Source organism: Brachycentrus maculatus, unplaced genomic scaffold, assembly GCF_059751285.1.
Source record: "Brachycentrus maculatus isolate JH-2025_06_01 unplaced genomic scaffold, ASM5975128v1 h1tg000778l, whole genome shotgun sequence".
In the NCBI taxonomy this organism is placed as follows: domain Eukaryota; kingdom Metazoa; phylum Arthropoda; class Insecta; order Trichoptera; family Brachycentridae; genus Brachycentrus; species Brachycentrus maculatus.
This window is the reverse complement of record NW_028281506.1, coordinates 1-455,000: the sequence shown is the minus strand read 5'-3', so window position 1 is coordinate 455,000 and position 455,000 is coordinate 1. Positions and strand designations below refer to the sequence as shown.

The 455,000-nt window shown below is 34.3% G+C and overlaps 7 protein-coding genes, 1 long non-coding RNA gene and 2 other non-coding genes across 15 annotated transcripts; 4 read left to right on the top strand and 6 right to left on the bottom strand.

Annotated features, from left to right (window-relative positions):
- Positions 1-8,777: 8,777 nt before the first annotated feature.
- TRNAD-GUC (transfer RNA aspartic acid (anticodon GUC)) lies at positions 8,778-8,849 on the bottom strand. Its single transcript has one exon. It is a non-coding gene; the product is annotated as a tRNA-Asp (tRNA).
- A 28,968-nt stretch (positions 8,850-37,817) lies between these two features.
- On the bottom strand, positions 37,818-37,889 carry TRNAD-GUC (transfer RNA aspartic acid (anticodon GUC)). The gene has a single exon. It is a non-coding gene; the product is annotated as a tRNA-Asp (tRNA).
- A 9,088-nt stretch (positions 37,890-46,977) lies between these two features.
- Positions 46,978-48,362, bottom strand: eIF1A (eukaryotic translation initiation factor 1A). The gene has a single exon (XM_088275059.1). The coding sequence runs from the start codon at positions 48,271-48,273 to the stop codon at positions 47,827-47,829; it is 447 nt and encodes a 148-aa protein (XP_088131185.1). The 5' UTR covers positions 48,274-48,362; the 3' UTR covers positions 46,978-47,826.
- A 212-nt stretch (positions 48,363-48,574) lies between these two features.
- spoon (A-kinase anchor protein spoonbill) lies at positions 48,575-101,262 on the top strand. Of its 3 annotated transcripts, XM_088275061.1 has the most exons (9): positions 75,447-76,144; positions 76,206-77,209; positions 85,850-86,880; positions 90,606-90,849; positions 92,344-92,483; positions 94,518-94,695; positions 96,312-96,527; positions 97,193-97,323; positions 97,743-101,262. In XM_088275061.1, the coding sequence occupies exons 3-9, from the start codon at positions 85,885-85,887 to the stop codon at positions 97,809-97,811; spliced, it is 1,974 nt and encodes a 657-aa protein (XP_088131187.1). In that variant the 5' UTR covers positions 75,447-76,144; positions 76,206-77,209; positions 85,850-85,884; the 3' UTR covers positions 97,812-101,262. The 3 variants fall into 3 exon arrangements, with proteins under 3 accessions (XP_088131186.1, XP_088131188.1, XP_088131187.1); XM_088275060.1 differs by lacking the exons at positions 75,447-76,144; positions 76,206-77,209 and adding an exon at positions 48,575-48,762; XM_088275062.1 differs by lacking the exons at positions 75,447-76,144; positions 76,206-77,209 and adding an exon at positions 59,108-59,584.
- A 4,520-nt stretch (positions 101,263-105,782) lies between these two features.
- Positions 105,783-141,322, bottom strand: Cpr (Cytochrome P450 reductase). Its single transcript, XM_088275063.1, has 13 exons — positions 141,035-141,322; positions 123,014-123,201; positions 120,290-120,479; positions 118,201-118,350; positions 114,101-114,225; positions 112,075-112,263; positions 111,025-111,152; positions 110,349-110,590; positions 109,675-109,872; positions 108,818-108,981; positions 108,350-108,524; positions 107,577-107,734; positions 105,783-107,393 (listed from the first exon to the last, which is right to left on the bottom strand). The coding sequence occupies exons 2-13, from the start codon at positions 123,184-123,186 to the stop codon at positions 107,249-107,251; spliced, it is 2,037 nt and encodes a 678-aa protein (XP_088131189.1). The 5' UTR covers positions 123,187-123,201; positions 141,035-141,322; the 3' UTR covers positions 105,783-107,248.
- Positions 141,323-142,250: 928 nt separating this feature from the next.
- RabX5 (RAS oncogene family member RabX5) lies at positions 142,251-147,000 on the bottom strand. The gene is made up of 6 exons (XM_088275067.1): positions 146,708-147,000; positions 145,422-145,523; positions 145,282-145,346; positions 143,781-143,911; positions 143,496-143,697; positions 142,251-142,898 (listed from the first exon to the last, which is right to left on the bottom strand). Exons 1-6 carry the CDS (start codon positions 146,935-146,937, stop codon positions 142,834-142,836), a joined length of 795 nt encoding a protein of 264 aa, XP_088131193.1. The 5' UTR covers positions 146,938-147,000; the 3' UTR covers positions 142,251-142,833.
- Positions 147,001-147,348: 348 nt separating this feature from the next.
- Positions 147,349-152,955, top strand: RpL23A (ribosomal protein L23A). The gene is made up of 5 exons (XM_088275066.1): positions 147,349-147,393; positions 147,761-148,344; positions 149,490-149,617; positions 150,993-151,169; positions 152,776-152,955. The coding sequence occupies exons 1-5, from the start codon at positions 147,363-147,365 to the stop codon at positions 152,858-152,860; spliced, it is 1,005 nt and encodes a 334-aa protein (XP_088131192.1). The 5' UTR covers positions 147,349-147,362; the 3' UTR covers positions 152,861-152,955.
- Positions 152,956-153,775: 820 nt separating this feature from the next.
- On the bottom strand, positions 153,776-154,634 carry LOC148300239 (uncharacterized). Its single transcript, XR_015838959.1, has 3 exons — positions 154,497-154,634; positions 154,329-154,409; positions 153,776-153,929 (listed from the first exon to the last, which is right to left on the bottom strand). It is a non-coding gene; the product is annotated as an uncharacterized LOC148300239 (long non-coding RNA).
- Positions 154,635-155,153: 519 nt separating this feature from the next.
- On the top strand, positions 155,154-339,203 carry ssh (Protein phosphatase Slingshot). 4 transcript variants are annotated; one of them, XM_088275056.1, is made up of 8 exons: positions 155,154-155,533; positions 205,225-205,280; positions 291,029-291,221; positions 308,313-308,533; positions 311,446-311,511; positions 333,237-333,431; positions 334,376-334,645; positions 335,462-339,203. In XM_088275056.1, exons 1-8 carry the CDS (start codon positions 155,477-155,479, stop codon positions 337,827-337,829), a joined length of 3,426 nt encoding a protein of 1,141 aa, XP_088131182.1. In that variant the 5' UTR covers positions 155,154-155,476; the 3' UTR covers positions 337,830-339,203. The 4 variants fall into 4 exon arrangements, with proteins under 4 accessions (XP_088131182.1, XP_088131180.1, XP_088131181.1 ...); XM_088275054.1 differs by lacking the exon at positions 155,154-155,533 and adding an exon at positions 156,497-156,798; XM_088275055.1 differs by lacking the exons at positions 155,154-155,533; positions 205,225-205,280 and adding an exon at positions 282,342-282,832.
- A 3,364-nt stretch (positions 339,204-342,567) lies between these two features.
- On the top strand, positions 342,568-447,096 carry LOC148300237 (uncharacterized). Its single transcript, XM_088275064.1, has 21 exons — positions 342,568-342,677; positions 343,146-344,206; positions 344,446-344,744; positions 345,313-345,530; positions 349,853-350,119; positions 352,437-352,599; positions 353,354-353,562; positions 356,280-356,432; positions 357,167-357,478; positions 358,583-359,069; positions 359,202-359,312; positions 363,026-363,241; positions 364,046-364,107; positions 377,718-377,863; positions 399,986-400,173; positions 404,840-404,913; positions 424,035-424,132; positions 437,515-437,789; positions 439,900-440,151; positions 444,165-444,324; positions 446,963-447,096. The coding sequence occupies exons 2-21, from the start codon at positions 343,216-343,218 to the stop codon at positions 447,094-447,096; spliced, it is 4,815 nt and encodes a 1,604-aa protein (XP_088131190.1). The 5' UTR covers positions 342,568-342,677; positions 343,146-343,215.
- Positions 447,097-455,000: the final 7,904 nt, after the last annotated feature.

Sequence of the window (455,000 nt, the reverse complement as noted above, 5' to 3'; positions counted from 1 at the left end):
GTATTCAAAGGCAAGAAAGAAAATAATATTTTTTCAATATAAATCCTAAAAAAAGTCGAATTCAAATATTCATTCTAAGAAAAATTAAGCGTGAACAGACATCCAGCCCTCAGCGCGGCCGAGCGTGTTGAACGCTTGAGATCTAGGCTTTAATTTTAATCAAAACGCAGGTTGATAAAATAATATTTGAAAGGAAATTTGTTTTTCAATTGATATATTTTGAATATCATGGTTTTATAATTTGACCATCATAGTTTTATAATTTGACCATCATAGTTTTTGAGGTGAAGGATCTATAGTTTGTAGAACCCAGAATAATCCATCGATTATTTTTCATGACATACTTATGTATATATTTCTATTCCCATTGTTGTTATTAAAGGAATGTCACCTTGCACTGGGGGTTGGTTGGAGGCTGTGCTGTTATCAGAGTTGAAGGTCGCGCGGGTGCGGGGGTAGGGAAGCACGAGAGGGGGTGGTGAGTTCGTTTACCTCTATGAAAACTGGGTTTCCAGAGCCTTCTGGGCCATGGAAATCGATGGAGCATTTCGTGAACACCCGTTCATACGACGTACAGCCTGTATAACGTTATACCTACATTTTATTACATAAAGCGTAGCTGTGATAACAACGTATTACGCATTCCGTAAGTTATTGCGTAACAACTAATGAATTTTTTTAACATTTTTTTTATTTCCTTTTTTTTAATGCTTTATAATGTGATGAAATATTATAAATATAAATATATGCCTAACATAATTTTGTTTGAAATATTTTTCAATTGATAACTTTGTGAAAAGTCTCTTCCAAAACGTGTGAAGATATTACACTACATACGTTACATACATACTTACATATTACACATCATATTTTATCCGTCTCTTTAGTGTAATGGTTAATGCATTTAGCTACCGTGCTGGAGGTCTCGGCTTCGATTCTTAGATGCCCAACAAAATAAACATTTGTGATTTTTTACTCTCATATTTATTTAATATAACCCTGGACTGGTACCTGAAACGCTGGATTCATCATCTTGCCTTCATGTAAGTAACAATCAAATAATCAAAATAACACAGCACTGCGAGCATAATTGGATGCATATAAGGGTAAGAAAAATTACAAAATGCAAAATAAACTTCGAGTGAAACATAATATTTCATGTAATTCATCTTTATTGCGGTAATGTTTATAAACCGATACTCAAAAAATGCAATTCTTAATGTTAGTTAATGATAAATATTTTAAATATTTTCATCTTGGTAGGTCTCAGTAGGAAAGTATCCCAGGTCTTGTGAGGTAGATTTTCCTACGCCGCGCCGCACCGTGAGTGAGCCCTTCGGTTTTTTCCACGCACAGTATTGCGTCATACTTATGACGTCATGGAATTTTGCTTTTGTGTGAGACCTCAAATTACAAGTACCCAAATATGAATCCATTTCCACCAAAGCTGGTTTACGTGTGATATATTTTTTTTATTTAAAAAAATATGTTTATAATTGAAACCTATTTTAAGTAGATTATTTAAATAAATAAAAAAAATAATACGCGTGAAATCGTCAAAATGGTATGTTAAAAACGTAATTTTAAAAATCGTTCTTAAATGCTCTCGTCGATGAAGTGCTACTATACCCATGATCCTATTTATAATTTTAAAGAAGAGGAAATTTTAATAATCATTCGTCTATATATATATATATATATATATATATATATATATATATATATATATATATATATATATATATATATATATATATATATATATATATATATATATATATATATATATATATATATATATATATATATATATATATATATATATATATATATATATATATATATTTATATATATATACATATATATATATATATATATATAAATATCGTAGTCATACAGGAGAAAGTGACCAAGTGCATTTTTTACAAAAACGTGATCATCGTCTTTTTGATATCTTAAACTTGGAAGCATAATATATATTGACTTGTTAAAAATGACTAACTGCATTGATGTTTATTTTCTTGCCAAGCAAAAGTGACCGCATGTTTAACAAAAAAAAATATTGCTACAAAGTATACACATACAATATAAGTATACAATATCGGAATTTTGAGCCCCTATTTTCGAATCCCGATATATTACTATTTGACTTGTGTGAACTTGTCTAATGTCAAGGTTTTTCAGAGAGTTTATCCCAATAAAGTTTTTATTGCGGGCTTTCGAATAGAAGTAAATTTCCAAAGCAGATCCACAGCGCAACTTACATGTTTGTAAGTGGATTATACAGTTTTACATTTCCCGGGATAAAAGCTTATTTTTCATCAGGAAGGGCGACGGTCGCCCTTGAACTAACGTCTCTTCAGGGAAACAATTTTCTAAATACTTAAATAGTACTGAGCTAAGCACGAAGGCAGTATCTACTCGTTTAATTTAATATAATAGAGTTGGGTAAGGGTCTCTGCGATTAAATCTTAATTATATCACGCTGCGATTCACTCCTAATAAATTAACATTATTTTTACTCTCTAAATTCATTATACTTTAAACATTAATAATTTAGAAAATAAAAATAATTAGTTTTAAAAATATGTTTCCCAACCTTGAGGTGGTGTGCAATCCTTTAAGGTTTTGAACATATTTCAAAATAATACACATTTACGGCAACCTGTATATTTTAAATAATAAAATCAAGCTCTGATTGACCCTTAGGCTTAAAAACATATATATTTTAAAACCTAAAAAATAAATAAAATTCGTGACAATTGTTTCGCCGTGTTAAGGTATTATCAAATTACCGTGGTTTAATGATGCCCCATTGAGGCGAAACGGTTGTCACGGATTTTTTTATGTTTAAAAAAAAAAACATAAATTAGACCCTTAGAGTGATTTTAATATTTAAAAGATAAATTTTAGAGTTCTACAAATTAAACACCAAAACCTTATTTTTGTTATTTTTTAACATCTGACTTCACAAATATATCATCGTCAGTAAATAGTTTGTCGTAAAACAAATATGTACGAAAATTTTACTTTGAGTTGCCCCGTAAATGAAACAGTTTCGGTGCGAAAATTCTTTTACAAGTAAGATAAATAGATTTTCCGAGAAAACATGTGAAGACAATTGGACGACATTGATAATAAAAGTGCTGTATAATGCTCGTATTTAATTACTTTATTGTTTTTTTTACAATCTTATTTTAGGTATGACTTATAGTTTATCAGCTTAGAACAGACATAACAATCAGTTTTTTCATGTATTATACGTATTCTTCAAATTGTTTTTTTTTATGATTTTCCTTTATTTTACTGAAACATGCAATTTTTGTTGTTGTTCTGTATATATATATATATATATATATATATATATATATATATATATATATATATATATATATATATATATATATATATATATATATATATATATATATATATATATATATATATATATATATATATATATATATATATATATATATATATATATATATATATATATATATATATATATATATATATATATATATATATATATATATATATATATATATATATATATATATATATATATATATATATATATATATATATATATATATATATATATATATATATATATATATATATATATATATATATATATATATATATATACATACAATATTTTGTTATAATATCTAAGGTATTAATCATGATTATTTTATCTCTTTACTTTCGCCAAAACGGCTTTTTTCAAACATATTTAATTTTTCAATTTATTTTAATTGTATTTTTATGTATGTATGGCTATAAGTTGTTGTGCCATGTTATACACATAATTTTAACTTTACTCGTGGACATTTATTTCCAACGATTTTCCCATTTTGGCACTTTGAATTTGGTCCATATTCAGTATTATCAGGAAGGTAAAGAAATCGAAAAGAAAATTGATAAATATTAGTTTTTTATCGAATAGAAGTAATATTAAAGTTATCTATATAAACACTCTCCTTATTAACGTTCACTTTGTGTAATACCGCTTAAAACACTACTTCATAACTACCGGTATCGAAATGAACCATTTCATCATCAGGTCAACTGTAGACTGTAAGTTGTATTACACAAAGTGAACGATAAATGAAAAGGAGAGTGTTATATTACCATACCACGAAGTTAACAGTGCTTTTGATATCCAAATCATTTATTTATATTATATATAACTATTTGAATATATTATCCATACTATTTATCAAATTTAAGTTTTTACTAACATTTCTTGGTGGTGTTACATTTTAAAAAATTATCTACATTTTAAAGTATTGATGGTGAAGAAGAATATGGGAGTTTGGACATTTCTAGGGCTTACGAACTGTTATTGGCTAGCTGTCATCATCTGACTACGGTCTGTGAGGTCATAGATCCATTAGGTATACCTTATTTATGTTTTTAAAAAATAGTAGATAAACGTTATTCAAGAACATAGGCATATATGTACTTATATTCGATATATTACCCACAGTCGGTACATACAGTGTAACGTAAATAGACGTGCGCAAAAATATACGTTATACGTATTGTATTCATCTGACTTAATTATGTAAACACGTACCTGTGTAAGCTATGTACTTTATGCTTACATTTTACATTCTGCGATGCATTGTTGGCTACTGGCACAGATTTGGTCATTGTCAAGGTGACATGAAAATATTTTTTTTTTGTAAGCTATATAATATTTTTATGATATTCAATAAAGTGCGTCTATTTATCGGTATTCAAGATATTTTGTCGATAAAATATGATGATTGTTTGTAAAGACAGATTGGCATGGCGCTCTATTCTCCACCCCTGTGGGAAAGCGGCGTGGTGGTTGTTTAGGATGTTAGATATGGTTATTTTTTATTATTAAAAATATGGTTGTGACAGAGTGAGAGATCGAGCCATGGTCCTTATGTTCGGAAGTTCTTGACAATATCCCGGGACTACAACCTGTATTAAACTAAAAATATATAAATAAGGTCGAAATCGAAAACTTTATCGTGTAAGTAAATACAAAAATCCATGCTCTGCCTACCTACCAATCGGCGCATTAAAACATTACCTTAGTTTGATTTAATTAGTTTATTACGTAAAATGTTTAATAAAGAGTGAAATAAAATCTTTTCAGTGTGATCATTTAAGGTAAAACTATCAAAAGACTTCAAAATGTTGAAATTCAAAAATTAAATGCAAATTCGATTGATTAGAAAAACATCGATCCAATTTATCATTATTATTTATCGATTCATTAATAAAATATTCTCCCATTCATGGGTGGGCATTCAGTTTTATGCACCGAGCTTCGTATTGTTTTTTAATTAACATGTTTATCGTGGTGAGATAAATTCTGAAAAAATAATAATGTGCTTTTTGAATAGTCCAATCTTATACGTATAAATGAATCAACAGCATTCTAGAGCTTTGTATTGGAGTGTTTTCCATTCATAATATTAATATTTTGTAAAAAAATATTAAGTAAAATGACACAACATAATATGAGCAAATTCCAAGCATAAATGATTCTTCCTTTTACAGATATTTTGACTTCAATTTTAAGATGATACAAAGTTTAACTATGGTAAAAACATATTTGAATTTTAAATGAATATTACATGAAATAAGACTAAGTTTAAAAAAATATTTTTGTCTTTTTCTGGGTTTAAATTACACGTTTATGATACTTATGTATATATTAATATTTATTTATGATTTATACACTAAATATCTCACATTTGCAAAGTCTGGCGTGGGTATTTAATATAATTCATAACATTATATTAGTAAATTTTCAGCAAATAAAAAAAATTATATTCATATAAGCCTCTATAAAAACATGTCTGTAGACGGGGTAGTATGTATATCTATCAACTTCCTATCTTTTATATCTACTTTCCCTATCTAAGGATGGGAAAGTATATCATAATAAGTAAAAACTTAAGTAAATAAGTATCTGGACAATAAAAGATTTTTTATCTCGCCATAGATGTCTCTAGTAAAATTTTAGTGATTCAAACACTATGTTTCGAATTTGAACGATATTCTTATATAGAAATTATAAGAATTTGAGGTAGTGTGGTAGAATTCATGGGTAGAATTGGTGAATATTACACATGTGTAATGTGATCACTTAAACCAGCCTATGACGGTCGTGAGCCCCGTAAATGCTTAGACTCCCATATTCTTCTTCATCTATGGTGAGATGCAAAAAATAATATAAAATATGTACAATATTTCTTAAACTGATTTTGCACTTGTCAAGAATAAAACGCATAAAAGTACGTAACTTTAAAGCTGTCTATCATTTGAAAAATGTAAAAATAGGTGAAAAGCGCTTTATCATAAATTTGAAATAAAAGATACATAGTAAAAAAATCATTTTAGATCAAAAATAAGAGTGTAAATATAAGACAATGAATTGAGAGAGAAAAAAAACACTATAAATTTTCACATAAATGATTATTTCTATAAATGTTCTCAGGTCACCCACAAAGAAATGAGATAAATTAGGACCACTACAATATTTAATTCCTCACTCCTAAGTTTTTTTCATATGGTTATCTCCATTTCATTAAACAAAACCGTTCATAAAAAGCAATATATCGCAGAGTAAGATGAAAAAAATATTACAAAAGCTTACATTGATTACAACCTGAAATGCATCATTAAAATTTTAATCCTTTTTTACTTGCACCACATCTATCCACGAGCAGTTTTGAATTTTGAATGAAAAAAAATAGGTTTATCTTCAGAGAACTCGTATATAGTAGCAGTCTTCAGTTTACATAAGCTAGTACGAATACAGGTATGAAACCCAAAGTACCCTAGCCATTGCTATTATTTTCCTTTTCCTTTCCTGTAGTACTCTTTTCTTCATTTTTTTTTTCAAATAAATAAAAATATTCTTCACTCCGAACTCCTATACTATACTACCTGAATACAATATTCAATAAAAATATATTTTTTATCTCTCAATACAGATAATATTAACATGCACCACATAACACCTCTACGAGTGTTCTGATCATCTGAGTATAAAATGACTTGAACGCGTGTGACGTAATTTTGTTATGTTAAAAATCACTCGAGTCCGGTAGACAAGCTATTGAGTTAATTTTGTACCAAAACGTGATTCAATAGTTTTATTTAATATCGGTCTTCGCGGACGGGTTGAACTTGAACTTGGCACCTCTGACGTCACCGGCACCGGCACCGGCTCCATCAGCTGTGATCTTGCGACCGTTTGTAGGTCAGACAGAAATAATAACCAGCTAACTGCGCCGCAACACGCCTCAGCCATTGCATATGCATATAAGTAGGTAATATATATAGATGTAATATCACTTGAGTGCAAAACGATTACGCAATCGCCAAATTCCACCGTTTTAAGTGATACACTCACGATCCGATTCACTCATACATTAAAACACACATACACATACCCAGTGGCGTGCACAGAGAATTAATTAGGGCAGGCAGTAGAGGTAGGTAGTAAGTAAGCTAGGTACTACTTACTAGGGCAGGCAGTAGAGGTAGGTAGTAAGGTAAGATGGTACTACTTAGTAAGGTAGGGTAAGTATTAGTTGCGTTTTTATATTGATCGATGCTTCATCTCAAGTTAATGTACATATTAATATAATAGACACCTGTAATATACATCGTATGTCATATATGAGACACCTATAATCTTCTTCTTCTTCTTCATCTTTTTGTAGGCCTTCTGGCCTGTTTTTACGAGCGATTAGCCACCTGCGATGTCGATTTCCAGCTATCGACCCATCTCTTTGGCGGTCTGCCCGGGCGTCGTCTACCATTCGGTTAGCCGTACAGTGCGATGTAGGGGAGTCTGGATGATTCCATTCTTCTCACATGCGCATACCATTGTCTCCTTCGTTGCCTTCCCCACCTAACGACATCTTCGATCTCGCATATATCGCTAATCCTGGCGATTCTTATCTATCTCGAAGACTCTTGCCTATAATATATAATGATATATTATATATAGGTGTCTCATATGTGACGAAAGAAATTGGAAGGTATCTGTAGGGTAAATAACCCAGTGTTTTTGACTTTCGAGACAATCATTTGACTTATCTTTTTACATTACGATATGAGGCAATACCCCAAGGACACAAATACGGATTAAAATAAAAATTATTTATTGCATAAACGAATTTTCGCTGTAGAATTTACATCTGATTGGGGTTATGTCTCCTACTAAGCAACAAATACAATATCTGAACATCTATGTAGTATTCTAGTAAGCCATCTTAAAAAATACGTATGCAACGAAAAACCGATCGATACTTGGTCCAAAACACCAATTAACAATGGCCGAAAAAGGATACTAATTTGACCCAAACGATTAATCTTTAGATTGTGAGTCGTCTTGTGATTATCGCCATGAGTATATTTAAACACTAGCAGATAAGAGTATGTTATCATACATTGTTATCTACTAGTATGTTATAATTTACTTCTAGTCATACCTACTCTTAAAATAACATTTCTAGCTTAATCATAACGGAAGCGTAGTTGCTCGTATATGTCCCCCTTTTATATAAAAAAAATATATATTATTTTCCACAAGCATCAACACAAAATCAGAAGTGAAAAACTTGTGTTCAGGTGTGGTTTTTTAATTCTTCTTTATTATACGTAAATAAAAGTAATTTTTATTTATATCACGGCGGTTTTTAAATGTTTGCGACATTAAATTTTATATTTTAAAAATAATCATGATGAAATCAGGCAAAAAGTAATCCTCCCCGGCGGGGAATCGAACCCCGGTCTCCCGCGTGACAGGCGGGGATACTGACCACCATACTACCGAGGACGCCTTGTGTTGCGATAAAATACGGTATTAAAGCACTAGATTATTGATCAAAATTGCATTTTAACTTTGGAACACATTGGTGAATGACGTATTTGATTATCCTAGTGGTTTAGTCTAAGTACGCCAATCATTTTCATTTATTCAATGCAGTAATAAAGCTATACAAATGTATGTACCACTCAATTATGCGTGATTTGCCAAAAATTATAAAGCCATACACTGAAATCTCTTTTTGGACGATTTCAAAATAGCACGATTAAATAAGGAGAGAAAAATCGAACATTCGTTTAACAATACGGAACAGAAATATGGATTTTCTTACATCCCTCTCGGTATTACCACTCGATACTTTTCTCACCACTAACAGTTAAAATTATATCGAAGATAACATTTAAAAAGGGAGATTCGTAAAGTGTAACGAATTTGTCTTAAATAATTATTTGTAGGGCTTTTTTTTCATGTAACTCGGTGAAACCTTTTTTCACAGATAAATTTTATTTTCAAAATCAATTAGACGAAACAACGTTTGCGCTTACGTAATTACAATCTGTATATAAATTATAATAAATGAATTAAATCATATTTTCTCCTTAAGTGGAGCATGTGGAGTCCACAAACTGTCTCCAGGCTTTTCTTTCGACTGCCAGCTCCTTTGCATCCTCCCAAGTCAGATCTGCGTCCCGAAATTCTGACGAGAACTACCGATGAATGTCAGCAGTGATCTATATATAATTCGTCAAAATTATAAAATATGGTATTGCAATGAACTATTTTTTTATGTGACTCAGTCTATCAACAAATGAAAAACACACATTTCCGATATGTTTTATTTCACAATGCTTGTGAAGTAATGAAAAGATCAAAATCTATAAAACAACAATGAAATCGAAAACTATTGTCAATAAATATTCCGTCCTGGTGGACAGATGGCACTGCTATTCCTTTTTTTTTCAAACTGACACCGGTAAGTAAAAAACACGCGCGTATTTGAATGCAACGTTGTGTCAAAATTTCAAAATAATCGGTGAATTATTGCTCTAGGAGATTTAAGATTTTGAAGAAACAAAAATGTAATTTCTTTTAATACATGTATACTTATATAAATAATCTTCTTGTTTTAAAAAGTTGTTGGTCTATAACACCGATAAAATAGTTATTAAATTGATTTTTGCTTTGAAAATGGTATGATCATACATTCGTTACCTGTTATCAATTTTTAACCGACATAAGAAGAAAATTATACGATGCGAAAAGGTGAAGGCTGTTTCGAATGTTGCTAAACTGTTAGGTTTGTTCGAAGTCTAGCTTATTCGTTATGACAGAGATCAATAAGCCACATTATTTTAAAAATTGGCCTACAAGTGTATTATGTTGATTTTTAGTATTGTCTCATTTACAATGACATACTTTTATCTGCGATTGTGCATACTATCCCACAATGTCAAGTTCAGGTCAAAATGGTTACATATGTATATGTATTCACATATATTATCTGTTATCTTCCAAAACATTAAGGACTCGGCGGTTTTAAAATGAATATATTATCTCCATATTTACATATTGTTTACGCAGATAATAATATGAAATATGTATTTATTATTTTTTTAATTTTCTTATCTGAACTCAATGGTGCATTGGGTACTGCATCCCAGTGATACAGTGTTATCTTGATCGTCAATTACATGAAGGCAAGATTATTAGTTCTGCGCTCCAAGTACAGTGTGATATGAAATAAATATAAGAGTGAAAAATCACTAATATTTACTTCGACACCTTCGAGAGTCGAACCCGAGACCTCCAGCTCAGCAGCCAAACTCACCATAAATTTTTAACCCTTTGTAAAATATTTTTTTTTCTGATTTGATTCCTATTTCTAGTTTATTATGGACTAACACAATTTTACTTTGATATTATTTTACCATCAGATCATCAGAAACGTATAAGCAATAAATTAATTTTGATGTTTTAAAGAGATGACTTATTTTTCAGGATCCTGTTAATGTTTGTTTCCGAAAAAAATATGCCTCGAAAAAAAGTATTTTATAACCCCCTTGATTAATGATATATGTTTGAAAAATTTTGAATTTCATTTTATTTGTATATGTGCCAACTAGTAGCAAGTTTGGTGTAAAAAGTGGATTCTTATGAAAAAACTTGAGTTATTTCGAACATAATAACAAAGTGTAATAGGTGTTCATAAATAAATTAAAAAAAACTACTATTATCCATGCACTTTTAATTCGAGCACTTTATCATTTTTTCAGAAGGTCAAAAAAATATTTTTCTTTTTATCAGTTGGTATCTTGTTTGTGTGTATATTTATGTATTATGTAAAATCGACATAATAATAATGTGACCTCTGTTTATCTGTAGGACAAGTTTATCAAATTCGGGCAACTCGATTATATTATACGTTCTAAATATGGAACTACAAATAATAATAGACCTGTACCTAAAAAATGATCACGTTAACCCTCTTGAAGCCATGACGTTCTTTATATTTAACAGATATATTTTTATATTATTTTTTTGACATCTCATCAAAGACGAAGAAGAATATGGAAGTCTGGGCATTTACGGGGCTGACGACCGTCATAGGCTTGATTAATGAAATATTTTTGAATTTCAGTTTATTTGTAAATGTGCCAACTAGTAGCATGTTGGGTGTAAAAAGTGGATTCTTATGAAAAAACTTGAATTATTTCGAACATAATAACAAAGTGTAATAGATGTTTATAAATAAATTCAAAAACCTATTATTATCTATGCACTTTTTGATTCGAGTACGTTTATCATTTTTTCAGAAGGTCTAAAAAATATTTTTTTTTAAATAATATGAAAATAACTCCTATTATTGGAGATAACCCAGATTTTGTGAACAAGTATTTGGACACACTCAAAATGTTGAAGATATATTTTGTATGAATCACATAATTTGGAAATTATTTTATGAAGATGGACGATTTATGTATTAATTTTTAAATTAAACAGATTTTTGAATTCACAAAAATTAAGTGTTTTTTTTAATAAAATACAAATTAATAGACTTAAAAATCTGTATTTGATTTAAAAATTAGTAAATAAATTAAAATGGAGTTCTACAAATTAAACGCCAAAACAATAAATAAGATAGATCTTGATGGAAATTTTGTAAAATTTGTAAAACGTAAAAAAGTTTTGAATTTTTTGTCACACTCTAGTCTTCAATTATTTTTTTGATATATATTTTTAAAAAATACAAAAAACCTTTAAAACAAAAGGGAAGCACGTTAGAGCTGAAACGAAGTATTACAATACTTAATCTAAACGAATACATACTCAGTGTTGGTGTTGTATATCCATATCCATTTCCGGCACAAGGGGCGGTACGGCATAGGTTTTTTGCAATCCGTATACAAGCTATACATTTGTATCAGTGGCATATTTGGATCAACTAGCTTTATTTTAATAAAACTTCTTTAAAAAAATCCATTTTTATGTTATTGACAAGGTTAAGAGATAATCAGCTGAGTGTATCGCAGTAGCGTATTTCCTATATCTATACCGTCTCAGACAAGTTTTATTTATTTATCAATATTACAAATGAAGTACGACTTTCCAACATTATCGGTGGCTTACGTTCCCATTAAAAATAATATTTTTTTCATTTAAAAGACGTTAAATTGTTGACAGTATTTTTTATTTGATTTAGCACAAACAGTTGATTTAAGAGCATATATTAAGAAATTTTACAATGATGACGTGTCTTTTTATACTATAGAAATATATGTTTGCACGGCTCACAACTTGTCATTGGATGGCTATATAATCACTTCATATACTCTTATGAAACGCTCATCATTTTGGCCATAACCGAACGTTCATATTGCTTGCTGAATATATTATGTATTTAAAAAAAACCCTTTCGCATGTCAGTTAAAACTGCCATCTGTTGAGGACTTAGGAAAAATATTGTTTGCTAGTCAAATTAAAAAATCTAAATGTTTAAATTATATTTCATAACTAAAAAACGTCTAAATTCGATAGTTTTTACGATCATGGTAACAAAATAAAACCTTTTTAATTTACAATATGAATTTTCAATGATGGCAATGAAAAATATGAATTTTTGTAAGCGTATAAAGTGATCAATTAAGCCAGCCATTGACCGGTCGTAAGCTGTATAATTTAAAATATTAATTGGTAATATTTTTTTATAATTTTTAATGTTTTTTTAAGGCTTTCTTTATGTCTGTATTACACAAATTCTAAAATTATTTAGTTAATTTTATGATAACTTTAAAAAGACTATCATATACCATAGATATACACATACTTAATCAACTTAAAATGCAGGCGTGTTTTGATATTATCACGTAATGTCATTATTTCGGTTTAGGAAAGGAAACGACAAATAATCACATATTAACAGTAAAATATGATTTACATATAATGCAGATATATGTGAGCGTACTCGTACGTTAGTAGGTGCACTTTTAATTTAAATTTGTGGTTAAAAAAAAAACAAGTATTCTTGTATATATGCATATGCATATGTTATGATTATAATTAATATGTATATGTTATAATTGAAACACAATTAATTTATTTATTGACTTGGCGTTTAATTTGTAGAACTCCATTTTAATTTATGTATTAATTTTAAATCAAACACAGATTTTTTGAGTCTACTAAGTTGTATTTTATTAAAAAAAAAACATAAAAAATTATATTGTGACAATTGTTTCGCCTTGTTAGGGCATTATCAAACGAATGAATAATACCCTAACAAGGCGAAACAATTGTCACAATATAATTTTTTATGTGTTTTTTGTTAATAAAATACAACTTAGTAGACTCAAAAAATCTGTGTTTGATTTAAAATTAATACATAAATAAAAAAATCAAACACAATTCCTAATTCGTTACCTAATTAGGTTTTTGAATAAGATCACTCAACTCGAATCACGCTAATCAGTGTATAAATTAGTTTTGTGTTACGCATATCCCTCAGCAGTATAAAAAATCTTTGAAATATATGTAAAAACAAAAGAAATACAAATGCTTACTAAGTACATTTAAGCATGTGGTACCTACTTGTATCGCTTTCGTAGTACCTACTGTACAAGACCCCTGTCTTGTACGATCAAAAATGTGTGCAAGCTTACTATAACCTCATCCACTCTTATTTCAATAAAGTGCACTTACATTGTATGTATGTTATTCACAATATGAATAATGTATTATTCGTATAAAATTCGCGACATATGACCCTACGATATAAGACCTTGAGACGTTTGATTAGTTAGCTCGTGAATGTTCATTGAATGCACATAATATATGTTACGAGTCTGAATTTTATACTTTGTTCAATTGTTCACGTGCATATGTACTAAATAATTTCTAAAATGTCACGAAATTTAATGTAATTTCACATAGGAAGTAAAAAAAAACTTGGATTCGAAAATTTTTATGTATTGCGAAATTCATGATTTTTTTTCTTTAAATTTTATTAAAGGGTCTTACAAACAAAATAGACTGTAAGGATTCACTGTAATTGTATAAGAGGATATATCATGATTTATCGTGATGATAATACTATATATCACACGAGCTTAAGTACTCTCATGGTAGAGAAAGTCCAAAAGAAGTTTTTGAAGTATCTCTACATGAGAGAGTACGGCTATTATCCTTGGCTCTACCCGACCGAGTTTCTCCAGGGTATGCTTGGCTACAATAGTTTAGAGACGAGAAGGAATGTGTATTTGATTATGCATTTTTTTCGATTGTTGCGCGGTATGATCGATAATCCTGAAATTATCCGGAGCGTTGGTCTGTATGTTCCCGATAGTTACCTAAGACAGCGTCGGCATAGATTGTTTCACATTCCTATACACAGGACCAACCTGCCGATGGTTATGCCTGTAGGAAGAGCTACCGCTATGTTGAACAATATCACATTGGATATTGATCTGTTCCATGTGTCCGAAGGAGTCTTCCGAAGCGGGATTCTCCTTCACATTTAACAACAGTCTTCTTACTTACTTTTTAATTTGTTTTTTTAATGTATACTCCTTAAATGTTAGTTTGTAATGTATATATAAATTATTGAATAAATTGAATTGAATTGAATTGAATTGAATTGAATATCAGTGACATTTGTTTTTATAAAAAAAAATAATTCATTAAGAATGATAAAAAATAGCTTTTGATTGCATGTCTTTTAATTTTTCGTACATAAATATTTGCATTTTTTCAGATCAAAAAACGTACATACGTCATAGGTTTTTAAAAAGTAATTAAATGGGAAAGATAAAATTTAAAAAATGTTTCATTTTTATGATTGAAATGAAAACATACTCTTTAGGAACTCGTACAATTTTTCTTTAAGGGGCTTGTACTATACTGGTATGCAACACAAAGTGCCCTATTCGCTGATATTCTCGTTTTCTTCTTCCTAAGGAATAGTATCTTCTATTCCTACTTTATTTTCTTTCTCGTAATAGAAATACGTACCTTTCACATTTTTATAAATCGAATAATATTCCTTTCTAAAATTCAAGAATCTTGAGTGCAGGACTGATCACCTTACCCCTAAATAATTTGAAAAAATAACATGGTGGCCTATGTACCACTGGGTGTGGATCCCTAGGGGTTAGAAATAGATTCGCACACAAAACGTGAGTATTATTTTTTCAGACATATGCATAAACATTCCCTAGATATCGAGACTTTATTCGTTTTTATGTAGAAACAATTTATTTTTGATCCTAAACTAACTAACTAACTAACTAACCATCACGCCGCTTCCCCTCAGGGGTAGGCAGAGAGAATAGAGCGCCACACCACTCTGTCCTTGCAAACATTCTTCGCCTCTTTCACGTTCATGCATCTCCTCATACATACCCGCCGATTGTTACGACTCCTAACCTGACCACTTTCAAGTATTTGGCATACCTGATCGTGCCATGTTTTTCTCGGTCTTCCTCTGCTTCTTTTCCCGCTAACATTCGCCTCATAAATTTGTTTTACCGTTCTTTCCTCACTCATTCGTTCTACATGTCCAAACCATCTCAACACACCTTTCTTAATTTTATCGATAATGCTTATCTCAGCTTTGCATTCCTTCCTTATTTCACTATTCGTACATCTATCATACATACATCATACATACATCCTACATCATACATCATACATACATCATACCTACATACATATTTTTGATCCACTCACTTTTATTATTACATTTCTCCAAATAATATAAAAATTCCTACCTAGTGTACCATTAATACGTTTCATCTAATATCTATTGTTTATACCTTTAATGAAATATCATAAAAAAATAGTAATTAAAACATAAGTAATACTATATTATATTTTGTATATTACCATAAAATCATTGTTAACTTTGTATTGTAGTTTGATAATATAACACCCTCCTTATCAGTTTTTTAATACTACATTAATATAGTATTAAAATAATTTAAATACTATTGTATATTACATTTATATTATGAGATGAAGTTCAATGAGCTCCTCGGATGAAGGGTGCATGAACTAACGCGTGCGATGCTATTCAACTGTTGCAAGTTCGTCAAACTCTCCTTGCAAACCTCCTCTCGTCTCCTGAACTCCTGGTGGGTCCTTTCTCTCCTTGTCATCTTGACTGCGGCAACCTACTGAAGAAAGTTTCAAAATAAAGGCGCACTTTAAAAAGTACTGCCATTGATAAGATCTTAGAAACGCGCCCCTTAAATGATATTTGCATTTTTACTATAGCAGCTAATTTAGCATTCTAAATAAATTAATCGAGTTTGATGGACATAGATATTTCATTTAGACTGTGATTCATGTTTTATTTTTAGTTTCATTTTTATCTCATCAAAATGTAACATATATCATTCATAAGTATAAACAATAAACAATGAATGTAAGTCCATCTCCAAGTAAAAGAGTTTAGTATCTTTTTTGAAAAGAAACAGCGTAACTAATATTAAGATATGCTTAATGTAAAAATAGCTAGCAAATTAGTTAAATGATAATATTTTATTGCAACTATATTAAATATATAAATAAAAATATTACGGTGATTTTTTCTGCAAATTCTACAGGTTTCAAAAAATATACTTTATTCCTCATCAAAATTTCGGTGAACTGCATAGAATCGAATTCTCATAAAAATAAAAATATTCATATTATTCTCAATATTAATAATATTTAAAGCATTTACTTTGTGGTTAGTCATTTTTACTTATATATTTTTTACAAAAATGTTAGTAATATTAGTATATAACCACTCACCGAGATTTTTATGTCTACCGGTTTCGAGACGTACCCGTCTTTTCGTCAGGACAATCACTACCACAGCATTCAAACAATTCACTCACTTCTTTCAAGAACGTCATAAATCAAAAAACTTGATTTTTCAGGAGAACGTTTTTGAAGTTTAAAAATATAATACAATGTATTAAAAATAAATATTAAGCTATTTATTGAATTTTTACTGAGCAACAGATCTTTTAGGTAAAACCTGAAGCTTTTTTTTCCATTTGAAAAACATTTAGTATATTTAAAAAAATAATTAAACAATACCTTTTCTTCAAAATGCAAAAACAACACTTTCTGCCCTGTAGCGGGTAAATATTAAGTTAAAAATATGACGCTTTTGCTGGGATAAAGAACATTTTCTGGGCATTCCGAAAACATGCACAACAGAAAATTTACGATTTTTGATTTATGACGTTCTTAAAAGGAGTGAGCGAACTGTTTGTTGCATTACTAATAATACAAACATTTTTGTAAAAAAATAAATTAGTAACAATATTCAGACTATTCCATCAAATTATTTTATTTAATGAATGGATTATTCCCTGAAATTTTTTCAGCATCGTTTTGATTGGTCAAAAGAGTGCTGATTCTCAGTTTCCAGTGCACGTGGTGGTGCAGTGTCCTCGGTGCCCCCTCCCCTGGCCGCCACCCCCCTCCCCTTGCCAGCGACCTATGAAACAGGGAACATTGACCGTCTGAGCCCTTCCTCCTTCCTCCCCTTCCTCCCCTTCGTCCAATAATAATGTACCTTTCTATAGTAATCTAGTAATACACTTTTGATACACGTGTATGTTGGTACAATACCAGCTGAAGCGCTCGCCTATTTAAGATAGCGTGTACGTTCTGAACCCTGCGTAGGAAACTGTGAAAACTTCACAATTGGATGAAAACATAGATTTTTTTAGTAAACCATACTCGTATATTTAAACAATACTTCCTTTCATTGCCTACACCAAAGCACTTCTATAAACTTGGTGGTGGTTTTTGGAAATTCTAATTTTTTTAGATTGGCAAGGACAGGGACATTCAAACCTATTAAATGTAAATTTATAATATATTATTAGATTAAAACCAATATTTTTAGCTTTTCTACTTTGTTTTTATTTGACCAGCGACCGGGTTTCGTCGTTACCGACATCATCAGACTGGTCTGATGACCAGTTTGTGACTTTATTTTTATTTGACAAGCGCGCTGGTCAAATAAAAATAAAGTGGAAAAGCTAAAAATATTGGTTTTAATCTAATAATATATTAAAATGCAATTCCATCACGAAGTGTCAGTGGATAATATAAATCTATGTACATTTATAGTAAAATCGGGATAAATTTTGTTTCGCATTTCATAATAATTTTTCCTACTAAGTCAATATTAAAATTGCTTTGAAAAAGAGGTCTGCCAGGAAGCCTAGATGCTCAAGTATCAGTTCCGGGAATACGTTTAGGATATTTCAAATGCTACTTCTACTGACCCTTGTCTGCTCTAAACGGTGCAAAGGGCACTGAATTAAATTGATGAAAATTTTACTTTAAACGTTTATTATATGAAGGCAAGGTGATCAGACTCGCGCTTGAGGTAGCAATACAGAGTGATATTTTATAAATAATAGAGTAAAAAAACATGTATATTTATTTTGACCCACCTGGAAATCGAACCTGGGATCTCCAACATGGTAATCACCCAGTGGTAGATATGAACGTCGTTTGACAAAAAAAAATATATGAAAATAAAAAATGCGAACCTATATAAAAACGAATGAAAATAAGTGGCCAGACCTTGGAATGAATTATCTCTTCATATGATAAATGCACCTCGGCTGTCCAAATTTAAAACACAGTAAGGGACATTTTTATTGTAGTACGTTTTTTTTGTATTTTTGGACTAAGTAGATTTTACTTAGTCCAAAAATGCAAAAAAACGTACTACAAAAAAATGTCTCTTATTGTGTTTTAAATTTGGACAGCCGACCTTCTCTGGAGACCTTCAAGAAACGTCTGAAACAATACTATAATACTATGAAACTTAAACTGTCCATAATATCATACTTTCTTTGATTACTTTACCTCTCCTCTTCAACTCTTTACCTAATCCTACTCCCTTCGCTTCCTGGTTTTTATGAATTCTGGTTTCGATAATTATTAAATAATTTATGCTGCATATTCTTATTTATTTTTTCATGTTTATATTTAAAAGTAACGTCTTTTTTTCATTTTCACTTGTACATAAGCACTATCTGCCTACTTATTTCAAACAACTGCATTAGATACAAACCTTCATTAGTTTGTTTTTTGTTTTTGGTTTCTTGGTTTTGTTTCTTAACAATAAACTCCCCAATGTACATATATTATCCACAAAAAAACTATAAGTAAATCATTAAGGAACAAAGCGAATGCGTTTAGTTGTTAAATTAATTTTATTAATTGATTCGGCAGTCACTTTGTGGTAAAATCTATCCATTTTTAATTAATGTTTATGTAATGTTAATGTAAAATCTACTGTGACACGTGTTTCGATGCATTCCGCATCATTTTCAAACACCACAGTGTTTGAAAATGATGCGGAAAAACTAAGTAAAACATTAATTAAAAATATTAAATTAATAATAACAAAGAAGCGAAACAGATACCAATGTCTTGATGTATTGTAACAAATATCTTTGATCTGAAAATTGAGTTTCGTCGAGAAATAATTATTAGTAAACATTAAAGGAAAGTATATTTTCCCTTCAGAACTTTGATAATATCTCACAATGAAAAAACATTTGAAATATCAAATGTAAAGAAAAAACCGTACACATTTTATTGCCTAAAAACTCTGCTATCGAAAAAGCTATAAGAAAATAACAAAACAAAGGCTTCACATCTGCATAGCCTTTGTTTTATTATTTGAGGTTTACTTTGTTGAATTCTTTGTTTTAAATTATAACTATAATTAAATTCAAACCACGATTCCTGATTCAACTGACAATTTATTTGTAGTCACCTTGAGAGAGAATTGTCAAATTATGTACATCGCAAGTCACTGCAAATAAATTCTAAATTTATATCTGAAATCGGGTGACCTTTTTATTAAAAGTTTGTCCAATGCCAATATTTTTAAATAAAACATTTATTCATCTCTTGAAAAAACACATTTCACATATTTCACGAATTACAAGACAGACATGTCCTTAGTTATATTTAGGTAAAATACCATTGCCTTTGTTCCTCATGACATGACAATGATACAAAGATAATTTAATTCGTACCTAAAAATTACATATGATCAACTCAACTTCTTGTTGATTATTTTTGGTTATTAAGCTAGGACAAAAAATGTTTGTAATGGTATTTCAAGGAGTTTTGTGAAAAAACGTTAATCGATACACCCCAATATGTTCTTTACAAAAATAACCAGCACCAAAACCCGTGAGAGTCATTTTATTAGGGTAACTTATTCAATTCAATTCAATTCAATTCAATTCAATTTATTCAATAATTAATATATACATTACAAACAAACATTTAAGGCGTATATATTAAAAAAACAAATTAAAAATTACACAAGAAGACTCTTGTTAAATGTGTAGAAGAATCTCGCTTCGGAAAACTCCTTCGGACACATGGAACAGATCAATATCCAATGTGATATTGTTCAACATAGCGGTAGCTCTTCCTACAGGCATAACCATCGGCAGGTTGGTCCTGTGTATAGGAATCTGAAACAATCTATGCCGACGCTGTCTTAGGTAACTATCGGGAACATACAGACCAATGCTCTGGATAATTTCAGGATTATCGATCATACCGCGCAACAATCGATAAAAATGCGTAATCAAATACGCATTCCTTCTAGTCTCTAAACTATTGTAGCCAAGCATACCCTGGAGAAACTGGGTCGGGTAGAGCCAAGGATAATAGCCGTACTCTCTCATGTAGAGATACCTCAAAAACTTCTTTTGGACTTTCTCTACCATAAGAGAGTACTTAAGCTCGTGTGGCCCCCAGATCATCGAGCCACTCTCGAGTCTACTTCGCACCAAGGAGTTATAAAGAGTTCTCGCGGGTATTTTCGAAAACCCTGGCAGTACGCAGAACAAATCCTAGCATTTTCAATGCATTACTACTGACTGCCTCTATATGATCGTGAAATGTCAGGGTGCTCACAAATCTAACGCCCAGATCCCTAACATTCGATGCTCGCATCAGATTTTGGTCGTTCATTTTGTAGCGATAAAATAATGTTTTTTGGGCCCTAGTGAAAGACGTGATCGAACACTTGGAAACATTAAACATTAATTTGTTTCGTCTTCCCCATTCACATATATTTGATATATCTGCTTGGAGAAGACGAAAATCGTCAAAAGTTGTCACCTTTAAGAAAAGCTTTAGGTCATCCGCAAATAACAAAAACCGTGAGTTTAAAATTACATTCTTGATATTATTAATGAAAATAGAAAACAATAATGGACCCAGGTTAGAACCTTGCGGGACACCCAGCCGAGGTTATGAGGTTAGCCGTACATAAACTATAAATAATCGCCTCTTTTGCTTGCAATTTTTGTTCCATTAAGCGATAAACAAGAAAACGTCGTAAACAAGTCGCTGAAAATACTTACAACAACCTGTGGATTTACAATTTTCTTCCATAGAGTATAACCCAAACGACACTTCGTGGAAAATTTATCACTGTCCCTTCGTTACCAAAATAAAGCGTATGTCTAGTGAGAACCTTTTTGTCACGTGGCAGATGCGCCAACCTTTTTTGTCTGCCTAAAATATCGACTGGGGTAGGTCCGGGGATGACTTTGGGGCACCCTTGTGCCTTGCGAGGGCAGCGCCCCCGAAAATATCCACACTCAACCGTCATACCGAGGTAACTCGGCATTTGAACAAAACCAAGACAAAGGAACAACATTTCATATAAAATATTTCACATTTAATATTTGAACAAGGCAGGATTTCACGTATAAATTTATAGACAGGAGTCCACAAGGTGGACCCTAAAATTTTGAGATGGGGACATTAAGGGAATAAAAGAGACGTCGAAAGACCTCAAAAAAGATGGTCAGTCGACATAGCCGACATGTGGGAGGTAGATATTGGCAGCAAGCAGAAACAGACAAAAAAAATTGGAAGGATACGGAAGAAGCCTATACCTATCAGTGGAGGACCGAAGGTTAAAGAAGAAGAAGAATATTTGAACAAAACTGACACAAAGGAAAAATATTGCATACATCCAAATAAAAGAGTATCTACTTAATTAAAGCATTCTCAATACAATATGGATTGCTGTTGTGAACTCATATGTACCGTCATGAGATTAATTATACCATCAATCATCTTTGTGGTAACTTGAGTCTAAATTTTTATGCCATGGAAGAGTACTGAAAAGATACAGCGTCATACATTTGTCATGCACAGATTGAGGTTACATTTTACATTAGTTAAGTAGTAATGCATGGTTGATTTTTGAACTTCAAAGAACTCTTAAATCACAAAACATACGTGCTGCTACTAGACCAGATGAATTAATTGATATTTCTTAGTGCTTTTACTTTTGGGAAATTTTGCATAAGGATACGGTGTTTTGTCTGGGGCCTAATAGGTACCAATATAGAATGTAACCTACCTCCCTTCCTACGGAGTACTAGTACCCGAATAACGGCACAAATGACATTGCGTATATATCACCGGCACCCCGATCTAGAGTTCAAGGAGGATGTCCTACGTACAAGGGAATGTTTCGGATGACATTGCAGATGAAAATAATTGAGATACAATAGTCTACCGAAACTTAATACCTTCAATATAATTATTTCATTAGTTTTTTTCTCAAGAATTGTACAAATCATATTTTTCTCTAACCGTAATTCTACAAGAATTTAGCTTCAGAACGTATAAATATTTTTATTAAAAAAACATGTAATATTTATAACGCTCCTTTCCTATCGTATTCTATTAAATATGTTCCATACCTTTCTCAAGATTCTGGAGCAAAGTTTCATCATCTTCGCAACATATATATTTAATATTAATTAATGGTCATGTTAACACCGCATTACCCATTGCACTATTCGGTGCGAACTGAAGTCAGTAGAAAAAGAAAAATCAATCAATTCATACATACAAAATGTATGTTTATAATATTTAAACCATGTACTTTGTGTTAAGCTATTTTTCCTTTTTTGACGAAAATGCTAGTAATGTTAGCATATAACCACTCATCAACATTTTAATCCACCAGTTTGTACTATCGTGCATGTCAAACCTCGACCTATAGTGCATGTTGTTCTGCGATCATTACTGCATGTTGGCCCTCGGATCGACCAAAAACGCATGTCATTAATTTTGTGTAGTTGTAGGTATGTGAATAGTGCTATGGTAGTGACCCGTAGTATTGTTTGCATGCTAGTGTAGCGATTGTCCTGACGAAGATACGGATACGTCTTGAAACTGGTAGACTGAAATATCGGTGATGGTTATATATTAACATTACGAACATGATCACCATGTAATTGCTATAAGTATTAAAAATATTGAGAAGAATACATACAAATTATAATTTTATAAAGTGATTATTACAATCTATAAAACAAACTATTAAATTAATCAGACGATAATGATAAAGGACCTAATTCGTACATAGATTTATAAAATAAAATAAAATATTCTTGCCTATTTTTGTATGAAAACCTTTTGACATAGGTACTAAGAATTTAAGGAACGTCTATAAGTTCCTTAGATGTGCCTATGTATAATTGCATATAATTTGTTTGTTTAAGCGGTAATATCAACCCCAAAGTGGCGTCAAATGCATTCATGGAATATTTTTAGTCAAATACATGTGCACATATATGAAATTTAAATACTTCGTTCTCGAGTCAATTTTAGTTGAGTAAAATTTCCCGGGTACGTAAAATAATTGGCGAAGAACTCCCAATTTCCTACCGCACCTCGCCGGCATGCCGGGCAGTGTGAGGGACTCGCGGGAGTGGAGAGGTAGCACGTATAGGGAGCGCCGTGCACCTGACATTGCAGTGAGCGCCGCGGCGCGTCGGGACGCCGTCGGCGCCGGTCGGGGTAAGGTCGGGGTCGACACACCCGGAGGAACTTTACTACTAAACGACACTATTTATTTAAGCAAAAAAAATTGCATACAAATGAGCTTTTATTTGATTCATATATTCGTACAAATATATGAATCAAATATATTTTCGTACAAAGAGATTCCGTATGTGTGAACATTTATTAGCTTCAGTTAACAACTGCTTTGCCTAATGGAGCATTTTGAAATCAGTAGATATCTCGTAATAATTTTCCCTCAAACCCTTATCCGCACCCGCTGGTGCGTAGGGAACTGCATCATATAAACGCAGTGTTATCTTGATCGTTAACCCATGAAGGAAATGTGACCAGCCCTCCACTTCAGGTCCAGGGTAATATTGAATAAATATTAGCGTGAAAAAATATAATTCGGCTCAGTAGGTTCGGGTTTGAATCCTAGAAATGAACAACCACTTTTCCAAATTGTTTGTCGGAATATGGAAAGTAAAATATTTTGTTGTTATAATTTTTTTTACATTTTTGAAATTGAAAAGTAGATATTAGAGAAAAGTCGATCCATATTAATATCGACGCTCTGCGACCACATTGGGCGCTGCCACGACCAAAAATGCCGTGCAACTCTTTCATTCAATATCAAAAACGTAACCCTAATAGCGCAGGTTGAAATTAACCAAATAATGTAAGCAATACATAACAATGCGACCTGATTTAGTAACAAAGTCCCCGGCTTTCCGCCGAATGCCAGTGAACCGTTTTCCCCCCCGGTTGCCATGACGACCGCCGCACCCCCGCCTGCATGCACCCCCCACCCCTCTCCCCGGACTGTCATGTACCCCGCTAGTAGCATTCCACGACTACACCCCTGAGCCATGCAAGTCGGCTGGAAACTATACGCGGAAAACAACACTAGTTTCCACCGACCCCCAACTCGAGTCGTTATACTAAATGGCTTACTACATCATATTAATGACTGGATTTCTACACACTGTCGCAGCCCTAATTTTGAACTTTGTTTACACCTGTTCTCTAATTCCTCCCATTAAATTATCATACATTCTTGCAGTTAATTAATGTACACAAATTAACTAATATATACATACTGTTAAAGGAAAAACATATTAACAAAATAATATGGAAAGAAATGTATATTAGATAAAAGAAATATGTATCGCGATTTTCACAGAATTTTTATGTTTTATAGGTAGAAAACTAACACCACCAGAATCGATATAACACACATACACAACTTATGTGTGTTATATCGATTCTGGCATATATATATATATATATATATATATATATATATATATATATATATATATATATATATATATATATATATATATATATATATATATGTAATAAAATAACTAGGTACCTACCTATACATTTTATTAAGTACTTACAAAAAGTACCTACATAAAACAGTTCTACCACCAGATGCCGCATGCGTCGCTCAGAATAAAACAAAAGACTTCCGATAATATTGTTAACTGTCAGAATCAGATAGATAGATAGATAGATAGATATAAAAATTATTATAAAGATAAATTAAGAATAAACTTTAATTACAAAGCAACACATTGTTTATTTTATTATTATACACCCACTTTACATATTATTTACACGCAATTTACAAAAGAAAAATATTACCACGTTATAAAACGACAATTTTGTTAATATGGAAATGGATTATGAAACATTAGATGTATTAAAACAATTACTACAATATGTTCGGAGTGAGAGAGAAAAATTAGAAGATGATCAAAGAAAACGATTAAAAGATAATCAAAGAAGACGTGGAAATCTAAGAACTAGTGATAAAATTAAAGATAAAAGTCCATGTAAGATTTGTGAAAATTTAAATAAGGGAACTCGATATCACTCTGAAGCAACGTGCTGGTTTAAAACAAAGGAGGATGATAAGATTAATAATAAAAATGAAGATTTACAAATTACACAGAAACAGTGCTTGAAGAATGAAAATAAAAATAATGTGGAAAAAATTTCTACAAAATATAAAATAAAATATACTCCAGAAAAGAAGAATTTCGAAGCAGATTGTGTGGGCAGGAATCCAGTATTAGAATCGAAGGAAAATGCAAATGAACAATTAAAAGTTGTAAATTTGGTTAAATTAGAAGATATTTCAAAAGATCAGAATAAAAATGAAGACATACAAATAACACAGAAACAGTGCTTGAAAAATTAAAATAAAAATAAAGTAGAAAAAACTTCTACGAAAGATAAAATAAAATATTCTCCAGGAAAGAAGAATTTAGAAGTAGATTGTCTAAGCAGGAATCCAGTTTTAGAATCGAATGAAAATGCAGATGAACAATTAAAAGTTGTACATTTGGTTATATTAGAAGATACTTCAAGAGATCTGAATAAATATGAAGGAATTCAAAAGAAAAAAACAAATGGATTGAAAAAAACTGTGTCTACTTTAAAAGGGTCAAGAAAAAAAAAATACAAAAAAAAGAAAGAAAGAAAAAAGAACGAAAAAAAAAGAAAGAAAGAAAAAAAAAAAAAAAAAAAAAAAGAAGGAAAAAAAAGAAAGAAAGAAAAAAAAAAAAAAACTTTATCATATCACTAAACTTATACCAGTCCCTTCACTACAAGAAGATGATCCGGAGGACGAGTGAAAATTTTACTATGAATTTTCATCCCCAAGGGGGGAGATGTAATAAAATAACTAGGTACCTACCTATACATTTTATTAAGTACTTACAAAAAGTACCTACATAAAACAGTTCTACCACCAGATGCCGCATGCGTCGCTCAGAATAAAACAAAAGACTTCCGATAATATTGTTAACTGTCAGAATCAGATAGATAGATAGATAGATAGATATAAAAATTATTATAAAGATAAATTAAGAATAAACTTTAATTACAAAGCAACACATTGTTTATTTTATTATTATACACCCACTTTACATATTATTTACACGCAATTTACAAAAGAAAAATATTACCACGTTATATATATATATATATATATATATATATATATATATATATATATATATATATATACATATATATATATATATATATATATATATATATATATATATATATATATATATATATATATATATATATATATATATATATATATATATATATATATATATAGGTTCAAAGAGCGGAAGCATGACAATATTTCGTAAGTTTTTAACACTTCGCATACAAGCGTCTGTGTTAGCAGTATATTCAAGTCAACTCATATAGCCTGAGGATTTTTAAAATATTTTTTTATTTATATAATTGAATTTGTAATATAAAATTATGTCCCGGTAAACTTCTATTCAAAAAGTATATCAATGTGTTCTCAAATTTAAGTGCAAGTAATTTCATGAAAATATATTAAAAATAACGATTCCATTATTGTAATTAAATCACTATTTTTCTTATTTTTCCCCTCATCCACTTCCAGAAGTGAATAAGGCATAGCATCTGATTGATGCAATGCTAAGGTTTAAAAATATTAAGGCAAGTTGATGACCAGTTCACAATAATATTAAATAAATAATAGAGTAAAAAACACTTGTATTATTCTCACTTTTGGGAATCGAACTTGGGACTTGTAAGAATTTATCACTAATTCAAACCAATGCGATTCGCATACTCAGCGATAAAATAAAAACTTAGTAATATGAACAGTGGAACATCAAACTCGAATACTTATTGCATACGTTAGCTTTATTTATTTATATGATAAATCTCTTTTTAATGTAGTGAAGTACAATAATGAAGTAACTTCTATGTAGTATTATATTAGGTTAAATACATATTTAAAAATTTACAATAGAGAAGTAGGTACTTAAATATTTTTGTACCTGGTACTTAAGTACAATATCATTATACTTAGCACTGCACTACGAAGGGTGACAATGTCTGTCAATGTACAAATACAAGCAAAAAAATCTCAATATATATTATAGAAGTTGGTGTTAAGGAGCTAATACATTTAATTAAACATAACTTTTATTAAACATCCTAATTTTTCTACACTAGCAAAATATTGAAGTCAATACAAATAATAATCTTGGTTTGGCAGAAACACCAAATCTCTGTTCCGAGCTGCAGCATCAAAAGTGAAGATAGCCGTGATGATCGCCGATCTTCGTTAGAAGTAGCACAGAAAGAAGAAGAATGATAACTAACAAAATGACCGGTTTTTTGCTTTTGGTATTCTTGTGTTACCATAAACTAATTTTTCAATCTAATGTTTTCAGTCTAACCGGGAATAAATCCCAGAATTCATTAATTAATCTAGCTATTCAGCTAGCATGTCAGTATATTTTTGTATTTAATATACATAGCATATTTTTACTTACAGCGCGGGAAGACAAAAATATGTAAGCGAATATAACGTATGAATCCTTTCAATTCAGGCATTGAATAAAATACTTGGATATATTCAACATTTAGGTTTGGGAATTTTCTCATATAAATGAGTCCCTTAAATATTATTTTCTTCGCTTCCAATACCCCGAGTATGCGTAATTCTGGTCCACCCACTACTCGATACTGTGTCCCGACCGAGGCCTGTAGGGTAGGTGCCCCGCGCAGCGCTCGGCGTATAGCGTGTGTCGGTAGGTTTGTCTGCAGTGACCTTAAACTACAGCCGGAGGTGAAAAGTGAACGTGCCCAACTAGCCTCGACCGCTCCCGGGCGGGCGGGGGGCGTGGTGGGGTGAGGGGAGCGGGGGAGGGCGCCTCCCCTCGCCCCGAACAGAGCGCGGATACCGGTAGCACCCCAATATGAACGCTTTTTCAGATGCTGAAATCACGTTTTCCTGAAATGTAGATACGCATTAATTTAAAAATGTTTTTTACCCAATATCCTTTTTAATCGCCAGCTTTGAGTTTTTATATCTTATTTTTACATGTAGGTGTCTTAAAATGTTTTTTCGTTATAAATTACATTTCAGATAAAATCCAAGAATATACATAATCTATTCTACATATTATTCTGTGCTCTGAAAATGTACCTACGTATCCGAATTATTCTTTGTGTAATGTTTGTTTGCACACAGATTATAATTTTTACTAGTGCTTATTTTTTACGTTTTCTATTTTGTAAATTATAGCCCCAATATATACAAATATACCAGTCTTGCATCGTATGTTACAAATTCTCTTCGTAAACTACGTGTTCAGAATCTTGATCACACATTTTTATTGAAGTTTTGCTTTTATTTTCATGTTACCAGTTTGAAAAACAAAAACAAAACACAAACTTTCATAATTAATTAGCTCTGAAATGACACTTAAGTTTACTAGGTCCATCTCAAAATTGACGTAACGTCATCATCTTTTTTTATTTATGCATTTTATTTTATATCGAATTTAATCATTTATGCATTTTATTTTATATCAAATTTAAATTATTTAAGTTGTTATTAAGATAGGAGACCCGGTAAGTAAGGTTAGTAGCCATTAGTTAGATAGGATCATAAATTGGATCAGCCTTTAGGTAAATAACTTTTTTTTTTTTAAACATTACAATTTAAAAAACCATTCTCATTTTATTTATTGATTCGAATCAGCGAATCGTGTTATGTTACTATCATATTTAATTGTATAGTTTTTAGTTAAAACAAGGGGTTTTCCGCCCCTGGAGCGAGGTATCAACCCCTATGGGTCTACAGACCCAGACTCGGTCGCTCCAGACGAGGGGTAATGCACTTTCCCGCGAGATAAATACCTCACCTTTCCACCCCACCTTAACCCGTCTAACCCTCAAGCGCTCTTTAATAGGTGCTGAGGCTACCTTCCCTTAATCCACGAAATCCTGAAATTTTACTAAAATATCCATTTTCTCTCTCCCTCTCTTTATTTTATGAGGGATTAACAGTCAATATGGCTTTAAATTTAGTCAATATCTCAACTTAATTTAATCAATTTATTGAGTTGGGAATTGGAGAGTCTATTCTTGTAAAATTATTATGTCAATATATCAAAAATAATAATAATAATAAAACCCTTATCCGCACCCCAATGGTGCATAGGGCACTGCGTCATATAAACGCAGTGTTATCTTGATCGTTTACACATGAAGGAAAGGTGATAAGCCCTCTGCTTCAGGTACCAGTCCAGGGTTATATTGAATAAATATTACAGTGAAAAATTCACTCATATTTATTTTACCCCCCCTGGGAATCGAACTCGGATCCTCCAGAACGGTAGCCGAGCGTGCTGACCATTACACTACGGAGGCGGACAAAAATAGTCGAGTTAAAGGAATATATCCTGAGGAAAAACACAATACTTTATTACATGTTTTATTTTCAACCAACCAAGAAATTAAACCTCATATAAATGATATAAAATGCATTTTCGTGCATTTGCAGCATGCTTATTATTTGTTAAAACTAAATTTATTTATTTAATAATACAACATTTTGTATGTGTCCAAATACTTATAGCATACTTACGCAAATCTGGATTATCTCCAATTGGGAGTTTTTTTACATCTCAACATATGTGAAGAAGAATACGGAAGTCTGGGCATTAACGGTAGAATTTGTTAATTTTACACGTGTGTAAAGTGATCAATTAAAAAAGCCTATGACGGTCGTAAGCCCCGTAAATGCTAGACTTCTATATTCTTCTTTATCTATTTTGAAATGTCAAGAAATATTTAATAAAATATCTTTAAAAAAATAAAGATTCCCTTATATCTCTTTGTGTTTAATAGGGACAATAAATATTTGGGCTTTTTATAGTTTCAATGTCATCGAAATTATGTTAATTATAGGGGAAAATTGGGCATTTGAAAACGGACGCAGATTATGTAAAGGAATTATATAAATAAATTCTTGAGATCTATAATAAGAAAAAAGTCAGTTTATTTTTAACCAAATGTTTTTATAAAGCCTTTACTCAGGTATCGAGTTATTTTCAGACTGAAAAGAGTGTATAAAACAGCCATATTACGAGATCATTAATTTAGAAAAACATTCATAAAAAGCTTTAAAAAATACAAAAAATTAATTAATTGCTCGTTGCATCGAGTATTGATTATGAAGTCCATGTAAAATTTCCATTCTCTGTTATGAACGTCTCGCCAGCTAGCGAGTGGCGCATCTTCAAATAAAACAAAAGAACACCACTACCCTAGCGGTATCCCCATAACGGGTGGGGTCGATGGGGTCCTCTGCCGGGGGTGGGTATCGAACCCTGACTGTGTGAGTAAGTGAGTAGGTACCACTGTTACCAGGCCACTTTCACTCGACCGAAGAGGAGTACCAGGAGCGCATAAATACTGGGGAGGTTCGCTACCATACCGGTATTATTCTGATGCACCGATAAATTGAAACACCTGCCCGCAACACCTCAACCTTAGATTACTCCCCTCTTGGGTAGTGATTTATTTTAACTCTAAATCAGAATGAAACTGGGATCGTTGCACTAATGTCGTTACCCATCAAGTATAAATAACTTTGTGCATATTATCAAAAGGGACCATCGAGGATCGTTGTAGTACGTTTACGCAATATAAGTGAAATTGTCTTTTGAAGAATTTATCTCTTTTCAAGAAAAAAAAACATTGGAATAATATGCGTGATGGGATGCAGATAACGTAACTAAATATACCATATTCAGGAAAAAGGATATTTATGCTTGTTGTGAAAGGAAATGGGGACAAAGGCAAATAGCAACAATGACTAGATCACTCGAGGATGCATAACCGTTCTGTTACTATTTGAGTAAGTTATACACTGGTAATATGTACGAGTGCCTTGAGAATTGCCGAGTCAATTTCTGATGAAAATTAATTATTTTATGACTGATTTATTTAAAAATTAAACCAAATTTAATTTGCATAGAACAAGTGTTGAATTATCCATCTTGATCTTGAAGTACTATTGTAAAACTTTATGTACTGATTTATTTAATAATTAAAATGTAACTTTGTTAAAACAATAAATCACCATAAATATTTATAGTGATTTTAAAACAAAGTTACATTTTAATTATAAAATAGAAAAACACAATGTTAGTGCTTCAATTATAAATTATATGACATATTTAAACTTATGTAATTTATTATTAGATTAAAACCAATATTTTTAGCTTTTCCACTTTTTTATTTGACCAGCGACCGGGTTTCGTCGTTACCGACATCATCAGACTGGTCATCATCGACATCCAGTCTGATGATGTCGGTAACGACGAAACCCGGTCGCTGGTCAAATAAAAAAGTGGAAAAGCTAAAAATATTGGTTTTAATCTAATAATAAATTAAAAATGCAATTCCATCACGAAGTGTCAGTGGATAATATAAATCTATTAAACTTATGTTTTAAATATTACATTAGTTTAGGATACTAATTTTTACATCGGTTTTAATAACTTAAAAATAGTTTCACAAAACAAGGGTGGTGAATAGGTAGGTTGTACTAAACTGGCAAAATTATTTAGTGGAAGTTGATTGGATTTTCAAAAGCATAAAAACAAAATTTCCCAGCTTTAAAATGAGTCTGATTGAGTGAAAGGATTGGAATATTGGAAAATGTTCCGAATCAAAGGGTGTATTATTCGGTGCAAGGAGTGGCTGGGGGTGCGATGTCCTAGGAGCGACGACCGCTGCACCCCTGGCGTCTGCATTGACTCCTTGAAATAATATTTAAAATACAACCTTAAACAGTCTTCAAATTCATTTCTAATATTTAGTCTGCCAGCTTTAGCTTTACCATTACTATCGACGTATAAACCATTTTATTTTTAAAGTATAATTAATTTTATCCATATCTCTATTTCACGGGTATCATAAGATATTTTTTAATTTGATTTTGAAAACCTAATTTTTTTTGTTTCTGATTCCTTATATTATATTTAAGGAAAATGAAGTGTAATATTTTGTTCAAAGTTTCATGTTACATATTTACATTTATATATATATATATATATATATATATATATATATATATATATATATATATATATATATATATATATATAAATATATATATTATTTATATATATATATAAATATATATATATATATATATATATATATATATATATATATATATATATATATATATATATATATATATATATATATATATATATATATAATAATATATATATATATATATATATATATAATATATATATTTGTCCGCCTCCGTAGTGTAATGGTCAGCACGCTCGGCTACCGTTCTGGAGGTCCCGGGTTCGATTCCCAAGGGGGGTAAAAATAAATATAAGTGATTTTTTCACTGTAATATTTATTCAATATTACCATGGACTGGTACCTGAAGCGGAGGGCTGATCACCTTTCCTTCATAAGTAAAACGATCATGATAACACTGCGTTTATATGACACAGTGCCCTATGCACCATTGGGGTGCGGATAATAATAACTCTTTATTCCATTATAATAATAACTCTTTATTCCAGCTTGAATAAGTGGTGGGTGTAATACTTAGTCAGCCATATATGTTTTACAACATTTTTTTTTGTACAATGAAATTAAATATATATATATATATATATATATATATATATATATATATATATATATATATATATATATAATATATATATATATATATATATATATATATATATATATATATATATATATATATATATATATATATATATATATATATATATATATATATATATATATATATATATATATATATATATATATATATATATATATATATATATATATATATATATATATGTATATATATATATATATATATAAATATATATATACATATATCTGTATATATATGTATTTATATATTCATTGTGTCAATGTCCCTTATTTATTTCCTCGGTTTTTTTGTTTCTTCTTTCACATATGTAGATATCATTATTAGATTCCTTAGGGACTTGCACACTTTACCTCAAGGTTTAGAATATATACCACTGTAAACACTCAGACTTCCATTTTCTTATTCGCCTTTGTTGACATATCAAAATGTAAGAATAATTCCTATGTGGACAAGCTCAGATTTATGAACAAGGATTTGGGCACACTCAAAATGTTGCGAGTAATATAGAACAGAACAAAGATGAAGAATAATATAAATGTATATATAAGGCTGTCAGTGCAAGAGTGAGCTAACCTTCAAGTTTTTATATCCTGAATTATGTAGGTACCTGCTACAAATTATTTAAAACGTACTAAATAATATTATTTAGCACGCTTTAAGTTATTTCTGTATCACCTAATAATACACTTTGTAATAATTTGAAAGGAATCAAACATTTTATCTAAAGCTCTAAATAACTTGTAGTAGGTAAATCAGGAAATGAAAAATTAAATTAAATAAAATGAAAAATTAAGGGTTAGGCCACTATTGCACTGACAACCTCATATATGAGTGCATATATTGTGTATGAGTATTTATACAAGTGTAAACATACCATTTTTTTAGAAATTGATAAATATTTGTTTTAAAACGAAGCACAGGATAAATGACTTGTGTACATGTCTATGTACCTTACATCCCTAAAGGTATTTTCCTGGCTGGAATGGGGTTCCATCCGGCTGCAGTGGGAAGGGGAGGAGAGAGACGGAAGGGGATGGTGGTGTCTGGGACCTCAATCTCTATGACCTTCCGACAACCTTCCATGGACCCCATGAAATCTCACACCCCTATTATCCGGCTCCAAACAACCCTCGAATTCAATACATGTGCATAGAACTCTGTGCGTAAAATAAAAGAGAATTTAGGTTTTGTACTGATATTTCTTGGTGGAACTGCATTTTATAAAATTAAACAACGATTTATTGATTTGGCGTTTAATTTGTAGAACTCCATTTTAATTTATGTATTAATTTTATGTCAAACATAGATTTTTTTAGTCTACTTACTTAGTAGACTCAAAAAATCTGTGTTTGATTTAAAATTTATTATTAGATTAAAACCAATATTTTTAGCTTTTCCACTTTTTTATTTGACCAGCGACCGGGTTTCGGTATGATGTCGGTATCACCAGTCTGATGATGTCGTCATCACCAGTCTGATGATGTCGGTAACGACGAAACCCGGTCGCTGGTCAAATAAAAAAGTGGAAAAGCTAAAAATATTGGTTTTAATCTAATAATAAATTAAAAATGCAATTCCATCACGAAGTGTCAGTGGATAATATAAATGATTTAAAATTAATACATAAATTAAACAACTTTTTAGTTTTTTCCACTTTTATTTTATTTGACTAATGACCAGGTTTTGTCGTTGCCGACACCATCAGACTGGTGGGAGGCTATAAAAAATATTTCATATACAACAAGGCAGGGGATGAAAACCATGATTTTATACGATTCTTCCAACAAAATGAATTTAGATTGAATTAGTTTAAGTGGTATATTTTGATAATAATTATATACAAATGTTAAAAGTAGGATTATCTATAAATTTTACTCAATTTCATTCAATATATTTAAAAATGTACTTATGAGGATTTATTTTAAGAAATACGAAAATAAGGAATAATGGATTTATCAAAGGTATCAATTCAAACATATCAAAATGGATAATTCTGGTCCGAATACCTCATTAGAAATTAGAAAAATAACTCTTAGAACTACATATTTCCATAAATGAAAATTGTGCACGTTGATCAAAATTAAAATGACTTAGTCTGAAAACGTCACCGAAGATTTTTTATTCATTAGTACATTTATAATGTATAGGTATTAAATGAATAGGTACAGCCTCCGTTTAGCGTGACAGCCTCCCCTCCCCGTGGACATCCTCCCTCGCCCCTCCCGCTCCACACCCGATGCGCCGGTGGAAAACTTCCAAGTAGTTATCAGATTGGAAACAAATTTTCCCCAAAGAGAACGAATAACGAATCTTATATCCGTTATGAAACAAAGTAAGTAAAACTGCACACTGCATTTTGCGTCCATTTCAATAGGTAAAAATCGTTTATCACTCTTCATCTTTCTATTTTTCATTATAAGATGCGAGCGTGCTGTCCATTACACTACGGAGGCGGACGCTTTTTATAAACAATATCGTGCCTATAATTTAAAACGCCAGTGCTGCAAATGTATAAAAACATAATTTTTTTCTAAGCTAAGATTTGATGTTTAGAATTTGTATCTAAATATTTTTACATATAATATCCTAAATTCGCTCCAAACAGTTGTTGATTCCAGAAACTATAAAATGAAGATTTTCGACTTAGGTCTTAACTATCCAATACGCCACCATTACTATACCATCTATGTCGCATGTGCAGAGAACATTGTTTTTTGCGTTTTCAGCAAATAATTATTTTCCGTATTCTGTCGCCACCGTCAATCACACTGATACAATTGCAATTGACGCACACTGCTGAGGTCGTGTTGTACTGACGCAAGTGCATCTTTGTGTTGAGTTGAACCACAGTTCATTCCCTGTCTGGCTCTTCCCCACCCCCTCCACACAACCATTCCCTCTCCCCGACCCACCCACGAGCCCTGAGTGACCCAACAACCAACCACTACCGGGCTATGCAAGGATGACCGGAAACGAATGAATATTTCACAAGTAAAGTCTTCAGTAAAGTTTTTCACAAGTAAAGTTTAGTAAAGTCTATATAATAACTCGACACTGGCTAGAACACTCGAACACTCAAACTGGGCGAAAAGCCATTAAAAAGAAGAAGAAGAAGTAAAGTCTATACAGAAATAAGTAATACATAATCTTTATACTCGTAGATGTATGATATATGTTCGAATGGTGAAATAAGGAAAGAATTCAAGGCTGAGATAAGCATTATCGATAAAAAAAAAATAAAAAGGTGTATTGAGATGGTTTGGACATGTGCATGTTTGTACAATCAGGTATTTCAAATAATTGAAAGCAGCCGGGTCAGGAGTCGAAATAATCGTCGGTAATGATGAGAAAATGCATGAATGTGCAAGAGGCGAATGTTTGCGAAGACAGGGTGGTATGGCGTTCTACTCTCTCTGACTATTCCTGCGGGGAAGCGGCTTGGTGGTTGGTTAGTAATCTTTATATACTTTACCTCGTTTTCTTTTTTATAATAATTTGTATTGTATTTTTTACTTAAATTGCCCACTTATATATTACATACTTAATTATAGAAAACACCGATAAAAGCAATTCCTTATTCGCAATTTTTTTGCGTTTTTTTTTCAAGTTATTCCATTTTTTAAAAATACATAATTAACACCTAACACTTAAAACCTGGTAGCTTTTTCCACTCAAACCGATGTGACGATGTAAGTACCGGCGAAACTCAGTGGCTGTAAAATAATAAAATAGAAATATGTATGTTACATCCTTGTCTTTTTATTAATTAAATTCCATCAAGAAATGTAAAGTAATTATTTTTTTTAAAATATTTTTTATGGTGGCCAAAACATTGCGAGGAGGAAATCATACACTCAATAAATTAAGGTTCTTTAATTATTATATTGTTTAGAATTTAAGCACAAAAAAATTAAAGTACATACATACATGTAAAAAGTACAACTTTCCATAAATGTAAAGATCATAAAAATAGATATTCAAATGTATATTCTTTAAATTTACATTTTATTTTCTGCCAAAAATTAAACATGAAACCAAATTAATAATAATATTAAAGTAAAAAAACAACAAAAAATATCCTCCCCGGCGGGGAATCGAACCCCGGTCTCCCGCGTGACAGGCGGGGATACTGACCACTATACTACCGAGGACTGCAGAAGCAATTGCAGAAGAAGCCTACTTTAATACACAAAGCCTACTATTTATTTTAGACTTTGAGACATCTGTATAAAAATGTTAGAAGCTTTTGATATATCATACAACCATTGGTATACTAGTATTTAAAAACCAAAACTCCCGGTAGATGTCACTAACGTATAATCAAAGACCATTTGATTTTGAAATTCATAATACGTTTACATATTCATTCATCTTCAACTTAAGGTGTCCACCGCAATAGATGGACCACATCCGGTCTCTTGCATTCCACATGATCTCACTCTTTTTTCATTCAATATTTTCAATCCATCGCCATCGTATTACTTGGTGACCACTCCAGAATGTATTTCATCTGAACATCAGATACTTGTGCTAATGTATGATAGTTATTAGACAATTTATTTAATTTTTGTTTTTTATAACTAAAAAAAATACATATTTAGAAATCTTAAAAAAAAACATTGTTTGGATTTTACTAAGCCATAAAGCAGTGTATCAAAGTTTGTATTAAATAAGACAACCGTATTGTAATGAACTTCAAAATTCCTACTTCTATTGGAGTCTTTTTTTATCTAAATATTTCATTGTAGGCATCGTATTTTACCATCTTAGAAATATTCCTAGTAAGAAACTATACTTTTTTTTTTCCTGGCAGATTTTCTTTAGGCATTGCAAATCGCCAAAATATTATGTACACCCATTTTAAGCTTTCATTTTGTAATCAATGAGAGATCAACTTCACTGTCTTTTTCTTATGTTTTCGGCCTAGCAAATGTTCTCACACGAGGCGTAACTTACCTTAGGCATGACCCTTATTTAATCATCTAATATATTAATCCCAGGCATCATTCGGTAGTGATATCAGATACAAGACGTGTACAGACTGAGCGACCAGCTTAGGCTGTTTACGCACAGAGCTGTCTCTATTCAAACTTATGATGTATTCAAGGATGCCATGCGCACAAGCTAAAAGCGCAATACAACACTCTTAATTACGCGTGACAATGATACTAAGGTGTCTTTCAACTTCAAATGTGCTCTTTGAAAGAGTCAAAATGTGAGTCGTGTTATTACTCACCAAGCATTTGGCCAACGAGGCTACTCGCTCAGTCAGTACATGAGTAATAAACCGACTCAGGAGGGTCTCATTCCCAAGAGCTAGGGGTATGACTATCCGGGGTTGTCCTATACTGTTCTCTGTTCACACTACCCCTCATATCCTTTCTCAAGCAGCGTTCTCCCTAACCTTATGTTCCATCTCAATCCTTTAAAATCTCTGCAGACCGTATTGGCTATAAGGTGGCCCCGTCATCTCAGATTATCTGAGCCACGGGGTAAGCTCTGGTAGGTAGCTGTCATAGCTGAACGGTACCATTTAGCTACCTCCCCCTACACAGCTTTCAGCATAAAGATGAAATTTTTAAATATAATAAAATATTTCCGAGTTAAAATATCCTCCCAATCGGATCCCTGGGAGAGTGTACCTGTTCAAGAGAATCGTAACGTTGATAAATCAAATCACAAGAGGAAAGGAAGGAAGCCTTCCATTGTTGCTGCTTGGAAAGTTAGGACCCTGATAGACTCGCCTTCTTCGCAAAGGCCGAAAAGACAAACTGTCATTTTATCTAGGGAGTTCTATAAATTGAATGTAGATATAGCCACCCTTAGCGAAACTTGTTTGCCAGGAGGAGGGAACATATAGTAAGAACACTACACTTTTTTTTGGAAGGGATATAGTGACTCAAGAAAAATACATGGGGTCGGATTTGCTATCAAAAACGAAATTGCTAATAGTCTCCAAGAATTGCCCGTAGCCGTCACTGAATGAGTGATGACCCAATTGCGGATAGGATTTTTGCAATCTCATAAGCATGTATGCATCTACACTTGATGCTCAGCCTGAGATTAAGGAAGCATTTTATTCACAGCTGGATGACATCCTAAGTAAAATATCACCAAATGAAAGAATAATATTGGTGGGTGACTTCAACGCTCGTGTTGGTAGAAGCACCGAGGTATGGGGTAAGACAATTGGTAGACATGGTGTAGGCAAGATGAATACAAATGGAGAATTGTTGATGACAAAATTGCCTGAATATGGTCTAGTTATTACAAACACTCTATTGAAGCTAAAGGACAAATTCAAAGGTACTTGGTGTCATCCTCGGTAAAAACACAGGCATATGATTGACTACATCAAAAAAGTATTGTAAGAAGACGAAATATAAAATACGTAAAGATCACTTAAGCCAGAATTGATATAAAGTGCTGGACAGACCACCGAATCGTGTTGTCTAGTATGAGCCTCGTCTTGCACCCCAAGCAGTTCAAATCGAATAAGAAAACAGCTACTCAAAGTAGATACGGTGGGGGAAAGCTGAAGAAGTCATCAGTTGTCTGTCAAGTGCAGGGTGCCTTGAGTTCTGCCATCAGGGATCTTGACATGAGGGGAAGGCGTGGAGTCGTCATAGACGAATTTTGTCTCAACCATTAAGAATGTTTGTGATACCACGCATGGCCAAAGACCTGCCAAGAAGAGCGAAGACTGGTTTGTGGAGAACAGAGACAAGATTGTAACATACTTGATGCTAAGCATTCGGCTTTTCAAACCATGATTTTGCGCACCCAGGATGTTGAAGCCGACATAATTTTTAGGATGGCCAAGCGGCAGGCTCAGCGAGATATTCGGGAGAAGAAAAATAAATGCTGAACTGCAAAGGCATAGGAAATCGAAGGATATGCCGGCCGAAATAGTTCCTGTAATTTCTTTCAAGTAGTTCGAGCTATCTTTGGTCCATCACCTAGGAGACTGTGCCATATCCATGATAAAAATTGACTGCTACCGAAAAATGAGGCTGCGATTGGAGAACGTTGGCGAGAACATTATCACGATATTATAAAATTATATTTGTAGGCGAATCCTGAGGTGATAGGTCTTATCCCTCAATTTGACACAAATCCTGAACTGGCCTGTCCTATCTCGGTCAGGTAAGTGAAAAAAGCCATCAGCCAAACAAAAAATAGCATAGCCCTGGAGCTGACAAAATTCCTGGTAAGATAAGCAAATTTCTCTCTGACGAATCGATTTCTTATCTGAAGGGATGCTATAATCAGATGTGGGAGTCGGAATCAGTGCTACAGGACTTTAGAGATGCCATTATAGAAAACCTATTTAAAAATAAGGGCTGTATATCTGACTGCAGTAACTATGGAGGTATATCACTGCTGGCTGCTACCACCCGCCTACAGGCGGGAAGATAATGGCGAGAGTGCTGGCTAACAGATTAATACCCGCGATAGAAAAAATGTCACTCGAGACCCAGAGTGGCTTCAGACCAAACCTCGGAACAACTAAGCTTATATTTTCCTTATGAAAAAAGCTAAAGGGCAGCAAGTGGAAGTGTAGCTTATATAGATTTCATCAAGGCGTTTGATAGTGTAAATAGAGAAGTTTTGTTTGCTATACTTAGAAAATTCGGCATACCAAGTAAAGTAATTAACATCTGCCAAAGTTTGCACAGTAACACCGTGCAAAAGTAATGTATAATAGTGGAGATCTCACTGAATCTTTCCAAATGACAACTGGAGTGAGACAAGGCTGCGTGCTTGTGCCACTTCTCTTTACTCTGTTCACTACAGCACTCAAAATTATTGTTGACAGTAAGCTGGTGGACAAAGGTATAGGTTTGGGTTATTGACTGGATGGTTGATTGTTTAATTTGAAATGATTCAAAGCCAGAATTAGATTTAGGGAAATAAATATAGGCAATCTGCAGTACACGGATGATTGTACTCTCCCAGCCCACTCTGCTCAAGCTCTCCATACAATGGTAGACACCTTTTCTTGGACTTATAATGCTCTCGGTATAAAAGTAAATAACACGAAGAATAAAGTATAGTGGAACCTCTCATAATGAGTAATTCTTAAGTTAGTCCCTTAATGAGCGATGTTTCGCATAACGAGTAACAGAGAAAGGGGAAGTCCCTTTTGCACATTGTCAAATGTGATTTTGAAACAGTGACTGTGGAATCTACAGTCAACGAGATTGTGTCATTAGCCAATATCATGGAACTCAAGGTGGATAACAACGATATTGAAGAGCTTGTGAAAGAGTACAGCCAAGAGCTGACCACATAAGAGCTTATGGAGTTGCATCGTGTTTCACAGCAAGAAATTATGGGGAAGAGTTTGTTAATGGAGGAGGAAGAAGGAGCAGAGCAACAATCTTCTAGCGCAATAAGAGAAATGCTGAGCATGGGAAACTGTTGCATCTTACATTAAAAAGCATCACCCTAATAAGGAGGTGGCTATTCGTGCTACAAATGTATTCAATGATAATGCTGTGACACATTTTTGCCAAACTTTGAAGCGTCGGCAAAATCAAATGTCTTAAAACAGTTTTCTAGTTAAAAGGGATTAATTATTTCTAATAAATTCATATTTTTATTAACTTTTTCAAATCTATATTAAATTATAAGTTTTTACACTCCTTAACAATTTATAAGAAATTTTTATTTTGAATAAATGGAAAAAAAATCCATATAATGTTTAATTTTCTTTCGGCCTGGATGCATTATCATATTTTACATTAAATTGTATGGGAAAAAATGTAAATGTATAAAAAATATAAAAATGTATGTATGTAAGATGCTGGAACGAATTAAACTCGTGAGAGGTTCCACTGTAATGTCTTTTAAGACGGACACCAGACGTGACCCCGTGTTCATCGATGGAACACCAATCGAGTATGTACAGGAATTCAATTACCTTGACAGCTTCATTAGTGAGAAGAGTAACATCGATACTGAGATCAATAATCGCTACAGCTAGATCTTACTACAAACTGTGGAAGAGGGTTTTTTACAACTATAATCTGGCCATAAGTATTAAGGTTGTAGTCTACAGGGCTATCATAATGTCAGCTCTGTTGTATGGTGCGGAGACCTGGACCGTATATGCAAGACATCGAAAGCAGCTTGAAAAATTGCAGCAAAAGCATCTCAAGTCAATGATGGGCATTTGTTGGATTTGATGGTTCTACATGTCTAACCATAAGGTTCTGGGATAGTGGGTTGTTGTGCTATCTCGGTGTCTATAGCGAGGGCTCAGCTCAGATGGGCGGGACAAGTCATTCGTATGGATGACTCGCGCCTGCCCAAAGGTGTTTTGTTCGGTGAGCTTCTCGAAGGAACGCCACGTTGAGGTTGGCAGGGATTGAAAATGACTAGGAGTCGCAGGCTAGAGACAGAGACGGATGGAGAAACTATGTGAAGTGTTCACGAGGTCTCTGCACGCGGCTACCGGCACAACAGAAGTGACGAGGACACAGAGTGCGCAGTGTGTGTTCCAATTATTAAGTCCGAAATTGGCATGTTCAGCCACATGCACACTCATAGATAGCCCCACATGCTGAAGACGATATACGTGAGCGTGAGTAGGGAGATATTATAATTATTAATGGACAGATTTTATATAAATGTACCTATGGTACAAAGCCTACCTATATGTAGGTATTCCGACCTACATATATACGACCGGTAAGTGCCATACTACTAAAAATAACAAGTAAAAACTGTCAAATTGTTGTAATCAATAACAAATATTTAGATAATACTTGTAGACAAGTACAATTCACATCAGTACACTGATTGTTGTTGTCCACCTTAGTAGTGTAGTAATTAAAGTATTTGGCTGCCATGCTGGCGAAGCTGGATTCAATTCCCAGGAGTTAATATAAATACAAAAGTTTTAACTTTAATATTTCTCTGGACTGGTAATATCAAATAAAAATCTGCACTTTAGCTCAGGACTGATCGCCTTACCTTTGTATACTTAGCACCGTATTGATCTGATTCAGTTCCTTTTACACCACTGGGTGCGAATACTTATTTAATATGAAAAGAATATTGTTAACTATTTTCCTAGGTGGAACAAAATCTCTGGGTTGTGTCTTCATTCAGTTACGGGAATCCTTATTTAACTGATGCATTTACTAAAACACCTTGCATACTAAATTATTTCCCCCTCTTCCCTTAACCCTGTATTTGCTCATGAAATCATTTATCCGATTTGAAATATAAACTTAGGTCTAGAAAATTCTCAAAAACAAAATAAAATTCATAAAGCCTGTAAGATGTCTAACTGATAAAATATTTGCTGTAAGCAGACATTGTTTACTATACATACAATTTATGAATATAATTCAAAAGCTGATTTCATATTTAAAAAATATGGTCTGGTTATACTCGTAATGTGTATCTATGCACCAAGTAAACAGTTTTAACAGCGTATACTATTCATATAATATTGGCTACAATAATAATTCATCGTTAGCAGATTTTTATAACACATATCGTTCAATATTGTTTCAAAGAAAACACAAAATTTTGATAAACATATGTTCCAGAACAAAGGTGATTTGTTGAGTAATAGTAGTTTTTTTTTTAATATATCCAAAATCCGTAAATTTAAAGTTTGTATACGAGTAATCCAATGGCTAACAATATAACCCACACAAACGTAGGGGCTATTTTATTTATTGTTTCCGCATTCACTTTGTGGTAAGACATGATGAAATTGTAAAGGAAAAACACTTGTTTTTTACCACTTGAGTTTATTTTATTATAACGACTTATTTCGGAAGCTATGCTGCCATTTTCAGGTATAAATATAAACTGATTAATAGTGCATATTTAGATCTGAAATAGTACATAGCATCTGAAACTAGTCGTTTTAATAAAATAAACGCAAGTGGTAAAAAACAAGTGTTTTTATTTTACAATTTCTACATTCTGTTTATGTTAATTAACAAAATTTATGTTGACTGATTTATTTCTCATAAGACAAGTTTGAAGAACAATTTTACATATACATCAATTCATCCAATAAATAATATGGGATCAGCAGAAAGAAAAACAAAAGTCATCATTACGCCACCGATAAAACCAAAATGAAATTTAATCTGACAAATTCAAAATTTCTATACCCTTACCAAAATGGCAATACTCTAAATTTCCAATACCAGGTATTTATTTACAGAAATGATAAATCATAGTGTAGTTTCTACAACTAGGTAACATGTAATCCATGTTTTCGAGTTTGCCACTAAAAATATTAACAATTAACATTATTTTCTGGTCAGTATGTGCTAAATATGTATCATAACACATTGCGATCATTTTTTTTTTTCGTTAACATGATTTAAGTAATTTGACTCATATTTTTAACATAATACTTTTTTTTTTTAAATATTCAAAATGTGTGATTTACAATTTATTTTGATAAATATTCCCACAATCCACGTCAAATCCATCGATACCTGATCCAATGGTCGAACATGATCCTTATTGTTTTCTTTATATTTGCCAGAGACATCTTATTTATTTCACACTAACTACTGCACAATAATTGTATATAAGTGAGACAGCCATTATGAACTGCATTCTTCCAGTAATTTACGCCACGATTCACGCAGTCGATAATACGCTACTGGCTGCACAAAATTAGTCGCAAGCTTCGTATTATTATTACATACAATAGGTTACCGCTGGGGTCTTTCAAAGACCCGTCTTCTAAGAGTAATTTTTAAATAATTTCGGGTGAGGAAGGTAAAAAGAATATAAAAATTGAATTCTCAAACTGCTCATTTCAATTATCCAACTAAGCTTACTTAAGAGTTACCTAGTTGTAGTAATTACCCCGCAATACAAATATAGATATTCTTTCAGTTCCTATCCGCCAATCCCTATATGCACGTGCTTTCCTCCACATCGGATTGACAGGGTGTTAGTTGATCGTATAACATGAAAGTAGGTTGATCAGTCCTGCTTTCCAGATTCTTGTATCTAGGAGGGGAATGTATAATGGTAGGGACTGACCAGAAGATTCCGTCGTAACGTAATACGTTATCATGCGAGCATTCGTATAGTCAGTACAGCAAGCCGAGCGCTCCATCCATAGTTTCGGATCGTTATGACGAAACGCTCCGGTCAGTCCCTACCATAAGGGATACATTAAAGGAAAGAAACTCAGGATGCAGGATATTACTGCTGTATCGTAAGGTAAATGAAGGATAAGGATAACAAGAGCAATCGCAAGGGCACTCCGTATTGCGCACCCAAGCTCATACAAAATTTTACGAGACAAGCAACCATTAAGATATATAAATCCTTTGAGATGTAAGATGGGGATTTTGTTAATTGTGATTTACTTTTTTACAAATCTCTTCTCATTCATTGTAAACTAATTTTGGCAGGAATAAATTTAACATAAGTAACGCCCCAGACTCACCTTTTTATTGTTCTATTTAATTTAATGTCACTATATACAATTCAGAATTTTTTTAACAAAAAGCTTGCTGTTTTAAGCACCAAATCATTAATTTCAGTTCGTCTAGCTTATAATTGTACATCTAGTCTTGAGTGTTGGCGTTCGCACCCATTGGTCTTAATTGGGTTCTAATTCTTGCCAAATAAAAGTTCATGGCTAGCGAAAATCAAATATTTTCTTTGTTTGCACTTAAAAATGTAATTAAAAACTTTCAGATATTCCCAGTAAAGCTTTACTGTTGAGATAACAATAAAATATACAACGAACCCTCCTTGAAGGCATAAAATAAGACTAATAAAGCTAACCCTCCTGGAGTTATAACAAGATTTTTTGTTTCAAAATATAAATCACTTACTATTTCACAAAAAACACCTGTTTTTTGCTCAAAATGCAGCTGGATAGGCGGTCGAATTTTATTGTATCAATGCCTTGACGATTTTTACTGCGCAGAATGTCTTGGCCTATTTTAAATTTTATTATAATTATTGAAACTAAACAGTATAAGTAAATCTACACTGAAACTACAAAATGATTTTTTTCTGATTAACAAAAGGGAACATCGCTTCGGGACTATTATTAAGAGAGATGTCGATACACACTGAGTTGTAAGCCATGTTTTGAATCCTGAGTATCGCGTAGCAGACATTTATGTAGTGTCGTACGGGTCAACCGCGGTGTAAGCGTTAATTCGACGTATCTATAACAAAAATAAATTATAACAATAATGAAATAAAAATAATAAATTGAAACACTTTTTCGGAGAATGTAATTTTTAATAAACGCCAGCTCAAAAATTACATTAATTTATTTTTTATAAAACATGTTATCTTACATATTTAACAAAGATCAATTTTTCTTATCTGTTTTTGAACTGATAGTAAAGAAAAAGAGGATAATTACCATTGATCACAATTTAATGTTGCAAATAGAGTTAATTATGTAAATCACAAAGTATCGGAAACAACACAAACTATAGAATAATAGTGCAATACAATGCAACTGATAGTTCAACCTTACTATAATATCTTTATTACAAATCTAAAATACGTTACTTCTGATCTTCAACAATTTGTTTCACAAAATCAACTCTATACAAAATATGGTTAGATGAGTCATCACTACAATCATGACACACAATTTGAAGTTGAATGTTCATTTAGTGACCTGCAGTCGCATTACAGAAACACGGATTTATATTTATTATACACCAAATAAAATCACGACTGTACTGTTTTAAATTGTTAAATATAATTTTTAAGTGACAAATAAAGAATATGAACTGTCAACAGAATATTTTGAATGATGAAATCTAAGCACTCGTCAAATATACAGTTACAAATTTGACACTGCGCACTAAATTTTGGAAAATTGACAAAACACAAAAAGACATTATGATAAACTTGCCCTAATTTTAAGGAAAATTCTTAGAATGTATAACTAAAAACGGGTGTATTTTATTCGAATGTTAACATTTTGTACAGCGATTGATTATTACGAGGAATAAGATTTTGTTCTATCTACAAATAATTTTAATGACAAAACAAATCACTATGAAATAGACAGCCATGACGTAAAAGGGAATTGTGACATAAATAACTTTATTAAATGGCGTCCACTGGATCCACATCATCGTCCGAACTGATTTCATCACCAAACTCGATGTCTTCGTCGAATCCATCATCCACGAATGTGACGGTTTCGTTGATACGAACGGTTTCTGGGAATTCTCCATATGTCTTGAGGTTTCTGGCTTCATCTGGTGTATACCTTAATATGACGTCAGCCTTGGCATCCTGATAATCACGCAGTCCAATGAGAATAATGTCGCCTTGGTTTATCCAAACCTTTTTCCGAAGTTTTCCACGTATGTGGCAGAGTCTCTTTGATCCATCGAAGCACATGGCCTCCAAGCGGCCATTACCGAGCATTTTTGTCACTTGGGCGTACTCTTGCCCGTCTTCTTTAAACACTAACTCACGTTTTTCCGTTTCATTTTCGTTCTTTCCACGACGCCTGTTTTTACCTCCTTTTCCCTTATTCTTCGGCATTTCGGACTATGTTCTATTTAACATCAATTTTGTAAAGGTCAAAACCGCGACAAGCGACAACCGAACTCTACGACAGCTTTGCAGTATGTGAAACTTGAGAACACGAAATATTGACAGAACGTGAAGCAACAACCAATCAGAAAGGAGCTTTCGTTGATTTTTCTTTGTGTGGCTGCCTTGTATGGATGGTAAAAAGGTTTCCTACAATAGTAATTATTTTTACCGACAATATGTCGTTTCCTACCGATAGATGGAGAAAGCTGTCACACTTAATATTAAAAATAAATAGCGTCTGTGCAATCGGAACGGGAACGTTCGACGCCATGTTGCAGTTTATCGTTCGCACGAAAACATTGTGAGCACGTGGATTCGAATTTTATTCCCGTATTATATCATTTAAAGGATTTATCCTGTGTTTATACATTACTTCAGATACCTTGTGTATTGTGTCAGTGATTCCAAGAAGTTCAATACCGGCCATATTCTTTGGTGAGTAGAAAATTGTTAATTTCACCGGGTCCACCTAACCACCCATTCCCAATATCGAGTCATCTGTACAACTTATAATATTTTGATTATAATTTGTGGTTTGTTCGTTTGAAATACACATTAATTAAACTATTTACGTTCATGAAATGTATTTTTATACAATATACGCGCTAAAAATTCCACGCATCAACATTGCGTAACGTCGAGAAACCCTTCGGCACAATGTTTTTTTTCTTATTTTTCTTTGTAAAAGTCTTCTATTATAACGTCGGTACTGTAATTTGACACAAAATCACTAGTTACATGATTGCTTTATTGTATGACGTTTGTTACCTGGACAAATATACTATCTCTGTATTTGTTATGTATTTGACCTATAAAATAATGGATTTCGTTTTTTTGTGTCTGCACGTTGCCGGTGATTTATTCGAGATAAATATATCGATGTGGGTAGGATTTAACAACGACCTTCTATTTTCTTTATAATTCATCCCGAAATAAAATTGAGGAAAGCTATTTTTTGACTCGCTATCGCAGTCACATGTTTGCGTTCGATAGAATCCTCGTGTAGGTTAACATCGCCCGTTTACATAAAGAAAAACGTGCATTTTACGTATAATTTCTTGAAACACGGTTGAATATTTGGATACAAAATATACTTGGTATGTGAATACGGAAAATGATGCTGAAAGTGGTCGAATCTCATTGGAGAGTGTTATTTTTCCAATCATATGATCCACGTCAAAATATTTCGGCCATGGAACGGAATGTTGTGTCCACCATATGTATGCAAATCAAAATAAGAAATCAGGGTTTTTTTATTGAACACGTTTAGATAAACAGAGATTTCAAATATTTACTTTGTTTCCTTTCAAGTATAAAGCATAAAGCATTAAGCATTTAAGGTTTCGAGTTATTTGGTTTACTTAGGTCGTTTGGCAACCACAGCAAGGGTAAAAAAGTAATGCGTCATCAAAACGGATTTTGGCCTTTTAGGATAGGTTTTGTAATATCATTCTAAACCCGCAGAGCTAACTGAAATATTTTTTTAAAGGTTTTTGGGGATCTATTTTCTTTTCGATTTCCTTGACTTTATTATCCTTGAAAATAAATAAAAACCCAGTAATATTTTGTTTACATAACCCATCCCTCCTTCCCTTCCCTTCCCATCCCTTGTCTTGCTGAGCAGTTTGTGTGGTTCACAGTTTGTAAAAACATATTTTTCTTTCTTCTTATTAATAATATGATTGCGCAACATTATGCAATCGCGCGTATATTGTTTATTGAAAATTTCACACAAGGTGTGGACTAATTTGTCGAATTTTACACATCAAATACTTAATAATTTATTACAAATTTGCTTCTAGTGTTATCCATGTATTCCTGTAGCATACGTAAAGCCCGTATTCGTATTTGTATTGTGAGTTACTTTTAAAAATTTCTAAATATTTTAATTGGATCAATATTTTATATTTATGGATTTAAAGGATAACCTACTGGGAGTTAACGGCTTTTTAAAAAAATATTTACTACAGATGATACATTTTATATTTAAAACATATTGAACAAGTTTTTTCACACTTATGGAAAGTAATTATTACATACATCTATAACTTTTAGCGGGTGCTTAGTCGAATTTCTTGTAACATTTTTCATGATATATTCTCCTCACTTTTTTTATTATTTTTGCTAGTTTTTTTTAAACATTTTATTTCATTTATGGTAGTCCACACTTTCTGTTTAAATTCTAGCATTTGTTTATTACTATTTTTATTATATTGGACAGTATATTTGTATATATTTTTAAATGCGTAGATAGATTCGTAGTTCTTAATTTATTAAGTTTTTCCTTGTGTCTTATTATTAAAGGTTTTTTTTTTATTCGCTTTAGATTCAATAAAAAAACATTATATTATTTACTTAAGATAAATTCACTTTAAACATTTCAAAGGATTCATCAATAGTAAAACATAATATTATTATTAATGTGCAAATTTGCTACAAAAAGCTGACCAAAAAATATTGTTCAATATTGATATTTCAAAAAATGTAAGGCTTGTCAGATGCTTTTATGATACGTATAAATTGATTATAATCTTCAAGCCGTTTAGTCTTTTGTTATTCTGTTTTATTTATTTATTTAATATGTGTGTCCGCCTCCGTAGTGTAATGGTTAGCACGCTCGGCTACCGTTCTGGAGGTCCCGGGTTCGATTCCCAAGGGGGGTAAAATAAATATAAGTGATTTTTTCACTGTAATATTTATTCAATATTACCATGGACTGGTACCTGAAGCGGAGGGCTGATCACCTTTCCTTCATGTGTAAAAACGATCATGATAACACTGCGTTTATATGACACAGTGCCCTATGCACCATTTGGGTGCGGAAAAGGGTTTTATTATTTATTATTTAATATGTAATACAATTTGTCATCATCGTTGGTGTAGTGATTAGCATGCTTATATCGCTGTACATGACATTCCGGGTTCTGGTTTGGGCTGGTCAACATCGCTGGTTAAATGCCAAAGGGCCACAACGCAAAAAACTCGTTTTTTCTAAAAATGGTATATAAATCGTCAAAATTTTCATATTCGGAAAAGACACCCATGATCCTAGCGTTAGAAATGTCCATTTCATTTAGAATCATGGGTGTATGTTTTTAAAATGTTGACGATTTAGATACCATAGATACCAAGAGTTTAAAAAAATACGTTGTGGCCCTTTGGCATTTAACCGGCGATATGTTATATGTGCTTTTTATTATGATCCTGACTAAAGTAGTAAGAGACTAACTACCCTGTATTCGTGTTATTGACGACCAAGATAACAATGCATCAGATTAAGACAATGTCCCATATACCGGTAAGTAAAATAAGATAAATTCATATTTAATAAGTTTTATTTTTTCAAAAAATCATAGACTGCACTACGGAAGCGAACAAAATTCTTGGTTTTTTAAAACCATACAATTTTTTTTGATGGTCTAGAATTCTAGAATCTGAATTGCTAAGGCGATTAAATAATTTTCCTTTTTTTTAAATAATTAAGTAATTGGCTTCTCTAGGAAGTGAATAGGGTCCTTTTGACGTTGAAATAATTTTTCCTAACCTAATCTAACAATGTCGCAGGTGTGTTCTGTGCGTGAATTTTATGATGTATAAAATACATACATTGTATGTAAATCCAGGAGCGAATTAGCCATATGACGACTTAGGAAAATCCACGCGAACCATTCACAAACGAGCTTTTTGTATCGTCCAGACCCGAGTGCCCCTCTTCTCCGAATAGTCTTGCGGATGGCGGTACAAAAGGTTTCTGGGATTTCTGAAGCGAAGGCCTTTTTTGACCGCGGAAAACTTTCCGCAGTAATATTGTTGGCAGACAAAAGATAATTTCCAGTTAAGGGTGCGTACCGATAAAATTCCACAGAAAAAATTACAACCACTCCGCCTCTACCTATAAAAAAATAATACTCGATAATAATTTGACTTGTCTATAAATACATATATATAGCGTTATATTAACAAAAAATACTTTTTCTTACGCTGCCTTTTGTTAAAATCGTATACTAATTTATAGTATTTAACTTTTTAAATACAAATATTTAATCTCGAGTGACTTCAAAACATTAAATATAAAAATACTCCTCGTATAAGAAAAATCATATGTACTTATACCTAGAAAACCATTTTGTTACCTCTACGTATTTTAAATTTATTTGCCGTCTCTGTAGTGGTTTGTGCATTGGCCGTCGTGTTGGAGGTCCCAGGTTCAATTAACAGAATTAAAACGAATAGAAGTAATTTTTCACTCTTAATATTTATAGTACGAAATAATACCGACATTGGACGAAAGTCCACCACAGTCCATACACAGAAAGCTCATAAAATCATACGCTAAAATCAGTTTGCTATTTCTTCGCCGAAGTGCCCTTATCAGGTGCGGGCAAATCTTCAGAAGCGCATTTTTGTGCCCGTATGTGGTGCTGTAAAAGGGTTAAATTAAAGTAATAAGTGAACATTTTACATATAAAAATGTGATTTTAATCGAAATAGTTATGCATGTGTCGGGGGATCGCAAAGCCGCTATGAAAATTGATGTATGCAAGTTATTCTCTGGCTCTCCTCGGGTCGGGCGGTGCAGGGAGCACGGTGCACGGTGCACGATGCTTGACTAATGGCATAACGCGCGCGCTGGCGGGAGGCGGGAGGCGGGAGATTCCGTGTTGTGTTGTTCTCCGAGATGGCCGGGATGGCGGACCGTAGGCGAGGAGGAAGCGGCGTTCCTCTCGTCACGGGACCGCTCCACATAAATAAACACGCCTTGGCACGGACGCAACACGCGCTCTCTCTCCGGCCACGTGATACGGGATATCTGGACGCATCGGCATCCCGTACTTTCTCCAACTGTTCCGCGCATTCTAAACAGGCAGCACTTCAATGTTAATTTCTTCTTCAACTTCAAACCCTTATTGGTTTGCATATTCCCTTCCCATAAACTTGATTCGTCATAGAGATCTGTATTTTTTTATAAGTGTCAAATTATTGTAAATATATTCTTCAAACCCTTATCCGCAGCCGATGATGCACAAGGCACTGCAGCATATAACGGTAGTGTCATCTTGATCGTTACACATGAAGGAAAGGTGAATAGCCCTCCGCTACAGGTACCAATCCAGGATAATATTGAGTAAATAGTAGAGTGAAAAATCACTTATATTTATTTGACACCCCATCCTTGAATCGAACCCGGGACCTCCAGTACGGCAGCCGAGCGTACCGACCATTACACTGCGGAGGCGGATGTTTTATTTAGGACAATTTTTTGATGTGATTTCCTTTAGGTCAAGTAAATAATCAAATGTCAATTGTTTCGGATATGATGGCTTAAATAACGAAGCTCAGCGTGAAGAACGCTACTGCCTAATAAGAAAAAAAATGGACGGGAAATAGTAGGGAATGAAAAGGAGAGTTTCATAACCGAACTCGTACTAGCTTGTGTAAGTTGTTTACTGTTCATATGCACAAATCCCTTAATATACTCGTGTTAAATTTGATACAATTTAGTTTTTATTCATTTTATTAGCCATATCTTACCTGAATTGGTTATATAAAATGAGTTTACTTGGGTGCCGAGCAAAATGCGATCACGACTGGAAGTAAACTTTAATATAATGTAACACGAGGCTCGTGGTTAATAATACCGTAGTTTCATTAATTTTTAACCACAAAAGTGAAGTACTGTAAATTAAGATTTGAAAACATTCTGAAATGAAAATTATAGATGTATTATTTTTATTGTTAAATTGACATATAGAATCGTATAATATAACTAACTAACCATCACGCCGCTTCCCCGTAGGGGTAGGCAGAGAGAATCGAACGTCACACCATTCTGTCTTTGCAAACATTCTTCGCCTCTTCTACATTCATGCATCTCCTCATCATACCCGACGATTATTACGACTAAAAGTGCTATAATATATCTAGGTTTAAAATTTGATTTGCACATTGATCACATTAGTGGTAATTGTTCTAGAGTAAAGATTTTTGTAAGTGTATAAAAGTGTGCCTAGAACGTCGTGAAGAAATATGCATAGAGCGCTGCATTTGATCGATGCAGTCTTATCTTGATTGTTAGTTACATGAAGGCAGGGTGGTCCGTGCCTCAGGTACTAGGCCAGGATATATTATGTATTGTAAAAAAAATATTTTCGTGAAAAATTGAACGACGAATGAAAATTCTAGCAAATAGAGATCAGCAAAAAAATGTTTGCTAAATGTTTTAATGTGTTTTATAGAGAGAGCAAAAAGTTATACCATGTATCTTATACGTAGGTACATTGCGCCCAACGGATGTTTAAAAAACCTTTATTTCGAAAGATTTTTAATCCTTACAATTATGATTCCGACGTATGCTATTTTGGCAAAGAAAACCTTGCCTTCCTCGGTCTTAGAAAAACTTAAATAAAATATGTATGTGAGTTTGTAATTACTGTTGTTTTGCTCCAAGTGAGCGATTTTCCAGTTTGAAAAGTTCAGGCTTCCATGGTCCGTTGCCGAGCAGATCGCGAGCATTTTGCTAATTATAATACGAATATTTACTGTTTCTCATCTTATATTACGTATCGTCAATACCTTATCTGTAAATCGGTCGACTCATTGCTATCTGGAGTATTGACTCGCCCCTCGACCTGTTTTCCGAATGATAAAGAAGATCATTTAAGTACCGTCACTTTGAAATTAAATATAGCCGGGTTAATATGAACTTCATATTATTGTAATTTTTCTCCTGTAACAAACTTAAATCTAATCAAATGTTTTGGATGTTGGTCTTCGGCCCGACTAATAACGCGTGTGATGAATATTTTATGTAGATGTTAGTGTGCAGAAGTACTGTGGTAGTGGTTTATTGTATCTGTTGCTGTTGTAGTGTTGTAGTGCTGACGAAGAGAAGGGTACGTCTCGAAACCGGTTAACCACGAAGTAAATTAAAGTAAATATTTTAAATAAAACGACTTACAAAATTACGAAGTATACACGCACCAAAAAAAATAACAAAATTGAGCTATGTCATATTGTCGTTAATTACATGACGCCAAGGTAATCAGTGAAAATATTATAACAAAAAAAATTGTGACCCCCCTGGGAATCGAACCCAGGGACTCTAGCACGGTAGCCAAACACGCTTACATGTACACTACAGAGACGGACTTATAAAGTATATGCCATACATATGATACATTGAAACGTTAAGTGATACTCAATGGCTGAACTTCTAGATTTGATAATACTGAAAACACGTGATTATTTCATGTATGTCTAGCACAATTTGTTTGTACAATAATTGGCATTAAAAATTGCAATTTTATTATCCCAGATTAGCATTATTTTTATTGTCTTGTCGCCTTCCGTCGCCTGCTGTGTTCTGCTTGTTGAGAATCTCATTTAGTAGAAAAAGCAGCGTGCATGACGACTCGCGTGCGGGCACCGTTATACGTGAAGCTGAAGAGTTAAGTAACATGACAATGCTACATATCGCTCCCAGCAAATCTATGTCATAATTTATTGTTCGAAGTCATCTAACACGAATTTCGGTATATCAACATTACGCAAGTAAATAATAAATTTGGTTCACGGATTCATAATTATCACGTATTTGTTAGAGTAATTTTCACTCTGCCTTCATAAAATATCACAATCGTGTTGACACAGGGTCGATCCGATACGGTGCCCTATGCACCCTTGAGACCAGAAAAAAAAAACTATTTCCATACATACAATAAACTGCCCTCGACTTTCGCATAATTCGCTTTTTCGCGCACATTAAAAAATCAGATTTTTATAATGATGCTAACATCAAAGGATTACACATGACACGGGTATACATAGCATGTTTTTTTCGTTGGTTTCAAATCGCAGTCATAAAAAAGTAGCATGAAGTGAATAATTTACATTTCTGTAACTATTTTTCGAAACGTCAAAATTTATATTTTAAAAAGGTGTATCAATAAAATTTCATTATCATGAACGATGACGTAAAATCGGGATGATTATAAAGTAAAAACGGGAATATAATTTTGGGAAGTACGGGAAGTAAAAGTGGGAAATCGTTAAAATGAGGAACGTATAAGTATAAGTTATACTGAAAAATTACATATTTATATTTTTTCTTTTACATTCCTCTACTTTCGAACATTCTACATTCCCACATTTCTAACAACAGATTATGGTATTTGCGAAAGCCGCTTGCACTTTTTTTTATATTCTCACAAATGTACTAACCGACGGTCGACGCACAGTCATGTATTCCGTTCTGCAAAGGAAGTAAATAAAGTACACCGCGTGAATATAAATACCCCGCATGAAGGCATTTCAATAGGATTACTTAGGTCAAAAATGTGTTTTCGCGGCGACTGAATTTACTTAGAAAGTCGAAGGAAATAGTATCCGGTCAATAAATAATAAAATTCAATTAAATAAATACAAATAATTTCCGCTCAATGTAATATCGGACGGGAAAATAAACTCTGCAGGTTCTGGTTAAAAAATAACGGCGCATTTTATTTTAAAGCTCCTAATGTCGCGTTGAATTTCGCATTCCGAGTATATCAACTGAGATGCTGTCTGCGAACCACGTGGTCGATTTCAGCTGATCTTACACTATTCAGATATGTTCAATTCAGCTAAAGAATACACATGTGCAGTGAATGATTCATATCCGGTATGACGACTTGCAATTTATGTCTACCACGCACTCGTCGTAACGTGGAAAGGGTTCTAATCAGGACTAAGAAAGTAAGCCACCAAAAAATTATCCGTTTTTTTATGTTGATTTTTTGTTTATCTTCATATTCTTCGTCTTTTATTCTTTCCACTATCAACGTCCCTGGAAATATCAAAACGGTTAATTTGATCGTCCATCTTGATTACCAAAACACTCATTGACCCCTATCCACACCCACTCGGATGGACGCCTTGTTAACTTGATCACTGCCACCGAAAAGATAATCGGTTCTTCGCTCCAGATTTTTGGTTTCATTATTCTTTCACCTAACCGTTACCCCACCCAATGGTGCATAGGGGCACTGCATCGCTGTTATCATTGTCAACTTTATTAAGGAATGAAATATACTTGATAAGATACAGATGGCGAATATGAGTTCAGGGGTAGGGACGTTACTGCTACATGGGAAAGTAGTATCGGCGAAGGCACTCAGAGTTGCATACCCGTACTCTTGCTAGTTTGTGTGTGACTTGTGCAGTGGGTACGAGTCCCATGAGGGCATAAACTAATGATAATAATAATATTTATTGACCTATGATTTAACCAAATCTGTGGCCGTCGACTTTGTTCGGCGTTAACCTTCAAACAATGGAAATTGTGTTAAAAGCGAAAGCTTATTATTTATTTCCATTTCATACCAGATTATGACTAAGCGCGTCTAGTTTATTTATTTTTTTGCAATATTTCACTCGTAATAATAAATCGCCTACTATCGCTCTTGGAAACAGTCGAAACGTCCAACAATAGCTCGCAGGCTGAAATGTCCAGCCAACAAATAATCGCGGTTCAACTGGCTCGTATCGCAGGGAAGGCGCCAAGAGCAACGCACTTAGTGATATGATGTATGCCGAGCGGGGTGCTGCTGCCTGCTGCTGCCTGCTGCTGCCTGCTGCCTGGTGACCGCTGACGCGACCACAACTACAGCAGCCATGTCCGGCGTGTGATGCGGTGTCGCGCGGTGGGAGCCTGCCATAACCGCTACTAACGGACTCCGTCGCGCCGCCCTTCCCGAAAGAGCGATTTTCGTCCATAAATCAGCTCCGGTATCATCCGCCGCGACCGATACCGATCGAAACGAATGGTAATACGAACTTCGTAATCGGAATGTGTTCTATTGGAGGAAATAAGCGATGGTGTCGATTTTAATGTGTTACGAAAAGAAGAAGCCACAGTTCTTGAGAAGTCTATAAATTCTTCTTTCTCTTCGGTTCTATCCCGCCTTTGTTCCGCTTCCTCTCCCAAAGGTCAGACAGGAAGCTTTCGTTTCTTCTCCGCCAGTCTCCGATGGAAATATTCAAGCCGAGTGGCTATTTCTAGCACCGAAGACCGTTTGAAGCGCTCCACACACTTTCACAATACGGCCGTCTCTCTCTGCCGACGTCATCGTGATGTTAGACGGAAGAATTCGTGCCTCGACTATCCCCTAATTACGACTACATGCATTACACATGCTCGTATTCTCTAATTCGGTGATTTAGTAAAAGCTGAGGCACTCGAAGAAGGCATTTAACACCTCTTGATGTGAATTATAATTTACTCTCTGAGTTTGTTCTATGTATTGATTTTGAGGGGTATAGAAGAATCGTCACCTCTTTGCAATAGTTCATATTATGATGTAATTTTTTTTTAATACCTTGAATATTGTCCGCCTTTGTAATGGTGTAATAGTGTGTGCTACAATACTGGATGTCTCGGTCTCGAATCGCAGGGATTCAGAATAAATACCTGTGATTTTTCACTCTAATGCGTATTCAATATCACCTTGGACTTGGTGTGCGAAGCGCAGAACCAATCACCTTTTTTTCTTCGTGTACATGGCCATTTAAAATAACACTGCGACGATACGACGCAGTGCCCTTTGCACCATTGAGTGCGGGTAAGGATTAACTTTAATTAAGTTATGTGACAATAATGTGCAATTTAGAATAATCAACTCGCACGTAATAATTATTGCATAGTAGCGATTTTGATTTTACGCCCCACAAATACAATATATAGCCACATCAATCCTGATTTTGACCTTAACGGTTACAGAATAACATCCGATATGGTTATCTCCACGAGGCCATGTTAAATAAACTTCAATGTAGCAGTTTCTTAAAACCCTACGATGAACATTGTCTTGTTTTGTTAAACTATTTCTTTGAGATTCTTCACCTTAAAATAAACTTTTTTTGCGCGTGTTTCGTAATATGCGTATTATTATGTAACCAATTTACGGTGCAAGCTGGCGTACACGTGTGTAAGAAGTAATCGAAACCCTAGTGATTGTGTCTGGTGTCTGGTCAGTTAGTTGTGTCCAGTGTATTGTCCTTACTGTGTGCGGCGTGTGGCATTGCCCTCTGTGTTTATATTATTAACTGCCCATAGTACTCGCTGTGATTCTCTGATCTCCATTGTCGCGAGGGAGGCCAACAACCGGTCCCCGGTCCTTAACTGGATTCATTACATCAATAAGAAATTAAGAAACTTCGATAGCTTTTGCGAGCTTTTGAAACCCACAACACCACAGCGATCGACTCCGTTTAATTAAAGGTAATAAATGTTTCATAAAGTACACAAATATTTTTTTGTTTTGCGCTAACCCTTTCATCTTTCACTAACACTACTCAACTCCGTTTACATTAATAAATAAAATACATAGAATTTTGTTAAAATTTCTTTTTTTTTATCAATTTCCACGTTTCATCACAAAATGGAAACCTTCTACTTTAAAAGCTTTCAGTTTAACTTTGCTGTTTATTCTACAACCTATTTTAATTGAAATTTTTAAATAAACCACAGTTCGCTTATCATTAAACCAGTTTGTTTTATACTCTTACTTTGAATGAAACATTCGAGCGAGTTTCGATTTTGAAATATGATGCAATGTATGGTAAGTGCTCCACTTTTGCGACAAGGCTTATTCATTTGATTCGGTTACAATTCGTGTCACGCATAAACTTGTGGCGCTCTATCCTCCCCGCGCACTTCCTAGACCGAAGCTTCTTACGCTAATCACCCTAACCGGATATGGCCTCGTGGCCACCTTACATCTGTAGTTACGCGACTCCGAAGTGGGTCACGTGCGTAGGTAATTCTGTCGGCAAACGAAAGCTTGAAATTTGGCAACTTTTTATACTCGCACAATAATGAATAGTTCTGTGACCGCGATGGGTGCCAAAGTGGAATATTTCTAGCCCGCTTCTAATTTGATGGAATAAAAATGGACGCTTTATTTATTTTAGTCTCACTTATATGAACATTCCTCGTAGTCGTACACGAAGTCGGGAACATTTTCAAATATACTTCTAAAATCGACCATTCTATCGCTATCTACCTACATCTCGGCATAAAATGAATATGATTTAAACACACTTAATTGCGGAGTTTCCCCGAGCGTTGTAATCGGAAATCTGTATTTAAAATAACATTTTACATTAAGATCGGACTCATTCATTTTAAAGAATGTATGTATTTAATAATAATACAATATATCATACGGCGTTCAAAAATAGTTCATCGACCTTACTCTGCCTACCTTTGTCCGAAGACATTCATCGACAGGAGTATTTCAGGGGTTTCGTTATCTTCGCGGGTGTTTCAATTTATCCAGTACTCGCTACTCGGTGGACTCTCCAACGATTATATTCTGCAGTTTTATTTTGTCTGCCGGTTTAGGGGCATTAAATTCTCGTTTATGGTCAAATAAATATCCACGAATATATGTACTACATTTCGATCCTTTTCCCTTGAAATAAACTAAAGATAACAATATCCATCGTTCAAGTCTTACGCGGTGAAACAACTATACAATACATAATCTATAATTCTATTTTTTTATTATTTTCAAATCAATATTGAATGCAAAATCTAGAGGTAGGCAAGCTAGCCATTTGTAGCGTGAAATTATAATATTTATTTATTTATAAAGAACCGATTTTTTTTTAAAGCGGTGTTGCGTATATATCTTATCACTCCTTGAAAGGTGTCTTAAACAATAATATTCCGTGGTTCAAAGTATGTATTTCGTTTCAATGTCGGAAATTTAATAGATATTTCTCGAAATGTAAGCTTGTAAAACCAAAGCTTTTGTCTCCCGCACGAACACACTCTTGGTGATTGCTCAGCTTAACAACTTAAAACGCGTAACGTTTTTACGTGCGACTTAAGTGTTCCGCACAAGAAAAGTTTTTTAAAAGTTGTCGTCATTGAGTAAGAAGATTTTTTTTTAAACTTGCATGTAACAGTTGGCAATAGCCCGTACATAATACTGTTAAGGTACATGAGCATATTTTAACAAAAAAATACGTCTCGCTCATAGTGTTAGCGATATAAGCTTTAGGATTACCTAATACTATTTAAGAATAAGTAAAAAGTTTAATTTATATCGGAAATCAAACGGAGCGAGCGCTGACGGCGCAAAACATTTTTATCTATGACTTTGTACCTGTGTTGTACGTTTTTAGTATGTATATGATAATTAGACGTGGACTTCGTAAAAGGTGTCAAAATCATTCAATTGTGCGCAATACAGAGCACGAAAGCACTTTAACCCTTTTGTCGCGTGGCGTACAACGAAACACGGGGTTTTGGTTAAATATAATGATATAATCATATTTTAGATGGGATTTTAATAGTAGTACATTAATGAATTATGATTAACGGTTATCTATTTTTTGTCTGTTTCTACTTTTATAATTATATCATTCGTAATTAAGAGTTCATGGTAAAATAAATACGTATGAAGATACTACATTGTGATACCTCTTTGAATTGGATTAATTTATATAAAAAAGTTCGTATATAAGTATTTGTACAATTGTAAATAGCTACCGCGGCTAATATTAACACATTTCTAATAATTTGACAATTTATCAAAATTCGTATCTTTACGTTGATAGGTTTTTCTCGCTTTACCATTATCATTTTTTTTAAACTTTTTGGACTTGTATTGCTGATAGCGTTATCGGCGTGCGTTATCTTAGAAGTAGATCGCTATGTACCAACCCGTATTCACAAACGCTTTTAATATTTGACCTTGTAATGAAAAATCCATACAAAAAAAGGTAGGCCGACCCCAACCCCCTATATCCTACCAAAATTCAGTTATAATCTTCATATTCGCATTCGGCGCTTATAATTTGCGTGTCAAAACTCCAAAGCGAACGTAGCGCCATAGTTAAACATAACGAGATTTACAATGAGAGTTTGTATTCGTACTTGTTCTAAATTTCATTAACTATCTCTATTGTTTTAAACATTTTCGTCGCATGACTAGTAGTTTATGTTGATTGTCAAAATTTAAGGTTATGATAAGCTAAATCGTAAAAAATCCTGTAACCCTAATCATTTTTTTTGACGGTAGTGTGACTATTTTGTTTACTTCATTTATTTACACTTTTTATTTATATTTGTGACCAATATTCTTTAAAAATGTCATCTCATTCTCTCAATACATCGAACGTTGACAGGCATCGGGCAAGAAATATATATTTTTTGAACGGCTGGTATCATTTGACTGTTGAATAAAATACTTTTGTTTGGTTAAAAATCAGTCGTTAAACTTATTTTAAGAATTGGCCTAATAGCGAGTTGGTTGTTAGTATAAACCTTTAGAATATATCAATCATCGCTTCGCCGGTGTCCACTGTCCACTGTCCTCTGTCCACGAGTTGGTGTCTATTTCGGCTCATCTCGCTGGGAGCTGCGAGCATCACTCTCATTCTTCTGTCGCTCTTCAACTGTCTTGTTACCCAATATTACATATAAGCCAGTATTCTACGATCCTGTTGAAAGTTTGATCTTACCCTTAACCATTTTAAATGATATATCCAGTAAATACCCTCGTTCTGTATGTTGTATTCTGTGCATAAAAATTGAAACGAAATATTAATGAAATTTTCAAAAATAATTTGTACGTACTTATTATCCCTAAAACAATTTGCCATTTGCTTTTTCTTTCATATTTTTTCATTGGTCAGCTCAATATTACGTCACATCGCGCATTTATTTACTTTGCCTTTATTATAGTTTGCGTTATCTGTCAAATGGTTATGGCACGCACATATCGTGAATATACGTTTTAAACACGATTATCGTTTTGATAATATATATGTATGCCCACTCTACCACAACTTGATTCCAATTGACTTGATTGCAAGTCTCACAAAAATAATATTAAATTGAAATGGTTATAGATAAGTACACAATTATATAATCCATTGTTTAAAAATAATAAAAACCGTGTGTGATGACGTCATCCGACTCTGTAGATTATTATTGACAGACCTTTGACGGTGGTATATTTTACTACACAAATTATCTTCCAAATCACTGAATTTAAATGAAAATGCTAACACTACCTCCTTGTTATTTCGGTCAACATTAATTTTATATTCGTTTATTGAATTTATTCATTTGTATCTCTTGATCTTTTCTAACCGTATATCTGATACCTATGGATCTATTCTATAAACGTGTTTTATGACACAACGAAAAAACAAAAGCCAACTGTCAAAGCGTTAAAAATCATATTAAGGTTCAAAAAGTTATTTCAAAATTTCTTCTTATTGTCATTTAAAATTTCGTTAAACATAACGAAACGAGTTGAGTTCATATAGATTTTAAACACATGCGGTACAGACTGTTAGTGCTAGATAAATGATGATTTTTAAACTGGATTAGTATAGTGTGTATGCACGGGTGAGGATCGGCATAATCTCTTTTTGCATGGACTCTTCTTATCAGGTCGAATATTAACATGTTTTGTGAATACGGGCACTTTTAAATATATTCTTTTTGAAACCTTGGAGCTTCTGTTTTTCTGAATACAAAATCACTTCACTCGTGTGATCTAACTGTCCGATAATAGTTCACTGTCTCTCAAAGGATACCAAGAACTAATAATGAATCAAAGTGCTACATTGCGCACTATATTAATGTACGTTTGGGCTCTATAATTTAGGTAAACCTTGTAACCATAACACAGGGTCATATCGGCTTGTAATGCCACAAGTATGTACCTAGCTTGTAATATGAGTTTTTCTTTTTACTGATTTCGTCAGAGGCACTAACCACGCTTGCTGCACCTGGTTCATAGTAATACACATATAATTAAATCTAGTTTTTTTTTCATAATATCCATCTCATAATACTGAATAATCCTTGTCTTATAACGATTCATACGTTTCACTTTTCTGCCTTGCCCCTTACTTAACAGCGTAATAATACGATAGTAGACGGAAAACCATATAAAAGGTTTGGATATCTGGACTGAAGGACGTGGATAATGTTTGGAAATTTGCATTTACTGTCTTCAAAAAGAACTTGTCTACGCGAATGCAAGCAACGCTTCATTGCGTCTTTTCAAGAGTAATCCTACCCATTTTTTACCTACAGATTCGTATCGATATTGTTTATTCATAAATGTTTTGTATATTTAATGAAATTAATTCAATTTAATTTATATTTTTTCAATCGAATAAAGTATTTACAAGAAATACGGTTGATTTTTTTCAATTGAAATGAATAATTTATAACGCTATACAATGTAATACATTCTCAAATATGTATTTATTTATTTTTCAAATTTAGTTATGAAAATCGACCTTTTAATAAATTTAAAACAAGCGGGCCCCATGGCGTAGTTGGTTAGACGCTTGAGTGACGTCGCGGGTTCTTGGGTTTAATCCCTGCAAATTTCTAAATATATCTTAAGATTTTTTTCACATGGTGTGGGTGTTGCGATATTCTTACCATTCTTTCCTCTCCCACCCTTCTCTCCTATCTGGATTATCCTCTACAAATGAGTTTTCGCGGGTTGTTCCTTAATAAAAATATTGGATAATAAGCATTGTAACAAATTGATTATCTGCATAAGAGCAATATATGTGTATAGTTTTATTAATTGCTTTCTTGCTTAAGATTGATACGTATAATCGAAAATCTGACTGTCATTTACACCATACGTTTTTGCATAATTTATATAATACTAGTTGCGAAATGTACCCGTTTGACTTCATCTCAAAACTAAAGCAACAACGCTTTCTCGTAGAACGAATATCTTGCAAAAATATTTTAAAACATGATCTCAAAACGTAAAAGTATTTTTTTTTATTGGACTCGCCTGTGTTTTGATTACATATTTATGTCTTCAGTTTTATTTTTATTACTATCCAGATATGAGAATTTATATTATTGTCTTCTCTCGAATACATGCAAAAAATGGCATTAGGAAACATGGGCGTTTATCTCTGTAAATAAATCAGATTTTTTTAAATAATGTTTGAACACGGATAAAGAAGTTTTATTACAACGGGAATATGGAAGTCTTGAGACTTACAAGCCTCACGACTTGTCATATTTTGGTTTAAGTAATCACATTATGCGTTGTGTAACAGTCACAATTCTACCTGTTTCAAGTGACAGAAATATGTACTTCACATATTCAATGCAAACTTTATAAACCAATTTGAAAATTGTAAGTCGAAGGGGGCGATCAACCAAAAATATTTGGGAAACACAATGTAAAACAAAAATATTACTGAGTATTGTGTCAAATTTATAGTTTTTATTTTTATTATAATCCCGTTCATGGACTTTGCCAGCGGCTCTATGATAAATTACAATGTATAATTTTTCTAACTTAAATATTTACATTACTTAACTATCATATTGTTTATATTTATTAGAGTGCTATTTTCATAATTATCTACCACCTTTGCCCTTATCAATTTAATGGACTAACCCTTTGATGACGTACGGGAATATAGTCTGGTCTGTACGTACGTATTAACATTTACTTATGTTTTGATTTTTGCTGTCTGCCTCCATCTAAGTTATGAAGAAATAAAGATTTGTATCGTTTCGTACACAACTATAAAGATTAATATTTTATAAAGAAGATAAGATAATATATAATTTATTAAACGCATCCAAAACAATATAGGCTCCTTTTTTTAATCTGTCGACCTACTTGATTTTTTTTAAAGTTCCTAATCAGACGGTGATAAGTGGATACCGATATACCAAATACCAAGATAACGCATATTTATCTTAAACATTTATATAACTAACTAACTAACCATCACGCCGCTTCCCCGCAGGGGTAGGCAGAGAGAATCGAACGCCACACCACTCTGTCTTTGCAAACATTCTTTGCGTCTTCTACATTCATGCATCTCCTCATACATACCCGACAATTATTACGACTCCTGACCCGGCCGCTTTCAAGTATTTGACATACCTGATTGTGCCAAGTTTTCCTCGGTCGTCCTCTGCTTCTTTCTTCACTCATACGCTCCACATGTCCAAACCATCTCAACACACCTTTCTTAATTTTATCGATAATGCTTATCTCAGCCTTACATTCTTTCCTTATTTCATCATTCGAACATCTATCAAACGTCGTTTTGCCACACATTCGTCTGAGGGATCGCATTTCGACTGCATTCAGTCTGCTTTCATCCTTCTTTTGCCAACTCCATGCTTCGCTTCCATACATAAGGGTTGGAACCAGAACTCCATTGTGTACTGCCAGTTTAGCTTCCGCTGATTTTTATTTGCGAAAACTGATTTTAGTGCACCATTCACTCTGTTCCCAGCATTCTCTCTCCTTTCTATGTCTTTATCAATCTTTCCATCCCTAGAAAACATACTACCCAAATATATGAACACATCTACCCGTTCCAAAATCTCCCCATTTACCAATATTTCACACTCAGATCTACATTCATCTCTTTCAAAAACCATGATTTTGGATTTGCTAACATTCATCTTACATTTATATATATGTATATATACATATATATATATATATATATATATATATATATATATATATATATATATATATATATATATACATATACATATACATATACATATACATATATAAAGCATGCTAATAGCATTTATGCACACAGATCTTATGATAATTGCGCATTTCCGTATTGAATTTAAGTTTTATATCCATAGTCCTCTTTGTGTGACAAATATCTTGGTTCATTGTTTAGCGCCTGGTCATAGTTGGGAGAAATTGCGGTACATAATATTATGTAATCATCGACGGTGTCGTCCCAAGGTTACCCACATAATAATAAAATGAAATAAATATCTCACACGAACACGTTTGGCAAATACGCGTAAAGACTTTCGTCCTAAATTTGATTATCTTATCTGGCGTCGTATGAACTCTACGCGCGATGAGAAATAATTTCGGTTTGAAAATATCGTTAAATGTATACTGTAGATGTAGCAACTTATTAATATTAAATCCACCTATTGAAATATAGGGTCCGCCATCTAAAGTTTTTTTTTTCAACTAGTGCTTATTTCGTGAATGGTAACACTTAGCTCATGTCTGATTTGACAGATAATTAGTTTTATCCTTCCGCTGAGCGAATATGGTTGTGTATACGCTTGAACAACGCTGGGAAATATTGCGACATTCGACTTACAGAAGATGCCGATTTTGCCAAAAAAATCATCTTTTCGGATGAAGCTCATTTTGATCTTGGCGGGTATGTAAACAAGCAAAATTGTCGTATTTGGGGCACAGAAAACCCGCACGCATACATTGAAAAGCCGGTACACCCAAAACGAGTCACTGTTTGGTGCGGATTTTGGTCCAGAGGCATAATTGGGCCATTTTTCTTTGAAAATGAGCAAGGAGTGGCCGTTAGTCAATGGCGATCGTTATCGGGCCATGTTGAACGGATTTTTGTTCACAAAAATTGAAGAGGAGGATATTGGCAACATTTGGTTTCAACAGGACGGCGCTACGTGCCACACAGCCGAAGCTACACTCGATGTTTTGCGCCCCATTTTCAAAAAAAAATGTTATTTGGCGGACCCTTTATTAAGTTAACTTTTAAAATCTTAAGTTTACTTTATGAATATCACTAATTATTCAATAAATCGTGACACGTGTTTCCGTGGTCTCAGCATCATTATTATAAACAATGGTCTTGTTTTTAAGCAAGAATGAAGAAAACGACCCTTAAACCTTTTTTTATGCACTCGTACATGACTTACGTAAAAATCTTAATAACACTTTTTTAATAAGTGTATTTTGAAGCCTTTTGTTCAAGCCGCGTTAGTTCGTATAAAGGACTGCAGTTTCAGAACTTGGGAATTCAATATTGAACAAAATTCGCTACGCTAGGGGCGATACAGCTTTCTTTTAGACAAGTTTTGTACGTCTAGTAAAATATAAATTTAACCGCCCGTTAAATCCAACATATTTTTCTCTGTAAAACCTGCAGGGACATCGGTAGCTCAAAACAAATGTTAGTTCATATTTTCTATATCATTACAAATATGTGGCTTCTGTAAGCTGTTGATTAATGCTGATACCAGTCTTTTATTCAATATATTAAATAAGGATAATAATGTGAACCTGTTTTTGTTTGTGAATACGTCGCTATGTTAATCATTCAATTTCGGAAATTTCGAAGCAAAAAGATTACAAAAATGAACTTATCTTATTATACCATTACCGATGACTTGTTACTGGTCTGTAAGCTCATGTCAATTCTAGTGGGTTTTTTTTCTTTGCTTTTACCAGTGTTTATATTAAATTCTTTGGTGAGACGGCATTCTCTTCATGTAACCACAATAAAAGATCATTTAATTCATGGAATACAATTTACTTTGCCAAATATTCCGCATATTATCAACAGTAATCTCTCATTAGATCGACAAAGAAAGTATCACTTTCTCGTATCTCATTGTCTCCGGGTATCTTTACGTGATTGTGACGAATTGAACACCGAACCTGTTTCGTTTTTTGCCAAGCAATAATTACCATTACGGAGTCTGGTTTTTTGTGTCCAAACCACCTTGCGCCAGTTATCCGCCATTTTCTAATAATCACGACTCTGAAGCATTTAGCAGCCGATATAACGAACGACCTGAATTTTAACTTTTTTTTGCTTCACTATCTCAAACGGTTAATTTTCTCTTAGCTAAATTATTACGTCTAAACCATTTCATTTTTTTGTTATTTACATTATTTTATATTATTATCAGTATTATTGTTATTTCGATATTGTAAGCACTAGTTCAACCATTCTTCGTTCCATTAGTTCTCATTGAACCGACTTCGAGTAAATCGGAAATTGGGAATGGTCAAGCGAAAAGTGTGAAGATGCAATTTGTATATTTTGAGGAAATACTTTGTGGGATTGTTACGCTTGTATAGAGATCGATGTCGCTTCAAAACAGTGGCGAACTGAAAATAATTACAGTAAATTATATTTGTACGTAAATATGATTTTTTCAGTACGTTGTCTCTTCTGAGGGGATTTTTAATATCAATACAATTGACGCATTATTATTCGATTATGATTAGATTTTGTGGAAACAGGTGTCATCGGAAGAAAAAAAATCCATAGGGATGGTACCCCGAAACGTATTATTTTGATACTTGTTACGATACAATAAGCACGTGTCGTTGAGAAAAATGGTCAGCCACAAATATGGAAGGTGCGGTGAACTAAAAGTTATGTGCTATTTTTAACGACTGCTGAGCGCTTGTACTATTTTAGAAGATACGAATCCAGTTGAAACAGTACGGAATCGAATCCTGGACTTATACAGCAACAGTATCATTCGTCTTTGACCCCTATCCTATCCGCGCTTAAAAGATACTTAGGACACCGCATGGGACCGACTCGGTGATAACATGAGCGATAATTATTTGAAGGATAAGTCCTGCGTTCCAGATCTGCCAGAGGAGCGGAATATAAGGAGGAATACAAAATTATGAAATGCAGGTTGAAGGACGTTACAACTACACGGAGAAAAAAATTAAGGAAGATTAGTAGGTAGGCACTCGGGGTTGCGTACTAGTTTTTGTCACTTGGACACCAAAGTCAAATAATTTACATAGAGGAATTTTCATAAAATATTTCATTAACTTAATGTATCATTAACTCGGGACAGGTTTATAAGAATGTGACATCAGTTTTAGCATGTTGTAAGTCCTCTCCTGCTTTGAAAAGTCTCATCCGCTTCATCGCGGATGCTAGTTTCTCAGTTACTCCGTGGACCAACAAAACGGCGAACAACTCAATCAAGTCATTTGTGAACGTTACGCATTAATCGCTATTGTCTTAGCCACGGTCATCGGACCTCAGATCCAGAACGGTTTTCTCCAATTACTATTTTATTTATCTTTGTTTTCTATTTTTTTATTACCTGTTCTAATACCAAAAACAACAATTACTTGTATTATTAATTTATTACCTCTTTATTAATTTTTAATCTAATAATAAATTAATTTGGGAGATACTACACAAACATAAAATCATTCGGTCATTTTAATCGTTCTATTGATTTAAAATCAAAATATATCCCCTAATTGGTAGAACAAGATAATAATACGCTATAGAGCTTGTACGGCGTACTACTCCACCCCACACACCTATGCAAGAGTCGTTCATTTATCGTGAAATGCAATATACCGGCAATGTTTGATTCGTACATCGACCTTCGTTAATGTTATTCTTCAGCGGGCCAAATTCTCGGCGATGTGAACAGTAAACAGAAAATATTTACCTCTTCACTCCGGTACTCGAATTGTTCTCGAGCATCGCATCCAATCGCCAAGCGATCCGAGTGACGTAATCCATCGTGACAGAAGACGAATCGATTATGTCGAGTTGTTTGATACAAGATTCATCACCGCCACTATCCAACTGATACGTGGCAGTATTCCGTGATCCTTCAAAAAATGATATTGAAACGAAAAGCCAGGTTGGTCAAATTCTCACCCTCTGTATATCATACTCTCGTCCATTCAATCATATTTTTCCATAGTAAAGTTTTTCCTATGTACTTTAACTATAAACTTAACCCGATTCGTTATGTTTAACGGCATTTACAGGCAACGATTAGTAGAAGGTAAAACCATGTAAAACTATTATTTATGAACCCTCTTTTCGTTGGTTTAAGAATATCAGTTCAAATGTTGCGTCTTTATTGCCATATATTTAGCTTTTTTCGATTCCTAACCCCTGATATCGTTGTAATCCCCTGAAATATCAAACGCGCGCGACAGAAACGCATATGAAAAAATGATAAAAATGGCACATCGATGACCCGTAATATAACAAGATTTTGTAATTGTTTTAATTATTTTAAAAATTAATTGTTTATCGCTTTTATAGAATAAACCCAATCGGCTTACTACTTTGGAAATACCCGTGCATTGTGTAATGCTTCTTGCTCAATTCCGTTAGCAACAAAACGTCAATTTGTGTCGGCAAGATAAAAATATATACCTTGCTGTACTTTTGATCATCTGTTTTTTCTCCCACGGCATTGCCACTACAGTAGTACCAGATTTAAAGTCTAGATTGGTAGTGTATAAATTGTTTGAAATATAACTCTTCTTCCTCAAATATTTCGGCCTTTCACCTCCCTGGTTCCTCCAGCATCCCTCGGGGGTGGGACATATAGCCTACTTTGGGAATCGCTGGTCAGATAGATATACGCGAGACACGTATAAATTTATTCGGTATCAATCATGAAGGAAGGTGACAAAAAATATAGAGGCCACGGAAATGTTGCTGTATCGCGGAATGTTGCGTATGTCTTGGACGGACCGAACGACGATTAAAAAGGTGGCAGGGTTGGGAAAACTCAACGATTCAACGATGAAAAGTTGGGATCTTAAGACTACCGTACCAACTTATGTTACAAACTCCAAGAAGTGATGATTTGGAGGATAGAAGAGGTTACGGAAAGCGTGTCTACGCGTCATAAGGCACTGGACTGGGATTCGAAAACCCGAAATATCTTTGTCCTGGGGAGGAACCGTTCGAGATATTCTAGTATGACGGCCAACCTTCAGCAATTAGAAAGGCATAAGAAGAAAAAGAGCAATCATGATGCCACTAATATTTTTGGCATCCCTGTTATTTGTGTGCTGTAATTTTGATACTCGGTACCACTTTACGTAACACGCAAAATGATATTTACTGTACGTAATATTATTTAATAATAATTAATCAAGCATGTAATCTAAAACGGAGTGGAAATTGTTTAATATTCTTATCTTGGCGACTGTGCGGGCCTTAAACCCTTTCAAGGTGAAGTTAAACAACTTTGTCTGTATAAATTAAATATGTATTACATATTATGAACTTCACACTAATGTATTTTATGTACCTACGATACAATATTTCCAATTTTGTAGGATACTACTTGTTTCATTTTTAGTCAACCGATTTCTTCGCATAAGAACGAAAGGGTCTTTTTTAAATCGGGATAACTGTTTAAATGTATTGAATATTTAAGGGCATTATGATTCTAATGATGTGATTATAAATGTACATATAATGATTATAATTGTATAAAAAAATATGTTTTCATTTTTACTTATCTATATACGTCACGCCATTGGATTATCATCATAAGACGTCACGAGTGTTGGCCTCGCCCCCCCCCCCCCCTGCCCTGCGCCATCCACGCGAATATAAACATATTCATTAATGTTAAGTTTTAGGGAATTAAAAAGTTAAATCGGACTGGATCCGTTTCCCAAATAACTGAACAAAAAAATCATATCTTTATTTAGTGTTACGTATATACATAAATATACATAGTCTAGTGCAAATAACTTGCATAACGATAAATATTTACATTTTAATTGCACTCTATCATAGTCCTCTATACAAAATATATCATTTACTTAGTCATAATAAGTTTTATTGACTTGTAATTAGTCAATAAAACTCATTATATATTTCTATTGTGTCGGGTTGTGGTCACGTGGTTAGTGTCGCGGATTCTTAAGTCAGAGTTTCTCGGTTCGAACCCACTCTACCATAATTTGATACCTATTTCTAATTATGAGCTGCTTAGGCTCACCGAAATAGAATGAAATCGAAATATTTGTGTAAATAATAAAAACATAAATATTTCTCTTCATAAAAAAATCATTTGAGGACTGCATAACGATCAGCCGACGTTAACTAATGTGACACGAAATTCCCAACTCGTATATACAATTTGAAATATCCATAATACGCGTTTAGAAAATTCGTATAACATCTTGAAAAATGTTTTCGTCGTCGTATTTTTTTTTAATGAAATAAAAAAATCTTGAAAAGGCTTGTAAAGTCTTTGAGATAAAAATAACCAACGTCTAATGTTTTCGTTTTTAGATTTTACACCATTGTTGAAAGAAATATGTTTTTAAAAAAGAAATATGTTGTAATGTGATAACAATATTTGTATCCTGTAAAAAAAATACTTGTTGGTTTTCGTTCCTAAGTCTTCGATTATCTTTTTTTAAGTGGTTAGCTTTCAAACCAGTTGGCTATAAAACATGACGAGTTAGTAGTTACACATTTTATTCAATTAAAATGTCAAATCTGAAAAGTACCGCTACAAACATATAATATAAAGATTAATCCTTTTAACTGACAGTCGCCGTGGCGTAGTTGGGTGGATGCTCGGCTGCGAAACTGGTGTCGCGGGTTCGATTCCCGCCAAGTGCAAAATAAATTTTAAAAAGATTTATTTTCAATTGTTCTCGACGTTTATGATGTATTTTTCACATCTTAACCTTCCCTATCCTACCTGCAGACAAGCCTCTAATAGAGGCTTTGCGAGTTATTATTTTATTTAAAAAAATATTTTTAAAAAAACTGAGTAATATTTTCAACGTTCCAATATGCGTACCATCAATTTTAAGATATTATATATATATATATACATACAAGATTCGGCCACTTAAAATTCTTACCTCTTGTCTATAGTCGTCGAATGTGTACCAAAAATTTGAATCAATTAATACATTTGAATGGAAGTACAATACAAACTACGGCATATTTACACTACCACTTTCAGTCTGTTTTTCAATAGTGTCTAAGGAAGAGCATCGATTTATTTTGTACGGAGTACTCTGTGGTTATCGACGCTTCGTCACGGCGCATTGAGGGGCCTTTTGCAGCCATGCCGGACCATCGACCCGGACCTGATACAGTTTCATACTGCATTAGTTTGAAATTAATAATTAACGTAAACTACTTATGTACCAATTTCAGTCACTTGGGTTGAAAATAATAATATGTAATGGAAACGACGTTTTGTTGGAATCGTAGTTTAATAAAAGCCATGTACTCTCGTATTACTGTACGAGCTATAGGCAGCGTATACACTGTCGTTGTTAGCAATTCTCGGTAGGCCTTGTAATTGTAATAAGAATAACCGTCCCTTAGTTAGATACCTGATTTCTTTTGTGTGAACACCTGAAATACGATTTCACCTTCCCCGTACCCGCCCATTTCTGTGCGTTCGTTCCTTGTATTTATATTTAAGGATACAGTATTCGGCGAAAATTTAGGTTAATTATTAAAGTACGAATTATTAAGGTTTAGTTTATATATTATATAGAAGTTAACAAAAAACAACTGTCAAAGTGGCATTTCTTAAACGAATACAAAAAGTGTAAGGGTTTTTAGTGTATCCTACTTATTGCCGTTGGAAATTTCGTGAAACAGCTAGGCGGACTGCCATTAAATTCTTAAACATACACGATGAAATTTACTAATAAAAATATACATAAGTAGGTATAAATATTTTAAGATTTCTAAATTTAGATAATTTAATCTGATTATGTAACATAGACGTGGTATGATCAAACTCTTTTACTTCTTATATTTATGTATGGATGTGTGTACATTGTAATTGCCATTGGTGTAAATTACAAGTAATGAAAGATAAAATAAAAATATTTTAATGCGCCTCCACGCGTCTGCAAGTACCCCGTGCTAAGTGCTGAATGAAGAAAAGCGGCTCTTCCACTAAGATTTTGTTTCGCTCGGACCGTTACTTCGCGAATCGCAGTCACCGCCTGGTTTTTTGTTGTTGAACAACATTCAAATATCCAATACATATCTAGATCTCGCCGCGGGCATTTTTCTAACGCGCCAAACGTGTTCACGGTTTGCGAGAGGAAAATTATTATACGCAATCAGCTCGTCGATTCTGCATCGCGGAGAGAGTATTTTGTTGATTTATTTTTGGAAAAACCCATCTAGCTACAGAATATGCACTAGGTGTGTGTGTGTGTGTGTGAAAATTGAATTACACTTCTTTCACGTACACTTTTATTAGATGCACACGAAATCATCTGCAGGTGGTGTATTTTTTCCGTTCGTGGCCGATAATGTGGAATGACCTTATAATACTTCATAAAACAAACATCAGTTGCCATTTCTATAAAATCTGTCGCACAGAAATAATTTCAGTTGAAACAATATTTGCTCTTAGTACATTTCAAATCACATACCTTTATGTCTGATTCAGCGACTAACATTACATATTGTGTTATTTAGACATTATTTAAGATCGATCATGCTCCCATTTTCTCAAAAGATAAATCGAAATATCAATTACTTGATTTTTTTTAATTAATTTTTTTAATCATTTTTTTTTCTGCTGCATAAAATCAACCAAAATAATAACTTTGTTAGGGTAGATTTACGATTGTTGGGCATGAATCCAATTATGGACATTAAAAATCACAACATTGAATGCTAATTTTTCAGTTATAAAATTTATAAATTATATCAGTCAATAGATAGTCGGTAAACTGACCGATAATGTTTTGCCTACTCGACGTCCACCTCAACTCTAGCTCTATACAGACAGACACGCTGGGCGTGGTGACTCTGAATCTAGTTCTGCTGAACTACCCATAACTAAATCGTTATATAACTTGACGACATCTACAAGGCCTTCGAATGTAGAGCATTTTTCTCCACTTTCTACATACTAGTCTTAGCCCACGTTTCTAATTCGTGTCCGCTTCATCCGATAACACTAATCTGATTAATAACGGAATCTCTGTCGCGGTGAACGCGGTTAGTATTTTGGAGTTTTGGTATATTTATTTACTGATATGTTCCTATTAATACTCATCGCTGTTCCATTACGATAATAAGACATCTTTATCGCATTCTAACCTGCATTTGAATAGGTATTCTTCTTCGAAACAATTTCAGAATTAATATAATTTCCCAGTTTGAATACGTTGTTAACATTATTTTCCAGCGTGAACGTGGAAGAGGCGAAGAATGTTTGCAAGGACAGAGTGGTGTGGCGCTCTATTCTCTCTGCCTACCCCTGCGGGGATCCGGCGTGATGGTTAGCTAGCTAGCTAGCTAGCTAGCTATTTGGACTAAAGAGAACTTAACATAATTATGGCTCTAATTTTAGCGGTAGTTTTTTATGCGACAGGTACTATGTTATTATTGTACTTTGTAGTAAATAAGATAATTATATTCTTCAGTTGCCTTTACATAACAATCGCGAGTCTATCGTAACGCATCCGAGGATGCAGGAAGGAAGCATTTTGTACAATGTCTGGCAGATCGAGCCACAAGTTTTACTCACAATAATCTCACATATTAATAGCGTGTCGCACTGTAGTTGGTAACAGTACTTGGGTACTTTAGATTTTAATATTGTAATAAAAATATCGCGAACAGTAAAAATATTAACAATACAAAATAGGCTTCATGACAGGTATTATTTTCCCCATTCATAGATGTTCGGCAAGGAGGTCACAGGCGGCCGATTGATAAACATCGTTATTATCATCCTCTCTGGCACTTCGCTACAATGTTTATTAGTCCATCTAAGTGCTCCGACCGACACTGGAGATTTTCTTACTCGGCGGTCATCTCAATCCTATAGTCATTTGTTAGCTCGATTTCGGGCATGAATCTAAGTAAATTCGAGAGTGATCGGTCAAACGACGCGCGTCGTTTTAACGAAAACCTACAACCGAGCAAAGAGCGATAATGCATTCGCGTTACTAACGGCGATAATGCGTGGCGTCGATTCCGCCTTGTTACTGCGTGGCGCCTCGCGGGGCTCGGGGCCCGGCGCGGGCGCTCGGTGGCGGGGGCCCGCGCCACGTCGGCCGGCGGGACCACGTGCTCGCGCCGCTCGCCGCTCACCGCCCGCGCGCAGTGTCGAGCGCTCAGTCCTCCGCGCCGGTTCGTGACGCGCGCCTCTGTTTACACCGCTAGTTCTGGTATCAGCCACCCCGCGAACTCTCGCGCACCCGCTTGTCAGTGCCAAATAACACCCGCAACACTGGGAGTAATATCCGCGATGGACGCGGCCGCAGCCGTAACAAAATGTGCATACACTCGCGTAAGTACAGAAAGAGACCAAATGTCATACGGACAACTATTTACTATTTGAAATCGCCTACGACGCATTTTGGTGTCTTCTCTCGAATACGGTATATTGTCATTCGCGGCGAGATGATACCGATAACGCACTTTGTTTAAGCGTAGTGGCGCTAGATTTGAGATGCGAGTTATAAATATAAACACAAACTACAGTTTGTTATTTTGGGCTTCTGTCCGTGCCACGTGATTTTACTCCTTCGCCCGCAGGTCGCTTATCGGAAGGCGAATGTGCGATGGAAGAGGAACCTCTCGCGGTGCCTGCTTGACGCTTGGCAAGTCACACTACGATCGAACCAATTTGAACACTTCCAATTCGAGTTCCTTAATCCGTGGCATATCTCCCATTACCAACTATTTCTTTCTAGTGACAAACTTATATTGATGTCTTAAATAATAATAAATTATCGAGCTTCGTCACTAAGTGTTGATAAAATGCACAGAATGGAGCGGTTATCGCGCGACCGCTTGTTCAGTTATATTCCACCACGTGCTCTGTAATGGCGTTTCTTCACCCACCTTTCAAAAATACAGGTTTCTCGCTGCGCACGTACTCGCTCGCTCGGCCGAACGGCTATACAGGAATTATACTCCTTTTCGAGTGCATTGTACAAGCCGGATACCCCGACCAACCCTCGGGATACGAGCCGCTCGCTAATCCCAGACCCACATACTCGAAGCTTATTTTACCATAGGCAATAAATATGTACAATTTTAAGTAAGGAATTTCCTTTCGACTATCGGACTTTTTTACTTTACCATATGGAACGTGTTTGTTTTACTTTTATAGTGTTTAAAGAGATGTCTTACGTAGACATGTAATTTAACGGTATACCATGTACCTATGTATGTTATTGTTCCCCCGGTGCACATTGCTAGATTAGTATCCGTTTCATTATTACAACTGGTCAAATACACCAGTAATGTCTGTTTTTTTTAAACTACGAAAGTACCCACATACTGATTTTTAAATTTTTGTTTATCTTATCTTTCTTATCATACCACGCACAAAGTGCCACGTAAATTCAAACACCGGTAGTGGGACAGTTTAAACTATATTGGATTTAACATATTCTACATATAAATAAGATCTCTTGTATTTACAAAATTCCGAACTATAAATTATTTTAATTTTCAAAAAACAGCTTATTAGTAAGCTGGCAACATAGTATATTGTATAATTACACGTTTGCGTGGTTTTAAAAATCTGGTAGCGATGCTGTTAAAACGATTGCGCGAAATATCCCATTACCATCGGTTCCCTGGTCAGAACGAAAATCGCCAACAGGGCACGTAAATTCCGCGGTAACGGGGATGGCAAATTTTGCTATTCTCAATTATGCGGTCGAAAAAACTAATGAATTATTCTTTTTTGTCCAATTCGAAATGCGGATGGTTTAATCATTTAAATCTCCCTTATTTATTTATAGATTTCAACAGGAAATGTGCGGATTGTCTTGTGATTCAATAAAAATATATATTCGATATTTTTTTAATGTCATGACAGTCTGTTAATTACCTGTTATCTTTTGTCTTTTCCGCTATTCCGCTATTCCATCTAACTTTTCGTCATCATCATCATTATATTATTATCCAGGATTATTATAAGCACCCTTGAGGTAGTATTTTACGAAAATGGCGCTATATAAATTATCCAAATTATTATTATAACTTTGCACATCACCCCGTCGACCTAATATCTACTTGAGGTAGGTACATATCTATCTACTAACTTTGCTCTCGACATGGGGTAATTACTGAACATACATATTACTACTATTCCTGTTATATCATTTTGCACATGTGCTTGTTATTTTTAACCCTTTGTACTCAAATGTTGCCGTCACGGCGACATAGAAAACAATCTAACAACTCCGATGTCGCCGCAGCGACGACATAAACAATATGAACAAAATCGCTTGAAATGGTGGCATAAACTCTTGAAGGGATAGAGATATGTGCCATTAAATCATACATCGTATATAAATTTATTTAAAAAAAAATAACCACCTGCTTTTACTCCATCAGGGATCATGCTCATAGAAGCGGCGCGATTGTGGGTTAATAACTTTATTTTATTAACAATATTATATTTTAATAAATATATATTCCGCAATACAACTCCACAACTTTAAATTTCAAATATTACTCTTTTTTATCACCTCAGTTAAAGTGGTTAAAAAACAAGTGTTTTATTTATAATTTCATCATGTCTCACCACAAAGTGAATGCCAAAACAATAAATAACATACTGCAACTTTTTTATTTACTGCCTTACAAAAAAAAATATTTGTCTGGTTTTCTAAATACATCGTAAGTTTTCCTCATATTTTTACGTAACACCCAATGGAGTAGCTGGTATTCCGTGTAAAAAAAAATAGAGTACAAAGGGTTAAGGTTGTGAGCGAATCTTATAACAGCGTACATTGTCGGTTGTGTTGACTGATCTTTATTGTGTTCTTCGCGTGACTTGCATTGTAGCGGTATAAATGTGTGATACACGCCATTCTTACAGTGTATGTTACATTTCTTGTCCCAGCTTTATTTCGCCGACATATTCAATTCACCTGTAACCTTATCGATTCGCTATTTTTGCAATTTTAAATTGCACGTCGCTCGATACGGGTCCGGTTAGTCGGTTTAAATGTCAGCCATTTCCACAGATTCCTTTCCCAAGGCCGCATTTCGGAAAGTGTAGAGCAATTTGTCTATCGCCACTTTGTATTGTGTAGTTGTGAAAGGTCGTTACTTGCACCGCTAACGAGTCGGTCCACTGGCATTTGTAAGCCCGCGGGCCAAATTGCTGATAAGTTGGATCGCAATATCCTGTAGTTTTTATCTACCGGCCACACCACTTCTTACAATGTACCTCGCGTTATATTCTACCGAGACGGACCGAATCAATTGATACATTAGATTAGGCCAAAGATGAATGTGACGCGTCATCTGATATTTGATAGGATCAGTCGACGACTCCGTCGAGATCCGTCTAAGTGCATAGAGAAGAAACCTTTCTAATAATTTGGAACAAAAGTTATGTTAGGAAACAGAGCCAGTATTGAATGCGTCCATTGGGCAATCTTTCTGCAGTTCTCGATCGCAGTGCCAAAATTTGTTTCTCTAACCATTGCACAATACTCGTTCAACTTCTCTTCTCAATCCATCTAATGCCGCTTCTTCGTATTGCACCACCAGTACTCTCCTTACTTTCTGTTCTTTCGTAGCACTTTTGGGATCAATCTCAATTACGTAAGAGTATCCATTTCGAGAACTCGGTACTAATTTTTTGGGGTAAATATTAAAAATAGTGTACACATTTGCGTTGTCTCAAGTTACACAAGCTATTGGTATCCGACCTCGGGGTTCCCTGTTGTTTTCTTTTTCCTATCCTGTATAGTAATTAAGTCCTTCGCTTACACACTTGTATTCCATAAAATATATTCCACTAGTCCTTGGACTAGTGGAATATATTTTATGAAATACAAGCGCATAGCGTATCACCTCGCCTCCGTGTAACTCGTGATCAAGTCAACACCATGTCGATTTCGTGCGGCGCCCTATGCACCATCTTGGCGTAGATAGGGGAAAAGAGATAATGCAGGAAAAAATAAGTTTTACTATACTTCGTTTCTATTCAACGTTGATAAATATATACATAAGCGCTCTTGAGGTAGTTTATTACGAAAATGGCGCTATATAAATCATCCAAAATCAATATTATTATTATGTATACCATTTATGTGTATATATATATGTATATATTTTTTATAAAACATTTTCCTAGTTATCTTTCAGCGGATAAACACATATAATATTATTAGAGTTATGAGGCTTGAATGGGGGTAAACCCCGATTATGTCTACCTGCCACAATATATGAGATGGAAGGATTCAGCCGACTTAAGATTCGACTCGAATTTATACAAAACTTTCTCCTTTGCTAAAACTGATTGCAAACTATTTTTTCTTCTATAATCACGCTTATAACATATTATCGTGATGTAGTTATTATGATGTATTCGGCTGTTAATTATTATCGTTATCTCTCGAGCCATATTATATTTTTATACATTATGTTTTTCTAGTTACTTAACATGATATTCACATAAAACTTAAACCGATAAACATGTAATTAATTGACTTTTCATTTACGATTATCGTTTCGCCTTCTCGGGGCATTTTCCAGCGAACCATTACTTTATTGTTTTTAAACTGTAAATTATAATTTTATTGAGTAACATCGTTATTTTTATATATGCATAAAAATGATTTAATTTTTCCGTTTCCTTCAATTGAATGTAACTATCATTGTTGGTGTAAATTACTAGGTATGGAATTTGTCATTTAAAACTTTAATAACTAGTATTAGCTCTAGTCATTATAAAATGACGTTTTGATTTTATCCACGGTATTATTATTTTTGTCCGCATTATGTACGCGCGGGTACCTATTTCCTGTGTCATCTTCCTTCCGCTTACAAATTACGCTATAAAAAATAACATGTACGTGCATCATTAGGTCACTAAAAGTTGACGATTTGTGGCAAAACTTATCGATATTTTAAAATTAAACTTAAATGGTTCGACACCTGAACATAACGTAAGTTAGTTAATATAGAATAATGAGATTGCGAAATATCAACCCAAATAAATATAAGTGTAGTAAATTGCCTTATCTACTTATATTGGTAACTCAAATTCTTCTACTTTAATTTCCGCTATTCTTTAAAATTTTATTTTTTGTTAACAATTAGCTCCAATAAAAAAACTTTCATAAACACGAATGACGTTCTTAAATTTCATTAGTTTGATCGTGAATAATAAAAATTAAACATATTTTTCGTTTTTTTTTTACCATTGTGTAATCACACAATTTGACAAAATAATTATTATCGATGCATAAATTTGGAATAAAAAATACAAGCTTTTTGTTACTATAATCGCTCGACCATAAAATAAGTATTCATTCGTAAAACGATTTATTGGAATGATTATGACATTATGTATTGACGTATCACGCAGTGCTGTATCAAATGACTTCACTAGGTAAACAACAAAAAAACTATCCACTGAATCGAAAAATGTTTAATTGATGTCTAATGTTGTAAAACAATAACAAATGCGTTTCAAAACGGTCTCTAAATCTAAATTTTAACAATACATTACATAGCAGCGTTATAAATTGGCAGTCAATTTTTCGCGAACATCCCGTTACTCCCTAAATGTGCAGACAGATACACACGCTTTTAATAAAGCATGCTTAAGACGGGCATCCCTCAGGCTGAATACATTTGCTCGAAATAAGCATGCTCATTTACATACATCGATACTAGCACACTCGTAAGTAAACCTGTTCGGACGCACTCAGAGCATGCCTCTTCCACCCGCACCGCAGGTAGCATGCTCGAAAATCTGTCAATTTCTGAGCATGCTCGAAATGAGAATTTTAACACACACGCTAAGTAGCAATTGCTCAATAATATCACGCTTTTGTGCTAATAATGAGCGTTTGAATCTAGACCTTAAGGGATGTTCTTCGCCAGTGATATTGCCACATTTGGAAGAAAACCGATCAAATGGTCAGTCGTGTGCCTCCTTGGACCGCTGCTTCGAGTAGTCGTACGCTCCTGCCCCCGCCCCCGCCCCCGGCGCGGCCAGACGTGACTGCTGCCCGCGCGAGGTGCCGCTGCACCGGATATTCGGTCTAATGCTTCACTGACCGATACGAAGAGAATCTTTACTGCAGCACACATCACCATCGCGATGCTATAGTTCTCCACTGGGCCTCTCCCTCACCCGCAAAGGGCGTTTTGTGAATACAAGCCCCCTTGACTTTCGCCAATTATCGGTTCCCGAAAACGTGCGCGAGTGTAGAATATTAGCAGGTAGACGACTGTAAAAATACTGTGGAAAATGGTATAGTTGCAACCTCGTTTTTACGTTTTCCTGCTCTTTTTACAGTGTTTCACCTTCGTGTGAATTAACATAAAATTTACCCCGACTTAGCATCGTCCGCGATTACGCAACCCCGTTTTTACACCATTTGGAAAACCGGAATTTTGACATTTCATAGGAAAACGACTACTAAAATGTTTACACGTTCATTATTGACATTATATCTATGCAAATTTGAAACCATACATAAAGCAGGTAGAAATACATTCCATACCGATGTTTAAATAAAATGCCTGCTAGTGTATAACGAATTATCGAACATTTTTGAGACCGCAAGGTTAAATTTCCTGATAGTATTAGTAAAAAGGGTATACCATTGTCCTGGACTATGTTAAAAAATGTATTCGGGGGTGTCATTTTTTTTTTGATACACGCGACATTTACCATCCAATTTTGTCGAGGGCTAATTTGCATCGAACGTTCGTTCATTATTTAAATAAAACCGCCATATTGAAATCGCTCTTGCGCGGGCAGTAACCCTTGATGTTTATGCCGACGATATATTTTTTAAAGTTTAGTGTAATGGTAGGGACTGACCGGAGCCATTTCGTTGTAACGTAACACGTTACGATGCGAGCATTCGTACAGTCAGTACAGCTCCATCCATAGTTTCGGATGCTCGCTAATGCTCGCCGCGTGCGATGTTACAACGTTACGTTACAACGAAATGCTCCGGTCAGTCTCCACCATAATGAATACTTTTTTTTATGCGCGAGTTTACGTGTAATAAAAATAAAGGTAACGCCGCGTTATACAGTGCCCTGTGTACAATTGGTTGCGAATAAGTAGAAAATATAAGTAAAAAAAACATTTAAGTTAAAATTATGGTAATCGAATGATATAAAATAAAAAAAATCTGAAAAATGTTTCGATAATTTTTTTTTTGTTCATTACGTGACTATTTTTTGTTTTTTTGAACACGAAAAATATACAGGGAAAAAAATTATCACGAAAATCAAACGAATTGCGTAAGTGTACCTTTTTTTAGCGTTCCTAAATATATTTCAATGTTTGACATCGTCGTAAACAATTATTTGATCCGAGACTTTGCCTTATCTATTATTTACCTCGTCGTGAATGTTTCCAGAAGCTATTTTAGTATTCAAATGGCTTGTTTCAATTTGCCTCTATATATTTTAATTCAATTCTTTATTTTAGTGCTTTCACACAAACATCATGGTTAGATTAACGCAGAGAACATCATAGTCTAAGCTTAACTCGAAGGTGCACAGTTTACACCCGCGCTGTGCCAGGCGGGTTTCCCGCAAGGTATCGGACCCTCCCTCTATATATTTTAATACGGTATTCTCAAATATACTTACTTAAATAGGCTTACTTTCCAGAATAGCGCAAAAACATTACGGTTTTTTCTGACTTGACCTTGAACTTAATAGCTATTTTTTAAATGTGTAATCTTGAATAATTTAATTTCGTACATTGTAAACTCTTTGGCGATGCATTATTTTGTTTCTTTTGAAAGATAACCCTTGGCCTTGGTTCGCAATAACCGTTATCTGCAAGGTACAAACGGAACATTCAAGAAATGTTGTTTTTTTCCAAATATATTATTATGATTTTTTTTTGTTTTATCACGCATGCTTGGTCAATTCCTTAAAAACATGATACGTGGAGAATTTGATATAATGGGTTAGATTTATAATAGGTATGCGCCGACTCTTTTATTTAATATTTTTTTGTGGACGATTTTAAATATTAATTTCAGTAAATCTTTTTTTTTTAATGCTTGAACATAAATAATTCTGGATAGAATCAAATAAATATTTTTCGGGGTGACTTCTGTTCATTTACCTAGTGAAAAGAACAATAATCATTTTATAATATGCGTTACAAGCAATCGTAGTTGATACAAATCAGTTAATTTTTCACGACAGCAATTTATGCGTTTTACGGACTAACAATCAAAACTATGAGGTTATTGTTTTTTTATATTTAATCAATAAATGGATTAGTTATTTAAGTAAAACTATTAATAGAAATATAATAGAATATATAAATGTGCTTCTATCTATCTTTGGTGGGAAGGATGTGAAAATTTGTCATTTTGATAATTGACAGTGTAGTAATTTCGTTTATTAGTGCTTTCTGCACTGATATTTTGTATTTGGTAATTTGCCCTCTAAGGTCGTCGATATATTACTTTATAACCATGTCCGGCATTCCGCGCTAAATATTCGGATCTAGTTAGCGCACGGTCATTAATTGTGAGGAAACTCAAGTTTTAGAATTTTGAATATCGCAACAATTTTTTTTCTTTGAACCATTTTACTTTGTTGATCGTATATCATACCAGACTTGCGTGGCACCTGCGTAAATAATGTTTATAAATTGAATATTACTGTTTCTAATTTAATTAATAATTTTCAGTATTGAATAAAAAAAAATTGCCGTGTAAATGCACCAAATTTGTTGGCATTAACATTATTTTATTAATTAATTTTTACAAAAAATACTGTCCTATTGTCACTTACTGCTTTGTGCCCCCATGTTGCCCTACCGAAGCAACAAACAGTTCTAGGGGGGTGATATCGCCCGCTTTGAGAATCACTGGTTTAAATCAATATTTTTCTGGTATCCAGTGCACTTTATGTTGACTTAATACTAAAGTGTGTGTTTTTCTGTTTGTTTCAGGTGTGTCACAATTGTGTTAAAAGTGGCTTACAAAGATGGCATTCTACCGTCAGTTGTTAGTGTTAACAGTTCCATCAGTGGCCGTTTTATTTGGAATATACTGGTACAGGCGCAAAAGGGGATGCGCCAACAGTGACCCAGGTGGAAAAACACGAAATATAAAGACATTAAAGGAGGAAATAGAGGAAGCTTCGTCAGAGAGCAAACCTTCTCCCGCCAAATGCACGCCCAGCCCCGGCAAGGCCCTAACCAAGTCCGCTCCTATTGACATCGTGCCCAACGGGACTTACTCTCAGCGTACGTCGCCCATACGTCTCACGGATAAACAACTCGATTACGAGATACAAAAGGCCAAATCCCACAAATCCTACGACATGGAACACCCGCTTAAGAAATCTAGCAAGGAGAATACCCCCGCTAACGAACGGAGGGTCAAGTCTCTTCCGGCCAAAAGTACTCTTACTCACAACTCCAAAGCTCCCGACGAGAGCAATATAAACAAGTCGTACAGTGTCAAACGCGGCAGTACTTCTTGCTTGAAGGAACAAATAATGATAAACAAAGTCAACGAGGAGACGCACGCTTCTCCCAACGGGAACACCCAACACAGACACTCCTCTCCGGTGAAGGAAGTCATCCAGGAGGAAATGAAGAAGGAAGACGCGGCACCCCTCCTCGTGGAGTGCCCTCTGCCCGAGTCCAGTTCCAACGAGAAACCGTCTACCAAGAGCAGTAGGAAGGCTCGCAAGCAACCTAAAGAGAGTAAGGCTGATAATGCGCGCATGCACGCGGACAAGTCGGAGAAAGACGGTTTTCCCGAAGAGACGCCCCGTGCGGAGCAGTGTTCGCGTAGTGTCACAGTTGAGGTGGAAGACAAATTAGATAATAGTGTTCATACAGACTCAGTGGATCCTGCCAGTCCCGTGGAACTGGAGACCCGCTCCGCCGACAGAGACTCGGCCAACCACAGCCCCGCCGATGCTATGCTCGCTAGTCCTTGCATCAGCAACTTCTCCGACAATCACAGTGAGGTGAGTAGTGCTACACAACATATATTCTATTACAAATCAATGTATAAATTTTATACAGTTGTGATGGATAATTTTTTTTTTATCGTTTTGTGAATTATTTTCGATTTACAGTGAAAGAATTCAACAATTGTAAAAATATCTGTTTTTATTGGCCTTCTTTCTGTATAGAGTGATAATATGGATATTTTTGCAGTTAATATTTGTTCTCCTGTGACTAGAATTTTGTTATCATCAAGATTATTTATGATTTTTTTCCTCTTTATTCTCAAAGACTGTTTTTAACTGGAAAATATTTATAAAAAAAATTATTGTAGTATTCTCATATTTATTATATTAAAACATTAAATAATTTTTTTAAAGTCATTTTAATCGCATGATAATAAAATCACTGTATCACATAAAAATAATTACTTACTTTTACGATGAGACTAAAGCTTTATTTCAATATCATTCAATGTCCATTCTCATGTGCAATTGAATAATTGTAACATGTAAGTAATGTCCCTCTGTTTGCTAACTCCATCACATACTTTAGTAACTATTTCGGTATTATATTTAGCGTGTACAAATATCAATTCATCCACATTTACGTCCATTGGAATTTATTACCTTTGTTAAGTTTATACATCTGATCAAATACATGTTTGTTGTTGGCTCACTGATGTTGTCGTGTATAGCACTTTACTAGGCCTATTCTATAAAAGTTGTTCATGATTATTTTTTACATAATGATTAACGTTATTTTTTTTTATTATTATTCAATGTTGGTCATGAATCGAAAAAGGTAAATATAGTTTTTTTTGCAGTACCAAAAAATATAACAAATGTCAATTTGACGTTTTGACGAAAAATATGCAGTCCAAATTTATACTCACTGTTGTTGGGTTTTTTTTAAGATTTACAAAAGGAGTTCCATAAACGTTATTTTTTAGCACAGTGGATACAGTAGTTTGCTAGAAGAATTATAGTTTTTCTGGATGAGGGTTGGATGCCGGGTGTGAGTATGTTGTATGGACTTTTTATTACAAGCCAATACAGGATTTGTGAATACTGGTATTCAAAATATGCAAAATTTAAATGTTATTCAATAGAACCAAAGATGTTTTTTACTGGGGATTTGATCGTCGAAATCTCATATATTTATTTCTTCCATATGTTGCAAAATTTACTCCCCGTACTGACATTTCCACTGTCTAATTTATGTTGATTTGTTAACCTGTTTAACCCGTACTGTTATACTGCACACTTAACCCAACTCCATCATTGTATAAATAATTGACCCGTCAAAGAAATATATCATACTAATACCAAGGTATGTTCATCCGCCTCTGTTGTGTAATGGTCAGCACACTCTGCTGCCGCACTGGAGGTCCCGGGTTCGATTCCCAGGGGGGTCATATAAATAAAAGTGATTTTTTCACTCTAATATTCATTCAATATTACCCTGGACCGGTACCTGAAGCGGAGGGCTGATCACCTTTCCTTCGTGTCTTTAACAATCAAGATAACACTGCGTTTACATGATGCAGTGCCCTATGTACCATCGGGTGCAGATAAGGGTTTGAAGAATGAAGAGTACTAAAGGGATAACTCCATTAGAATTAAATGAGATATTTCAATATGCATTTTAATGTAAATTGAAGAAAAACAAGAAATTGTCAAATAAGTATCAATAAACTGACGAAATATGAAAACAAGTATTTATAGAAGATTTTATTTATTTATTTTTCATATCTTTTTAAAAAATCCTCTAGCATTTAATTATACACTTTTTGGAAAAATTTCAGAATTCCTCTCCCTTCACTTATTTACTTATAACATAACTTGTTTTCGTTGATTTCAATTTATAATATAAATAATGCATTTTTTTCTATGTAAATAATAAATATTTACATATTTTATTAGTTTTTTGTCATTGTCGTTAAGGAAAAAGTCATTGGCAACTTAAATTACAGGCTGAAAAGGAGGTTTAAAGTACAAACATAATATTGACACATACAATTAACAAAGTTGTACCTGAAAAAATGGTACTTTTTCAAGAGGCTGATCGAGAGAAGTATCGGCCAGAGTATGATAAATTTTAAAATCAGTGGAAATGTTCGCTATAATTTCGTTTCAAAACCGTATATTCATTTTGAAAAAAAAAAATTAATACAAAATAATGTGTAATTTCTATTTCTACATCTGCAACTTTGTATCCTGAAAACGTTAACCTGTTCCTCTTCCCGGCCCTCCTGTCTCCCAGGGTCTCTAGTACCTCCTAGAAGACCTACCCAGCATTGAGCTCTTTAGGACCCTGTGGTGGACAACTTTTTTATCAGTTGAGGCATTTTTTTCGTAAACGAGTCTTTGTCGTGATCATTAAAACCCTAGATTTATTTTCACTTAATTTTTTGTTTAGTCAACTTTTATACTGGTAATATTATTATAGAATTATTTGTAATTGATGTTTGAATGTCAGGGTTTTATTGGAAGTAATAGTAGATGGGACAATTGTATACACTGAATTCAAAATATTATTATACATTTTAATATTCGTGCACATTTTTTTGTTGCCTCGCAACTTATTCATAACTTGACAATTATTCAAGTTCAACTTATTCCACTTGAAGAATTAACAATTTAAACGCATCCATTGTACAATAAAACATTTTCCTATGTTTATAGTTTGGATCCCATTGTTTACTAACATATTTAGTAGAATTAAGGGTGTATACATATATTTTTTATACACAAGTCCATTTTTAGTTTAGTTATTTAAAGTCCCACATAAACTGTACAGTTCTTAAATTGACCCATTCATAAATGTTTTTTTATCTTTTAATCTTTTCCCCCCATTAAAATTATTGAATCAGATTTTCTCAAATTTTCATTGCTGTAATTATGTCAAATTGATTTATTTCCACTTAATTTATGATTCATTACACTTTAATTTTTTAAGGTTCATGTAAACTATACATACGCAAAAAATGATAAAAAGAATCTTAAAAAGGTTTTTTGTTAATACAGAGTATTTATATTTAGTCATAAATATCCATAAACTGTGTTCTATTATTTATAACTAAAAATCCAATATTTATTTTATAGACTGAAATTATTTACTTTGGTGATGGTGTGAGTGCATGATTTTAAAATGAATATTTCATTTCTTATTTTTAAAACAAAAATTTGGTATCTCGGACACTGGTCACAGGCTCAAGTGCTATATTTCTCGAGATATCAAAAATCATTTGTCAAGATAAGCTCTTTTTAAATTGTCTGCGTCCTGGAATTGAAAGGAATAAATATTATTACTTTCCTTTGAAACACTTATATCCGGAGCATGTGTAAGACAGAAGATATCGTAATGTGGGGACGACAAAAAAGGCGATACTGGAATGAATATGTCAGAAAACAGATTTCTACGTATCACCCTTCAAGGAAACCTTGAAGGACGTAGACCCCCAGGCAGACCTCCAAAAAGGTGCAGAGATAGCCGGCAGTCAACATCCAAAGAGCGACAGACGGATGCACAGACAAATCCTGAGGATCTATAAAAAGAAGAAGAAGAAGACTTTCCTTTAGATGTTTTGTGTTATGGCTCTACCATTGTTTAGTAACTTTTATCGGAATGAGCGGAATATATTTTAAATATGACCACAGAAAGATATATGTATACAGAATATTCTCATGGGAATTTATTTTCCATTTGGCTAATTATGAATCTTCTTCATTTTGTCTTGCAGGGCTCAAATGACAGTGGCAAGGGCTGTTCCGAGTCCCCGAGCCCGCCGCCGACGAGCGCGGGCGACACGGCCGTGTCCGCGGACGTGTTTGTGCGCCACCAGTTTGTCCTCCCGCAGTCAGTGGTCGGGCTGGTCATCGGCAACAAGAGGAGCTTCCTCAACAAGATGAACGAGACCACGTGCGCCAAGGTCTACATCAGGACGCATCCGGACACGCCTAAACTCAAGATTTGTGCCATAGAAGGTATACTAATGAACCGATTGCTCATTCTAATTAATGATTTACCTTAACCATTACGCTTGCAAAGTGAACTACCACTATAATTTAAATAAACTCTAAAATATTTCACAAAATTTTGGGATGTACAAATCTTTTAGGAGTTATTTATATTATTTATATGTGTGTATACATATATATTGCCGAAGAAGTTGCATGTGCAACTTGTCAATTGAAGTATAAATATAACTTCCTAAATTTGTGTAGTGTAGTTGTCAACCATGGGTAGATTGGTGAATGCTACATGTATACAAAGTAGTCACTTAATCCGGCCTATTACAGGTCGTAAGTCCTGTAAATTACCCACACTTCCGTATTCTTATTCGTCTATCTTGAGATATTGATAAAAAATATTCATTCAAAATATTCCTACATAGTTTAACACAGATCTATACTAAATGCCATGTATTTATCCGTATTGCGCGGTCGGATAGAGAAAAACGATAATACATTTTGAAAATCCTCTCTTTTTTTTTTACACAGGATGTTTATGGGAAGATGATATATTTTCCACTATAATAGCTGGGCCAGCGTAACAAATAAATCTCTTAAAAAGCGGAATATTTTAGAGTGCCAATTTCATTTTCATAACTGGGGTAAAACCCGATGGTTACCAGAACACTTAATTCATAATAAAACCGTGATACCATAAAAGTGATTAGGCCAATTTGATATTTTATTCAGGGCATGGTATTGGCCACGTAAGTTACATAAACTGGGATAAAGTAAAAGCTTGCTTCTTTCGGGAAATGTATTCATCTAAAGCGTAGCATAATCTTGTATATTACTGATTTGTAACTAATATTTCTCTTCTTTTTGTGTGACATAGAATGTACAGAACTTGTCTGCCTCCGTAGTGTAATGGTCAGCATGCTCGGCTACCGTTCTGGAGGTCCCGGGTTCGATTCCCAGGGGGGTCAAATAAATATTAGTGATTTTTGCACTGTTATATTTATTCAATATTACCCTGGACTGGTACCTGAAGCGGAGGGCTGATCACCTTTCCTTCATGTGTAAACGATCAAGATAACACTGCGTTTATATGACGCAGTGCCCTATGCACCATTGGGGTGCGGATAAGGGTTTTATTATTATTATTAGAATGTCACTCGCTTTTGCCTCTTGAGGATTTCTCGGAAATGTGACATTCCACTGTCCTTACTCCCTAACACTACATAATGCGCTCGCTACGCAACTATCGCAGATATATGTGATTTGGCAGTACCCAGATTCAATTTTAATCTTCTTAGAATGAGATACTCGGATTGCAATTTAGTTTTGATTTAAACATGGCTTATTATTTATACTATGGATCGACATTTCTCTAATGAAAAATCGCAATTTCCTCCATTGAGTTGAACAGATTAATAATATGTATCGCTACAGCCTTATAATATAAAGTATAAACATGTAAAAATTACATAATTGACTTATGATTGCTAATCAATTAATTATTTACAGGCTCACAGCACGATGTGGACATAATATTAGACATGATTCGATTGAGGCTTCCTGAAAAGAGATTCCCGAATATATCTCTGAAGGACATAACTCAAGAATTGTGCGAGAAGGAGTTCTCTCTTATGTCAGACTGTTATAATGTAAGCCAATTATTATATCATTTTTCCATATTTCAATTATATTTAGATGTCCTTTAGCACCGGAAAGATATCCCTTTTTCATTTCCTATACGTCTATTTGGTTCATCTAATCTTACATAAAATTTTATCTTTAACCACACTTGTTTTTTTCTGCGGTTAGTTTGTGAATGAATATCTGATCTTAATAAAGGTAAGTATAATATTTTTTTATCTTTTCACTTCCTGTTGTCAACTCTTTGACTATAAATAATTGTTTCTACACTTTGATTTCTATCATATATCATTGTTCAAAGTCCAGTAATTAATGTTAAAATTTGTATTTTTTTTGTGGTTAAATTAAGGCAGTGTATAGTGTCACACTATTGGTTAAACATATTGGTTAAACATTCTGCTGGCTAACATAATTGACTAATCGAGAATGTAACTAAGATCTCATGCGTGATCACCACTTTACTATGGAGGTGGACAGTTTTTTTTTTTAATTAATAGCTTTTATATTTTTTATCTTTATTTACTAAGATTTATTCTCTGTATATTATTGAGAAGATTTTAACCTGTCCGGGAGTATGGCCGTACATGTACGGCCATACCAAACTTTTCTCAAAGGAGTTTGGACGTACATGTACGGCATCTTAATAAAGGTAAGTATAATATTTTTTTATCTTTTCACTTCCTGTTGTCAACTCTTTGACTATAAATAATTGTTTCTACACTTTGATTTCTATCATATATCATTGTTCAAAGTCCAGTAATTAATGTTAAAATTTGTATTTTTTTTGTGGTTAAATTAAGGCAGTGTATAGTGTCACACTATTGGTTAAACATATTGGTTAAACATTCTGCTGGCTAACATAATTGACTAATCGAGAATGTAACTAAGATCTCATGCGTGATCACCACTTTACTATGGAGGTGGACAGTTTTTTTTTTTAATTAATAGCTTTTATATTTTTTATCTTTATTTACTAAGATTTATTCTCTGTATATTATTGAGAAGATTTTAACCTGTCCGGGAGTATGGCCGTACATGTACGGCCATACCAAACTTTTCTCAAAGGAGTTTGGACGTACATGTACGGCCGATACAAAATATGATTTATGACACGATTTATATCAAAACATGTTAAAAACATGATTTATCGATATTTCTATAATTTTGATATAAATCATGTTTACTGGGGTAAATATCTTTGTTTATTCAAGAAAACATGTTGCTTATAGCATCGACTATAATATAAAAATTTAAAAGTAAAAAAAAAAAAACAAAAACAAATTCACTCCTCAGATACAGTTTTGTCCGGAGAAACTCACACCCAGACAGGTTAAAAGCTACAAGAGTTGTTTAAAGAGCATATTTTACGTTCAGTAAAATAGTTATTTTGTTGGAAAATGTCAATTTGTAAAAATATGTTATGTATACCTATTAACATAGCCGGCTTGAACAGGGATATTGAAATCCTCCACATATGAAGTTCAATCTGTTTACTTTAGTATTATAAGAGCTACATACTCCATATTTTTTGTAATCTCAAAAATAATATAAAATAAAATTTCCCTTTTTTATTTTTTATATTTTCACATCTTTAAATGTTTCAAAATGTTGTTTTTGATAAAAAGTACAACCAGTCGGTACTGCAAGATATATGTACTTATATATCAGCAAGTTAAAAAGTCTGTTAGCGAAATATTATTTCTTTCACTCTAATAAATGTAGTATTACCACAAAAAGAGAGCGAGACAATTCAATTACTTCACTTTTGTTTGATCCGATTTCCGGCCTTTTGATTATTGTCTTTCTCTTGTTTCGTTGGCTCTAGAAAGGATGTAGAACCGATGACTCTGACTCTTAGTTACGAGTTGCGTCATACAACTTCCATACAAATATGAACTGGGGTCTTTTGTACCCCGCTTCGGATCACATGTAATTTTTGGATGTACGGGAAAAAAGTTGATTAATAAATACAATAACAAATGTATGTTTCATATCGTTATTTTTGTGTTCTGTATTTTGATTATATGTTTTTTTTATTGCAGTTAAATCTAGTTGAGGGTGTAAACAATGACACAATTGTGAGCTGCTACGTATCCCCCTCCCAAATCTTCCTGCAGCAGCCCACGCACCCCACCTACCCCTCGTTGCACATCCTGCACACGCTCATGGGGGTGTGCTACCAGGACCCCAGCGTGCCCACTCTGCCTCAGCAGGTCGCAGGTCAGTTGACTAGGACAATCCTTATACACACTTTATTGTACCCAATATTGTCTCTAACCTTTAGCTCAAATGTTTTTTTAAACTCACGCAGATAGTTTAGAACTCACTCGCTGACAGGTTAAAGGGTTTGATATGGTTAACGTTTGGTTCAAGGGTGCGAAAAAGCTTATGATCACTTTGTATCCTTCAAATTCAATTATTCTTTCGATTCTCTATTTGATATGTATTCGTAAACTAAAACAATGAAGTGTTAACTCGTTGGATATATCTGACCCGTTCATTTAGGACTCCCATTAGAGAATGTCTCATCTTCAATAAAAAGTACAATAGTTTATATCACTCTTATTAAATTATTTACTGTTTTCTTATTTAAATATTGTTTTTCATTAGTTTATCTTCAATACAGTTTATGCATTTTTTTATGTTAATGATAGTAGGGGTCAAAATGTAAGGTGTTAATATTAGCGATAAATTTATGTTTTATTACAAAATTATTATATTTTGATTGATGAACTGCGGTTCAAATGCAATAAATATGACAATATCTTACATTGTCTCAATTTTCTAAAATAATACTGTTCTCAGTATCACAATGTACCTACTGGGGTAAATAAAAAGCTTACAAGATGCATAATTATATGATAATAACAATTGTAATAATCTGAAATACATATGTGGCAGAAAATATAACTGGTATCAAATTATCATTCTTTTAAGTGGAAATTTTTTCATTCTATTTCTTAATAATATGTCAATTTACAACATTTTGAGTGTGTCCAAATACTTGTTCACAAAATCTGGATTATCTCCAATTACAGGAGTTATTTTCATATTATTTTTTGACATCTCATCAAAGATGAATATGGATGAATATGGAAGAATATGAATTGGTGAATGTTACACGTGTGTAAAGTGATCACTTAAACCAGCCTATGACGGTCGTAAGCCCCGTAAATGCCCAGACTTCCATATTCTTCCATATTCATCCATATTCATCTTTGATGAGATGTCAAAAAATAATATGTCAATTCATGTCTTTCACTTTTTGACAATGTTTCAATCTAAACTGCTGCTTCCATCAACTAGGCTTTTGCGAGATGCTGGATATTCGTTACTATTAATACCTAATGGTTATTATTTACTCTTTTCCGTTACCCAAATATGATTTGATACACATTTTATTTATTTATGTCTAATTATCAAATATATCAGGAGCTAGAGTATCTGTAGTATCAAAAACAGAATGAAGTATCATTTCTTTAGGATTTGAAGAGGAAGCCGTTTCTTATCAATTTTTAGGATTCTATCACATACTGCTATCAAGTATTCATGTATTGTCAGTTAACATAAATGAAAAGAGATCTAATCAATGTATAGTTGAAGAACATTTCTAACTAAGAGACATATTTTTTGTTGTTGACCACATTAGAAATTCGAAGTACCTAACGAGAGCAGTTGAAACTACGAAGCGTTAACACTGGGCGTTTAGTATTTTTCCTTTTTTTTTGCCAAAGTGTTTCTTATGTAGGAAGCTCTCCCTTAAACGGTTGCCCCGGTAGACAATAGATGTTGTCGTTAAATAATTTATTTATATTCTAATTGTCAATATTTTTCAGAGGGCATGATTTGCGCAGCCCCCACAGCCAACAACTGGTACAGGACGCAAGTCATCACCACGAACCTAGAACAGAACACGTCACTACTGAAACTGGTAGACTTTGGAGGCTTTATGAATGTCAACAACTCCCTGTTGAAGCAGATCCGTTCCGACTTCATGATGCTTCCCTTCCAGGCCACAGAAGTACAACTCGCCGACATATCTCCCGTTGACGGTAACTTATTTATATGCATTTGCTAGAATTCCAACAATTACCAGTGTTTTAAACCCAAAATATTCACTTGTAAACCTAATCTAGAAAATTTATTCAGTTGTAAACATCCAAATGTGGGAAAATGCTTTAAAAAACACCCTTTTATAGATTCTGCCGAATGACCTGTTGAACAGACTAGCACTAGGGATTGAATGACATTATTTTGTGGTCTTTGTCCTTTGTCCTTGGCATTGCGATAATGTTAATCATTTAAATTATTAACATTACTCAGCTTCGCAATAATGCTGAATAATGCTAATTTTGAAATACACGAAGACAGCATAAATTTCAGAAACTGCTGTTTATTACCGCATTTTATAGAAAAAATGTTTTCATAAAATGTGTACATCACCAATCTGAAGATACCCATCAACGGGTGAACTCACTCTCTAGTTCCTAGTGTACCCTAGTGTTCCTAGTTTTCCCAAATATCTATTTACCAAACACAATTAACAAGTGAAAATGTATCAAGTAGTAGTTTAATTTATGCATTTGTACAAATAAATATCAATTAATACCGTTGCCGAGTGGCTAGTTACCGCACTCTTATGTAGAGTTTATATATTTTGTTTAATATTCCACACGTGTTGACTCACACAAGGTGTAATTTGGTTTTGGGTGTGTAGCGGAATGGTCTCCGGAAGCGGTGCAGGTGATGGCGGGACTGACGAGCGGCCAGCTGCTGCAGGCGCAGGTGGTGGGATACAGCGAGGAAGGAGTGCCTCAGGTGTACCTGTACCTCACGCTGGGACCCCAGGTAACCACCAGCTATATACTTACTACAAACATATTGCTGTAAAAAGCTTGTAAATTCTAAATTAAAGGGATCCACAAAGAAGATGTCATTCACAATGTAACTGAAAGGGAGAAGCTTCAGGTGCTCACATTAATGAAAACGCGGCGTGAATATCAAAACTCATAATTTAATCCCAGCGAAGCGCCCCTGAAGCGGTATTTTATAAAAATGGCGCTGTATAAATTATACAAAATTCATATCATTCAATTCCACATTTTAAGAAATTTCACTAATGTTATATTGCTGAACTTAATTTTCAATCATGTACAAATCGAAGATGAACTTAATTTCAATTAATATGCAATGATCTTCGAGAATACAATTTTTGCTCCATTTTTGTTTATTTTTTTATTATTAAATTATATTTCTTTGTTTTTCAGCAAGTGATATCCTTAAATCAAGAGTTGGTTGTGAGAGGATTAGCAGGATGGTTGGAGGAAGAATCCTGAAGACATTGCATTGTACAAGAAAGTAAAGAAATGTTCTCCCGCAACACCTAGTCACTGTAACAAAGGGACCGTCGTTGGATGCGTTCATCACTCGCACCGTCTCCTTTCTAAACCATACCCCGGAAGAGGGGTTTCTCCACTATTGTCATTTGTCTTCGGTTGTTGATTTTCACCAACCAATAGTGCGGATCAGCAAAATAATTAGGGCCCCGAAACATTGGCCATTTTAACAAATCAGTTTTTCACTTAAATTTCTTTGATTTGCATTATCTTTAAGATAATTCTTTGAAATATTTTACTGGTTGTGTATTTTTATTTACTGGGAAAATTTTGTTTAGATTGTGAGTTCTGTTTGGATGTTTCGGATGTTTTACACAAGCATGATGATTCATGTCAATTTAGTTTAAATGTGCATTATCTAATCATAATCTTTAAATATCACATAACAATGAGTGATTAATTTTTAGACAATTTTTTACATCAAGCGTAATGACAAAAAAAATCATTTGCTCTTTATTTTATAAATGGATAATTAGACTGTAACGAGCTCTGAAATACCTCTAAGTAAATGAAGCATCAAGCACCGACTACAACTTACTACAAATAGCAACAAGTAACCGATAGTTTTACATTGTGTATCTATTGAATATTAAAAAGATCCTTTGCTCACTTTTCTATATTTTAGTTTATAGACTTTTGGTCGTACAATTTTGGTATTGTTTTCCAACTCGCAAATAAGAAGTAATAATGTATTCAATATGCCTTAAGTATTCAATATAATCGGATTGTGTTGTGTAATATGCTTGGTTAGTTGTACAGTAAATCTAAGCTGGAAAACTTTGCAAATAAGTTAATAAACTATGTTGAGCAACGGCTTTACTATTGTGATCCTTTAGTGATAAATATTACGAAAAGATAATTTTATTTGAGAACTAACTTTTTCTACTAATTCTTGTGTAGGAGAAGAAAGATTTTCTTACAGAATATATTTGTTCCTCTTAAATACAAATAACCGTGTTACTCTTACTAGTGTAGCGTAGTATAGAACTAAGAAATGTTGGGTTTTCCATAATAATATGTACGCTAGTATTTATTGTCCTTCTTATGTTTGTAATATTGAATATTGACTGAACGCAGGATTATTTAAAGCAGTCTGATCTTTAAAGGTATATAAGGTACATACAACAGGTTGCCTTTGACTTAACACCGTCGGAATAGATTTCCGCTCACGGTGCCCCCATGTTTGTTTGGAAATGTTGGAAAACCCAATAGAGTTGTTTTTTTGTTGCATTTATTTGATTTTTAATGGCTTGACTCTCCCTAATTTTGTAGAGAAACAGTGTGTTTATGTTGTTTGGGTGTCCTCGACGCAGCGGACGGTACTGAGCGACCTCGACCAGCCTCCCTCTCCCGCGCAACACGCCCGCGCACCCGTCTTGTAAAGATTGCTTGCTCCAACTTGACTAATATTTCTGTGGTGTATGCAACGTATAATGCTAAGATTAGATTTAAGCCTATGTGATTATTAAGTTTATTGTAAAATGCAGAAACAGTTATTTTGTAAATATTTGAGGTGTAAGATAATTTAAGGCGAGTTAGTGAAGATTCTTCGAAAACATGTTGGACGTAATATTTTTTCTTAGTGTTTCTTTTTGTTACTTTCGGAATATTTATATTTTTAATACCTAGATCTATTTTTGAACTTTTTTTACATGGATGCGAAGTCATGCGATCATGTCTTGTGATTCTTTTAATAAATAATTTGCGTGTTCACAATCCCAAGTATGCAGAGTGACTTAACTTCACCAGAAACTAGTAATTAGGCCGTTAACATATTGTCAATATGGGTACATACCCATATATCCGCACATGCGGACCCAATAATGCTTAAGTTTATAACGGAGAGTAGAAGAGAATATTATTGTCCAGCGTGGGTTTCAGGATATCCTTTCGTATTATCCGATACATATTATAACTCTGCCGAATAACTATTTTGATCTTAGTAAGAAACGAACATTACACAATAAAATTAGAAGAAATTGGTAGAAGAGAATATTACTTGTCCAGCGTGGGTTTCAGGATATCCTTTCATATTATGTAATACATATTATTACTCAGCTGAATAATTATTTTGATTCCAATTTGCAATGATAGTTCATCTTGCAGTATACCAGTTTTATGAGTTTTTACTTAGAGTTATATTCCTAGAAAAATAATATTTTATAGTTTTGAATTATAAATTTATTAGAGAATGTATTAAAAATGTTTGCTGTTAATAATTTTGAACTTCTATTTCATTCGGATACGACACGTCTATTTTGGAAATTGTCAATCGTAACCCTTTTCATGTGAGTTATATCACGAGACAATGTGTGAAACCTATAGTTTGGCACTTCATATCAGAACTGAGCAGAATTATACAAAGGACTTTCTTTCTCCAAAGAGAGATGGAAATATCGTTTGCAATATCAGAATGGTTCTGTTCATTTTGTTTGTCATTCAAACGAGATTTGTAATCAATGGTGAGGAAGCTGGAAATCATTTTGTAAAGAACACAATTTAAGGTGCTATATACGTGTATAAAAAACCAATGTGGATAAATTGAATTGGCTTCTATAATGCCCTCAATATGTGTTGGAAAGGTTTAATAATAAATATTTTTATACTACTTTTCAGTAACCTCTTTGGATTATTTTCAAATAAATGAAGACCTAAATAATTTACACTCCTTTAGTTTACTCGCTGTATTACTCTCACAGTAGTAAATTGTAAAGAAAAGAAAATTATAATAATTAGACATAAATTGTAAAAAGTATAAAATTAAGAAAAAGAATGCTAAATAGCACTCTTATGTTATCTCATTTTAAAAATTGTATAACTGACACTTCTACCATAATAACAACACAAAACTTAACAGTAAAATAATTTGATTTGTCATCTGGGTGCCAATTCTGATTGGAAATTATTATATAGGTGGAGACAATTTTATCTTCCAATCCATCAATTACAGAACATTAATTTTTACCACAAAAGACTATTTCTACGCCTTAAAAATGAATGAAGATTTGTTTTTTTGTAAATTTAACATATGATAAAAATCATAGTATTGTAAACACTTTTCTTATAACTACATTTCATAGATCAGTTTTTGTAATTGCTGGATGATTTTTATTTGAAAAATATATGATTTGCATTTTCTTGTCATTTATTCTTTAAGTTGTGAAACGAACTGAAATTTGGATTAAATCTGTTTTGTTTTGTACTAACTGATTTCTAGGTGCCAAACTGACAATTTCATCGCAGTATATTATTTCTTTAGAAATGTATCAGTTCTATGAACATGCTTTGAAATACTACATAAGTATAAGTTTTATGAATTTGCACATGAAACTCTTGTATATATGTTTTAATATTTTTGAAGTTTAATAATAAATAAGTTTCGTTTTAATCATACTTTTTTTTTAAATTCCTTTTCCCTTTTCCTACTTTTGTATTATTTAAACACGCATAGATATATGCAATGTTATATAAAGTATTAGTAACCAGTAAAAATAATGCGATTTATAATAGTAAATTAATCTAAAAGTTTATTTTAAAAACTTTATTTCTATGGATTTTACCATAGACTGGTTACAATATGATACTGATGGCTCACCTAGTCTGGAGATAATTTCGCTTATCAAAATTATCCGATTTAAATTCCTACGGTAAAATCCAGATATCTTTGCAATACAAGAGATGTGTAAGTAAATCGAACACACACACACATATATATATATATATATATATATATATATATATATATATATATATATATATATATATATATATATATATATATATATATATATATATATATATATATATATATATATATATATATATATATATATATATATATATATATATATATATATATACACATATATGGCTAGGAACATTTTTTGAGTGTTAAAACACTAAATTCACAGGCTAAAGCCTAGAATTTTCACTCATGAATTACATGAAATAATATAGTAACTCTAAACATAAAGAGTAAATCCACTCACGAGTAGGCATAGACTATAAAACTGAAAAAGTTGAAGCCTGAGTAGGGCCATGATAAGCGGTGTTGCATAAGCCGTAGCTAGATTTCAGAGTCACTTGGACGTTAGGCAAAAAATGCATTTTTTGTAAGAGATGAGCTCCATGGAGGTTTTTGTAAATGGTCAATTATTATTCCTTTAATAAAGCAAGAACTACTTTTTTCCACTTTTATTTTATTTGACCAGCGACCGGGTTTCTTCGTTACCGACATCATCTCAGAAATGTAGAAAAAACTGTAGAGTTTTTGTTTTATTATATAAAATGCAGCTCAACCAAGAAAAGTCAGTACAAAACATTCCTGCTGACGAAGACAAAGCACAAGAATATGTAAGTATGTAGTAAGTAAGAATAGCTTGTAAGCGGGAGCAGTAACTGACAACAAAATTTCTGTTCATTTGCTTGTTTCTGATTTTACAAATTGCAGTTGAGCTTACTCCAGTTTTCATTGGCTAGTTAAATTAATCAAAATCAATGACAAATGAACAGTAACTTAGAATCTGAAATCACTCTCGAAAGCAGACGAAGTACTCGTATGTCAATTTATATAAATAAAACAAGTGCTATAAAAATTTAAACAATTATATTTAGTAATAAAAGCTTTTGTCCCAAATTTATTAAAAACAGCCTTTATAAAAAAAACTATATAACATTAAACTGACCAACCGTCACATTAAATTTTACATTGATAATGAATTTTTAATTAAGAATTTGTGCAATCACAAAATATGTGCCTATCTTACAAAATACGTATCATAATTTGGCTATTCTAATGAATTAAATTTTTATACAAAAAATATAAACATACATCTGTAGTACAAAACAACCCAACCTGCTTGAAATACATACTTGATATAATAGTCAGAACAGGGACAAAATTTACCATTTTCTAAAATTGCACTGTTTTACCGTAAATGTAGGTTTGCAAAAATTGGCCTATTTTTATTTCATTTAACAAACATTATTGTACAAAATAAAATATGTTGATGCTAACATATACATGTCATAAGAAAAAACAGGATATATTAATTTTATATGTATATATCCAAAGTGCACTTATTTCGCATAACCATAATTGGTTCACATTTACGCATTTACACATCCTTTTAATACAAACTAGTACCAATCATTGACGTTTTCTTAATATTTATTTATTTGATATTTCACAATTAGATGTATGATTTAATTTTTACTCACTCAATAATATCGCTAATATTATTAAATTCTATTTCTAGATATTTAAATGATATTCTCAAAAGTTGTTATGAAAAGCAAGATTTATTTTATTGTTCACAAGACAAATGTGGAAATGGTAACTTCAAATAAATAAATAGCGTATTTATGAATACCGAATATCAAAATGCAAGGTTACTCTAATTAATAAAAATCATCCCAAATTGATTTTCTATAATACGCATATACAACGAAGAAATGCAGACTAAACTGTTTACCATAAAAACAGTGAAATCACTAACAATTTTTTTTCAAGACATAAACTTAAGGTGAAGAAAACTGAAGGTGTTAAAAATGTGAAATTTTGTATTTAAACATTTCTAAAAAAATAATGAAACAAGGTTTTGCATTTTTTGGAAATCCAGCCCTGGGACCCAAAATAGGGAGGTGACTAGTTTATGAGGATACTCATATCTCAACAACCAAAATTGTTACAAAAATTTAATTTTATATTTAGATTGGTCTTAAAAAATAAGAATACATATTGTCTTACCACCTGCATAGTGTAGTAATTCACAGTTTGGCTGCTATGGACGAGAGATCGGTGGATGTGGATTCTTACCTTGGACTGTAGCACTGGGCTGAACCCCTTGTCTTCATGTTATAGCAACCAAGTTATCACCATAACGCCATTGGTGCACTTATGTGTGAGTGTGCTTAGTCAGAAGAAGAAGAATTCATTAGCAAAGTGAAATTGGGGCTAATGAATGGACTATTCATAATATGCTATGAACGATTAAACTTGGCTCGAAAAGTTTTTCGTTAACAGAGGTCTAAAATGTTGATTGGCCAATAACATAGACCTTAAGGATGATGATAATGTTACCCCAAAGGGCCAACTACAGTTGTCTTAAAGATCTAAATAACAAAGGGCCAAACTCATACATAACATTTATTAATATTTAAATGTTGCAAATTTAATCCAAACTGTCTGGTATTTATTTCCATTATCCTTAGCCTCTCACAATACCTATTTTTTGTTATTATTTTTTTTTAATTTTCAGTAAGAATTCATAAAGGAATAATGTAATATCCAAATATTTCAATATTTAATTGTCAGTGAGAAAATTTTAAAAACATTAGAACTTTGTCTTATTACCCTGCCTGACCCTACAAACAATTTAAATACCCTATAGATACAAGAAGTGAATCGTCAAGAAAAGGCGATTCAGTTGACTTGGCCATGTACTCTGGATGCCTCCCGAGAGCCTTAATCAACTTTGCCTCTTTTAAAGGGTGATTTTTTAGTACCTATCGGTTTTTCTTTTTTGAAAAAAAATATAAAATTCAGAGAAATGCATGAAATCTTTATTTGAATCGATAGTACGGTCCATATAATTTAATGTTTGAAGATTATTTCATTCAAATGTTGACCGCGCCTAAAATGGTCCATCCGCTTATTCCAATTTTGGCATACGCTTTCCAACATTTCGGCCGGTATCTCTGGGAGTTTAATCGACCCACTGAAGCGGCTATTCGGACTATTGTGACTAAATTTCGCACCAAATTTACATTGTTGGATATACCGACATACAGAGCTACCAATGCATCCAGAAAAAGTTACTGTTTGGTGCGGATTGTGGGCTGGACTGTGGGATTGTGGACCGTACTTCTTCAAAGATGATGCGAATCGCAATGTAACTGTGAATGGTGAGCGCTACCGTGAAATGATATCCAACTTTTTTTGCCCGAAATGGAAGAACTTGACTTGCATGACATGTGGTTTCAACAAGACGGTGCCACATGCCACACAGCGCGTGAAACAGTGAACCAATTGAGAGGCAAGTTCGGTGAACAGTTTATTTCACGTTTGGGAGCGGTCAATTGGCCGCCTAGATCGTGCAATTTAACGCCTTTAGATTATTTTTTGTGAGCCTATGTTAAGGCTCGTGTCTTTTAATAAGCCCGCTTAGATTGACGCATTAGAAGACAACATTGAAGCATTTATTCGTGAGATACCGGCCGAAATGTTGAAAAGTGTATGCCAAAATTGGACTAAGCGGATGGACCATTTGAGGCGCAGCCGCGGTCAACATTTGAATGAAATAATCTTCAAACATTAAATTATATGGACCGTACTATCGATTCAAATAAAGATTTCATGCATTTCTCTGAATTTTATGTGTTTTTTTAAAAAAAAAAAACAAAAGCTACTAAAAAATCACCCTTTACAAGGCATCAGGTTCACACCACCCAGGATGACCACTGTTGACAATCGTCAGCAGTTCTCGTTAGAACTTCGGGACGCAGATCTGACTTGGGAGAATGCGAAGGAGATGGCAGCCGACAGAAAAGCCTGGAGACAGTTAGTGGACTCCATATGCTCCACCTCGGGAGCGGATATGAGTTAATAATAATAGACACAAAAACTATAATTCACAAAAATACATTGGTATTTGAATTTCAAAGTGGAAAATTACTAATGAAGAAATGAGTAATGAGTAATGGTAAAGGAATTTATAAGAAACCGCTTCAAGGTTAATTTATATTCCAAATTGATCTGATAAAAAGGTCAGAAAGTCGTACAATATTGAGTAATTATATTTAATTGTTCCAGACAAGGTTCATAAGTTGATCACAAATCAGCATTTATTATCATAAACTCCAAAGTCTGCCGAGATATACATAAACCTAAGAAATAAAATGTAGACCAAATCATTACAATTATTTATTCATAATATATGTATACGTATGCATTCATATTAAGCTAAAAGATTTTCACGAAACATTTTTTTTGTGATTTGTAATTGTAAATGTAATTTGAACAACTGGCAAAATAAAATGAAAAAAAATCTAAGAACTATCTCGGTTTTTGTGAAATATATGTTTACTAATATGTAAAAACATTTCTCGGAATCCTTGAAAACAGAACCGAGGTAAAAAAAACACTGAAGTAAAATATTTTACTAACAAATAATTCAATTTTATTCATATTAAAAAGCACAATATATGATCACTTTTTTTATGACAGCGCCTTTGCTCAGGGCATTGTCAGAAACTTGAAAAACATAAAAAATTCTTAGTTTGGCAACCAATACGATTTTACTCAATTTTGCTTTGTTTTATTTTAGTTTTGATTTAAAGGTCAAACCTTAAAATTTCACATACGGGGTTAAATTTTTAAAATCAATTAAATCTTAGATACGTATGCATCCTTAGAACATAAATTCATTTGTATTTTCTTTAATAGTGATTTGAAAATGCTAAGTGAATTTTAAATAATATAAAATATATCATACACGCTCATGTTAATGATGCGCACGCAATATGTAGTAGACTGACCTAATCCAAAAAATTGAGTTAATATACCATAGACATATTTTCTTTTTGAAAAAAATATTTTGTCGTTGCTACTTAAAAGTAATAATATTAGAACGACATCCTTTTTCTTGCATTTGCTTTCTGTTACAAATATTTCTGTTGTAATGCTACTTACGCCTTGCAATACCTACATCCTTTTCCTGCACCCAAACCTAGTTTTTCAAAATAAGTATAAATAAATAATAATGATGTAAGTATGCATGGCTTTAATAAGTATAACTCGAATAATCCTTCTGACAAGAAAGGTAATCTGCCGGATGTACTTAACAATTCACGTAAAGACTGCGACGATCCTTCAATTTTTAATTATCTTATAATACCTTCCAAGTATCTAAAATAAAAACGGCAACTTAATTATGTCACATTATATTCCTCACATCTACATAGAAGGTATTACAAGATAACTCTGTGTACATGTAACTCGATTTATGCAAATTTTGAATTAGGTCATTTGACTATTAAGGGTGTAATATTGTTTTAGACTTATTTTCTTGGAAAAAAGTATATACATACAAATATATGACACAAAATATTAATATTGCTATGTATGCTGATTAACTAAATTATTTCACTTGATCTTTTGGATGATTGAGAAGGAAAAAAAATAACAATTTATAAATTTCTAAATAAAATTCGCTAAAATGTTCGAAGCATTAGAAAATAGTTTGTTAGATAATAATTGCCTACAGTCCACATACAATGAAACGTGAGTAGCATCATGTCATAATATAATAAATATACAGACATGCTGCATTTAGAATGTTTATCATGTAATATAAATATATTAGGAGACAACATCCTCAACTCCATACATCGGCGGAATATCTCTTCTGCGATTCCATCTTCTTGATATATTGCACGGCATCAGCTTCTGACATGTTTCCTTTCTCTTGGATTACTTTCAGCACAATGTTGCGGACGTCTAAAGCCATTGATCTGGCATCTCTGAAATTGGAAATGACACCGTTTTAACATTTGTGTAATATAAATAAATAACTTAATTCGGAACAGTCCCGGTTTATTGCAGATAGCTTAATTTCTGGGCTCTTAGTAAAAATACATAAATATCACAATTTCAGTTGTGATTAAAAAATAAACCAATAAATGAGAAATAGTTATCCAACTTACCCGCAGATATAAATATGACCATTATTAACTCCTATAATATTCCACAACTCATCGGCATTTTGTTCTAATAAGTGTGACACATATATTTTGTGTTTCTGGTCTCTTGAAAATGCAAGACGGAGGGTCAACAATCCACTCGCTTCATACTTTTCTAATTCCTAGAAAATGAAAAGTTTATTTATTATCAGTTCAGTTCCGCTCGCTAAAAATACAATATATTTTAACAAGAACCAGGGATATGTTCATGAGAATCTTATTTACAAACAGCTGTTTGAAATTAGTTGGCAGATTAGCGCTTGTACATAAGTAAAAATGAAAATAAAAACTTATAAATAATAAACTTATTTATATTATAATGAGTTGCAGTATGAATAATTACATAAATAATGTCATGCACCAAGGCTTTATTTATTGAGAATCTCATGCATCAGGGCTATATTCATGAGAATTTTATGAATCAAACCATATTTACAAAAATCTCATGCATGGAGGCATAACTATTTGATTTCTTACGATATACACTAATATTTCAATTCCATACTATTTTTTTATAAAAAAAATAAGCGGCTTGTGTTACGAGTATCTCATTAAACAAAGATACATTCACAAAAATGTTATGAAGCAGAGTCAAGTCCGGATTGATCCTATGCCCTGGATCATAAAATCCCCTTCTATATCAAGCCGACTTCTTAGAACAAACCAGGTCATTTACATAAGATGTTCAAGTAACTTAAGAACGCCCCGTGAAATAGTGCAAATAGTCGGGTACATACCTCCCTGTAGAGGTAATCCTGCTCCTTGTGGCGACAGCCAAAGTAGAGGACGGTGTCCCCCAGAGCCTTGCCCTCGTCCTGCGCCAGCTGTCTCTCCTGAATGAAGCCTCGGAAGGGAGCGAGGCCGGTGCCCGGACCGATCATGATGATAGGAGTTTGCGGCCGTACTGGCAACCTGATGATATTACACACATTCTGAACATCAACTCTTTAAACACCGTACACCTCCCTCCCTTCATTCAATATTCTCTTTCAGCATTAATAAAAATATGATTACAAACTTCATAAGCGACATTTTATATAAACAAATGTATTTTGTTCAGGGCAGCATAATAGCGCAGTCAAGGGATAACTGGAAAAGAGTCGCTGCTTCCACAAGGGTCACAACCTTCAGTAATGAGGAGTAAGATGAAGAAGAAAATATATTTTGTTGTTGTGTTAGTAATATTAGTATTATGTATAACCAACCTGAACTGTGACTTCCTGATGTAGATAGGCACTACGGGATTGTTGGTTCCCGGCTCTGGCTTCATGTTGGAGAGCCACGTGGTGGCCACTCCCTTGTTCACGCGACCGCTTCCCGTCTCATACTGCACCACCACCGCTGTGATGTGAACAGTTGTAGGGTATTGCTAAAGGAAAGAAAATTGTTTTATGTAATAAATAAAATATAAAATCAATATTTGAGGCACTAACCTTGTGATTTTCTATTTTAAAACTTATAAAATAACTTTGATAAATATATTTGGTGGTTATTTTGTTTTTGTCAATGGGCAGTTACAGATAAAGGAATCAGAAGTGGATGAGTATTAATAATGGAATTAGTATTTAATCAAGTATTTATGCATGGTAATTTTTATTAATTGCTTTTTTACTACCCAATATTTACAAAAATCTATTTTTGGACCTCTATTATATATTGTATATCCGAGAGAAAACCTTCCACACCCCTTTCTGGTGGCCAGATTTGCTACAAATCAATCCCTGTCAGAATCTTTTTTTATCAACCCTTTTCTTTACTCAACGGTCCATCTCATTACATCAAATCAACGCAATGTTTACTTGATTGTTAATTATATTCTTCCCTAGATAACGAAACTGGGACTTCCAGTATGGTAACCAAGCGTACAAACGAGAAAAATTGAGTCTCCATTCATCCAATATGTAAGTGAAATTTTTCAAAATCTGGATTATTCAAACTCGATCCTTGATTTTGGCTTGGAGTCCCCACACAAGGACTTGATTCCATTCCTCTGAACTGGTAGATAAACTCCCTATGTACTGTCCTATAATTGGATTACAGAGTAGTCAATGGTAATATTTACCTTAGGGCTGGAGGAAATGGAGTAGAAGCGAGGCTGCAGGCGCGGCAGAAGCTCACACAGATGGTCCAGGGGAGGCTTGCAGGAAGGAATGTCCTCCAGGATGTGAACAATGTTTCTGCTGTCATTAGCCACCCACGAGGAGTACATGGCCTTGCCTTCCACCGATGTCGATGACATTAAACGGAGCTTTTCTTTATCCTGAAAAAGATTTTAATTTATTTAGCACTAGCGATGGGGGATCAGTACCAGGAAACGCTCCCGATGACACTGCAGATTTTTTTGTGACGGTAAATAGAATTAGACAGATCCGCCAAATAATCCATATTTTACAGTCCTCAGCAGCTCGAAAATGAGCTGCTTGGAGAAGTTCAGTCGCAGTCCAAAAGTCAGGTGACCACTAAAATAATTCAGTGTGCGGATTGGGATTTTTGTAATGTTCAACTACGGCAACTCAAAGCGGTTAACACAGACTGCTCCAAGCAGTCCATCTCTAAGTTGCTCATGGGAGGAAAATTGAAATCTATTTAAGAGAGCGTCATCAGTCCTGATAATGGATGTTGCAACATAATTTGAAACAGCAAGCGATGTGCCAGCAACACATGGCATTATAACGCAGAAAACCTAATAGATTTAATTGAAATAAAGTTATTAAAAGGAAACGATTAAGAACTCACTGCTTCGTCAGAGCAATACTCCACGAGCTCCTTGAGTACGTGGGTACGGGGGATGGCCGTGATCTCGAGGTAGTGGGTGAGAGCAGTCCGGTAGGAAGTGGGGCACGGGAATGGATGTTTCTTGGAGCTGTCCGTGTCCGTATTCACGAGAGAAAAGATCTGGTCCAACTCGCCGCCAGTCAACTCTCCCAGTCGGTTTACTAAGGTACTGTCATTCACGGGGAACATAGCAAGATGGTCACCTGGAAATGAAAAAAAACTGTTTTTTGTAAAATGAAATTATTTCTTTGAAATATTTACTGCTAGAGAAGTAAAGAAGAGAAAAGATAAAGAGACAGGTGGATAATACTTATGGCAATTATAGGTGTTCAATGACTATTGGGTTACCTTATATAAATATCATGGACTTTTTACCTCAACTCACTTGCTTCACATTGTTTAAGGTTTAAAATGGCTTTTTAACAAATTGGAAAAATTATCAATTTAAAACATCCTCCACAAAGGGAGAGGTTATGGTTAAAAGTATGGTGGTCATCCACACCAAATTGTATAAAGGACACAGCATTGCATTGACACAAGGATAAGAGTTAATTATCAAACATGTGCTTCAGGTATCAATGCAGGACAATATAAAATAATTATAAAAGTGACATTGTGGCCTAGTATTTTGACTTGCCTGCATCATAGCGCATCTTGGATCCATCAATATCAAACTCAATATGTAAGCAAGACCGATCTCCACCCTTGTGTAGTTCCCTGTTTACTCTGATAGGAGACAGGTATGGATTCTTAGAATCAAATGGCCTGCAAAGAAAACATTTGATTCAACATCAGCACTTCAAAACATGTGTGTAATAAAAGACGAACAATCAAAACCATATAATTTATGAGACTTTAAGAGATTATACGGCAACAAAGCTCCGCTTTTAATAAAAAACATGTGTTATGTTCCGCCGATAAGTATTCTTTAAAAATAAATAAAGACAAAATTGTCATATAAATCTCTACATACTAACTTCAAAAATTGCTTTATAATTATTATTACAATCATGTTTTTTGCACTACCCATACGTACGTATTTGAAAACAAAATAAAAACTAATCACTCTCAAATCTATGTATGCAACTGAATAAGTACTGCTCAAAAAAGATGTTCAAAATTCGCCTGATAATTATTTAAATTTACGAAATAATAAAACAAAAGTGCGGGTTTGCTAATGAGGTATGGGTTTGGACCATACATATCAAAATTAAATTTACTAATCAACCTTATCATTGTTAAATTCTAAGGATGTTTAGTAAAATAGTGAAGGTTTTACAAAGCCGTTGTTAAATCATTGCACTGTACACACAATTATAAGAACATGAAAAAGAGAATGTTAATATGTGGTTCGTTAAGCTAATTTTTGTTAAGATATTTGAGAAAGACCAAAGCTCTGAAATCAGACTGGGTAAGTAGAAATGCTGCTAATAAATATATTTTTTTAAATATGAATAAAATTACAACCTAAGTAAAAATATATGTAGAGTTTATAAGAGGACAATGGTTAAAAATTTTCAATATTATTTTTTGAATACCAATATGCCGCAAGTCTTCAGAATCACATAGAACATAGTGAATCTGATGCAGATGAGGAAAGGATCTTGAACATTTTCTGAGAGCCATATTAATTTCTTAAATTTATTTAAAAGTCTAGATCATAATATGGTAGGAGGAAAATACATACGGCCTTTGATTCATATAGGAATGAAGGCGAGCAATTTCTCCGGTGTACACCCGTTCCAAGCTGATGTCTTCCTGCTCCAGGAGACGATACTGGCGGATCATCTCCTCTTCTCCGGTACTCTCGATGCCGAAGTACTCGCACACGGCCGGCCAGAACTTATCCTTCCACGTGATGAAGTCATCTTCAATGCTGGAAGGACATTCCAATTTATAGTCTTAAAAAATAGCAATTAATCCATTATTATTGATTCTCGAAAACAATTTATTAAGGATTATTAAATCTACACAGCATTATCGTATATCTTCAAAGTAGTATGGATTTCTACACACGTGCCCGAAAATGAATGCCAAATTTCAGTTTAGGTCTTTCAAAATATGTCAAAAGCAAAAAATGTATTCTCTGAGCAATCCGAAAAAACCATCGTTTGATTCTTCAGTTTCACAAGTAATGCTGCTTTTATGATTTTAAAAGATCGAAGTATGATACTGATTTATATAAAATAATTTGTTTGCCAGAACTCTTCGGTAAACTTCTGTAAAATTTCACGAGAAGACAGATAATCCTTTATTTTGTTAAAATCAGCTTTTTTTACAGCAGTCTGATGATTTGTGGCACCAAAACATTAATCAATGTCTCTCGTCCTCACAGCTCTATTTCATCTAATGACTCCTGTTCCATTAGACAGAAATGACAGAATGACAGTGATTTACAACACCGTTGCGGGTGCAAAAAAATGAGTGATTTTACCAAATAAGTTATTAGAAAACTGGCTGATTACTTGTTTTATTTTGAGAAATAAAAAGACTTTGTTTCTTGATCCACTCACATTTTTATTAACAACCAAGTAGTTTCGGCAACAACCTGTTGCCCTCCTTCAGGGTTTATAAACCCTTAAGAGTTTTTATTTCTAACTAACTAACTAACGAACCATCACGCCGCTTCCGCAGGGGTGGGCAGAGAGAATAGAACGCCACACCACTCTGTCTTTGAAAATATTCTACGCCTCTTCTACGTTCATGCATCTCCTCATACATACCCGCCGATTGCTTCGACTCCTAACCTGACCATTTTCAAGTATTTGGCATACTTGATCGTGCCAAGTTTTTCTCGGTCTTCCTCTTCATAGTGATATATTATTTCTCAAAATAATATATCACTATGATCCACAAAGTTAATGCTTTCAATATTCAAAATATGGCTAGTACTTGTTAAAAAGACTACATACAAATGTTATACAAATATAATTTGACAAACAATAAACTATTCGTTATTTTTTTTGTTTTTATGGTGTATTACCTGTAATAAGGCAGCATCTGACACATATTATAAATAGTTCAGAATTCCTGTCGGGAAAAAAATTGACCGGCCTTAAGTTGGATAAGCCACGAGTTTTTAACATGTTAGAAATAAATTGAATACATTGACATGACATAATGAATAATGCTAAATCTACATAAAGAACACTAACCACATATGGTATTATTTGTTGAGCATGTCAATTTTATTATTTGTTTTAAATTAAACAGTTATTTAAATATTTGAGGGCCCTAACACGAGTGTTACACTAATGATTAATTACATTAAGGGGAACTACCAGGCATACATGTCTACTAGTTATCATCATTACTAGCACAGTAAAGAGTTTAGCAAGTTAAGTAAGGAAGATAATAATAAAAATTAAATAAATAAATAAAGATAAGAAACAGCTTCTATCCCCTCTTCAACCTTCACCGTCCCAAGGATCAAGTATAAATATTAGAATTAGCTTCACATACGGTGTTTGAAAATGATGCGAAATGCATCGAAACATGTGTCACAGTAGATTTTAAGAAATAGTGGTATTTACTAAGTAAAACTTAAATTTAAAAAAAATAAAGATCATAGAAACGTGTGTACCTTGCTTGTTAACAAACCTCTTGGGGCTTTTTTGGTGTATAGTTCTGTCAGAATAATATCCTCATAAATTATACTTAAGTTATAACACAGGGAAACCCAAAGAATGAATAAAATGTTGAGCGTAACTTACTTGGCATCATCATCACCAAGACCGAGTGTGTACACCCGTCGGGCTCCCAACTCCTCCAGCCTCTTGTCCACATATATCCCCACTTCATTGTAATGCTCGTAAGTCTTGTTACCCAAGCCAAATACCTGCAATTATAAGAAAAAAATCTTATTTAATAATAATAATTTGGATAATTTGTATAGCGCCATTTTCGTAAAATACTACCTCAATGGCGCTTATAAAGACATTAATAATAATAATAATAGGATGATGATGATAATGATATACAAAAAACAAATGGATTAAAACGTTGTCAATCGGCCTCGGGCCGTCCAGTCTGGAGCGGGGAAAAGAAAAGCCGACAAATTAAAATGCCTTCCTCTTGATCCCATGGGCTGGAGAATGGCCAAGGTGTTGGGCAGGATGCCTTCCTGAGCGATGGTCGTCACGCTGGAGGGCAGCTTGTTGAGCTCCTCGTCATTGTGGATGGCCAACTTCCAACTTCCAGACTAGCACATTTCAAATGTGACTTCACTTTTATCCTCTTTTGTCGCCCTTCCGTGATCCGACATGATGGTTTTGTGTCGACATGAGGTTTTCCGCTTTCGCTTTTATACGAATGGGAGCTGGCGTAGGTATTTAAGGTTGTAGTTCGATTTCATAAAATTTAGCCGTTTAAGCGCATGTTCTAGGATCATTATTGCCTTTGCACATTTATATTGCAGTCATTTATTCCCGAGAAGCTAGGGGTTTCGGGTGAATACAATATGGTTGTAACGTACCCTTAAGGGACGAACACAAAGCACTTTTTAACGCCCGATTGCCACATGTGTTCATTCGGCACAGATTCTTAGAAATACACAACACCGTTTAGGAGCCACATTGCTATATTCAATGACATTCTTGATGCACTTTCATCAGTTAACAGCTAACCTTTGTAAAATTATAACTTTTAACCATTTCAAGTTGACACCATTCACAATATTTATAGATGAGCAAAGAATTGTAGACTTGAGAATTGATGTAAATGTCCGGAGAAAATTAAATAAATGATGGAGCGTGGTTCTCTCAGCAGCTATGTCAGGCGCTCGAAGAACCATACTGATTTACTAAATATTTATAATACATGGCACTCATATACACACTATTCTTCATTTAGTTGTTTGATATCGTATCAAGTTAGTCCCACATAAGTGTCAAAACCATCAATGAACGTGGACTGAGACTGCTGAGTGAAGATTTAATCTGTTCACATGCCATAGTTTCAATAAACAAAATTGTCTTAAGGGTAAGTACCCAATTAGGTTAAGAACTGGTGCCAATGGGTGAGACAGAGATGCCCACAATTGAAATTGTTCATAAAAGAATTCTGTAAGACCAGCAATTTGCTAATTAAAAACAACCTCATTTTAATGTGATTTCTTGGCTACAGAATCCCGTTTGTCTCATTCCATAGTGAATGAACAATTGCTAACTAACTAACCATCATACCGCTTTTCCACAGAGAGAATAGAATGCAACACCAATCTGTCTTTGCAAACAATTTTCGCCACTTCCAAATTCATGAATCTCCTCATACATAACCACTGATTAATCCGGTTCCTGGCCTGACCACTATCAAGTATTTTAAATACTTAATCATGCCAAGTTTAATTTTTTTTTTATGAATAATTTTAATAAAAAACAACAACAATAAGAATATCTTTTCTAGATTATTTTGGTTAAGCTTCAACTAACTATACATATTTTCAAACAAGTTCCTGCCAAACAGTAATTGAAAGTGCCGCCATAATATGAATTTATCTTCTGAAATTCGAATGGACTGAAGTTAGTTACAGACAGAAAAAAATACTTACGTTCAATCTCACATACATAAAGTTTGCAATAATAATAAAACAACAATAATATAGCGTTTGAAATATTTCGCAATATTATGCAATAATAATTTATTGTTACGCACGTAAAACAAAAACGTAACACTACTAACGGACGACAGTTGGTAACCATTATTTTTCTTACCTCGCCTTCTGCCAATGTCAGTGTGGATTTGTGATGACGCAATGTTGTGAGTGTAGAGAGTGCTCGGGCGAATCTTCTGCGTAGTATGGACGTCATGTCGTATTTGAGTTTTTTAACAGTGCTCACAGTCACGTATTAAAAAATAAATGTTTGAAAATAAAACATGATTTTCAAAAGTTCATAAGACCAAAGTTCAAGATCACTGACACATCCTAACCTAATATATGAGATACAGCTAGGATTGTATGAAACAAACGTCATTTTACCCATTCAATTTGAGATATTATAATATTTTGACACTACTTGTCAAAATTATTTAGATATTTTATACATAAGCCATTACTAACTTATTTTTCTAAATAACATTTAAAACCCGTCAGCTGGCAGCCCGTGCCATTCGCCATTGCTAGCAACATTAGAAAACTGATTTCTGAACCAGTACCAACCTAAAGATAATTCCGGTAAATTATGAATATTTTGCCTTGTAATCATATTTGAAACAAAGCCAAACATTTAATACATTTTTTTTCATACTGGTATCTAAGATTCCGCTCCTCAACATATTAATTATGTATTAAACGAAATGGGAAAAAAGAGGCTTTATTTTCTATAAGCAGAGTAGATTTTCTTTTACCACGTCCTTAGGGTTTTAAAGAATGTATTTATGTAAACTTTAAGTTTTCCTCTGTCGCCTTAACCTTTCAATATATTCTAGAAACAATGGTAGCACACGGGTTTGTGACGCAATTCATTTTAATCAAATAATAATTATCTGTATAATTAGCACATGTGATAAAATAAATAATCACAACACAAACAAAACTATCAATATCGCGAATGCATAGTTGTTTTTAGTCTAATGATCGAAGAAAATTAAGAATTTCTATTTTAATTTTTTTTAAACTTAGAATATAACCTAACCTTGAAGAAGGAAATGTTTGAAAAATTTGAAATGGATTATTTAAAACCGCATTTGAATAAACTTAGTCCATTAAAGCAGCTCCTTGTCAAATTCAAATTCGATACTTTTTACCGGTTTGTAGTTCGTGGCGAACTACAAACATTGTTTCAATATCATCTGAAGCTTGACCACAACCAACTTTAAATCTCAAATTTTATTGAATTTCATTGGTTCATTTACGTAATTTTCATTATATCGTCACTGAAAGACAAATGGAATTTTATCTGATCCCTTTGTTTTCTGGAGATGGTATCACATCTTTTGCATATTGATAAGTTGTATGTTAAAAAAAATACGCGCCATTTTATTCAGGATGGGTCGGTAATATCACGTCTTATCGACTGTGTTTGGATATTATCACTCTTAACCTTTCCGAACCTCTAACTGTACGATATGAATCCAATTTAAATAGTCAAAAGCTACGGAAATAAAGGATTGAAACATTTGAAAAAAAAAATTATGATTAATTTATTGTATTTTCATTAATTGATAGTCACGTTTTGGTAATATCTATCCATTATTGATTTCAATTACACTTTGTAAATACCATTGTTTCTCTAAATCTACTGTGACATCGAAACACGCGTCAAAATAGATTTAAAGATATAATAGTATGTATTTACCGAGTGAAATTTAAATTTAAAAAAAAAAAGTTTTGTTCCTAAGTTCTGCCTGCTTGCTGAAGTTAAGTACTTATTTTATATTTGGTAGCAAACAAAATTTATCCAATTTGTGGTGTCTTCGTCTTCCCTGTATATCAAAACAAAGTTACGTATATATTATTTTTAAAAAAATAACAACAAAATGTGTATTGCTATACCAATCAGTAGAGCTATATTACCTGAAACGTGGGTAATTGAGTGTTTGTACCAAAGATTTTCAAGGCTAGATATTGCACATTTTATACTCTTGTCGCGTTGATAATTGGTACATCCCTATCACGCAAAGGAGTTCAATAAATTGCTATAATTTGCGATGACGTAGAGCTATATATAGCTTCCTGTTTCTTAACACGATTTCATTGGGAAACTAAACTGAAGGTCAAGTACGTAAATAGAAGAGGAACAACACGTGTAACTACATTCATAACAGATTAGGTGTTGTGTGTTTTCGGACGAATGATAATGAATTTGGGACTTACCGCGTAATTGAGTCCCGTGAGGTCATCATCTCCGTTCTTGATCCAGTCGTAAAACTCCATAGCATTATCAGTAGGGTCACCCTCACCATAAGTAGCCAAACAAAACACCGCCAAGGAGTTGGGGATCTCTTTCAACTTGGTCAGCTCTTCCTGCGAAAATAAAACTTAAAGTTGTTAGCAAATTTTATTTATTTGATTGAGTCAAAGAGTGGATTTAACCTCTGATCAAGACATGAGATATACAACGGGAATATGTAAATCAAGTCATTCACAAGGCTTACGACCCGGTATTGGCTGGTTTAAGCTTGAAGATTGGTAAAAATATATAATCACCCTTGCCTACTCCCGCAACTTTGTTAGAATATTGACAGTTCACTCCCACGTACATACATGACCGAACAAGTATTTCCTTATTTTCATTTGGAAAGAATTTTTTTATCTATATTAAAAATTATAAGTATTTGATTTGTGACGTTTTGTAATACTAAGATTAATATAATACTCTGTTTTGTAGTGTTTTTGGGCCACATTGTAAAGACAGAAATTTATTCAAGTCAGAAAAATATCTAGATAGTATGAAAACCAACGGCTAAATATTTTTTTATGTAACTTTTTCGTTATTCTTGAATTTGGTAAGAAGTAACGCATGGATATTGTACAAATTTGATTTCATAAAAAAACGTTTTATATGAGTTAGTCATTCAGTCATTATCATGTTACGGAACTCGATACTTTTGAATAAGAAAAAAAGCTTTTTAAATATTAATCGGCAAAATCGAAATCAATTCTCATTTTGCATTCACTTGTATTCATGAAAGTAATTGTACTCGTACCTCACCGGAAAATAAAATATGATATACATATGTAGGTACTTAAGTAAGTAGACGTCATAACTTCATTTTCAGATAGTAAAATTGTTAAGTTTTATTTATGAGTACCTACCTGCGATAGAACCTTGGTTAGAAAATATGTACTTATTTATTATGAACAGTACCTATTACATGTCACATGTGAGAATGATTTTTATCTATCTACATTAGTATTATATACACAAAACAAATGGAACGTCACCATGAATTGGAGATAAAATAAATAAAAATTAAAACGCGCTGCCAGCAGTTGTTGCTTGTAAAAATTTAACAATACTTAGCGCTTGTCGCTATGCCATTATTAATTGCTAGACGACGATATCTAATAAATAAAAAGTAAACATTCAGTATTCTGATTACTTCATATAACAAAACATATGGCAAGAAGAATATTAACTAAAAAAAAAACAAATATTAATTTATTTGCAGTAGCAAAAACAAACAAAATATGGAAGCTTCAACAAATAATTAAAATAACGTCACGACACGCATCATAAGATGTGAGACGTGACGTATTTTGATTACAAGATAATACAGCCCGATTCTCAAAACAGGCTTAACGAGTAATTTTTGGCGTAACGAAATTTTTCACCACGTCATGTCATTGTAATGTCAACTGAAATCTATCACAGTTTCGATGAAACGAGAAAATAAAATTGTATTTTTTATCGAATATTGCTCAGGTATCAAAAAAGGGGTAAATAAATGGAATTAAGTATATAATATCACTATTAGAAAACAAGAATTAACGTCGTAACACTATATTTTGACAGTTAACGTGAACTCTAATTCTAGTACATGATTTTGATATGCAGTTTTTGTTACACTTCAAAGTTTTAATACTGGAAATTATATAAGAGTGGTGCAGTACATTAAAATAGCTGAAAAAATTACTAAAGGGCTTTCACGAACGACAAATAATATCGTGCAACATAAAACAGTACCTATTACATGGTACATGACCGTCACGCCGTGGTGGGGCCTATACGGAATACACCCTAAAATTATTTTTTGACTGGTTCTGTTACAACTAGATAGCCCTCACTCTGCGTCGTTATTATAATGCAATAGCTGCCAAGTAAGATTTCCACTTTCTTTCGATTGCAACACAAGAAATTTCAGCACAGTTGTACGACAGTCGTACGCATCGTAAAATAGTACGTAGGTTCTCGATCAACTTTGCCGCATATAATCTACGTAAGTCATACGTCCTTGTTTACCATGTCACACTCTTCAGGATCTGCCACCATGCCCTTCAATTTGTAGCGAATTCCTTCTTTGGCCAACCTTCCCGCGAACTCCTCTCCTGTGCCCGTCTGGGAGCCGTAGAATACGACCAGACTCCTGCCCGAAGATTTGAGTTTCTTGATGAACGACGTATCTGAGGTGGTTGCTGTTAGACTTGCCGGTCTGGTGAAAAAGAAAATGAACAAATATGAATTTCGATAAATAAATCGAAAAGAAAATGAATAACAATAAATATTGATTTTAAATTTAAGTTTTACTTGTTAAATTCCACTATTTCTTAAAATTGTGACACGTGTTTCGATGCATTTCGCATCATCGTGATTATCATTCCGCATCAATGTGATGCGGAATGCATCTAAACACGTGTCACAATACATTTTAATAAATAGTTGTATGTATATTTACCAATCAAAACTAAAATTAAAAATGGATAGATTTCCACAAAGTGACGAATCAACTAATGAAAATAAATGTTTAACCTGTGCAGATCCAGTAACACTACCCATGGATTCCAAATTTACCAAAATTATTTATTTTTATGTCAAAGCCAAAATAAAGTATTTTTCAATTTGCTGTGTTGTATAATTGAATCCAAATGTATGGTTGAAATTAGGTGAAAAGGATTTTTCAGGTACTTTCGGATAAATTTGATTCAAAACAAAACTCTCGATATATTGTATAATAATATATGGCAATGATAAAGTTTTGTATTAAGATTACAAAGCTAAGAAAAAGTTATTAAAAAATATTATTTCTTAGACCCTATCCGCACCAAAATGGTGCATAGGGCATCGTTTCGATGCTGTAAAGGAAGGGTGATCCTGCACTCCATATTTTTGATGAAGGAATGAAATATATTTGATAAAATATAGATAAAGTAAGTCGAAGTACAAAGTTACTTTAAAAAGTTAAATAGAGTTAATACTTCACAAAAGTCTCAACAGATGGCAGTTTCATCTGTCAATTCCAAATGAGAATGAATGCAATTGCTTCAATATTGCATATATACAACTTTTTAGAATCGAGGCAATATAGATGTTCAATAATGGGCAAAGTGATGAGCTAAAGCTCACTGTAAACACAGTGTACCTATAATGTGACGATTCAGCGAGCCAATGGTCAGACTTTCATATTTCCTTCGTATAAAAAAGATTATTCATATGAATTCAAATAATAATAAGATGTATCAAGGGAGATCCGTTGATACATATTATTATTATATAAAATACTTTATATTATTTACAAATGCACGACTGCATGCATAGTACAAAATCATCTTTTAGTTCGTAAATCATCCTTTTTTCGGAAATCATACAGACAATTAACGTTATAGTACATATTCGCATAAGATTGTGTGGTTTTCTATCTACATAGCAATAAAATCTTCACTGTAAGAAATAAAGATTTGCTATTTATGATTTATCATATTTGAACGGTAAAAATTAATTCTTTTCAAGAAAATATAATAAAAAACCAGAAGAAAAAATCCGTTATCTGATTTGCTTCATTGTTGTTGAATTAAAATTAACATGTCAAACGACGAACATAATAAATGCACATATATAACAATCGATTACAAAAGCTGATTGAAATAGGTATCAATCCGGATACGCTCTGGCCTCTTGTCACACAACAGTGTTTTGTCATGTAAAATAAGATGAGAACGAGATTCTAAAAAATACTCGAGTATGTTACACTTCTACAATGGCTGCCCTTTAGAAGCAAAATACATCACAGCCATTATTTCGAGACCCTTGCACTCGACGGTATTGTAATTCCAACAAAAGGATATTATGTGTCGTATTCTCAAAACGTTGGGTTGTTTACATTGACCCCACGATTTACAGGGTAAAATAACATATTTTCACGCAACTGATTTTAAGCTTAGATAAATGAATAACTTATCTTAAACTATGTAAATACATTTTTCTTAATTCAAGCTGTGACTTCAACTTTCAGTAAATTCGAGTTTATTGTAATTTTGATTCGATTTTTCCTTATTTCATGATAAAATCATCAAGATATGATAAATTTTATACGAATATTGTCCCCATCCGTAGTATAGTGGTTAACGAGTTTGGCTACTGTGCTGAAGGTTCCGAGTTCCGAGATGAATCTCTAGCATGGTCAAAATGTTAATTGTTTATTTATTTATCACCCTGGAGCTATACCCGAAGCATGACTGATCACCTTCATTCTGTGTTCAATGCACCATTAGGAACGAATAAGGGTAAGAAGAAGAAAAAGAACATGATTTAGAAAGAAAAGCGTGAGATATGAAAGGAGTTTCTGCAAACTGGAAAAAAGACCGAGAATCTGCCGTGAGGCCGGAGACGTTCGTCTCGAAAACTACTAGTATAGTCTACGCCTGCAACACGCTTACTTCCTAACATGGTCTTTTAAAAAATGGGGAATAACCTTTTAGATATGTTTAATATATGTTACTAATTAATGTAACTTTAAGCGAATGAATATTATGTTTCCATTTATAATTATCTGATTAAAAAAGATAACATTTTACATGTCTAGCCATTGGATTATCGTCATACGACGTCACGAGCGTTGGCGGCTACCCCCTGCGCGCCCCCGCGCCTACCCGACGGTCGTGATTGTGACGATCCCGACAAAAAAGGAAACGTAGTCACTTTACCCAACAGTACAGAATAAACCGACAAATGTCATTTAAAAGTACTCACTGTATGGAATATTTAGTGCCCAGGACTTCTTCCTTCTTCTCTGGCTTCCTCATGAAGAAGTACCACCAGGCTCCAGCCATCAGCGCTGCTATGAGAACCCAATCCAGCAAGGACGGACTCAAGAGAAACCCTTCTTCTTCTACAGGAGGCAATTCCTGATCTGTTGACTCCATTTTTGTGATTAATTTCTGGAAAAAAAGTTCAAAGATGATTTCCGACTAATGCAAAATTCTAAAATTATATTTTAAATTTATGCAAGTTTGAGTTATTATTTAAAATAAACTATTTTTTTTAAATAATAACTCAAACATGTATCATAAAGATGAAAAGGTTTCAAAGCAACCAGCTACTTGTATAAAGAGAATTTATTTACATAAAAAAATTACATGAAATACTTTGGTAACTGCGAGTAACTAAGAGTAGTAATTTATATTACACATATTATGTAGAAATTCTTGCAAAATGGCTTTTATTTTATATACTTAATCATAAAATCCAAACGTAAACATATATTGTAGTATGCATTTAAACGCATCAGCAAATAACATCAGTAACTTTCGACTAGTGTGACAAGTGCCTGCTCACTGAAAATTGAAGATTTAGGAGATATTTCCACTAGTATTACAACCACTTTTATTAAACTTTTTCGCTTTTGAGTTGGATGTTGTACGATCATATTGTTTTTTTTTAATGAATATACATATCGCTCACTCCTTTCAACAACGTCATATATAAAAAAAAAACTTAATTTTTCAGGAGATTGTTTTTAAAGTTAAAAAATATAATTAAATGTATTAAAAATAAATATCAAGCCACTTATTAAACTTTTTACTGTGCATCAGATTTTTTTAGGTAAAACCTGAATGTTTTATTTATTTATTTGAAAAAATAGTTTATTTGAAAAAATAATTAAACAATACCTTTTCTTTAAAATGCAAAAACAAAACTTTCTGCCCTGTAGCGGGTAAATATTATGTTAAAAATATGCCGCTTTTGCTGGGAAATAGTACATTTTCTGGGCATTCCGAAAACATGCACAACTGAAAATTGATGGTTTTTGACAAGGGCGACTAGAGGCTCTAGTAGGCCTTGGTTTTTGATATATGACGTTGATGAAAGGAGTGAGGGATATGTTTGTTATGTTATATGGTTTCTTTCTGGATATTTTACGTACTTAATTATTTTCTCTGTTGTTGTTTGTATATTCTGTATATATAATATAACATTTGTAAATGATTTAAATGTTCTTCTTCATATGTCCTGTCAGGTCCTCCTGACTATGACCCGAGAGTATGTGTCCCTGTCTTGGGCAGCTCTAAACAGCGCCTCAACTATACTGACCAACAAAGATTTTAACCAACATATTTTGACGTCTCAACATTGATGAAGAACTTTGGAAGTCTGGGTATTTACAGGACTTATGGTCTCTCGTAGGCTGGCATTTTTATTGTACTAAGGTCAGAATATTAAGCTATTATTTTGGCTCAACGCGGACCATGCCTAAACATATTATAACCAAAATATACATATGAATTATGAAAATCATAGGATCATAAAAAAAAAAAAACACAAAATATCTGTCAACAAATTATTCAAAAGTCAATTATAACATTTTTTGATGTGTAGTTGAACTCTAGAAAACTTAATATGATATAATAATTAATAAAAAACATTATTAAATGAAACTTTTTTCCGCAAGTGAAAAAAAAACGAATCGTTACGAACCAATCAATCGGTCATCAATACTCCGCCATTCAACCGGAATCGCGTTCGTATTGCACCGTATGAGGAAAAAATACAATCTTTTTTCATTTTAAGAATACGAAAAGTCAATATTAAGTTATTCTCAGAATGCTGAATAATAACAATTTACGAAACTGTGACTATTTTATGTGCAATTTTTTCGCCACATTTACGCGTGTTTCATAATCGGCTTTAAAACTCGATCTTGCAAAATAAATTACAAACTAAAAAAACAGACTGAACTTGTCCTCACCCCCCGCTTCCTACCCTCATCCAGTTAAAATGAATAATTACCTATGGTGTATTTGTTTTTCTATTGGTTGATTTAAGATTTAAGATCACGCATGACAAATCTTTATTTTATTAGAGTTTATGTTAACTTTCAAAATGGAAGGACGAATATTCGATAAAAATATATAATGGTATTTCTTGATACATTCAACATTTATAGGCACCACACATCACATTATTCTACAGCAGAGGTTCCCAACCCCGTGTCCGCGGGCACCATGGCGCCCGCGGAACGATTCGTATGCGCCTGCCACTATTCGATAGAATTTTTTACATTAATTAAACATGTGAATTATTTTGATTTATTTGTTAGAATAATATTTTTTTCCCTAGGTTTATTAAAAGCGCTCGTATGTAGACCGAGAAAAACATGGCACGATCGGGTATGCCAAATACTTGCAAGTGGTCAGGTTAGGAGTCGTAACAATCGGCGGGTATGTATGAGGAGATGCATGAACGTGGAAGAGGCGAAGAATGTTTGCAAAGACAGAGTGGTGTGGCGTTCTATTATCTCTGCCTACCCCTGCGGGGAACCGGCCTGATGGTTAGTTAGTTGGTTAGTTTTTTTATGTATGAGTGGTTCCTTTGTTGACAGTACTTGTCGCAACCTGTCTAGCGGCAATTAAAAATACATAGGTGGTACTCGCCACCCTACCGATATTTTAGTACTCTAGAGTACAAAAAGGTTGGGAGCCCCTGCTCTACAGCATTTATCATTAGGCTCGAGTACAGAGTTGGAAATATTATTGTATTAAAATAATGATCAAAGATCAAAAGAAAAAATATTTACGTAATCAAGTTTACAATATCATATTGGATAATTGATTCTTTTGAACATTGTTCTGCGAGGAAGAATGTATTTTGTGATTAATGTTTATTTACCATTATTATTTATTATTATTTGCGTATTTAAACAAAGCTACTAAATACAATGATAAATTTAAGCCCGTATTTTTATACAGCATTTAAAAAAAAACATTGTATAACATTGGACTTTCAAAAGTAATCAATTATATTTTCTTATTTTAAATTACAAAAAAATAAAACAAGTTACATATATATCTGTATAAGTATTTGGAGTAATAAGAATATTTTGGAATAATTGTTTATTTATTATCATTATTATTGTAATACATATTAAATATTGTGGAGAGAAATATTTTTTTATGGGATACAGTATTATTTTATAGAATAAGAAACCTTAGGATTAGGGTAATATGCGAGATCGAAGATGTCGTTAGGGGGGAAGGCAACGAAGCAGACAATGGTATGCGCATGTGAGGAGAATGGAACCATCCAGACTCCCTCACATCGGCCAACCCCATTGTAGACGACTCCCAGGCAGACCACCAAAGAGATGGATCGATACCTGGGGATCGACATCGCAAGAGGCTTATCCCTCTTAAAAACAGGCCACATGGACTACACCAAGAAGAAGAAGAAGGGATATAGTATCGCAAGTAAAATAACTAAGAATATTGCTGCGAAATGAGAAAGGAAATAAATGTGAAAAATGTGGAGGGAAAAATATCGTTTTACACTCTGAACATGTCAAAGAAGTGCGAGACCTGACCAGAAATTGCGAAAATAAATTGTTAGAAAATGAATATATGTTTTTTTTTATATCAAAAAGGATAAAATTATACATATTTTGTCAAAATTGTCAACAACAAAAAAAAACGATGACGTACGTTTTCAACAGTTTATTCCGTTATTAAAAAAATAGTATTGAAAAAGGTGTCAGATATCAATGGCGCAATGACAATGTATATTAAACAAACAAACAAAAAACAGACGTTTCTTCAATGAATGTAAATATAGAGGAAGTGCATGAAATATAGTTTTAACGCAAATTTCTACTTATGGTTGGAAATTTTGCTAAACATAACGAATTGGACTGCGTTTATATTGCTTTTAAAGCACATGAAGTATAGAGCGACAGTTGAAAAACTCGGAAGTTGGAAAAAAAACCAAATAAATAAAAACAAAAAAAAACTTAAATTTTAGACTCGGATTTGAACAAAAAATGGAGTTGTCTCACTTCGTTTAACTGGCGTTTTAATTTCCTTCCACGGTTTGATGATAGGAGACAAGAGTAACAGAAGATGAGCGGAGACTAACAATTTTGATTCAATGTTGAGGTAGGTCTGCCAGTAATCGTTTGTGATAATTCTAATCAAGTTTCTTGAAGAATAACTGTACTGTTGCTGATGTACTGTTTCTAATGAAGGATAAGATACAGGGGGTGGGGTTCTTTTTTATGTACTCTTTGTTATAAGGTCAAACTTTTTTCGGGAACACTGAATACTAAACACTGAAAAAACATAATTAGTCGAATGGTGAAGTAGCACAAGGCAAGGAAGAAATAGGGTAAATAGCAGAAGTCATCGGGCCATGGTGTGCATACATTAAGGAATGGCTGCCATCGTATCTTAACATAAGCGCCAGTTGGGTAAGTATCCTTCTATTTCATAATCATGGAAATAAATTTTAGTTTGATCATCTATATTTTATATTTCTTAATCTTCATTTCGTGACCGCCTCCGTAGTGAAATGGTCAGCACGATCGGCTGCCGTACTGGAAGTCCTGGGTTCGATTCCCAGGGGGGGGTCAAATAAACATAAGTGATTTTTCACTCTAATATTTATCCAATATTACCCTGGACCTAAGCCGGAAGGCTGATCACCTTTCATTAATGTGTTCACTTTTTTTTAGTTAATAACAGGCCTACCTACAAAAAATTTGAAATTGAAATATAAAGATGCACGAATATGGAAGAGGCGAAGAATGTTTGCAAAGACAGAGTGGTGTAGCGTTCTATTTTCTCTGCCTACCCCTGTGTAGAAGCCGCGTGATGGTTAGTTATTTAATTAGATCCAACAAACTGTTTAGCGAAGAGTAGTTTCCAATCATGATCGAAGAATAGTTGTAAGACCGTCCTAAAACAGCACAATATTATGCGAAGTACGAGTATTGTCCTTAAATTCTCTTAACATATACTCAAATATGATAACAAAAACCTGGAACTTATTTAGTTTATTTTAAGGTTGAATCTAGTGAGCTGACTGCAGAAACTAGGCAGAGATTGAAACACAAAGGACAAGATAAGATAGTGTCATTAATTTATGACGACTTTAGGAGCATCGCAGAATTGAAGTGTCAAACTATACAATACGAAAAATCAGTAGATAGCGAGGCTGAAAAGGACTGCACAATAGCTTTGAGCTGTAAACAAAACAAATGCGATCTCAAATATTGATTTAGAACTTCTAGCAGCACAGCAGCTGTGTTTAATATAGACGCCCTTGAACTGGAATGTAAATCATATTTACAATAAATTATGTGGTGATCTGCTGCCCTGGCCAGTAAGTGAGTAAGGAACGATGCTTCTCAAACCTCTCTCATTTTATACGGGACCATTATAAAATAAAAAAAGCCTAAATATAAATATTTTCATTTGATAATTTCGCCTATGAAAATACAGCGCTTCAGTAAGTCGGCAACATATTGCATCATTACGCATATGTAAAAACATTTTTCTAAGTTTGTAGAAATGCCATTAAAAACAGTTCTACTGCCATCGATTCCTCGGTTCCTAAGTCAACAGGGAGCATAAACTCTGTGGCAAGGGGCGAAAAACATTTAATGACGTCACACTGGACGACGGGAATAGTTTAATCCTTTAATCTTCTTTATTTCTTACAGAGTTCAATAAGGATGGTACCGATTGTTTTCAATTTTTTATATATATTAGTAATACAACAAAAATCACTGCTCTTTTGTGAGTGAGTGACCTACAACAATAAAATACGAATGTTCTCGAATTAAATCGAACCAGGAACGTAGAGCATAGGACTGATCACCCTCCCTTCATGCAAATAGCGATCAAGTTAAAAGCATGACGATTTGATGCGGTGCCCTATGCACCATCCAGTGTAGAAAAGGTTAAAATGTAATTAAAATTGTCATCACATTGAAGAGATATCAGGAAGCATTGAGTTCGCTTATTTACCTATATTATATAAACGGGCAATCACGTTTTGGATATTCTATTTTTTTCCGTAAACTTTTGGAATTTGGAGCAATCCGCCACGTGACGTAATAGTGACTACGTGTACGTGACTGAGTGTCGCGGTTAGGTATACGGTGTCATAGAGTTGACCTCAACCGTGGTTGACCTCGGTGTTGTCCATTGTTTTTTTAAATTGTCGACATCCAACACACGAGCCATTATATTTCAATCAATCTAGTAAAAAGAAATGGCGATTAGAATACGCATCCAGACAGGTAAAGCGTTCCTGTGATCAATATTATTCAATATCGATTCGTAGATTACCTGACATATAGGACTTTTCTATGAGAGTGATTAACGATTATTTTTGACAAAACGAAAAATAGTTTAAAAAACGCAACCTTGTTGTGTCAGATCTTCGATCTCTCATTGAGCTATCAATTTTCACAATTTTCAACAAACATACGAGTAAAGAAATATTGCGTGTGTTTGGGATTTACATTTTTAGAGTGAAAAACTTTATTTTTTCATCTAATATTTTCTAAAAATCGAACATTGTGTATAATTTGCGCTATTAAAATAGTGTTAAATTATTTGCGCTATTAACAAGAAGCAAATATCAAAGGACAAAATTCTTGAATCAAGAAATGTAAAGTGAAAGTACATAAATTAGGGACTGCAGTAAAACCTCGATATATCGGACTACTTGGAGGAGGGGGTGTCCGGTAAAGCCGAAAGTCCGTTGTATGAAAATAAATTTAAAATAAATAAAAATACTTATTTTTAAAATAGGAACACTTTTTGACACAAATAAAAAACAAAATCCTATTTATTATCTTCAGACACTCGCCGTGAAGTGAATTTACTGTTTGATATCGACGCACTTGCTTTCGGTAATTTTCTGCTTTGAAAAAGGAATCAAGTTTTGTTGGAACTTTTGAACATAAATTTTTTTTTTTTATTGTCAACTCTCTCTAATATTACTAAAATGCATACAATATTCATTGAGCGGATCTTTTGTCCTTTATATCTGAAGTTTGTTAAATAGAGGTCCGTTATATCGAGGTTTTACTGCATATCCAAATTTCCACTTATTGTCGTTGGAAATTTCATAACCGCTACGATATATTTCTAGCACACTTTTTATGCTTTCTTTCACTCAAAACACGTCACTTTGGCATATAGTTTTTGTTATTAGTGCAAACAATTGATATTTTTTCTTTCTTCGAGTCCTGACTAATGATAGATGAAGAAAAAAAAAACATTAAATATACCTAAACATAAATTGCGAAAATTGGCGGCACAATAATAGATTGAAGACGAGAAACATGACAGTGTTGCGTTTTTGACAGTTTTTCGTTTAGTTAAATTAATTGAAAATCCCTTTTATGTAATAGACCTTTTAGTGTTTTTGCGTCGCGACCATTTTAGATAAGGATCCGAAATGAACAGGTAACGAAATACCTTTCCGTAGAAGAAAATCTCCATTGTGTCACATAGAGCTGTTAGAAATAATACAGTTTGGTAACGACACCCATATATTTATCGTGACTTGATAAATAAGTAATATATTCGTCGGTGGCACAGATTGCGTATGACTAATTTAATGGCCAATATATGTAAAATACATTTTATTTCTCCCCACCGTTTTCTAGCTTCACGGCTAGTATAATTATTCATTAACGCTTAATTATAAATTGACATTAGACTGATTATGATAATTAAGATTTTCTGACCATCAAATATAACAAAACTCCAAACCCCAAACTCTAAGTTGCGATATCGCACCCATCAATTTGGTAGCCTGCCTAAAATAGGATTGCAAACGAAAAAAATATTAATTAAAATAATTTAAAAAAATATTTTTATTGATGTCAACATGGATGGAGAATTATATTAAAATGCGAATATGATAATGGAAGTCTGGGCATTCACTGGGCTTACGACCTGTCATTGGCTGGTTTAAATGCTCGCGCTATACAATGCGTTACGTTCAAATTTTACCCGTGATTTTTAGCACACAACAAATTCGTAATGCTGTATATATGCTTCAATTGAAAATATCAACTGCATTTTTCGAGTAAAATTTCTTACGGGTGAAATTCATAATTTAGCAGAAACCTTCATGAAATGAACCAAAGAACTATTTTACTCACTTTCTTCACAAATATCGGTGAAATTTTTATTATGAATAACATTTAAGTGAAGCAAATTCGTAAATAAAAATTTGGGCACAGAAAATATTCAAAATAATAAAAAAACTATAAGATAAATTTGATAAAAATGTAAACATAACTTTTCCATACGTGTAGGTATATACGAAATATACATTTTTTCAAAATAATGCTGGCAAAAACAATAAAATCACAGGTACAAAAAGACTGAAAAAGGAAATAAATCTTAAACAAAAATTATTTTAAATGTCTTACAGAGAACATTTTAAATAAATCGCTCACTCCTTTCAAGAACGTCATAAATCAAAAATCGTCAATTTTTAGTTGTGCATGTTTTCGGAATGCCCAGAAAATGTACTATATCCCAGCAAAAGAGGCATATTTTTAACTTTATATTTATCCGCTACAGGGCAGAAAGTGTTGTTTTTGCATTTTGAAGAAAAGGTATTATTAAATAATTTTTTAAAATATACTAAATATTTTTTGAATGTACAAAAAACCTTCAGGTTTTACCTAAAAAGATCTGTTGCATATGAAAAAGTTAAATAAGTGTCTTGATATTTATTTTTAACACATTGTATTATATTTTTAAACTTTAAAAACGTTCTCCTGAAAAATTAAGTTTTTTGATTTATGACGTTCTTGAAAGGAGTGGGCGAAATGTAATCTAAATAAGTCAAATGATACATGGAAGAGAATTGGCATCCATGCTTCCAGTAAAAAAATGAATGTGTCATAATTGTAACGTTTATTGATGTACACAGTAGCACAATTATCAATTGTATAATATTTCCTTTACGGCTTATTAAAAATTAGTTGTTTTAAAAACGGAATAAGCAAACATATAAAATCGGAAAAAAAGGAAGGAAAAAAAGAAAAGAAAGGTGTGTTGAGATGGTTTGGACATGTGGAACGTATGAGTGAGGAAAGAACGGTTAAACAAATTTATGAGGCGAATGTAGTTGGAAAAAGGAGCAGAGAAAGACCGAGGAAAACTTGGCACAATCAAGTATATCGAATACTTGAAAGCGGCCGGGTCAGGAGTCGTAATAATCGTCGGGTATGTATGAGTATGATGGATGATTGTGGAAGAGGCGAAGAATGTTTGTAAAGACAGAGTGGTGTGGCGTTCGATTCTCTCTGCCTACCCCTGCGGAAAGCGGGAAGCAGGGTGATGGTTAGTTAGTTATAAAATCGGTATTTATTAATTTATTTATAAGTCACGTAATATGTGCATGCAGGTTAATAGAAATGACTTTTTTATCGTAAAATATAAATATTTGACCTTTACAAATAATATAAAAAGTTCGCGATGACCTACATGAATGATTTTTTTAAAGTAGTATTAATCACCTATTTTTTTAAGTATAATAAATATTTTAATGGCTCGCGTAATGCTGCATTTTTTAATTAAAGCTTATCAAGTACTTATCTACATTCTAAGAAAACATATTTTTAAATTCGATTAAAAGGTAGGTAGTTCTGTATAATCATAGAAAATTGTGTTTAAAAAAATCTAAATCACTACTACTGTAGTGATTTAGACTACCCCCCTACAACGTTGACATAGCTTTTTCTTAGGGAATTTTAAAAGGAGTCAATGTTTTAAATTTTATTTTTACATTTTAACTAGTTGAATAACTGAAAAGAGTCATTTAAAATTGAAATACAATTTTGAAACATTAACTTCCCTATCTAAAATCTCGTGGTGTTAAAAGTCTGCGTAATCGGAGGGCATGTATGACTAGATGTATGGATGTGAAGGAGGCGAGGAGTGTATGTCAGGACAGAAGAGTGTGGCGTTCCATCCTTTCTGCCTAACCCTGCGGCAAAACGGCGTGCTGGTATTAGTAGTAGTAGTAGTAGTAGTAACTTCCCTATAACGACCCCTCCGATAGTGCGGTACCTATCTCAGCGTTATAAAGCGGGTTTACTGTATTTTGTCCATAAAAGTTATAAATATTCACAAAATGCGGTATTCCATATTTCCGAGTATCTACCTATTTAGTGGGGACAGATGACACTTGAGCCCGACAAAATATCTGGTTTCGGAAGACAAATCAGATTTTATTTTATTAAAAATTACATTGGGTAGGTAAGTAGGTACTTAAAGTGATAAAATACTAAAATTATGAGATGACATAACAAACTCTTATTCAGAGTAGTAACATTATACAATACGTCGTAAGTTTTAAATTCCGTGTTCAAACATATTTGCGAACACAGAATTCATTCCATCGGAGACCACCGGAAAGGTCGCATTCACCGGAAAGTTCACGTCCCATTTTTTTAAAGAATGTATATTGGATTTATTTTTTATTTTTTAGAAAATATATGGAATAATATTTATTTAACTTCTTACCTTTCAATAACTCTCTACTTTGAAAAACCATATAACTTTTTCGAAGACAAACTTATTTTTTCAATGTAAAAACGGTATTTTAAGAAAAAAAAATAAATTACGTGAAATGTTACCTGTATGTGTATATATAGAAAATTAAGTTGCGACTCAACGAATACTGGGCTTTAACGACGCACTTAGGTTTGCTTTGGGTTTTCTACACACTGATACTAAGCGTCAGTTACTACAGAATATGATTTTAACTGGATGATTTTTTGTTAAAAGGTCAAATTTTAAAGGCAATTGTGAATACGGGCAATGTACTTTGTAATGTGAAGGTGATCGCTATGTATGTCATTACCAGCAGGGTCATATTGCAATGCACTTCCCTCAGTACTGACGTACTTCTGACCCTTCTGTGCTAAAATTGTCAAGAGATCAGTTCCCGATTAGGTAAAGGAAATAATCAATCTACTACCGGGGTAAACTACCTTAACGTTCATCTAAATAACATTTACATTTGAATTGCCAAACGTGTTTAATGCGATAGTTATTTGTTTTCAAAATTTAAATAGGCTGAAAAAACTGTTGTTCAAAGTGTGAAACCAGTGAATTTTGACGGCATTAACAATTTTTTAACAGTTGAATTTAAAGCTATTTACCCACATAGCCATAAGTGTATTTATTCCAAAAATGACATATTTTAAATTATTTTATTTTGTTCATTTAACTTGTTAGTAATTTCAGATTTTTCGTAAAATATTTGATTCGTAAAAACAATATTTATACCCAAAAGAAATAAGTTCTTTTATTTTACACTTGCTTTCGTCAATTGGGGGCACCCGCTTAATTGGGTCAAACTATTAGCTTTCGTGTCTTAAAGTGTCGGAATATAGTGTATTTAAAATAAATAAAATAGCCTTACCACTAAGTTTTATGATTGAATAAAAAATAAATTTAAATTAAATGAGATTATTGCTTTATATTGTAGATAAATAAATCATAACGCGAAATGATTATGATTCTTAGATTATTTCAGCACAGCGATAATTATAAAACTATCATTATGATATCGAATAATTACAATTATGCTTCTTGTTGCTGGACAAGGTCGTAAAAAAAGATAAGTCTCTCTATCTTGTGAGAACGTCATAATTATTACATTATATTGAACCTTTTTTTAACAACACATGACGTATTTTTTCACATCTATTTAATCTACTAAGTATACTTGTAATATCATAAATAATTCTAGTAACGAACTGATTTTAATCCGATAACAAAAAAATGATTTACGGATGCATAAAAAATAATACTGAATTATTAATTTCAAGATACTCTATTCAGTAAAATTAAACATTTTATAAACCCCAAATTACGGTAATGATAACAGGCTTATGTATATTAAAACACACTACATATACATTCTGTATCCCGTTTAATGATATATTTTATCAACCCTAAATACAGTAATGATAACATACATGTATATTTTTAAAACACAGATGCTTACATCTTACATATTGCAAAGTGAACTGTAGGGTCGTTTCTGCAAATGATATTATTTTTAGTAGTTTGAGGTTGAATATTTTAAAATTAACCATAATTCAATGAATTGATTGTTAAAATGATTCATGTTTCGAAATATCAATCAATGCCATATAATACTTTTTCTATTGAGCCGCAATCATAAGTCTATTATTTCTATTTTTTGGCAAATAAGTTTATACATAATTGTAATAACACATATGTACCTGTAGGTTGATTGTACCCACATTATGTATTGAAACTTCTTGCCAAAATTCCAGTGTAATGCATTGATTATAATATGTAATAACAATGGCATTCCACCAAGATGTGCTAATAATCATCAACTTCAATGTTTGTAAATATTTCAACTTAGTGCACTTTCACATCGATTATTGTACCAATGAGCCCTTTCTCCACTGTGTGGGAATAATATGGGTAGATAAAATGTATTCACTTTTATTTTGGTACTTTTCTCCAATCGGTTTCGACAAGAACCTTGCATCTTCAGGGATGGACATGTACATGTCCATCTGTTGAAAAAAGAACCAAAATAAAAGTGGTTAAAAACAAAGTTCTAGTTTTATAAAATATGGCACAAAAGATCTGCAAAAAACATTCAAGAAAAAATAAATTTATCGTTTTAAAAAGTTTTAATTATTATTTAATTTTCTTTCAAATGTTATATTTTACAAATACAACTCAAAAGTTCTATTGATCCCACTATTGTTCATTTTTAATGTGTTTAAAAAATGTATTTTAATAGAACTGCTAGTAAATAGTCATGTAGTTTTTAAGCACTACTGGACTATTTTCTTACCGTTTAAAAAAATATATGGAAAAAAAATTGCAATAAAAATCCTTGATTTATATTTGAAGGTAAGGATAACAAACTGTCAGAGGATTGTATAGTGTACAATATCGAGTTAAAACCAGTCTCAAGGTTGTATTGTAGGATTTTCCTTATAAAAACCTGTTGCGTTTACACTAGGCATAGTTATACACCAGAGATACTCTGACGTAGTTATTTGAGATAGTCTAGCCTACGTAGTTATTTTAAAAATGTTATTTTTAGTCACTTTTGTTATAATTTAATTTAATTTAATTTTAATTTAATTTAATTTTTAGTCAATCATATAGGGCCCTCGAGTGAACAAAGTTTTGAAATGAATTGTGTTAATATATTAAATTTTATTGAAGCAGAAAAAAACAAACGAAATCGTTGGAAAATAATTTTTAAAATCAAATTATGTATACTTATACATATATACATAGACTAAAGGTGCTATTCAGCATTTCTGTAAAAAAAATACATTTTAACGCCCCCTCATCCTTTAAAATCATAATTTTGCTATTAAATTTTTACTCGCAACGATATAAGATACAAACGCGTTTCGTCATGTTTATTAAAATTACTAACGATAACATTTTGATAATTCCTCCACGTTCTCTTTACTTTCGTCCGTATAAACGTCATTTTGACAGTTGATTTTTGTTATGAATGCAAATCATTCCGATTTGTAAAGAAAATCCTGGCCAATTTTTGACACAAAAATATAGCTTTACTCTCACATAAACACACGCGATAACTTTATAAAAAAATGCGAATATTGACGGGGCAATGACAGATCGAAGTCGTGTAATATCACTTTTGTAGAATAGACCCGTAAGATTATTACATTGCTGGGATCCTGTCAAAAAAGAAAAGAAAATGACATTTTCAAAATTCATTTTCAGGTTTGCAAAAATTTCATTTCCGGTTTTGAATATTTTTTCGTCGACGAAAGGGAAAGAGTTTGTTTTAGGTTCCGGATATCTGGGATATGTTCCATAATCATAAGTATATATTCACTTATGTAAATAAAACAAAAGGATTATTCTGCTACCAGGAAGGTAGCAAGGTAGGAAGGTTATTGAGGAAATAACAGGTTTTAAAGCAAAAAATAGTTAAGTACCATCTTTCTTATCGCTATAAGCACGTGACGAGTGTAATCATTTTAACGAGGAGAAATATGTAAGTACATAGACTGAATTAATATTGTAAGTAAAGTTTTATAACTAAAAAAATAATAATCTGACAGATAACTCAAAAACATTTTTTTCACATAATTGTGATGTATCATCGTAATACATCACTGTTTGAAGCATTAAATAAATAATAATATCATACCAATGAAACGCTTTGAAATGTACAATAAATATTATATAACGCGGAAATCAGAGACATACATATTTACATGATTATGTAAAATGTTTGCCACTTGTCATGATTTTAATTGAATTTCTTCAGATAAATAGGTTCAACTTATATCATCAAAGGACGACAATATAATAAAGCAGGAATTCATACCAACATAAGATTCCTCCGAGCATCTAAAATGATCGAACTAACCTCAGTTTATACCCAATAAACTTAAAGGAAATTAAATTAGCAGTAGCAACTGTGATGAGTCAAGGGACTGGTGGAGAAAGGTGGTAGGTAGCATTCGCGATCAAGTAAGTGAATGCCGTAAATAATGTGGATCCAATTTGGACGTAAAATGCCTACCAACATTCGTTGCAACGATGTATGGCATTGCGTTGCGAAGATATGATGCGGTGACCTATGCACCATTTGGTTGTGTTAAGATTGTCTCTATGTACTATTTTTTTAATGTGCACGCAATTGTTTTTTATCTGTAATGACTAGTATGTTTTATCGGTGTCTGCTGTCTACTTAATTTGACACGGGTTATCTCAAACAATGGTATTGTTTGGGTTGATAAAGGATTTTTCTTCGAATACTGGGTATATTCTATAAAATACAGAGTTATTCCTAATTTTTATTTTGCTAAACGTAACGAAACTGGTTGTGTTTTCATTGATTTTAAGCACATAGCGTACAGCGCGACGGTAATCTAGAAGAATGATGGTTTTAACTGCATGAGGTCAATTTTCATCAAGAATATGGTGAGTATTCACAATATGTATTCACAATTTTCATTATGAATACGGTGAGTCGGAAGGCATAATCTTGATTACACTTTCCGAAGCAAAAGATACTTTAAAAATAACTTATCAAATGTTATTTATCAAGGATCACGTCCAGATTATAGCTTCTTTAATCCAGGCTGCAGCCCGGATACCTACAAAAGGAATAACCGGAAAATGACATTGAAAGAAGGACGTCTAGATATAATACTAGTTTTATCCAGATTTAATAAAACGCGGAGTCATTGAAAATGCAATAAGAATACTGTCCTACTCTTATGCTGGCTACAGACGGACGATTCGTTGGTCTATATCCTATATTAGACTCTATAATCTTCTGGTTTGCGTGTAGAGTTTCCCATCAGCCATGCATTTTGTGGAGATCTGTTTGTTAACTGTCGGTTTTTGGTCGCAGATCAACGTGGCTAAAATCAGTTCATCTCTGTTATATGTCGTGCCGTCGCGTGTTTTCGTTATTTTTGTTTGCAATTAATCATGGCGGCTGAAGGTGAAGTGACTTTTCTCCATATTATATCCATGGTCCCCGAATTCTTGAAATAACGTTGCCTTATGATTCTGAAAATACCGGATGGTCTGCCATACGCATTCGTGAAGACATTCGCTTGTGGTGTACCAGGCATTTAAATTTGTACGTACTTTTAAATATTCCTTATTTAACTGGTGCGTGTGATTTTTGTTTTTATATATTTTAACTTGTCGACGGTATTCCATACTTTTCAGAAGTGTGAAAAATAACACAACTTTTAATATTTTATTATCAGGGACTTTTTCAATAATTAATATATTCCTAGTAATTCAATTTATACCTTTGAAGTCAAACATTTAAACAAAATGTTAAGTATGTAACCACTCGCTGAGATTTTAGTCTACCGGGTACCGACACGTACCCGGTTCTTCTCAATCTGTACACTAGCGAGCAAATAACACTATACATCACTATCATAGCACTATTCACATACTTAAAGGTACACAGAATATTTATCACATGCGTTATTAGTCGGGCCGTAGACCAACATGCACTTAGGGTGTTTGCCAAAAGAAGGTCAAGGATCTGTGGATTGGGAAGAGAAGGAGGGGACTAAAGTGGGCAGTGACAAGTCTTGATTTTTTTAGAATCAAAAATCATGTTTTGTTTTATATTAATAATAATAGATTACGAAATTCTATGTTAATTCAATGAAAAATCTTTTTTTATCCTAAATAGAAAAACCTTAGCTAAATAATGCAAGAATGGAAATTCACATATATTTTTTTTTTTATGTCATGTAAACAAATTAATGAGAGTAGATGCCAGTCTTATCGTAATTTAAATATGAGATAATATGTGAGCGTATCAGAATAAACACGTACAAAAAACAGTTACTGTTTCGCACAATAAAAAGTAAATAATACGAATTGTTGTCTTATAATTCATTGACTCTAATCCGCACCCAAATTGTCCATACGTCACCGTTTCGAATTGATGGGGTGTTCACTTGATCATCAACTATATGAAGGCAAAGTCTTTCGCTTCAGATGCCTACCATACACAGATGGACATAGGAGCGGAGAGATATAGATAACGTAAGTGGGTGGATGAGAAATAGGTAGGAAAAAGAGTTAGATATTTGCACTCGTAAAAAATCGATACATAAAAGAAGGCACTAAAAAATTGTTTGAGTACCTAAGTAACGAATGTTTTGCGTTTATAGAGTAATTTTTATTTTTATTTTTTAACAGATTTTACTGTAAAATTTTATTTTAAAAAACATTACATGGATTAATATATAAAACGTAAGTATATAGTTTTTATTTTATTCAAGAGACACATCAGAACCCATTTGCATTTCATTTCAAAAACCTTAGGTGGGGTAATAAAATGGACAACCAGTGTATAATGCGATACATTTGAATAAAATTTAAATCCGACGTAAATTATCCAAACACGAGTTGAGAATATATTTTTTTTTTATTCTCAACGAGACTAGTTATTTATTTGTAAACTAGATAATAATAAAAAAATTAAAAATTAAAATTAAAATAAATTCGTATAGCTCTCTTGCAGTAGTAACAAATAGTATCTTACGGGTCATCAATTTTAATTTTCAACAAAACCGAATTTACGAAGTATATTGGACCAAGTCCGGTGAAATTCCAACAATAATAAGGCGAATGAATACCTCACATTTTCTCATATCTAACTGGATAACTTTTGTAATTTTTCTCAAGCAATTTAATAGGTACCTACCTGTCATATAACTGCATGGTAGGTAGGTAGATACTAATGTTTTATTCTGATCACTAATGCATACTAGTGTTGCCTACCAATGAAGCGCTGGACGTGAACACACGCTCATTATTCACGATCACATTCGCATTAAATTATTATTATTATTTATATATTCGATTCAGCAGTTTCTGTGGCTAGCCACTATCCTATTATGTAAAAAAAAACTACGTATCATTTTATAATAAAACAGATTTAGGGGCCAACTAATACGTTATATATTTTTAAAATTATACTAGTTCAAAGTGCAGCCTTGCAATGTTACTATAAAAATGGTATTAATTGAAAAAATGTTATCGAACAAATATTAATTATACTTTAAAACTTATAATACAAGCTATTTTCAAATCTGAAAAAGCTGTGCATATTATTATTTCTCCTAATACTCGCTCGTTGGTGCTTAGGGTACTCAGATGATACATTGTTATCTTGACCGTAATAACACGATGACAATGTTGTAAGTATTACGTATCGTATCACGCTTATCTACGTATAACATTTATACTTACCAGAACCAGATAACTTAAAATAAAAATTCGCACAAGAAACAGAAATGCCTAGTAGCCAAAAGTGCCAATCACTTTGGAAGGAATCTGACCGTATGTTAAAAATAAATGCGTAAAAAAATATACTACTGTTTAATTTACCTTGTTAGTAGGCAGATAACTCACTTACCGATTTTCGTTTAATCCAGTTTTTCTTTCACGAAGTTATCACTCACTCCACAAGTTTAATAGTGTGCGGTAAACAAAGTTATTAAACTCCTCTTTAATTTAATTGGCTGTGCGGGTCATATGGACTCTACGTAAAATTTAAAATTGCTGTCTAGCACAAGCACATATCACGGGTCATGTATAAAGAATTGCGTAGAGTTTTGAAGCAAGAACGAATAAATTAACTACTTAATATCCGTGAGCGCGAGCGAGACTGGCGATCAACCAGCCGCACGCAGAAAACAGGAATGAATTACAAATGAATATAAGTATGGTGTGTGAAGTTTGCCTACGTGAAACACTAGCGCTGCTCGGCGGTCGTGTGTGGGTACCTACCGAACAGGAAAGTTGAGCTTGCTGAATCTACATGCAGTGCGGCTTTTATGTATTATCTAAAAGTCATTGATTGTCGTATTTTATAATATCGAGATGTTTCGACACTTATTTTTTCGTGTAGTAATAAAATAAAATAACAGTATTGTTATTTCTAAAGTATGATCATATAATTTTACTGGAAATATAAAACTCATGGATATTTTATTTTCTAAACAATAAAAACTAATAATATGACCCGAGCCAATGTTAACCATAGATATTAGCAAAGTGACATTTAATGTCAATTCAATGTGCCGAGCATCCGCATGCCAACCAATACTCACGCAAAAGTACCTACTCACATAATGCTCGTGTTGGATTCTAATTGGATTCATAATGTGATATTAGATACATACATGTATAGTTCGGCATTTTATTATTTCGAAAATCCGAATACTCGAAACCTATTCGAAAATTCGTAACAAACGCTTTCGTTTTCGAACGGAAAATATTCCGAATTCGGAAAGTGGATAAGTTAACACCACTATTTTGACAAGATTTTTTTTGGATTGATCAGATGCGGATATCCATGTTAAAGCATTTATTTTCGCCCCACTGTTTAATTTATCGTACCATACTTTCGGAATCGTTACTCGGAAATCTTAGAAATATTTCAGTTTGAAAATCTTACTAGGCACTTTTAAAAACATGCCACCCTGGCTCTCATGCCTACGTGCCTCCTAGACTAGATTAATTATAAATGTAAGTAGGTACTAAAGTCTCAATCATTTCTAGGTTGGTATTTTCTGTAAAAAGATTTCGTCGGAACTAAAGATATATCGGTTTCGTAAAAAAAAATACAATTTTTTATAAAACAAGGAATGTTTAATGTCAACCAGATTTTTTAAAAAACATTTACAATAAATAATTCACTCCTTAAAGACTACGTAAAATCGAAAAAAATTCAATAAAAAATAGTTTTCGAACTCTAAAAATTATTTTAAAAAATATGAATCCAAAAAAACAAAATGAATTCAAGAATGATTTATTTTTAATCGGTCTGGGTGTTTATATTGTATTTCTTATATCTCCATCCCTTATTCCTTATATCTCCATCGCTTTCCTCATTTCTATCCGGGCATTTTAAATTGGATTGGAACAATCAGTATTTCTTTTTATATAAATAATTATGAATGCAGATCAGAAATCCAGGCTTAAATCTAAATGTCTAACTTATATGTATGCTATATTTTTAAATATATTTTTAAAAAGATATACGGATGATGGCATTTTCAATATACCTTAAATACAAGACATTGTGTCACACAAATAATGAAACAATAAATATTTTCTTCGCCTTCTGTAAAACATGATCATTGTTATATTGAAGGTAATCACACAACATTGTTGTTATCTTTTTCAATTTGTTATCTGTTTTTTTTTCAGTTAAAAAAAGCACTGCGCGCATTTTGCTGGTTTTCCTTTTCCATTCTTCAAACTACCTTTTAAGGCTGCAAGAAAAAAATTGTTATGAGTTTATGCAAATTAATACATTAAAAATGGATTAGCTTAACTATTGGAGTCCCAATCGTTGATAAATAAAAAAAGTGGATATAAATCAAAATACTTAGTACTCAAACGGTTAATAATATTTGTTTCACACCATTATTCATCAAAATGATTTACAAATTGAGGATAGCATAAACATTACAGTTGTTGGAATCGTATTTGTACCCATGAACTAATGCAGGAAAAAAATGTATAAAAATGACATTTTGTCGGGTTGTATTCCTGTATCCTAGTATCTGGTAATGTAATCTGGGTTCAATCCCAGATTTAAATAAATTTTAAAAATATAGAATAAAAAAAAGTATACAAAAATGAAAAAAAAAGAACATTTAAAATTTTTTCATGAACGAAAATCACACTGAAGCACCCTTGAGGTAGTATTTTACAAAAAGATCAGTATGCAAATTATCGAAAGTTATTATTACAGATTATAAAATAAAGCTCTGGGATAAGATTAAGAATGCTATATGAACTGCTTTCACATTTTGATTTCCACATGCAGCGCTTATCATAATAATAATAATAATGGATAAACCTACACATTGGATTCCCAATGTGAATATTGGTGTCTCCGAGTTCAAAGTCCTTTTGCATTGCTTTATCGAAACTCAAAGCAGCTAAACGATTGAATAAATTGTTAACACAATCTCCAGTTTTAGACGACACTGCCCAATATTCAGCGTTCAGTTCATTTGCCATACTAATGGCATCTGCTTCTATAGCAACATAGTCACTGGTACTCTGAAACAAAAAATGTTTTTAATTTGTCGAATGTATGATAGGAAAGTATTTGTAATAATATGCATACATTTATTAAGACTTACAACTTTGTCACGTTTTGTGCCAACAAGAAATATTAACGGTGATAAAATATTTGCCTTCAAAGCTTCAGCAAGCCAAGTTTTTGTATGTTTCAACGATGCAAGATCAGTCAAAGCGAATACCAGAATAATGGCTGCAAATAAAACAGTTTCCATTGGTAAAATATAATTTAAGTTTATGGTATGCAGACATCCAAATATTTAAACTTTAAGAGTTTGCAAACATTTCAGGTTTCAATCATGCATTATAATTTAAATTTCAAATTACAAAATCAAATAAATATACATTAGACGATAGAGTAAAATATCCAAAAAGTTCTTTTCGCGCCACATTTAAGCATTATATCTTGTGAGATATACAGAGATCCAACATTATACAACTTAGAAAATAACTTTATTATATCTCATTGTAATATTGATTTATTTTGATGCAAAAAGTTTCCTCTTCAAGACTAATTGTACTTAAAACTATATATACTAGAATATTTAGTTAAGTACATAGATTTTGTGAATGCTGGGAAGAAAGTGAATGGTGCACTGAAATCAGTTATAGCAAATAAAAACCTATTCAGCGGAAGCTAAACTGGCAGTGCACAACGGAGTCCTGGTTCCAACTCTAACGTATGGAAGTGAAACATGGAGTTGGCATAAGAAGGAAGAAAGTAGACTGAATGCAGTCGAAATGCGATCTCTCAGAAAAATGTGTGACAAAACGATGTATGATAGATGTTCGAATAGTGAAATAAGGAAGGAATGCAAAGCTGAGATAAGCATTATCGATAAAATTAAGAAAGGTGTGTTGAGATGGTTTGGACATGTTGGAATGAGTGAGGAAAGAACGGTAAAACAAATTTATGAGGCAAATGTAATTGGAAAAAGGAGCAGAGGAAGCAGAGAGAAGACCGAGAAAAACATGGCACGATCATGTATGCCAAATACTTGAAAATGGTCAGGTTAGGAGTCACAACAATCGGAAGGTGTGTGTGAGGAGATGCATGAACGTGGAAGAGGCGAAGAATGTTTGTAAAGACAGAGTGGAGTGGCGTTTCATATTCTCTCTGCCTACCCCTGCGGAGAAGCGGCGTGATGGTTAGTTAGTTAGTTAGTTAGATAGATTTTTTAAGTGTAAATCAGTCTCGAAGAAACTGTTTTCTTTATAACTCTTATAATTAGGTTATTATAGTATATATACAGTGATTTCAATCTAAGCCATTTGATTTATAAGAAAAATAAAATTTATTTATTTCAAAACTGAAAAAGAAAAAGTTATACTTTTGGATAAGGTAGTATATAGAAATGACACAGCTAAGATATGTACTATAAATTTTCTATTGTTTTTGAAGATATTATTTTTTATGAATTCTTAAAAATATATGTTAATAAAATATTAAAATATAATGAATTGTATTTTATATTTATTTTCTAAAATTAATATTCACGTTTTACTGAAATAGCAAGTGCTGATGATTTTTTTCTATTAACAAGACAAAAAAAAATACAGTACCACTAGCTCCCCTGTAATATGATTGAGCGATGCACTTAAATCTCTCTTGTCCAGCGGTATCCCAACTAAAATGAAAATATACATTTTAATCTGAACAAAAATGTTATAATAATCCAAAGAAAATAATGTGTTTTGCATACATTTGTAAATTGAATGGTACATCCAGTATATCAAAACGTTCAACTTCAAAGTCCACTCCGATGGTTGCTTTATAGTTTGTCTCAAATACTCTATGGCAAAACCTGAAACATTAATAAGAAAACCACAATATTTCAACATTACATACAAGTAATAAAGCCAAATTAATAAAATGATTTTTAACTAAAACTGTTATTTAAATTAAAGTGATTGATTTTTTTCTGCAAATTTAATAAATTCTAATGATGTCACATATAATTTAAACTTAATCAAAGTATTAATTGTTATTGAAGTATTAGTAGTTCATCAAAGTATTAGTAGATTGAAGTTAATTCAAAGTTCAGGTTTTTGAATGAGATGTATGCATGTCTGAGTGGAAATTGTGGTAAAAGGTGACCTACAATAGGTAGATGATTTTGAATACTTGGGAATATACTATATAAGTATGTTCCTAGTATTGAAAAGGTTGAGAGAGATATTGGTAGAAGAGTGAATACTGGAAACAGAGAAAATAGTTTACCGCACATCAATCGGTTATAACAATCAAAAATCTAACAGAGAAAACCAAATAATTAGTGCATGACATAGTCCCAGTACCAATCTGGTAGTTATGTATGCAAATGGAGCATGGAGTTGGTATTAGAAGGATAAAAGTACACTGAATGCAGTCAAAATCTGATCCCTCAGATGAATGAGTGACAAAAGGATATACGATAGGTTTTCAAATGGTGAAATATGGAAATAATACAAGGCCCATCCCACAGTGCAATGGATAGCATGATTCGCTATCATGTTAGTGGTTCTGAGTCTAATTCACAGAGACGGTGATATTAATGTTACCCTGCACTGGTAGCCTAAGTTCAAGACCCATCACCTTGCCTTTATGTAATTGACAACCAATAAAATAAGGATTAAAAAAGAAGGAGAAGACACGAAATTCAAAAGAGAATAGCAGTAATGGCCAGGGCACTCGAAGTTCCATACTCAGACTCTTAATGGTTAGTGTAAATTTTGCATTGGCAAATTTTTTGAGTCCCTAGAGGACAATCAATATACATTAATTGGTTTCATGTATTATTTTAAGTTTATGAAACAAATGTGATTCAAATAATTGTGTACATTTCTGGTAGTAATTATTGTAACAACCAAAGTACGCAAGGAAAGAAATAAAAATGTGGAATTCTGATTTCAAAGATTATAAAGCATGACGGTAATATTGGTAATATTTAAAATATAATACAAAAAATAAAAAAACACAATTAGGTAATCAATATAACAATAATGTCACCTGTTTACTAGGGATGTCTTTCCAACTGCTACATCACCAACAAATATTGCTTTAGAGATGTTCAATCCCGCAGTTACACTACATTTAGAACACTCTCTCGCTATCCTTGAAAAATTTATTTGTTTATTTGGTGAGGCATCTGATATAAAGGGACGAGGCAATGAGAGAATTTTCCTTTCACAATAATCTTGTTTTACCATTTTATACACGGCCGAACGTGAAGCGAGCATTATTTAAAACAAAGGTAAAAAGATACATACAGTAATGCTAACTAAGTCATATACATAATGCTTATCATTAGAAAAACATGTCAATGAGTTATCTTATATTATAAGGTCAGTAATTACACAAACTAATTTACACTAAAAATAATTACAATAACAACGAAAAAATATATATTTCTATAGTATAGAAATTAAAGTATGTATAATGATTTTTCCGAAAAATATTTTCGTATAAATTAGTTTCAAAACTTTCGAAGTTTGTAAATTTATTATATTTTTCAAACATTCGTTGTCATTGGAAACGGGTGTGAACATAAACGTGAAGTTCGTGCGAACTAGTACAAAATTCTACCACCAGAGGGGCGCTACTCGCGTCTTCCTTTTTCTCTGCCGTGTCGTTTTGTGATCGGCCACCATCTTTTCAATTAAATATGCCACCGAAGAAACCCGCGGATAAGCCAGGTTTGTTGAAATATTGTATTGTTTCGTGTAATTTGTGTTGTGTTTGTATATAAATTATTTAATCTAAAACTGCGTGTCTGTACTGTGTAACAAAACCGTTTAAAATGCCTGACGTTTTGTGTAATAGAATCGAATATAAACTCCGGTCCGCCACGCGGTGTTCACACATGGTGAATTGTCATTTTTTAACTTCCCGAATGATCAACTGCACGCTCATACATCTGGGATCAATCGTACTACTTAGATATAGTCCGGTGTATAAATTATTTTAACTTTTTCGTTTATTTTGGTTTTTGTTAAAACAAAATAAATAACCTCCAAATGTTTGACAAGTGAAACGTCCTCTAATTTTGTATTTTGTTTTTAGCGTCTGGCTCTAAGGCCAGCGAGGCCAAAAAGCCTAAGCCAGAGGCGAAATCTGAAGCTCCCAAAGCGGAAACTTCCAAGGCAGCGGCAGCTCCTAAAGCCGCCGCGGCTAAACCTGCCGCGGCTAAGCCCGCGGAAAAGAAGCCCGCTGCTCAACCCAAGGCTGCTGAGAAGCCCAAAGCTGCCGAGAAGCCTAAAGCCGCCGACAAACCTAAGGCGGCCGAAAAGCCCAAGTCCGCCGACAAGCCCAAATCTGGAGACAAGCCTAAGGCGGCCGATAAGGCGAAGAGTGCCGACAAGCCCAAGGCTGCCGACAAGTCCAAGGCTGCGGAGAAGCCTAAAGCCGCCGCTGCCAAGAAGCCCAAGGCTGCCGAGAAGCCTAAGGCTGCCGGAGACAAGGCGAAGCCCGCTGCTGCCAAGAAAGCCACTACCGCTAAGGCCCTTCCCAAGGCATCTAAGATCGATGGTGCCAAAGCCAAGATTGCCGCCAAGGCTAAGGCCAAGATCGCCGCTGCCAAGGGTGTTAAGGTCACCAAGAGTGGAGTGAAACTTGCCATCGTAAAGGCAAAGAAAGCTCAAATCAAGGCAAGTGTTATTTTTATTTTTCAATTATATTTCAATTGTTTTATCATTTTTATATATTTTATACCTTAAGTTTAAACATGATGTAGTGCATCAGTAACTTTTTTAAATACAGTTTTCTCGTTTCTCGGTGATTTTGTGATGATGAATCTTTATATTTCATTGATGCTTCAACTTGCTGGCATTACTGTCGCGTTCAACGCAGGTCAAAATGGTTACAAAAAGACTTGATCATCTAAACGGAATCACCTTAAAAGAATATTAATACTTGTATCTGACAATGGATTTAATTATATAGGTGTATGTAAAATTGTGGCTTTGCATTTTATTTCATTAAGTTTTAGTAGTTTCTGAGTTGCTTAAATTTAAGCTTCTCAAAATTAAGGAGTGATGGTGTGCAGTAAGTAGGAGAAAGCGTCCATTAAAATAGTGAAATTTTCAGAAAAGACCATGCTCTTGGACTTGGGCTTGTCCATGCAGCGGATAAAGCGGATTATTTTGAAAACAAGATAAACTCGACGCTGTTATAACCCTCCATGGCGATCCTAGTTAAGAAGAAAAAGTGGACTTATGAGATTAACATTTTACTCTCCGACCTGATAGCTTTTTGTCCATGCCTTATTTTTTTTATTGTAAATTAAATTAAGAATAGTCCATAGTTAATTTATAATGTTATAGATCGTTTAAACTATATTAAGTATGTTATACGAAAGGAGATAGTTTTTTTAAATCTGCTGCGCAGAGTAGTCTATGCATTTAAACATTGTTTGATATCCAATTAAATAACATGTATTAATATATTTTCTTAAATAAAATAAGTTTATAGTAGCCTGCATTTTGTTTTACGTTTTAAAGAGAAAACCGATATAAATTAAACTCGGCAGTAGCAGGTATAACTTTTTTCTTTTCATTAGTATTGTTACATCAGTGGGTAGATTTTTAGTAATGTTAAGATCCAGATATGGCGTATGATAATAGTAGGGATTTCTGAACATTTAATAAGCAGAGTTTAACATGATGATATTACGGAATGGGAATCTCTTTGAATTATAATGAAAAGAGCTATATTTCTTCTGATTTTGTATTTTTTCACGGCGCTTGTAATTTTTTTTTTAATTGTTGATTAATGAGTTATTTTGTCACCGCAGGTAACCAAGGGAGAGCATGGCACGAGGCTCAGGAAGATCCGTACTTCCGTACACTTCCGCCGCCCCAAGACTTTCCGTCCTCCTCGTAATCCCAAGTACCAGAGGAATTCAGTCGCCAAGAGGACACGGTGAGATATTATTATTAACGCACTTATTCAACAAAGTAAACTCTTTACCCGAGATATTTGGATGCAAGTCTGACACATCTGAATGTTCTAAACAGCCATTTGATCCTTTTGCTTCTAACAAGTTATGGTTATAGGATGCGTATTTACTTTTCAATTTATTTATCTCGTAACATCGCTAACTCAAACCTTGAGACTTTGGTCTTGCATTGTCATATCTCGGTACTGTTATTTCCCGGCTTATGTTAGTGTTATTATTTTTCATGCAATAAAGAGTGAAATATTATTTTATATTGCGGCTTCTGTGATGATCTTTCATTGGGAATCTCTTTGAATTATACTGAAAAGATTAACAATATCTGAGTATTGTCGCAATTAACAAATATTTTTCTACATGACCTACTTGTGTGTTATTATTTTATAATATGTACTAGAGATGCAAAGGATAGCAAAAAAGTATCTGTAAATTGTTATATATCTGATTTACATAAATTAGATGTAATTTTGGCGTTTTGTAAATTTTACAATTTATAAAAATTATTTTCCTTTGCAAAATATGAGAAAATCATATTATTGCTTCTTCTGAATTCTATAATAAAGTTGTTATTATAATTACATAAAATTATTATTGATATTGGTTTTTATAGATACATCTTTGTGAAATGGGATTGTAATAATAATAATACTTTTAGATAATTTATATAGCTTAATTTTCATAAAATACTGCCTCGAGGGTGCTTCAAATACATTTAGATATAATGTATAAAATAAATGCTTTTACTTGATATTACATTTTTATTTTTACAACTGACTAAGGTGGCTTCTTAGTTAAAAGGGCTTGGTGGTCTGTTATAAAGGTAAAAATAAAAGTCAAAGTTTTTTGTTTGATGGATATTTGTCCGGCCAATGATATTATTTACTAGGGCTGTAGTCTTAATAGTCTGACAGATATAGGGCATGATTATGGCGCGGACTAATTACTGACCGCAAGAAAAATCAGGGATCTGTTCTTTTATTTATCCTTGTGATGTTACAAATTATTAGTCAGATATTTCAACAGATGTCATAAGGCCAAGGATTGATGTATTATCCAAAGTTCCACACCATGAAAAATCCCTCTAAGTTGAACTGAGGTTCGAAACTTGGAGTAAAGTAAAAACACAAACGGTTATGTCAGCCGCGTACGGAGAATGTTTTGTGAAAACACATACGGTTATACGAGCCGCGTGGATCCGGTTAAAATAATGACATTCATTGATCAAATAAATGTTAATAAAATTTATCTACTTTTTCTGTTTTATATATCATATCATGAATATAATATAATTTCTATGAACTGAATAGAGGTTTCTATGAACTAATTTTTTTTCTTCTGCAGTATGGATGCTTACAACATCATCAAGTATCCCTTGACCACTGAGGCAGCCATGAAGAAGATTGAAGACAACAATACCCTCGTCTTTATTGTCCACACACGTTCCAACAAGCACCACATTCGGCAGGCGGTGAAGAAACTTTATGACATCAACGTCGCTAAAGTGAACACCCTCATCAGGTATATATCTTCTTTCTTTATAATTATAGGCATACCTCATTTAATACTGCTGTGAACTGTCCAGTTAGTTCACAGATAAGGTAAAATGCCCCTGCAAATGGGTAAAGCATCAGCCATTAGATTGGACCAAGTGAATATAATAAATATGTAATTAACAAATACCACATTGTTAATTTAGGCAACGGTTCAAGGAATCAATACAACCATATGTCACTGGAGAGAATATGAGATTCATCTAAGTATAAAGGGATTTTTTTAGAATCATTTTTTTATTTATACAAATCACTAAACTTATGTTTAATCATTCAGTTATCACTTAGTAATTTAATTGAGAAAAACCTCAGTAATTAGAATTTATACTTACCAAACTGCATCATATAGTATTGTTTTTTTATGACAGTTTAGTGATCCAGTGTTGATGCCATTCATCATCAGCTTTTAGAATATCAGCTTTTTACTAAGTTACTTTTACACTGGTGTAAAAATAACATTTTTGTTAATTCAGCTGAGTACTATAAGTACTTGAACTTTGGGATTTCAACCCATGCAATAGAAATAAACTTTATATTGTTAATAACTCAAAATTTAATTGTCTTGGCAGCAATTAAAAAGTCATAGAGTTCAACTCTGTACATCTTTAAGTAAAAATAATAAATAATACCCTCTTGAGATCTACGGGATTATTTTGCACAGTAGAAAAGATGCCGCAACTTAAATACTAGGAAACAGCTACTATATAAAAAAAATTGATATCTTTTTGTTTAAATTTTATGATGAAACTCCATTGATGTTTATTTAGGTACAATATTTAATTTAATAGAAAATTGTTAACATTTTTTTATATTAACCCTTCCCTTACGATGCTAAAAACTTCCTCGCGCTCAGGTGATTTTATACACCATATGAAAATGTGATTAACAAACAGGAAAAATGTGAATATTCCTAAATGTTGCTTTTATTGACCATAGTTGAAGTTGAAATGTATCAATTTTGTAATGTTAGTTCTGATAAGTACATCGTAAGTATCCACCACAGCTAGTGTAGCGATACAACCATCTCGAATTATCTCTTGTTTGCAACTAAAATAAGATTGTCGGAAACATTATAAAGCCGCGTGCATGTGTACGTTAAGTGCGCCACGCACGCATACTCTGAGAAACGTCTGTGTATTGGTAATTCTATTAATACACAGACTTTATTTTACAATTTATTTCTTTCTTTCGCTGCAAATGAATAACTTTATAAAATAATACTTTTACGTAACATGTAAAAGTATTACGGAAGGATACAAAAATTTCCAAGCCCGTATCTATTATATTTCATACTGATTTTTCATTTTTAAAGTTGAGTTGTAGTAAATACATATCACCGGGAGGGGAAGGTTAATGATTATCTATACTAAGAAACACGTAGTACATACAGGTTTTTTTTTATCTTGGAGAAATATCAAAGTTCTGGTTTTTATTTTTAATGATGACAACATTATGGGAATCTCTTTGAGACATAATGAAAAGAATTTATAATAATCTTCTGAAAAATGTCTAATTGCATTAGCATTTATTACTTGCCCTATTACAATTATTAATCGCTATTAACATTTTTCCAGACCCGATGGCAAGAAGAAGGCTTACGTGAGGCTGGCGAGAGACTATGATGCGCTCGACGTCGCTAACAAGATTGGCATTATATAAATTGATAGACTTTTTGTCTATTTTTATTATATATTTGTACATTATAAGAATAATAAACATGTATAGGGTATTCCTTGTACCCTGTTCAAAATAAATACTTTTTTTATTACAGCATTTCTCAATACATGTTCCCAAATAAATACACACATACATACCTCTAATCCATCAATTGTAATATTTGTATTACAATATTATATTTGTATTAGATATATATGTAACTCTTAGCAAGTTTATGAAAAAAAAAAGTTAATTGAAATGTACTTAGTAATTTTTGATAAATTTAAATTTCAAAGTACAATTTTTGGTATTTTTTTCATATCCCTCTACTTTTGCACACACTTTCAGGAACTAATCATGTGCGAAAGTTAAGGTCCGCCTGTATATAAGAATTGCATAAGTAAATTGATAAATTTAAATAATATTTCTTATCATTTTTTACACCTTTCATTTTTAAAGGTTACATATGTATTTAAGGAATTTTTTCTGCAAAGAACAAGATGTGATTTGTCAGTGGGAAGGTACTACCGTAGTTTTTTTTTTTTTAATGAATGGGAATTGATAATTTTTTTTTTTTTGTAATAAATATTTTTATTGAAATATATTACAAACATAAGTGTATGCATTAAAAGAGTTTACTTACTGTAAAACAAATTACAGTAAACCCCCCATAGTGTTAAGATAGGTACCGCGTTCATCAATGGGAACGTTGCAGGGGGTTAATGTTTTTTAAATGACTCATTTCAGTCTTCCGCTGGTTAAAACTTAAAAATACAATTTTAAAAATTAACCACTTATACCATTCCCTCTGATAATGCGTTACCTATATCAACGGTATAGGGGGTTTCACTGTATATTGAAATAAGTATAATATATTAATAATAATATGTATCATGCAATTGTGTGTTACAAAAAAGATTTTTTATTTGTCTCATATATTTATTAAAAAATATGATTGATAAATGCCAAATACATATTAAATTCTTCTAAAAGTTGACTCGGCTACGTAGTTCCCGTGATCGAAAATAATATCAATAATTCAGGTTTTTGTTTTTTCATTTTTACCAAGATACTGAAATGAAAAGATAATTATGTAATATTATTGCAGACTGTCTTTGCCAGTAAACAGTATTCTTTTGTTTTCATTTTATGTGGTAGTGCAGTGGGGATAGTGAATCCCTGTTAATGAAAAAACGCATTTTTTAAAAACTATTTTGGAAGTAAATACTCTAATATTTCTTACACAATATACTCTAACACTGATCGGAGATGGACACAATAAATTGGGAATCATCTCAGATAAAAATAATAGGTTCAAGGTCAAAAGTGAACTCCAAATAAATTAGATAATATTTCAAAAAGGTTAACTATTTCTGGTTCTTATGATGTAATGAATATTTATTTGTAGTAATAGCTGACACTGGGATTAGAAATAATACTTTTATGGGATTTTGATAGTAAAACAACTCACTTTTTGCGATATCCATTTTGCATCTTCGATGGCTCTTGATATTATCTGTTGTATTCTTTCACTATCGCTCTCAGATACGTGCTGTTTATAGCTCTAAAATTGATCAAAGTGGTTCAATAAAAATATAAATAAAATAATTACATATCAAAAATAAATACAAATGTATACCTGTCTTATGGTAAATTTGTAAAATTGGCGAGGTTCTTTCGGGAGCTTATCACATTGTCTGAATAAATATTTATATAATTGTTTAGCTGTGAATTGTGATGCATTTGATGAAAATTTTCTTGGGGAAGAAAACATTTAGAATAAACTTGAAAATACTTTTTTTCAGTAAATTAGATCATGAAAGCAATATCCTTGGTTCCATCAATAAAACATGGGGAGGACTAAGAAGAATTTTGTCAAAATATATTAAAAATACCTTTTCTTTCAAATCTAATAAATTCTAGATGATTTTATTTTAAATCTAGTTTGACGTAAATTAAAGTGTTGCTATAATAGTAAACAAATTTTCCCCAATAACATCTCAATTACTCCAACACTCAAAAATAAGATATTATATATATATATATAAAAAAAATTAAAAAAACTTCTTCCCTAGATAAACTGAACCTTGCCGCACACATCAGTTTTCTTAATTTAGAAAAAAATAACATGCGCGGGTACATCTTATGTGTTTCCCACATGCGTAATTCCAATTTCAGAAAATAGACGTGTGCGTAAGTACATAACTGTTTTTTTTAAACTGGTATCCCTCTTTCAAAAGCTTCTAATATTTCTTACTAGGGTGCGCTAGTTATCGTATTTAAAATTTTATGTGCAACACTATATACTATGGAAATTAAATGTTGTGTCAAATTGTTTTGATTCTAATCTAAATTGTTCATTTGGATAGTGTTTTAAACATTGTAGTTCACCAAAAGTTGTACCAAAAGCTTTATGTTCAAACGAAAAAAAAATCGCAACGATGTCGACCTTGCGCAGCTGCTGCACTTGGTCACCTTTTGATTGTAAATTGAATTGACTAAACATGGCTGACAGATGAATCCTTCTTTTGACGTTTCGGTTTTCGAATATTTTCGCGGTGTTGTGGTGCCAAATATCAAATATAATAATTGATCAATTAATGTGTTTGTGCGTGTGTTATGGCTTTGGTGACTGTTCAGCGATCTCCAAGCGTGACAAATTCTCCTCAGAGCTCGGTAAGTTTGGTGGTCGCCAAATTATTGTTATTTTTGTGCGATGATTACATAAAAATTATCAGGTTCCACATTTATTTCCAAGAATCCAGTCACATCCGACATTTACTTCACTCCCCACCGTACTAATACTTCGCTTTTCACTTAGAATCTTTAATTTGCAATCTGTCATTCAAACGTTGTTTATTAATATTTTCGTCTATATTTCGACTATACAACACGTTTTTATTGTACTCAGCCTTCTTGTTTACCAGAGATGAATTATAATGTAAAAGTTTTGCGTAGTTAATTCATTAATTTGGTTTCTTTGTCCGATCCGATACCTGTGGCATTATCAGCGGGAGGAGCGGATAAGATTACATGCAGTCGTACGATTATTCCGATGACCCGCGTATTACAAACGAGCGGACCTCCATTCCTTTAGCTATTCTGGATTCTGGGTAGCTGATCGAATCGACGAATACATCCTCTAATTGATAGTGATAAGATCGTATGCAGTCGTAGGTTATTAGCCCCGATGACCCGCTTATCCATCAAATATTTTAACGGTGAAGCGTGAAGCTATCACCACTGTTGTTGCGAAGATGGCACGCATGCGCGCGAGGGGGCGCCGTGGTGCGCCGTGTTTACTCGGCGGCTCCGCGTGCAGTCGGTTTTGGGCCCCCGTACAGCGTGGGCGTCCGCCGGAACCGCTGCGCTTTTCGCTTTTCCCTCGCGACGTTTGACGTTTCCCGTCCCGATTTTCCTCCCACCGAGGTTAGCCACGATTGGGTGGATTTTTGCCGTCGTACCTCGTTCGCCGTCGAGTTATTTGGTGCAGCTTATGAGCGGTAGTGAACAAAATATTACCTTTATCGCGAAATAGTTTTTTTTTCTGTGTCTTAAGTTTGAATAAAGTGTACATTCAAAACTTGTTTAAAAGCAAAAATAGAACTACCCGCAAAATTTGACGAGATTAAACGAATGAACATCGACAAAAAACAATACATAAGAAATCAGATTATATTAGCGATAGAACGACTCGATTGTTGTACTTTTAGTATGATAATAAATAAGTCGGAGGGTGTATCGTGTAGCATGTCGCGTGCGAGTGCGGTGTGATGCTGTACGTCCTCCCGGCCGGCAGCGCGGGCGCCGGGGGCAGGGGCGCGTGGGGAGGGCCCTCCCCCGCGGAGCCCGCGAGCCCGCCGCCGCCCTCGTGGCCCGTGGCCCGCAGGCCGAGGGCCCGCATCCAACACACCTTCAGACCCCAACCGGAGAAGACCAACGTGAGTCTACATAAACCGATACAACTTATTCCGAAGTGATCACTTTTATCATTCTTACATCCGAGTTGGTTACACCTAGAAGGTGTCTATTTCTTTGCCTACAACAGCATAGTTCTTTCCACTTTAATATACAGTATTTGACCATCGATCAAGTCCGACTTTCGTCGTTACCGACGTCGTAAGATCGGTAAGTCAAACACCGCACCATTGAATTCAAAAAATGATTTTTAAAAAAATTAATTAACCATGAAGTAATTTCCACGTCAGAGTATGCGTAAGGATAGATCGCCAAACTACGCTGCCTCGGCAGATATATTTCGCCTCTTCCACGTCCATTCATCTCGTTTATGATAAAACAAATCTTGAATGCCCAATTTTTAATTGTTTCGAAAAACGAGAAATATTGTTTTTTACCATGATTAAATTAAACCAATTTCTATTAAGTACACTTCTGTAGAAAACCCTGCATCAATTATATGTATAAAATGATGTAGTATCTATCCTTTGCACTGTTGGTTGAGATAAAATCTGTTCATATTAGAATACTCGTCTTCCTGAATTTTAGAATAAATTACATTTGCTTATGTCTGAATACATTTTATATGATCCTACTCCCCGTGCCTTCCTTCCTTTCTACCATCCATTTACAGTGTTCAAATTACTTCGATTATATTGCAGACGAATGTGCGGCAAAACAATGTATGATAAGGATATTTTTTTTTAAAATTAAACACTTGTAATAAACCACTTAATGAGTTTTATTCTATTTATATACATTATATATTTATATTTTTATAACATTCACCGTTCCATAAATGATGCCAAGTCTTCCTCTGCTCCTATTACCAACCACATTCGCCTCATATTGTTTTGCTGTTCTTTTATCTCTCATTCGATTCAGATGCCTAAATAACCTCAACACACCTTTCTTAATTTTATCAATAATGCTTATCTCAGCTTTGCATTTCCTTATATCATCATTCGAACATCTATAATACATGGTTTTGCTGCACATTCGTCTGAGAGATCGCATCTCGACTGCATTCAATCTACTTTCGTCCTTCTTTTGCCAACTCCATGCTTCACATCCATTCTTCTAAAATATAAATTGACACGATAATTGTCAACCTTTTGTGTGTAGCGGCACAATAAGGGAAATATAAATCTTGACTATTACCTGCTTACTATATACATTATGTAGAACATATATATATGCTACTGCTACTACTACCTTCACACCGTTTCACCGCAGGGGTAGGCAGAGAGGATGGAACGCCACACTCTTCTGTCCTGGCATACGCTCCTTGCCTCCTTCACATCAATACATCTAGTCATATATACAAATATTTAAAAAAATAGGAACAAGTGAGCAAATATATTTCTACGAATGAAGTCATTGGATGCAGGTGACGTATGACAGATTTCACGTTTGTATGAGATTAATCATTGTGACGTAGACGCGACGTGTCGTCACAATAGTAGTTCACACTCAAATGATGCGATAACCTCACCCAGAATTAAGTCATAAGGTGTGATGTGTGATATGTGCCACATGTTCGAGTCACAAATGCAATAGTAAAATTTACAAATGCAATAGTAAAATTCTACGTACGTACTTAATAGGTTTTCGCATATGTGAAAACGTTTTCTACAAATATTTGAATAACACACGTTTTAAATTTTCGCGTTCAGTCCGGTTTCCCAAATGTTACGTTGTGATTCTCTTGAATGTAAATACACTTTTATGTGTTGATTTAGTGTATACTCTCTTTACAAAGGCATTGTTTTCGTTTTTTTTTTTTTTTAACTAATTACCGAACCACAATTACTTTGGCATCACATCAACAAATGCATATAGAAGTATCTATATGCATTTGTTGCTCTTTTGAAAAAACTCAGAAACTGTAGAAAATATATACCATGAAACGCTTCTATAAAAAAATTAAATAATTTATATGGAATCTCACACACATAAGAATAAAGGTTTGAGCTCTGATTATTTATCATTAGTCTTTCAACCACGGATGGCAGTACTGAAATTTGTATCGAAAATGTAAAAAGTCCCCGTTCCATCCAATAAATTGTACAACTTTTGAAATTTGGGTAATATCAACGGTTATGTTGGCCATCAACAAGACCGGTCGTAATCCCTGTAAATACGCGTACGTCCATTTGTCCACCTCAATAACTTCTTCATGTGTTGAAGTATCAATTAAAAATCTTGATATAAATATAACTCCTAGGTGGGTCCAGCATTTATAAACAAAGATTTAGACATCTCAATATATTTCGAATAAAGTAATATCAAATGCATGATTAATGGCTTCCGCTAACTTACAAATGCCAACCATATTAAATTTTTTTACCGAAAATGTGAAAAGGGATATATAAATCAGTATGCTACTAGTTTTTTTTTTTAACTTCTGTATGTGTTTAAATATTATTTAAATCGTCCGTAAGATAAAATAAAAATATATATATATACGCAAAAATACAACTAATTACACATATAATATGTAAAGAACAGGTACCAATTTATCCAAGACTATTTCCTAGTGTAATCTATACACCGTATCTCCATATTTAGATTTTTACTAAAAACTTTTCAAGGTTTAGTAATATTAATTAACCAACTGAAATTATACAACAGAATTTATATACACTTTAGATTGTAAGTCACTTTGTAAAATTTACTTTAAATAATTAAATTTACATACCGTCTCCTTGATTTTGTATTATGCGCAATGTATTTGTTTTTCGCCAAAAGAACGACATTGCGTTGTGTAGTAGAACTGCAAATAGTAATGCATTCGAAGATGACAGAACCTATTTCCATGTCATGTTCTAAAACATATATGGGCAACCATCGGTCGGAGCTATTTTGTCCGGCCCCAAACATCTGGTCGAAGTGTATGTATGCAAATATACGCGCATTTGCAAGAAAAATCATCTGTGTTTTTGGCAGCACATATACGCGTGAACATATTTTGTTTGAGGACGAAACACACTATGTCAACATTTCGAACGAGGATAACAGATGAAAGTCTCGAAAATTCTATGCGATTATCCTCAAGCAATACCAACGCCAATATTGATGGTCTCTTAATTCAAGTACGAGACCAATTTTAAAACTGATTTTTGTAAATGAAAGGTTGCCCATGCCTGTTCTAAACCATGCTTTAACTGTCTTAAAACTTGCTGTGTATGCAACACAAACAGCCAGTCTATTAGTATTTGGTACCTACCTATCTAACATACAGTGATTAGTGTCAGTCGTACGGTGAGGACTATGGGTGTCGTATCACCTGTGTGCGTTATATGTCCGCCTGAAACAATTCTTATTATGTAATGTGTAATGGGATTCCGTTCCAGCAGTTGCAAGAATGTAAGAATATTGTCTTAGCCCAAATACTAACTTGCCACGACTTGACTGCATGTATTTAAAGATCTGCAATAATAAATCGGTAGATAGTCTTCGTCAGAATGTGAGATGTATAGTTTAGTCAATACAGACCTTTTAAAAAAGGTAAATACATAATATTCCTAATGAGTAATTTGAATCATTCATTTTGGGACGATGTTATAAAAGGTGCAAAAAACATGCAAACTTTTGTATGAAAAGCATTGCAATATTTCTAAGCCGACAAGGTTAAGTTCACTGTCAATATCATCATTATATTAAAAACGAATACGTAACTGCCGTGGAAGAATATCCTTACAATATGTCTTTTTAGTACCCGTATTCAACAATCCTATTCAAAATTTACCTTGTAACGAAAAGTCCATAAAAATAAGAAAATTTATATAAAATCATGGTTTTCAGAATTTTGACATAAAATTTATATAAAATCGTAGTTTTCGACCCCTGCCTTGTTATGTATATAACATAGACTTTTGTCTGGCCTCCCCACCTGTCTGATGATGTCGGTAATGATGAAACCCGGTCACTGGTCAAATAAACTAAATGTGGAAAAAACTAAATAAGTACATAGTTATCTTATTACATAAAAAAGAGATTATGCTTATCATCACCCCCTGTAACCTAATCTCATCCAGTAAAAATAATATTTTCTCTAGTGTATTATCGTCGCTTATTATCCCATTTGCTTAAAATCATTGTATACGCAGCCCGTTTCATTACGTTTAACGAAATTTCTAACGACAGTAAGTATAGAAATTCGGGAAATCTATATTTTTTGTCGATTACTGTATGCTTTCGTTCGTTTAAGAAACGTCACTTTTACAGTAAGTTTATGTTATTAGTGCAAATAATTGCTGTTTATTTAACTTTTTTCGATTTGTGACTAATAAGATTATAAGATTTAAGATTTAAAGAAAATATCGTTTTAGTCGTAGAAAATGTCAAACGCAAGTAGACCCATATATGTTAAACATAACGAAAACGAGAGACATTCCAGGCTTGCGTTTACTGTTTTTCATTATGTTAAAAATAATCGCTAGCTACTTTTACAGAATAGATCTACAGAGGTTGAAGGTGCCACAGGTCATACTGTGTTGACGGTGCCATAGTAACGGATTCGCAACCTGACGTCGCTATCGACAGTGCTCCGTTCCTGTAACAATGGAGCTCGCGACATTATTGTCAATGTTCTGAAACGATTCACGGTTTCCCGCGCGTGCCTACTTCCGTGACCACTGCGGCCGCCATTTTTATTTTATTTTTCACCGAACGCTTTCACTCATCGCTGCCGGACTCGGCTGTCGGTTTTAGGAAATTGTCGTAAAATGTTAGCGACACATTACTCCGGGCCCACTATATCCGCCCATTCCGTCGATCGAGTGCCTTTACCGCGTTCCCCGAGCGTATCGGTGTATGTAACAAAACGTAAATTATCAAATAATTATAAGTGGAGCGGTCGAGTTTCACTTTTCAAACGATGCAACATTACGTTCGCGTTGTCTCACCGCGAATATTCGCTTCGTGTAAAATTTCCCGAGTTGCCATTTTCATTTTTCTCGTGATACATTGCTCGACTTATCACATTCTTAGCGCTATTTGTGTTAACACAATGCGAGACCTTTCTCTCGATGACTATACAAAGGGATTTTTTCCTCCACTGTCAAAGCTAGAATGAGCGTTTAAATAATTTCTGCAGTCACATTACTCAATATTACGTATTCATTATTTTAAGTACCGTATTTTTCTGTATACTTACGTATTCAAATTGATAATGGTCTCATTATAGCAGCGTGTTACTTTCATACACCGTTTTCTACAATGTTAAAAGTCTCACAACGCTGTCAGCTCGAATATTACGAGTTATATGATTATAGAGTTACGCTGTCGATCGCACCGTATCTGCGTACCTATTTGACTGGCACTTACCTCTATTTCGGTCTTCGATTGTTTCTGCGACCTTTCTTTGTGAAGTGGGGCGGCTGCGTTCCTGGCGCGCCCATAGCGACATCCACTGACGTCACGGCGCATCTCGTACGATGGCGGCATTTCTACTCTACGAGATCACCCCGGATCGCCTAACCTAGCCACCACCTCCCGGCTCCTAGAGAGATGACTGAGCCGGCTGCCTGTGTATTATAATGTAGACTTTCTTATAAAATGTTCATAAGCACAATGGGATAAAATATCCCGCACCCATGTTCGTGATGAATGCATTTCCTTAAATATGCAAATAGACCAGACTCGTAAAACGTTTAGCCGCAATGCGGAGCATCGTTACTGTCTCCGAACTAACGGTTCTCATTCGATTACTCTCGCACTAATCATGAGTAATCTTGCATTTGTAATTGCCATTATGATGGGGGCCCGGTTCAATTTCATGCTTAGCAGACTTTCTCATGAACTCGGGGTGAAGATGCACTCGGTACGTAGCGAGGAGTACTTGAGCACAAATACACATGTGCCAGATATTTGCGTATCGATGCGGCAATCAATTTTAACCGGCTACGCGACTGCGTCCATTTAAGTGGATCTCTTACAATGGCAACCGTTCGTCGACGTCTTTAAAAAGTTCGGCGTTATCAAAAATTTATGGCGGATAAAATTTTGGTGTGACCGGCTACATTTTTTTTGTTCGTTTACATCGTAAAAACGATAGCGAATGGTAAATAATCAGTCGGGGACTCGAGTGTACTCGGATCAAAATTAAACTCACGATTTTTGTACGAGCACGAACGAACCCGCTGATGATGTTCCGATATCGGAGAATTTGCATAGGAATTATGCCCTTTATATTATGAAGAACCGAACACAGAGTCGCTTCTTGTTATTGCGCGTGAATATTAAGTAATACTAGTCTTATGAGAATTTCAATCCGATATGGGCGAGAAGAGTACAAGTCTATAGTAATTAAAGCTTGTGGGATTTAAAAATACTACAGCGTATTTTTATCTTCTTATTGTACATCAGCTTAATCCAATCATACCAACTGTCATCGTAGTTAATTAGTTCATTAGCGATGAAGATATTTGAGCGTCGGTTGACGGTCCCTACTCAGTCCGTAGGTTACTGGTCATCGGCCTTTGGGAAGGTGGGCGTTGTACCTACTAATCGTCTATTTACAATCACTTAGTTACAATTTAAACTATTTTCTTCTACTCGGAATATAATTGCTAATAATTCACGATGATCTATTATTACTTTATAAACGTCGTGACAGAACTTGGAACTCTTTTACCGCATTAATCCGATGGTCGTGAGATTTCAGAAATCAATGATAGTCGGTCTCGTTGCCGCTGGGCTAATTTACTGTTGCTATATGAGGCGATTCAACGAAATATTTTAAAATTTATAAATCAAACAGGACTGGATAAAAAAATCCTGAAAAATAAATCATTTTCAAATTTCGCTGATAAGATTTACTTGCACGTTTGCTTACGTTCAGTATAGTAAATTGCTTCACTCGCAAGTGAAGCAATTAAATGTTGTTTTTCCACACTATATATTTATGATTAACAATCTTTTTGGTCAAATCTTGCTATTGTGCCAAGTAAATATAGTAAAAAAAAGTTTTTATAAAACCAGTATTGAGTTTGAGAGTGTAGACTGGTGAAAAACTGGTGAAAATACAAACTAATGATGAGAACATCCATAGTTTTCGAATTTGGTTGTTAATTATTTGTAAATAACAATCTCAAAAATTGTCTTATACGAATGTTATTATTTTAAATATTTATTTAAATCATGATCATGTTATTGCATTAAGTTAATGCCGAATCAATAAATAATATAACTCTGGCATGTAAATTATCGTGTATCCAATTTTCAAATCTGAAGACCTCTAGTTCGCGACAAAGATTAATCGGATTTGTGTCGTGTCTCTCGAGACGCGTGTCTGGTTCTTATTAAGATTGTCTCTCTGAGTGAATTTTACAATTTATATAAGTACAGCTTTCGTCTATAATCTCTATCCCCTTGTTCTCCAGTTAGGCGTGGGTCGAGAGGCTACTTAACTCACTTAACTTCCTGATGAAAAGCAAACAAATTGACTTATGAATGAACCCACTCACTTTGAAGATTATCGCCTTGTCTTCGTCCCGCCGTTTTTTGTGTATGAACAACGATGCAAAGCGATATTTTTACTTAGAAATTTAATGTGTGTTTTGATGTGTCATTTTCATCCTTAATATCGTTTTATTTCTTCAATGTCTGTGTACGTAGGTATCGTTTATGATACATATATATACTATTATGCACTACATTTGTTATTTTATAGAACTGCGCAAGCTACATTTAACATCCTACGCAAATAGCAAATACTGGAAGCACGCGATTTCAATGTACTTAATTTGATTAATAATTTTAACACCCGGTCTTTTCAAAGACATTACGATTTGTAAAATTGATATCGTAACTGCAGAACGCGAAATGCTTCGGGGTTCGTTCGTATATTTGTATTGAAGTTATTCTCGAAACATGCGTTCTGTTGACTGGTATGATTCTGTCGGAGTGAATACGAAATTTCCTTCGCCTCGAATTAGCAACGGCAGTAAAAGGCACAAAATCCAATTGCCGAAAGGCTTTCCTTTCCGCATTTGCGTACGCCTTGCGACTGCGAAATGGGTACGCGTTATTATTCAGTTCGCAGTGAAGGAGCCGTCCCGTTTCACACTTTCTCATCACGATTCCGAGGATCCATATAGCTGGTAGCGTATTGTTGTCACCGGCTCTTCACCGTGTACAGTATGCTGTGTGCAGTGTGCAGTGTACAATGTGCAGTCACTGCACGCGGCTGCAGGTAGTCTCGCGGGACATGCGAGTCACGGCACGCCGAGAGTTCAGACAGTTCAGACTAATCAGGAAGCGAGCAGACTGCGAGGGTTGTTGGTCCGGTGTCCACTCGCGACATTGCGTGCGTGAAGACGCCACTGGTGGTGTCTGCAAATCAAACTATCTCTGATTGCCGACGCCCACAGTAACAATGACCATAATTATCTCAAAACTGTCATTAAATTTCTGAGTTATTGCTATTATTTGCTCAGCATAAATGAAGATGTTTAATGAAATGTGAATATGGATGTCTTAGTATTAAGATCATGGACAGAATGGTAAATGTAACACAATGTATTAGGTGATTTTTTCATCTTTGCTGAGATATAAATAAAGTCATGATGTAAATAGATTCTAAGTGGGGTGAAATCCAAAAGTTGTGAACAAAGATTTGGACACATTCTTTGTTACCAATTTTGTCTTGCTCGCTTCCGATTTAAATATAATTATAATATAATATTTAAGAAGTTATGTATTTAGATAGTAATGTAATTGAGAGCTATTAATATACCCAGAGAGAGAAAAGTAGAGACTAATCGCGAATGTCATTTGTTATTTATGCATTTTTTGTTGATATTGCTTATTCTTTCGAAATAAAATCTCAAATTGCAGCAAAGCCCTTCATAATGGTATACTTATTTTATTAACCGTCATTATTATTAAGGCGCAGCTATTTAACGTGTAATCGAACCTGTTTATTCCGGGACACAGGAATACAACCGGGAGACATTACGAGACCCGAGTAGCCGAGTATGTAATCATAATTAATGGTGCCTTTGAGTACCAGGATACTCTGCAGGCACATTAACTACACAACGTATCCTTAATCCTTTTATACCTGTTGGATGTTTCGTACAAATAATTTTGGAGCGGTAGCGTATTATTCTTGAAACCAACCCCAACATTGAAATTAACTCTTAATGGATAATTGTTTCTGAAAAATATCATACAAGAACTTCAGATTTCTCTTGTTCCCCAAACTCAAAACACCTTTGAAAGGGAAAAGATTTGAGATGATTTCCAAGATTAAGGCAAATGCGACGAAGGAGCTGAGGACATCACAAAAGTGGAAACACCGTTGGTATAAGTGCGTGCATCGGGGAGGTGACTACTTTGAAGGGGACCCAGATATGTATCTTCTAAATAAAGTACATTTTGTTTTATGACGTCAGTCTACGTATTAGTTGAATAGGCCGAGTAAAGTAAAAAAAATGTGTGTTTTTACTAGTTAGTGGTGTTTTGTTGAAAAACTAGCCGAAATGCATTCAAAATCTTATTACAGAGTCATCAATGTTTAATACTATTACGTAACACATTTCGTGCATCCCGCCACAAAATGCTGACTACACATATGTATATTTTCGATGGTAAAACGAGGAGAATTTCAGAGGTAGGTGTAATGTTACTGTTAGCTGGAATATTGGAACTATACGTACACCGTCACGGTTGCGCCATCCGCGGCCCGTGACCCACAGCTCCGCAGCTCCACAGCTCACAACGCGCACTAAACGTTCTGACTTGGTACCGCCCTAATTACTGCCGAATAAATTTGCTCAAGATTTCGTGACGGTTTGACCGCGCTCTTGGAAGTCTCGGAAGATTGTCCGTCATGTTGGGCGATCCCGTTACGCTTACTGTTATATTAATACGTAACATTCTAATTTACTACAAGTGTGTTATGTATTGATAAGAAAAGGCGTTATTTTTATATCGTTCCGTGCCTCGCTCGCCGATTTCGAGGGAAATTCACAAGCTCCCTGATTTACTGTTGAATGTCTGACGCTTTGTTTTACACTTAAGTTATTTCGATTTAAATCTCCGCCGACTGACTAAACGTAGGAATGTCTAAATTACTCCACAATCATAACATATATGGTATTCTCGTTGGCAAAGTTTTGTTCGTTAAGATATCATATTTGTGACCTATGTATATTATGTACTTTATGTATCGCGCGCATCATTTTTTAATATTTTAAGGGCCGTCCTCTGTCACGTGTCTGAACTCTCGGAACAATACCCGCTGTATGTTGTGTCCCTGTCCCGAATCCCCCTTTTCCCGGACTTTTATCCTACGTTCCTGTGGGAACCGCTCGGTTCCGGGGTTCGTTGGGAATATTTGACGTTTCAAGGGCGTTCTTGTTTTGTTACGTACCTTTGTTGTATATTGAAATGTCTATATTCCCACCCTCGTTAATTTCAGTATCATAAATATCAACGCATTTATAATTTATCGCAATTATTCTCTGTCATTGTACTTTTAAATAACGAGCGTCGATTTATCAAATCGTGGGTGGATACGTATATTATTTGATCACGATGGTAATAATAGATATATTATTTGATGTATAATTCTATGACTTCAATCAGCTTTATTGCATTATTCGTCATTAAGGAACGGTAACATTTCACGTACTTTGGATAGATTGTTGTATTACAGTGCAGACGAGACTCGATCGCGGAGAATCTAGCGCAGCTTTAATATGCAATCGTGACAGGTTATAGTACCATTAACGTCTGTGATGTAACATTTATCAAAATATCATTCTTCATTACAATAATGCATCGCTATTACATTATTATTAGCTTATAAATTATCCGCCGAGTGTCGTTATCCAATTTATGCTCAGCATGCTTTTTTCTTGCGTTTCGTCACTGGAATACGCGGTTATCGGACGTCTAACGCATACGCGATGTTCCTTCCATTGACGTTTCGATTGTTGGGCAAATAGGTACTCCCCGAATCGCTTGTCTCCCGGTATTATAGTTTATTAATGGTACAAAGGAAATAGCCACGTACTGTGTACGATGTTGGATAATTTCTACTATTTCTTCTTGATAAGTAGAGGCCGATGCCCCTAGAGGCGCGTCTGGTTTTTACTTGACCGGTTTGCGGAAGCGCATTTCGTTCTAATAGCATTTGATGTCCTTTGATTGTACAACGCCGCTGGCTAGTTTTTGCGCTAACTGTCGTACACCTGATACGAAACTCATTTAGAAGTGTTTTACTCCTCGACAATTTCTAGGAACCAGATAACGATACAGTTACATCCGTTTCTCGTGTACGCTCGTGTGCGTTACAAACTCGCGGTGGTAAAAGAGTCTAATCCTCTTCGGATAGAATATGACTGAATGTTTTCCCTCGCACTGGACATCTACAAAACGCTTTCGTGTCTTCGCATAAATAGAATAACAGTTTTCCGCGTTCAATTTTACAGTCGCTACCAGTAAACGCCTCTTATTGGTTTTATTTTACCGGGGTTATCTTTAGATTGGCGAAACGCTTTGTTCGGTGAAATGTACAAAACGCATTAATCAGTCTGGTCGTTGTGAAAGTAAGAATGTATGTATCTATGTACCTTGGGCTAACCATATTGCAAGAAACGTAAAAAGGGACTACTCGCGTCTCAGGAAGTTGAAATACTCGACGGAGAGTATTCTTCTATTGTTAAATCCGGTGTACAACTGTCTAGGTATTATATATTTTGCTGTTGCTGCTTTGTGGTGTGATTGACACTTTTGATTTTACTAATCACTGCGTCGTACTTTATGAACTTTTCTTAATTTTAAATATCGTATAAGTTCCACAACATACGCCTTCTTTTCAGTTTTTACATTAATGCCTCGAAGATATTTTTTAACAGCTCGAATTGATTCTTCTCGAAAATCGTGTCGTAATATTTGTCGATAAACTATATTTTCTGACATTTAACGACTCGAGAAGTTACGCTGAAAGTCTAACCATCATCCGGCGGGCCGCATCTCCCTTTCGATCGTCCCGTTTCTTCAGTGACCCCGATACCCAGCACGACATGGACACGCCACCGGCACGACCAGCCCCGGGCGCAGCCGCTCTTGTACTTACAAAACACATTTGTTAAATCGACACTCGAGTCCGATGTCTAATACGATTTACGCGGAATACACGGAACATCATATTTCTATAAATCAAATAACTTCTCGTGAATCAGATTGTTTGGAAGGTGTTACTGTACATATTCGGATTCGTTGTTCCAACAATTGCCTAGAAATGTACATATTTAGTATCCTTGAAATCTGATGAATCTGAATTACTCGGCATTAAAACATTTCGCACATTTTCATTACTCAGAATCCAAGACAGCTCTAATTTTAAATATGTAGTTAAATACGGTGAAACCTCTATCTATCGTTCAGCGAATAATCGTTTTACCGGATGTGTCGTTTATTTCTTCTACCGCGAATTATTTAATACAAAAAAGATCGCATCGATCGTTTCTCTATCACCGTTTTACCGCATTCATCGTTTGAATTACGCTGCATGTTTGGTATATTTTGTCTGTGTTTTTTACATTCTTCTCAATTTTGTTACATCCGACGACAATATTCCAACGTGTGGGATAGAAACTATGAATGCTTGTGACGGATTTAGCAGAAGAGGTCCAAATTGATGAAGAGGAGCCGCTGCCTGTACCTTCATTTTCAGAAGCATACGCTCTTATTTTTAAATTTACATCTAAAAATTGTTTTCTCTTTACAATTTTAACCTACCAATGGTTTTGCAGATTGGGAGGACGGTATTTTTACTCGATCGTATCTTCTTGTGTATTGACTTCTTAATTCCGCATTCATTGTTTTCCTGTATTCATAGTTTATATCAATAGATCCCTTTAAAAACGACAGATAAATGTTTCACTATATTTCTAAATATTGTGGCGCTATCAGGCATCGCCATATTTCACTCGTCGGGTTGCGGTAACGCAATGAACGAAAGGGAACTCGGTTCGCGATGGCTGGCTCCTTGGATTACATTATTAGAACCGCTGTCAGTTATTGCCCCCTCACGACTCGCAAATTATTTTTATTTGATAATTTGCGCTAGCGAAATTACAATCCTTTGTTGCAGGTGCCGCCAGCATTATGAGAATTAACTGAATCGCAACAATAAATATAGACGTTGGGATATATTGTATATACATTTTCGGGAAGCTTAGTATTAAAACGCTCGCATTTGTATTAGCTTGTTGCGATGAAGACGTAACGATGTTTTCGTTACTCGTATAATATTATTTTGAAATCATTTCGTGATGACTATATACAATACATAGTATATTTCCGTATTATGCGCCGGAGTGCACGATAATTATTGCGATTTGCACTCGCAGAAGTGCCTATGAGAGGAGGGAACATTCAGTTATATGGTAAAAGAGAACAATCTGTAAAGAGATTTATCCGAGATAAATTTCAAGTGTGGGAGCCAATATCGAGTAATGTTGGCGGGTTCGCACGTTTCGTTACACAACGCCGCTGTCATTGCGTAACGTTGGAGATTCCTTATCTGCGATGGTGTTGTCGATTCTTTCAATCGTTCTACAGCCGATGCAACGTGAAAACTTAATGGATCGGACTGAAAATGGATTTTTAATACTGTAAAAATCCGAATACTTTCCTATTTTTTTCTTCAACTCATATCAGCGATAGATATGGCACCGCGATCTCAACTCGATCCAGGTGATATAAATGTTATGAAGAGTAATCAAATATTTGGTTTGTTTATTTGCAAGTAAATCGTAAAAAAATACATTGTATGATAATATACACAATGTTTCGTTCAACTAGTTACAATTCGTGCATTAGATTTCCTATTTTTTGGGCATAAATACGCTCAATGAGAAATAATACAATAAAAAAAGCATTAGGAACGGCACCCTCTTATTTTATTAATTTAATATACCCCTATCGATCTATTGATTTGTGCTCCGTAAGGTGGAAAATTTCCATTAATATTATTTTAGTGTAATTCACCGGCGATGGACGTTGCGTATAACATCTGGATATTATGTTTTCTGTTTGTGATTGTTAAATAATAATTACTTTTGTCGGCTCTGCTCGATGTTTTCTCAGTCTAACGAACTTCCGACCAATCATAAACCAGAAACCACCACATAGTGTGCAAAATGTAAATACCCATTTTTATTTATATTGCAGGTTGATATGCAATTACAAATCTACCGATTTATTCAGTAAAGTGACGTTTGTTTTATAGAAATAGGCCAATAAATACGCGTCATTCTTTTAAAATCAATAACGAAATCGATGTCTCCCTAAAAAATAACAGTATTCGCCATTTTTTTTTCTAAATTTGCTTAGCGGGACATAATATATGAAACTTGTTTGGGAATAGTCATCTGTCGTTTAACCAGTTTGTCTGCATGTAAAGGAAAAGTTTTTAGATTCATTAGAATATATAATCAAAACAAATAACTTTTTATTTATTTTTTAATATATCAAACATCCGGTTTTTCAACCTTCGATATAACTGGTTTTTAATAAACACATAACAGGTTCAAGTTTTGACAAACGGCCAAACAAACAAAGATAAGAAGAAAACAATATTTTTGCATACTTATTTTAAATAATCAATTATATTGTGCTGTGCGATTACATGGTAATAATTTTATTTATATTTTATAGGATTTGGTTTATCAAAAAAAAACAATAGTAATTGAAATTACTAATTTTATTACAGTATTATATAAAATAAGGTACCTGCAAAAATAAATATAATAAAAGGGTATGTAAGGAAAGATTGGTAAAAAGGAAAAATAATTTTAAAAAGTAAAAGAATTTAAATGTTTAGGTTTTTAAATTATGATAAAAATTAAGTTAGAGTAAAATAATACAAAGTTAAAAGGTAAACTTATAAAAATAACTAAACATAGTCAGAATAAAGGTATTAAAAATAAGAGACATAACAGGGTGATAAAACATAAATTTTGAATATAAAAATATAGAAAAGTGAAATCGGCATAAAAAACAAAAGTATACTATAGAACCAAGAAAATATAACTGCAGATATTTGATTTGCATTTATCGGTATTTTTTTTATTTTCACTATAATAACACTCTAAGAGGAGCTTATAGAATAGGAATACTCAATATAGTTATGTTATATAAAAAAAGGTGAAAAAATTATCAATTCAATAAGTCATTTTACTAAGATATGAACGTATTATGAATATTTAGGCATGTTATCACTTTTTTTGTTGAGATGATGCTGTTTTGGTGGGGGGAAAGTGAGAAAGATAGTCAGAGAAAGAGACAACGTAAGTCTTAGGAAAATAATGTTTTTGTAATATCTCTTTATTTTACATTACAACTATTAAATTATAAATTGATCATAGTATTAAATGTAATCTTACTGTTTCATTAGTTATATATTGTCATTCGCTGGTTACTAGTATTATCTAACGTTACCCTATTAGTTCGACCAACATTGGATCATGTGTGCCCGAGATGCAGGTGTAAAATGTGAGTTATTGCTTAAATACTGTCAAATGTTTTATAATTTATGGCTACCTTGAATATGGTAATAGCTGGGCTAATTAAAATCTGTTTAGTGTTCTAATTACTTCAATGTCAACCCATTCTTGCTGAGACTGTGACTAACGTTTATATATTCCTTGATATACTAAATCGTAAAAAATAGCGCTTTAATAAAAATATTTTATGAAATAAATTATAGCATACCACAATAATTATTTTATTTTTCAATATATTTTTATAATATAAAAAAATGCTGCTTTGTTTAAACATTAATTCAGGACTTCCATATTATAATTTCATTTTCATTAATTGATTCGGGAGTCACTTTGTGGTCAAATCTATCCATTTTTAATTAATGTTTTACTTAGTAAATACCACTATTTCTTAAAATCTGTGAATGTATCGAAACACGTGTCACAGTAGATTTTAAGAAATAGCGGTATTTACTAAGTAAAACATTAATTGAAAATTATAATTTTACCCTAAACGTCATATGTTGTCCGTCAGTACGCTGAAATGTATCCGCAAGGTAAATAGTGCTTTTATGCTCTCCGTGTTGCGCGCTATTGATCTTGCTATTTTTACACTCGTTCGAAATTCAAAACTGCTCGCAGTCAGATGTGGTGCTAGTAAAAAAGGTTTGATATCCGAATGATACATAATCGTTTGTTTTTTACTTACGCTTTTTCGGAAGGGAACGAGATTAGTATACAATAACCGACTCTCAGTATTTATAATTGTTGTAACTGGAAAACGATAAAATATTGCAGAATGTAGTCGGTAATCGTTAAAAATGTGCATTTTTTAAAATTAAATTAAATTCATTTCTTACACGTAATGGCGCGCGTGTACTATTCATTAATCATTTTTCATTTTGTATTACCGTTCTATTATTTCTCACTAATAAATTTGATTTATGTAGATATAAATTAAATAATCATGTATGTAATACGAGAAGTGTGTTGTTTTGTTATGGAACAAATCTGAGTTGAAACTGCTGTAATAAGTGAACCTAGGATGGTAGCTGTGACGCCGTCGATGATTTACTATTTCAAGTGTTCCCACCGTTCATCACGGTCCACAGAAATAATTTCCGCATCAGAAGTGGTCTTTGGTTCCATTCCCATCGGATTGCAAATAATATTTTGCATCTCTGAGGTTCTCGTACCAACTACCTTGTCTTTTATTTAATAAGATGAACATAGGTGATTGCGTAATCTAATTTTGTATGGAAGTGTTTATTCACTTGTTTTCCCCGTGTTTGCATGGCTTTTTGTTTTTATTCGACCTAACATGATTTGTTTCTCAAATTTTACGAAACGATATTATTTTATTGCATACGCAAGTTTACACAAGAGGAACCATCTGCCTAAAAATAGAAATTGAAAATCACTTACCTGTTTTATAATTTTCTGATTTTTTTTAAACGACTTAAATCACCTGTTGATGGGAGGTTGCTCTTCCGAAACTAGTAGTGTTAATTTTAAATTCCAAATAAAGCGATACTTTTAACCAAGTTAACTAACTAACTAACCATCACGCCGCTTCACCGCAGGGGTAGGCAGAGAGAATAGAACGCCACACCACTCTGTCCTTGCAAACATTCTTCGCCTCTTCCACGTTCATGCATCTCCTCATACATACCCGCCGATTGTTTCGACTCCTAACCTGATCACTTTCAAGTATTTGGCATACTTGATCGTGCCAAGTTTTTCTCGGTCTTTTACCAAGTTGATTAAATCATAAGTGAAAATTTTGTAATCAAATATTACTTTTTTTATCCTGTTTCAGATCTCTTGTTTATTTTTTCTCAATGTAGGTGCACAAAACAATGCACGCATTTTGAAGGTCAATAGTTTAAAAAATAAGTAAATTTTAAGTTTATTCATGTAAACACGGCTAGTTTCGAGAACATCTGTAGTTCTCGAAACTAGTCGTGTTTGCATTAATAGACTCAAAAGTGGTCTTAAACAAGTGTTTAATGTTTATATTTATATTTAAATTTAAAAAAATGTAATGTGATTTATTGTGTTAGCGAATGACAGCCAGACACGGATGCAAAAAATGGAATATTTTGATATGACTTGATGATGCAATTAAACCATAAAAGGTCTATCATGTTTCGCGGCAAATGTCAAATGCGATTTTGATTTCGTGACTCGAATATTTTAACCGAACTTAACAACTGCACTTCTGTCCGTGTAACCATATAATTTTATTATAAGTTTTTTTTTGTTACGCTAACCGCATTTATATATCTGAAGAGACGAGTCGGCAAAGTTATAAGTGTTTTTTTGATTGAAATACGTACTTTTTTTAAATTTATATTTCTAGCTTCTCAATATTACGATTATTTTTTAATGTTTATATTAAATTATGACAAAATTAACCAACGGTATTATCAAATGCAACGCTTGGGTAACCTTGTATTAAGTAGCAATATGCACTAAACTGAATTATGCAAAATTATGCGTCTTTTATTCGTTAAAAATGAGATAATTTATATTCACTATGAATTATATAATTTCCAAACTTCTCTTTTAGACAGTGAAATAAAAATATAAGTATTATTTTTACTTTTATAAAAACATTTACTTTCTTACCTCGGTTTGAAGTAGCGTTTATCTGCTTCCACTTGTTTGTTTTTGGATGTCAAAACACATCCTCGTACGAGGACGGAAAAAAGGAAAAGGTCTAATTAATGTTGTGTACTTCTTCAGAGTGTACACTTACAAAACCAGAACGTTGATCTCTTTGTGTCGATAGCAGGGGAATGCAACCAATGCAACAACAGAATATATCATTCCGAGTTTTAGAAGTTTTACAAACACTGCAAGGTGTCATTGAGCTTACAAATTAAACTACATATTCATCAGTATGATGATTTCAATTCATACATGTATGTAAGTGATCGATCCGATGGCATATATTTAATTTACACAGGTTAAAAAGCCACATTGTTTAGGTTCCAAAAAAAAATTATAAAAAAAAATAAGAACTGTAATTTTTATCCATTGTTATGACAATTTAGATGCTGTAAACAATGATTGCAATCAATTTTTTTTACAATCTTCTTCTGTATGTGCCATGTTAGGTCTGTCCGACGTCGACTATCACTTGAGATTATGTGTTCCTGTCTTGGGCAGCTCTAAACAGAACCACAACTGTTTTGATCCCCGTCCAATCTCTTATTTTCCAGATCCAGGAGATCTGCCCTCTATCCACACCTCGTCGACCTTCTATTTTGTGTTTTATAATTAGTTTAGATTTTTTACAATAAGTCAGTGCACATATATGTAAGTAGCTCATGATATATTTGAAAATTTACGTTACATGGGAAAGAAATGTAAATATACCGAGAAAAAGTAAGTAATACCACGTACCGATTCCCAATCTGGCAATCGAGAAAGTAACGAATATCTACTCATTAAACACATCTATACTAATGGTTTACGATTGCTGCTCCAACCCTCGTATCAGATATACACCGTAAATAATCCCAGTCAGGGCTATATTTCAGAAGGAACAGGTGCACCTCCTTAATACCGGGTCCTGACGTCACAGACAACCGATCACAGAATCTCGAGAACCCCTTAACTCTGCACTCTCACTTCTCGACATCTTTGTACTTGATAAATACGATGTTGTGATTCGACTCGGCGCTTCTGAGAATTAATGGTTGAAGTCATGCAGACTCTTCCTCGAAAACTCTCTTGTCCATTCATTGCAGTATGGATGGAATGGTTTGTTGATGTTTCTGACTGACCTCGTTAATAAACGAGATATGGGCGGCGATCATAAGCGGTTCCTACGGAGTGACAGCCTACCGATGATACATGATAACATGTCACCTACATAACGATATCTCTCTTATTACCGAGGCAGTAGTAAAAATATTAATACTAGTCCTATCGAAGTAATAAATAATAATGATGGATGTTCGATTAATCGTTGAGAAATTGTCATAAATATCCAACATTTTTTGTGAAAACCTTTCTTTATTATACCTGTTTGCTATTTCCTTTACCGTTTCGCAACAAATTTTATTGCTATATGCACGGGGCGTCCTAGTTTTCCAATATAAATGTTATCAACTGGTTTTATCTTCAATTTTGATTACAACTGCCAACTCTATGGTGAGTCCATCAAACAGTCACAACAAATGTTTTCTCTTGTTGAATGTTTCATCATTTTTTATGTCGTCAACAAACCGACAATAAAATAGCGATGAAAGCAGCGTTCATTGTTGTAAACTGATTTTATCTGATGTAGTCATTAAGTATTATAATATCTACCGAGCTATTTTATTTGTTACATGTTACAATGGATAGCGAATTAATCGCGGTTTTCTTTTTTTTATCGTCATGTTACATTTTGACGACCCTTCCTAGACTAGGTTAAACTCATTAGAATCGCAAATCACCTACGGCTGTTTTTCTGCTAGTCTATCCTGTGATTATCTTTAACATCGAAAATTAGGTTAATTCGTTTTTCTCTGAGTATTTTTCTAGTTAATTGGATAATCGTCAGCAAAGTTTTCGTCCAGTTTGCAATTTATCAAGCATGGCCTTAATATCCGTGATTAGTTCCACGTAATGCTCGGAAGCCAGTCAACTCTACCGAGTTGCATATATCTGGAATCTGTACTGAAAGTATTAAGTCTATTGATAATAAATTAATTAAACGTACCTATCCACTTAATTCTTACTCACGATGGTCATAACTCTTCCCGTGATTCTATGACTGCCCGTGATCGCCTTGCCGTCTGGTGTTCCACTTATATAGCTGCCTCCGCAAGTTTGTTCTAGTTTTATAGCACTTTTTTGTTGCACTTGTCAAGTGACCGAATGGTGCAAAAAAGTAACTTGCATCGTAAATAATGCATAGTTAATGAAAAAATGCAACTTAAATAATTTCAATCCATAAATATTTTATTTGTTGCCTCCTGAGTCATCACACAGGTTAACTGTTACATCCTGTACCGTTTTCTTGCATCCGGCGATGATGTAGGCATCGTTGTAATAATGTTCGGAGTAAACTTATGTTCCGTTATCATCTGATATTGTTTTACTTTTTGTAACCACACGGCGAGCATTATTTCCAGTGTCGTTTCCTCCAGGTCTTCATGTGTTAATGAGTGATCGTTATTATTATTAACCAACTATGTGTCCGTCTACGTAGTATGATGGTTAGCGCGTTTAGCTACCGCGTTATAGGCCCCGGGTTGGATTTCCAAGGGGGGGTCACTATAAATATAAGTGAATTTTTCACTCTAATATTTGTTCAAATATTAGAGTGCCTTTACCTTAAGCGCAGGATTGAATCTTGCATTGATGTAAATAATCATCAAGATACCTTTGCATAAATACAATGAAGTGCCTTAGGCACTATTGGGTACGAATAAGGGTAAGAAGAAGAAGCATATGTTTTTTAAATTATAAAATCGAAAATCACATACTTATGTACAAACGTCTATCACAATTTAGTAATCATCTAAAAAGTCATTCTTGGTTTTTTTTATTATTTGATAACGAGAGCGCAGAAAGCGGATACGCGAAAAATCTTTCTCTTGATTCGTATTGCCAAATGCTACCAGGGGTCACTGTTATACATGATCGTTCACGGTGTCTACGTTTGGTTATAATTCATTTGAAGCGTCGATATCAGTTTTGACATTCGAAGAGATGGTATCGATTGCACAAATTGCAGAAATAATATCTACTTTCGCTATTTGTTTATTTTCTCTCGTAACGGTATATAGCTGACATTTATGATGCAGTCGCACATCCGTGTCACACTACGTGAGGTGGTTCGCGAGGTTCCTGGCACCGCAAATGAGCCGTGTTGAATATGACACTCTCGTGTTCACGTGTACTCATGTTTGTGCATCGATGCATTTTTCATGTTCTGCATGTTCCGTTAAACTGTTTGTTTTTCAGCCAAGGTGCGGTCGACCTACATTTGGTTAATAAGTTATTACGATTAAATTGTTCACACTACCTAGTTAGAATTGTAGCCTTGATGAGTGTTGTTTATTTCGTCTAATGTGTCATCATCGTACATTTTATATCCTAACCCTTTCCGGTTCGATGTCGAATCTCCTTTAACATCGATTTTATTCCAGTAAGTCTAATACACATAGAATTTCATTTGGCATTTCTTAAAATTATAATTATGGAGTCCAGAAGCGATTGGACATGTTTTTAAACTTCTTTTTTTTCTTTTTTTTGGAATGGTATCTGGGGAAAGGACTGGTTTTGTTTTTATAAACATTGGGTAGGCAAGCATCTGGTAGAAAAAAACTGAAAGGGTTAATATGTAAATATGTACGCAAATACGTACAAAATAATAACAGCAATATTTGTACTTTGCACCTAATTTTGTTATTGTTATGATTAAACATACATGGTAAACCACGCAGTCCTGCACTCCAAATTATTGGATCTGGGATTGAAATATATGTGATAGGATTGATGCGACACCAAAGGAGTTCATGGTAAAGGGTATATCTGGATATGGGACAGGAAATGAAAGAGGAATAGTAGGTATTTTGTGAAAGGAAAATGAGAAAAGCAGCAATGGGTAGGGCTCTCAAGGTTGCATACCCATACTTGTAAATGCTTGTGAGAGCTATCGCAGACGTGTGAATCAGGAGTGCAATAGATTCACGTTAGAAATATGGTCTAACAATATAATTATTAAAATAAGTTTTCTTACATGAACTATAGCTTAATCTTGACATCTCGATACAGATGCAGAAAAATATGGGTCTAAGGAATAAGTCTGGGTATTCACAGAGCTTACGACTTCTAATAGGCGGGTTTAAGTGATCATTTATACACGTGTAACATTCACATCGGAAATTCACTTAGACCATTTACTTCGAAATTTCAGTAGTATGGTTGTCAATTATGCGTGAATGATACACGTATATAAAGTGATCACTTTAACCAGCCTATGATAGATCGTAAGTCCTGTAAACACCCAGACTTCCATATTCTTCATCTATGGTTTGTTAATATGTCAGTAAAAATAACTCGTAAGTGCACAAACCAAGATTTGCGAACAAAGATTTGGACACACTAAAAAAATATCGTGAATATCTTAATCCTCCAATCGATCAAATCTTATTTGTTGTCCGATTGTATTATGTTAGGTTCGCGTGATCGGTGAATTCACGATTCATGCGTGATCTGTGATCTCTTCTCCGGGCACCGGATCTCGCGGTTGCCGATAAATCAGGTTTAGTCCCGGACAATGCGGACCGCAGGTATGTTTGGTGTATGGTACACACGCAGCGCACGTACTCCACATCCACCGCGCACCGTCTGGAGCCGCGGGCGAGGGGCCGGGCGGGGGAGGGCCGCCAGGAGAGGAACCAGGTACAGTTCCCACGGCAGGTCTCTCGCTTCATTAGTTACCCATGTGAACTGAAATGCGCTTCCCCAACAGTCATGAGCGCAATGACAATTCCGGACTATATACATAAAAAGATATCCCGTATAAATATCCGCAACAAGTCTTCTTACCCATAATACTGGAGATCTCGGTTCGAACGGAATCAAAACCAGATCTAAAAACTTATTTATTCCGAGCTATACTTTTTGTATAGCCCACTTAAGTGTTACTTGACAGGATTTTATTAATTTTTATTTCATTATACACATAATTACAATAATGTGCCCTCACTTAATTTTCCCGTGCCGAGGCCACTTTTTACAATAATATATTTTTTTAAACTATATGAAAGAAAAATTTTGATGACATGCAATGAAATACCTGTATGACATCTATTTCACATCTACCCATCTCCAATTTACGATTAGCTCTTTTTACACTTTACTTTTTAATGACTATAAGGATAATGGAAGCAGGATTTACAAGTTTATTGCGTAATCATTAAAGCCCTTTTGACCTAAAGAGTTGTATGTTAGGTTTTTAATGTTGAAGTAATAAAAGCCTTCTTGGGCTTATCCTTATCTACCTTGCTACTGTGTTCAGTTTTTAATTAACCTTCAATAAATATAAAGTTAATTATTTTCTGTACTTTCATGTATTTGATTGGAAAATTGTTTGGAAAATTGGAAAGCTGTTTCAAAAAGGTTCTAAATACTTAACATACATATGTAACGCTTATGTCTCTGTTAAGTGAACAATGTCATCCCAATATTATTATTGTATATTGACCCTCGTGAGTTTTCTTTAGAAATAATGAATACTAAACTATGATAATAATAAATAGATCCTTAAATATATGGCCAAATTGCTGCCACACTATTTCGTTCTTATTGTCATAGCCCATTTCCAATATGAGTAATTCCATATAATGAACTCCAAATGTTCAGAATAACCTGGCGGGGTTTACCCGAATTCTTTAGTGCACACTTAATACCCTTTAAACTATTTTTATTCGTGTTTCTTTCCATTTCTTTTGTGTGTCGAACTCGTCTCGCTTTAAGGCAGAACTCCCCATGAAATTCCAAACCTTTTGTACCAATCTTTATTCTCTAAGATTAACTCTCAAAACGAAAAAGTAAATCAAACATATACCACCTTTGATCAAAAGAACTTTCAGTATTACGCAATTAAGTTCTATAATCTACTCTTGTTTATCCATAAAGTTATATACTGTGGATTTATGCATAAAAGAGTTATTAATAAATGGACGATGGAAGCGGGTAGAAAGGAAATAGAAAGTGTCATTCGGCCATGTCAATCTATGATTGTAAGACTCATGATAGACAAGTTATTAAAAGATAATTTATTAAACAAGTATTTTAAAATATGCCATCGGCTCGGGAAAACTCAGTATGGACCAATTATTGTGAATAGTGTATGATGAAAAAAAAAAACTATGCCACCAGTTATTTGAAGTTATATTTTTAAAAACATTACCATGTGTTTAAATTGCACGGATTGGTTTCTTGCTACCTACAAAAAATGTATTGTTGCATTTACTAACTTAAATTAAAATATCTGACTCAACTTACAAGTTTTATACCTAGTAGAGGTCAATCAATACATTTATAAACGTCCTTTTTTTCGTAAGCTGGCAAGACAGTCCATCAATCATGCTGTAATTCGTGAAGTAATAAACTTGATTATAAACCTTTTCATCCACTGTTACACATTGGCTGACGTAATTTTCAAATTGGCTTCCCCTCTTCAGGCCGTGATTGCCCGTCCTTCCCGGGTGCCCTTGGATTTGAGTATTAAATTATTAATTGTACTTCTACTTGAAGAGTGAAGTGACCTCGCTGCCGTGTCTGTTCTGTCACTCATCCGAACATTTTGAAAAGCTATCTGCGCGAGTACCGATCTCATTAACTTCCTCAGTATTACCAGTCGGTGCTTGTGTAACTTATTACGATATTAATGAATAACACGTCCAATGGGTATGTTCTATGAAAGCGATCAACGAAATACAGGAATCCGACCCAATTATGGGCCTCGTCTTCGATCTGTCACTGTTCTGTAAATTTTCGCAATGTTTAGCACAGGTATCGTTTACGTTCGACATTTTCAGGGAGTACAGCCATATTTTTCATGTTATATTTATCACCAATCAAATAAAGTTAAATAACAATTATTTGCACTAATAACAAAAACCTATTGTCAATAGGACGATTCTTGAACAAAAGAAAGAACGGTAAAGTGCATTCATTATGTAAAGTTAAGAAAAGAAATGTAAAGTTATTCAAATTTGCTATCGTTGGAAATTTATTTAAACGGAATGGGGTGGTTTTATATTGATTTTAAGCACATGGGATACGGAGCGATGATAATTTACTAGAAAAATCCCAATTTGATTGGAACTGGGTGAGGATAGAAAGACATACCTATAAAGTATATAAAATATACCTATAAATTTTTGGGTAGACTTTTTGTTACAATTTCGCATTTTAACAGGATTTGTAAACACGGATGTACCAATTTCAATTTAAATACAACGTAAATTTAATTGAGATTATTGAAATTTTAGGAAAGCAAGCGATAGATGATATTGTCGCAATTCGTATTTTGGTCCATTAGACTGAAGTGCCATACGTGCATTGGTCCGAGTGGATGCGATTTCCTGCTATATTTATGTAGGTATTTCAACAATAATTACTGTTATTCACAAACGAATGACGCACTTGGCAAACGAAAACCGTGAAAATTATCCATAAAATGGCTTTATATAGATTCATTTTCTCAATGCTTATAAGTACCAGGCTTTTTTATTTATTATTTTTCGTGCAATAGTCTCCAACTTGACTTCACCTTTTCCAACCATCGACGCTTTTATGATTTACATATAAAAGGAACGCGACAGATTACCTTTTTATCAGATGGATTATTTGATCTTTATATTTTTTAATGATACATAATAACAAAGAACAAATCATTGTGTTACAGTTAAATGACAATAACGTAAAAACTAATTCTTGTAACTACTACTACTACCATCACGCCGTTTCCCCGCAGGGGTAGGCAGAGAGGATGGAACGCCACACTCTTCTGTCCTGACTCGCTTCCTTCACATCCATACATCTAGTCATACATGCCCTCCGATTACGCAGACTTCTTGTAACAAAGGTGGAAAATCATGTCTTCTTGAGGGATTCATCTATGCGCGATTCTGCGTATTTTTATGGCGTTTGCTTCACAATTTTATACAGGATTCTATAGGTTATTTAGTTTCTAATAAATACTAACAAAAATTAATATACCTGATAAAAGATAAATTTCACGGGGATGTAGGATTCGATTTCTATACTCAAAAGCAAATCGCTATATACTTTAAATGGTTCAGTCAGTGATGACAAATTTTAAAAATATCTCAGTGATTGAATTTAAGATCCATCCAAAAAGGCTCATCTTCGATTCCCGTTTCTTTTAAATCGTCGGTATAGAATATCTACTTTGATCAAAAATTCCCAAAGGGTCGCCATTCAATAAATCATAATAAAAACTGAATCCGAAATTCTAAGGGTGCACAACATTACATGGACCACCCCTTGCGTTGCTACCTACAGAGTGCTCCTCTTTTCCCGATGCCATTGTTATTCCCGGTTCCCTCTGACTCGGGAACTGTATTAGCATAATCGGTATGTAATGTCCCCATTTGTACGAGTTGTTAATCATATTTTTTACTACGTATTATTAAACCGAAATGCCATTTACAACGCTGTAGTCATGTTGATGATGTTTTAATGGCGTGTCGGCACATCGGGCCTTTTGTTAGGATACATTCTTACTAACACGTTTTTTCATAGACAGAGAATGCTCGTTTTTGATTATGTACCTATATATAATTTAATTTAGCCAATTATATCAGGTGTAGCCAGTTTTAAAATATGATAAGCATTTGAGATAAGTTACCGAGTATGTATTTCACGGGTCATAAATAATATAGTTATTATATTATGATTGTATTCTTCATCAATATATTTGAATATTTATAGTTTGTGTATGATCCCTCTTTTATATATTACGTAACATTATGTTTCATAATGTCTTGTGTTTTATTGTTGACATTAAGAGAACAATTGCTAAACTAAAACTCCCCTTGTTTCTAAGGGAGTTAATTGCCTTACACTCTAAGGGTGGGTGTTCATTAAGCCAACCGCGAATTCGGGAAGTGTTCGCTACTGCGAGCCATCTTGTTGGCGGTATTTACCGACGGACTGCCGGATCGCAGCGCGTGGTCCGTAATCCATGAACAAGTTTACGCTATATCATTTATCAATTCGGCATTAACTTTGTGGAATCAAAATGGTTTTTAAAATAATCAGCAGGTTTACACGACGTCTACAAAAGCATTTTAGCTGTAGCTGCGTTGATTGCGGTTTTGGTTCTCTAGATAGACGGGGTCATTTGGCCACCGTGCTGAAGGTCCCGGGTTTAATTCCCAGAGCGATCAAAATAAATATGACCGATTTTTCACTCTACTGTTTATTGAATATCACTGTGTCCAAGATACGAATGCTAGTTCGACAATCAATATGCAACCCCTAGTGCCCTAGCCATTACCACTTTTTCATTTTCCTTCTAATCCTTCTCAATTCCATTTTACCATGTACCTCTGGGATGCGAATATAAGTCAAATAAGAAGGAAATTGTTGAGTCCCCAACGAAAGTCTCCAATATTCAGTTAGAAATATTAACAAAGTAAATAAAATACAGAGTTTTTTATTCGTAAACTCACGTATTAGGCTTCGGTTATGACCCAAGCGGTGAACGTCAAGCGGTAGTGCGGTTCCACTTACGAACTGAGTATCTAGAATTTGTTAGCACGCGGCTGTGGAGTGCGTTGCCGCACTATCGCTATTGTCCATCGTACACAATGTCCATGTATTCAATTTACACTAAAACATGAGTGCTGTTCAACCGCTTGCCGCTCGTATCGCCACCAAGCCCTTATACACCGAAGTCTAATTTAGACCTGTGTGCGTGAATGTACAACAATTCGGTATGTGTGTATACACTTTTCTGCGAAAGAACATCAATTGCCATTGATCTGTCTGACATTGCTGTTGAAATACTTGGCATTGTAGAGTTTATGCTTCTCGATATCGATTGTGAGGCGGTCATTTGTCAGGCGATGGACGGCCACTGTCTCACTGCCAGATTGGCAGAACGCGGGGCCCAGATTGTGCAATAACCGATTGACATATCGCCCGTTAAATAATATTGTCATTGATTATATCATATGTTATAATAAAAGATGAATTATTGAATGTTGAAATGTCTGCCATTGCGGGGTAGATAAACTTGGTTTCATTCAGTTAGTTGCACGTTTTGTGCAAGTTATAAAATCGACCTACCCTTTGCATTTGTTCTATTCAACAATATAATTGTTTAATCTTAAATGCATTTTGGTATGGTTTAATATTGTCTGTATGTTTTCAAAAATACTATTATTTTTGTACGCTTTAAAATAACGTTTACAAATTATACAATCATCGTTATTTTTTTTACTATTAAGTAAACGTATTAATAACATATTAAAATTATATTTGTAATAATTTAAAAGCATTTTATTTTAAATTAAATAGAGTTGCATCTCAGTAAACATTAAAATATATTACAATTTTGTTTTGAAATTATGACATATTGTATGAAGACTTAAATATTTAGGCATACATTACACAGACATGAAAAATTATATATTACTTGTCTAAATTTCTAAAACCGTTTTGATTGGAACGCGTAAATTAACTAACGAATAACAAACATAATAAAATAACTAAGAAGAAGAATTAATACAGTTTAAATCTTGATTCTACTTTTTTTAATTAATGCAAAAACTGAATTTGAGCATTGAATATACAGGTGAACAAACAATGTAACTGAACACAAGCAATTCTCTGATTAGAATACTGCATTGGATAGATGTAAAAAAAAACAGGATTTAGAATCACGTGACAGATTGGCTATTTTTTCGTTTTAGCGTTTGGTGCAATACCCACTTCGACGTGGAATCGTATCGTGCATATTCATGCTAATTCTTTGAGCTCTGCAGCGGCTGTCTCCGCAAAACGGCTGTTGAAAACTATCGAGATTTAATCTGTTTATTCTAGAACCGCGTTGTGTATTTTATGGCAGCGAATTGAGATTTTGATCGTGCCACTTCTTGCAGCGCTTGTGTAAGAAGTGCAGTTTGCAAGTGAGGTAATAATTACCCCACGGACGGAAGTTTCATAACAACGCACCTTATCTTACGAGATAACGACTCCGATTAAATAATCGACTCCGATTAACAAATTGGCTAAGTGCATTTAATTGATTTTTCATTTTCCAATCACTTAACCCGGTTTGACCGCTACTTACATCGTCATTTCGATTTCACGCCACGACATCAAACTTATCTCGAGCAAAACGCCAATCAGTCAAAGATGTTGAACTTATTAGTTTTATAACGTCGTAAAATCAATCGAACCGTGTCTCCGTCTTGTTGACGAACTTCGCCCATTTCGAGATTCTTGTTTGCATTTAGAAAGTCGATTTATTTATAACTAATGGAGTGTGGTACAATTCAATATTACTGAAAGTAACTATCAAATGTGACACTTATTCAGATGTGATGGCCAAATGCTCCCTTTCCTATTTGTTTATCTTAAACCGTTTACTAAAATCAACACTCTAAAACTAACCTTATATTTAATCTTTAAAACTTTAGGATTTTTTTATGGTAAAAGTATGCTTAGCAAAATTAAATATGTATTATAATTTTACGTTTAACTTTATTCATCCACTGCTATAGACCTCTCTCAAAGTCCTCCAAGTAGTCTTGGCCCTGCGCTCCTTTGTACCGTCCCGATCTTAAAGATGAAGCAAAATATTTTTACGCTAGTTTTGCGATCCAGGATGTAATTTAATATTATTAAATTATCTTCCGGTCGTTTAACGTATATGTTTTTATTTTGTTTACTTAATGGTCCGTTTAGCGTAACATTGATTTAAGATGTAAAAGCTCGATTTCTCCTTTGAGAGAAATCCTTTTTTTTACTGGCTCGACTTTATTATTCAATCATCCGGCACAGTAAGTTGACGTTTGATTTCGGCGTATTAATTTCAAAATTAGGCATTTAATTTTATTACTTCCTTTGTAAAACAGACAGTGTTTTCATAACTATAGAGACGTTTTCTCCTTTTCCCCTTTCTTATAAACGAAAGTACGTGCAGTCCACGTATGTGCTAGTTTTTTTTGTTTGTTTTTAAATTACCATTCTGGGATTCATCCGCCAATGAGGATTTGATCGATTATTTTTGCGTTGAATATATGTTTCTAATGAGCAATTTATCTCTCGAACACGTTCGTAAGCGATTAGAGTTGCGATATTGGGGCCGCCAATATCGCTAACAAAAATTAGGATTGACCAACTTTAGTCCCGAGGTGTGCTCGCGAGAACCGGCTCGCGCTCGGCCGCGCGGGACCCAGATAGCCGCATCAGCCGCAGTGCTAATATCAGCCCAAACTTGTCCGACATGCATAGATTCCGTCTTATCTGTCAGCCATCAGCGCGTGGGACTCGCGGTCGGAGCAAAGAGCCTAGGCGATTGTTGGCTTTCCACTGTCCGATCGTGACCACCGAGATGGACGTGCCGTACACAAAATTGGCTTAAGACCTCATCTGATGCCACACACTGCGGGACCATTATTTACGGATTTACGATGTTTCTGGTCATACATCTTCATTTTATGTGCGTCTGTATTGCGTCACGATAGATTTCAGTAACGAGCACTTTCAACATACGCAATAACAACAGTTTTATGCAATTTGACGGATCTTTGCTGGCGAATATTCCTAATGACGTATTGCCTTTTTCTATTTATTTCAATATCTATGTCGATGTGGCCGATTTTCCGAGATATTAATTTACCGATCAAGTTAAGTGTCCTTTAATTGCAATATCTCATTACCATTACCTCAACGTGGTTTAGTTATTAGGTTCGCCGAGTTTAATGAGCTTATTCACATCGTTATGAAGCATTCGTTTTCCACAAGGCTCTAGCTAGATATTGTGCGCCATGAACGACCGCATGTCTTGCACTAAATTAATACTAACCTATTTTTATTACGCTGTTAATAAAAAAATATCCTACTTAGGTCTGTCGAACATTATGTAGTTATATACTCATATAAAAAATATGGTACTTTGAAGTGTGTTTAAAAGCCTTGACATATTTTGAGACAGATTTTTAAATCTATTTTTGTATACTAAAGGGGTGTCTGATATTTTTAGACCGCAAAGCACAAACGCGTTGAATGTCAATGTCGTTTATTTGTTATCCCATAAACTGGCAAACTATGTATTATTTTTGTACGTATTTTCGAATGATGAATCATAAATCAGCTTTGAGCTTCGTGGTAACGCAAATAATTCTAGCTCTAATGGACTAGTTAATTTACGTTGCATGTAATTTTCCTAGTTTCAATGGCATAAACAATGTTTTCACAGCAATAAACAACTAAAACATGTGCGTTTATGTTAAACTTTATTATTTGAAAAAAATATTTCCCTGTTGTACACATTAAATAATGTAAAATTTTGCATTAATCCTTTTTTTTAGATGTGCATGTACTCGTGAAATTAAAATAAAACGTGACTTATTCTTTGAAAATAATTCGTAAATATTTTTTCATCTTGAGAGGTCTCGGTACTTAGTTTATTATTTTTATATTGTCTAAATTATGATAAACATATTTTCTTTCTTCTTAAATGATAATTATTTACCCATGGTAAACCCTGTTTCGGGATGTTTACTTTATAAACAGTTAAAAGAAGACGCACATGTTACAGTTTTACAAATCTCAACATCTGCAATCACTTTTCGGCTCTTTGCACCCCCTTCATAAAGCGTTTTATGGGCGCACCTTTTGAGCCGGGTAGTAATTAAGTTCGTTCTCACGACGAGGGAATGTAATCCCTGTAGTTTCCTCCACCCCTGGTACATTTTTTTATAGTATTTTATGGAGCACATTGTGTTTCACATGTTTTTTTTGCACTTTCTGTTTATTATTCTGACACTTTAAAGTTTACTATCATTTTCTAATCTAAATATGCAATATTTTTAAAAATCTTAATGCCTACTCTTGATTTTATTAAAGATATTGCTTTTGCATCGTCTCTCCCTTTAAGTTCTCCGTTTCCTTTCCCCATAATGCTTAAATTGTTCGGAGAATTCCTCCCCTTTATAATATTTTCAAGTAATCTGGTAAGTAAGAATCTTTATGGGTATCTTTCTTTATTTTTCAAGCTATTTTGTTCCATCTGGTGAAGTTTATCCACTTGGAACATTTCTTTCTTATTTTGATAATTTATCCACGTCTTGTTGTTATCCACTTTCAGCGTTCTTCCCCTCGTATGTCTGCATCCCAGTATGATGTCATCCCTCCTGGAATTCTCCAAGATAATGTATATTTTTGTTATTACAGCTGCCCTTGGAATAATTTTTTCGTCCCCATATATTACCCTTTACGGATCATTACCGTGCACATTATATTGTTGTGATTTTTAACTAATATACGAAAAATTTAATTCAATGATATTGGTGTAGTTATTATCGTTCATACATAACCTTTGTAAGAAATGACTGGATAAATTTGGGTCTATTAATTTCAGTGAGATTTGAACCTTTCAATTTTAAATTTAGTATTTTTCTATCAGTTTCCTCTTTATCTGTGTAGCATATCAAATCCTCCTAGATACGTATATGACATTTATTTCAACACAATATACAATGCAACACATCCTCCAATTTTCTTTCTCGTGTCTTTGGGCTCCCCTACACGTAAATGTTTGGGAAAAGCACCCTATTTCCCAACCGTACATATTTCATGACGTTTACTTTGCTGAACCCCATTTTCCCGACTTACCGTTGCCTTGTTTAAAACGAGCTCCCGGGGAATACGTATATTGGCAGTAACCGGGGGACTGACGTCAACTAGAAAATTAAATAATTTTCCCATCTGCTTTCGAGAAAAGGGTGTCTTTTTGTCGATACGGAAAATTGACTCGGGGCAACGTCCTCATCTTAATATATTAATAGTAAAATCATTATTACTTTGGTGAATCTTGTGTCTCGATAACTTTCACCAGGATATAATGATATATTTAACAAGTAGGTTAACAAGTGTTTTAATTCACAGCAGAGATGGCATTCACGCGCCCTCTAGGCATATTTTGCAAGAACTTCTAACATTCAACATCGCTTCAATTTTCGATTATCTTTAAATGTTAAGTGTAAGCTGATATATCCTTGTAATGTTAATACAATGTAATATAAGCGATGTCCTATTGTGTTCATTATCGAGCTCCACTTCAGCTGAAATGCCAGGCTTACGTTGACTTTTAAATATCTCCTGCCGAAATGCCAAAATGAAACAATCGACTAACCCGCTATATCTACCCCCTTCGATAAATAATACCTTCCTTAAATTTACATTCATCCGAGTACTAAGGATTTAGAAGATGTAAGTAGATAAAAAAATGTTGCAATAGCTGACTATTAACTAATTTATGTAGCACATCCATATGATTTTATTTTTCGCTAAGAACGCCCTAACGAGACAAAAAAAGAATTTAAAAAAAATTAGACACGTGTCTTATTGTTATTACGACATCATTTTTTTATTTCTGAAACATAACGTTTCTTAATTTAAAAGTAAACAACACTCATTTTATTAAAATACGTCACGGGAACTGTCAAGCAACTCAACTTACTCCATTGTCTCGACTTGAAGACTTATTTCGACATACGTTGCGGATGTTAGGTGACTTAATTTACCTCGCTGTAAAGTATCGCGATCATCTCCCAACGAAATACAAGGCCAACTTTATGGCAGCGCTAAAAGGCGATGAATCTATTGTATCAAATAATTATGTTCATTACTGCAGATACGGTCGAGGTGAGCGCTCGAGATGTTTGTTTATTCAGTGTGAAAACGGTTCGTAAGATTACGTACAGCATGATGGGGAGCTCTAGTTTTTAACTTAATTTTAAAATGCTTTTGTTGAATTTGAAATTGTCTTCGTAATTCGTATTTGTAACGTGAAACTTACAACGTAATAACGAAATTGTTTCCTTTGTGTTATTAAGGAGCTCTTGGCCCGTGGAGTATTACCATTGTTGGTAGAAAACGAACTCTCGATGGCGACGAATGTTTCCAAATTGCACGCAATAATGTAGGTATCTACAAAACAAATTATATTTCTGCGAAGATATAATTTGTAAATTATGTATTAAGATGCGTATATTCAGCTTTGCGAAGGTGCAAGATTATATTTCAGAGAGAAACTTGCCAATAATTATAGAAAAATTCATATCTATATCTTAATTTTAATTAAATATTGTAACTTTGTTTTGTATTTTTAACTTATGATTATGACAATTGCAGTTGATTAAACGACTTGCTGGAATAAGTAATATTTTATATTCCAAATGTGAGTTAGTAAAAAGACAAAGTTTGATCGATTTTTATAATGGTCTAAAAAATCTGGTATTTCGAACATTTTTGGTTCGTACCATATTGATACATAAAAGAGACGGAAACATAATAAAATAAAGTAAAAAGACAAGTTAAATTCTTAGATTCAATAAGCAGAATTCAATGTTCAAATCTTATTATCTCGAAATTACATATTTTCGGTATGCAGTTAAAAGTATTAATATCCTGTGTTTTAAAATAATTTTTATTTGTGAGGGTTATTCGTTGTATTATTGTACTACGTTAGTTGTTTTCCCACAATTTTCACATAATTTTATCGCTAATATAATAGTATCTACAATATTAGTAACAGTGACCGTAATCGATCCCCCAACCTTGCCTTCGATTACTGGTGGTTGTGTGGCTGTAACGCCAATGTCTGCTAATCTACATGCATGTCTTTTTTTAAAGATAAAGTAAATATTTTTGAAAAAGCGAAAAAGGTATATTTATATAAGAAGTGAAAAGGCCTGTGATATTGTTGAAAGATTAGATAATTTTTAACTACTCACGTATATTATTTTATTAGGCTATTAAATTGACGATATCGTTTTACTGTTTTTAAGCAATAAATATATGCTATCTCTTGTATAGTAAGTAATACATTCGATTCCCATTTGTTGCATTTAAAATACGGATGTCTTTCTGCCAATGTTTTAATGTTTGCATTATTCTGGGTAACCAACCGTGGTCCTGTAACGGTACCGATTTCCAGAACGCTGGTCAGCTCCGAGACACTATAGCCTTTTATCCCTGTGCCCGTACGTACTTCTCGAGAACAGAGAACGGAGGTACTGTAGGAGTACAGTGTACGCCTGGTCACCGATCACCTCCCCAGAACGGAGCACGAGGTATCAGGTTGCCTGTAGGGACTCGATGCGTGACGCGACATGTGCCATTGTAGCGTAGTTATACTGTGTCTGGAAAACTACTGTAAAACAATCGCGCATTCACTGCTAAACTAAAACGTCTGTTTGTTATTTATTTATTTATTTATATATATATTTATATATATATATATATATATATATATATATATATATATATATATATATATATATATATATATATATATATATATATATATATATATATATATATATATATATATATATATATATATATATATATATAAATATATATATATATATATATATATAAATATATATATATATATATATATATATATATATATATATATATATATATATATATATATATATATATATATATATATATATATATATATATATATATATATATATATATAGTTAGTAAACAATATAAGCGTTTATGTATATTTATGGGTAGGGACCTGGGCTATTCCATAAACCCTCCTCCTTTCTAATCTCAGGCTTGAGACCAGCGATGGCGCAGTTAATAGTTATAATTTTAAATTAGATAAATAGCCGGTAAACAAGAAAATGTGTTCTTTAGTTAAGACCAAGAATCGGACTTGGAACCAAGATGGAAGGTTTGCCGGAGGATAGTGGGTGAGAAACAAAGCTAGATATGGTGAAATGAAACACTCGGAGGACTATTTCACGCAAAAGTATTCTATGTATGAGCCGAAATGTCGATTATGATAGTTGTCAAATTCCTATGTTAGACATCAATTATTTTTGGAATATTTAAAAAAAAGGGAAGAATATGTGTGGAATAACTAATTCAAAGATGCGCTGAACAAAGTTTTGTTGTTTTACTTAAAATACATATTTCATTTTCTACCAAGTCATCCCGATATTTTTTTTGACCGAGTAAAAATCTTATTACTATCGAAAATTAAATCAGTTGTCCAATCTGGGTATGTTATTATGTTCGTAATTAAACGATCAACTTAGATTTCCATCAGTTTTGCCATTACCTCATTTCTTTCTGTGCCTAGTTTGCAAGTCACTGTAGTGATTACGTACTTTCATACTAGACTCGGTGGTGTAACTCCGTTTCATCATAGAGTGAGATTTTTACACCCAGGAAGCGTACAAAGTTGAATCTCTTTGCCCTATTAGAGTTGAAGTAGAATTTTTCTCTCTTGAAAAATGAGTATTACTTTATTAAAATGATTTTTAAGCGTACTGTTTTGTTATTGTAATTTTAGGTTTCTTAAAATCTGTGAACAAGTCTGTGTACCTGAGGAGATGAAGCTTGTTTTTCGATTGTATATAGTACCTAGTTCTTAGTTCTTCCTGCCAAGTATTAGTCATTTCACCATCCGGATCCGTTCCACTTCGTTGCCGCACAAAACTCGTCCGTAATACCTTTTACGCGTCTGTTTCCCCTATCAACATTATTACGTTTATATTTATATTATTGTTACATAAATTTACTTGCTTACCCTTTTTTCGAAAATATTCCAACGAAAACTATTCGGGTGCTATTTGCCTAACTGAAATTACTGACTTCAGAATAAAGCAACGAGTTACAATGGAAGAATAATTACAGCAAGTGGGATGGATTTTTTAATAATCATCAAAAGGATTTAATGACTTCTGGCTTTCGGTGAAACTTCGACATCAAACTTCTAAAACTTAATACTTCTCAGTTTCGCATTTTTTCTTTGACAAAGCGTGTGGTATGTTCATGTCATATTTAATAACTCTGGGCGTATCGATGCATTCGATTTTATCTAGATATCAGTTTCTTTTAATTTATTATATATTTTAGCACACCTTCATGTATTTATTGTTCTCGTCACTGGAGATCATCTCCTATTTCTGAAGTAATTCTACTTTTTGTGACGGATACTTTTCTAGCAATATCGCTGTTATGTCTTCATCCTTATATGGGAAACTGCGTACTGTAAGCTTTTTTTACTCTGCTTCGCCTGTCCGTTCTGATGAGCTCTCGAACTCCATTTACCACCAGAACTAGGAATTACGGTAGAGTATCGTATAAATAAGAGCACTCTAATGGCATTTCCTGAAATCGAGCTATTATTTCGCCAATTCAACCAAATTGTTATACTATTTCCATAAAAAGGAAATTTAATACTTCTTTTGCCATTAAAACAGTAAATAGCAATAATTAAATATGGTAACAAGAATACCGAAAAGATTTTAGATCTTCCTATTTTTTATATTTAGAGGACTTCTTTTTACGAATTCAAATAAAAAATAGGTGTTTTATAAAAATAGGTCTGCGATTATTTATAAAAAGTATCGACCTATGCTTCAGTAAGATTATAGAAAGACATGCTTACAAGCAACGATATTATTATTTCCTTGTGCGTGGTACTAGTATTTAAATATCAATAATTTTAGTCGTCTTTTTCTTTTTAAAATATTGGTATTTTGAAATAATCCCAAATTCCCGTGACGTTTAGCAATCGGTAGCATCATCAGTAGCATACTGGTGCTTCTGGTGGTCGATTATAGTGGACAGAAAACGCATTAACTATGCTATGTAATGAACATTAACTTTGCTCCTTCAATTTTTATTTAAAATGACTTCATTCTTTCTCTCCGTATTGTCAGGAAGGTAATTAATTACCAAAGAAAAAAAAAACATTTCTTCTTGTACCGAGATGGTGTAAATTTTATTATTCTTCACTACATAGTTAACGCGTTTGCATTATAATATCACGCCACGTGTGGTAATTTGATGAAATATGTTACTGGTTGTCACTAGTGAAATTAAAATCTACTGCTAAAATAACGTTTACTATGATGTGATAGTCGGTCAGTCTTGACGATTCGCGATGTACTAATTTTGCCGTTACTGATTAACACATTTTTCGTTATGATTAATTATCCGTTTTCTCGCTAGATTTCATTCTCAGAGCGCATTCTCTATGAATATTGATGCGTTTTGCTTAAAAATCTTATTAAAAACTAATAGTCATCAACAATTTTAATGGTATGCTGTCTACCGACCTTGCATTAAAAGCTCTCAATTTATTTAGAGTGCTGATAATGAATGTTAAAATCGATTATATTAGAATAGTAATAATTTGATGATTTCACTTGCGCTGCGGGCACAAAAAACTAAACGACTTTTGTATGCGCCATCATCTATTGACAGTCGCCAGCGTATCTATTCAATACATCTTATACCTAGGAGCTATTTTAATTAAAATATGCATAGTATAATACGTACATTATTTTTTCTTTATTTATCGACTAGGTGGTCGCCATATGTTATTAGTCGTACGTTACACACCTAAAATATAGGTTTACATTTAATTGATTTTTACCTTTTTTAAAGACTGCTTTCGCTATTCATAATAATAAGAATCACGTCAATCAATGTTTGCAAAATACTATGTTTTCAAGAATGACTTCTGTTATTTGAACTATTTATTTCATTCACTATGGATGAAGTGAGATCTTGTTTTTTATCATTGGTGATTCATAACGCGAGAATTATGAATTCTTCGCATTTTGATGAGATAAACGGGTTTCAATAATATGTATTTGAAATTAAATAACTTCATTTCCATATAATAACTTCCCAAAATTTTTGCTATTTCTTTTTTAAATATTTTTTCTTCGTTTGGAAATGATACCATCGTAAAAAAATTCTCCAATAATTTATTTGAAACCCTCAATTGTGTTATAATTCAAAATATTTTTTTTTGTATGTTGGCACCTAATAATAACTTAAACTCCGTTTACTTTAAACATAATTTATTTATTTAATGATTATAATATTAATTATTTTATTTTACGTTGTATCCTTCATGTTTCACTATCTTTACATTACCTTACGATTTTGTATGTTCGACTATTTATTTAATAAATGTTATACAGTACTACTCACAAGGTATATATATACTCACTACGTTTGTGCTATAACCTTATCTGTGTTCTTACTATTCTTTCTATGTTTTACTATATTTTTAAACTATGTTTTGTTTCATTTGTAAAAACTGCCTACAGCAGTGAATAAACAAATAATTTTCTAGTCATTTGTTTTAAGTATCCCATAAAAGTGAAATTATCACCCAAGCGCACATCCGGCGACCGATAATTGGTCCATTACGGTCTTCATTTATCGTAATATGGATATTTGGCCTGTAAAATGTGCATTTTTGCGTTTTATTATTTACTATTTTGAAAAATATTCTTAGCCAAATATTTTATCGCCTTACTTCCTTCGTAACTAATTAACGGAACAAAAATAAAGAAGTCTCAGAGTACCATTGTTCTACCGATTTCGTTATATTTGCTGCTGGTGTTAAATTTACCCCATGCAGTCTACAAGAAGTTTGTGAGACAAAAACTGTCCATTATCCATCATTGAAAATTTCTCATACATATGAGTAATATTTTAATCTAACCCTATTAAAATATGAATTATGTTAATGTACCTACCGGTATTTATTGAGATTTTTATTTATTTATTCATTGAAATTTTTAAGATCTTTATGTACCTTTCTGACCATCGTATATATATCACTTCGCTCTTCTCAGGACAGAACACTTTCCATTCTTCACCATACCGCAACAATTTTTGGTAATTGATGGACTCTGGAATGTATTACCTTTGCATGTACCTTCTCAGATAATTTTCAAGAAACGTTTAAAACCCTACTATCCATCCTTTGTGTACGAGCACCATCTGCCTACTAATTACAAATTTGATCACTACTCGGTTTTTGAACGTTTCTAAGATAATTCTTCATAGCAATGTACACATATTATTATGCAAAAACTTTAATAAAAATGATATAGTTGTTTGTTTCTAAAATATTATTGATAATAATAATTTCAGACCTGTAGTCATACATATTCTTCTATAAGATGTTCTGAAAGTTTTATATTTTCTTTGACCAATTATTTTCTATATTATCTACATTTTTTGTCGGACCACCTAGCTTAGTGTATGTTGAGTGAAACTAATACCGGAACTGCAATACGACCTCCAATAGTGGGTGGTAGAAATCATATGCCCATTATTTGTTGTCCCGCAGTACCCAGAGCGATTGTTCATGCCAATTTCTTTGCTTTATGAGTTTTGTGGACCCTAGATCCAAGCCAAGCTCGGTGCGTCGCTCCCATAGGTCACCGTGCATAGTGGGTAGGGCTTGGTTGTGCCGACCGCGATCTGATCTATGGATCACTAATCAATCGTGGTAGACGTTTTTATTAATCACCCCATACCTTTAGACAAAATCAGTTTTTTTCAAATGCGAAAGAATAGTGTATGATACATATTGCTGCTTCTGTCTACACGAGAGAGAGAGAGAGAGATTTCATAGTAATTCCCTTCAGACTTTATTCTGGGGATGTTTGGATTTAATGGTCTGGGGAAAAAAGGGATGCGCACGCCTATTCCCATCCGATCCGCGGTGTGGCGGTGAACCCAGTTGTACTGGAGAGAATTAATCTCTATGTTCCCGATGACTATCCCGGTTTCGGGTGATAAGGTTGTTCTGTCACCCAATCCGTAGAATCAACCTGCCAATGGTGATGCCATCGGGAGGGCGGTATTCCTGGTCAACCGTATCTCCTTGCATTTCGACCTTTTCCACATCGGTGAAGGTGACTTCAAGAGGAAAATACTTCTCGCAGTGTAATGTCTATTTACTTATAATGTAGTATTATGTATATTTATTGTGATCTAATTTGACATATCAATTGATGTAAAAAAATATTTATGTTACAATATCTTTAGGAAAAATAAAATGAATTATTATTACTAATTATCTTCTTAAATTTACCCTGTAAAGTCCGTACCGTGACAGCCATTGATAATATAATTTTTTGTAATATTTAGTGTTAACAAGTCAAATGATTTAAAAAAATTATAATTGACCATTATTTTTATAAATGTGGCGTAATATTACATTTTACGAAGTAATTTAAAATCGCTTCTCGTTTTGTTTTCGGTCCGTTGTAACTCGTAACATAATGCTGGCCGAGACTCCACAATATGAACTGCTTGTGTTGGATATGAGTAATTATGCTAATTGCGCCAGTGTGCGATTTATTGTACTCTTCCTGCCTATTTGCATGTGCAAGCTACATATACAACAGTGTCGATTGAAAATTACCCCGTTTACTGCGCATTTAACTCAATGCTAAGCCGTATATTCCTTTTTTAAGGTTTTTATATTTTATAGGTCATAATGCGTACTGATTGAATTAAATTAGAGTTCATTGCTTCATAGTTGAGAGAACTAACATGTACTCAGGTGTTTGTTTTGTATGTATATATAGGTCTAAGTAACAAATGAACACAAGTTTCTAGGACTCCTTATACAAAAGCATTGCATCTATATTATAATTGATAAAAAAACCCTTAATACAGTTTTTTTTAAATGCTGTATTATTTTGATGAATTAAATCTTGATGGTTTGTCGAGATTTTTCATTTATTTAAGTTTTATTGTTTTCTTAACTTATTAACCTTGATTTTGTTTCATGTACTAATACATGCTATGAATAGAATATAGTATGAATAACTACCATGTACATTCTATTCCAATAATCAAAATAATTATTTTCATTAATTGATTCGACATTCGACCGAGAAAAACTTGGCACGATCAAGTATGCCAAATACTTGAAAGCGATCAGGTTAGGAGTCGAAGCAATCGGCAGGTATGTATGAGGAGATGCATGAACGTGTAAGAGGCGAGGAATGTTTGCAAAGACAGAATGGTGTGGCGTTCTATTCTCTCTGCCTATCTCTGCGGGGAAGCGGCGTGATGGTTAGTTAGTTAGTTAGATTCGGCAATCACTTTGTGGTAAAATCTTACCATTTTTAGTTAAAGTTTTTCTTAGCAAATACCACTATTTCTTAAAATCTACTGTGACGCATGTTTCGATGCATTCCGCATCATTTTCATACGGTGTTTGAAAATGATGCGGAATGCATCGAAACACGTGTCACAGTAGACTTTAAGAAATAGTGATATTTACTAAGTAAAACTTTAATTAATAATCAAAATAATTATTTCTGGCATTTCTTCCTACATTTTCAACCCTTTATATATTAAACAATTTAGTGAATTTGTTATAGATTTATGGTAGTTTAATTATATTTCTATTTTGAATTTTATACTAAAGGTATAATAGTATAAGTATTAACATTTAGTACTAATATTTTTCGTATACGATATCTTTAATAGTACAACTTAAAAGTGGCGCCCGCTACCAATGTTTTCATATATTAGTGTTACTATTCCGCATAAATTGTTTATAATCTGACCATTGAAGTAAAATTCGCACAAATTAATGATTCACCTCGTGGAGTCCATAACATTCGTTCCGCTTTGTCGTAACAGCTCATTCGTAACACGAAACGCCTCTAATGTTCAGCACCTACGTATCCTTCATTAATACGTCTTATTTCAAAACGAAATGGATTCTGCGTTACTGGCCAACAATTGCGCATTGGGATTTTATATTCTTTATGATTGATTTTGATGGACTGGCACCTGAAGCGGAGGGCTGATCACCTTTCTTTCATGTGTAAACGATCAAGATAACACTGCGTTTATATGACGCAGTGCCCTATGCACCATTGGGGTGCGGATAAGGGTTTTATATATATATGATTGATTTTAGTCAATTTCGTCCTCCAGTTGTCAAGGGAGCTCACTCAGTACTAATCCAACTCATATTACACCCATACTCAATTTGCGAAAGGAGAATTGATACAAATGGTCATAAGGAGACCGGACCGATATCGTATGAGCTTAACTATCGATTGTTTTACATATGAATTGAATCTCCATGCAGACGCTCTAATGATGAAAGGAAATAACTTAATCTCTAATAGGAACAGTATTTATTATTGACCAGATGCGAGATCTACGTATTGCCCTGTTTATCGATTTATCCGTGGGAATCTAACGAGTACGAATACATTTGTCACGATAAAAACAATCATTCTTCGTCGATTATTATTAATAATCGTTTTGAAATTAGTCTAGGTTTGTTCAACGTCTTCCCATAATTCAATTAACTTTCCAGCACTGAGACATTTATAGCGAATCGCTTTTACCTTTCCAGAAATACCGGCTTATAAGTTATACTGCCTCGTGTGGTCTACCGTGCACCATCAGTATTCTGCGGTGGCCTGAGACTGGTCCAGCTACCTCGGATCGCCAATCATTACATACACACCATTTATGTACAATATCGGAGCTTTATCTATCTCCTCCTTTAAACATACCATATATACTTATAAATATATCATTTATCGCAGTAATGAACTTAAATATCGATGGTAGTAAGATTTTCTCTCAACGATCTCTCTGGCCTATAAGGCATAATACTTTCGTATTGGTTTATATCAGTAATGAGAAGTTCACGACAGATTTATCGCAATTAATTCGATTACTAAATCATATTCCCATATTATTCATATCTAATAATATACGTTTAACAAATTAAGAAAGAAAATGTAAAACAGTTATACAATTTTATTACTTATATCTCACAAATAAATAACTTCCTGGTTCGATCAGATGTCCAATTAGGTTACGTTAAATGTATACAAATTTACAGGTTTATATTTATACTTCCCTACAACAAACTTGCAGTGAAGTTTCTGTCTTATTTTTTTTTAGTTTTTACTCGGTAAAGAATCTATAAATATTAAATTGATTCATATTGTTTTTTTCATTGATTAACAACTGTAAGCAAATTCATTCGTTCATGAAATAGAACACCATTTCGTCACATTTTGTTCGATCCTCTTTTTAAAGATGTTTCAATTTCAAAAATCATTTACGACGTTTTTGTGTGTTTGAAAAACGCCAAAAAAGTTGATTACATCACACCATCTCATCGTGGAGCTGATGCTGTGAAGCTTTCACCGAACCGTGATGGGCTGATTAGTTCCGCTCTCCGCTAGTGTCCCCGGAACAGTTTCTAGGATCGAGTAGACGCAGACGGTGGGACTGCCATGACCGCATCCGATACGATTTTCCCCCTTCCCATTATATCACCACCTTCCACTAACTTCGAGCGCTGACAGTCTAAATTAATCCATTCGTGTAATTGACGTTGATACTCTGGTTTAGAAAAAAATGGTTTCACAGCACGTTGCATTTGTTTACATAATAGCTTTCATTAAACGCGAACAGGTATTTTTTATTCTGTTAATCGTACAATTAGGTGCACCCAACTGTGTTTGATCGATTTCGTTCAATTCGCAATATACCAGCATTTTTTTATTATCAATCCATTCTTTCTTTCGTTCAATATTGTGATTATTTTCGTCAGTGGCTCGAATGTCCGATTAGTTCCAAATTAAAATTTGCCAGTAAAAGTGTTTTTTACGAGATTATATTTTATTCTACGACATTGACATTAGAGAATGTAGATAATATTAGATGACGTTTTGAATTTTTGAGTAAAATTAACCGAATAAAAGTACAAAACATGGAAAATTTATCATTTAAATGCTTTGTACATTATTGTTGACACCTCAGCATAGATGAATAATAATATGGAAGTCTGGGCATTTACAGGATTCTAAATATCCAGACTTCCATACTCTTCTTCATCTATGTTGAGATGTCAATAATAACTCCTAATTAGAGATAATTAAAAACAAGTATTTTTGTACAATCAAAATGTTGTAAATAAATGCTTTATCTTTCATATTTCCCGCATGAGATGGATTTTGCATTTTTCTTTTATTTTTCGCTTTAAAATTATCAAATTGACGCTACATTTTCTGTGTTTCAAAGTTATCCCGGTCTTTCTTCTGCCGTTTATCCCGTATCCGCTATCCGCAATCCAGACCAATTAAGCCGGGCGTACTTGGATGCAGTCATGTCTCGTGTTGCGTAATGGCCGTGATCCGAGATTACCATCGCCGAGATGTGAGATGGACAGAGTATGAAATTGACTATATATGAGATGGACGCTAATTATGACTGCAGGGGTGATGGAAGTAAGACGGTAGGCCCGAATGGGAGCAGTACTCCGAAGTAGCGTTCCCGAAGGCGGTCTATAACGTGAATTATGTTGCAATCGAATCAATGCACGGTTCAAATATCAAACGCTACGCTGACTCGGCAATGCGTGCTTTTGTATAAATAAAAAAAACACCTACTTTCTTTATTTTTTGATAAACTCGTGTTATTCATACACATGCGTTATGTTAGATATGCTAACACATATATAAAATAATTCTTCAACATCAAAATTTACTCTTCATTATTTAAAAATTGATTTGTTGATAATCAGTTCAATTATTTTGTTAATATTTGCCAGGACAGTTTATAAAACAATGTCCGAAATAATCAACAAATGAATCCATATGGTATTAGGTACAATGCGAAAGCGAATACCTTTTTTGCGGGATGGACTCCTAACTCGATTGTTATAATAACATTTATTTAGGGTTTTTTCGACTTTTACAAATTTTAAAACAACATTTTAAAATTTCAAATTGAAATACCATATGGTTACAAAGTAATTCAATTAAGGTTTTTTTAAGTATCAGCAAAAATGAATTCAAATAAATGAAAAATAGCAAAAAATATGCTATTTATTTATTTGAATGCATTGTATGTACATATTTGAAAACTATCACAAAACATTTATTCATGTTGAAACACCTGTAAACTGGCAACGGTAGAACACGTGACAGTTCAAGAGTACGCCGCATAGTCAGCAATTTTTTTTTTTTTTACAAATACACGATAGTTTTCGGTATCGACAAAAATTCGCTTCGCGATCGACGGTTGGGCATCCTCGGTATATACATAATAAGGTATAATGCACAGTGCACCGCCCATGATATGCCGCGCTCTATTTGTAAAGCGTGCTATTCACTGCACGCTCCACATATCCGCTTTGTCAACGTATGCAATTTATCCGCAATTATTGGCAAACGCAAAACCTTTCTGCATGTAAACAATCAATCAGATTGCTATGGTTTAGAAAAAGGTTTACATTTAAATACAAACGACAATTTTTTTTGTCAGCGATACAAAAACTGTCTAAAATGAAAATATTTATAAAATGAAATAAAACCATTTTTATTTCGTTAGTCTTAATCTCTAAGTCGAAATATTTGTTTTGGTAAGTCGTTATAGTGTCTACTTTTATGAATAATCGGAAGATATACGCTTTGTCGAAGACCCGAGATCTCTTACTCGCTGAGTAATCATACAGATTTGCGGAAAAGTTCTATTCTACGGACCATTAGTTTTGATGGAAATAATAACTATGACGTCATAACTTTAATTATTTTTAGAATGTAATAAATTTTATAGACTATGATTTTGAGGTTTATCTAGTATTACTTGTTATGCAAACCGTCATTTATGCATGTTGTATTCATAAACACGTGTTATTTTTTGCTTGTATGTCATATTTAAGTACTTCAATATATTTTTATGTTACTGTTCAACGATTTTTTTAAATTACCTAATGTCCAAGTGACCTAGCTACGGTTTATGCAACACCGCTTATCATGATCCTACTCAGGCTTCAACTTTTCAAGTGTTATAGCCTATGCCTACTCGTGAGGGGATTTACTCTTTATGTTTAAAGTTACTACAATTTAATGTAATTCACTAGTGAAAATTCTAGGCAAAAACCCTCACTCTCTTCAACGATTATTTTGTTCTGAACTACTTGTCTGGTAATCCATCGTATAGTTTCTTCCTTTCGACCAATGTCAGTATTTAGTTTTAGCATTTGTGCAGAAATACAGAAGTTATAAAAACACTTTATTTGCGCTAATATTATTACTCGGTAGCTTGCTACCGTCCAAGAAACGAAATACGTAATACCATTATGTTTGGTACCTAGCAAGTAAAATGTTCCTCTTAGATCTTGGATGAATCGTCCCAAGGCTCTTATTAATAATGGACAATGACTCTCCGCCAAGGGTAGAGCGTCCTCCAAACTTCAGGCTGCATTAATTCATAATTAATTCTCGTATTAATGTCTTGTACGTAGCTGCTTCTTGGTGGGTTACGCTGTTTTTCATTCCTTTGTTGAAATTGACCTCGACCGTTTCCTCAATTCTCTCGATGCCCGCAAAAAATCACAAGATAATAATCTGTTGCTTTAACTTGTAAAATTATAAAGCAGCGTGCTTATAATCGGTAATGTACGAATGAATTGCGATCGTTAAAAGACTACGCTCTAAAATTAAAACCCTACATAATTATGTAAAGGCTTTCGAAATAATAATGTGTTAGTCCGAATACCAGTTTTCTGTTGTGATGGCAAATTTATCATCGGGTCTTCTTCTCTTCCCGTGTTCTCGTAGTTGTGTTCCTTTCTCCTTTATTGCACGCGGCTCGCGTGTAATTAGTATAGCAATTTTAATAATACAAATTAATTAATAGAGATGAAATAAATGTATTAGTCATAATAGAAAGTAAGTAGTTGGAAATAATTAATTTTCAGATAAACAATATAGTACAAAAGGCATTTGAATCTTTCGGCTGAATATTCTTAGTATTTTTATTGACATTTTGAAATAATGGACATATTTCCGTACAGGCTTAGCAAAATAGTGAAGTAAATTAAAGTGGATGATATCATCCAGTCATATATTTATGTAATAATAAAATAAGTGTAATATTCTTATCCGATGTGAATGCAGCGAATAATGAATATACGTACCCATTATTTTTTAATAAATTGTGAGTGCGTTTTTTTGTATGGTAATTTCGTAATTTTGTTACGTTTTTTGTTGTTGTTTACTTCGTTCGGTTTTATAAACAACTTACAAGCGTTCATTTCGAATATAATATTCATTTTCTAATTTTATGATTGAAATATTTTAATGTTCCTGACGCCTTTATTATCGTTTCATTTGTATTCCTTATTTTGATGTGTTCATTGTTTTTTCTTCTTCTCCTTTTTCATCAAATCGTGATTCTGTATTTAAGATTCTAATCTATATGAAATTAATACTGTTAGACCTTTTGATTTTTCGCAAAATTAATTGTATATCTATTATTTTTTCACAGGAGTCGGGCGCCGCAGCACCAACTGATGAAGATGATTCTGGTAGAGGTGGAAAAAGGTTAGTTTCCTATAGAAATATTTAAACCTCATAATTTTATTATAGTTTTATTTTAATTGATATCTCAGTAAAGATTACGTAGTGTATTGTGATGAGGATATGGAATTTAGGTGTGTATAATTGGCTCGTTTATCTGATCATATTCTTGATCTTTTCTCTTCAATATAGGTGTATGTATGCACTTATTGAATTAAAAAAATACAAGGTATGAAAAACAAGGATTAAAAAAGCAAATTATTAATCGGACAAATGGATAGTAAAAATGAAAACCATAACGCATACTATGCGATTCAAAATTACAACTAATTAAATAAAATTTACTCATAGTTGATTTCATATAAATAACATATTTATATACTTAGTTTCCATAATAAGCTTTTATTATAATATATGCCCTTTTATACGCTTGTAATTTATTATCTGTCATATTTAAGGCGTTGTCAGGTATTTTATTGTTAAAATGTATACAGTGCCCTACAAACGATGTGCCGACCGTACATGACTTAAATTGCTGATTTATCTTAATTTGTAGTGTTTGTCTCACTGTTGTTTAAAAAAAATATTATCTGGCACATTTGTGTGGGCTTTTTTTCTTCTTTTTTTTTTACGTAAAAGTTTAAATATAATTCGTTTGGATATCAATATAATAAATAAACATATCTCTTATCTACGTCGATTTTAACCTCAATATTTTCATGGTTATTTTTTATGTCTCTTCCAACCTGTACAAACCATTGATGGCACTTATCTCTCCCTTTGGCGGTACATCAATATTTGCCGTAAAGCGTATTCCATGTTTGATTACTCCGCCATTATCATAGGTGTCCTTTGATATCGATATTTGTGCTTTTATGACTTTGAAACGTTCACTCGAACCTTGAAACCGATTGTCCCATATTGATAATAGTATTTTAACAGAGCCCTTTTTATTTACACTGATTTCATATACATTGTCACAAAGATTTTCTATGATTTTTTTTTATTATCTCAGTCGATATTTAAAAAAAAAATCGTAAATTGATTCGGTTGTTACTTTTGGTAATATGTATCCATTTTATATTTGAAATTTACTTGGTAAGTACCACTTATCATTAAAGTCTATCGACACTTGTTTCGATTCATCATTATCTAACGCTGTATGTGAAACATAATTTGAGATTAATGCTTTTCGGACGTTGAAGGATCAGGAAGGTATAGATACTCTTTCTCATTACCTACAGTGTGAACCCAATCAATAGAGGAAAAGCTTTACTATCAAATCTAATTTTCACATGCGGTGATTGATAATTATGTTGAATACATCGAAACACCCATCACAGTACATAATAATGGCATTTCCCTAGTAAATTGAGAAATTCCCATTTATTTAATATGAAAGCATACAACTATTTTAGTTGAATGCTAAGTTCATATTTTTAATTTTATGTAATAGAATTTTCACGCATTTCAAATTTATAGCGTACCCTAATAAATGCCAGTATGTCATATATAAAATGACAAGTAAGACCTACCTCAACGCTATTACTCCATGAAAAATAAAATCCCTTTTTTGCGAAACTGATATAAAACATTTTATTGTCTTCCTACCCGAGGAAACGTACCTCATCAGCCGGAGTGATCCTTCTCGCGAGTTCGGTGCCTGTCTTGCGTCGTTAAACCGTGGGCATTAAATTCCCCTTTATGTATCCTATATACCCGGAACTTTTATTTTTTATCATAACTTCGGCGGTGGTATAAAACGGTATTCTAAAAATTCGCGCAATGGTGTCGGCCTTCTCATTTTTATGTGATCGTTATTCGTTACAGGACGCCCCCGCGATTGTTTCTACGGCTACGCTCGCACTAAAGGAATCCACCGTAATTGTACAGTTACAACTTTATGCTCACTAGGACGTCTGGATGGTCCTTCGTGACTCACAAGAACCGTAACACCACCGACGACCTCGCGTTATCTGCACAGCACTCATATCGTCACGAAAAAAATATAACTACTTTAAATTTAATAACCGCCATTAACATAATGCTTGTAGTCGCTTGTGTCTTTTTATTGGTTCTTCTTCATCAATTTAAAAACGCAATTGTAAATACGTGGATTGGTGTATTATTATTGTTCCACTTTTTTGTTGCTTTTTATAAAATAAGTTTTAAGAACTTTCCTGAAAGTTCATGAAGAATTTAAGTGGCATCGCGATATTCGTTAATATTTTATTGCAAAGCCTCGAAATTTCTTTCCAATTTTCCTTCAAGTTGTATAATATTTTCTGTTAAAAAAAACAATAGGAATCGTGAAGTCATGAAAAAAAAATTGATTGGATTTTCGTGAGAAAGAACCGGGTCGTTCAATTATTACAATAAAATTAATCAACTATTATTGCGTGCTCGCTTTATTTATTATTAATTATTCGATCATTATTTCCCATTTTGCAACAAAGACATTTAATTCAAAGTACCGCTTTTTCGAATCAATCAGGCATTTAATTGGTCTTGACTTGCTCTGCGCAACGTTAACTAGCTCGAGTATTATTCGATTGTGTGGTTAACATTAATCATATTTTGTAATGCATTTATAAATATCCGCATAAAATTATAACTGCACTTAGTACAATACTCGATTGTCTACCATTTAAGAGGAATGGGTAAAGTAAGGGTATCGCGCTGTTTGTCCGTCTACGTTCACCCATTGTGTCTCGGCCCGCTCAGATGGGCCTGACACTCATCAGACATGTGCGCCCGACGCGTTTTATCATGTTCATCTGACGTGGGTGCCTTATTATTTAAATTCGCTCATTTAGCATCCTCTGACTTGTCAGGAGGTCTGGAGCCTTTGCTCTTATTAGGGCCACCTAGAACTATCCCACGTGTCGCGTTTGCCGTCTGCTGTGCTTGCGTCATCTGCTTCTATCTTCCCTGGATTTAAATTGTTAATTTCGCTTGCCGTTGTACCTTTATGTATATTGTACGCTATATGCATACATAATAAGAGTTTATATCTCATCTATAATCGGAAGCGACCAAAATATTCTTACGTTGTGTACATATTTATTTCCTTTCGTTCATCTTCGTGGCAATTAAAAAAATATATTTTAGTTTATTTTAATCGTTGGAAAATTATTAACATTCTATAACCTTCGGACCTCGTTGGCTCTGCTAAATAAACATGCATTTTGTATTGATAATATGGATCTTCAAAATTGCAAGATACCTTGATTGCTTAAATTATTTATTAGAATTTTATTGATTAAAAAAATGAGTTTTGAAAATGTAGTCCACAAATGAAAATGAATAAACGGTCCTAAATCTTGTTAATCTTATAAATATCTATTTTTTTAATGCTTGAAAGTATTATAAGAATGTCTTGTTTTTTTTTTAAATATTTGTAGAAAACAAGTTTCTAAACTCCTCCTTGATTAACACATTTTCTAGGAGTGAAACTCCCATCGCAAATTTATTTATATCCTTTCACTTTCCAAAGGCTTCTACACCTATGCATTACTTCGAATTATCTATAACTTCACCGCGCAATTCGCCACCGGCTAAATTAATAACGACACTAATTACCTACATCCCGTGAAAGTGTGTCTGGTAGATAAACCTGTAAAAAGTCAATAGTAGTCAGCGAACCTTCTTTTAATTACATCTTTTTTCCTAATGGTTCTGTCATAAACCAGTTTACCCGGTTTTTTTTCACGTTTTGGCATGCGATGGTAATATGTACCTTTAGTAAAATATTCGTTTATTATCGTGTGAATACATGTTAAAGAAATATGTCGTAACTTGTATTTTAAAAATATTTTTTGGAGGAATCATTCTGCAATTTACATAATTACTTATGCATTTTTCGTTTCACTCGCCTATTACTCCTCGTACGCTTCTCGTTCGGTCCGCATAGTAATTTGTCAACTCGATTCCGTCCTTTCGCCGTTCCATCCACGTCGGTACCTGACGGGCGCATTTTTAATGAAGGCTTCGAAACTTTCTATTTCTATTGTTATCTCCCTAGTACCTGTGCGACCATCGCGCTGAGGGATATTTAAGAGAATATCCGAAACATGTCCCAATCGCGATCATTAGCGTTTCTCTTCCATACCTTGACAATGGCTGAGTGACAACGTTTAGCCGAGTCGGTGTACCGTAATGGCGCCTTCTTTATTCCGAACTGCGGTCGAATATCATTACATTACAATACTTAATGACAACGTTTCGGTCGCGATTGTTTTAGCTGTAGAAAGTTCCTTTCCTGGGCGTATGATTGATTCGTGTTCCAGAGGAAGCATCACTCCGGGATGGTACTGCGATTAGGCGTACCTAGGATTGTATAGTCTTCTCTCCGCTTGCAGTGAAAGTGGTGGCGCCTGCGCCTGCGCCTGTGATAACATTTTCAAGTAGTTTCTCTCAAATGATTGATTATCAAATCTGCAACACTATCTTCGTGATTAATCGCATCCAAATATTACCATTAAATTTAATCAGAACATGCTATTCTTTTCTATTAGTATTGTGATGATTACCATATAAATATTTAATTTATTTTCTTGTAATTCGAGAATTTATATGATGCTCGAGTTTATTTTATTATATTGCTTGATATTTTTTTAATATTTCATGTACTATGTATTAAATAAACTGTTGCAGTGCCGTGAGGGCAGTGTAAGACACTTGCGTTATAAAGGGGGTAGATGATTTTTTTAAAATATTATTGTTACTTGTAATGAGATATAATGGCTCAAATACAATGAATCTTTTTTATCCAGGAGTATAGTATAATGATCCAGGCTATTTATCACAGGTGCGTTAATTTGTATATTTTACAATAATTAAGGAAACAATTGTTTTTATACCACTTGAGTTTATTAATGACTACTAGTTTCGGAAGCTAAACTTCCATCGTCAGATCTGAATAATAACTAAAATATAAAATTAAAAAACCGTTCTATAAATAAGGAGAGGGGTAAGTTAGGGGAAGTAAGTTACACAAGTGGTATAAAAGCAAGTGTTTCCTTAATTATTTTAACATGCCTTACCACAAAGTAAATGCCGGAACAATAAATAAAATATGTATATTTTACCGTCTAAAAGAATTATCAAATTTAGTTTCGTAACGTCATCTCTTATCGGTATATTATTACTTAGAATAAAATCGCCCATAAATGCAGTGTATTATTTTAATACGCTTTCTTTTGTCACGAAAACTGTGTTTTTGTACCTTGTATCCCTACCGGATGAACTTATCTATTGTTAATCATATTTTTTGTTGAAAAACTTTCTACGTTTATTATGTCCCGCTAATTCAACAAAACGGTCGAAAGTCATAATACCTAACCGCCGAATCTAATCGAAATCCATCTTTTTACGTGTTTTTCTATGGCGGTTACGCCGTTTCACCTTTTCGATCGAGGCGAGTTTATATCGCCATGTCGCGAATGTTTATTTCGCCGCTTTTGGAATAAAACAAAAATACTGTTAGTGTTCAGCCCGCAAATTCGGACTCGGACAACGGTTATGGTAATAATGACGTATATATATAAGTACCTATACAAAAGTCGTTTTTCTTTGTTTCTCGCGTCGCGACAGCATCCGGGTAAAGCTGGAGAAATAGTGACATATGAGTGTTATGTTCTACATTACACATATTTAGCATCAATACAAGAATCCTCACTCCCACCGAGATTGAGGCGAAACGTTATTCTGTACATTGTGGATATGATTTTTTTCTCTCTTTGTTTAGCTAAATCACATTCTAGTTGTTTAAATAGGTTTTAAAATGGTACGATGTGTATTGTAACAATGAAGTATAAGATACCTCGGTTTCAGGTGAACTAACGCAGATAAACAAATGGAAGCGTGCATTTATGTTTTTATTCTAATATTGTTACATCATAAAATAAACATATCGCTCACTCCTTTCAACAACGTCATATATCAAAAATCGAAAATTTTCAGTTGTGCATGTTTTCGGAATGCCCAGAAAATGTACTATATCCCAGCAAAAGCGGCATATTTTTAACTTAATATTTACACGCTACAGGGCAGAAAGTCTTGTTTTTGCATTTTGATGAAAATGTATTTTTTAATTATTTTTTTAAATATACTAAATATTTTTCAAACGGAGAAAGAAACCTTCAGGTTTTACCTAAAAAGATCTGTTGCATAGTAAAAAGTTCATTAAGTGCCTTGAAATTCATTTTAATAAATTTTATTATATTTTTAAACTTTAAAAACGATCTCCTGAAAAATCAAGTTTTTTTATATATGACGTTGTTGAAAGGAGTGAGCGATATGTATTAAAAAAATACTAAGAAAACTTTGTATTGTGCCAAAATTATGACATTTTCCGTAGTCTCTCAAAGAAATTTATTTTCTGCAATCCTAATTGTCCTATAATGAATAAAGAATAATTTAAATACTTGGTTAAAGGATTCTCAGTGTGTAGCTCTACCTACAAAAGAAATTACGAAAGTTTGCTTCAAATCTAAAAAAGGCTTTTTTCAGAGCCGCTAATTATCATTAGTCTAACAAACAAAAGTACTTAAAAGCTCTTTAAACTGAGTTAAATGTTATATGAATGTATTCGTGATTAATGACTCTTTCCATGTCATTTATAATAATATTTACATTATTTTAAAAACATCCATCATTTCACCGCCGAACAAATTATTTATTCATGGTTTGCCTAGACATTCGACACCGGGGTTTATTTTAAAAATTGTCAAATTAATATTTCTAGTATTAATTAAATTAAATTTCTAGTTAGCGGATCTGTTCTAATCGATGGTATTATTTTTCTTTTCCCAAGTCTTCATCATACTTTACAGTTAATCAGACGAATGTTCTTACTCAATTTGTCTAATTATATTTGCAAAGATCGTGTAAATATTGGCAGAAAGTTTTGTGCGCGAGTGAAGTTTTCATACACACTGCAAAAACATTGATATCAAATCGATTCCCTTGTTCCCGGGGTATATTAGGATTTTATTTTTAAACATAAAAATAAACAAAAATCTGTAACGATTTATGAAATTATTTATTTTTCTTTCTCTTACACCTACTGGTGCTAGAACGAGGGTTTCTTTTTTTATATCCATAAAATTAAGTATATTTTTTTTCATTTATTGTTCTAATAATAAGAGACTATGAAATAATGCTTTATTTTTCTGTTTATGTTAAGATTCGATACGACTTTTCTTTTCGCTATTTTAGATGAAAAGGCAATTTTTATACTACTAATCACGGCGCGCTCGTGTCAATTTCGCCGTAGCGAAAAATCCAAATTGAGCTTGATTTACCTATCATACAAAAAAATACAAAACAGCTAGCAAAATATGCAGCGGTAGTACAATGAGTCGGCATACATATTATTGCAAAAGGCGGTAAATTAAATTAACTTATTCACGAAATTGGAACTTGCGTCCAGTTACACGTTTTCTTTGTCGTTTATTGGCGGTGAATCACGTCCATCACAAATGAATTAAGTTTGGTGCAACTCCCGTTGTGTCATCACGGCGACTACCGGTCACTGGTCACCGGTCACGAAGTGTTCCGGTTCTGGTCGCTTTGTCCATTTCGATCGGGCAGATCGGTCCTCGTCACCAACGGTAAATGTCTCCGCTGAGTAATGGCCACCGGTTCCATTCATGATGGCAATTTCGTAACCCGAGCTTTTGTTTGCCGCCAACTTTTTTATGTTTACAATTTGGTTAATTTTAAATCATGCCAATTCAGAGTTTTCTCGAAGTCCGTTTTTTATTCGTTTGCCTTTCAATAAGATTTTTGGTTATTTGTGTCGAAAATATTTGAAAAAAGAGAGACTCACCAATTCAATAAGATTTTTGGTTATTTGTGTCGAAAATATTTGAAAAAAGAGAGACTCACTCGAATTTACATAAATGAGATAAATGTATTATTGATGTTTTGTTTCTAAGAGAACAATCTTGCTCAGAAAAAAAATCCTTTGGTGGGAAAGTTGACCGCTCTCGAGTTGCACCGACTCGTATGTACCAAGAAACAGGTTGTTTTTTCTGTATTTTTGTTGTTTTTTTGTTAATTTATTTTTTGCCTTGGCGTAAATTAATAGTAGGTTACGTAGCGAAGATAACTTTAACTTCGCTTTTATCGCATATCATAGCATTACGAATCTACAAGCGGTTTAATATGCCAAAGTCACTAAAAAATAAACGGCCAGTAGCTAGAAATGTTAAAGCTTAGTTAAATCGGTGATATTTGTATGGAATCTCTGTCTTGGTACATTACGTTTGCGTCAAACAGAAGATTTATACAATTAGAACAGGCATACGAAAATCAATTAAAACGAATTAGTCGTGTGAGGCCTATCCTTCACTTTCGGGCTTTAGGCAGTTTAGAAAAATACGTTAAAATTGTATCGACTGTCCCAGTGAATACCATTGTGTTAATAATTACCTCAGACACGATTGGCCACCTGACCATTCCTCAAATATGTTAGCAATTATCATTAACCACCGTCCACTTATTCTAGTCTATTCATCACAACAACGCATTACTTCTTGTTGTTCTAATTCCGTACAACAACCATTATTCACTGTCTACTCACTGTGTACTTTTTTATGCCAATATTGCGTCCATCGAAACGGTCTACTCTTGCGCAAAATCATTTATCCGGACTTATCTTTCGGATCATTGCATTGCGCGAGTACATAATAGCATTCGCGAAACTCTTGTATTTTGTGCAACCGGGTCCATACTTTTGTACTAAATACATCCAATTAATTATTTCTGTTTTATGTCTATTACGTCGCGTTTTTGTTTAACATTTTACAGTATCCAAACTTAAAATAAATATTTGGTTCAGTTTTATCAATTTTGTTTTTCATCGTCGAAATTGAATGGTGCAGATGTTTACTATACTATTTGTAAGTGTATTATGCAACTTGCCATTCGTGAACCATTTTTTATCTCTCTCACTCTCGGCGCGGCAAAACGGAAACTGCGTGTGAAAAGCGAAATGGCTGTGTACAATAACCGCCCATTTTGTATGTACGCCTTTGTTTTCCGTATGTTACCGTAATTCGCCTAAAAAGTGCCGTCGCATTCCCACGTGCTCTATAGCGATGCAAGTCGTAATAATTATTGCTAAAAATGATAATTGGCGGGAGTGAGTTTTCTCGAGTCGTTGTGCTAGTTATTTTTTTCGCTTCATCGAGCAATAACTGCGTTCATTTCCTTGTCGATGTATCTACTCGTATAGTATAGCGATTGTAGCATCATATTATTTTCTAGTAGTCATTAATTATACTAGATTCACTGGCACGGTTTTATTGCGAATGCGAATCCGGGCTCCTGGATTCTCGGTGAACTTGCGCGTTCGCATTTTACCTTCATTTTCTCTTTAGGTACTGTTTTCACGAAACATTTATAAATTGTGTGTGTTATTTTCTTTAAAAGACTGCACGAGTCAACCCGATCTGTTGATTCTCGTTTGCACGTGAATTGAGAATATTCATCCCGTGTAATTGAAAAGCGTATGTGGAATAGACGCGCAAATGTTTCCTTTTACGTTGCCCACCTTAGTCACACTTCTGCAGTCTCGGTAGGATTGATCGGTGGATCCGGCAACCTTCTATCCTTAGGCAATAGCGCTACCCACTCGGCTCCCAAACACTTAATAACAATTTGAGTTTCTCATAATGTAGTGTGCAAGCAGCCATTACGATGGCCTCCTAAAACGGTAACCAGACCATCTGGCGATGGGAGGCGCTCTGCACTAACGCACCATCCGACCATCCGACGTCCGACCGACCTGTAAATAGACATATTTCTTACCGTGACAGCCAGATGAATTCCCTCGACTCGTCTGCGGCGATCGATCTCCGATATTTAATAATCGTTTGATGAATTGACTAACTAAACGCCATAATTATTTGTGACGATTGACTGACGTGTAACTGTAACGTTATCCGATCAAGAGTTTCTCTTTGGCCTCAAAAGACGGTGCATAATTGTCCAATTTAAAATACGTTAATTTGACCTTAAATAATACTTCTGATTTGTTAATACTTTGTTCAATTCTATTCCCTTTATTTCGAAAATATCTTTCACGGACAATGATGGATATTTAAATAGTTCATTGTCGTAATTCATAAATTTGCAACAAAATACGATACCATCCTATACCCAAGGCGTGAACATCCCATTCTGTCGATAAAATATTAAATTAACTTGCGCGCTATTCTGCAGCAAAAGGCCAATCAAATGTGAACATTTAGTTTTACGAGGTTTTTGTAGATTTTAATTCGCGATATGATTGATCTATGGAAACTTTAGCAGTTGAGCGTGATATATCAATCGTGATGGGAGCAAAAATATCTCTATGTAATCAGTCACGAGTTGAACACTCGGAATACATACCTTGCCCCGATATCTCCGAAACCCCCAACACTCTGTAGCTCGATCGGTCCCTCCTCCCTCCTCCCTCCTCCCTCCTCCCTCCTCCCTCCTCCCTCCCCAGCCACCCTCGCGCCTTGTCTCGAAACTTTGTTTTGTGTTACTCTGTTAATTTTAACTTTTCTTGTAACCACTTTTGAAGCATTGCCGAGTTGAGGTATGTTGTGTAGCTAACGCCTAGTACACCCATACTCCCGTCGCGTCGTCTATTTTCAACTTCCTCGAAGAACCTGATGGATAACCATGGGGATACGTAGTAAGGTATCCAATTATTATTTTAAACTTGATATCTCTGTATTACCACATTGTTTTATATTTCATAGTATAAAAATTGTCTTGAATCAATATTTTTCTTTTAATTTATGCAAATTCCCCGCCATTAGCTGTTAGGTCCGGCCATTCATAAACCCACCAAACGCGTTAGGCCTAGTTCAGTAATAGCGTCATTACCTGCATCACACTTACCTCGGCTTACTCATGTTTCTTCGATCATTCGTGTTTTTAAATTGCTCATTTTATTCAAATCCCTTGGAATTCCATAATTTATATTTTAATACCCATACAAAATTACATCATAATCATTATATTTTTCATAGAAATATAGCAAATAGGATGTAGGGAACTTACGATTAAATTCCTAAATTGAAACATTCAAATCATGTAAACTGATTTAATTTAAGTTCAGCAGCGAAAGTTCTCTTATCGTTTGTGTGTTACAGCATTATTCACGTCAAGTAACGTTTTATGTCCAATTAAGTTTATAAATTATGGAACACGTTAATGATTTCGTATATTTGGGAAGTATGTTTTCTAAGGACGTAAAGATTAATACAGGCATAGAAAGGAGGGTGAATGCTGGTAACAGAGTAAATGCCGCATTAAAATCTCCTTCTTTTTGTAGATCCTAAGGATTTGTTTGTGCCTCCGCCTATCGCTCTTGGGATGTTAACTCCCAGCTATCTATCTCTCCATCTTTTTGGAGGTCTACCTGATGGTCTGCGTCCTTCAGGGTTTCCTTGAAAGGCGATACGTGGAAGTCTGTCTACTGACATTCTGTTTATAGGCTCGTTCCAGTATCGCCTTCGTTGTCGTTAAAATCAGTTACAGCAAATAAAAGCCTAACATCGAAAGCTAAATTGGACTTCCAGCCCAAATGTACATAGAAGTGAAGCATGTAGTTTTGCAAATGAAGGATGAAAGTAGACTGAATGTAGTCAAAGTGCAATCTCTCAGATGAATATGCGGCAAAACAAAATGTGATAGATGAAATAAGAAAAAAATTCAAAATTAGGAAAGGTTTGAGATGGTTGGAACATGTGAAACGAGTGAGTGAGGAAATAACGGTAAAACAAATTTATGATGCGAATGTAGTTAGAAATAGTAGCAGAGGAAGACCGAGGAAAACCCGATCGAGTATTTCAAATACTTTGGTGTTGTCAGGTCAGAAGTCAGAATAATCGGCGGGTATGTTTGAGAAGATGCATGAATGTGTAAAGAGGCGAATGTTTCCAAATACGAGAAGAGTGGTGTGGCGTGGATATGTTTCTACTCCTGTAGGAAGCGGCTTGATGGTTAGTTAGTTTATACAAATTATTAGCTGATTCTTATTTACAGTAATGCCATGTATAACTAAACAAATAAACGCTTTTATGATACTTTCAATAAAATATTTTATGCTCTAAGCTTTTGAAATTGAGATATCATCGAAAATATTTACATAATTAACGGTATCATCAGTTGTTGTACATACTTACCTACATACTTTTTCCATTAATGTAATTTTTACCCAAACGTCTTCATTTTTCCCCACGCTCTCATTCGGCTGCTATTATAACAAATTTTTAATCGTAACTTCTTTGATTATGCGTGTTTTTACATTATGGTCCCCTTGTTCTTCTCAATTTATGTAAATAATATTAGTATCTTGTAGATTTTTTTCCGGTCAAAGTTTAAGTAGCATATATCCAAAATATTATTGAACAAATGGCATTTTGAAATTGATAATCAAATAAGAGTGGATGTACGCTTTCGACATCACGTTAGCTCGTTGTTAAATAATGTTCAAAGGAACATTAGCGTTTCCGTACACGTTTTGAACTGACCTACAAAATATGTGTTACTTAATGTAATGTTTATAATGTAATTGAGTTGGTTTTATTTTCACGAAAGTATTTTTTCTGTAGCATTAATAGGGCTAGCAATCCGCCTATAATTCAGTCCAGTCGTTAAATTAATTTAAGTGTTACAGCAGACAAAAAATCTCGCGTTTGTAATACTCCGACCTGTTGTAAAGTTTATTCAGCTAATTGCGGAGTTGCGTGTTTGCTTCATCGCTAGTATTATTTCTAAAATTGTTATGACACTACCAAGTAAGATGAATTACCAGAAATGTTACGCCATATCGTTAATTAGTATTGCGAATACTGAAGAGGACATTAAACTTTTGCTGAATATAATTGAACCAATTTTAAAAGTAAGGCAATATTGAACTCTGTAGAACTCATTGGATTTGTAAGCTTACGCTTTCTTTAAACAGAGTTGGGAAGTGATATATATTTTTTTTATTTTAGGAAAAACTATAAGCTTTTCCTAAAAAGTCTTACATTTTTTAAAAAACGTTTTGAAACCCACTGATACAGAGAATGTTCTCATGTTGTATTATGTACATGCTTTTATTACTGAACATTTTTTTCCGTTCCAAAATGAATACAAAATGCATTGAATATGTATTGTAAAATTCTGTTATCTGCATCCACATATCATAATAATATTCAAAAACATAAAGAAGAAAAAAAATGCTTTCTCCAAATTTTACACTTTTTAATGTTGCTAATTTAACGATTTATTCACTAAAAAAATCACATGTATTCTCATATTGATTCAATGTTGCAATTAAAGGCTTTGGAATTCAGTAAATAGGTAGAATGTACCTTTGAGTGTTATGTCTTATTGTATTGAAAAAAAATCTTTCAAATGTATTTCGTTATCTCACTTTGAATATACTCAGTGTCTTGTATAGATCAAAGACTCAGTAAAAATAATATATTTTATTACCAAATACACCGGCTGTGCCGTTTGCGATGTTTTACGCAATTATTACACGGCTTTGATCTTCGATTTGTTGAATCGTTACGGATTAAAGCTATATTCAAAACTTAATTTACGTATTTCTACGCTCTATTCACTCACGTTTCAAAGGTTTTTTATCGTTCAACCACACAAGAAGACAGATTAAATTAAATAGATTTATTAACATTTTGAAAATGTAATAATTAAGCCATTTGTTGAAAAGGTCTAGTAATTTCAATGTACGGAATTACCCTCGATCGTTGAACTTCTAAGCGGAGCGTGGAACTACGCGAATAATATTTTGTTACTTCTGCGCAAGTAACATAAAAGTCTACAATGAGTTTTGGGTACTTACTCGAGAGGGAACAGATAACGAGTCGGGAAAACGATAATTAATGGGATGGAATTGTAGAGAAGTGTAGATTTCGGTCTCTGGCGAAGCAATCGATAATTACAACGGGGCGGAGATAACAATCCCCGTCCTTTATGAGCACCGCCTCTATGATTTATATTTGTTCTTGAAAGACTATGTTCTCTCAAGTTGGCTGAAATCACAAAATAAAGAAATTTCTCCTGAGCACGATGTTAAAAACGAAATTCATATTTATAAAAAAGGTAGCTAAATTCTCTTGCCATATTGGATAATGTTACAAGACTTCAGTAAGCTGATATTTTATAGTCCGCACCCCTGTTCCTGCGGATGTCTTGATAGGAAGGCTTCTGACGTGATTCACGAAGAGTATTTCGTGATACCGTAAAATATCATAATATTGCATAATAATCATCGAGTATTAAAGCATTGTAGTCTTGAACGAGTATAGCACTTTGGTTATACATCATGGTTTGGCATCTCTAAGGGTGTTAAAAAGGGATGTGTAATGTCACCGTAGCTGTTTTTAATCCATACATTAATATTTGCATAAAAGCAATGAAAGGTTTAAATATTAGAGATAAAATTATCGATTTGACTGTCTTTTGTGTGCTGACGATGCTGTGCTTCTTGCCGATAGTAGAATAAATCTGTAGGAACTGGTGTCAACGGCGTATAATGTGTGCAAGGGAAGTGATTTATTGATTAATGTTGACAAATCCAAAGTCACGGTTATCGAAAGAGATAAATGTAGATTTGGATGTAAAATAGTAGTGAATGGGAAATTTTTAGAACAGGTTTCGTATAATTGAGAAGGATTTATAATGATATAGAAAAGAGAGTGAATGCTGGAAATAGAGGGAATAGTGCACTGAATTCGGTTATAGCAAATAAAACCCTACAGCAAAAGCTAATCTGGCACTACACAACGGAGTCCTGTTTCCAACCTTAATGTATGGAAGTGAAGCGTGGAGTTGGCCAAAGAACTCTACCTATTCCTGTGAGATGTAGCATGATGGCTAGTTTTATTCGAGTATTTTTCGTTACCTAGGTAAAATGCTATATGTCTATTGTATCATTCAATACTTGAACTTAACCCCTCGTCACGTTCTCTCGAAATGTCCTCAGTAATTGACGTGCACAGCAGCCGGGACCTTTCAACTCGGCGCCGATGGCTAGTAACTAGTAACAGACCGTTTATGGTAATTTTCTTTCACCGACACTTATCGGCCCAATTTGTCAGCGGCAAATTGCAGTAACATTGAAACCGATCTTGGTGAACTATATCAAATAGTTGTACCTTTGTGAAACTGCTGCTGTTGGAAGTTTAGATCGGTTCTATTTATTCTAGATACTTATTTAACGATCAGTAAGTAAATAATGCTATTTCACAACATTTTGAGGTGTCCCAATGTTTGTTCACAATTGTGTCGTGAGTAAAAAAATAACTTCAAAATACAAATTTACTCAAAATTGTAAATGATCTTTTCAGGCGGGTCTGTGAATTTAATCTTAGTATGTAAAATAGTTCGGAAAAAGCCATACATTTCATACAGATCTCTGGTAATAAAAAAATCCTTAAATTCAACCATAGATTGTGCCGAAGAAGTAGCACGAGCAAGGTGTTTTAAATTCAAACGTAAATATAACTTCCGCAATTTGAGTAGTATGGTCAATCGTGGGTAGAATGGTGAATGTTGCACATGTATAAAGTGATCACTTACACCAGTTTATGACAGGTCGTAAACCTTGTAGATACTCAGACTTCCATATTCTTCTCCATCTTTGTTGAGATATCAATACAATAATCTTTATTTAAATCATAGTTCTTCAATTGAGTTGAATGTTTCGTTTCTTTATTTTCACACAACCATTATTTGACGCATTAAATATTTATTGTTTTGCTTGTATTCGCACTTCATTTCGCAGTTGACTTTCTGAATGCGGCGCAAAAATAGTGTGGAACATTGTACTGTTTAGGATGTTGAATGTCTTCTGTTTTATGACTGCTGCCACCTGTTGGTCGCTGCATTGTTCCCTGGTCAGCTCTCGGAATGGCGGCAACACCTAACTACCGCTTCCATAGTCGTCTGACAAATAACTTTCCATTGTAATCGGTCACTTCTCGATAATGAAATTATTCGGAAAAGAGTAACCACCTCGCGTTCGTGGAGAGCGCCATTGTACTCGACACTTTGTTGTACAATAAATCGTATTTCTTTATGGCGGAGCTTTGTGTTTCATTTTTGACGTGTAATCTTCCTTTTTGCATTGTTTCATTCTTGGTGTCATGACTGCGCACTATGGCGACCATGGTAATTGGCATTTCCAATTCGTTGAGTTTCTTCACCTCAGTCATTTGCTTTTATTTTCTAATACCATTTCGGATCGAACTGGAATATCGTTGCTCTAGTAATTCGTTAAGTTCAATACATTATAGGCATCATTCGGATTGTTTAAGGCTTTAAAAACATTTTTTTTCTTTCTGCCAATTCCTATCGTTTCTTTTAAACGTTCTTCCGTTCGCGTGTCGCCTCCATTCTGCCCGTCATTATTAGCAATTTATATCTGAATGATCCCATTTGAACTTCGTTTGTGGCCCGTTTCGGTGTTTGCCTAGTCATCTGTTTTAATCAATCTTTCTTTGTTTACTCCGCAAGTCAAATATTTATTCCGTCGGAGGTGTTCACGGAGGGCTCCGTATAACGGAATCGTTTCAACTTGCTCATTTTCACCGCCGACATTTTTATTCCACGCAATGACGCCTCTAGCGAGTTCTTTTCTCGTATTTTTGACGTTTGATCGATCGTTCACGCATTGTAAATCGAACTTTGTCCATTCTTAATATGCCCCATTACTCCTCGTATGTTTATGTACATTTCAAATAAACCCGATACTAATTATCGTGTTTTCTTTTTATTTCCAGGTAAGTAACGATTGCTACAACAGACGATTACGTTTAACTAAGGTAAAATAAAACATGAGCTATTTATTGATTACAAAATAAGAACACTTTTCAGTTTTAGCTATCAAACTGTCATTTTCTGTATGTTAGTTGTGTATTTAGACGAGGTTTGTCCAACAATGGATTTACCCGTGTTTCTGTCGTCACACCTTTACAGGTATGTTAAATCAAAAATACAACGAACTTGAGAAGATGATTAAAAAACAGTCGGAAGTCTAATTTACGCAATCCTACAAAATCAACCCTATTGCAATAAATCAATAAATCCATTGAAACCTTACATATCTAACACGGGGTTTCTTTGACGTGTGAATAAGTGTATGAACGAATGAATTAGTAAAAGTTGAGAAAAAGTTGCACAAAGCTTAGATTTCAATTTTATTTTCATACATAGTTCCCAAATAATCATCTTGTCGAGGGCTAGTTGGTGGTTGGCGAGGTCCCTCAGCCCGCGATCTGCCGTCCGGCTCTCGGGCAAGCCGTCACCTCCATCTGCATCACACGAGCTGATTGCATCGTGGAGTTAGGTAATAAGGCGTAATCACAATTCGGATCGGCCCGCTGGCGGTCACGCTCTGTTTCCTTTGTTCCGAAACCGTGGTCCGGAGGTGCACGCACCGCATCCCGCAACACGTTTCAACTAATCAAACGCTCATCGTAACATCTAATATGCTACTCAAACATATTAAAATAACCTTTTAACCCTCTCGAAATCAGCCGACACGAGCAGGCCCTTGAATAAAATATCGTATTATAACCTGACTATCGCGAAAACTAAATCGCTTATAAGAATACAGTTTAATTATTTAAAAGAAAGGTGAATAACAGTAACCACAGTAAAAAATTCTTCATCCGTAACTTTTTTCAGTAAATCACGAAATTTGCATTTTTTTTAAACATTGTGTTTTTTGTGCCGTTATCCATACCTAATGAAATTATTAAAAGAATGAATAATAAATGTGATTTACGATATATTTACTGCAAGTTTTTTTTTGTATAGTATGTTTGATAGAAGATGACTCAAAAATTACTTTGTAAGATACAAAATCTCATCAATATTGTTATCGATGAAAGATAGTGTGTGGCTTATTTTTCTTTTCGTCTCCTACAGTCTATAGTTTATATATTATTTGTTCTGAACAATCCCCTGATCTATTAACTACAAGTTTTCAAAAATTTTGTGAAATGTAATATTTGGTATTATTTATGAAAAGTATTATTCATTACTTAATTAGTTATACCATTCTGGCCACGCGAAGTATTAATAACTAAACTATGCCTTATATGTATGACAGTTATGAATAAGCAACAGTGGCCTGTCTATCTTTGAATATAATGGATATAAACTACCATATTTGTGAATGATTTTTCTTTTTCAATGCTGGTAATGAATAAAATCATTACCTACAACATTAACATTATCTTGTAGCATAAGTGTGCGAACAATAATTAATTACATCCATGATAGAATAGACGCTTTTGCTTAAAATATTTCCTAGATGATTTGAATTGTATGAACATAAGTGCTTACGTATTTTTGTAATTGATTTCGAGTCCCAACTTACGTATGAATGGAATTTTTGTAATTTAGTCGGTATTTTTAAAACATACTTTATATTTTGATGAGAAGCAGATGACGAAAATGAAGGAATTATAGATATAGAACATTACTGTTTTATGAGTAAGTAAAACTTGTTAAGAAAAGAAGAATAAGAAGAATGGCTATGGCACCCGAGGTTACATACCCGTACGCTTACTAGCGAGTCTGTTGTGATCAAATATGTACCCACTTGTATAAGGGCTATAAATTTGTATTGCCCGCTATTTAAATTTGCCATAAATCGATATATTTATTGTTTGCTCCTTATCTTGCCATCGGAGGCTGTTTATCCTAAACGCATTTGCAATTCAATATGTTGCAATTGCTATTGCGGATTTCGAGGAACGCAGAATAGCCCGGGGACAATGCGCCTCAACTATCCGCACCTGCCTTTTACCTTATACAGAGTAATGAATAGAATTCCGAGCGGAAGTCGCTAACTTGCATATGTGCAACAAACCAAACACTAGGCACCGAGAGCTAGCTACCTCCGCAGCCCTTGCACGCGAGCTACCTGTTCCCTTGCAGCCTGCAGCTTGTAAATGCTAATGCCGGCGCATATTTCGTTCTGCTGGATTGCACCGGCGCTAAATATGAATTTGCGATACTTCAACACGTAGTTTGCCTCGTTGACCCGCAACCTGCAACCGAACTACCTGCTACTCAGGCCTTCCGCAGTACTAACATAAATAATTATTGTCATTATATTTCTAGTCTTACGCGTCCACTATCCTGTGTTCCTGTATAATAATTTCCTTACTACTACTACTATCGCCATCACGCCGTTTCCCCGCTCTTCTGTCCTGATATACACTCCTAGCTTCCTTTACATCTAGTCATATATACCCTCCGATTACATAGACTTTTGATACCACCAGATTTTACATATATGTATGTATGTATATATATATATATATATATATATATATATATATATATATATATATATATATATATATATATATATATATATATATATATATATATATATATATATATATATATATATATATATATATATATATATATATATATATATATATATATATATATATATATATATATATATATATATATATATATATATATATATATATATATATATATATATATATATATACATACACACACATCGGTAGTGTAAAGGCGAAGGGGTATATCTGTCTCAGACCAAATTTTACAGGAGAGTATTTTTGTCCATATCTTAATAAAATTAAATAAGTGTTGCAACTACAGCTATATCCTTTTGCCAGATTATGGAATACACTATTTTAGACATTTTGTGGAACAAACTTAGAAAATGAAAAATTTGACAGATATACCCCTTGCCTTTACACTACCGACATATATATTCGTATTAAAATGATGAATCGGTTATTATTAACGATGACTCGCAATTAATGCGACTGGAAAGAATCATAATGCGCATAGCAATAATTCATCATAACTCCTACTAGCTGACCTTTAATATTAACATAAAATTTCCCGGATCGTGTGTGTATTCTATGAAAGTGTTTTTAACATAAAGCAACCCTGTTATGTCATGCATCTTCGATTAATCATTGGGCCATAAATTTTCGTAATTTTTAGCATAGGTGTCGCGTGTATTTGACATTTTCAGACGGTAAACGGTATTTATTTATAAAAAAAACGTTAATAATGAGTTTTGCACAAATAACAAAAAGCGATGTTTCTTGAACGGACAAAGGCACAAGGAAAGTGCACACAATATATTATATTATTGTTCTGTATTCCAAATTTCTAGGTACATATTGTCATGGGAAGTTTCGTTTAACTTGATGAATTGGACTGAGATTTGTGGATTTTAATCGCATGGGGCACAGACGTGCGGTAATTTGCTAGCACAGTATAATTTTGTTCCTAGTCATTTTTTGTTTGGAATTTTCGTTACGCGATCTTATATTAATAGTATCAGTTAATTTGGGTACAAGGCATCAAAAGTCGTTATAGCTCATACTTCTAAACGAATTTAACCAATAACATTAGTTGAAAATAGCAATGCAATCGTCTGCAGGTTTTTTCGTTTTAAAACACGGGCGCTCCTTGTTGATATATCATGTGAAATATAATAATTATTCCGAATAAGAAAATGGGTTTTCCGACTGTTTAATAGCGAGGTATAATAATACTGGAGCTGTGTGTTAATTATCTTATATTTCTCGTTTCTTCCTTTGTTCCATGAAACTACGAGGTCTAAATTCTGTTTTATTCTTTTAGTTCAGTCCATGGTCGAGTTAGGCGGAATTTTAAAAAATAATTGTTGTAAGTTGTTGAGGTGCGTGAGGCTAATAATCGCGTGTTCCTGTTAATTTCCTCTCCAAGCACGCGTGTCTCCTGCTCCCCGAGTCCCGGGTCCCGGGTCCCGTGTCCCGGGATTCGGAACTCGGGTCCCGCGTGTCGGGCCGCACAGGTCCGCAGGTCTAAGTGATTGTCTGCCTGGCCACGGCGCGAAGGCTGCTGTCCTTCCCGGAGCCCGCTTTCGTGCATATATGGTGTATGTTTCAAGGCTGGTTTGACTCGCTTTATTAGCGCGGTAAATCTACTTGCGAAATAATGTTTTTTAGCGAGCAATAAAATAAGCGGCTATTATCGCAGTTCCAATACCAATACTATATGTTAGCAAGTTTCGTAGGGAATCGTCAAAATGCCAAGGTGTTATTTGGTATTTATTGGTGATGTCTATCTATTCAAAAAGGTTAATATCTCGGTAAAGTTCTCAGCCGCCGCCGCTTTGCAGCGCGCGTCTCGCTTTGACAGACAATCGGATGTCCGCCAGCCATAAGTGTAATTTTCAGCTACTAATATAAGTTAATTGACGCCTCTCGCACTTGCCGACTGACTCCTTTTTATCTGGTCCAAGGCTGTAATTTCAGTCATACTTATTTTGCGGAGCATTTTTTGTCGGTTTGTGCAATTTGCTCCCGTCGCGAAATGGACACGAATGTTATCGGCTTTGATTGCGCCATTATTATTGCTTTAGTTCTTTTTTTGTTATTATTTCTTAATATCCGAGTTTCTCGACAATTTATCCACGATTTTTGTATAAATAACGAAGTTTATTGTATGTTTTTATGGGTTTTATAGAGCATGATTCGACTTTGAGTACCTATTTGAAGTACCTTAGTGCTACTTATGAAATACTATAATACATACAAGTATATTGATACTATCTTTGCTGTACTTGTTTTATTCGTTTCACATTATTTGACCAAGTAAAGATCGAAATCGCAATGGATATGTTAAAATTACAATGAATATTTAATATATTGTAGATATCTGAACATAGAGTACACCGCGTCATTCCGATTCGGTGCCCTATGCACCACTTGGGTGCGGACATGTTTGTATTACTGCTCATGCTGTCGCAATACATAGAAACAAAATGTTAAATTTTCTCTTCGTCGTAACAACCGCATGTACCTACTACCTTCTCAGCGCCGTGTCTCCTTTCCAAAGCGTCCGACTTATCGGGTAGCATTTACTTCCATCCTTTTCCTTCTACTCGGAATTGTTAGAAAGCCGTTTGCAGTGTTGCTATTTTTTAATACGTTATCAGTAAGTTTCCCGTCGCGGGTTTGATGACATATTACACCTCGCTACGTACGTATCATTATTATTTATTTACCTCTTGTGATCTCGACTGAGACTCGGCCGAGTCACGACCACTATGTACCACGCTGCAATGCCAGTCTTATGTATTCATATCCGCGAAAATGAAATATGAATACTAAAATGACTATATTCACGTTGTGTGTGAAAGCGACTTCAGTCCAACAATTGAAAGTTTACAAATGAATATATTGTATAAATAGCAATATGCTACTCGTTATCGAAATTTCTCATCCTCTTTAAACACAATGATCACCGACAGCGAGAATTGATCCGTTTCACAAAATACATTCGTTTTGGCTTTGTATTTTTCTACTAGCTTGCATTTCGCCAGTCGTTTTTTATAGGCATTGTTTTCAAAATGCCCTAAAACTTCGTCGATGGAATTGAATAAAAATACAACTTTTTCTTTGATTTTTATTTCATTTATTTAGGCACTTTCTAATTTATCACCAAAAGTTATTATTATGTTTGTAATGTACTGTATAATTTCATTTTATTTTACCGCGAAATCTTTTAGTTTTCTACACCCTAGTTTCAACACTGAAGGAAGCCAACCATCTTTGTAAATATATTTTAATGTACTTTGTATGTATATTTATTTATTTATTAATTTTGCCTTAATTCGCATTTTTTCCTATTTTTTTTTAAGACAACGACTTTTAAGAAAGACTTTTTCCAGTGAATGTAAATAGTTCTTAGAAAACGCAAATATCGTCGACATGTATAAATTTGTTTGAAGTTGAAAGAGCTAACCTTGGTTATAACATAGATCGGTGTACAAATACAAGAGCACGCATATTTTATTTTGGCTGTCAACCATTCGCGTGTATTTTTCTGTCATACAAATGTTAGTTAGGCTCTACCTGACTTCGAAACTATTTAGGATGCCCAATGTTTGTTTTAGGATGCTCTCCGTGATTTCAACCATGATTTACACGCGGTAATAAATGTGGGGTTAAGTGTGAAAGTATGAAAAATAAGACTATCCTTTAAAATAATAACTTAAAACAAAATACTTCGTATTCAATAATTTACTTTTTGACATAAAATATTGTTACATACAATGAATATATTGTATAAATCATTTTATCATTCAAACAGAAAATATTAATTTCAAACTTTATAATCTTAATAATTTACGAATTGAAGACGCAGAAGCGGGTGAATAATGCATGTGAATTTTATTACTGTTTTCTATACTTTGTTATTTTTGGTAATATGTATTTTCTTTTCTTTTTTTCAAAGTAACTTTTATAATAAATACTACAGTTCTCGAGTTCTTGAAGAACTGGCTCTACCCAACTTATCTGTAAATTTTCCACTCAAGGGTAGTGATATACTGTAATATGATTGAATTATAGTAGAGTCTAATGGTCTCCTTTTATAATCCTGAATTATCGCTTTGTGCGTGTATCTGGTGCGTTGTAATGTTTTACAGAGGGCATACAATGTTCGCATATTGAATAAAAGCTTCTTGATTTTATAAGCATTCTGGAATCGGAACACGCATTACCGACCAATGAAATGAAAGCAATTTGTAATATCACTAACTGCTTGTATAATATTTTACGACGCCTAATCAATAGTAAATAAATCAATGATATCGGAAAATTTTCGAAAGTGAAAAATTTTTGTATTATTATTATTGAATTTCTTATATATTTGAGTATTCGTTTTTATTGTAAAATGCGAACTCGGAAAATTAAGTCAACATCGAACACTGATTACTACCTAATCATACATTTTATTTTGAAATGAAAAATGGTTGTAGTATTTATTGTTCATCTCAATCAAAGTCGCTCGTTTTCTTGCTTACATATTTTTATACTAAAACTAAGCAGTTTGTTTATATAATAAATATGTATAAATTGAAATATTATATCATATCCTAACATCTCTTCATATTGTTGCTGGTCCTGGTCTTTAACTCTAAAGGTAAGTTAACATTAACTAACATTAAGTTTGTGAAAAGTTTAACTTTATTTTTATTTGGTAAAAAGTTCCTTAAAATGGTGATTTTTGAAAAAAATGTAATTTCTTAACAACGAGAATATTTTCAGTTGGTGAAAAATGCCAAAGTCGTGAGAAGGAAAAAAAATGTTCAGAAGTATAGTCAAAGTTATCTACAACATTTTGAGTGTGTCCAAATACTTGTTCACAAAATCTGGATTATCTCCAATTACAGGAGTTATTTTCATATTATTTTTTGACATCTCATCAAAGATGAAGAATATGGAAGTCTGGGCATTTACGGGGCTTACGACCGTCATAGGCTGGTTTAAGTGATCACTTTACACACGTGTAACATTCACCAATTCTACCCATTATTGACAACCACACTACTCAAATTCTTGGAAGTTCTATATATATGAACCAATTTAGAAACCTTGTTCATGAATCACTAGAACTTCACTAGAGACATCTATTGGTGAGATGTAAAGAAGCTTTTTATTAAGCAGAAACTCTTATATTAGTATGTGAGATCCGAATCCTGGATTATAATCACACACATGAGAAACGCCAGAAAATACCATTTTCATTTTTATTATTAAGCTTATAATTTGACCAGATAATTTATTTACAACATTTTGAGTGTGTCCAAATACTTGTTCCCAAAATCTGGATTATCTCCAATTACAGGAGTTATTTTCATATTATTTTTTGACATCTCATCAAAGATGAAGAATATGGAAGTCTGGGCATTTACGGGGCTTACGACCGTCATAGTGAAAGTCTAGTGATTAACTAAGCAAATACTAACTTGAACTTTTTTTGTATTTTGTATAATCTTAAAATTTCGTATAATTTATATGTAAACTTTCTTAATAAAAAGTATTTTTAAATTAATTCTTATGCAAATAGACGATGTTTATACCAACGTTACGAAGTATCTTTTATCTCCTTATATTATCGACCATGAATATAAATATGTACCTATGTTTATGGAACTTCAAAACATCTTCACATACGGTACTTCGATCTTACGTAACAATATGTATATTGTAAAACCATTTTCAAATATTTTTTGTTCACATCATATAAAGCATTCTACTTTTTAGCATTTTTTTAACAACCATTTTTATATGAAAACATACAAAACAGCGATTTACATGGTTTACGCTTGATCTTTATTAAGTATAGTCGAGAGTCGTTCGTGAACGTCCGGATCTTAATGACTCGTTCGTTTTCAATGATCTAGTAACCGGATACCATTTTTTAGTGAATGTTGTTCACTAACGCTGACCGCTCTACTAATTACAAATGATTTACCAATAAATGTTTGCCAAGGAAATAAAGAAAAATCGCTAGGAATTTTATAAATAGTGTGGTGTGACGATACAAAAATCTTTAAACGACCTTTTTAGTCGTTTATTTCCAATTTTACTATTTTTGGCCTCTCCTAAAAAAATAAGTCCGGGAAAAATAATGTTATAAGATGGTAAATATTCGACGCGATCTGTTCATTAGCGAATCCATGAATCAGTGAATTTTCGATAAAGATCCATCATTTCAATTGATCCTGTCTTAGTGATCGGATTACTTAAGCAATTCAGATCCACTGATGCGGATCATCTAAATGATCGGATTTTATCCACTTGTATTAATGTACGATATAAATATTGTATAAATGATGTGTTATCACGATTGTCTACTAACCACCCACAGCTCGCGTACAGCTGTTATCACACATAGTAATATTGCATTTATCTTACTGCCTTATATGGTCATCAATACTGTACGTTTCATACTCGCACAGCCAGCGGAGCGTTAAGTATTTTTTTCTCTGCTTATTTTTTTATCGCCAATCAAATAATTCGTTTCGAAATAATTTCCGATCGCGTGCCATTTAATGCATCTGGCACCGCTACTTATCAGTATGGAATACCAAATCCTTATTCTGTGTGGCGTGTGTTTACTAAAGATATATCATAATTCGTTGCGTAAGTAATAATTATCATTGTCTGTTCCAGTTCTATCGATACTTCGTTTTATAATAACGGTACTCGGTATCTTATAAACGTGTAATTTTAATCGTAATGCATTTTATTATTTCTTCGAGGTAACGGTTTTACAGTATACAAAGGTTACAATGTACTGTATTCGAGTTCATTCATTGTTTATAATTTTTCTTTAATCACGTCAGTAGCTGAAAAACGTTTTAAACGCAATATACATACTAAATTCTAAGAACCATAATCTCGCTATTTAACTTCGCGGAATTGCAAGTAGAGCATGATAAGTCTTCCTCTCTTGAGCGTTGACGAATGTTAAATGTTTTATTTAGACGTCACGATGAAAAAACATGTGCTGTAAGCTCGTTTCTGTCAATTACGTGGGAGGCGATTGCAGCGAGAGGATGTGTCCCCACGTGCCTTCATCAGGAGATGGAAGCCTTTTTTTTTAACATTATGTTTTTGCGAGTTAATACACGATATTTATCTCCATTCTCTTTCTGCTCTCCTCGTAAGTACACGAGTTCTTGTCAGCACTATCTCTTTTAACTCTGAGGGGTTTTAGTAGTTGACCTCGTGCTTATTGAGTGTTTTCTATGTTTAGGTCCTCCAGTCTATGTTGTTAATCACGTCAGTGCAAATTATTCAACATAATTACGACGAGAACGAATTCATTTAGGTTCTCGTTCTGTTAATGTCGATGTTTGGATGCTTTGTGCAAACGGTTAATGCCTATACTGCATTTGCCACCCACGGTATACCAGTTCGGGTTTTGAACCACTGAAGGTTTTTCACTCGTTGCATTCCTTATCCTTCAGCCTAGAAGCCGAGGCAGACTGCGTGGCGTTGGATCGCTACTCGCTTCATTAATTCCTCGACTGGGGTCGATCGTTTGATCAAACAATCCGACCACTCGATAAAAGGCACCGCTGCTCTCAAAGTAAACGGCGGTAATTATCCTGTCCTTTCTTGTAACAATCTAATATTACTGTGGCAAGTTAAAACTTGTAGACCTTGTATACATCGAGTGGATAATTAATATATTAGAATTTGTAGGAGAGTAATCTCGTTTATGTACATACTTGGTAAATTGTAGTTGAGCAACTGACAGTAAATTGTGCAATATTTTAAGTAGGTATCACGAGCTAAAAATTTACTTATCTGACATATATATACAACTTAATGTCTTAAGATAATTTTGAATAAACTACATATTATATCTTTCTTCGTGTAATTTTTTATATCCCGAAGACGTATACGTAATTCCATTTAAAGTGTGTGTTAGCAGTTGATTAAAATTTACGCGCATTATATTATCATTTATAATTTTAATTTATTTTTTAATCTTATCGAATGATAGTATATAATTATAAAAATGTATTACTTTGTATTTTAATTTCTTCCGAGAATAGTGTTTTTTTGTTGTTACCGAACTGAAACTACGAATTGCATTATTATGACAAGTATTAGAGACCACTGATATATTGCTCTAACTTCACGATGGAAACGTTTGAGAATTTAGTTTTCGTGGTTTTCGTTGCGTCATTTATTTAATGCACGAGCCAATCAATTAAAAAGTGTAACTCAATTTGTTCATTTCGGATGTTGTAAAAATTAGGTCGCGGTCGGTCTTTTCATTTTCCCGAGACCTTAACGATATTTCATTATGTGTGTGCAACGTTTTGTAAGATCCCGTCCTTCTGTTGCACGTTGTAACATACAATGTAGAGCCCGCTAAACAATTATCGCTGCACCTGACTACCATTCCCCGTCTCCTCTCTCCTCTCGACTCTAGACCGACTGTTGCCGGTTGCAGAAGGCCAGATCCGACTATCGGCCGACAGTTTACAGGCCGTAGATACTGCGTTTAATGTATGGATCTCCCGAGGCGGATCAGATCCCGATCCTAACAGGTCGGTTGCCGTAGAAAATGCAAATCGTCGCGAAACTTTGCAATATCCATTATCCGTGGATCGTCGATTTATCTCTACGGGGTGTTTGTTTCATAGGTCTAAACCTTTTAATGTAATGAATTTTCTCTTGAAAATTCACCTGATTTGCATACAATGGATCTCGCTCAGTAATATATCGGTAAAAAAATAGGTAATTAATTGAATATATCAAATCATTGCTCTTTTATAAATAAAACAACATTAAATGTGATGTCAATATCATATCTATCATAACTATATACATAGTTGTTGTTTTATTATATGGCTTGATGGAATTAAAGAGTTTCATTAATTGATTCGGCAGTCACTTTGTGGTAACATCTTTCCATTTTTAATTTAAGATTCACTTAGTAAATACTAATATTTCTTAAAATCTATTGTGACGCGTGTTTCGATGCATTCCACATCATTTTCATGGTGCATACGGTGTTTGAAAATGTTTAGATTTTTAAGAAATATTAGTTTTTACTAAGTAAAACTTCTATTGAAAATGGTATTAAAGAGCATGATAACACTTCATTAATACAATGACCATATCGCTTACTCCTTTCAAGAACGTCATAAATCAAAAATCGTCAATGTTTTCGGAATGCCCAGAAAATGTACCATATCCCAGCAGAAGAAGCATATTTTTAACTTAATATTTACCCGCTACAGGGCAGAAAGTGTTGTTTTTGCATTTTGAAGGAAAAGTATCGTTTAATTATTTTTTGAAATAAACTAAATATTTTTCAAATGGAGAAAAACCTTCAGGTTTTACCTAAAAATATCTGTTGCACAGTAAAAAGTTCAATAAGTGGCGTGATTTTTATTTTTAATACATTGTGTTATATTTTTTTAACTTTAAAAACGTTCTCCTGAAAAATCAAGTTTTTTGATTTATGACGTTCTTGAAAGGAGTGAGCGATATGTGAATGGGTAAGACTAGAGAAAACAGTTACGCCATTTGGTACCTAGATAGTTATATATTTTTTTTAAATTTTGGGTCCTTCAAATAAAAATAAAAACTAGTTTGAGGAATGTAGCTCATTGTATTCATGTAAGTTTTTACATTTTTTAACACTATATTTTGAAATATAATTTATTATCTTTGCTTTTTTCTCTTCGGATTTCACATCTTCTCCTTCGCGGATCAGAGTACACATTGCTGTGTAAATGGCGGTTCATTTTTTTACATGACCTTTTGTCTGCCGTTACCTGAGAGGATTTAACGAAGAGCTTTTATCTTTCGACACTTGAATTATGAGTTTTTTTTCTATATGTATTTCTACCTGTCCGATTTGCGCTTGTGTTAGACGTGTATTCTTAAATCCTGATCGCAAGCTAAACTAGTGACATCATCCCCGTCACACCTGGTGAGATACGTCTCGTATTTCGTTGCTACAAATTAATTTTGTACATAAAGTTGGCATTGCAATTGTGTTTTTTAAGTACTCCCGCCCCATACACATTAATTGTGTTTTATTCATAAATTAGAGTATTGATTCGAATTGGAGCAAACTCGTCATAAAAAACTACAATCGAGGGTTAAAAAATATGGGGCTTAATTTTATTTATATGACTTGAACTGAATTACACGAATAGCATTATTTTTATACTATAATAATAACCTCAATATTGAAAACATGATATTTAAGGACAAACCGCCTTTCGAAATCTGCGATTTCCTCCACTAAGTAAAGCTCAAATACAAATAACAATTCTGATTTATTTATCATTCTTCAATATAAACCTAAAATGTTTTTCAAAACTCGAAAATGTTTTAAAGATAGCATAATTTTGTTGAACACTTTTATTATTTGTCTGTAAGGTGTATTATCTCTGGAATTCGGCCGTTTTTAAAATTTCTTAATACAGTATATCAACGTACTTTAAATATCTCCAGAATACAGAAAAAACTACGTTTTTAATTATGTGCGAAAAATATACCGCGTTTATTTTACTATTAACGTAGTAATACTAGATTTCTGAAAAGTTTTTTTTTCATGAAAAAACGTCATAAGTGTGTTAAATATTTGTATAATGTTTACACATTCGGTGTTTAAAGAGGCACAAGTCAATATTATTTGCAATGGCGTTGCTCGCGAGTAAATAATGTCATAATTAGCGCGATACTTAAAAAAACTTGTATTCAAATACCTTAGTGGCATACTCGGCGATTCAATCACCGTTAAATATTATTATTTTATAGTGAAATAATGATAATTGTCAACAATCTTCCACGACATTCCACGGCGTTAAAATTAAGCGGTGTTAAAAATGCAGTATTCGGTAGTATGGGTATTTGGCAGAAGGTTTTTGAAAAATTCCCATGAAATTCACCTGTTTTATTTTCACGTCATGCCAGTATATTACCGAACCGTGGAATTTGTGTAGGTCTAGTTTAACAAAAAAAACATGAAGGTTGGAATGATTTTGAAAATGCCTTTCAAGAACTAAATTAAAGGTATAATAGTTAAATATTTCAATTAAATTCGAGGTCAATACGATTTTGTTTGACTATTTACCTACTATTGTATATCATTATGTTATACTTAACAACGCAATATGTTTGTGTTGCTCTAATTGTGGATTAATTTCGTTATATACCTTAAATTATATTGCAGTATGATAGTGCTTATTAATAATTCGTCATGGTATTGTAATACAAATTGCTTATTTTGCTTTGTAAACATTAAACATACACCTATGTAATATTATAAAGCTTATTCCAAGAGTTATAAAAAAATCTATTTCAGCTTATGAAAACTTTATTGGAAAAATGCTATATATTCTAAATAATATAAGAGGTATCACTTTTGCTGCTTCTTAGACTGATATACGAAATAAAATTTTAAAAAATATATTTTTTGTGACATGTACATATATTTCAAATAAAAAGAGTCTCCATTCCAATCCGAAGAACCGTTCGTAAAAACAATCGACCGTGAAGATATGATAAAGGTTTGAAATAAGTCAAAAAGTTTACATCAATTATAACTAATGTTAAAATTGAATGTATCATTAAGATGTCAATATTTTTTGCTCGCACCATATCCAACTGGAAGCAGTATTTTATTTTTATTTTGAATGAGTGAAAGGGTAGCGTGATCAATACCGTACTCAGAGAGCATGAAAACACTCCACCCTGTAGGTATGATATATTTCTGCATACAACGCAGGACACCACATAACTTTCGTGGAACAATAATAATATGGATTGATACGAGTAAATTTATTTTTACGTTGCGTTAAATGGTGTCGCTGGAAAAGTAAGCTTGCTATTGCAGACAAAATGAAAACGCCATAGTATTGTCAGTAGAAAGCTTGTCTCCAGATACTCGGCATAACTCAAATGTGAAACACAATTTTTCTGCCTTAAAAGCATTTTCATGTTGTAGGTTCGTATCGTCAAATGAGTTTTTGGTCAACTAGCGACGTAATCATTTCATAAAGGGAGCAAGCAATTATGTTTATACTTTTCGAAAAAAAATATTTTAATGAGTTTATTTTTCTATCCGCTACATCTAAAGGGTTTCGAAGAATTGAAAAAAAAATACTAAATATAAAGAAAATCACTTCAAAGCAGAAACAATAATAATTTATAATCACAATTAGTTTTTCTTTTCAGATATTATACATTTAAAAAAAATGATTTGGAATTTAGTAATTGTTGGTGAGTCGATCTATATCTATGTAGACTAGTGAAGTCTTGGAAAATTCAACTTTACTCGTAATCGGTAGAAAATAAATAACCATTATGTTTTTTACAAGCAATATTAACTTCGTAATCCAGAAATTATGTAAAATTTATGTATACTTTACTTATCTCTTTAGATTTAATGTTCAGGATCGACCTATAGGATTCCGAAAATAAATACATATATAGATAAATATATAAAAATAAAAATATATTAGATGACTATAAAAAAATTGTAGAAACGAAGTGGATAAAATGGATACTACTTGATGATAATTACGATAAAGTAATATTAATGTAGGCATCATATTCCACTTTTCGCAGTTAACTGATTTTCTGTGTAGGCCATCTAATTATTATTAATGCCATAATTCTAGTCTCCCCCGCGCAATTAGTAGCAGTGCAAGGGTTGCCTTGCACCATTATTGATAATTCAATTTTGTTTTAAATTATGTACAACGCTTAAATTTTGAGGGATTTCAGTGATTAACGGATCTAAATTTCAATGGACAAAATAATATCCTGTTACGTTTTAATTTAAAACATTTTGCTTGAAAAATTATTGTTCTAGAACACGCTATCATAATCTTTAAGAAGTCTTAAGGCTACTTTAATATGTATGTAACAATATTCGATAATAATTGCGAGTCTCTCGATAAGTTTATATGAAAAATAACGACGTGTAGATGTATTGTATTAGGGGTTTTATTGCAGCGGAAAATTGCAGTGCCTATTTCACGGCTAATTTAATATCGCTTGCCGTAGTTTGATTGAATGCGCTTATTATACCCAACCATGCTTTATTTGCTGGATTGGAATAATATGTTTAAAATATGTATATGTGGAGGGTACACTTTGTTGTAAATATACACTATTCTCAGATATTTGCAGTGTTGCTGACGTGCAAACATTGACACAAATGTTTATTTTTTTGTATATTTTTTTTAAAATATTGAAATCTGTAATTTTGATGATAACTAGCATATTAGATTATTATTAAATATTTTTTATATGCAGGATGTATCTGCATTCAAATAGGTTTTTAAAAAAACACACACAGACGCACACTTACGTCGTTAAATTTAATGTTTGATATATTCTTGTCATTGACCTTTTAAAGGCATGAAAAGAGATCTTTTAATAGTTTTTTCGTTACATCTAACCTATGAAAAGTTGACTTGTCAAAAAAAAAAATATTATTATTTAAAAATTGACTTAGTATAAGTGCAATGCACGTTTGAGAACAAAGGATATTCATATAAATATGATCATACATTACGTATTATACACATATAGTAAATGTTTTTTGGAATGAATCACACAATTCCCGTAAATACTCGTAATAATATTTTTATGTAGTGTGACAGGGGATAACTCTTTAGTTAATATTAATAATAAAGTTCTTATGTTTATCCTTAAATAATATTTGATTACTTAAGTCAACGAACATATTATTATCTACGATGTTTACGTATGAAAAATGTATTTACTCAGCCATTCAGATGCAAGTCATGCATCTGCTAATCCATTACTGGGTACTCTTGAGATTCGAGATTCGCAACCAGTTCTCTGTGCGAAAATACACAGCATCCAATGATGGTTTTTTATCGTTAACTTTTTTGTGAATCAAATGTAATAAAATAATTGTATGAGTCTGGTACTTACCTCCTAGATATATAATTTTTGTGATATAAATTAATCAACATTAAGGAAATAAATTCGTTAGTGAATAGATTTATTTCTTTAGGTTATATATTATGTATTGTGTAGGGTAGACTGGGTACGGTTGAAACAATTTTGCTTATATTGTCCATAGAATTGTTCTTAACAAGTCAAGCGATGATGAAGATGCATTAAATACAAGAGTGTGTTTCTGTCAACTAATGGGAAGTATTATTTCAGTACCCGGTGTGTTATTTTTAGTGGCAGATCAAATTTAAAAAATATATCCGATTTGTTTCAACCGTCCCCATACCAGGGGCAGTTGAAACAGTGATTGGGGTCAGTTGAAACACGCGCAAATAAATCAATATTTAATATTGTAAGACGTTTTATTAACTATTTATGTTTGTTTTATAAATAATTATGGCACCGCATGACAATATTAATCAGTCTACAGATATGTAATGAACAAAAACAACTAAAAACAATGGCATTTAAAAAAAAAAAATCGAACGAAAATAATCTGTGAATAAACTAAAAGGAAACACTTCTTTCGTTTTGATTAGTCATAAATCAAGCGAAAATCTAGCTTTGGGATCATTCCGAGTCGCAATTGTGGCAAACATAGCTAAGACCACCTTTTGTGCAGATTTCTTGAATCCACAGTTTACAAGTGGTGCACTGTATCCACTTTTCACCGGATTTGCTCTCTGAATACAGTGACAGACAAACAAGACAATAGCACTCGTCCTCTTCTGATGATGATTCCTGTTGCGTATTATGATTATTTTTCCTTTAACGATCCTTCTACTTTTTCCTCCATCCAATCTTTTCTTGACTTACTTAGTTTTCATCCGTTTCAACCTTATTTCATGTTCCTTTCTGATCTCTTCTTTCTCTGTTTTTTTTAGTAGCAAGTATTTTGCAAGCTCCTGCTCCTGCTCTTTATCAAAAACTTCGTTGTGGGGTTCATATCCCATTTTCTTCTTCACCAGATGCATCTCGCTTTCGTATATATATAATGAGCGAACAGTGGTTTAATCCATGCTTCTCCGCCGCTTTTCGCAGTGAATCTCCTGCTTTAACCTCCTCATAAGCGTATGTATACCTCGACAAGTCGACCTCCCCTCTCGAAGTCTTTCTTGCGCGTACTCTCGGCATCAAGAAAACAGGAAAACTGAAAAAATATGTTGTTTCAACCGTACCCACAAAAAATGTTTCAACCGTCCCCAACCCCTCCTTTAGGTGGAAAACAGAAAATAGTAATGTTAACAATAATGGCACATTAAAACTAATCACTATATCGTGTTCTACAAGCTTCATTTCAAACACGAAATCATACTCAATAATATCGTTTCAATAGAAACCGTAATAAAAGGAAAATTCTCGGAACAAAAATACTTACTTTTGGTTATCAAATTACAATAGGACCTCCTACAAGCAACTGCACCGTGCGGCGAGCGATGCAACACTGATATTCGTGTTTGAACTTGTTGTCCGCTTTGTTCGTCCCTTGGACCCTTCACCCTACCGCATACGGTTTGCAAGATATTTGCTCTGTTTCAACCGTCCTTTGTTTCAACCGTACCCAGTCTACCCTATATATTTTTCGTCGTATAAATTTCAGTAGTTGCGATTTTCCTTTACACTGATCATTTAAGAGCGTATTTTTGTTCGTGTTTATAATTTCTAACGTGTTTTATGGTTTAATGTTAGAGTTTTGTAAACATTCTTGAAATTTCAAATGCCTCATGCACAAATAATAATATTTGATACTTTTTTATGTTTAAAAAATGCGAACGTTTAAATGAAATAGTTGCTCGCGTTACTTCGAAATTTCGTAAATATTTATTATTTGACATGATAAATATTTTTTTATTACGGAAAAGTTTACGACCTTTATATACGTTTTCTTTTTTATGAGTTTGTAACGAATGGTTTATGAATAATCAGTTATTTAGTTGACATTCCTCCACAGTATAATTTTAGTAAGTGAGTTTTTGTTTTTAAAGAGAACACATTAATTCCTATTTCTAAACAATGTTCAATCTATTTGAACTAATTCAATAGGGAAAAACTAACATTTAAGTATTTCGCCTCAACACAGGTTATGTATGCCTAAACAGCCAAAATACAGATAATTAATATGTACATGTGTATTGAATAAAAAAATTAAATAAGTAAAGATAGCTTGTTCTATTTTGATTTATTTTTAACAAATTATAATCTTAGATAATTTATCACTCCGAAAATTGTTTTAGAAGCTGTTTGTATGTAGCAACGTTTTTTTATAGCGCAGATCACTATCTAATTTGGATCAATTTGTATCTTACACATTATCGGCTGCAATAAATTTAATTTTGGCCCGCGATTAATCCGACAGAGATGTTGTTAAACATAATATTTACATCACGTACGCATAAATCTACTTACATTCTCCCACCAATAAATATTTCACGCATACGCAACATTAGTAAGTATAATGATACATATGCGCATTTTATTAAAACTGGTAAAGAGAAAACGTCATTTGTTGTATTGCAATATTCCTTCCAAGGCAATATACAATATGTCATATGCATTTATGTATTAATTTTAAATCAAACACAGATTTTTTGAGTCTACTAAGTTGTATTTTATTAACAAAAAACACATAAAAAATTATATTGTGACAATTATATTGTGACATAAATTAAAATGGAGTTCTACAAATTAAACGCCAAGTCAATAAATAAATATGTCATATGCACGCTAATTACTGCGACGAATTAAATTAAGAACGGAGTCGCACCAGACACACTGACGTCTTTTTAATAACAGAAACCCTCTGCACAATGTTGAGCGGGGTTTTATTATGAGTATGAGTAAACTTCATCGTGTATCATCGTATGCTATTTATAAGTGAGAATAACTCAATAAGCTAAAACAAACTATCACTCCACATCTCCGCAGGGGTAAGCATAGAGAATAGAACGCCACACCAAACCTCTTCCAAATTCATGCATCTCCTCATACGGAATGGTATATTTTGTTTTTCTCATATGACATTAAATGTAATACAAAATGATATATGCAAGCAGTGACGCTCGTCGCTCATTTATCAGTTGCCGAAATCATCCTGGGCCGCATTTTCAGTCGACATCTTTGGAAGGAAAATTGAAGTATGGATATTAGTCCATTGTTCGTATGAGGGTATCAGCGACAAGTTGAACGTTCGGCTGCACGCGCGATAAGGCGAGAGCGGCTGTCGCCCGCCGCGCGCCGTCCGCCGTCTCGCAGCCGCCCACGTGGCCCGACAGAACAGACAAAGGGGCGCCAACTCTTCTTTGTCTCCTATCGGACGAGTAATATAACCACTTCTATCTACTGGCTGGTATCACAGTAAAATTACACGTGCTTTGTAATTTCTGTGTTATCTAATTCCGCATTTTCTATTAAATTATTCAACGGTTTATCGAGTCGCTTTGTTTTCAACGATTCTAGTTTCTAGATATGATAAAAAATCATATTTCGACTTGTTTATTTCATTGTATTTATTTTCTGCGCATTTGTTTTTGGTTTACATAACATAACATAATTTATTAATTTTATGATTTTTTTAAATCCAAATGACTTCTGAATCACTAGACTATTAATCGATAACATTGTAAAAACGAGGTAATATTAATAATAAATTTTTAAAATTTATGCAGCGACATTTTCGTAAAATACTACCTCAAGTATTGCCAATTTAGCTGATGTAACTGATTTCAGTACACTCATTCACCTTGTTCCCAGCATTCTCTCCTTTCTATATTTTTATCAATGTTTCCATTCCTAGAAAATATAGTACCCAAATATAGAAATTTATCTACCTGTTACAAAATTTCCCCATTTTCTACATCCATCTGTTTCAAAAGCCATGACTTTCCTTGCACACATTATCCACCTCTGACACCAGCGCCAGCGCCTGCAAGTCTTTTCTACTGTCCGTAAGAAGCGCAGCATCGTCAGCAAACAAAAAGCAACAGACAGTCAAACCGATCGATCGTTAATATATGTATTTATACAATATATCATATAGCCACTTATTCGAATAATGATGGATCCATTAGCGCAAGCAAGCCAGTTTTATAGCCTTAAATGCAGTTAACTGTACAGTTTTGTTTGTACTTTTTTTAGAATTTGAAAGATACTACCAGATGATTGATGAAGTTAACTTGAATGCATCGCTTTATTTTGATGAGCTTTAGTAGCACTCGAGTACTCGTACTACTTGAAATACACAACAAACTGCCTTTGTAAATCAGTTTACGTCATACGGAGCGAGTCGTTAAATTATATCCAAACCCGAAGGGCGCTAAACTCAAATTGTGTTGCAATTTTATTTTAACTCTTCCGAATTGATGTATGAACTTTTTTAAGTATATTGGTCCGGCTATCAATCTTAATTACTTTTGTTTATTTTGTAAAATACCTGAGTAAAGAAACAGCTTTTAATTACTGAACCCTCTTTCGGAAAACGTGCTCGGGGCCGACTAAAGGTAATGGACGCTAATTCTCCGTCATCACGCCCGCCCACCAGTCAATCACCCCGGTCTCCGCAAATTGGACGTGTCACGTTTTCGATTTCACAGTGATTCCTCCGCAGATGCTCCTCCTCGAAGATGAGGCTCGGTTTAGTGTGTTCGTAAAGCACTTTCGCTGTCTGGGCTCCGGTACTCCCCTTCGGGTCGTGATGTATCCGTTCTCACGATCCGCCAACCGAACTCGAAATTCTAGGGTCAATGTTTAACACATGTACCGCTTTTTGGAAATGCGCGAAACATGTTGATTTATGTCGATATTGCCTACGGTCGGAAGACGAACCTGTCTCGAGCCATACAAATCTTAAATGTTATTCCAATTAATTCATTTCATCGTAGCTTTCTCTGCTCGAAACCTATCGACAGTCAGCTCCAATACAACAAATTACAAATAAAACCCTTTGATAATTCATTTATTAATTTTGCGTATAATTTGTAAATCTCCATTTTAATCTATGTAATAAATATTTAAATCAAACACTGAGTCTACTATATTGTATATTATTTTTTGAAAAAACATTCGTTTGAATATGCCATAACAAGCCGAATTAATTGTCACAAAATTTATTTTTATATGTTTTTTAACAATAAAATACAATTTAGTAGACTCAAAAAATCAGTGTCTACAAAATTATTCTAGTATTTAATATATATAAACCTATTGATAATATTTATATATTAGATATTTTATTACACTTTTAATAGTGCTTTATATAGTAGCGTCTAAAATGTGTATGAATATTCGTGCAGTCGATGCATCCATGAGCGTACCATTAAGTTGTATTAACACGGCTTGCACGATTTCCTATTTTAATATAAATTTTCCTTCCAGCTTAAAATTTATGTTTGAATAATATGATCATTTATCGAGATAAGACAATAGCAATTGCATTCAAAACAGCAAATTACTTAAATATAATTATTTTATTCAAAATGCTCGTTACTTGCATGAGTCACTATTATTATTTTTATTTCTTTGGTAGACCTCGGTTGACTTTATTTTATTTGTTTAATGTTCGTACAACTAGGTAAATAATCATTTGCATTGTGCGACGGGGCGTGGGAAATTTTCTCACGGTACAAAAACACACAACATAACACAATCTCATGTTCATACAAAAGTATCGGTACGAGCGCAACTCCGTATTCTTTGTTTTCCTTCGGAACTTCCGAAATTGACAGTCCAACTACCGATTTTAGCCAATTGCAACAAGTGCGTCGATCAGACTGCGCTAGCGTGGAATTTAATGGCAGGATATTTATTCACCGATTCACTGCTTCCCTTTGTGTCTTTGATCTTAGGCACTTTTCTCAATGGGAAACATATTTTTGATATCTCTTTTATTTTGTAATGGAATAAAATGTAATAGAGACGAGGTTAGTGTGGAAATAAGAATCGACCATTGTCGATGGAAATACACGCCGCAATTAGTAATGTTGTGTAAACTTGGCTGTTCTGTACATTATTTACCAGTAATGATTTTGTTATTCTTAACTAGCCGTTGTGCGTCAGTCAGTAGTCCGCTATTGTAACGAGTATGGTATGTTCTAATATTTGTTTGTTTGATCAAAGTAGGAAATATTTTTATAGTGTGTAAATAAAACGAAATGACGCTTTTAGTAGAATCTTAAATGGGAGATATGCGTTCTTTCTATAATAACAATCTATTATCAACGCCAAATGCGCTTAGTTGCAGTAAAAAAGAAAATATTTGTTTAAAATGTTTAACAAAATATTGCCCATGAAGCAAAACCTATGTATGAATATCGCGCCATATTTTCGTCGTCAGTGTAATATTTCTTTATAGTTTATATTTTTATTTATCTGGACAATGTTATTGAATACACGTCCGCAGTTTTTTGTGTCAACGTCAATATTTTCATGGCATACTTCCATTATTTATATTGATTATTGTTGTCTGGTATTGAATTTGTCACGGATTTACCTCTTCACATGCCATATACGAAGAAGTAGATGTGTCGTGTGTACCTCTCTGCATACCTGGCTGTTTTCGGAAAATGTTCCACCCTTTTGAAATAAATAAGTACACTCCTGTTATAGCAAATAAAGCCTTCCAAAGTCTATAGTAACGTATTCTATGTATGTATAGTCAAGGTTTGTTTTCTTTGTTTGTTGTATTAAAGTAAACATATATGCCGAAGAGAGTTGAATATGTTATTTATGTGTATTATTATTATTATTATTTTTTAAATATAATTTATTTAAGAGGAAACAAGATAATTTTTAAGAGATAAATATGTATATATATATATATATATATATATATATATATATATATATATATATCTATATATATATATGTATGTGTGTATATATATATATATATATATATATATATATATATATATATATATATATATATATATATATATATATATATATACTCTGGAATTTAAAATCATTTAACGTTTTATTAAAGCGGTACATAACTGAACACACGTTATTGAACTTGCATTGTTTTTTTACATAAAAATACGCAATTTTTTCGTCGTATAATGTTCATAATTAATGTAATTTCATTATCAATGTTTTATTTAGTTTTTCAACGAACTCTCAGCGTGTATGGGTGGAACAAAAAACAAGGTACAAACTATTATGGGTTAACTCTGCAGCACACATTTCGGACAAATTCGAATAATTAATGTTGCCACTAAGCCTCACGATATTTTTTGCTCACAATGTTTTGCTTTAAGTAAACTACACCATCAGGTTTGTATAATAATGAAACATAACAAAATATAACGTATATATGTTTTTTAATTAATGTTTTACTTAGTAAATACCACTATTTCTTAAAATCTACTGTGACACGTGTTTCGATGCATTCCGCATCATTTTCAAACACCGTATGTGTAAACACGGTGAAAATGATGCGGAATGCATCGAAACACGTGTCACAGTAGATTTTAAGAAATAGTGGTATTTACTAAGTAAAACATTAATTAAAAATGGATAGATTTTACCACAAAGTGACTGCCGAATCAATTAATGAAATTATGTTTTTTAAAACTGGTATTTAATACACAATGTTGTATTGAAATTCATAGGAGAAATATTAAAATATTTTAAACATCAAAAATTTCATTTTGAATGATTTTCTTACAAACTACGAGACGTCTTTTAAAAATCAGATATTGAATTGCAAATAGCGACATATAGAGTATTCGAACCCGGCATCTCTATATGCTACGGTACAAGAACCTTCATGGCTTTCGATAAAAATATCCTTTTTTAATTATATTTTCATATAATATGTGATTTTTGCTAAAACGTTTTTTTCTTTTTGATTTCTGAGATTGTTGCACCCTCCTAAATATATTTTTTGACATATTAGTTTTGGATACTATTGGTAATTTTTTTAACATTTATTATTTTGTTCAAGTTTTTTGGCTAGTTCAGTATGCAAAATAGACACTTTATTGTTATCCCTATTTCTGCTATCGTCAACCCATATCACGCCATATTTTATACATTTTTAATTTTATATACTGGGAATAGTTTAATTGCCTTTATTTTGTATACTACTAGGTTCCTTTTAAAATACATCTGTACCTATATTTTCCATTTAACAAATGTATGATTTAAAATTTTAACCATAACTTATTCCATATGGATTCGATCAGTGCATATCATAAGCAGTATATGTAAATATCCCGATAGTTAGTTGCAATGTTTTTTGTCACTCTCTGTTTAGGTAGTAATACATTATTTAATAGTTTGACAGGACCGTGGGTAGTGCAATGATCACCGTGTGAATAATTCAATGACCATGACATAATAATTATAATTAATTGATGTTTTCATTTTTTGTTACAGGTAAGCTGCGAGAAGTCACATCCCATAATGCTCGGCAAATTTTATTTGGCATTCATATCCTACGCGCGACCTGAACTCGGTGAGAATATTAACTAAACTCGTTCCATGGCTGTTATTATGATTTTCTAATATCAGTTTATAAGCCGAGCTTTCTCCAGATTAGTATAATTACGCTGGTTCGCCTTTTGCGAGCAAATCTTTACATTAAATCAATATTGCCATATATTTGGAACTCGTGAAAAAACAGCGCATGACCTAAACCAGGTGTTGACAAACTTCTCAGAAGAAAAAGTGCAATGCAATGATCTAACAGTGTTTCGTACAGTCTCACAATAAAAGTTTCAGAATTATTTTTATTGAGGACAACATTATTTTACGAAAAATCAATATTTTGATCACTTATTTATTGATATGGCATTTAATTTGTAGAACTCCATTTTAATATATGTATTAATTTTTTAATCAAACACAGATTTTTTGAGTCTACTAAGTTGTATTTTATTAAAAAACACACATAAAAATAAATTTTGTGACAATTGTTTCGCCTAGTTTTGGCATTTTTCAACGAATCACTCCTTAATATAAGTGTGAATTATTTTTCTTGAAAATATCATCATTTGTTTGTATATATATAAACAAAACATTTTTTAAATAAACAGACCTTCAACAGCCCCGAAGACGGTCATTAAAATTGACAATATTTACATCAATGAGAGTATGTAAACGATAATCGCTTTAATCACCCATGTATTGTACACAACAAAGTAGTTGCATCAATGAGTATCTCAGCTGTCCAAATTTAAAACACAGTAAGGGACTTTTTTTTTTGTAGTACGTTTTTTTGTATTTTCGGACTAAGTAGAGTCTACTTAGTCCATAAATGCAAAAAAAAACGTACTACAAAAAATGTCCCTTACTGTGTTTTAAATTTGGACAGCCGATCTGTGGCGGTAAAATTGAAAACAATGTATTCGCGCGCTTTAAGCTTGTGACGTGTTCATTGCCTTATTTGGCTTGAAACACATAATGGAAATGATGATTTTTTTAATTGAAAAAAATCCAAAAAAAATCGGACTGAAATCCGCGGTTTGCCGACCCCTGACCAAGTATAAAAACCTTTCCAATCTTGCTATTTATTTGCCGACATTAAATTATTAATCATATCTCCAGGCGCTGTTTTTTGTCTGACTCAAATGCTCGCACGCGCTTTTTTTATGTTTCAATTGATTATTGACGCGATAATACATTTTTTCGTCGACTGTCTGTCTGTTCCTCTCAATCTGAATGTAAATTAATGTTTGCGCAATGCCAATACGAAATAAATAATTCACTGATAGTATTGTTCCGTTGCTGATCTCGACGTAATCGCGAGTGGAATATCTATAAATATTCCATATATGTCTCCCGGAAAAGAGACAATAGAGGCTTTTGGCATACGGGTGTACGTAGTATGTACGTACGTATTATGTATTTAAAAAAATGTATTGCGCATTACTGTGCGGCAAAAAAATATTTTCAAAAGGTGCCTAGCGCTGGGTGTGGTGTGATTTGTCTCCTTATAAGGTGAACGCGGAAACCATTCCTGATTTCTGTTACACCAGCCTCTGTTTGCCGAATTTCAATCAAAGCTATTAATATTTATTCGATAGGTTCTACGCACAGTATTATCCGTCTCATTTCGCGCAGCAAGTGCGCTAACGAGGTAAACCGGGCTACTACGAAGCACGCTGTGTATGATTTACTAAATTTATTTGTTTTAAATTAACATACACATGTACATTAACCGGTCCGGGAGTATGGACGTAAATGAACGTCAGCGCGAATTTTCCTTAAAGGAGTATCGACGTTAATGAACGTCGAAGTCCGTCTGTCAGTTAGTATGATGTAACCTGTATAACAATGACATGTAGATATTTGTGTGTAATTTAGTCATAATTGAAAAATATTTCGAATGGGTGTTTTTTAATTAAATTATTTTTACGTAATTTCTACCTTCATAATACATCATGCAAAAAAATATATTTTTCATATAAAAAGAACCCACTCCCCAGAGAAAGTCGTACATCAATTTTTGTACTCCCGGAAAGGTTAATTACATCTAGAGCCAATTGCAATGTACATGAATTATAAAAAGTTCATATAAAGAGCAAACAAAAAATAATAAAGTACGTCGAAACCACCAATATACATCATGGCATGTTACACAATCAGTATGGAATTGTGTAAATCTAGAAATTTCTTTGATCCTATGAAAAATCATTTAACCCTATCATTCTACTGATTAGAATTATTTTTGTGACAGTCGTTTCGACTTGCAATGGCGTGATTTATTCGGCCGGTTTTAAGGGTGATTCTTACGTAGACGACCTAAAAACGTCAGAGAAGAGCTTTTCAAAGGTTTTCCAGTTATCCTTATAGTACAAAAAATACACTGCATTATTAAACAACAATAAACTCTTCTAAGAAAGCTACCCGTCCATGTTCGTGCCATTGCCGTTTCAAGTGAGCTTTGTTCCTACTCGGAAAATTTGATTGCGCAAAGCCAACAACCCCTCGCCACGGAAAAGCTTTTATCCCCTCCCTCAGCCCTCCGGTCGCCATGGCAACCGGCCCAAAAACAAACTCCCACCCTCCCACATCACGTGTCCGGTCCAACGTGCGAGTTGGGTACGCTAAGGCTTTCATTAATATTTCTGTACCTAGTTATTTGCAGTCATTAATACTCGCATAGGTACCACCGCCGTTACACTTCAGGCAACGTTCTTGCTGCATTTTATGATGTTAAGACTTTTAACGACCTATACTTATATTTTATTATGAAAGCTTGTTAGTAAAGCCTGTGATTTTTATGTTCAAATAAATTCATGATGATTTTGCACACGGTTAGAACACGTTATTAATGCCAACAGCCAGAGATTTTTTTATTTCACCATGCATGTGTGTACAAAAAAATCTGCATGCGCACAAAACATAGTAAATGTGGGTCGCTAAAGCAAACCGACCTTTTTGAAGGTCATCGTCCGAAATTTTAGTGATTTTTTTTCTTAATATTCTATGGTAGTCTTTTTAAGGGTAAACATACTTTACAAATCTGGAAATAAATTTCAGGGCTGGAATTACAGTAAAAATATAAGGCTTTACCTACGTGCTGAAATAACATTAACGTTATTTCATTTCGGTAAAAAATCAATTATTGATAAAAAAAAATTGGTGTTATTATCTTCCTGATTAAACTGATGGACAATCGGTTCCGAAATGGGGGAGTCGTTACAAAAAAGTCATGTAAAAAGTTGTCGTAAAAGTCGGTGTACCTACGTATTTCGTTTTTTCTGTACTTTCAGCTAATTTTCAAAAGTTATCGATCTCGAATCAAAGAATTGTGACTTTACCGTATTGACTTTTTCTGTGTCCCTTATTAACGCGAAATGATATCTTAATATGTTAATTTAATTGACTGATATCGTTATTTTACATATTTTTTAATAAGATTAGTAAGTAACAAAAAGGTAATTTGGTTTAGACTTACATGGATAACAGGTATAAACTTGACCACTTTTGAAAATTAGCTTTTTTTTTGTTTTTTGTAAGGCGTGTATATGTCCAGTAAATACAAATCGATTAGTTTAAAATAGAAGCTTAGAAAAGTTAAAAAGAATACATTTAATATTCTCTAATATAACTAACATATATCTCAAACCGCTTGATAACATTAAAAAAATAAGATTTGGTCGCGTACGTATAAAGTCTCCTAAAAAACCCTCATCCGCACCCGATGGTCCATAGGGCACTGCATCATGTAAACGCAGTGTTATCTTGATCGTTAACACACGAAGTCGCGGGTAATATTGAATAAATATTAGAGTGAAAAAATCACTTATATTTATTGGACCCCCTTCCCCCCCTGGAATCGAACCCGGGACATCCAGTACGGTAGCCGAGCGTGCTGACCATTACGCTACGGAGGCGACCTATAAAATATATATTATATTATTCTCCCTTAAAATAAAATGTCAGTAACAAAAAAAAATACTTGCTACCATCTTGTTAGATAGCAAAGCGTCATTGATGGTCGATATGGTTTGGTTTCTTTTAGCCAAAGTGCCACTCGAAAAGTGCATTTTTAATTTGATTTTATTCCCTCCACACGGAATGGACGGTCGACGGAAGCATGCGTGCGTTTTACCATTTTCGGAGTGAATGTGCATACATAAATGCATATATAAAGTGCCTCGGTACTCTGTGCTGGTTGCTGGCGGAATACTGAATATTGAATACAACTTAACGCAGCTGTAGAAATTGGAATGGGGCACTTGTATGTATACTGTACACTAACTGCCCATCGCGCTAGGACTAGTACCAATTGGTTAAATCATATCGTTTTAAATATGAAAACGATTTTTTTCTTCGATATTTTTCTTATTTCGTGTAAAAAAAATGCCAGTATTTTTTACAAAAAAGAAACGCTTTTTTTGTCTTTATGATATCTGCGTATACCATATTTCAATTCCATGGTGTTTTCAGGTAAACCTAAGCTATCTTTATTGCAATGAAAAGCTTATCATCAAAACAGTTCATATTACCTTGTTAAATTAAGTTAAATAAAGATGAAAATTAAATATTCGATGAATTATATATGAGACATTTAAAAAAAACATCTATATGGATAAGTCGCAGAAAAATATGATTATAAATGTAATTTAAGAACTGTATCTTTTCACAAATTGTGATTGCGTGGTCCTAATACGTTGTTTCTCTATGTACACAGACTGACGTTTTTCTTATCTGTATGCGACACAACCTCAGTACAGTATATCGAAGCTTTATTTAATTCATTTCCTTTCATCAAGAATTTTTTCGTAATGAAATCTTTGATGATTAATTTTTATAATTATTTATTACACATAATTTAATAAAAATTGAAGGTGAATTAACGTTTTTCTGAAACATTCTACATATTGATAGTTGATACTGACGTCTAGGAAATATTGATTTCATTATTTCTGAAACATTCTACATATTGATAGTTGATACTGACGTCTAGGAAATATTGATTTCATTATTTCTGAAACATTCTACATATTGATAGTTGATACTGACGACTAGGAAATATTGATTTCATTATTTCTGAAACATTCTACATATTGATAGTTGATACTGACGACTAGGAAATATTGATTTCATTATTTCTGAAACATTCTACATATTGATAGTTGATACTGACGACTAGGAAATATTAATTTCATTATTTTGATTATTCATAGAGTATACTTCTCAATTTATTTTTTATAATGTTTGATTAAATTAATGACTTGTATAATGAACGCTTTGAATAATATTTTTATTTATTCTTTTTGGCAATTGCTTCCAATAATAATTTTACTGAAACTATGTTTAATTAATGTAGGTACCTACATATCCATATATATATATATATATATATATATATATATATATATATATATATATATATATATATAAATATATACATATATATATATATATATATATATATATATATATATATATATATATATATATATATTAATGTTTAAATTTACATTCTTTTCTGTCAAGTTTTATGAGCTAGTTAATTTTGGCAGGTTACATTGACAGTATATTATGTATTTTTTTTCATTAATATTTATATAATTGAATGGTATCTGGCTTAAACCAACTTACAATAATCGGTTTGTAATGGCGTATTGCGTTCGCCTGGTCATTATTAAATCACCTTGATTTTTTCTCAAATGGTTAATGTTTGTGCACATTATTGGACATTCTCGCCGAACGCGAGAAACGTTATCTGTCACTGACCGATTAAATTTTACTTTGCTCGTGATTTTCAAATTAGAATTTATTATAAAATTACAATGAAAAATTTTTTGTGTTTATTATTATTGAAATGCTTATATTATGTTTTGTAATTTTCTTTATGGAATCTTCACGTTCTTTCCCAATATTAATGTATAATATTTTACCGTGTGCTAGCTTCCTCATTGCCTTATCGTGCGATGGGGATCTTTACATAGTAAACTCACCCCTTTTGTCAGAACAAAGCGGGTTTCGCGTGGTAACTAACCACCCTCGCCACATATTTCCTGTTTTGTCACGTGCCACCCTCGTACAACCCTATCTTCTTTAACTACCCCTTTGTAAATAGCCGTGTAATTAATTGCTTGGCCCTTGTCCAGTCTTTTTTTTTGAGATCCAAAGAAAAGTAACATTTAGTATGATTGCCTCATTGTCATTGGTCCCAAGGGTATAGTTATAGTAAATATAAAATGGATCCAAAATATGGTTAAATTTATCGTCGACCGATATGTGTAATATAGATCGCTTTCGCTATCACCAGTTTAATGGCACTATAAATAATCGTTATCGTCCGATTATCAGTCGGAGTGTGGATATGCTAGTAGCTACATGGCGTATACAGACCTCTTATCTACCGAGATAACTGATTACTGGGAGTGCTACAAAAATGTCAAATCTGTAATGTAATGATTTAGATATCGTAATGATAAACTTTATTAGTACGGGACTATCAATTGCGTTGAAACGACTTATTGCGCTGTTCGCACCGACCCAAATACTGTACTTAGCTTCACAATACTCGCGCTTCACTTTCGATATTGTACAATGTTCGCACAATAGTGTTTAAATAATGCGCTACGTTTTTATTAGGCATAAATAATTTATACGCGTGAAACAACGAGGAAATATATCACAATACTTCCGTTTACACAATTGTCTCGGATTGTGTGTATTGTGAACTGGACAGTCAGTTATATACTCATCATTACGGTTCTGGTTTCGCCAGCTATTTGGTGCATTCCCGATCGCTGCTAAAGTGCATTATCGGCTCATGTATTCACCAGTGCAGTGCAAAAATGTGCAATTAAGTTTTCAATCAAAAGCGTTCGTATTAATATCATGTTCTCCGATTATGCGCATTAGTATAATTTCTCTTAATGAGTAAAAGGCGGTATCGAATCCACCGTAGGCCTCCCACATTGGGAATTCTCGTGAAAGTTTACACGCGGAGACCGAGTTTTCGTTTGACACTTAGACACTTTCCTTCCGAGGAACTTTATAGAATTATTCACCGACAATCATGCTCCAGGATTATCAGATCGAAAACTTCCCTAGATGGATATATCCGAAACGATGACGTCCAACCATCAGCCAGTATGCTGCATGATAGGTAAGTCTGAATTTTGTCACAAAAGTTAGCTTGAATTCGAGTAAATGTTCCAATTCCTTAAAATACTGCCTCACGATTTTCTTATTTTACCGTTCAATTTACGTTGTCGAAAAAACTTTTCTTCGGTGTTTTAGAAATGATTTGTTCAGTTCCCAGACCGCATCGAATTTACTGACAAGAAACGCAAATGACTTTACGTGACGGTCGCCGAGTGTTTCATTTATTAGTTCATTCTGAACCACAGTCCGTAGATTATTTGTTCATTTTAACACTTTTGTGTCTAGTTTCTTTTTGAGAGATCCGCTTATCACGCTCATAGTTCACACAATTTGTGGAAGTTGATGATGTGCATCCAATATCGATTTGTAATATAAATTTCCGTTTTAAATATATTATTTTTTGGTTTCTATTGACACTTTCTCCAGCCCTTTTTTTTTTATCGCGTAACAATTTTTTTCGCCTTTATAGTTTATATTCGTCTACAATGCAAAGGGGTCTCACTCTAATGCGATATTTATTTATTAATAATAATATTTTAAATTATTAATAAATATTAAGAAAACACCAGTAGTAAAAATAATAATTTTAGATAATTTATATGGTGTCATTTTCATAAAATACTAGCTCAAGGGCAACTGGTACTTGAAGATTGTGTATTGATTTCCTTTTTTATTAAAATTTACAATTGTAGGAAAATCAGAAAGTTTGTAACTGTATTTTTAAACTTTTCTGTCAGTCATTCCGCTTGGAATTAAATGAAAGAATTATTTACTTTAAGACTTTACTGATATCTCCTTACTTACGTGAAGAAGTTTTTTTAAATTTATTTATTGAGATGGTAATATATTAATCTGGGTATTTACAAGGCTTACGACCTCTCATTGGTTGGTTTAAACAACCATTTTGATATGATTGAAAACCATATTACTCAAATTTCAAAATGTTGTATTTGTAATTCATAACATGACTTTACGTCATTACATATTTGTACCTTAGCTATTTACTATAGATTTAAGTCATTGTACATTATATGATGGTATATTATATGCAATTATCTTTATAAATCACTTTTTGCATAAATAAAACAGCACTAAGTGACTCACTATTCAAAATTACACTTACTTTCACTGTCACCAAAATAATATAATACCGCATTATCTATCTTAATACGGAGGTAAAATGCGGGGGAGATGACTCATTATTGCGTATTTATAGCCGCTATTATATTTGATTAATCCGTTATTTAAATCATGTGTGTAATGGATCTATGAATCCTCTACAATTAAGCTTAATTTTGATGATAATAATAAATAATATTAATTGGAATTATTTCTTAATTATAAAACCTGATTCAACTGAATTCTTGGCAATTTCTTCATATTCAATATGTCGTAGGCATTATTTTAAATATTTTCACGAATGCTTAGATACATTCTAAATATTTTCACAATCAATTCGCTGATCATAAGTTTAATAAAATTAAAATAAGCGTATCTTGTAGGTGTATGAAGTTATTCGCAAAAGAATCTCACCTGTATAAATAATGGACATCTTCTTTCTTGCTAATTTCAACCACACGAAGCTTTTTTTAAAGGTGCTGTCACTTGCAGTAAATATTTCAATGGATTTATAAAATTTGAAGTACACTTCCTTTTTCGTTCATTTGAGTTAAAATTGGTGCCCACATTCTTTCATCATATTGTGCAATCTTATTATTGTATCGTATTTCCATTATTACTTTTTACATTTAATACAATGTCGTGTTTAATAACAGTGAAATTGTTCTAAATTAGATTTTTACGATTTCCAGCAAGTAATACCGGATTTGCACAATTTTAATGCGTCATACTAAGTAGGTATTATAAATAATTTATGGCATGCATGAGTATGAAAATCCATCGTGACGTACCAGGTTGGTAAGCAGTAAGTAACATCAACCGTAAAATAAATACATAAATACACTCTTGAGCGTTTGTATATAATTATTTTTTATTCAGTCTAGTTTCCGGTTACCGAAATCATAATAACAACAAAAAAAACCTTGTTGTCTTGTTAATATATAAGTTCAAAAAAAACCTTTTAACCATAGGATGAAGCAAGAGCAGAATGACCTGTGATTATTTTTGAGATATTATTATTGCTATTTCTTTGTGACGTAAACCTAATATTACAGTTGATTACACGAGTGATGCTCTGTATAATACTATGAAGATACTTTATGCTATCCGTACGTTGTTATAACATAATTTACGTGACGTGAGGAAAATTTTACTTGCGTTTGGAATGGAAGCCTTTTTGTATCGAACTTATTAGTGAAAAAAACAACATAAATTATGTATCCATTAATTTAGTGATTTTTTTACTAGTTAATTAACTAAGTAAAATTGTACGGTACGACGGTGTATTGGACGAATAGGCCACAGTTTTATCGGCTCATATATTGTACTTTTGTTTTTAACTTTCTGAATTTATATTTGAAGCACAAAACTGTCCAAAAATCATACTTCTTTCGTTTACTCCTACTTTTCACTGTATTTGATGGATATTTATTGGACTCACTATCGTATATAATGGTAAAATGACCAGTATTAAAATGAATTATCGATTAAGAGAAACGCATTAAATATTTTTTTATCACTATTTAAGTTGAGATTATCTTACAGATATTACAAAAATAAATACGATTGAGATTTTTTAAACTGATATTGGAGAACGTTTTCGTCATTTTCTTTCTTCCCCATTTTACCGCTAGATGTCGCTTATGTAAATATCGTTTAGCGCTAAGGGACATTGGAACGATTTGTTGTTTGTTTGTTTTTGTACTTTTAAAGAAATATTTATTTTCTTTTGCTACACATAAATGTTTTATTCAAAATACTTATTTCAGGTAAGCCTAAGCGGCTTGTTTTGGAAAGTTGTAATGAATAAAAACTTTTCCTGAATTATATTCAATACATTCAAAATACATGGTTGAAAGTATATACGTACTAAATTTGTCATTTCTCGAATAAAAAGAAAATGGCCATTGATGCAGGTAGTCTCTTTTTGTGAGTCCATTAGGCTTTCCCGAAATGATTTTTTTTCTTTTACTCTCCCTGTGTTATAATTCTTTTTTTTGTAATTATATATTTTTTCAAGGTTTATAAATTTATCTGAATTTCAATAAATCAATTAACTTTAGTGATAATGAAATAACCAATGTGTTTGAATAAACCATTTGTAATATTTTTATTCTTATTGTTCCTGGTACCTGGTAGTCGGTGTTGCGTTGTTCCAAGGAAAAATACAGTTACTTGGTTTCGGGACACTTCCTTAAGGAAAACACTTGTGTTTAAATATCCGATCTTTGTGAAATTATACACTTAAATTGGTATTCTGAATTATACACTCATCTTGGTTTCTCGATTCTGGTTTTCCTCAAAGGAATGCACAACCTGACGCAGCTCGGTTTCGTTACGGTACTTTTGTACTTACTAATGTTTGTTTTTTTTTACTCAAATAAAAAAAACTAAAACAAACTGATCTTATTATGGGCATCCATTTTCACGGTCACAGTTAATTATAGACATACATATGTATTTAATATTTCCCGCTGCTAACTTCAACGGTAATTGTGGAAAACTGTACATTGAAAATTGCTATTCCACAGCAACCTGTAGATGTCTTTTAAATGATGGCCGAAATATTGGTCGGAAGAAATATTAATACACTGTTTACTACAAAAAAATACGAATACATATTGAGAATGAAAGACTTATTTATTATTTCATTCATCGCAAATAAATTTTGAACATCAACTCGTCTCATAATTAAAAGATAACATTGTTCAAGAGTAACTGCGTTCAAATTAACTAATTTAAAATTAAAAAGAGTAAAATAAATAATAATTCATCTTTTTCTCAGGTCGTCTTGTGCGGTTTGCGAACCACACGCGCCTCTTAAGCTACTTTAGTGCGGCTCCACGATGAATGACGTGTTTGAAAATAATAGTTGTGAAATACAATTTAAAATCAATCAGTATGATAAGAGTAAAATACCAATTACATTTATGTGTTTGTTTTTGTTATGTTTCGAGAATTGTGCCTGAATTTGAAATGCACGGCCATTAAACATCAAAATGTTTCAATTGAAATAATATAAATGTCATTTATATCAATGGATAAGAATATTACGAAGAATGATAAAAAGGTCTCAGGGTTGATTCCCAGGGAGGTCTAAATAAATGCAAATGATTTTTCACACTTAATATTTATTTTACAGCAACCTGGAATTATATCCAAAGCGCAGGACTAATCACATTAAGTTCATGTAATTAACCATTAAGATAACGTCGATACTTTGCAGTGCTCTATGCATCATTGGATGCTGATAACGGTTAAAAGATGATGTTTGTAGTTTTTTTCAAGTATACCTACCTATTTTTAGCCGACTTCTAAAAATAGTTTTTTTTTCAAATAAATTTAGCTCACAAAGGCAATCTAAATCGTTGCACTGCTGATGTTGATTGAATAATGCGATGACCGACCTCTGTTCTAATGAATCGGAACTACAGTATGGATGTAATACATATATGACTTTATACTATTCTGCATATCAACAATATGCAGTCAATGTCAGCGTCATCGTCATATGCTTGATGTTATGTACACGTGTGTTACCTACATGGTGGTATGTGTTCACACTCTGTTTACGTACAAACTTCCTGTCGTAATCATATGATAATGTAACTTCATATATTGTTTACTTAATATTTGTTGTAAGTTTACCGATTCCTAAGACAATAGTTTAACAATCAACATTATTAATGAGGTTGAAAAGTTCTGCGGAACCTTATTGTACTCCCAGTTTAAAAAAATGATTACTCAAACCAGCCAATGACAGGCAGTGAGGCTGTAAATACTTTGATTTTCTTATTCCCCTTCAATAGACTTCTTCATCTGTGTTGAGAAACCTCGAGTTTTTTTATTTTATTTTTATTTATGTTGTCTAAATACCGTTGGGTAAGTCAGATAGTAATAACAATTCCTAAATACAACGTACAAAGTACAAAGGAAATAAATCATGCAAAAGAAAGAAAGAAAATTTACAGATTTATAAGAGAAAAACACTAGAATTAAAATGAGGCCAAAATTCAGTTTATACACCACCCTCAACAATTCCTCAGCTTCTCTAATAAATACCACGAGAAACGATCCAACAACTTCCTTAGCTTGACATCACCTTCATCTTTACGTGGTTCAGGGATATGGTTTTTAATTGTTTTACCAACATGATTTTACTGTCTTTGAGCTGAAGAAGAGTCCACTCTCGCTACAGTTATCAGATCTCTATCTGAGATTCAAGTAATGACGGGTTTCGGGTGGTTTAAATGCGTTAATTCAAATGGATGAAGTACCACAGCCCTTACAATAAATAATTGTCTTATATGATTTACGCCGAATTGCTTCAAAAGCTTCCCTTCTTTACATATTTACATTTAGGTACATGTCTTATTATAATTTGCAAATGGTGTGTGGTCCACACAGGAGCTCGTTTGTATCCATTTATTATGTTCTGAGAATATAATATCACGAATGTGATCTCCATCTTCCAGCGGGTGTCGGTGAGGCTAATGCGCATTTCCCAAACTAGTAACCCGTGCAAATTTATAATTGCGTCTGCTTGATTGGGAAGTCTGACGACGCCAGCGTTGACGTGATGCGAGTACTAAAATATTGTTGATTTGAAACTTTCCAACATAAACAATCTGTTTTATCGTGGTAGCGAATTTGTTTAGTATATAATTTTAATAAATGCTAAAATCTACCGACACCAAAGCCATCAAATTTATTATGACTTTTTAAAAATGTTTATTACTGTTAGAATGTATTCAATCGGTCTAAATTCTATATATTAATGTGATGAAAAGGAAAACCATTGTTTTTGACAGTTTTAAAAGAAGCTTTTCCCTGTTTTTCATATGATAGTGTTTGATTATACGTCCTGGTTTGTATTTTTTTACACATTTATATTAACGAATGTTTTAATGAATTTAAAAATTTTGTTAAGTAAATAAGCAATAAAGATTAATCAAATCCGTACATAAAAAAAATGGCAAGCAGTATCGTAGTATAAACACTCGGTTTTTACGTCATTTTTACCTTTAAGCTTTATAAAAAAATATCTCGCAATAATTTATCTGATGTGTAAATTATTTACAGAAATCTTGTTTATGGAATACCAATAAATTTTTCATCTGTTACGTCTTTAAAATAATTCGTTTGTATTTCGTGCGTCTAGGAAGAATTGATTTTATTCGAAAAACAGCCACAAAAAAATGTGAATACATTCTGTTGAATTTACGAATGTATTATTGTAAATACATCTTACGATCATGTTAGCTCTTTTTCGGCACGTGAGATTGACAGTTATTTATGCGAATACTTTTGAGCGAGAGGAATGGCCGAACCTAACGTAAACCATTTTGCGCCTAAGGCCAAACTGGAGTTTGTGTTGTTCTGGGTATGTTTGTTTTTCTAGGAAATTTCCCGTTCCATCTTGCGACTAACCTTGGCTTCGGTCCAAACCTTTTGCAAACTTCGCTCCACCATGTGCTCCCCGCGGTTCCCTTCTTTGGTTCGGTCTACACTAGACCAAAATACACATTTTCCCGAGTAGTCACCGCGTAGAAATGACAAAGCGCCAACCTTTTTACGAGCGACGCGAGGAACGATTCCTTTAAACCTTTTGAAATATTTTTTGTTGTCGACTTTTTTGTTGATTCGTCGATTTCTAACTTCGTCAGCGAATCTTTCTGAAAAATTCTCGTCCCAAAGAAATGTGCTCGAGAAAATTAGTTAATTGTGTATTTTTAAATTCGTACGTTATTTAATAATGCTTTGCATATTTACGCATCTCTGAAAAGAATTAATAATTCTTCCGGATTTTTTGGTGTTTGTTTAAAGTAAATTTCGAGATTTGTCTTTTTGTATTGTTGTGTATTTCGTCTTTGAAATTACTTTATTCAAGTAAAATAATACATGTTTTAGTAGTTTTGATTTTGATTTTATAAACATTCATGTTAACTATATACATTCCTATTTATGTTCACATACTTAATGCTTTCAATTTGTCTACATTTATTTACAACGAATATAAATAATTAATAAGTAGGATAAAACATGTACTTGTACTTCTAATATTTTTAATCCGCTGCATTTCTCGTAGTAGTATTGATTACTCCAAAGGTCGAAGTAATTCACATAGCCAACCTTGTATGGGATTGCATACAAGGATGGGTGACTTGGAGCAACCGTTTAATAAATACATCGAATATTTTTATTTATGCACTACGCTTCTAATAATTATTACTTTTGCCTTGAGTTATATTCATTTAACCCATTTCATCTTGTGGTTCAGCACATCAATCTGACGTCGATCGTTCGACTATCGACACGTGCTGTTTAATATTTCGTATAAATCTAGCCTCCAAACTAAATTTTTATGCTAATAAGGGCAGTTTCTAAATATGGTATCGATGACAAGTTTACATACCAATTTTTACTACATACTTTTAATAACACGTTTTGGTAAGCTAGGTTTAGAATAAATATTAGCGGCTTATCCACCACATAAACTAGATCCGTGATCTTATGAGTATCCCAATTTAATAATAATTGAAAATATCTGTGAAGCATAATTGTTAGCAGAAGTTGTTAATATTAAAAAAACGGTAATATACTAAAACTGGGAAAGTTATAAAAAAAAATTCAAAAAATAAAATGATCGCTAAATACTTGTCTCGAGAGCTTTTTACGTCCGTCTCCCAAATACCCATTGCATGCTATCACTGCGCTATAGTGACTGCCGGCAGAATACAATTGGAAATACGACACCCTTGTTTATTTGATTAGTAACAGCTGAGAAGCGCATTTTCTATTATAAAATTGGTGATGTGAAATTATAATGAAATATATTTTAATCATTGAAATTCTTATTTTTCTTGTGGATCGTGGAAACGTGGAACATGGAAAAGTATAAGTATTCAGCAATCACTTTGTCGCACTATCTATCCATTTTTAATAAATAGTTTTATGAACAGTGGTATAAAATTACCCAGTAACATTTTTTTTATAAATAAATATACTGTGTTGTTTTTTTAATAAAAAATCTTTAGTCTCTTAGAATATCATATTTTTGTCAATGTTCGTGAATGTTATGTCCGTGACATGATCAAACATAAAATAAAACTCTCTTTATTTTTTGTTATAAGTGCTCCAATATTTGTTTTAATTTTTTTGTTGTTTGTCCCAGATTCATATAGTTAAAAAATAAAATCTGCAGGAAAATCAGGTTCACGCACTGATTATATAACGAAATTCTATGAAATTTTCAAACGCACGCAATACTAAAATAAAGTCTTCATTGTTGTAGCGCGCGTTTGATTATATTATCACCATTCTCAATGCATCGAGAACAATGGACCAAAATATAGTTCAAGTTCGTTCGTTAAATTATCACTTGAAAAAAACACAATCACAACTAATTGTTAAAGACAACGGGACATGTTGGAAATATTAGGTAAACAATGGACATTTCTGCATAATTTCTTGTGACAAATTGAAATTAATTCCGCGCGGTTTAAACAAATAACAAAGACAACATTTATAATCGAACTACGTATTTTGTAGTATAAGAAACTTTGTTTAGCAATATGTCTATTCAATTGTTATCAATATGATAGATTGCCGCGTATACAAAAATAACCATTTAGAAACACAGTAAACGAACCTAACTCTTTGCTCACTGTGGTTTCTTTTTGTTATTAAGATAAAAAAAAAGTCACTTTCATACATTAAATCAATAAATGTATCTTTGAGGATATTGGTATCTCGTATTGTTTATGAACTTTGATATTGCACGTATTCACAATTGCCTTTAAAATTTGACCTTCTAACCAAGTCTACTAAAAAAATACATCAGGCTGATCTCCACCCCTTGTATTCTCACTTGATCCAATTAAAATCGTCAAATTATCTTATAAATTACCTGCGCAACATCTATACTTATGTCGAAAACCCCAAAGCGAAGGTGACCGCCCTCGTTAAATATAACGATATTTTCCAATGATTTACGTCACTAACCCAAGACTAGAATTCAATTTTATTTTTATTGACAGCCACCACACAATACGCGAAAAATTGCGCAATTGAATGTATTTCGACGAAAAAAATTTGCTTTGTTAAAATCAGTCGTTGAATTTGTTTAGAGAATTGAAGCATACTCGTATACAACATTGATTAATGAATTAACTAATTTAACAAGTAATACTATTTGGATCGCAGGAATGCTAGAATACGAAAACATAAATCGAACTTAAATTTTTCTCTTAGTTCAGCTTGCATTAATATAAAGTTTTATTTAGTGGAAGCCATGTATTCTGTCTCTGGGAAATACGAAACCTACCCCAGAGGCATTATGCAGATACTGACCTTCGTCCTTCAGCCCCAAAAAGCTTTTCCACCCTTCTTATCAGATTTCCATCCTTTTAACGAATTTCGCCCTACATGCTTATATTGTGCGCGTTTCGTTATGATACTCATAATAATAATAACCATTCTGAACACGCAACTTCCATTTTTGTTTGTTCAATTCCTCACGTACTTATTATTGCCTCTCACCAACGTTCATTATTCTAATCATATTGTTTTTGTCTGCGAATAATGCGCAGCAGTCTTGTGCTTATTTGTATAAAACTATTATATTTTAAATATTCGTCCCATGTATTCATTTCCATATATATATATATATATATATATATATATATATATATATATATATATATATATATATATATATATATATATATATATATATATATATATATATATATATATATATATATATATATATATATATATATATATATATATATATATATATATATATATATATATATATATATATATATTTTATTTCGTGCGTTGAATTTTCAAGGTAATTATTTGAATTTAAATAAATTAACAGTATGAACTTTATTGACAATGTTATCTTTTTCGTTGTACTCAAACTGTGAACGTATTAAAAAAAAGTTTATCGTTCTTATGTGTGCGTTCTTCTGCAGGTACTTAGCACTTAATATGTAAAGTAATAATAATTTTTTATAATTTATGTAGCGCCATTTTCATAAAATTACCTCAAGGGCGCTCACCGTGATTGAATTGGGGAAAAGGAGATAGTGGAAATAAATTACCAAAAACATGCGTTTTTAGTTTTTTTTCCTAAAGATTATCTCACTCTTACTATTTCTAACTACTGGTAAAGAGCGTTTTAAGCCATCAGCCCGCAACAGCAAAGGCACGCTCACCAAATTTAGTGCGCTGGTCGTGAGCTGGTAAGGTCCCTTTGTCCATTGCGGTTGTTGTAGCCGATCGATGCGTGAGACGGATATCAACCAATTCGTCTGGAATACATAGCTCTTTTAGATACTCTGGAGCCATGCTATGGATCGATTTACTTGTCCTATATTCTGTTATTAGTATCCCCTCACCTTTCTGTCTCCCTCTATGCAAATGTACGTCACCCCTAGTCGAGCTCTTTATCCCTGAACCGTATAGCACATCTCGCTATTCCTTTGTGTTTAGTTCGTGTATAAACTCCCTTCCGTGATATGAACACTTACTGCGACGTTATGCCATAACTTGTAAAAACAATCCGCGTACCCAAGAATATTTTGCAATAAAGGGAAGGAGGCTCTGCAATCATATTTACATAATCTTTTCTTCTCTTATTCCTCCCTTGTAGTTTGGAAGGGCGCACAAAGCCCTGTTACATTATTATTGCGTTGTAAACATGACTTTCAAGGTGATTTACTAATAATTCATCATAGTCTATCATAAAATATTCTTGAACATGTTTTACTGCTTTCGGAATTGACGCTTTGCCAATTTCGGTACATTAGGGTTGTCCCTACGAGATAAAAAAACGACATATTATTATCTTAATTTTCTTATGTACAATTGAACTATGTTAAATGATTAACATCTTAAACAATTCTCTCTTTCTTCTATCTGTTAGAAACCCAATAAATAAATTTAATACACATTTAAATAATCGTATATGACTTTGCCATTTATATTATCTACTACTACTACTACTACTACTACCATCACGCCGTTTCCCCGCAGGGGTAGGTAGAGAGGATGGAACGCCACACTCTTCTGTCCTGACATACACTCCTCGCCTCTTCACATCCATACATCTTTATTTTATCAATGTATTATAATACATTGTGGTCTGTTATATGGCATTTTTTTCTGCTCAAGGAAGTCGTACAAATTAGAAGTTACAAAAGCTAGTACGAGTACGACTATGCGAGCCCTAGTATCCTTACCATTACTATTCTATTTTTTAATCCTACTTTATCTTTTTCCACATAGCTGTAATTGATTTCACCTTCAATCAGAACTTTTTCGCTTGCGTCACCCGTATCCTTTCAAATATGCTCTATTCAAATATCAAATAATGCAGAGAAGTCATTTTATTTGTGACCAAGCTTACACTGCATCGATCCAATGCCCTGCCATATGCACTATTCGGGTGCGGATAAACGTCACAGAAAGAAGAAGAAAATTATTTGTTTTTGACCCATATATGTATTGGATGCGACACTTAGATTTGTAATGTATAGTGTAATTACGAATTGAGATAAGTCGAGTCGTAAGTGCGGAAGTTGCGTTGTATTACACAATTCCACATATCTCGTGCCCTATCGACTCTATTTGTGTTCCGGCATCGGTACCGGGACCAGCTTCTGCTAGCCTTGAATTGTACATCGCGTCAGTCCGCGGCAGATATAAAATATTTTCATAGACTTCGTGATGTTTGTTTTTACGCTTCGGATCTGCGCATCGATTTATTTTAGCATAACCAAAGAATCCATCAAAATCTGACCGTGACATCATAATATCCCTGGCACGAAAACAGCAGATATGAATAATGTTATCATTATCATAATGATACTCTTAATCGTCCTCAATTAGTATTTTTTTAATGATAGCAAATTTATACACCATTTTTTTATCAAAAAAAACATTGAAAATATTCTTGAAAATGGTCAAGTTAGGAGAAGAATACATATGAGGAGATGTATAAATAAGGAAGAGGCAAATAATGTTTACAAAGATAGAATGATGAGGGGGTTCAAATCTCTCTGCCTACTCCTGCGAATAGTGTTATATTGTAAGGTAATTATTTTTATTTAACGTTTTTTTACAATTCATTTTTGAACCATTCACAGTAGAGTAATTTCTCCTTGTTCTTAAATAATGTACCCGCTTAATAATGCGCTTTGATATCTGATATTATTCATTCTGACAGGGTTCTCTTTAGTGATTGCCTTCACCCTTCAGAGCCGGGTACCTCGCCACGGGCGCATCCCGCACAATCGGGCCGCCACCTCGAGCGCTCGCATTAATCTGACAGCGCCATCAAACTCTTTTATTACCGGCCTAGAACAAATGAGCCAAACTCTAATGGAATCTTTCGGGCTATAATGGGATCAGCGACGGTATCCTGGCCGCATAAACAAACTAACAAACGCGACCAAAAAGAATAAGTGATCTATAATACGCGGTACGTATCTATTTACATCGATTATTCATTCCGTGCAGCGCCGGGGAGGGTCCGAAGAATTTTAAATTTAAATACCTCCAGCACGAATGCAACGAGTATCGCGGCGAGCTTTTGTTTATCAAGGGCTCATAAGGGTGGTCTTCACTAGTTTCTCTCCACTTGTGCATCGTTTGAAGCTCGGGTGCCATGTGTCAGTTTTTTGTTTTTTTACTATATTTTAAATTGTAAAATTATCATTTATCGATTTTCTATTACTTGTATAAACTAAGAGAATTGTTTCATGAATTGATTCGGCAGTCACTTTGTGGTAATATCTATACATTTTCAATTAAAGTTTTACTTGGCGCTTGAAAATCTGTTTACATGCAGTGTTTGAAAATGATGCGGAATCCATCGAAACGCGTGTCACAATAGATTTTAAGAAATAGTGGTATTGACCAAGTAAAAATTTAATTAAAAATAAGGATTATCTCAATTTTAGAGCTTTATGAGTCTGTTCATACCTGATTAACTCCGCTTTTTAATGATTGAGTCACGTGCAATGATCCAAAGTATCGGGTTCTCTACCCGCGAACGGTAACTAGGAGGCTATAGATAGTCAAAGTTGTCGGGGTAATTCCGCGCCATTAATAAGCCGCACCACATGCACACACACACACACACACACACACACACACACACACACACAGTTCCCGCCCTGCCAGGAACATATCGCAGTCGTGTCGACTGGTGCACTTTGATGTTCCCTTAGTGACCGATGCAGCCTTTGTGTAGATTGATTTAAACCGTATTAATGCCGTCCCGTTGAACTGCATGAGTCCTTTTGTATTATTTGCATTTGAGCCTGTAAATATTGTGTAGTGGAAACCCTTCAATATTAAACAATGGCGAGACTCTCGTCTGCGCATTATTGATTCTCGATGATAGAACTCATTCATATGGCGTTTCAATATCCATTTTTTAAATAATGCCTTTGATCATAAAAATGGGACGAAAGTATAGATGTCATATTATTAATATCCGAAATAAAATCTCTAATCATGTTTTATAAAATGGATTTTTTAAAGGATAAGACTTTCAAAAAATACTTTTCAAACTTTCGTTGATAAGACTTACGCAGTCTTAAAAAAATCATTGATTTCCAAAATCGTTTACAATACTGTGCCTACTCTTTCTTTAGCCCTTATCCGCGCCCAAATGGTGCATAAAACACCGCATAAGTGGTAACTCTATCATTAATTATACATAGGCAAGTGATCCGTCCTGATTTCTAGATGCTTAGATATATACATACGAGTGGAATAAATAGATAAGACTAGGAATAGTAGGTAGGAGATAGATAAAAGTAGCAATGACTTGGGCACTCCGGTTGCATACTCGCACTCGTACAAAGGTCTTTATTTTTACATAAAATCGTTAGCAAAATTAAATTATTCAAACACTTCTTGAAATGAACTGCTGTCCTTCCAAGTAATTATGTATTTACAAATTCTTTGATTATTAAAAAAAATGTTATAGTTCGTCCAACAACTTATTTCATATTTGTTCTTGTATATAATTTATTTTATAAAGCTTATTTAGACGAAATATTTTAGATGTGGACACATGCCGATCTTTATTATTAAGTTTTATACTAAACAAAGTCGCAAAATGGACTATTTATCAACTTCTCAAATAAGTCGCAATTTTCGTATCCCCTTGGTGGCCAAGGTACCTGGGTTCCTATTACCGCCCTTGACCGCTCCCGGTCGCACCCCGGTGCCTCCCCACTCCCGATGTCTCCACTCGCCACTCTCGTTAAGCGAAAACGGGACGAAGAACGCACGACTGTCGGGCCTCTCGTTCCCGGTCAAGGTCTTCGGCATCCCGCGGAAATCCAGAAATTTGTGACATTTTTAGATTGGTTGAAAAAAATATTCACCGAGTACTCGGTGGCATGTGCGGTCTGCTGTGCAGCGTCGCTGAAATACTTGCACTCTTTTTAAGGAATAATCACCCGCGTGTCAATTACCTTTCTCGGCGTATTAAGAGATGTTTAAGGGTGAAATATGCAAATGACAAATATCACACATGATTCGGATAGTTGAGGCCAATTATTTTCATGAACATTTCTGACATTGCTTTCCTTTATAGCCAGAACATGGGGGCATTCCGAGAACTGAACTCGGCGTATCTAGCTTTGCAAATCTGTTTTTCCTTTCGATCGATACATGGAATTGATGGAATCAGCTCGCGTTTCCTCAGGTCATATGGGAATCAGTTTAGTTATCCTTCTACGAGACCATGTAGGGACATATCTACCTTTTATTTATTTGTCCGGGCTCCACGCACACCGCACCGCGTGTCCTTGCAGGCATCCTGTCCCTACTCGTAAATCTGTTATGCATTGTCCGTATAAATATAATCACACGGCAGTTTACGTCCATCCAGCATTCCGCCTGAACCATTGTAATGCACGCTGTATGACTTGATATAATGTTTCTTTGGTAGTCGCTCACACAATATGTTAACTTAGGCACGCCACGTCCACTGTCTAGGCACATAACTTACTTCGCGTAAGTCTATAATTTGCGTTAATACTTTGCCGATATTCCTTCATTATTCATATTATGTACATCCGATCATTGCACTTCTCGTGAATCATTGCAAACCTTACTTTTCAATGTACTTGTTTCCACGTTTATGTCTACCTTTCTGGGCATTGTTATTTTATGGTTTCGTTTTCTTTTTTCATTTTACTTTTAATAGTTTTTAGTTATGATTAGTGTGGAAAGAGTTCTTATTTTTCGCATATTTATAAAATGAATAAACGTGACTTATGTACTTTTAACGTAGAGAAGAATTCGTCTTTCTTCTGATGGTCGATTACAGTGGATAGATAACGTTCAAGTACGTAGTTTCAATAGCTTTAACATTACTTTTGGACTTTAACTTTTAACCGGTCCACTTTTTTTTCTACCGAAACTTATCTATACTTCGTTGTTAAAATGTTAACTTCCCCTCGGAAACGACACTATACCCAAATTTACATTATAAATAGAAAGCTTTGCAAAATAAACTTACGGAATATTATCTTAATTCTGAACGAAAATAATAAAAACATAAATTCGTATCAATATGTTATACGTTTATCATAGATATATTGGAACCTGAAAAGAGCCTTAAAAAGGTTTTAAATATCAGATATACTATCGCATGTACTAACTCGTTTTGTTACACACGGATACTGACTGTGGCTGGGCCTGCGAGTGGTGAGGTGATCGCAGGTGCACAGAAACGCTTCAAGGTCTCCGCTGGTTTTACATTTTAAAATACTCCTTTATTCTCATTATATGCCTCTTTTTTACCCTTATCTTGTTCGCCTGAAACTAATTTCGATTTAACATATCCAAAATTTATTTAGACATACAGGCGACACTCACGTCGTAAGTTGAAAATGCAAAATATTCTACATCTCTGGCGATCGAGTTTCTGTTTTTTTCAGATTTTAGTTTTTTTTTAAGGTTAAAATATTCAATAATCTGAGATTGCGGATTATCAATAAATAAGTATGCGAATTTCAAAACCCTTTTTATTGATTTGTAAGTAAATGTTGAAACGCAAATATCGCAATGTTTTGACTCTGCATTTTGAGGTACCTACAACTTGTTTGACCGTTGGATCTTTGTAAAAACATTGGTAGAATAGTCTCCGACTCATCTACCACAGTCGAAAATACCATAACTCGACTTCATTGCGAAAATACTAAATTTTTTGACGATAAGAAAATATGCCATTGGAAAATTCCTTTAATATTTGACACGCATACAAAATATTGATTATCGGTATTTACATATTTCCCCCTGATCTGTCATTTCATGATGTGGAACAATTTTTTGAACGATGAAGTATACTCATTTTCAATAAGACCGTTGAATATATTACATTTGCATATTTGGCATTTTTTACACTTTGTTTTTTTTTGTACTCCGGCAAATTTTTCGCGTTGAAAAATGAATAGATTTCTGTAGTAGATTCGGCCGCAGGCGCGTTTCGTGTGGTCAACGATCCCCGCGACGAAGGTACCAAGTCATCCGCGGAGTAAGAAGTGTATGAAGGCCGTTATTTTTAAACCCGAAGATGGACCCTGCACCAAGCGCCTATCCGCCGGCTATTCGCTGTTCACTGCTCATTGCCCACTGAACTCTTCTGCTCGGACTGGGAAAACTAATGGCCCGTTCGGACTCTTTTTTTTACTCCTTCATTATGCAGGACTGAGATTTATGCACATTACGATACTTCTAGCGTGTAATTATCAGTCTATCATATGATTCTCGAGTTTCCTGCGGCAAAAAACATGTTTGTCATTTTTATTATTTCTGTATTATTTAAAATAACTTTAACGTATTCGTAAAATTTACTTTATTTATGTACCTTTTTTTCTAATGCGTAATGCAAGGCATACATAAAATATGTATAAAAAAGTTTATTGTAATATCGGTGATTTAATGGTACCATATAATAGTCTTTATCTTTTCTTTCATATATTTTTTCAATGATTTACATGTAATTAGCATTAATTTTTTCTTAAGTATTTTGAGTTTATTGAAGTATTTAATTCCTAAATATTTGAAACTTTGTTCAAATTGTTTAGTATTATATTTTGGAGTTGTTAAATCATTTTGGAATCTCGAAGATAAACTTTTTTTTAATTAAAATATTTATCACCCTTTAATAATTGAAAAATTGCGGTTTTCTTATGAACGGTATCTATGTTTCGGACTTTTAATTTTGTAAATAATAATTTTGTCGGATATCGTTTTTTTTTCTTCAATATGACTTTAATCATTGTTCTCTGGATTATTTTCACAGAGTTCAGTATGTTATTATAAGTTCCACCCCATCTAACAATGCCATACTGTAGTAGTGAGTGTACAATGGCATAATAAACTCTATTTAGGAAAATATTACTTGTATATTTATGTATATATATATACGTGTGTATATGTGAATCCATAAATGGTTTTGGATAATTTATGTAGCGCCATTTTCGTAAAATATTGCCTCAAGGGTAGTACATTACGAAATATATCTACATGACTATGGTTGACAACGGGATTATCTTATCCAATGTTATGGACATTATGATATTTTAATCTGCAATGTTATATATTATATATTTGAAACCATTTTAACTCAGATAAAGAAGTCGATATTTTGTGAAAGTGAGCAACCTTTGAAAATAGATAAGAAAATATTTATAATATATTTCTTTCATGAGTAAATTTTACTTGAATAAAAATTCTTTCATCGCTCCGCCTCCATAGTTAATGCGTTTGGCTAGCATGTTGGAGGTTATTTTTCACTCTTATATTTATTTTTAGCCCAGGACTGGTCCCTGAAGCGCAGGACTGACTACCTTTCTGTCATGCTTTCATGTAATTAACAATCAATATAACACCGTGTCGATGCGTTGCAGTGCCCTATGCACCGTTTGGATAAGGGTTGGAAGAAGACACACTGGAATAAATTTGATTGGCCGTATTTTTTCTGATGGTAGATCTTCGGCGAGGAGTTTGGATGGTCCACATCGATCTACGCGGTCGTTGGCCTCGCGCCCCCGCCCCCACCCTACCCTTATCCTTCTACTACCCTCTGCTCGCGGCAGGAAGTGACGTCACGGAGGTTGCAGAATGATAAGGGCAAATGACGCGACCCTTGGTAATCCTCCGTACTCCGTAGTCAACTAGATAAACCCCCTGGGCAGTGATATTACTTACTACCAAATTTGTGACAGCGGTGTTCATATAATAATATTGAACACCGGTTTTTTTCAAAACTACGAAATTAATTACACCATTCCTCAAAAATACAAAGAAATCTTTATAAAACTTGATGTAAAACTTTAATACAGGTCAATAAAGCGGCTGTTATATCTGGGTACCTAAAAAAATTAAGAAAAAAAAACATATGAATATTGAAAGCAAAGAAAAAATATACAAGACAAGTGTGAGACCGATTGCCACATATGGGATAGAAACTATAATACATGAAGACACAGCGAGAACCAAATCTCATATAAAAACTCCAGAAATGAGGACATTGAGGAGCATAATCTGAAACATGTTTAGAGACCGAATAAAGAAATATGGAAATTCGGAAAATGTGTAGAACGGAGGATATAGTCAGATGGGAGAGACAGCGAAGACGATTCTGGAATGCCCGTGTTAATAGAATGCATAGACTGGCCCGAATTACTCTTCAAGAGAACTCAGACGGAAAAAGATCACCTGGAAGACCTCCATAGCGAGGGCGTGACAGCGATAACGGAACATACAGATCCTCGGATCTATAAGAAGGAAGAGGAAGAATATGTGATTTATGTGATTCAGATTTTTTATTCTATTTGTGTTAAATGTGTTAAAAATTTATCTTAACAAAAATACGGGGTAAAATTATGTATATTTCAAATCTATTCAAATTTTATTATATTTCATTATGTACGATGTTTAAAGCCGTCAGTCATGAAATGTCGTGTATGCAAATTGCGACTTTGTACACTGTTTCAGACCGCGGCGCCGAGACGCCTTTTTATACAGGCGCCTTCGGTAGTCGCTACTGAACGAGGATATACACACACGGAGTCACGAAAGGTTTTTGTCACCTCGCAAATACACCACGTAGGAATATGGACACGCGTAGGTGGGCGGGAAATTTTTAGAAAAGGGTTTTAATCGTGAATTGGCGGCATTATTGCTGTATAAGATTATACGGTAAAGCCTATTATAAACCCCATCCAACTTTAAATATATAGAAATGTATTTTTTAGCCCATCTTACATTATGTTTATTTAGGAAAGTACACAAATAATGCTATTTAAAAAAATATATGGAGTTTTTTTTAGTTCCATCTTTTACTAATGTTTTTAAAAAAAACAAGTTCATGGAGATTAATGCCGATGCGCGTATAAACTATTTTCAGTAAAATACGAGTATAAACTTGTTTCTTTATCACGTTTTATACTCGTGTATATTATATTAATATCGATAATTTAATTTCTGCTACAAATTTATAAAAACGTACATCTCTTCGCCTAATAACTCATTAAATGAACTAATTATTTAACAGTTAAGAATAATAAATGTACGTACCTATATCGAACCTGCTTATTAATATACTTTTATATAATTTACAAAATTTGATAAGTAGGTCTCACAACTGTACTTTTCTATAATAAAAAGACTTAAAATATCAGGCAAATTTAATTTGTACGGCTGAATAGTGAGCGGCTTTTCTCTGACCCTTTTCCGCACTCAATGGTGCATAGGACACTGCATCAGAATGACTATATATATATATATATATATATATATATATATATATATATATATATATATATATATATATATATATATATATATATATATATATATATATATGTTTTTGTTTTAAATACTAACTTTGTTTAAACATTGTGATAATATTTTATTAAAATATTTCATCATTTTCGTATCTTAATCATTTTGGTAGACCCCTGGTGGTAAGTACTTATTTGAACAAATGTTTTTATTTTATTGATCGAACGAAGCTGTATCAATTGTGTTGATCATCGCTGACCGAATGGGATACGTCAGTTGATTCGCAGTTTGTTTGAATCTGGCATAATGTAACTATGAGTCGGTATTTCCTATTACCATGATCGACCAATCGATTCGGGACATCGAGTATTACGAGGGCCAATGAACTCACGTTGTTTTGTTGGCTTATCGCGGTTAGTACGTTCGGATATTTCAATTCTCGCGACTACTTATTATCGACACCGTTCGACGCTTCCCATCGAAGGGCTGAGTGAAATAGTTCAATGTAGGCATTGCACTGCATACTTAGTGGCCGATGGAGTAAAAAATAAAATCTAAGCGTTCATGATCTAAAATCTTTATCCGCTTCATCGTTTCCGGGATAACATACGATATACTTTTCCAGAGATTTATAGCCTTAAACGAATATTGGGAGTTGTAATTGTTTATTCATATGTATGTGTTTTTTCTGTCAGTATAAATTGTGGCGAGTCGAATGGATAAAACGTACAATGATTTATCCCAATAACCCAGGCTATATTTTTTACGTAATACATATACATTTTGTTTTTTTGAATTTGTGATTTAAAAGAGCAGAACTGGTTATAATATGAGCCTTAAACCAGAAACCTTATCGGCTACAAAAGGCTTAGCAACCGTGTGTGATTTATTTCATTGTAAACATCTTTATTAAATTTCATCTAGTTTTCAGCTACTGCAAATGTATTATCCGGCTTTTGTTGTATCGTATTTTCTTTTATACATTCTGCAGGATTATTGACACCCCGCGTGTTATCTGCCCGTGTCAAACTGTTTGCATTCCGGTTTTTAGTAGCTTCATTAGCATTTTCAGTACCGTTAGCCGTAAAGTGGATTAGTTTAGTTAATCGTCGCTTTTGTTATCCGTCTATTTCCTGTATCGAGGACTCCATAATGCGTCGAGTGTTCGTTTTTAACACGTGTTACTTAATAATTACCGGTTGTCCTAATGGGCTGGTGGGTTTTATCATTTTTGTATAATCTAAAGGCGAATAGGACTATCAACGACGGCTTGTTTGTTAAGCGAACTGCATCCATCGAACAAGAGTGTATATAATATACGGCGGGCAATGTGTGTAGTAAACAAATATTATATCATCGCGTCGAATCGACACACTAACACACATTATACATGTTATAACTTACCGGCTAGTTTCCATCACTCAAGGGAGAGAGAATAGAGAGCCGCGAGATTATCCACTTTCTCTCGTTACTTTAGAACCAGTTCAATGGTGCTAAAAACATGGATTTTTTCTGATGTTTTCGCGATTTTCATAATTCATCATGTTACCATCGCAAATATCTAAATATTATATGCAATTAAAAAATATAAATCCATACTTTACTCGTATGAAAAACGTGATTAATGTTAGTATCCACAGTTCTAAATCTGTATTTTCAGCGCTTCAATTGCAGCTGTTACTGACAATATTTTGACGCAAAAAATGCTTGCATCGTATTATCCTTTGATGTTTGACATCACAAACGAAATGCCTCGCTTTCTTATCCGGCGCTGCACGCTCCATGGTCTATAGTCTGTAGAAGTACACGGGCTCTCATTGAAATATTTTTGCACTCTGGACCATTATATAGCGTTTTTTTCGAGCGTCTTTTCAATCCGACAGATGTACCTACCTCGCGAAGAGTGATGCTCCGGGCCATTGACTCGCCAGTTGACAGATGATGCAAAAAAGAATCTAAAGGCGCAAACTGTAGAAATTTAAACCGCCATCCGACACGTGACTTATGTGTCCGCATTCAAATGGTGCTCATTACACACCACACCACACAAATGGATTTGCGAATTAAAATAAAATGTCGGTTACTCGGTCGTGTGTGTGACACTTCCAAAATATTTTATTGTTTAAATTACTCGCTTTTTTGTCGCTATGAATTTCGCGCGAAGTTTGCCATTACACTATTACTTTTGGTTGCTAAATTGTTTTAGAAATTTCGACATTACGGATCTTCTACGCTGTGATAGTTTGGCCGTGTCATGACATTTGAAGAAACTGTAAAAAATATATGCTTATTCTATTATGTACTCGTATATATGTATATACATACATATATACGAGTACGCATACGCATGTCAACAAACGCTGACTATTTCACTTCCAATATAACATTCAAAATTCTTTATGTCAGAGCTTTTTTCACTTATCCACTTGTTAAAAACATACCTGACTTGTAATCGTCTCGACTCAAGGAACTCGTACACATACGGGTATGCAACCCCGAATGCCTTAGCTACTACTTTTTAATGAATCTGGAGCGAAGAATTACTCCGCCTACATATAATTAGGGATCGATATAATGCAAGGAATATAATTACTACTTTATAACAAAATTATAATGTTTAATTTCCTCGTAGTTTGAACGAACAATAGAAATTTAATAATCAACGATAAAATGCCGGTACTAATCATCCTATGATCGATTTTTGTATTTATTCTCTATTCAATATTCGCGACCTCCAGCACCTACCCGAATCAAGAAGGCCTTCCATTTTATTATTTGATGTTTTCAGGCACGTTTATCCAACGCACAGATCAAGGTGATCTTTTTGTTTCACGCCGGTCGGGACTTTGCCCAATCACCCGCGTCCTTTCGCGGCTGCAATAAAAAACACCCCCGTACCCGATTTCTGAATGAAATTCTCTTTCGTCATATTCGCCGTCAGTCTCCTCATTGTCTTCCGGGCGCTGCGTGGGCGCGATGGGAAGATACCAATTACTCGGCGGCACTCTTCCCATACTCGGAACCTAATCGATTACTATCACACGTGTAAGAATAACAATCACACGCGAACGATTTTGATTACTCAATCAACCGTTCATTGTTACGACGTTATGTAACAATAAAAGATAAATGGCCGTATCATGTACGTAGCTGGATTAATCGTTTTTCTAATAAAACTACGCGCCTTACAAAAGATCCGCTAATTCTTAAGAAATAATGCATCATCTTTATTTGTTTTGACGTTGAATATATATTTATCGTACATCAATCTGATACGGATGTATAAATTTTATTTTATGCTTAATACTCAAAACTACTGTTTCAATTGACTTACTCTTACTCATATTTACATTTTTTATTATTTATTATTCTTAAAATAACTATTTGTACCCGGCCTCGCATTGCTGTGGCTCAGTCTATTTAAATGAAATAGAAATAAAAGCCAAAGCACACATTTCTTATATATTAAATTTCACAATACTTGTGAAGTAATAAAAATATTGCGATCGAAAACATTGAAATTGCACTTGTCGAGAAGCACGCAGTCCGCCATGACCTGTTGATTTGTATTTCTTAAGTTACTCTCGTTTAACAGGTGGGGCTTTTTGCGGCCAAATTGTGTTTTTTTTTATTTTATAAAAAAAAACACATTTTAATAACTTTAAATTTAAATAAACATATTTGAGATTTTGAACAAACAAACAATTAAATTTTTATTTGAATAGTCAAAAACATGCGTGTATTCATTGAAGACAAATCGCTCACTCTTTTCAACAACGTCATATATCAAAAATCGTCAATTTTCAGTTGTGCATGTTTTCGGAATGCCCAGAAAATGTATTATATCCCTGCAAAAGCGGCTTTTTTAAACTTAATATTTATTTTAATATTAATTTTTTTACTCGCTACAGGGCAGAAAGTGTTGTTTTTGTATTTTGAAGAAAAAATACTGTTTGATTTTTTTTTTAAATATACTAAATATTTTTCAAATGAAGGAAAAACAGTCAGGTTTTACCTAAAAATATCTGCACAGTAAAAAGTTTAATTAGTGGCTTGATATTTATTTTCAATACATTTTATAATGTTTTTAAACTTTAAAAACGATCTCCTGAGAAATATTGTTTTTTTTTTATATATGACGTTTTGAAAGGAGTGAGCGAAATGTGCGTCACGATGGCGTATCGAACTATCAGTATGTCCGAATATTAATATGTCAAAACGCCAAGGAATTTACCGTAAACTCGTGCTCAGGCTGTGCATACACGCGTATTTTACGATAATAGTAAAGAAAATTTAAATGAAAGAAATATTATTACTCAAGTGTCTGAAAATATTACACAATATGTTCTCAATTTCCCAGAAAAAACAGTTAACCAAAAATCGCAAGGCAAAATTATGTTAGTATTTCGCTGTGTTTTTGTCATAAAAGTCACTCAAAAGGTTTGGGGTTTATTTGTTCCGTGTGTCGCGTTCAGTAGCTATATACTTAGCATTAAATTGATGGTAATTTTCCGACAGTACCTTCATTTCCATGATATTCTAAGTTCCGTTTACGGTGTAATCGGCTCACGACTAGCTGGGAACATAAATGTTTGCCCTATCAAAAGGTGAAGGATGTCTGGAGAGCTTCAACTCGTGAATCGTGATGTATCTAACCCAATCACTAAACGATTGTACAAAATAAGTCATAAAGTCCTGTTAACAATTCAACAGCAAAGCGAGAGGAAAAATTCTAATTCTGAATTGTAAATGTATACTTATACCTGTTTGAAAGAAATACGTATTTCTTATTTTATATATCGTGTTATCAACTCTGATGGCGTTGAAAATACCTTCCAACTCTACGATGTAATGTAAGTTTTTTTTTGTGATTTACATTTTTTCAAATTACCCCCTAAATATATTTCGACCTTTTTAAACGGTAAAAATAACATATTTTTTATTAGTCTCTCGATAAGGCTAAGCACGTTGTGAATAAAAAATATTTTTGACAAATTGATAATAAGCATTTGAAATTTTTACGACTTGCCATTTGCTCATTAAGTGATCACTTTATACGACGTAACATTCACCATTGTTAAAAGTTTTTCATTATTTTCATTTTCCTGCATTCCAATATGCCTTCCATATAAGTACCTATTTTTATCAAACTAACCAATGTACCTTAAACACAAGCCTTATTGTCGTGGAATTATGAATCGAATCTCGCATAAATTATATTTTTTTATTTCAAAGATAATTAGAATTTCAAACGTGATGAGAATAATATCAAACAACAGTATTTTTTAATTATTAGTATGGAACTTATATGATTAGTATTCGTGCATCGCTTTATAGTTGATTATAACCGATGCATTAGCACAGTGGTGGGGAACTTGCGGTCTCTTGGCCATTCTGATATGCTATTTTGACATGTGCCAATTAAAAGAAAACTGAATATCTTTATCTGTAAAATTCTGCTTCCTTGTGTTTGTGTATGGACTTGGAAGTTTTTACAAACGCGGCCTTATGTTGCATCAGATGAATTAATGTGCCATTTACAAATGAAAAGATTACCAACCCCTGCATTAGCATATCAAACAGCAGTGAATAATATTTGTTATTATTAATTGAATCGTCTTTATTCATTGTTCACCCAGTTCAGGTAGGTGTGCATCGAATGATTTATTCTTATGTTAAATTATTACACAATTTGGTACTCGTCTTGACACACTAGTTTTTGTTATATTTTTTATTATCGTGAAATAAAAATGATAAACTAATACGTGCAATGTAAGAACATTTTAACGTACATAGTTACGTGTTTTAAGATTGTTATTATGTAGATGTGGGTAAGATGCGGTACTGAGAATATCCGGATCAGTGGATCCGTGTCACTTAGGTGATTCGTTCACTATTACCGGTTCAATTGAACGGGGGATCTGTAATCGGGGAGTAAGAATTGTCGCCGAGTCACTGTTCCGCGGTCCATAAGTTTTCAGTAAGTCCATAAAACAATGAGTCGGCTAGTATTCAGTTTTCTGTTTTAACTGGTCAACGTTAGTGTCCGAGTTTCACTCAATGTTGATATTCAGTCACTTGATCAATGTAAATGAACGGGTCATTTAGATCCAGTCGTTCACGAAGGACTCACGTTCATTATTACGTAGGTATTTCTACGTCACGGAAATGTATTTTTGTATCGTTGAGAGTGTTTACTTTAAAAATTAAAATATTAACTAGTTCTTTGACTCCCTTTGAAGAGGTTATAATTTTTTCAATAGGTTTTTTTTTCAAATATTTGCTCCCGTGTATCTCGATTCTCTTATCGATTTAACATATACATGTCTTTTCGGTAACCCGAACTGAAACTGAACTTTCACTCGCATGGCTATCAAAATACACTCATGGAATCTAATACGGTTGACTATCGCGCCTTATCGTTGTGATAAATAGCAGTCGCCTTAAATTAATATAAATTAGAAAATCGACCCAAAACGAAGGAGGTAACCAAAAGTCAACCAAAGTATACTGACCTCTGTCATAAATAAAAATAAATAAGCAGATACTTATGTGGCTGCCCACTTTAACACGCTAAGTGCGAAATAAGCGGCGATCATCCGACCCGCGCTCGCGTTACGCGCGCCGCGACTTAATTTTAGAATCTGCGCCCAAAGTTTTCCAGAAGTTCCCGCGCTTTTCCGCTGCTCAGCGTGTCAAGGTGACGTCACGTGATACCGCTCAGCACAACAACGTATGCATTTTCCAAAATGTAGAAAGGTGTTTTGAGACAGTTTTGGGCATGTGAATCGAATGAGTGAAGAAAGAACGGTAAAACAAATATATGAGGCAAATGTAGTTAGACAGAACCTGAGGAAGCCGAGGAAAACTCCGCATGACCAAGATGCAGTGCTTTATGTACCATTGGGTGCGGATAAGGATAAGTAGAAGTATTGTCCGTAGATATTACAATTATTTATTGCTTATCTCGCTCACTCCTTTCAAGAACGTCATAAATCAAAAATCGTCCGTTTTCAGTTGTGCATGTTTTCGGAATGTTTAGAAAATGTACTATATCCCAGTAAAAGAGGCATATTTTTAACATAATATTTACCCGCTTCAGGGCAGAAAATGTTGTTTTTGCATTTTGAAGAAAATGTATCGTTTAATTATTTTTATAAATAAATTAAATATTTTTCAAATGTAGGAAAAACCTTCAGGTTTTACCTAAAAAGATCTGTTGCTCAGTAAAAAGTTCAATAAGTGGTTTGATATTTATTTTTAATACATTGTGTTATTTTTTTAAACTTTAAAATCGTTCTCCTGAAAAATCAAGTATTTTGATTTATGACGTTCTTGAAAGGAGTGAGCGATCTGTGAAATGCAATAAAGAATAAGATATGTATAACATAATATGTACAAGTATATAATTTACATTGAATTTGAAACGAAATACGAGTAAGTATGTATATAAAAAAACAAAGACATACCCAATACGGAATTTCTTTTAGTTATTATGTATCAATAACTCAAAATATCGCATTTTACCCATATTTATACTTCAAAATGGTTGTGATATATAAATTCAATCGAAGCTATGATAACAACGTAATCCACGTTTGACGTAGGTACTGTATGATTTTCCACTGTATTAACAATATTTGATTGAAAACACTTTACCTATATTTTATAACTTGGTTGTAATTTCGACCATATTCGTAATAAAAATAATATTTTTTATTGTATTAACATTTTTTTTTCACTTACTGTATAAATTGCTCATACTTTATACTCTACTAAAAATATGTATAGTTACTATTCATGAACAAACAAACTAACTAACTAACCATCACGTCGCAGGCAGAGAGAATAGAACGCCACACCACTCTGTCTTTGCAAAAATTCTTCGCCACTTCTGCATTCATGCATCTCCTCATACATACCCGACGATTATTTCCACTCCTGACCCGGCCATTCATGAACACGTTGTAACAATTCTTTAAATGGGGCCGTGAGTATTGTTTTGTTAATAGCTTTGTAAATGTCACAGCACTTTAGATTACCTCCTTGGATTCGTACCTGTAGAAGTGGTTAGTGCATTAGATGAACGGGTAAAGTGTAGAGCAATTGTCCTCGAGTCGGATCCGCCACCGCTCCGGTCGCCCCTCCGGAGACGCGGCGTCCGCAGCGCCCGGTGGCCGCCCGGCCCGCCGGCTCCGCGCCCAGCGCTCAGTGCGAGGCCCGCGCCCGAGCGCTCGGCATGCGGCAGTGCGCAGTGCGCTCGTCATACTTTACACTACGTTGTGCCAGTTTCGCGAGGCGGATCATAACAAATGTTTCCCGAGTTTCCCCGCCCGGACTTGTTACTGTCACCCCTCGTGTTGCTCCGCAAAACGCGCTTTATTTGAATTTTGACGTCTCGAATTTAGAACCCGACGTCACACTTTATTCCGAGCGGTGTTAATTTTTGTTTTTACGTTTTGACATTTATTTGTGTATTTATTTTGTGGCAAGTGCGAAGTGTCGATAATACATCACCTGTGATAATGAATGTGACATAATGGACATTTTAGTGAATTTCGAATCGCCTTTTTACTTTTACGACGTCGGTGGTGCACAGGCCGATACTACGAGTTCGACTTCGGTGTCCAGACTGGCCATGCCAGCCTCCCTTCCTCCTAGAGCCACCTTCGCACGTCACCCAACCCTGTCGAAGGACAGGTAAGAATTTGAATCAAACAGCAGTCTTAAAATTTACGAATAAAAATAAATAAATAAATAAAATACTAAATAAACTAGATAAACGCATTTGTTATTTAAAATCTCCGTTTTTATGAATTCCTTATCACAATATTATTTTTCAGTTGTGTAATGTCTACTCTTTCCTTGTGCAAATAAAGGAGATCGTGAACTCTTCACTCCCCGATTTTATATCTTAAAATCCCTTTTTCGGCTCTCAGGTAGATTTGGGGTACAATTGTTGATCCCCCTTTTAGTTATCCTAAAAAGGCATGATTCAAGTTTACCCCCGTTTTCTTTCTTAAACGTGCTCCCCTATCTTTCAGTTTTTGAAAATTTTATAAAGCTGACATGACATTGGTATAAATCAATGTGCGATTCACGATTCTACTGAATTTGTTTTGTTTCGTGACAGCTGTTTCCCTTTGCGATGGTATTTTAAAATTGTAAAGAGATATTTGAATAATCTTGTACTTTAATGACAGCAACTTTATTTATTTTTCTACCTTTCGTAAAGTTACTGTTGTTCAATATTTTGCAATAATTTACTACTCCTTCCGCTAGTTAGTATAAATTTAATTATTTAAACAAATGAACTCTCTTACAAAAAAAGCTTTTTCTCGGTTATACGGATCGGTTCCTTCTAAACACTTAAAAAAACAATATGAACTTAAAGGAATGCAGTTGTATTGAGCGCAGTCCGGCACCATGGGCCTTTTTGTAATTTTACCTATCCAGGTATAATGCATCATACAATTTATAAAATACGAGTACTGTACCTCTCCGAACCCGGCCATAAAGCAGCCAATATGGTACCGCTCGTAGCGCCCGAAACGTCGGCGGATAGCCGGTGCCTAGCAGTGCATATCTCCGATAGTATTATCATAACTATTATGCATTCCTGCATTGTACAGGGCCTAAGGTCATTTTGTTCAGCGCCGACCCGGCGATAACCCTTCGGTAGTGTGGAGAGATATGGGCGTGCGACAGATCGGCCACGTGTTCGTCTGCCATGTACTTACTCTTGTTTACCAACACTATCTGACCGCAATACTCGACAAGTAGTGATAATTCTCTATACAGGATAAGCGTTTGCTAACTTAATGGAAGTAATAAAAATATATCAGTATTTGTTGTTCGAGTCGTAAAAAATAGTCATTGTCGTCGAGCTCGAAATCCCTTCTGTAGACAGGGTCATCGCTTCAGACTATTCTCTCCCTTTATCCTATGCGTCCTCGGTCATGACTCCCAAACCAGTCGTGTCTACCTCCACTTTATATTTTATCTTTAAATTTATTTTTTTATCGAGGGCAGGGTGATCTGGAAATATACCGTATTACTTTTAAAAATACGTGTTTTGTCCCCGGTTTTAATATAAACGTTTAAAAATGTGTGTCATCGTTACAATTACGCTTCATTCGCCGCTAAATCGGAACAATGGTTTTATAAAATAAATCGAAGTTGTTTCTCTCTTTTCCCCAAATTATTTATTAAACGTTAAAATAGAGCGAGCAGTTCAGTATTGTGTACAAAAGATGCATTGTAAGATTTGCGCACTATCGGACAATACGCTCTTGTGTGTATACAGTCTTCAATCTTTAACAGCTGCTTGCTAAATTAAACAAAGCACGTGAAATATTAAATATTTATAGAATTTCCCTCAACAGACAATCCTTTGTTATCTTATAACGTGTCGCATCTAATCTACTCTTGATTTATAGTACCTTACGTTGCATCGCATTGTGTTCTGCGGTTTCGGAATTATGGTAATTAATTAAGTATCCAAAACAATCCTGTATTTTAGTTTAACTGTTCCAGTTATATCATGTTTTATTTTTACTTCGCTTTATAGTAGGTATAAAAGGTTGCCAAATGGCTGTTTATAGTAATGGCCGTTGTCTGTCTCGCGAGTTGTGATTTGGCGGCCGCGCTCCTAATGTACGCTCCTTGATCTCTTGCCAATATTATAATCGGGTTGCCACTGGTCACCGCTGGTCAACTCTCGACTCCCTGCATACATCCCAAGGACGAAGCGTGTATGCCTACCGATCAACTACGCACCTACACATTTAAGATACGACGCACGTGTAAGGATCCTGGGATTTTGTTAAAATATTTTCAATTTGTAGATGTCGTTAAAGCAACAAAATAGCAAAGAAAGAATATATATTAACATTTTATTACTTAAAAAAAAGCATCTTACAATTATTTTTAAAAACTTATACAATTCACAAATCCTCTACAAATTTCACTTTCTAACGAAAAGTCCACGAAAAAAAGGAAAAATGCCGATCCTCACCCTGTATTTTACCTTTATTCACTTAAATCATTTTTTAAATACTAAATTCACATCGCTCTGTATCCCATATACTCAATCAATGGATACCAAACCTGTTTCGTTACATTTAACAAAAAAATTAGCGACAATAAGTAGAACTATGGTAAAACTCTATGTATTATGCATTCTCTATGCTTTCTTTCATTAAAGAAACGCCATTTTGCCATTTTTTTTATATTACCAGAATTAGATGAAGTACATGTATAAATGGTTATACTCTCTAAAAATGTTAAACACACAGCAGATTGAGGATGAGTGCCATATCTGTTTTTTTTTGTTTTACTGTTTTTCGTTTCATAAAAAAATAAATTCTCGCCACTTTCATACAATCGACCTGTTAATTTGTTTAAAAAATATATGTGTTGACAGACATTCAATCATTTAAAAAAATCTAATTAGTTTTAAAAACAAATTTATTAGGCGAACGTAATTGGAAAAAGGAGCAGAGAAAGACCGAGAAAATCATGGCATGATCAGGTACGCCAAATACTTGAAAGTGGTCAGGTTAGGAGTCGTAATAATCGGCGGGTATGTATGAGGAGATGCATGAACGTGGAAGAGGCGAAGAATGTTTGCAAAGACAGAGTGGTGTGGCGTTCTATTCTCTCTGCCTACCCCTGCGGGGAAGCGGCGTGATGTTTAGTTAGTTAGGTAATTCGTTTTAATATTTTAGGTGAAACAATAATATTGTCTTTAAAATATTTTCAATACATTACCTACGACAATTTTACCTATTTGAAATTGCCTACTTTAAATAAATTAGCCTTTTTTTACAAAGCTCCCTTACTTTAGAATAAGCTCTAAAATGATTTTTCTAAGCTCTATGATTTATGCGGAATTTATTTACAATGTAAGTATTGACTTTCAGTCTTAATGCATAAATAAAAGGTTTGATTGAAAAACATTTTAATAGGTTTCAGATTTATACGGTAAAATGTATTATTGAATGATGTAAGTCCTTTTGACCGGTATTATTATATAACATCACCGATGTAATGTTTTACTATGAAACAAATCAGATATGTTTTTTTGTTGTATTTTGATGGTAAAAAAATCGTTAAAAGCGAAAGCTTCCGATTTTTCCCATAATTACACAGAGATTGTGTACCTACTTGGGGCTTATTATAAAGCAGTTAAAGCTGTTCTGCGTGGTACTTATCCCACCTTATTATTACCACTTAAACGTTTTCTCTTTAAACTTTAAAACATAATAAACGTGTTTTTATGTTTTCAGTATGTGGAGTTTTTGTTTGTTTTTATTAATGCGTTTTCATCGTAATTAAATTAAAATTGCATCTCCTGAAAACGCATGAATTGATTAAACAATTTATTTCGTTAGGCGTTCATCAATAATTATAATTTGTATTGAAAAAGTAAAAAAAAAACAATATAAGTATATATAATTATGAAAAGTCGACGATACTTTTATGTCTGATTTACGTATTCTCTGAGAAGGTGAATTTACGTAGGTATTTCACGTGTTTCTATAAAACGTTTGATTATATTTTGCGCTGGAGCCAACAGTTGTTTTATCTTTGAAAATAAAACAAGAATTTCAATGACCTAAAGTCATAAAATACAACGTTGGCTGAAAAATGTTTTACGTATTTAAGTGAATAGATTCGATGAGTCTTGAGTTTTATAGTAAATTGGCAGTCGCGCAATAGTATTTGATTGTAAACAAGTATTTAAAAATTGGTGATTACCCAATATTCGTTCGTATTTTATTGGTTTTATAAAAAAAATGTATTTATTAACAGTGGTGCAATTACAACTGCCTTTTAAGACAGATTAATCGCTCTTTCCTTAGTATTTGATTGTGCACTAGTAAAAAAATGTGTTTACCCAACATTAGTTCGTATTTTGTTAGTTTAAACGTTTTTTTTGTGTTTATTGACAGTGGTGCAATTTCAACAACATTTTAAAACAGATTAATCGTTCTTTCCTCACTGCGATTTATTGTGATACGTTGTCCTAATTCATTAGACCGACTCGCTAACTATTATTCACCTCTATAAAGTTTACAGACCTAATGGTGTTTGTGCGTAAAACGTAATCTTTAATGCTGGCATTATGTCTGCTCACACGAAACTAAGCGTTTTACACTTTTATAACGCGTAAAAACACAACATATCGGTGTTACTTGGTCAGCGTATATTTGATATTATGACCCTTTATTGTGAGATTTTTAACAAAGGAAATTTACATAATAATAGGTAAGCCACGACAAGTTTGTATTAGCTATTTACTCTGACCTATCTGTTTATACGGGATTATAATAAAAATGTATTGAAGCAAATTACCTACATGTTTTTTTTCTATTTTGTATTATTATGTGATATTTAACTTCGTCACCTTCGGATAAATGGCCCCTTTTGTGTCTTGATTTTTCCCTAGTTGCGGTATAGCATTATAATAGCAAATTTAAAAAAATATGTTTTAATTTCCGTACACCATTTTTGTAAACTACTCGTACTACCTCACACGCACTTTTGATTGCACTACAAAAATGCATTGTGTCGTTCTTATATTAATATTTTATTTATATGGTATGTTATGATGAATTTTGAGTGATATGGAAATATTTTACAATCGTTAATATATTTTTAAAAGTGTAAATGATTTCAACATTATGAAATTGGTATTGTTAATATGATTAACAGAATTTACATTATCCACTGACACTTCGTGATGGAATTGCATTTTTAATATATTATTAGATTAAAACCAATATTTTTAGCTTTTCCACTTTATTTTTATTTGACCAGACCGGGTTTCGTCGTTACCGACATCATCAGACTGGTGATGATGTCGGTAACGACGAAACGTCGGTACCAGTCTGTCGGTACCAATCTGTCGGTACCAGTCTGATGATGTCGGTGACGACGAAACCCGGTCGCTGGTCAAATAAAAATAAAGTGCAAAAGCTAAAAATATTGGTTTTAATCTAATAATATATGATTAACAGAACTTACTCAGGTAAAGCATCGGATCGGAGATCCGAAGGTCTCAGGTTCGCGCCCCGTAGCAGGCAGTTACTTTTTTTTTTATATACCTAATCATTTCGTAATGTAATAATCATAACTTGTAATAAATATTTGTTAAAGGTAAAAACGTTTATCTTTTTGATAATTTCTTAATTCTTAGATATGTTGAACAAGAGCCAGGCTCTTCTCTGTCCAACGCCTTTCGTCGTTTTCTGCCTGAAACCAGGTTTATCAGATCTTTTTACTATTACTACTGACTCCTATCCGCATCAAATGGTGCATTTCCCATTGCATCAAATTGATCATTTATTTTATGAAGGCAAGGCGTAGTCGTCCAATTTAGGTACCAGTCCAGGGTTATATTTAATATATATATATTAGAGTGAATAAATAAACATTTTTATTTTCAACCCCTTGGGATCGAACCCGGTACCTCCAGAATGGTAGCCAAATGTGCACTATGGAAGCGGGCAAATACTACACGAAAAATTGCCAAAAAGTCATTTGGCACGAAAAAAATTGCCGATTGCCTTTTTTGGTGCGCGTTGTGTTTGATTAGCCACCGCAGTTAAAAATAATCCACCTATAAACGTGCGGTCAAAACGTAGGTACGGCACAACTAAAAGAATCCGATTCAGCTGCATGGCCATAAGTCAAACGCCGAATTGATGTGTTGAACTTTTTACTCGGATCCTTCGATTTGACATCTTATTCTGAAACACGTCTGGACCCGGTCGGGCGTCGCGACGGCGTGCGAGACACTGAAACTTGGGAAATTTCTGATTCATGCCCGGTATTGTTTAAAGTTGTTAAAAATATTTTGTTTAGAATTCCTAAAATTTTTAAGCTCCGTAAAATTGCATTTTTTATTTAAAGCACTTTTCCCTTTAATGTGCTTGCATTCTTATTGCGTCTACTATTATTTTTCTAATTTCAAAGCTTTTACTCCCGATTCAAAGGCACCTTGTGTATCCACACTATTCTTTATTGTGATACGTAGACAGGCGACATTCTTTTAATGCTATGCTTTCTGAATAAGGCTCGGAGATATTGTACTTTTCCCGTCTTTCTTTTGTGCGTAGCTTCACATTATTTCTTCTTGAATGATAAAAATAGGAGCCAACTCTCGTTGACCTTTTTGAACTTGCCTTTTCGCTTCATTGACCGTGGCTTAGTACTGTAACATGATTTATTTTATTTCTCGTAAACATTGGTCCATCCTTAATATGTTAATATAAACACGCAATTGAAAAATACTGATTTTGTTAAGTAAAGAAATAATCTCTTGCAAATATTACTTATGGCCATTCCGTGATCACTGACGTTACATTTTATCCCAGAATGTAAATCATTCGTAGACATACCCATTTCAAAATCAATATATTGTTAAATATTCTCAATTCCCAAAAATAAATACACACTTAATATTTATAACTTGAGCATAATTTGTATACATAAAATGACACTGCATTTTTTTTTTGCTTACATCACCAGTCACATTTTGCTACACACACCTGCAAAAATTAATGGACAATTCAAAACTCTGGTGTATTAAAACGTACAATGTGGAGTATTTAAAAAAAAAACAGGTCGCTGACGATACAATAAAAATGTGAGATTGCATTGATTGTGTAACCAAACTTTCACGTGTCGCTCCAGACAAAAAATAGCAATTGCAACTATCAAAAATAATATTGTTTAATTAATGCATTTTGATAGCTATATTTAATAAGTTTTGTCGTTTTTGACTTTTGCTGAAATGACTCTTTTAATCCTTTGAATTTTTTTTTATTTTTAAATAACTAGAGAAAAAAACGGCAAAGGTTTAAGTGGAAAATGGTTAATTATGAGTTAAGAGGGCGTCGAATGATGTTTTTTTACAAAATTATCCACCATACTATAAACTATAAAGGTTCAAGTTAGTAAGTGAATGAGAGTGTGATATATTATATGTATCCATAAAAGTTTCAAGTAGCTTTTATTTGGCAATGGACATTTTTTTACGAATGCTTTTTTTCCAAAATACCAAATGTCACCGTAACCCTTTTTGCTTTCAGCCCGTCGAGGAAATAATTTGTTTGTGAACCGTCAACATGTCTAATTCGCGCGGTGACGTATACTGAAATGCAGAAAACGTCTAACCTAGACACTAGACTCGTCAAGTTCCCAGCACTCGTAGTCCGCGAGGATTCGTTCACCGCACAAACCAAAATAACTCCACAGATGTTTTTCACCTCAGTTATATGTTACACTACATATACTACATGTTGAGCACTACCTATCTCATTTCTTCGAGTAATTACAACTCCACGAGAACAAATCTCGTAATGCAACATTTATCGGGAATTTCGGCGCTGGATATTACAAATAATATTGAATGAATATTTCTTGCACTGTAGCGATATGCAATTGCTAATAATAAAAAAATCAAATATTTGATCAATTTCATGAAGGTTTATGCCAATAAAAAAACCTACTGATTTTAACCATAGTAGATTTTTCCAATTAAAGCATTAATATAACTTCCAATATTTAAGTAAGTAGTGCGGTTGTCAATCATGGGTAGAAAGTTAAGTGTTGCAAAGTACAAGTGATCTTTAAAACCAGCCATTAACATACCCTTTAAATGCCCAGATTTTAATATTTTTCTTCATCTATGTTGAGATATCAACAAAATATCGTAATGTAAAAATATAAATCAACACGTGTTGTAGAAATAAAATTAAATAATTTAAAAATAAAATATTTACGTAATCCCTTCCGAATGAGGTATTGCGTTTTTGTGACTAATTTCCTATTTGTCAGTCATTTCGAATTGAATGAAAATATACTAATCTTGTGATTTTGTTTCAGCCTCAGTGAGTGCTACTTTGCCAGCAAGGGGGCGGCTGTGGTGCTATCCAGCGGCGGAGCGGGGGGCGGTGCGGGGGCCAGGGGGCAGCGCCGCCCCCCGCCCACCCCCACCGCCCCCGCGTCGTCGAGTGACATCCACCAGCACCTGCAGTCCATGTTCTACCTACTGCGACCCGAGGAGACACTCAAAATGGTAAATTTACTTTTTTTACGGTCACATTTTGTTTTATTGGTTAACCTCGAAAAACTAAGGTTCATCTGAGATAAGGCCACGATAAAATAACGGTTTCAATAAAAAATCGTTATTTATATCGAAATATTATTGAAATTTAACAACAGCAAAAAACAAATAATAGAAATAACCGACATAACTGTAATATTTTTCACAATTAAATAAAGTTTTAAATTCTAAATTAAGTTTTATTATTTCATGGCAGTAAAAAAAAACATTGTATTCTAGGGTTAAATGGGATACAATCCCGAAGACGAGAAACGGCAAATGGTTTGATACGATATAATTGACGACAAATTAATATATTTATGACACAATCTTAATTTGTAAATATAGTACATATTTGACTCTTGAACCCCTAAATGTAAAATTAATTACGATTATTATTTTAAAATAAAATTAAGCTTGTTCTTTCTTAAGAAAACTTAAAACATATTTGTAAATCTATAAAAAGGATAAAAGAAGTGATTCTCATGCCTTTCGTTACAAACGTTTCAGTATTATTTTAGGCTTTCGTGAATCGCGAATTTAGTAGGAATCGTATTTAAAAATAAATCGGTGTTGACGGTTTGATTTCCTCGTGAAATATGGTGAAATATCATTTCTGCCTCAAATTTTTGTCGGAATATTTTTTTTTCAGAAATAATTTTGTTTCGAAGGTAGTCGATACCTTATTTTAATAAATATGCTTTTCTATGCTTTCTTTTAACGTGACCTAGTAGTGTCTAATTATATTATTTCTTGGCCCATTTAACCGCTTTTGAAATAGAATTTTCAAGATCATTGCCTGTTATTGACTTTGTCGACCCGCATTATTTTTTACTTTTGAATGCGTTATTCTTAAACAGAACATCTATTAATTTTCTTCTCGTGTCAATTGGTTGTTCGATATAACCGAGCGTTATTTTTTCCTATGACTTCATTCGTGTAGATTCTAATGGAATAGCATTTGTTACCCGGCGGACATATTGCTCACCAATCACCAATTACATCACTCGACTGGAGATATGGCTCGATGTATGATAGATGGACTACTCAATTGACACGCAGCTTGACATAATGCGAAGAGTATGTTCCGCTGACAGGCTGCTATTGTAATCGTTCAACGATAATATACATAATACGTTATATTGAAAAGGACTCGGATATTAATTACAGTAAAACCTCGATATAACGGAGGGAGGGGACGTCCGTTAAAGCCGAAAGTCCGTTAAATAAAAATAAGTTTAAAATGAATCAAAATATTTTTTTGAAAATATGAATAATGTATTTAGATATAAATAAACAATACAAAACATGAACAAAATTCTATTTATTGTCTCCGGACACTCGTCGTGAAGTGACGTTGCTGTTTGATATGGACGAAATTGCTTTCGATAATCCTGCTTTGAATAAAGGAATCAAGTTTTGTTTGGACTTTTTTAAGTTTTGAGAAATATGTAATTTGTGATTATTATAACCGCTAAAAATTGTTTACATGCGGCAACACTTGAATGTACAATATTAACAGGACGTTCGTTAAATAGAGGTCCGTTTTATCGAGATAACAAATATATATCATATATAACAAAAATATATCACCAAAACATGAAATTTCAACTTTTCCAAGTACGGGCTATTTTCTCTCTGGAGTTATTTGTATATTTTGATTATTGTTTTTATATCATTCACACCATTTTCTTCGCCTGTATATCATTATAAAATATCAACGAACAAATTGATTTCAATGAATTCTCGAGAATCTCTAATGTTCAATTATTGTTGCTTTGTTAGTGACCTTTGTTGATTTCGCTGTACTCGTATATAGCGTATTTATCGTCCCGGTCACCCGTGGGCCGCGGGTCACCCCTCGTCTTGAGATTTGATACCAAATTAATGACCTTCCGTGAACGTCTGCGATGATTGATTTCTGTTTGTCGACCGCAGCGTTTGTTTTTGTCATATGATCCGTTTCCATTACTGGTAAAAAATATATTGTTTTGTGCTATATTCAACAGTACAATTAGACGTGTTCGCGAACAGTCTACTTATTCGTATCTCTGTTTTGAACCGTTACACTTTGGACGTTTATGTATTTTTTGTTGTCATAAGTTTTTTTCAAATTTTTATATGGAATTGTCAAAATTCCAAGAAATTATCAAGAATTGTCCTTTGGGTTTTAGGAAGCTTTACTCAATTTTTCGCAATTTTGACTGATGTATAATATTGTTATTTAAAAGTTCAATTGGATTAAGTGACTAAGGCGCGAATTTGTATGTCCAATAGATGAAAATGTAGTGTACGAGTATTACTACAATTATCGGCAAAAAAAAAAAAATCAGAGAGGTTTCTACGTTTTACGTTTGTAAAGGAATAGTTTTGGGTTATCCTGTAAAACAGTTTAGAAGATAATGAAGCTTTGACCCAAAGGGTTCGATTTATGTTGGTTATACATATTTGGTTTTAAATCATTCTAAATATATTTCTTCGCTTTCTTTAGTAAGCGCACTGTCTTACCGTCTTAATTTGGTTGTCGCTAAATGTTTTGTTTTGATTTGAATGTCGGCGCATTAGTTACCCCGCGGCATCTCGCCCCTCGCCGAGACGGGCCGGTGAGGCGGAGTAGTGACCGCGACTGGAGCCAACGACCAATGTTCTCATTAGTCACCTCACTCGAAGTGAAATTCATAAAATCTGTTAACGACCCTGGTCCTGGATCCGAGACGTTGAACTCCTTATGTCAGGATTATATGTACTCCACTCGCTTTGTGCATCGCACGTCACAACGGGGTCGTTGTATAACGTGACACGCAACTTTATCGGTACTCTAAAAATCCTTCAGTTTTGTATGATTTTCTTTATGGCTGGAATTTTATTTAGAGAGTACAGCTTCTATTTATGTCTGGCGTTCTCTATCATTATCTACCCTCATAAATTGTATTTCACTCGCTTCTTTTTAGGTAGTAGGTGTTTTATGTAATTGTACGAGATTACGTATTAACGATTTCTTCGAATTGATGTCGGCCAAAATTAGTTTCATTCCTAATTTCAACTGCGTAATAAAAATTCAATCATATACACATAATTTATTACCGCAGCCATGGCGCCTTTAAGATGTCTAATAATTGTTTTTCTATATCAATCTCCGCACGTTTGGTTTGACCGTGAACATCCTAAATAGGTGGGGGTTCTGTGTATCCTTTGATGTTTCCCAAACAATAATTTCCGACCATCCGTCATCTCGCGAGTTGTATAATACAACCTCATCCGCCTTGACCGTCCCGCCGCGCGCCGGCCGCACAAAGCGAATTACCCAACAAATTACGCCGAGAAATGATGATTGTCCCTTTTTGTCTGGATAACGTAGAGTGGGCAGGCACTCGGTATCCGCACTCCACCGGTGGTCCTCACTCCGCGGGACCAACCCACAAATCCCATTCAGGAGTCCCACTTCACGCTCTCCGTTGGCAGACTCGCCCGCCTCGACACTTGGCCCTGATATATGCTATTCTATCCCTTTCCGTAATATAACTAAACTGCAATATTAATGCGAATGCATCATTTTTTAAGTACACTACTATTACTACTACTACTACTACTACCATCACGCCGTTTCGCTGCATTGGTAAGCAGAGAGCAATAAACGCCACACTCGTTTGTCCTGACATACACCTTCACATCCATACATCAGTCACACATCACCTCCGCTTACGTAAACTTTTGACACCACCAAATTTTAGGTTCTGATTGATTTGTCTTTTTTGGCCGTCCTCGTTCTGTTTACCCGTTCACATTTTACGAGTCAATTTCGATAAACCTCTTTATTTGTCGATAACACTTGTGACAAGGGCTGTCAGTGTGTATGTATATACCAAAAAGGGTTTAATTTATTGGGGATAAAATCAAATTATTTTCACAATTCGTTATGCAAAGAGCCCCTTTTGGATGTAAATTTACAATAAGGGTGAATTTCCAAAGCTTATTTAGCAGTTTTACGAGCAGCTCGAATCCGCTAGAATGATTCATTTGAAAATTTAAGAGAATAGAAAATAAGAAATACAACGTATTTTTTAAATACATACATAAAAGTCCATGATTTTTTTAAATCGTGATTTTATTTTACAATCAGTTCGCTATTCGTATATTCAATCGGTGTAAGAAAATGAGAAGTATATAATCAGTGTTTTTTGACATCTCAACATAGATGAAGAAGTCTGGGCATTTACGGGGCTTACGACCGTCATAGGCTGAGTTTAGTGATTGGTGAATGTTACACGCGTGTAACATTCACCAATTCTACCCATGATTGACAACCGCACCACTCAAATTCTTGGAAGATGAGATGCCAAAAAAATAATATGAAAAATAACTTCTATAATTGGAGATAATCCAGATTTGTTAACAAGTATTCGGACACACTCAAACTGTTGTAAGTAATAATCAGTGTCACCGAAAGACCAATTTTCGCATTATACAGGATTGAATAATGTATATTGAATAATGTTCGCCGATTTGTTGTAGTAATATTGGCACGACACTCAATTGCCCGAAATGTTTAGCCTCTTGTGTTACTACGGCTTCGTAGAATGATTCAATTTATATCGTTTGATTGTAATTTTCCACTTCACATAGTGCCGGGCCTATCTGTTCTGCGACTTACAAAGGAGACATTTAAGGTATTAAGGTCCCCGATTACTAGGATTATTACAAAAGCTCCGTGGCAGCTTTATAAAATGTTTTAATCTAATTGATTTTTTATTTTCTGTTAAAATCAAATATTTGTAGTTTATATTAGCACTTTTAAATTTATTTTATTTCTGATATCTATTGTATTCTTGCCAGTGCCCTTTATTATAACCTTAAATATAATGTATACCCACCCACAGGCCATGCCTTTGTGTGATCTTTTTTTGTATTAATATTTTATATATTTTTTGTACTTGTAATTATTATGTATTCTGAAATGCAAAAAAAAAATATCAATGGGAGTTGGATACGTCAGAGGTTTATTTGTATTCGAAATTATCTGTCACGATAAATCTGAGTAAAATGAATTAATTAATAATGGGTCAAAATAAATATTAGTGATTTTTCACCGTATTATTTATTTTTAACTATCCAATATCACATGGACTGGTATCGGAGGTACAAGATTGATCACATTGTCTTTTTGCTAAAAACGATCGAGATAACACTGCGTCAATACGATGCAGTGCCTTGTGCACTATAGGGTGCAGATAAGGGTAAGAATAGAATATTTACATTTGATGTAGCGCTATTTACGACGTTGAAATTGCAAACCTTCGTGAGGAGGTTAGTTATAAATTCTTTGTTATTATATTTTGAATGGGTATAGGAATGCTCCCTCTATTAGTTTCTTTATTCGCGAAGCACTCCTTAACAACACAATACAAGTTCGCGTGCCGCTGAAGTGTTTGATTCATTGAACGTCCTTCACCCCTCTTGTAATAATGGCCACTCTATTATGTTTAATAAGAGTAACTGGAAGTGATCCTGCACCTGCGAATTTCGTAACTCTAAACTGAACATTGATAATTTCGAATAATAATAATGATGATAATAATACCTACCTAAGTTGCTTCAACCGCCTTTATAGTGTAGTGGTTAGCACATTTGGGTACCATGCTAGAGGTCCCGGCTTGACTCTCAGGGAGGTCAAAAAAAAGCGTTATTCACTGTATTATTTATTTCATATTACCCTGGACTGTTATCTGTAGCGTAGGACTAATCACCGTGCTTTCATATAATAAACGATCGAATTAACATTGCATAAATTGGATGCAGTGCCCTACGCGCTATTATATTATATTTTTATATTACCATATACCAGTATACGTAAATTACCTTTTATGTAAATAATTTAAAATCGTTTAGTGATATTGTGTAATGCTATATTCGTTGTAGGAACGTTGGGTTTAATTTCCATCGTTTTCCCTATTTCAAGTATCTACATCCATAACGTACCTAATATTCGTGAATATATATGTGGAAGTATTTTATTTTAAATAATGTACCGTATACTACATATTTTAATTCATATTTATTGCAGTGCACACTAGACTATATGTCACTATCAGCTTTCGCACAAAGTTTCCAGCTTAGGGTTCCGCATTATCCCCTTGTCACATCAATTTGTCGTAACGTATTACATGACTAGTTGGCGGACAAGATCTGCATGCGGGCCACTAATGGCTCTGTCAGCAGACGCTACGTGTCAGGAATGGAATCCTCGTATCATCATTGTTCCACGTTAATCAGTCGCTGCACAAAGGAATGCACGAACCCTTTGTATCACCTATTAAAATGCACTATTCGCCATTGTGTATCTGCAACTGGCTCTCCCGGTTGCCATATCGGTCGACATTAACTGGCTAACTTTTATCGTCTCTCGCTTTATATTTATTTTATCTCGCGGCTTGGTGGGTATTTCTTTTGTAAATTAATTGAATTATTAACTGTCGTAGCTTGTATTACGATGTATCAAAAACGATAGCCAATATGGATTTTAACCTTAATATTATTTCGGCATCGTGTGCTTTATCAATTTTTTCAATAAACTTTTACGCTTAGTTATTTTTCAACTTTACTTCTTGTTTAAGTTTAATAAAATATTCGAATTATAAAATATTTCAATTGTTTTAAAGATTGACGTGAATCACTAGACTGAAGAGAACTTTTTATAATTTTCCATAGTATGGTTAAATGCTCGCTTAAAATTATTCTGAGTGATGGAATTTAACTGTGATATGATCTTCCTTAATAAGTTTATGATTATAATGCGAAAGAATTTATGAATTAACACACAATGTAACATGATTCAGTGCATTCGACCCCTGACAGGTTCATGACAGTATGTAATCCATCTACATTTAATTACGGAGAAGCCTCCAACATCAGTTTACTTGATGGTATTATCAGTGTGTTCTTAGGTATTGTAATAAAGATGCTTTCTATACCGTATCTTCTCTTTATCTCGTCCCTTGTCCCACTTAATGCAGCGGAAATGTTATTTAACTCTTCTTACTTCTGCTTATCTCTTCCTATTATTCTCCACTTTTCGTTTACTCGTCTCCTTTTGTAAGCTCCGTTTATCTTATTAGATAACGTGACATAAGTTTATGTTCCCGTAAAAGCTCTTCCTTTACAGTGTATTGCTTAAATCAACGGTTTCCGAAAGTGCTTATATGTTTTTTTTGTACTGTAAGTAATCTTTTACTCACTTTTAACATAGTAAAAGTAATACGTACTGTGATATACACATGTATAAGAGTAACACATCAAACGAAATGAAATCACTTTGATCAAAGGAGTTTCGAGTATTTCGCAATAAAGGTCTATACTCTATACCTACTCCTGATATCCGTTAAGTTGTTAAATAACTAATTTTAAAGGAGCTATTAATAATTGGATAATGTGGGTAGGTAGATGCGAAATAGATCATAACCTTTGGCCATATCATCCACGATTGCATGACTCACGGGACCTTATAACTAAAAATAATCATGAAACAATAATGTAAGAAATTTGATTATTATCAACTGCAAAAACAACATTGATCTGACAACGCTTGTCCAATAGAAATGTGTGATATGTTATAATTACACTCTACTTTTTCCACATTAGCATTTTCAACTACTTGCATTGCTAGAAGATGCTTTCAATTTGCTGTTATGTAGTTATGAGTTAGGAGCACATAATGTTGGATGTTCACGTGTAGTATTATTTATTCGTTGGTAGTTTGTCTGTTTGTGTCCCGGGGTGGAGGTGAGCGCAGTGTCCTGTCTAGTCGCTGCGTATCACGCTGGGATAATGGCCCGTCCGTAGGCATGCACATCCAGCGGAGCCACGGGAAGATTGGTGGACCTGTCAGCCAGTTACCGACTCTACACTTGTTAAGAGAAGGGTTGTTAGTACTTGGAGATTACATCTGAATTACGGTGTGGTTAAAGCTCAACTTAGCGAGTCTACAGAGACCTGTGCAATACGTGATGGCGAAGGCCTTCAGACTCGTGACTCTTATCCAGGATAACAGTTGTATTAAAACAACCTATTTATCTTAAACTAGCTAAAATAAAACACTTAAAATCATTCTGTACCAATTTCCTAAGGAGCCGGCAGCCTTTTAATGTTAATGGCTGTTTTTAATTTTTTCTCTTCATAAAAATTTGCTTCGCGTCTCTTTCGTCCGATTCAAAGAAGCGAAGTAATATTTTTCGTTGTCCAATTTGCGGTTTCGCATGAATGCGAGGTAAATTATACCCTGTCAATAAGACTGATTTTCCAATTCGCCCGTTTGGTCTCCACCGAGGTGAACAAAGGACTTTACTTATCCGAGGATCCGTCGCCGTCGCTTTGTTCGCGCGAATTACGACCTTGCGGACGTGTAATTATTATCTTCCCCGAAAATTTCTCCCACTCGCGTGAATATGCACAAAATGTAACATCACCCACTTGACGACGTTTATGAAGTCATTTTCCAAGTAAAAAATAAGTGTTGCTCCAAAACTTCAATAATGTGAATTTTTCCTTGCTATATTTATGTTTAAGTATGCTCGTGTTATATATATGACGTATTTATCTGTCAGTTGCAGATATAGCTCGAATAACCTTAATTATATTGCAGAATGAGGAAATAAATTGGATCAGATTGTTTCAAATCGACAAAATGGCAAACAATTTGTAGGCCCTTATCTCAATTGCCCGGTTTGGTCCACCATAATCATTTCTAGATTTCTCAGAAGAAGGTTTTCTGCCTTAATTTATTTCCTAGTCAACTAGACGAATAATCAAAAGAGATTTTTTTTTTAAACTTGAATATCGCTCTTTTCCTGCTTAATGGATTTTTCCCAATGTTCGCAAAAATTCGTATAAAATATTTGTATCGCTTCGATATCGTTTGACGTCATCCGGAGTTACATTTTGATCGGTTTTAAGCCCAAAAGGGATGGTTTACGAATCCCCAACTCATACTACCCTGGTAGATTTACGTTATCTTACTGTACTGTACTTTGGTACAGGAAGAAATAAAACGTCGCTCGATTTTAGCCACAGAAGATTTAACATCCTAAATTATACGATCATATTTATCTCGTAAATTATACGATCTATTTGTATTCAGATAAAAATAAGGATATTATTAAGAGTCTTAATATAATACATTTTAAGAGATGTCCTATTGCCTCATATCGTCATTTAACTAAATAATTATTTACTCAGAATGATTATTCATTTTTGTGTCGTTATCTTGGCTATGTATTTACCTTATAAGATAGTGCATAATCCTTTAATATTATTATGAAATATATATTTTTTTTAAATAAATAATATTTCTCCCAGCGACCGAGATACGCATATCTTATCGAATGTTTGTCCACGGGTCAGCACATGCCCACGAACCCGTCTATAACATATACAAAAATCTAATGACTAATTCTATGTACACTACATCGTAATATATGTATTAAATCATTTTAATTTCTATGAAAATGGCCCAAACTTGGATGAATTAATTTACATGTTTATGAATATTCATATATGCTATTAAGTCAAATGAGATTGTTTCTTCAAACCTGATTGCGCCGTGTTGAGCTTGTTAGTTATTATGACTATCTTGGCTATCCCGTTATACGTTTATAGAATTTCATCGACTTGACGACCGGTGATATTTCAATATCATATTTCTAACCTCTATTAGCGCCCTTTCACGATAGAGCTTTTGTAGTACGGTTAATGAATGTCACACTGTTTATAAAGTATTCACATAAACCTGCCAATGACAGTCCTCAAATCCTATAAATACTCGGACTTCGAAATTCCCATCTTCATCTAAGCTGAGATATCAATGGAATCTCGTTCTGTATGGTACAATACTTACTACTACTACTACTGACCCTTGTCCGCACCCAATGGTGCATAGGGCACTGCATCTAATTGATGCAATGTCAATTTAATAAGTAATATCAAATAATTATCAAAGTGAAAAAAAACAACGTATATTTGTGTTGACCTCCCTGGGAACCAAATTCGGCACCTCCAGCATGGTAGCCAAATGTAATAACCACTACACTATGGAGGTGGATACTTACTCAAACAAATTGTGGATCCGCGTGTATGTATTTTATTATTATTATTTATTATCAATTCTTTAATTTACCTTTTCGTCGTAAAAATTATTGCGGCGGTCATCATTAGTTGCGTAACGTCTAGCAACATAACAACATAACATCGTGTCCGATGAAGCGCGAACGTTAGGGACCGCCGTAGAAAGTGCTCATTTACTTAAGAAAGTTATCGATCGCATATTATTTGACTGTCTCAATTAAAGGTAACACGTTTCGTAATGTCTTGACGCATTTCATGCAAACAGATACATTAGCATGAAGGGCTTTCACTCACGATACAGACGTGTCATACCCAAATACTCAGCGCTACTCCAATTTGTACGTACCTTTTTCACGGTTGATTTAATTTCGTATATGGCACTGGATACCTTTTTCGCTCTTTTCAAACATATTCAAGTCCACTTTAGTATGAACGCAGCTCCATGTATGTCACGAGTTGACAAATTACTTACTGATGTCTTTTCTACCGAATGTTTAATCTAAAACGTTGGGTATTTTTGGCATTTCGTGCGTGCAATGTAGAGAAATACCGTATTAGGAAGATACCCTATTTTATTCTTCGCAGCAATAGGTAGAAATAAGAGTGTCGCAGCGATGACTATTTACAGTACCTACATCACCCTGAACTCCTTCACTCACGTCATCAATTCATTCTCTTTTTTTATCTTATTGAATATATTCCTGTACCCAAGGGGCGTAGGAATGATCAAGTTGATACTGCTTAGATCCAAGCGGTGGCCAATGCACCAATGGATGCGAGTACAAGAAAATAGAGAAGATTTCTTTGTACAGAATGAAATCAGTTTTTCTTTTACACTTTATTTTTTAATGTATTGCACATATTATGTGTCACGTGCGTTCCGCACACAGAAAACAACTTATGCAAATATGTATGGTATGTTATAATTTTTTTCATAGTTTTTAAGAAGTATTCATTTTAAAAGTGTACGTCGTGAGGAACTAAGTACAAAACGTTGTATTTTTTCCTTAATATGTAGATAGACGCTTGTTCTAAAATAGAAATTCTATTTCCACATCTTTGTGCCTACATTTAGGATTTCTTCGGCTCGCTTGCTTGTCGTGGTTTTTTTGTTATTTAGTTTCGCCTTCCATTCGAATTGTTTAGTCGTGAACAGAGAACAGGCGCGACTGATAGTAGCTGTTAGCGCCACCTCGGACATCTGTCGCCGCCGGCTCGTCGTGTTGTCACCGTCACTTTCTTTTGTTTGATGCATAATAATATTATTCATTCGCCTATGTGAGTCCGTGCATTCTCCTCTCTCCGCCCAGTATGCACTACCACTACACTAATTCTGACTACCACAAGGAATTTAGAAATTGTATATGTGTACCATTATAATATATTGGGTGTATAATGATCGGATGCGTTAATTTGAAAGTTTTCAGGGGAACGTCATTTTAAAAGAAGAAAAACTTTAAAAATACTTTTTTGTCTTTACCTAGAAACACTGCGTAAATATTTGTTGTAATTCACCAATATAACTATAAAAGACCATAAAAGGTTCGGTTAAAGAGAGAAGAAAATATCACTTTTAACTCACATTATGGTAGCAAAACCTGGATAGTGAATAAGAGGGGCGAAGAAATTAAAGAAGCGTTTGAGTTGTAGTATCGGAGAAGGATAAAAAGAATTAGCAGTATTGAAAAAGAGACAACAAGAGTGATAAAGAGTGAAAAATAATCCGTTTTGAAACATTACAAAAGTGAAGATGGAAGATGTTAGAATATATCCTGGGACTCGACGACCTTACAACTACCATAATTTATGGTTAAATAGAAGGGAAAAGAGGAAAAGAAAGACCAAGAAGGAGCTATGTGAAGCAGTTAAAGAGAAAGCAGACATCATGCGATGTTTTTTTGTTGTTTAAGCTTGGTTTTGGATAATGAGCGATGGAAGATGCTGCACATTCATGAGAACCTTGGCCTTAAATTTAATATGAATGACCCTTATATTTATTGGTAGGAAAGAAACATGCGTCCAAAGTTAAATTGTACCAAACCTAACTCCTGATGCGGGTGCATGATGAGGTAATTTCAGTTGCACGTAGAAAAAATGGTGTTAAAAGAGTATACATTTATGTTTTGTACTGACATTTCTTGGTAGAACTGCATCTTATAGAATAAAATAACAACTACTTATGTAGTTTTTTCCACATTAATTTTATTACGACGAAACCCGGTTGCTGGTCAAATAAAATCCACGTGGAAAAAACTACATAGTTGTTATTTTATTATGTATACGATAGACGGCAAAGTTAAAGTATAGTTGCAACTTTGGTGATTGAAACGCACAACTAATAAGAGTACAGTAGTTGGATTAACACGATGAACTTTATGAAAATCCTTGTATTTGCTATTGTGAGTGTATTTTTTGTAGAGTGCTATAATGCGCACGTATTTTATGTGCATTCTATGGATTAGCGTACCCCATAGCTGTTGGTGATCGGTCGACTCGTCGGTCGTATCGTGTATCCACCGAGGACTGAACAATAAATAATATTATGTACCTCGCCTTATCAGCAGAACTGCCCCGGACAAGCGAGCCCGGTTGGCGGCGCAGTTTCCTAACACGCGACTTATTGTATAGGGAAATTATTTAGCTTTCTACTTGTCTAACTATACTCTTTTCTATAAAACTAGTTTTTTTTTACATAGAAACGATTTTACAAAAAATTCCTTCGTGTTTTCTAAACACATGAAACCGGCTACGGACCCTTACTTTTACTAAACACGAATCCTGTGTTCAACGCGTGGCTGCAATATTTGTATGGACATGGGAGCCGGGATTGAAAAGGATGTGTCAATTAAGTTGATAAAAGCGGAGTAAAGTTGAGGCCAGAAAATTATAATTATGCAATAGATACTTTCACGGGATTAAGAGCGAAATAAATACCCCATCGTTTTGCCAGTCAAAATTACATGTATCATTATAAATCACCATTTTTTGTAGTTACTGAAAAAATGAGCGCTAATCACTTTAAAGTACTTTTAAATATTACATCGATGTTCCTAGAATGTAAGTAAGAAATAACTCTATGCCGTTGTAACTCAGTTTCGGAGTAATTAGATGTCACTCTCGAGAGTTATCTTCGCTCTGTTTGAACCTAATTTTTACTGTTTTCCGGCTGTAAGGTCTGGCCGATCGGCGCCATGGGCCGACGCCAAAGACAATAAAAGTACCGTGTAAATTGTCGATCGTATTTTTTGCACACCCAATTTTAGTATTCACGCTTTCATGCCCTCGGCCCAAAACGGGGCCCTTCCAATTGTCAAATGTCGACATTTACCTAATGTCGTTTTTGTATTTTCACTTGCCTAAATTGAAATTGAATTATTGGAACATTTTAGGCGTGAATGAATACAGAAAAAAAAGTAAATGTCGATTTTTTTTACTATTCCGGCAACTGGTACTTGTCAGTAACAAGTATTATACAATATATTATACAATAAATTTTACGTTTCACAAATATTTTTGTCACACTTTTTTGTTTTGTCGAAGAAATTAACCATAATTGTATATTTTTTTTAGGCTTCAGATTTTCTAGATTTTTCTATTTTATATCCTCTGCTTACTCCTACGCGGAGACGGTGTGTTAGTTATTCTGTCATAGTAGTTCAATAGTATAGGTATAGGCCAAAGTAAATACAAATATTACTTTGAAATACCTACACTATTTCTTGTGCGTTGCACCCAAGCGATCTCGCGCGCTACGAAATACTACCTATTACGTTAGCCTACAATATACACGAACAAAATGAGCTTACATATTTCTAAATATTAATTATCTTACTGATAAGAAAAATAATTCGCAAAATACGTAATTAAATTCAATGAAGTAGGGCTTTCAAAAAAACCGTTTGAAAAACAAGGATTTTCATTTGTTTTTATAAACGAAAACCCCGTTAATCGGCATCATTTTCAACCGGTTTCGAAGCCCTAAACTAGAGTCTTACGTGTTATAATGATAAAAGCTAAATCATGAGAATTAAACTTATCACCAAAGTTACTAGCTTTTCATTGTGTTGAAATGAAAACGTACGGAATATTTTTATTTTTCTCCGTATAAAAATGCCTTAGTGTTATTATTATTATTACTATCCTTTAGCTTTTTCTCTGGCGGAAATTAGTCACCCGTCGCGCGGCAACCCGGTGAAAGTCCTCGACGTCTCTCTTCACAGTTTTCCTTTTAACTTTAGCACGCTTTAGAAATCCGCCGGCGTATAAAGCCTTACGAAGGCAGAAGGAATCCTATTGTCTGACGTCTCGGCTATTTATCTCCTACATATTATGCCTGAGACAAAAGCCGTAGTATAATAGTAATCGGTTTACTATGTAACAGCTACTGCCTTTCATCTGATAAACTCTATTCAAAATGAATTTGCACATGCTGTAAGCGTTTTATTCGAGCGTGCGTTGATCTCATTAAATTGTAACCTAATTGACAGCTAAATCATTCGTATTTTTTCCGCTTCGTATGGTTTTATTGTTTGTATTGAATTCTACATGATTGTATTATGATACAAATCTAAAGGTATCGATTACGACGAAATCCGATCGCTTCTAAGAAATATGAAAGTGACTAAAGCTAAAAAAAGATAAATTTCCTAACTATACCTACACCAATAAATATTTGTAGAACCTCAATAATAATATTTTTAATAGGTTGAAATGTATGTAATTTTATACGTATCACAGTTATTATCATTGTTTTTATAATGAAGTGTGGTATTAATGAACTGAAATTAACATATTATTTTTTCACACTTTGAACCGAGATTCCAGAAAACGTTTAAAACAATTTAAGTATTGAAATCGATTAAAATCAATACGATGAACGAACAATAAAGATTAAGCTTAAATTACATGCAGCGTAAGCTATAAATACATTCAATAAATTATTCTGACAATATTTGGAAAATAATCATGATCCTGAATCATTAAATGGATTAATTAGTTCGGCACTATTTTTATTTTCTTCAAATATCATCCTTATATTTATCGGTGGTCTATTCCCGGAATGAATCATCTTTCAGCTATATGCTTAAAATTAGTATTTTCGAAAATACGCCGAGATCACAAAACCAATAAAATATTTTGTTTTAACCTAAAACGTTTGAATACTTTATTAATGAGAGTCAAAGTAAAGTACATTTTTTGCAGTTTTAGGTTAAAAATAGCCACATTTAGGCATGTCACTTGCTTCAAAAAAGATAAAAACATTCCTAGCTAAAATATTGGAATTGGTGTTTAGTCATTTAATATATGTAATCAAATATATTTCTCAAGAAATAAAACGCACGTTTCAGTTTAATAAGCAGTACTAGTATGGCGGCAGGAAGCGCTCTGTACCATATACATATGGTGAAATTAAAATAGTCTCCTTTGCATTTATTCCTCTATTTACCTTTTTTCCAATATTGGTGTTTCTAGGAGTAGCCTCTGGCCCACTGAAGCCATATCAAACTGTCGTAGACTATCTGGGGCGCTTCAAAAAGTCTGTTCCCTTAACACTTAAAGTATGAAATGTGTTTATTGATCAATAGTACAAGATATCATTGATTCCCCGAAGCGAGTGAGAAGTGGCGGTGGCCGTGATTATTGACGCACACACATATCAGGAGTTGCCATACAAATTAATTTTTTAAAGCTTATTCCTCTAATTGAGTACTTAATCTTGGAAGTTCTTATGTATAATCTAGTTTATATTTTAGTCTGTCGATGAAAACTTCTGTGGTTTTAGAAACTAGTGGTGCCTGATAAACTCGAGTGTGGTCTTATACAAGTGTTTTATTTATTTGATTAAATTAAACATGTCATTTCACAAAATCAATAAATGATATTTAATACAGTTGTTTCTATATTATGTTCTTACGCGAGGCGTATTTTACTGTCGTGTCGCACGAGTGAATCAAATACATGACGCGTGTAAATATTATTGTGTCAGAATAAACTTCGATAAATGTTGGGACAAATCACGGTCAAACGTGTCATTATGATTTTTTAGCTTAAGTGTTTTTTAAGCTCAGAATAATGGTGACAGTCGTGTATGATTAGCGGGTCCCAGTGTAGTGTGGTCATTATCACGAAACTGAACATGGCCTCAAATCTGGGTCGCTTCATGAATGGCAGTCCTCTCAGTAATGACACGTTCCTTTGTTTGGGGAGAGAACTATTGTTAGAATCTAAGACATTATACTAAAAAATGTTTAAACGATATTTAGAGACATTTTTGTGATCGCCTTTCTCGTTATTGTGTAAAATAAATTCACACACGTAATCACGTATTCCTAGTTTACACGGTATTTTAATTAGCCAACCTTAATAAAACCTACATAAAAATAATACCACAAAGTATTTACTGGATCTCGAAGTATTCACCGATTTTTGCCAGTTGGTTGTATTCGAATCGGATTTAGATGTCTTTGATTCGATCCCTTACTTTTCAGTCGGGCCGATATTTTGTTTTAATAAAGCAAAAAATATCTACCGTTTGACATATTTTATTCCTGTATAATATCCTTATCTTATTTATTATTTTATTTTATTCAGTTTATGATAAAAATTATGGATATCTGACGAAAAACGTCAATTTCTTAAATATGTAGTTTTGGTAACGAGCTTTGTATAAAAGATACAAAAACTAATCGAATTTGAATATTGTAATTACTCAAAAACAACAACTAAAAAGTTTTTCTTTTGAAATTACTTACTGGTGATATTGTATTTAATTACGAAAATATTTTTGTTGTTGTTTTTACCACTAGATTTTTCAATTGATTTTTTCCTCTCACACCAAGGCCGAGGGTTATTAAAAATTATCAAAAATTATTAAAAAAATAATTATTTCTATAATTTTTTTTAATACCAGATTAGTTGTCATTGTTCTGATGCACTTTTTTTGTCCCGCAGGCGGTGAAGCTGGAGTCCGTGCACCCCGCGCGTACGCGCTACCTCGTGGTGGTGTCGCGCGCGGGCTGCGAGGCGCCCGAGGGGGACGGCGCGCCGGGAGCGCCCGCGGGGCCCCGGCCCGAGGAGGCTTGCCTGCTGGGCATCGACTGCAACCGGCGCACCACCGTCGGCCTCGTGCTGCGCGTGCTGGCCGACACCGCCATCACGCTCGACGGAGATGGGTAATGCGACCTTTCAATCATTTTTATTTGTTTATTTTAACATAAACACGTACAGAAAACCGAGTTAAAATTGTGTAATGCGACCATTCCAGATAACATACTTCATGCGATAGGTATATTTAAAGGTTTTCTGCTACGTGTTTTGTCGTGTGTAGCGAATAGATAACTAGAGAATATTTAAAATGAAATATAATTGGCAAGTTTGTATAAATACGAGAGAGCGAGGATGACTAAGAAAAACTTGTCATGACTCGATCAATCATAACCTGAAATATGGTAATTTCAAAAATCTACATTGGAGTTGCGAAAGCTGGGATTTATGGCGTTCCATCCCCTCTGCCTTTCCTTCTCTGCGAAGAAGAAGAAATAGTACGATGGTAGTAGTATGAGTCAAATCTAATATAAAATTAGTTTTGTGTACGAATATAAAAATACAACATAAAATTAGCTACATATTCGAGCATGCTCTTTTCTGAATTCTTTAGTGAAATTATATCATAACAAAGGCTACCTTTGTTCGGCAGACATCCCTCCTCCCTTTGTGAGGTTGGCTTTGTCTGAGCTTTGTCTAGGATATTTTTTGTACATATCTGACATCGCGGTGTTATTTTCCAAGTTTGGAACTTAATTTATTATTGCATAATATATTCATTCAACATATAGTATTTAATAAACAATTTTAAATAAAAATAATAAAATACCTGGTGTAATAATCCTGTAACAAAATGGAGAATCACAAAGTTAGTGCTTGAAATATTGATTAAAATTAATATTGATTTACAATTTACGAGTATCTATTATTTTTTGTGCAGAAAGGACGTTTAGCAAAAAATCACCAAATGACTAATAGATATTAGGAATTTATGTATATATTTTTTTGTCGCAGGCACTATGGAATGCGTTGACCGGAATCCAATTTCATTATATAAAATATAATATAAATTTATTATGAAAATTTTATCAATGTTAAAGCTTTTATATTCTCTATGGATATTTCTACACTTTGAACCTTCTTTTCTGCAATTCTCACCGTTCTAACATAAATAATAATAATTTTATTGCTTTTTTGTTATTCATTTCAGTAGTTTTATAAATCTATCCAAGTGTACAATAATAATTATTATCTGCCGATGATCATTTACCAAAGGTCAAGTCTTGCTTTCTAACGCCACTTTCATTTCTGATCATTGCGAGAAACATAATTACGACTTTAATAGCTTTTTATTAAGTTGAACTTAAAATGACTACTTGAATCGCTTTTCATTTCGAACATTTGTCTCAATTTGTTATATGTTGACAACTCGCTGATCGAACTAACTAACAATCCGACTTGTTGCTCGTGACTGTATTTCCATTGAGACAATACAATAGCATTCCTACTTGCGCTCTTCCGTATCTCATACTTACTGAGAATTATAATAGTAATCGCTATCATTTATCCTATTTTACCGCCCGTATTGTATGCAGTTATCAATAACTGTCGATCATTGATTTATGCCAACGCAACTACCAATTACAATACTCAAAAACGTATAAACTTATGCTTTTTCAGATAAGATTGTTAAAAACTTGAATTTATCAAGATTTACCACAGTTTTTTTTCTAATTTAAATAACGTTTTAACGCAAATTACAACAACAAAATGCTTCGTTTTTATGTTAAATTCGAAGCGTAACTTTCGCTTTCTGCTTATTTTTTGTTTGACCTTACTGTTCACTGATTGCAAATCTCAAGTGACAGATTTCCAAAGGAAAGTTCCCGCTAGAATGGTAATTAGTATTTTTTCTTTGTTTTCTATCAGCTGATAATTTAAATGTATAATAAATATCACTGCCAATATTATGGAAACCTCTTATCTTTTGTTTACGTCTGGCATTTACGAGTTAAATAATAATCAATTTCGTAATCGTTTGAAGACGAACAAATATTTTTATTATTTTAGTAAATACGCATGACGCAGCCGCTTTTCAGTACTGTTTAAACCGTTTATATTGCTACTGTAAATTAAAGTAATTAAATTTAAGTGGTATTTATGTTTTGAATGTAACTTTACTACAGGCTCGAAAATAATCTAGCTAAAATGCTCCTCTGGCAGAAATGATTATTGCGTGTGCAGACGCAATATTTCACCATTACGTTAAAACTTTTCTACGCCTCGCACTTTCCCCCCACACTTTCTGTCGCGTTTTCTTCTTAATTGTCCTTTCAGTGTTTTAGCTGTGATTTGTGTGTCTATTTATCGAGTTATTCTGCAGAAAATGCTTCGAACTTACTAATGGTTTTAAAAACACGTCATTTGCGTATGTAAACATATATATGTATGTCTACATAAATTCAGTCTAGCCGCTCGATAACAGACGCGTTAACTAGGCAATTTTTCCTTCTGCCATTACTATCACGCCGCTTCTTCGCAAGGGTAGACAGAGAGAATACAATGCCACAATACTCTGTCTTTGCAAACATACTTCACTTCTTCCACATTTATGAAACTCCTCATAGATACCCACCGATTATTCCAACTCCTGACTTGACCACTTTCAAGTATTTAAAATACTTGATCATGCAAATTTCTCTTCGGTTTTCCTTCTAATTGGTCAAAAACTTTTTTTTCGGTAACATTGACTTCCTAAGAAAACGGATCGACGATCGGTTTCAAAATGCCTCAGTTGTTAGAGATAAGTATCCAGGAGTAAAGTTCAAGTTATCTATACTATTTATGTTGCAATTGATCATCTGAGCTTCTTTGCATGATGAAGTTCGCCAGAGAAGATACTTGTATGTGAGTTAACATTTATGCTTAGTAATGTGATTTCCCGACACTAATCCACGCTGCATGTAGGAAAAGCACCATTTACAATGTTGATGAATCGCTTTTTTATTGCTTTAACATATTACTTCTGTTTTACTTACAGTGGCTTCAGCGTGAGCGTGTGCAGCAGGCAACACATCTTTAAGCCCGTGTCTGTGCAAGCCATGTGGTGAGTGAGAATTCAATCAATTATTTATTTATTTTTATAATATGTAAACATCGATAAAGATTTTTAAAGTATGTACTCTGCAAGAACGTGAAGGATACGACCTTGAATGTTATTCCTGTTCATTGTAATTAATAATAAGTCTCCACGGTTTGATAAAGATAATATAGTATAGCCAGTACAGCATGTAGTATATCGGCCCTCCCCATATAAGCGCAACATATTTCCCGCGTCTTTGCTTCTCCTCCTAAATAATTATAAACGTTCATACTACACCCGAGTGATCGTTAGATTTCCAATCCCGACTGCCAATACGAGTTGTCGGGCAATGCAAATTTAGTAGATATATTTCATCGGAGTTCATTATAATTGACACTACAGATGAATACATCTTAGGATACGTTCAGAAATAATGTACCGCCATCGAGTCTAGTCTAGTCCAGTCTCGATGATGTGCAGTAATAGATGAAGGATAAACGCATCGGCACTTTGTAATAAAGTTTATTCTCGACGATATCGGCGATTACCGAGTCTTCTGGCATTTCTACTCTGGAAGATAATTTTGCTTTCATGCTGGAGAAGATTGTCATCTCGTTGTGTTCCGTGTGATATGTTCGCTTCGTTAGAGTGAATGAAAGTCACCAGGCCGGTGTGCTGCAGTTCGTGACCTGACTCCTCGTTCCTCCTCCACTGGAAACCGGCAGCCCGGTTTACCTGAATCTGCTGCAAAGTAGAAACTCGCCCTATGTTAGTGGATTGGAGCTCGTGAAACTCGCGGGCGCCGCTTGTAAAGCACGGCGTATACTCGGATTATGCCAGTGGTAATGGTGATTACAATCTTCAAGTCCAATCGATTATAATCCCTATACTTTGGGAATTGATCGTTAAATAATCATTGATATTTTGAACATGGACCACCCTTGTCGAGCGGACAACTTAAAAAGTTCATAAAAATAACCAGCGCTCAGGACCTGTGTGTCAAAACCTGATAATGAAAGCAGCCGCCTTTCGTTACATTAAATATGTCCAATGACATACATGTATACATCCGTACATACTTGTCCAATATTTTATGAATCATTTCAATAATTTCTATGTTTGCTTTTCACAGTCGCTTTACGCATGACTAGGCCTTTATTTTTTTTACTGTTAACGTTAATCATCAAAATGTAAGATTATGACGTGCTAAATTGTAAAATAATTTTTTAACCCTAATTATATCATTTATTTAGTGTGGCATTTTCGATCAGTGATCCATTTCCATATAAAAAAAATATTATTTAATTTTCTCAATACGTCGAACATTAAACAAAATGACGGATATCAGCTGACTTTGGAATGACAAGTCTTGAATGCATATTCAATCATTTTGTTTTGTTAAATGTCGACAGTGGAGAATGTTTTGAGAATTGGTCTAGTAACCAGTTTGTGGTAGGTAAACAAAAATAATTCGTCAATCGAGATGGTTTGCAAAACAGGAAGCACGTCGTTATAGCTCATAGGGAAAATCTCCTTATCTGTTATATTTGACTTACGATTGAAAAACTGCCATGTCACTTTGAATCTGATTCACGATGTCCAGTTTCAAGGACGCTCCGCAGTGTGTTGTTATCTCATACAAGTCTCCTGGATCTGTCGGCATATCGGCAGGTCTCGTTCGTCGCGGAAGGCCACGACCTTTTAAGTCGATCGATAGCGCAGCCAATACCGTATATGGGATACCTCGGTACAGGCATCGTTAACGGGATGAAGTCATTAAAATTTACTGGCATTTTCGGCCGTTTAATTGAAGGAGGTCTTTACGAGAGCTCTCGCATTGTCATAAACTGAGACCGTCCATTAATTATTGCCTTATTGGAGACGTTTTTATTGCTTTTTTCTCTTTATTGCGAGGCTGGCAAATCGCTTCAAACCCTATACCCAACTTTATCGCGGAAACATTTTATTCCTAGTTATTTTTATATCCTAAGGATAATTTCAGCATCATTTATTTCATATTAATTTGTATTACTGTAATCGCAAAGCCATTACCGAATTACATTTGTGAGACCAAGTAACAATTGTTGATGAATCCTTTTATTTATTATTATTTGTTTTCGATTGATACTCATTAAATATTAAATATCAATATATTTTTCGCATTTTTTGATTTTATTTTTTGTTCATCGTAGCGTTCTTCGTCACGTCATGTAAATAAATCTTGAAAGGACATACGTTTAAAACTCCCAAAATAGTTGTTTCCATTTTAAATCCGCCAAAATTTATTTGCTTTATCGTTTTGGAGATTTTTTTAATTAACAATATTAACAAATATCAAAAATCTCGCTTAAACACTGCGTAAACTGTGCTGCTATTTTAGTGACTTTAATGCAGTATTTTGAAAGCGTATTGGACGAGAAACGATATTAAACAATTGAATGGTACACACTACACACCGTCCAGAAATACTCTGTTAAAAGAGATAAAATCTCAGTGCGCTGGCACCACGCCTACTGCACCAGAGCACTCTGACGTCACGCTGCTCACAGTCCCTTCCTGCGACGGGCGTAACGGAAAATCGGCGGAAATATCGACACCACATTACTAACTGGAGATTTAAAGGGAACGTCCAGGACGAATGCGGATATAGTATTCCTCCCAAGTTAATTATTATCATTTATTTTATACTTCAATAAAAAAGTCGTAATCTAATCAAAGATAAGCATACCTACCATACGACAAAATATAAACAATTTTTATTATTATTATTAATATTAATTTTTATGTAAAATTTTATCCGCTTGTGTAATCGACTTTTACTGTGTTCTCGCGTTCGATTGCGATAGGGTCAACTATACAACGTGTGATTTTTACTATAGTAACGTATGCAATTTACAATTAATATAACGTATCGATTACCTTGCATTGCAGTATCTTATGTAGTGTAATGGTGTGGTAAAGGAGAGGAAAGGCGCCATAGAAGTAACTGCGAGTAGAGAAGAAACAATGACGAAGAATAAACCATATGATTGATTGATTTGGCATACACTTGTGGAATAACGTGATGATTTAAATCAAAATACAAACTATTCGTATTTTCACCTGTTAATGAGAACATCTGCAGTTCTTGAAACTAGTCGTTTTTACAGTAATAAACTTAAAAGTGCTCGTATAAAAGTTTTTTTTTTATTAAAGACTAATCCAATTCACAGTATATTTTTTCGGAAATCGAACTCGCTAGACTAATATTGGAGTCGGTAACCTGTCCCACAACGCGCCCACATTAAAAGATATGTCTGCCAAAAAGTCTTTCATTTTAATCAATTAATAAATTTTTGCCCTGTAAAAATATAGCTTACATTGATCACTATTTTAAAAATACCTAAATCTATATCTCGCTTAGTTATAAATAAATTGATCAAATATTGATTGCCTGTATTTTGGCTTATCGCGTGGATTATCGTATGGATTATCGCGCATATTAAACTTTCCTCACTCCTTGCCAATTATTGTTCTAAATAAGAATCTATGAATAAACCTAGTGATTCGTGGATTTGATACATGGCTATTTGTTGACAAGTGCGCGTGTTCATAATTCCCGTTAAAATTTGATCTTGTTACGAAAAGTCTAAATAAAAAAATATATATAAATTAGGTTGGTCCTTAACCCCTGTATCTTCCCCTTTTCCTTCCGGTTAGGTATATTTTTGAAACGACAATTTATTTACGAAGATTTTAGGTTCTGATTGATTTGGTCGAGCCAAGTCTTTTTGGTCGTCCTCGTTCTGTTCTGCTATTCATATCTGACAAATGTTCTTACTCTCTTAATCACCCGTCATACATTCGTTCCACATCTCCAAACCACATCGAGGAACCTTTCTTAATCTTTCCAATTTTCCTGAACTTAGCCTTACGTTCCATTCTAACATATATTTTTAAAATGTTGTCATACAGCGTTTTTCTACACATTTGTCTTAAGGATCCCATTTCAACGGTGTTTACTCTGCTTTTATCTTCTACTGCGTAATGTGGAACTTCTATAGTTTCGGAGTTATTATCAAGGATTTAAAAATTAATAGCTTTTTCTTCAATACTGTTTTTTGAAAACAATGCAAAGCGAGAATTAAGATGTATTAAATGTGGATCGCGTATAAGCTAAATGGTTTTATAATATACCGATAAAATATTGTAGTCTTTGTGGAGTTATTAATTTTATTAAGGTTTCTGACGAGTATGTGACATTCTCGAAATGTGATATTGTGGTACTATGGTATATTGTTCTACAACATTTTGAGTGTGTCCAAATACTTGTTCACAAAATCTGGATTATCTCCAATTACAGGAGTTATTTTCATATTATTTTTTGACATCTCATCAAAGATGAAGAAGAATATGGAAGTCTGGGCATTTACGGGGCTTACGACCGTCATAGGCTGGTTTAAGTGATCACTTTACACACGTGTAACATTCACCAATTCTACCCATTATTGACAACCACACTACTCAAATTCTTGGAAGTTCTATATGTATGAACCATTTTAGAAACCTTGTTCATGAATCACTAGAACTTCACTAGAGACATCTATTGGTGAGATGTAAAGAAGCTTTTTATTAAGCAGAAACTCTTATATTAGTATGTGAGATCCGAATCCTGGATTATAATCACACACATGAGAAACGCCAGAAAATACCATTTTCATTTTTATTATTAAGCTTATAATTTGACCAGATAATTTATTTACAACATTTTGAGTGTGTCCAAATACTTGTTCACAAAATCTGGATTATCTCCAATTACAGGAGTTATTTTCATATTATTTTTTGACATCTCATCAAAGATGAAGAAGAATATGGAAGTCTGGGCATTTACGGGGCTTACGACCGTCATAGGCTGGTTTAAGTGATCACTTTACACACGTGTAACATTCACCAATTCTACCCATTATTGACAACCACACTACTCAAATTCTTGGAAGTTCTATATATATGAACCATTTTAGAAACCTTGTTCATGAATCACTAGAACTTCACTAGAGACATCTATTGGTGAGATGTAAAGAAGCTTTTTATTAAGCAGAAACTCTTATATTAGTATGTGAGATCCGAATCCTGGATTATAATCACACACATGAGAAACGCCAGAAAATACCATTTTCATTTTTATTATTAAGCTTATAATTTGACCAGATAATTTATTTACAACATTTTGAGTGTGTCCAAATACTTGTTCACAAAATCTGGATTATCTCCAATTACAGGAGTTATTTTCATATTATTTTTTGACATCTCATCAAAGATGAAGAAGAATATGGAAGTCTGGGCATTTACGGGGCTTACGACCGTCATAGGCTGGTTTAAGTGAACACTTTACACACGTGTCAAAAAATAATATGAAAATAACTCCTGTAATTGGAGATAATCCAGATTTTGTGAACAAGTATTTGGACACACTCAAAATGTTGTAAATAAATTATCTGGTCAAATTATAAGCTTAATAATAAAAATGAAAATGGTATTTTCTGGCGTTTCTCATGTGTGTGATTATAATCCAGGATTCGGATCTCACATACTAATATAAGAGTTTCTGCTTAATAAAAAGCTTCTTTACATCTCACCAATAGATGTCTCTAGTGAAGTTCTAGTGATTCATGAACAAGGTTTCTAAAATGGTTCATATATATAGAACTTCCAAGAATTTGAGTAGTGTGGTTGTCAATAATGGGTAGAATTGGTGAATGTTACACGTGTGTAAAGTGATCACTTAAACCAGCCTATGACGGTCGTAAGCCCCGTAAATGCCCAGACTTCCATATTCTTCTTCATCTTTGATGAGATGTCAAAAAATAATATGTATATTGTTCGTTATTACCTTTGATTATTTTTGGTTGAATACGTTATTTGATTCGTTATTATTTTTTGCGTATTTTTTAATTTTGCCCAATGACAGCAGTTAATTGGAAATATAAAATGCGCTCATAAAATATGAAGGATTTTCGCCATCAAATCGACTTTTCCCGACGAATGGCGCTGTACAGCGCCAAGTGGGTGAACTTCGTTTACAATCATTTGCGCTAGTCGCGCGAGAGATGGCAGTGCCTGCAACGAATCGAATTCATTCATCGGTTGGCAAACGAGGCGATCTGTTGAGGCTTGTTTATCTCGGGCTGTCGGAACTACTCCCTTAAATGGCCGTCCCGAGGGTCGGGAGATGAAAGATAACGCCGATCTGATCTCATTCGAAGGGTGTCGATGGTCGATAAAGGACACGAGATGAGCCCGTAGGCGTACCTCTACAAGAATGTCTATTCATCTCTTTTCAAGTTTGTCGCTACGTTCAATATCTTGCACAAAGCTGATGAAATTATTTGTTTCTTGTAATAACAATATTTGGCGAAAGTTTCAGTTGAAATTTCCACGCGGTGCCTTCTCGGTATTACACTCGTCCATGGTCATTTGTGATACATAGAAAACCGATCCAGTGACCTCCTCGAACTGAACAAGCTCAAGGATGCGCATTTGTAAATCGCTCTCGTAAGCGTTTGAATTTTTTACGTACGCCATAATTGGTCAATAAAGTTGGATAATTTCTAATGACTATTTGCTATATTAATATCTTCGAGCTGCGGTAACCTGCTGCCGTTTTACAAAGCGATATAAATAATTGCTCGTATTACCGAAGGTCGCACACGATATAACGCGCGGACAAAAGCTGGTTAATTAACTTTAACCAAAAGGTTCCGCACAAAGGTGATTTAGAATCTGTGTCATTGTACGTAAAATATTGTTCGAGTTTCGAAAGAGCCTAACTTTAATAATTAATTCACAGTCAAATTTTATTTATTTCCATAATACAAGTAAGACACCAAGCGAATGACGCTTAATGAAAGGTCAATTTTTGGTTTATGAAAACAAGCTAAGAGGTTGGAAGACAGTTTTTTTTCTGAAGTATTGTAGAACTGAATTATTATGTGTTTTTTTTACTATTTACATTAGAATAAATACATTTATGTCGTTATAATTTACTGCTGGTTTCAATTTACTGCTACGTTCATGGAAAACTTGTTTTATTTTTATAACCTCTTAGAGTCGCCTTCACATCTCAATACTTAACTATTAGTAGCAACAGCGCCGGTAATGGCTGTACTAATATAAGTTTCTTATCTTCTTTGTTCCCTTGTCATGTCCAATATCCCACTTATTCTAAATATTGATCGGATCAAACTTCGGATTTTAAACTCATCAGCTGCAGATTCAAATACGGAGTGACTTTTGGAACCATCCTTTCCACCTTTTTAGAGTTTGTTTTGTTCGATCTGTAAAATGTGCGATCTTCAAACGCCATGTTTGGAGATCGTGCATTTTTAGTGGGAGTTCCCCAGGCAGAAACTGATATAGTCAGGTTTAAGAACGCCTTAAAATTTTGAAAAATTTAGGATTTAATTCAAGTCTCTCCTTTTTCGGGGATGTCATCCTTCAAATCTAAATAGATCGTTCTTTGCACGCCGGAATCATACCTTTCTCTTCGGCAGATTGGCTTATTTTTCATTTCGCGATTGTCGCAATGATAATTTACTCGGTTTGCGGATACCTGACGTAGTATTTGCACGCTGTCTTCGGCAAATTTTGGCGGACGGACGTGGGAGCTGCTCGCTAAGAACGGTTTCCTTATATGACACCTGCCGAGAGTCACCTTTCGTAACACCACCGGAGCCAGCTACTCTCCTGGTACCAATCGAGAGAAAACGCTATCCTCTGTTGATATTTTTGGAGGCCTTTTGATCCAAATATTGCGGCATTTGGAAAGCTGATACGCCAGCCTTAGTTTTTATTTATTTTTCATCGTCTGTCGTTTCCTCACACGGTATCCTGTCGTTTAATTCACGTTTCGACTTTTGATGTTAGTAAATCTTTATTTTTGCGCATCATTTATGTGCATTATGTAATTCAAATAAAACATTTGATAAATAAATTTAATTGTATAAAATAACATTTTACCTTGACTGACATAGTAAAAACCATTAATGTATTTTTTATGCCTACGAGTAAATACATCGTATTTTGATTTCCCTCACCTTTTTGCGGTGAGAGTCATGAATAAAATATAGATAGTAAGTAAAAGTGAGTTATTCGCGACAATTGTACGATGGATTTGACTAAATAAGGAAAAAAAACAAAGTAAATATAAAAAGAAAAGATAAAAAACAACCACTTTATCGTTGGTATTTGACAAAATATTAGATAATACTTCTGTTGTCTTTTAATGATATTACCTAATAACTCATTTGATTGGTTTTGTTTTAAAAGAATGAAATAAGTATACAATGCATCATTAACTTGTCATATAAAAACTGTCGGTTTAAACAATATAACGAAGAAGGAAGCCAAACTCAAAACACAGTAGCCACCGCAAAATGGTCTCCATTACGGCTTCAAGAGCGATGGTCGCCCGGATGTGATAAGAGAAGGAAATTCTGCGGTTTCTACTATTTTGCAATCAGCCAACTTTGTTCATTATATTGTATTAAGCGTGATTTTCCAAATTAGCGGCTAGATATTTCGTGAAATAATCTTACGTTATTTTGTGGACACTAAATTTGTACATCGATCAATCGGTTTTGATTTACTTTACGTACTTTGAAATACTACAAAAAAGCACTAGGATAAACATTAAATATATGTAAAAAATACTATAGCTATATTAATCTTATAATAAGTATTTGAGTCATTACATTTTCGAAAAATACAGACGTAAACATTATTCGAATAAGTAAGATTTTTTCTGCGAATACGAATCACTGAATCGGGTAAGAGAAGGTCGTCAAGAAATTTCGCTATAATAAAATCTAATTCTAATCGACTATTGATATTTATTACTACACTTAATTTTTAATTACTTATCTAATTGAACACAAATTTTAGGCATCAAGTGAATTATTCGAACTGTTCGATTATTTTCATTCGATTTATCTCATTGCTACTGTGGACGTACCATATTTCATACTTTTCTCCTTCGTCCTTTTTCTCTCACCTGCATAAAAACTAAATATAATCGATGGAGATCCGAACTGCAACAAATTTCCTAGTAAATTATAGCATTCCTACACCATTCGTTGAGCGACATTCGTCACCTTTTAAACTTCTTTCTCTTGTACCTTTGTAAACAGTACCATACATGATGGTTAGAAATAAATAAAGGTAAAAAGACTAGGCTAGTATCGAATGCTATTTATTATTAGGTAGCCGGTGTTTCCGAGCCTTCATACACAATGCATTATACGTGCAATATGGATATTTTCTTTGCATTGTTGATATTAGTTCAATGACTGACTTTTGCGTGTTCGACTTCCGTGTAATGCCTTCGTGCATCTATACTGAACTGGGCTATTATAATATTGTATATTTTTTCTGCGTTTTTAAAAATTGAATTGACGTCACATTCTTGTTCCTATGTTTTAACTCGAATTAAACAAAGGCAATGTAGTATTATTCAAATCTCTCAAGATCTTACGTCACTCGAAATGACGCTGCAATCTGCAGAAACGTGTACCGGTTGTTTTATTTCCTACGATATGATTGATATCCTGCATATTTTATTTGAACGTAAAATATTGGAAAAGTTTCGTCCAGTCTTAAGTTGCGACGAACGCTACTTTTGCGAATGATATATTGTATTTGCAAAATATACGTGATTTCACCGTTATTAATAATTTAGCTCTACAAAATTATGTAAGGTTATTTTCTAAAACTCGTTTTTGATGTAAATGAGAATAACCCACTATCGACTCGCCGAATGTCCGCACTCGTACACTATGTAGGTAGTTAGTTATATATTATGTTTAGGTGATAAATGTAATCGTAGAAACTAGAAGTCTTTCGTTTCGCCCGCGGAGTGCCCATTCAAACGTGTCAGTTTTCTTTCGATTCGAGCACCCACCGTCACATCTCCAAATTCCTCGGTGACCATCGCGACGATGGGTTGCGAACCTCATCCTCACTATACCGTAGAACCATATCGACACCTGCGTCCGATGTGCACCCACCTCCCCCCTGCCCGCCCCCGCCCCCGCCCGCGCCCGCGCCCGCGCCGCCCACGCGCTCCGCGGACCCAATAAGGCCCGCGCGCCTCGCGCTCCAGTCGCGAAACGAACCCACTACGAGCAACACTCGCGGGGGCCCTCCTCACCCGTCAACACAGCGCACGGTGCACATGCACTCCGAAAAAACCTAGTGACAGCTCGTGTGTCATCCCCGCGATCGTCGGCAACAGCTCGACTTATAAAAAATCAGTGTTTATAATAATTGTCAATAATCGAGCGCTGTGTGCCGAAGACCAATTATCGCGTTTTTTGACAGCCGAGAAAACTTTTATTTGTTTGCGGTCGCTCTTTGAAAGCGAGTCGCGTATCAGTCTAGGTTGTTATTGTGTCGGCCACTTGTTCGGTGTTCGGTGCCCTCGAAGTGTTGTATATCTGACAGTCCCTCCCGAAGTTCGGTTGCACCCGCGCTTGTCTCGCGCGCGACTTCTGCGGAAGGTGACCCGGCCATGGTACTGGGCTGATCTCGGCAGCTGCCAGTCCTGACCGACATCACGCGGCACTCTTCACCGCATACGACGCGATGCGGTGGTAGAAGTTCGCCCGTGACCGCCGCGCTGTAGCAGATCATCGGTGTGCAGATTTCCCCTGGAGAATTTCGTCAACGGCAGGCATGGGCATGCTGATCGAGTAAGTGCATTAAAAAATACAATCCTCCGAGCGTGACTGGTTTGCATCTCATCGAAATATATGAAAATGGATCGTGAATAATACATGGTTTCTAATTTATTTTTGCTGAGCTTCGTTAAACAATGGTTCAAACGCTGGTAGCTACTCGTGAAACATTGGTAATTAATACTCGTGTTTTCTTTGTTGATAGAAGGCTCTTTTTGAATGATTCCAAATGAGTATTATCTATGTATTTTTTTAAAATATTTTTTGCGTAAACGATTATTGTTTATCTACGCGATTATTTAAAGCAGCAAAACTCTCGAACGGTAACCCTTGGCATCATCTATTAAATAATGACTTTCAACGGGAGCTTTATTCGTATAACTGTCAAAAAAGGCGCCGCAACACACACGATATCGTTCGTTTCGCCTTTTCAGTTGTCAAATAAGAAAAAATATTTCTATAAAATAAATACTGAAATATTACAAGATACATTTTATTAGAATCTGTCGAGTTTCATTTTGTGTTCAGAGAATATAAAATGCAAATTCCAAGCGCCTTTTTCAAATTGCTGGTTTACCCATCCTCTTATAGGTATAATGTAAATGCAACGTTAGGTTTGTCCTACAGTACCTTTAAGGAACCCCTCGCTGCCCTTACTAGGTATACCGAAGCATAATAATATGTGGGCGCAGAAGATGCAGTATCCATTGCATCGTAAATGTAGAATTCAATTTTTTAACAGCACTTTCTCTGTCCACTTAAAGTTTTGTCCTTATATGGCTACATCGCAGTGATTCAGTTAGTGTCTCGTATCACTTGCGAAGGTCTCGGAATAATGATTCAGTACCGAGCTATAATTTAATCGTAATTTGCGATTATCGATTCGACTAGTTATTGCTTCAAGCTTAAACGCCGCGCGAGTTTTACAATGAAAGAATCGTGCATTTAAACGGACCACAAAAATGTGATTTATTGTTTATGCAAACACGCTAGAGTATCGTTTATATTAAAAATAGCATGTGGATACGCCATTCAGGATAAAAAAATATTTTGACATCTCAACATAGATGAAGAAGAATATGAATGTCTCAGTATTTGCTGGGCTTATTACCTGTCATAGGCTGGTTAAGTGATCACTTTACACACGTGTAACATGATTGAATAACAACTTACTACTTTTTTTTGGAATTCATACATATATCATAAATCTCATGTCGCACATTGTTTGGGTTCACGGGTGCCATCTATGGTTAATTTGAGAAAGCTTTTATTTAGCAGAGGCCCTTTTATTTAGATGTTTGTAAGATCCTAACTGGATTATTTTACATACTGTCCTATTGAAAAAAATTGCTGTGATAAATCAACAACCACATCTTACTGTATTTATGCGTTTATGAATGATGAAAATTGATACTTATCACTATGCACTGGCTTGTCGTTGCAGTTTAGCAAGCTTTACTATTGAAAAAGAATTATATCTCGGTATTTATTGGATTGAACCAAATATTCCGTGGAGCTGGATTACAGTTTTCGGCCCCTTGATAAAAGGGACTCAATATTTAGCTCCCAAAAATTGTCACCTAAAATATCACTTTAGAGCTTTTTAATGTAAACACTACAAGTTTTGAGAACTACAGATGTTCTCATTAATAGGTGGTAACACAAATCAGTTTGATTTCACGATGAAATTCATTTGTGTCCGGTGTCCGCGTGGCGCGCGCCGCTCTATTTGAACATTTAAAAATATTTATTAATAATTAGACATTCTAATGTAAACGTTCATGTCAATATTCCAGTTACACGCGATATTATAAGTACAATTCATTAAAATGGAATAGCATAATGCTTCCTTTTATTGTTTTTCTATACTTAAGTAAATTAATGAAAATTATTTGTCGCATGCCTACATGTTCAAGTAATCCTCCCGTAAACCGCGAGGACCATTATTTTTCTACATTCTTAGAAAAGCACTTGAACACTGGGAAAATTTATGATGTTTTAAATTCAATACATTTATCTTGTAAGCCTTAGCGGCTTATTTTAAAAAATAGCAATCAAATTGTGGCAGTACATATGTAGAGCCTCTTGCAGCATTGATCACGGAACCACAATCGGACTTTTGGAATTACAGGTATAAGCGATACAATAATTCTCAGAATACAAGCAAATTTTATTTTATTAAGCAATGATAAGTTGTTCTGACCAATTCAGCACTATTCGAATTAACAATCAACTCGCGATTGAAATTCTTATATATTTCGATAATTCCTCAAGGCGATTGTCGTCCCCCACTCGGCACTCCAAATAAGCCACGTTTTCTGACTAATCCGACCGTTTGGGCCGATACTAGGTCGGCAGGGACGGCCTAAATGTATTTTTTCTCAGTAATTATGTCCCATAATACACGCCGACCTGCCTTCCCCAACATGGCAAAGCTAATTCAGGCGGGAAATATGGCAACAGACTCCATCGGAAAACTCTCACGCCTCGCGATCCGCGGCGAGCGAGTTACGCGCGTATCGGACGCACATTACGGCCACCGAGTATAAAGAGTGAACGTCCTCATTCATCGTACTATTTTGCCACATAATTGCGCACGCACACTTGTGTTCGATTCATTCCCTCTGGTAAACAAATATTTCTAGACGACAATCGAGCCTCGAGTCGATAAGACAATAAATCGAGGTTTGCGAATAAAAAGACTGGGTATTTACACTGCGCGTTGTTTAGTTGTAGCGACTCGGTTCGGTCCTTTTACCGCGGCGGTAGTCTCGTGGATTGTCGTGTGTATCGGGCCTTACCTGGTCGGATGACGCAAGTCTCTCGTATTATGGTCATAGCCTCAGACACAGGGTCGTCAAACCTGACTATCGAGATGCAGAACACCGCTTCAATCCGCGCGGCTCTTGTGTTTTCTCTTTCTCTTCTCGTAGCCGATTAATCTGTCTCGTTACCGCTTCAAGAGGTAACTGAAACGAGTGTGGCCGCGAATCTTAAGCTCTTTTATGGACGTCGACCAGTATTCTTGTGACGTCGTATGATCTCTTCGGCGCAACCGCCTTTTTCTTACGTTTCGATATGAGCTCGGCATCTGCCGATTTCAGGAACTCGCGATTATTTTCTATCGCCTTAATTTTGTTTTATGGCGAGTATCGATGATTAATATCGCGCTAATCCGAAAAGGCTAGAGAAAGTGCGAGCAATAAGTAGGTCATTATACAACATTGGGGGTTATCGATCATGCTAATCTATTCAACTTTACACATCTCACTTTATCTCAAAATTAGGCATACTTTTCTTCGGTGAGAATGAGAATCTTTATATTGCAGCTGGTTTGTTTTTATACACACATGCACATTTTAAACAACGCGCTTTTGTGTTCTTCAAGTGCATAGTGCAAAATTACCGTCATAAATTACCTGGTTTTTCATGATCATTTTGGTTACATTTTTTCCCAGGTGCATCTCAAATTCTTAAAAATAACGTAACAACAAATTTTGTAATTCCTATTTACGTACTTTATGCATTCGTGTATTTTTTTATTCTTACTTAAATAAAGGCATATACAACAAGATCTAAGAAATGAGAAGAGTACTCAATTAGATTAAAATAAAATAAAAGATAATTAAAAATTTTCTCATAATCGTATACAAATTTTGTAATGCTCTTAAATATTTTACTAGTAAATATGTTGTGAGCATATATATACTCGTATAAAAGTAAAAAGAAGTTTGAAATGAGTTTCCATGACTATAAATACTACATCCGAATTACACTACTTGCATCCGAATTGTGGTTTTAATTTCAGAAAAATTGTTTTAATAAGGGGGTTCTCGCAAATACACAATTCAGTAAGCGATCGACTGCAGGAGAAGCCAGACGTGTCTCGCGTACAATTTCTTTTAGAATATATATTGAAATTAGATTTTTTTAAGAACATATATTGAAAAAATATTTTTATCATTTTTTAAACTCCTTACCTTTTAATAACTCTTCTTTTCAAAAGCATGTATTTATTTCGAATAAAACTTACTTTATTCATACAAAAACGGTGTTTTAAGAAAAAAAAACTATGTATTCAAATAGTTGAGTGAACATTAAGTTGCGAGCCATCGAATATTCCCCCTTAACAGCTAGTTTGACATTATTCATGGATTTACGTTGTATGTATCTTTATTTTGTCCACATTTAAAAGGAAAATAAATGTCGATTTCGTATTTACTCTGCGGGTTCTCGGAATGAAGCTCGCTACAGCTTATAAGCCATTGGACATTATGTCCACTTATTGTGGATTGCGAAATATGACTAATCGGACAATCTCCCGGTAAATGCCGATCATGTTGCTTACTGATTACTGGCTACCATCGTGTAATAATTCTCCTCTCCTTATTCACAATATTGTATTATAATATCGAATCCACGAATCGCAACCGGTCTTAAAGCGATTGCTACGTTTATAATGTGTACATTTAAATGCATAATTTAATGTAGTATAATCAAAACCAGCTAAAGCAAACAAACCCCAAACAGAGGAAGCTAAACTATAAGTACGCAACGGAGTCCTGTACCATTTCTAGTTTCCGTAGATTGAATGCACTCGAAATGCGATCACTTGGATGAATGTGCGGAAAACCGTTTATGATATATGTGAAATAAGCCTTTTCTTCAAAATTTATAAAGGTGTGTTGACATGGTTTTGACACGTTGAATGAATGAGTCAGGAACTATCGGTAAAACAAATATATGAGGCGTGTGTAATTAAAAATAGAATAGAAGCATAGATAGACCGACGAAAATAATCAAGTACATACTTCAAATACTCGGTCGTGAACAGGTTATGAGTCAAAATAATCGGCGGGTACGTGTGAGGTGATAGATGCATGAATGTGAAAGAGACGAAGAATATTTGCAAAGATATAGCGTTCTATCTTGTCTGCATACCCCTGCGAGGAAGCGGCGTGATGCTTAATTAGTTAGTTACCATAGTAGAAATTCGCATAGTTAAATTGATAAATAATCACTTTTTTATTTTATTTACCCCTGTACTAAAATTCGTATGAAAGGTACGGAAATAATATGCGTTTCATTAGATAATTTCTCCGGTTTCAGGTAGTACTGGTGAAAACTACTTCTAATATTGGCGTGATGAGTTTATCGTTTTCAAAGGTTAACGAATAAAAAAAATATATATATATATATATATAAGGCAAAACGAACTTTCACTTTTATTATTACTCCCCAAAATTCAATGGATGTACAATTTGAACTTGTTTGCTCAAAAAATGTGGGCGGAATTTGTTGACTCCCATATTGATATGAAGTAAGTCGAGTATAAAATTTCATTCAATAATATTCATCGAAATAAAATATTTATGACCAAATTCGATGAAATGAATGGTGATTTTCGCAATGATTCGCGCTTTGGTGCGTGCTCAATGTATGATTCTCGATAAAAGCGAGTAGGTATTGCAGTAAGTAGGCTTTGACACCCGCGGACTCTCGCTGTTTGACTTTGCTCATTAACACCTCCATAGCAAGAAATAATAAACAATAAGTATATACAATATAACACTATCATTTTTGGCTTCTCAACATAGATGAAGAAGAATATGGAAGCCTGGGCATTTACGGGGCTTGCGACCGTCATAGGTTGATTCAAGTGATCACTTTACATGCGTGTAACCACCAATTCTAACCATGATTGACAACCACACTACTCAAATTCTTGGAACCTTTATATATTGTTCAAATTCGAAACATAGTGCTTGAATTACTAGAATATCACTAGAGACATCTATGGGGAGATGAAAGAAGCTTTTTTATTGGGCAGAAACTCTTTTAATTGTATGTTAGGTCCGATTGTATAATCCTGGATCACAAATACGATAAACGCCAGAAAATATCATTTTCATTTTATTATTTAAGCTTATAATTTGACCAGTTCATTTATTTACAACACTTTGAGTGTGTCCGAATACTTGTTCACAAAGCTGGATTATCTCCAACTATAGGAGTTATTTTTATATTATTTTTTGACATCTTTACATAGATGTGGATATTTATCGAAATTCTTCTTCATCTATGTTGAGATATAAAAAAATAAAATAAAAATAACTCCTGTAGTTGGAGATAATCCAGATTTGTGAACAAGTATTTGAACACACTCAAAATGTTGTATCTTAATTAAAGTTGCGACAAAACGTGACCAATCCTGTGCTAAACCAATATGAAATCATTAAATCGCACCGAAATGCAACAACTTTACAAGCTATGTAGAATTCCTGATTACTTAAAATCATTTATAATGGGAATGTAACGTTTTGGTGAGGACCTACACATTTAAGTATTTGGACACACTTCAAATATTGCGAATGAACTTTGTCTTGCTCGAGGTGTCCGTGTCACGAATCCGCGTTCCCTAGATCACTTCAATGCTACATGTAGTATGAGCTATGTTCCACACCTGGCGTTAGCGTAGAGCGGAGATACACACTTCACAAACACTCGCCTTGCACTTCGTTCGAAATTAATGCAAATATTCAATGTAATTTTATACGATAAACGTCGCATTTTATGGAATAAACACATTTATGAGCGTTAAGAAACGCATAAAATAAATGATATCGCTCATTTGACATTGGACCGACTTCTCCATACCATTAATTCGTATACAGAGGATTCGATGCCAATCTTCGTTTCATGTATGAAATTATTTGTTTACTCTTATTCGTAAATTGTAACAAAAAGTTAATAAAAAAGGAATTCAAGCCGTTACCCTATAGTCGTCCAGTTGATACTATAATTTATGTAGTAAATTACCATCGCTCTGTATCTCGTGTAAACGCAGCCCAGTTTCGTTACGTTTTACGAATTATCCGAGGGCGTAGATATTTGGTATAACTCTACATTTCTTGCTCTTTCTCCATTCTTTCGTTCGTTCGAAAAAGACAATTGTTTTTTATATTAGGGCAAACGATTTATGTTTATTTAACTTTTTTTTCTATTACATGAAAATATATCGTTTTACTTGTCAAAAATATCCAACACACGCGATAGCTATGCTAAAAACTACGAAAATTAAAGGTACGATGATAGATAGAAGATGAATAACATGACAGGGTTGCTTTTTTTTACAGATTTTTGTTGCAACTTTAAAATAATATTCTTGTACGATAATCTGTAGAATGTATAGATTTTACGATCGGTTCGACTGTGACCGCTTATTTTCTTGTTATCCATGACGAGATGAGGAAAACCCGCGTATTTATTATAATCGTTTATATCTCTAAATGACATAACAAACAATTACCCATTCATATGCTAGATTTTTTAAAATGATTTTTTCTCTACCCTGTACGTTATCGCGTATTGGGCATTTTATTGTGCTGGTGTACCGTTATCTTGCTCGTAAATTACTCGCACACTTGATGAGATGCTCGCGTTGGTTCTGGGTAAAAAAAAACTGTTAAAAAATAACACTAGTCTTTTTTGTAAATGAACTTGTATTATGCATGGTCGCCGAATATGCTGATTTCTGCGTTATAAATACGACAATGTGGGTAATGAATCCACCGTGTTCGTGTTGACATAATTTTAAAAATTCGTACATAATTTAATTACTTTATACTTAAACTTACTAAAACAATAAATATTGTAAAATCACAATGATCAATTTACTTCCTTCCTTTTTTATACCTATACTAATAATTAACATATTCAGCCTTAATATGTAATTAAAATGTATTTAAAAAAAATATGTTTTGCAAACAAATGTACACATATTTAAAAAAATATTAATTCAACATTTTGAGTGTGTCCAAATACTTGTTCACAAAATCTGGATTATCTCCAATTACAGGAGTTATCTTCATATTATTTTTTGATATCTCATCAAAGATGAAGAAGAATATGGAAGTCTGGGCATTTACGGGGCTTACGACCGTCATAGGCTGGTTTGAGTGATCACTTTACACACGTGTAACATTCACCAATTCTACCCATTATGGACAACCACACTACTCAAATTCTTGGAAGTTCTATATATATGAACCAATTTAGATTCATGAACAAGGTTTCTAAATTGGTTCATATATATAGAACTTCCAAGAATTTGAGTAGTGTGGTTGTCCATAATGGGTAGAATTGGTGAATGTTACACGTGTGTAAAGTGATCACTCAAACCAGCCTATGACGGTCGTAAGCCCCGTAAATGCCCAGACTTCCATATTCTTCTTCATCTTTGATGAGATATCAAAAAATAATATGAAAATATTAATTCATTGATGAAAATCGTTTATTCTAACTAATTTTAATTTAAATATCTATATAGCATGCATTTTGTCATAATTTTAAATATAAATACTTTGCGTATACTCATACACATTTAGATACAATGTATCAAACAAATTATTTTCGCTTTTCATTATCTAAAATGCAATAAACGCTTATCAAAGAAAGATATTGACTAACTCTTCATTTTACAGATAGATTGTCGATTGAAAAATCCTAGGTCAATTAACAAATCATAAAAATATACGATGATAAACAACTCCATAACTCCAAATGTCACGTCATGTCCCACATGTTGATGGGTTCGAGTGTTTTCACGCTCTATGTTGCGAGCTATTATGGATCTTGCTACCTTTTTACTTAAAAAATGCTATATTTAATATTTGCGCTGCTAGCAGTCAGATGTGGTAAAGTAAAAAGGGATCACCATTTATGCAATCATTTAAGGAGTGTAAATTATAATACGCTGATGTCCTGTCGTACGACACGCGGTCTAAAGTCGACACCTTTCCACGAAGTCCACGTCAAATTGCCCCACGCGGAATACGGTAAACACTACTCGCTACAAGGCCAACGTGGACCAGAAATCTCAAGTAACATTTAACCCAGCAAATTCGATCTCTGTCCCAACGTAAGCGAATGGAAAAACGATCTTTTTACGTATTTCATCATATTGCGCGGTCGCGATGCTAGCAAATAACCGTCAAATTATATATTTATTTAATTAGTTAATTTCAATGTATTAAATCGATAACTTAGTAGACCAGGGCTGTCCAAACTATTGTACATACGATTCCAGGCCAATCCAAATTAATAAATAGTTTAGAGGGCTGCAGAAACAAATAATCAAATAACAAAAAATGATACAATACATAGTTCGAAAATTCCTCTTCTAATAGTGACAGAAAACTTGTTGCCATGTGATTAAATATTTCATTAATTTATTTGGGATGCCATATCAAATAAAAAAAATGTTCTTCGAAATAAATTTTTTAGATGAAAAAAAAAATCGTATTTGCAGTGGATTAAAAACACGCTGCAGGCCGTACTTTCGATAGCCCGCCTTGGTTGACTGTAATATGTACTGCTTAAATATTTTTAATTTAATTTACTAAATGAATGAATTAATTAATATTTAATTAAGTTTTTTTTATTAATTTTGTTAATCATATTACATTTGTTTAGTTCATCTATCTCACTAGAGACAGCAACTCAAATTGTTAACCTGATTTGCTCGACAAAATTTAGAGCCATTGCTTTTATATTATTTTTTGACATCTCATCAAAGATGAAGAAGAATATGGAAGTCTGGGCATTTACGGGGCTTACGACCGTCATAGGCTGGTTTAAGTGATCACTTTACACACGTGTAACATTCACCAATTTTACCCATTATTGACAACCACACTACTCAAATTCTTGGAAGTTCTATATATATGAACCAATTTAGAAACCTTGTTCATGAATCACTAGAACTTCACTAGAGACATCTATTGGTGAGATGTAAAGAAGCTTTTTATTAAGCAGAAACTCTTATATTAGTATGTGAGATCCGAATCCTGGATTATAATCACACACATGAGAAACGCCAGAAAATACCATTTTCATTTTTATTATTAAGCTTATAATTTGACCAGATCTGGTCAAACCATTGCTTTTAGTTTGTTTATTAACTGTGATGATCCACAATGCAAATTTATTTTTTTGCTGATGAAGTAAAATTTGCAACATTATTTTTCTAATTATATTTTATTTGAAAATTTTCTTCATAATTAATATTTTCAATGATCTGTGCATTCTTTTACATTCAAAAGACAATTTTGTAAGTTAAGCTTTTGGGCAAGGAATTAATAATTCAAGCATTAAAAATATGCCACGATAAAAAAAAATGTGTATTCATATGTATTTCCAAAAATTTCATATCTTGATTTGAGCAAATATTTGACCAATCAGCACTTTCACCCATTAATTCACAAGCTGATGAGTAGTACAAAATAAATAAAACCACTTAATTAATGAATAATTTATATGGCTTGTATTTTCAACTATCTCTCATCCCTACTCTTCGGGATTTGAGTGTTAAACCAGTCATTCCTGAATTTACAAATAACCCCGGAGCATGTGCTGCGCAAAAACATATTTACAGTTTTCCCCGCAGTTACGGCTTATGACGGATGTAAATTTTTATATTCACGCTCTCCTTTGCTGTCACAAGTAATACCATCATCAGTGACATTGACCATCACTTCTGTTTTATTTGAGTGCGACGGTTAGTAAAGTAAAGTTGAACCATCCGCGTATTGAGTAACGTCATGTCCAGTGGCCTGAAATCAGTAACAGAATGAGCTCATTTTCGTTGTGCTCTTTTTGAGAAATTATGACTGTTGGGATGTTATTATGTTATCAGCTTCAATAGTAATAATTTCTCGCAATTGCAAGATAATTTGCGCAATTGGTGCGAATGCGAACATACCGGGCTCAAATGCAACTTGATGTGTGGACACTACCATGGGTCATCACCACGTATATGTGTATATTACTTCGGAGATGATGATACTGGTTTTGAAAAACTTACTATCCAGCAGAGTTGTTTCAGCTGGAATAACTGCCAAGTTTAAGTGGTCTACTTAACCAGTCCAATTTAAGATCCGCTTTAATACTTCTGAACACTAAACGAATAATAATCATAAGTTTTGCTTGTTCACTGTATGTATGTAAAGTATGTATTATAATGTCGGGCTGTGATTTCAGGTCGGCGCTGCAAACCCTGCACCGCGTGAGCCGCCAGGCGCGCGAGCGGAACTACTTCCTGGGAGGCGCGAGCCACTCCTGGGTGGGCTACTATGAGCAGCGCATCCAGTCCGAGCGCTCCTGCCTCAACGAGTGGCACGCCATGGACTGCATCGAGTCCCGCCGCCCGCCCTCGCCCGACTCCGTGCGCAACAAGTGAGTCCCCCTGACCTCTCCATGTCTGTATCACGATACTAAAACTAAAAATCACTAAGACAAAAAGCTAAATGTAACTGTCATTACCGCGTAAACAAAATATCATCACACCAATGCGACTGTAGGAGATCTTGAAAATTACATTTTGTATTATAATGGTTGATTTATGTATTAACACATTGTTTGCGGGAAACGCTTAAAAGCGTCTTTTACATACTATTGATAGAAGCAGATGACACTTGTAAGAGTTCTATTAAGAGTAAAGCGTTAGAGACTAAAAAACATTGCACAAATCTGAATTGGGCTTGGAGTTACTTTTGATTAGTACATGACCGTAGTTAGTATACTACTTAGGGTCAGGGTTGATGAAAAAACCGCTTTACAACAATGTGTTAGTATATTCGTAACCTTTTTCTCTTTGGACTAGAGGTTTTATTCAATAAAGTACCCTGATCAGTCCTGCGCTCAGCAGTTCAGTGTGAAGGACATTACTACTATATGTATTTTTCAAATGAAATGGAGACTAGCTTTTTTTTAAGAGTTATAATGTATCTCTTGAAAAATGTGGACTGAGCAGTGTTCATACAATTCATGTCGAATATGTTTTAAGAGACAGATTGATACAAATGCTATATCGCTCACTCCTTTCAACAACGTCATATATCAAAAATCTTCAATTTTCAGCATATTTTCAAAATGCCCAGAAAATGTACTATATTCCATCAAAAGCGGCATATGTTTAACTTAATATTTACCCGCTGCATGGCAGAAAGAGTTGTTCTTGCATTTTGAAGAAATGGTATTGTTTTGTCTAAAGTTTGACGAATGATACGGTTCTTCTTCTTACATTATTTGTCTCTTCCCGGATTGTGATATTTGATCAGTTTTATATTTTACTACTTACTTGAATAACGTTACTGAGTGCAATATTTGTAAATTTGCAGGCCCCGGGAACGGGAGGAAACAGAAAGGGTCATCCGATCCACCCTGAAGGAGATTATGATGAGTGTGGATCTGGACGAGGTGACCAGCAAGGTTATCCGAGGCCGACTGGAAGAGGACCTGGACATGGATCTCGGGGAGTTCAAGCCGTTCATCGACCAGGAGATGCTCACCATCCTCGGCCAGATGGACTCGCCTACGGAGATCTTCGACCACGTCTACCTCGGCTCCGAGTGGAACGCCAGTAACTTGGAAGAATTGCAGAAAAATGGGTAAGCACCTCGCAAATCAATTTAACAATGCATTCGATGTTTCAAAACATGTTAAATTCGCATCAAACTCAAAACAGCTTGTTGCTTGTCACAAATTCTAAAACTTGGAAAGCGCATATAATTTGATTTAAAAATTCTTCAACTTTTATCAAAAAACTAATTTTTGTTTTTTGATTGTTGTTGACAAGTTGTTGCTTAACATGCTTACCGTAAAATCCAAAAAAAAACTTGAAGTAGTATCTTAATGCGTTGCAAATATATTTTGTATGCCTGCTGTTTCGCCCATTAATAATGCAATTTTTAGAGGAATGTAAAAAAGGATTTTAAAAGTTCAAAAATAATATCCACCCCATCTATCAATATTAATTTTAAATATTTATTTGAGTTTACAAACTTTTTTCCCATAAACTAATAAGTAATCTCATATTTAAATTTTACTTGGTAAAAACCACTATCTAAAAGAAATTGTGAAATTTATGGAATAGGATGGATAGGTTAATTACCACGAAGTAACCGCAATTCAATCAACGAAAATAATAATCAATTTAATTTGTAAAAAACAATGTTTATCTTCACTTTTCTTTACTGAAAAGCTAAATATTTGGGTATGATGGTCTACCTTTCAGTAACTTTACATCTTCTAACCCTTATCTGCGCACCCAATGGTGCATAGTGTACCACATCTTGATCATTAATTAAGCGGTGTTATCTTGTCCATCAATTTGCTGATCAGTCCTAGTCTACAGATAGTATTAGAGTGGTACACTTATTATAAACAAAATGATTGTTAAGTAATTACTTTTTATTTGATTTCAGGGTACGCCATATACTTAATGTCACAAGAGAGATTGACAACTTCTTTCCGGGAGTTTTTGACTACTTGAATATTAGAGTTTACGATGACGAAAAAACTGATCTCTTGAAGCACTGGGACAATACTTTCAAGTACATCAGTCGAGCGAGGAAGGAGGGATCCAAGGTGTTGGTGCACTGCAAAATGGGAGTCAGCAGGTCCGCTTCTGTGGTAATAGCGTACGCGATGAAAGCCTTCGACTGGAACTTCGACAAGGCCATGAAGCACGTCAAGGAGAAGCGCAATTGTATCAAGCCCAACACCAGCTTCCTATCCCAATTAGAGACATATCAAGGAATGTTAGACGCGATGAAAAATAAAGAAAAACTCCAAAGGTCCAAGTCGGAAACCAACCTCAAGTCCCCGGGGCTGGTGTCCAAAACTGACTCTAGAATAATGGAACCGACTCCCCTCATCCAGGCTCTGTCGGGGCGCTGTCGCGGGCGGCCGCGCTCGTGGTCGCCCGACACACGCCTCGCCGCGCAGCAGCCGCCCCCCACCTCCCTCTCCCTGGAGCACCTGGCGCAGGAGACGCGCAACGTGCTCATGCCGTGCGCCCACGGCAGCTACAGCGTGTCCCAGAACCAGATCATGCGGCTGCGCGAGGACCGCGTGTCCAGCGTCAAGCACATCGTCAACGAGCTAGAATCTCACGCCGCCACCGCCCAGAGGAAAACGCGCAAGGAGAGGAGGAATCTCAAGTTGAATCTGGCCAACCACATAGAGGCGCTCCAGTGCGCCGACGCTAATCTGGATTTGGGTGACCGGATCGAAGACAAGTCTTCCGAGTGCGGGGATTCAAATTTTCAGTTTGAGGCTGTCAATACCGAACTTATCGATAACATTATCAGGTCTAAAGACATTTCGGACAAAACGGAAACGTGGGATCCCGGGGAGAGAGGGGCGGCGGATAATACTTTAACCGTAAGCGAAGATAATAATTGTGATATCAAAGACTCTAACAAAATAGCCAAGTGCGACAGCGGCATCGCGGACGTGCGGGCTCGGGGCAGGGAGGCGGAGGGCGGGCCCCCGCCCAGCCGGCAGGGCTCCTGGAGCTCCTGCGACAGCGCCGTGGTGCTGGAGCGCCACTCCTCCTGGGGCTCGCACGACACGCGGCCTTCGCGCAACTCTTCCTGGAGCTCCTACGACGAGCCCTGGCACGCGGGCACCGTCAAGCGAACCAAGCTCAAGCTGGAGGAGGGGGCGGCCAAGAAACCCTGCCCCGAAGCGGAACCGGCGCTGCCCGCCGATTTCGAAGAAGCCGTGAATACCGTTTTAACGCACAAGTTTTCGGCTCCTCAGTGTGATTTGGACATTATTAGCGAGAATCACGAACACGGTTGTGCAAAAGTCAAAAACGTTATTAACGCCGATGGCAGCGCCAGTGTTGGGGTGTCGGATAGTGATTTAATTAAACATAAAATGAGTGCCATATTAAAGGAAATAGATTTGAATAGTGCGGAAGATTTGCGTAATGCCAGAAAAGGTGCGTCGGGCGCGTACTCGCCGCTGTCGGCCAGCGCCCCCGCCGCCTCGTGCCTGCACCTGCTGCACCGCCTGCCGACGCCCGGCGCGCCGCCCGCCGCCACTTCTCTGGGCAACCTCTTCTCTGCCAAATCCGACGCTTCTGTACTTTTACCTTTCTCCGCTCAAAAATGCAAAACTAACCGATTCAAAGTGGACAATAATAATCTTCATAATAGGACTTCATCCGGGAAAGTGAGAAACTTAAAAATGGAATTCGAAGCCAAATCCAATGTTAATAACGATACTAAAAATATGTTAAGTGTCGACGCGGCCATACAAAACACGAGCAATCCGGATAGTAAAACTAAAGGTAGAAGTCTTCCATCGTCGCCGGTCAGTATACACGTAGACAAGACGAGATCTGACCCCGAACCCTCGTCTCCGACGGCGGTGCAGGCCTCCTCCCTCGAGGACCTGTCCGTCAAGGTGCTGGTCGGCAAGTACGACAGGCCGAAGAGCCAACAGCTCAGCGGTAAGACTAATTTCGGAGAACCGCCGGTGCCGACGCGACAGTCTAGTTTAAAACGTGATATAGATAATAAAGCTCAAAAGAAACAATCTATACCCGGGTATGGGAATTGTATTTGCGTGATACCGAAAGGAGCGACGGGGGCCCTCCGCCCGCCGGTGGTGCCCACCGTGGTGGCCATGGCCCCGGAGTCCTTCCCCGAGGCGGTGGTGGCCTCGGTGGTCGCCAAGGCGCAGAAGAAGCAGCTGCAGCACGGGAAGACGCACCCGCTGGCTAGGCTTAAAAACCACAATGCAAATAGATGTACCAATCCCGTGTATAATACTATGTAAACAGTGACTGCCATGCGTTGATGTGCCTGACGCCACTTTCCTTGTAGTAAGAATGTAGGCTTGTCGTCAGAAACTACCTTCTCAACTACTATAATAACAACACTCCAACTCTCATTTCAATGTACAGTAGCTAGTTATATTTTCATTGTGATATTTTAAATTTAAATTACGCGATAATTATTATGAATTTCAAAAAAATTGTTTTCCTCGTTCCATTGTATTGTGGAAATAGTAAAATTGAAACTAGCCTCTGCTCAAGTATGTCGGTAGTGTAATCCTGAGTTCTTACAGAAGGAATTTGTAATTTAAGTAAATAGTATTGATAATGCACACATTTAGAATAAAGCTGTCATTTGATGGCCGAGTTGTTGATCACTGCCGTAATATAATATAAAGTTTACCCACCCGCTGTTTGCCTTTCAAAAGGAGTTCCATCAACTCCCGTAATAATAAAACAATGTTCATTTGAATTGCTTTCAAATTGTGTGCAACTCTCAGTATTACGACTACTTATCACGCTGATAATGTCCAAAATGAATTATTTCCTAAATTTTGTCAATGTAATTGCATGAATCATGCTGATGACACGAAGCCTCTACCAAAAAGCAGATTTTTTTCAATATGTGCACTTATTAATTGTTCGTGTACTGTAATTACATAAGCGGCAAAGTATCACTGAAATGTGTATATTTTTTTAATTTTGATAATGGCTGTCAAAATATCTAGTCTATTTTGTATGTATATAAATGTCGCAGCCACCTTTAATGATTAATGCATTATAGATATGTTAGGTAAGAAATTGTCGCGGTAGTATTAAACTGAATACATCAAAATTGTAAGCCTCCATTTTAAAAACTTATTTTTCAAAATCTCCCTGTAATAGTTTCCATTTCATAATATTTAGATGTTAATTGATTTGCTTACTGTTCAAGTCCCGCATGCTGAAGTGCAAGAAGCTCTGTAGCGTGCAATCGTTCATACATGACACTCGCCTTAGTTAAGTGTGATGATGATTAGCTTTTGTGGTGTGACAGCGGATTCATTATATTAAGAAATTTTCCATAGATTATTTTTTAATGGTAATGAATATGCAACAGTGGACAGAGCAGAAGGAGATCACACTATGTGGATGTGGCTACATTTAGTTTAAAACCTTTTAGGTGAATAATTGTGTAACTCAAACCAAAATAATAAAAATTTAAAGCTGGTTTTAAAGGTTGTCCTATTTGATGTCGCTCAGAAGTATTTAGTTCCAGCTTGTGTGTATAATTATTGTGATTATTGTAAATTTTTGTACTATAGTTTATATAAATAAGTATATATATAAATATGTTTTCTGCTTTTGAAAATAAACTGGTTGTTGTTTTCAAGTTACCTCTTGTTTTTCTCTTATTTACCCTTTTTATGACAAACCTAATTGAAGATTTACTATAAATGCACTTTTGATCAATACTATGTGAAATCAATTCAAACCAACCCAAGAGTGCATAAGGCACTGCATCTGATTAATCCAGCATTGTCTCGGTGTTGGGAATCAAATCCAGTTTTGTATATTTTCACCAAATGTATTAACTATTTGAGTTGAAACAAACATACCTAAGAGTTAATAAGAAGGGTTTTTAAATTCTGGCACCTGTCCACGGCTAGTGGTAGATAGGACACCATATCAGATTAATGTAGTTTTATATGATCGATCAATCCTGCACTTCAGATTGCTGAGTTTGTATAATATACAGTACAAGAATGTACTTAATTTTTATGTTGTTCCTATCTCCAAACTCTATGGTTAGGTATCAAGCATTAGATTCGGGATTTAATTCCTAGTTGAGTGTGTTGCACTTTCTGTTAGTGATGGGTTTAAACACCTTCAGGACTATCAACCAATTGCAATTGAAGGAACTTCCAATAACTCGACACTAGCTAGAACACTCAAGATGGGTGAAAAGCCATTAAAATGAACAAGAAAAAGAAGGAACTTCTATTTCAACTTGCCCATTGGCTGTGGAGAAAGAGACATAAATATTGGCAATCTTACTAACCATCTCCTGAATGGTTAAATTCTGCCTGGTTAACAATTGAGGTATATGTACTCAATCTCACAATTTACGACAACTATGCATTATTCTGATGCTTTTGGTTCCATTGAGTACGATCAATATGAATTGATAACTTGGATATATGATCTAATAGAATAGTATAAAGCTAAATCAGAGATCATATTACATAGATACATATAAGGTATTAGCTTAATGCAGGTAGATGAAGCATAGATGATAGGATTAAAAGGACGTTAGATGAAGGTTAACCCATACCGGTCCCATGTCGAATGTCATTTGACATTTTTTTTATCATTGGTATTATTAAGTTAAAATGCAAGCTCACATTTTTTTCAGTCGTATCTATTACAACAGTATGTGGAGGAGAGGACAAATGATTATTTGCCCATTGGAATGAGTATGCAACTATTTACCTGGAAGGGATACAAAAAGGTCATTTTAGGGGCTGGCTCGGCTCACACGTTGCCGCACGGTCGCCGAACTTTAATTCACATTCAACAGTTAATAACTGTCAGTTACACTCGCTCCGTGCACGCGCGAACATCTATTAAAAATACGGAAATTATAACTGATATTTAAACTATTGTTCTAATAATTCTAATGTGTCGGGTTGTGGTCCCGTGGTTAGTGCCTTGGACTCTTAAGTTAGAGTTTCTCGGTTCGAATCCACTCTACTACAATTTAATACCTATTTCTAATAATGAGCCACTTAGGCTCACAGAAAAAATATGAAATTAAAATATATGTGTAAATATTATAAACCACAAATATTTATCTTTAAAAAAAAACCCTTCCAAAAATGCCTAAAATCACAAAAAATCCCGTTGACAATGAGTTTTAATCTGGTGATGAAGAATATATGAATGAAGTGGACAGTGAGTATATTAATATATGAATGAAGTGGACAGTAAATATACTAATATATGAATGAACGGCCAATATGACGTGCTCTGAGATCTACCATAAGGAGGAGGAGAAGGAATATTCAACCCACTAGAACATCGGAAGAAATTCAAAAGCCGTCTGTCATCCTGAAATAAAAACATGGGAGGCATCGACGTTACTGATCAGTATGCAGCGTCATATTGCTTCATTCGAAAAACGCTAAAATGGTGAAGAAAACTTTTTTTGGGGGATGAAAACATCCATTATCGGTGCATATATTCTGTATAAAAAGCGTGTATCTCAAGAAGGAAGAAAAGCAATGTCCCATATAAAATTCCAAGAAGAATTTTTGATGAGTTTAGTTGGTGATTTTCGGGCCACTACTAATAAACCAGGACGAGTATCCACGAGTGATAGGAAGAAAAGGCTTGAAAAAATATTCATTTCCAATACCCCAATCCGCAAGGAAAACACAAAGACTGTGCAGTGTAGAGCACACGATCGAAAAATACCCAAAAATACACGAGGAAACTCAATACATTTGTATAACTTGTGAGAGAAAACCTGGACTCTGTATTGGTGAATGCTTTCAACGATATCATACTTTTGAAAATATAGATAATAAGGCCATTACTAGATACATTTCAAAAATAAATCTCGTTTTTACTACAAATTGACTTATTTTATAAAAATATTTTTAAATTAGTTTCTCTTGAAATACTGTAAACCTATTGTGGTGGAAAGTTTTTTTGGGGATCGGGAAGGGTTAAATAATAAGAACAAAATAAATAACATACAAGGTCTGTTGTGGTAAACAAAAGCTTATCAGAGACAGTTCCGGAAACAACCTGTATAATGAAAATGAACATATTGAAGGAGTGCAGTAAAAATGGATAAATAATAAATATGTGAGACAGAATAATATTACCCTCAAAACTTCTCCGGTGGTTCAATGTGAATTTCAAAGTGTACGATGAAAGAATGTGCTGTTTATTAAAATATGATTTTATCAGCAAACAAATTCATTTCAAAACGTAAGACAATCAGTGCTATTCTTATTAAAAAGGTAGAGAAATATGGGAAATATCTAAATATTTGATTAAATTAACACGCGGGAAAGTATCACTATATTTGGTCTTTAAATTATCGTGACTAGTTTCGGGATAGCAGTTCTTCCATACAAATGGGGTTTAAAAATAATATTTTAAACCAATGATTTTGGTTAAATATTCCAATTTTCTAAAGCATTTATATAATACCCAAGTAACTTAAGGCGACATCTACCGTTGGTTGCTGAACCGCCTACTTAGCATGGTTTACCATCCAGCTGTACTTATTATAGAGTTTCATTAAATAAATGTAGATGGCTCTACACTCAATCATCAAAGAGATATTTGATTTTCAATTGAAATGCCGATAGAATAGAAACACCATAAACGCGCTTGAGGTAGTATTTTACGAAAATAGCACTATATGAATTATCCAAATTTATTTATTTATTATTTACTTATATCAACCCTTCTTCATACTACGTGTATACGTATAAAAATGTGAATAATTTCTAATCGAAGATTTTACTTGTACCTGGTAGCCAAAATGTAAACAAGGAAGCTGGAGAAAATATCATTAGATGGATATTATTATTACTATACGACTCTACATTTATTCGCCGTTTTGTTATAAAATCACTCGATCGAACGAATAAATAAATACAACAACCTGCCCCGATTTGGTGTAGTACTTACATACCATTTTACATCGTTATGTTGGCTAAAAAAAAATCTCGAAAATTTGACAAAGAATAAACGGCATCAATCACAACATGGCGAATGGCAGTTTCATAACGAGAAAAAAGTTAACTAATTAAATTATTTTACAAGAAACGGTGTAGATATTTTCGTTGATGGTAAGAGAAATAGTGGAGTGGTTTTCAGGTCGCTCAAATTTCCTTGGATAATGGGTTTTCCGCTTGTTTTTCACTTCGAAAACATAACCTCAATTAAGTTTTTTCGTTTCATGCTTAAAACATCGGATTGATTGTGTATTTTTGCTGTTACTTCCTCAATCTCACTTATCGGCTGATATTTATCGAGACAAAGAATATTTCGTTTTCATTTCGGGAGATAAGAGCAATTTTTCCCAATTTGCGTAATATTTGATTTGATCACTCTTAAAGTTTAATATTGTATCCATTCTAGTTTAAAAAGTATTTTATCCTCAGAGGAAAGTTTGTTTCAATCAAGGTTGTATGATAATCGCTTAACATGATTATTTTTTCAATTTAAAATATTTTCTAGTAAAAAAAAAACATCGCTTGACAAATATGAATCATTTTTTTATTTAAGGTTGGATACAATATGGATAATGATTCTAGAGAAACGAGAAGAGGAAAACCGCAACAACAATTCTATCGGCCGGGAAGCGGACCATTAAAGAAGAGCCCAATGGGTCCTGAGGATATAGACGGCGGGAAAGCGGAGTTCCCGAGTGCTGCCAGCGACCATCCGCGCAGGGGACCCGGCCACCATCGGCCCAAAGGACAATCTAATAAGGATAACAACCGATTTCATCAAGACCTTTCGGATAGACTATCCAATATCAACATATCGCAAGCGGGGCCTACTAAACAAGCTCCCAATAATAGAAAGCCGGAACAACAGGGGTTCGGTCCCAAATTCGCGGAGAAGGGAGAGAGAGAAGGATTTCGCAGTCCCTCTCCTCCGCGGAGAGAGGGAGCGGGAAGGGGCGCCGGGAGGTATTCTAACGCCGACCGCCCGCATCTGGGGTACGGGGATAACAATAACGAGGCGAGAACCAAGAGATTCTCCGGCAACCGCCGGCACGGCCACGACGACGATCACCGCCGCCTCGGCGATGGCCGACTCAACTCGGAACCGAGAAACATGTCCCCTCCGAGAAAAGCCGCAATGGAGAATCCGCCGCCCCGAGGCCGAGACACCAGGAGCATGGACTCGTCGAGGCACAACCATCACTCCAACGGCAGCAAACCTCCCACGGGAAGACGGAACTCCGGTCTGAGTTACAACCTGGATGCGATGCCTCCGAGATTCAGGAAAAAGTTGCTCGCCAAAAGCGGTCAGCTAGATTTGGACGGCGGGTCGCAGAGCGGGGAGGGGAACGGCTACCCGGCGCCACAGGGGCCGCCCGCCTGGTCGCAGACGCTGCCCACGCGCGGCCGGGGGCGGCTGCGGGAAGCGGACTTCGACCGGGAGAAGTTGAAGCGCACCATGAACACGTTCATGCAGCACACCTTGGATTCGGGGACGGACTCTCGCTCGTCCACTCCGCACGCGGCTCCGGGCACGGGGCACCTCGGGAGGTCTCACTTCACCGGGAGTCAGGAGAACATGCATTCTGACAAGTTCTCCTCTTTCTCCTATCACAACCGTCACCCCAACAATAACAGAAATGATGGTGAGAACAATATCATTTTTTTTTAAACCCAGGTTTTTTTTTTATTATAAAAGATATTTTGTATTTACAAATTACATTTTGATGTAAAACAGTTCAAATGGAGCTTAGTGTGGAAATGCACTAAACTATTCAAATATTTTTTTAGATGATTTTTTAAGCTTAAGTTTATTGTAGAAATATTTAAATTTTCGTGCAACTTTCATCGACAATTTGGACTTACAATTTGAATTTCATTTCAGATTACCAAAACTATTCTCATCAGAGCTTTAGACCCCAGCACGGCAAAGCTCATGATGGCAGTAATCAACAAATAAACTCCAATGAGAGAATGGACCCGGAACCGTCAGCACGAGACAATACCCGCTCGTGGGTAGCCAAGACTGACAATGTGGAAGATGTTTCCAGTAGTCACCTTCCATCGCAGGAGACTTCTTCCAACAGCATTTCTTCGGATACGCCCAACTCCAACAAACTCTTAGAATCCATCACCTCATCTATAAAGAAATCCGCAATCCAAGATAAATGCATGGAGATATTGGTAAGATCTTTACTTATCTCTCCCCACCCGAATGATAGGGAACGTTAGCTCGATTGTAAGTAATATAAAGGTAAGGTGATCAATCCTGCCATTGAGATACCAGAGAGGAGTCAAATATATTTGAAGTGATACCGGATAACATGCACGAAGGGATTCTGGGTGAAGGACATCACTGCTACATGGAGACAGGAGGGGACAATAGCAGTAATGGTATGTTCCCTCCTATGTAATGTATATGAGTCTTTTGTGACTTTGCTCTTTTTTTCACTACTATCAATCATGATAGGTTTTGAGAAAATGCATTTTTAAATGAACTATAATGAGCTATACGATTTACGTCTTCAAAAAGTGGCACATCTGAGCTTCCAATAGCTTGTCCCCTATGTGGCATTTGTGTCACAATAGAAAAGCAATGATAGCACCCATTTTGAGCACTTTTGTTATAAATTCCAATATTTTTTATTTAGTTGCGTCTTTTTCGAAGCAGGGGTGCGATTTCTTTTATCCATAATTCTGTTCATTGATATTCATCCGTATCGTATTTTCCTATTGGTAAATAAATTTACAGGACTGGTCGGAGGAAATGGAAAAAATTAACAATCTGGAACGGAATCTGAAAATGAACTCCCCACCGCAGAAGTCAAACGAAAGCTCAGTTCAGCTAGTAAACCAAGGCAAGGGGCCACACGACCAGCGCCGGGAGGGCGGCGGAGGAGGCGGTGGAGGCGGAGGAGGCGGAGGAGGCGGGGAAAGGAGGGGAGGCAAGGGACCCAGGAGAAGAAAGAGGTTTGGACGCAATTTTCGTACATACTCACATCACTTATGTCTTCGGGAACAGAGTATTGTAATAGTGCTGATAACTTCCATCTTTTCGCAGTGGTTTTGACTTCTATCGCGGGGGCTATCTGTGTCTCAGTAGGTTCCCTGGTTGAGTAATATTACTCTGAAGAAGATAATTATTTATTATTTTTTGTAGACAAGTTATTTATTTTATTTGTTCAGTCAAACACCTCGTTTTTATGTTATTGCAATGTGCCCTATATAAAGATGCTATCCGCAAATGATTGACGGCACAGGGAAAAGTTTAAAATATATTCTTTAAAATATTAATTATAGGAGTATGGAAACAGCTCCCCCCTGTAAAACAAATATTCAGATGGTGTACTTGCATTGTTGACATAAAATATTGATTTCTACATCATCTCCATATTTAAAAAAAAATAACGTCATCAGGTCCTTTTAAGGTGTTTTTGCAATAATGTTGCTCTTTTTGTAATTTGGCATATCTGTGCATTGATGTGTTTTATTTTGCAAATCTTTTGATTATTTCTTAGTTACATGTTTTTCTTGAATTCTTTACACTGTTTACATGTTATTCCTTCTCTACCTACAGTCGTGGCTTTGCACAAAACGAAAAAGAAAAGATGATTCGCTTGTTGGATGAAGGCGACAAGTCAATAATATGACACTTTCCTTTTTCTATGGCTCTTTCTGGTGGTTTTCTATGAAAACCTAATCTTATTACTATTTAATGCTATTAATTTTTCTTTTAATTTATTAACTTTCCCCTTCATCGTTTAAAATCATTTTGTAATTTGTTAATACAGAAATAGTCAGAAAAGATTCTTTGTCCAATTATTATAATATAAAGAATCTGAAATTTATATTATGGTTTAAAATAGTAAAAAATAAATAAATATGTAATTTGACAAATTAAGGGAAAGGCCCTGCAAAGAATTAATTTTTTTTTCAACCCCTATCTGTGTCTATCAGAAAATAAGTTACAATCAATATGATGAAAAAGTATCATTGAGATGTCTAATATTTAAATAATACATGTAGTTAAATTACATATTCTTATGTAAAAGAATATGACACTATTGAGTTTCCTAGATTTTCATGGGTGTTCATATGCTGATGGTGTCTTTCTGGTTTTGTAGCATTTGCACCTTACACTGCAATATGTGCTAAAGACAATAATCCAGAAAAATGCTATAGGCAGTATTACACGAGTATGTGTAAGAAGTCTCTTTATTGATTTGCATTCTACGTATGTATACAAATTATATTCTATTGTAGCTTTTATATGCTCAGTTAATAAAAAGCAAAGAATCTATTATCTTTTTCATGTACATTTGTTCTGTTAACTTTCATCTATCTTTTTATACTAATTATCATTCCTTTTATCCAATAACCAATTTAACACGTACAGATTGATAATACTCTCAAATTAAAAAAGGAATATAATACTACTTACATAAACATTTGTATAAGAAGTACTCGGATGTGCTCGGAGTAAATATTTGATTTTATCCACGTTTCCCGCATCTCTCGGCTTATCATACTGTCCTCGCAACAATAGATGAGAACCTTTCCTAATGAATGTTTGTTTTCCTTCATATAGAAATAATGGAGGTGTCCGAAAAAGAAATGCTGGAAATCGGTAAGATTTCATGCCCGTCGGATTTTTCTCCATTTGCTGAACCTTCTATTTTACACTGCATGGTGTAGTAGAATCGGTGTTTTGTTAGGAAACACGCACCACGCATCATCACCCTAAATCAACAGTCAATTCTCTTATATATTTTTATACATCAGTTGTAGTGTAATGCTGTGTGACAAATGGCACGCATTCACCTTCCTTCAGTGCACAACTGCTAGCTCAGTGTGAAGGGAATGGGAATAATGATAATCCTTCTTCTTCCACTGCTTACCCTTTGTAACACTATGTTTTTGGGCCGTACTCTGAATGAAAATTCTCAACCCGAGTATCTCTATACACGAGGTGCTGGAGGTGTACTAAATTTCACATACCACATTTTTTGATAATGAATGGAATCTTGAAGTCATATTGAAGAATTACCGTGAAATAAAATTTATGATTGATGAATTATAAGTTTTGAAAAAATTTAATTGTGACATGAAAACACTGTTCAATATACATATGTATATTTTTTAATATTTAAGTTTTGTTTCTTGGTGGAACTGCATTTTATGTAATATAACAACGATGTATCTGGTTTTTCCCTTTTATTTTATTTGACTAGTGTCCGAGTTTAGTTGTTTTTGACATCATCAGGCTGGGTGATGTCAGTAACGACAAAAGCCAGCAAAAATAAAATAAAAGTGGAAAAAAACTCTAAAGTTGTTGTTTTATTACATGATAATTATAATTTTGCGTCAAATATAGTAGTATAGCAAATTTAGTTGTCTTATCCAAATATCCAAAATAAATAGGAATTTGTCATCACACAAATTCCCATTAATTTTGTATGTTTTCTAATTTGACCCGGTAATAATATTCATTGCCAAAATGATGTGTGTGAATTTGGTGTACCACTTAGCTGGCCTTAAAAAATGCTAAGCAGTAGAATAATGTGCATAATTCCTCGATGCTCATATTTGTTTATGGATCAGAACATTTACTGTTGATTGCAATCACAATACTCTAATACAATATTTACTGTGTAAATATTTATACATTTAGTACACTCCTAATGGCTGTTTATATTACTTTATTTTCTTTATAGCTTTAGATATTTGCATGGGTGGTGGCGCAGTAATTAATTGCTATTGTGAAAAGCGATAATGCCCTTATAGGATGTAATCAAAATGTAAGGAAGGAACAATAGATTGTGTTTATAGTTTTAATATTACATTTTGTTTTTCTTTTGGGAAATTAATATATTACGCTCAAGGGGGGGTTTCAAAAATTTGTACAAGTGGCACGTATGTATATGACATTCTATAGAGATTCTTCTTGTAACGGCATTCTTCAAATTGTCATTTGGTCATTCAACTGACGTTAAAGGTGTTGTTCATTTTTAATTTTATCTTTCCCTTAAATAGTACAAACAGATGAACGGTTACCGTGTGCGCTACAAGATATACTTTTAAAAACATTTTTAGTATCAATCACGGCATCCAAAAATAAACAAACATAAACTGTTCAATTCATGAATTTTATAGAAACATTCTGCCATATTTTATCAAACATCTTTGAAAACTAATCTATAGAACTTCTTTTGCTTGAATTTTGTAAAAATGCCAATGCAGAATGATGCTACTAAAAAATCCTATATGGGTTTCACTGCTACAAACTTTTTGAAACCCCTGCATATTTTTTTTTAAATATGTATAAACATAGAAAAATTGTGTCGGTTTTACCGTAGCATAGAGGTACAGTCATTTAGTTATGTTGTTTTATATTAAAAAAACAAAAAAAAAATTGTGTCATTAGGGTTTTAATAATCTGTAACTAAAATGTTTTAGACATTCAAAACTAAATTTTGGTATTTGACGCTTGGCTTTCAGTAGAACCACATACAAAAATTATATAAAAGATAATATTTTCATTTCACAAGCTTACATTGTGCATTTTTAAAATTTTGTAATAATGTATTGAACATTCTCAAATTGTTCGCTGATACTTTGGCTCGAATCCAAAAGAAAAAATGTAACAAAAATTTTGGCAAGCAAACAGATTCCTACGACTGATTCATGATGTAAATTAATCAGTTGAAGTTTACAATAACTTGACACCATTGCAAATCTTCCAATCAGAATTATACTCAAATAATGGCAATCCAATTGTAATATTGTTCACCTCCGTAGTGCAGCGGTTAGCACATTTGGCTACCGTGCTGGATGTCCCGGGTTTGATGCCTAAGGGGGTCAAAATAAATATTAAATTAATAAAGAGATTTTTCACACTAATTTTTAATATTACCCTGGATTGATCCAAAAGATCTTGCCTTCATGTAATTAACAGTCAATAGTACACTATGATGCAGTGTACTATGCCTTAGGTGCAGATTATGGGTTAGAAAAAGAAGAAATATAGTGTATTTCAACATAATGATTTTATAAAATGTATAAAATACATACATACATGTTTTTGAGAATTTATATTTTACAATGATTTCTCACTCATAACACATTTTTTATTTACACAGTTGGTTCGTATTTATTACACTTAATTGTTATTTTTAAATAGATTTTTATTTGCGCATGTATTGCAAGGCGGTTGAGGGTTACTCGGTAACAACGGAATGAAATGAACATTGATTTCACGAAACGATTGAATATTTGTTTAACGATAACTCTAGGAGTTCCAGTCGAGGTAGTCAAAGGAGAGAACTAAGTAACGACGTAGTCAATAGAAGATCCGACCGCTCTCCTCACAGCCAGGGGCCCCGAGACCACTTCAGGGACAGCCAAGAACATCACAACTCCAACTCCAGGGATATAGGCGATCGAGATGGACGGGGCACTGCGCCGCATTACCACAGGGATGACTATACGGAAGGGGACAGGCCGCCCAGTAGGAATAACTGGAGCAGAAGCCAATACAGCAGAGAAAATAGCAGAGACAGGTATATAAGTCATCAACTTAACAGCCAGTTACTTATCTGCGCTTTCCTTATCCGCTGTCTGCCGATGGACCTCCGAATGTCGTTCACTCATACTGGTGGGTGTTCTATGGTCACCATTTTCCATCAGACATTCGTTTGATGTGGTCCCCCCATTTCCACTTCGAGATAGCCATCTTTTCTAGTGGTCAATACTTTGGTTTGTGATATTCTAAGCCAGCGGTTCTCAACCTGGGTTCGATCGAACCTCAGGGGTTCGGTGAGTCAGTCTCCCGGGTTCGGCGGAGGTCAAAGCACACACCCGACTTATTGTGTGATATTATAAAAAATGAAATGACTTACGATATATTTATTTATCCAATAGATCCAGTATATTATTTGAAAGGAATATATAAATCCAGCAATAAAAATAATACAATAGCTCAAACGCTAAAATAATGCACATACTCCACATTGTATTTTATTTTTTTACTGGGATGGGACTTTAAATCTTTTTTCATGTGTCGTCATTGCGAAATGTGCATTATTTTGTTTTTGTTTTTTTGTGAAAATCATGTTATAATGGTTTTGTTCATTTTGCGCACCTATGTATAAATATATACCTGTTTTGAATTTGAAAAAATCAAATTTTATTTTTCCAATTGAGGGTTCGGTGAAACTGGTGGGGATCGGTACCTCCAACACGGTTAAGAACCACTGTTCTAAGCATTACACATTCCATATTTCTTTGTGCTGAAGTTCATGACATGAATGCTTGGTCAGAGTCTTCCTGTAAAGGCACTGTTTGTTAGAACAAGCGAGCGCATCGGTTGAACACTCTAATCTTTAGGGATTTCGGAAGGGAGTTTTGATTTTGTTTCTTATGACTACCAACCAAACCTCAATTAGGGTATAAGAGAACCTCATAATAAGCGCTGTTTATTTCTTTGTTCATCCTCCAGACAAAGTCGGAGCTGAAATATAAGCATTCAAAGTTATGCAAGTGCTCATTTAAAAAAAAAATCCAACTTGTAACCTATCACCATGTCACCGACTTTGTTAACAGTAAAATATACAATGACAATAAATTGACCTCATTGAGCAATGTTTGATCAATGTCTATATTGTTGTTTAACAATTTAGCAATACTATAGTGGTTAGCACATTTAGCTAACACGCATGAGGTTCCATATTTTTGCTACACAATCTTTATAACATAACACTCTCCTTATTTATAAATCATTGTTTACTCTGTGTAATACCATTTTAAGTGGTATTACACAATTAAATTGGTATAACAGAAAGTGAACAATAAATGACAAGGAGAGTTTTTTTATATTATTATCATACCACAAAGTTAACAATGCTTTTAATGCACTTTTTTTATTACGTAACCCTGAACAACAGGAGTAATAGAGGTTCTAAACTGATCAGCTCGCATTCATGTAATTTATTATCAAAATAGTAAAGTACATGAAAATATATATATATATATATATATATATATATATATATATATATATATATATATATATATATATATATATATATATATATATATATATATATATATATATATATATATAGTAAAGCGCTTTGAGTCAGTTGCTTACAGCAGTGCACAGTTACGGATATCACATTAATTTGTGTGTCATATAGAGCGCAGCTAAGTCCGCATAAGTAGCGTGGCTGTGCGTAGCTGTGAGCAATCAGCTTTATTACATGGGAGATTATTATTTATTTATTCTCAATATTATTAAAATTTAAAGCATTCACTGTGTGGTTAGTCATTTTTACTTTTACATGTACATATATATTTTTTTTTACAAAAATGTTTGTAATTAGTATATAACCACTCATCAAGATTTTTATATCTACTGGTTTCGAGATGTACCCGTCTCTTCGTCAGGACAATCACTACCACAGCATGCAAACAATACTACCCGTCACTACCATACCACTATTCACACACTTAAAACTACACAGAATGTTTATGAAGACCAACATGCACTAGGTTGCAGAACAAACATGCATTAATAGCCGAGGTCTGACATGCACTAGCGATGTTAGTCAAAATACATCTGGTTTAAATACTCATAGGTTGAAACGAGTGGGTGGGGTTTGAATTGGATACTGACGAATCTTGCTTAACCGATGTTGAATCAAATAATTTCCCTTCTAGTCCATTATTTGATTCAGCGTCGGTAGACATAAAATCTCGGTGAGTGGTTATACAGTAATACTATTATTAATATAAAATATTATATAATATTATATAATATAAAAGTATTATTTATTTACTTGTGTTAAGATTAGATGTTAATCTATGGAATAATTCCAGATATAGTTATTCTCGTGCCAGCAGCGGAGAGAGGGCGGGCAGCAGGGAGCGCCCGGCGCACCACGGGGGGGGCGGCAGGGCGGCTCCCGGCTCCCGCACCGATACCGAAGGGTTTCGCCTTCCGCCGCCTCCTCCACCCAGCGCTAGAAACTCCAGAAATCAGGTTTGCGTAATTGTTTTCAACATCTATCGGAATTGTATTTGATTAAGCAAATTCTCTGAGAATTCTACGATGGAGACCTTGAGGAGAAAAAAAGAGGTGTCGGAAGACCCCAAAACCCCAGAGGGCTCATAAAGAAGAAGAAGCAAATTCTACTACATATATTGTTTACGTGATGATAGTATTTCGAAAAGAGACATTTTAAGAAAATTATAGGAAAATCAGAAAAGGAGGCATGTGAGGACCCGAGAACTTCGAGATAACAAGAGATATCTTGAATCATTATGTTTTGTTTTTTCTGCCTCGTCAGTGTAATGGTCACCACCTTTGGCTACCGTACTGGTGGTTAGGGTTCGATTCCTGGGGGGGGGGGGTGACAAATAAATATTAGTGATTTTTTTACATGAATATTTATACAATATTACCCTGGGCTGGTACCTGAAGCGGAGTGATGATCACCTTTCCTTCAAGTGTTGATGATTGAGATAACACTCCATTTATATGATCCAGTTCGCTATGCACCATCAGGTTTGGATAACGGTTTGAATAAATGAAAAAAATTAATGAAATGAATTTATTATAACCTAAAATAAAATGTATACCCATACACAGGCCATGCCTTTGTGGGTTTTTTTTTGTATTAATGTTATATATTTTTAAGTACTTATAATATAGTATTGTGAAACGCAAGGTTAAGTTAAATATTTTGGTGAAGGTTGGCATCCCATCCCTCTCTAATATTTGAATTTGATTGCAGAACCGGCGCGACAGCTGGTCAACGCGCGGCTCCCGGCACGGCAGCGTGGAGAGCGGGTGCGACCTGTCCCCGCCCCCAGGGGCGCGCGGCGGGGGGGGCGGCGGGGGCCGGCACCGCAGGAGGCGCGACTCGGAGCGGAGCGGCCACGCCGGGGCCACCCCTGCACCCAACACCAACTGGAGGGACGAGATGCACTCGCAGAATGACAGGTAACAAAATACAAACAATTTTAGCGCATTTCTTTTTAGCTTAGACTCCATAATTCATGGTTTATAAAATATTCATGCGTAATAATGTGTCGAGTTTGTTTTTCCCTCCATAATACTGCTTTTATGGGTTAAGATATGAATATCAGTTGTTTAATTTTTTTTAATTTTCACCTATCTAATTTAATACTGTTTTAAACTTTTCTTTGTAATCTAAGTTTGTAAAATAAGTGATAATTCACAAAAATTCACATCACTTCGAACCCGCGTCCGCATCCCAATAGTCCACAGGGCACTGCATCATATGAACGCAGTGTTATCTTTATTGTTAACCTTTTAAAGGCGTTAACTTTGTTCCTGAGAGACGCCCGTGCTTGGCGGTATTTCGCCGTTTTTTAAATGATCACACTTATTATCATGTATTTAGTTAAGAAACGATTTATTTTCCTAAACAAAAATGTTCAATGGGATTCATTGTGCCTTTTTGGTACTCTATAATACACGTGTGTCACATTATTCTTGAAATATATCGTAATATAAACAAATTACATCGTAACATAAATAAATCAAAGCACGCATCGTGTGTCACTCTTACCCACTGGCGATGCGTAGCGTCGAGAGTGAGACAGATATAGCGACTAATTACCGACAAGAAAAATCAGGGATCTGTTCTTTTATTTATCCTTGTGATGTTACAAATTATTAGTCAGATATTTCAACAGATGTTATAAGGCCAAGGATTGACGTATTATTTTATCCAAAGTTCCACACCATGAAAAAATCCCTCTTAGTTGAACTGAGGTTCGAAACTTGGAGCAATCTAAAAACACAAACGCTTATGTCAGCCGCGTATGGGGCATGTTTTGTTAAAACACATACGGTTATGCGAGCCGCGTGGATCCGGTTAACACATGAAAGAAAGGTGATCAGCCCTCTGGTTCAGGTACTAGTTCAAGGAATGAATATTAGAGTGAAAAATCACTTATATTTATTTCACCTCCCCTACTCTGGGAATCGAACTCGGGACCTTCAGTACGGTAGCTGAGCGTGCTGGCCATCACACTACGGAGGCTGTCAATAAGATATGGATATCAGTGGTTTAATTTTTCTCTTTTCACTTTCCCATTTTGATAACAGTTTTAAACTTTTCTTTGTAATCTAAGTTTGTAAAATAAGTTCATATCACACAGTTGTAAATTTGTCCAATATATGCACTAATACCAATATGCATATTACAGCAACATAATATCAAAATCAATGGGTGAAATTTTTGGACATTATAATATTAATTTTAACACACTTTGGAAGGGAAAGGTATTTCTACCCGTTCGGTCGATTGATGCTTAATAACGGGAAGGGTATTTTACCTTCTGCGTCGGCCTCATTTCAAAGGCAGAAAAGAAGGAATTATGGAATGTTTTTATACCAATCGCTTTATTAAGGTCTTAACTATATGTACATAATTATCAAATCCCGTCGCCAGCGGCCCGCAGGCATAAAAAAATATCTTTCTGAAATGTGTAAAAAAATGGCTAACTTTTTACTACATATTCCCAACTTAAGTACAACATTGCAATATTTTAAGTGAGGATTTCTTGTGTATTAGTAGTCTGTTTAACTGTTCTATAGAACTATAATAGAATTAAGTTTGAGTTCTTTGTGGAGGACCCCAGTATGACCTCAGGTGATAATTCACAAAAATAGCCCTTATCAAATCATTCAGCTATCATTATTATAAAACGAAATGCTAAAATATCATCGTTATCGGAACATTATAACTCAATCATATATTTCCTGTTTAGTCATGGGTCGTCGATTCTCAGCCCGGGGACTCGGCCGGTCAGAAAAATAAAACACTAGTATGACCGATGTAACAATATAGATGCAAAACTTTGTTATATGATAAAATATATGTATTTAATACATAAATAAGATATTAATTATTTAATTAAAATAAAAAATCAGGTTAAAAAATAATAGCATCTGTAGGAGGAGAGAATTTTTAACTTTTTTTTAGTATAAGCACAAAACAATTTGTAAAAGTATACATACATCCTTGCCAAACTTCAATACAAATGTTACTCTGATGTGTAGCTTATTTAAGGCCGATTGAGTGACCAATCACTCTGATGTCCTCTGTGTCCAAACTACATTTGAACAGCGTAACAGATGGATTCTCCAACTGGAGTGTGATGCTCGCAACATTGATTCCTTGAACCCACAGGAGATGCTTAGAAGCGAGATCGTCACCAAGTTATACATAGACTACTTGGAAAAAACAGTTATGGAGCTTAAAAACTGCAATGATCCTTCATTGTAGATAAACAAAAGAGCCGAAAAAAAATCCTTAATGTAGAACAACTGTTTATAATTTATATGTAATGGCTTCTCTTGTACTTACTATTATTTTACCCTGTACCAGTATATATGGAGCCAAAGTGTGGCGGAGTGGAGCTGCTGAACTGCATTGCTCTACCTTTTTTTTTCCACACAATGTGTCTTTGAAAGCAGTGCAGTAAATGTGTAAGAATCCCTTATTTGTGGATTTACCTTGTATTTATGAGCGGGGTGAAAAAAAAAGAAAAAAAAAAACTACATTTTACAAGGATTTCTCTTAATTTGTGATGTTGAACTTTGTCGCTTTCTCTCAAACATGCTCTAAATATTTCATTCCTTGGTCATTCACCGGCATCATTTTAAAACCTGCAAACTTATTTTAGAAGAGAACCGGAACCTAGAAGAGGCCCGAGGAATGAAGATCGAAGCCACGACACGGGTCCGGGTGGTGCCGGAAAGTTCCACGCTCCGGGGATACTGATTTTACCTCAGGAGGACAGAACTAGGACAGTAGAACATCATCAGAATACAAGAGGGTTAGTTCCATGTCACTAGAAATACGTTGAGAGATGCAACTTTGAACCAAATATCGTATAGAACATTAAAAGATATAAGGGTAAAAAGTTGACAGCATGTCTACATGATGTCCATGTATTGGCCTCGTTAAACCAACCTCAGAGAAAGGAGGTAAGGTAACTATTTCTTTTTCCTTCTGGACCCTTATCCGGATCCAATGTTGTAATGCATCAGATTGACCAAATATTAACTTGACCGTGTTAATTTATGAAGGCAAGGTGATTAATCTTGCGCTTCATGTACAAGTACAGAGTGATATTTAGTAAATATTATATATTAAAATCAAACACTGATTATTTGAGTCTTTTGAATTTATTTTATAGTTAAAAAACACAAAAAAAAAATTTGTGACACATTGTTTCACCTTCTTATGACATTTTCAAACGAATATACGAAAATGCCATAACAAGTTTATGTATAAGGTAAGGTAAATTTAATGTATAAATTAAAATAGAGTTCTACAAATTAAACGCCAAATCTATAAATAAATATTAGAGTGTGAATTTTTTAGAGGTGGATGAACTTATTATTTTTTAACTATTATTTATGCAATAAGAACAATTACCATAATAATCTTGAAAGGAATCACTGTCAAACCGTATATTACCATTATTTTTTTGTTTTGGAATTAACATCCTCCGATGTAAAAGTCTAACCATTTATTTTAGTAAATAATGCAATAAAACAATTTTAGAAACTCGCAACATGCACACAACAACACGAGTCCCCAATCGCACATGGTCCAGCGCACCCTGTTTGACCCGCGCAACCCGTCCAAGCCCATCGTGATATCGCAGCCCTCAGCGCCCCCCGTCCACGCGCCCCCGCCGGCTTCCGAGCCGAGTGCCGGGGGCCGGCCGCAGTACTACGACACCAGCTCGGACAGCTTCCGGGCCTGCCACAACCAGGACCTCATCAGGGACGTGGAGAGGGTGGACACGCAGCTGCAGTGCATCTTCAAGAACATGACCGTCGTGAGGGACTGGGAGAGGATCCTCCACATAAGGTATGCTAACTATGACGCTTGAGAACCTACAAAATTTTTAGTGTGTCCAAATACTTTATCACAAATCAGGAATTTCTCCAATTATAAGAGTAATTCATATTATTTTTTGACATCTCAACATAGATGACGAAGAATATGAAAATACGCCATTTCTCTAGTGAAATTCTAGTGATTCAAGCACAATGTTTCACAAGAATTTGAGTAGTGTGGTTGTCAATCATGGGTAGAATTGGTCGTAAGCCCCGTAAATACCCAAACTTCCATATCTGTGTTGAGATGTCAAAAAATAATATTGTGAACCTCATGATGATGAAAGGGAAAAGGTTCGGAAGTGATATTTAGTACGAGCATTTGTGAGTGCGGTGAATGTTTGTTTATTCATTATTGTCAGGGAGTTTTTTCATCAACCCCGGCCCTAATTATACCCGGACAATTTGCCACCCAACCCTCAGTATACTAATCACAAGTAACCGCAAACCCAATTCTGATCTGTACAATGTTTTTTGGTGTCTCTCGCACTCTAGCAACAAAAAAAAGAATGTCGCATCACCTTATTTTCACATATTTAGTAATCAAGATATAACTGCATTGATCATGCCATGCTCTATGCACCGCTGGGTGCAGATGAGGGTTAGAAGTAATGAGTAAGATTTGTCAGTACAAATATAAATTATTAGTGCCAAATCTTTGTAATGCATATCAAATGGAACAGACTAGTGATGAAAAATTTCTAAAAATGTTACAAATCAAATATTGAAAATAACTTCTTCCTTGAATATATTTATGTTTATAAAATCTTTTTTTAGATTAAAATAATCTTTGATAAATGAATATGGCTATTTTTAAAAATTATTTCATTCATAATCCAATAAGGATTTTGGTTGCTGTTAAACACTATAGTTGTATGAAAAATAATCTCAGCTTTGCAATCGAGTTCTTTAAATGGTTTAGGTTCACTTTATTCAATTTTAAATAGGCAATTATTTTTTAAACAGTATATTTAGATGACTTCTTTATGATCTGCCTAGACACGGGAAAAATCAGAGAAAACATCGCTCTTAGGTGTCGGTGAATTAATTATTTTGCATTATTTTTTACTTTTAGGCCGTTCCTCCAACACTCCCTGAAAACTCTGCTCGCCACCGACATCAAATTTTGTCAGGCTGAAAACGTAGAGCACAATTTTTGGAAAATGCTATATTACAGCATCATAGAAATATTGAGGAAGAGCATAGCCCAAGACGAGGCGAACAAGAGCCATCACACTGAACTGATCAACGCCACCATAAAGGACGGAAACAGCTACTTCGAAAGCCTACTGGAGGTCCTCCAACAGACTTACAAATTCAGATTAGAAGAATATTTAAATATAAATTACCAGACGGCGCCCAAAGGGTCAAGTTTTGTGAGCATGGCTCTGATCTCGGCGCAGAAGATATATCTATTCCTGGGAGATCTGGCGAGGTATAAGGAACAAGTGAACGAAACCACAAACTATGCCAAGAGCAAGAATTGGTATACAAAAGCCCATCAGATCAACCCCAAGAACGGAAGGCCCTACAACCAGTTGGCCATCTTAGCTGTTTATGCTGTAAGTTCTTTCAACTCATTATAGCCCACCTGTACACCTTAGTGTAATGTTTCGCTTTGTACATATAAGCTTGATTTAAGAAAACAAATCATGATGATATGCCTCGTTATAAACATTTTTTTTTCTTTCCAGAGACGTAAATTAGATGCTGTATACTTTTACATGCGCAGTCTTATGTCGTCAACTCCGGTGTATTCTGCCAGAGAAAGTCTTATCGCGCTTCTAGACGAAAACAGAAAAAAGGTATTTGCACTTTTCTCACCTACCCTACTTACTCCATATTATAATATTTAACTGGCGTACTATCCAAAAATGTTTTTAAAAAATTTCATTACTTGACTCGGCAGTCACTTTGTGGTAATATCTATATATTAATTTTTTTATTTAAATTTCACTCGGTTACTCCCTGTTTCTTCAAATCTAATATTACACGTGTTTCAGTTTCACGGAATGCATCAAAACACATATCACAATAGATTTTTAGAAATAATGGTATTTACCATAATTTAAATAAAAAATGTTATTTATTGTTGCAAATTATTCATATATGTATGTACATATATATAATGTCCTTCAGTGAGCGTTGCTTCTTGTTGTACCGAGTAGTAAATACATCCGTGTTGTTTCCAAACCATGTAAAAACAGTCACCTACAGCCAATTTGGACTACAATGGTCATCGCTATTGAACGCGGTAGCGAGACTAATTTTGGGAATTTCTAAATTTAGTCACATATCTCCCAATACTTACCAACTTCACTGGTTATGTCTTCCGAAAAGGATAGATTATAAATGAAAAAAAAATTGTGCATTCCAGACAAATTAGCTGATAGACTTTTCAATAATAAAAAAAATAATCTTGTGATGAGACATAAATCGTATGACAAGGGTTGCCAACTGATATTTCCAAATTATTACGTACTCTATATCTATGCTCCTTATGTGGAGCGTGAGTCCACAAACTACTTCCAAGCTCTTCTACATACCCCAAAGTCAGGTCCGCATCCCGAAGTTCAGACGACTTATTAGGATTCATTTGCAAAATAACTTTTCCAACGACGAAATACATAAAATTTCAAATTATGGAAACAATTTTCAATTGTGACCTTAAAAATTAAAAATTTCGAATTATTTTTGTTTCGTCATTGTCAAAGGAATCAACGATAATTCTATTAAAAATGGTTATCCTTAACCAAAGAGTTTAGTTTTTTTGTTTGTTTAAAATTATTCCAATTTATGCTATGTAGTAATAGAATAATGAAGCATTGGGGTAACTCCCTGCGCACTCTGTTTTGATGTGTCATTATTATCATAAGCAATTTTGTCTAAATTATGAATATTTTATCATAATGTTTTTTCGGAACAAGTTGAGTAAAGTTTGGAATGAATTAGAAAACATTTGATAAGGATATTTTTTTGCGCCCATGCTGCAGTTCCAGAATAATGGAAGTGTAAGTATTACTAGTGGAAGTAATGCCAAGTAGTAAACCGAGACTTCACACAGACATATCATGGGCGCTTAACTTTTAATCCGATACTTCTTCCCATCATCTTATCCTGGGAGTTCATTTTTTAATTGAAGATTAATCAGAATCACCTGATTTTGTACCCAAATGGACAAGAATTATAATATCATCTTCGCCAAGTGTAAATCTTTTAATCAACTTCATTACGCAGGATTTAAAATGATATTAACTCGAAACATATCCCGCTGAAGTTGATGGATTTAAGCTTAGCGGAAATGATAAATATTTTTTGCAATATAATATTACGTATTTCATACTAAATAATTCATTATCGTCATTAATTGTATAATGTCGTTTACACTGTCAAATGAAGTATCTGACAATATGACTCGATTTAGGTTTTCCCAGAATACGTATATCGCTCACTCCTTTCAAGAACGTCATAAATAAAAAAACTTGATTTTTCAGGAGAATGTTTTTAAAGTTTAAAAATATAATACAATGTTTTAAAAATAAATATCAAGCCACTTATTGAACTTTTTAGTGTGCAACAGATCTTTTTAGGTAAAACCTAAAGGTTTTTTCTCCATTTGAATAATATTTAGTATATTTAAAAAATAATTAAACAATACATTTTCTTCAAAATGGAAAAACAACACTTTCTGCCCTTTAGCGGGTAAATATTAAGTTTAAAATATGCCGCTTTTGCTGGGATATAGTTCATTTTCTGGACATTCTGAAAATACGCACAACTGAAAATTTACGTTTTTTGATTTATGACGTTCTTGAAAGGAGTGAGCGATATATCCTATGGTTAAGCAAAATGGTATGTTTGAAAAATAAAACATTTTTTGCATAATGTAATGAATTTGTTAAAATTATGTTTTATTGTGATATTTTCATTTGGGAAGTAGAATTGCAGAATATAATTTTTTTTAAATATATTAATTTTTACCTTATTTTTTACTTTAAAAAAAAAAGATGTAGAGCCTGTCTACAAAACAGAACCTATTGAATGTAATTAAATTATCGATAGTAATCCAGAAACAATATTTTTAATTTATGTACCGACGTATGTATGGATTATTATGCTATTTACATAATCAAATAATATTAAGTAAATAAAAATAAATGATGGTTCCATGTTTTTCTTGTTTAAAATTACCTGCATAACTAATTAAAAATAATTTGTTTCTACGGATTTTTCGATGAAAAGTATATTTATTGCAGATATTTCGTTAATGGCAACATACATAATGATTTATTAACCCTTAGTTTTGGTCAATAATGCTTCTGTCTTTGAAAAAATAAAAATTTAGCTGCGCTTCTCACAATAGATATCTCAATAAATTTTCCACTGTAGGTATGTAGAAAAAGTAAACATTTAGGGAAATTAAACATTGCCACTTCTTAAAGAATTTTTGGTTTTTATTTAGCCTTTACGTTTTTTAATTAAAAGTGATAAAATGCGCCGCTTTTAATATTGCGTCCCTTAATTTTTGGGGATGCTTTGTATTTATGTATTTAGATTTTTCATTTGTTGACTATATTATTCTTCTCTTATGTTTTAAGTACATACATTTTTATTACATTATAGTTATAGATTTCTATCCAACAATCAGCATCATAGAATTTTTTTTCTCTCTTCATTTTTACATCTGATTCATAACACATTTTAATTTTAAAACATTCACATAATTTTGAACGGGACATGTCCTATACGGATTTATAACACTGCGCTAATTGAAATATGTCGATCGATCACAGACGGTCACCCTGAATAGATCAAATTGTAATATTTGTCGATTTGGAAATTGCTCGAAGAATTCACATATTTTTACTTCTAATTAAAATGGCATTTTTTATTAAATGGCTTTTCAATTAACACCTTTAGGGATATTTCAAATATTAAAATCGAACACTATTTTCAGCCTACTAAGTTGTATATTTTATTTAAAAATGTATAAAAAATAAAATGCAAATTTGTGATAATTATTTCGCCTTGTTAGTATGTGCATTATCAAACTACTAAATGACAGTAGTTTGATAATGCTCTAACAAAGCAAACGATTGTCACAAATTAATTTTTTTTATCTTTATGTTTTAAATAAATATATATTTATATAACTTAGTAGAATCAAACCAGCATTTGAGTTTAATATTTAAAATATAAATATAGAGTTCTAAAAATTAACCGCCAAATCAATAAATACCTTTAGAGATTGTGAACAAAAGAGTATGTACGAACTAAAATAATAAATAAAAAATCATATAAAAAAAATATATATGACATGTATTCACATCCATAATAAACATACTTGTATCATTGTTTCCCAAAGTTTTAAGGTAATTATCTATATTACCAATTAGAATTAAAAAAAAATTGAATACTTCACTTAGATAACAATTTAACTCTTCAGCTAAAAGGTTCGATTCTCGTGATGGAATGAATAAATGAGTATGTATACCAAATTGGTGGTTGTTTTGCGCAGTACGAGTCGGGGGAGCGCAAGCGGCAGCTGGAGCGGCAGAAGGCGGCGAGCATGGCGCTGGCCGCGGCCCCCGCCAGCGCTGGCGCCGGGGGCTGGAGGGGCGGGTTGCGCCGCGAGCTCTGGACGCGCGCCGGCCGCACCACCACGCTCCTGCAGCCCGAGAAGCCCGAGCTCAACAGCGACGAGGAGGAGCTGGCCGCCATGACCAGCGTGGAGGTAAAGACAAGTACTAAGCTCACAATGGTTTCGCCACAGTGCGATGGAAATGTTATTTGGGAACCCCACATCCTCAAATATGGTAATCTCATAGGACCAGTGATATTTTCACATGCGTGATTGGAAATATGTACAGGGAGAATCTCGTTTTCTACTAGTCCCGAAACCTGAATGGGCTAAAGACGATGAAACAACAATGCTCACGCTCCTAGATGTCAGTCTACGTATTAATTGAACAGCCCACGTACAACAAACAGCGCCTAGTTGATAAGATAAATTTTGTCCGCCTCCGTGGTGTAGTGTTCAGCTTGTTTAGCTACCGTGCTGGAGGTCCCGGGTTCGATTCCCAGGGGGGGTGAAAATAAATATTAGTGAATTTACACTGTAATATTCATTTAATATTACCCTGGACTGGTGTTCCTGAAGCGCAAGAGTGATCACCTTGCCTTCATATAAGTAATAATCAAGATAACACTGTGTCAATTCGATGCAGTGCCCTATGCACCATTGGGTGCGGATAAAGGTTATAGTAAATAAGTTGATAAATAACTTATGTACTGGACTTCATGAAAACGGTCAAGAATTTAACCTTGTTTATCTGATATAGTGACCTGGTAAATTTTGACCAAACGTTTTTCAGAAACTGCTCCATTGTCAAGGGGTAAACAGTTTCTCAAAAATAATCGGTTCACACCGGGTAGAGCTGTTTTCCACCCTGTAAATATATTTCGTGCATGATATGTTTTTAGTAGTAATTAATTTGACTGTACACTCTTCTGTATGTATTTTATTTTTTATTGACAGCTGAACAAGAGATTCATCACCAGTTACCTTCATGTTCATGGCAAGCTGATCACAAAAATTGGGTGAGTGGCCTTTCATTTAATAGACAATAGTACATTTATATTATCCACTGACACTTCGTGATGGAATTGCATTTTTAATTTATTATTAGATTAAAACCAATATTTTTAGCTTTTCCACTTTTTTATTTGACCAGCGACCGGGTTTCGTCGTTACCGACCAGTCTGATGATGTCGGTAACGACGAAACCCGGTCGCTGGTCAAATAAAAAAGTGGAAAAGCTAAAAATATTGGTTTTAATCTAATAATAAATTGACAATAGTACACACACCTAATTTCAATATTTAAAACTGTATAAAGTATGCAGTATATTCAAGCGTACCGTTTGTTCAAGTATACAGTATATTCAAGCATACAGTAACCAAAAATATATTAAATGTGTTTTGGATGGTGTTACTTTTTCATTTTATAATATGGTAATAAGATGTGTAGTCAGTTAACGCTAGGTACATAATAATAATAGCTAGAACAGAATCCGATCCATCCACCTTTTCAAATCTGATGAATGACCATATCATATTTCTTTTACGTGTTCAGTGCTGAATTTGGTAATTCCATTTCAGTTTTTCACAGCTCCCGGAGCTATACGATGTTTATTCAACAATTTCTTTAGGCAGCTTGTAAAATTTAGCAAATCCGTCTCTAGCAAACGCCAATTCTAAAATTTTTTAATTTTGAAATTCACAAAAAAAAATTTGAATTTGTTCGCCTCCGTAGTATATGGATTAGCGCATTTGCGTTCTGGAGGTCCCCGGTTCGATTCCCAGGGGGTCAGATAAGTGATTTTGTCACTCTAATATTTATTTAATATTTTACCCTAGATTGGGGCTCGTAGCGCAGGGCTGATCATGTTTCCTTCATGTATTTAACGATCAATATAACTAACTAACCATCACGCTTAACCGCAGGGGTAGGCACAGAGAATAGCACACCACAACACTGTGTCTTTGCAAACATTCTTCGCCTCTTCCACATTCATGCATCTCCTCATACACAGTCGCCGATTATTTCGACTCCTGATCCGGCCGCTTTCAAGTATTTGATATACCTGATCGTTCCAAGTTGTCCTCGGTCTTCCTCTGCTTCTTTTTCCAACTTCAGCTCATTTTGGGACAGTGTTTTGATCGGTTCTGACGTTTAACGCATTTAGAATTTTTAAAAAATCGTTTCATTATTCGATTCATATAACCGTATTTATTTATTTATATAATTTCTTTAAAATGATAAAATATGGTAATGTTGTAATGAATATTTATATATTATTTTAATAGTTTTTTTGGTAAAAAGCTTGACATGCAGTGATTTCCGGGACCTGTTTTATTTTAAAGAAACCCTGCGTATATCTCAGCTTAGTTTTTTTGTTGTTGTTTAATATTACTTTTTATGAAATCTACAAATTGAACAACACCGCTTACCTGATTGATTATTATTGCAATCCAGAAGTGTTAGCCATTTTCCATCGCGTGCCCATTCGATCAGTATCATCCTTTACTCGCGAGTAGCCCTTCAGCCCTTCCGATCGCCTCGATAGGAGCCTGAATTTACGCCGCAGCCTCGCCGGACCCGTAAAGTGGCCGGACCCGCGGTCCGCCCACCGCGGCCCGCGGCCCGCGCGATGCAATCTGCTGCCGGCCGTATTATGTCCTGACACGTGTTTTTATGTCCTCACTGCGAGGATCTAGTAATAATCGCCGATATCGGCGCGATCCCGGATAGGCTGCCGTCATCTGCTCCGCACACCTCCGCAGATGAACGACGCGTATTGGACTATTAACCCTTTGACTCCTTGATTACTATTTTTTTACCCGGCACCAAATACTTGATTTAAATTAAAATATTTTTCGGACCATGAGACGCACTTTTTTATTCCAAAAAAATGCCTTCAAAATTCAGTTTAATCGCTTCTAATACTCGTCTCCCTCCGTGATGTAATGGTTTAGCGTGTTAAGCCACCGTGCTGACGGTCCCGGGTTCGATTCCCAGGGGGGGGGGGGGGTGAAAATAAATATTAGTGATATAACACTCTAATATTTATTTAATACATATTACCCTGGGCTGGTTCCCGAAGCGCAGGCGCAGGAGTGATCACTTGCCTTCATATACGTAACGATCGTGATAACACTGCGTCAATACGATGTAGTATCCTATGCACCATCGGATGCGGATTAGGGTTAGAAGAAGACTCAAAATGAATAAATAAAAATGTCCAGTGTTCAATTTAAAATTTGTGTCAGTCTTAAAAATGACATTCGATGCTGCGGGAAATCTATCATTATCTGGCAACATTGTAGTGATGGGAATCAAAATTTCAAAAATTCCACGACAGTCCCAAAATTCCGTGGTAGCAATATTTTGGTGAAAATATTATTATTATTTTTTTTTCTAAATTAAGGTGCGTTTTATAGTCCGTAAAATACGTAAATCGATCTGCAAAAGAGATAGAAAAGGATTCATATATTTATGTTACACATATTGGAATATTGTAGTGAAGCGCCCTTAAGGTATTTTTTTACGAAAATGGCGCTATATAAGTTATCCAAATTTATTATTATTATTGTTATGTATTATTTTTATATTCTCAATATTATTAATATTTAAAGCATTTACTTTGTGGTTAGTCATTTTTACTTTTTATTTATTTTTTACAAAAATGTTAATAAAATTAGTATATAACCACTCGCCGAGTGATTAATAAAATTAGTATATAACCACTCGGTGAGTGGTTATATAGGTACTAATTTTATTAACATTTAAAAAAAAAAAAAAAGTATTATTTTTATTATTAAAATTCTAGAAATTTCGCCATATAATGTTAAGCCAAATTCGACATACGAGTTGGCGTAATAAATACGATATGGATCCATGCTCGACATAGGAGTTGTAAGGGTTAAAGCGAGCCAATAAAAAATAAAAAAAAAAATTGACGACACGTCAATTTATTATTATTATTTTTTATTTATGTTAGTTTACATTAGTTGGATTGCAACATATCCCAGAGTAATATCGAAAAAGTTAAGTGCATTTCCAGGAGCAGCGGACGAGACATCCGAAGTTTCCAGTTATTTTGATCTGAGATATATCGTATTATTGGAATCGTTTCCTTTATTAAGGGGATATTCGTAAACACAGAATTCATTCCACCGGAGACCACCGGAGAGGTCACATGCCTGCTCACGTCAGTTTTTTTTTTAATAATGTTATATTGGATATTTAAAAAAAAAAATATGTATACATTATATACCTATATATTTTTTAACTCTTTACCTTTCAATAACTTTTTTCTTTTGAAAACCATATATGTAATTATTTCGAAGAAAAACTTATTTTTTCAATGCAAAAACGGTATTTTAACAACAACAATAAACGATTACGTAAGGTGTACTTGGATTTAAAAAAAAAAAACGTTTCGACTCATTGAATACTGGGCCTTAAATATTCTCGTATTTGTTGGAAATATTTTTGATTTCGTGGCTTTCAGGTTTGTTTTTCGACTCCCTTGACGCGATGTGTTGTATATAACAGCGCCAATATCGAGTAGTCGAATCGCTTCATTATAATTAGTTTGAATGCATTTATTGGGGCCGTTGCACTCGCGTGTTACGGACAGGGGAATTTACCGACTCATTTTCCTCGTCCTTTTGTTTCAATTGCTCTTTTTGAAAGTCAGGATTTATGAGGATATAAAAAGATCCCGAGGTCGGACTGACGTGCGATTTCGCATTATCGCGTTCATCAGCCCTATAAAAACTAACCATTAAAAATGTTATATGCGTCTCGATTGATTTCATATCGATAATTTAAATAATTAACTGAAACGTATCAAGGCCTATTCTATGAGAGTAGTTCCAAGTGGTGCACAGGGCACCGCATCGAAGAATGAAGAGGGTGAAAAGTAGGTTTTAGGAGAAAAGAAAGAGAATAGCTGTAATGGTTAGGACACTCGGGGTTGCATATCCGTGTAATCATTATCTTGTGTAAGTTGTACGCTGCCAATGTAAATCGTTCTTAGCTGTCACCTTTTCGTAATTTTTAGCGTAGGTAACGCGCGTGTAACAATTATTTGCACTAATAACAACAACAATAAACAAATCGTAACAATAATTTGCACTAACTACAACAATAAAAAACACGTGTTTAATGTGACGTTTCTTGAATGAATGGAAGCATAGAGAAAATGTAAAAAAATAGTTATTGAAAATTTGTATGTACTTGTGGCAAAAAAATTCGTTCATTGTAATGATACGGACTGCGTATATATGGTACATTTTAAAAGCATTGTTAACTTCGTAGCATGGTAATATAACCTCTCCTTATCATTCGTCTTTCACTTTGTGTAATACCACTTAAAAACTCTATCTATAGTTGATCTGATAAGGGAGTGGTTGTTCCGAAACCGGTAATTGAGAAGTAGAGTTTTCTCATCAGATCAACTATAGATAGAGTTTTTAAGTGGTATTACACAAAGTGAACGATGAATGATAAGGAGAGTGTTGCGTATACATTGATGATAATAAGCGCATGGGATGAAGATTGACGTTGAATTACTGAAGAAATGAAAACTCCAACTGGATGAGGGATGAGAACATAGGGGGTTGGTGAATCTCTTTTTTGTATGGGCTTTCGTTACAATTTCTAATTTTAACTAGATTGCGAGCGCGCTTAAAGAGCGATAAAGAATTTAACATCAGGTTGACACCAAAATGGAGGATTAAAAGTAAGAAATTGACTTGCTCGCTACCATTTAGCGATGTAAATGTGGAGATGCTTTATGTAATGCTTCTTTATGTGCATCCATCGATTGGCGCAATTATCTTCGCCGTGTTGAAGGTTTTATTTGGCCTGGTGCAAATTCCAACGCATATTGTAATCATCGGCCACCACAGTTCGGTTTGATGGATACCCCTCGCCACGCACGGACCCGTCCTATCAATATGTTTGCATATTGTATCCGGCTCCCCTCAAAGGACCCGATATCCGAGAACACTCTCTCGACCAGACACGGATCGTTCGCGAACGACTGGTTCTCGATGACCTACCCGTTCACATGCATTTTTCGAGAGACCGAATCCCAATTTTGAGCGGCTCTCTTTAACGAACGATGGCTGACAGATGTACTGATATTTTAGTGTCATTGATACATATTTCAGGAGCTTATATGAAATAATTCGACAATACCAAAAACATTGTAAAAGAAAGTACGTTTTTTTTCACATTTTTTTGACATCTCAACATTGATGAAGAATATGGAAGTTTAGATATTTCCAGGGATAATGATCTTTTAAATGCTTGCAGGCGTGCAACATTCACCATTCTACCCATGATTGACAACTCTTAGATATTGACAAAATACGTATGAGTTCACAACAGCCATCTATGTTGTTCTTATCAGCTGTCGTCAATATTATTTGTTATTGAATTCTCCCACTTAATTGCGCGATTTGTCTGACGAATGATCCATCGTTCAACTGATCCGGTCTCAGTGAACGGATCGTTTAAGAAATACAGATCTACTGATTCGGATCTTATTAGCGGGTCTTACCCACATCTACTCGATTCGATTTGTAAGATAAATTTAGACTCGAGATAAATTTTCTCCTCTCAAATGTGTCCATAATGTTTACGCCATTTGTATAAGGCGCCCGTAATTGCCACCCTCTTAATTAGTATTACGAATAGTAACGAATGGTGTAATATCAAAATGTCAACTATCTAAGGTCTCGGGTAATCTTATTTATGCATCTGAGTTGCGATATCTTCGGATGACGTTATAAAGTTACATTCTCTATTTAATTATAAGTTACGCGTTTTATGTTATCGTTTTTATGGGGATCGTTCACATCGCATTATAAAGTAATTCAATAAATCATTTAAAGCGCAATTTTCTTGGGAATATTCAATAAGTTTATTTTTATTGCGCATATAGAATAATTCACAGCCTGAAATTATTGTGGATTTATATAAATTTATGTATTTTTTATAAAAAAATAAAGTACCTACAAAATGAAAATCAACATGCCTACAAAAATTATAAAGCCTCGATAGAGCGTAGTTTGTTATCGGATCACTATATGTAATCTAATCTAAAGTTTTATAACGAAAAACATCTGCAAAGGTCACTAACCCTTATCCGCACCCAATGGTGCATAGGTCACCTCATTGCATCGAAGCAGCGTCATCTTGATCGTTAATTGCATGAAGTCGAGGTTATCAGTTCTACGCTTCTTGTACCAGTCCAGGGTGATGTTGAATGGACATGAGGGTAAAAAATCGCATTTTTTAAAAACCCCCCTGGGAGTTGAACCGGGGACCAAACGCGTAAACAGGCTTATCATAAAATTACGGAAGCGGATGTAATAGCTCAAGTAAACTTTTCGAGTCTCTTGTGCTAGATGCCATTCAACCTGAAGTATCTAAAGTAATATCAACTACACAACATGGATTTACTCAGGGTAGATCTACAGTTTCTAACCTATTAATATACCAAAACTATATAATTGAAGGTATAGCTGGAGGGCATCAAATTGACTCTATCTACACTGATTTTAACAAAGCCTTCGACCGAGTCTCTCATCATATCCTTCTCGAGAAGCTAAAAGCGATGGGAATAACAGGTAGTTTTATAAACTGGATCGACAGCTATTTATGTGACAGAGTCTTGTGCGTGAAGATTAAAGGCATTGAATCTTCACCTTTTGTTGCTAAAAGTGGTGTCCCACAAGGATCTCACCTTGGCCCTATTTTATTTCTTTTATTTGTAAATGATATTTCTAGTATATTTCACGATGTCCAAACACTTTTATTCGCTGATGATCTCAAGATTTACAGACTTATCAAAACTCCTGATGATAACTTTATTCTTCAAAAAAATCTTGATAAACTTCAATTGTGGTGCTCTAGGAATGCACTTTATCTAAATCTTGAAAAGTGCCATATCATGCGATTCTTTAGAATAAAAAAACCATTCATCTTTCAATATAGTATCAACGGGACTGCCTTATCAAGTGTCCAGAGGATAAAAGATTTGGGAGTCATCTTTGATGATAAATTGTCATTTGCAGCGCATATCAGTGAAATGGTAAACAAAGCATCTAAAACTCTCGGTTTTGTGATTAGGGCAACAAGGGATTTTAAATCTATTGATGCTTTGAAGTCCTTGTATGTTGCCCTAATCAGAAGTCAGTTGGAATACTGCTCCACAGTCTGGTCTCCTCATTATGCTATACACGCTGACAGCATAGAGAGAGTGCAACACAAGTTCCTTAGATATATTAATTTTAAACTAAATATACCCATTGTTGAGTTAGATTATAATTGCATAATGAAGCGGCTTAAATTGATAAATCTAAGTGATAGAAGGGAAATCACTGATCTGGTTCTGTTATATAAAATTATTAACAATTTTTTGGACAGCCCTGATCTCCTAAACCAAATAAAGCTTAGCGTGCGCCAAAGAGGTACTAGGCAAAAATCTGTATTCGCAGTATTTGTACATAATGCAAACTATGCCATGTTCTCTCCGATTCCGCGGCTTCACATGTTAGCCAATGCTTTTGAAAGTATAGATTTATTCAATATATTGTTATCCTCCTTGAAATCTGTACTTTCTCAGCATTTCTTCTCCATGTTATAATGGATAAATTTAAACGTTGTGTTTCACTCTCTCTTACTGCTCGCCGATAGTGTTTGTAGGAGACGTTTATTTACTAGTGCTTACTACTTGTTATTTTATTTTTTAATTATGATTTTATGTTATAAGACTATTTGTTACAAGATTTTTTGTTTCTCTATTAGTGTATTCATTAGTGTATTTTTAATTTTTTTTGTATTAGATACTGTATATATGTATTATATGTATTACTTTAAAGGCTTCAGCCGTTCAATAAATAAATAAATAAATAAATAAACAAAAAAACATAGATGTTTAAGAAAAAGAAATTATTAGATGCACAGACACACCACTAATAACTCTGGCGAATAAAATGCGATTTTTTTTAAATTATCTAACTTCCAAGTGACTCTGAAACCTAGCTACGGCTTATGCAACACCGCTCATCATGCCCCTACTTAGGTTCAAACTTTATAAGTTTTATAGCCTATACCTACTTATGAGTGGATTTACTCTTTATATTTAAAGTTACTATAATTTCATGTAATGCATGAATGAAAATTCTACGCAATCTTGTGCATTTATTATCATTTTTGTTCGTTATTTCTGCGGGGACTGCGAACTGCAGACACGGCTGTGTGCCCTGGGACCACTTCAGCAGCTTTCCATGTTCGCTCCCTAGGTGGAGCTTATGGCCGACACGAGACGTCCCAAGTCACTCTGTCACGCGACATCTCCTCGGCTTCCTCCCAGGTCAGCCGGCATCCCGAAGTTCCGCTGGGTATAGTCGGTGAATGGTCGTCATGAATCCTCGGGGTTGAAGAAGAGACATGAAGGGTTATAATGCTCTCATTCTAAGGACATGTCCATCTTCTTATCTTCAGGACTTCCAGTATGAGGAGGGGCTGTTGGGTTCTTCTCCTCACGTCCTCATGCCAGACTAAGTCATACCACTTTACACCCAGTATTCGCCTCAGGCGCCTTCTCTCCGTTGGTGATCGCAAATTATTCCCCATCGGTGAATTGTGTTGCCTACTTTCAAAATCCGCCAGATCCTATTTTATAAGATTTTAAAATAAATACTCTATCGGAATGCCAATTGTGGGATTTATTGTTTAAAATATTTATGTACTTCAAAACCCTGCGAAAAATACTTAAAAACAGCGTTGTACTTCAAATTCCGCTATATTCATGAAACTTGCCTTCTGACCCATATCGACCAATCAAAGAGCGAGGATACGTCAAAAATTAAGATGACATCATTATCGGTTTGTGTCTCGTGTTTTTTTTTTAATACTGGAAATTTTTTTTAAAAAATGGGAAAATTCTCTATTTCATAATATTTTATCTAAAGATAGACAAATTGTTGAAACATAATGTTACCCGGAGAATTTAGCATTTTTTGTAAAATCGACTTACATGGATCTGGCGGATTTTGAAATTAGGCGACACAATTGGCGACTGCCTCGGATGTTGTTTGTATTATTTCTCGGGCGAGGTGTGGCGGTGTTAATTTCCACGAGCGACCTTATCGGTTTCCTTTCCTAATCAAGACTAACCCGTCCCACTGGATACCATCGCAATACACTTTATCGCTTTATTAACGATATCATATTGTAATCGACGCATCCACTCGTATTTATTAACTTTACTCGGTTACCTCTGTATATTTTGCACCTACGTACGAGTACTTATGATTACGAATCTTTTGAATAAAATAGACGGATATCACTTCGTCTAATATTTTATAACAACCGTCTAATATTTTTATAACAATATATTTTTCTTGAAAAAAAAAAAAATTATTACTAGCTGCACCCGGCCACGCGTTTGTCTAATTAACTAAAAAAATAAATAAAATAGAAAATAAAACTTTCAGATTTTATTTCAAAATGCTTGTGAAATAATAATAAAAAATGTATAGAACAATATTGCAATAAAAAAACATTGCAAATTCTAAGTGCCAGCAGATGTTAAGAAGCAAGCTGTCCGTCAAAGTCAACTGGGGTGAGAAGTGATTTTTTTCACTCGTACGGCCATGACTAATATTTGCATCTACGAGTATAATAATGTATTACTTAAAATTAGCTTTATGTGAGCATTAAAAAAATATATTAAATATTATTTTGATCTGGTTCACTCTGCGGTCCGAGTACCCTCGGTATACTAACTACACCCATGGTATACCCAGTTACTTTGAAATCGGTATAATGATGTTTCTCTTGCAGTACTTACGTTCTGTTAAAATGTATTCAATTTTCAGTAAACGGACTACAATTACGATTAATAGCCTCTCTTTATGTATTTCTTGGAATGGAAATGCTGAGACCGGAATTGTTCATATATTTCTTTGTTTTATTGTTCTGCAAAAATATGGTCATTCAACCCTCTATGTTATTTTAATCGCTAAAACAAGTTTTTATTTTAATTTACTACTCATGAAAATCGAACAACTATACGCTAAAATAATCCTAACATATGCATTAAACAAAACGTACCGACACTCCAAATCACCAATAACGCACTGCATGAAAACATACATAAGATCACATATCAAAGATGTATCAATCAAAAAAACAAAACAAATCAAACAATATGTATACATCGTACGGTCAAAGAAATTTGAAAGTATTATGCAATAAAGCTGCATAACCTTTTTCCACTATCCAGAAAAGCCATTTAAGAGCGTGGTATTCTAGAGTTATAAATAAATAGTTAATGGACGTGGGTAGAAACAAAATAGATCGTGTCATTCGGCCACGTCAGCCTTGATTGCATAACCCCTGATATATAAGTAACCAATCAATATTTCAATGACTGAATTTCCAATGTTACGTTTTATAACTTTTAAATTTTTTGATTGGCTCTTAAAATATCATGCATCTCCTCATACGTACCCGCCGATTGTTACGACTCCTAACCAGACCACTTTCAAGTATTTGGCATACCTGATCGTGCCATGTTTTTCTCGGTCTTCCTCTGCTTCTTTTCCCACTAACATTCGCCTCATAAATTTGTTTTACCGTTCTTTCCTCTTTTTTACGTGGAAGAGGCGAAGAATGTTTGCAAGGACAGAGTGGTGTGGCGCTCTATTCTCTCTGCCTACCCCTCCGGGGAAGCGGCGTGATGGTTAGTTAGTTTTTTTTTTTTTAAATATCTATATTGCTATAATTTCATTTTAATGTTGACCGGATTTGATGCTTTAGGAAATGTACCTTCAGCATGGAAAAACACAGAAATGTCGTTGTACATTTAAAATAAGAAATATGTGTATAATAAAAAATTGCATTCTTGTTTTCTACCAAGATACTAAAATACTTTTGTTTTAGTTTTTCGTTAGTTTAAAATTACGTTTATAGAGCCTCAATGAAAGACACGTTTGATCGTTAATCCACAGAACGAAGATAGTTTCTCGCGCAGCTTTCGCGGACTTTACACTGTTGAGCCGACGTTACGCGATGTAATTATTTTTGCGCATTGTTATTTCGGTCTCGCGTTCGCCGGTAGATTAATTACGCCTCCGTACGGGGTCTACAATTACGCCCTGCGTATTATTTACGCCACCGAAATGCTCCACTCGGAAGATGCGCTCCGCGGCAATCTCGATAATGACGGCAGGAGCTTCGTACAATTACGCGAACACTTAGTTTTTCAAGGGTCGAATTATTTCACAGTATCCTGGGTGTTTTGACAACGGCTCGTCTACGTGCTTCGGCCCGGGAGTGCACTCAACTCTCGCTCGGCTCGGCGCGGCGCAGAACGGGGATAATTTTGACTCATCAGGCCTTAAGGAAGACCGCGGGTTGAAAACATTGTATTTATGTGGAATTTCGATGCATTTTTCATGATCGATTCAAGCTGCGCGATGGTATTATGCAATCAACTTAGCGAAAACGCTAAATTAGGAAATTTCGCGTTCGGAATAATAATATTGTCGAATCACTGAAATTTCGTCATTCGTTCCCCTCTATATTCGTTTATGGTAAATTTTAGTTTTAAACAAAATCAACTTGATATTTGTTTGTTTATCCAAATTTTGGTGAGAATATTGAAGCATTAACATGGTTAATTACAATGTCGTTAATCGTTTAAAGATGTTTTAAAAATGTATTACCCACCTTAATATCTTCGTTTAAACCTTATCTGCACCCAATGGTACATAGCGTACTGCATCATATCGACGCAGTGTTATCTTGATTGTTTATTACATGAAGACAACGTTATCAGGCTTGCACTTTTCGTGCCAGTCTAGGGTGATATGAAATATATATGAGAGTAAAATAAAACACATTTATTTTGACCCACACGGGAATGGAACTTTACTGTACTTAAATAATATTCCCAGTGAGTAATTTGAATTATTCATTTTGTGATAGTGTTTTATGAGGTACCTTCAAATATAACAAGTAACAAAAAATAAATGAAAAAATACAGTGGAAAGGCATTATTCTGTCAAATAAATACCAGGACTGAGTAATTTAAAAGGCATGCATAAATGATTTTGAAGAATTTTGTTTAAAGCATGACAAATGGCAAAGAAGTAGTAAAATATAAAATGTTTTGGGTAATATATCCAAAATAAAACAAGGTTTTTGTTGGATTGAATTCTACATTTATTTTTGTATATCTTAATACGTGACACGTTTCGTCTTCTTAGGACATTATCAAACACTTCGGTCAGTGTTTGATAATGTCCTAAGAAGACGAAACGCGTCACGTATAAATATATACATAAATAAATGTAGAATTCAATTCAACAAAAACCTTGTTTTATTTTGGATATATTACCCAACAATTCAATATGGAATTCTACCAACTGTCTGCAGTTACAATAAATAAGTAAAATATAAACCAAAACTTCAACATAAATATATCTAAAGACATATTTAGACTTCATAACTAAAGTATGTATCTCTTTAGTTCCTTTATTTCATATTTATCACCTGGTACCTTAAAAATAGCCCATTGTTTATGACGGATAGCGAGGCTCCGCCGTAGATATCTCTAAACCTACCTCGTTTTCCACATTTATCCCTTCGCCCACCTTTCTTGAGTGAATTGCTCGAGTATCGAGTGTTATTGGCTGTCGTCTCTGCGTTTCCTGCTGCAGTCTCTCATGCAAATGTCTGTCCAAACGCACATAGCCTGTCATGTCTCTTGGATTGGCGTCAGTGGGAGTGTGGCGTATTTACTTTTAGCTCTATCCCGGTATATTTAGCCGTTTTATTACCGTCCGGAGCTACGCACACTTGGGGATTTATATCGGCAATTCTATTTGACTGATGTTACCATTCGGGTGATGCCGATAGCGCACGATCCCCTTTGTCATACACATATCTAGGAAACTTGAGCTTTTGATTTATTTTCTCGCTATGTACCTTATAGCGTCGTATATTCTGTACAAGGTGTAAACATAACAGGGTGGTTATAGTTTAAACAAAAATATGAATGAAACAATAAAGTTTTTATGAATATCTCAACAGAGACGAATTTTTTTTTGTAAACAAATACGGAATTTAAGTTTTGTAGACATTTCTTGGTGGAACTGCATATTATATAATAAAACAACAACTATATATTTTTTCCGTTTTTATTTTATTTTAGTTTAATTTTATTCATTATTTTCATTTTTTATTTATTCTGGTTTCGTCTTTATCGAGACTGGTCTCACCAGTCTGACGATGTCGGTAACGGCGAAACCCGGTCAAATAATATATATATATATATATATATATATATATATATATATATATATATATATATATATATATATATATATATATATATATATATATATATATATATATATATATATATATATATATATATATATGTGGATAAAACTATATCGTTATTATTTTATTCTATAAAATGCAGTTCCACTAAGAAATGTCAGTACAAAACATAAATCGAGTAAATAAATACAAATTTCAAAAATCACCACCAAGTTACTAGAAGACCATAATGTCTAGTACTCCGTCCGCTAATAGTCGCTCTCTGTTGCAGCATGGAGACGTTCTCGTCCAGCGCGGGGGTGATGCTGCGCCAGTTCCGCGCGCTGCTCCGCCACTCGCCGCTGCCCATCAACTGCGGCCGCCTGCTGCAGCTCACGGCCCTCAACATGTTCGCCATCGACTCTGCGCATCTCAAAGGTACCATTTACTACCTATTACTTCGATCATCCTCTGTTTAGGTGTTACGGTATGTCGAGACGGTTCGGCCATTTGAATCGAACAAGTGAAAAAAGAACAGTAAAACAAAATTATGAGGCGAATGTAGTTGGTAATAGACCGAGTTTACTTTTCTAAGTATGTTGTGTTAATTCTAATCCTTATCCGCACCCAATGGTGCATAGGGCACTGCATCGTATTGAGTCACTGTTATCTTGATAGTTACTTACATGAAAACAAGGTGATCACTCCCGCGCTTCAAAGACCAGTTCAGTATATAATAATATTTATTTTCAACCCCCCACCCCCCTGGGAATCGAACCCAAAACCTCCAGTACGGTAGCTAAACACTCTAAGCATTACACCACGGAGGCGGACAAATATAAATTTATACATTTTACAAATAAAAAAATGTATAAAATCAATGGTGCATGATTTTTACGCTTTGTTGTAATTTTTTTCGTAAAATGTATTATACTTCATTAAAATTTCATCGAGTTTATTTCATATAATTCCATAGAAATATGGAATTAAGTTTTACGTAGTATTTACTCAATATACGAGTATACGAAAAAAATAAATATAAAATGTTTTTTTTTCTTACTCCTTAAAGGTTTAACAGAGTTGGAATAGAATGGCTTATTTGTATGTTTATTTCATTTCTTTCTGAATGTAAAGTGATCGTAAACTGTTCTTGTGCCATTTTTGTTCGTTTTCCTTCGCAATTGGCGCTCGTTCTCGGTGCATGTCCTGTTGCGTCCGCGCAACACGTTATTATATCTCCCTCGTAATACACACATTAGGTACATTTCGGAGTCGGGTCCTTGCCCCTGCCGAACGCGAGACAGATGAGATCCCACGGGTTTAGATGGACATTTCTTTATTATTATTTGGCAGCCTCCGAGCCTGGATGCGGTCAGAGGGGAGAGAGGGAGAGCTAAAAGCGAAACTGGTTTCGTTCGCATTTCAACCTGCTTGACAATGTAATAACCAATTGATGGAGAAGCGAAACAGCTGCCACCGAAGGAAATACGCCTTGCGAGATATTTTTGTCTGTCTCTTACATTGAAAATGTCATTAGTTAGCGAACCGCCTTTTTGTGACGAATTGTTTTGGGCTCTGAAGAATCTGTCTTGGGACTTTCTATCTTTCAATTCTAATTATTTTGTTATCGAATGGTGAAATAAGGAAAGAATGCAAAGCTGAGAATAATTATCGGTAAAATTAATAAAGGTGTGTTGAGATGAGATGGTTTGGGCGTGTGAATCGAATGAGTGAAGAAAGACAAAATTGTGAGACGAATGTGGTTGGTAATAGCGGCAGAGGAAGACCTAGGAAAACTTGGTATGATCGAGTATTTCAAATACTTGCAAATTGGTAAGATCCAGAGTCGAAATAATCGGCGGGTATGTATGAGGAGATGCATGAATGTGGAAGAGGCGAAGATTGTTTGCAAATACAGATTAGTGTGGCTTTCTATTCTCTCCGCGTACCCCCACGGAGAAACGACGTGATTGTTAGTTAGTTTATACTATGAAATATTATAACTATGGTATATACTGAGTTAACTTTGTTGAAACTCGTTACGTACATTCTCGAAGATGTAAAACATTTATTCCGCTTCACAGAAAATTATAATTGCTTAAGGAAAAAGGCGTCCGGGGCTTAATATTTGTTATTAAATGGGTTTTTAAATTGTAATTAATTATTAAGGATATATAAGATTTCGAAAATATGAGTTTTCAGTTGCGATCAAAAACTGGGTGGGTTTCTGGATTACCCTTGCATGTGGGGGCAAACTGTTCCAGGATGCGGGATTTGTTTGTTTTTGGTCGCTAGATCGTCAATGAACACTCTCGAAACGCCTGTAATACATAATGTTCCTGCCAACGATACAGAGTAAAATGTTGATTGTTAAGATGATAATGCAATTAGGAATAAACGCCTGTTTAGTTACATTTTATTACACATTAACATCGCACAGGCGTTCCTTAATAGTTCCCCTCAGTTTGGTACTCTGCGGGCATTAAGTGCGATAATAATTACATCATTATCCCCATCCATCCCTGTGGCGGGCAGTCATGTACGTGTAGGAAAGCTACTACTCGCAGGACCTTATGGCTCGACATTGTAATACACCCGGTCTGTCCGGTCCAAGAACCATCACTGTCCGTGGATCAGTCATTATCGGATATGAGGAAAAGACACGAATATCACGATAAGCCTAATTGTTTAGTGTCAAGTGCGATTAAATAGAGGTGTGCCTCGCTTTGTCCGGATAGTTAGTTCCACTAAAATTCTAGACTGATTGTAAGCATACTTCCAGCAATGAGAAATTGCTGAAAAGTTTCTGATTTGTCCACACTAGTTTATCATTCCTATTCCCAACATACATTTTAATAAAACATGTTTTTTTTATTTAAGCTAGAAGAAACAAAAAATTCACTAAATGATCTATAAACCTTGTATATAATAAGGAAGGTAAATAATATATGCAACTCCCATCTAAAAAATCACACTTCCAGACGTTTGTTTAGAAAATCATTGCAAATTTTTCATTTAATACAACCGCTTTTGGTCAATTTTATTATATAGCATTATAACAAGAAAATAGCTAGAATATGAGTAGGGTACTGCGTTTGCATACCCGTTCTCTTAGTAGCCTAAGTAAGTTGTTCGTGGATGATATATGTACGAATGAATCCCTTTTGGCTACACTCTTTTTAGGTATTATTATTATTATTTATTCAGTAATCTGGCTGTCAATCACGGGTAGAAATCACTTAAACCAGCCAATGATAGGTCGCTAGCCCCGTAAATGCCTAAACTTCCATATTCCCATCTCAATACTTCATTTATGTTATGTCGAGATATCAATAAAAATCTAAATTATTCCTATTAATTTCCCTAATATGTACGTAAAACGCGTATTTTATTTAAAGTAGTATTTTTAGTTTTAAAACATTATTTTTTAAATTTATGGTAAAAATTATAATAATAATAATAAAACCCTTATCCGCACCCCAATGGTGCATAGGGCACACAGAGTCATATAAACGCAGTGTTATCTTGATCTTTTTTACACATGAAGGAAAGGTGATCAGCCCTCCGCTTCAGGTACCAGTCCATGGTAATATTGAATAAATATTACAGTGAAAAAATCACTTTTATTTATTTGACCCCTCTTGGGAATCGAACCCAGGACCTCCAGAACGGTATTAAAAATTATAAATTTAATAAATACGTGTAATTAAAAGTACCCGAGTACAAAGTTGCCGCCAACACCGATTTTGTTGCTTACGGCCACGTACTTGAATGGCAACGCAAGGGCAAGCTGGAAACTCGGAAGGTTTTCTTTATTTTCCTCGATAATTAAGTTATTACGTCCAGTTGGCGCGCGTTGTACAATATACACATTCCATAATGCTGCGTTAATACCCTTGCAACCACTGACCAAATGGCTGCTAGCCGAGGTAGGTAGGTAGGTACTGCAGACATCCATTCCGCGACCGAAGGTAATTTTCAATATTTAGCGCAAGTACCGTCTATAACGAGAAAGTCTGAATAATATCGCAGATTTAGTGATATATCGCTCACTCCTTTCAAGAACGTCATTAATAAAAAACTTGATTTTCGGGAGAACTTTTTTAAAATTTAAAATTATTAAACAATGTAATAAAAATAAATATCACGCCACTTATTGACTTTTACTTTGTAACATATCTTTTTAGGTAAAACCTGAAGGTTTTTTCTCAAATTGAAAAATATTTAGTATATTTAAAAAAAATATTAAACAATATCTTTTCTTCAAAATGCAAAAACAACACTTTCTGCCCTGTAGCGGGTAAATATTAAGTTAAAAATATGCCTCTTTTGCTGGGATATAGTATATTTTCCGGGCATTCCGAAAACATGCACAACTGAAAATTGACGATTTTTGATTTATGACGTTCTTGAAAGGAGTGAGCGATATGTAACAACATTATTTAGTTTTTATGATATGAAATGAAATGTTTATTGAGTATTTTATATTTAAAAGTCAACCCCTGAGCATAAATAACTTCCAAGAAGTTATTACAATCCTGTTCGTGAAATGTTTGTTCCATATCCTCACGTTTTTGGGACTTTTTTGCCTAGTTCAGCATTTTTCACACATTCGTCTGAGAGAATGCATTTCTTCGGCTTCACTCTGCTTTCATTCTCTTACTCAAACTTCACCCTATACTCGTTCAATTTCGTCATCTATTTAGATTGTTTTGATACATTTCACTTATCATTTCAAGATACATGCATCATTCATTCATTTATATTTAAAATATAAACTAAAAATCCAAGTGATCAAATTTAAATCGCATCAGTCTGAAACGGTGCCCTATGAACTTCCTGGGTGCGGATAGGAGTCAGAATAAATAATCTTAATATTATCAACTTGTTAGATCGTCTCATTATTTATTTATTTTATTTATTTGTAAATTTTACAGAACAGTTACATAAATACATTTACAATAATGAGTAAGAAAAAACAGGTGTTTGTAACATTCCGTTTACAAAATTTAACACATGTCATTAAATAAAAATTAAATTAAACCTGGAAGAGGGCGGAAGGGAGGAAAAGGGGAAAAGGGAAAGATCAAAGCTCATGTCCAAGACAAATTATATGAAAATTGGGACATACCACGATATGAATATCGACTCTCTATGTACCTTGTCCGCCTCTGTAGTGTAATGGTCAGCACGCTCGGCTACCGTTCTGGAGGTCCCGGGTTCGATTCCCAGGGGGGTCACATAAATATTAGTGATTTTTTCACTGTATTATTTATTCAATATTACCCTGGACTGGTACCTGAAGCGGAGGGCTGATCACCTTTCCTTCGTGTGTATACGATCAAGATAACACTGTGTTCATATGAAGCAGTGCCCTATGCACCATTGGGGTGTGGATAAGGGTTTTATTATTTATTTATTATTATGTACATGATCGCAGTGCTGAGTCATCATCAATATTTTCAAATAGCTGACAAGAAACCTCGCGATTGTATAAAAATGCGTCGCCTTTAACACGCTGTGAATCAAACAATGGCAGGTCATTTGGCGAGCGATGGAGTCCCCTTTTCCCATCCCGAGTACTGCGTCGTGACGTGCGCGAGACGCGGCATGATGGGGCCGCTATTTATAGAACCGGCCGGCCCCGCCGCGGGCCCTGCCAAGAAGCTGGAACCCTTTCCAGTCTTACGCCATTTGCGAAAACCTTTTCTATTTTCACAAACATCCTCCCCATTCCGAGCCGCGCTCCGCTCGTGATGCAATCCGGGAGAGTGCTTTATTGCCGGCGAGACGCATCGCGCCCAACTACCTGATAATTTGCGATTTACGCACCCCGCAATAAACGCATTATCTACGAGTATATACGATTTTAATTTGACGGACTAACAACCCGAGCCACTAAAGGGATTTATCGCGCGCAATAAGATTATTTATTGCTAAAAATGCCCAGAATTCGAATTTCATTGATCAAATTAGTGCTTATCGGGGCATTATTTCTATTGTGATGTCGCAGAAACGTGCGGATAAAAGGGTACGAGTGTCTCCACGCTCTCGCGTTGCGCGCTAATGATTTTGCTGCATTTTTACTCGTACATTATTGCAAATCCAAAATTCGCAATCGGTCGCAGTCGGAATGTAAGAAAGGATTGTTATCTCAACAAAACATTTAACTACTGTAGACTTGAACTTTTTTTACTTACGAGTTGGAGCGAATGTTATTAAACTCCGCGTTCAATTGTTTTTACGAACGTTTTTTCGGAATGGAACAGGTACTAGCTTAATCGTCAGTTGTCTATCATATATCAGCTTGGCTCAACACGGGCTATGCCTAAAAAGCCATAATACATATAATTAAAAAAAATTAACCTATGAAAAAATAGACTTACGTATTTATCATTTTGAGTATTTGAGTGTCAATTCTTCACAAATACATTAAATTCAAACTAGCTAATGACAGGTCGTACGCCTTGAAAATATTCAGACTTTTTTTTTTTTTTTTAAGTTCTAAAAATTTCATACTATATTCAGCTCGGATATCTTACTCTTTAATATTTTATACACATTATGGTGAGAAATGTGTTTAGAATTTATTTCCAGTTTTCATCGCGTAATGAAATTTACCGAACATAAATTGACTTCTCCACGGATAATACTTATTATTATATTTCCATATATTTGTGCACTGGAAACACTTTTACGACGTAGTATACTAGCCGAGTTATTTTCCCCAACAATATAATGACGAGTGCTCGATAATAACATTATACCATTTGTCTTTACAAGATAATATTAGCTACCATCGATGTCATTTTTTTTGAAGAGTCTCGTTGGTATAACAATTTTATTCGGAGCATAAAATGGAAGTCGGCATCTATTTCCATTTAAATTTCCGCAGAATCTTGTGACCTCGCTCCGAACAGCCATATTTCCCGAACACTGTCTTTTCTCACTCCCACTCTCTGGCCGCAGTGTCGCTAAACCATTTTATTATACTTTTTAACACGTACGAAGGAGTCTTAAATGGGTCATCCCCGTGGTTAGCGTCGACAGAAGTGATTGTGTCCTCGTAGGCGTTTAGAGGGACCTCAGGATACTGGCGTTTAATCCTTTGGTTACCAGGGGTTACTATGCCAGAAATATCGCGATTTAAATAACTAACTAACTAACCATCACGCCGCTTCCCTGCAGGAGTAGGCAGAGAGAATCGAACGCCACACCACTTTGTCTTTGAAACATTCTTCGCCTCTTCTACATTCATGCATCGCCACTACATTCGCCAACTACATTCGCCTCATAACTTTTTAACCGTTCTTTCCTCACTCATACGTACCACATGTCCAAACCATCTCAACACACCTTTTTTAATTGAATCGATAATGCTTATCTCAGCCTTGCATTCGTCTGAGGGATCGCATTTCGACTGGATTCAGTCTGCTTTCATCCTTCTTTTGCCAACTCCATGCTTCGCTTCCATACATAAGGTTTGGAACTTTGGAAAAAAATATCTTTCGGAGTTTAGTTAACTAAATGTATGCAACGTTATAATCGACTAACAAGTAAATTCTGGTCGCTTAATTCCACTTCATTTTTACGCCGTGCGCATAACACTGCCTAGCTGACCTAATTGACAACATCCGATGTTGAAAGAAATAGAGTAGAGGTGCGTGTATTTAACAAACAAAAAAATTACTTTGTATTATATTTGTTTCAATTTATTGCATATTGTTATTAACTTAATGTATCTTATTGAATATCACAGCTTTACTCAACTTAATTTTTGCGGAAACAAAATTGGTTTGATGCGCTTTGCTTTTCTCGTTTCTTTTTTTTAAAGTATTTTTTGTAATATTACAACTAATTGTAAGATATAAATGATCATTTGATTCTAAATATATACCTTATTGAAAAAACCCTTAGGAAGAAAAAACCCGAAGAAATCATTAATATATTGTTTAAAATGTACCTGATACTGTTATAAATCAAGAAATCACATTCGATTGATTTAGTATTTCTTGCTGAAACTGAAAGCCGATATATCGGATTTTAGTGACCAAAGGGTTGACAATTGTTTATCTGTATTTTAGATCCGAATATATTCGATGTCCTTGGTCCTTACAACCACAGAACGACCTTCATTTACGATCCTATTTTCGCGATGTGTAACATACGTACGGGATTCGAATGGACATGCGACAGCGTAATCATAACGCCGTGTTTATGTAAGGACTAGCGAATACGCGCGGCTCGCATCGTTATGGACATGCTTGTAATCATTATTGCTATCGCTTTGCATTGATTTTTACACGACTAGCTTGCTAGCTTGCTACTTGTAGCATTATCGAAAATAAGTACTCAATCCTAATATTCTTGTTGTTTTAACCCTTACCCATACCCAATGGCGCATAGAACACTACATCGTGTTGACGCAGTACTGTTTTCTTGATCGTTAATTGCATGAAGGCAATGTCATCAGTTATGCGCTTCTTGTCCAGGGTGATAATTTTATTTTTACTCCCCTGGGATCTCCAGCACGGTAGCAACCGCACTATACTACAAATGCGTTTACCACTACACTACTGAGGTGGACTTAATCTATTTTATAAGATATTATAATATATATTTCATACTTAAACCATGTCTTCAGTCAATTTAGCAAAATGTCACTATACAACCGAGATTTCTACTTTTTTCTTCATCAGAATATTCCGTACACTCATTTATTCGTCACATGTGATTTCTTTGTGTAGATGAAAGTGTGTGAATAGTAGGAACTATAACATATGCTATTAACTTTAACATATGCTTTTCTGTATGTCCTTGTATTTATTGTGTTCATATTGATAATAAATTCAAAAACTTAAATTTTATGCTTTACCGTATTTTTATCGTTTTTTTAACCATAAATAAGCTGAAATTTGACAGGACGTTTAAACTCTCAACCTTAACGGAACATTTAGAGTCTTGCATCGATGATCGTAAAATATTATACATCATGGCTCTCTAGTCCTTTATATTTGATCTAACCTACTAACAGCTAATATGAGTAATCCTTATTCATGGAATATACCAATCCAACCGACAGCCGCCTGTTCGAGGAATAAAGTTTCTTATGATATCTGTAATCTAGTAATACTTTATGTATTATACTACGTACATCTTCTGTCGCCCACTTTCACTCTCTATGATCTGATTTGCCCACTTTTCTTGGGAACGCCATCTGCCACCGCAGTTCTATCTAAATATTGTAAATTATTATAAAATATCATATAAATGATTCTACGATTCCGACTTGGTTTATCTCACGCGCACCTGCGCACTGGGTGGGCTCGGCGGCAGTAATCGCAGTATAAATAGCTATTTTGTCTGTAAATAATATCTGATAGAAAAGAAACATTGTATCTATTTCCCTCGTTTACCGCGGTAACCCATCATGATATTGTTATCTCGAGTTCAGTCATCATTTCTTCATCGTTCGAAGGGAAACATCTTGTTTGTTTGAAGTTGATTCTTGAATAAGTGTAAATAAAATTTCAGTGGATTTTTTTGGTTTTCATACACTTACGAACTGAAAACTAGGTACGACTTTCGACTATTCCAACTAATTCACGGATTTCTGATGTAGGTTTCCCTCTTACACGTTTTCGTATTTTTTTTAAGGAAAAAGAAAACTAACTGGCTAACTAACCATCACGCGGAGGTAGGCAGAGAGAATAGAACGCCGCACCATACTGTCTTTGCAAATATTCTTGACCTCTTCCACATTCATGCATCTCCTCATTCATACCCGCTGATTATTTTTGACTCCTGGCCCGACCGCTTTCAAGTATTTGACATACCTGTTCAAGGCAAGTTTTTCTCGGTCTTTCTTTGCTCCCTTTTCCAACTACATTCGCTTCATAAATTTGTTTTACCGTTCTTTCCTCACATGTTTAATCCATTTCAATTCACATTCTTAATTTTATCGATAATGCTTGCCTCAGCTTTGCAAAAACTTAATCCTTATTTTATCAGCATAAGCGTCAATTTTCTGGTAGAGGAATAAACGATATATCTACGAAATGAACACCAGCGAAAGATAATGTTGAAAACGTGAATTATAGAAGGTTTGTAGGTTATATATTGGATATTTTCAGACATGTAAGGATACGAGATACAACTAGTTTCCGTTACATTCTATATTTACCCAGGGAAATCACACGCACGCCCGGTCTCCGCTCCGATAGGTATTCCGCGGGCATCGTATTTAACCAGTCTTTAAAATGATATACTTTTATTACACGCCATATTTATGACGCAATAACTCGATAATAACCTGATGCATGTGAGCTTTAAGCGCAAGTTTATGTCGGGTACAGACAACGTTATCAGAACTAGTTATGCGGAGTGGGGAGGCCATCTCTAGCGTCCTCCGTGGCGCCGGCCGACCTCTGCTACCGGCTGCTGCGCGCCAGGACGCCCGGACGCCCGGACGCCAAGACGCCGGGATACCTACCGACTTCATTAATTTATGCATCAACTTCTGAGATTCATGCGTATCTCTTATCGGGCACGTGGATCGAATAAAGTCAAGAATAACAACGCGAGAACGGAACTACCGTAGACTTTTATTTAGTTTATTAACGCGTTTAAGTCAATGAGAGCTTTACAAATTACATTATCCGATTCCGCGTAGTTATATAAAAATATAACACAATTCTTACTTGTACACACTTACTAGGTTTTCTTCACAAATGGTAGATTTGATACATTTAGGAGTTATTCATAACGAATAAAGTGTTATTCTATTATAATTTAAATGTAACTTTGTTTTAAAATCACTGTAAATATTTTATTATAACTTAATTATAATGTCTACTGGTTTCGAAGCTAACCACTTCTTTATCAAGACTGATTAATACTAGTATTAATATTAGTATTAATCAGTCTTGATAAAGAAGCGGTTAGCTTCGAAACCGGTAGATATTATAATTAAGATATAATAAAATATTGATAGTGATTTTTCAAACAACGTTACATTTTAATTGTAAAATGGAAAATCACAAAGTTAATGCTTCAAATATAAATTATATGTTTTTTACAAATTATTTTATTTTATTTGGGAATTTTACAGAATAGTTACATCAATCAAGTCATTCACATAAATGAGTCACACAAAATAAGTACTTTAACTATTTCAATAACAAAATTCCACATTTTAAAAAATACCTGAAAGAGGGACGAGAAAAGGGGAGGAAAAGGGAAATGGGGAAAGATCAAAGCTCAAGTCAAAAACAAATTGTATGTAACTAGAGACATGCAACGATATCAATGTCGAGTTATAATGTAGGCGATCTCAGCGCTGACAAATGACGAGTAGAACATATTAAAATCCCCATATTCATCGTCAACCAATTTAGATGAACATCAAATATAGCAACTTTGTTTAGAGTTTGTTCTATTCGTGGGAAGCGCTAAGGTGTCAGTTGTAAATTAGGTTATTCGAAATACCGCCAATTAATGTAAACTAAATATGTTTTTTAATTTAAAAGTCTCGAGGAAGAAGCTTTTTGCAGATATACAGTGATTTCAAACAGTTATTTTGTAAGTTATGAAATAAAAAATCACAAGGTTAGAAGTTTTCGCTTGCTGGCACCCCTACCGCAAGGTCCCCAGCTGGCCGTGGCCGATGTGACAACCCATCGCATCAATAATTATGATTTTATTTACACCGCTCGAGGGCGAGCATTAGAGTTATGCAAGAAGCGCGATACGATAATACATACGACTGGTTTTACTGTTTACTGTTTGCGACTGGAAGGCTCCGTATACCACTGCCATTATCCGCCAGATTGACGCTGCGATTGGGTCTGGCGGAGAAGCGCATCTCTCGGTTCTCTATTTTCAGGATGTCCAATACTGGGATCGTGCGACAGGAACTGAAGAATTCAGTTCGCATCATGAATACTTTATTTCGTGCAGATGATAAAGATTTACGGGAAGGGTTAATATCATCGCAAACAAATTATGAGTGTATTCAATAAGTGGAAATAAGGGTGACTTTTAAAATCCATATTTATTTCAATATGAAAAAATGTCTTTACTATAAATTTGTCAGTGTCGACCATGAAAAACATAACTCCAACGAGATGTCAGTTGCACCACAAATGAAAAAGTTCAATTGTCTTACGCTCTAAAGTTAAAATAAGCTAAATGGTTAGGAACGGTTAATAGGTGAAGTTGATTCAGTTTAGCTGAAATTTTGACGATTTCCTTCCTTCCTTCGAAAATGTCAAAGCAATATTTTAGATTTCTAATTTAATATAATGGTAATATTTCAACAACAACAAAAAGAGTAGCGATGGTCCATTTTGATTTGAAATAACCCAAGAGTAAAAATAGTATTGCATATTTTAAGCAACACTTCGATATTTTATTTAGAGCTTATCAATGTTTTGAGATCGAGCCGCCATTTAGGCTTGTTTATTATTAAGTACTCTTTTGATGTTTTTTGTGACGACTTAAAAATTAAAAATAGGGGTGCCGTTTGTTCCCCCCCCCCCGCAAATCTCCAGTCCCCGTTAGTCGTAGAAGTGCATTCAAGTTTTAATGTTAACATATACGGTAACCCGATAGCATTTCATTTCTGTTGTAATTAATCGGCTGTATTTATATCCGAGTGCTTCGCGTTCAATTAGTCGGTTCGAATGACAGATTTCTCTCCGTAGTGGCGGAGTAATCCCGCGAAGGCGAGCGCCAGTACCGGGAACCGGGATAGGTACCGGGATACCGGGATACCGGACCCGAGTGGCGCCCGGCGCCGGCCGGGATGTGCGGGCGCCAGACGAGATGATCATTTCCAATTAAATGCATATTGCGATTTAACCGTTTCGATAAAAGTAATTGATGTCTTTCACCAACATAGAATGAACATACAATACAAATGAACGGATTAAAGAAATAGCGTTCAATTAATTTTATTTTCTTTTATTGTTTATTGATAGGCGCTGTGGCGTAGTTCGATAGACGCTTGACTGTCAAACTGGCGTCGCGGGTTCGATCCCCGCCAATTGCGAAATAAATTCAAGAAAGGTTTATGTTCAATTGGACTTGGTGTTTATAACGTATTTTTCACATTTACCTTACCATACTTCTTATCCTACCTATAGATAAGCCTCAAAAAATAGTATATATAAATAGAGTCTTTGCGAGTTCTTCCTTTAAAATGAGTTGTAAAAAAACCTTATACCTATAATCGCTGCGCAATCCTCGACAAGGTTTTGTAAAATTACTTATGCAATTAGTTATAGTTGTACAAATTTTAATGGAAAATATAATAACAACAAACGAAAAATGTTACTGCCTATTCCGGAACTCGAACTCGAGCCTTCGGATGTGGCGTCCTCTGCTCTACCAGTTGGTCTAGGCGGTCTGTTATCGTAGTCGATAAATTGAGCACACCCTATGGAATTTAACATACTTAACGACTATATAAACCATATTTTAGTTAATTTTAAGCATTTCGTCGTAACGTAACACGTTACGATGCGAGCATTCAGGCAGTCAGTACACCGAGCCGAGCACTCAATCCATAGTTTCGGATGCTCGTTGATGCTCGCCGCGAGCGATGTTACGACGTTATGTTACGACGAAATGCTCCGGTCAGTCTCCACCTTAACACTTAAATCCCTCATCGTGCCCATATGTGGCTATCGAAATTTTAACTAATCCAATCTTATCAGGAGGTAAAACCGGGGTTCGTGAAACGCCACAAACTAGTCGAGTATATGGTATGGAAAAAGGAGTAAATCTCTGTTCGACGTACAAGGTAAAGTAGATAACCCTATCGGTGTACAGTTTAGCCCTATGTAGGAAGTATCTTACAAGCTATGGCTCCCGTCACGCGACCTTTAAGGTTTTGTGTTCATTCTGCTAACACTGTCGCCGTTGAAACGGACTCATCTTGATCAAAATCATATTTTTTTCCTTCACATTTCGCAAATATCCTTTTAGTATTTGTTGAAACCCCCCGAGGTGAAGTGCTAGAGAGTACGTATTTTTGGTACTCCATCGCGTGTTTGGCGGCTGTTGGTACCGGTAGCTGTGGAGCCGCGCCTGGCAGTCCCCCCTCGTGGTTAGCCCGCGAGCATTCCTCGCTGCTTTTCCTTCACCGATCTCCGATCAGCTAATTGGTGATTGCGATTCTAGCATTCTTTCCTGTGGAATTCAAGATGCTATCGGAAATATTTCAATACGAAAAAAACGTGTTCTTGAATTGTCTTTTTTTTTCTTTTTCGTAATACGATTGGGTGTGATGGTTATCGCGAGTAGCATAATAGTAGTCATTGAACTGGAAACAATTGTGATTTCCTCTATTAATCAAATTATATTTATTGGATACCCTGAGGCAAAAGAGATCCGCAATATTTTTGCGCTTTGGTTTAACAAGTCACAATTTAACTCTCTGATTGTGCTAAATGACAGTGAAAATTACGGTAAAATAAACAAAATTATGTGATTTCGCTTTTCCGGAATGGTAGACTACAAATCTACTTAAATATTAGGCATTATTCAACAAATGTAAGTGTTCCACCTACTGTATCAGAGACTAAAGATTTAATATGAAAATAACTCCTGTAATTGGAGATAATCCAGATTTTGTGAACAAGTATTTGGACACACTCAAAATGTTGTAACTAAAGATTTATATTAGAGATGTGACTAACGGATAACTGTTACTTTTTCTGTCACTCGATCATGATAATATTCGTCACTTTATCTAGGTTTATATTTTTTATGTCAAATTGTCAAATATACCAGGAACTAGAATTACGTATCCCAATTTGTGCACTGATTGGAAGGATTTGATTTTAAGTTCAACTATGTAGGTACGTATTTTTTATTTTATTGAATCCAATAACCTAATCGAATAATGACTTTTTGTAAGAAGTCTTTATCGTTTTTTTTTAATTGATCGCGCATATCCAATCCAGAATACGTATCTATAAAATTGCTGTGCATTTTAGACGAAAAAGCCAATTAACGAATTGTCGTTAGAGTAGCGTCATCATGCTAGAAGCTAGGAATTTTCCGCTACAAGGCGTGTAGTAGAGAGTGAGATGATATTTACAAGATGAAAACACAATGTGTTTTGAAAAATGTGGTTACTAAATTATCAACAATAATCAGCAGGTGTATTCCACGCAATGCAAAACCCTTTACTAAAGTTATTTTTAGCTCGGATACAAGTCTGAAAGATTTGCGTCAGAGTATATCCGTTGCCACGTTAATTTTACATCTCTATCCAGCGCGTAATCCCCTTTGTGGCATTAAAACAGGATATTATTTCATAGTGCAGTAAACTGCATTGACACTGCATATCGGCCGTGACCACGAGTTGGCTCAATGTGCAGTGATGAATCATGCGATCGGGCCGGGAGTAGCTGAGCACCGCCGCGGTGGGATGGTGGGATGGTGGGATGGTGGGATGGTGGGATGGTGGGATGGTGGGATGGTGGGATGGTGGGATGGTGGGATGGTGGGATGGTGGGATGGTGGGATGGTGGGATGGTGGGATGGTGGAATGGTGGGATGGTGGGATGGTGGGATGGTGGGATGGTGGGTTGATGGGATGGTGGGATGTCGGGATGGTGGGATGTCGGGATGGTGGGACGAGGTGTGTCTACACCTAACCTGTCCCGGTGTGTACGGTATCAGAAACTATGATTTATATCATGTTACATGTGGAGGAAATGAAATGCAAAAATAATTATTGTATAATTAACAATATGACAATGACTAAAACCTCCCCCCTTTTGTCCATGTTCCCGCTGATAAAAATAAAAATAAAAACAGCTCCTACCCCTCTTCATCCTTCAACATCCCAAGGACACAACTCTAAAACGTAGGCTTGGCTTTTTTTCAAGATTCGTCTTCACGCAAATTGTAGACACATTTTCATACATATCATGATAATATTGCATCAGTCCAATAATAAATAAAGACACGTGTCGAAGAAATATTAAGGAAAACCTCATGTATGTATCAGTCGTCAATAAAATAAATGTAAGAAATGCGTTGGAGTAATACTCGTAGCGCAAGTGGACTCGGCGCCACTAGCGCGAGCCTCCCGAGGAATCCCACCCTCGGTATCTTATCGCCACAATTACTATACTAATTCCCGGGGAAGTTTCTATCATTCCACTAGTTAAATAATTACCAGCGGAATTTTTGCCGGTCTTTGGATGGTTTCGTACAATTACGCAGGAGCGCCCTTAATGCGCGTTGCGGAGGAACGCGAATTCTTTTTTACTTCGAAAATTTATTGACGATACCACAGAGAATCTCATAACGATGCAATTCATCTCGGAGTAATTGAAATAGGTGTCATAATATACCGCGTGTTAATATTGTAACATGTCGTTCTTACATGCCCTGGAGTTAAGCGGGGGTAATTGTACTGAAACGCATTTTGCTCGGTTCTGTGTCAAAGTTTAAGGAATATAAACAAAATACTTACGCTAAATTGTAGCCAGTTCTGTTTTCTACATAATTATTATTATATATTTTTGCTTGTATAATTCTTTTATTATATTTAATTTTGTGTCATATTGTTCTATACATATTTTATTGTTAACGGGTTATTTGCTCGAGTTCTACTGCACCTTAGTAAAGTTATCTTTTAACTCTTATCCATTCACACCCAATGGAGCATAGGGTACTGCATCGTATCAACACAGTTGTTATCTTGATCATCAGTTGAATGAAGTCAAGGTGATCAATGTTGCCCTATCCTCAACCCTTAGTGGACTATTGAGAAAAAAAACAAAAGATCATTTTAATAGGTTTGTTGATCATTCTAAAAATGTGAACTTGGTAACTTTTTTTGTTGAAAAAAATAATGGTCGTTGAGGCATATTAGTGTTAAGAAAATATCGCTACACACATTTTTATTTCTCCTCTGATACGAGTAACTTGAAGAAAGGTGTATTCCTTAGCACTTTTTAATGGGGAGATATCATCTTTCAAATGACTGTATCGAACGTATAAAAATGTATGAAACTCGTGATTCTCAATTGATGAAGGGGTTGTATTTTTGTAAAAGAAAACTTGGTTAAGTAACATAATGGCTTTATCGAATTAGTTTCGAGATTGTTATGTTCCCTTCCAATACACTCGGATGTTGGTTTAGATGAAGAAGTTGCTCCGCCGTATTATGTAAAAAAAACTGGTAAGCGAAACATCTGTTCTAGAGCTCGTAATGCAAGGAGAACATCGCGGATTCCGATCTGGCTTGTTTACAAAAGCTATCTGGACTGTGTATCTTTTTATTCGCCGTTGGTTGCATTTAGCCGGTGTCACGACGCTATGGGCCCGCATCCTGGCGGGCGGCGGGGGCGCGGGGAGCGGCGAGGGTGGCGGCCTTGGAGCAGCCTTGGGCAGCCTCGCGCGAGGGAGGTCGTAGCCCCCGAGCCGGTTCGTGGACCCTTTCAGCGGGTGGAACTATTGCGCAAATGACATTTACATGTCCCTCGCGGAATAGCGACGCGATACGTAATGAATTACGCAATGGCGTTCTTATTATACTGCGAGCTTTATTTACCCACCGTGGCAGGTGTTGTCTCGAAATAATGGGATCATCGGATGAGATCATCAGGGTCGATTATCCATCTTTTACTGCGGCAGTGATAATATTTCTTATAAGCGTAATCAAAGCTAAAATCGCCTTGTTAATCATCATAAAAGCATTCCCTTTTATACATATTTTTCTCTCTGTCGGATGTAGGATATGTTTGTATTATTTTATTTGAGTAATTTAACAAGGATGTCGTATAAAAGTATTTTTATGATGCCAAGATGATAAATGCGCGTTTTACGACACGAAGGAAAATATTATATTTAAAGTTTTAAGAAAGAAGAAAAAAATATATGTAATTGCAATACGTTTAGACGTATTGCAATTACTTGTTTAGACAAGCATCTAAAATATTATTTATTGAATGAACTGTAAATTTATTTAAAAAAGGAAGGCAAAGTAATTTGTATCAGGCCAGGAGTTATTATTATTGTCAGGAGTGTTAAATTAATATTATGGTAAAAACTTTTCTTATATTTGTGTGACACCCTTGAGAATCAAACCCGATCTCCAGCACAGTAGCCAAACGCGCTAACCACTTTATTATCATTTGTAATGACTTAACAGGACAGTGTCTTAATTATTAAGTTTTTATCTATTATCATCATACACATAATTACAAATTACGGTAATGTGTCCTCACTGAGTTTTCCCGTTCCAGGGCATTATTTATTTTTAGTGATGAATATACCGCCTCTTAATATCATTTTGCTTGACGTTTTGACGAATTTTTATGGTAGAGAATTGGATGTACGTAACTACACTAGTATTGACATTTATCAAACTCGGACTATTTGCGAACAATGCGCGTACTGGACACGACGATGTGGGCATGAGGGTCCTAGAAGGCAGCGTGCCCACGCCGAACGGCGAGGGGTCGGCAGTATGCAGCGTCGTATCAGAATACCAGCTATTGAGGGAATTGTATCAATAATAGCATCGAGTGATCGAATCCAAAAATCGAATTGAATGACTGATTATTGTGAAGAAGTCATGATTGAATTCGGTTTTTATATTCGATTGCACATGACTGATCAATACAACTAGCAATAGCTTCTTCTGTGCATGTCATGTCAAGTCCCCCTGACGTCGATTATCATTTAAGAGTCTTTTTCTTGGACAGCTCTAAACAGCGCCTCGATGCTTCTGATCCCCGTCCAATCTCTTATTTTCCGGACCCAGGAGATCTGTCTTCTGTCTACACTTCTGTCGACCTTCTATTTTGCCTTTTGTACAATGCCAAGTACAAAAAATATACAGATTTAAACAGCATTATTGTGTAAAATTTCAACAGCATTACTGAATACCGCCGTTGGATCGGCTCCGCGGTCGGTGCTTTGGTTACCTCTATGCTACAATAAATAAACCTGTCTGTTAAAATCACGAACGTATAGAATTGCAAAGTGCACAGGACCCTACTGACTCTCATGTTATATCTTCATGTACCTAATAACACACATCCTGTATAGCTTACCAATATGAATATACGTACTCACAGTTAAAACAGTATTTCTAAAAGCTTTCTAGTGTCTCATTTTCAAGTAACCACATTTTTTAATATTAATGTTTTTGTTTTTAAAATGAATAATATTGATTTAAAAAAAACACAATATGGATAAGCCCTTTCAGGTGATAAACATGCGTCAGATTAGATTTGAATAAATAGTGGTAGTTACCTAGTAAAAAGTAATTAAAAAAAAAGAAATTATATATTAATCCTCATTTTAATTTATTTCATAATTTTTTTGATAAATCGATTTATATTTAATAGAAGGTTCTTGCTGCTAATGGGAACTTCTTATATTATAGTGTCAATGTATTGATGAAATATGTGTATGCATAAATGTGATTTTAATTAATTTAAATTCTTATACTGTAAATTAGTAAAGTTTAAGCTAAACCATCCAAAATTGATGAATTTTATCTGCGAGAATTTAACAATTTCATAACATGCGTACATACAAATTGCTGTTGTTATTGATAATGAATAACAGTCTGTACGGAGTGATATGAATAAATATCAAATTAATTTATATTTGTATATATTCTCATGACGAGCTACGTGTCAAGTTTTGGTGCCGAAAAATATTCCTTGCCCTAGGCGTGGAGTTCTAGTATCGGAGCATCCTCCGGCCGTGACAAATCGCACCGTTTCGTTTTCAATTATGTCCACTTATCGGCGGATCGAATTCCAAAAGTACTGCGCGTAAATGAACTGGAAAAAATCCACGTACACCGGACGGAGACGCAATCCGGCCATCGCCACTGGACATGATGACTTGGCGCCTCGCGAAATGGGCCGTCGCGCTGTTGGATTGACGCGCTGGCCATCAGACGATCTTTCGGGATGGGTTGTTCTTTCCTTTGTGTGGTTCTTCTAAACTATCTACTAAACTATCCTACTAAATGACTTTGTTACTAAACATTCGTAAAAAATAAGACATATAAATAAAACGGGGATGAATAAGATAATCAAAAACATTTTTTTTATCTGAGAAGTTTAGTTACATTCTGTGATTAAGAGACTACGTAATATCGACCTTCCATCGTATAACTTCGCAAGTTACATATATTAAATTTTTCTTCTTCTTCTGCTTGGTGTATTGATGATTGTTGGCTCGCTCCAAATTTAAGGTTTTTCCTTTCTTCAGGTTTTATACTGATTTATCATATTTTAGATTCCTGCGCATATTTATTTTCAAGAGATTCACTAAAAACAAAAAAAAAAACAAAAAAATTTTAGAACTGGAGTTAGCAAAGTTTCACAATGAAATGGTGGATATGATTGATTTTTTTAAACTAAAATAATGTTAAAATTAATCCAGTCAAAGAATGCATTATACAATTGTACTTCTTCTTGGTGTAGGCCTCGTGATCAGTTTTTAAGAAGGATTAGCCTCCCGCGATGTCGATTCCCAGCCGTCAATCCATCTCTTTGGTGGTCTGCCTGGGAATCTTCTACCTTGGGGTTGGCCGTGCATTGCAATGTCGGGGAGTCTGGATGGTCTTATTCTCCGATTTTATTCAAATTTTATTTTATAAAAAAAAAAGTTATAAGCAGATCAAATGGAAAAGTTTAATTTTTTATTCTGAAACGCAACTCAGATCAAATATACTAGGCAAAATCCTTCTAAAAAATATATATTTTGGCTTGCGACTGTATACGTAAGAGAGGTGAATGTGTTATTTATTTTATACTTTCCAAGATAAACTCCGATGCATCCTTTGTATTATTAATTTAAGTATGTGAAATCACAAACATAATTCAAAATGAAATCTAGCTCTTGTATTACGCTGGACGGTGTGATTATTGTCACATAAATTGGCTTAGCAAAGAAGTCAGGAAATTTCGTACTATAATTTCGATCAGTTCTCTTCTGAGTTACGATATCTTCTTGCAATCGCCTACGATGATGTTCATCTTCGGCCATACGGCACGTATTACAATTAATTTTTTCTTCATTTTCAATAAGTACGCGAGTATGTATATCGGTGGGCACTTAAATATTCGCTCATCATAGGAACTAACGTTTCTATTGATGTCCTTCACATATCTAATTTGCTCGTCACGTTTTTGAGAATCTGCTCCGTGCGATGTGAATAAGTGTTTTTTAAATGATTTTTCCCGGTACGTGGTGGGAGCTTGTATCATAGGCGAGCTATTCTGTTCGGACTTTGGCGAGTCGTACAAAAAGTGGACTCGTTCACATGCGTATGGTTATCACGACATTTTTTTCACGGACCTTATGTTGTATTCGAATTATATGCGGGTCGAAATAATGTTACCAGTAGTATTCTTTATGCATATTCTTGAGGTCGAAAGATAGTTTGGTAACCTCGCCAAAGAATGCTTAGGAGTTATGTTTGGTCAGTTATCATGGACTCTCAAGATCAGCACTATGAACCGGATAGAGGCATTTAAATTTTGGTTACATCGTAGAATACTACGCATTTCATGGACCCATATGGTCAGCAATGTGAATATGCTCCAAAGAGCAAGAGTAAAAAGACAGTTGGTGACTGATATCAAAGTTTGGAAGGTGTTCTATCTGGGGTTTGTGCTAAAAGGAGAAAAATACGAGCTCCATATTCCTCATCATAGATGTTCAGTTGTCAAAAATTTAAAAACCTAGATTTACGAGTAAGTATTTGTATACACCCAAAATGTTGTGAAAGAAAATAACTGGTCAAATTGCATGTTGCATAAAAAAATCATGTTCTCAGGCGTCTCTCAGTATGTAAAATAATCCGGTTAGGATCTTGCATATAAATAAAAAATGGGCCTTTGCTAAATAAATATAAACACTTTCCCAATTCAACTATAGATGATGCCCGAACTAAAAAAAAAACATGAGAATTATGATATACAGTAGCGAGTACTGAAATGTTTCGAGGCTGAAAATATCAGTTTTTTTTTAAATATTTTTTTGTGTTTTCTTGATAGATTTTTAATAATTAATTTAAATTATTAACTTTTTTATATATTATCTTTAAACAGTGTTGCTTAATAATTTGGAATGAAAAAGAAAAAAAACTGATATTTTCAGTCTGGAAACATTTCTCGCTCGCTACTGTATGTATGAGTTCCAAAAATTTGAGTAGTGTGGTTGTCAATCATGGGTAGAATGATGAATGTTACACGTGTGTATATGATCACTTAACCACTCTTTGACAGGTCATAATTCCTGCCATACCGTTATTTATATACTGTTTTATCTGTTACCAATTTCCATTACGTCATAAGGAATTAATATTCTTATTTGTCTGACTTTGCCTTTTGTGACGTCTTCCTCCGATGGAGCAATTTTATGTTTGATGAATTCTAAGATGGGAAATACCTTTAGAGAACCGATTTTTCAAACGTTGAAGTCATCAAGCAAGTAACACCTGTATAAGAACCTGAATGTTACACCTATGTTTATTATATGTACGGTTCGTTGGTTTTGCAGACGCCACGCACCGCCTGGTGGGCGGCGGCGGGTGCCGCAGCGAGCTGCAGGAGCGCGCGCTGGCCGTGTCGCTGCGCATGTTCGGCGCGCTGCTCGGCCGCTGCTGCGCGCTACTGGCCGCGCCGCCCGCGCCCAACCAGCCGCTGCCCGTGCACGAGGACGTGCTCGTCATCCTGCCCGCGCTCAAGGTGAGGTCCCACACAGTGTTCACTACTACTGCTACCTACCAGAGGATCGGGAAGTGGACAAGATATAGGGGGTGCGAACCATACGTTCATTCAGTGTCCGCTCACAATAGAGGAGATCTTAATACTTTTAAATTTTTTTTACACAAATGCTAGTAATATTAGTATAAAGTATATCATAAAATAAATAAAATAAAATAACAATTAAGACGAAGATTTTATAGAAATAACGTAATATCAATATAATATAATGTTTTCCGTCTAATGCGCGTCAGGACACTTTTTCTTTAGGGAATTGTACAAATTTCTATTTTTTGACCCCTATTCGCACCCAGAATTGGGGTTTTTTTTTATACATTTTTATATTAAAAATGTAAAAAATAACTGTGTAAATGGACAAACCCAGATTTGTGAATAAGGTTTTGGACACACCCAAAGTGTTGTCTCTATTTTTATATTTCACAACGGTACTATGTTTTTATCAATGTATTTTTTATTAAATTAATGTACGTTTTTTTGTACGATTGTAAATATGTTTCGATGAATCTTGTACACACGATTATATTGCGTTAACAACACGTTTCTCCTCATGTACGATCTCTCCCAGGCCAATTGAAATAAAACAAGGATACTTCGAATAAATTGATAAACATTTTTTTTTGCTAGCACGATTCCGCGAAATTAGAACCATGTGTTCCTCTTTTCTTTGAATCTCCTAATGGGCTCGTGAACTGTTCGCCATTCCTGCAGACCGATGGGGTAATGTACTCTTCTCATTATTGAGGGTACCATTAATGTAAATACGCTAATGACGACTTACGGCACTTTGCCTAAATCTGTGCTCGGTAGTATTATCTACTCGTAATCTGCGGTATTTCTCCAAATCATGACCGCAGGATGCATTATTTGCCCGTAAATGATATGAACCAAATTTTACTCGCTTCTTGTGGTTTAAGCTAAACGAATTATCTATCTGTGCAATCAGTAAATCATTTTTTATAAGCGACTACACACTTATGTACTTTCTTTCATACGATAAAAACAGGTATGTATTTTGTTATTATCGATATAACGAATTATGTACTGGTTTAAAAAAAAAGTGGTTTTAAATTTTCATGTCGGTATTCGTATTACATTTACCTTTTACTGAGATAAATGTACATTGTACAGAATTGTATTCAATATGTTTAAAATGTGTGGCTATCTTTGATTAGGGTCTAATACACCCGACAAAAAATCGGAAAGAGATAAAAAAAAATATTTCGATATAGATAAATTAATAAATCGTATTTAATTGTGAATCAAATTAAATACACATTAACATCTCAACATAGATGAAGAAGAATATGGAAGTCTGGTTATTTACAGGTATTATGCTGTCATAGGCTAGCTAAGTGGTCACTTTATACAAGCGTAACATTCACCATTCTACCCATGATTAATAACCACATTAGGTACTAATTTTTTTGAAACTCATACATATATTATAAATCTTACGTTCGTAAGCCCTGTTAATAAATATCTTTATTGGACTTCCATATTCTTCTTCATCTATGTTGAGATGTCAAAATGTAAAAATAACTCCCACTAACAAGGATTTGTACACACCCAAAATGTTGTATTTAGAATTTATTTGTTATGATAGAAAATTGACAATTCAAAAAAATATGGTTAATATTTTGTACGTTGTTTCGTTAGCAAAACAAATGTTTTATTTATGCATCCACATTACGGCACGGTTCATCGCTCTTCGTGTCGATTCCAAGCCGGTTCCTCCCTACGAAGTTTCCATTACACTCGTGTAAAAGTTGTTAAATTGTTTACCATAACAACCGGCCACTTTTTAGCATCCTCTCCTGCAATGTTTACTTTGAGCGTACTTATTTATCTCCGTCAACCTGCTCCACATCGCCTCTCCCCGACCAATAACAATAAACACCAGTCCGCGAAGAATGCGCTTTTTGTTCGTTCCTCTTCTCCCAACTGCCGGTAATGGTCTCGATACTAATGTACCGAGAATGTCAAATCGAGGCACGTAACGCGTAATACATCACTGCATTAACCTTTTTATCATCTCGAGAACTCTTTCCATTTAATGTAGGATATTTGTTTTCACTTTTTCGACTTCATTTGTTTATAAAGCTACTACTGATTCCGAAATATTCAATCGACTAGAACTGTTCCCAATATTTTTTGTGTCCAAAATATTTTTTTATTTGCTCTGCTTAGGGGTTGTTTATTTCAAGATATTTATTGATATCTCAAGATAGATGAAGACATCTTTTAAGATGGGAATGTGGAAGTCTGGGTATTAACAAGGCTTACATTGGCTGGTTTTAGTGAACATTTTATACATTTTGTAACATACACTCCACGATTGACCACCATATTACTCAATCTTCGGTAAATTCTATGTATGCCGCATAACCTTTTATTTAAAAAAAATCATAAATAAGAATAATATAACTTTTAATGATGTTTTTGGGATTCTACTAGCATGTGAAATAATGTAGAAAAAAAATCACACATGCATTCGTAAACGTCTGTGTTAACATACTAAAAAAAACTTAACAAATTTGAACTATGTATACAATTTTCCGAAAATTTTGTAATGTGGTTGTCAGTTACGCGTAAAATAGTGATTGTAGACAGTGTATAAATTGATGACTTAAATCAGGGAATGATCGATCGAAAGCCCTTTAAATACTAAGGATTATATACATATTCTCATCTGCAAAAAAATATTTATCTATGCTGATACGTCAATAAATCTGTTTGGTTGCACTCATACCAGGGTTCTAACCCTGAAGGCTATATATAATTATATGTGTGACAAAGTATATATTTATAAGACGGCAAGTCTGAGCACAGGGCTTACGACCTGGCATTCGCTGGCTTAAGGTTGCCGATTCGAGTGGAAGCAAAATAAATGAGGAAAAGTATTGATTACAATCCATTGGCTATTAATCTTACTATACGTAACAGGTACGAGTAGCTATTATATAAAAATCGGATGATTTAATATTTGTTCATATGAGGAAGTGCGCAAAATGTCTATGAAGACGAATGATTACGATTCGGTTAATTAATAGAATAATAATAATAAAACACTCGTTGTAATGATTGATAATGATTTTCCTCTTTGCGAGACGGACGAGATAGGCTGCAGGAATCGTCGTCTCATCGATTGACGAACATTTCACACGATGGGAATCGACGTTTCGAGGAAGTTGCGGAATGCGTGATCAGGTCGCGCGGGTGAAGGTCGTCTCGGCTGAACCGTGGTTACTTCTCCTCGTCCCGGGTCACGACCGAATATAATGATCATTTTGTTAATGACGTCCATGATTCTAGTTATTTCGATTGCGTTCTGATAACGAGACGTTGGATTCTGTAATAGATTCGTAATAACATGATTCCGAATCGTATGTATTATTGCGAGTACGGGACGGGTACCTTACATTGTTGCGCGCAATTTGTAACTACTTTCTGTATATTTTATAATACTTCTTTGTTTTCCCTATTTTGTATACGATGCAGTAGTCGTTTTCATACCATTAACTTCAATTTTTCCAACAAATCAAATCGTATTGAATATATAAAGCTTACATTAAGGCCATAATCGCAAACACAGAATTCAATCAGCGGATAAAACCTCCGGACTGATAACACGTCTCTCTACGCCAGATTTTTTAAAAGAATCTATGTAGGATTTTTTGTTTTTTTTTTAGAAAGCATATTTAATGTTTTTTTTTTAACTCCTTACCTTTCAATTACTGTTTTTTTTTCAAAACCATACAATTACCTACCACCACAATCCATTCTTGATAGCTCTTTTATAAATAGTTTCGTTATTTAATGACTACTTTATTGAGTAATTCTTATAGTTCCTTTAATCAAATGTGATACATGAATGATTTGTTTGTGCGTTTTGATCTTGTGGTCCTATGAGTGTTTTTATTTGTATGTAGTTAATATCGAACTAGATTTAGATTTAAGGACGTATGTAGTATCTACTGAAAGTGTAAAATAAAACACTTGTTTTTTACTACTTTCGTAAGCTATGCTCCATCTTCAGGTCAGTTTATATTTAGACCATGGAAGCATAGCTTCCAAGTCGTTAGAATAATATAAACTCAAGTGGTAGAAAACAAGTGTTTTTCTTTTACAATTTCATCATGTGCTACCACAAAGTGAATGCCGAGACAATAAATAAAATAGTATCTACTGAGTGCATCATTGCATTTACTTGGAAATTCAAACAAATAAAAAAAAATCCTTCACTACAATAGAAACTTGTTTCTTATCCGGATATAACAGATCGGATCCACCTTCAATTTTCATAATACGCGTCACATAATGTACTCTAGTTTTCCTCAATTTAAGTAATTGTTTCTTAGCATATATTTACATTATGTAAATAATTTTATAACTAGGTTTAGATATCTACTTATCTATTATAATGGGAAATATATCCACCCAGCTGGTATTTTTTAGGCCTTGTTTTGCTATATAACGGTAAAACCAAACGTGTTGTTGTATTTACGATAATGTCCCCATGAGATTTGCGATACGATATCCTTGATTAGGAGCCCCGGGGCGAGGCAGGTTGATTTCATGAGAAGTAAAGTATTTGATGGAGGATTTATGGGTCGCTTCTTTGTTCCAGGTGTGGTCTGATTGGATGCTCTACCACAGCTCCGTGTGGAACCCTCCGCCACCGTGTGATGATTTTGACGTTGGGTAAGTTTATATCTGCTAATATCATGCAAGTAACATATGTACATCCTTTTAATGTGCACGTATTACAGTTATCTAGACCATGTAATTTCGCTTTACCTCTATCCTCCCCTATATTACGCTAGTGATGAGGTGTTCTGTCAGTAGGTGACCGAATGCCAAACACGGATTACCTGCCGCTTAGAAAGTATTTGGCATCCAGGTTTTAAAGAAACGCAATTTCAATTATTACGCTTCATTTAAGATTATTAAAATAAAATACTTAATTTCAAATCCCAGATTTTTGACTTATCACAGTCGTTGTATATTTCATTTACACGATTTAAAAAAAAACTCTATTAAAACAACAATTATAGTTTTTTTTCTATTTTTATTTTGTTTGACTGGGTTTTGTGACTTGTGACCGGATTTTGACGAAACCCAATCACCGGTCAAATAAAATATAGGTGAAAAAACTATATATGTGGTTGTTTTCTAAAAAAAATATAAAATGCAGTTCCACCAAAAATATCAATTCAAGAGCCAAAATACTTCTATTTATTTACACAAAATCATAAAAAATTTCTTCATGTTTTCATCACTTCTTTGAAAAGATTTTTTTCTTCGTGTTTTCATATAATTATTGATAACTTACTATACATAACTAAAAATTCCACTCAGTTTTATAAGAGTACAAAATACAACTTTTTATAAAAAAATCGTTGTTGAAATTTTTATATTTACTTATTCTGTTATGTTATTCTGCTTGATTCCTAAACGAATTAAAAAAAAGTGCGGGGAAAAATGTAACATGTCTCTTTTAATCATTCGCACACAAAATTCGATGTCAAACCGTCCGTCCCCCGGGCGCTTTAATCAATTATACAATTTGCGTTTCCCGAAATTTGCGAGATAGTGGGAATAAACCGAGCGCGATCGGCGCGCGTACTCGGAATAGGACCTCCGCGACCCGCTGCGGCGCCGCCCCGTCGCCGCTCCGTCGCCGCGGTCCCGGTTTAATTATCCGCCGAGACGCCAGATGTCGGGCCCCGAGCGGCCAGTGTCGGGTCTCACTTATTAATAAGGCGAACTAGAGACTAGATTAAATTTTGACCATTATGCAGATTGGACGAACCGTTACGAACTGATTTCGTCGCATATATAAAACTACCCTTTCGTAATTCAATTCGTGCTTTATTTTGTTCATACTGTTTTACTCGGGCACATTTGATTCTAGCTATATAACGGAGAAAAATAAACATCGTAAACATATATTTCAAGGCGTGAAGCGCATTTTGTCCATAAATCAAGAACCTGAATTCCATAGGTGTATTTATTGTTTTTGGTATGAATCAAAACATGAATTGAAGGATTTAAGGAATTGAATTTTTTATTGGTTGAATTTAAGGATTTATTTTTGATTTATTTTTAATTGATTTATTTTTGTGATGCTGTTTCGCCGTGTGAGGATTTTCATCAAACACACATGGAACAGATTAATATCCAATGAGATATTGTTCAGCATAGCGGTAGCTCTTCCTACAGGCAAAACCATCGGCAGGTTGGTCCTGTATATAGCATGTGAAACAATATATGCCGACGCTGTCTTAGGTAACTATCGGGAACATAGAGACCAATGCTCCGGATAATTTTAGGATTATCGATCATACCGCGCAACAATCGATAAAAATGCGTAATCAAATATACATACCTTCTAGTCTCTAACTTTTATATAAAGTTCGCAAAAAACACGTTTGGTAAAATGTGAGTTTTTCTTAACGTCGTAAATTTCACATAGTCCCGTATAAAGGTACATTGAAACAAGTCCCGTGGTCTAGGGTTAAAATGCTCGATATCCGCTGATGGGTCCGGCCGACATCTTACTCGGAGCATTGACACGGCGGCGGCAGCCGGAGGATTCCGATTCGGATTTGGCGGTCGCAAGGAAGAGTAGCACCGTTACGGCAGTTCGTTCAACTGGCTCCTTGCAGATTTCTCTCCAAAGGGGGAGGGATGCTTCCGTCCCGTGTCATCTCGTCAAATTCAATTTCGCCGCGCGCCTTGTTTATTCCATAATTACCACACTCTTGTATCTGAACACTTGTTCATTTTTTTCCAATCTCGTACGTATTTTAGACGCACAAGTATTATTTTCACGTCCAGACACCAACATTTTTTCATTATTTTTATTTCATGGAATTTTCTAAGCATACAACGATAAGTTAAGTGTCCATTAATAATATTAATTTCATCAGATCGAAGGGTGGCTTTATGGTATTTCTAGGTATTTTTATGCAGCACAGATAATAAAACGAACAAAAATGCATTCGAAATCGAACAGTTACAAACTGAAACGTAGTATTTTCATGATTTCTTTTACCATAAATATTTTACTGATGAATTACATGTTTTGATATATAGATTAAAAAATAATACATAAATTATCAAATTTCATTAATTTATTACTTCTACCGTTTAGTGTATAAATCGATCACTTGAACCAGATAGGTCTTATGCCCTCAAAATGCCCAGACTCTTCCCGACGAATTCCTATTTATATAAAAACTCCTTTTTAGTATTTCTTAACAATCTAATTAATGCTTAATGCTAAAGTTTCGCCTTATTACGAATTTTTAAAAGACTACCTACTAATAATTACATTTCCCGGTTTATCACTTGATTTCAATGTAACAATACAAATATTGCCACGAAAATAAGTATGCATTGATGGAAGAATTCACTGTTAAAAAAAAATCTTGTATTCATATTATGAAATAAATAAAATAATAAGTACATTTGAAATGTATGGTATTTTGTAAATTTAATTAAGTAATGAATTTTTCATTTTTAGTTATTTTACTGATCGATCAAAAACTAGTTTCGCGTTTCGCGATCACAAACATAGATGGCGCTAGTGATCAATTACATTCGTTTTATCTCGAATATAAAATAAATATTTTAAATAATATTATCGATAGTTTTTTATTGCTGTATTAGTGGATAGTCAATAAATTAAAAATACAAAATGTTCGGTTAATATATATATTTTGATTTAATTTAATTTTACAGCCTCGATAAAAGAATGTTTTTTATGAAAAGTATCCTGTCGATTTTTTTCAAACAGGATTGTAAAAAAATGGTCCTTTGTCCCAAATATTGGATTGGATATAATATTGTCGATATTTTATAATTATGACATGTTGCGTATTTGGATTATGGGCTTTTAAAAATAATATTCAAAAAATATAATTCAACGGATGTACTGTAAGATGTATTTTTTTCTCTCATGGAAGTATTTTATTTTAGATAAATTTTCTATCATTTCAGAGGTAATAAAATATTTGATTCTTATAAATATGATTCGATTTATTATAAGTATTGATTTAAGCGTTTTATGGAATATTAAGTATGTTGTTTTTATAATTTATGTTAGTGTTCGAGCGCGTTGATGTTCTTTTTATAGCGAATATAAAAATAATAATAAAAAGTGTACATTTTTATATGATTTTTACAAAACAGGGTCCTTTCACGTTTTTTGTTAACATAGCAAGAAATACGATAGATGTAAAATTAATTTTCTAAGCGAGTTAAAAAATGGACATTTAAAAATAACATTCAAAATGATATTTTCGCCCGCTACAAAATCTGTGACATTCAGTCGTTGCATTATATTCGAATTATTTCATAAAATCACACATTTTGGTGCACCTGTTTTTATGTGAGCAGCTAACCGTATTTTTCAGCTAGTAGCCTTAACTTAGTAAAGGAGTGTGTCGTCATTTTGAAAATAATCGCGCAACAAGCTGTTTTGTAATTCATTATGTATTTTGAAAAACAGAAAAATATAGATGAAAAAACGATTTTTATACATTTATTGTTACATCATTAGAGTCGCAAAAATACAAAATAAATATTCTAACTAACCAACTAAGTAACCATAACTAGAGAATAGAACGCCACACCAATCTGTCTTTGAAAACAATCTTCGCCCCTTCCACAATCATGCGTCTTCTCATACATACCCGCTGATTATTACGACTTCACACCCGACCACTTTCAAGTATTAAAAATACTTGATCGTGACAACTTTTTCGGCCTTCTTCTGCTTCTTTTACTAATAACATTCGACTTATAATTTTGTTTTACTATTCTTTCTTCACTTATTCGATTTACATCCCCAAACAATCACAACACGCATTTATTGATTTTATCGGTAATGTTTATCTCGGCCTTGCATTATTTCCTTATATCACAATTCGAACATTTATTATACAACGTTTTGCCGCACATTCGTCTGACGGAACAAATATTCAATACGTTTTAAATGGTAACACCGATTTATGAACATACCCTATTGAAACCGAACACGAAACCGATTGAGTTTTAAATATTAAACGAGTATTCGTTAAAATAAAAAATAATGACTACTGGTCTTTTCTTCCGATGTTATCGTATTAGTTATTATTGAATACTGCTCACAAACAACCAAATTCCCAGGCGGTAGCAGCATTTAGTTGTTTTCGGAAGCAGTAATACTGGAATTAGTATCTGTGTGAACGATGGGCCATTGGCTAATGGATGTATCGAAACTTCACTGCGCTCGGTACTAAACTTTCAAAAAGTGTATTACAAAATAATACATATTAAAACGAGACTTCGAAGATGTATTAATAGTACAAAATTTAGTTTATTAGTAAGAAAAGCCCGTTATTTGACCTTGTAACGAAAAGTCCAAAAAACAAAAGATTCACCTTATCTATAAAATTACTGTCGCTACATATCTCATGTGCTTAATTGCACTTTCTCTATGGTTTTGTTTGTTTATGGTACATTGCTTTGACTCTTGACTTTCTTGCTTCTTATTAGCTTTTTTAATTCCTGGTAAATATAAGATGAAAAATATAGTTGTTTTTCTTCTTCTACTGGTGCATAGGACACCATCGAACGGACACGGTGATAACTCAATCGTGATTGTATAAAGGCATGGTGATATATCATCTCATCTCCGCCTCTTTAGTGTAATGATCAGCACGCTTGGCTACCGTGCTGGAGGTCTTGGGTTAGGTTCCCAGGGGGGTTAATTTCGCACTCTAATATTTCTTTAATATCACCCTGGACTGGTACCCTAAGCAGGACTGATTATCTTTCTTTCAAGTGTTAACGATCAAGATGACACTGCTTCTATATGATGCAGTCTCCTTTGCACCATTGGATGCGAATAAGGGTTAGAAGAAGATATATCATACATCATTTTGCCCCACGTGCGTTTATGAGATCGCATTTCGACTTTTAAAATTAAAAAAATGTTATAAAATTTCATATTGAATAAGGATTCATAGATTAAGAATCTGCATTTGAATTTAACATAAATGATTTGAGATTTTTTCCACAAGCAGTGTGTAATTCGTCATTTGTTAGTAATAGAAGTGGTGGTCGCTTCGACTGTTTGTCTTCGACAATTAATAATGTCAAACTGAGTCCATCGGCCGGTAGTGGTGGTGGTGTGGTGGTGTGGTGGTGTGGTGGTGGTGTGGTCGGGGCAACGGACTCGCAATAAGCGGCAGATAATGTACGCGCATCCTATAAATAGATAACACAGGAGGAACGGTGGCTATAATAAGAAGTAGGAAGACGGGTGGCGGAATGCGCAACGTGCGACTTTCATGCCAGGAATGTCGTATTGCCTGCGCCCGGTGGCAGCCACAACTCCCGACCCGTCGCCCGTCCTTCATATCACGCTGCTAGAGGAACCCAGTTGTCATGGTGGCATCAATTTTCGCATTTTTTAGTGCACGTGGTGTATGTTTGACATTTTCAGGGATTAATTTTTATTTATTTGATATAGTTCCATTTTTTTTAAATATTTTTTTTTATAATTATTTTTTCTATACATTTATACATATGGCAAACATATAATTTTAGTTTCGCTGTCCCTCTTCAAAAAAGAGACTGAGCTCATGCGCTTGGAGAGGGACTTACACTCAAGATTTATTGTTTTAAAATGATACTTTATTTTCTTCCAGGGACTCGTATAGATTCTTCCTCTTCTTCTAACCTTATTCCTCACAAAATGGCGCAGATAAGGATTAGTAGAATACGCAAATATGTTTCAGTATTTCTTGTTATTTGATCAGTTATCCTCTTCCGAGCGTAACGCCCCAACCGTGGGGCCATAAAATGTAGAATAGATAGCGTATGGGCCCCACCTTAGGGGCGTAGTGATTATTTCAAATTGATAATATTTATTGGTTATGTGCGTAGCATATGTTGAAAATATTGATATTTTATCTTAAAATTTAGTTTTAAAATAATAAAAAAAAAATCGTAAAAAAACTCAACTCTGCAGGGACCTTTTCATCGATATCTTACTACTCAATTTTAAAATAGAAAATTCGTTTAAAAAACTCTGCAGGGTACAATCTTATTTTTACAATGCTTTTAATATTGAAAATATACAGCCTTTTCATTAATAGCAATCTTACTACTACTACTCGAGAGGTTAACTTCAAGAGTTCCATTATTTTCACGCTTTCCGTGTTGCGTCCTATACATATCCTGCTACCTTTTTACCCAAATTTTAAAATTCCAATCTGAAATTGATTTATTTTATTTAAAATATTCAAAATATTCTTGAGAAGTTAAATAATATTTTGATTAAGCAATTATCGATTTTAGTGCGTAAATTTTCTGTCGCTGATAGTAGTTAGTAGCCTGTTTTATAGTCCAAGTCGCCTGGACGATGGACGGGATGTCGCTGATGGATAATATTCCCACGGTACCCGTAAATTGATTTCTCCTTCTCGAGTGAAGCGCTGAATCACTTTGTGACGCCACTCTAATGTCGTATCAATACGCCGGCAGAGCCTCCATTCTTTTTCACTCTCCCCTCAAATTAACACAAGTAAAACTTAAACCACATGTTTTCTACTAATAACATAAATCTCGATATTTAACGGTAACAAATCATCCTCTTTTATTTTGCTCAAGACAATACAATATCGAAATATTTTGACTTGATCTCACTACAAAGCAATTGTTTAACAATTTGTCATTTTGCTTATAATTTATTATTAGTTTTTTATGTGATAATTTAAGAAATACGATATAAACACCGTAAAATCCTGATAAACTGCTATGTTAGCAGTATGCTATCAGGTTCTAGGCATAAATTATCAATAGTAAAAAAATCTTACGACAAAAATAATGTACGGATTAATATTTAAAAAATTAGAAAATGAAAAAAAAAGTCAAATAATTTTGAAATAAATAAAGAAATCTCCTTCGTAAGGATTTTGCAATATTTTAATTATTTCGGTAAAATCGTAAAATTCTTCGAAATATTATAGCATATTATATAACGATATTTTGAGTGTTTTTAAATATTTGTTCATAAATCTGATATTGCAAAATAAAATAAATCAATGTGTAAATTTCATAAAGCGTTTATGTAAAAAAATGTTTTTTTTAATTTTGAAATTTATACGTTTATATTCAATTCACTGTTATGAAAATTTGTCATGTCGTCGCTTATCTGACTATAGTTGTTAACTGTCATTTTTGAGGAATTTCTGTTAAAAAAAGTTCAATATATATTTTTAAAGCATGCGTGCAAGTCTCATACCTGCATCATTCACCGTTAAACTGGTATCAAGTGTTTAAACATTCGTATCTTTTTACCAAAAATAATTATAAAATCGATATAAATTTAAATCTTACATTTTTACTGTACATATATCGATATAAAAAGGTAATTGAACATTTAAAAAAAAATGACCGCTGTCGAGCGCATAGTTACATAGTTTTCGGATTAACGGTAATAACCGCAAACAAAAAAATCGTCTTCTGTTAAAATTGTGCAAATACGACAGTTCGTTAGGATAGTGACGATGTGTCACGTAGGACATTATATAATATTTAGGAGCCATTTGAATGCATTTGTTTAACGTTCAAAGAAAGTCGACGGTATCATATTTGTACAGGATAAATAGTTTTATATATTTACTTAATTTATGTAAATATTATAGAATTTAAGTTTTTTTTAGCATTTGATGTCGGTATTTTTTAAAGTCAGAATCTGCTTTGTTATTTTTTTCTCCTTATTATTTATATTATATGCACATCTTTAAATATCAGTACTTAGCGTGGGAGATTATAAAGAACAAATATAATTAAGATGTTGCGGATAATCAAGTGATAAACGTGGAAAGAATGGCTAAGTCAGCCGATGACATATCGTTAGCTCTGTAAATGCCCTTCCAACACTTCCATATTCCTTTCCCATGATTTTTTAATAAGACAACAACATCACAGGTCAAGTTGGGTTAAAGCGCTAATTTATACATTCAAACAATATTTTCACGCCATATTACTCACGAAACTTATTTTAAATTCACCATACATATGTGTCATCATAACTTTATTATAATGGTGTCTAGGGGTTTTGAAGCAAATAGCTCCTTTTCGATGCGAATTAATAATTAGGCACGTATTATTTATAGATTTGTCGTTAAATTTGTAGAACTCTATTTTAATTTATATGTATATTAAATATTAAAATCTAACTCTGGTTTTTAGAGTACTAAATTGTTTATTCATATTAATAACGTATTAAATAAAAACACATAAAAAGATGGATCAGTGTTTCATTTTAATATTTAATATATAAATTAGGCACGTTATAAAATGTAGAAGTACCACGTTCAAATATTGATTGTAAAAAATATTTTTCTTTAAGTGACAAATTTTGATCTGCGGTGACCTTCGACGTCATCAAATTTTCTTAAATATAAATCTTCCAGCTCGGTTATCACTTTTGAACGTTATTTGTCAAGAATGTATTGTATTGCATCCTCGATCTCACGGTTGGAATTAAAGTGGAGTACCGCTACACGTCACTCCGCCCTGCGAATTATTCGGACGGTTCTGATCGAAGGATGAGTCGGCGTTTTCTTTCATCACCCAAATGAAACTAACCGTTTAACGAAAATTATAACCATTGTGAGCTTCGCGCTGCTCCCTATAGTCACGTATCTCTTTTTGTAAATCTGTTTACAAAAATGACACGCGACTTCCATCGCTGCTACTGCGATCTTCCAAAAAAAGGAATCAACATTCTTACGCGAATTTGGTCACCAGCAGACATGACACAGACGTTTTAAATTATCACATAGATCAAGATTGCTTTTCTTCTAACCCGTATGCGCACCCGATGGTGTACAGGGCACTGCATCGTATCGACGCAGTGTTATCTTGATCGTTAATTATCGAACAATAATGCGAAGTATCATCCCGCTTCAGTCCAGGGTGATATCAAATAAATATTACAGTGAAAAATCACCGATATTTTTTTTTGACCTCACCTGAGAATCTAACCCGGGACCTTCAGCAAGGCTAACCACTACACCGTGGATGTTATTTATTCTAGTGCTAGAGAAATAGGTATTTTTAATTTATGACTAAAACAAAGTCATTTCGAAGAACATCATTTGTTTTGTAATTTTCTAGTAACTATTAGTCATTACCCTCTGTCAATTTTATTTTTAATTATTGTCGGGTTACCTATGAACTATCACGAGCGTAATAAAAAATGAAAATACAAGTATTTTGTTTTCAGAATAAATCTTCAGTATGTAGTAACGTGAATAGAGTGAATTTATTATTAGATTAAAACCAATATTTTTAGCTTTTCCACTTTTTTATTTGACCAGCGACCGGGTTTCGTCGTTACCGACATCATCAGACTGGTGAGAGGCTTTACAAATTTGTATGTTATATATAAAAGAAGGCAGGAGTTGATAACCATGATTTGATATAATTTTATGAGAAATTAATTTAATTTTAGTGAATTTAAGTATTGTATGATATTTTAAATATTTTTTTTATAAAGGTTTTTTGTATTGAAAGCACGATTTTATATAAAGTTAAAATAGATTTGTATTTTTTGTAAATGAATTTAAATTATGTAACGAGGTATCAGGAAATGCTGGTTGACGGCTCCTTCCACTAAGCTGTGGTTGTCCGGGGGGAGTCCGAAGTTCTCTGAAATGTAAATTTCCCGGCAGTCATTTCTTATCGACAAGACATTAAGGCATCTATTGTTTCTTTTCTAATGGGTAAAGTAAGGGAGAATGAATGTGTGTTACTTGATCATTTAATATGTCTTTATTATGACAATTTTTTAATCTATTTATTTCCAAAATTTCGAGCCTATCTAATTTTTTACCTTTACTACATTTGTGTAAGATTTTTACATTAAAATTTTTATCGAAATCATGATTTGACTCTATCAAGTGGTTTGCAAAAGTGGAGTTTTCTTTTTTATTTCTCCAACTTTGGACATGTTCGTTTATTCTTATTTTAAACGATCGTCCTGTTTGCCCCACGTATTCAGCACTGCATGATCCACAACTTAATAAATATGAGCCTGAATTTGTTTCTTTTTCCCTTTTATCTTTATTATTAATTAGTATCTTCCCCAGATTATAATTATTATAAAAGGCTATGGAACATTCATCTTTGTTCGCTAGTTATCCGATTCTGTTACTACTATCCCCTATAAAAGATAATTTAGCCCATTTTTTAACTACTTTTGAAGTCTCTGTAATGAGAGCTTTATTTAATTGAGATGTTGCAAGTCTCTTTTGTTTTTTCCTAATTAATTGATCAATTAAACCACATTCATAACCGTTATTGGAGGCTATCGTCTTTATGATATTAAGTTAATATCACTGAACTTAATATCATAAAGACGATAGCCTCCAATAACGGTTATGAATGTGGTTTAATTGATCAATTAATTAGGAAAAAACAAAAGAGACTTGCAACATCTCAATTAAATAAAGCTCTCATTACAGAGACTTCAAAAGTAGTTAAAAAATGGGCTAAATTATCTTTTATAGGGGATAGTAGTAACAGAATCGGAAAACTAGCGAACAAAGATGAATGTTCCATAGCCTTTTATAATAATTATAATCTGGGGAAGATACTAATTAATAATAAAGATAAAAGGGAAAAAGAAACAAATTCAGGCTCATATTTATTAAGTTGTGGATCATGCAGTGCTGAATACGTGGGGCAAACAGGACGATCGTTTAAAATAAGAATAAACGAACATGTCCAAAGTTGGAGAAATAAAAAAGAAAACTCCACTTTTGCAAACCACTTGATAGAGTCAAATCATGATTTCGATAAAAATTTTAATGTAAAAATCTTACACAAATGTAGTAAAGGTAAAAAATTAGATAGGCTCGAAATTTTGGAAATAAATAGATTAAAAAATTGTCATAATAAAGACATATTAAATGATCAAGTAACACACATTCATTCTCCCTTACTTTACCCATTAGAAAAGAAACAATAGATGCCTTAATGTCTTGTCGATAAGAAATGACTGCCGGGAAATTTACATTTCAGAGAACTTCGGACTCCCCCCGGACAACCACAGCTTAGTGGAAGGAGCCGTCAACCAGCATTTCCTGATACCTCGTTACATAATTTAAATTCATTTACAAAAAATACAAATCTATTTTAACTTTATATAAAATCGTGCTTTCAATACAAAAAACCTTTATAAAAAAAATATTTAAAATATCATACAATACTTAAATTCACTAAAATTAAATTAATTTCTCATAAAATTATATCAAATCATGGTTATCAACTCCTGCCTTCTTTTATATATAACATACAAATTTGTAAAGCCTCTCACCAGTCTGATGATGTCGGTAACGACGAAACCCGGTCGCTGGTCAAATAAAAAAGTGGAAAAGCTAAAAATATTGGTTTTAATCTAATAATAAATTAAAAATGCAATTCCATCACGAAGTGTCAGTGGATAATATAAATATATGAATAGAGTGTGCTGGAAGTTCAATGGTATGTCTATTAGTGACGACACCGGCTGCGTCTGCGGCGAGTCCTAATAAATAGAAGCCAGTCGGAATTGCGATGCCTCGGAGTCACGCGCCCTTGCAGCTATTTTCCAAATATGATGTAATTTTGATAGCTTGCAATTAGGCAACCCGCCTTGCCCGCGTGGGCGGCTGCGAAGCACCGGTGATGCTTCACTACTTTTACCAGAATTTGTAATTTGTCCGTATCGACTCTTCCCGGCCACTTCTCGTGTTACGGACTTCCTCCGAGTGCGTTCGTGTGTGCCGCTGTTTGTTTCGCCTCTTTTTAAGTTTGCCCGAGTAGAGAGTTTGGGCCGTTTTGTAATAACGGGTCGGGTCACGGCCGACTGTCAATTCGCGTTCGATTAGATTACTTCCTCTCATCCTGATAGTTGATCGGTCCATCATTCCGCAGAGGCTAGTACAGCTCGGCGTGTGACTCGGGGCGATGCCGGATAGGTAATGTGGCTCTCCACTCCGCCGTAGATTTGGTATTATTACCGCCTCCGACGTAATGTTGTCGGGTTCGGTTTCCACTTTTATTGCACTAACCCGAGAGACAATTGGTCAGATGGATTGCACGAGGCCCAGGCCATAAATATTTATGCCTTATATGTGTGAGCACATCGGTAGTGTTTGTGTATATCATTATCGCTGTGGAATTCCACAACGCGTTCTTCTATATTTAGTTCTTCTCGTATTGGGCAACGCGTGTTTGCGGTACTCTTTCTCTATTCCGTGGTTTAATTGTATTTCGTGAAATGGCACGTGTTTTCGTTATTGAAATCCTATCCATCTTTCTATCCGCTAGCCGATCGCCTCGGTATCATTACTCGGAATGTAGCGACGTAATTTCAACATTCATAAAATATCACGCTATAATCAATATAAAAAAGTTCCTATTATGCGTAATCTGTATTATGATGTTCGTGTTTATATGGTCGGCAATTTTCTCCTCTCGTTTCTTTCATGTTTCAGCTCCGTTGACACGATCTTGGCTCGTATTGGCTTGTATTTTTTTATTGGTATACAAATATATATATATTCCTCTGATGCACAACTATAGTATATTAATAATAGATTACGTCACCTAGGATCGTTAAAAGTCTGACTATAATTAGAATAGACAGAGAAAGATTAGAAACGTCCGAGTAGTGGATGTTGAAAATGATGGAAACAATTATCAAACGATATGTCGAATGAGGAGGAATGTTTTAGAAGTGGGTTTTTAATGAAAAAATAATCAATAGAAACATAGAAAATATAAGAGAGAAGATAGTACAAAGTATATCCTGCAGCTAAATGCTAAACGATCTTACGGGTAACATAATAGAGGGGAAAATAGAAGGGAAGAAATGAAGAGAGAAGGACCTATGTGGAGCAGTTTAAAGATAACGCAGGTGTCGTGTGGTATTTAGATCTGAAAAACCAGGTTTTTGATGGCGAGATATATGTACACTTCAATATTACAATTAGGTAATCTGATGCCTTTTGTCTTCGCAACAAGAGCCTATGGAGCCGCGTGATTATTTCAGCCATCGGTTGTTGAGGATATTATGCATGCTCTGGATATGTTAGAGATAAATCTAGCAATTAGTGCTGGATGCTCTGCGGTTGCACCGAGTTCCTACGAACAGTCTCCCGTTGTGCGCCACACATTGCAGCTCCGTTCTACGCAATCACTTCTGCGGTCGTTGGGAATTCTTTAAAATTTTCTGCTTCATACATTCTTTTTTTTCTTAAACTCTAGTAAAAATTTCGTTAAGTAGGTACCCTAAGGCTACCTAAAATTCCTCATAAAAATCAAAATTTATTTAAATACAAAAGAGAGCTATTAATACATGGATAAAGTAGGTAGATCTGAAATAGATCGCATCATCGGCCATGCCGTATTTGATAGCATGTCACAAACAATTTTCTTTCATATAGTTTTATAAATAAATATTGTAAAATGTGCTCTTGGGACGGGAAAACTGAGTGAGGGCATATTATTGCAATTAGTAATTATGTATATGAAATAAAAATACCGTATTACCATAGTCATTTGTAAATAAGCAGTACATATTTTAATAATCTCTAATCACTCTCATAGTACTCATAAAGACTGATTGTTTTCGATATATTTTAAAACAAGTGTTTTTTTTGAGCTTATGTTTGTCGCTTTTTACAGTCGGTAGTCTTGGTAGTTAATTTCTTTAAAATGCTACTTAATTTATCAATTAATATTGGTGATGTATCGACTTTCGCTATCTCGGACCCCGCCCCGGAGGAGCGCTCGCCGCTCGCCGCTCGCTCCGCCCGCGGTACCGGCCGCGCTCGTCCATCAAAAACTAATATTTTACGCATTAACTGTATCCATCCGCATTAACAATATATATGTAAAACGTTAGGAGCCTGTGTGTGCCAGTGTCAAGACGCAGTACGTGTAATCATAGTGGTGATCTCTGGGAACCTGAGCCCGGGAGGCGGATACATCTCCATCAATTTCACCACCGAGACCAATTGATGGACCAATGTAATTTTTATATTTCTGTTTAACTGATTACTCCGACTATTGGTTGTATCGCAACGGCCGGCCAGCTCTCACACCAATAGCGCTTCCAGAATCTTCTGATCGTATACTATTCCATCTTCAAACATTCTGATGTTTCCGTACAATTCATCAATTATACGTTGCGTTTAATGCAGCGGTTAATTCCACGTGTAAAATCGCATGATTTTGATTCCCAATTCAGCTAGCCTAGAACCGCCTAGAAGTGCTCTATGCCCCCCCCCAGGGTCCCCAATTTCCCTAGTAAATGAAAACAAGGTAGTAATGTCTTTCAACCTGAACTCCTTCATTTACATCATCTGTATCTAATCGAGCGAATAACACCTGTACCAAAAAATCTGAAGCCAAATCAATACAATGTTGATCCAATGCGGTGTCATATGCACCATTTATATGCGAATAGGGGGTTGAAATAAAAGAAGAAAGAAGGTTTGTTGAGTTCGTTTTCAGTCGCATTTTAAAAATTGCAATTTGAATCAAACGTTTTATCTAATGCATGCTTTATCGATACACGAAAAGTCGCTTAGAAGATTCTGGGCTCGTAAATGATTTATATCTATCTCATTTGAATCTTCCCGGTCGATGGATGTTGGATTCGGCACAGACAGACACATACACACATACCGGCACGTAGAGGAAGAAAAACTATATTGCATAATATAGAAGAAGCGTTATTACCTCGGAGCGACCTTCACCCGAGTGGTGTTGCGGTTAGAAATGTATCTCCAATCTCGCCTAATCCGCGCAGCCATTCCATTACTGCCGCGAGTCCGTCCGATATTTGGTAAATGCCCCGACCGTTACACTTGCGCCGGAGGTTTTATATTACGGCCGTCTGGCATTGCCGAATTCATTGTCAAAGGCAAATGACCAACGGTTCTCGGAACTTCAAATTACACTTGTCGCGGTCTTTTGGCTTTCGAGCACGTGCGACCGGGAAAAATTAAATCTAATAAAACTTTTCCGGCAATGTATTATTATAATTACCTTTTAGACGATTTTTCTTGTTATTGTCATTGTACATTAATCAATATTCACTATGACTGCAGTCTAAACAGTTGCTCAAGCCAATCTTTCAAGGTCTAAGCCAAGATCACAACGTCTTGCTGCGTTTGTCTTGTGATATAATACGTATTACATATTTCCTCATTTTCTCCCTTCATAAAATAGCCCAAGTACTGTTTCTAAATATTTCTCTTATAGTCTCCCTTTTTCCTATGCGTTTTTAAACATCCTCGTTTCAAACATTTTTAACCATAATATTTTTAGCATAATTATGTAGTACCATATTTTGGATGTAATTATATTAATTTGTACTGTTTTGTAAATAAATTTTATTACAAAATGTCATTAAAAACGTCACTTCTTTTTTAAAATTTTTCTTTGTTTATAATGTATATAACTTGTTTGATTGTTTATTTTTATGTTTGTATACCATCAATGAAGTGTTAGGTATGATTCCCGATGCGTTCAACATAAATAGGATATTCTCGTTATGACGTTTAAATTTATTACTTTAGACTCCAACGATAGTCGTAATTTTATTATTAATGTATGAGTGATGAAGATGAAAAAAGATAAAAGAAAGAAGAAGATTTTGTATGAAGTTTATGTTCCAATGACTTACTTAAATCAAATTCACCTAATATGTACAATATACGTATGAACGAGTATATTGTAAAATATTATGAGACGATTGTTGAAGAAAGCTGGAATAATTTAGGTTGTGATTTGGTGGTGAATTCGAAGTAAATTGTTTGTATCGATGGAAAAGTACGCCGATTATCTACTCACATTATCCAACGTGATGAAATAATTATTTGCATATCGTAATTGTGTTATGACTGACTCGAATTGAACCAAGTATTATAATTAAGGAGTCTCATGTTTGTAATGGTATGAAATGAACCACATCTCGCTCATATATTTACGGAAGCACTTCGATATTATATTTTATTTATTTATTTATTATGTCACTCACTGCTCGACGCGTCGGAGCATCGTATCTCGTGTATAGCGGTACTTTTATAACGATAGAAATAAAATAAAACTTGACTCAATTTCAGGTTGAATTAATCTTATTACCTTTTTTTACCCTTGTTTGCGATGAAGTCGTTGACAAGCTCCGAGCTGCTGTGACTTTCGTAGCCGCTTAATGCTTTTTAATCGCCAATATTTATTACTTTTTAGTTTTTTAACGATTTGTATTGTGTGGGCAGAACTTTGAAAATATGCTAATGGAATCACGTTATATTTCTTGCGAATTGCCCACCTGGATTTTATATTCGATGGTTATTTATCATATTGATCTTTGTCACTTTTTAATAAAAATATGTTCCTCACTGACTAATGGTGTTGGCATTAACAGTAACGTTGAAATTACTCAGTTACAAGTGAATTCAATATCAGAGTTCGTTAATAATAATTTTTCGGAATTCGCTAATCACCTTATATCTGAAAACCATAATTTTTATAAATTAACGGGTATAGAAATTTTACTTGTAAATAAAACTGGCCTTTGTTTAGATAATCCAGAAAAATTATAAATAAGTAAAGCAATCAATAAAGACTTACCTACAATAAATAACCAACTAAATTTAACTTCCAGTCCACTTTTGAAAATATTTTCATTGTGATTCATTGTCTTTCTCTCTTTCAAAAAAATTTTTTTTATACAAATGTCAAATCGTAAGTATTTTATTTTTATTTTAATGACCTGATGATGGATTTTTTACCGAAACCGGTAGTCACAAAAAAGTGTGTAAAAAAGTGGTATTACACAAAGTTATACCTAATAAAAGCATAACCAATATAATTAAATCATAAATATTTTATTTCTACACATAAAAGTGTTATTAGATTTCGCGTTTAATCTCGAAAAGTTTTTATTTTATCAAAGAATACTACTCTATTTTGTTACTCACATACATGTCAAAAAAAGTTTGATTTACAATTTAAATTATATGAGCTTTATAAAATCAGCATATCATATATAAAGTTCCACAAAATTGCATAACCCTGCAATTATGTATAGAAGTGGGATAGTAAGGCATACATTTAAAAAATAACACAATTTTTAACGCACTAAGAAAATATGAAAAACATCGAGTTTAAACATTTTATTTGATTTCCATTCATATTTAATTTTAACTTATTATAGTCTCAAACTAGTGGTTTGATAAAATCAATAATTAGCATTGACATTTAGGGCTCTTCTGCTAATGCTCCTTGCAGTTTTTCTTAACTGAAGAAATAAAAGCAGGTTTCCATACTCTTATATCAAGAACACTTTTAATCATATAATTAATTATGGATTTATTATTATTTATATTTTTATGAAACTCTTGCTTCAAAATGTTGCAGTTTATGACTTTTCGTATGAATAATTTTTAAGATTTCTACGTTTTTGTTGTTGTATGGCTGATCGTTATCTATAAAATGGTTAGCGAACCCTGAAAAAATATTTCTTAAACATAATTCATGTTCCCTGAATCTAGTTTTCAATGTATGAACTTACAGCACAGTTGAATTTATATACGCAACTGATTTGTTATGTGGATGCCTTCACAAAGGCTGGTACGTAATATAATAAACGCTACATTAGATATTTTAATGTTGAAACTATGAAATAGAATACGTATTAGCATGATGAATGAGCAACGGCCGTGGTCCTGCAGATTGCGTGCTGGTTCACTTTGGAGGAGGAAGTAATGCCGTCCGGGCAGTATAGGCCACGTCGTTAACCTTACCTACTCCGCCATCGGTGATTGACTACTAGAGTTATTGTCTATTTATAATTTCCCGGACAGCTATAAATAAACATTTTTGACAGGGTTCCCTCATTCTGGTCTACCCCACAAGTTGTTCCATTCAACTATCTTTCTTCTTATTCTTCTTCCTCGTCTTTCATCCGCACTCAGTGGCCCCAAGAACACCAGGCCAAATAACGTAGATAACGCAGCTAGTATCTTATTTAATAAATATTGCAATTTTACGATTAATATATATATATATATTTTTTAACTTTTCGTTTTCTTGAAATTTGGTTCCATTGTCACGTCGTTTCAGTGATTATTATTAAAACTCGCATACCGTTTTCACAATTCTCGTTAAAAACTGACCATGTAATGAATATTTTATACAGAAGTACAGAAATCTGATAGATCCTTGGATTAAATAAAATAAAAAACGATTTCTAGTAAAATTTTACCGTAGCCGGTTTAAAATATATTTTCTAATAAAATACCTGGCTCTGTATCCCACGCAGTTAAAATTAATGTACGCGCAGCCTGTTTCGTTACTTTTGACGTATATTTCAACGACACTAGTAAAAAAAATATATACTTAACTCTTAAACTCTTAAAATCTTAAACTTCATCCATAAAACGACAGTTTTTGCTGTTGTATTTCTATTATTTCTAAGTATTTCTGCAAATTACGAATATTTATTTAATTGGTTTTCGATTTCTGACCAGTATAAGATAAATCGTTAGCTCGCTGAAAATGTCAAATATACAAAGTGTCATTTATGCAAAGCGTTTTAAAATTTGGTGGTACAATGATAAATCGATTGACGTACATAACTAGATTGTTTTTTTAAAGTTGTCTTTCTAAATGTTCATAATCGTTAACCACTTTTATGTAATGTAATATAACCAATAATATATACATGTAATAATATTGACGTATGTATTTATTTTCAGTGGTGAATCTGATCCCTGGGAGAAATTGGCCAAGTTGATGAATCTCCTAGAACCGTTGGACTTGCAAGGTGACCTGCTGAGGTTAGATCCAGCTGAAGGTACGTCGACACACCTTTAACGTATTATATATTTCCATAATTCCCATACAATGTCATGTTTTCGTTTGTAATTTTGTGTAAATATCTAAATGATATGAAATAGTTTCAAGTATCATGCGGTAATATTTAAGTTACTAGTTATGAAATTATTTTGATATCATAATGTCATATTCCGTAATAGGGAAGTGCACAGGCTGAGATAAGCATTATCAATGAAATTAGGAAACGTGTGTTGAGGGTGTTTGGGTATTTGGATAGAATGAGTGAAGAAAGAAAAGTTAAATAAATTTGTGAAGCGAATGTGGTTGATAATACAGTCAGAAGACCAAAGAAAAAGTTGTCATGATCAATTATTTCAAATACTTAGTTATTATTTCAAATAATAGTGGTCAGGTTAGGAGTCGGAATAATCGGCGGGTATGTAAAAGGAGATGCATGAATGCGGAAGAGGCGAAGATTGTTTATAATGAAAAATTAGTGTGGCTTTCTTTTTTCTCTACCTAACCCTGCGTTAAACCGGCGTGATGATTAGTTAGTTTTTTATATTCATATTCAAACACCTATGGTCACCTGATGCGTGTGTTATAACGGAGGTCACCAATTTGGGCACCTCGTGCTTGTGTTATTGTGCGGGAAGCCAGAGCAGGATATTTAAAAGAAATGTTTACTTACAGTTTGTTTATTGATATAAAATTCTTACACGATTTGTTAACGATTTGATATTAACTTATTATAATTTATCTAATTGATTATTGAACTTTAATGAAATATGAAGCTAAAATATACGTTCTTTAACAATCAAGCGATGGCAGGCGATTCTCGCCCCCGCGCTCCGGTTGGCTGCTTTTGTTGAATCCGCTCAGTGTTGTCAACCTGATAGTAGCAGTAGTTCAGTGTTGCCAACTTGGTAGTAGTAGTAGCTACCCGCCTACACACCTTACTACTGTTTTTTTTTCCATATGGTTTGATAATCTCAGGGCGAAACAGCTGTTAAAAATTTAACTGCATTGTATTGAATCGTAAATTGTGTCTTAATTTATAATTATGATATTTTAGGGTCACAATTATGTCGAATATTGAGATGCCTAAAATTATTGCGACCAAAAACGGTTCAATATACGTAATATTTGTTGCTTCTTCCTCTTTTGTTTTTCATCGTCGATACGCAATCATCTCGCGGATCGCACCACTGCCGTATTTATTAATCTCTCGTCCGCGTGCGCCCGTGATACATAACCTCTCCCGATATGTTAAGAGTTTAGAGCCCTTTATCCTCGTTGGCGAGGACCTCACGCGCTCCGTGACAGCTCTCCTGGTGGTCTCCCGATTCCCGACTCTCCCGTGGGCGGGGGTGGGTGCGAGCGTCTACTGAACGGGAACTAGACTACCGCTTGCCGCGTGAAAGTGAATTAACGGACCTTATAGACAAGTCATATTTTGATACTTGCTTTGGAATTTAGTAAAAATCTTTAAAAGACAACTCTCGTAGGGGAAAAATTGATTTACTAATTGATTCGGCAGTCACTTTGTGGTAATATATATTCCATTTTAAGTCAAGTTTTACTTGGTGAATACCACTATTCCACAAAATCAAATGTGATACGTTTTCCGATGCATCCCGCATCATTTTAAACGCCAATAAAGTGTTTGAAAATGATGCAGAATGCATCGAAATCACATATCACAATAGATTTAAAGAAATAAAATAAGAAAGAAATAAATTACATTGCCACCAAAAAATGTCAGTACCAAACAATCTAATAAAAAATTATATTCAAACACCTTTGACAATGTGGGCGATAAATTCAAAATATTTATAAAAATAAATCTTTGTATAATTTATGATATAGTGTTGTGTACGAGTATACTTAGCTATCCTTAGATGGAATGAAAAACCTAGGAATTTTTGCAATAATTACATTCGTAAATAGTCTTAAAGAAATACCGATGCGATTCAAGTTTCATAGTTAAATTGTTAGGTTTATTCGTTTAATCATCATTGTTGTCCGTCATAAATTGAAATAATACACAGTAGAAGAAATTCCCTTCGGCAATAGTTAAACGGCCATGTCTTCGTACGTAATCTGAAGTATTTCCTAATTGATGCGGCCGAACGCGAGTGTGAGTCCGGAGACGAGAGAATAAATGGAATTTACGACACTACGAGTAATAGGCTAAGCATCTCTCGGTACAGTAAATCTGCATCCGAATCAGTTTAATCCTAACGTGTCGCATCGAGGGCTGGCGGCTCGCTGTCCCGAGAGTTCATTGTCGCCGTGATGTGGCCAATTTATTGCCTCCTATATGACTGGTGTGAACGGATAGCGCCAATCTGTAATGTCGAGGCGGCCTTAGTGCTCGCCACCTCGATAAGATACGGACGAAGCTGGCTTCCATTCCTCATAAAATCGAGCTAATAATATCGATTTTATCCGTGATCGTTCATTTTTATTCAATCCGTCTACGATCGTTAAAAATACTGATGCTTTACGAAACATGTAATCTGTATTTTATTTATTTATTTAGATTTTTTAGTATAGTATTATATGTAAAAGCGTTCAAATAAGTTTAAAAATAGTATTTTAGTAATTTAAAATATAGTTAAAATTAAGAAAAGTGTTGAGATGGTTTGGGCATGTGAATCGAATGAGTGTTGAATATAAATGATAATTATTTGAAAATATGTACATTCTTATCTCGAATTGAAAATTGCAAAATAGGATTTAGAGACCTTTATCCTTAAATAGTTGCGAAATAATTTGGAGATATTCTAATATTCGACAAATTTATAAATTAGAATTAAAACAATTTTTTTTGTAATATTTTATGCTAAGTTGTTATTTTGCGTACAATGTTATATTAAACTGTACTAATGCATATATTTCAGTTTCAAAAACTGAATGACTTTTTGTTACATTATCGCAAACGTATCATTTTCATTAGACACCGACGCCCGAGCAATTCGCAAACCCGCCAGTTCCGCCTCGCGCGTTAGTGTGTTCCCATTATCTGCACCTATCTGCATACACTCCGCTGGCATTTGAATCCTGATAGCGTTTTCATCGCCATTACGTATTCCTTCTTCGTCCAGACATAGATTGCGCAATATCTTCTCACGTGCTGTTAGCTTCGACCGAGAGAGCGCTTTGTCGATTTATTAGTTCGCGAAATTCGTCCGGACCACGGAGTAGCGGGACGAGGTTCTCACCATACGGGTCGGCAGGCTAAGGAGTGTCCACCTTGTCTGCAGGAGTCGATCCTGCACCAAACATGGACTGGAAATGAACGAAGGAAGTGTCAACTACCGCTACTTTAGGCGCCGCCGTGCTTGAAAGCTAACTATTATACCACTATCCTGTAACGAGTTACCCCCTTGTTTTATATCGAGTCCGCAATATTTTAGTCCATCCTAATGCTAGATTTGCTCCACTTAGGGGTTATTCGTACTTAGATTTTTAATGATATCTCGACGTGTATGGAGAATATTGACATCTTAACTAAGATAAAGATGAATATGGAAGTCGGATACAAAAAGTAAAAACGACAAAAAAAGGATTTGAACGCACTCAAAATGTTCCGAATAAAATAACTGGTGAAATTATAAGCTTCATAAAAATGAAAAAGCATATTTTCAGGGGTCTCCTAGTATGTGAAAAAATTCGGATAGAATCTTGCATGTATTTAAAAATAAGGGATGTATATCAATCATGGGTAGAATGGTAAATTTTACACGTAATAAAGTGATAATTAAAAACAGTCAGTGCCTACGTCTTGTCTATACCCAGACCTTCGAACTCCCTTTTCAATAGAATTTCTCAGCTATCTATGTTGTGATAGCAATAAAAATCTTTTGCCGAGGAAAAACTTATACGTTTGTTCGCACTATCATTTTGCCCGGTTTTTGTGTACTGTTTTAATATTGGCCCACGTGTTTTTTTTGACAAATATTTTATGACAGTGTTTATGTAGTTATCTCGCTGTAACGGTCATATAGCTGTAGATTTTATTGGCTGGGAGATTCATATATCATAAAAACTCGTGTTTCGCTATGGGTGTCAATAATTCCGACGTCTCTGCATATCGACTACGATGCCAATAATTATTATATTACCTACTGCATTCGTTGCGCATATTGTAATCATAAATGATGATACTGTCTTGATATGGGTCTGTTTTATTTTATTTGGGAGTTTGACAGTTCAGTCACATGAAGTTTTACACATATACGAGTACAAGTACTTGTGCTGTTCCAATTACAAAATTCATCATTTGCAAAAATACCTGGAAGAGGGATGGGAGGGAGAAAAAGGGGAAAGATCAAAGCTCAAGTCAAAGACAAATTCTTCGAAACAAGGGACACATCACGATATCAGTGTTTACTAAGAATTTATGTATTTATTTTTAAATCAAACACAGATTTTTTGTCTGCTAAGTTGTATTTTATTAAAAAAACACGTAAAAATTTATATTGCGACAATTGTTTCGCCTAGTTATGGCATTTTCAAATGAATGTATTTGATTTAAAAATTAATACCGTAGAACGGGGATACTTGAACGTTGATGTGTTACTTGAGCCCAGTACAAAAAATAGATTTAAATCTGTATTTGGTCTACAATAATGAACGTATCGTGACAATAAGTGTCACCTGTCAGGGAAACAATGAATCATGTCAATAAGTTCATGATTGTAGACCATATACAGATGTAATTATTTTTTGTACTGGGCTCAAGTAAAACATCAAAGTTCAAGTAGCCCCGTTCTACGTTACATAAATTAAAATGGAGTTCTACAAATTAAACGCTAAATCAATAAATTGACTAAGAATGTTAAATGATCTCAGCGCTGACAATGTCGAGTTGAATATTTCAAAATCCCCATATTCATCGTTAACAAATTTCGATGAAGGATAAATATAGGAACTTTTCGTTCTATTCGTGGGAAGCGCTAAGGAGTCCTGGTGATTCATGGGAACTCTGAAACGTTTACGTTCCAGCAATCCGGCGAATCAATGTGCCAATTGAGCAATTTATAAAAAAAGATCACCCAGACAGTTGATTTCAAGAAGAATGTCTTAATACTTATTAAAACTAACTAACTAACTAACTAACCATCACGCTGCTTACCCGCAGGGGTAGGCAGAGAGAGTAGAACGCCACTCCACTCGCACGTCTTTGCAAACATTCTTAGCCTCTTCCACGTCCATGCATATCCTCAAACATACCCGCCGATTGTTTCGACTCCTAACCTGACCGCTTTGGCATACCTGGCAAATTAGTGCATTTCCATAGATTCGGTAGTGGCTGCAGTTGTCGAGTTGGAGCACTATCGGGTCGTCTGATATTACGGGCTATCTGTATCTCGTCGGATAGGCGTTCGGTCCATTATCCACTAGCCGAGTGTCGGGACATCGGCCGCGGCCCGGAATGGCATTTGTCACGCGCGGCCTTATTGCGGGCGGTTAACCATTGAACCCCTCGGCCCTCCTGGGAAGTGGGCGAAGGCGGGACCGTTAGCCATTCTCCTCGACTACTTGCCTGCGCTGCACCGTACTACAGCCGCATCCATCTGCGCGCACCGCAGCCGGTTCGCGTATCTCGCCAATATCTCCTCCTGTCCTTGTGAAACATTCTACTAGATAAATCCCTTTATTATTTGTAATGTAAATAAATAATCACATTTTTGGAGTCATCGAGATTTTTTGATATAAAACTAACTAACTAACTAACCATCACGCCGCTTCCCCGCAGGGGTAGGCAGAGAGAATACAACGCCACAACACTCTGTCTTTGCAAACATTCTTCGCCTCTTCCACATTCATGCATCTCCTCATACATACCCGCCGATTGTTACGACTCCTAACCTGACCACTTTCAAGTATTTGGAATACCTGATCGTGCCATGTTTTTCTCGGTCTTCCTCTTTTTAAAATTGAAAGTAAATAATAAGCTTTCCATCTCTAGTCCTTGTCAAAACCAACTGTTGTCAAAACCAATTTGATTGTAATTGAAACTTGTTGACGCTTTACACTATCCGTATTTACAAATCCTGTTAAAATTTGAAAGAAGTATATGGAAGTCTGGGCTATTTACAGGCCTTTTATATATAACCTGTTATAGGCTGGTTAAGTGATCACTTTACCAGCCTATGACAGGTTATAAGGTCTGGAAATACCCAGACTTTATAAGCCCTGTAAATATCGATATTTCCATATTCTTCTTCAATTATGTTGATATAATGTTAATAAGATGTGAAAATGTAAAAAATACTCTCATTAGTGAGAAGAGAAACTTAAAAAAAAGTATTTGGACATACTCAAAATATTATTAAATTAATATTAGAGTGAAAAATCACTTTGATCCCCCTGGGAATCGAACTCGACACCTTCTGCACGATTATAATACACGGTATTGAAAACTAAGTTTATGTCGTAAATATGTAGGTGGTAATATGTGGTTAGTTTACAGCAGTTAGTGTTTTTTCCGTGACTAGTTGTTTGATCCTCCTGCCATAGTAAGTGGCGTGTTGATATAGCGTTTGTCCATCAGCAGTCGTCTCCCCGGCCGCGTGGGAGAGCCCCGGTCCGCGTTCCCATCCGCTCGGGCCCCCTGAACTCTGCGCCGATATCAGGAATGTGTTGATTGGCGTGCGCTGGTACCCGCAAGTAGGCCGAAACCATCAGCGGATATGGGCTGGCGGTACAGACTGCGCGGCCCGCCGGACTGCCCGCCGAACTCCTATAATCTGTGTAATGAATGCCAGGAACACGTAGTAAACCTTCAATTTTGTAAACTGTGTTTCAACACCTATTTTTAACCTAGTTAGTTTAATATTTCAAACAGCGTTCAAGGGTACAAAGCATGACCAGTATCACTAGTTTTTTTTGTTTCTTTAATGGAAGATATTGCTTCATGACAAAGATATTGTTCTGTAAAAGAATTTTATAAAAAATAATCATTAAAATACATTAGTGTCATTGTAATTATTATTTATAGTATTTAAAACCTTTTCTTTGTGATCAGGTATTTAAAAAATGTTTATCGTATTAGTATATTACCATTTACCCAAATTTCATGACGAAATCGTCTCTTCATCAGGACAATTATATCAACAGCATTTGGGCAATATTTCACTACCCTAAACGCCTTTTTTTTGTTTTATGCTGAAAGGAGCCAGTCCATAAATTTGAAGAATAAATCAATACACGTCGTTTGCCGCACATTCGTTTGAGTGATCGATACTTTCATCCTTTCTTGATAAGTCCATGCCTCATTTCCATACATTAAGCTTGGTACCAGGACTCCACTGGTGAAGGTTCCGCTGTTAGATATTTGTTTGGTTTAACTGATTTGTTGCGATTTGTTCCCAGCACTAACTCTATTTTATATACTTTTATCCATATTTCCATCCCTAGAAACACTATGCCCTTTTAAACACCATTTTTTTAAAACACCGTTTTCACAGTGTTTTTTTCATTCCACAAATATTGAAAGTAATTGATCTTCAATGTTTTTTCTTTGATTCGAAGACCATGTGTGCTTTGCTTGTTTCGACCCGTAATAGGAATATTTGTGCAAAGTATTTGCGTAATGTATACACGATACCCGTCTAGCAAAAATAATGAACGTTGGTTTGCCATACCCGTCAGTTAATATGACCATCTATTATTACTGCATATAGTTATTGCGCACCCAGTGACCCCTGCAAAGGTGAGTCCCATCACGAGTCGAGAACAGCCTCCTTTGTTACTGTACCTAACCCTTTAGGCCATCGATGCTTCAGCACTGCTTCTCTGCTCTGTTGCCCTGGTCATATGCGCCTTATTTCAGTATATTTTACAAAAAAAAAATAACGCAATAAAAAGCTAAATAACTTATTGACCGTCACGCTGCTCTTCTGCATGGGTAGGTAGAGAGATTAGAATGCCACACCGCTCTGTTCTTGCAAACAATCTTCATCTCTTCTATATTAACGTATCTCCTCATACATACCCACCGATTATTCCGACTCCTGACCTGAACACTTTTTAATATTTGAAATACTTGATCATGCCAACTGTTTCCTCGGTTTTCCTTTCTCTCTTCGTAACGAAAAGCAGAAAAAAAGTTTTCGGTTATGCCATGTGTTTTCAATATGTCAACGTTCTTTCAATTATCGCGTATATTTGACATGTAAAATAATTCGGGAAAAATCTTACATACTCGTATATTTAACGAAGGTCTCTGCTAAAAAAAATCCAACAATAGATGGTGGTGTCAAAGGTCTAGCATGTAAAGGGAGGTCCAATTGAAGCATAGATATAACTTCTAAATCATGGATAGAATGGTAATTGTTACACGTGTATAAAGTATTCACTTAAACAAGCTTATGACAGGTCGTAAACCGATACATACCCAGACTTCCATTTTATTCTTTATCTACCTTAAAATATCAATAAATATCTTGATATTTTATTTATTTTTAGCACGCGATTTGGGTTGGAGTAATATATTTTTCTTGGTTTAATTTTGTTTTATCACCGAGAGGTTGGTTCGTTTACCTATATATGTTGACATTTAATTCGCCCTTGAAGGGACATTCGTAAATAAAAGTTATTTATTCGTTAAAAACCTTTGCCAAATCTCATTCGAGTATCGTTTTATGTTTCGGGACAACAAAGGTGCCCGGATGTTATTTATGACAGTCTCTCGGAACCCTTTTCCAAAATTAATTATTGTTACATGAATCTAAACCATTCATATATCATACTTGGAGGATAATACAATTATGAATAGATATCTATAGGTTGGTTCAAGACGTTGGTTTTGTTTTGGGGTTTAGAGACGTTTTTGGGTTTTGCGTATAGCGCGTACAATGACCACCTCCGTACCCGCTTAGAGGCTTTTCATCTTCTGTAACATTGAATCAGTTCTACAAGGTACTATGTGGTTGCTGACCGCGACTGGCGGTCGACTGTAACTCAATTTTCTATATTCTTTTAAATAACTTATGAGCGTTACACTGTATTGAGCCATCACAAGGGGAAGGGTTCGCCAGACACATTTTGAGAGTGTCCAAATAAAAGCTTTCTAAATTAAATCATAGACGGCTGTTGGGAACTCAATCACCTGACGTCATGAGATGGATCATATAAGTACCTATGACTTCCAAAAATTTGAGTAATGTGGTTGTCATGGGTAGAATGGTAAATGTTACATGTGTGTAAAGTGATCACACAACCGGCCTATGACAGGTCTTCTTCTTTTCTTCTTTAGCCTTCTTTCCTCCGCTGCTGGATATAGGCTTCCGTATCCTTCCGTTTTTTTCGGTCGGTTGCTGCTTGCAGACAGTTTTTACCCCCCACAGCGGCTATGTCGTTGGACCATCTTTTTTTAGGTCTTTCGACGCCTTTCTTGTATTTCCAAGGTCTTCATCTCAAAATTTTAGATGTCCATCTTGTGGGGTCTTGTCTCGTAACATGTCCTGCTCATTGCCACTTCAGTTTTGCTACGCGATCCGTGATGGCCGCTATTTTGGTTCTGATCCTAATTTCCTAATTTCTTATTTTGTCTCTTAGGCTTTACCAAGGCATATATAGCAAGCATGGAGCTTCCCTTGGATCGCTGTGTGCATTTGAGCTTGGCTCTTATAAAAAGAAATGTAGAGATGCTCAAAAAGCTCAAATGACAGGCTGTAAGCCCTGTAAATGCCCAGACTTCCATATTCTCCTTATTCTATGATGAGATGTTTCTCTCATAGAATAAGGAGAATATGGAAGTCTGGGCATCTCTTCAGTTTTCGACAAGTCACCTTGGAATTCCACGTTGCATAGCTGTCATGACACATGTGCGTTTCCCGGCAGTAAGTCTTCTCTGGAACTATTAACTATGTTTCCTGACGCGATGGTAAAGTGTTCATGCGATCAGCAGTCGGCATTAGTAATAATAATAAATTATCGGAGTCTATCGATTCTGCATGTTCAAATAACGGGCCGGAGACTCACTACGAGTATACTGACTCAAGGTCTCGGCCATATTTGTTTTGGTGCACGAAATGCAAATTGTAAATTGATGTAACACGACTGCGCAAAATGGATTTGTATTAATTATCTTTAAGCAGAAGTGACTCATGACATTGTATCATCTTCCTCGATACTAAATGTTCACCGGGATTTTGGTTACGGCAAGGCTTTTCCACGTACAATATCAGGAACGAAGTTGAAACAGTTTGATTGTGATAACTATTGTAGTACAGCAATGTAGCTTCCTATCTGCATCCGTTGGTGAAAACGGCACCGAATCGATGTAGTGTTAACATGATTACTAATCACACGAAGGCAAGTTGGCTAGTCCAGCGCTCCAGATTCTTGGTTTCTTGGAGTGGTATATTTTACATTATACAGATGAGGCAAGTGAAGGAGTTAAGGGTGATTTTATATAGAAAACGAAATGTTGGAGGAATAATAGGTGGAATAAGAATAAAAGCAACAATGGCTAGGGAAGTCCGGGCTGCTTACCCATAGAATAGGATATGAATCCGCCGAGGATAGCTTTTCAGGAGGGACGAATTAAATCGTTTGCCAATAATATTGAGGGTTCTGTCCTGGCAAGCTCGCCTCGCAGTAAAATAAAGCTCACACACGTAAGTAATTTGAACATTTACAACGCCTTTTACGATAATGTGTGGTCGGTCGGCTCGAAGGGCTGTCCGCTCCCACGGAGAGTGCAGAGCGCAGAGCGCGGAGCGGGGAGCGGAGCGGCGAGCACGGCGAGCACTCCGCTCATGTCGGATGCGTGTCCGCGCATGATACTTGCGGTTTGTATGTCATAACGCGGGCCGGCCGGTCGCCCATAAACAATCCGAGGTACGCGGAGCCAGAGCTATTGAATGTTGCACAAAAAGTCGCGCCCTAGGGCACGAGGTGTCCGCGATAGGGCCGCGGCCGTTACATTTTGGGCATTCCATCCGTCACAGCGCCGGCCGGGTGGACTTGCGGAGCGGAGGTGGCGGCCATTTGTCGCTGCCCTCCTCCCTCCTCCATCTAACAAATTACGCTTCGTTGTGAAATATCTTCGGCGTTAAACTCGACTCTCGAGGAATGCGCGTGTAATTATTGTCCATGTTTTATGGACATTGGCTTCAAATTATTTAACAATACCCGTATTTTTTATTTAAAATAATAACACTACCGTTACTCGGGATTTCTCATTATTAATGCATTCTCGTAATGCGTGTTGCTGGCGTAAAATACAACAGATCTATTCGTCTGTAGGTTTGTAATGGGTATTGACTGCCCCTGGAGGGGATGCGTATGGAAGTTTATGTATTATTGCGGTTCGGAACTGAGCGAAGCGTTCATTTTTAAGTTACTTCGAATTCACTGCAACACAATCAAATTAACATGATGCTGTTCGACGTTTTTTTCCTCTTTGATTGCCACTCGAGACTACTACCATTTGAATGGATGTTGTTTATAAATATCATATTTGCCTTCACTATTAACTCCTATGAACGTATGAAGGTATCTATCGGATCTTACTTCTTCATTAAATATTTTGTTCAGTATTTATAAGAGTTAGACTGTAATACATTGAATATTTGTGAAGTAGATGTTATCAAAAGAAATAATATACATAATTTAATTATTATGTGTTTTTTTTTAAATCGCATATTGAATTAGCCTAATTAAGTCAAATGAACTCCTATTTGTTGCATAATTTTTGCTGGTTGCAATTTATTGTAATATTTAATTTTCTGACCCTGAAAAAGACAAGTGTTAAGGAATTTTTTTAACCTTTATCTGGCGTCCAGTTATGTATAGGGCGCTGTATTTCATGGATTCAGTGTTTATTTAAAAGCTAGCCAAGAATCTAGACAATCCAAAATTTATTAAAAATAGAACATTGGAATCGATCGAACACGCAATCACAGAGGAGTCCAGATGCATCGGTGAAATAAACACCAGAATGGGCTGGATCGAACTGTAAAAAATTGAAGAAGAATTTTATGAAAACACATTTCAGGAGTGCGAGTATAGCACTTTATGGTAGCAAAACCTGGACGATGACTAAGACGGATAGAGAAAGATAAAAAGCGTTCGAGTTCTAGTACGAGTGTTAAGAGAAGGATGAAAGCTATTAGCTGGATGGAAAGAGTGACGATCGAAGAGGTTTAAATAAGAGCGAAAGCATATGTTTTTGCCTAGAATTTTCACTAATGAATTACATGAAATTATACTAACCCAATTCGGAGTAGGAATAGGCTATAAAACTTTTAATGAGCCTAAATAGGGACATCATAATTGATGTTGCATAAGTTGTAGCTAGATTTTCGAGTCATTTGGATGATAGGTAAAAAAAGAAGAACGAAATAAAAAATGATATTTAAAAAATAATATGATAGGACATATGCGGAGGTCCTCGCCAAAACGTTACATTTCCATCCATTATATATTATTTTTAAGTAATCAGGAATTCTAGCTTGTAAAAATGTTACATTGGATTTCATATTGGTTTAACACAGGATTGGTCACGTTTTGTCGCAACTTTCAATTAGATTTCGATAGAATACAGTAAACAGAACAGATTTGCATTTAAGGTATTTCTGTGCAATATTGGTAATGTAACATTTTGGCTAGGACCTCCACATATACTGCGGTATGACCTTATCACCACGATAATAAAAGGGATAATGGAAGGGAAGAGAGGAAGAGGTAGAAACCAGGCATCGTGTGGGGTAGAGATCTGAATATAGAACATTGAATATATAAATAGTTTAGAGACTAGAAAGAATGTGTATTTGATTACGCATTTTTATCGATTGTTGCGCGGTATGGTCGATAATCCTGAAATTATCCGGAGCATCGGTCTGTATGTTCCCGATAGCTACCTAAGACAGCGTCGGCATATATTGTTTCACATTCCTATATACAGGACCAACCTGCCGATGCTTACGCCTGTGCTATGTTGAGCAATATCGCATTGGATATTGATCTGTTCCATGTGTCTGAAGGAGTTTTCCGAAGCGGGATTCTTATACATCTTTAACAAGAGTCCTCTTGCTCTCGTTTTTAATGTTAACGCCTTAAATATTTTGTTTGTAATGGATATATCGTAGTCGTACAGGAGAAAGTCACCAACTAACAAAACGTAAAATGTTCAGTAGGGCCGTTTAACCGTTTTTACACTTATGTCATCAATGCAGTTATTCATTTTGAACAAGTCAATATATTATACTTCCAAGTTTAAAATCGTTTCGAGATTTTTTCTAGGCCAACATTAAGCTAGTAAGATGTCAAATAGTCAATAATCGCGTTTTCGTAAAAAATGCATTTGGTCATTTTCTCCTGTATGAGGACGATATGTATCAATTTTTTGAATAAATTGAAAATTGGATATTGTTTCAGATTACGAGTTGGTCCGCTTGCCGGAAGACACGCAGCTGTCGGGCTTCACGCCGCTGATGTACGGCGTGGCCGTGTGCTGGTACGCGCCGCGCGCGCTGGAGCCCGAGGCCGCGCAGCTGGCCGTGCGCGCGCGCGCGCTGCTGTTCCTGGGCACGCAGTTCCTGTGCGGCACGGACCCGCCTGCGCTCGAGAGCCGCCTGTCCGCCGACGGCGTGCCCGAGTACGTCAGCGTCGTGCAGGCGCAGCCGGGCGGCGGCGTCCGGGAGAGAACCAACGTGAGTAGCTCGGAACAATTTATTTATTTGGAAATTTAACAGGACAGTTGTACAATAATGAGTAACAAAAAACAGGTAATTGTAACATTCCATTTACAAAATTTCATAAATGTCGTTAAATATAAATACCTGGAAGAGGGGCGGGAGGAAGAAAAAGGGGAAAAGGGAAAGATCAAAGCTCAAGTTCAAGACGAATTATGTTAAAATCGGGTCATAAATATCGACTTACTATGTACTATGCACGCGATCGCAGTGCTGACAACGTCGAGTAGAACATATCAAAATTCCCATAATTCATCGTTGATCAATTTTGATGAATTAATGAACAAAATGGTATTCATGTTGCCCCTTCTCTCGGGAATCGAACCTGGGACTTTCGGCACGGCGGCCAAACGTGCTAACACCACACTACGGAGGCGGATAGTATATTTGGTGCTACATTATTTCTATATAATAAAATATCAACTGGATAGTTTTTTTCATAAATAATATTTTATTTGATCAGTGACCAGATTTCATCGTTACTGACATCACCAGACTGGCGATGTCGGTAACGACGAAACGCGGTCACAGGTCAAATAGAATATATTTGGAAAAAAATATATAGTTGTCATTTTATTATGTTATATGAAATGCAGTTCCACCAAGAAATGTCACACAAAATTTGAAAGAAAAAAATTGTGTTTATTTTTTATGTGATCAGATGCTAACTATATTTTTGCAAAACAATGTTTTTAGCATGTTCCTTAATTTTAAAACGAATCAAAAATGGTTTCTTGTGTTAACTAAAAAAACTTTTCTTATTACGTTTTAGCAATAACTTTTTAAACGTCTTCTGTTTTTTTGTACCTTTGTATTATGTCATTTGACAGTCTGAGTGATGTTTGCTCACGCAAATACTCTCTTTAAATATTTCTCGATGCATTCCCAGACGTTTGGCGATAATTTCTCGCGATTTTCTCGGGCTCCTCCGGCGGGAACGCTGCTAACCTTCAGGCCGAAGTGCTAAACCTATAACGCATTGCGCAACCATTGAAGGCACCGCCGCACGGTCAGGGTATGTCTTTTTAAAAAGCCATTGCGGTCGGCCGAGCGAGCTCACGAAACTGCTCCATGTTTACGACTTCACAATTCTGTCATGGTTTCTGGTCTGGGGGCAAATTGTTCTCGGCCGGTCCTTTTCTCCATCCTCGCAGCAGGCGCTTTCAATCTCCGAACTTTACTGCCAATTTAAAAAGAGTCTTATTCATAATTTTATTTTTGCTTGATTGTATTTTTTGCGGTGTACCTACATCGTGTATCAAAATATAACTTTGTATAGTTTATTGAACCGTACAAATACCTCTTTTGGTCGAAATAACTTTGATTATTTCGCAATTAATTTGTACAACCTGTTTCCATTATACATAAAGTCATTTAAATAAGAAACTTAGTATAAAAGAGCTATTCAAAAATGGAAAATGGAGGTGTGTAGGTCGGAAATAGATCGCATCATTCGGCCATGCGTATTTGATTGCATGCCTCTGTACAACTTTCTTTCATATAGTTTTATAAGTATTGTAAGAGTAAGTCCGCCTCTGTGGTGTAATGGTTAGCGCTGGAGGTCCCGGGTTTGATTCCCAAGGGATGAGTGAAAATTAATATTAGTGATTTTACACTCGAATATTTATTTCATATTACTCTAAAACGCAGAAGTGATTACCTTACCTACATGTAAGTAACGATCATGATAACAGTGTGTCAATACGATGCAGATCCCTATGCACCATTGAGTGCGGATAAGGGTAAGAAGAAGAAGAAGAATTTAAAGATGTGCCCTCGGTATGGGAAAACTCGGTGAGGCACATTATTGTAATTTGTAATTATGTGTATGATTATGTATAAATAATAAATAAATTGTTACTGGAAGGGAGTTGGAACCCTTTGCCCTCACATTTAAGGGTAATAATAATGAACAATAATTTGGATAATTATAAAGCGCCATTTTCGTAAAATACTACCTCAAGGAGTAATCCAGAATCCCAACCAGTTTCGATCGCAGCTGAACACACATCGATTCCAAATCTCATATCCTTCAAATTAACCTAAAATAAATTAATTTTGTTCGCAGTCAAGCGGAGACTCGGACCTGATGGAGGCCAGCCTGAGCGAGGGGGAGGGGGCTGGTGAGGAGGTGGGGGAGGGGGAGAGGGGGGCGGAGGAGCAGGCGCCCCCGGCCGTGGTGGACTGGGCCGCGTGCGTGGAGGAGGAGGCGGGCGGCGGGGGCGCGGGGGAGGACGAGGCCACCCGGCGCCTGCTGCAGCGCTGGGGCGAGCTGGAGACCAGGAGGAGAGACCTCGAGAGGAGAAGGCAGAAGATGCAGGTGAGCGAGCTGAGCTCTCTTGATAACTGACTATTACTAAAATGTTGCTAATGAACTTACAACTACATTTCAAGGTGATAATGAAAGGATAGAAAACGGTATCAAGAATGTAGTTGCGGAGAGAGAAGTAAGGGTGAAGGCTTTTAATGATTGATCAGGAATCCAACGTGTAATTACTCGTTTTCTTGAATGGTGTTTGACAACCTCTTTTTTTAACATATCGAAATTCTTTTAAAAGCATTTGCGTCCTGTTATTTTCGACAGTCAGCTGATACCAGCTGTTATCTGTCTTTTATCATGTCTACACGATGGCTTTTAATGTTCGATGTATCGAGATTTTTAATTGTTATTAGTTTTATTTATATGTATTTCAAATTTTTTATTGAATAGGGTCAGGAATCATTTTATTTTAAATAATTACTGTTTTATTTTCTGTTAAAATAATAGCTAGAAAATGATATTATGTGATTTGATTTAAAACATTTTTTTATAATTAAGCGCATAAATAATGGTATAGTCTCCCATCATCATATAGGTCACGTAAATCTTGAATTGACCAATTGAAAAGCAAATGTGCCAGAAACAATTCGTGAAATATTGATCATCATCATCATCATCATCATCATCATCATTGGATGAGTATCATACTAAAAAGCGCGCGTTTTGTATAAAATAATATCTTTAAGAAATAGAAGAAGTAATGGTTTCTCTTAGATTTCCCGCCTTTATTTCCTTTCCATAGAATAATATTCTTGTGCAAATGTATTTCGAGTAGGCTGCGAATCGATACGATCGCGCATATTATTAGTGGAAATAGCGTTCACACAGTCAGCGGGCAGCAGTCAGCAGTCCGATGGACTGATTAATCCGTCAGAACGGTGGTCGCACATACTGAGTGCATTTAGCTGACGCAATCGTAGGAACACGTATCGCGATGTCCAGTGATCATGCAGATTGACCGTCTTGCGTTTGCATTTTCCGTCTATTAATACTAAACTAGAATTTTATTTATAGCGCAGGATAATACTAAGTAATGGCTTATTCTAGTCGGATTGCAGGGGTGTCTATCTGTTTGCCGCAATGAATGTATTATACAATGCATATTCTTCACGTTCGTATAATGTTCTCAAAGATGTTATTTAATACTAAAATAATTTTTTCAATTGTGCGATGGGATTCTTGGTTGTGATGTTGTGGTAATGTCCGATACTTCGAGTCCAGAGGTCTGTAGTTCGATCAGCACTTACATTAAATGGTTCCTTAATTCCAAAAACTGGCCGCTTAGGTCTATCTTGGAATGTATTAAAAATTAAAATTTTCTTTACAAAAAAAATAAATTAAAAATACTAGCAGACTAGGGTTATATGCTAGTCTTCATTCCGTTCCGGAGAGTTTTAACCGCAGAGTATGATAAAATTATGAAATTAGTAAAAAAGTTTACATTATTTATTTCATTGAATGTATCACTATGATTTTTATCCTTTTTTACTCCCACCACTTCTGACTTTGACAGTTTTATTTTTTTTGAATTTTCAAAGAGCAAAAAGCAAAAGGATCATAAGCACGCTACACTGAAAGCTTGCCAATGAGGGTATAATTTTGAGCTTTCTTTCGTGAAACGAGTTTTTTTTTAAAATTAGAAATTATATTAAAAATTCTCTTTTATCCAATAGGTCTGATTTGATTTTATTTGATGTCATTTATATGACTTGATTCAAAATCTGTACAGACAGGCGTATTTCAACCGCTTTCATTCGAATTTAATTTAATTTTAATCAACAAATAATTAAAATAGACGTCTTTGTTAATAAAGGGTATTATTAATTTTACCCACTTAACTGGCTCGAAGCACGCTCATAGCGGGGGAGCATTTTCATCTTAAATATAATTTTCGGCGTCCTTTATTACGTAGCCAATTATCGCGATTTTAATATTTTGATCGTGTTGTAAGGCAGTTATGAGTCTTATTCAGAAATCCTCGAGTGTCTACAAAAAAATGGAAAATTAATTACACAATTTAGTATTTCATCATTCTTAATACACGTTAATATTTTTAACAACATATAAAGGAATAATGTAGGAGTTCTAAAAATATTGTGTTGTTATCAATATTGGGTAGAATGGTGAATATTGCACGTGTGTAAAATGATCACGTAACCAGTCTTTGACAGGTCATATGCCTAGTAAAAACCCAAATTTCTTTATCTATGTTTAGATGTCAAAAAAGTTAATACATTGATTTGTTTAATATATGTTGATATATCACCCTCAGGGGTTAAATCCAGTGTTCGAGTGCAATCAAACAAAAGACATATGTAGGTATATTGTTAAAAATCAAGTTAGAAATATATAAATTGAAGTAACGTGTCAGGATTCTTCTAGTAGATGAAAATAAATAAGAAAGAATTCTACGTTGTTATGGTTAGGGAAAGAAAGCTTATCACTTCACCTATAAATACTACATTCAGGAATCAGGCAATATGGGTAGAATGGTCAAAGTCTATTCAATTCAATTCAATTCAATTCAATTTATTCAATAATTAATATATACATTACAAACAAACATTTAAGGCGTATACATTAAAAAAAAAAACAAATTAAAAATTACACAAGAAGACTCTTGTTAAATGTGTAGAAGAATCTCGCTTCGGAAAACTCCTTCGGACACATGGAACAGATCAATATCCAATGTGATATTGTTCAACATAGCGGTAGCTCTTCCTACAGGCATAACCATCGGCAGGTTGGTCCTGTGTATAGGAATGTGAAACAATCTATGCCGACGCTGTCTTAGGTAACTATCGGGAACATACAGACCAATGCTCTGGATAATTTCAGGATTATCGATCATACCGCGGAACAATCGATAAAAATGCGTAATCTAACTGTATAAAGTGGTTACTTAAGCCAATTAATGCCCGATCTTATGCCTTATGAATGCCCAGACTTCCATATTCCTTTTTTGTACAAAGTTGATAAAATAAATGCATTAAAAAAAAATAAATGACTTCATTCAGCTGTTTTTTTCTCTTCATATAGTGAAAGATAAGATGTTAAAAAATATATATTTAGGAATTATTTCATTCGACTTTATTTGTTTGTCATGCATATATTGTGTTAGGGTTTTAATAATACCAAGTTAGTAAGTACCCCACAAATCATTGCTAAGCTAAATTAAATAACACGACTTTAATTACAATGCACATCACGACTGGGGTCATTACTTAATGTTAATTACATTACCAGCCACAAGCCTCGAGTTCCTCAATCTGTTACGTTTAGGTGAACGGTCTTTTCAGGAACATATGATAATACATCAATTATGCAAATACCCTTAATTTTATACATATATACATGCTTTCTCTTCAGTATCAAATAATTGAAATATGGGTTCTTCATATTGTATAAAAAATCTTATTTTCATGCTTGACTGATCACCTTGTTTTCTAATAATAATCAATCGAGATATTCGATACGATGCAACATTGGGTGTAGATTAGGGTTGATAGTAATAATAATAAGCATAATTTATAGAGCTACAAATTCGTAAAATACCACCATTATTAGCGTTTTAAATAAACTGTAAAAATAACTATTAAAAGAAGAAACATTATAAAAATATGTTACTTATTGTTTCGGCATTCACTTTGTGGTAAAACAGGATTAAATTATACATAAAACGCTCGTTTTTTTTTACCACTATTATATTGTTACGACTAGTTCCATCTACGGGTTTTAATATAAAGGACAGATGAAAGATAGATGGAAGTATCTGAAGCTTTCGAAACTAGTCTTAAGAATACAATACTTTTGTGGTGAAAAACAAGTGTTTTCATTTATAATTTAATGATAAAAATACTTGCTTATTTCTATGTTGTCAGACGTATTTAGTTCAAAGTTATTTTAATTGGTAAAGTTAAAAAATAAACTTTTATAATTTGGAAACATGCCGTCGTTACTTGTTCTTTCGCTTCTTGGCAAACTATTCCGACCATTTCTCGTTGCGCGGTCAGTTTTTTCCCGTCGCCTGGAATAATTTCCCGGACTCACGTACCGGGTGCGGAGGCATGTCCCATTTCGCTTTCGCTGCCAAACTTGAACCGGTCCTCTGCCCCATCGGGGGGCCCAGTCACGGATTCCACAGGACCAAAGAAAGTCCTAACTGGATTAAAAGTAAGAGACATGCCTCAAGTTTGGAGATCTACCCCCCCCCTCACCCCTCGACTGTCACGAACCGATCTTATCTAACAAGTTCAACATTGTCCTAGTTATTTTTATACTATTCTGATTTCATTCTCGTTCTCGTCGAATCTTTGAGCTTTTGATAGCCGTAAAAATTCTCAATGTAAAATAAGACGAAAGAAAAAATAAAATGAATTCGGGAAACAAACCCAAGACCTACGGTGGCGGACAATAATAAAATAAATAAATATGTTGACCCGAACATTAAAAAAAATCTTCGAATTGATAATTCTCATCTTAAATATTGATTTGAGAAGAACCAGTAAATGTTATTCGCCGATTACTTAAATGAGAATAAAAACGATCGCTTCGTTCCTTTTGATGAAATAAAACAAGAACTGTTTTGGTGATTCAGAGAGCATCGATCCTGAACCCCAAAAAAAGTATCGGAATTCGGTTTCGGCAGAATTTGAAACGTACAACTTCAGTACCTACTCCATAAACGGCCAGCACTAATGAGACTACTAGCTGCTTGAAATGTATTTTTCTACTGTATTTATAATTATAATTGGGTTTGAAAGTTGTTTGCGCTCACTGATGAGGATTATCCGATAAGTTAGTACAGATACATCTGCATAATAATATCCATAGGAGGATTTTATCCGCCGCAACAGTTACCCGTCGGTAGCTGTTTCATGTATCTCCTAAAAAGCTCCGAGCTTTCACGGGAACATTTCCATTCTGTTTCTGTCGTCTGTATTACCGTGGGATACGAATCTAACATTGCAACGGAAGACTATATTTATAAAAACCCCATCGATAAATAAATATTCTATTGATTTGCCTTCTGAAGAAAAAAATAGTCGTCTTATGGGTAAAGGCATAGAGGAACAAAATAGCACGCTTTAAAATATCGTTGTCGGCTTATTATTATAAATTTTATATGCAGACTATGTGATTTTTTAAAACTATGCTCCGAACTTTTACACCATTTATGCTTTGACATATATAAAGCGCCCTTGAGGTGATTTTTCACTAAAATGGCGCTTTGATTATATAACGAATCAAGTTGTAGTAGAGTAGGCTTGAACTACACCCACCCATTTAGATGAACGTGACAACACTTAGCTTAGAGTGCGAGACACTAATCACGGGACAACATCCCCACTTTTATCTCGTCATTTACTAAAATTATTACTTCGATTGGCGAATAATAATGAATTTTTATCCTTTAAGTAGATGCACAAATCAATCAAACATTGTTTTAAAACGGTTCCGCAATTATTATGATTTGTTAGCGAAGGTTTGTTGGCGTTTCGTTGTTCTTCGCGGGGATATTTGAGTAACGACCGCCAATGGTGCGGAGACGCCTAACGGCCATCCTTCTCCCATGGTTTCTGTCTGCGGATCACGCGGAAATAACGATGTATGGCATAATTTAATTGGACTTAACACACAAATCGTGAGCGCGCTGTAGTACCCACCGAGCCCTTTCTAGGTCAGGGCGACGGCTGCGCGCTATAGGGTTCACCGCGGACTCGCCACTAATGCCTCTTTCTATACGTTGTTTTTCACACAACTTTTGCTTATCAATACCATTTTAATGATTTATTATATGAGGTCTTAACCTATTAATTCTAATAAGGTCCGCTGTGGTGGAAGGTGGCGATGTGGTGCTGGCGCGTCATGCGATATTAATGGCCGAGAGCCGAGCCCTGTGGTCACCCTGTTCTCCCGAGAATGAAATTACTCATTACCAATTGCCAGTCATCGATACGGCGCTCCGTAGTTTGTTTATGTCCATGACCATCTCCTATTCGTGTTGGAACAATATGTTAAACACCAACAGCTAGAGCCGCCGCTCAACCTGTTCCTAGTACTGTATTGTTTCCTGGATGCAAAATGCTGACCTGGTATGGAGGGCGTCCATTATCTTCACGGAAACGTTTCTACGTATTTTTCATGTTGAAGCAACGTATGGTTTTAGAATCCTCGTTATTTTAATAAAAATCGAATGGATTTACTTTTCTAGATGTTGCATTTTGATTGCGAAGCGGTATTTTCATTAATCTGCAATATCGTTTTAAATATTTAAACTGTATTTGTAAGATTCTAGTACTAAATTATGAAAAAAAAATATTTTAAACGTAAGGAAATAGGAAACGTCTTATAATAATTTTAAAACTGACGACACAATCGTTATCCCGTGACCTTGCCATGTATCGGGACTGGAGATTGCAGGGATTATTATCCGTACGATGTGTTATGCATTTTTGCCATATGTCATTTGCTAAAGCTAACAATTCTTTAAGTCATGGTCCTTTAATGATATCCCAAAACGCACAGTGGCTTTACAGCGGCATGATATCCTAAAACCAATAACGAAACAAACGCCGTGAAAATCTAAGAAATTGTTTCTCTTTAGTTCACAATTTACTCTAAAACACCCTGAAGATAAAGCTCTTTTTGGTCAAATTACCGAAATTTTGTTCAACCCGCGTTTTTAAGTCATAATAGCGCAGTTGTTAAACTGGCGTAAAACTTTTTATTTTATCAGTTTGAACGTCTCCTTATTATCCAGATCGCTGTTTATTCTGCTCACGTTTTAGATCAGGTTCAAATGTCGCAGCTTCGTGTCGCGTGTCCGTTTATCCATCTAGTTTAGCTGTTGTCGCTCCGCTCTCGGCGGGTGATGGTAACTGGGTCATTCTCTCGGCGCCAGCTTCTCTCGACTCCCGCCCCGTTGACCCTATTCTCAACTAGATCGCGATAGACGGCCCGCAAAAAAACTGTTTGGACAAGTGCTGCTATAAGCGGCGCGCCTCTAGGAGGCTGGTCCGAGAGTAACGCTACAGGTCACCAAACAAAGCAGGCCCGGGTCAAGATGGATGGGACTCATAATACAATTACGGGCCGGTGTCGATAAATGCTTTGTCTCGGTCGCTTTGGAAATATGGTGCAGATAAATCTGCCGGACGGACATGTTTATAGATTCTAGCTGTTCCGCGATGGGACTCGGAGATAGTCCGGATGAAACAGATCGATGCTTTCTTTCCAAGATAGAAGTGTTCATGTCCGATTTGTAACAAAGGTATCTTATTATTGGCGGTATTCAGCAATGGTGTTAAAATGACATTGTTAAGAAAAGTTCAGTTAAAAATCATCATTTTCTCTAGTTGAAACTAAAAAGTAACTCTATTGCGCCGCTTCCCCGCAGGGGTAGGCAGAGAGAATAAAACGTCATACCAATGTCTTTGCAAACAAACTTCGCCTATTTCACATTCATACATCTTGTATATACCCGCCGTACAAATGTATTTTTTTTTCTCTAGTTATTATGTGCTAAATAATATTTTTATTATATTTCCCCATTTTGATTCTTGACCACCATTGGATAATAATAATTTTATTCTCTCAATATATTGAACATTTATGGCCCTCATGCGAGACAGTGAAAATGACAGCTAACAGATAGCTATTGTCATCGGTTAAAAATAGAGTAACAGGACGAGATTGTGTTCAGAATAATTCGGTCGTGTTAAAAATCTGTAGTTGTATGCCATTAGAGAATACGAACAAATGCTAACTAACTAACTCTTCGGTCCATGAATTCCATTTCCCAATAAGTAGGTCTCGGAAAGACACACTTACAATACGAAATTTATCGCATCATTCAAAGCTTATTACTGTAAAATTCAATTGCCTTTTTATGTGTGTATAATAATAGCAATATGTATTCAATTCTAACATACCTCTATTCCTTCTTAAGTTTTTCGAATTATTCGTAATGAGTTTAATCATTTTTTAAATCCGTTTTTTTTAATATCTCAACATAGATGAAAAATTATACAAATAAAAAAAAGTATATAACGGGCTTTCAACTCGTCATAGGATCACTTTATTTATACACGTATTACACTCATTCCACTCATGATTGACAACCACATTACAAATTTTGTTGGAACTCGTAAAATGTCATACTCTTATAATTAACGCGTCGATTCTTGTATGAGTTCTCAGCAGCATTGGTGAATTTGAGTAAGCTTATTATTTAGCGACCCTTATTTTACTTGTATGCACGAATCAATTTCATTGTTTAACCAGCAAATTCTTTGCCCTTGTATTGGTAAGATCTAGTCAAGCCCCTTGAAGATCTAGTGAAGATGCGCATTATTAGATATGCATTTCTTTAATAATCCGTTAACACCGGATAAATTGATGGACCTTTCGTCGGACAAGGAGAGAATCATCGATGAGTTGCTGATCCATAGATTCACTAATATATTGTGTATCGAGGAACGTTGGAAAATTTTACTATTAACTAACTAACCATCACGTATCTTACAGCAGGGGTATGCAGAGAGAATAGAACGCGACACCAATCCGTCTTTGCCAAAGATGTTCGCCTATTCCACATCCATGCATCTCTTCATACATACACGCCAATTATTCCGTCTCTTGACAAGTATTTTATTATGGAATCTCTTTTCCTGGCGATACATTTTTTTAAATACCACTTTTTTAGCTATTCGCTCGACAATTGATTCGCGAATCAATGAATTGAGATCCGGTCACTGAATTAATGTAAATGAACGGGTCATTAGGATCTGGTATTTCACAAACGATCCACGCCTGCTATAGTGGCGCGCTTGGCCGCATACCAGCTCACGAAATGAGGCTCTCGTGTTAATCTAGCTGATCCGAGTACGCTTTTAGATCAAAACGGATATCATACTTGTTACGATAAGCTTTATTTATTGGCGCACATCTAATAATACCCCGTGTAAAGTCACCCGACTCGACTTGCTACATTCTTGCTGGGGTCCTTTCTCTCGAGAATGCTGTAGTTAGTATAGCAGATACTTTCGTCTATACTCTAAGCCCTAGATCTAGATTCAAGATCACAGATTTAGGTTTATCTTGTCTGAATATTATTTTTCGTACAGCATTTAAATCCGTGTGAATTGGACAAACTTGGTTGCCAAACTAATACCGTTATAATCTTCTTTAAAATCACTGAAAGTATTATTATTATATAATAATAATGTCCACCGGTTTCAAAGCAAACAGTTTCATCGTCATGACTAATTGATATTTAAAAAAAATATTATTAAGTTGTATAATAAGATATATAGTAATTAAAGAAAACACTTTGTTTTTTACCACTTTAAAGACTACATACATACTACATACTACTAGAAGTTTAACTTCTGAAACATGTAGTCTTTAATAAAAACTCAAGTGGTAAAAAACAAAGTGTTTTCTTTAATTATTGTAACATGTCTTACCACAAAGTTAATGCCGAAACAATAAATAAATATATATAGTGATTTGAAATATTTTAGTTATTTTGTCTGTTATAAAATGGAAAATCGATAAATATTGAATATTAAATATTGACGATATTTTTTCATTAGCAAGTTTGCAATCGTGTTGTCGGCCTAGCTAGGGGAAGTTTCCGTTATAAGTCAGAAAAAAAAACAATTCTTAAATACAAATGAAACCTTTTGAACTGAACAAATCAAATTTTGTAAAAGTCCTTATTTTTTTGGTCTTTAAGTAATACCTAAGGCAACAAATGTAATTAATTTTGAATATATGATGACAAGCAGTGGGGTGCACAGAGAATTAATTTGGGTAGGCAGTAGAAGTAGGTAGTAAGGTAAGCTAGGTAGGTACTACTTAGTAAGGTAGGGTACTACTTAGTAAGGTAGGGTACTGGTTGCGTTTTTATATGTCACGCGGGTAAGTTAGGATACGCTCTGCTTTTCTGCTTATATGGAATGCACGCCCCTGATAGCAGGATGATTAGTCCTACTTTCCGGATGCATGTATATAGGGATAATATGTTTGATAGGATGCAGATAACGCAAGTGAAAGGGCTCAGAGCGAAGAACATTACTGGTACACCACTGAATATCCGAGACATACATATTTCTTATAACTCGGTGCACCATTTAGTTGGTAATGAATTCAGGTATCTATCCATAGCGATCGGTTGTTGTTAGCTTGTAGCGTAGGAACGGTAGCCGGACCGATTATGACGTATCGGGCGGTGTATCGGACATAAACATCCGCCCCCGGGCCGCGAATCCGACACCGCCGCCGTGAATTACGACCCATTCATATTATCACGGGGTGGTGGGCCTCTAGAGACACACACGTCCAACGTTCTACAGGTACCAATAAGATAGAATTCGAATCGCTCGCGTACTCCGGAGGGTCTAATTATAAAGCATCTTGTATTTAACCTTTGTGTGCATAATAGCGTGTACGCCAAGATGTCATTTTGCTGTCGTCATATTTCCATTTATTTGTGATTATTTGATGTATAAAATTGACTACATGAATACAAACATATTAGTATGGATGTTCTAAATGCGTCATCTGTGCAAAAAATCACTCTTCACAAAAATATTAACAGTTTTATACTTCTCGTTATTAAATACGTGAATCTGTTTTCTTTCGACACAGTTAGATAATATCATAAATCTTGCTCTTATTTATATTGTTAATAATGCAATTGATGACTTTGGGATAAAAAACACAAATTTCACGTGACTCATTCTTACGCTAGACAGTAAAAATTAAATATTTTTGTTAATATATCCCAGCATATTTTTTTACATCTGATATGAGGGACATACTATTGCAAAAATCCTTTCTATAGTTGTGTTAAATCAAAAGTAAGGAATCTAAAAATGAAACAAAATTATAAATAAATTGAGTATATTTTACCTTGTTTGTTTTATTATTGGCAAACAGTGTTCGATTACTTGTGGGTCTTATTTTTTTGTCCAAACGATATAAATGACGTTACTTTTTTTTGCACATTGACATATTTTTTGCGTTATACGTATCTCATTGAGAAAATTATATGAAACGGCTGAAACACTACTATGTATCCTTGGAACTCTAACTGTCCATACTATCATTCTTCATTAGTTTTATCTACCTCTCTCCCCTCTACTTCTTATCTGATTCTTCTTTCTTTGCCTTCCTTGTTTTCATGATTTTTTAATTTTATTAATTTGTTCATTCACGCTGTGATTAATTGTATTTTTTTGTACTTATTTACAAAAAATGTCTGTTCTCTGATTTGAAACGGCTGTAAAAGGTTTAATCTTTAACCAGTATTACTAGTATGTTTTTGTTGAGAGAATTTAAAATAAAATTGTTACCTATGATTCGTCGTTTACTTGATACTTAACGAATAATTTGATGAGAAAATTTATGACTCGGAAGATAAAAAAGTGCTCCTTCACAATTATGATTATAGCTATCTCGAATCGTTTTGCGTTGAACTGATTAATTTATAAATAAGATATGAGTTTTCCTATGTAGAGTGGGTAATGGTGCTTCATTTCGATTCAGTGCAGGTACGCCATAGAATCAAGATGTGAAACTTCATCTCGGCTATAAATAGTCCGCGTAATAACTACGTAAACATTACGGCACTCTTAACACCGTCGGATGATTTACATGGCACGAATAAATTGCTTTTAAGTGCACCTATGTATTTAATAACAATTAATTTGCCATACCCATTAGAAACTTCATACGCGTATCATCGAACGTGGCATTTAGTTTCACAACCCGAGATACGCGAGCTTACTTACCTTACTTAGTATTATCGTATATCGGAGAGCTACGCAAACATCCGAAAACTGGAAGATATTTTTATGTTACAAAGCTCAAATAAATCCGACCGAAGAACCCAGAAATTTATCGGAAAATATTATATGAAATATTTGAGTTGCGAGGAAAAGAGAGCTAAGACCTATATATGTGTACGAGATGTTTGTCAGCGTGTTATATTTATTAAATCGGTATCTTGACGGGTATCGAAACGTAATATTTAAATTTTTGTTTATTCCACCAACTATTTGCTTAAAAATAATATGTTTATAAAATTGGTCGCAAATAATAAAAAAACAATACCGTATATCAAATTTCCTCAACGCCTTACCCTTTAAATACTGTTTTTTCAATTTCATTGATATGTATTGTATGAAGAACATTTAAAATAAATATGATAAAATTTAATTCGCGTAATCTTAAAAAAAAATATTAAAAAAAAATATTCGTAAAAAGATAGCGAGTTTATGGTAAAAATAAATACATAGGTACTAAAATATTTTTTCAAAATACAGTAAAACACAATACAGTTCAGCTGATTACAGAGCTTAAGTAGCAATATCATTTCACTATTCCCTTAATAGTAAAATAAGTCAATAAACCGCTTACTGATGTGTGCTCGTATAGGGGAAGTGTATTAGGCGCAAAGTGATCCTCGAGCCCGCTCCGTTTGCTCGTACGGAGATGGATGGACTTGGCAGCGATCCCGACGCAATCACCTCGCCATATGCTCCCCGGCCCTTGATCTAACCTCCCGGCCCGCCTATCCTTCCACGTTAGACCCCGTTAGCTGTGTGTATTTTTGCATTCCGCTCGAATCCATCTCCTGCGGGGGTGATAAATCAACGTCCGGGCCGGCAAGTTCCGCAGACCGAATCTTATTAAATCACCGGCGTCCGCGCATTACCATACTTCCGAATCGCTCAGTTTTCAGTTATTCGTCAGGATAACGGAATCGGATCTGGCTGACGAACTGATCCAACTAACTACTAATCCCTTACACTGGGGCACATATAGAATATTTGGTGGTGGTTTTACAAACTTGTCCTTAATTACATAGATTGGCAGTGGCAGGGATATTGAAGGTTTTTACATGTAAATTCACAAATTTGTTTCACATGTTCTTAGTTCATAAAACTAAAAACAAAAAAATTCTTTGCAAGAGAAGGTCTGTAAGGAATTCTATGCTTCTGTATCAGATCGGGGAATGCGGTGGGACAGCTTTCAATATTCGTAAGAATTTGAACCCAACCTTCGTTACTGTTCGATACGCCGATGTTTCTGACAAATATCATTCCCGTTTAGTTCGTAGAAAATTCGCACGATTAATATACATACATTTACGTAGGCGCTGCTCCGTCGGAGTTGGTTCGTTTGGGATTTTGCACACGCTTCATTATTGCAGGGCATAAAAATCAGTCATTGTGTCCCGCATAGTGGCACACGGCGAGCTCGCAGCGAGCGCACAGCACACGCGCGTGATCATCCATACGTATTAACACTCTGCATCCCCGACGTAATTTGACAAATCAATGAGAGTTCGTTCTTCGGACAAATGCACCAGTTGGCCAAATATCAAAACACTGAACGACTGGTTTTTAACATAGCGAATTTCTTTCAAACACATCCACGACTTGCCATTCCATGTTCAGCTGATATCTTTGATTTCGTTAGATGGCTTTCAATGTTCGATATATTTAAAGAGTAAAATTATAAATAAAAATATGGTAAATAAATAGAAGTTAATATATGAACACACTATTTCATAAAACAATAACTGGGGTCAAAACATATTAGCGCGTCATATTTTTCATTTTGAGAGTTAACATAAACATAATAAAAAAGACAACCTTTTCTTGCGCAACCTTGACAAATAGAAAAACATAAATTGTACGGATATTTTTTTTGGAAATTGCGATAAATGCAACGGATGGCAACTGCATTCGCTATCTGTTTTTGACACATGTGTGTGTTGAGCGACGAAAATTTTCTAGAGAATATGATATTTTTATTACTGGATGATGTAGGATACAGGGGGTAAGAAACAGGCTAATATATTTTTTGTATGAACCTTAGTTACAATGTTAAATTTTAAAACCAGTTATGTATTTAAGAAGGTCCCTTATTAGTCACACAGTTCTAGATGCCTGTATAATAATAATAAAAAAAAACAGTTTTCTTCATCTAGTCAACCAAGTATGACTTTATCTCGGAAGACGGGTAGGAAGGTTTTGATGCGTCAATTCTTGTTTAAATAATTATCGCTCGGGAGTAAGTAGAGCCAGTCAACGATTGACATTATTGGCAGTTCTCGCCGCTGACGGACGCTAAATGGATAATTACGCCGTGTGCACATCCTGCGCCCGGATCCCGGTGGCTCCAGGGTAGGTGCAGCGAGGGGGTAGGTGCCAAGGGTCGTCCTGTCGTCCAGTCGTCCTGCTGGCGATGCCTGGCCGCAGATACTAGACGCGATCCTGGATTGTGATGTCTGTCGCTCCATTCGCTGTGTACCGGTTTACAAGTCCCGAGTCCCACATCTACGACTTACGATAAAGACGTTTTTCGTTCTCGGTTAAATAATATTGTTGGAAGTGGACGCGAGGAGCACTATTTTTGTTTTTCTTTGAGTGGGGAATACACGCATTTAGATTTTTTTAAGGGGGTGTCCTGAATCAGAATGTTAAAAAAAGATTTTTTTTTCAATTTATTTATTATTGTTTGAATCGACAGATAAACTATCTAAATATATATATATATATATATATATATATATATATATAATATATATACATATATATATACATATATATATATACATATATATATATATACATATATATATATACATATATATATATACATATATATACATACATATATATACATATATATATATACATATATATATATACATATATATACATACATATATATACATATATATATATACATATATATATACATATATATATTACATATATATATACATATATATATACATATATATATACATATATATATATACATAA

What these genes read in the sequence shown, in the direction of transcription:
- RpL23A (XM_088275066.1), top strand. Translation starts at nt 147,363, where the DNA reads ATGCCACCGAAGAAACCCGCGGATAAGCCAG. An exon ending in TCAGTCGCCAAGAGGACACG is followed by an intron (nt 149,618 to 150,992) that starts GTGAGATATTAT and finishes TTTCTTCTGCAG; the next exon opens with TATGGATGCTTACAACATCA. An exon ending in AAAGTGAACACCCTCATCAG is followed by an intron (nt 151,170 to 152,775) that starts GTATATATCTTC and finishes ACATTTTTCCAG; the next exon opens with ACCCGATGGCAAGAAGAAGG.
- LOC148300237 (XM_088275064.1), top strand. Translation starts at nt 343,216, where the DNA reads ATGGGTCCTGAGGATATAGACGGCGGGAAAGCGGAGTTCCCGAGTGCT. An exon ending in CCATCTTAGCTGTTTATGCT is followed by an intron (nt 359,070 to 359,201) that starts GTAAGTTCTTTC and finishes TTTTCTTTCCAG; the next exon opens with AGACGTAAATTAGATGCTGT. An exon ending in AAGTCCTAACTGGATTAAAA is followed by an intron (nt 444,325 to 446,962) that starts GTAAGAGACATG and finishes CAAATGTCGCAG; the next exon opens with CTTCGTGTCGCGTGTCCGTT.
- RabX5 (XM_088275067.1), bottom strand. Translation starts at nt 146,937, where the DNA reads ATGCTCGCTTCACGTTCGGCCGTGTATAAAATGGTAAAACAAGATTAT. An exon ending in AAGACATCCCTAGTAAACAG is followed by an intron (nt 145,524 to 146,707) that starts GTGACATTATTG and finishes TTAATGTTTCAG; the next exon opens with GTTTTGCCATAGAGTATTTG. An exon ending in GTACCATTCAATTTACAAAT is followed by an intron (nt 145,347 to 145,421) that starts GTATGCAAAACA and finishes TTTTCATTTTAG; the next exon opens with TTGGGATACCGCTGGACAAG.
- eIF1A (XM_088275059.1), bottom strand. Translation starts at nt 48,273, where the DNA reads ATGCCGAAGAATAAGGGAAAAGGAGGTAAAAACAGGCGTCGTGGAAAG.
- spoon (XM_088275060.1), top strand. Translation starts at nt 85,885, where the DNA reads ATGGCATTCTACCGTCAGTTGTTAGTGTTAACAGTTCCATCAGTGGCC. An exon ending in TTATGTCAGACTGTTATAAT is followed by an intron (nt 92,484 to 94,517) that starts GTAAGCCAATTA and finishes TTTTTATTGCAG; the next exon opens with TTAAATCTAGTTGAGGGTGT. An exon ending in ACCTCACGCTGGGACCCCAG is followed by an intron (nt 97,324 to 97,742) that starts GTAACCACCAGC and finishes TTTGTTTTTCAG; the next exon opens with CAAGTGATATCCTTAAATCA.
- ssh (XM_088275054.1), top strand. Translation starts at nt 156,631, where the DNA reads ATGCTGTACGTCCTCCCGGCCGGCAGCGCGGGCGCCGGGGGCAGGGGC. An exon ending in CCGAGGAGACACTCAAAATG is followed by an intron (nt 291,222 to 308,312) that starts GTAAATTTACTT and finishes TTTGTCCCGCAG; the next exon opens with GCGGTGAAGCTGGAGTCCGT. An exon ending in GAAGAATTGCAGAAAAATGG is followed by an intron (nt 334,646 to 335,461) that starts GTAAGCACCTCG and finishes ATTTGATTTCAG; the next exon opens with GGTACGCCATATACTTAATG.
- Cpr (XM_088275063.1), bottom strand. Translation starts at nt 123,186, where the DNA reads ATGGAGTCAACAGATCAGGAATTGCCTCCTGTAGAAGAAGAAGGGTTT. An exon ending in GGCACTAAATATTCCATACA is followed by an intron (nt 120,480 to 123,013) that starts GTGAGTACTTTT and finishes CTTTTTCACCAG; the next exon opens with ACCGGCAAGTCTAACAGCAA. An exon ending in TCCTATATGAATCAAAGGCC is followed by an intron (nt 111,153 to 112,074) that starts GTATGTATTTTC and finishes TTTTCTTTGCAG; the next exon opens with GCCATTTGATTCTAAGAATC.